The following is a 576,716-nucleotide window of genomic DNA, read 5'->3' as shown; positions in this document are numbered from 1 at the left end:
TCAATTTGCTGAGGAGCAAGGCGCATCTGTTATGACACGAGCAAAGGATTCTGTGGATCTGGACACTGGGTGAGCCATTTTAAAGCAGAAATAACCTCCCTTTCTGTTTCTCTGAGACAGCCATATGAACCGAGAAGAATTTTAAGGCTCTCTGACGACTGGAGCTGGGGCAGCTAGTATCTTCTCCCTGTGGGGAGGGGTCTGCTGACCAATTGGCTGCCAGAGATTTTCCTTTAAATCACACAGATGTTGCTCAGGGATATATACCCCACAAGGACTTCATCTCCCTGGAGCCTCTTCTCCCTTCCTGGTGCCCATGCTCCCCTGGGGCATCCAAGCTAGGGCTGGACAAAGACCTGGGCTCTGTGTGGAGTGTTCTCCTAGGTGGCCACCTCTGTGCCTCACATGTCACACCACCCAGACATGCAAGGCATCTGCCTGGGGCTGATGGCAGGAATTCATTGCAACCTCCCTGGCTCTGTCCTTGGCACTTGGAGCTATTTCCTAGAACAGAGGGGGAGGAAAATATTTTCCCCAGATACCAAGAAGAGTTATTTTGGGTATAAAATGTACAAAATATGAGAAGGATGCTCCTTTGGCCAACATGGAAATGTTCCCCTCAGCCTAATGTCTTCAGTTGTTTGAAAAAGAAAGCTGAAAAGCATCTTTTTTTTTTCCTTGCCTTTTCTCCCTGAGATAAATGATCAATATTGCTTTTTTGTTTCTAAGGGTGTTCCGATGGGAACAACAACGTTATTAGAAACCTCCCTCATTGAAGTTTGGTTCCACAGACCTTGCTGGTGGGAATTAGGTTGGGAATACTATCCCAATCCCAGCTGACTGCTGCCACCTCAGAACTCAACAAAACAAACACAACTGGAGCTGCCAGATGGCAATCCTACCCTGCAAAGGGTACTCAGAGAGCTCACTCTCCAGGAATGGTACAGCCAAGTCCCTGCCTCTGCCCCCTGCCCTGAAGACCATCTTCCCCCAAACTATGAATCATCTTGTCCTCTCCAAAGCAGCTATTCACACATGACAAACAGGCCACTGGTCTCATTGGCTCTAACTGTATTTAAAGAGTCACTTTTCCAACGCACAGAAGCCACAGAAACCGGCGTGCAAAGGCAACCACACCCATGGTGAAGTCTAAATCAAGCCTAAAGGGGAGGAAGGCTGTGGGTGGACCTGGTGGGCCTCCCCTGGAGCCTGCCTGTCAATCGTGTGTATTTACCTTTTCTGGCTAGCAATGTTTAACAGTGAAAAATTTGCAGGTGACAGGCCTTTTCCATGACCTGCTGTTCCGTCCCCCAGGTACCCCTCACGTATCCACCGTGAAGGAAGGAATTTGCATGGCTTTGAAAACAGATGCAGTGAGACCTGACACAATTTCTCTGAAAATCTGCGTTCTTTTGGATAGTTTTTCTATCCCCCTTTATTCTGCCTAGTTCTAGTCCTAAACCAGGCCTCATGCAACCCCTCCCATTCAGAAGTCAGGACGCTCCCTGGAAAATAAGGCCCTATCTCTCTCTCTCCCCAACCCATGCTGTGCATGCTAGGCAACACTGGACCACTGAACTACACCGCCAGCCCTAAGGCCCAAATTCTTACCTGCAGAGTTCAGAAATTGAAAGCTCGTCTTTACCCGCAACTTTGTTACTTTCAGATAGAGATAGGGCGCCCTGATCTCAGAGGATCTGCTCATGGTTTCTTGGCTCTGCTAATTATGCAAAGACAGATTCCTGCCTTGTGGGCACCGGTACAACTCACCACCGAATCCAGCCCTCCCCAGCTCCCAGCCACCTTTATTCTGGCTGAAACTTGGTGTAGAGCTATGTAGTCCAGAACCAAGCCATCCGTCCTGCCTCCTGTCTGCCTCAGTTTCCCGGGTGTCCAGAGTGGTGCTGAGGTCTGCCAAGAAAGACCAGCGGAGGAGAAAGGAGTAGTTCAGGGGGCCTTACCTCGCAGCTGCTGGCACCGGGGATTCCTGCGGGGCTCCATGCCTGCCCGCCTCTCTTATAGCTGCCCCAGCACAACTTGCGCAATTGCCCCGCAGGCCCTGGCGCACCCCGAGTGCCAGTTCCCGCCCCGCCCCACGGGGCAGCTAAGGCCCGGCGGCTGCGAGCTCGCGGCCTCGGTGCGCGCTTTATCGGACCTCGAGGGCGACCCTCGGCTGCGCCTGACACCACGGGCACCCTCGGATGTGTCCTGAAAGTTTGGGGGCAGTTGTCAGGAACGAGAAATCCTCGAAGTCCCGCCAGAAGCTCCTGTGGCGCAAGGATCAGTCTTTGGGGACCGTCTTTTTCTAGCAGCTAGAACGCTCCCGGGAGGGGTGGCTCTCTGGAGCAGGCTGGGGGCTGGGGCTGCGTCCCCGCTAGTCTTGCAGACCACAAGGACCCCCGCAGCCATCGGCGGGGTCAGCTGGACTTCCGCGGGCCGCTGCTCCCCCCCGGCTCTCAGCCCCGACGACACTTCACTCCCGGGGTTAGAGGGAGCGGCCCGTGGTGTAGCCAGCGGCCCTACTCGGAATCTGGGGAGGGAGTGCTGACCTCGCCCACTCCTGCTGTGGCGCGCCAGAACCCGGTTCCTTGGCCCAGGTCGGGTTGGATTCAGTTGGCACCCCGGGAGACTCGCGTCCCGTTCCGTAGGCAGGAGGAGTCTGCTTCCAAGACTACATGTAGTTCCTTGCTCCGAATAGCTCAGACACTGAAGTCTTGGGGATGCTCTGAACCACCAAGAGCCTCCATCCTCAGAGAAGTAATCCTGCTTACCAAGAACGGTGCTCCAAATGTGGCCATGTTTTCCTCACAGCAGCCTGGGAGTAGACTGGTGTCGTCCTAGGGCTTCAGGGTGAGGAACCAGGTCCAGAGAGGTTAGTGACGTCCTTTAAAACTCTCATCTGGTAAGGAGTAGAGATGAGCCAGGGACTCAGGTGCAAACAAACGGACCAGGCCCATTCTGTTTCCACAGCAGAGAGCGCTGGGAGCAAACCATCCGGTTAAGAACCCCTGATCACGGTAGATGGGAAGATGGGAATGACCACGCGATCGCGTACAGCACTTGAGCTAGGAATGGTTGGTGGTGATCTGTGGGGGAAGAATAGTAGTTCTGACATTAGGAAATTGTTTCAAAAATTGTCAACAAAAATTGTGGAGCTTTTTTTTTTTTTTTCTCTTCTGTAAGAGAGAAAAATATCCTGGATTTTGCCTTTTGGTTTTCTGAAACTTAAAATGTTTGCCATTTGAAACCTTCAGAGAAGAAGTTTGTCAGCCCCTAACTAGGGACCACACATCCAACATGGGTGGCTCTTCCAGACTTTTGTTTGCACCAGTCTCTGTGTCACCTGATTGCTTCTCCATCCATTCTGCAGGGAAAAGTCCCTGCAGAATCTCCCCTTATGGCTGGGCTTTCTCTCCATCATTGAAGAGGCCAGTCCTGGTTTGTTTTTGTTTTTTTTTTTTCCCTGCCCACTCCCTTCCCCCTGGCCTGCTGGGTTCTCTTTCCATCTCCTCTGCTTGGTTGTAAGTGGAGGACAGGAATTGATCATCACTTCTGAAGTCCTGGCACCTTTACAATGCCATTCACACACTGAGTGCCCAGAAAATTTTGCTGAACTGAACCTCAGGGCTTCACCCACCACAAAGCTAATTTTTGACATGTTAGTTAGTGTATCACTGTTTGGGAATTCCTCTAAATTCAAGGCCATTGGTAGGGTAGTGATTATGTGCAATTTGCATATGCAATGATGTGCAGGGTACAGGAGAGACAGGGTCCCACAGGTCCTGGAGGCAACAGCCTTATTGCATTTGAGATTCCCTAATAGAAACAAGTTCCCCAAAGATTGTTCCATGAAGTGATGGGGTCTTCCTAGTTCACTGATGTCCTCCCAGTTCATAGCCCAGTGCTTACTACAAGTATTTCATTTTTCAAACATATTTTTAAATGAAAAGTTCAAACATACAGAAAAGTAAGCTGTAGATAATGAACTACAAAATCTCTCTCACCCAGTTGTATATATGTATTTGCTTTAAAAAAAAAATCCACACAAATGATGTCATTCTATTCTATTCCTACTACTGTTTCTGCCCCTTATCTTTAGTTTTTTTTTATATTGGAAATTTTCAAATCTCCATAATACATTTATAAGAAAAATGGCATAACAAATCTCCATGTGCCCATCATCCAGCTTCAACCATTATTAATCTTACTTCTTTCCCATAATGTATCTAGAATATAATTTCTTACCAGTATTCATAGACCTGTGCCTACCTTTTTGAAGTCAGTATTATTCCATTTTAGGGATGCAACATAATCTATTTAACCATATTGTTACATACACAGTGCTCAAGTAAGTATATTTAAATATATTAATTACAACATTATGTGAGTATATCTGTGGGAGAAATTCTGATAAGTAGAATTATCTAGTCAAAAGGTACGCACATTCAAAATAGAAATATATTGCCAAGTTATATTCCTTAGTGATTTGCATATGCAATTGTCTGCAAGTAATAGTGGTTTAAGCATTAACAGCATTTGGTTATCTCTTCTCCCCAGGAGTCAGGAGGTGGGTGGGTATATAGCACAGTGGCATCATCAAGAATCTTCCTCTTTCTGATCTTGTTTCCCTTGTGTCCTTGCGTTTGTGGCCTCACAATTGCAAGAGGGATGCTACCCTTGCAGCCTCATGTCCTCACACCAGTAGAAAAGGCAAGGCAGAGGCAGTAAGTTTTCTCTTCTTGAAATTCTTTAAGTCAGGGCAGGAAAGTTAGACTTTTCCTTATTTCTCATTGTCCAGAACTGGGACATATACCCCCATGTAGAGCAGTCTATCACTGGCAAGATGGAACGTGATCGTCATGGCTGATTTAGACCAGAATTCTTCTCCTGAGGCTGAGGTAGATCAAGGTAGAGAAAGGGAGGTCCTGGTCTTACAATGCCTGATGTGTAATGGGTGATCCCTTAACACCTGTCAGGAAGTGATGCAGTTATGAACCAGTGACAGTGGAGAGGGGTTCCCCGCATTTGTTAGAGTGAGAGACATGGCTCTTGGGTGTTATGGAGCAAGGGCCAGCTCAGAGCTGAGGCAGCCATCCTCAGTTACTGGTTCTTGTGATCATGCTAGAAAGACTTCAAATATGTTGCTCAGACTAGCCAGCATTATTTTATCAAAAGGGATAGGAAACTAGGTGCAGTGGCACACGCATTTGATCCCAGAGGTTGGAAGGCTGAGATAGGAGGATCGCAAGTTCAAATCCAGCCTCTGCAAAAGTGAGGCGCTAAGCAGCTCAGTGAGACCCTCTCTCTAAATAATATACAAAATAGGGCTGGGTATGTGGCTCAATGGTTGAGTGCCCCTGAGTTCAATCTCTGTACCCTCCCAAAAAGATAGGAAAAGGGGAAAAGGGGACATTTTCACAGGAGAGAGTGGCTAGAGGGATGTCATGCCCCTCCTGCCCTCATGTTTTATTGGAAGTCCCAAAGAAGTTTTCAGAGAGTCTCACCCAGATCTACGTCTTGACTTCCAACTGACAGAATTATATCAGACTTTCAAGTCCCCACTGTGCCTGGTCTCTGTTATCTATCATTGAGTACAAAAAAAAATTGTGCTTGTTCTACTCAACTCTGATGTATTATGGCACTTCTGATCAACTTGACTTAAAATATTAAGCAGCAAAACTTTGAAATTCTTTTTGCCGACAACCTTCACAAATTTTACAAAAGTAATTCAGCACTTTGAATTTGAATAATTCTTTTTATTTTTCAAAGCACTTATCATGATCTCATTTGATCTACCCACATCTTATTTTGATGTTACCTATGTGACCCTGAGATTCAGAGTGGTCAAGGGATGGCACCAACAGTTAGGGGTAGAGCTTGGTCAGAGTCTACACTTTTCTCACCCAGCCTGACCTCATTTCACATAATATTTTGCTTATCCAGATACCAAAAAAGATTCCTAGCTGCCACCATTCTCAGTGGAAGTGGATTCTGCCCTTCTGAGCCAATAACAATGGAGAGTTATGGGCATCAGCCATAAGGTGCACCAGGGTCTGAAGGTCACCTCAGAGATTCCCCAGGCTTTGTGGAGTGACAGGTGATTACCTATAAAAGTAGAAGAAAGGCAGGTGAAGATTTTAATTTAGGTAACCCCATGCAGCAACTTATGTAAGAAATATACCATTTGACCCACACCAAGGTGGGGTCTACACTGGCCTACCAACAGGACTAAAAAGTAGCTAGATAATTCAGTCAAATAGTGGGTCTGGATTTTCCAAAATTAAGGTGTGTGTGTGTGTGTGTGTGTGTGTGTGTGTTTCTGCAGGATTGGGTCTTTTGGTATCTATGTAGCCTATTAGGGGACAGCTCCTCAAGAGCAAAGACCATATCTCATTCATCTTACTATTACCAGCTTGACACAATACCTGATGCAAAGCAGGTGCTCCATAGACATCTGTCAGGTGCATGATGCAGGAATGGTCTGAGTTCTGTCTGCTAATGACAGATGTTCTCCCTGTTATCAGCTATTAGAGTACTCCGTTTATTCTACATAATACCAAGTAAAACCTATAATTGACCAATCAATTATAATTACTAATTTATCCTGTTTTCTTCTCCTTCTTTTTTTTTTTTTGTTTGTTTTTTTAAAGATGAGGACTTGTGGGCTGGGATTGTAGCTCAGTGGTAGAGCCTTTGCCTCACAAGCGTTAGGCCCTGGATTCGATCCCCAACACCAAGTAAAAATAAACAAATAAAAATAAAGATATTATGTCCATCTGCAACTAAAAAAAGAAATTAAAAAAATATAGGGACTGGCTATGTTGCCCAGGCTAATCTCAAACTCCTGGGTTCAAGTGATCCTACCACCTCGGCCCCCAAAATATCTGGACTACAGATGTACACCACAATACCCTACATTTTTTAAAAAAAAATGTTTATTTTTAGAATACTTGAAACTTTGAGAAAAGTTATAAAGATAGTATACAGATAAGTTATAAGAAAAGTTATTAAGATAGTATCTACAGATAGCATAGAGAGTTCTCATATACCTGCCCCAGTTTCTCTGATTAGCATCTTCCATTAGTATGGTACATTTGTCACAATTAATGAGCCAATATTGGTACATTATTATTAAGTAGAGTCCATATTTTATTTGGGATCCTTCAGTGTTTTCCTAATATCTATTTTTCCGATCCAGGATCTAATTTATTTCCTTTTTTAGCTCATTCATAAGAATGTGAGTTTCCCCGAGGGTGAGAACCATGCCCGTCTGGTCCCAGTGCAGGGCCTTCATGGGCTCTATAAACTACTGAATGAAGCTTTGAGTGAATGTTTGTATTTTTAGCTTTTAGTAGTGCCTGGCACATAGCAAATTCTCAATAAAAATCTATAAAATAAACACCCAACAAAATACGACAGGAAATTTGTGTTAATGAGCTTCTGATAGTCATGATAAAGGCTGCAGCTTGACAGGCAGCACCAGGCCAGGGAGCCAGGCCAGCCAGCTGTCCAGATGGACAGACAGCCCATCAGGAGTCAGCTGGCCTCCAGAGCTCACTCTTCGTGAGCACTCACCACTCCTGGGTCTCCTGTTTCTCAATTTTCTCCAGTTCTGCCTGAAGGCTTTGTTCATTAACAAAGGATCCATTGTATTTAATCAACAATCTAAAAAACTGACTTTCACTTCATTTTGCTTTACTTGAGTGATTCTGGCGCAGGCTATGAGATTCCAATAGGCCTTCTTGGCAGACAAGGATGGACGAGGACTCCAGAGATCCCCCTTTCTGAGGTCTCAGTGACGAAAACAAGGCTCCCCAGGCACGAGACTTTGCCCATTCCTCCCTTGGAGTGAGTTAGTTAGTTAGTTCACTTGGTGCCCAGGGCTCAGGGCTAGCTGAGGAGGCAGGGGCTGGGGGTTGACCTCTGGACATGTCAGTCAGGTTGGCTGTGCATTAGTTCCACATGTTGATAACTGCTAGGGTTGGTGGGCATTGGGAAAATGAGACAGCCAGTGCCTCATCTTTAGGACCCAACAGTTCCAGTCCACTCCCTGGTCCTGGCCAGTCTTGCTGTGGGGTATATGTGCATTTGTAAGGGAACAAGAAGGTGAGGGAACCAGGTGGACCCTTGGACAAGGCTGGTGCTTCAGGCTGCCTGCTCTCCTGGCTGGGCTCTGGGGGAGTGCTGGTTATGTAATGTTGTGATGCTGTCTCCCCTTTCCTCTGGTCTTTTTTCTTGTCTCCTTCCCCACCCTTCCCCCACCCCTACTATGAGCCTCCTTAAACAAAATAATACAAAATAAACTGAAATTTTTAATAAATGTTTTTATACCCATATCAGGATGTCCAAAACTGGACCTGGGAAGTTTTAGAAGTTGGTCTGCATAGCATCTTTCTCCAGCCAGCAAACAGTCTTAGAGAATCATGAGCTATATCACCAACTAGCCCCAAATCTTGAGGCAGTGATCATTTATTTAGCTCATAATTTTATAGGTCAGCAATATGGCCTTATTCATATGTCAGCTGGTTGGCTGGCTGTCAGCTGAGATATTGAGGGTAACTGGGCTAGCCTGGGTTTGTTTCCATGGTGATAGCTATTGGGTTCCAAAGATCAGCAAAAAAAAAAAAAAATCCCAATGTGTAAGCAGTTTTTAAGTCTCTGCCACCATTATGTTTGCGATTTCCCATTGACCAAGATGAGTCATGATCAAGTCCAGGGTTACCATGACAGGAGACCACTCAATAGCAGGAAGGCATGAACAGAGTGGGCCCCTGACCATAATCAGTCACAGGAGAAGATGCCCACCACACTCAGAAAAAACCCAAGCCAACAGAAAGCATCAGCACTTCAGGCTGAGTTGTCAAGCAGAAAAGAGCAAAGGTCAGGTCACCATTTTGGAAGAGTCAACTGGAGAGAAATATCAAATATTTTGCCAGGGGTAAAACTAAAATCAAGATGATAAATTATAAAGAATAATTTCTCCACCCATTTGTTTACATATTCATTCACTGAACCAAGAAGCATACATCAGGAGTACTCTATGTGCTGGTACTATGCCAGATCCTAGAGGTGCAAAAACAAGGGGAATATAGTTCTGGCCTCAGCTGTGGGCCAAGCAGTTTTTAGAGGGGCAGAGGGGAGACAGAGGAAAAAGAGATCCTGTCACGGCTCAATGCCCCCACCAAAATTAAAGCCAAAACTTAATCCCCATTGGGAGGATGGGATCTGGTGGACAGTCAAGAGATGATTAGATCATGAAGTCTCTGCCCTCACGAATGGCTCCATCTACTCATGAGTTGATCAGCAGATTACTGGGTTAATTCATTGTCTTGAGAACACATTGTTACAAAAGCCAGTTTGACTCCATCACTTATATGTGACTTTCTGACATTTGCTGACCTGCACTGCCCTGGAACTCTGCACTGTCCCTGCCAGTCAGAAGGCCCTCATCAGATGCAGACCCTCAGCTGCCAGAACCATTGGCTGAATCAACCTTTATTCTGTATAAATTACCCAGTCTCTGGTGTTCAGTTATAGCAAGAGAAAACAGACTCTAAATGCCTTTTAAAAAATGCATTTTGAAGAAAACATCCGTCCTGTCAGCTGAATGATCAGCCTCAGAGGAAAGCATATCATACTGCCATTAACTTTCCCACCTAGAACCCAATGCTACTGCTGCTGGTAGAGACAGAGTGTTAAGGAGGTGGCTAAATGTGGAAGGGACAGGAAAAGGAAAGACAAAGATGTTTGTTGGGAACATGGTTGTTTAGGACTTATGATTGCAGATGTTCTGCAGTTAATGGGGCTGAAGTCCAGGTGCCTTACCAAGGATGAAGTATGGTTCCAGGAATCTTCTGTAAAAACAAGAAAGATGGTTTCTCTTAAAACAGGGTGGTTAGGGCCAGCAGACTTGGACCCATGGAACATTTGTAATCTGCAAGTTTCTGAGCAGTTAGTCTGCAGTAGAGGGAAGTAAAGAAGAGAATGGGGATGGGAATTTGCTGGTGTGGAGATCAAGTGGGGCTCTGAGGAAGGTGCATGCAATAGAGGGCACCTTGGAGCTTAGTGGGCTACCCAGGTTGGAGAAAAAGTCCTGCAAAGACAGCCCAAGAATTGTGACTTTTTCCTTCCTTTAATTAATTTGCCCAAATAATCATTTTCATTGCAGAAAATTAGAAAAGGCAGAGAAGCAAAGCCATGAACAAAGTCATCTTTAGTCCCACCACGCTGAGATAACCCCTGTTTATATGTCTGCACTGATCCACCCAGACTTGGTAACAGCCTCTCACATCCTGGATTGGAATCCAGCCTGGAAGCTCCAAGGGAAGAATAACAGCCAAGAAGTCGACTGTAGCAGCCTCTCCCTCTGGCCGCATGCTCTTTCTCCCACCTGGTCTCCCTTGCCTGTTGGATCCTTTTGTAGAGCTGGATCCAGGAACCAGGCTCAACAGACATTTGGAAAGATGCTCTGGAGAAGCATAAAGAAGCCCTGAGCCCTCCAGAAAGCTGACCTAACACATCCAGAGGCTTCCCCACAAGTCTCACCATCACCTGCAGAAGAGCTTCTTTCTAGTAGCTCCTTTAAAACAGGATTCACTTACTTCCTCTGCTATTGGAGCAATAAAGAAGATGGACTGTGGGTACCCAGGGTTCAAGTCCCTGGGAAGGTCCTGTGTGGTCCCATAAATGTGAAGGACATAATTCATACCCTGGACAAATTCACAGTCTTTCAGGTCAAACTTGAAATCACCATGGAAACCTGACTGTAATGGAAATTGTCAGCCAGAGAGGGGCTGCATGGCATGATGTCTCTAAGGGCTGGCTGCAGGGCTGCACTGCCTGGGTCGAATCCTGGCTCTGCTGTTTGTTAGCAGGTGACATTGGGTGTGCTGCCTGCGCTCTGCCTCTGTCTCCTCACTGGTAACAGGAGCATTACAGTAGCACCCCATTTGGGTTGTTACAAGTAAAACTCTGCGCAAGTGTTAATTATTCATCAGAGTGGGAGCTTTGGAAGCACGTGACAGGGCCTGTTTTGCACAGGCTGAGAAGTCAGCAGGGAAGGAATTCCAATGTGCCTGCTCAGCTGAGTGGAACGCAGCAGCCAGGGGGAAAAAAAAAAACAAAAAACAAAAAAAAACATCCTTCCTGCTTTTATGCAACCATCGGGCCTGAATTCTGGTTTGTCCCATTATGGTCTGTAATGGAGCTGAGGAGTTGGAAGATCCGTCTGCCCAGAGCTGGGGCTGCCAAGGGCATCTCTCCTGCAGTGCAGTTACATAAGGAGTGGGGTTGCTGCGTGGCACCCTGAGGAGGAGGGTGACCAGCCTGTCCCAGCAGCCAGGAGCTACTCTCTCTTGGAAGAGGCTTGCTGCTGGCGTGTGGCCCCCACCCCCAGTCCTTACCTACTCATGTCTTAAGTAGGAATCATTGTCCTGTGCCTGGGAGGTGTTGCTGTGAAAAATAAAGTATCTTTTACTCTGATAGATGATCAATGAACTTTTCTTGTAGAAAACATCCAGAGAAGATCATTCAAATTTCTTGTAATTCCTCTACCCTAAAATCATGAATCTTTTACGTTTTGATTCACACCTTTTCTCTCATCTCTGTATCTCTCTGTATACATATTTTTTTCTATCAGAAATAGGATCATAGAGTACATATTACGTTGCAGTTGTCTCAAGTTTCTTTTCATGTCATTAAATATTCTTCCCCGATGTAACTCGTAACGCCTGCATCGTATGAATATGCCATATATTATTTAACCAATCCCTAGGGTTGAGAATTTAGATCATTCTCCATGATCTTCTGCTTCCCTCTCAAACAAAGCTCTGATGCACAACCTTGTAGATTATTCATGCTTATTTCCTGCAAATATTCATGCTCATTTCCTAAGGATCATCTCTAAAGCTCATCAACAGCTTATTGCATGTTTTAAGGCTTTGAATGTTCACTACAAGGGGTCCCCCATGGGACTCCCAGGGATGGCTTTCCCCCCTAGGGCCTGCCAAAGTAGGCCTAAGCCACTAGGGACTGGGCAGGTCACCACGCACCCTGAAAATTTCTCCAATCCTAAAAAAAAAGTGGCTGGGACAAGAACATGGCAGATGGCGCAGTCACCAATGTACAGCCAGGACGTTTGGTTGCTCTTTGGAGACTCAGGGAATTTAAAGAGACCAGGTGGAAACTTGTGAATAATTCCATGGGGGTGAATGAGTTGTCTCAGAGAGAGAGAAAAAGAACAGATTGTCCTGCTAAAAACCTTGCTTGTAACTTTCAGGGGAGCCCACACCACACCAGGGCTGCCCACACCTCTGGTCTATGGACTGTCTATCCCAGCAGATTGAGCTTCCCAATAGCAGGAATGTGTGCTTCATCTCCACAGCCCGCTTCAGCCCAGGACTGGTAAATGCTCCAACTCAGCAGTGCTTGCCCCTCCCACTTTCACATTTGCAAATCAAGGCTGTGGGCATCCAACTACCTGGTAAAGTGTACACTGGAGCATTTTTTGATAGACATGTGAGCAATATCTACCACAGGCCTTATCATCTGCACAACTCTTAGCTGGTAACTTAGCTTTTAGGAATATCCTAAAAGTAATCCAAGTTCTCCAGGAACTGCCTCCTGCCTGCTTCCTCGGCATCCTTGATATTGGAAGGGCATTTCATGTCCCATTACCCAAACTCTTTCTCCATGCACAGGAAAACATGCTACCTTCTCTAGTAAGCCTTCCTGACCCCCAGATGGACATCTGCATCTCTAATGCATGTTAGAGTCACACACTTACCCAAACTTCCCAGCCCCAGTCCTTGAGGGCAGGCAGGGAGGGAGGAATCCCTATCTGTCTTATCTTTACCTTGTGGCAGAGTGCTGCACCAACAGCAGGCGCAGAAAGTGTGATGGGAAGGCCCACTTGGGAACAGGACGTTCTTTTCATGAATCCCTCTCCTCTCACTGCTGGGAAACTGCATCCTTCTGCCTGCTGAGATTGGTCGCACGCTTGAGCTGTGGCCACAAAGCCATTGCCACCCACCCATCTTTTGGCATCATGATCTAAAGTTTAGTTGAGCATCTAGAGCCTGGAAGAGGTCACAGATGACCTTGAATCTGTGTGATCTGACATTGAGATGCAGTTTCTTCATACTGCATTAAGCTCAGTTGCTTGGTACCACAACACAAATGTGATTATTTCTAACGGAAAAGAACTCATTTCTTTACAATAAGGTCTAGCATGCAGAACTTTAAATCTATGCCCAGAGTTCCCCTAGTGAGTTTCAGGGAGGGTTTAATTAACTACGATTTGATTCAAAGGAGCCAGCCTTCCAAAACAGGAATTTGTGAGATGAGGGGAAGAGCTGCAGTGAGGGTACTTGTCAGAGAAGCAGAGAGGACAGGCCAGCTCTGGCATCATTGATTCCATGACCCCTTTTCATTATTAAGAACTGAATTTTTGTTGGTAACATAGTTAATTACTGATGGCTAATTTGCACGTTTTTACCAGGCTGTTCTGGTAGGAGAAGCCAACTGCACTCAACACTTCAAGGTGGGTAAAACCATTCCAGTGTTGTAAATGAGAATGCAGAGGCTCAGAGAGGTCAATTAACCTGTTCAAATTTACCCAGGTCCAATTTGAATCCTGGGTAGTCAGTGCTCTTCCACATCCCAGTGAACCTCACACAGTCTTGCTTTACAGGCTCCTGGTGTCCAGGTCTCAGCCTGGCCCAATAAAATCAGAATGGATGAGCAAGGTGTCAGATATATATATATATAAAAGATCACCAAGTACTATAATGAGCAGCCTGGGTACAGAATCCTTGACATTGCAGCCCCCACTTGGAGGACCTTGAATTCACAGGGAGCCCCTGACAGAGGTGACAGAGGCTCTCACTTTCAATGCCCTTAGAACTGCTGGGGGTTTTGAAGACAGATGCAGCCCTGCCACCCCTGTGCATCAGAGAAGGTGGGGACTCTGGATGGGGGAACTGCACATCAGCATGTAGCCTTTTTAAAGCTCCCCGGGTGATTCTAAGAGTATCAGTGTTGAAAATTAAAGTCCAGAGCCTTAAATCAAATTGCATCTGCAAGCCTGCCCCCTAGGCAGTCAGCCAGCCCCGGCCCAAGCAGAGCAGAGCGCGGGGCATGGTGGGCCTGGCCTCTGTGGATTCACCTTGAGCAGCAGGATGAGGAAGAAGGAGAGAAACAATCCTCATTCACCAACCCAGGATGTGGAGATGCTAACTACTCAAAAAGAATCGGCCAATTTGGGCTGGGGATACAGCTCAGTTGGTAGAGTGCTCGGTTGTCAAGCACAAGGCCCTGGGTTTAATCCCCAGCACAACAACAACAACAACAAAAAAATCAGTCAATTCAATTTGTTGACAAATTTACTTGACAGAATCTTTCTTTATAAGGAAAAAGCAAAGTCTTTGCCTAGAAAAGTGATTCTTTAAAGTGTCACAAACGGGGTTCAGTGAATGAGGTTCACTGTGGGGACAAAGGGAACTTAGGGGACAGAAAATGGAATCCACAAACCTCCACAGTGGGTGGATGACACAGGCTCTATATGCAGAGCAGGCAAGGAGTGCCCAAGGGGAAACAAAAGAAGGTGAACAATTGATGCAGAAGGAGGAGCAGGTGAAGTCAGGGCGAGAGCCTTGGGATGAAGGCAGGCTGGGTGTCACCAGCTGGGGCTGCAGTGGCCAACAGCTGCTGCATAGCAGGTCTGGGATGGATTGAGCTGCTTCATCCCAGTGACACCCAGGCTCCTTATCCAGCAGGGGATGACCTTGGTGGGGACTGCTGCCCTCCCCTTAGTGCTCTCCCTCCCTACCCCACCTCTGGCCTCCTGCAGACCTTGGGCAGGGCATCTCCTTGTCCTCTCTGTGGGAGAGGGTAGAAATGGCTGAAACAAAATCTCTGTTCAACCCAAAAGACCTCCCCACAAAGGGAGAGGAAAAAGAAAACAGCTTTATTATTAAATCAAATTAAGTCAATGCAATGTGCATCCTGAGCAATCCACTAAGAGACTTCAAAGACAGAAAGAAGACTCATCCTTTAACGTAGCCAAGGTCCTCAGGTAGGGGGACCTGCTGGCACCATTTGTTGCACAGAGTTTATCCCAGATCCAACTGGCCAGATTCAACTGCTAATTGACTTTTCCTTGGTTTTTGCAGTGCTGGGGATGGAACCCAGGGTCTTGTGCATGCTAGGCAAGTGCCCTACCATGGAGCAGCACCCCCACCCCCTGCTAGTTTGCCTTCATCCAAAATAAAAAGAAACTTCTCATCTCTTTATGACAAGAGGTAGCTCTACAACTTGGAGCCATAATTAGGCTCCTTCCCTGCTCCCTAAAACTAGGAGATGGATATATCCTTCAATGATTGCATTCAAAGGGAGACTCCCCAGGTCCCTGGATGGAAGCTGGCAAGGACTTACTGAATTTTTAAAAAGCTGTACATACATTTCAAAGAGACAGAGAAAGTGCTTCCAGTATAAGTTCTCTAAAGTAAGTGCTCTAAGAAAAGGGAGTGGGGTGGGGATTGGAGGGTCTCTCCCATTATCTAAGCTTCTTATTTTTATTTGTTGGTACTGTAGATTGAACCCAAGAGTGTTTTAGTATTGAGCTACATCCCCAGCCCTTTTTATTCTTTATTTTGAGACAGGGCTTCACTAGGTTGCTGAGACTGGCCTTGAACTTGCAATCCTTCTGCCTCAGCCTCCCAAGTCCCTGGGATTACAGGCATGTGCTAACATGCCTGGTGCCTCTTATATACATGTATTTGTCCTTATAGAATTCAGCTAGGCCCTCATGTAATGCCTGCCAGGGAGGGAATGGGCATGTTGGGCCCTAAGGACAGTCCTTGGCCAATGACACAAGAAAATCCAAGGAATAGAGTTAAACTGGATTTGATCTCGCCATCTTGGGAGGCAGAAAGGGTGGATGGAGTGCAGCACTTGGATAGTTTCTAGATTTGGCGAGGATGTTAGCAATGACAGGTGGTCCCTGCAACCCCAGAGCCCCTGACCCTTCAGCCTTCCTCCCTTCTAGATCTCATCTAGTCCCCAGTGTCACACCTCCGTCCCTGCCACACCCTGGTATCTTCTCTCAGTTCTCTGTGGGGGAGGAGGGCTATTCAAGATGCTGGCCTGGTATGGCCTGTGGCCTCGGGGCTGTGGCTTTTCTCCTCCCTCCCCTCCCCAGCACAGCTCACGGCTTCTGCTCTACTCCAATTAGACTCTAACCCACTGGCAGCTGTAGCCAATTCTGCAGAAAGTTCAAATCTTTAGGGACTTCATAAATTAGCCTTTACTGCTAAGTATTCTTCAGAAAAGAAAAGAACTGGAGAGCGGGGGCAGGGGAAGGGGGGGTACAAAGCGCAGCTCAATTGCTGCTTCTTCTATCCAAGCTGAGCGTTCCTGTGAAAAAGAATCAGGGCAGAACCATCTGGAGAGGGGCGTCGGGAGTGCTGGGTTCGGCACTGGGGTCGCGGCACAGGGAGAGTGGACTGGCCCAGAGGGTATTGGGGGACTCTGGGCAAGTCGGGGCACAGTCCTGAGGTATAGGCGCTATGATCGCTAATTCTGTGTTGGCAAATTCTGAGCCACATCTTGAATTTTAGTGTATGTTTGTGAGCACATGGCATGAGTGCTCTTTCCTATTTCTGTAGAAAATTCAGCCTGGAATCCCACATTTCTGCACACAAGTGTGTCTCGGCATTCTGTTGTGTACCTACATCTGTTGTGTTTCGTGGAGAGAGGAGACGTTTCCATGGGATTCTGCCTGGCGTGCGTGGGCCAAAGGCAAGGCCGGCAGTTTCTTGGTCCTAGGCAGTGTCAGCAGGGAGGGAGGGCCACTGAAGCTGGGCTGATGGGTTGACAGAGCATGTTCCACCTGCTTCCTTCCACACAACTATTCTCTCTGGCCTTGACTGTGCCCTTGCCCACTATTCTTTCTCCACCCCAGAATTTGGTGACCGCAGCTCCCTCCAAGTGTGCAAAACTTGCTCACTCCTCTCGCCATTGCACCTGCAGGTCTCTCTGCTCTTTCTTTATCTGGCTAAATGCAGTTCATCCTTCAGAGATGTCACCTCTTACAGGAAGCCCTCCTCAATCTTCTGGGGCTCCCCCCTCTTCTGGATGAGCCTCTATGGTAGCATTTGCCACACCCTATTCGAATCCTTCATTTATTTGTCTGTCTCGCCCACTAGACCAAGAACTCCCTGAGAACAGATTGCATCTTATCTCCTGGCTTTCCACCCCCTAACACAGTTCTTGGCAGAAAGTGTGCTTGTGAAATGAATGAATGTTGGGTAACAGCACCCCATATTTGCATAGCACTTTTCCATTCACCAAGCACTTTCACATATATTGTTCTCTGTTCGACTTCGAAGCAACACAGCCCAGCAGGAGAGGTAGGTGTGGTTTTTCCCCATTTTCTTGGTGAGGATCCAGGAGGTTAGACTGGGGAAGAGTCTCCAGATTCCTGTCCCCCGGTGCCACGCCCTCTCTGGGCAGCACTCCAGTCAGGAACAGTCTCCACCTTGAGGGAGGACTGAGCTCGCTCACCCAGGGCAAACTGGCTCAAGGGAGCTTTGCCCTAAAGCCCCAAATCCCAAACACTGATTGCTAGACATTGCTGGCACACACACACACACACACACACACACACACAGGCAAGTTGCTGTGTGTGTGTGTGTGCCAGTGGAGATAGTGTTGCACAAAGTGAATTGAGTGGGGCAGCACGTGGACCTGGACCCCTACTCCCTTTGAAATGCCCCCAACCCGTCTCTACTTTCAGGCTCAGGGATCCACTCTATATTTCCCTAGATAAGTGTAGTAGTTAGGATTCTCTGGAGAAACAGAAACAGTTGTGTGTGTGTGTGTGTGTGTGTGTGTGTGTGCGTGTGTAAAGACATTTATTATAAGGAATTGGCTTGGGTGATTATGCAAACTGACAAGTTCAAAATCTGCAGGGCAGGCTGGCGTAACCTGGAGACCCAGAAGGGCATATGTTTCAGATGCAGTCTGAAGGCAGTGTGTTGGAGCGTTCTTTCTTACTTGGAGAAGACCATATTTTTTGTTCTATTCAGGCCTTCAATCAATTGGATGAGGCCCACCCACATTATGAAGGGTACTCTGCTTACTCGAAGCCCACCAACTTACATGTGAATCTCATTCAAAACCCCCTCATAGAAACATCTAGAATAATGATTGGCCAATTATCTTGGCCCTGTGGCCTAGTCAATTTGGCATATAAAATTAATCATCACTGTAAGGGATCTTTGGGATCCTGTCCAGGACACTCAGGGAAGGGAAGGCAAGTTGCTGATTCCCAAAAATCTACTTCAGCTGTCCCTGTTCCTTTTATAATGAAACAGAAGTAAATGCATAGATGGATGGGAGGATGGATGAGCAGATGGATGGATGGATGGATGGATAGGAGGATAAGAGAATGGATAGAAGGAAGTAAGGGAAGGTAGGAAGAAGAGAGGATGGATGAATGCATGTATGCATCGGTGAGTAGGTAGATGGGTGGATAGAAAGATAAATAGATAATTTATTACTAAATAGATAGACATTAGTAATGGTGACTAGTAACTTTTCAGTTAGTATTAGACTGAAAATTTCAAAAACACAAAACTGGCTGGGCAGGGTGGCTCATGCTTGTAATCTCAGCAGCTCTGTGGGCTGAGGCAGGAGCATCGCAAGTTTAAAGGCAGCCTCAGCAAAGGCAAGGCGCTAAGCAGCTCAGTGAGACCCTGTCTCTAAATAAAATACAAAATAGGGCTGGGGATGTGACTCAGTAGTCAAGTACCCCTGAGTTCAATCCTGAGGACCCCCCCCAAAAAAAACCCCACAAAAACCCAAAATACAAAACTGGAGAATGCAGACCAGAATGATTAATTTATCCACCTCTAAATTTCACATGAGGAAAATGGTACCCAGAGGAGTACTCCCTTCTGGCCACACATGAGTAGAGGTTCTGCTCCCTTCCGGTGTGGCGGCTGCACTGACACAGGAGTGAGGGGTGTATGTGCCGGATCAGGCTGAACTGAAGGATCAGAGAGAGGCTCCACACCTCCTGGGCTTGCTGTGTGCTCACCCGTGTGCTGGTAAGGTTGGTGGAGGAGATCTACTCTGTACTCCGCCTTGACATCTCAACATGTGGCCTCTGTGGCCCCTGAGGCAGGAGAAGAGAGAGAGTTGGCATGTGGAGTGGCAGCTCTTACATGCCCAGAAGCAACATCTGTCACCTTTCCTACCAGCTACCAACTAATAGAAGAGTGCTGGAAATGCAGGTGAGCACATGGATTTTTGGGGAGAAACAAGGGTTTCTGACATAGAGTAGTTTGTCATCTCTTTGTTGGGGTTCCTTTCCTACAGCTTTGAACCAAAGAAATTGCCCCAGGATATCTCAGCACCCAAGGATCACCCTTGTGCTCCTTGAACCTCCCAGGAATCTGAGTTTACACTGCCCTGAAGGCTTCACCCATCACATTGCAGAACTGAACTCAACTGTGCTTTCTGTTTGTGTGAAGGGTGTAGGGGACATTCCTCTCATCCTTCCCACCTAAACAAGTGGAAGCTGAGCCGCTTACAGCCATTTTTACCTAAAGTACAGAGAAGTGCCAAGTTTGGTCCCTCTCTCATTGTTATTTATTCATTTTCAGGACATTGTCTGTATTTTCCTACTTTTAAAACGTATTCCTTCCAGGATATGGTTTGTTCACAAGTATCCACCAAGCATTATGATGGTTACAGGAACTTGATAGGTTCACATGGCAAATGTGCTACAAACACATTTCCTTTGAAGCTTCTTGCCCATAGTTGAAATGAACTTCCACCGAGGAGCCAGCCACATTTGAATTGCTTGTGTCACCAAAGGCAATAGTAATTACAACATTCATTTCTCGTGGCATTGGTATCCTTTAAGTAAATTTAAATAGAGCTTTTTATTAAAATAACTAAGAACAAATAATTTATTATTTTAACAAAATACCAAAAATATCAATTCAAAATAGGCTATATAGTTGGAGTTAGATTCAAAGAAATACAGACACAGGCATAAATTGATGTCTTTAATTGCTAGGGTTGTTGACTTTTATTTAGTTTAATCCTGGTTCTTCTTTAGACTTGGATAGAGTTAATTCCAACTCTTCGAACTTTCTTAGGTATATGTCAAATATGGTCAGATTGGCCACAGCTTCTCTCCAGCCTTGATTTCCTGTATCTAATTAAGGATCCTTTTTTGACCCTTTACAATTTTTCTGGAGAAGGCTTTGGTTTCTTTGTTTCAGTCCTATTTCCTTGAAGTCTGCAGAGAAAAGGAGAATGAGTTATAGTAAGATGTGATGTCTCCAGAAAATTTCAAACTCATGAGTTTTTCTGAATCAGCAGTAGGATTTTTTCCTTACTTGAATTCTTCTCTCAGCCTCTGCTCTTTGCTGAGTTTGTTATCACTAACCTCCATGGACAGGTCCCTTAGAAACCAGGGCCTTGATGAGGTTAGATGGATCTGACCCTTTGTGTCACCTGACTTTGCAAAGTCTGCTTTTGGATAGGTACAAAACAGGTCATTCCAGAACATGACTCTTAAAGTATCTTTGAACAGAAGGCAACATGGAGAGACAAAGTGACTTCTACGTAAGCCTCCCTGTGTGCTCAGCAAGATCCCAGGGGATGTGAAAATAAAAAAGTGCTGAAGGAGTTTTCACCTGATTTAGGTGGCGGTGCCCGGGGAGTCGGGTACAAAGCCCAAATGCCGAAGCTGGCTTCACTGGGCCAAATTCCAGCATCACGTGGTTCCTCAGTTCTGGGTTAGGACCACCTGTGAGCAAAGCCCTGTTTCCTGCATTTAACCAGGTGCTGTAGGTCTGAATTCTCCTGTCAGTTGATTTCCACCCTTCACCAGGTCACCAATGGTCTGGCTCATGGTGCAGGAAAAGAGGGTTGGAAGACAAGGGGACTGGAGTTCAGTAAAGCTACAGGAGGTGTGTCCTCCAACAGCACTTGTGACCGAGAGGATCAGAGAGTGTGCTGGGTTCTGGGTGTGCTGGGTTCTGGCAGGGTACCTTTCTTGGGGGCGGTCAGCCTGTTTCATTCTGGGTGTTGGGGAAGGGCTTGGAGAAGGCTTCAACAGGAACAGGGCTTTTCTTAGTAAAGCTGAACTCAATTGGTTAATGAAGCTACCAAGGCTGTTCCTAACAACAGCATCCAAATTTTGCCTCTGCGGCCACAGCTGCCTTGGGGTGGGGGAGAGAAGTGGCGTGCAAGCTGCTTGTGGGCACTGGATATATAGAAATCATTACCATTTATTGAGCGCTTGCTGAGAATCAGGCTCCCTGGGAAACGTTTACTTCATTATCTTATTTATTAAGATGCATAGTTTTTTTTTAAGAAGGGCTCATCACATTTGGGAACAACCTAGGGGCGGAGAGGATTCAACCGGGGAAGGTCTTGGTACCAGATGCTCCCTGGTAGTGCAGGTCACCAGGAGAAGAAACACCTTGCCCCCTCAGGCACTGATCTCCCTGCCCCTTCAAGTTCCCCACCAACCCAGTGCCCAGGGCAAACTGACCAGTCTCTAGGGCTGGCTGAACCCCAGATGGCTTTGCTTAGGGGGGGATGGCTCCCTGAGCACTGTTCTGTGTGCTTATCTTTCTGCCATTTTGCTTTATCCTCACCACAATCCTTGAGGGAGGATAATATTTTACAGATGAGGATACAAGGGCACAGAGGAGATGAGGACAATTTACACAGCTAGAAACTGGCAGAGCTGAGTTCTACTCATGTTCAATCTGACTGTCAGCTGCTGTGGAAACCTGCTGAATTCCAGCTCACTCTACATGGCCCCACCCTTGGGCTTCACAGATGGGTGACTGGGCACATTGAGAGTCTTTGTCAGGGTCGAGAGGGTCTGAAGAATGGTGGAAGGCTTTCAATTATCCTGTAAAACTGATCTAAAAAATCAAACAAGAACAGAAAATACAATCTAGATTGTCGAATGCATAAACCAGCTAGCTCTTTGACAGAATACCAGGGACTGGATGGCTTAAACAATCACAATTCATCTTCTCACAATCCTGCAGGCAGTAAGTCCAAGATCAAGGTGCCCACAGAGTTGGTTTCTGGTGAGGTTTCTGTCCTTGGCTTAACAGACACAATCTCTCCTGTGCCCTTGTGTGAACTTTTCTCCTTGCATACCCATCCCTGGTATCTTTTGCGTCCAAATTTCCTCTTTCTATAAGGACACACTCTTTCTATAAGGGGTCCAATCCTTGTGACTTTATGTAACCATAATTGTCTGCCTAAAGGTTCCATCTCCAAAGTCACATTAGAGGTTATATGAAAGACACAATTCAGTTCATAACATAGATTCTTCAAAACTCTCTGTCCCACCCACCGGAGACCCCACAGCAATGGGCACAGTGAGCTACAATCCGGTGCTAGCCCCTCTCTGGAAGGCTTGGAAGCCACTTCAATGCAGCTCCACAGAGAGTTCAATAAAGGCTTTCTCCAGAACACCACTGCAGACTCCTGCAGCTACGAACAACCCAACATTTGCATGTAATTTTCACTTCAGCTAAAGCTTTTAAATTTAAAACCTCAGTGACTGAAGTCACAACCCCCTATCTGATAGTTTCTTTCAATGTTAAAAGTGATTTTTAAAAAGAGTCCTCAAAGCTGTCTAAGGTTCCAGAGAACTCTGTTCTTTCCATACACAAAACCAATGCCTCTGATCCCATTGCCGTCCCTGGAATAGAAACTGCACACGCCTTGGTAAACCAGGAAGAGAAGGAGAAGGAGGAGGACAAGGAAGGGGAAGAGATCAAGGAAGGAGGAAGGGGAGGAGCAGAAGCTATGGCCACCTTGATTTGTAGAGTTTACCAGTCCCTATGGTAATAGATTTTAAGCTGTGTGGTTTAAAAATGGTTCACAGGCCTCTGAACATTTTCACTTGGCTTACAAGCTGTTATGAGTGTTCCACTACACCCCTATTTGCCTCTCTCATGTTCTCAGAAACCCAATTTGTTGATTTTAATCTGGGTCAGGTACAGCCTGGGATCTTGATCAAAATGAGGCTGATGCCCTTTCAGGATTCAATTTCACAATTTTATTTCCATTCTCATCATGCTTTAACTCCACTAGCACTAGCCACAGATCTATGTACATCGACTGTATGCTCCTGGGTAAACCTTCCTAACTTAGAAGAGTCACCCAACTGCTGAAGGTCAGAGTCGGCCCTCTACCATAAGATTTCTCATGGGTCCTTTGTCTATGTGGGAAAAGTCAAGAGCAAGTTGGGGTCCGATTGATGACAGGTGTAAACATAACCCAAGTAGTGGTGCTCTGTCCCTTTATTTATTTTTTTTTTCAACAAAGTCTGTGGGGGCCTCAACAGGTGCTTCCTGACGATTCCAGATGGTTAAGGTGGTGATCAAGGTCCCCTTGGATCCTGAGAGACTGTCTGCACTCCGTGTGTGTGATATGTCCACCTCAGAGGCAGAACTGAGAAGACCCATGGGTCAGGTCATATAATTCCAAGCTAATGACCAGGATGCAGCACGCCGAGGGAAAACATGATCTGAGAGCTCACCTTAGAGAAAACTGGCCTTAGAAATAACATAATCCAGTAAATCATATTAAAGTGGGAATTGCACCCTGGAACTTGACTTTTCCAGAGCAAATGGCATAGCAAGGGAAGGGCCACACAGAATTGGAATGGTCCCCCCACCTCCTTCCCTGATTGGTTCTGCTCCTCCATCTGGCCAGGCTTGGTGGGCATCAGGAGGGGGGAGGGTCCCTCATCCGTTCTTTCTCTCCCTTCCTCTGAAGTCCACTTTCCAGATTATTCCTGAGTCCTAGGTGAGTCAGACAAAGTGGTTATGATAATACTAATAAGCTGATTTAAGAGAAGAGCTGGGCTTGCTGAACCTTCGGGAAAGGCCTCTCTGCTAGCTTTGCTTGGTAGGATAACAAGCCTCCGTGGGGCTCACAGATCCTAACCCTCTCCACCGCTGTAGTCTGATTTCATATGCTGAAGGTGTCGATAATCTCTCCCTTAAGTGGACTCTGCCTTTCCTCTGGCCATAAAAAGGTTCAATTGTAAATGGCATCCTTGGCGTCTCCTCTCCCTTTAGGGCTCCTCTGAGATCAGGGGAAGGTGGGCACAGAGGACTCCACATAGTCCCTCATGCTTGGGGTCCCTGGCCAGTGTTCTCCATAATATTTGATGATCTGAAACAACAACACTCCCATGCGCTCTTTACTCAGGGCTGTTTCTAGGAATACATGAAATCAAAATAATTATAATTGAGCATCTACTGCATGCCAAATCCTGTGCTAGGTATCTTGTATTTACAAACCTAATAAAAAATATTGTGAGCTAGAAGTCATGCCTACCATTTCATAGACAAAGAAACTAAGGGTCAGAATGTTAACAGATTTGCCCATGGTCAGTAAGTATTAAGATTCCAGTCTTGATCTTTCTAACACTAAAGCTCACTTTTTTTTTTAACTATGTCATTATGTTATAGAAAACATGTCAGTCAGCACAAAACCAGCTTGTACTGCAGTTACAAGGGGCCCCAGAATCCCAGTGGCCTAGAACAATGATGTTTAGCTTCACTCTCTGTGCACTACATGATTTACATGCAGCACAACTAGCCTGGGGACTCTGCTCCACACCATCCCAGGACTCGGGCTGATGATGGAAGAGACGCCAGACTGATGCAGTTCTCATACTGGAGACTTAGGGGAGCTCTAGTGGGTCTAAAGTTAACAAAATGCTTGGGCGTTGGACTGACATGTTACTTCTACCCATAACTCAATGGCCAGGATTTTGCAGGACTCTTCCACACCTCGAAAGGGAGAAAACACAATCAGAACAGCTGAGGACACATTAAATGCTTGGTGAACAGCATTAAAACCTGCCATGAGTGTTGGGGACAGGGCTTGGCACCATTTAAAATGGTCAATAAACACCGTGTCATGCTCCCTTCCCTTCCTCAATGGTGAACAGCCATGGTGGAATCTCTTTCTGGACCAAAGACAGGCCCTTCGTAATGTGCTCTGTTGAACACTTTCCTGCTTCTCTGGCTGACTACTGGATCATAGGATGCTGGTAACTGTCCACATCTGGATCAGATTGTTCCAGAGCCTGAGTCTCCAGTGACTTCATGTCCAACCATTCATCAGGGGTCTCCATCAGCTGTCTTGAAGATAGACATTCACAGACACAGCACATGACATCCTCCTGTCAGCATCCAATAGGCTGGGGACAACAGGCACTCCCTAACCCATTGTCCCTGGTTTGCCAGCTATAATTTCACTCCTTCTTCTTCAATACAGGGAGGCATATCAGAATGCAAACGACTGACAGGGGTGTTCCTAGAGAGACAGACTAGGTCTATTTTAATTGATTAAAAAAGTCATTAATCATTTGAAAACCTCAACAGCTTATTATGAGTAGCCAATTGCCTATGACACACCTCAGCACTGATCCAGGCACGCTGCACATCAGGACATCGCGAGGAGGAACCACTGGTCAAGAAGATCCCAGTGCACTCAGTTGTGAAATGAAAAATGGTGCCAATTAATTGGTTGTTTTATGTATCCTGGGCCAAAAAATTGATTGGAGAGAACATCTCGTCCCCACTAACTCCACTGGCTAGTGGTCTTGGCATTGTGTAGACATAGCCTGAATATTAAGAATGTGAGTCTAGTGTCAAACGGTCAGATCACACAATGTTAGACTGGAAGGAACCTCCAGAGATGCTTTTCATACATTCCCTTCATGTCACAGGTGAGGAAACTAAGGAACAGCCAGGTTAAAAGATTTGCTTTAGGACACGCAGCACAATCGTTAACTATTGTTTTAGAAAGGAGGTCAACGCGGGCACATCTTCACCCACAGCATTTTTAACATTTTCTGTAGCTATTTCAGAATCCAGATGCCCACTGAATGCCATTGCATACTTTCTAAAAGTAGACAAGAATTTGAGAAACACCCCGTGGTGCAATTGTTCATTGCTTAAACTTGCTGCTGACTCATTTGCCCTTCACCACTTCTTTACCAACATCAGTGGTGGCATCCGTACTTGTACTTACTGGCTGTTTTCTCTAGCTTGCTCTATCCACCCTGGCTGAGCTGGGAAACAGGATATAGTGACGTCACCTCTGCACGTCCTCATTGGCTCGTGGGCGGGGTTCCTCTGTGAGGTCCTGATGGGATGCGCTGGGCCTATGGGGAAGCCTAGGGTCCTCCAGGCTGAGTAAGCCACCTGTTGTCCAGAGGGCAGGCTGTTCAAAGCAGACAGAAATCTGTTGAGCAAGGTCACTGAGGTTCTCAGGTTTTATCTCTTTGATAAATAACAAATATCCCCTCCAAACAAATTCTTATGGACCACACTTAAGGTGTTGGGTGGGAGGGGGCCCTTGGATCAGGACCCTCCACACACCCACCTAGCTGTGAATTGTACAAAGTGAATTTGCATTCACTTCAGGTCCCTGCCTCTTGAAATGCCTTTTTTTGGAGACAAGCAGTTTGGTGGTGGTCCCTTTAATCATCCCTCACCCCCACCCTCTTCTCAAGTCAATTTCAGAGGTTCTGAAGGCTCCCTGGTTCAGGGCCTGTGGGAAGACTAGTTCTGTCTGGCCCTGGGGCTGAAGCACAGGGTCAGTGGCCAAGATCTAGGCTTTTCACTGTCACTGCCCAGTCTAGGATTTTGGCAGCTCTCCTATCCCCACAGGCCCAGATGCAGCAGCAGCCTTTGGCATGGACAGAGAACACTTAGGCTGGGGGCCAAAAGTCAGCCCTTTACCCCAGATGAACACATGGAGTGCCCCTTCCCCACACAACACACCTCTCTCCCTCTCCACTGGGCTTACATGGCTTAGAGAAGTGGTAGGGAAGCAGGTAAAATGGAACCATAGGGTGACTTCTTGGGATGACCCTCCCCTTGACCCACAACAAATTAAGAGGGATATCCACCTCTTTTCTGGGGTTGATGCATTGTTGAGAAGACATTAAGGTCTGGCTCTTCCCAGTTTCTTTTCCTTCTTGCCTTTGATACAAAGCTACAAAAATGACACACACATACTCCACCCCATAATATTCAGGCCGGTTGTCCCTTCTTGCTGTTAGGTTCAGATTCTGGAAAATCCTAGTGGGAGAATTCGTGACAGAAGAATTTAAGACTTTAAGGGAGGGCTGGGGATACGGCTTAGTTGGTTGAGTGCTTGCCTCGCATGTACAAGGCCCTGGCTTCAATCCCCAGCCCCACAAAAAAAAAAAAAAAAAAAAAAAGACTTTAAGGGAAAATAGAAACAGGAGAACAAAAGCCAGGAATGATATAATCCTTGTAATTTATTTTGCATTCAGGAAATAATACTGTCCAAGAGCATACTGAATAAATAGCATTTTAGGAGGTATCGTGGCACTGGTAGAAGTGGGTACTGGTTTAGAAATGCTAGTGAGCAAATTGGACACATGTCAATAACGAGGAATGTACTATCCCTATGGCCCAATAACCCACTTATGTGTGTGGGGTCTTCTCTGGGGAAACATGTACAATGTTGTTCACTATAGAATCATTTGAGATTGACAACTCATAAATGACTTTATCCTCATCCATTTTTTGTTGCTATTTTTTTTTAAATGCCTTGGCTGGGCACTGTGGCTCATGCCTGTAATCTCAGTTCCTCAGGAAGTCGAGGCAGGAGGATTGAATGTCCAAGGCCAGCTTGAGCAACTTAGCAAGAGCTTGTCTCAAAATAAAAACTAAAAAGGCCTGGAGATGTAGCCCAGTGGTAGAGCACACCTGGGTCTAATCCCCAGTGATGATGACATGACGATGATGATGATGATGATGATGATATACCAGGACTGGTACAAAGAATAGAGGTTTGTTTAGCTCACAGTTCTGCTTGGCACCTGGTGAGGGTCTTCTTGCTGCATCATAACATGCAGAGTGCAGCACATGGTGAAACAGAGAAAGCTAGCCAGAGAGTTCACCTTATAACAAAGCCATTCCTGTGATAACCCATAAATCCATAGGTTTAATCCATTCATAGGGCAGAGTCCTTTGACCTAATCACCTCTTAAAGGGCCCACCTCCCAACATCACCACAATAGCCATTAAATTTCAACCTGAGTTTCAGGGAGGACAAACCATAGCAAAATTAAATGTCCATCATTGGGTGAGTGGATGAATTGTGGTTCCCTTTAAACAGTCTGTTATTTAGGTGTCACAATGAATGTGCTAGAATTCTACCAGCAACATGGAAAGAGCTTGGAAACACAAGGTTAGATAAAAATAAGCAAGTTCCAGAATGATAGGGTCAGTGTGACACCACTTATGTAAATTAAAAAGCACTCAAAGAACTGCTAGGTATAATTATGAGAAATTGGGTTGGAACACATGTATGCGAAAAATACTCACCAATTTGAGGATAGTTGCTGCATATTTAGAGAGAAGAAAGCGGACACAAAGGGAATTTTTAACTGTATCTTCAAGTCTTATTTCTTTAAAAAATCTGACATAAGTGTGACAAAATGTTAGCTTTTGCCATCTCTTTTTTGGTGGGGACAAGATTATTGTCATATTTCTCCTTGTATTTTGCTGTATGTTTAAGTATTTCAAAATTGGAAAAGGGAAAGAAAATCCCAGTGGCATTTTGCACACATTTGCATGAGTAATAATGGGTAAGGTACTGTAACTTCCCATTTTCACTTTTCCTAGGAAAGAAACAGGATATCCTTTCCCTGTATCTCCAATGCAATGCTTTTAATGTGTTTTTCTTTGTAGCAGAAATATGCATCCAAAGGGGTATTTTTTCGGCCAATTATTCCATGACCTTTGGATTCTGTGACACTTTCTCCTTCATCTGGATACGTGGGAAAATGAGAACAAGGTGAAGTATCCTGATCCAATCTACTCTGCAGCAGCTGGAGGTTCACCTTTCCATTGACAACCCATAGGTTCCTTTTTTTTCATGATCCCACCAGAGCTGACCTATGGGAATGGTAGTTCTCATATTTGATTATGCATCAGAATCACCTGGAAATATTATTAAAATGCAGGCTGTTGGACTCCACCTTCAGAATTTCTGATTCAGTAGGTCTGAATGGGGCCCAGCAGTATCCAGAAAGCAGTTTAACAGGGCTCTCTGAAAAGAAAAACAAGCACTGATTTGAAGTGTTTGCCAATTTCCACAGTGTAAATACTGCCACCATGGCTGATGTCAAGCCCCTGAAATGTGACTGTCACTAAATGTGGCATTGGGGAGGGAGTGTGCTCAATCAGTTCTCCCAAGGGAATGCAAGCCATTTCCTGCCCTCCCTGGGCACAGAGACTTGAAGATTTGTGTTTCTAATACGATTTCAGGTACTGCTGGGCTGTAGATCTCTCACAGTGGTTCACACTTCAAAAACCACTGCTCTAGAAGGCAGAGCACAATAGTGTGGGATTTGGGAAGAGATCCTTGGATTGTGTAAATAACTCTGCAAACTTGACCTTAAAAATCCCATTTTCTTAAAAGAAATCCAGGGCCAGATGCAGTGGTACATGCCTGTAATCCCCAGAAACTCAGGAGGCTGAGGCAGGAGGTTTATAAGTTCAAGACCAGCTTAGGCAATTTAGTGAAAAAGGGGTTGCGCATGTAGCTCAGTGGTACAGCAGCCCTGGGTTCAATCACAGTACTGTAAAGAATAAAGAAGTAAATAAAAGGGAAAAAGAAAAGAAAAAGGATCCAGAAGCAGATTTCCTGCTCTAAAAGCAAGAGACATATGTCATGGGGCTGGGCCCAGATTACCCTGTAGATGAAACAAGCCCAGATTCTATCCCAAGCTGGTGCACTGGCCTGGGGGTTCTGCCCCTAACCTAACTACCTTCTGACCGTAGCAATCCAAGCAGCACAGGCCAACAGATGGGTGCACCCTAACCTCTAGAGGCTCTGGAAGGGAGAAACCATGTCTGAGAATGCTTCTGGCCAAACAAGTCTAGGTCCTCAGAAAGAAGGAAAAGGAAGGAAATGGGAAATGAGAGTGTGAGAAGGAAAGGATAGATGTGGAGGTGGAAGGAGGAATCCAGAACAGAGATGCTAATGTGGGGTCATCAACTGCCAGGGATTTGGGGTACACCCCAGATTAGGCAGAAATGAAAGCACCAAATGCAGTTATCCATTCCCCTTCAGCTGACATGCCAGCTTCATGCCAGGGGTTCTTTGATTTTTCACTTCCTACTGTCACTTCCCCCAGGCCCATACTGGGCCAGGCCACCTCTGGGAAGAACAAAGAAGCCCTGCAGGCATCCCATGGATAGGTGGGATGAACTCCCGCCCCAGGCTGTTGGTTTGCAGGATCACACTTCATTAGGATTATGTGTTGCAGTGGCTCCAGGAGCATTTGGCACCTCTAGTCCAGCTGGACTTTCGGGAAGCCACAGCTCTTCACTGCTGGCAATTTCTCTGACACCTTCCTCCTAGAGCCCAGGATTCCATCTCAGCCTGCCTCCCCCAGGTGCCAGGCCTCCCGATGTCCTCTGTGGCTCCTACCCTCAAGGACAGTGGCTGGGGCCCCAGTCCTCACCTGCCTGTTTGGAGTAGGAGGGGGTGTGGAAGGGGAGGTGGTGGCTGACAGAACATAAGGGCTGGAAGGAGTCCAGCACATTCCTCTTGTTTTACAGATGCAGAAACTGAGGCCCAAAGAAGGACGGATGCAAGGCCACTCCATCAGCACGGGCCAGCCTGGATCAGATCCCAGCTCTTGGTCTCCTGGGAGAGCAGATGCATTGCCCAGGTGCTGCTGCTGTTTCCTTGAATTGGTGAGAGAGGGGAACATCAGGCGCCTGGAGAGACTTCCCTTTTTGCCTCGCTGCTTCCCTTTATTTCTTGACTTTCCTTCCCCCATTCTTTGCCACCTTCTTCCTCCCTCTCCAAGGCCCTGATGACCCACAGGCTGGGACAGCCCCTCCCAATCTAGGTCTGTGCCAGTACACTCTCTGTCCTTACCTCTTGCTCCCAGGGCCAAGGAACAGGCGTGATGAACAGCTCCCTCCATCTTCTTCAAGTCTCTCCTGCTTAGGTGGGCTCTCCCCTGTTTCCTAAGGACTGGTGGCCACCTTTCCCACAGTGCCCACAGTCCTGGACACACCCATGTTGGCTCTCAGCACATTGAACAACTCATTGCCAAACACACACACACACACACACACACACACACACACAGCTGTGTACAGGGGGCCAAGCTAATCCCTTCCTCAGGGATGACAGCTGCTAGATCCAGAGTTGGGGGCTCTCTTTTCTATGATAGGGGTCATTCATTGTCCTGAATCCTCTCATTACGAGGTCTCAAACCCCGTAAGGTAGTCATTATTACCTCTGGATTGTAGATGAAGACACTGAAGCACAGAGAGGATAAAGGACTTTCTTGAGGTCACACAGATAAGATAGGGAAGATCTGAGATTTGACTTCAGGTTCTTTGCATGAACACTGGAAACAGAAGCCTTTTTTGAATAATGCCTCCTGGTGGGAACAGATGCCCAAGGGTGACAGGGTTGCAACTCAAGAGGCTCAAGTGAAAGGCTGAGGGTAGTCAGATGCCCAGAATGTGGCCCCTGAAACCCACTTTGAAAGGTGACCAGATCCAGGAGAGCAGTGGGCTGCAGGCATCCTTGCCGAGACCCAGCTCCCCTGTAGCATCTTTTCAAACCCATCACCTCTCCCTCTCACTTGTCTTCTCTTCTACCAGCTCTCAGGCCATCAGCCCTTCTGGACTGCTCTGCACAGAACTCAGCTCTGCTGGGAAAGATCCTTGGCATCCACAACAGCACAGGCAGGCTACACTTGCTGAGTGACCTTACACATAATGGAGGGTGTGGGGTGCACTACCCAATATGACCGCATGATGCCACCCTTGAGCTACATAGCCGTTCCCACCTGCTTGCAGGGGGCAGGTGACCTAGCAAGACCTGCTTTGCAGGGGGTGAGATGGAAGGTCAAGACAGCATCAGGGGCAAGAGCTCCAGAGGTCAAGGACAAGAGTCATCCTCACAGCATCACCTGCTGTCATCCTCTCTTCTCCCACTGCTTGTCTCCAGGTTGGGGCTGTTTGCCTCACATACCTACAGTTATTGCTTCTGGCCCATAAACCCAGCCCTTTCTGAACCTCCACAGCAAACCCCCAGCCCCATTCAGGATCCCTCTGGACTCTGGAACTCAGTGTGGCACACTCCAATTAAACATGTTGCCTTAGAATGGCCTCCAATGGCTTCTGCATGGGGAAGGAACCTTCCAGGTGCCTTATTTCTTGAGATCTGTGGCTCTATGACAGGAGAGGCCTGACATTGTGCCTTACACCATGGGATGCATCCCCCAGGGCTGAAGAGGAGGGATCCAGACAAGCAGGAGCACTGGAGCCCAGCCTTCTCCTGGCCAGAGAGCATCAAGGTGCTCAGCACCTCTCTCAGTAGTGGAGAATGAGATGGCTGCCTGCGTGGCCATCTCTGATCCACTGTGGCCTCATTGCAGCTGCAGAGGCCATCCCCCAGCCACCAGCATTGTCAGAACAAAAGGAAACCCACAGATACCTGCAAATGTCATAACTCTTCAAATCTCTCTGTAGTATATAAGCCTCCTTCCCTCCTGTATCCCAACACAATTCTCACCTAAAGGGGAAGTTTCCTTGGACCTTCACCTAACACCTACATATGACCCCTGCCCTCTACTCTGCCCTCATCCCTTGAGGGCTTTCTGTAAGGATGGTGACTCAGACCTTCCCCAGGCCTGTCCTTTCTCTCATCTTCTCTAAAGCACACAATCCCTCCAACACACACACACGAAAGGACTCTGTATCCGAGGAGAGCCTCAGTACCGATTCCACTTAACCTCAGCATCAAGGATTTTATCTGAAGGACTTGGGAGTGGTTCACAGGGTAAGGGAGCAGATACAAGTCCAGGCCAGGAGAGGACAGATGCAGTCTTTGCAGTGATCTAGAGAGCAGAAGCTCATAATCTTGTCTCACAGCTGCTAGGATCAATTGGCGCCAATCATTTCATTTCCAATCTTGTGTCCCTCTTCACAGGATTCCAATTCCCCAGGCTTTTGTTGGGTCTACTCAGCGGGCAAGGAGGACAGAACATTCTAAATGACAGGAGTGCCCACTGTGTGGGAGGGGTCAAACCCCAGAGGTGCTCAGAGGCAGGTTGTGTGCAGAGAGATAGCAGAATGGGGAAGAGCCAGGCCACCAACATCCATCAAGCAGTTGTCCCTGCCCTTTAATGGGGCCATTCCTTTTTTTCTTACCTTGTAGTCATCCACTGCACACTGTCCACTAGGAAAAGATCAAGAGTGTGGCGTAACTCTGGGGCACAGAGAGCCTCAGCACTTGACCAAAAGTCACTCAGTAACTCAGGGACAGCCAGTTCCACTAGTTCTTGGGTTTGTTGTGTGACTCACCTGGAGCCCTCGGGGGATCTCTCTTGTGGACAAGTCCTCCCGTAGATACTTTTTGGGGTAAGGGCTTCCTGACTACGGTTGAGAGGAACAGCAAGCCCAGACCGCAAAAAGATCCAAAGGAGACAGCAGCTGGGCAGTGACAGGAGGGGAGGGTATGGTCCCCCAGGGCTCGGCTTATACTCACAGACCAGGTGAGTGAGGCATAGCCAGGGCCTGGGGAGAGAAGGGAGAGAGATGAGGGTGAACCAGCAAGCAGGTGGGCATCAGGAATCCCAGCTGTAATCCTTCCTCCACCACTCAATGACAACTTCATTCTTACCTGGCCAGTTAGTAAAGAGCAGAGCTGTGGCGCTCCCTAGCATGGGGGCTATTTGGTCTCCCTGAGTCCTCTTCATTTTTAGAGGATCTTATGGCCTCCTGTCGTGACTGGTGTTCCGTCAGTGGCCCAAGGGTCTTCGATGCCCTTGGTTCCACAGTGGCAGCATTGGACTTGGGAGTGGTTCACAGGATAAGGGGGACTCTCCAGAGCCTCAAAACACCAAGCATCCCAAGAAGACTCTATCATTGGACGAAACTGCTGAGGAAGATATCTTTAAACTTGCAGGCATGGTCTGCTTTAGTGGACACCACTGCCAGGGTAAAGGCAGAGCTACCAGGCCAGGCCCAGCTCATTCTGAGTCAACCTCTCCTGTTGTTTTCAAGCAGCTGCTCTATAGAAGTGACAGCTAAGTCCCATAGGGGCCTGAAGCTCCCAGGAGGCATGGATGAGGTCAGCAAAGCTGCCTTGGAGTCCCCAAGCCAGTCAGGCAAGTCTTACCTGCTCTATCTGAAGGGCCCTCAGAGGCCACAGCCACTGGACACAGGGAGGCTCTTTCTAGAAGGATCATCACTGTGGTTTGGAGAGTGGATGGTTTCTGCCTCTGGTCCACCACTGAGCTCAGGATGGGCTGGTTGGTCTCATGCCTTTCCTGAAAGGGTCAAGGAGGCATCCTAGACCAGCTCAAGAGGGTGGCCCTCTGTTTTCCCCAGATCCCCGACAGCACAGAATCCCCAGGGGGCCTGGAGGGAAGGGAGGAGACTGGGAGGCTTCACTAGGAAGTCATGTTTGAGTCCTCCAGGGAGGATGGGAGGGGATGGGAGACAGGGAAGAGGGGAGAGGATGGAAGTGAAGGCGGGAGGCGAAACCTACTGGGGGAGGAAAGGCTGGTTTGTAGGCAGAGCCAGGAGAAGGAGAAGGTGGGGAAGAACCTTGGTGTGCAGGCAGCCGCGGAGCTGGTGTTTTCTCCAGCAGGCAATGAACAGTCTCTGGAGGTTTTTGATCAGGAAAAAAAAAAAAAAAAATTGTGAAATTGACTGGAAGAGGGAGAGGCTGCTGTTAGAGGAGAAAATAGAAACTACAACAATTCTGATGAACGGTAATGGGGCGCGGGGCTGACCCAGCAGGATGGAAGGAGGAGACCCATGCAGGGAATTTATGAGACAGGAATGGATAAGGTACAGTTCATCTGAGAGGCGTGGAAAGGGGTCCGAGTGCTAAGAACAGAGGAGCAATCACGGGAAGAAAGTAAGTGGTTGGATTATATACCGCATGCAGTCCAGCCTAATCATGTGGAAGACCCACGACATACAGGGTTCACTGTCAGCTCTCAAGGTGTAGAACTTGACAATGATAAGCGAAGGGCAAAAGAGACAGGGGGAGGCAAAAATTGAAGCTGGAGAAGGAAGGCAGGAGTGCAGGTCTGAGGGGTCGCTGGGCCGTGCACATCTCCACTACGATGGTCTACCTACCTGGCACTGTCCCAGCAGACAAAGTGATGGTCAGCGGGGTGGTGCAGATAGCTCGGCCTTGGAGGGAGGGACTAGGAGCCACGCCCACACCGGGCCCTGGAAAGGGCGTGGCTTCTGAGGTCGCAGGAACTTGACTTGTTGCTCTGAGTAAAACCATCAAATCCTGCATCCCCCGGTGCTGCCAAGGGGTGGGCACTGCGCACAGGTCAAACCCCTGGCATTCAGTCCCAGCTCTGCCCACTGCCTCGGTGACCTTGGGTGATTCACTGTGTATTTCTCAAAAATGGCCAACATTGTACCCTCCCGGCTGCTCCTACTCCAAACCTACAGACCACAGCGGCACCTTCAGAGTCCTCTTCCACATTTTCAACTTCTAATATGTCTCAAGGTCAGACTCCTAAATATCCTTCAAATCTACCCACCCGTCACCTGCCAGTCCTTTGCTCTGCCCTGCAGAAGACCTCCATGCCTTGTGGACCATAGTGGCCTCCTACTGGGCCTCTCCGCATCCACCCTTGCCCCTGCAATCCAGGACACTTTTTAAAAATGTAAATCTGCTTATGTTCCTCCACCTCAGAAATACTTAAGTGGTTTCTTGCCATTCTTAAAAATGAAGTCGTGTTGATCACCTGCCTTTCCCCCCAGGCTTCTCCTGTGTCAATCTTTCCCTCTCTCCTGATGCTCCAGCCTCATTGGCATTCTTCCAGCTCCTTGAACACTCTGAGCTTGCCTGGGGGCCTTTGCCCTTGCTGTCCCCTCTGCCAGGAACACCGTCCCTCCCACTCTACCTAGGTAACTGGAACAGCCTGCAGCAGGGAGCCTAATTACCACTCCCGCTAAGAGACCTTCCCAGAGCACCCAAATTAAATCCTCACCATTAGTCCCTCGCAGAGCACTTAATCTCCTTTTACATATATTTATGTATTGCTGTGATTTCTTTGTCTTTTGTTTAATGTCTGTCTGTCCCACTGGACTGTAAATCCCCGAAGACTTCTAGTCTTGTCTGTCTTGTTAGCTGCTGTATACCTTAGTGTTGATGGAATGAAGGAAGGGAGGAATTAAACACGAAAGGGGGAATGGCATGAAAGGAGGGAGGGAGGAAGGGAGGGAGGGAGGGAGGGAGATAGATGGAGACCATCTCTGGATTCAATTCTAAGATTCAGTTTAGCAGAAGGAGGGTGATTGATCCTTGTCTCCAGGATAAACAGTTTATCCTTCACAACCAGGGGACAGAGGAAGAGCAGGAGAACAGGCCCCATGGTCTAATCTGGGTGCTCTCAGTCCACTGACTTCCTGGTTGTGCTGTGGGGTCAGAAGAGAGGATGAGGCAGAGGGAGGCTGAGAAATGTGACTGAGAGAGGTAAGATAAAGAAAGTCATTGTGAGTACAGGTCACTGGCCTTCTGACAGGTCCAAGAGGGAAAGGGAGCCAGACCTTGTGACCTAGGCCAAGTGGGCAGAGCTGTGTCCAGGCTAGGCCTCATCACAACTCCTGTTCTGGGCCTGGGTCTTGCTCTAAGAGCCATGCTGCTGCCACTCACAAGGGTTGATTCTCACCACTCACAAGTGCCAGTGGGTTTTTCAGGCTGCAATCAGCTGCCCAGACCTCTAAGAGCCATGTGTTCCTGTTGTAATTGTTACCACCTCAAATGACCCTCCCTACCCAGAAAGCTCTGGGAGATGGGCGCTGCAAATGCGCATCTGAGCTATTTCTTTGTGCTATGATTTGGAGGTGGTTTGTCCCTGCCAAAACTCATGTTGAAATTCAGTTGCCAATGGAGCTGTGATGGGAGGTAGGGCCTCTAAGAAGGATTAAAGTCTTTCTCTTGAGACTGAATTAGGTCTCTTGAAAATGGATTAGTTCTCTGAGAGCTAAAGGGGGTCAGCTTCTCTGTTCCTCCCTGTTTTCTGCACATGCCTACTTTCTCTTTCCACCATGCATGGAATGGCACATGTCCAGAAGGCTAGAAGATGCTGGCACCATACTCTTGGACTTCCAGAACTCTGAGCCAAACTAAACCTCTTTTCTTTGTAAATTACTCAGACTCGGGTATTCTGTTTTAGCAACAGAAACAGATTAAGACATTATATAACAGAACTCCCGTTAAACAGTGGAAAGTTTTATAATGCAATTTTATCACCTGGTATATGACTTATACATCTTTCTTTACTTTAGCTCCATATTTCTTGATTTGTCACCTGCTTGGCAACAAGTTGCCCCTTATAATTTTCTCCATTATCTTCCTCAGTTCATGTTAAAATAGAAATACTTCTTACTTATGTGTTACTAATTTATAGGCCAGTATTTATATTCTTTTTATCAGCTCTATAATAATATTTTCCAAATCTATTACAAGTTCTTATTGTCTTCATGGTTTCATTAGCCATAAAATGAAACTAAATAGAGTAACAGTTGTTCAATTTAACAACTGAATCTTATTCAGGAAATAATTTAGATAAAAATAACTACTGTATACTCGGAATGGTGAATGAAGTGAGATATTGCCATTTATAGAATTCCATCCTATTAATAACTGCATAGTTTCCTGGTTTTCTTTCTTATGCTAATGTAAATCCAACCTCCCACTCCCACTCCACCCATCTGAACTTGCTATATTAGGCAATTTGGGCTGTGAGATGGAGGAGAGGATCAAAAGCTGAGAGCTGACACCCTTTACTGGGTTTCGCCAGGGGTCTGACCTTAAGGAAAAAGAACATTTCTCAAGGGTCAAATATTTATTTGTGCAGAGGGAGCTCTCTTCCTCATTTCAAGTGCAGATCAGGACTGATAGCATCTTTTTCTGAACTTGGAGGGACAGGAGGCAACATAAAATGGCATAGCTGGTAAGCATATTGCACCCTGCTGTGGCCCTGGGAGTTATGCTAATGGATCTTCCTGAAGGGGCCCTGAGAGATGTCCCTGGGGCTCAGAACTGCAACCAATTAGCTGGGAGCTCTAGCAAGTGCAAAGAGCTGGTTGGAAGGAAGCTGAGGAGAGGAAAATGGGAGCAGAGGGTCAGGGCTGGTTTTCTAGCTCTGTCAGGGAGGTGGCTTGCTCAGTCTCCAGGCCTTGCCTATCACTGAGTGACCTCATCCCAGTCTGGTGAGAAGCCCTCTGGTTATCAACACAGCTTTTTGGACTGTGGTTCCTGACACAGCAGTAGACAGCTGCTGGACAAGAATGTGACAGGACTTAGAGAGCTACTGCTGACCCCCTTCTACCCACAGTCAAGGAATAACCTGCTTCCAGGTCTTCTCTATTATTCATGAGCCTGGATCCCTAGGAGCTGCCCCATCTGGGTGAATAGATAGGAAGTCCTGATTTTGACTTTGCAAAGGTTATATCCAGGCCCCAAGGTCCAAATCACAGGCCCATGTAATGCCCTGAAGAAAAGTCGTCCACTGCCAGTCTCCTGCCCCCGCCCCCGCCCCTCTGCCATCTCTTCCCTTGGAATCCCCTCTCTAGGTGTCTGTCTTTGTCCTTCTGTCCCCACCTCTGTCTTTCTGCTTATCAAACCTACCTCTAGTGAAAATTTTACTGTCTTCTTTTAGGGCAATAAAGGAAACAACAGGAGGAAAAGGCAGTGAGAAAAGTGAGGGGGAAAGTGTTTTCCACCCAATTCCGACCCGAGAGCTCTAGATGGGGAGACCAGGGCTGCCGTGGGAGGGAAACTGGAGGCAGGTGAGGCCAATGGATACCAGCCACATGCTGGGTGCCACACCGCGGCTGAGGTATGAGAGAAAGAAAAACTAAAACGTGCTGAGAGAAGTCTATTTGGCATTGGGAGTACTTTCGGCCACTGTTCTGGGGCAGAGGAGGCATAAAACTGGAGTTGGGCTTTCACTGCTAGTCACATTAGAGTCACTAGTACTGGACTTGCCCTCCTGACTTGATCAACAAAACACAGGGAGCATGTGTTTCCAGACATGCGGTGACAGCACAGGACTCTCGTTGTTGAGATACATGAAGAGGCTCACAAGTACCTCGGATTTCTACCTAGGGTGCTTTCCAGATGGCAGAGATCTGAGTGCAGGTCTGATGAAGTGGCTACAATCTGAGGGCTAGGATAGCTGTTATGGGATGAATTCTGTCCACCCCAAATGGACACATTGAAATTTTAACTCCCAGTAGCTCAAGATCTGACTATATTTGGAAGAAAGGCCTTGAGTTAAAAGCAGGTTCTTAAGATGGTGCTAGTCCAATCTGACTGTGTCCTTAGAAGATTTACAAACAGAGAAACACCTTGATCTCATACTTCTAGCTTCCAGTAGTGTGAGGAGGAGATTATGGCATCTACAAGGACTCCCAGTGGGTGACTGGCTGAGGGCTAGGTCGCTAAGTACAGGGCAAGATTTAGCAAAGCCTGGTAAAGAGTGGTATCTGTGGAGTGAGAGGTAAACAGGGTTACCATAGGTCATGCAGGGCCTGGACACAAAAAGTAGTAAGACCTCAGTAAGGACTTAAAGCATTCAAGTGATCCCAGAAAGGACACGCCTTAAGAATAACAACCATGTCCTAGAATAAGTGCCATACTCGAGGACCAAGTAAAAAAACTACAGCAAAGAATACATAAATAGTCTACCAGGATTAAAATGATCCACCTATAATATAATGCCTATCAGAATAAAATTCAATATCCTTTAAAGGAAGAAAATGTAAACTAGATTCCCTATAATATATCACCCACAATGTCAAAAATACAATAAAAGAGCTCGGGTTGTAGTGAAGTGGCACCCCCTTTCTCTACAGAAAAGCCCTCTTCACCATGGCTGATTTTAGGACTGTCAGCAAAAGAGTCTCTGTGAAAAAGTCCAATGTAGATAAACTTCCTATTTTCGTGTTGCCCTGTTTTACTTGGCCACTGGCCAGGAAGATACCAGCACTCCAGGTGCTGAACACCCCCTTACTAGTTTTTCACAAACATATCCAGTATAGTACTTTGTAGAAATGTGCAAACAAGGCCTCTGGCCTTGAGCTGGGCTTCACAGAGATGTCTACATTTTTAAGATACGTTACAATTGGGCTCCATGGTAACAGCTGGCAGGGGAAGGGAAGAAAGGGGAGAAGAAGCTCTCCCCTTCTCAGGTGTTGTCCTTGAAGAGTTAACTTGCCCAGAACAGTGAAAGAAAAAGCTGCTTTTATGTGAACTTCTGCAGACTGTGAACTTCTGAGCCCCTCCCCTTACATGCTGGGTATAAAACTCTGAAACTCCCTGAATTCGGGGTTCAGGGGGATTAATTGATTATAGCGAAAGCTGTGCCCTCTGAACCTGGCTGCAGCCAAATAAAACTGTTTCCTGCTGTCTTCAGTGACTTGCCTTGTTTGTCCCTACAACAGTAGCTCAGTGATAGAGCACTTACTTGCCTCGCACATGTGAGGTCCTGGGTTCAATCCTCAGCACCACATAAAAATAAATAAATAAAATAAAGGTACTATGTCCATGTAATACTAAAAATATTTTTAAAATAAAGAATAGAATTTAAAATATTTACACCTGAGAAGAAGCAGGAAAATGTGACTTATGATCAATAAAAATAGACTCATAATTGTTGTAAGCCAATAAAACAAGCCCTAAGAAATGAAGTTATTAGAATCGGTTGATAGGACTTTTAAGCAGCTACTGTAAATGGGCAGGAATCTAAAAGAAAAGGATATACACACTGCATGAACAGATGTAGGAATTTAGCAGAAAAAATGAAAACTATAAAAAAGATTCAAATGAAAATTCTAGAACTGAACACTATAAGACCTAAAATTTTAAATTCACTGAATAGCTTAATATATTGGAGAAAAAAAGATAAATAATCTTGAAAATAGATCATCAGAAATTGTTCAACCTGAAGGCTACACATAAAAATTAATTTTAAAGTTGAGCAAGAACTCACTGACCACAGAAAGAAGGTCAATGGTGGCTTAGGGCCAGGGAGTAAGAGAGGTCATAAACTGCAAAGGGATGTGAAAGAAATTTTTAGGGAGATGGAATAATTCTTTTTTTTTTTTTTTTTTTTTTTTTTTTTTTATTGGACGTTCATAACATTACATAGTTCTTAATACATCATATTACACGGTTGATTCACGTGGATTATGAACTCCCGCTTTTACCCCGTATACAAATTGCTGTATCACATCAGTTTCCCTTCCATTGATTGACATATTGCCTTTCTAGTGTCTGATGTATTCTGCTGTCTGTCCAATTCTCTACTATCCCCCCTCCCGAGATGGAATAATTCTATATCATGATTGTGGTGGAGTTTACATGTCAATATACATTTAACAAACTCATCAAATGATATATCTAAAATAAATTTTATTATATATAAAGTATACCTTCATAAAACAAAAAAATTCTAAAAGTTGAAAATTTGGGCGAAAATACAAAGAACCTAGAGTACCCCAAAAAAATCTGAAAAAAGAAAACAAAGTTGGCGAATGCAGATTGTATTGTTCCAGCACTCTAGGGCTCATGGCCCTCTGTGTGGACAGTGTGGTGACCAAGCACCAGGAAGGGAAGTACACCCAGGTTAGGAGAATGAGCCCCTCCTCTCAGGCTCTCACATGGTGGGCCCTCACCAGCTGGACTCCTGTTTTCAGGGATGGCTCCGAGCCCATGCCACTCCAGGTAACACAGAGGTCCTTGCAATAGGAAAGTTACATCCTGCCCTTCTCCAACCTCCTCTCCCACTTTCTCAAACTCACCAGACACAGAGACCTTTGCTCTAGATGTTTCCTGTGCCTGGAATGCCATTTGTCCAGATATCTCTGAGTTACTCCCTCACTTCCTTCAATCTTCACTCAAGTTTTACCTTCCCAACAAAGCCTGTGCTGATCCCCTTATCCAACACTGTAAACTGCTCCCTCTCAGGATTCTGCAACCCTGTACTTGGCTCTATGCCTCTGTTTTTTTTTTTTTTTCCTGGTAAGTCTCTTTAACCTTCTAATTTATTCTCCAATTTACTTATTTCTTGTTTCTGTTGTCATTGTCTGTGTTCTCTTGCTGGAATGCAAGCTCTGGGAGGGCAGAGGTTTTCAACTAACTTGCTCATCAAAATACCCCAGGAGTATACAAAGGGTAAGCTTCAATAAATATATTCTGAACAATGAGTAAAATTTCTTTTTATGTCTTTTGACTACTGTTTTTCCCCCATGTAAAAAACTAATTTGTAGAAGGCCTTTATATATTAACTGTGCTTAGTCTTTTCTGGTTTAATATGTTGCTATTTTCTTCCAGTTTATGACTTAATTTTTTCACTCTTCTTATGATTCATTTGATGGACAGAAGTTCTTAATTTTAATGTAGTTATTTTGTGCTTTTTTGTGTGTCTTGTTTAGAAAACACTTCTCTGCTCAAGATTATGTTGAGAGCCACAGTTTAGTCAGAATGACGCCTGGCATTTTTGCCAGAGGGAATGGTTGAAAGGTGACCCTGCTCCGGGATTAGGGCGGATCCTGCTGGGAATAGGGCAGCTTTGGGATTAGGGCGGATCCTCGGTCGCCCACTACTTTGGAGTTCCCATTGAGTTCTCGTGGGGTTCCAGGAGAATTGGCACGCGGACCCCAGTGGAGGGAGTGTGTTCCCGGGAAATGTGTGTAGAGTGTCGGGGAGGGTTCGGGAATAAAGAGTTGCTGTTTGAATCTACAAGGCTTTGTGGTGGCTCGGTTATTTTGTGCCCAGCCAGACTGCGGCAAGATTATAATATTTGTTATCTTTTAAACGTTATATAGTTTTGTCATTTGTTCATTCATTCATTCCTTCATTCATGATCTTGCCATATTGCCCAGACTGGTCTTGAACTCCTGGGCTCAAGTGATCCTCCATCAGCTTCCCAAGTAACTAGGACTATGGGCACATACCATCTAGCTCAATTCGCCTTTTAAATTAATGTATTGAATATACATGAAACGGAATTTTGTGAAGGGTGTGAGGTATGGCAACAAGTTCACTTTTTTCCCCCACAGATAGCCAATCATCCCCACACACTTATTGAATAGTCCAACCTATTTGGATGAATCTGAGATACCCATTCTTGCCATAAATCAAGTTTCCAAATGTTTGGTTCCCTTTATCTATTTGTTTGTTCCTATACCATGCTATACTTAGTTACTATAGCATTAAAATAACTCTTCTGGTAGGGTACATCTTCCCTTAAGTTCATTTTCTCCCTATGATGCATAAATTGTTTATACTTTTAGAATAAAAACACAGGTATAATAAAATATTGAACTTGATAGAAATATTCATGAAAAATAAGTTTAAAAAATCAGGTTACAAAACAGCTTGAATAAATTATTTTAAGTTGAAAGAATTAAAATATATATGTGTGTATGTGTGTGTGTGTGTATATATATATATATATATATATATATATATATGTATGTATGTATATGAAAAGCTGTATTACTAAATACTAACAGTAATTATCTCAGGTTGGTGAAATTGTGGGTGCTTTATTTCTTTTCTTTTTTTCCTGCTTTGTCTTCATCTCTATTTTTCAAATTTTCTGCCATGACCGTATATTATTTGCCAGAAGAAAAAAAAAATTAGCTTTATAATTATTTTAAGGTAATGATGTGTAACAGAAAGAAGAGAACAGAAAAGTGCTGTGAACATTAAAAAATCCTCTGTTCTAGCCATTTTGAAACAGAACAATCAAAGAAATGATAAACGTTGGAAATGATGGATACCCTAATTGCCCTGGTTTGATCATTACATAATAAATATCAAAGCATCACACTGTACCCCATGAACATGTTCAATTATTATGTGTCAATCAAAAATAGAATGAAACTAAAAAGAGAAAAATCCAGTGCTGTGGAGGGAGCCGGGCTGATCCAGGGATAGCCAGGGTGGGGCTGAGGGCAGGCGGGAGGCCAGCAGCCCACATTTCCACTGCAGAGATTCCTGGGAGGACAGAGACGTTAGCACAGAGAGAAACCTAGAGGAGGAGCTCATTTGCCGGGAAGAGGAAATGTTGAATTCATTTGGATGTGCCAAATTGGGGGGCAGGGAGAGAGTCCAGCCCAGAACTAGGCCCAGAGGAAGCCCAGGCTCCCAGGCATCTGAATTAGGAGGGTCTGAGGAGCCAGGAGCAGGGGAGCCACCAAGGGGGATGTCAGGGACCAGGCAACTCCTGCTATCCCAGAGGTCTGATTAGGAGAGTGTAAAGGATGCTAGGTAGAGAAAAGGGAGGAGGAAGAAGAGAAGTAGGAGGAGGAAAGGGAGGGGAAACGAGAGGGAGGAGAAGAGGGGACCACCTTTGAAGCAGGGTGAGCTCTGAGGAGGGATGTGGGCAGCAGGCCTCACCAGAGAATGCTTAGGAGATGAGGCCTGCAGACCGCAGTCTGGGCCTGAGGAAGGGGACAGGGGCCATGACAAGGGTTTTTTTTTTTTATTTAGAAGTTTCTGGTCAGGAGAAGGGAGGCCAAGAGATTGCATCAGCAGCTGAGAAGGCTGAGGGCTGAGGGAGCTCTTCATGGTCACAGGCTGTGAGGAAGGAGCAGGAAATGATTAAAGATGGAAGACAAAACAAACAGGCTGAGCCGCCCTCCCATGCACGCCCTCACTGCCCAAAGGACACAGCAGCCCAGGTACCCGCTTCACGGAGTCCCCCACATTGGAACACACTTCCTGGTGTCCCAACAGAACATCCCAACAGCAGAGACTTTTTATAACTGTCAAGAACGCGACAGAGCGTGAAATCCGTTACATAAGTGATCTAGCTGGAACCAGGGTGCGTTCTATTTGTTTTGTGACAGGGCAAAAAATGGAAAATTTTGCCTCAAGGTGGGAATAAAAAACAAAGACAAAGCACCATCGCCTCTCCCGAGAGCCTGCCGTGTGGCACGCGCCCTCCCAGCTCCTTGCCATCGCCCTTGCTGAGGCATGGGACCTCCACACCTCCCTGGCCTCGTTGTCTACTTTCCATGCTCATCCATCAAAACCCTAACCCCAGATCGACCCCACAATCCTCTTCGACTCCCACAGTGCCCCTTAGAAAAATCCTGACATGATCTTGCAAACTGACACCATACACACAAAAAATCATAGTTCCATGACAATCCTTTGAGTTGTCCCGCCCCCACCCCCACCCCCGCCCTCAGCCACTGTTTCCAACTTTCATGACTTGCCTGTAGCCCTTGCCTGTCAACTTGCAGACAAACTTGTTTCCTCCATCCGGTTGACCACTAAGGCCTCCAACTGTAACCTTTCCCAGTGTCCTTCTGCCCTCAGTGATCTGCCATTTCACCAGCTCTGTCCTCCTCCCCTGCAGTCTCCAAGTGTGGATTGTCCACACTGCAAGTCCACGGGGAAGAGGAAATGTTGAATTCATTTGGATGTGCTGAACTGGGGGGCAGGGAGAAAGTCCAGCCCAGATCTAGGCCCAGAGGAAGCCCAAGCTTCCAGGCATCTGAATTAGGAGGGTCTGAGGAGCCCAGAGCAGGGGAGCCACCCAGGGGGATGTCAGGGACCAGGCACCTCCTAGTAACCCAGGGGTCTGATTAGGAGAGTGGTCCTGCTCAGGGCCAATGTGCTACTTACTAGTCCCACTGCCTCCTCTTGGCAGCAGGCACTCTGTTGGCCTCTTTCATCTCCTCAAGCTCTTCCTCTCTCTGGCAACCTCCCCGAATCCTATTAATAAGCTCAAAATGCACTTCCTTCACTCTGCGCTTCTCTGGGGCTTGAGCTCTCTTGCCTTCCCTTCTCAGCTAAGCTTTTTGAAAGACTAATCTGTTCTCCTACACCAACATCAATGGATACAAAAATAAAATATTACAAATAGAATCTGTCAGAAAAGTAAGTAATAAAAATAATAATATAAATGATAAAGTGACGTTTATTCCAGGAATGTGAAGGCTGTCATGAGAAAATCTATTAGTACAGTTTATTGCATGAATAGATTAAAAGAGAAAAATGACACAATCATTTGAGAGATGCCCAAAAGACATTTGATAAAATGCAATACACAATTTCAAGAAAAAAAATCCCTCTCAGAAAACTAGAAATAGAGGATAATTCCAAAGCAGAATAATAAACAAATTTAAATCTGGAACAAATGTTATGCTTGAAGATGAAGCACTACCCTATCACTACACAAGAGTGTCCTTGATTAGAGCAATCATGAAAACCCAAATTGTTTGGAAGTAAGCTCTAGTCAATGTAATCATTAAAGGAAAAGAAAAGGGAGATGAGGGAAAAACCTGCTTGATTCCATAGAAACCTGGAGATTAGAGGAATTTATTCTAATTAATAAGAGAGTTTAAAAATGCAAGGAGTTCCAAAAGAGATACTGAAGATTTTATTAGCTTTTCTATTTTGTGGCAGTAACCAGCTGAACATACAATGGGAAAAAGGATTTCATTCATAAAAGCAAACAAAATACAAAATATTAGGGGATCAGGCCGGGTGTGCAGCAAAGTGCAAGGCCCCAAGTTTCAAGCCCCAGCACTGCAAAACAACAGAAAAAAAAAATCAGGGAAGAATGCTAACATTAAGAATGAAGGTCCTCATTAAGAAATGCTCACTCTTTTCTGAACAGTCAAGTTAATCAAGGGCCATACCTTGTTTCAAGCCAGGAATACCCAATATTATTAAAATGTCAATCTTCTCCAAACTCATCTACATACTTCCCATAATGGCAATCCAAATCTCAAAATTAAGTTTTGAGTTGAATTTGATTAAATGAATCTAACATTAATCTGGATGAAGTTGTATGAGAAAATTCATAAAATTTGGAAGGAAAAAAAGTCTGAATTGGAGCAGGGCATGCTTGTCATATCAAATATGAAAAAAATGTATTTTAAATCCATAGTAATTGCTGCAGTAAGGTCCTGGTGTCAGAGTAAACAGACAGATCAAAGGAGCAGAACAGAAAATCCAAATGGCATTTCAAGTTGGTAGAGGAAAATGGGCTATTCAGAGAATGCTGCTGGGATAACATGAAGACGGGCTTCTTCCAGTTTGATTTGATTTACTGAAACATAAAAAAAATTTCCATATGTCAAAGAAACTGCACAACAGAAATGTTTACAGAAAAATGATATTTATAGGAAAAAATAATATGCTGCCTGGGATTCGCTTTGAAATAATAGGGGGAAAGTTGGGAGGGTATAAATGAAACAAAATGATGTTAATGATAATGGTTGAAACTTTGTGGTGGATGTGTGGGCGTTTATTATACTACTCTGTCTTCCTTTACACATGCTTGAAGTTTTACACAGTAGAGAGCTATAAATATCATATGAATTAAAAATTCCACCTAAAATATTTACAAGATGATGCACAAAAATACATGTCCTTAAGATTACAAATTGCTTTTACAAAGAAATATAAGTATTCAGTCTCAATAGTGATCAAAGAATTGCAATTCTGTTTTAGAATAAGATTTAATTTTCAGCCTACAAAAAGAGCTAAGATGAAAAAGAATGTAGTGATTGAGAGAGGTAAATGTGTGGAAAAAGGTGGCCTCTCATATACGAGGTAGAGAGTAAACTATTATGCTATTTAGGGATAAACTGTCCATGTGTATGAGGACATTTTAAATTATGTTTACACTTTGGCCCATTGATTCAGTCTTTAAGCGTTTAAATTCAAGCTAGTATCACCCTGATACCAAAACCAAACAAAGACACATTAAAGAAAGAAAACTTCAGGCCAATATCCTTAATGAACATAGATGCAAAAATTCTTAATAAAATATTGACAAATTGCACACAAAAACACATTTAAAAGACAGTGCATCATGATCAAGTAGGTCTCATCCCAGGGATGCAATTTTGGTTCAGCATACAGAAATCAATAAATGTAATTCATCACATAAATAGACTTAAAGACAAGAATCGCATGATTATCTCAATAGATACAGAAAAAGTGTCTGACAAAACACAACCCCATTCATGTTTAAAAAACTAGAAAAAATAGGGATAGAAAGAACATACCTAAACATTGTAAGCTATAACAACAAACCCAAGTCCAACATCTTTCTAAATGGAGAAAATATGAAAATGTTCCTTCTAAAAACAGGAACAAGACAAGAATGCTCACTTTCACCACTTCTAATTAATATAGTCCTTGAAACTCTAGCCAGAGCAATTATGCAAAAGAAAGAAATTAAAGGGATATGAATAGGAATAAAAGGGCTCAAACTATCTCTGTTTGCTGATGACATGACCCAAAAAACTTCATCAGAAAACTTCTAGAATTCATCAATGAATTCAGCAAAGTAGCAACATACAAAATTAACACTCAGAAATCAATTGTGTTCCTATACTCCAATGAAAGAGAAATTAGGAAAACCATACCATTTACAATAGCCTCAAAAAAAAAATCTTGGGAATAAATCTAACAAAAGAAGTGAAGGACCTCTACACTGAAAACTACAGAACTCTAAAAAAAGAAATTGAGGAAGACTGTAGAAGATGGAAAGACCTCCAATGTTCTTGGATAGGCAGGATAAATATTGTCAAAATGGCCACACTACTAAAAGCGCTATATAGATTCAATGCAATTCCCATTAAAATTCCAATGATATTCTTCATAGAAATAGGAAAAGTAGTCATGAAATTCATCTGGAAAAATAAGAGGTCCTGAATAGCCAAAGCAATCCTTAGTGAGAAAAGCAAAGCAAGAGGCATCACAATCACAGAAATTAAATTATACTATAGAGCTATAGTAACAAAACCAGCATGGTATTGGCACCAAAACAAGCAAGAAGACCAATGGAAAAGAATAGAAGACGCAGAGACAAACCCACAAATATACAGCTACCACATACTACCCAAAGACATCAAAAACATACAATGGAGAAAAAGATAACCTCTTCAACAAATGGTGCTGGAAAACTGGAAATCCATATGTGGTAGAATGAAATTTAACCCCTATCTCTCACCCTGCACAAAACTCAATTCAAAGTGGATCAAAGACCTAGAAATTAATTCAGAAACCCTGCACATACTAGAAGAAAATGTTGGCCTAACACTCCAACATGTTGGCTCAGGAACTGACTTCCTTCACAAGACTCCCAAAGTGCAAGAAGTGAAATCAACAATCAATAAATGGGATGGTGTCAAACTAAAAAGCTTCTTAACAGCAAAGGAAACAAGAAAGTGAAGAGAGAGCCTTCAGGATTGGAGAAAATATTTGCCACCTACACCTCAGATAGGGCATTAATTTCCAGGATATACAAAGAACTCAAAAAACTTAACCCCCCCCCCGACAAATAACCAATAAATAAATGAGCAAAAGAACTGAACAGACACTTCACAGAAGAATAAATATGAATGGTCAACAAACATATGGAAAATGTTCAACATTTCTGGTAATTAGAGAAATGCAAATTAAAACTACACTGATTTCATCTCATTCTAGTCAGAATAGCAATTATCAAGAATACAAGTAACAGTAAATATTGGCAAGAATGTGGGGCAAAAGTTACCCCTATACACTGCAAATTTGCAGCATGGAAATTCCTCAGAAAACTTGGAATTGAACCACCATGTGACCCACACTTCAGCTTATACCCAAAGGACTTAAAATCAGCATAATACAGCGATGCAGCCACATCAATGTTTATAGAAGCTCAATTCACAATAGCTAAGATGTGGAAGCAATCTATGTGTTTTTCAACAGATGAATGGATAAAGAAAATGTAGTACATATACACAATGTAGTATTACTCAGCCATAAAGAAGAATGACTTTATGACATTTGTAAGTAAATGGATGGATCTGGAGACTATCATGCCAAGTGAAATAAGCCAGTCCTCAAAAGCCAAAGGTTGGATGTTTTCACTATATGTGGAAGCTAACCCACAATAAGGGAGGAGAAGAGAAGAACAGATATTCAGTAGATTAGACAAAGAGGAATGAAGGGAAGAGAGAGATATAGGAAAAGGAAAGACAAAAGAATGAGTCCAAAATAATTTTCTTATGTTCTTATGTACTTGTATGAATACATCATAGTGAATCCCACCATCATGTACCTCCATAAGGATGGGATCCTAACTAGAATAAGATATGTTCCATGCTTCTATGATTGTATCAAAATGAATTCTACTGTCATGTATAGCTTAAAAGAACCTATAAAAAATAATTTAAATCCAATTTTTAAAAAATTTCTCATAGATACATACAAACAACTTCAGAGATATTTATACATATGTACACACAATAATATTGTTTATAATAATAAAATATTGTGGAATTGCCCAAATATCAGTCAATAAATAGTTTATCTTAAATGAATTATGATACAGCCATACATTAAAAAGGACGATGCAGATTAAATTTTAATGAAATGGAAAGAGATGTTTTTGAGTGTGAAAGATCAGTTTAAAGTGTTGAATCCTTTCTTTAAAAATCTGCTTTGCCAATCTGCATCTTTTAATTGTGATGTTTAGATCATTACTTTCAAAGTTAATTATTGATACATTAGGGCTTAAATATGCCCTAGAATTATAGGTTTTCTGTTTCCTCTACTTGTTTTTCCTTCCTGTTCCTTCTTTCCTGCTTCATGTGATTTGTTAATCATTTTTATAATAAAATTTTGATTTGACTATGAAAAAAAAGTAGGATGCAAGGTAGAAAGGATACTGCTTTGGAGAAATGTATCAGGAAATGTTTTCACATGGTAAAATGTGAATATGACTATTTTATGGGTAATAAGACTCAGGGTTACCTTTGCTTTCTTTTAATTGTCTTTATATACTTTCAGATTATTTTTTATGAGAAGCAAATGCACTATTACTTTTATAAGTAAAAAAAATAAAATTACATCTATTTTTTTTTTAATTTTGCTACAAGGAATTGAACTCAGGGACATTCAACTACTGAGGCACATCCGCAGCCCTATTTTGTATTTTATTTGGAGACAGGGTTTCACTGAGTTGCTTAGTGCCTTCAGGTTGCTGGGGTGGGCTTTGTACCCACAATCCTCCTGTCTCAGCCTCCTGAGCTGCTGGGATTATAGGCGTGCGCCACTGTGCCCGGTATGTCTATTTTTTTTTTTGAAGGAACGAAGAAAAGAAGAAAGGAAGGGAGAGACAAGTAAGGGAGACAGGCAGGAAGGATATCTGTATTTTGTATGTTCTTCCAAAGATGCTCTATATGTCTTTATTTCTTTAAAATTCAAAATTAGTATACACAATGTTCTGTTTTTGTCTTTTCCATTTGACAGTAGATCTTGGTCATGTCAAACTAATCTCCCACCACATCCTTATCAATACACTGTGCAACCAAATTTTTTGAACTTTGCTGAGTTTTAATGGACACCTGATTGTAATTTTAATTTGAATTTTCCTCATTATAAAGGAGGTTGAACATCTTTTTATATGTATATGGGCATTAAACTTTTCTAAATCTGTGAGCTTTATTCACATTCTTTGCCCATTTTTCATATTTATTTGTAGTGACTCTTTATGTAGAAAGAAGTAGGCATTTGTCTGCCATATATGTTTGCAAATTCTCCACAATTTATCATTTGTCATTTGATACTTTTTATATATGCTTTTTTTTTCCCAACACAGAAGTATGTTATTTTTATATAGTTGACTTAATTGCTCTTGTTGGACAGCTTCTTGGGAACAGGATCCTCCCCTAGTCCAAGATCATATATATTAAATGCTTCATGTTTTCTTTGAATACATCTATGACTTCATTTTTTAATATTCTCTCCATTATTTTGATGTAAAGAGTGAAATAGAGATCACTTTTTCTCCTATGACCCTGGCTGCCCTAGCCTATATATTGAACAGCTTGTCTTTCCCATCTGATGTAAAATGGAATTTTATATATACTAAATTCCTATATCAATTCATGTTTTTTATTCTGTTCTATTGATTCAACTGAATATTCTCCAGTGCTTTTCATTTTAATTAAATTCTCACATGGGGTAGAGTCAATCTCTTCTTATGGCTCTTCTTTAAAACAATTTCCTGGGTATCTGTGCATGTTTGTTTTTCCATATGAACTTCAGAATAAGCTTGCCTGAGTCCAAGAAAAAATTCAGCTAGATAATTGCATACAAATCATAATTTAAGAAAAATTAACATCTTTATAATACTTGGGATCAACAGTTTCCAATTCAAGAATGAGGTTTTTCATTTTCATTTTTTAAGTTATTCTATTGTGTTCCTGAATAATGTTTTAAACTTCCTCATGTGGACCTTGCATATTTGTTGCTATTACAATTGTTTTTCCCCCTTCAATTGCATTTTTAATTTTTTTGTTTTTATATATGGGAATGCTATTAACTTGTCATATCAATTTCATTTCAGCAAATTTTCTGTTGATTCTCTTGGGTGTTAAAGTAATACAATCACATAACTTTACATTATTGATACAATTTTATTTTATTTATTTTTTTTAAAGAGAGAGTGAGAGAGGAGAGAGAGAGAGAGAGAGAGAGAGAGAGAGAGAGAGAGAATTTTTTAATATTTATTTTTTAGTTCTCGGCGGACACAACATCTTTGTTGGTATGTGGTGCTGAGGATCGAACCCGGGCCGCACGCATGCCAGGCGAGCGCGCTACCGCTGAGCCACATCTCCAGCCCTATTGATACAATTTTATTTCCTATTTTCTAATTTGGTGCCTCATTTCTTTTTTTTTTTTAGCCACTTAATTAATACTTCATCTAACTGCTCCTTGCTCTAGTGGGGGTCCTTCCATAGCTTTGTCATTAAGCTAGGCAATGCATTTGATTTGAAATAAATAGAAATAGAAAAATAATCAAAATACAATATAGAAAAGGAAATTAAAATGACTCAAATATAGGAAAAGATGCTCAACTTTATGTACAGCATTATTAACCTGACCTTTAAAGGCTAAAATTCAGTCCTCGGTCCATTCTTTTCCCACTGGCAGCTCTTTGGGCCATTATCTCTATCCCTCCCCACCCCCACACCCTACTGACAGCTTTCAAGATGACAGTCCTAGACCTGACTTTGCCTGAAACATCCTGTGTGTATCTGCCACAGCCACCTATGTATTCCCACTTGGATTTCCCACAAGTACCTTAAACTTAACATGTTCAACACTGCACACTATCTCAAACACTGAAACGTGAGCTGTATGTCATCTCCCAGTTCTCCCAGGTAAATCTTCCCTATTCCTCATCCTGTCCCTTCAATCAATCGAGTCTTGCCTCCAAATTACCTTCTAAACACCCATTTCAATGTGCCTCTTTGCACCCCCTACCATTGTGGTTCAGACCCTCAGGTGCCCCCCTACCTGGGTTGGTATATGGGGCCTAAATGGATTTTTCTTTTCCTCTCATGGCCCTTTTAGAACAAGCTTCCAGATTTATTGCATTCAATGTATATTTCCAAAACACAAATGTAATCTTATTACTTCTTAAATGTAAGTGGCTCCCCATTGCCACCAGGATGAAGTCCAAGTTCCTGGCAGGTTCTGCAGGCTCCTGAGACCTGTTCCACCCAGCCCTCGTTGCAGCCCATTTGGACACCCTGCTCTAGTGACACTGAGGCCTCCTGGTGATAATGTGCTGGTTGTCTCACCACTGGCCAAACTCTGGGTCTAGGCTTCCTGAATCTTCTTTCAAAGAACGCTGCACCACTAACCACATTTTGATTTAAAGTTTTTATGTTAATCAAACCAATCCATTCATGGCTTAAAAAAACCTGATTGTATAGAAATAAAAACCAACCCAGGCCTAACCCCACCCCACCCTCTGTCCTACTCCTTGGAGGCCACCATTTTTAACTCTTTCAACTATTCCTTCTAGTGTTTACTTTTATATCTCCAAATAATGTATTTATAAAGCCATGTCTTGATTTATCAAGCGTATAAATCCTTCTTATTCCTTCCTATTATACTGCTCACATCTCGACTCTCCCTGTATATCTATCATCTTTGGTTAAATAATATTTCCATTATCATGCCTACAGAAGAAGCATCATTGCCAAATCAATTACGGTACATGGACTAAATTTTGTTTGTGTGTGCAGATTTTCAGTTTTCCAGGAATCTCTGTCTTTTTCTTTTATCATCATCTCCTTTCCTCAGCAGCTTTAGCTGTTCAGGTACTTTATCGGGTCTCCCCCCTTTTCAGGACACTCCCTGTCATGGCCCTCTGTCCTCTGGCTCCAACTGGACTACAGCGCCCCTCAGACACCAGAGAGCTCACAGCCTGGGACTTCTCCAGATTGCTCTACAGAACAGACACTCTGTTCCTGGATTTTTTTGTTTTTCTGCCCTCTTTGACTTTATCACTTCCTCTACTAGGGCACATTATTAATAACTTCCTTAAATAGGGTGCTGAGTCCTTGTATATCTGAAAAACGTCTTTTATTCTACCCTAATGTGGGATGGTAATTTGTCTGGATATGGAGCTCTGGGTTGAAATTACTTTTCCTCTGAATTTTGAAGGCTGGCTTCCTCTGAATTCTAGGGTCTGATGTTACCATTAAGCGTTGCTACACACAATAATAATGTTCACTGGGATTCTATATTTTTTCTCTGGAAGTTTTTGGGTTATTTTCTTTGTCCCTGATATTCTGAAATTTGAGGTTGACATACATTGCTGTGGATTGATTTCATTCTTTGTGCTAGGTTGACTCAGCGGGTTCTTTAAAGACCTCTAAACTTCAGGGTTGAGAATTTTCCTGTATTATTTATTTGATCATTTCCTCTCCTCACTTTTCTCTGGGCTCGATTTCTGGAATGCCTATTAGTCCAATGTGAGCCTTACAAATGAATTCACTTTTCTTTTCTATTATCTTTCCAATCTGTCGTGTTATTCTGCTTTCTGAGAGATTTTCTCAACTTCATCTTCCAATTCTGCTGAATTTTTATCTTCTACTTCCTGGGAGATTTCCTTAACTGTATCTTCAATTCTGCTGCATATTTTCTTTTTTGGCAGTCATTTTAAAAATGTTTTAATTTCCCAGAGCATCTTCTTGTCCTCTGAGTTTTCCTTCCTGGTACTGTCTCTGGACATGAATGAGAGGTTTTGTTTGTTTTTAGTTCTTTTCTGTCCTTTACATTATTTCTAGTTTCTCAGGGGTCTTCTTTTGCTCTTTGTTTCCCTTGGTTTCAATCATCTTGGAGATTGTCCTTGGGATGGATTGTCTTTGATGTATCTATACATATATTTAAGAATAAGACATTGGTCATTTGGGAACTGTGGATGTGGGTGAGGTTTTCCCAGAGGTAATGGCTGTTACACATGGGGACCATCAGTTGTCCTGAGAAGAAAATTCTGATCTCCTGACAGAAGGGTGCAGTCCTGTCTGTAAATATACTGTTTAGTGTCAGGGTTGACTATTAAATAAATAGACTTTCTAGTCTGGTACTAGCCTTCATTCTTGCTTCTGTCAAACCTGGCCATTTGGGGACCTCTTCTCAGGGCTTCTCTGGGGGCAAGGAGGGCTTTTCCTTCCCCACTGCCTTCTTGAAGCGTTCCAAGCTAGTTTCCGCCACTCCTACAGGACCATCCATACCTTCACCTGCTCTTAGTCTTCTAGAATTTGATGAAAGCTTCGAATTTGCTGATGGCCTTTCCTCATCATTGCATGTTGATGTTTTTTACAGACATCCCCTTCCTGTCAGGCAGGGTGGCACAAACGCCTCTAATCCCAGTGATGTGGGAAGTTAAGACAGAAAAATCACAAATTCAAGGCCAGCTTCCACAATTGAGTAAGGGCCTAAGCAACTTACAAAAGCCTGTCACAAAATAAAAAATGAAAAGCCCTGGGGATAAAGATTGGTGGCAAATCACCCTGGTTAAATCCCCAGTACCAAAAAAAAAAAAAGCAAGGAAAAAAAAAGCAAAGAAAAAGACTAAAGATAAGAAACCACCTTCCCAGAAGTCTAGAGAGGTCTTGGGTCTTGGAAGGGAGGGGTAACCGGAATTTGTGTTCCACCTGCCATTTTATGGGATTGTTTTCACTGGCAGCTAAGCTCCCAGGGACAACAGCTGCTTCTAAATCATCTTTGAGTTCCCAGAGCTGAGCAGAGTGAATGGCATAGGTCAGCCAATAGCCTATAAAATATCCATCAAATGGAATTGAACTTTCTGGTCTCTCTAAATCCCTCATGTTTATTTCGGTGCCTGAATTGGTTAGGATAATAAGAGGGCACAAAAATCATGTCACATATGGAATGGACATTCTGTCTAGAGAAGGGAAAATGGGGGCGGGGAGGTAGAGATGCATGGAATGTGTGGCATCTACAAATATGGGGGGGGGATTTCATGTAGAAGAATTGACATTTTCTGTGTGGCCTCGGAGGACAGGCTCAGGAGTAGTCAGAGGTGGGAGATGCTCAGTGACAGGTCTGGCTCCTTATGTGCAATCACTTTGAACAACCAGCTTCCTGATGATGAGCCTGGAGAGGTAATGAATTTCCACCCTGAAGATGTTCAGGCAGAGCTGGATAGCCAGCAATAAGGCAAGCCACGAAGAAAATTCAACTCCCCAGAGCCCCAACCCTCTGGCCCTTTGGCTGCCAGCAGGAGACTGTGCCTCTCAAAGAATAAAGAAAAGGGATGAGTACTATTATAACACCTTTCTCCTCCCCAAGATGAGCTCTTTCTGTTCTTGGAAGCTCTGGACTAAATCCTCTAACTCACTTTTTTAAAAATACCCTCATTTATAGCAAATGTTTGATAATATCTTTTTAACTATCTTAAACTAAAATAATAGTAAAGTCTACTTTAAAAAATAACATTTAAAAAATCAAGGGCTGGGGATATAGCTCAGTTGATAGAGTGCTCCCCTCGCATGCACAAGGCCCTGGGTTCAATCCCCAGCACCATAAAAATGAATACATAAATAAAAATTTAAAAAATTGATAGGACTCCCTAATTGACATTGACAATAAATGACATAATTTATAATATAAGAACATGCATTTCAACATGTAAATGTTTAGACATGATGATGCAGAACAGAATTAAATAGTGAGACACTTACTGTGTGTGGAATTGTCACCATCAACTGGTATGAGTACAGACTGATATAGGGGTGTTTTCTCAATGACTCCATTACTAAGAGAACTTTTGCCTTCCAAGGTGGTGATTTTCCAAAATGACACACAACTCTTACTAAAATTCTAAAGCACAGTCTCTCCTCAATTCACACACAGAAATAGTCTCAGACAATTTGACTGTGCTTATGTGTAAACATAGTTCACAGATAATTTTGAATAGCTTTTTGCTGCTGGGCAAGGCATTTGAAAGCTGTGGGAGAGAAGCTCTCATCGCAGCTGTGCAGGACTGACTCGTCTTCCACCTACTAAATGTCAGTAGCATTCCTCCAATCACTGTGACAATCAAAAGTGCCATGTATTTCCAAATGCCCCCAAAGATCACCACTGCCAGAAAACCACCAGACTAAGAGACTACCAAGGTCCCTTCAAATCCTAGGACCCTCAGATTCCTTCAGGACCTAGAGAACCAGGCAGAACCAGGTGAGACTGGTAGTCCACAGTCTCAAGAGCCATCTAGGCTGGTGTAATAATAGCAGCAGTAGCCGCTAGGGGCCTCTGTGGGGGTCCTCTGCCTCTGTGGGGGTCCTCTGCCTCGAAGCAGATCCACATTCACATGCAAGGAACCAGCATCCGGGTTATTTGGCATCCCCTGTGAAGTTCCTTGAGTGGGTGTGACCGACCCTGCATTTGCTCTTGTACATCAAGGAGAATGAAGGTGGTGGCATCAGTGCATCAGTGGTGTCTCCCCGGCACCTCAACGCCCTTCCTTCTCTGCCCTTTCACTTGGCTATTCTCCAAACCTGAAGGAACCAGCTGCCTTCATTCTCCCTACCTCCTGAGCTTCCGTGGCTGGAAACAATGCAGCATGGTGCAGCTTGTTGGAGCCATGCAAAGGGCAGCTGCCACACTTCCTGCCTCCATCCTGCTCCCCAGAGCCCCAACCCTCTGGCCCTTTGGCTGCCAGCAGGAGACTGTGCCTCTCAAAGAATAAAGAAAAGGGATGAGTACTATTATAACACCTTTCTCCTCCCCAAGATGAGCTCTTTCTGTTCTTGAAAGCTCTGCTCATTAGTCAGCTTCTCTCCCTCCCCATTTTCAGCCACCTTTAACCCTTTCCTCTCTGCTCAGAAATTGGCTCATCTTCTAAACTAAGTGGGAAACAAAGCCCCTTAGTCTCATCTCCATTTCTCCCTCTCTTCCTGCCAATATCATGGCACTTCCATCCTCTTCAACACCCTCCCTTGCTATAACTTAGTCACTCTCTCCACCATACCACTGAATCCAAAGGGTTTCCATTGGCCTGATTATCAAATCCTGTTTCCAGTCTTCATCTTCCATTTAAATTCTCTGCAGCAGTTGATTCCACAGATCATACTTTTTTCCCTGAGTATCTGATTTAGTTCTCAGGTGTTCTGTTTCCTTTTCTTTGTCTTTGCTGGCTCCTCTCTCTCCCTGCCCTCCTCCCCGACCCCCATGAGTTCAACAGCTGCTGGATGCTGTGGAATCCTAGATCTCTACCCAGCTTCAACTTACCTCCTCAGCTCCAGTCCCAAAGACAGAACTGCCTGCACAGTCTGTCCCAATTTGCTCTGCCTGCCCTGTCATTACCCACTGAATGCTGTCACCTCCACCTGTGACTGAACTGCACACCTGGAAGTTGAGATCAGCTTCTTTCACTTCCATCCCATTTGCAATCTGCTCCCAAATCTAGTGGATCCTGTATCAGAACAATCTCAGGGGCTTGGCCTTCTTCTCTATCCTCTCTGCCACCCACTTCTTTGCTGGGCCTCTGAAATCTTTCTAGTGCCCCAATTGGTCTCCATGGTCACCAGGTCCTACTTTACTTCTTTAATGTACTTTTCTAGAATTCTCCATCATGACCATTTGACTCATGATATTCTTCTCCTTCTCACCTAATGCTTCCATGGGCTTCTCGTTATCTACAGCTAAAGCCAAGGCTCCTCTGAAGGGCATTGCCACACTGTCCTGTGCACCTCTCCTATAGCCATCTTGAGTCTCCATAACCCCTGAACATGCCAAGTCCTGCAAGAGAATTCCTTTGCTCCCCAAGACAGTGAAGGGCATACTCATTGTACCCTTCTGTACAGTATGCTCATCAAACTTCTACAGCTGCTGTCATTACCCTTATGTCATAGCTGACAGCTACCTGCTTGCCTCACCCCGGACTCATTCCTCTTTGAATAAGCAGTAAGTGCCTAGCATGGTAGCAGCATATAGCAAGGGTTCAGTGATTATCAGTAAAATGACAGAATCAATGAATAAGCAGAAGAATTGATTAAAAACTCATGCCCTCATCTGCCTCTTTATCATATCATTCCCTAGGCCAAATCTAAATGTGATACAAATTACTTGGAAATCTTTTTAAAATGCAGATCTGAGTCAATGGGTTCAGGGTGGGGTCTGAGCTTCTGCATTTCTAACAAGCTCCCAAGTGATCCTGATGCTGCTGGCCTGCTGACCATGCTCAGAGGAAAAAGGCCCTGTCCTCCACCAGTGACTCCGAAACTTTACCAGATATTAGAACCACCTGGAGAGTTTTGACAATTCCCATTTTTTAAAAAACCAATTAAATCAGAACTCTGAGCAAGGGAGCCAAAAATTGTATTTTTATAGATTCCCACACGACTCCCAGGTACAGTGAAGCCCAGGAAGTCCTGGCCTGTGCCCTCTCTTACCTCCTTAGCCCTGCCCCTCAGCCCTGGATGCTCATTGAATGGCCTGGGGAACGCTTAATATCTGCTGATGCCTGGACCACTCCCACATCAATTAAATCCGAATCTCTGGGGTTGGACATGAGAATTTTTAAAGCTCCCCAGGTAATTCTAATATGCAGCAAAGGTGAGAACCAATGTTTTCAGGCTCTGCCTCCAAAGAATGATACAAAGGATCAGGAGTCCAGAATAAGGAGTAGAGATTAAGTCAGACCCTCGTCCCCATTACCCAGTTATGTGCTGTATCATCCCAGAGAAGTTAATTTAGCCTCATCTCCTATATGAGATTAAACATGCATGCCCTCCCCCTTACCTTAATTTTAGTGGAGCCTTCTGAACGTCATCAAGACCGCAGTGGAATTTGGGAAAGTGTCCACCTAGGAGCCTGTCTTTAATGCGCAGTGACCACTTGAGTCCCCACTAATTAGCTGACTGCTGGTGGTAGAGAAGTCTCTATCCTGCATGAACTCTCAGCTGTAAGCCCAGCTAGGGAGCAGATGGTTTAGTAGCAGTCAGGCCACCAAAGAGGAAGTCACGAGGACCTACATTTGCAGCCGACCAAGAGGTGAAATCAAACACAACCCCTGCAAAGCAGCCTGGCCTGTAGCCTGAACGCTGCATGGTGGGCTGGCCGGTCCCACGCAGGGGCGGGGCACACCCGCTGTTCTTAGGACATACCTCAGTGCTACCACCTGACCCATGGCAATGAGCCTGTAGATTTGCACTAGGCTCTCTCTTAGGAGCTGTCTCTGTAAATCTACCCTGGTGCTGCAGGAAAAGCATGAAATAGCCATAGAAATCTTTGGTTCAAATCTGGCCTACTGCCCCGGCTGCGTGAGCTGGATCTGTTTCCTCCACAGCTGTCATTACTTCCTATTTTATCAGCATCTTATATACATATACCAAGCTAGAACACCCTTGTCCCTGAAGGCAGCAGAAACCCCAGGTCTCAAGGGAAAGGGGTTGGGGAAAGAGGAGGCACATTCCAATATGGAGAGGTTCTGGGTCATAGTTACAGAGAATCTTAGGACATACCTATATTAAAAAGTTGTCTTAATCTGAAATTAAAATTTAACTGGGTATTTATTTTTAAATCCAACAACCCTACAGGAGGGGAAGGAAGGAGTTAAAAGATATAGCAAGTGCTTGGGCCCAAAGAGACTAACCTGGAGGGAAAATGCCCGCTTGGCTGAACTGGGTGAACCAAGCGCTTCACAGGACTCTGAAAACCAGATGGCGAAAGAACACACACTCTCATGCCCCAGAGCATCTTCTGGAAATTAGCCTTGTCCAGCAAAGTCCAGTTACTTCCCTGAGGCAGGTGAGGCTGGGCTGGGGATGGGTTTTAACTCGTACTCCCACCATGTTACCATCTCTTCACCCCAAAGGACTGAGTCAACATGAATTTCTCAATACTACAGGAGAAAATATGCTCCCACCACCTGCTTCCCTGTGTAGATAGGGCCTTTTATATCAAAGTCCTGGAGGACGCAGCACTCCAAACCAAAGAGCCTTCAAACACATCCAATGTCTTGTGGTTATGGCTGAGAAGTCTAAATTCAGAGAAGGATGACCACAAGTCTGCCAAAGCCACAGAGCAAGTGACAGACTGGAACCCAGGCCTCCTACCAACCTAATCAGCTCAACCCCGTGCTCCTAAACCCACCCTTCAGAATAGAAATGCTGGTGACTTAATGAACAAATCCATTCATCAGCTCCACAAACTGGAACAGAGGGGTGTCAAAGAGGGCCTTAGGTTCTCCCCAGTTACATCCCAACTAGAAGCAAAACATTCTGTTCTGACAAGGGCGAAGGGCCTTCCAGGGGCATCTGGAAGACCACCATGTTGCCTAGGGCCAGCCCTACTCACTGGCCTGCTGAGAAGTCACTGAAGATAGTAGAGACAGCATGCACTGTGGAGTCAGGAGACCTGGCACCCTGCCTTATCTGGATGGGTTTGGCTCATACTCAGCCTCAGTTTCCTCATCTGTTAAATGTGACTATCTCACACAGGTATCATGAAAATAATGAGATCAGGCACAGGGCTGAAAGCTTTGCATGATAAAGCCTAACCTTTTAAGTATTGCCTTGACATCTTCGAGTCTCCAAAACCTAACCACGAGTTCCCCCGCTCTCTCCAGATATGCCCCCCACCTGGTGGGAAGTTCTCCCCACCAGGCTAGTTTCTCTAGCAGCCAGGCCAACTACACTCCATCTCATCTTCAATCTAAGTGGTTCACCTCTTTGCCAGCCCATGAGATTATTCAAACAGACCAATCACACTTCCTGAAGGAAACGGGGACACCCCAGCCTCTTGTCACCCTGCCTCTCACAGCCCCTGCTGGTTCATTGAGTCCTGGTGACACACCTGAGTGCAACCCTCATGGGGCCCTGCATGTCATGCCCTGGCCTCCAACCACAGGCTGTGAGTCCATGTGATTTACAAACTGCTGCCAAGCACATCTGTCCCTTGTCACAGGTTGTGCGTTGGCCACCTCATACAATTTAGGGCACAGAATCCCTCCTTCACCAGGGGATTCACTCTGGCTCAAAGTTGACAATCTCACCAGGTAGCTTAGTAAGATTGTGGATTCTGTTGCCAACCTCTAAATCCCTAGCCTTCTGGGGTGGAAGGGTCCTCCTTCCACTCCTGAATGGGAGAGGCTGAGACCCTGACAGCAGGAGAACTTGCAGCAAGAAACAGCATTTGGTGTCTTCTCAGGATCTCTAGGTTAACAGTGTTTCTCTTCTATCCCATGACATACTCGTCTTAAGTACATGTCATCAGATTCTAACTACTGCCGCATGAAAGGCATTGTTCAATGCTTCACCTGTTTTTATGCTGGGAGGTGAAATGACTAGTCCAAGGTCACACAGGCAAGAGAGGTAGGTCTGGGTCAATCCCACACTCCTTCTCCAGTGTCAGATCTAACCCTGTACCTGAAGCCTCTAGGGAATAGAAGTGCTGCCCCATGAAGTTTGTCCCTCTGTGCTGAGACAACACCCCAGAAAAGGGTCTACAGGATACCTCCAGTCCCTCAAGGACTGCAGAATCCAAAGGTTGGCCTTGGGCATGAGACCCATGTTTCCTGGGAAGTTCTACAGAAGAAAGAGAGCACAGTGACCTTGTCCCAGCTCACTTAGATTGTGGCTCAGTCCCTCCTGGGATCAGTGTCCAGCTGATGGACAGTGGGGTGGTCAGGAGGCCTGATATGATCCTGCAAGTGGGGACAAGAAGCTTGAGCAAATATAGGACCACTGCAATTTTGCTGTAGGCCCCCCTCCTTTATTTGGGAACAAGGGGGCTGACAAGTAGAGCTTAAATTGGGGGTCAGGGCTGGGTGACTTCTACCAGCTTGGAGCTGTTCTTCACACACCAGCAGAGAGAAGTGCACTCTCTTATTTCTCAGTGGTAGAATTTGGGCTTCCATCTACAGGGAGAGACCAAGACCCTGGGAGGAAGAGAAGTTGATCAGGGGGCAGAAAAGTCACCACTGGAGCTGGATTGGGCTTCCCCATACCCCAAGGCACCAAAGCCTCTGGGATCCTAGGCATTTTCATGAAGGAAGGACTCTGAAGGCTAGTTTTGATTTCAAATGCTAATATCATGTTGTTTAAATGGCTTCAGAACAAACTGACTCTCAGGTTGTGGGTGCCATCTCTGCTTCAGCTAATTCCATTATGCAGATGAAGAAACTGAGTCTCACCATAAGGACTTGCTTAAGCAATCAGCTTGAGGCTGAAGGGAGTATTTGGGTCCCCCAGTGCCGGCGATGGTGGTGCATCCGTCCAGCTCCCTGCTGAGCACCCGACCCCATGACTCATGAGACCAGATGTTCCTCTGGCCCAGGATGCTGTGGTCAGGCAGAGACACCAACAGAGTTCTGGGCTCTTTCCTACAGCCAATTCAATGTTGAATTGGCTTCTGCACAACTAGAGGAGAAGTCAGGTGCTTATCCATAGGGCAAACTTCCCTGTATGTACTTGACCTTGGCCAGTCTTTCCCAAGGCCACAGCCAGCTGTTACCCAGCTGAGCACAGAGGGAAGCCAGAGAGTCAGGGAAGCTTGAAAAGTAGCCAGAAGTGGGACTGGGCAGATGGCAGCAGCTTAGCACTCCCAGAGGAATGAATTTTGTCTGCAAGACCCCCAGGGAGGCCACTTCCTTTAGTGGAAGGCATGTCTCCTTGCTGTCCATAGGTTTTGCCTTCACTGCTACCTCTTTAGCCTGGTCACACACAGCTCTTTTTGCAAAAAAAAAAAAAAAATTAATTTATTTGGGAGAAAAGCGGTTTCACGATTCCCCTTGAGAGCTGTGGAAACTCTGAGGATCTCGTGAGTGCTGGGCTTAGGTTCGTCCTGTAAGAAGGAAGTACCCTGACCAGGGCAGTCATCTCTCCTTCCCTTGTCCCCAGCTTGGGAGCCTTTTCTCTCCTCTCTGGTAGCTCAGAAGCAGGCAGTACAATGGCTGAGAAAAGGCCATTTCCTGCTGACAGTGTGCAAGAATGACTCCAGGGCCCAGCGTTTCTGCAAAGATGTGAAGACCTCCTCTAGTGTCCTGACCTCAATAGGACAAAAACAACACTTGGATCTGCCTCTGGATCAGATCTGACAAGGTTGGCCTAATCTCTGCTGTCCCCGAGGAGAATATCTATGGAGTAAGTGCTGTGAGGTGCCCAGGCAGGGAAAGGGGCTCACAGCTGGTCTCCAGCTTGCCCAAGGTCCCTGGACCAGGGCAAGGCAGGATGGAGAGAGGTAACTTCTCCATCCCTGAATCAGCTGGGGCATCGATAGCCCATCTGCCCTTCCTGAAAGAACTGGCATGACAGTAAGGAGATACCTGAATGAGGTGGAGAGAGATGTCTGGGACAATATCTCAGCACCTCCTTGGTGTTTAATAAGTTCAAGGAACCCAGGTGTGGAGGCAGTCTCACGTAGAGTTTTGTATCCTGGATTCCAGTTGTGCAGGAAGGTGGGGTGGGAAGGTTCCTGAGTGGCCACAGCCCAGTGAATGTGGTCTGCACAAAGCTCTGTCACCACAGAAATAACTTCTGGAGACTTCTTGGGCAGTCTAGAATACTTCTCTAATGAGAAGCTACTAAGACGCCATCCTGCACCAAGCCCCCAAAGCCATGACATCATCTGAGCCCTCTCTGCTGCCAGAGTAGTTGGGATTCACCCCATGCCCCTTCGCACAATGAGGAGTGACTTTAGGAAAAGAGACAAGGAAGTGGTTGTGGAAATGTCTGGAAGGGGCTCACAGAGGCCAAAAATTGGATTTTTACAATCCAGAAAATACCGGACTCTGTCTCATGCTTTCTGAAGGCTGGCTTGCTTTTTTGGAAGGTGGGGGGTCAGGGGACCTGGCTTCATTCACTTATTTTAATTAACCGAGGTGAGAAAGGAGAGCTTGTAGCAGGGACAGGAATCAGACTCTCTCCAGAGTCATTTGCCCCTTGCAGGAAGCTGTCTGCTATGTGGTGACTCCTGCCAGACAATCTTAGAGATTTTGCAGTCTGGCTTTACAGGTAGAAGCTCCTGACCACCTGGCAAGGAATCGACGTGTGTGTATGTGTTAGGGGACAGGAAGAAGGGTCTAGAGCCGAGTTCTAAAGCTAGTCAAAAGCGGGAGAGGACGGGAAGACGGGGTGGGGTGGCAGGGTGTTCCTTCCCAGACAGGACGCTCAGCGCTGTCAGGGAAAGAAGAAGCCCAGGGACCGGTCTGGAGCTGTCCGGACTATGGTGCTGAAAATGGCGAGCAGAGGCCTAGAGGGTGGAGAGCATCCAGCGAAGCTTGTGTTTCCCAGGTGAGAGGGGGTGGGTGAAAAGGGATTCCCTCTCCACCCCCATCTCCTCTTCTACTCAATAACCCAAGGAAGAAAGAGCACAAGTGACCTGGGGCTAGCAAGATAGTTGAGCTTTGAGAATTGCGCAAGCCTTCCCGAAGCCGGCCAGTGTAGTTACTGAAGGCCAGGGACCAGCTGGGAGTAGGGTGCAATCTGGGCCAGCTGTAGGGGATGGGCCCAGAAGAGACCCCGGACCTGGGCGGATCCCTCACTGACCTCCTACACTCTAGGCAAGTACCACAGATGCATTTCAAGGAGGGGTGCACCAGATGATCCTAGGCTATGGCACATTAGACTTTCGTGGGATACACTCCCTGGACACACTGGCTATGCTCCCAGAACCCGTGCACATCAAGCACACACAAGCAGTCCAGTACATGCCCCCTACACACAGGTACCGGCTCCCACCAGGCTGCCCAGGCTCCAATTCAGCCTTAACCCCCCGGCCCCTGGCCCCTGGCCCCAGACGTTCCTCCCGCTTTGCTTCCAGGCCTTGAATGGTGTCCCTAAGTGAGGTAGAGCCAGTGGGAAGCCCCAGTTCTAGCCTGAGGCCGTGAAAAGTGCTGAAGTGGGACAGATAACCAATTCCTACACCCAGAAAGAAGGGGGTGAGACAGGCAGAACAGGTAGGTCTCCGACACCCCTTCTTCTTTCCCAGAACTCCCAGTTATGGTGCCAGGACAGGAGAGTGGACGGGAGGGAGTGTGTGTGCGTGTGTGTGTGTGTGTGCGTGTGTGTGTCTCCCTCCCAAACTGAGGACACCCGAAAGACCAGCGCGTACCTGTGCGTGGGAGGCCCCGCATGGAGCCCCCTCAGCGAGTCCCGACCTGCTGGCTCGTCTGGCTCCCCCTGGATAAAGGTGGGGGTGGGAGTGGGGGTTACCCTGCTTGCCCTCCACACGGCCTCCTGGATGTCCGTGGGCAACGGAGTTTCTCCGTCCCGGGCGGCGGGAAGTTGCTCATGTTCGGGCGCTGGGAAGGGGCGCCCTCCGGTCCCTAAGCTTGGCCGCGGCTCCCGCGCCCCCGCGCCCGCCGTCCTAGCCACCTCGCCGGCGCCCTCCCGCCCGCAGACTGCGCCGAGTCTGCAAGCCCGGAGCCCTCCCGCCCGCCCTCCCGGAGAGTCTGCTGCTGACCTGCATTGACGTCATTGCGTCATTAGGTTTCCCCTGGAAACACTGGCTCGCCCGAAATAGTAACACATTAATTCAGGCCGGGGGAGCAGGGAGAGACTGTTTGTAACCCTGCAGCTAACTCGGCGCGCGCGAGCAAGCGCGCAGCAGCTCCCACCCCTCCCGAGGGCAGCGCGGGCCCCGCTCGCCTACTATTTTGAGAACAAAGGAAGGCAAAATATAGAACCCCGGAGAGAGGGTGCGGGGGACGCCTAGACCCTCTGTCCTTGCACGCGCGCATACCTACACACACACACACACACACACACGGATTCACACCCCACCTGGGACTGTCTACCCTCCTTTGATCGCTCCCTGCTTTCAGGCTTTTTCAGGGATCTGCTGGGGCGTGTGCGCTAGACCTCTGCGCGCCTGGACAGGTCCGAGTCAGGGCTTCCTGCTCTGCCCTGCCCTGCTGGGGTAAAGGATGAACTCCCTCCCACACCCGCCGCCCAGCAGGTCTGGAGAGTCCGCCACCCTTCTTCCACACACCTGTCCCACCCACCCACGAGGGCCCGAGAGGAGACAGGCGCACCCTGCCCTTTCACTCCCCGCGGCGCCCGGAACTGCTTGTGGGGGAAACCCTGCCGGGATCCAGCCCCCGCCCTTGGTTCTCCACCTCACCCCCGGATCGGTTGGGGGGGGGGGTAGACCACGCTGCGGCAGGGGAGGAGGATAGGTTTGGGATAGAAAGACTGGAGGACAGAGTTGTTGTCGCAGGTACCAGAATCGTCTGGGCCAGGGAGTGATCCACTTTTCTAAGCGTCACCTCTCTCCTGCTCACCGCCAGGCCCAGCAAGCAGAAAGGAGCTGGGGAACCCCTGGCGTCAGAGGCTCTCGTTAGTTGTCGCTCCTCCCCTGACTCGGCCCTTGACTCAGTATCTCTCGGAGATAGAGGAGAGCATTCCTGAAGATCAAAATAGCAAGCTCTTAGCCTTGGGCTGTAAGCCCAGCGGGGAGATCCGAGACCACGCGCGCGCGCCTGCGGAGCCGCGAGAAACTCCCAAGACGCAGGATGCTAGTGGGCGCGGCTGGCCAAGGGGCTAGGCACTTCGTGGATGCCAGTATAGGTGGGGAGCGGGCGGGGCATTGAAGGGCTCCACCTTCCTGCTCCTCCCAGAGGCAGCTCAGCAGCCTGGCCAAGGGCACAGAAAGGTCTCTGCTGTTTTATTCCAGTCTGAATTTGTCTTGCCCTTGCAGTCTCTGGGCGGGAAGGAGGGTGAGCCTTGGATTAAGGAACCGTTCCCCAAGGTCTCTATCTCTGTGCGTGCACAGAGCCCACCTCAGTAATTTGGCTCACAGCACACCCCTTCCACTGCAAGAGGACAGATGGCCTCTCAAACCGCACCCCTGAGCCCAGGTAGCCTCCTCTTGGCTTCTGCTCCTTGTTCACCACAAAGATGACGAACAAGCCATCACGAACTGACTTTCATCAAACCCAGTTGTCCCCATAGGTAGGAGCCAGACCAAATAACAAGATTTGGAGGGGACAGGCCTGGCTTTGCCCCCTTAAGCTCTGTGTGGCCCTTTCTTTGAATGTGACTTTTTCTCCCTAAGCCACAGTGCCTCATCTGTAGAATGGGATCATGAAGGCCACCCCATGGGCTTCTGTAAAGATGACAAGCGATGGCATGAGGGTGTGCTGGAAAAATAATGTCCAGTCCAATTCCTGCCTTTCTCACAGCAATAAGGGAATCCACATGCCCCACCATGTCCATGCCCCCTGGGGACAAATTTGGGAAAATTGGTCAAGGAACACTCAGGAAATAATGAAATTGAATACCACAGCCCCCAAAGAGTTGGCACCTGCACTCTCCTTCTATACTATCCATCAGCCTTTGACCTAACCCTCCCCCCAAAACAGGTCTCTAATGCTTTCAGATTCAATCAAGAGGTGGGGGAAGACATGGGAGCTCATGATCTGGCTCTGCCTCCCTCTCTTTAGGTTTATTTTCCAGTATGATATACACAAAAAGTACATGGTGTGGGCCCCCATGAGCCCTACAACTATCAGCTTCCTGTCTGGCTCCCCTCTGGGCAGTGGCAGATCCTCTTGGCTCAGGATTCTGACACAACAAGTGACATTAATAATTTGTAAACAAAGATTGATAGTCCCACTTTTGAAAAACTCTTGCCCCACCCTCCTGCTTCCATCTACCTCCCTATGTGAAAGTCTTTGCAGGCCTCTCTGATTCCCAGGGTTGTGAACTCACACTCATATGTCCTTCATCCTTGGATTACTTGGAAGTATCTCCTGTAATTCTGTCCTAAATTGCCATTCTTTAATTATACATTTTCCTGCTGTTTTGAAACTCCTCAGAACCAGAAGTAGGTCTTATCCATTTCCACATACTCCATGTGGATTGGCTATGCCAGCCAGGCATGCAGTAGGTGCTCAGGAAAAGGCTACCATGCGAAACTCTGCAGGTCTGCTCATGATCTCTCAGTTCTGGGAAGGAGAGTGATGCTGATGGCAATATCTCTGCAGATGTGGGCTAAGAGAGACCTTTCCATGTGGTTAAGAAATGTCTCAGGCCACCCAGCTCCAGGAAAAGAGACACTGAAAGAGCATCCTTCCTACTTTCTTCTACCCTGGGGGACAGTGCGGAGTCTGTCTGGTAGCTAAGAAGATGAGATGGGGGTGAGGAAGGAGGAGACCTACCAGGGTGAAAACCACAATCTGTCCCATGAACTGTCACATAGGAAAGCCAGTGTCTTACAATCACAGGAAACACCCCTTTATCCTGGTCCACAGTAGTGTCTGGAGTCAGCCATGGGTCTCCTCCACAAACATGTAAGCTTGTGACTAGTTCTTTCTGTGGTCCAGCCTATCCTGGCTACACTGCCCCCAGACCATCTCAGCTTTGTACCCCAGGCCTGTCAGCAAGACTGTTTCATCTTGTGAGTCCCCAAAGGAGCCTCCTAGGTCCTTTAATGTAACATTCCCCATCCTCCAAGATGGGGATGGGAGATCCTAGGGTGTCTAGAAATACCTGGAAGGCTACTTGGGGTCCTAGGGGTTGGTTTCCCACCTGGGCTGTTTTGTTTCTCAGAGGCAGCAGGAGCTGCAAAGTTCCAGGTTGAGTGCTGCCTCGAAGGTTAATTGTAACTTGTCCGCCCCTGTCTCCTTCTGTCTTTCCCTCTTCATCTTCAGTTCAAACTATTGTGAAGGGGAGAATGAGGATGACTTAGGTAAGTACCAGGGTCTCTAACGAGCCAGAGTCTCTGACCTAGGTCACCTCTGGGATCCTGGGATGTCCAGAGATCTACAGCTCTGGGGTCAGATTTTCCCAACTGGCCCAGTCAATGGGATAGGGAGGATGCCCTTGAGCAGAGCTCCAGGAATCATGAGTTCCTTGGAAGAACTCTCATTTGATGTGTTGAGCACTGTGGCCAGCCTGTTCAATGCCATCACAATTAAGGGTAAACTTTAAATTCTCCCTCTATCCCCAGCGCATAAGTGAAAGGTATTGTGGATTGGTGGGCAGTGGGTTTCATTGTTGAGCTGATCTTCACACCAGGTCTTCCAGTGTGTGTGTGGGGGGGTGGTCAGCGAGAAGGCAGTGGCCAGGCTCACTGTGTGATGCTATGGCAACAGGACAGAGGGCCAATGATCCAGTGTGGACCCACAGGCTGTCTCCCCAGAGGACACTCTGTGTCCCATGTCAATGCCCACTTGGTTTTCAAAAACAGGCCTGGCCAGAGAAGACCTGGCACCTTCTGCAGAATGCAGGTGCCAGGAAGAGAGTCCCTCAGACCTCCACTAGAGGCCTTGTTTAGAGCCCCACAAAGTGACTAACATGGACAACAGAGTCAAGAAGAGTGAGTTCTGGGCTGGAAATGAGGAGAACTGACTTCTGATCCCAGCATTACCATTCAAACATGATATAACTCAAGACAAAGCTGTCCCCCTACACCCCAGGACTATTTCAGCTACCTGCTCTGGTGGAATAGGATCATCAAGCAGAGTTATCAGCATGGACATGGAGACCCTGTCCACATCCTCAACTTTGGTGGAAATTGGCCCAGTTGACAGCAGGCTGTGCCCTTGAACCCAGGGCCTACAGTTGGGCAGGTGGTAGAGTGGGCAGCTCTTGGGGTCTGGACTAGCTAGCTGGACCACTGGTGGCCATATATGGTCTCCTCCCAACCAGCCCTCCATGTGAAGTCTTCTTATCCATTATTGTCTGGTACCTCCTGAATAAGCAAGTGTGCTACAGGCCCCCTTTTATTGTTCTTCCCAACAATACAGGTGAAGATCCATTCATTCTGTCACTCTGCAACTTCTCAGGTGGCCCAATGCCATTTTAACCTCAAATTGTTCTTTTCTCAGCTCCTGTTCTTTAGCCACCGAAATTTATCTCAGGCTCTTCCCAGACTTTGCTCTCAACATTTCCCAGCCCTTGCATCCAGCCTGTCCCCTAGAGGCACCATTGCCCCATCACCATCTTGCTGACCTTCAGATCTGCATCCGAGAGACTGGAAATCCCTGGCCCACATTCCCCTCCTCCACCTCTCTAGTGCCCCTGCCCCTGACCCACAATCTGTTCTCCCAAATTCTCCTGGCTTCTAATCCCTAGGAGGGGAGCACTGAGCCAAGGAGGTTGCTTGGCAAAAATCTGAGTTCAAGTATTGCTTTCTGAGAGGGCTTGATTATTGTTGCAGTTTTGGGCAGAGGTGGAGGTAACTGAGCAGTGAGGGATTGGATAGGAAAACCTGCCAAGGATCCAGTGGCAGGAAGCCAAGAGCTAAATTCAAACTAAGGGGTAGAATAGGTGCCAGCTTAAATGGGGCGGACAAGTTCTGCAACCAGCATTTGGGAAAGGGAGGGATCACACAGGCTGGAGAAAGCAGGTCACAACCATAGGGCAGTGGCATTAGACTGAACCCCAAAGGCAGGTAGGACATGGGATGGGAAGAGGGAATGGGAGAAAGACAGCTGGAGGCACCTGGAGAAAGCAATGTTCTTACCCTGACTTCACATTAGAAACCGCTGGGGGTCGACCTGGGCTCAGCCTAAAGCTAATAGGAAAATTCAGATTTCATTGGTTTGGGGTGAGGCCCAGGCATTTATAGTTTTTAAATTTTCATTTTTACTTTGTGACTTTTTGGCAATTATGTGCCACGCTATCAGAAATCATTTTTAATTTGTCATATAGTTTGAGAGACCAAAGTAGTGCCCTGTTGGAATCCTGGCTCCCCACTCACTGACCATCTGATCAGGAATGGTGTCCTGAGCTTCCTAAGTTTCTTTTTTTTCCTCCTCTGCAGAATGGTGAAAGTAATAGTGCCTATATCTCCCAGGGTTGTTCTGTGATCCCATGAGGTAATACATTCAAGGTTGAGTGCTAACCCACTGGACACTGGTCCTGTTAAACAGATTTCCAGATGGTTCTAATGTATACACAGGGCTAACCTCTGGCATAAAACAAAAGCAGCAGTTAGGACAACATAGGTTGTGTCGCAGACTCTTGGGCGTTGGAGAAGATGTGTATCAGAGGCAGGAGAGACTGAAAAGTTAGGTCAAGACTCTATTATGGAATAGTTGAATGACAGGGTGAAATGTGGACACTTCATCCTACTAGGCACAACAGAAGCCTAACTTTCAGGGTTTGAGGATGATGTATGACATGATGAATGTAATGCCTCAGGTATCTGGGGGTTGCACAAGCCTGACTGGAGAAAGCAAAAGAATAGTGTGGGATCCAAAGGGCGGTGGAAATTGCAATGGAAGGATGAGTATAAAGTGATGCACAAAGGAGAAGTTAACAGGATTTAGGACTTTGGTGGACATAGTGGTTAGAGAGATGGAGGGGTAAAATATAAATATTAGCTTTCTTCTAGGAGAACTAAGGAGATAACCCCTGTGTTGGTTAGGATCGTATTTAATAAGTACCAGTCCAATCAGCTGTGGCTTAAACAAAATTGGTCGTTAATTTCTCTACCAGTTAAAAGACCAGAAGTTACTGGTGTGCACGCCTCTAATCCCAGTGGCTCAGGTGTGCACGCCTCTAATCCCAGTGGCTCAGGAGACTGAGGCAGGGGGATTGCAAGTTCAAAGCTAGCCTCAGCAATTTAGTGAGACCCTGTCTCTAAATAAACTATAAAAAAGGGCTAGGGATATGGCTCAGTGGTTATGCTCCCTGGATTAAATCCCAGTTAAAAAAAAATCCAGAAGTGGCAGTTCAAAGTCAGTAAGCAGTTGTATTCCACATAACACTTGGAATCCAGGCTTCTGCCAGTTCACGCATCTGCTATCCCCCTTCTCATGGTACCGGATGGTGGTAACACTTAGGTTTCAGCAGCATCTATGTGGGAAAGGAGTGGAGAAGAACAGGGAAAAGTCAAGAGCCAGAGTCTCCTGAGGGAGGTTCCTTGTAGCCACATTCACTTAGATTCCATTGTCCAGAAATTAGTCTCATGATTTGCACCCTTGCGAGAAAAGCTAAGAAGTGTGGTCTCTACTTCCTAAGCAGATCTGTACCCAGCTAAAAATTCTATGGTACCCACTGTGTTGAAGTAGATTCTATTTCCATAAAAAAGAGGAATTCAGATACTGAGGGAGAACTACGGTCTCTTCTATTACCTCATTTCTTTACCTGGTGAACTTAAAAGAGTTTGGGAAAATTTTTTTTTTAATGTATGAGTAGGAAAATGGGTGCCAGCTAATGGTCTTGGGTAGGCAGAATTCTAAGATGGCCCCAATATTCCTGACTCCTGATGTCCATTTATCTATCAGTGGGACTAGGGAATATGATGGGAGCTTTCTAGGAAACATTAAGAGTGATGTGGTGAGGATGCAAGTTAGATGAGAAAAGTTAGTGAGGAAATGGCCAATCAGAAAGAGGAGGCAGCTGTCAACATGAAAAAACCTTAGCACAACACACAAAATTCACCATGAGGCCAGGCACAGTGACCCACACCTGTAATCCCAGCAGCTTGGAAAGCTGAGACAGGAGGATCACAAGTTCAAAGCCAGCATCAGCAACAGCGAGGTTTGTCTTTAAATAAAATACAAAATAGGGCTCAGTGGTTGCATGCCCCTGAGTTCAATATCCATTACCCACCCCCCAAAAATCCTCTATAATTTGGCCACTGGCTTCCTCTCTAGAACTCTTCTTCTGCCAATCTCTTCTGCTTGTATCTTATTTTAATTTTGCCCAACTGCTGTACATCTGCTGATCTCACCTCTGGGCCACCTAGAGTGCCCAGCACCTGTTCCCTTTGGCATGATTAACTCCTGCACAACCTCCCAAATTCAGTTCATACATTGCCTTACTAGGAAACATTCACCAACCCACCAGAGCAGTTAGCTGTTTCTTTGTGATGCCCTCCAGCCTCACTGCATCCTTGAATTTGTTACATTTTTAGAAGGTTACTGTTGATTTTGAGTTTGTATGCCTTGTGAACTCCTGGAAGGCAAGCACAGAGCAGATTGTCTTTGTAGCCACAGAATGTAGCACAATTCCTGGTGTACAGTGAACTCTCAAATATGTGGGCAGTAGATGAAAAAATATCCCTCAAGAGCTGGTATCAAGGGAACATAGGACAAGGGACATTTATTCTGGGACTGGTAGACAGAATGAGAGAACAAATATGGAGTGAGATGCTTTAAATGAGGACTTTTTATAATCAGGTTCCACTATCACAATCCAGTAAGGATGTTTCTTGGCATTTTTAATAATCAAGCTCTAGTGAGCATTGGTTTAGGGAGTTAGAAATGTGATCTCGATGTAAAATTTGAATCTGAAATATCCCCCAGAGGCTCATATATTGAAGGCTTGGTCCCCAGTGCAGCAATTTTTAGAGGTAGGGCTTTGGGGAAGTGAATGGATCACAAGAGCTCTCCCATGGATTTGTCCATTGATGGATTCTCAATTTGGTGGCATTATTGGGAAGTGGTGGAGGTGGGACCTTTTGAAGGGAGTGGGACCTTGGGGCATGCTCTTAAAGGCTACCTCTTCTCCCTGGTCCTTGCCTACCCTCTGCTTTGTTTCCTAGCTGTCGTGTGAATAGCTTTCTTCTGCCATCCTTTCCATCGGTGATATTTCTGCCTCACTATAGGCCTAAAAGCAGTGGAACCAGCTACCATGGATGAAACCATGAGCTAAAACAAATTTCTTCTCTTTAAGTTGTTTTTTTCAGGCACTTGATCACAGTGATGAAAAGCTAGCTAACACACTTGATAACAAGATAGGATGGCAGGGTGAGGAAAAAATGCCTCCAAAGAGGGGGGGCGGACCTGAACCACAAGGGAAAAACAAAAACAAAAGCAACCATAAAGCTGACATTCAATCCATAAATTAACTACAAATATCAACTGCAATCCAGGGATATCAGATTCTGAGTAGAATCTCAGGGCTCTTTTTTCCTGGGCACTGTGCCCTCCTTAAGTTCAATTTAAGTCAGCAAACGTGAACTGATCACCTACTGTGTACTTGAGCACTTGCCGGTACAGTGGGCCAAGCACCAAGCAGGCAGCTATGAAGAGGATGAATACAGATTCTTCTCCATGAATGAAGACAAATATCAAGCAGGAATAGTAATTGTGAAGGCCTTGAAGAATCATAGGAGACTCCTTAGGTCCCTGAGGTCACGTCTCCTCAGCTCACCTCTGATTTTAGCCACAGCTATGAGAACAGTTCCACACAAGCCCAGGCTCATCCCTTGCTCGTAGTCTCCCTTTGAAGTTTGTGCACTGCAAGGGTTTCATTTTCTGCCTCAGGATCTGTGAAAGTCCCCTTGGAAATAGCATAGAGGTCTTGGACGAGGCAGTTTTTGTTAACCTGGCGACCTCAATAACACCCCTTTCTACTGGCCTTTCTCCTTCCCTGTCTCTCCCAATTCCTGCACTTCTGTTGCATGATCACATTCCCATATATCACCTTCATAGAAGTCTGTGGCTCATGCTTTGCTTTAGTGAGGCTGACCAAAAACAATAGAATTTCCAGGTGCTATGAGACAATATCACCAGGGAATTTCAGCTGGTTGGACTTCCTAAAGTCTCCTTTAGGTAAATCTTCTTAGGAAATAATGTCTAAGTTGAGACCTAAAGGATAGGTGGAGTCCTTCTGGAGAAGGAGATGGAGGATGGGCACACAGAGGGCCTGACAGGTACAAAGGCCCAGCACGCACAGGCATGGCATCTCTGAGGACCTGAAAGGCAACCACTGGGGATAGAGCAAGAGTGAAACGAAGTGAGACTCGTTGCTGAATAGAAAATCTCATAGCCATGGTGAGGATTTTAGACTTCATTCTAAGGCAAGAGGATACCAACTGAAAGTTTTGAAGTAGACATGAACCATATTTAAATGTTTTTTTTTCTTTTAAATTGTTTTGGCTTCAGTATGAAGAGTAGCAGGGATCAGAGGAGATAGCCTGTTTAAATAACCGAGAGGCTAAAAAGTAATCCAGGGGAGTGTAGATAAGCACCATGGCAGAGTGAGGGAGAGAGGTGGGCAGACTCAAGGAGGCACGACTTGCAGCCCTGGGTGTTTGATTAGATGTGGTTGTCAGGGAACCATGAGCCAAGGATGACCCTCAGGCTTCTGGTTTGAGAAACTAGGTAAATACAATGGAAAATCCTGGCAAAAGCATGGATTTGAGGAAGAAGACAAGGGATTCCATTTGTATTGAATTTGAGATGTCCCTGAGAATATCAAGGGAAGGGATCCCAGAAAATCTGAAATACTCAGAGGAACAGGAAGAGAAAAAAACAGTAGTCTTAAAGATTGTTTCCCTCCTTTTTTGTAAATTAGCGGTTTACTAGCTTAGCAGGTCTGATTCAGCTAATGGGAATCGTTTTAGTCAGCTTTTTGTTGCTGTGACCAAAAGACCTAACAAGAGTAATTTCAGAGGAGGAAAATTTTATCTGGGGCTCATGATTTCAGAGGTCTCAGTCCATAGATAGCCAACTCCATTGCTCTGGGGCCTAAAGTGAGGCAGAACATCATTGTGGAATGGTTCAGAGGAAGAAAGCAGTTCAGGATATGGCACCAGGGAGCAGAGAATGAGAGAAAGGTCTCCTCTCACCAAGGACAAAATATAAACCCCAAAGGCATGCCTCCAATGACCCACCTCCTCCAGCCACCCCCTACCTGCCTACAGTCACCACCCAGTTAACCCTTATCAGGGGATCCATGCATTGATTAAATTAAAACGCTCATAACTCAATCATTTCACCTCTAGACTTTCTTGTATCATCTCACATATGAGTTTTTGGGGAACGTCTAATATCTAAACCATAATTTTCTGCCCCTGCCTCCCCAAATCTCATGCCCATCTCACAATGCAAAATAAATATAGTCCACTTGCAAGAGTTTCCATAGTTTCAGTAGTTCCATAATTGCCAAAAAATCCAAACCCCAAATCTCCTCTGAGACTCAGTGCAAACTCTTAGATGTTTTCTCCCGTAAAAATCGAAAGCAAGTTACATATATCCAATCTATAAAGGCACAGAGTAAACATTTCCATCCCAAAAGGGAAAAATAGGAGCCCAGAAAGAAGATATGAGTCAAAAGCAAGACTAAAATCCAGCTGGGCAAACAAGTCCTGTCTTTCCACATATGACATCTGGAGCACATGGCATCATGTTCTCTCCGAAGAGCTTGTGTAGCTTCGTCCCAATGGCTTTGCTGGTTGCAGTCCATATGGCCTCTCTCTTGGCTTGTCTCTAATAGATTCCTGCACTTTTTCTTGGTAAACATTCCACTGTAGTGGCATTTCTTAATCTTGGGGGTATCTACTGCAATTTTGGCTTCCTTCTCACATCTCCATGAATCATCCTCTCAGAAGCATCCTGCAGGGACTCTGACCCTGGGGTACTTTGCCTGGCTTCCTAGGCCTTCCTTTGAAACCTCAGTGGGAGCCTCCATGACCCCCTAACTCCAGCAGACTCAGTACCACGTGATTGATACCAAGGTCTGCCACCATCTCAAATAGTAACCAAGACTCCTGGGACCCTGGCTGCAGCACCCTCTGAATGCCTGGGTGGTGAGCATGGTGAAACAACTTCCTAGCCCCACCCATGCAAGCAGGGTGTCCCACTGGTCTCTTTTCAAAGGAATTTTTACTTTTACCCCTTGATCCTATGATAGGTGTGGTCTTGCCAATTCCTGAGACACCTTCAAGCCACCTTTTCTGTTGTTCTGGGTAAAGTACTTAGCGGCATCTCTTTTGTGGCTATAACCTATTAAACCACCACAACTTCCTTAGACCCAGCTTTACTTATAATTTTCTGGCCAAACTGCAAGTTTTTCAAATATTTCAGCTCTGTTTCTGCTCCTGATTATCACAATCAACTTGGCTAAAAGCTGCCAGCAACATCCATACCGCCTCTTAAAGGCTGTGCCGTCTTAAAATTTCCTCCACCAGAATAATCAGTTCATTACCTTTAACATCAGTCTCACGGAGAGTCTCAGGACACGGGCAAAATGCAGAGATCATAACATGAATGGCCTCTAGTCCAGTTTCCAATAGAATCCTCCTTTTCCTCTGAAACCCCATGAGCTCTGTCTTGATGGTCCACAGTTCTATCAGCATTCTCATCTTCTGAACTCCCACCAGAATTGCCCTTTAAGGTCCACTTACAAAATTCTAAAGTTTTTCCAGCTTCCATCACTAAACTTTCCAAAATTCCTCCCACAGATTCAAAAAAGCTCCAAAGCTTCTGAACCACATGGTCAAGTTAGTCACAGCAACAACCCCACTTCTCAGCACCAATTTCTGTTTTAGTCAGCTTTTTGCTGCTGTGACCAAAAGACCTGACAAGAGCAATTTTAGAGGAGGAAAAATTTATTTGGGGCTCACAGTTTCAGAGGTCTCAGTCCACAGACAGCCAACTCCACTGCTGGGGTGGGGGCGGCTTGAGGTGAGGCAGAACATCATTGTGGAAAAGTGTGGAGGAGGAAAGCAGTTCAGGATATGGCACCAGGAAGCAGACAGTGTGAGAGAGGTCTCCTCTCACCAAGGACAAAACATAAACCCCAAAGGCATGACTCTAATGACCCAACTCCTCCAGCCACCCTCTACCTGCCTACATTCACCACCCATTAGTCCTAACAGGGGATTAATGCACTGATTAAATTAAAACCCTTATAGCTCAATCATTTCACCTCTAAACGTTCTTGTATTGTCTTGCATATGAGCTTTTGGGGGACACCTAATATCTAAACTCTAACTGGAAGACAGGCTCAGCACAGTGCTGAGCTTGCCGGGGGGGGGGGGTGTCCTTTCTAAATGGCCACTCCCTTGGCCAAGGAGCTTCTGCTGTTACAGGGTTACTGGGATGATTCTACCCTCCCGCACACAGTCTCTATAAATAGATGGAGCTAAGGGAACACAGTCAGTCCCTCCCCACCAAATGGTTCCAGTCTCATCTTTAGATGTCTTCATCAATATCTGTGAAACAGAGTCTAGGAAAAAGACTAAAAAAGCTATCTTTATTTAGCATGGAGCAGAGAAGGAGGGAGAGCTGTGAGGTTGCTAGGAATAAACTGCTGCTCTTATCTTTTCCTCCTAAGGAGGCCAAGAGGTGGACTTGGGATTCAGTTACAGAATTGACCCTCAAGGTGGAGGGAGGGGAAGGTTTTTGCACCCCATTTCCACTCTGGAGACATTTGTTTGGAGTCAGTTCAGGCTATCTTGACTGATGGCAGAGGAGTGTGGTTTGCCACTGGCATCTGGCAGGTAGAGGCCAAGGGTGCTACTACAGACTTGTTAAGGTATAGGACAGCCCCCGCAGCAAAGAACGATCTTGCCCCCAGTTCCCATAGCACCAAGGGGAGATACCTTAAATTAGAGGAATTGTCGTTTCTTAATTTCTTTTGGAACAATGAATTGTCACTCAGTCCCTCTGAAGGGAAAGGGTATTTACTTGCTTGCTTGTTGGAGAGTGTACTTGGTTGGGAACTGGAATTAGGACAGGACAGCAGTTAGGAACCCAGATCTCTCAACAAGAATGTCCGTTTTTATTTGCTGCCTCTCCATAGTGGCTGTCCAAAACTTTTAAAATTCTAAAGCAAGCAGCCTGATAGATTTAGTCAGCCATCACTGATCCTTTAGAGGCTCCATGATAGGCCACACTTTTCTGGGTTCCAGCATCATCCTGTGGGTTGAAGAACACCCTTTGAACAACAATCCAATTAAAGGTCACTCTTATACAAGGAACAGTCTAGACACCCTCTCTGGAGAGTAGGCTGGGAGCAGGGCAGAAGGGGATATTGGATTCAAACACACCGTAACCAGCCTTTATATTGGTCTTTCTGGCACTTGGCTCTTTTTCTTGATACAGTAAAGACAGGGTCAGAATACAAAGCTGTAATTTTCCTTTTTACTCCAAAAGCTGCACTATCCAATATAGTAACCACCGCCTGCATATGGCTACTTAAATTTAAATTATTTAAAATTAAACAAAACAAATAATTTGGTGGTATTAGCCACATTTCAAGCCCTCGATAGTCCCATGTGGCCAGCGGCTACCATATTGGATAGTGCAGATGGAGAATATCGCTTTTATCAGAGAAAGTGCTGTTGGACAGCACTACTCTGAAGAAAGAAGATGCCTACCAACCTGCAGATTGGACATGAATGGAGAACACATTTTAGGGTCAGCCCTGTAGAGCAATCTGTCTTCTCTTAACTCATTCACAGTCTTATGGTATGCATGAAATACTGTGTGCAATTCTGTTTGTTACAGAGTTCATGCTTCAGCTGGGGATGTCCCACAGGGATTATAAGCCTCTGCTCACTGAAGCAGGAGCTTGGAGAATAATTTTACCTGAGGAGGATTGCTGTAACTTACCATTTAGAAGGTTCCTATCCGTGTTTAAGGTAAAAAGTAGTGAAGGAGCTATGAATAGTTCATAATAAGCTTTCCAAATACCATGACAATAGATGACACAAAGAAATTTACAGTTCACGTAAACAAGAGCACAAGACCAGACTTATCAGCCTCACTGACATGCCTATACAAGCCTTCTGGATATTTCTCAGCTCCCATCTTTCTTGTGCTCTCCTCTTCTACCCTGATCTTATCTTGCTTCTAAAGAATACACTTTTTTTTTTCCTCCGCATGTAATTGTCTTTACCGTGTTCCTACAATACTCCCAATCTTCTGCCTTCTAGTCTTAGGACAGGATGGCACTTCTGACCCTCGTGACTGGGGACCAAGTCCATGTGACAACTCTGGTGAGTGGCACTTCTCCTCCAGAGCATCTGATTGCTGATGTGGGTCCATGTAGAGGTCTCTTCGTGGCACGGCCACCAGCAGTATTCATTATTGCAGCTGGTCACTATCCTGTATCCCTACCTGAACACCATGCTTGACAGCTCTGGAAACGCCTGACAGAGGCACAATGTAGGCATGAAAAACATGTGTGGTATTTGGGGGCTTTTTTTTTTTTTTAACCAAGGCATGATCTAGCCTATCTGGCCTCTCAATGTATCTTTTACATATTCATATCCTCAGCATTGATGGCTACAGCTTTGCAATCTGGAGAGTTTATTAGCTGAAGTTGTTTTCCGTTACTTAGAAAAACAAATGAGTTGAAACTTTTTATATTTGTACTGATCACTAAATTTGGATGTTGGTATAGTAATTATTTTTTTAAAATAGATTAGAGCGCTTGATACTCAAAAGAAGGGACCTCTTGACCTGCTGAGAAGGGGAAATATTTCTTCCCTAAAATGGCTAAGACCCAGCTGTCTTCTTGGTTCCTCGGAGAGTGACCTTAAAACTAATAACATCTTTGGAAAAGAAACTCATAATGGTTAATAAAAACAATGAGACCCCTGCTTCTCAGGAGGCTGAAGCAGGAGGATCATTAAGTTCAAGGCCAGACTCAGCAACTTTGCAAGACTCTTCCTCAAAAAAGGGCAGTGGGGGTGGGGGGATAGCTGGAGATGTGGCTGGGTGGTAAAGTGCCCCTCAGTTCAATTCCAGTACAACAAAAACAAACAAACAAACAAACAGCAATGGACCCAAGAGTAAAATAAAACACTGAAGAGGGATTGACAGGAATTTTCTCAATCAGCAGAAACAGACACATAGCTCCTACGCCAGGAAAGTCCTCATTCATTCATTCACTCATTCATTAACATATATTCATTGAGAATTTACTCTGTGCTCTGCCCAGATGGAGCTTATGTCCTGGTGGGGAATCACAAGCAATAAACAGGTAGATAAAAATAAAATGAAGGAAGCAAACAGGAATGGGACTAACTAGGGGAAGGAGTGGAAAGGAAGGCCTTTCTGAATAGATAGATAGTTGAATCTGAAGACAAAGGAGTCCATCATGCGAAGAGCAGAAGAGCAGTTATACAGAGAAACAGTGGTTCAGAGGCCTGGGAAGCATAATAAATATGGGGAGCAGGGGACCCAACCTCAGCTTAACCAGGGTGCTGCAATTGAGGGGACAAGTAGAGCGGATGAATCAGAGAGGTGGGCAGGGCCTTTAGGCCAAAGTAAGGACCATGCGTTTCACTCTGAGAGGAACAGGAAGCCTTGGAGGAGATTGGGAGGGGGATGATGTCAGTAAGTGTTGTCCCCCCCTCCCCGCAAAAGCCCAGCAGGAGCTGGTCTAGGCTGTGTAGACCTCATAATGTCAGTGCAACCACACAGCTCTCTGGACACAGACAGTCAATACATAAATGAATGAGCATGGTTGTATTCCAATAAAACTCCACTTATGAGCAATAAAATCTGAATTTCATAATATCTTGTGCCACAAAATATTATTCTCCTGTCTTTTCCCCACCATTTAATAATGTAAAAATCATCTTTAGTTCGTGTGAACCATACTAAACCAGGCAACAGCCCAGATTTGGCCCACAGGGGGTAGTGGGCAGACTTCTGATTTGGATTTCTGATTCAGATCGCTCAGGCAGGAGGGCAGTTGAAGCAGAGAGACTGTTCAGGAGCCTTTTGCAGAGCAATTCCTCAGTAGGTGAGGAGGCTTGGCGTGGTGGTTATAGTGGTGGTGTGAGGATTGTGATTGGAGACTGGGCCCAGGTCACAAGTTGCCGGGGTGAGAAGGGAGAAGTCAAGGACAGCTCTGTGGTGGTGCCATTGGGCAGAGAGGGATCCGTTGGGAGGGAGTAGGTCTGGAGGAAGCAGGAGTCCAACTGGGCCACTTTGAGGTGGTTTTTGCTTAGACCTTGATGAACTTAGCCCAACTTGATTTGCAACCCAGGAAGCAGACTGTTACACCTGGATTTTTCTAGAGGCTTTGCCTCCAAGTTGTTTGACCTTGGGCAAGTCACTAGGTTCAATCTTATTTCTTGTCTCAGTAATGGGAAAAAAGTATTTTCTGCTATCCCCTGTCTACACAGCAATGAGAAGCAAGTGAGATTTCACTTGAACCTGATAAGGAATTCCTTCTAGTCTCAGCACCTCGGCACTCCTACCCCCACCCATTCCAAACTCAGCTCCAAAGGAATTGATGGGTGAGTCTTTAAATTTTGTGAGGAAATGGTCATATCATTCATTCATTGCACTGCAAAACTTTCTGAAAACCCACTTTAAACTTCTCTGTTCTTTCTACAAAGTTCTCTCTGGTGTTGCTGCCTCAGTCTTCCATAGTCTCACCCATACCCCCTATTTTTTTCTTTTTCTTCTTCTCTTATGCTCTCCTCTTTCCCACTACCTACTCTAAGTCCCCCCTGGCTGAGTTAGAGGGGTAGGGGGACCTTGTGGTGATGGAATGGTTCTGTACCTTGACTGTGGTGGACACATAAGCCTACACATGCAATGAAATTGTGTAGACCTAAACACACACACACACACACACACACACACACACACACATGCTGAAAGTGACCCTGAGAAACTGGAATAATTTTGGTAAACTGTACCAATGCCTCTTGTCTGATTGTGACATTGTAACTATAGTTTTACAAGATGGTACCACTGTGACAAAGTGAGTGAAGGGTATATGGAATCTCTTTGTGTCATTTCTTACAAATGCACGTGAATCGGCACCTCCACTGCCACCCCCAATGGCACACATAGGCCCCCTGCCCAACTCAGTAGGACACCAGCAAATGCTTCACATCACAGGATTCTCCAAAGCAGTTGTCACCAAGCTTCTACCTGCATTTACTTTTACATCAGCAAATATTCATTGGGACAGTTCATTGTAATACTGTACTTGATCTTTATAATCTCTTTGAATGGCAAACAGTTAAGAGATTTAGTTAACATAATACAAAAATGTACAAGTTAAGATGGCCTTGTCTACATTCTCCTTCTCAAGAAATCACTCCTGTATAACACATGGACATTTTTGCCCTTCAGACTTGTGTATTATGCTTATGCCTTAGAAACTTGTATACATGGTGGCGCATGCCTGTAATCCCAGTGACCTGGAGGCTGAGGCTGCAAGATTGTAAATTCAAGGCCAGGCGCAGCAACTGAGTGAGACAGTGTCTCAAAATAAAGATAGAAAGGGCTGGGCTGTGTCTCAGTGTATCTCACTGGAAGAGCACCCCTAGGCTCAATCACCAGTATGGAGAAAGAGAGAGTGGGGGAGGGAAGGGAAGAGAAGGAGGAGGCAAAGAAGGAAAGAGGGAGAGAGGGAGGAAGGAAGGAAAGAAGGAAACTTGTATATAGTAGTGTATGAATACAGTGTCCCTTACCAAAACATTTAGGCATAATGAAGGCAGCTGACCTCCATACCCAACTCCACCTCCCCTGACCTGTACCACCCCACCTTAATCCCCTCCTCTACCCCAGGAGACACACTATTATGATTTTGATGAGAGCTCTTTCCAATCATTAAAAATGCATTTTATGTATATAATCATGTGCACAGAAGATACATGACTTTCTTCTGTGGTTTTTATTTGCATGATTCCTTGTACCACAGACATCCTTTAGCATTTTGCTCAAGCATTGTTATTTTTTGAGACCTCTTCACGTTGATACATTGTCCTAACTTCTTGTAACTGCTAAGCAGGTTCAAGCATCAGAGGGGACACAGGACCTGATTAGGTTTCCTTTCAAGGTTTTTGATGGTGCAAAGGCCCAGAGCTCACTCATTTCCACCCTCTACATCTGCCCCCTTCCCCTGTCCCAGTGGGGTAGGCTGGAGGCCCTGTCTTTGAAATATCCAGTAAGGAGGGATGGTTCCACATGGTTGGAACTTAAGAAGACATCAAGCTCAATCTTTGGAGGTGGCTACATTCATTCCCAACTGCCAGACCCAGCATTTCGTTTTACTAATCCTTGGAAACAAGCACCTTTTATTCCTGTGTCATGGGCGCCACTCAAGATTTCCAGGGATCAGTCTGGCAAAGACCTAGAGCAGATATCACAGGATGCCAGCCCAAGTAGTACCACACAGTTTACTTTTTCATCCTCCTTTGTCAGGACAAGGAGGTCACAGGTGCACTGGGTGTCCTTGCATGGGGTTCCCTGCACCTGGATTTGAGCAGCAGTGCCACTACCACAAAATTGTCACAAGTTCACGGAGCCGATTTGCACCCAGGATAGCATACACAGAGTTTTGATTTCCCTTCACCAATGATGATACTTGAAATGGGCAGATTTTAATGATTTTTTATTTAGCTATCCCATTCATAGTTATTCAAGACAAAACAAACAAAACAAAACCACAACAAAACCACAAGGACAAATGTAAAACCCATCCTCCTCTCCACCTGCTGTGGTTGGATAAGTTGGAGTGGGTCCCCCAGAGGTTCATGTTTTGGAAGCTTGACCCCAGTGTGGCAGGTGGAGGTAGACCTTTAAGAGGTGGGGCCTAGTGGGAGGTCTTTAGGTCATGGGGTGGGGAAGCTGTCCTCTGAAGGGATCAAAATAGCTCTGTGGAACCCATGAGCTCCTGTAAGAGCCAGCTGTTATAAAAGCGAACCCAGCCCTGAATTGTTTTCTGGCTTCCTGTTTGGTGATATAATTTTTCTTTCCTCCCACACACATTCCTGTCATTCCCATCTGCCATAAGATAATACAGCCAAGGAACTGCAGCCTTGCCATAGACTGCATCATGCAGTTTGGACTTTCAGCCTCCAAAATTTGAATAAAACAAACTTCTTTTCTTTATAAAGCTGGCATGCCTCAGGTATTTTATTATACTAAACAAAAAAAATGAACTAATACATCATCTCTCTATGATCTCCCCATTCATTCCACCCACTATTTAGGTCAATTCCATTGCAAAAGCCACCAAAAGATCTTGCTCCCTTCTAAACCACTCTCCACTCAGATGCAGGATGCTTTCTTTTAAATGAATCATTTCAAAACTTGAAGCAAGTAAAAAGAATAATATAATAAAACACCTATGTGCCCACTTCATCAAGTACTCAGCATTATCAATTTTTTTGTTTTGTTGTGTTTACTTCCCATCCATGTTTCTACACTTTTTCTACAAATTTATAGAGTAACCATAACCATAAACAACATATAGAATTGTTTTGCATATTTTGAAACTTTTTATAAATGGCATCATACAATATGCATTCTTCAGCCATTGTGGTTTTAGACATCCACATTGATATATGTGGCTCTTGGTCATTTACTCTGAAAGCTGCACTGGATTCTTTCAAATGGATATATCATGGTTTATCCATTCTCCTGTGATTCCAGTTTTTCATTATTACAAACAGTGCTGGGGTAATAGAGAACATTCCTGTACAGCGTCTCTTCATGCATATGTATAAGAACTCCCCTAGGGACAGGCCTGTGAATGGAATTGCTGGAAGCGGGGTTATACTGCTCGGCTCTGCCATATTTTGCTAAATTACTATTGAAAACGGTTAGACCAGTTTACACTCCTGAAAGTGCAAACATTTATTAATATTAAATGTCTAATACCACACAATACTATGTGGATGTGTATTTAATGTGCAATTTCCTGATTGCTATTGAAGTCAAGCAGTTTTTTCGGATGCTTATTGGTCGTTTGGGCTTCCGCTTCTGTAAAATGCCTGTTTGCATCATTGGCTATATCTTAAATTGTGTTATTTAAATTTTCTTGGCTTGAAGGACTTTTAAATATATTCAAAATGCAAACTCATGGGTTATTTTTATTGCGAAATTTTTCTTCAATCTGTGTCCTGTCTTTAACTGTGTTCATAGTGTCTTTTAAAGTTCCAATGTTCCAAATTTTACTGAGGTCAAATTTATCAATTATTTTCTGGAACTGGGAGGTTTGGGGTCTTGTTTAAGAAATCCTTTCCCTTCCAACTTGAGATTATAAAGACATTCCATTTTCTTCTAAAAATCATAAAGTTTTGCTTTTCACATCAAAGTCTTTAATCCACATGGAGTTTTTATAGGGTATCTGTGGAAATTTGTTATCCCATAATAAAAATATCTCTGTATCATTTATTAAATAGTCCTTCCCCCATAAATATAATACAGCCTTTCTCATATATCAAGTTTCCAAACATAAGTGGATTTATTTGGGAGTCTGCTGCCTCTCAAGCCATGGAGTCACTTTTCTGTCCCCATGTTAATATTGTGCAGTCCTGGTTAGTATAACTTTATAATTAATCTTCATATTTCATATGGAAAGTGTCTCCTCCCCTATTAAGCTTCTTCCCAGTTGTTTTAGCTCTACATTTCTTCTTGTTCTTCCACATTAATATTAGAATAAGCCTGTCAAGACCCACCAAAAAAAATTTCCACAGAAATTTTCATTTTTATTGCTTTAAATTTATAGATAAAATTGAGAAGAGCTGACATCATTATGATAGTATCTTTCAACCCAGGAATATTAGTCATGAACATTTAAAATTCTCCATTTGCCCAGGTCTTCTTTTATGTTCTTCCATAATATTTTGTGGTTTTTTTCTTGCACATCTTTTGTTAGATTTATTCCTAAGCATCTTAAAGTTTATTGCAATTGTGAATGATATTTTTTCCATTATATTTCTAATTGGTAATAACCAGTTGTGTATAGGAGTAGTTATGGATTATTCTTTGTTGACATTTTTCAACAATCTTACTGGACTCTCATACGAGTTCTATTTGTTTTTCTGGATACTTTCATGGCACAGAATTCCTGGGACTTTCACTTCTACAAGTAACAGCCTAGATGTGATGACAAGTCTTGTTGTCATGTTCGAGTCTCTCCTGCGGAAAACATGATTCTTCTTGCACAGCTGAGATTGTGGGAGGCTAGGTGAAATCTCCAAGGGACCAAGCCAGCTGAAACCAAGTGAAGCAATAATCATACAAGAGAGACGTGTTTTCCCTGAGTGCCAAAGACTGTACATATAAATGCAGCAAGAGAAATTTTGCAAGACTAAACATTGGGCCAGCAGCGAGGAGGAGCTAAATCAACACCCCTGCAGTAAGCTGGCATTCTGGAAGATCGCTGAAGTAATCAGTTGGTGATAATTTGGCACGCAGTAAAAGCAAATGCAAATCATCTCTGAAGAAAGTCATCTTCAATTAAGGCCCAAAGATTCCCACAGATTAAGATATATCCATGTAAATTCACAATTGACAATCACCAAGACACAAGGAAATATACACCACTGTGCCTGAGAACCAGGAGAAACAACTGCAGAGTTATGTCCCCACAAGGATATCAGTTATCAGGAATCACCAGATAGCATACAGCAACTCTGTAGGGGGTATGTAAAAAAAGATTGAATCAACCATACAAATGGGCTCACAATGAAAGACTATCAAAATTAACTGTGAAGAAATGACAGTCACTGATAAACATGTAGAACATTTACAAGTTAAAAATGGAATTTTAGGGCTGGAGTTGTGGCTCAATGGTTGAGCACTCGCCTAGCATGTGTGAGGCCCTGGGTTTGATCCTGCACCACATAAAAATAAATAAATTAAATAATGGTATTGTGTCCAACTACAACTAAAAAATAAATATTAAAAAAACAGAATTTTCAAAAGTCCGGATGTGGTGAATAGCATATTAGACTCAATTGAAGACATAGTTGGAGAGAGAATTAGTAAACTGGAAGAGAAATAGGAAGACACTGCCAATAGTTCATCACAAATTAGGACAAAAAAGTACAAGAGGGGCTGAGAGGTGTAAGGTAATCTGGTATATGTCTAGCAAAGGTCCCAGAAGAGAAATAGAGGAACACTAAAAAGATAATGGCTGAGAATTTTCTAAAATCAAGAAAATTTTTATTTATCCCAAGCAGCATATGTTAAGAAAAGTCCATTTCTGGGGTGGTAGATAGAAAATCTACAAATTCTTAAACATGTCCCAAAACCTCAGGCCTAATTCTCTTTGCCTTGAATGTGGGTTTGGTTTAATGATTTCTATATGTCTGAGTTTTTGTTTTCTGTCTTTGTCTACTCTCCTCCTTTCTTCTTAATGATTTCCTCATCCAATTTTTCAATTCACCCCTCAGCTTGCAATTATCCCATATATTTGTTTGTTTGCGATGCTGGGAGTGAACCCAGGACCTTGTGCATGCTGGGCAAGCACTCTTCCACCAAGCTACACTCAGTCTCTTAATTTTAATGATTATATTTTCCATATCTAATATTGCATTTCAACTGCTACATTTTTCATACCAAATGCCGTATTTCTGTTCTGTTCCTTTTTGTTTTGTTTTGTTTTCTTATTTTGTTTCATATTGCTAATATCTTCCTTTATCATTCTCTGTTTATGAGGCTAATTAGAAATTTTTTGATCCATCTGTTCCATATTTATGCTTCTGATGGAACTGAAATCCAATATGTTGTTTTTCTTTCAAAATGTCTGTACTCCTCTGAGCTCATGGGGTTCTGGCTGCTCTGCTGGGCAATGCAGAAGGCCTGCCCTCTGCTTATCAGTCCCAGCTAGCTCCAGGCTAGACAGAGCATGGGTTGGAGCAGATGAGAATTAGGGTGGAGAACCCCAACCTCAGAAAACCTCAGTCCCACCCACAAAACAACTTTTTGTTGCCAATGTACCATGCTTCAAACTGTCATCCCAGTCCCTGGAAAGAAGCAGCATTTGGAGGTGACATGTCTTTAAGATTACAATGTACAGATCCTGGAGGTTTGTCAAGGGAGGGTGGGGAAGAGACTCCTATCTATTCTCAACTCCTCACAAGTATGGGGCTTCCGATTTTACCCCCAAAGACCCCCTGGTCAGAGGGCTGTGTCTTAGCAGAGGTGCACATAGTAGCTGATATTCCTCTTAAAGTGATGGTAAGAAGCTGCATGAGAACAACTCCAAAAATACCCAGGGGCTCCTCAGAGCTTCTTCCAACAGTTCCTGTGCTTTTGATCTCTAGAGAAGGAGCCAGAGTTGTGCCAGTTCAGCATTTTGGTAGGAAGCAGAACTGCACCTCATTCTCACTTCATGAGTGTAAAGCTTCAGGTTTTGCCCTTAAGGGTATAAGAGATAGGTCACATTTTTTTTTTAAAGTGTTCTGATTGCATATCTGTTTCTGCTGGCTTGCTTTTTAATGTGGTTTTGGCCCTGTCTTTCATGTTAGAGGCTTTCTTCAGATGATAATTCTGGATCATCTGTCTGTGACCAAGAGAGAGATACTGCAAAGCTGTTGGACAGCCCCCAGCCCGGGAGGGGCGGGGTGCATGTGTATCACTTAAATGGACTGTTCTGTATACACAAGTGCAATAACAGTTTTAGGTCTTCTTGGAGCCTAGTAGGGAAGAAGGCCAGGCAGTTTTAGCATTCATGGAGTATATATTAACTCAAGTCCCTCTTCCTTGGATCTTTATAACCTCACACCTGCTTTTCTTAGTTCAGAAAAAATAATCCCCCAGACTCTACCAGGGTAGGAGGGGGCACTTCTGGGCAATGTGGAGTAGGGGGAGGGTCCGGGGCAGAAGCAGGGGCTGTCAGTCCTTGAGTCCTTCGAGGATGCTGTGGGTAGGTGGAGTGGTACCCCACTTCGCCACTGTCAGTGGGGGACATGGAGTTCTTGGGCTGCTGGGTGAGCTACTTCTTGTCCATCTGCTTCCCACTTTCTGAAATGTTATTGCTTTTTAACATCTTTTCTGTTTTCCTTGTCACTGTGGATTTATGTCTAATTTTAAATATCCCTTTACTGCTGTTTTAGTGGCATATCAGGAGAGAGAGAAATTAGATTCATGTGTCCAATTCATCATCTTTACCTGGATGCCTCAGTTTTCTAAATAGAAAATTTTTATATCTGCAACTAAGAACAGCCTTTTTCTCTTTCTTTCAATTCTTGTGCCTTTTCTCTTTTCCTTTTTGTCATTTGCATAGACTCTAGAGTGTGATGTTGAACACAGTAGTAGGAATTTTTATCTTGGTTCTGATTTTTTGTAGGAAAAATCCAAATCCCCTCCGATGCTGTTTGCCATAGTTTTTGATAGATTCTCTTGATCAGTCTCATTACATAGGCTTATGTTTGATTCTAAGTAAGAGAAAATATCACAAAAGAGCAACTTAAGCAAGTAGAAGTTTATTTCTCTCTCAGCAGTCCAAAGCCAGAGTGGAAGTTCCTAAAACTTCAAGGCTGGGGCTCTTCTTCCTTCTCCTCCGTCTTCAACATGAGGCTTTCAGCTCACCATCCAAAATGGCGGCTCTGGTGCACAAATATGTAACGACCATTACACACAACTAGAATGTACCCATACAAAAAACAGGCAAAAATGGCAGCTCTAACTTCAGACAACAGAGTGCCTTCCAGGAAGCAGGGAAGAGAAAAAGGAAAGGGAAAGGCATGACCCTCCCCCCCAGTATATGTCTCAAAAATTTTACACATAATTTTTGTTTGCATTCCCATTGGCCAAAACCTAGCTGAAAGAAACACTGGAAAATTTAGTTCTTTATTTTAGATTTATGTGCCTATCTAATCTGTTGAGTTTTCAGTCATTCCTGTATCTGTAGTAATACTAATGTTGCTTTTTACTCTTAATATTACATATGTCTTTTTCTTATTTTTCAATCACTTTTTTTGTTGGTTCCTTCTGTTGTTTTGTATTTCATTAATTTCCACTTTTGTTTTTATTATTTCCTTTCATTTGTTTTTCAAATGTTGGGATTTCATTTAATTACTATCAATTATTATTAATTTCTCTTTATTCTTGATAAAGTTATTTAAGGCTATAAATTTATCCTTAATTCCCACTTTAATTTCATCAGAGGTTGATGTTTAGTACTGTCATTATTATTTAATTGTAAATACTTTGTTCTTTCCATTTTTCTTTCCAAGCCATAAATTACTTAAAAGTTTTCAAAAGTTGTATTTGTTTGTCTAATTTTTTATTGCATTTAAATCATTTTTAAAATTTAACTGCAGTGTGGTCAGGGAAAATGGTCTGTAGTATATGAATTTTTTTCAAATTCATTTAAAATGACTCTTGTGTTTTTGAAAAAAAAAACATATATTCTCTGTTTGATTCAGACTTCTAAATATATCTATTAGATTGCCCTGCTAATCTGTTTACTTTACCTACCATTTTGAGGATATAGAAGGAAAAACCAATTCAAACTCAGTTTTTCCTACTGTACTCACAGCACAGATCACTTCTGACACCAGATATGTGTAGGATCTCCCCACACACCAAGCAAGGAATTCTGCAGCAGACACCAGCTGGGTGTGCTCTTATCAACTTCGGTTCTGACACCACCTGCCTGGAAGTAGCATCAGCTCCCAAAGGTTGGGAACTCTGTCCCCAAGACTGCCCTCTTCCAGCTCCAGATACAAGTGCAGGTGGTTTTACCTGTGTTTCTGACCAACCAGTTAAAAATCACAGTTCCCACAACTGCCTCCTTGAGTTAGATTAATATCCTTATAAGGATATAGATGAAAAAATGTACCAGGTGAGGTATTAGGGGAGAGATGTGGAGCTTCAGTGACCTCTCTGAGCATGTCACCTCCAGGAGCCTTCACATGTTCAGCTACCCAGAAACTCCAGTCTTTCTAGGTTTTAATGGAGACTTCGTTGCATAGACTGATTGCTAAGAGCCTGGGTAGGGAAACCAGCGAGGTCTGCAAATTCTTTTTCACCTCTCTGTGCAGGTTTACTTCCTCTAGGATATGAGGTAGGACACCTCTTGAATAAGGAGGGTATTAAGTTCAGTGGTCTGCCATGGGGAGGGGTTTATGAGCCAGGATCTATGGATGAAAACCAAAAGATGTGTATCATGATATCACCATCAGTTTCTACGGAGGAGATTAAAATCTACCAATATGTCTATGGTTTCATAAATTCTTCCTTGTAATTCTTCCAGGTTTTGTTTATGTACATGGAGGCTATTGTGCAGGATGCATATTATATGAATTTTAAATCTTTGTGGACTATACCTTTTATTATGTGATGCCCCTACTTTATATCTACGACTAGAACTGTATTAAATTCTCCTCTGACATTAGTTTTGCTATATCACCTTTTTTGATTAGTATTTTTTTATTGTTGGTAGTTCAAAACATTACACAGTTCTTAATATATCATATTTCACAGTTTGATTCAAGTGGGTTATGAACTCCCATTTTTACCCCATATACAGATTGCTGTATCACATCAGTTACACTTCCACTGATTTACATATTGCCATTCTAGTGTCTGATGTATTCTGCTGTCTATCCTATTCTCTACTATCCCCCCTCCCCTCCCCTCCCCTCCCCTCCCCTCCCCTCCCCTCCCCTCTTCTCTCTCTACTCCCTCTACTGTAAATCATTACTTCCACTTGTATTATTCTTCTCTTACCCCTCCTTTCCTCTTATATGTAATTTTGTATAACCCTGAGGATCAACTTCCATTTTCATGCAATTTCCCTTCTCTCTCCCTTTCCCTCCCACCTCTCATCCCTGTTTAATGTTAATCTTCTTCTCAAGCTCTTCGTCCCTACCCTGTCCTTAGTTATTCCCCTTATATCAATGAAGTTATTTGGCATTTGTTTTTTAAGGATTGGCTAGCTTCACTTAGCATAATCTGCTCCAATGCCATCCATTTCCCTCCAAATTCTATGATTTTGTGGTTTCTTAATGCAGAGTAATACTCCATTGTGTATAAATGCCACATTTTTTTATCCATTCATCTATTGAAGGGCATCTAGGCTGGTTCCACAATCTTGCTATCGTGAATTGTGCTGCTATGAACATCGATGTAGCAGTGTCCCTGTAACATGCTCTTATTAGGTCTTTAGGGAATAGACAGAGAAGGGGAATAGCTGGGTCAAATGGTGGTTCCATTCCCAACTTTCCAAGAAATCTCCATACTGCTTTCCAAATTGGCTGCACCAATTTGCAGTCCCACCAACAAAGAACAAGTGTACCCTTTTCCCCACATCCTCTCCAGCACTTGTTGTTGTTGGACTTCCTAATGGCTGCCGATCTTACTGGAGTGAGATGGTATCTTAGGGTGGTTTTGATTTGCATTTCTCTGACTGCAAGCGATGGTGAGCATTTTTTCATGTACTTATTGATTGATTGTATGTCCTCCTCTGAGAAGTGTCTGTTCAGGTCCTTAGCCCATTTGTTGATTGGATTATTTGTTATCTTATTGTCTAATTTTTTGAGTTCTTTGTATACTCTGGATATTAGGGCTCTATCTGAAGTGTGAGGAGTAAAGATTTGTTCCCAGGATGTAGGCTCCCTGTTTACATCTCTTATTGTTTCTTTTGCTGAGAAAAAACTTTTTAGTTTGAGTAAGTCCCATTTGTTGATTCTAGTTGTTAACTCTTGCGCTATGGGTGTCCTACTGAGGAATTTGGAGCCCGACCCCACAGCATGTAGATCATAGCCAACTTTTTCTTCTATCAGATGCCGCGTCTCTGATTTAATATCAAGATCCTTGATCCATTTTGAGTTAACTTTTGTGCATGGTGATAGAAAGGGATTCAATTTCATTTTGTTGCATATGGATTTCCAGTTTTCCCAGCACCATTTGTTGAAGATGCTATCCTTCCTCCATTGCATGCTTTTAGCCCCTTTATCAAATATAAGACAGTTGTAATTTTGTGGATTGGTTTCTGTGTCCTCTATTCTGTACCATTGATCCACCCGCCTGTTTTGGTACCAGTACCATGCTGTTTTTGTTACTATTGCTCTATAGTATAGTTTGAAGTCTGGTATCGCTATACCGCCTGATTCACACTTCCTGCTTAGCATTGTTTTTGCTATTCTGGGTCTTTTATTTTTCCATATGAATTTCATGATTGTTTTATCTATTTCTACAAGAAATGCTGTTGGGATTTTGATTGGCATTGCATTGAACTTATAGAGAACTTTTGGTAATATCGCCATTTTGATGATGTTAGTTCTGCCTATCCATGAACAGGGTATATTTTTCCATCTTCTAAGGTCTTCTTCTATATCTCTCTTTAGGGTTCTGTAGTTTTCATTGAATAAGTCTTTCACCTCTTTTGTTAGGTTGATTCCCAAGTATTTTATTTTTTTTGAGGATATTGTGAATGGAGTGGTTGTCCTCATTTCCATTTCAGAGGATTTGTCGCTGATATACAGGAATGCCTTTGATTTATGCGTATTGATTTTATATCCTGCCACTTTGCTGAATTCATTTATTAGCTCTAATAGCTTCTTTGTAGACCCTTTTGGTTCTGCTAGGTATAGAATCATGTCATCTGCAAATAATGATAATTTAAGTTCTTCTTTTCCTATTTTTATGCCTTTAATTTCTTTCGTCTGTCTAATTGCTCTGGCCAGTGTTTCGAGAACTATGTTGAACAGAAGTGGTGAGAGAGGGCATCCCTGTCTTGTTCCAGATTTTAGAGGGAATGCCTTCAATTTTTCTCCATTCAGAATGATGCTAGCCTGAGGCTTAGCATAGATTGCTTTTACAATGTTGAGGTATGCTCCTGTTATCCCTAGTTTTTCGAGAGTTTTGAACATAAAGGGATGCTGTACTTTGTCGAATGCTTTTTCCGCATCTATCAAGATGATCATATGGTTCTTATTTTTAAGTCTATTGATGTGGTGAATAACATTTATTGATTTCCGTATATTGAACCAGCCTTGCATACCAGGGATGAATCCTACTTGATCATGGTGTACAATTTTTTTGATATGTTTTTGTATCCGATTCGCCAGAATTTTATTGAGGATTTTTGCATCTAGGTTCATTAGAGATATTGGTCTGTAGTTTTCTTTCTTTGAAGTGTCTTTGTCTGGTTTCGGAATCAGGGTGATGTTGGCCTCGTAGAATGAATTTGGAAGTTCTCCCTCTTTTTCTATTTCCTGAAATAGCTTGAAAAGTATTGGTATTAGTTCCTCTTTAAAGGTTTTGTAAAACTCTGCTGTATACCCATCCGGTCCTGGGCTTTTCTTAGATGGTAAGCTTTTGATGGTTTCTTCTATTTCCTCAATTGATATTGGTCTATTTAGGTTGTCTATATCCTCCTGACTCAATCTGGGCAGATTATATGACTTAAGAAATTTATCGATGCCTTCACTATCTTCTATTTTATTGGAGTATAAGGATTCAAAATAATTTCTGATTATCTTCTGTATTTCTGAAGTGTCTGTTGTGATATTGCCTCTTTCATCCCGTATGCTAGTAATTTGAGTTGATTAGTATTTTATAATACATCTTTTTCATGTCTTTAATTCTTACTTTCTGGTTTTGTTTTAGTGTGTTTATCAGAAGTACAGAGCTGGATTTTTTTAAAAAAAAAATTCAATGTAGTGGATTTAATCAGTTAACACTGAGTACTGGGCTGGGGATGTGGCTCAAGCAGTAGCGCGCTTGCCTGGCATGCGTGCGGCCCGGGGTTCGATCCTCAGCACCACATACAGACAAAGATGTTGTGTCCGCCGAAAACCAAAAAAATAAATATAAAAATTCTCTTTAAAAAAAAAAAACACTGAGTACTGATGCATTTGAGGTCATTTCTACCACTGCTCTCATTTCTGTTTATATCCCTTTGCTTCTTTATTTCCTCCTTCCTTCTATTCTGTTGATCAAAAATTTTTCTGCATTTCTTCTGCTGATTTTAAACACAAGGATTGTATATCTTCTCTTTTAATAATTACCTTTATATTTTTAATATGCATGCTTAACTATAAGTTATTCTGGCATTGCCCAAATGTTTATCTCCTTCCAAACACAAGTCCATTAGTTTATTTTGGTCACCAACCACATACCACTTCTCCCCATATATTTGTGATCTTTTTAGAATTTCCATTTCGCCTTTTTTTTTAAATCAGAAAACTTTGTTTCTAAAGTTGGAAGTTAATTAAATTCACTAACATCAGTGTCAGTACTCATCATTGTTTATTGCATCCCACCTCTTCCTTCCGGGTCCATTTCTCTTCTTGCTGAATTACTTTATCTTGTCATGAATAACTGTGGGAGGTAAGCGCTCTTAGTCTTTGTATGTCTGAAAATATCTTTATTTTGTCTTTGTTCCTGAATGATAATTTACCTGTAAATAAACTCAAGGTTTCAAAGATGTTACTCCATTGTCTTTCGGCAACCGAGTAATTGCTTAGGGTCTAATAGAGGTGACTTTTGGGGGTGTTTATCATTTCTCTGTGCAGCTTTTCTGATTGTTTAGGTAAACATCACATTCCGCAGCTTATTCTTAGAGTGTGCTAGGTGTAGATTTATTCACCTCACATGGCACCTTCAGCACCCTCATAATGAAAGAATTTGTGATCTCTTCCATCCAGGAAATTCTCAACTTCATTACTGCAAATATTTCTTCTCTATTCTCTTTGAGTCAATTATTCGTGTGTCTTATTTAGTCCTTATTTTAATCTCTTTGTCTCTTCATGACACATTCTAGGCTGATTCTTTTTTTTTTCTTTTTTACCATTTTCAAATTCTCTAATAAAATTTTTCAGGAGTTAATTTTTTTCCATTTCAAAATGTCTACTTCTCCGTTCATTTTTGCATCTTTGAGTGTCTTGTTCTTTTTTTTTTTTTTACTTAATAGAAGTTATTCCTTCAGTCATCAATTTAAGCTCTTTAAACACATTTATTTAAAAATATTTGTCAAATTATTTTATAAAATTAATGTCATCTGCTGGGACTTCATCTGCTGGTAGATTTAGTTGTCTTTCTTGGTATTAAAGTTACTCATACATTCTGTGATTTTCAGTGGGAGTTTTCAATGGTTGCTTGGGTTTTTTTTCTTTCTATGTTCTCCTTTCTCCTTGGCACTTTTTACTGTAGTCTCCACCTGGCACTCTTGGAACCCAGTCCAGAAGTAGATTTTTTAATAAATCACTGCCCCCCCCACTCCAACCCCCAACCCCAGCCTTTGTGAGACACTAATGTTAACAGGGAAGGATGGGCAGTAAGCAAATATGGCAGGTGGCAATGAGTATTGTGGGAAAAAAATAAAATAAAGCAAGCTAAGGGGACAAAGATTGCAGAGCAGGGGTGGTGTCATTTGAGCAGAAACAGGAAGGAGGTGATGAAGCTCTGTAGTTGTCTGGGAGAAGGAGGGGCATAAAGGACAGAGAGAAAGAATCAGGAATTCTTGCAGACACAGCATTTAACGTGTTCCAGAGACATATTAGTTGACCAATAAACATTTGCTAAAGAGTTGAAAATACACAGTGGAGGCAGCTCTAAGTGTAGGGTTCTGCATGTCATTTATTCGTGCTGAGGTTTATGGCCCAGAGCCCTTGGGCTCGCCATCAAGGACTCTCTCACTGTGGGGAAGTACCCAAAACACTGCTAGCAAGGTCTGCCAAGAATCTGCCACATGCAGGTCTAATGCTCAGGTCTTCACAAGGACTTTTGGGGCAAGTGTCTTAATTAGTCCAATTTCTCAGTGTAACTGGGACGAAAGAAGCTTGAAGGGTTAAATGACTTGCTCCAAATCACCTAGTTGCTTAACAGGGATTTGAACCTGAAGAACCCCAAACCCTTCGCTGCCATCACCAGAGAGGAGGAGGCCTTACCTCAGTCATGGGTATGAGGGAAAGCTAATTAAGGACCCCTCCTGGAGAAGTGACCCCACGACCTAGGGGCACCTGCAACTGGAAGAAGCCTGTGTCTGAGCAAGGGAGGGAGGGAGGTGTGCTGGGGAAGCAGGGTTCCTGCCAGGCTCCTGCTTGCCTTCCCTCTGGCCTCAGGTGCGGTCCTTAGTTGGAAACACTCCCAGGACACTGGCCAGATTAGGAAATTCCCTGATGCCCCATCCATCCCAGTTGCAGCCCAGGGCCTGTGGGCCGGGGGCTGCCCTGGCTCCCCTCCCCTCCCCCACCCAGCCTTCTTCCCCAATAGCGACCCAAAGCCCGGGGCACCCCTGGCCTTTCTCCAGGCTTCCTTTAACCAGTAAACGTGGGGGGAGGGGATGCGGGGTGGAGCATGCAAAGGGCAACCTTGAAAGTGTCAGCGTAACTGGATGTACAGCTCATTCGTTCAGTCGATGAGAACTTGCTAGGGGTCCGGGGAGCTTCAGAGGTAAAGCCCACCTCTCCCTAGGCGCGCGTTTTGCGGGGGACCAGCAGGCAGGAGAGCCCAGCAGCCCCGCGAGGTCCCGACGCTGAGCTCGCGCGCCCCCTCGTGGGTGCTCCGGGCACTGAGGGCGCCACCCCAGCTCAGAGGACCTCGAGGCTCCCTGCAAAGCCAGGGCAGTTCTCGGCCCACCCGCAACCCCCGCGGGTCCTCAAGGCCACTTCTCACAAGACCCCTTCCCACGCTCTGGAAACCTTGCCCTCTCACCATTCTCCGTCATGGCCTGGCCTCACCTCACCCTCCCACGCTTTGGCCACTGGTGCAGGCTCAGCTGGAACTCAGGCTCCCCTATAAATGTGGCTCCCCGCCACAACCCAGTATCTGTTTGCATCCTCAGTTGAACTGAGTCCAGCCAACTTGTTTGTCTGCCTGGGCCTTTCTGGGCTGGGGCTGGGGTTTACTCCTGGAGTCTGTGGTCTTAGGCCAGGTGGCTGCTCAATGGGACTACACTGTAGGCAAGGATTACTAGGGCCATGAATAACAGAGCATAGAGTTTGGCCCAGCAGCCAGACTCATCCATGGCTTTCAGAACCAGGAGGGAGCCACGCAGCAGTTTTTGCTGGAACCTACTTGCTTCAGGTGCCAGGGGTGTATGAATAGGCCCTCGGGAGAAGGAGGGCTTTGAAACCAATTGTCCACTGACTGTGAACCCCTCAGAAGCAAACCATCTTGGCCCACTCAGCAGAACTCTCACCCAGATGGCCTTCCAGGGTCTATGGGAGGGAGGCACCTCCCAGAACCTGGTCACCACAGCTAAACCCAAGGGCCACTCTGGACAAGGCCAGCAGCTGCAGAGCCTAATATCCCCAGTAGGGACAGTGGAGACAATGGCAGCTGTCTGGATGACACAGAAACAGCACAGTTGCAGGAGCTCAGGTGGAGAGGGCTGTGGCTGACTTCACAGGAAGGGATGGCTAAAACAGACTGAACCCAGAACAATTCAGGCAGTGCTCACAGGACACCTCTGGTGCACCCAGAAATGCCCCAGCAGGGAATCTCTGCCAATAATAAAAATTCCTACAGGAGCAGGTCGAAATCTTCCCGTCTACCACTCATGAGGTTTATGAATAAATGATCTTGTGAACTCATTTTACACGCACACTCGTGATGCCTGAATCTTTGAAAAGCCATATTTTTCAAAAAGCAGAGAGGAGCTTATTTTATTTTTAAAGACTCCCTCACTAGTTTAAGTCTGGTTCAAGATCTGGCAGGACACTGCAATACCAGACATCTTCAACAAGAGACTGAAGGAATCCAATAAACAGCACCCCTCTTCTGTCCTTAGGTTCTAAACAAATTGAAAAATCAAACAGTAGAGAGAAGATGGTGAAATGAAATACCACCTTTCCTATCGACCAATCCTAAATTGGAGGACTCAGCACAGTGGGGGGCGGAAAATGCTTGCCAGCAGACTCCCAGAGGGCAGCAGACTCCCAGAGGGCAGCAGACAGCCCTCTTCAGTCTGGGATGAGGTAGGCTCACCTTTGGCAGGAAAAGTGAATGAAGAATGTAGAGAAGCCAGAAGTTACACCACTTCGGCCTTCTTCACAATTCACAAAGAATTGCAGAGAGAGTAGGTGAATATTTCTCCTAATAATGCATTTAGACTTCCCTCTTCTTTTATATGTTGGTTGGTCCTTCTTGGGAATTCAGAACATATTTTCTCCATACAAACTTATGTTTTACATGTGACTCTCAAAGCCTGAGAACCTGTACTGGAGCTGTAAAGGAGCAGAATTCTAGTATCACATTAAACTCTGGGGAGGAAGAGAGAGCCAGGCAGAGGGAAGAGGAAGGAAGAAGCTATACCAGTGTTTTTGTTCTACTCCAAAATCCCAGTTCTGACACAGGAAGTTTTTCTTCCAGTTCATCAGCTCAATTTCTTGTCCCTTAGAGTGGAAAACTTGAACACGAGGTTAGAGAAAACCTCTCTGATTAAACAATTTCACATTAAACTATGATGATGAACAAGCCTGTCCTCTTTCATAATTTAAAAGCCAAAAAAAAAAAAATTTTAAAGCAGATCAGCCCTTGTTAACTCCAATGAATTTCGAACAAATAGTAGAATTTCAGAAAGCGTGAAAAAGCAAAGTGAAAAATTCCAAGCAGTAAAAAAGAAAGATTTTTGACAGCATATGGGGAGGGAAAGTAGACGTAGCCACAAGACAGAGTGTGAAAAACTCGTGACAGGAAAACCCTGACTTGTACAACCAGCTAGGATTCTAGACAGGCTCACACAGGAAGTTAGAAGGATCTGGACCAAGAAGTTCCTCTTGGATGGGGACTTTTCTCTCGAAAGATAATGTTCAAGACTTCTTCAGCTTTCCCCCAGTGCAGCACACCTGAACATGTCTTATAACATATATAAATATTTATATTATAAACAAATGTGTGGTGAATTGGCAGGAATGAAAACAGAAACGGAGGAGGAAGTTGGGGTGAGGATCTTGAGTTTCCCCTCCACATCTGCCAGTCCATGGTGCTGGAGCCCAGGTTTGGACACTCGAGGAGACAAGAGGCAAGAAGGAAAGCTCAGGGCCCAAATCAGGTAGGAGATCATGTCAGAGAGAACCTCCTAGAGCTAGGTGCTCACTTGGTGAGTGCACTGGGGAACTGCTCCTGTAATGAAAATGGAGAACATAGATGCCTCTAATTTAGATCTTCTCTGATATAAGGGGGGGGGGTGACTCGAAATGGGGTAGGGAGGAAGAGCATGAGAAGATTACCACTAAATAGGGAAGAGAGGTGGGAGGGAATGGGAGGGAGAAGGGGAATTGCACGGAAGATGGAAGGAGACCCTCATTGTTATACAAAATACATGTATGATGATGTGAGGGAAAAAAAAAAAGAAATGTGTCACATTAGATTGGGTAAAGAGAGGTGATGGGAGGGGAGGGGAGGGGAAGGGGGGATAGGAAGGGCAGCAGAATAAAATAGACACTAGTATTGCTGTAGGTATATATGTGGCTGTATAACCAATGTGATCCTGCAACCTGTACACTTGGAAAAATGAGAAATTATACCCCATTTGATTCAAATGTATGATATGTCAAGATCATTGTATTATCATGAGCCACTAATAAAAATAAATAAATAAATAAATAGATCTGGGTTGTGGCTTCATAAAGAGGGGAGACATCTCACTGATGATTCCTAATTATCAGGTTGCTCTTGCATATATCTGGAGCTGAATCCACACTACTGTATGATTTGAAAAGCTTAATTTTAATTTCAAATTACTCCGTGTTGATAATGTCCCCTTGTACATGTCCATTATTACCAAGCAAATAAGCAAGCAAATTTTCTATGGAGGAAAGCATTTTTAGCCCAGGCTTAAAACAATTTCCACAGATAATATCTCATGGAACATGATTTCTCAATTTTAAGAAATCACTAAACTCACAGGGAAATAAGAGTTAGAATCAGATGAGCAAAAATAGCAGATATTGAAATTATGGCGAACAGAACATGAATAATAAGTGTGTTTTAATATGCTTAAATAAATAAATGGAAATATTAAAAATGTCACAAAGGAACTGAAGACTATTCAAAAAGCCAGGCAAGATTTGAAAGGTGCAAAGTAGATCCTCTAGAAATAAAATTATGATAATTGAACTTAGATTCAATGGATGGATGGAACCACATATGAGTCATAGCTGGAGAACAAATTAGTAAATTGGGAGATAGCTCTAGAACATGCAAAGAATTCATCTTAGAAAGAGATTTTAAAATATAAACAAATGCTTGGTGCAGAAACGCACACCTATAATTCCAGGTGTTTCGGAGCCTGAGTATGGTGGATTGCTAGTTTGAGGCCATGCTCAGCAACTTTTCAGACCCTGTCTCAAAGCATAAGAAGGGCTAGGGACATGGCTTAGTGGCAGAGTTCCCCTGGGCTCAATCTCCAGTACCAAACAAATGAACAAAACGAAGAAAATTGAGACCTAGACATTAAAATGATAAACTTCAGTGCAACTTTCCCCATAGTTTCAAAAAAAGATATAGAAAATAAGGGACAGGCAACAATCTTTTAAATGGTTGATAAATTTCCAGAATGAATGTAAGACACCAAGTCTCAGAATCTAAAAGCTTGAGAAATCCCAAAGAAATTTAAAAAAAAAGACACGCACACAAAAATCATAATGAATTGAAACTAGAAATCATAATGAATTGAAACTAGAAATCATAATGAATTGAAACTAGAAATAAATGTCAAAGTAAAACTAGGTAAATCAAAACCTTGAGGAAATTCAAAAGCACACCCTTAAATAACCAATGGGTCAAAGAAGAAAGACAATACAATGGAAATATTAAAATAATACTTTGAGATGAATGAAAATTCAAATATAACATTTCAAAATTTATGGGATGCAGGGAAAGCAGTGCTCTGGGGAAAATCTACAGGAGTAAACACCTACATTGCCAAAGAAAGATTCTGATCAGTAGTCTAACTTTACGCCTTAAGAGACTAGAAAAAAGAAAGTAAACTAAACCCAAAATTAGCTTGCAGAAGGAAGGACATACTCAAGATAAAAGCAAAAATAAGCAAAATAGAAAACAGAAGAACAATAGAGAAAAGCAATGAATAAAAAATTGGTTATTTAAAAATGTCACTAAACCTGGCAAACATTTAGCTAGATTAAGAGAAGGAAGTCTCAAATTACTGAGACAGGAATGAAGTGGTCACAAGCACTGGGTTTATCCTAGCTAAGAAAGAATGAAAGGAGGTGGGGGGAGAAAGGAAGGAAGGAAGAAGGAAGGAAAGAAGAAAGAAAGAAAGGAAAGATCACTAAGACGTTAAAAATGAGACTACTTGATCAATTTTATGCCAAAAATTAGATAACATACATTAAATGGACAAATTCCTAGAAACAAACTACCAACAGTGACTTAAGAAGGAATAGAAAATCTGAGCAAACCTATAAAAAGTAAACAAATTAAGTCAGTAATCAAAATTTCTCAAAAATAAAATCCCAGGACCATATGATTTCACTAGTAGATTCTACCAAACACAGAGAGGAGGAAACACCCAAATTCAAACTACCTTGTGAGTATTACGTTGACACCAACCGAACAAACACACACAAGAAAACTACATACCAATATTCCTTATGAATATAGATGCAAAAGTCTTCAATGAAACACCAGCACACTGAACCCAGCAACATATTGAAAAGACCAAGTGGGATTTATCCCAGGAATGTTGGAGTAGTTCAACATGTGAAAATCAGACAATGTGCACCACAGGGATACACCACATTAAGAGAATGGAGGGGGAAACAGTTGACAAATCCAATATCCTTGTGACAGCAGACGATAAATAGGTGTTAGGGCTAAGGGTCCTGCCCACCCCAACCTACGAGTTTACAAATGAAGCAGAAAGATCATGGCCAGTGACTCCACTGGAGCCTGAAGGTGTGCACCAGAACCCTAAGCCAGTCCCTGAGGCTAAGCGGCAGCATGTAATCAACATCCTGATTGGACAGGGATGCATGCAGTGCCCTGGTATGATGGGACTCAGAGACCCACTTCCTAAAAATCTCTAGGCTATGATCTTCAAGAACACCTAAGTGCCCTCTAACATTATCATATAAACCCCTAGACAATAGATACCCATTGGCACCCTATCTTGGGACCTCTTCCCCTGCAGGAGCTCTGCTTTCAATCACTTTAATAAATCCTGTTACTTTGTGTCCCTGGGTCTCATTCTTCAAATCTGTGAAACAAAGAACCAACAAACCATCACATCTCACTTTCATAATAAAAATACTTGGAAGAGCAGAAACAGAAGAGAATTTCCTTAACACAATAAAGGGAATCTATGAAAAAACCACAGCAAACATCATAGTAATGATGCAACACTGAATGATTTTCCCGAGATCAGAAAAAGAGATAAGGATGTACACTTTTTTTAAGCTTTAAATTTAACCATTTTTATTTGTTCTTTTTAAATACACATGACAGTACACACACATAGAGAATAACTTATTCTGATTAGGATCCCAGTCTCATGGTTGTGCATGATATGAAGGTACACTGATTGTGTATTCATAGAGGAACATAAAGAAGTTATGTCCAATTCATTCTACTGTCTTTCCTATTAAGTATGTGCACTTTTGCAACTTCTACTCAACATTATATTGAAGGTTCTAACCAAAGAAACCAGGCAATAAAAACAAATAAAAGGCATCCAGATTAGAAGGGAAGACATAAAACTATCTGTATTCTGAGATAACGTGATCCTACTTATAGAAAATCATAATTCATACACACACAAACACACACACACCCTATTAGAGCTGATAAACACATTCAGCAAAAATTACAGGATACAAAATCAACACACAAGAATTTAGCTGTACTTCTACACACTAGAAATGAACACCAGCAGTGGGCATGAAGAAAATAATTGCATTTATAATAGTATCAAAAATATAAATAGTGGGGCTGGGGATATAGCTCAGTTGGTAAGGGCTTGCCTCGCATGCACAAGGCCCTGGGTTCAATCCCCAGCACCACAAAAATATTACTTATATGCTGAAAACTATAAAATATTTTTTAAGAAATAATAAATGAAAATATATCCCATATTCATGAGTTGAAAGACTTAATGTTAAGATAACAGCACTCCCCAAAGAGATATTGTAGTGGCACCCCCTCCTCCACAGAGAATCTTAATTAAACTTCTCCAGAAATCTTCACCATAATTGATCATAGGACTGTCAGCCGAAGAATCTTTACAAAAGAGTTCAATGTAGTCAAGCTTCCTATTTCCTGTTGCTTTATCTTACAATAATTAAATTTGGTCACAAGGCCTGAAAGAGATCAGCACCCCAGGTGCTGAACACCTCTTTACTAGTTTTTTCACAAACATTTATGAACTTTTAATTTGTAAAGATTTTTTCAAGGGAAGGGTGTCTGCAAATGCAAAGTATAATAAGAAAAACAGATTCTTTTAACTAGGCCTCTGGCTTTGGGCTGGAGCTTTACAGAGATGTTTACATTTCAAGGATAAGAGAAGAGGTTACTAATTGGGCTCCATGGTAACAGCTGACAGGGGGAGAAAAAGAAAGGGGAGAGGCTCGCCCCTTCTCAGGCACTGTCCTTGAAGGGTTAACTTGCCCAGAACAGTGAAAGAAAAAGCTGTATTGTGTGAATTTCTGCAGACTGTGAACTTCTGAGCTCTTCCCTTTAGATGCTGGGTATAAAATTCTGAAACTACCAGGGTTCAGGGGGATTAACTAATTACAGCAAAAGCTTTGCCCTCTGAACTTGGAGATAGCAAAATAAATGGGCTTCCTGTTCCTATTTGGTGTCTTGTCTTGTCTGTCCCTGCAACAATGTATGGAGTCAGTGGAGTCCCTATTAGTCTCAATGATCTTTTTTTTTTTTTGCAGAACTGGAAATGCTCTTCCCAAAATTAATATAGATTTGCAAAAACCCTGGACAGTCAAAACAATCTTGAGAAATAACAATAAAATTAGAAGACTTTCTGATTTCAAAACTTACTATAAGGATACAATAATCAAAACACCTCAATGCTGCCATAAGAATAGAATATAGACCAGATGAACAGAATTGAGAATCCAAAAATAAACTCATACATCTGTGATCAATTGATTTCTACAAGGGGGATAAGATCACTCAACGGAGGAAAGAATTCTCTTTGACCAACGGTACTAAGAGAAATGAATGTCCTCATGCAAAAGAATGACACTTGCCTCATACCATATACTAAGTTTAACTCAACAAGTTACCTTATTAATAGGTACAATTTTTATGCTTTTTATGTACCAGTTTATATAAATTTAATTTTTTGCAGCACTGGAAATTGACCAGAGGTGCTCTACCACTTGAACTAGCACGTACCCACCACCTTTTGTTTTGTTTTGTTTTGAGACAGGGTCTCCCTAAGCTGCCAAGGCTGGTCTCCAATTTGGGAGCCTACTGCCTCTGCCTATGGAATCACTGGGATTAGAAGCATGAGCCACCACACTTGGCAAAAATAAATTTAATCTAAATTTAAAAAACAAATAATTGTAAAAAAAATTCCACAAATAGAACCACCCAAAAGCTAACAATTTGCTTACCACCCAGAAGGCTTAAAATTGCATTTTTTTTTTGGCTGAATAAACTGAAAAAAATTATTTAAATAGCCTTTAAAAACATAATGGAAGCAAAAAATTAGATTCATGCTTTTCATACTACAAAGGAACTTTTCTTTTTCTGTACCCAAAATAAATTTAGCAACTGATACCCATTTCAAAAGAAATCTAAAGATAAACAAATCTGGTAGTTGACCATGAAAGAAATAAAGCACAATGACGATTGAAATACAGGGGAAAAATTAACTCCATGTGGATTAAAGGCCTAAACCTAAGAGTTAGAAATATACACCACCAGATGAAAACAAGGGAAAACCCTCATGAATTTGGCAATGGTTTCCTAGCTATGAAAGCAAAGGTACAAGCAACAATAATGACAAAAAGAGATAAACTGGACTTCATCAAAATTAAAAGATTTTGTGCATCAAAGAACATTAACAAGAAAGTGAAAAGAACCCATGGATTAGGAGAAAATGATCACAAATCATATATCTGATAAAGATCTAATATCTAGAATATATAAAGAACTCTTACAATGCTTCCTTAACAACAAAACAAGAAGCAATCCAGTTAAACATGGGCAAAGGACTTTGAAAGACATTTCCATAAAGAAGATGTACAGCCATGCATGGTGGTGCAGACTGTAATCCCAGCAGCTCGGGAGGCTGAGACAGGAGGATCGTGAGTTCAAAGCCAGCCTTAGCAAGGGTGAGGCGCTAGGCAACTCAGTGAGACCTTGTCTCTAAATAAAATACAAAATGGGGCTCAGGATGAGGCTCAGTGGTTGGTATCCCCTGTCCCCTGGCCCCCGCCAAAAAAGGAAGATACACAAATGTCTAAAAGCCCATGAAAAGACATTCCCCATCATTAGCTATTAGGGAAATACAAATCAAAACCACAGTGTGATTCCACTTCAGACCCACTACACTGTCCATAATAAAAATTTTTTAAAATGAAAATAACAAGTGTTGGTGAGGATGTGGAGAACTTAGAATCCTACACATTGCTGGTGGAAATGTGAAATGGTGCAGTTGCTATGGAAAATACTTTGGCAATTCCTCAATAAGTTAAACACAGAATTATGACCTAGGACTTCAGCTCCTAGATATACACCCACCAGAACTGAGAACATGTGTCCACATAGAAATAGGTACATAAAGATTTATAGCAGTATTATTTATAACAGCCAATATGTGGAAACAACCCAAAGGCCCATCAACTGATAAATGAATAGATTGTATGTGGAATAGCCACATAATATTATATTATTTAGCCATTAAAAGAAATGAAGTACTGATACATGCTAAAATATAGTTAAGCCTTGAAAACCAAAGGTCACATATATAATTTCATTTATATAAAATGTCTAAAAAAATCAACTCCACAGAGACAGAAAAAATATTAGTGGCTTCCAGGTTCTGGGGAAAGTGGAAATGGGAATGAGGAATTGATGGGTTTGGAATTTGCTTTTGGGGAATATGAAATTCCGAAACTTGATCAAGGTGATGGCCACCACACAACATTATGAATCTACTAAGGGCCACTGAATTGCACACTAGCATTAGAGAACATTAGAAAGCTGTAGGATCAACAAATAGAAAGTAGCTACTCCTTCCAAGAATTAGCATAATAAGCAATAGCAGAAATGGCAGAGGTCACAGGAAACAGGGGGTTGGGGAGTCTCCATGGCAATCCAAGTGGCAAAGACTTTGTAGCAAACCTTGAGCAACTCATCACCCAAGCTCTTGGATACAGGAAAGACCATTCTAGAATAAAATAACAGAGCACACAGAAGACTAGCAGCAGAAAATGAATGACTCTAGAACAATCTCTGTCTGGGCCAGACCAAGATAATTTTCGTAGTCAAATTTGTTCAAGGTCTTCACCGATTTATAGTAAGAAATAAAGAAATATTGAACATGAGGAAATGATGAAAGAAACCAAAGAAGACTTATATACTGGGGGACATGCATTGTATTCATGGATTGAAAGACAAGATAGTGAAGATGCCAGTTGTCCCCAAATTTATCTATGTAGGTTTGATGCAATTCCTACCAAAATTCCAGCAAGCTGTTTTTGCAGAAATGAATAATCTTATTCTAAAGTTTATGTGGAAAGGCATCTTAACCAAGAAGAATAGATTCTGAGGATTCACCCTACCTGATTAGGTCTTAGCATATAACTTACAATCATCAAAATTCTGTGTAGAGCTAAAGGGAGAGACAGATCCATGGAACGGAAGAGAAAACCAACACAAAGTTGCCAGACCCATTTTCCACAAAAATGCAAAAGCGATTCTATGGAAGAAATATGGCCTTTTTAACAAATGGCACTGGAGCAATTGGACATGCATCAAAAGGGGACTTACTGATTCCTAGAATGGCTTCTACATTTCCCTGGTAATTCACTCTGCACTCTTTTAACTGAGCGATTCACACCTTCTCACTTCTCCTAAAATCTCCAACACTCTTAGCTGACAGATGCCCTGGCTTCTCATCTCCTCGAGGAACATAATCACTCGAAAAGGATGTCCACACCCCCACAGCAACATCCACCAGGCCGCTGGCAGCAGCTGCCCCTGAAATCTCTCTTTAAGTTTCCACAGACAGCACCACCTCTATTTGCATCTATATACCATCCTTTCTTGCCAACTCAAAGACTTCCGTCTGCAGTTATCCCCTCTCTCTCCTTTATTGAACATACATCTTTTACTGTGTTGGATCCTTCCTATTAGCATGCAAATATGCCATAAAAGCCATTTTAAAAGAAAGCAAAAACCCACTTGACCCCATATCTCATCTCTAGGCGTGATCCCATTTCTTTGATGGCTTATACAGTGAAATCCTCAAAAGGCCCAGCTACAGTGGTTACCTCCAACGACTCTCTCTGCATTTATTTTTTATTATGAAAGACTTTTATTATAAAAACTTAAGCATTCATCAAAGTGAGAGAATAATATAATAAACCCCCATATACTTGTTATAGATTAAATTGCGTTCCCTCCAAATTCGTATGTTGAAGTCCTAAACCCCAGTATCTCCAAATATGACAGTATTTAAATATAGGGTAATTAAGGTAAAATGAAATCATTTGGGTGGACCAACATGATTGATGTTCTTGAAGAGGCAATTAGGACACAATACAGATTGAGAGGTGATGGTGTGAGGTCAAAGGGAGGGGCAGTCTGCAAGGATGTAAATAGACCTCAGGGGAAACCAACCCTGCCCATGCCTCCATCCTAGAATTTTATCCTCTGCAACTTCAAGAAAATAAATTCATCTTGTTTAAGCCACCAAGTCTGTGGTTATTTTGTAATGACAGCCTGAGATGACTAATGCAACACCCATCGTCCAGATTCAATAACTCTCAAAGGTCTTTCTCTAGATGGTTTGTCTGTCTCCTGTTTTTCTGAAGTATTAGAAAGCCGATCCCAGACCTCAAGTCATTTCACTCCCACCTACTTCAATATGCATATGACAAGAGGCACGTTTTCTTTCAATGGCTTGTCAACACGTATACTCTTAGCTCTTAGCATGCATTACTTGGTAATATCTAATGCTCAATTCATTTTTAGATTTCTCTGATTGTCTTTAAAACATCTGCATTAATCAGCTTCAGCTACTATATTGAAATACTTGAGGCAATTAACTTAGGAAGAGAAAAGATTTATTCAGCTCATGGTTCTGTAGCTTCCAGTCCAAGATCAGGCAGACTCATTGATTTGGGTGTCTGGTAAGGGTTCTGGATGGCAGAGAGCACAATTCAGAGCACAGAGCTTCATCCCCAGTCAGGAAGCAAAGACACTGAAAGATGGGGTCCCACAATCCCTTTTAAAGGGATGCCCCCAGTGACCTAAGGACTTCTAATAAGGCCCCAGCTCCTAAGAGATCCACAGCACCTCCCAACAGCACCTTTCGGAGGCCCAAGCCTTTAACACATGACCTTGGGGGAAAGTCAACATTCAAACTCCAGCAATGTCCTTTCAGGGCTGATATGTTGGAGTCAGGATCCATACTAGTTTGTTAATCTGAAACTTTTACTGTTAAATCTCTTTGGATTAACCCACCACCCATCCCTGCCTCTTTTTTTTTTTATTACTGATGTTGAAAAAAATCAAGTCAGTTGTTCCATTTGATGGTTCACTTTCTGAATGTGTCGGTTTCCTTACCTCCATGTACTTTTTTTTATATTTGTTATCTTCTTTTCTTTTGGTTCTAAAATATTTCAAATTTAGATAAAAGGTGCAAACACGGTAAAAAAAAAAAAAAAAAAAAAAAAAAAACTTCCCTTTCTTGAGCTCTTTAAGTTGCTAATACAATGCCCCATCATCCAAGAGTATGTCAGTGCACATTTTCTACAAATAAGACATTCCCCTCAATACACCAGCAAAATGAGGAAATTAACATTGGTATATCACTACCAATCAATTTTCACACTCTGTTCAGATTTCACTAATTGTTTCAACCATGTCCTTTCTATTGAAAGGATCCAATCTGAGATCATAATGTTTCACTTCATTTCATAATCGAATCCCTTTTAGTCCAGACCGGTTCTTCTATCTTTCCTGACGACAGCACCTTGGCACTTGGAGATTTCAGTCCAGTTATTGGTGGAGACTAACTCTATTCAGATTAGATGTCTTCTCATGATTCGATTTGGGTCCTGCATCTTTGGCAGGTGTTCCACAAAAGAGCTACTGCTTGCTTCTCCTGGAGCCCTGGCAGGTGGTACATGATTTCAATTTATCCCACACTGATGATGTTAATCTTGATTAGTTGATTGAGGTGATGACGGCCAGGCTTCTCCCCTTGGAAATCAATAAGTAGTTTGAAACTCTATAATATCCTGTTACCCTTCATCTTCCACTCACTCGCCTCAGTAGCTATTGGTGTTTCCTAGCTGAGTTAATTATTACTGTAAGGGTTGCCAAATTTCTGATTTAATCATTCTTTCTGTATTTATTATTGGTGTTCCATTATAAGAAAAAGTTTGCCATCTCCTTTCTGTCTCTCAGCATAGGCTCATCGATTCCTATTTTATTTACCAAGTTACAATCTGTCACTTATTTAATTTGATAACCAAATATTCCCACATTTGGCCAGTAAGAGCCCATTCAAGCTGATTTCTATGTCCCTGAACATTTACTTATTTTCTAGCATATGTTTATGTTGTCGATTACTTATTTCCAAGCTAGAATCAGTCATTTCTCCGAGAACTGTAGTTCCTTTTAGGGGATGATAGTTTTAAAGACCAAGACCTGAGCCCCTGTTGTGCTCTTTGCTATATTGGGTGGTGATGCTCCCAGGCCCTCTTGGTGGACAGAGTGGGAATATGTCTCCCCACAAATGTTCATCTACATGTATCTATCCATCACCAATCTATCCATCTCTATGTGTGCATTCATAGCCATTAATCATACCGATGTGTCCAGTTCCAGTCCAACATCATAGATTTCTTTCTAATTTTCTCCTTTTCGCATTTGTAACTGCTTTTTCCACCAATGAGAACCCCAAACCCCATAACCTTTCGCTGCATTTGCTTATTTTCTGTCCCCATGTGTATCCCATCTCTCATGGATGCTGCCATCAAACAGGAACACAGAGCTACCGAAGCATCCCGGGGGGGCCCATCCCCAGGCTCCCATGATTTCCAAATTCTCTCTGTGAGATAAACAGAGAGCAGGAATCCTGTCCCTGATAAAGAGACCAAGTCTAGAGCAGGGTACGATGGCAAACCCTATTCCTGCCTGTCCCTGATTCCCTTGTGGGCTTGCTTAGATCTCAGCAGAGGCTGGGCAGCCCCCACCCTACCCTTTCACATTCCCTCCAAAGTGCGGATCTGGGAGAAGTCAGGACCCCAGGTCTCCCTGTAGTCCCTCCCACGCTTCCCCCTCCCTCTTGAAGCCCAACCCTTGCAGGCTTAATTAACATGGAGAGACACTGGGTAGCCTTGGGTGATGGGAGCTATAAAATTGCAAAGTCTGATTAAAAATAATAATGAGAATGGCTATTGCCCATTAGCCTCTGCCTAAGCCCTTAACGAGGATTAATTAATTAATCAGCCTCCTTCCAGCCTGGGGAGGCAACGGTTACTGGGACCCTGCAGAAGAGCGGTTGAAGTAGGGTGGGGGCTGGTGCTGGGAGGAAGGCTCTGCCTGACCTACTCCGGACCTTGATAGTCGCCTCGCTGGATCTCCAAAACAGAGCTGGGTCCTGGCCATCAGGATCACGCACCAGCTGTGTGGCCTAGCGAGGTGGCTCCTCCCTCCTCTGGCCTGGGTTTCCTCCCCTGTGAGATTCAGACCTTGGGATGGTTGTTTTCCAGGAGTCCTTCCAGTCCTGATGGTGGAGATGACCCAGGCGGTCGGAGGACTGCATCTACACCTTCTGCTGTCACCTCTCTGGGGAGCAGGGCCAGAGTCTTCCTCAAGGAAAGGAGGGTCAGCCCCTGCCCCTACTCCTGACCAGCCATGAACCAAGCCAGGCCATCTGTCCTCCATGCTCTCATGTTTGTTCTTTGTTTTTAAAATGATGGAATAACATAGATGACAAAAAAGTTACCCTCATAACCATTTTTAAGTGTATGGTCCGTGGGTGTTAGGACATCCCCGTTATTGTGCAACTGTTCCCACCACCCATCTCTGTGACTTCTTCCTCTTGCAAAACTGAAACCCTCTCCCCAGAGAACACTAACTCCCCATTTCCCTAACCATGGGGCCCTTGGCCACCACCATTCTGTAACTCTGAATGTGTCTTGTGTGAGTCCCTTGTATAAATGGAATCACACAGTATTTGCTCTTTCGTAACTGCCTTACATCACTTAGCATAGTGTCCTCAAGGTTCATCCCTGGTATGGTGACATGGGGATTTTCCCACCTTCTAGGACTTTGCCTCCGGTGGCTGGAGGTGGAGGAGCAGACGGCCACGAGGCTGATCTTAGGCAGGGACCGCTCAGCCTGTGCCAAGGGCTCCTGGAAGATCCAGGGTAAGGAGCACAGCCCGCAGGGTGTCAGTTTCACTCCTTGGTAAAGATTGAAAAACATCACACAATAAAATAAACAGGAGTGTGTTCTGGAGCGGAATGGCAGAATGCACATGAGCGTTTGAAGAAATTCTGTGCTTGCAGCACATTTTCTTCCACCCTTGGACCAGGAGGGAATTTCATGGAAAGCTGAAAGAATCACAAGCCAGTAAACCCCCTGCCTTGCCTGAGGTCTGGTTTGCTTTGACCTGAGGAGTACAGGGTGGCCTAGGAGTGACAGGGTTGCTGTGAGGACCTGGGTCTTGCAGGGTGGCTGGGATCCATTCCCCACTCTAATTTCAGCCTTAGAAACCCAACGGAGCAAGATTACTGTGACCCTAGTGGATGCTCCAAGACCCACTGCTGCCAATCAGAGATGGACCACCTCAAGTGGAGGGACATGGAGCTGGGGATTATCTGTCTGGGACTCAAGTGTCACCTCATGGAGGATGTCAGGATGGAAGCAGGAAGGAAGCAGAGGTGGGCTCGGCCACGTTGAGCCTCTGGCTGCCTGTGCTCCCCCAGGACCTCCCCCAGCTAGGAAGAGTTGCTGGAGACAGCCGCTTAAGAGAGGGGAAGGTGGGCAGGGAACTGAGAGTCACCTCCTCCGCTGGCCTCTGGGGGAGCCACCAGGAAGCGCCAGTACCCACTGTAGGGCCCTCTCTGCAGCTAGAAACACTCCACAATAATTTGGCCTGAGAGATGAGCGCCGGAAAGTTGCCCGTTTAATTTAATTTATTTCAATTATATTTTAATTTAAGCTATTCCACATTTGCTCTCCCAGCTATCTTTTCTCGTTCCGGAGGTTGTTAAATTATTGCAGCATGTTAAGGAAGGAGAGAGAGAAAATGGTCAGGGAGCCTAGAGGAGCCAGCCGCCACCCTCAGGAGCCCTGCCATGCCCCTGTGTGTCCCTTTAGCACTCCCAAGGTCGGGCGGAGGGATGGATGGGGACTTTCACCTCTGGTGGACCCAGAGTCCCCTCCACCCACCCCAAGTGAAAACAGTAACCCCAGCAGTTCACTGAGATCTGCTTGTGCCAGGGCTCCCTACCTCCTGCACCCTTTACCACCCGTGGGGACCAGCATCACTCCCTTCTCTCAGAACAGCACCCTGAGGCTCTGAGGCCAAGTGGTTTGGCCAAGGATCTGAGCCTCCAATTGCAAAAAGCCTGAGGAAGCAGGACATGGGAAATGGTGAAATCCTGCCTACTGCCGTGTGGAGGGCATGCCCGGCCCTGAGCCCAACAGAATCCCAAGGGCCATGGTGCCTGGGCTTGAGAATCCTTTCGCAGCCAGTCAGGTTGCTGGAACTGATCCCTTCAGATGGTCCACCTGGATTCCAAGCAATGGTTCTGGAAGTGGCATCCCCATCAGAAGGGGACCCTAGAGAGATCATCGTGAACCTGCACATCAGCTCCATTACCAACTGGCTGTGTGTACTTGAGCATGGGAATTGCCCTCTCTGAACTTCAGTTCCCAAATTGCAAAATAAAGTAATAATCTTAGCTGAAAGGTATAGGCCTCTAAAAAACTAAGAAAGAACAGAGAAATCACCCAAGAAAGATTGGGCTTAAAATGTGGGAATGTTGGAAAGATGGTTCTTTTTAGATTAAAAGCAACTTCTTTGAAAGGGTAGAAACTTGGATTTGTCTTTGGGGGGCACCTTTCTTGTGAAGTGAAACCCTTTGGGGAGTCATTTGACTGCTCCTGGGTGAAGGTCGAGGGTAGGGTGGCACCTGCTGATCCGAAAACCCAACCCAAACATGGAAGCCTGACCTACACTAGGAGCCTGGGATCCCCCCACACACACCAACCCTGCCCCATGCTCATCTTTGGAAGAACCTGCCCTTGCAGAGGTAGAGAACTTTTAAAAAATATAAAACCCAGAAGTTATCTTTGGGTTTTTCCTCAGACTCAGGGCCTTTGCACTGGCTACCACTTCTGACAGAGCCCCCTTCCACATATATCCATGTCTCCGGCTTGCTCCCGTACATCAATATTTTGCTTTATGTCACCTTTTTAGTAAGGCTTTCCCTGATCACCTATCCAAAATTGCAGCTCAAACTTCCAATATCCAGGCCCCATCCCTTTCCCTGGTTTAGAAACCTTATCATGGCCCTTGGCGTCTTCTAACACCTGTTGAATATTCCTTATCCAAAGTGCTTGGGGCCAGAAATGTTTCAGATTTCAGACTTTTCCATGTTTTGGAATATTTGCATATATATAGTGAGAAATGGTGGGTATGGAACCCAAGTCTAAACAAAAAATTCATTTATGCTTCGTGTATTCCTTATGAACATAGCCTAAAGGTAATTTTATTTGATATCTTTAATAACTTGGTTCATAAAGTTTGTACATATCGAACCGTCAGACTAGTGGCATCATATTGAGCTCAAACAGTTTTGGATTTTGGAGCACTTTAGATGTTAATTTCTGAATCAAGAATGCTCATCTGTATAGTGTATTATGTATTTATGTGGTATCTTGTATGTCTCCCTATCCTAGTTAATTCAGGCAAAACACCATAAAGTGACTGGCTTATAAACAACAAAAATTCATTTTTCACAGTTCAGGAGGCTGGAAGTCTGAGATCAGGGCCCCTCATGGTCAGGTTCTGGCAAAGCTGCCTTCTGGTTAGAGATTGCTGGCTTCCCAGCATGGTGGAACGGGAGCAAGTTAGCTCTCTGAGCTCTTGTAAGGGCACAGATCACCTGCATCAGGGCTCCACCCTCATGACCTAATCACCCCCAAATGCACCTCCAAATATCATCACTTTGGGGATTAAATTTCAACATTTGAGGACTGGGGTTGTGGCTCAGCGGTAGAGCACTCTCCTAGTATGTGCAAGGCCCTGGGTTCAATCCTCAGCACCACATGAAAATAAATAAATAAAATAAAGATATTATACCCAAGATTTCAACATATGAGTTTTGTGTAGTTTATAGCATTCTCTCTCTAGAACGTAATGGCAGGAGTTTTTATCTGCTTTGTTTGCTGCTAAATCAACAGTGCCTAGAATAATTCCTGGCACACAGCAGGTCATGAATGTTGCATGACTAGATTACATGGAAGCATTTGCTCATAGGACACAAGGAAAAGAAATTATAATATAATTGAAGAAGGTTGGCAGGCCCAATATTCTCACTCCACTGGAAGAAAGAAAAGGATAGATGGTTGTTGGCCCAAAACTTAACTGCATAAGTCAGGCTCTGGAAGGACATTGCCACACTGTTTTGATACTGTTGCCAGGAGAGGAGGCCAACCATACCCTTCTGAAGTTTCCTTTTAAAGGCATGACTCACCCCATAGGAAATAAGGTGGGCTCAGATATGGGAATGGGGAAGCCTTGGCTGAGCCAGGCTTGACTCTGCCTGGAACATGCACAGGGTGGCAGTGAGCTGTTCTCTGCCCCGTAGAGGCCAGCTGTGCTCATCAGGAAGCCAGCCCACTCAGAGCAAGTTAGGGCCTGTGCACGCCAAGGATGGTCATTTCTAATGGCAGCTGGAAAGCCTGTCCCAGGTTTCAGAGGAGAGCCAAAGGGAGAGGAGTGGCCCCTGTCTGTAGCTGGAGAGAGAGCATCAGTCATGGTCACCAACAGAGGCCTGGATGTTCAGAAGAGTGGAGACTGGAAGGAGAGGCAACAATAGGTCAGAGATGAAGTACAAGCCAGATCCCGAGGGGCCTTTTCCAGAGAGTATGTGTGTAAGTCATGCTGATGTTTAAGGAACTACTTCAACGTTTGTATTGACATGTCTTGTTGTCTGGGTGAAAGTGACTGTTGTCCTACTGACAAAATTGTTGGGGAAATAACTGTATAAGAGACTAACTCAGGCTGGGCATCATGGTGCACACCTGTAATCTCAGTGGCTCAGGAGGCTGAGGCAGGAGGATGGCGGGTTCAAAGCTAATTGCACATGTCCCCAAATAAATACAAAAAAGGACTGGGAATGTGGCTCAGTGATTTAGCACCCCTGGGTTCAATCCCTGGTACCAAAAAAAAAAAAAGAGAGAAAAAAAGAGAGATATTCATTCAAATACACACACACATATTTATATTGAGAGAGAGAAACTTACAGAAGCAAATAGCTAGGGAAACATGATAAACATAAAGTACATAAAATATATGTACATGGAATGGAGATTTTAAAAAGAATGGAACAAATAATATATGGATAGATAGGAAGGATGGGAAAACAGCAAGGTGTCAAATATCCACAGTACACTGAATATACGCGAGACTCCAAATACACTCAATATTCATGACATCTTAAATCAGCCACCCACTGGTGACACTCATTCTAGCCCCACGCATCCTATGCCCATGAAAATTAGTCAATTCTTTATTTAAAACATCTCAGACACACTTCTATTAATTTTTACTGTGGAAAGAAAATGCCTTTCTTTGGTAATTAAATAAAGCCTTAAGTGGGTCTGAATCTTTTAAAAAGCTGTTCATCGGGCTTCGCAGAGACCGAGGGCCACCCTGCAGCCCTCCGACCAAGCAAGTGGGTGTTGGCCCCAGCTGCCTCTGTCTGCTGAGCCCTGTGTGCACCCGACTCTGTTCCTTGTCACCTCACACGGATAGGGCTAAGAGAACAGGAGCCTGATGCCCCATCCCGTGGACACCCCGCCTGTGGATTAACCTGTCCATCTCTTTCCTCTTGCTTTTTTCTGTGTGTTTTTAATGGATTTCATAAGTCATATAAAGTGAGAATTTCCATGTGGTCTGTGAGCCTTCCTGTCCTATGTGTGACCTCTGGGACATCAAAGTAATTTTTCACATGACCATGTGACAGGGCATGTTCTTGGGGCACATGGATGTGCTGGGGGAGGGTCTTCTGGGGACTCATGTCATGATAATTTGGATGTGAACACTCACCTCATCTTGGGGACATGGTCCGGTGTGGTCGGTGCACTTTCCAAAAATGGCCGTGATACTCTCTCCCATCCCATGTAATCTCCTTACAGTGTGACCTTGAATGGCCTGAGGGAGTGGATGTCCCCTTCCTGGAACCTGGGTGGACCTTTGCAGCTTGCAAGGCTGGAAGGTGGTGCTGGGTGTGGACAGTGGAAGTGATGCTATGTGACTTCCCAGGCCACATGGCTTCCATCTCTCTGGTCGGCAACAGTTCTCACTCTGGAAGGCCTCAGTCCCCTGCAAGCAGTTGGGCACCATGCTCTGAGGCCGCCACACTGTGCAGAAGCCACAGGCAGCAACAAAGGACAGATCAGGAGTAAATGAGCCTTAGATGATGCCAGCCCCGTTCCTCAGACGACCCCAGGACAAGGTGAGGTCGGGAGTCCGAGGTCTGCTCCGTCCCTCCTGCCCAGCCCAGGCTTCCTCTGGCAGCCCTTGCACTGCGGGCATGAGGGAGAAAGCACTCTCATCCTTGGCTTCCTGGGCCGCTCTCAGGAGCCCACAGGGAGGAGGTGGGAGGCCATGCTGGGTAGAGACAGCTGCTCCCGCCTCCCTGGTTGGAGCTGCCCACCCTGGAAGGAACATGGCTTAATTACTATAGGTCCTGACAGGAGGCATCTGTTGGGGGGACCAGTTGTGGACAGGTGGCAGCTGAAACCCCACACCTCAGGCCTGGACAGCCAGCCCCACCGCTCTGGTGCCTCTTGCCACGAGGACGCAGCCCTTATTGACGCTTCTCTGGTGCCTCAAGCCTGTTGCGAGCCTCTCCTCTAGTCTGGAGAGCAGGCTGAGTGAGCCCAGGAGAGCTGAGGCCTCAGGGGGGTGCCGGGCCTGCACGGAGCCCGTTTGCTGCTTCCTACCCATCTGTCTCTCTAGGGTCCTTCTCACTCTTTCCCTTCAAAATCATTTTAAAAGGAGCATTTTCTCTCACCTTAGCTTCTAGCTGCGGCTCCTGGTCTCTCTCTCACTCAGTTCTGTGTGCATCGGAAGGTTTCAGTCCATTTAGCTCGCCTGGGCCTCACCCCATCTCCAACCTTCTGCTTACCAGGACCTGGGATAAAGGATGTTCAGACAATCCTGGGGTTTACCCGGGAGGCCCTCCAAGGAGCAGAAGCAGCTTACAAAGCAGCTATAGACATGGCCTTGGAGCTAGACTGCCAGGTCCAACTAGGGCCTCACACTCACCAGCTGTGTGACCTTGTACAAGGTGCTCAACCTGTCTGTGCTTCAGATACATGAAGTTTACAAAATTGGAGTGTCGTGGAACATGCTTCACAGGATACATGAGTGAGTACACGTGGCACACTTAAGAGGGGACTGGACACTGTGAATGCTGTGTTTGCTATTTTTATTATGCTGGCCTTTGTGCTGCCAGGGAGTGGGGAGCAGAGACCAGCGGGGTGTCTACTTCCCCCTGGAGGCGGGGTGCCTGGAATTCTTTATAACTCTCCACTGCACTTTCTATGTGAGTCTTCCTCTTTCCCTACTCTACTGCTGGGGAAGGAAGACCACAGCTGCTCACCTGCCAGCGAGCGACAGAGGCCTGAACCAGGCCAGCCAGTTAGGTGGGTTCAGGTTCTATGCTCCAACCCTCCTACCCAACATTCTTCCAGCCAGATTCTCTCCCTTTGATCCTGCAGCTGCCGCAGGGGCAGTAGGCCAGGGAGCCCACTCATGCTAGCACCAGGTCCTGGAGACTGCAGATGTCCACAGGGGTCCACTGAGCTCCCTTCCTTCTGGGAACCCTGGGAAATGGCAGCCCAGGAGGGGATCTCTCTGCTGGGGACCATTTCAGCCCCTGATGGGAATGAGACAATTGCAGCTTTCCACACGAGGCCCTTGCCATCTTTCTGGGCTCTGTCAGTTTTTCCCTAAAGATTCTGGCACCCTTGCTTGTGGGATGAATTGCCGGGCAGCTTTGAGAGTTCTGTGGTACATAACTTGCTCAACTATTTCCTATGTTCCTCTGGTCACCCCAGCTGTCATGGAAGCTTCCAGAAGTGAGGGTTGATGCCACCCTGTTTCTGAATACCCACAGTTTCTGCTTCCTGCTGCCGCTGCTGTCACCAACATGGAGAGGACCATGGATACCTCCAGACTCCTGTCCATCTCTGGTAGCTGGTGCTCCTGGAAATGGGTCTACCGGACTCACAGGAGCCAGGAACATGAAGTTGTCACCATCCCGACCACCCCATGCCTTGCTTTTGTCAAACTTTCCTCTCTGAGATGGGACTTTCTATGCTCTGTGGAGAACAGCTGGAGCCATGCTCAGTTCTTCTGGGGGAAGACAGGACATGGCAACCGCCAACCCCTCCCTAAATGTCAGAGCTAGAGAAGAAGGTGGGAGAGATCAGAGGAAGACTCCCCCCTCACTGTGAGCACCCGTCCACAGACGTGCCAGAGCACACTGCATGAAACCGGGCAGAGCAGCGCGCACACCGGACCAGGGGGCAGCACAGATGGTAGATAATCCTTCCTGGTCCTGCTGGATCACTGAGCGCAAACAGGCATGGAGCCCTCCCTGCGCGCCAGGCACCAGCCCAGCATCCCCCTCCCTTGTTTCTCACAGCAGCCCTGTGAGACGGATCCTGTGTCATCATCCCTATTTTGTAGATGAGGAAAATGAGTCACTGAGTAACTCGCCCAGCGACACGAGCATCGCAGCAAGTGGCAGAGCAGGGCTTGAACGTGGGTGGTCTTAGCACCACATTAGTGCAACCTTACCCGGCGCCTAACACCAGCTCACCATTCGGGTGGAAGAGCTTTGCAGCAATACTGTACGCTCAGCCCCATTGTGCCCCAGGGTCCTGGATCCACGTGTCTCGGCCGGCTTTCAGCACAATCACGCGTAACCAACCACCTTCAAAATTCTCAGTGGCTTGCACAAAATGCATTTATATTATGGGTCTGTAGGTCAACCACAGTTAAGCTGCAGTTATTACACACCTATTATGTGCCAGGCTCTGATCTCAGTGAGACCTTTGGGATAAGCTACCCAGCAGGGAAGATACCCAAGAAACTGATCATAGTGAGAAATGCATGTTCTGTGACAGGAGGTATTCCAAGTGCTTGGGGACAACACACAGAGAGGGAATAAGCAATTTTTTTCTTGGGGTGAATTGGGGACAGAGAGTAATATGCAAGCTGGGGTTTGAAAAATTAGTAGGATTTCAAGAGACAACAAAGTTGGAATGAGGCCTTCTAGAAAGTGGGAGCTGCCTTTTAGCCAAGGTGCAGGAAGGAGTATGAAGAGACAAGGGATGTTTAGGGGAGGCAGATGGTTTCGCTTGCTGAGGAACAGGATGCATGGGCAAGCATCGGGGAAGCAGTAGGCTGGTCAGAGGAGAAAGGGCCAGGCCAGGCACTCTGACAAGCCCTTGACCTTTTTCAATCTGTAGAGTGGACAGACTGGCTCTGAAAGGTGGGGAGACAAGGGATCAAAGCTTGGGAGATGCTCTGTGATTCTCCAGGTAAGAGATGTTGCAAATCCAGGGCCAGGTGGACCCAGGTGGTGGGAGTTGTGTGTGCATAATCCCAGGGTGGGAGGGGACAGAAGCCACCCCCCCCCAGCTTCTTGCCAGAGAGTTTATGCAGTGTGTCACCAAAAAGCAATATAAGTAATATTTCCATGAGGCTGAAATTCAATATGATTCTATTATAAAGGTGGCATTATTGAAATGTTTTTTTTTCATCAATAGCAGCAGAATTGAGATAAATCCATGTTTCAATCCTTACCCCCAGGTGGATGTTCTACAGAGTTGCAGAATTCATAATTAGTCAGCTTTTTATTATTGTAAGGAAATACCTGAGACAGGCTTTTCTTTATAAAGAAAAGAAGTTTATTTTGGCTTATGGTTGTGGAGGTATCAGGTCCAAACAGCAGGGCACAGGTTCTGGAGAGGGCCCCCCGGGGCTGTATCAGATCATGGTAGAAACATCATGTGTATCTCTGTTATAAAGCCGCCAGGATTCAATCACAGGGGCTCTACCCTAATGACCTAATGTAATCTCTTCCCAAAGGTCTCATTTCTAAACTCTGTAGTCAGATTAAGTTTCTACTCTCTAATACCATTAATATAAGACTTTGGGGATTAAACTCCTACATGAGTCAGGAAGACAAACTATATTCAAACCACAGCACCTCACGTACCAACTCCTTGCAAAAACGTTCATTGGAAGAGCCCACAGCTCAGGGCCCATGCTGGCATCTGCTCTCTGCAGATCAATGACTATGCCCAAAGACAGCCAGCCAGGGTGAGGTCTGCACACGTCCCCACCAAGTGCAGACAGAGGCCATGGTGCTCAGCTCCAATACGGGTGCTGGTGTCCTTTACTGCTGACAGTCGATGCTCAGTGCTGACAGGAAGCAGCCTGGGGCTTCGTGACCAAGCTGGCCCCCAGCGAGCCCTGAGGAATCAGGGACCTCTTGACCTTTCCCTTCTCTCATCCTACAGCCCTGCTCCTCCCACTCCAGCCACCCCAGCCAGGCCTGAGGCAAGGTGGCAGAGCAGACAGACACCTGCCTGGACATGAAGCCCACCCAGAGGATGAGAAGCCACATGGCCAGCTGGTCAGGGGGAGGAGGGCACTGCAGTGGGCAAGGCTGCTTATTTTTAACCTGCTTATTGGCTGGGGCTTTGCAGAGCAGGACGCGGCTCCTGCTCTTGCTGATGCTGTTATTTCTCCCCACCAGGGCTGGGAATTCGTTCATTTTCCAGGCAGCTACCTCAGCAGCTGCCCGCTGCCGCAGCAGGCCCTAAGCAGGTTGTTATGTGTCTGTTTTTTTTTTTAATATTTATTTTTTAGTTATAGGTGGACACAATGTATTTTATTTTTTTATGTGGTTCTGAGGATGGAACCCAGTGCCTCATGCATGCAAGGCAAGTGCCCTACCTCTGAGCCACAACCCCAGCCCCTGTGTCTGTTGTTTTTGATGGAGCATGAATTCCCCTGGGCAGGGCCAGGGACCTTGGTGCTGCCCTCACTGCAGCATGACACTTGGCAAGATGCAACCAGGGAACAGGAGTAGGTGTCCACCCAGAGGTCCTGTGCTCTCACACTGCTCTGTGCTTCATGGCCCCTGGCCCTGGGTGGGAGGGGGGCACCATGAAAGAACACCATGCGATAAGTGGAAGGCTTCAGGCTGGGACAAAGCATCTGCCTTCCAGCCCCACTTCTGTCCTGGCTAGTGTGGCTATTGGTTCCGTTTTTGATGGCCAAGGAAAGATGAGGTGGCTTGGTGTCTCATTAACATTTTCTGCAAAATTAGCAGGGCCATGCTCCCTTTAGGGGAAGCTTAGGGATGGGAATTCCTTACCTCTTCTGGATTCTGGGAGCTCCTGGTGTTCCTTGGCTGTGGCACTGTAACTCTAACCCCTGCCTCTGGCTGCCTTCTTCATAGGACCTCTTGGTCTGTGGTTGTCTCCATCTCCATCTCCTCTTCCTTTCCCTTATAAGAACACCAGTTATTGGATTTGGGGCCCAACCCAAATCCAGGATGATTTCATCCCTAGGTCCTTCCTAACTTAAGTATTGTGGTTTTGTCCCTCTGAGATCCATATGTTGAAAATTAATCCCAAATATGACAGTGTTAAAAAGTTGGGGCCTTTGAGAGGTGATTCGGTCATGAGGGCAGATCCCTTACAAGGGACCCCAGAGAGCTCACTTGCCCTTTCCACCATGTGATGGCACCGAAGGAAGGTGCCACCTGTGAAGCAGAGAGAGACCCTTTCCAGACACCAGACCTAGCACACCTTGACCTTGAATTTCAACCTCCAGAACTGCGAGCAATGACTTTCTACTGTTTATAAGCTATCCAGTTTATGTGATTTTTTGTTATAGCAGCCTGGATGGTCTAAGATAAGAGCTAATTTAACTACATTTGCAAAGACCCTATTTTTGAGCAAGGTCACATTCACAGCATTCTGGGGGGTTCAAGACTCGGATATTTCTTTTGGGGGATACTATTCAATGCACTATAGTCAGATCCTTGTGGATATGCTCCCCTAGCTGCAGTGTGATAGTTAGAAGGTGGTGAGGTCAGAGGGCATAAGGTCAGAGGTCATGGGGCTGCTGGAAGAAGCCAATTGCAATAGAGCCTCTTCTATGCTAGGATGCTTACTTCCTGGCTCCAGTGCAGATGAGAACTTTGGCCAAGGTTTGAGCTCTGAGCACGGAGTAAAGGTTGGCATCAAGTCCTTCTCCCCTCCCCTGCTGTAGGACAGCCAGAAAATATGAAGAAAGGGGATTCAATGGAAGAAATAGAGCCCTCCAGAAGGGGTGCCATTTGAGCAGAGAGAGCAGGGAATAAGAAAGGTGACAAGCAGGAAGACAGCCAGGTTTGAAAGCCACTGAGCTGCTGCAGCCCAGACATGCCCCCCATGGCAAGGAGAAAAGGGGTGGGCAGACACCTTGGGACCCTGGACAGCTCCCTGAAAACTCAGATGTTTGCCTTCGGTGCTCCTGACTCCACCTGGGGCCCTTTTCCAAGCAGTCCCTCACTGAGGAGCCCAGGCCTCTATCCCAGCACCTACCTGCCCACCCCCCTTGCTCCCTCCTTTCTCTCATCAAGATCTAGCAGGCTGTGTTGGTCCCTTAGGCTTGCTTTTCTCAGCTTTCCAGGGGACAGAGAGCTGATCTTAGAAACAAATTTAAGCCAGCTTGGGAGTTAATGACTGAAACTGCCCGCACAATGGACTGCTGGGGGTATATTTTACATTTCCAGACCAAAGAGAATTCAATTCAAAATCAGGAGTCTCAAGGTTGCTGGGAGGAGGGCTTGTGAGTTCTGCAATAGGCAGTGAGACCTATTTTTGATTTGAGGGTCTTTGTCAAGCTCTGGATCTTATCCCACTGTGTTGTCCCTCCAACACCCAAATGTACGGGCGCGCGCCCGGGCCTGCTGGTGGACCACTTCCATGCAGCCTGGGTGGCCCCTTGTCCTGCTCTTGTGTGGCCCAAGACCTTTGTGGAATTCACCCAGGAACAGCTCTCAGACAGGCCTCGGTCACATAAACATGCCACAGGGTCTATTTATTACTGTGTCTTCCTATTTTAAAGGTGAAACAACAGAGTGACATGTCGGCCCAAGGTCACACACAGAAAAGCTTCCTTGATCTGAGCCCAGACCTCTGGCTCCTCAATCTACCCTCTCTTCTTTTTAATTTATGGGCTGGTTTCTCAGTCTCCTTTTAACCCATTCCCCTTCTTTCCCTCTTTTTTCAAAGTCATCCATTTGAAAGTGTTTTGGTTTGCACAGGAGCTTGCAAAATGGTAATGTGTGTGTGTGTGTGTGTGTGTGTGTGTGTGTGTGTATTTTGATAGTATTTGGTTCAGAATTTTCAATGGCATTCTCTTTCTTACTCTTTCTACTCAACTCTGCTTTGAGCTCTTCCATGTTCTACATGAACAGCAATTTCCTCTTGCTGGGCAGGACCTGGAGTTTGCTTCCATTGCATTTCACCCATCCAGTCTTGCAGGAATGAGCCTCCTATCTCCAACCACCTTAAGGAATAGTGCTACAGATGTCCCCGCTCCTGTTCCCTGATGAGTGTTACTAAGGTTCCCTTTTGGGCATGTGCCAGGAATAGAAATGTTGATCACAGGGTAGGCATGGCTCCTGTTTGCTCAGGGTGGCCACCCCAAGGATGGCCACTGAGGTTGACATCCCATCAACACTACCTTCCTGAATTCCTTCCCATTGGGTCCGAGAGACTCCTTGGCTGTGAAACAGAACATGGCGTCTCATCAGAGTGTCACAGCTGTCACTGGGAGTGGGTTCTGGTGAGAAGAGAAAACCTACAAATTTTCTCTATGTAGCTATGCCCATCATCCAGGATGGGCCACTCCACTTTAAAATGACCAGGCTGCCCAGTAAACCCCGATCTGTGGTGGTGCTGGGGTCTTGGGTGTGCACATCGGGATGAGCTCTCCACCCTGTCTGCCTGCTGGCTGAGCTGGCAGGTGGCTCCTCTCAGGCTTCTGGTTGACCATGGCCACTGAAGGCATCAAGAGGCACTAGCAGGACACTGTGCGGCAGGAGGAGAATGAAGTAGGGATTTGCTCCTTCAGTGCCTTCTCTTATCAAACCATGTCACAGACCTTTAGGCCTTCTTTTCTCAGTTTTTACAGAAACAGTGAGCCAGGTCACCTACCGTTGGCTTCTGTACACAGCTTCTCATGGAAGGTTCTGTTCTGTTTACTGTCCCCACCCTCGCCCTTTCGGCTCCTTTGTCTTGCCATCTCTGGGCTACTGTTCCATCTCTTGATGATTTCCATAATTTCTGCTGACTCCCCTTCATGCTTATTCCTTTGTTGAATGGAATGTCACCTGTTTCTGAGGGGATCTGGCTGATGATACATTGTCTGATGTTTAAAGGAATACACAAAATGATGGGCTAGATTGGATGATATTTGAGGACAGTTCCAGCACTAGCCTTCTGCATACTAGGACAGCTACCAAGTCTTCTGTTAGCCTGTCTCAGTGCCCCAGTCAGAAGCAAAACCTGAGCTGGGGACTCCCCTCTAGAACACATTTATCTTTATAACTTCAACTTTCCTGTGCCCCCTCCCCAAATGGCTTCAGGTCAGTGACACCCATTTCCCTCTCTACCCCACCCACTCAGGCTCCTCCTTTATGTCCCTTTGGCCCCCTGACTTCCTCTGCCATAGCTTTAATCCCCATGCTGTATCATGACGAGGTTGTGAGCTCTTGAAGCCAAGCACAGGATCCCACGTTCCTCGCAGTGTAGAGCATGCTCTCAGTGTTGGTGGAACTCTTTGCTGGCCCTATTTTCTCTGAGCTCACCAGGATGCTCCTTGGGCCAATGGAAATAGCATCGGTCTCTGCCTGCCTGTCTGGGCCCACAGCCTGTCCCACCTTTGGAAGGAGCCAATGATAGCAGCTGGGAGATGAAGTTCAGAGATCCTGGGGGGCCAGAGGGCTGACACTTTAATTGCATAATTATTCTGCAGTAATGACGGTGCTGGGGAAGATGAGGCCTGCTGCCTGCAGGATGGATGGTGTGAGGACAGATGAGTTATATTTTCCCAGATAAAAGCACCGATTGCCTATAAACTCTGATTTTGCCTGATGTAAAAGCCACTTTATTGCACATCCAGAAATTACTACCCGTATAAAAGCACATTATTGTGATGTAAAAATAGATTTTTATATAATTTTTTCATGCCACCACCTTGTAATTCCTCATTTCCAAGCACCCTGAGATTGCACTGAGGTTTATTTTTCTCTTTTAATTGTTTGCCATGGCATGCCAATTTATGGTGAGATATTCTCCCTGAGATCAGAGTGGAGCCAGGGCATAAATATCAGCCATCACTTCTTGGCAGACAGGGTTCTAGGGCACCCCAAATGCCATCAGACAATATCAGTTTCCACCTGATGTCACAGTTTGGGGTGGGAGGGCTGTGGTTTCATACTCACCTGAAGCCCACCAGAAGGCAGGAAAGGGAGAAGGGCTCTCACACCTGGCACGTAACCCTAAAGGGTGTAGAGAAAGTCCTACTTCTTTGGGCCCAGCCTGCTGGAATGCAGTCAATGAAAACTGAGCTCTAGGCTGTTTATTCTGCACTGCTGGCCTGCTTCTTCTGGCTCATGAGATAGCCCCCTGTCCCTTACTTGTATGGGACTCCACCACCCTATAAAACTTCCCTGTCAGAACTCTGACCTTTTCCACACTGACCCCCTTTGCTGGGTCGCCTGGCAGGGGGACAGCCTACATAGCTGTTATTTGGGAGAGCTGCCCTCCCTTCCCCTGCAGAAAGTCCTGCCCTTTGGTTGGCTGCCCAGTTAGGTGGCTTCCCTGCAGCAAAGAGCAAAACTCCTGATGCCCCTAGCCTTCCAGAGACTGTCCTCACTAGAGACAAAGGAGGATCACTTTCCTGTCTTTATAGCTTTGAGGGTGGGAGCTGTGAGCCTAACTTGGGCAATTCCATGTAGCCTCTCATTCACCTGCCTCCTGGCCTGGATCTGGGACCTCCTCTTGCTATTGATCATCAAATCTGTACAGAATCAACCCGGAAGGCCTCTGTCTGCAAGTAAAAAGCTACTGGACGGCATCTTGGGGATGGTGTGTAGTGTTGATCAACGGGAAGTGGAGAGCAATCCGGGCAGCATAGCAGCTTCTGGAACTGAGTACTGAGTGTAGAGGGTGGAGGGGGTTGGGGGAGAGAGAGAACAGGCAATAGGAAGAACTGAGAAGGAGTGGGATAGGGACCCGGAGTTATGGGGAGTCAGATTACGCGACCCAAGAAGCGGCGGACTTATCTGGAGCTGGAGTCACCGGAGCCCCTGCCGCTCCGGCTGCCCCAGTGAGCGCCGGCTTCCAGCGCCCGGTGGCTGCAGTCCAGACCTCCGAGCGACTCGGGCGGAAGTCGCAGACTGCGCGGGCCTCCAACACCTTGTCTTGCCCCGGCCACCCCCGCCCAGGCCCCTCCCGCCGAGCGCGGAGAGCAAGCGCCGAAGTTGCACAACGTGGAGCTGTCTGGCCAGGACACTGGGAATCCGCGTCCAGGTTGCATCCAGCTGGGTACCCGATGCAGCGCCCGCCTACTAGGATCAGCTGCCTTCTTCGGTCATCTTACGACAGGAGATGGGGTTCCCGGCGTCCGCGAGGGACAAGGATCCCGGCTGCTCTAGAGCCTCCGGCCCCAAGTTGCTCCTTTGCTGCGTCTCGGGGCGCCACGCGGTATAGTGACCTCGATCAACCCCAGGCCCCTCTGAATGGTTGCATGGTCGTCACTCATTAGTTAGCTTGTGCGTGCGAAGCTGAGCACCCTCGGCCCGGGATGGGGCAGGAGGCGAGGGTGGATGCGCGGATGCCTGCGGCCACACCCGGAATTCTGACCCCGCCCTGCAGCCGACTAGCCCTACGACCTTGACCAAATCCCCTCCTCTTCTGTTCTCTTCCTCTTCTGTTCTCTTTCCTTTGTCTATAGACGGGGTTTGAGTGGGGATGGGGACCACAATTTCCTCTTCTGAGACTTTTCAGATTTACGTTGTAGGAAGTGCAGAAAAACTCCTACACCAACCATCCAGTGATCGCCCTAACCCGCACTCGCAAACCGACAGCGGGCGCCTTTGGTTCCCCTCCTCGGCTTTTTACTATAAGCAGGGCAGGGACTATCCGCACTCGGCTCCATCTGGTTGCCTCGCCTCGGCCCTAGGGGGCGCTGTCCCCTGGACATGGGTGTGGTTATCGGGATCCGAATCCCGTTTGCGACCTTGAACCAGAATAGGACCCTAGATCCCAGCAAGGCTGCTTTGGGATGAAAGCACGTGATGGACTTGGCACAAAACCCCGCAGGGGGCAAGAGCTCTGGGGATAGGCCATGTGGATAATGAGTACTTGCCTTGCCCTAAACTTTGCCAGGCCCTGCCTCCCCTTCCACTATTATTACCGCAGGCAGGTCTGGAATTTTCCAAAAAGAATTGGGGAAGCATTATCCCAGAGGAATAAAGGGCTTGCCGATCACATATTTTCCAGCAAGTGAAGGCTTGTGGCAGATTCCCAGGACACCCTGTTCAAGCCCTGCTTGGTTCTGGTGGGGAGTTAGGAGGTGACTTCAGATACTGGGAGCCTTGTTTCTCTGGGTTTCTGAGTCTGGCCCCATGTAATACCCCCTGCCTGGACTGAGCAGCACTTTAGTCTTTCATTCATTCATTCATTACTAATTATATACTGAATACTTGCTACTGATGGGTCACTGTGCTGGGGATGGGATACATATATTAATAAAACATGGTCTGTCTCTCAGAGGGTATTTGTAAAATAGGGCAAAATGTCCCTTCTTCACAGGATTACTGGTAGAAAGCTTAGTCCAATGTGGGGCATTCAGACTATTAGCTGCCACTGACATCATGGTCATATGGAGAATTCATAGTTAAGAGAGGCTACACTCTGCTGTCCCTGGCACTCCTGAGGAAGAAGAGCTCCTAAGCAGCCCCAGCCCTTCCCTAGGTCAAGCTATTCTCCAGTCATTACAAAGTTTGGCTCCTTCTTTCAGATTCTTGCTGCACATAGAAGGAGTTGTGTTCTTTCCCTGCCTGCAACTCAGACCTCATCAACCTCCCAGTCCTTTCTGTGGAGGCCACGTGGGTCTCTCTACCTACTTACCTACCTACCTACCTGCAGCTGGTAGTTTCTAATCTGAAAAGAGGGTCCAGGAAGGACTGGCTCCTCATAGCCTGGCCCTAAGGCCCAAAGTGTGTCCTGGGAACTTATTAGAAATGTGAATGTTTTGCCTCATCCCAGACTTATTGATCAGAATCCGCATTTTAACAAAATGCCCAAATGATTCATAAGCATGTTAAAGTGTGAGAAGTTGCTCCAGGGCCTGCTGACCCAAAGGCCTGCTGCCACCAGAGGAAATGGAAGGATGGTCTTCAGAATTTGCCCACAGCCCAAAGAGCTCAGCCACCTTCAGTTTCTGGGCCTTAATTCTTTTTGCTTCTAGAGAACTCATGGGCTCTGCCCTCAAGGGCTTCGGTTGTGTGCCATTTACCAAGAAGGTACTGCAATTCAGTAAACAGGAATATCTGCAGAATATCAAATATCTGCAGATGACATCTGCCAACAGGGCAAACCCCTTGAGTGGCTCAGCTGTGGCTCTTTGTGCCCAGTAAAGCAAAGGCACCCACCTCCTGTTTACTGAATTGCAGTACCTTCTTGGTAAATGGCACACAACAGTGGCAATAGGGGAAGACCTCACTGGGTCGAACACTACCACCTCAAGAGAATTCCAGACTTTGGTTCCAGCAGAAGCCATACCTGCTGTCAGGATGCTGTACTTTGTTGAAATCTGGTCACAAAAGCACAAAGACAAGGACAACAAATATATGGGACCCTCATGAATCTGTCCCTCTTTCCCACGCCCTGTGCTCTGGGTAGACATCAATAATTGATTGCAGTTGACTTTCTGGCATGACCTTAGAGTCCTTTCTCACAGCACCCCAGGGAGCCACTGTCAATTGATCAGACATGGCACTTGTGTGATCTTGGCCTCTGGTCTCCCCTGGAGGCTGACCTCCATAGATCAGGGCAGATGAGACAGGTGGTCAGGCTAGCATCAGAGGATGCCCCAGGATGGTGTGTTGCTGGACCTTGAGGAGCCCCGTAAACTTCCCTCCCTGGCTGCTCATAGCTGGGTGGGTGGGATGCAGCCCCAGACTCTCCTTTACCCATACAACTCCCTCTTGCTAGGTGCCAAGGAGATCCTGTCATGGTTCATCAAGGTGGGCCTCTGTACAGCTTTCCACATTCATGCCAGGTCTTCTTTCTTGCCTTTTATAACTTTTCTCAGGCACTGACCTCTTCAGGTCTGTCACTTGTCAAGTGGGAATGCCCTGGACAGTCATACTGTGGTATCAGAGTATGCCCCTTAGATCCCAGGTTTCTGGTAGGCATTGAAGGTTGAGGAAGTGCTCACTTCAGTGTCAACATTTTTTTGCCTGGCATGGTGCCCTTGGCAGGCTTCCTCTGCACTGCTCCGCTCTGGCCTTGCTCCCCGGAGGAGACTGGGATCCATTTCCTCTTTCACAGCCAGTGATGCCCATGTGCCTGCTAGGGCTCACATACACACAGAATTCTCGTGGTGGCTCTGAGGCTGAGTCTGACCTTAATGATGCTGCTTTCTCTGCCTGCAAGACCCCAGTATCTCCAGTGTGAGGCTTCCTGCTGGGCACGAAGCACCCTGCTGCCCGCTTCCTCCCAGCACTGTCCCTGCTCCCACCCACTTCTTTGCCTACTGCCCCCTTATCCAACAGGGCTTTTTAAAGAGCCACACCTGCACTTGTGGGGAGGACTTGTTTTCTGCAGCAGGTTATCAGGTCTGCTATTCAGAATGGAGACATACAGCCAACCCCTACCACCTACTTTTCTTTCTGCCTGCCAAGTCCAGATTTCAGATGCAAGGGAAGGTGTCCATGGGTAGGTTCTGGCTGGGTGTGGTATCCCTCCATGCCAAGCCTATTACAGTGTACACCCTTTTCCTTGGCATATGGTGCACTCTTCAGTGTCTTCCCACCCACTGCCTCGCACACAGCAGATGCTCAGTATACATGGGCTGACTGCCTTAGCTGCAGGACTACCCAGTTCCCACCCCCAGTTGCAGGATTCCTACCTTGGAGGCAGCCAGAGGCTCAGCCAAATGACCTTGGCTCCCTCCTCTCCTGATACCCTGGTTCTCATCTGACCTTAGCCCCACAATGCTCTCTGGACCAGAAGGCTGCTTCTGTGTGTTCGGGTTTGACAACACTGTGATTAGTTCCCTTCACCAAATAGCTCTGGGCTGCCTAAGCTCCCGCCTAGTTCAGGCCAGGAGCTACCTGGGTACAGGCAGGTTGCCCACATTGTCTTCCCCAGCTGTACCCTGAGCACTGAATCTGTGCTGGGTCATGTGCAATGGGCATTACAAATATCTCATGGAATTCTTTTATTAACATTAAGAGGTGGGAATTTTTACCTTTTTTGTTTTCAGTTTAGAGATGAAGAAATAGCCTCAGAGAAGTTCATTAGCTCCAGTGAGGGCCCTCAGCTGGTATGTGACATGCTGGACATGAAGAGCTTACCCACCTACCTTCTGAGTCATATCCTCAACCACTATGCTACACAGCTCCTTGAGATAACCTCATTTCCAAGTCCTCTGCCAGTGTCAGCTCAGCCTGAGCATGACTAATCTAATTGACATCTATCTCTCAGTCTCTGCTACAGTCTAAGCCTCAGCAAGACAAACTCTTTAGCCACTGGCTGGAGAGGGCAGCCTGAGAGAAGGCTGTTGACTTGGGCTAGCAGGAGGGTCTGGAACCCTCATTATTATCTCCACAACTATTAGACACTCATGGCCTCAGGTGAGTTGAGCATGTGAACACACCCCAAAGATAAACAAAAGTATGAGTTAGATTAACCCATTTAGATTGGCTTCTTCCCCCCACCCCCCCACCCCCACCACACTCATCTGGCCCAGATATGTGGCATTTGGGTGGCTGCAAGAGAAAGCCCCATATCAGTCCCAGAGTGAGGGGGCTGACCTATCTGCTAGGCCCAGGAGATGAGAGGACACCTATAGATTTAGGCCGCCTGCTCATGGAATTGTATCAATAGCACTGGCTCCCTTCCCAGGCTGACTGGGCCCAGGGCATTCAATAGTGACTCCTTGAATGACAGATCTGCTCTTCTGGGCCCTCAGGCAGGCCTCAGGGGTCTTTGTCTCCAGCTAGTCTTGTCCAAGGTCCTGAGGTTCACAAGTCATGTGAGGCTCTGAGGCACCCACCCTAAACAGTGTCAATTCTAATATCAAGTTTAGGGGCCTAACAAAGGCCTCTAGAAACCCATCACTTTCCCAGAACTGATTCTGATAAAAAAATGTCTTTTAGAAAACTGGCACCAAGAATTGCCAGACCTTTGGTAATGGGTAATAACTGTTAAAGCTTTGTTGGGAGGGACCCCAAGGAGCTTCTGGGATGCTGATGTTCTATGGCTTGAGCTGAGTGATGGCTTCAGAAGTGTATAGCTTTGTAGAAACCTACCAGCCATAGACCTGAGATCTGAGAGTTACACTTCAACCTGAAAAGGTAACAGGGACTTGAAGTCAAGGGACTCCTATTGGCTTATCAATTTTCTGCTGTTTTCTCCCAGGTGAGACTTTAGCTGGTCAGTGCCCAGGGCTGGTGGTCCCTAGGCCTGTGGCCATGTGCTGCCACAGAGCTGCAGGCAACTTCCTCCACGAGTTCCACCAGCCAGGAGGGGACTTTGGTCAAACCCCCTGCCCCACTGGAGGTGTTTGTGGTGGTCAGCCTTTGCTTCTGCATTTCATTACTCATGTGTAGAGGTCCACACATCCCAATTTACTCAAGGCAGGTCCCACTTATGTTTGTGGTCCAAACATGTGGATTAACAGTGCCCCTTTTTGTTCTCGAAGACACCCCAATTTAGAAATTATGTGATCACTCCACATACACATATATCCAAGCAATGCAGTACTTGATTTTGCACTTAAGATAGTGGTATTGAAGTCCTTTGAGATGGGTTTCATCATTCAACATAATTTCTAAGATTTCTCCGTGGTATTTTCTGTGGCCGTAGTTCTCTTGTTCCACTGTGTGACTACACTTTGCCCAGTTTTTCACTAGAACAAGGCTGCAATGCCACTTCTTGCATGACTCCTGGTTGAGAGTTCTAGGTTGCCCTAGAAGGATGGAATTTGTACATTTGTCCATAAGATCAATCAGACTTTTCTATCACCAGGATCTGTTTGTTTCCTCAAGATACTAAGAGCCCCACGAGGCTAGGGATTGTCCCCATTTCCCCCAGCCCTTAGAGCAGTGCCTGAAACAAGTAGCCTGAAAGTTCATGGGGCTATGGGTGGCACAGGCCAGATCCATTCTCTTTCTGGAAAAAGACTCTGAGATGTTGCTGAAGCTGGGTGGTAGAAGCAGCTGCAGTTTTTTTTTTTTTTTTTCTGCAATGGCTTTGCACAAATGGAGGGTGTTGTGATCATGCTGTGGCTTGAAGTATTCTCCTTGCTTGATGGCTCTGGGCCTGCAGCAGAGACAGTTGCCCCCTCTGCACCAGGACAAGGGCACCCTTGCCTCCTTCAGCTGGGCCACGACCCCAGCTTTCCCTGCAGGTCCCTGAGGGCCAGGTCCACTGAGATGGACACCCACCAAGGTGAGAGCCATGATGTAGAGAAAAATCATAGGCCTGGGGCTAGGAAACCTGCTTTCTATTCCTGGCCCTGCCATTAATAAGCTGATGACCTTGGGCAAGTCACTTTGTCTCATTTCTCATTTTGTAAAAATGAGTCTGGACAATGGTAGCTAATTCTTGAACTTCAGGACTCATCGGAACCAGCTAGGAAGCTTGTAAAAGTTTAGGTTCCCAGGCTTCACCCCCACAAGGCTCCAGGTGGTAGGTCTGAAGTGAATCTAGATACATGCCTATTTCCGTGATAATGAACTTAAAGAGCCTCAGAAATGCTTATGGTTAAAAACTTCAATAGTGCTCCCCACTTCCAACAGTGCTATCCATAGGCAACCACTTTTAATCATGTTTTTTTTTTTTTTTTTTTTTGCGGGGCTGGGGATTGAACCCAGGTCCTTGTGCATGCAAGGCAAGCACTCTACCAACTGAGCCCTTTAATCATGTTTTTGATCTTCTGGGGGTTAACCATCTTATTGCTAAATAATATGCTGGTTTTGTTTCATCAACTTCAAACAGTACCCATTGTCTTCCCACTATAATAGATGAGGACTTGGTTCCCTTACTCCACACTCACTCCCTATATAGTTCTGGCACTATTTGGGGCAGCTATATTTTAACAAGCACTCCAGGTGGTTCTGATGTAGCGGGTCTGCCTGCCACACTTAGAGAAGCTCTTCCCTAGGGAGATGTCTGGTAGAGACACTGACATTCCTTGGCCCACCTTTTTTTTTTTTTAATATTTTTTAGTTGTCAGTGGACATTTGTTTATTTATATGTGGTGCCGAGAATCAAACCCGTGCCTCACACATGCTAGGCAAGTGCTGTGCCACTGAGCCACAACAAGCCCCTCAGCCCACTTAAGCCCCTGGTTCTTCTGCTTTGCTTCTGGATTTGCTGGTAGGCCCCTTTGCCCACATCTGAAAGCTCTGGAAGGCTGGGCAACCACGGTACTGTGGCTTTTTGGGAATGAAACTGGCCCTGCCATCATCCTCCCATCCCTTAGGGGAATGTCACCTCCTGTCCCCTAGTTGCTAATTAAGATGGGCTAATTTCTCCTTTAGGGACTGGCATAGCTCTGGCTCTAGCAGTCTGTTGAGTTTTGACTTCTTTATATCAATTGTGGTGTATTCATACAGTGGATCAGAGAGAAAAATGCCCACTCTGAAACTACTGTGGCCACTGGATGAATCTCACAGACATGCCAGGGAAAAAGTCCCCACATTGGAATTCAGACTGAGTTCACTTACATAAACTTGCCACCTGGGTAAAACCCGTGGGGTGACAGTGACTGGGGAGGGTGGGGCTGGTGGTGCTCTTGTAATTGGTGAGGTGTTGTGTGGTAGTGTTCACTTGGGGAAAACTTGAGCTGTAACCTTATCATCTATGTACTTTTCTGGGTATTGATTCCTTACAAATGTTATCTCTGAAAAAAGGAATTCAGCAAGACAAAGCAGCTCTCCTTCCCTCTTAAGCACCCTGCAAACAAGCCCTTTCCTGGGATGGCCCAGACAGGTGGGAGCCAGAAACAGCCTTCGCCTGTGGCTCAGAGTGTGGGGTGAGGGTGGAGGGGAGCTGAGCTCACAGATCTTGCCTGTCTGATGGATTTCAGAGTTCTAGTGTGGCACCCTGTGGAGCAAAGTGGCCTGCTGGGTCAAGGAAATGGCTGGAAATGAGGCCCAAGCATGTTTCCTGGGAAGGATGACAAGATACTAGGCGACCAAAACTCATGTGCCATCTTCCCCACCTGCTAGCAGCCAAGCTGTCCGGGGGGAGGGTGGTGTATGGGCCCCCAGCCCGCCTCCCCAGGCTGCTGGCCAACCTAGTGTAAATATTATTACACTCCTACGCATCTGAAGGACGTTAATTATTAAAACACATGCCACCCAGGGTAGTGCTCTGTAATTAGGTTCAAATTAAATTAGCATCCTCTTGTAATTAGGACATCAATAACCACTCTTGAGACACCAGCTCTCCAGCCCCTCCCTCGTGCTTCCCAACATGGCCTGATGCAAGGAAAGGGGTCCATTGACTCTCTCCCCAGGATGCAGAAATAATCAAACTAATAAATAAAGCAAGGCGGCTACAGGAGCCCGTCCTCCACTGCTTGCCTTCCCCTGTCCTGCATGGAACAGGGAGAGGGAAGATGAGTCTCCAGCATCAGTACCTCCCTGATGGCCACCCCAAACCCTAGGCTCTGCTCCATCAGCCTCCGAGACCCAGGGACTCCCAAAGCCTGCTGGGAGATGGACCCAGGGCTGTGCTGGGTGTTCTCTGGGTCTTCAGCCCTGTTGGGTGGAGGCATGGATGTGTGGATGATTTTGCTGTTCAATAAGAAAGGAGGGCAGGAAGCAGAACCCATGATCCTGAGGTCAAGAAGCAAGTTCTACGAGGGTTAGGGAAGAACCTGTGGAGGCTCTTTTGATGCTACTTGCAAGTGCTGACACTGAGTGTACAAGTTGAGACAAAGGCAGAAAATGCCGTGCACATATGTACACATGCACGCACACATGTACACGCATGTGCATATGCGCGTGCGCGCACACACACACACACACACACACACACCATTTGAGGGTCTCCCTCAATTTTGCATCCTGGTCCTAGCCCTCCCCAGGACAAACCTCAGGAACTCAACAGACTGGAGAGATAAGAATACCTCACTGGGGCTCATACCAGGCAAGCAGCGGCAGTGCCGTCCTACCTGGTGACTGCTTTGACCTTTGTCTAAACCAGCCTTGGAAGAGAAAGGAAATAAAGAGTGGGAAGGCCCAGGCATAATTTCAATTGGAAAACTAAGGAGGGTTTATCCTTGGGCACAGAGGTAACCAAGGCAACTGTTAAGACAGGGAGAGGATTTCAGACCCTTTACAAAAGAGTGGGCTGGCATCTTGCCCCTTTGCTGAGGGTGATCATCGTGAATACACAGCACCCTACCTCTTGGCCTTACTGGTAAGCACCTTGGAGGTAGAGAAGTGAGATGGGCACTTTATTTTCCATGGACAAAAATAAAAAGAGAAGTCATGGTGAGAGTGCCGGCCTGCCTGCTGGGGGCAGGACAGCTTCTTCAGGAGTGGGTATGATGAAGAGATTCACACATGTCACCATCACACTCCTGATTTGGTAGACCCCCAGGGGCACAAAGTCATGAGAAATGCAGTTCACTGAACCGTAAAGGATCTGACTCAAGGAGTGCAGCACTTGCTCTGACCAGCCCCGTGGGGCTGCAGCAGAAACACAAGGCCCAAGACAGAGAGGCAAACGTGGTGGCTACTGGAGCTGAACCAACTGTACGCTTCTCCCTCTGCCCCTCCCTGGGTCTTCTCACTCTTGCCTCTCTCCATACACGGGCACCCGGAGTCTGGGAGACACACACCTTTTTTAGCTTAAAGGCAGAAGCCTATGTAAACTGTGTTCAGAACAAGTGTTTGGGCAGGATCCCTAGCTTGGGAGGAGAGCTGGCCAGTCAGTACTAACATCTGCACTGATGCTCCTGACCCGCAAGGTTGGAGGACTACTCCTATGGGGCAGCAGGGAAGACCTGACACCAGGTTTCATCAAAGTTCATGTCCAAGACGGGTCCAAAATGGGCAGGCATGGACACTGGATGTCCTTGGTGGTGACCTCAGCCTTTCTTCTTTCTCACATACACATACAACTTTACCTTCCTCCCTGGCATTCCCTGCATGTGACAGGGTCCTCGCTATACACCACATGGCTGCCATAATGGGTCTTCTCCCTCATGGGTGAGAACAGGAGCTAGTGTGGAGCACACAGATCTCCTTGCTAGGGTCCTGGACCTTTCTCAGAGCAGCCTGTCCTTCCAGTTCTGTTCTCCAGTGAAGGGCAAGGGGGCCTTGTTCTTAAAGCACTGTGAACCCGCCTCAGCAGGAACTGGGGAATTCATCTCACTGGTTACCCAATTCCCTTTGGGATCCTTGCTGGGGACCAAGCAGGACCTGCTGTAGTACAGTCAGCACCTCCCTGTCTGGGACTGCTATCCAAGATTTTCTGAATCTCTAAGGTCCCTGTGGGCAGATATGCACAATGAATCAAAAAAGACATTTAGTCTTCTGTATGAAAGTCATGCTTCCAGGGGTGGCCACTAGGTCCCAGGAGTTGCTGGGGACCCTATGAACTGCCTTACTTCCCCAGTGGGCTGTGCTTTCAGGAGTTGTAGCCAGGCATTTGAATGACTAGTTGGGGGTCATTTGGGTGTCCCAGTCTCCTCCTGGCTGGGGCTGCTCAGTTCCCAGGCTCTTGGCACGACAGTGAGGGCTGCAGACAGCAGGTACTATTTTATTGGGCCTTGAAAGCTTTAAATACAGAATGGGCTGGTGAGGGGGCAGATGTGGACACGCTGGCATTTGAGAGTGGATGTATCAGAGAAATCACATAATCAACAGTTGGACAGAGCTGGGGAAGGGCAGTCTGGGGTAGAGGTGGGTGCCAGCTGGCAGCTGGTCTTGAGCATCAGGATTACCCCCTTCACTAGGGCAAAGTCATTCATATTTCTTCCTGATTTGAGGACAATTTTTTAAAAAATCACAAACCCCCAAATAAAAATATAAAATCCACTGGGAGAGACTCTGGACAGCAGTGCTGTCATCCCAGAGGAGGATGGCCTGTCCCCAGCAAGACTCAGGATACCCTCCTCCCCCAGCCCTGATGTCACCCTATGAGACATTTCCATACATAGAAGCAAAGCTGGACCAATCTACACCCCTCCCCGCAGGTCTGGAGTTGGAACACCCTCCTGGCAGAGGAAGAGTAATGGCGTGAGCGGTACTGGGGGCCAGGCACAGTTCTCCTCAACGGCTGTAGCCAAACTCATCGGCATCATCAGCTCGGAAGTCTCCATAGCGCCACAGGTTCAGCTGTGAGAGGGAAGAGAACATGTCTGTTCAGGATGTGAGACCAGCTGGGACTCACTAGGCCAAGCCTCTCAACCCAGGATGCCCAGGGGGTACCGAGGCAAGAACTCACCCTGGCACTCTTGGCCGATTCCTGGGCGTTCAGGTACTCCGTGATCTGAGGGAAAGAAAAGAAGGGAGCAGTTAAGACAGGGGCGTTCTCAGCTGAGCAGCCAGAATGACCCTGCAGATAGATACTAGGTCAGCTCCATGCCATTCAGGGACTCAAAGCCCTCCAGGAATCCCAGTTCCCAGAGTAAGCACAAACAGTCACAGAGGTCTCTGGGTTCCTTAACTCTTGGCACTGGCTGTTCCATATGCCTGGAGCGCTCTTCCCCTGAGGTCCATTTGGCTATCTATCCTGTCCCAAGTTTTTTGATAAAATATATCTTCTTAATATGGCTTCAGATGACTCCATTTAAAATTATACGCCATTATGCTCCTGATCCTTTTAGTTTCATTTTTTTCTTTTTCCCTGTATTTATCTATTAACATTGTTTAATTTACTCATATTTGTTTTTATTTTTTGTCTCTTCATGCTTGAATGTAAGCTCCACAGGGCCGATGTTGTCTCTTCTCACAGATACATGGGAGGTCCTCAATAAACATTTGATAAGAAAATGAATCAATGAATGAACATGTGGTGGGTGTCTGCCTTAGGGACTGGGGCAAAAGAAATTCCTAGATGCCAGAGACTTTACGGGTAGCTACATACAGGGACATTAAGATCTCCAATTCTATAGGGAGACTTTAGCTAAGTCTTAGAAGCCATCTGAGGAAACTGGGGAGTCTCTGAGGGGAGGGGTCTGATTTTTTGGAGAGACAGTAGCAATTCATACAGGTTTCTTCTTCCAGAGACCACTGATGTGCACAACCAGTGCCCCTCATCCAACACCACCTGAGAAGCCCATGTAAATGGTGAGTGCCAGGTCCTCCGTAGTTTCCCAGTTTTAGGACCTTTCCAGGGACATTGAGGCCTTTAAGAAGTGTTGTGATAGTCCTTGTGGTGCTGCCTCCTGGGCAACTCTGACTCTGGGTGGCCTTGGGTGCTAGGACTTGGGTGTTGTACATTACGAAAAAGTAAGAGATTGGCAGAGACAGTGAGATGAGGCTTTGACCCTCTCTTACCCCTGGCAAGGCTTTCCAGCATGTCACCTGGGGGTACATACAAAGGGAAACTTTCCGCTCCAGTTTGCATTCTCAGCCAAGCCCGCAGCCAATTAATTTGGGATGTAATTAGATTTTTTTTTTAAAAAAAAAAAAAAAACCCCAACAAACCCAAATCCATTATGTTTCCCCAGCAGGACCAGCAGGGTGGTAGATTCCCTACTTCCCCACTGGCTCTGGGTACAGCCCGCAGTCCCCTCATCTGTGATGATGGTGGTGGAGTGTGGGGGGACACTCTCTGTATCACTTACCACTTTTTGGAACTGTTTCTCTTTGCGCACCTCCACCATGACCAGCCCCTCCTTCACCAGCCCCAGCCCCACATCACCCTTAGAGTCAGCAAACTGCAGGGTGACGTGGGGGCAGCCGGCACTCAGGTGTTCCACGTTGAGCAGGCACTGAGTGTTCTGGATATCCCGGACCACACTGTCCACGGCGTCTGTGCGAGCATCCTCCTGGAAGGGCCCCAGCAAGTTAGTGAGAGTGAAGGAAAACTAAGCAGCCACTTGGGCTCTGGGTCTTCCATGGACCTCCAATAAAACAAGGTTTGCAGGGGCCTGGTCCCCTTCCTTTTGGGTCCCATCAAGGGGAACAGGTACTGGACAGGCAGAACCCCCTTCCCTTCACTCCAGGAATCTGCACATAAGCCATTCTATCTTGTACCTAAGGCCCCCACCAACCTATCCTGTGTCTCTGAAGAAAGTGTCTTTTCCTGCCCCAAAGTAACCTCTGCTTGTTGCTCTGGCCCCTCTCATTTCTTACCTTCTGCAGTGTCTTACTCCAGCAGTGACCGCATCATATCCCTGGTTTTGTCTTTGCTGGCATCTTGGGCACTTGTCACCCTCTGTCTCCCTACCCTTTTGACTTTCCTTCACTCATTTTGTGATACTCACCCTCAGTATCTTCTGTTGTTTCTCTTTTTCCCTTAGCCCATTTTACAAAAAGATAGGAAAAAGTCACCAATGCTAATTCCCAGCTTCCCCTTTGCTTCTGGCACCCTGCCACGGGTGGCAGCACCAGCCATGCTTCTCACACTCTTGCCCTCCTCAGAGATGAAGTCTCAGTCTGTTGGACCCCCACCCTCCACCATAGGGAGTGGGATCCCGTACACTGGCTTTCCCATTCTGGAAACCGAGGGCCATCTATGACCCTGAGCACACGTCTTCCCCCCTCACAGCATATTCTTCCTCTGGGCTCCTTGTGCTCAGGTGATGGAAATGCCAATACTCCGAAGCTTCTCTCTACTTTGCAACACACCCTCCACATACTCACTCCCATGGTCTTAATACTCAAACCCATAACTCTAGGTCTTCTCTCTTTTCCATATGGAAAACCACGTATTTGCCTGGAGGGCAGCTTCTTTTCCTTTCCCCTTGGCCAACAGCAACTTATCCATGTGTGGGAAATCCAGTTCATCCTAGATTCCTCCTTCCCTTATATCCCCACCCCTTTGATGCAGTTATGTATCTAAGACCTGTTCAGTCTTCCTTCATATCCCCACTTGATGGCCTTGGTGTGGCTGTTACTGTCTCTAACCTGGGCAGCTACAATTATTCCCTACCACTCTGCCCAGTCTCTCCCATCCACAATGCCACCAGAACTAACTTTCAGAAACAGATTTGATCATGTCACACTCTGGCTGAAAATGCTGCCATTCCTCCTCTCACCCACAGTACAAAGAATAAACTGTCAGGGCAGAGGAGACCATGGTAACCATGCCCTCACTGATCTTTCCCTTCTCATGTCCTGCCCCTACCCACAAAGCTCCTAGGATCCATGTTGGTGGCTTCTTCTTTGCCCCCATGCATTCTGGCTCACCAGGCTTCCCCATTTCTCTAGTCCCAGCTGAAACACTCTCATGTCATCTCTTTTGTGGTTCCTTCCCACAATTTTCATAGCCAATCACTCCCATCTCCTGAGTCCTATCACTAACAATTCTTTACTGTTTTCATCTTTTCCTGACAGCCTGGGGAGACTATGGCAGTTACTGAGGGGACAGTCTGTTTGGAAGGAGGAAGACTCACATCCTGGGGCACCTGGATGAAGGCAAAGGCATACTCCGTGGCTTGAGCTGGCAGTACACGAGTGCTGAAGGCAGGGGGCAGGGTCCCCAGGCGGGTGGATGGCAGGATCTCTCTCTGCAGAGGAAGCACCAGGCCAACAGTATAACATATTCAATGATCCCTTGCTCTCAAGGACAACCCTCTGTGACAGGCCTCTGGGAATTCCAACTCTGGGTTTTCCCTGCTGGCCCTACAACTTGGTTCTACTTAGCCATGCACAGCTGGTTAGCCCTGGAAGCACAGGTCCTATTGCGCAGGCAGCCAGCAGGGAAGCTGTGACTCCTGCCCTCTCACTCTGGGCTTGGTTCTGGCACACTTGGTGGTTCCCATTAATATAATTATGGTGACAGCTGGACTCCACTGTTTCCTTCCAATGCTCTTCCCTCTGTGGGGCTCCCTAACTATTACTCCACGAAGTAGGAGGATTCTGGAGGTGTGCTGGGGAGCATACTGAGACAGGGTCCCTGTAGTACATGGGCCTGCCCCTGGTTCTGGCCCAGATGGGTGGGGTCACCCCAGTCTGGCAAGACCTTTTCCTTGTGTGTGCCCAGGTGATAAGTGGGGAGCATGGCCCAGCTCTGGGCTCTCTGTTAGCAGATTCCTCATGCTCTCCTTGAGGAGGGTTCGGGAGGAAAGTAGAAGACCGCAGTCACACCCCAGAAGCACCAAGCTCCTTGACTGTATCCTTTCTCCTGCCTGCTGCTAAGTCTATAGGGAATCCCCCAGAGACTGTTCACAAACTCCCAGGACCAGCCTAGAAGCTTTTTCTCCCATGGGTATCCAGGTGCTCAGTCCTGTGACTGTCCCTTCCCAGGCAACTGGCTTGGGTATGTGTTGGGGATCTATAGAAGGAAAAGCCTGGCTCAGCAGGAGCACCAGGAGCTACAGGATGTAAAAGGCCTTCCTGTGCTAGAGAGGGCCTGGGAGCTTCTTCAGGTTAGGCAGAAGGGAAAGAATGGAGGCAGCTGGGCCCTCATCCTTGATGGGGGTGGTTGGTGTGCTTCCAAGCCTCTGGCCACAGATATCCATTCTTCCCAGTCACTCAGAGCTCTGTCACTAAGCTCAGAGGGACCTCAAGAGATCAGATGGACTTTGCCTGAGGGGCTTCTGTGTGTGATGGTCCCTCCTTGGCTCCTCCTCCGTGGGCCCCCAACACTCACATTGCCGTAGTCGATGTAGAAGACATGTACTTTGGCAGGAGACTCAACTTTCTCTACTCGGGCGCGGTACCTGCAATGGCAACACAGAGCTCAAGGGACAGCCTTGAGGAATTCGGTCCCCTGGGAGCTTGGGGACATAGCATTTCCCTGCCTAGGATCTCCTGGTGTTGTCACAGAGGGCAACTCCTGGCCTCTATGGAAGCCCAGCCTTAGGGTGCGGTGGACACCATCTAATGGAGTCAGAGCAGAGCTGGAGCGCAGGAGGGAGAAGGGAGCATGTGGAGCAGATTAATGTGTCCTTGGGGCATAAAGCAACAAGACTAATGACTAGATTGATGTCTGCTGTTTAAACCCAGCACACTAAACAGCAGCTGTAATTAGCCAGCAGATCTGTCTGGGAGGCCGCAGCAGGGAACACATCCAAGTCACTTCCTCACCCTAGGAAGGCCATGGGCCCTACCCTTGGTGGATCACACATCATGACCTTCTTCTGGCCTGTGAGTGCTGTAGCTCATGTCCCAGACAGCAGAGGTGGAAGGTCAGGCGGCTGGTCTGGGCTCAATGTGAACCCGCCTCCGCCTCACTCTTGTGACATCATTCTTCCCTGAGGATGAGGGCTATGTTGGAGAGTTCCAGCCAGCAAGGCAGCACCCACCACGGCATTCCTCTGGAGAGTGGGAGGGACGCCACTTCATCTTTCAGAGGCTGGCTGGACTATAGGGACTCACAGGGACACCCGGAAGAGCTGGTGGACGCCATCACTAAAAACCCAGCGGAAAGCAGACACTAAGGCCAACACCTGATATCCAGCTGTAGCTGTACAGGTCTGCACCCCAGGACAGCCTCGTTTTTCTCCTCATTAAGGCTCGGTGCCTTGCTGGTCTGGGTGACTTACCATTCTCCATCTACAAATTTGGCAATGCAGAACTCTCCCCGGCGGGGAGCATAGGAGCCCTCTACAGGGGGATGGCTGGAGATATCATTGCGCATGTTCTCCATCAGCTTCTCCAGCTGGGTGCCTACAGGAGGAAGAGGGTAGAGAGTCCCAGCTGTCATGTTTTGCTGGAGCCTCATCTTGGGACTAAGTAGGGTGTGAAACTCTGGAGTATACCACAGCCTGCATTGCCCCCAGCCCAAGCAGGGCCTCTGTAGTCCCCATTCAAGATACTTTATGCTGTCCATCTTCAAACATGGGACACTTGGGGCCTTGTAGGAACACTGTCTTCCAGGCTATTGGCCAGGACTGTGGAAGCCCTTGGGAATGTGCTTGGGCTGTGAGTGAGGAGGTGGGAAGGGGAGTGGACAGGAGCAATGTCGAGCCAAGCAGCCTTCTCCACAGCGACAGCTAGCCAGCCTGGCACCTTCCTTCAAGGGCCAGATCCTGGCCTAGGCCACAGAAGTGTGACTGACAGAAGCCACTCTGTCTAGCGTCTCCTGAGGGCAACAGAAGTGAAGAAGGATGGGTCCCATGAAGCCCTGGACAGGAAGAGGACTTGGAATTGAAACCCTAAAAGACGAGGGTAAGAATTCTTGAAGCAGGGCCCAGAGCCCCAACTATTCAAACTGGGCTGCTCTGACCCTTGTCACTTTGTGAGATCCGTGCTGAATAGAACTTCCAGTGTTGCCAGGCTGGGCTCCTGCATGCTGCCTCCCACCCTTGTGACTCCTTTCAACAGAGGGCAGCGAGTCCCTGTCCTCTGCTGCTTGTCTACAGGTTTTCTGTGACAATTTCACCACCTGAGGCCTCCTTAGTTTCCCTCTCTAACTTGTTCCTACTGTACCCTCCCTGCCCCCACCGTGCTAGGTATCTGTCCCCTGTGGTTTCTACTTTTGTGTCCCTTCTGGCTTTGATTCTATCTCTGCTTAGACCTTTGCTACCCCTCTTCTCTCAGAGTTGAAGACTGGGCTGTGGACATGTGGTCTAAGTGTGGGACCTTTCTCTCTCCAGGGCCGAAGGCCAAGCTGTAACAGCAGAACACATGTTTATTGTTGTTACACTCGCTACCATCGGCCCTATACATTCCTTGTCTGTGTTTCTACACTGTGCGTTCCTTCAGGGCACAGAGCCTAGCTCACTCGTTTCTGTTTACTTGCGTAAGGCCTAGGAGAATCCCCAATGCATGCAGGGTGCTTAATAATTCAACTGCACTGAAAATGATCTCTGCATATGCACACAAAGACACATGTCCACTCTCAGGCTACCGCACAGCTTCAGCCCTAGCATTCACACGACTGTGTGAGCATAGGGACTCTTAAGTAGCGCAGATCCCTCTCACCCCAGAGGCCAGGCCTCTCTAGAGTCACACACCAGGGACTAAGAGGAAGCCTCTACATCCACAGGTTCTCCCTTACTTGCTCTACTTTTATTTTCTTATATTTTTTGTTTCAGGGCAAGAGAAGTAGGCTTTTGCCCTCTGTGAACAGGCAAAACCCTCTGGGAGGTCCTTACACAGAGCTAGTTGATCATTTGCAACCTGTGTCAATGCTTTCATCAGATCTTTCCTGAAAGTGGGCTTTAATTGAGAGAAGGGGGAATAACAAGAGGATGTCCCCAAGGAGATGGACAGTTCCCTAAGTGGGAGTCTATGAATCTATTTTCATGAGTTACATGGAGCCACCTGAGGGCAGCAGGGTCTTCTCTGAAGCCCACCACAATCCACATGGCATTCCAAGAAACACCTCACTCCTGGGTCTCCCCCTATGCTCTGAACATGTGTTTTTCTCTTTTCCCTTATTTTCTGCCTCAGATAACATTCCCTTTAGTATCCTGGTTTCCTAGAGCTGCTGGAGACAGGAGGTGGGGTTTACTGTGGCAAGGCAGCCACAGGAAGACTTGTTCCCTCCAGTGTTGCCCCCTGGAGACTTCAGAGCCAGTTGTTATTCACAGTAGGTCCTCCCAACCTGGGGCAGGCTGGGGAGTCCGAGTATCCTAGGCAGGGTCTACTCTGAGCTCCCTTCCCCCAGGGTCTCTGAGGGCCTGGCTCCTTGGCTAATGAACAACTCTGATTCTTCCCTAGAAACACACCACAAAACTGGGTCTTCCCTGCCATACAGCCCAGACCTGGAGGCTGGCTGCTTCCTGGGTTCATTTCCAAGGCGATTGCTGGGCCAGCTTTCACAGGATTGTGGTCAACCTCAAGAGAACCTAATCCCGAGGACTTAGCCACATCTCTACCCTCCCCCGTGTCTTTCCTTTCTAAGCAGAGCCAGCCCAAGGCCAGAATTGGTGAAATGACATTGCCACAAAAGCAGCTGCCTAGAAAATGTCATTAGAGGGGAAGTAGCTGAGACGAGACTCTTGACAATCTAGAGTGGGCCTGGGTGTGGGGGCAGAGCCACATCCCGCTATCTATGGGGCTGCCCACTAAAGGTGCCAGAGACATCTGTAGCCTCCTCTGCCAAGGATCTGATTCCTTGGACCCAGAGGCAGTTCTAAGAGCCATTTCCTCTGCTCCCAACTAACTCGATTCCCAGCACCAAGGGTGGGGGTAGGAGGGGTTGGGGGAGGTGTGAGAAGCAGCAGAAGAATAAAGGGGATGGGGAGGAAAGAAGAAGTGGGAGAGTAAAGGGGTAGAGATGAAAAGTGGGGCCAGCTGCTGACAGAGCCATCTCCACTGCCCTCTGTCCTCCAGAGGCCTGAGGTCTCTGACTAGGGGACTGGCCACAGTACACAGTCCTCAAGCACAGGAGGGAGGAGAGGGTCCTTCAGAAAGACTGCCAGGGGATGACTTCCCCTAGAGCCTGCCTGTTGCCATGGAAACTAGCCACCACTCCAGCTATGCTAACCTCTGGAGAAGGAGAAGCCAGGCTGTCACCTTCCCTGGGAAGTTGGGGGTGGGGGACTGAGCCATACTGGCTCGTGCTTCCTGACTATGTACAGAAGATTTTCTCCTTGCTTCCTGACAGACTTTGAGGGCTACAAATCCTTATGCTCAGCCCAGCCAGGGGTGTCTGGAAGCAAAACCATTACCTAAGAGTCTCAGAGCACCACCCAGACAAATCTGTTATCTCACCCGTCCTCAGAGGACCTGTTAGCCTTGCCACCCCCTGCCTCCTGCCCTGTCTACTCATGGGCTCACTGGTACGTTTCTGAGATGAATCTTGGGCCCAGGGGGCTGGAGGTAGGTAGCAGAGGCATAGGCTCTGCAGGGGAGTCTCCTGGAACCTTGGGCTGTGCTCTTCCCTCCTGCTGAAGAGGGGCTCCCTTCCTGAGATGGCTGTACCATGCAGGAGCTGAAGCCAGAGGTGCTGGGTCACTCACTCACCTGTCTCCACATCCTGCACATAGAAGTGCAGGTCATCAGTGATCTCAGTCACAAATACAGGCTTGTAGCTGGCAGATCGCTCCTTTTCCTCTAGCACAGGCATCACCTCCTCCACCGGCTGCTCCTCATAGTGGGCCCAGACCTGCATGTGTAGGCGGCAAATGGGAGGAGGGAAAAGGGATGTCAGAGGGCACAGGAAGGGGGTTCTGGGCAAAGTGGGTAATCCTGGGTGAGTGTAGGGGTCACTGTGGGGCACTCAAATCACTCTGGGTGGAGCCCCTGGAGCCCCCACCTCTGAGGGGGAAGGGTGGGCTCTGGGCAGACATCAGAAGCAACTGGGGAGCTCAGCAAGATCCAGGGACCTATCCCAGGCTTACCAAATTAGAATCTGTTAGAAGGATCCTAGAGAGTCAAACAAGAAAAAGACCAGGCTCCCAAGTGGTCCTTATGTGTACCAGGGTGTGAAGACCCCCTCTTATGAACTGCCTTGGCTCTGGGCTCCCTACTAGGCCACCTCTAGTGTCCCAGATCTCCATCTCCCTTCCCATAGTGCTCTGCAGGGTTGTTCAACTCTCCAGGCTCTCCCACTTGCCCAAGGCCATGGGCACTCCCGAGGCATTGTAAGCTACCACCTTGGGCTCCTCACTGTGCAAGAAGGCCTTTCCAGAGCAGCTTTCCTTTGCCCCACCCTCCTCACCTCCAGCAGGTTGCTCTGATCTCAGCTCAGAAGCTGGGCCACCCCCTCCTTTCCCTCCCCAAGCCCTGCGCTGTCAGGGCTGCAGTGGCTCAGAAGCTGATTCGACGTGACAGCGCGTCAAGTCCAATCCTGCGGCCAGGAGATTATCCAAGTAGTGAGGCCTGTCAGAGCAGAGGAGGGAGGTGGCTTTCCAGCTGAGCAGCAGCAAGGGGGTGGGGAATGAGGGGGACCAGACCACACATGGGGTCCCACAGACACATACACAGAAACAGGGGATGATCCAAGTGTCAGTTGAGAACTTACATGCTTCCTAGTGCCAGACGTCATTCTAAACATTCTCCAAACATCAAGTCAATTAATCCTCACAACAACCCTTTGAAGAAGTATATTATCCATTTTATAAATGAGAAAACAGAGGTATGAACTTGACCAGAAGCAGTGGAACCAGAGTTGAAACATAGGCAGCCTGGACCTAGAGCTCTTCCAGGGGCACTTTGGCACTGACTGAGCATCCTGGAGGGAAAAGGCAATGCTGGGCAGCGGGAAAAGCTTAGGCAAGAAGCCTCTTGCCCGACTGCTGTTGAACTTGTGTTTGACTTTGGTCAAGTAAGGTATGCTCTCAGGGTTTCCTTTGTTCCCTTGTAAGATTATCATGCCATCAGTGAGATGGTACCTCTCAGGGGACATGAAGACTCCTGGGTGACCTCAGGAAGCAGCTGAAGGGCACAGATGCTGTGATTAAGAAACCTCCTTGGGTTACACCCCAGAGCCCACACTTCTGCCCTTAGTGTGGCATGAGTGTATTCTTCCACTAGAAGGGGAAGAAGCAAGGGCCTGAGACCAGAATGAAAAAGAAGACTTTGTGCATCCAAGGGAGGATGCTGGAAACAGCCGAGACACAGAGATGTCACACAGTAGTGCCTTCCTGGGTGGCATGCTGTGGCCTCTGCTCTGTGGCTGGGCTCTAATGCAAAAAGCCCCTTACTTACTTTCTCACACTTCCCAGGCTCCAGGCACCCCAATGCCTGTCCCCATCACCACTACTACCTTTCTCACCACCACCTCCCAGAGACTTCTGCATTCTCCTGCTTCCAACACGCTCACCCCTGTTCAGCCACAGTGGAGGAGATAAATAGCAGGACTTGAAGCCAGTCTCACCTCCATTCAGATCCTGCACATTTGCCTTAATCCTTCAAGGGCTCACCTGCCCATATGTAGAGGGGCCTCTAGTTGGGGGCTTCTCTATGAGAGGGTTTTGTGGGGGATAGTCATAGAGGCTTCCAAAGCCTATGTCCTGGTAGGGCTGGGGCTTTCCTCCCAGACCCCCTGGTTGGAGGTTCCAGTGAGTCATCTGTATCAATTCTGGGCTCCCAAGTCCTCTGAAACCCTTGCAGATCTGAAGATTGATGGGACTCAAACTGCCTCTGGGTCAGCACTACCTTAAATGGGCTGGAGCTGAGCCCTGCACCATTCATTCCACAGCCACCCTTCCGCAGCCCTCAGCTCACCCACCCCTCCATCTCAGCTCTCCAGGGCTCCAGATCACCACAGCAGGCCCTCAGCTTGGTAAAGAATCAGGGCACTGCAGTGGCTCCCAAAGTGGGCCCTGGGCCTGGGCAGCCTTCAGGGCCTCCTTCCCAACCCCACCCTGCTTCCCTTTGGCTGTGGGGGAAGTGCTCTTCAGCTGTGTAGATGATTTGGGAACAGACTGACAGGGTGAAAGCAGAAACTGCTAATGACTCCTCAAGTGAAAGTGCCTGGGGCGACAGGAAACAGTCGGGTCTCCTCTCTGGGGAGAAGGTGGAGCCAGGTTCCTAGATGGGCTCTGGTGGGCAGCAAGCTGAGGTCATGGATGAAACAAATAGAGCCTCAGGAATGGCCCTCAGCCCCCGTGGTGATGGGGGTGGGGGAGTGCATACTGTACCTGTGTAGTAAGAACAAGGAGAGCAAAGTGGCACCAGCCACACAAAGTGGCTGAGCCTGAGGTGGTCAGAGGCAGCCAAAGGGCAAAGATGAAGAGCTATTCATGAGGAAGGGAAGATGGTGTAACTTGGCCCTTCTGACCACAGAGCCTTGAGAGCTTCTTCTTGGGGGAAGAGGTGACAGCTCAACTGGATGTGGTGGACAGTGGCCCTAAGCAAGCTGTTAAATGTAACTTGGCCAGTGACTTCTTGAGAGACGCCCGACAAGACACTTGTTTTAAGAATCCCCTTATTTTAAAAGGTGAAATGTCCTCTTCCAGACCTCTACACAGTGAGGAAAACCCAAAGACCTTTTCCAGAAGGAACAGCAATTATGCACAAATAGAGCTGGTGCCTTAGGGCTTTACCCTAGACTCCTGGAAGGAGCAGCTAGAAAGAACCCCTATGGCCAAGGTACTGAGCCTGGGTCTGCACTAAGCAGCAGGGCCCAGGGGTTCTGAGAGACCAAGCATGAGTGGGTCTGCCACTGCTGTCAGGTCACTTCTGGGCCACATTAATGTGGAGAGGCCATGCCAGCTCTGATTGATGGCAGGGTTTGTGATTAGGCTGGAGAATGGCATCTCTTCTGCTTCAAGGAAGGGGCCAAGATGAAACTCTGTTTTGAGGCAAGGCATGTCCCATCTGCTCCTGGAAGCCCTGCCAGGTTAGTTCCTGTCTTCTCAGGTCCCCTCTATATTTTAGGGCTCCTTAGAATCCCTGTCCCTAGGGAAGGAGTTTACTATGTTGGGTACAGGCAAAATTGGATCAGGACAGGAGCAGAGGTGGTCTCCCCTGGCCCTTGGCCACCGCCTTCCTTTTCTTCTTCCCCTGGGAGCCCTGGGTCCTTCTTCTGGCAAGAGATGAGGAATGTGGGGATCTATTCGTGGGAGTCTTTCTAAATCCTATTTAATAATGCTACTCACAAGTCTCCAGGGGTGGGACTGGCTTGGGGCCAGGGTGGTGGAGGCCTTCAAACCCACAGCAGGGAAGCCAAGCTCAATAAAAGCCAATCAATGGCCAATCCAGCCCTGTCAAGGGCCCTGTTGGGCATGAATGTGTGTGGACGGGAGAGTCTTAGTCTGCCATTTGTGGTCCCTGGGATCTTGAGAGAGAAGGGGAAAGAAGTCTCATCAGTCTCCTGCAGAGAAAGGGGAGGGCTCTAACTAGCCTGGTGGCTGAGGAGTCACCCTTAGGGAGGAATTAAACTCAGCAGGGAGGCAGCTAAGTTCAGTTGCTGGGACACCTGCACTGTCAGGTTCCGACAGACAGACATACTCACTAATGCATGCAAGCATAATCTCATGGCCCAGAGAATTCTGCTAGTGCCTGGTCTCACCAAATCTCATTACCCTTCCTTGGTTAGCTTGCAGGCATAGATGCTTAGATGATTCTTCCCCTATCCCCCTTGGAAAGGTAGCCCTCATGGGGTCACAAGTGGGGCAAGGTCGTATACACCCGAGATACCCAGGTTATATCCCCTAGATGGACACCAAATTCTCTCATCTGAGTACAGCCAATGTGGGCTGTTACAAGGCTCTACCAATGCCACCCTGGGGCACCAGCCCCACCAGGAGCCAGCCTGGGTTCCTTGGGATCCTTCAAGCGGGCAGGGATTTGCAGAAGAGGGACCCAGGAGGCAGGCTGGCCTAGCACTGAGAGCTTTGTTCTGCATTTTAATTGGGCTGGAATAAAAACATGCAACCCATGTAAGTAATTAATCACTGGTAATTATTCCTCAGCGTCATCAAGTGGCACCAGTGAAATGACAGCTTGGGCTCTTCCAGACAAATTTACTGTGTAGTAAATAATGATGCCCAGTTTAGCACCTGGCAAGGAATACACACTTCCCTCTTAGGCCAGACCCCCCTTCCTGTCCTTTGTGCATCCCTCTCAAATCTCTTCTCTTAGAGGACAAAGGATGGCCCATAGCTGAAGAGGTGGCTTTCAGGGTCAAATGAGTTGTCATTTGCTGAGTAGCAAGAAAGCAGGCTCAGGGCAAAGGTGTTTTTAGTTCAGGATCTTAGATTCTGGTACTACAATACTGGCCCTAGTGGCTTCTCTTCTGTGAAGTTCAGCCTTATAACAGGCCGTCATGGCACCGCCTCGCCCCCACCTCCCTGCAGCAGGCAGAGGACATGGGTGTGGCAGTCTTAAGTTCAGCTGTCACAAGCAGGAAATCCAAGAGGATGCTTGTGACTCCCTTTCTGTAGGAGCCAAGGCAGCCTGCTTCCCCTTCATTCTTTCTGGGAAGACAGGGTTTAATGTGAGCAGGAGCTGAAACAAAGACAGAGGAAATCCTCCTCTGAGCCTGAATTCTCAGCAGCTAGCTTCTCTAAGGCATGGATGGACAGCTTCTTCTACCTGTCCTGACTTTCTAAGCCAACTTTCTCTGGAGTCTGTCTTACCTGTGTCTCCTGGGTTGCATGCCCAAATTCCTAGGGGACAGAAGAAGGCAGACCCGGAAGGGAGATCTCTTAGCCCAGAAGGAAAAGAGAGGTCCTGAATAAGGAGGAGCTACTCTGGGCTGGGGAAGAACATAGTGCCTTCAGGCACCCAAAGACCCCAACTCCTTTTGGCAGGTGTCTGGGCTTTGGCTCTGGAAAGTGAGTTTTGAGCCAGATGGCTGCTCCATGGGGAAGGAAACATTTATTCCTAGAACAAATTTATGGCTCAGCACCGCTGTCCCACGAAATCCTCCTCAAGCTCTGAGAAGCACTGAGAAATTGGTGGCCAGCTGATTTATCCCCATTATGGGGGCTGGGCTGTAAGTCATTGGAGACAGGTTAGAATGGGGGTGTTAAGCCTGGCTCCCATCCCCAAACCACTGAGTTTCTTAATCATCAATTTGTTTCCTAAAGCTGCTTTGTGACCCACCCCCCCTTGTCTCTTCAATGCAGTGTCTGCAGAGACTGATGGGCTGTAAATCTGCTATTCTAACAGCTTTATGCATCTCTTGGGGCTGCTTCCCTGCAGGGCGATGTGAAGAAATTCAGAAGGGGATGGCAGTGGGCCTCACCTTTCCCCAGAGGGCACTGATGGAGAAGGGTCAGGGCTGGGGAAAAAGGGTGGCCACAGGTTCCTCTTCATAAGGGGCTCCCGAGTTATTTCTCCCACTGCCCCAAAGTCATCGTTCATGTTCTGCTGCAGGGCTACCTGAGCAGGCCTGGAGATCCCTGGGGATCTCTCAGGCTTGCAGCCCAGGCCCATCTCAGGTCTGCAACAGGTTTATGGCCACCTAAACTAGCAGTCTTTCCTTTGAATGTGTGTGGTGCCTTAGTGTGAGTTCTGAAATTATCACCATCCTGGGCCACTTGGACTGTTCTCTAGAGGCATACCTATGGAGGTAAAGAGGGGAGGATAGGGTGAGAGGGATCACATGCCAGGACAGGCCACCATACTCGTACCTTCTCTTTCTTCTGCTTGGCGGCCTCCTCAGCAGACAGCAGGGACTTGTAGTAGGCACTGCGCTCGGCAGTGAAGTGGACCTTGGAGAGCGCGTGCTCCACCAGCAGGACGGACAGGTTAGCGCCATCCATGTGCAGCCAGCCGATGAAGTTGCCAGCTTTGTCCATGCTTTCTACCTCCACCTCCACCTGGGGACAGAAAGATAGGTTGTCAACTTGTGAGGAGACTCCTGCCTATTCATGGGTTGAGTCTGCAGGGGAGCACAGTGTGCTGAGGCAGAGGGCTCCCAGGTCTTGGGCAGCTGCCCTAGGGAAGAAGAGCAGGAGGGGCCTGTGTTTTCCATGTGCTTGAACCCCTCTGATACCCCATCACTTCACTGACTTTCCTTGGTATGTGATAAAGTGTGTGTGTTGTGTGTGTGTGTGTATGTAAGGATCAAGAGTGAGGTAAGCAGCAGATGTGGCATGGCTACACCCCATTCTTCTTCGGCATCTACCTCAGCACTGTGCTAGGAAGACAGGCCTCAGGGAGCAAGAAAATCCCCAGGGAGGAGACTGTTCTTCCTGCAAGAACTGAAAGGATTAATGTTTAATGAAGGTAATTAAAGTAGCTTCGAGAAAACCAGGAGAGAAGAGGATAGGTGAAGTAGAAAGATGTGGGCAGAAACTACATTAGGACATAGGAACTGTAAGGGGGCAACCTCAGCAGAGGGTCATCCTTGAGAAGGAGCAACTAGAAGGGTATAGTCACTGCCAAGCCTGGATCCTGGGCCATGGACTATGGCTGAACCCCAGAATCCTCAGGAATTCCCATAGGGTTTAAGGGTTCCCGGCTCCTGTCACTGAGGGACCTACCCCTAGGCCCCCAGACCTGGTTCTGGTTCTGGATCACATTCTTTGTGGTGGCCGATCTGTCCCCATCATGGGAAGCCAATTGTCCAGGATAAATTCCTTCCTTGATTTTCTCCTGACCTCTTTCTTTTCCTACCAAAGGGGCCTATAAAAGCCTTTGCTGCTAAATGTAAAAACTTGTATTAATTTAAACGGCTTCAAGCTCGATTAAGCAATAAAATGAATGTCTAAATACCTGGGAATTCTCGAAGTCTGAGCTGCAGCCAGTGGCAGAGGGCTAGAAGTGATGAGGGGAGGGGCCAGGGCATGTCAGTGACATGGCTCCCCACAAGTAGACAGAGGTAGCTGGGGGGCAAAGAGAAGGTAGTGCGGAGCAGAGACTTCCTCCCTCTTCCACACCCTCTTCCTGTTTGAGGCCCACAGCTAAGTCTTTAAGTGGAAATGGGAGCCCAATACCCCCTGAGGTTGGGGTGTGGAACAGCAGGAGTTTGCAAAATATATTGTGGTCAGATAAAAGAATTCTATACAGATTAAGTCTGATTTGTTGATTTTGTAGGGGGAAACCAAGGCAAAAAGAAGAAAGTGGAGCTTATAAGGGGCCTGATCCACCACATGATACAGACTGCTTCTGAGCAGACAAGTACTCAGCTTCCACAGACTTCCTTCCCCCAGCCATACTTGGGGTCTCCTTTCCTGTTTTCCAAGGGGGTAATGATGGCTCCTTCTACCATCCAGACCCATGGGGTCTTGCAGGTGACTAGCAGAGCCTGGATGAAAATGCTGGCTTAGAGGGCTCTCCCTATCCTTGGTTGGGCTGGGTGGACACAAGGCCTGCACCACACCACTGGGGGAAAAAGCAGGAAGAACTATCATCTAGTGCTTGTAAAGGCACAAATGGGATCCTAATTATGTGGGGAAGGATCTTGCAAAGGTCCAGGGCATGGCAAGACTGAACTGCCTGCAGTGGAAGGGTGGGGAAGTAGGCGCTTAGGCCTGTAGTGGTGGGGCAAAAACTGAAACAGGCACAATGTTACTTAGGAAGATGGTCTCTTTGTCTTAATTTGCTAAGCTTTGCCACATATGCTAAGGCCAGAAGCAGTAGGTCCCATAAGAATTTGGGGGCGACAGTAGAAAGAACAGAGAGGCTGCTTGTCTTGTGTTTTAAAGCTCAGGAGACACATGCCTGGACAAAAGCAAATGAGGTTGGTTCTCAGCCAACACTGAGCTCAGGCCCACACCAGTTTCCCCATTCTCCGACCTCTCCTTTTCCACTGTTTTTAGTAGCCAAGTGTCCTTTCTCTAAAACTGAGGATGGCTGCCCTGCATGGCCACATGGCATTGCTCCAGGGCTGGCAGGCAGGCCCTCGGGCTGCTTGTGCTGTGAGGTGGGCCAGAGTGGCTCTCTGCAGTGGGTTGCTGGGATTGATGCAAGAACCTCAGAGATGGGTTGCTGAGGCAACCAGACAGGCATAGTCTCTCTCATCCTGTAAGATGCCACGCTAGGGCCTCACTCCACATGGCAAATCCAAAATTGACACCGTGTTCTCTAAGGCCAGGGCTTTCTCCAGGGCTCACACTAGAAAGAACCCACGTGGGGCCAGCCCTGCCAGGGAGCTGTGGGTTCTCCTTGGCAAGTGAGCCCCGACTTTACACTGCCCCAGTGCCCCCCCCCGCCCCCCTGCAATCCATGCACTAACTTGGGCTTGACAAGTCCCGTGGCCCAGCCAGTAGCAGAGAAAAGAAACCTCTGGCCTTGGGCACTGTGCTGCCACTGGATCAATCTCAGGTTGCCCAGGGAGATAAAGCTGTTGCCTGTGGGGCTCTGCTTCCCTTTCATTACAGCTGCCATTGCTACAGTAATTTCTCAATCAAATGAAGGCTCTCAGGGGAAGGTAACTGGGCTATTGTTTCTGCTGGCTCCAGTGTCACTGGGCTCCCACCTTCTCTAGCCAACTACTAAGTTTTGTCCACTCTCATGGACACACCTTGGCCTGGATGGACACGGAAATTCAGTGACTTTTCTCTGGGAGTTGTAAGCAGAGGAAACTCCCAGGTTAAAACTCGTGTGCATCCTTCGCGGTGTCTCTTCTTACACTGACTGATGGTAACTTGTGGTTTCACTGTAACATTATGTGGATCTGTGTCTGTAGGAGCTCTATTTCTGTTTAATGCTAAAACTTTCCTTTAACTAAAAACACTATGAGCCATGCACAGAGGTACCTGCCCAGCTACTCAGGAGGCCAAGGCAGAAGGATCACTTGAGTCAAGAGTCTGAGGCCAGCCTGGGCAACCTAGGGACCCAGTTTCGAACAAAACAAAACACCCTGCCTCTGTGAGATCTACATATACATAGACACAGTCCATTGTTATCCATGGTAGTTGTGCTCTAGATAGTGACTATGAACACTGAATTAAGGAATACTGAACCATTACTCCAAGGGGAAATACAAAGCTGGGGTTCCTGGGAGCCTCTGGTCACACTCATTTTGTTGGTGATAAGTATATAACCTTGTTTTAGATGTGCTTCTGTTTAAAAGCCCTTATTTAATATACAGTTGATTCACCTACACTTAGCTCAAAGCCAGTAGCTTGATAACTCAGGTCAAGCTTGAATGAAGCTTGCCTAATGCACACATTTTCTCCTTAGTGCACACCCCAGCCTTGGAGGAATGCTGTAGTACTGTTTGTTAGGTACCATTTTAAACTACAAAATAACCAACAAAAAGCACAAAAATGCAAAAAGCACGGCACTAAATAGACCACAAAAAGGACACATTTATATTCTGATAGCTGTGACAAGAAGGTAGAGTGCTGCCCTGTACAGCCTGAGATGGAATGTGCTTGCCAAGTGACTAGTTTTATGACACTCTGTGTATATCCACAAGTGATCACAAAAGCACCACAAGAACTGATCTTGGGTTGTAAATAAATTTTACCGAGGGTGTGAATTTCCAAATATTTAATCTATAAATATCGAAGATCAAGTACATGTAGGTATGTAGAGAGTCATTTCTTACAAGTCACCTTAAACTGAAGACAAGAGTTAGGGGAGGCTTATTCTTATCAAATACACACAAAGCCTCTTCTTATCTGGCCACTATGAGCATTAGTTGAGATACTACCCGTGGAGTATTGTGTAAACTGCAAAGTGCATCACATATAGTCACTTGCATAATCAGCACCTTGAAGCATTTCAGAAGAGCTCTAGACTCAACAGAGGAAGGTCTGCTATGATGGCAGGTGACATCAAGAAACTGAGGACTTAGGTGATGACCATGGGCTGCTAGAAGTCTGGCAGTGGGCATTGTGTGTGTGTGTGGGCATTTGGTATGTACACATGTGGGTGGACATGGCCATGGTGGTGCCACAGAGTATGTGTGTATGTGTGTACACAAGGAGTGTCAATAATGATTAGTACACATGCTGAATCTGAGACCTAGACACATAGCTCTAAGGGAGACAAGAACCTCCTGAGAGACCATAAGAAGGGGCAGGTGGTACCACCCTGAGGAAGTGGTGTAGCAGTAACTGATTCTCACCTGCCTGAGCTCTAGCCAATAATCTAACTTCTCTGTATCTCTGTTTACTCTGCTGTAAACTTGGGAATGCATCAGGCCTACCTTAGAGAATTTGTTATGATGATTAAATGAGCTAATAAAAATAGGTTAAGCACGAGAAGAGAGTTTGGCATATAAATGCTTCATCATGATGATTAATTTCTTATTTCCTGGTAGGGGCACTTATGTCCAAAAATCTTCATTTGATTATCAGCTCCATGGGACAGGAAGCTTGTTTTTTTACACATGGAATCTTTTCCAAAGCTGGTGTATGCACTGCCTGGGTCGCAAGGGGGCAGAAGGTAAATGGATTTGAGTTAGGTGGATTGCAGTGTAACTTTTAGCTTTAGTTGTGAATTCTGGGGCAGATCACATGATTCCCTTAGACTGCTTCCTTAACTACAAAATGAAGAGAGGGTCTTGTGTATTAAGGAGTGATGGCACATGCCTATAATCCCAGCTACTTAGGAGATGAGGCAGGAAGATCATAAGTTTGAGGCCAGCCTGGGTAACTTAGAGAGATCCTATTTATAAGTTAAATAAAATAATAATAATAGGCTGGAGGATATATCCTAATGGAAGAGCAACTGCCTAACATGCAGGAGACCCTAAGTTTAGGCCTCGTTAACACAAACACCCACACACACACCCACACACACACCCACCCACCCACACACACACACAAGCGTGCGCATGAAACTGCTTCCTCTTCTCATCAAGCAATGCCAGCAGCTAATGGCTAGATTTGCATCTCCAGGGTGGTGACCTCCAGCAGCTGCCAAGCAGTGCACTGGGGTCTTCTAAACAGAAGTGACCAATCTTTGCTTCAAGAGCCACTTCATTCTCCTTTCATCTTGAATAGCTTTGGTTTCTTACACCCTGGGGTTCTCATACAAAATACAGGAGTGGAGATATGGCAAATGAGGGTAGATATGAAAAGCTGTGGTTGTGTGACTGTCCCCACACTCACGTGAACCATCAGATGCTTTTCTGTTTAATGTTGTGTCTTTCCCCACCATGGGGCAGAGGGGTGGGTGCTGCCATCCAGCCACACCCGGGTTGGCAAGGGGCAGCCGTTGGACATGCTGGACCTGGTCTGTCTGTGGGCTGGAACAGCCAGAGGACCCTGCTGCCTCATGGTGGGACACATCCTCCTGCTCCCAGGCACATTAATGTGCCACTAATGAAATTGTTCTGGCTTATTTACCAAATTAATACAAATGGCACAGGCTGTTAATTTGCATGTCTCCTAATTACTGAAGAAGAGCTCCTCGTGGCCAGGCAACATGCACACCTCCACACCCACCCAGCCGGGCTGTGGGCTCAGCCTCCCCAGTTGAGGCTGGGCTAGGAAGGGGAGAGGGGGGAGAGGACAGAGGAGAAATGGAGCATCCCCCAACACCACAGCTGGAGCAAGAGGAGGATGGTAGTGGCCAAGAACTTGTGTCATTTCCTACAGCCCCCTTTTCGATGACTTTGTGCCCTGGCTTCCAGAAATATATGCTTAGCCCCTCTCCAACACCAACTTGTTTCCCTTTTCCCCCATGTCTGGATCCTGTCCAGCTCCTTAAAACAAGAGCTACTTCAATCAGACAGCAGTGGGGGCTGAGTCACTCTCCCACTCTAAGCACAAGGCACATTCCCTGCCGGGTGCAATGCGGACGGGGGCCACTTGGGGTTTGCCAAGGGGTGCGGAGGAAGGAAGAGAAGTAAAAACCAGGCAAGGGCTGATGGTTTTATAAACGCAAACACTCTCTACTTCTCCTGGCCCTCCCTAGCCAATTAGCCTTCAGATTCTGAAATCTTTCCTAAAGAGTGTGTGTGTGGGGGTGGGGGGGTGGGGGGTGGGGGTGGGGGAGTGAGGAGTCTATCGCAGAGCTCAGCTATCAAACCACAGAGGAAATTCTGCCCATGCTGGGGTTCACTTAGCTGCAGATCCACATCCCCTCCTGAAGTTTTCTTGGAATTACAGTGCAGTAAGGATGCAGAGAAGAGAGAGCATGCCAAGGGGCTGCCTCCACTGAAGGGACAGCTTGAAAAGACAGCCAGGGGCACAGAGGGCAAGAGAATTTAATAAATGCAGAATAGGGTAAGAGAGTGGGGGATCCATGCTCCAGATAATGACTTGCCAATAAATCCAGAAAAGGGATTTATGGGAGATTTACTGGCAATGAGCAGTGCCCCTTCCTCCCATGTACCAGCCTGCCATCTACGCAGGAGGCCTGGGGCAGCCCAAGAAATGACTGAGCCTCTAGCCAGCTTCAACCCCAGGGGAAACAGCTGTGGGGGTGCTCCCTGCCACAAGGAAGTGGGCAGCCTCAGGCAGGGCAGGATCCCTAGCAGCACAGGACCCCCACCTTACCCTGGGGTATCTAGTAAGAATTCCCAAACAAGGAGAGAAATGAATTACAATAGATGGGGTGGAGAGAGAAGATGTGAGGGAAGGGAAGGGGGGATAGGAAAGGTAGCAGAATACAACAATTACTAATTGGGCATTATGTAAAATTGTGGATGTGTAACCGACGTGATTCTGCAATCTGCATTTGGGGTAAAATTGGGAGTTCATAACCCACTTCAATCTAATGTATGAAATATGATATGTCAAGAGCTTTGTAATGTTGTGAACAACCAATAAAAAAATTAAAAAATAAATATTTTTAGTTATAAAAAATAAAAAATAAAAAAATAAATAAAATTGTGCTAAAAAAAAAAAAAGAATTCCAGTGCAAAGTGGGGTGGCTGGGGACAAGTTCTTCCAGAGGGCAGAATATGAGTGGTCAGGGCTGGCTCTGAGGAGGTGACACAGGGTTGGGGGAGGAGGGATGTCAGGCTTTAGAGGCAGAGTTTCATGCTGCTAGGTCATATTCCTGCTTTCAAAACTCCCTAGCCATCTGCAACAAGAACAGCAAAAGGTTGAATAGGCTAAGGAACATGAAAACCCCTTGGGTTCCACTGTAATCCGGGTACCAGCTCTAGCTCCCACAGGCTGGGTACCTCACACCTGTGTTGGGTTCAGTTTCTTAATCTGTAAAATGAAAGGTGAACCATTTCTGAGGTTCTCTCCACTCTGAATTTTCCAAGTCTGGGATGGGAGAGTTGGTGTTGTAACAGTATGCATAGGAAGCTGTGACTATGAGTCCACCAGAGAAGAAAAGTAATAGGTAATATGAGGGAAAAAGGCAAGTGGGGAAGCCCTGCTGGCTAATCATCAAGCTCAGGAGGGGAACAGGCAGAGGGAGAGACAGGGAGTAGAGAAGAACTGAGTATTGATTTGTGGTCTGAGGTACTCCAGGCTCTCTCAGAGTGCAATGGCTTGGATGTGGGTTGTTCCTACAGGTTCACATGTTGGAAGCAGTATTAAGAGAGGGCAAATCTTTAATAAGTGAGGTCTTGTGGAAGGTAATTAGGGCATGGAGACACCACCTTTGGAAGGGACTGATATATAGAATCTCATAGAAATAGGTTGTTATAGAAGGCTGAGTTAGCCCCTCCCCCACTCTCTGGCTTCCTATCTTATCTCTCTTGCAAGTGCTTTGGCTATGTGACACTCATCACCACGAGGCCCACACCAGAATCCAGTGCTGGTACCTGCACCATGCTCTGGGACCTCCCAAACTGCAAATGAGAATAAATCCATTAAAAAAAAAAAGTATCCAGGGTCAGGTGTTCTATAATAGCAACGTAAAATGGAGGAGTTAACAACCCACTCATCCTATCCACGGCCTTTTGTGAGAAAGCATGAGTAGCGATCCAGAGCATAACTGAAGTCCTTTCCTGCCATAAAGGGACCCATGCCACAGAGCTGGGTTTTCCACCATCACTGATGTTACATGGAGGCTAAAGCTGCTGCCACAGCCAGAGCTGTGAACTCGAAGAGACACTTCACCTTAATATAGTAGCAGTTTAACACAGCCAACTCATCCCCTGCACTCCAGGCCACACGCACACACAGATTGCTTTCAGAGATGATGAACATTAACACAACGCAATTAATAATGCAATGCCCCCGAGCTGGGAGCAGAGCCTATGAAATGCCTCTTGGGCCTCATTATTGTCAGTGCCAGTGGGGAGCAGGCAGCTGCCCGATCCTCCTTGTGCTACTGGAGCAGCATGGCTCCATCCACCCAGTGCCTCTGCTCTGTTCCCCTTCACCTCTAGACCAGATGACTTTTCCACATCCAACTCATGGAGTAGATTGCTTTCCCAGAAAACCTCTTTTCTGATATCTAAGCACTTGCTCATGCCAGAGCCCTAGGAATGCCTGAAAGTCCAGCTCAGGTTGGCACATGAGCAAGAGGAGGTTCCTATGGATAGAGAGCACGTCTGGATGATGAGTGAGATGGGTCAACTAAAGGTTCAAGGCTTTTTTTCCTTTCTCCTTGAAGCCCCTTTCCTTACTTCAGGGATGAGGGGCAGGATGACAGGGTGGGGGCAGCCTCTGGTCCTGCCTGAGGCAGACAGGCAGCCCAGGCGATCAGCATTGCTGAGTCCGCTGGGAAATGCAAGCTTGCTGACTCCAGGCCTTTGCGTTTACAAACTGACGCAATATGTTCCTTTGGTGCAGACAATAAGGAAGGAGGACTGTTCATCTTCCCAGGAAAAGCCCAGGCTGGGGGCTGAAGGAGAGTTAACTCTCTGTTCTCTGAGGTTCATGCAGGAATAAAGCTGAATGGGGGTCAGAGTCTTTTCTTAAGAGGTTCATGAGTGGGAAGCAGGCTTTGTGATCTGAGTGTGGGGCATGCTTGAGTGGCCCAGCTCCTCCTGTGCCCCCTGGATAATATGAAAAGAGCAGGTCTAGCCAAAAAGCGTTAAAGACTGCTTTCTGCCTGGTACTTCCAGACAGCATCCTCCACCCCAGCCCTTGGCTTAGGCCAGGAGGTCAGCCAAAGAGGGTGCTCTTCCAAGCCCAGCTGGAGCACCTTCCCAGCTTCAGGGCTATACCTGCCCTAAAGGGATGGAGCTAGGGGTTGGTTGTTTTGTGGAGACCATTCATACTGATTGTTGTAACTCCCTGAGGTTATCAAATCTCTCATCTGGTCTGAAAGTAATTGAAAGTTGACCCAATTGTCCATTCAGGTCAACTTCAAATGGCAATTCCTTTTCAGGTACCTGCTCCTGCATAACTGACCCCAAAGCCTTTCATGGGTCCCAGGCTGACTGTGCTATCCTATGCATTCTGCTTGGCTGACCCTAACTCTCAGTCTCCTTCACCTGAACCACTGTGGGCAATGTGACTATGGGGATCCACACTTTGCTGTTCAGAAGCACTTAAGGTAGGCACCCTCAGTTCCTTCTTTCCCTTCTAGCTCTTTTGGAGAAAAAAGAAATTAACTGGGCCTACGAACATCCTGCCCATCTCAGAAAACCTTGCTTTGGCCTCACATACCTCCATGTCAGCCTCTTCACCCAAAGAGTGTTCTGTACTTGCCCAGCCCCCTTTCAGTCTGGTGGAGACAGTTCCCATGGTCAGTGCTCCACTGTCACTATTACTTCAAAGGTCACTCAGGACCTCTTAATTGCCATTTTAATAATTTCTTCACAGATTTCATCATTTTTGACCTTTCAAATGATCTGACAAAGCTGAGCACCTCCTTATCCTTTTTGAAAAAAGTTGAGGGCTTTATTATTCTGTTATTCCCAATCTTGGCTCTGTCTCCCTGCCTTTCTTAGTCTTAATTGTGAATTCTTCCCCAACAACATGGCTTGTGAATATGTATATCCCCAGGGGCCATCTTAATCTTCCCTTCCACCATTGGGTGACAGGATGTCACACGACTACTTCTAGTCCAGATCTTCCATTAGAAATCAACACCAGGTAAATCTCAACTGTAATGAGCCTAACCCTGAATCCTATACTTCTAACCTCAGGGAGCAGCATGGCAATCACCCTGGGCTTCTCATACACTCACGGCTGGTCTCAGGCTCATACCAATTCTACTCTTCCTTCTTCTTTACTCTTTTTTTTAATTTTTAAAATTTGTTTTAATTGTATTGTCAAGTGTAACTTGAACATTGCGGGTTCCAGTTACACATGACAATATAATTCTTCTTCTTTACTCTTACTGTCATTCTTAAAATTCAGGTTCTAGCTGGTGTCTTTGCCAGTGTTGCCTCTAATAGCCCCTCCACGATCCTGTAGAGTGTGGTTTATTATAGGCAGTGTGGTACTCTGGTTAGATGCAAGCTCTGGAACCAGACCATCTGCTTTAAATCTTCCTCTACTACTAACTAGCTATGTGACCTCAAATAGGTTACTAACCTCTCTGGGTTTAGGTTATCCTATTTGTCAATACAGAAATGAATGACATCTCAAAGGGTTTTGAGGAAGAGTAGGTGAAACAGCTAAGGAAAGCCTGGCATATAGTTAAGTGCACAATAAATATCAATTAAAGAAAGCCGTATGTGATCATTTCACGCTTTTGCTGAAATTCTTTCCTTGCTCTCTGCTTAAGTTCAAGTTCCTCAGCAGAGCCTGAGCTCTTTAAAACTGGGCTCTTGCTGCTTATAGCTTCTACTGTTCCAGCTCTCTTTATTTGCTCTTGTCATGAAAGCACTTCCTGTTTCAAACTCGCTGTGCTGTTCCAGGCCTATACATGCTATTCTCTTTGGCTAGGAAACTTCTACTACTTCACCTTTAAACTTCTACCCAACCTACCCATTAAGATTCTGCACAGATGTGATTTCACTTGAACCATACCAGTATTTACTCAGGGCTTTTCCCCACAGCATTTTGTTCATTTCACAATTTTAGTACTATAAGGGGCTTTAAAATATATACATATACATATTTGCAATGCTTGGGATTGACCTGGGCCTTGTGCAGGTTTAGCAAGTGCTATATGCCCCTGGGCTGCATCTCCATCCCTGAATGGGCATTTATTATGGCACTTGGTAGGAATTCAATAAATAGATGATGAAAGGTCTGAAAGGTCCTAGGTTTCCCCAGACCACAGGCAGTGAACTGGGAGAAAGAAAGTTCCTGTCATTGGGCAAACACAGTAGCACAGAGCTGAGGAGAGAAGGCTTGAGAAGCCCTCTGTGGAGGGAGGGCTGGCCCACAGCTGCCCCTGCTTCAGCAGCCTGCCCACAGGAGCCCAGAGGGGCCGGACCTGGCCTCAGCCAGGGCAGCCGGCACTGATGACTCAGGCAGCCAACATCAAGAGCAGAAGGGGCTGTTCTGCACTTGGCTTTGCTTGCACGAACATTAACTGGAGCGAGGATGGATTCCTCTATTTATCCAGGCATGAGTGCAGCCAGCAGCTGTGAGCGCCCCCTTTGTCTCTAACCGTGGACCCTGCAGCAACAAAAGGTTGAGGAAGAGCTACCAGGACAGAACAGAGAATGGGGAAACGGAAATGCCAGGAAGCCCAGAGCCCTGGATTCCAGGCCACCACCACCCAGTGCTAAATCCTCCAAGCAAGCAGTTAGGCGCACTGCGGTTTCCAGAAGGTCTCTGGCCCTTTTGGACAACACGGAAAGCTGTGAGAAAAGCAAGACTGTTATGTTTAAGGCTTGACGAGAAGCCCTGGCTCAGTCACTGCAGAGATCTCTAAACTGGGTGCTATCTGGATAGGGCCAGAGCATCCAATGCAGGGGAAAGGGACATGAAGCTCTTCTTTATTACCATCACTTGATCTCTTCAGCAAGAAGAACAAAGACACTAATGCCTCTTGCAAGCCAGAAAAAGACAGCAGAGTGAAAAACTTGAATGGAGAAAAAAATCCTATATTTCTAGCCATGATCAGGCAACTGACTATCTCTCTGTCTCCAGGCCAGCTGAGAAGGAACTGACTGGCTCCTCTGTGGCTTCTCTGAGGAAGCCCCCTGGCCCTGCACGAACCCCTTCCGATATATTTATCCTGCCTCTGTGTGCTAAGCAGGAGGCCTGCCACAGGCCTCCCTTCAGCAGGCCCATGCACTATGTATCTGCCATGATGCCCTGGGAGGGGACCCTGTCCTGATTTCTGCATTCAGGTTGTTGTGGGGTGGTAGCAGCCCTGTTAACCTACATCCCTGGCCAGAACCAGAAAAAACAGAAGTCCCAGCCTCTCCTCTGACCCCACTAAGGAGCTGCTTTTAGGCCCAGTAGAGAGGAGACCTGAGCATTTGGGGATCTTTGCCCATGTGAGATACAAGTTCCCCAACCTCTTGTAGCACAACAGGGAAAAGGAAACATCCTTTGAGATGATGCTGAGCACTGGAGACTGGTCTTTGAGCCTGAGCAGTGCCAATGCTAGAGGGCTGTTCTGCATTCACCCTCCTGCACACAGGACAACTGGATTCTTGCTTGCTATGACCTGAAGGGCCCATGATCTCTTTGGCCTCTCAGTAATGCACAGAAAAGCCCATGGGTAAAAGCCACCCATTATAAGGTTTGAGCACGTACACAGGGAATAAGGATAAATGCAGCCTGCCACAGGCCAGATCGCCCTGGTTAATGACCAGGCCTTGCTCTCCTCTCTGTGGAGAGGTTGGGCTTCCTTGCTGCTGACTTTTTATTGCTAATGACAATTAAAATATGGCACCGCTTACCCTCTCAGAGTGGAGCTCTAACAGGCCATAAACCCTCCCAAAATCCTAGTGCTGGGTTGGAGTTTGCACAGAGACACTTCTGGGTTACTGCTGGCAGTCCCCAGCAGCTCTTGCCCAGAAAAAGCAAGGAGCAGCACACCTAGGCCCACCTGGACATGTGGACACTGGTACTTCTCCACACTGGGACGTTCCTTCTCCTTCCACTTTGCCCAATGTCTATGGTGCAGGCTCTTCATGTTCTTTTGTAGATGAGCACAATACCTTTATTTTATTTATTTTTTATGTGGTGCTGAGGATTGAACCCAGTGCCTCACATGCTAGGCAAGCGCTCTACCACTGAGCCACAACTCCAGACCTCTTCATGTTCTTTTGAGACTTGTGATTAGTTTGTGAAAATTCTCCAAGTCACAGCAGTTTAGAACAGAGGTAAGAGAGAACACTATTAGTGACAGGGAAGAAAAACACATAGGATGGGTCAGCAGCTTAGTTGTTGATGGGATGCTCTGCCCATCTTCTTGACAGGAGCCAGGGTCCTATTAATCTCAATTATTTCTTCTCCAATTTCAACCAAATTTCCCAAATACAATTCAGCATAATAAGGCCCTGCTAGGCAGTGGGTAGCCCCTTGGCCCTATTATCCAACCAGCTGATTTTGCCCTATTCTCCGCCATGTCTCCTCTGACAGGGCCAGGGTGGCCTCATCTGCCCTCCTCTGTCTCTTGGTTTTGTTGTGCTAGGCAGAATCCTACTGACACCTGCTTTGCACTTCACATGGGGAACACTTCTCTAGGAGTATTCTGAAATGGTGAGATGAAGATGCTTAACATCTCCAGCAAAGATTGTCCCAAAGTCACAATGAAGCACCTAAAGAATCCATTTGACTCTGGAGGAGAAATAGTAACCTGACCCTGGCATAAGCCTGGTTGCTTCTTCTGACAGAGGACACTTGGATCAGCTACTGCTGTCAACACAGCTTCTCCCACTGTGGCCTTTCTGCCACCCATGCCTTTGAACAAAGCTTTGAGATTCCTGCCACCACCCTGTCACTCAGAGTAAATGCTATTTAAGCAATCTGATTTCTTTTAATGCTGTCCAGGGGTATTCTCAGTTGTCTGCTACTCCCAGAGCAAGTGGGCAGGAAAACAAGAGTGGGAAGCCAGGGAAGCAAGCAGGGAGGGAAAGGCTAGCTGTGCCCTAGACCCTAAGCAGGTGCTCACTGAGATGCTGCAGAGAAGACAGAACAAAAGAACTAAGGAGATTCTCAACATCTTTTATCTGCTCAAAGAGGAAGTACATTAGACAGTTCTGATACACCCATCCCACGAGTCTCATTTCCTCTGACTCCTTCAAGGACTCTAGGCTTTCGCCCAGCTAATCTGCTATAACGCTGCCTGTACCGGAGGCCATGAGCCACATCAGGGCTGCAACAGTAGGACAAGCAGCAGTATAGGAAGGAGGCAGAGCCCACTGAGACAGAGATCTGTCCATTTGCTGGCAAAGGAGTGTCAAGGCAATCCCCTCTGGAGGGTGTTACCCAGGAGTCTGGAATGAAAATATGGGCAGCAGTTTGCAAAGGGAACCCTACATTGCCTGTCTTCCAGATGCCTCCTCGATTCACTCTTCCCAATGCATAACTGCATCTTAGTGCTCAGATTCTGTCCCATATCAACTTGCTCTTGCCAATCTATTATCCTTTGCATGTTATGCCCTCTGAATGAGGTTATTTTCTGAGTCCTCTGAACACAAGCCCAGTCCCTAGAGCCTGTACACTGCAGCAGCATTCTAGCCACTGCTAGAAGGGGCTTGAGAAGGAGGTGGATCCTGGATTCCTGGGGGAGACTATGCTTGGCAGGGCTCTCTTGTTTCTGGGCAGCACCTTTCATGTGGCTATATTCCCAGTTGCTGTCCAGAGCTTTCCTAACAAAGACAGCTTCCAAGACTAGGCAGGGAACAGAAAATGCAGTTTAAAGTTATAAAGGAATAGAGTGCACGCTGCAAGGGAAGATCAGTGTGGCTCAGAAAGATACAGCAGGGCTGGAGGAGGACCAGGGATGCCCAGTGGAGCTGATGAAAGGATGAGAATGTCCAACAATGATCAGGACTCTTCAAAATGGGAGACAAATGCTGAGAAGATGGAAATGCATAAAAATCATTCAGGGTATATAAAGAGACCTAGGACTCATTGTAATCAATCAAGCAAGAATAAGTTATTTGGTATCTACATTAGGCACTAGAGTAGACATAAAGGAGAAAAAACTGCAAAGAACCTCAGATTCAGTTGAGAAGACATGATGAAGCCACATCACATCAATTAGTGACAAAATGCCATGTAAAGCACATGACAACTGAGTGGTTCAGACAGCAAGTACTAGAAGGGTTCACAGGAGAGCGCCAGCTCTGAGGGCTGGAGAGTCAGTCAGGAAACTCTTTAGAAAGGGGCTGGGCCTTAAAGCAAGGGCCAGACTTCACAGTAGGAGAAAGGCAGACCTGTTCTAGCACAAAGAAACACTCTGGAAATAACACATAACTGTACCGTGGGAGGAGGAATGAAGGGGGAGTTTCGGGACAGAAAGTGAAGCTGAGGTCAGCGGAGGTACAAACATCAGAGAGGGGAAAAGGGAATGGAGGAGGAAGTGGGCCAGGAGGAGGTATAATTTGCTCAGATGGAAAATTCGAGCTGCTCTTAAGAGATGGGGGTGATGGGCATGTCAGAGCCCAACCCCTTTCTGATACAGATCTGGATCCAAGGAATTAGGGGTTGGATTCTGCACATTTAGAGGAAGGTAGAAAGGACAGAAGGAAGAATAGGAACCTGAACAAGAGGCACAAAAATCCTGTCACAATCACAATGGCTGGGAGAAAGGAATGGGAAAGAATGAAAACACATAGTGGTAGGCTGTTAATGGAGCATGGAGCATGTTGACCTCATCAGAATATGCAGAGGAAAGATCAAAAGAAAAGAAAAAAGCTGAAGGCCCAGTCACCCTTACCAGGCTTGGTCAGTCAGCATGAATTCTCCTTCCTTTCCCGCATAAATGACAAAGGACAACACTTTGTGCCTCCTCCTACCGTCCCCTACCTGCCTCCATTCCAACACTGTCTCTGATCTTGGGGACTGTATCCATTGGCAGAACTGCACAGTGGTTACCAGCAAGAGCCCTGGAGCCAGACCACCTAGGTTCAAATTTAGCTTCTGCTATTTACCCCCTGAGAGTCATTTTAAATCTCTGTGCTTTAGTTTCTTCGAGCTGTGACATGGGAGTAATAAAAGTAAATTTTTTTCATATAAGGTTTAAGTGAGTTGATACACAAAAGCTCTTAGAACAATGTCTACTACATAACAGCACTCAACAAATCCTGGCTCCTATTATTGCATTAAGCACATGTAGTAAGAATACATGGGTCTACCTAGATCTCAGAGTGACCAAGTTCTGTGGATTTCTAAGGAAAAAATTCTAGGTCTTTGGCCAATGTACAGCCTAACTTGCTGGCTCCTAGCCTTGACAGGGGTCAGACCTCTATACTTCCAGCATTTCATAGGATCTTCTGACCAAGGGGAGGGTGTGAACTAGAAGTGGTGGGTCCTATCCTGGGAGCCGGAGTGCCAGACACTGCACCCACCACTCAGCTGTGGGGGAGGGAGAGCAGCTTTCTACACCTAGTGAGACAGGGGACTTTGTTTCCTCTAGTCTCAATTCCACCACCTCCTACCCCCATGCCAGCTGAACTGTCTAATTTGGCCCTAAACAGTTATTGACATTTCACGTTTCTGTGCCTTGCTGTTTGTGGTACAGATCACCCAACATCCATTCTCTCCTTTTTCTGTTCTTGTTATTCCAGGCACCAGAATGGCCAGTTTCATGACAACACTTCCCAGGCTTCCTTCTCATTGGTCACACTAGTTAGTGAGATTTAGCAGGATTCTGGGGTGGGACTTCTAGGAAAGGGTTTGCTCCCTTTGAGCTTTCTCCTTGTATTTTGGCTTCCTGACTGAAGGAAAGTGTGAATGGTTGCAGCCCTGCTCCTTCAGAATTGAAGGCAGGTGCTAAGAAAGCTGAGCAAGATGAAGGACTTGGATTCCTGTTGATAGTGGGAGTTCCTATGCAAGTGCTGGACTGCCTATCTTTGAACTTCTTTTATGAAACAAACACCCCCCACCCCACCCATCTTGTGTAAACAAATACTGTTTTTGGTCTCTCTCTTCAGCACCTGGATGCATTCTTATGCTGCACTGGTATCTCTCTCTGGAGTGCATGTCCTTCCTCCACTGACTTGGCCTAAGCTGCACCTCCTGCAGGAAATCTATTCTGAGTCTCCAGTTTCGCTCCTAGGGAATCCTGAGCACATGGGGAAGGCATAACTCTTCCTCCAATTATTGAGGAGTTTTGGGGGCCTCTCAATTCCTTGATGGTGGAAAGCACAGCTTACTTGACTTTGTGTGGTCCCAACTCCTACATGGTACCTGACACACAAAAGGTAAAAAATGTGTGTCAAATGAATTCAGTTAAAACAAACCAACATACAAACAGATGCCAATCACTGGCACTTATTATTTGTCTTAGCTTTAAAAACATGTAATTTGAGGGCCGGAGATATAGCTCAGTTGGTAGAATGCTTGCCTTGCATGCACAAGGCCCTGGGTTCCAATCCCCAGCAACACACACACAAAAATAAGCAAATAAATAAAGTGGCTTGTCACTAATTAAAAAAAAAAATGCGTGAATTGACGAACATAAAAGGGTATAATCTCAGTGGCACAGGCCTTTTTTGTTTTATTACTGATCCAAACGCAGTCTTGGCCATACAGTATCTGGGGCAATGGCCTGCTCATTATAACTGTACCTTTCCAGTGAGGCCTCTGAACACAGGTTCTGTCCAACAGCTGGGCTCAGCAGGGGGTACATCATAAATGCTCTAGGTAAGAGGGTTCTTCACAATGCATGCATGCACTAAACATTACCTGATTCTCCATTAATAGGTGCACCTTTTATGTTTTTATATGCTCATTTAGAAATACATTCAGGGTTGGGGTACAGCTCAATCGTAGAGTGCTGCCTAGCATGTGAGAGACTGGGTTCTATCCCAAGCACTGCAAAAACAAAACACAAAAAGAAATAAATAACAGCAACAAACTTGCCCAAGGTCATTTGGTAAGGAGAGAGGCCAGAATTTTAACTCAGTTCTACCTGAGTCCAGAGCCTGTCTCTTGTCACTGACGTATGGGCACTGATTCTGCTGCATCTGGGAGAATCACAGGAAATGTAGATTTCCTGAAAGCACCTGAGTTGGAGGATACAGCCAGGGCTAGGGCGTGGGGGATGAAGGCACACTGAGAGAGGCCAGGACATGGCCCTGGGGGGAGGCATCTGTCTTCCTGCCTGCCCTGGTGGCTTGCTCTTAGGCAGTGGGGTGATGTGTGAGTGTGAAGAAAAAAGCCATTAAGAAAGGCGAGAGCCCTCAGCAAGATCTGCCTGGGCTCCTTCAATGCCCCATGCTGAGCCCATCCCAGTTCCCAGTGCTCTGGGTTCATTACCCTCTGGGGCTCACTGCATCTATTCTCTGTTGGTTGCTCAGCATGAGCCCAGCCCCAGGAACTCATCTTCACCTCCTTGACTGCCTGGGAGCCACCACTGCAACCTCTTTTTCTTGGGTCTGCATTGGGAGGTGGCCAGCCAGGGCATTCCCTTGTGGTGAGGCCAATAGGCTCCACCTGCTCCCATTTCATTCCTCTCCTGACTTCTCTTCTTTCCTCCCTCTGCCCAAGAAAGCAGACACCCAGAGAGGGGCTTAGCCTTGGAAGTTTAAACCTCTGAAGCTATAGGGGTTCCTTTAGATCCCTGCAGGGAGGACACTGATCGTGCTGAGATGACAAGAACAAGGGATCTGTGACCCACAGTGCTGCCTAGGGGGTGGCACAGGCTGTGGAGGAGGAAAAAGGTGAAGGATGGATACAATTTGGCATGTCTTCCTACCTCCCAACCCCTCACTGCATCTGCCTCTCTTACCCTTTGACCAAAACAAAATCCTTCTGGTTTTCCCAACCGAGAGAAACTGAGTTTATAATTGAAAAGCCCGGAGAATTTATTGCCGTGGAGATGAGGAAATTTAAAACTCATAACCATCTTGCAGGCCAATAGATCAGGCAGATATCCATTCTATTAGAATAACTAGACTCTGTAGATATCCATCTTATTACACTAAATGGTTAAGAAAGCCTCGCCCTGTATCATAGAAACGCCGGGGATGGTTTTCTGCTCACTTTCCAGAGTACATTCATCAGCCCATTTTGTTTCCTCCGTTGAGATCGGCCTCAGAATTACAAACTGCTGAGAGGCAGCAGAAGTTTTAAATTAAGCATTCATGGGCGTAGGTGAGCTCGGGGAAATGATGGCGGGTCGAGAGGCAGGCAGGCAAGATTTAGTGCCTCATGTGTGGGGGAAAAGCCGAGGCTCATCAACAAGTCTGGATCAAGCCTGGGGATGGAGAAGCCAGGGAGAGGGAGAGCAAAAAGAGGTCTAGGGAGGAGGAATTTAAAAGCGCTCTGGTCAAAGGGCAGACATGCTGCATGACAAAATGAAAATTATTGGAGACTTTGAACCACTGCTAATGCCAACCTCCGTGCAAGGCATAAATATACATTCTGCTGTGCAGAACAATATATGTGTGAGGTGGGGACCTCAGCAGGACACTCAGCCAGGTGCTTGTGCCCCCTCCGCTTCCCTCTGGGCATTCCCAGACTATCTCTTTGAGTGGGATTTGCTTTACCAGCACTTGCCTTAGATATAGTATAGCTGAGGCTGACACTGACCTCTGTCCCTCTGTCACCTCTGGGGCCCCTCTGGGAAGGACTCCCTTCCTTCCCACTCTGGTTTACCTTGGGAGGAAAAATCGCTTCTCTATTCCTTGCCTTCCAGCCACTGGAGGGCTGAGCCCAGGAAGAGGCCTGGAGGCTGGGATCCATGATGCTCTGCACCAGCTCAGTCTGTACTCGCTGCTGTGGCCACTCCATCTGACCACTGCATGGGTCACTTACTTGGCCTGAGAAGCCTGGAGGGCCACAGATGACTTCCCGATGGCAACCTTAGTGGTGATTGGTGGTGTTAGGAAGACAGGCAGCAGTGGGCCCAGTTCTCTGGAGGGCTGGCCCCTGCACCAGCCATTCCCATAACCTTGTTTTATTTTCTTTTATTGCAGAGCGGCTCCAGTGTGTGGGTAATAAAGCTTTGACTGCTGCACTCCACAGGCCTGGGGTGGGGGAGAGCTCAGCTTGCCAAAGTAGGGCAGTGCAGAGAGAGGGGGCCCAAGCAGGGGGCCGATTTCAGCAAGAGCATCCCAGGGCAAAAAATGCCAGAGAATCCTTCCCTAGTTTGAAAAGCTCTTTGAGAACTGGCAGTAAAAGGAGCTGCTCTGGAACTATAGCTTCTCCTGGCCTGCTATTCATCCAGGATCCCCATCTTCTGCTTGTGGGTTTGCAAGGCTCCCACTCCCCCTCAATGAAAAACTTCATCTCTCTTAACTGCTATGTTCCACCTGGTGTTCCTAGGCTGACCCCTTTCCCCAACTGCCCAGATGGTCCACTTCTGCCCTTTGAACAATTCTGTGTTCCAGTCTTCCAGGCAATGAGGGAAAAATATTACCTTCCTAAGCAACTGGCCTCCTGCAACATTTTTCCTTGAACCCTGAGAGCCATATAGACCCCTGATGGGAGGGCAAGCAAAGGGAGAGTATTACCTGCAGGGCCTCTACTAGAGGTGGGGACAGGGCAGAGCTCTTCATTTAAGAGCCAGTAGCCTTGGGAAATGGAAGTGCTGGGCTGGAGTGACTACAGCTGGAGAGGGTCTCCTGAAGGTTCAGGTGCAGACTTATATGGGATAAAAGAGGCTTAAGGGAGGAGAGAGGCAACTAGCTGGCTCAATGCCAAGACATGGGGTGACAGAGCTTCCTGCAGCCCCAATGGTTAATAAACACAGAACCTTTGCCAAAATGTGTCCCTGTCAATTCCGAAAGCCTTAAAACCCCCACAATTGCCTCTCTAACGAGACTCTCTAAAGAGCCTCTCTCCCACCAACTATCTACACCCCTTGCTTAAGCTAGCTGTGTCCCACTCAATAAATATACAAATGCTCTTATAAAATTCATTTTATTTTATACAGTTTAAGGTAATTATGTATAGTTCTGCATGTTATATACTTGCACTTTCACACAGTAGGCATTAGCAATAAACTAGAAGTTCTAAAGGGTAGGTGCTAGGTATTGGTCTCTTCACACAATTTTATTGATTATAATTCTCTTGCACCAGGGGACTAACCAAGGTAACACTGAAGTCCCAGGGGGAATGATTTTCAGGCATAAAAGTAGGGTGGGGCACAAGACTGGCATTCTAGGCACAGCCCATCGGGCCAGGCTTTGGACAAAGAGATGGATTTCGTCTGATTTCCCTTGACGGACGAGTTGTGTTCAGCAAACAGCCTGGCATGCAGCTGTCACTCTGATGCTGAGGTCTGACAGGCATCGATCAGGCTGCAGTGTGAGCATGCAGACACACACAGGCCTCATCAACATCCCCAGCTTGGAAGACAGTTCTATCTGGGGCCACAAAGGCTCCCCTTCTCTAACCCCATGGATGCTGCCGAGCGGGAGATTGCACCAATGTAGAAAAGAAGCAGGAAGGAGTTTCCTCAAACTACCCATTCCTGGGTGAGAAAACAAACTGTAATGAAGTGGAGTCCAGAAGGGAAGGAGAGACAGATTCAACCTTGACAGACAAGCTGCCAGGATGGGAGCTCATTCAGACAGCTGGGATGAACAAACAGGGGCACTAGGGCTAACACCAGGCATAAATGAACTGTAATCTGCAAGTCAGAGCAGAAGAAACGAACCACTGGCAGCTCTGGACTTTCTCTCTACCTAGCAACTGTGCCTGATGCTGTCTTAAAGCCCTAAGGAATTCCAGAACATCCCATGGGTCCAAGGGTCATATTTATTTCCCTCTCTGATGCAGAGGTCCTCCTTGTATCTGTGAAAGATCAGTTTCTATCAAGTATTTCAATAACAAAGTTCTTCAGGAAGAGCTTAGCTTCCTGTTAGGAAACATTCTCTTTCAAGTGAAAACTCACTAACCTAAACTTCTTTCCATTGGTCTAAGTTTTGTATTCTGGACCAATCTGGAACAAATCTGTTTCTTTTTTCTTCTTTACCAGTTGGAAAGTTCTCTGAGCTCAAATATCACAGCTCAGAGGACTGTTCTGAGGACTAAATGTGAAAAGACTTGTCAAATGACTAGTATGGTGCTTAGCAAGAGGCAAGAACACAAAAGGTGCTCATTCCCTGCCTCCCTCCACCTAATAGCCAATGGTGTTGTGAAGGTTTGCTTGGCCCTTTCTTTCCCTCCCTAGTGATTTCCATTACTCAGTGGAACTAGACCCCATATTTTACATAACACAGGTTCCTTCCTAGGAATGCCCCTCCATTGTATCAAGAATCCTCTAAAAATGCAATGCTAGAAACAGAGCACAATATCCCAGATGTTGTTTAAGCAGTGTAGAATAATTACTTCCTTCGATCTATACTATTTCTCTATGAATGCAATTTTTATCAGTCACTTCTCTATGAATGCAATTTTTATCAGTCACTTCGCACTGTTGTTAGCATACAGTTGGTAGTAAACAAAACCCCCTGGGGTAATTTTCAAATGAATTGCTGTCAAGTGAGGTCACCTTCATCTCGTAATTGTGTAACTGATTTCGGAATTTAAACACAGGACTTGGCATTTGTTACAAATGGTAAACTACATTTCACTTTGCAAGTTGCAGTCCATCTCTCCATACCTGTAAGAAATTTAGAACCTTAGTTTTCTGTTCTAACAGAAAACAGTCTTGTGCATCTAAAATGCCTTTTCTGGGTCTCATGCCTAAGTCTTTGAAAAGGTGGGCCATGATGCCCCACATGTAAGGATTTGGCGGACAGTGTCAACAAGAAAAATTCCTATGCTGGGAGCCTGTGGGGAGCCTTGGAGGCAGAGAACATGGGGCAGAAACTGAGAAAGGCCAGGCTGTACTACTCTCTGGAGACCCTCCTTCAGATTAGCTGGAAGTGAGGTTTTCACCCAAGTGAAGCTGCTGCTATCCATGTGGACCCAGAGATGGATTCAGTGAGATGGATTTTGGCGGGGCAAGGAGGAGCTCTAGGCATGACTATAAAATAGTACTCTCCCATTCTCCAATTCAGCTCGGGAAGGGCTGCATTGGTCAGACCCCGCATCTTAGCAATTCTGCCCATCTTCTTGGAACAATGGTTCTTTCAAAGAACTATAAAAATTCTCTGGAGAAGACCAGCTGGGTCACAGGTAAATGTCTGTGGGAATGCAGAAAAGGATCTTGGCAAAAACACAGAAAGTATATTTGCAGGTGACATGATAAATGGAAGAGAGATTTGGGTCCAAAGACTAAGAGAAAAGTGTGTGTGGAATGACCAAAAATTCATCTAGGAACTTGAGGCTAAAGCAATCTTTTTGCATTGATTACTCTGGTGGCAAAACTGCTGGGGACAGGAGGGACTCATGGACTCATTTGGGGTCCAGTTCCCCAGATTTTACATAGCAATATGATCATCTTTCTGGATGGTTTCACAGCAGTGAAGTATGCTATAGTCATCCAGCTATGGCGAGGATAGCTGAATTGATGAAATCAGTGAAGGTGAACCTTGCAGGACTTTCTTTTCTCAGCTAGGAGGGGCAATGCTGTAAGGGTGGGTCAAGTAGAAATAAGGGGAAAGAGGAAGAACTATGAGGTCTCGAATTCTACCTGTAATTTATTCTTTAGGACCTGCTGGATCACACTGACCCAATTTGTTTTCAAATAAGATAAAAATGGAGTTAAAAGTGCCAGAAAACAATGGCTTTTGCAAAAACTCTTGGTCTCCTAAGGGGCATTCAAACAGAAGAACCTTCCATGTGCCCAAAAAAAAAAAAAAAAAAAAAAAAAAGTGGCCGGGGAGGTGAGAAAGAAGCTGGAGGGAGAATCCTGAAGTTCCCTGAGGTACCTGCCTCAGCCACTGAGGTCCACTTTGCTTGGCTGAGAATACAGTGCTGTCTGGGGGAACCCCACCTGTTTCAGCCAACCTTTCATTTGATGACCCTAAGACACAACTCAGAACCTGTTTCACCTTCGCATTGCTCTAGAGACAGACTCACTGTTTCCTGAACCTCGCCATTCCATTTCTCCCAGCACACTGGGGCTCTCTGGCGAAGCTATTCTGGAAACACAATTCACTATTATCATCCCCATTTTATGGATGAGGAACTTGACATTTAGAGTTAGTTGTCTTAGGTCTAAGGCCCTGCAGCTAGTAAAGGCCAGGGCCAGGGTGCAAGGTAAATCTCTTATTTCTCAAGCCCACACTGTTGGCCAGCATGACATCCTGATGCGCTGACACATCACTGGACTCAAAGCTTCTTCAGTCTTCCAACCATATCTTTGCTGGGAGGCTGTGGGGGTCAGGGTGGGAGGTACCATGGGGAAAGAACAGTTAAGAGAGGAAGTGCCAGAAAGAATGAACCAGCAGGGGGACTTGACAGAGTGACATATCAGTCATGGAGCATCCATAGCATTGCAAAACTAGGCCCTGATAAAAAGAGAAAATTGTCCAGGTGATGCGGCCTGTGAGGATAGCAGAGGAAAAGGGGTAACCAGGAGTAGACTTCAAAGGGGAAGGTCCTGGTCCCATGTTCACTCCTGACTGTAGGGTCACAATATCCGAGGCTGTTTATAAGGAGCTCCAAGAGGTTCTTCAATGCTGCATTTTCTGAAGACTCGTTGCAGACAGAAAGATGGACAAACATCCATGTGAACAGCTGGAAGGAGTTGCAAACTGAATGCATTTTTTTGCACTAACTGAAAGTGTACTTCATTGATCTGGTGTGGCATAGAAGACACACAAGGGAGTGATGAATATTTATTTGGAGAACTGACACTCTCTTACAGCAGCAGGGATGATACACATACACCCTGCATGACCATTTAAGGCAGTGACATTGCCCCTCTCATAATAGCTTTCTGCTCCCCTGAATTCCAAATGAAAATGAGTCCGAGCAGTGCTCTCCCCTAGTCATGCAGCTGGTCAGGCAACCACAGAGACTCATTCCTCAGGGGCAACACCTTTCCTCCCTTCCTTGTTCCCAAGACTGTTACCAAACAGGCTGTGTTTCCCCAATTCATCCCACTCTTTCCAATCAGAGCTAATTGAACCACTTAGCTCAAAGACAATAACATTTGTCCTTTCAAGCCATTAAGAAATGTGTCTCAGCTGAGGCATTATGCAGGAGGTCTGCTCTAGGATAGCAGTATAGACACACACAAACGTGCCCACAAAGGCTCTCAGGTCATGCTTAACCGGTGAACGTGCGCTAGACCATCAAGTCAAGGAGAAATTTTGCAAAAGCATAGCCAGCAAGTGTCAGCCTGTCTTCTCAACAGGGTTTCCTGAATTAAAACATTGCTGCCAGTTCTAATTTGGGGCCTAGTAACTGCAGCTGTGGTCTCACAGCCCCCCAGAGATTCTGCTGCTTGCATCCTCTGAAGTCCAAATAAGAATGTATAAGAGAAATGGAGAGGAGACTTCAGACTCTACCACACTTGGTGACAAGAATCTTTAGGGGAGAAAATAGGAAACACGGAAGAAAGAAGTAGCCCCCACCCCCACCCTGGGACACAGGGCACTGTTTTCTTCTCATCCACCTTATCCTAAGGGCTCCTGTAAGCAATGGAATTCCACAAAGGAAAGGTCCATAGGACACTGAGCTCATACCACTATAAAGAATACCCTTTCTTAGAGACTCAGCAAAGGTTCCAAAAGCCCTCAGGAGGAAGAGGAGGAGGGCTCAGGGAAGCAGAACTAAGGCAAGGACCAGAGACCCGAGATGTTTGCTCCTGCGAGGAAGAACAGCCACAATGAAGAAGGGGCAAACACTGAGGAAAGCTGAGGAAGAGGGGTGTAGGCAGGGAAAATGAGGAAGTGATCCCAGACCAATCTTAACACTTTTGGCAGAAGGATGGGAATGTGCTTTTCCTGAGAGTGACTTCATATAATGAGTGGAAAGAGCTCTGGGGAGCTCTTGGCTCTGCCACTCCTTTATGCCAGTGAGACTTTAAAGAAAGCCATTTAAGTTCTCAGGGTTTGTTTCCAGTCTCCAGATGGGGGGATGGGATTAGATGTGCGGCTTCCCTCCTGCTCTCAAAGGCCCTGATCTCATTGTGCCTCCGAATCTTGAAGCTGCACACTCAATTCCAGGCCATCCCATGTGGTCCTCTTCTGCTGAGAGCAGGGCCTGTGCTGCCCTGGAGCACCCCCCTCAGCTGACCTTTAGCTCCCCCTTGGAGACCCACTGAGTAACACCAAGCCTAATCAATTAACCAATAGTTGCTGGACTGTAGTCAGTACCTTTCTCACAGACCAGGAGAGATGTTATTAGAATGAAGACAGGCATATGCTAAACTGATCTTTTATTTAAAAAAAATATTTATTTATTTATGTATCTTTAGTTTTAGGTGGACATATTATTTTGTTTTTATGTGGTGCTGAGGATTGAACCCAGTGCCTCATGCATGCTAGGAGAGCACTCTACCACTGAGCCACAACCTCTAAACTGATCTTTAAAAGGGGTGGGACTGGAGTGGATAGAAGCAAAGCAAGAAGAAGTGAATTCCTTGAACCACAGGTAAAAATACTTGAAGTCTGTCCCAAACCAAATTCCAGAAATAGTAGGAGTCCATCTTAAAACTGCTTTTCCCCAGGGACTGAATTATTTTCAGTGGGTCAATGAAAGGGCACAATGCAAGAATCACAAACAGAATTATTCCTTTTTCAATTATCTCTCAACTCTGATTATCCTAAGGAGAAAGTCCCAGTGTGCTGCTAATCTGTCTTTAGCATCTTTTTTAAGAGGGGCAGAACCTTGTGGGCAAATAGGATTTAGCCAGAATTCAGTAACACTCTTCTGTATTCTATGAACTGTATTTATTTTTAAGGTTTCCTTTAATGGTCACTGATAGTTACCTTTATGATAAGTGATACTTTTCCATTTAAGGAAATTTAAAAAGCGATTTCAGAAAGAACAGTGATTTAAAGGAAAACATTAAGGAAATAGCAGTTGGTACCTGGATTTGGCTAAAGCACATAGATTGATGGTTTAATAATATGTAAAAATTGGGAGATACTGCTATAAATGAAGTGTAGCTAGGCAATAGCGGGGAAGGGACTACCTGATGGCATTTAGATTGCCTCATTCTATGACATTCCCCATGGAAAGGTCCACTGGCTGCCTAATCAATAGCCATTTCCGCCTTTTCTCCCTGCAGGTTGGACTCCATGATTTTTCTCTGTGGCACCTCAGGAAAATGCTGATGCAATTTTACTCACAGTTACTAAAATATTAAAAAACAACAACAACAACAACAACAACAACAACATTGTTATGGTTTGGATGTCCCCTAAAAGCTTATGTGTGAGACAATGCAAGGAAGTTTAGAACTGAAATGATCAGGTGATAAGAGCCTTATCGTAATCAGTGCACTAATCAACTTGAATAGATTGTCCTGAGCTGCTTTCCTCCTCCACACCCTTCCATCTTGAGGTTCTGCCGCAGCATGGGTTCATGGAGATGCCTCTGTGGACTGAAATCTCTGAAACTGTGAGATTCAAATAAGCTCTTCTTCCTCTATGTTGTTCTTGTCAGGTCTTTTGGTCACAGTGACAAAACAAAACAAAAAAACACTAACTAAAACACCCACCAAAATCAAGATACAGTCAATACACTAAACAAATAACAAGAATCAGCAGCAGTCTTAAACTTTGGTTAGTGGTTAATAAAAATAAAGATGTAATTTTTTTTTCCTATCCAAATTCATGGACCCTACGAATCTATAGTTTCACTCAATCATAGAGTGAGGAGAACAGTTCCCTTTCCTTTTGTCACATATTAGTTTGGGGGTGGTTATGTCATTCAGATCTGGGTAATAAGATGTAAAAGGAAGTCAGTTGACAAGCTTGTGGGGAAATTTTTTTTTTCCTTTTCAAAGGTATAAAATAAGAAACTGTACTTCTGCCTTTAGAGATTGGTGGGTAAACAGGCAATGCCTGGAGCTATCGTGACCATTCTGCAGCCAAAAAAGACACACGTGATCATGGTAGAAGAGAAAGGTGGAAAGAACTAGGGTACCTAATTTTGGGGCCACATCTCAGTTAAACCAGCCCATCATGGAGCACACCTACTTTGAAAATGACTTTGTGTGTAACATGATAAATGTCATTATTTAAACTGCTTGGAAGTTCTATTACTTGCAGCATAAAACATCTACAACCTAAACTGACCCATGAGTCTTTATCATAGTTACATATATCTTTTCAACCTCCAAAATAAAAGTAGGTGGCTAGATCCTCTAATAGGAGCAGTGGGGGTTGCTCTGTGCCCCAAGCCCATCTCTGTCCTTCTTTCCAGCCTCTCAGGCTCCTCGGTGTAGAACAGAAGAGCTGTCTAATGAGAACTGACAAGGTGGAGGCCACAGGACTGCTGATGACAGGACAGAGAGCTCTTAGCAAAGGATGCCACCCAGAGGGCTGGAGCAAGGCTCAGACCTCCATTCCCTAGGCAGCCACTGGGGATGGGGGGAGGAAGAAGAGGCAGGACCATGGAAAGTCATCTAGAAGAGGGGACAGCAGGCTGGCATAGTTGTGAAGTCAAGAGATAGAAAGTCTAGGGTCTATCAGATTCTGATCCAAATATTAGGGCAGATACTACTCCAGTTCCTTATAGGAACTCCTTTTTATTCCCCCCAACCCCCAGCAACCCATATCTGCCTCCAGTTTCCATTTTATAGCAGTGTGCAAATTTCTCAATTTGTAGCTGTAAATCTAACAGAAAGCTTGGAGAAGACATCAGACAGACCCTGTAATCTCTGCTAATCCTGTAATCGGAAGCTAAACCCAGGACACAAATGTATTTTCAAAATAAGGATTTTAGAAACTCAAATGGCATTAACAGGTCTCAGAGACAAATGTACACAACAACTAAGTGAGATCCATCAATACACACAGATGCATGGCCATGCCTTCTACTCCAACAAATTATCTACAAGAATAGAAGATAGGATGGGAGGGGCAGATAGACCTCAAAGGATGAGGGCAAAGCCATCTCAACAAGGTTCTTCTTCTAGGGAGGTTATTATTATTATTGGTACCAGGGACTGAACCCAGGGGCACTCAACCACTGAGCTACATCCCCAGCCCTTTCATACTTTGCTTAGAGACAAGGTCTGAGCTGCTTAGGGCCTTGCTAAATTGCCAAGGCTGGCTTTGAACTCTTGATCCTCCTGCCTCAGCCTCCTGAACCTCTGGGATTACAGGCATGCACTACCATACTCAGCATTTTTTTTTTTTTAAAGTTTTACTTCTTTTTTCTTTTTAAATTGACACATATTGATTGTGCATATTTATGGGGTATAACATGACATTTTGGTACATGAATACACTGTATAATGATCAAATCAGGGTAACCAATACATCTATCATTCATTTATCATTTCTTGTATCTTTTATGAAATATACAATGTGTTATTAACTAGTCACCCTTACTGTGTATTGGAACACCAGGACACACATATAAACCTACTGACCAACCTTCCTCTATCACTGTCTCCTCCAAAGGGCCTTCTTCAGAGTTCTCTGAAATTGTTTGTGAGTTGGAGTAAGGAGGAATAAAAGGTGGGTAAGGGGAGAAGCAGATGACAGTTCTTTTTAAAAGTTCCAAACCCTTTTTACATTCTTTGTTGCAAAAGAAATGAATGGTTATAAGCAAAGTTAACAACAAGGAAGGATGAATTTTTAATCATGTGTTGTACATGCATAGGGCCCACAAACAGAAGATTCAGTGGTAACCAACTTTCCAGTCACTGTTTTCAGATTTGCTGCTCAGCTGACCTATTCCAGGGGACAAAGGTCTTTGGGAAGCAGGCAGGGATGCATTTGTCTGCAGAGCCTGTTTCTTTAGGAGTCTGCCTGTCCCTGTGTGGCTGGACCTGAATACATCTTTCTGCACTTGTAACTTGTGCATGTCAGAACTGCAAAGCTCCCCGACTGCTCAGAGTGGACACATAATAACACACAGATCTCAACTGTCACAGGCCCTATTGTGGCCATGGGTCACTCAAGATGGGGACTAGATTGGAGAAAAACCGATTTCCTTTAGCCAGTAGGAACATTTCTTTGGGGTTCCTTTTTCTCTAAGTTCCCAGATTTGAAAACAATGAGTCCAGGGGAATTCTTGACTTGAGTCAACATTTTTGTTCCTTTCTGGGAGCAACTGCTCCTCAGAAGCACTGGCAAGTGAGAGGTTGCCGAGTCCAGTAGAGGACCACTTGCTCTACTAGCTTCTGTTCCTAGACACCGCTGTTGGCAAGCCCACAGTCCTTCCTTCTGCTCTAACTTACCTCTCTCCTAGAGGGTTCCGAAAATAAGACAAAGCGGTGGTGGTGGTGGAGGGGTGGCATTGTTCAGCAGTAGAATGCTAGTGTAATCCCCAGCACAGCCAAAAACAAAAGAAAAAAAAAAGTTGGGTTGCATTGTCCTACTTAATGGACAGTCTGTGGTCAGTGCTGGATGTTTATTATGTACACATTATTCATGATGGGATAAGTAGGAGCCACCAAATTTTTAATCATATTAATCGATTTTTTTTTGTCCTAAGAGAATCAGGCCCTTGGTCAATATAATTAAAATAATTAGGGCAAATGAAACATAAAGCATTTAACCTGACAACTGGGTGCAGTAGTGCAAACCTATGATTCCAGAGACTCAGGAAACTGAGACAGAAGGATTGAGGTTTGAGGCCTGACTCAGAAACTTAGTGAGACCCCATCTCAAAGAAAAAAAAAGAAAGAAAGGAAGGAAGGAAGGAAGGAAGGAAGGACTGGGGATGTAGCTCAGTGGTAAAAGTGGTAAAGTGCCCTTGGGTTCACTCCTTGTACCTTCCAACCCCCCTAAAAAGCAAAAAACAAAAAAGAAACAAATACACACATATACAAAAGCCAAATAACATTTGGAAAGAAATAGTCAGATAGGGACAGCAGTGGTGGAAGCCAACTCACAGTGGGATTAAAAATGGGCAACAGCTGGTGTTGAGACTGATGGCCACAGCCACGCCTGGCCTCCTATCAGAATGGGAACTCCTCTTAGTCTCAGTCTGATGAAGAATCGTACCCTGCAGCTGTCAGATGTACAGGTAGCAAATGGGTGGCTTTCATTAGGAAATCAAAATGGCTTAGGGAAGAGAGAGGTTCCATGTGAAGGAAGATGAGCAGTGGCAATGTGCTGAGCACAGGTCACAGACTCCTCAGGCTGTGGGTTACAACTAGGGAGAAGAATGAGAATGTACTCAATGTGTCAGTAAGTCTGTCTATATTCATGTCCTTTTCCCCTTCTCGTTTCTTATGCAGACACATACAGCCCTGAACAGATCTGACTGACTGGCACTTAGAGGCAGATTGCCAGAGTAGAAAAGACAGAGCTCAAGTTGCTCCATGTGTCTGGGATCCCAAGATGGTCTTCTCTGGGGAGGGATCCCCAAAGGGCTCTGTGCCAGCTTCAAAACACCACCAAGTTGTTGGGCCAGAGAGGACATTTGTGGGGGAGGGAGGGGATCCTGCCCAGTTCAGACACTGCTCATTTGCACAAAGAGCCCTTTCAGAGTTATTGGCTGGCAGGGTTCCTCTTAGGCCTTAAAAAAAAAAAAAAAAAAAAAAAGAAAGAAAAGGAAAAAAAAAGCACTTGTGCACTGACTGAATACAAATCAAGCAGTCTCACTGGGCTGCCACACAAACTGGCCTCAGTCACCAAGAAAGAGATAGAGAATTCGGGCTACTCTCACTAGGTTGCCAGTATCTAGGCATCCTGGAGGAGGGCCCTGATCTTCAGCTGGTATCCCCACCACAGCAGGGACTTCAGTATCCTTGTCAGGAACGAAGCCGATCCATTTCAGTTTGCTTCAGTCTATTTCAGAGAAATAGTTTAAAGTAGCCTAAGACAAAAAGTTCCTAAGAGCACCTGCTTAGCTAACCAACCAATTAGGGACATCCCAATCACCCCAGATCCTCTAAAAGATGAAAAAGTGATCACCACTAGAAGCATTTGCATCTAAAAACATGTACCAAGAGCAGGCTGGAAGCTGGGTAGATGTAATCCTGGAAGAAACTCATAATGAAAAAGGAACGCAGCATCCAGGAGCCTGGGTGTCAGCCAACCCATCCATCCCCTGTTTGATGACTCACAGGGGAAGCCAGCAGTGTAAGCTCTGGGCTGGTTCTCCTGGATGTACCAATGCTGCTCTGCTCTCTACCTTTAAGGGTGAAGTGCTGGCCATCCTTTTGTGTGAAGATGGCCAGACCAGTGACCCAGAGACACAATTCCAGCCCAGCCCACATTTGTACTATGGTGGCTTTGATCTCCCTCTCAATCTCCTTTGATGGGCAAATGAATACACTTAGGAGCTGAACTTGCTAGGCCACTGTAGTATGGCAAAATTATGGTAAACAATTGGAAATAGAAATACTCTAGTGATACCTAAAGTTGGCAGAAACAAAAGCAAAAACAAAGCTGGCAAGATTGAGAAGAGGGCTGGGGATGTAGTTCAGTGGTAGAGTACCTGCCTAACGTGTAAAATCCTGGGATGGATTCCTAGCATCGAGGGGCGGAGGGAGATTGCAAGTAACTAACAAATTATGCAAGGAGGCTTGGTGGCCACAGATGAGGATCCAAAAAGAAACAAATCAAAGGGGCTGGCAGACAGAAGGTGATGCCAACATGTACTTCCCTATGAACTAAGGGGCTAAGAATGCCTCAAGAACAGGGAAGAGATGCAAAAAGAAACCACACAAGAGCCGGGTGCGGTGGCCCATGCCTGTAATCCTAGAAACTCAGGAGGCTGAGATGGGAGGATTGCAAGTTTGAGGCCAGCCTTGGCAACTTAGCAAGAATCTGTATTAAAAAAAAAAAAAAAGAAGAAAGAAAGGAAGGAAGGAAGGAAGGAAGGAAGGAAGGAAGGAAGGAAGGAAGGAAGGAAGGAAAGAAAGAGGCTGGAGATGTAGCTGAGTGGTTTATAAAGCATCCCTGAGATTAATCCATAGTACCAGGAACAAATAAACAAAAACAAAAACAAAAAAATATCACACAAGAGGATACAAAAGGCTTCAAGCCAATCAGAATATATGAAAAACACAGAGAAAGTTCCAAGTTGTGTATAGGTCTTAAATTACCATAGGGTAAGTGTAAAAAGCATGTTTCCATTTTGTTCACACTCTCTAAATGCTAAGTTTTTCTTTGGAGTACTGAGCTGCTCAATAAGGGTCCCTAGAATATTCCTAGAGGAATGGCCCTAAGCCATGTGACTTTTTTCTTTTCTTTTAAAATTTCTGTGACACACACACAGTTGAGGAAAATGAAGTCACAACAAGAAACATCTTCCCTTGGAGCAAAATAAAGTCAGTGAAAAAGCAGGACCAGGGGACCTGGGCTCTCTGTCACTCAGCACAGAGCTGTTTGTTGTCTCCACCTTAGTGTTTTAAATTAAGAGTCTGTTGATGGAATTGTTTGTTCTTTAGTCACCCAAATTTTGGGGACTGACAGCTAATAGAGAGCTGACTCTGGACAGAGGGGGATAGAAGCTCCTGGACTCTTTTCCTCACCCAGTCTAGTGTCTGCCCACTGTGCTCGAGCTCAGGCGCTCAGTGGGATATTTATAGCTGCCTTTAAATTTACCCAGCTCGCCATAAAGCGAGGTAATGGGGCGCCCTTTACTGCTGCTAGTGGTGATTGTCCTAACATTCTTTAATTAGCAAAAAGCGTTGGCACAGCCACTTTCAAAGCATTTGATTTCACTGTCCTGGTGTTCCCTATTTCAGGCTCAACAGCCCCCACTCCCTTTGGAGAAAATGCACTTTAGCAAATTTGAAATAGCAGGTATATGCGTACACAAGTACAGATAGGTATATTTGTGTACCTATGCACACTCTTCAGCTGGCTCCTCACATATTCATCTACCAAGAACCTGGGTGTATTTATGGTACCTCCATAAAACTTTCCTTCATAAATCTATCAGTAAGGGGCTGGGAAACTAATTTTTTCCTGCTTAGAAAAATAAAAAGGTCAACGACAACAATGACAACAAAAACCAAACTAGGTAACATGACCAATTGGTGAGGCTACTTTACACAGGGGAGTTACAGTAAGTGTTAAGAGATCTGCTCAAGAAGTAGCCAGTCATCCTAAGATGTGGGGGGAAGAACATTCTAGGTAGAAGACAGAGCAAAGTCCCCACAAGGGGGAACCAAGTTAATAGTACTCCAGGAGATGAGAACCAGTGTACCACAAGGAGTAAGGGGGAAGACAGAAAAAGATTAAGGACAAATCAGGCCTGTAATCCCAGCTATTTAGGAGACTGAGGCAAGAGGATCACAAGTTCAAGGCCAGCTTTGGCAACTTAGCGAGACTCTATCTCAAAACAAAATAAAAAGAACTAGTGAAGTTCAGTGGTAGAGGGCCCACTGATTGAATTCCCCACCTCCCAAATGGTTAAGGGCAGAGATGTGGCAGGGGATGAAGGCTAAGGGCCTGTGGACCATGTAAACAGTCTGGTTGTTATTCCATTTATGAGGGAATGAGCATTCTAAGTAATCCACACAAAATCTGATAGAATGTCACAAAGATCATTTTGGTTGACACAGAGAACAGACTGTGGACAGCAATAGTAAAACTTATGCCTTGAATGATTACTTTCTCAGCTTTAAATAAATGTTCTGTGGTTTGTGAGATTTAATGTAAGGGGAGATTGAGTGAAGGGTACATGGAAAGTCAGTACTATTTTGTACCCATCTGCAAGTCTAAAATTACCTCAAAAAAAAAAAAAATTGTAAGCAACAGACAGCCCAAAACACAATTTTTTTTTTTTTCTCTCTTGGGCCAAGGACTGAGCTCAGGACCTTATGCATGGTAGGTAAGCACTCTCCCACTGAGCTAAATCCCAACCCCAATACTTTAAATTTTGAATTAAGAATTACAAGTTCTAAATTAGGTACAATACCAAGAACAATAATAGTTTAGGGGAAAAAAAGCTCAATAATGGACTCTGAACAAAATAGTGTCTTTTCTACATTAGTTTCTATATTAGAAAATAATAGTTGGGAATGGTGGTATTCACCTGTAATCCCAGCAGCTCGGAGGCTGAGACAAGAAGATCACAAATTCAAAGCCAGCCTCAGCAATGGCAAGGCGCTAAGCAACTCAATGAGATCTTGTCTCTAAATAAAATAAAAAACTGGGCTAGGGATGTGGCTCAGTGGTTGAGTGTCCCTGAATCCAATCCCTGGTATTCCCCACTCTGCCAAAAAAAAGAAATAATAGGTGTACCACTATTACTATTTGCTGAGATTGACTGTGATATACAACTTGTTTGTCGTCCAACAATACCATGAAAGAAGTTAATTCCATTTACATGTGAATGATTTGAGGCTTAAAGAATTAAGGTATACAAATTAGTATGCAAAAATTATATCTGAGACTTGAACCCAGGTTTGTCTGACTCCAGAAATACTTCATAGCACCACTCTGCTATTAATGTCCACTAACATACACGTAAGTGTACTTGTGTACTTTGATGTAATGTATTTTGTAGAAATTGGTTTTGGGAAAAATACTTGTATTTTCCCAACCAAAATATGAATGACTTGACTTTATACTTACATCACTTATTTGTGAAAAAGCAAATTACACCTGAGGGCCTGGACGACCCCTTGATAAATGATCAAACTTATACATGATGTACTTGAAACACCATTTGAGTCAGAACCTTCAGTTTCACATTTATACAGGCTGGCTCTGATCTGGAAGTGTACCTTAATCTTCAACATAATCCTCTTTACATTTCTGTGATTTAGTTACAGTTAAGCTAAATTTTGTAGCAATACCAAAAGGTACTGCTAGTATTATCAGTATGTTTCAAGATCTTTGGGATAGAATCTATAGACCACTTAAAGAAAGAGTGAGAAAATTATTAAGGAATCAAGAGAAAGGAAGAAAGCAAGGGAAGCAGATTTCTTGAGTTTGTCTCTTCAAAGTGCACTTCTTTGATGGAGGGCCCTCTCCCTTCCCTGGGGGAAGGAAGACTCAATGGTTATACAGCTCATGCTTGGTTCTTCCATTTCTCTGAAGCACAGTAGAAGGAAAAGTCACTAGCTATCCTATGTACCTTCCCTTTCTCCCTCCTCTTTTGTGATATATTACAGTGGTTATCTAGTTTGGACCATGGACAGATTTGGGGGATTGAAACCTGATTCTGTCGCTGTAGTAGGTTGAAAGTGAGCCCCCAAAGATGGGTCCATGCCTTAGTCCTAGAACCTGACTGTTACTCCACTGGGAAAAAGGGTATTTGCAGATACAGTTAGCAATTAAGGATACTCAGATGAGGAGATCATGTGGATTATCTAGGTGGGCCCTAAACTTAATGACAAGAGTCCTTAGAAGTTACAAATAGGAGAGACAGAAGAAAAGGAGGCAGTATGACTATGGAGGCAGACTGAAGTGATGCAGCCACAGGGCAAGGAGTGCCACCAGAATTAAGGGCATTTGGAGGGACTGCAGCACTGCCAGATTGTGAACTCTGAGCTTCCAGAACTGCAATAAAAGTTGTTGTTTTAAGTATTTGAACAAATGACTTATCATGTGGTTATTTGTTATGGAAGCCTCAAGAAATCACTCAATCACTCATTAGCTTAGAATCCTGAGAAATCTAATGGTTCCTGTCTTATAGAGCTGTTGGGAGGATTAAATGTGTAACAAGACAGTGGAAAATACCTATCAATGCCCTACAAAGTGTTGTTACTAAAATTATCATATTGCTGTACATTGGCAAATAAAAAGGATAAATCACAAGGACCTGAGATGGGCCAGTGCACCTGCACAGGGCCATTTTCAAGGCTCCTGGCCAGACATTTTTTAGTCTGCTTGACCATATAGGTGACCACATCTAGAATGTGTGGCAAATCACTCTTCCAAGAGAGGAAGCAGCAGGGTAACTGGGAGGCTTCTCTCTCCACTTAAGCCTGGCAACTCACAAACTATAAGCCTTGGGAAACTTGTCCCAGAATGAAAGGCCCGTGCATTCAATAACTCTTCATTACGTTCATTAATCACCTTGTCCCTTCTTAGCTGAGGTTCTGAAAATTGCTCTGGATGGGACAATGCTTTTCTGCCTACTCCTTTCTGACTTTCTTAAGGAGCAAATAGTAAATAACAATGGAATCTCAGGATAATCAGAAGAGTGGGTAACTCAACAGCTGTACTGGTCTGAATCACTGGCTCAAGGAAGAAAAGCCATTCTCTGTGGGCAATAATGGCATATCCTAGTCTCACTATGGGATCACAAGCAAGAAAAACAACCTTCCTTTTACAATGAACAGAAACTTCATCACCAGTTGACCCTAGAGGGGTATTTGCACACATGGGTGGAAATGAATAAGAGAAACACAGACAGGATATGTTCACTGCTTTGAGTAAAAGGAGGTGACTACTTCCGCACAGACATTTCTTACTGTTTTGTCATTTCTAATTCGCCAATCAGGATCTTCCCTTCCTTCTTTGAAGGGCAATTTCCATACTGAATTTTCTTTCCTTCTGTTTCTCAAATCCCTTTAGTGATTGCTCTGTTTTCTGTTGTTGCCATTGATAAACCTCCTTTAAGGGTCCCAAAGCCTACTGGAGGCAAGATGGTACCTTGCCACTCCAGGCAAACCCTATGAGGCATTATGGACATCTAGTGGCTGCTCAGAATAATGCTTCAGGGATGTAATGCATATCAGGGTGGGGAGTGGTCTAGCCTGGGCAATCCTGGGTCCTCTTTAGAGGACCAATTTCAGTCAATCTTTTAGAAGACCATTTCTTCTGCTTCCTATTACAGGTCCAAAGTCACATGGAATGGCGCATCAGCTCTATTGAAGACCTATCTTTATCCCAATCCAGCAAAATATAATGGCACTTGCATACAAGATCACAGAAGCCAGGCATCTGGAAATATCTTCAAGTCATGGGTTTAAATTACAATTAGCCATATCTCAAAATCTTGACAGAGGACTGAGCTCAGAAGGAACAGACTCTGATATTAATTAGTCATGTGGCTTTAGGTAAGTCACTGTGCCTCTCTGAACTTTCTTAATGACATCTGTAAAATGAGAGGCTAAGACCAGATAATCTCCAAGGTCTCTTTTAGCGTTAACATTTTGTGATCTATGAGCCTTTTTAGTAGCTGTGAAAACATAGTCTGCTGTGCTCAGCTCTGGCCCTGTGGATCTCTGGATTATGAAGGAAGCATTCTCTCCTCAACTGTGTGGCCAATTTCCAAGAGTTGGCTACAGTCCCAAAGGATCAAACTCCTTCACAGAGCTACATGTCTGAGAAGGGGTGGAAATCATAGACTATGAGAGCTGCAAGGCACTTTCTATTCCATTTCCTTGATTTTATAAAAGCTATTTTGAGATACTTCACAGGTCTAATCAGTGGCAGATAATCGACTAGAACTCAGGTATCCCAGTCTTAATCCAGGGCCCACTCCATAGCACTGAGCTGCTGGCACAGGCCATGCCCAATTTCCTCACCTGGTCTCCTTCTTCCTTTCCCTCCAGTCTCCTCACAGCAGTCTCTCTGTGTGAAACTGCAAGTGAAAACATTCTCAGCATAGCAATTCTTCCTTCCCTTCCTCTTTGGGCTTGAGCCTTCTTCGTCCTTTCTTATTCCTTGGTGGTACCATGTCAAATCAAGGAAACAGTAAGGAATAATGAGGGGCCATGCGCCAGTTGGAAGGTACTCACTTACCAAGATAAGAAGCTACAGGCCATGTTCAGGTCAGAAGGGATGTGTGCTACCAAGACCCCACTGGCTCCTCTTTAGCCTGGTTCAGGTGCTGGTTCGTAAGTTCAGCTGCTTTTGCAATCCCAGCTGGCCTATAGAGGGCAAAGCGGCCCCAAGTAGAGTTCCATGGAACTTGGGAATATTCACTTTCATCAACAGCAGTCACAAATATTTACTGTGAGACAAGCTCATTACTAAGCACTGGTTGGATCCAAATCAGCCCACCCTTCCATCTACCTTCACAGTGCGGGGGCAGCAGCTTTCATTTGCTGGGACTGGAGCTGAACAGATGGGGCCTGAGTTTGCCTACACAGGCAGGAAACCAGCCCAGGCAGAGCCCCTCTTTTGCTTGAGGAAGGAGGGACAGCTAAACTCCAATGTGCCATCCAGACCCTGGCCAGGGTCTCTTCTGGTACCAGAACACTCTACTAGCTCTATGCCAGCTCTGGCAAGGAGAGAAACCTCCTCCACAGACCCTTGACAGGCCAGGTTCACATTTCCTGGGTCTACAAGATGGTAGTGTCTGGCTTGAAGCTGAGAATATGCAGATGGGGCTTTAGTCAAGAATGCATAAGCGCTACTAAGGTGCCCAGTTGGAACTAAACCCTAGTTACCACAGTGTGACTAACCTCCATTTCTCTCATTTTTTTTTAAATTGGTCATCATGAGTGAAGCATGTTTAAAGGTTTGTTGTTAAAGTCCCTCCTTTTCCACCCTTCAACTTATTTCTTTCATATATCTTTCACTGAACTTTCATAGTCGTTTCCTGACCTTGCCTCCACCATTTAGTCTGAAGAATGGACGCAGTGGACATATTTGCTAGTGATTAAAGCACTGGTCTCAAGATTTGAACACTGGTTTGAAAGGCTGGTTCTGTTTACTTTGAGGAAACAGGACTGTGAGCAAGTTTTCTGCTTGCCTAAACTAAGAATCTTATCTGTAAAATGAAGACAATGGTGCCAATTACTTCACTGGAGCAAATGAAGACTAAATCAGAACAGATATGTAAGTTTTTAGTGTGGAGGATAGTACATAGTAGATAAACATCCCAATAAATGACTGCTGAAGTACATGGATGAAACCTAAGTTCTCAGACCACTGGGCAAATACTTGAGAATCACTCCCATACCCAAGTTCCTTGACATCTGAGGGCTGCCAGAAATCCTGACTTACTATGTGACCCTAGGCAATATATTTGACCCATTCATAAAATGGACAATAAAGTTGATACAAAGATCAACAGTGGTATACACAGAGGAAAGGTTCAATAAATATTAAGTGTTAATGCTAATTTAACTGCAAATGCAAACAAAAAAGTCTTAGTAAAGAATGGGGTTGTCAATTTGCTACAATGGAACTTCCCAGGACTTCAAGAATGTCATGGCATATTTAAGGCAGTTCAGGTTACTGGGTAGCTGATAATACTGAGATTACAGGTGTGGCAGAATCCAGAAAGCTAAGAAATTCTGGACCTCCTGGTTCTTAAACCAGAGCCCAGGTGCAGGCAATAAGGGTTTAAAAAGCAAGCTTGCCACATAATCACACAGTGAGAGTGAGGGGGCGGGGCGGGGGAAGAACCAGGGTGTCTGCAGGCAGTGCTGGAAGAGAAGGGAAACTAAACTGATCCAAATTCTAGTAGACCTGGGTCCTAGGTCTTAGCTAGATGACCCCACCCCCACTTAGTCGAGAAAGGGGGTCTGTTTGGTGAATTAAGAAAAGGCTGACCTAGTCTCTCTCCTGTGGGGGGGCTGTAGAATGCCCCAGGCTCTCCTCCCAGCAGATACAGTGGCCAAAATTCCCTTTCTAGTAAACTGCTACCGCAGGTTGCTACGCAGTTCTTCTCAGGGAGTCCCAGGAAGACAGAGGGGCTTGAGAAGCTCACCTGGCAGAAGGCTTGACGCCTCCCCCATTCTTTGCGCGCAGGGGAGAAAAGGGGGGACAGAGTCAAAGCGGCAGCTCCATGAATGAACAGTGGGTTGCGCCCTGGGTGCTGAGAGTTCACCTTAATCCTTCCCAGGTTGTCTTTCCCCCAGCTCCTTGCTCTTGGTCTTTCCTTCCACTGATTCCCGCCCCCGCAGCCCTCATTAAGAAAACTATCATTTAAAGCCCTAGTTAGAGCCCAGGACGGGTGAGGGAGTGTGCGAGGGAGGGGGCAGGGGACAGGAAGGACAGGCATCAGTGCAGCGGCAAATCCCAGGCTTTCGGTCTTCTGGCTCCAACCCGGGTCGCCCGCCCCCAAGTCCCCACCACTATGCAGCTCCAAACTCCGAGTCGCCTGCCTGGGCCCCGGGGCGAGGCGCCCCGTCAGCATTTCGCGGGGGTGAGGATGACGCGGGCCGGGCAGGAGGCCGGCCAACTGCAGCAGCCCAGTCGCGGACCGCCGCGTCCTAGGCTCGCTGGCCCCTGAGCCCACCAGCCTAGGGCCAGAGGGTGCCGAGCGACCGGGTGCGGGGGCCGCGCGGTCTCCTGCTGCAGCCCCAGGCGGTTCCAGCCTATCAGCGGCCACCCAGCGGCTCGCTCGGACCGGACCAAAATAGCAGCGAACGCCTGCGACTTGCACGCTGCCCCTCACTTGACGCTCACTCCGGCTGCTTGCCGGGCCCGCTCCCCTCGTCCGGAGGGGGCGGGGAGGAAGCGGCCTGGGAGGGGGCTGGGGGGGGGAAGAGAGAGAGAGAGAGAGACAGAGAGAGAGAGAGAGAGGAAGGAAGAAGAGAGGAAGGCAGGCGGTCGGACGATCAGAGGCGCGGATTCCGGGCTGCGCGGCGCGGGCCGGCGCGGCGCTGGAAGGCGCCGGTGTTAACCCCTCGAGGGCAGGCGGCGGAGGGGGAGCAGTGTTAATACATAAGAGCACTGCATCACGCTAATCTTCTCCCCAGAACAGTATGCGTCAGCAGTACATTCACGTTCTGACTGAAGGACAAAAGGATGAGAGAGCAGTCTGCGTGGCTGCTGCCTGCAACACCGCGAGCCCGGCGCGAGGAGGAGACCGTGGGTGCCGAGCGCAGGAGCCCCGCTGCTGCCGCCGCCGCCGGCGCCGCTAGCCAGCAGGGACCATGTTCCCAGGTTCCGGAGCGGTTCCCGCAGCCGCGACCCCCGCTGCTCACACCGCCGCCGACAGCGCTCGGGTTGCTGCAGCAGTCCGCGGACAGCGTAGCCACTGAAGGCGCCGGGAGCCCCAGCAGAGAACTCGCCCTCTCCGCACCAAACCTGGGCCGGGGGCGCGCCGGGGGCCCGGCAGCGGCGGGCGGCGGCGGGTGGTTGCGCGCCACCGGGGGCTGCGGCCGCTGCCGCCGGACCCGCGCCCGCCCCCGGACTCCCTGAAGGGGCCTGCGGTGCGGGCGCGACAGCCGCGCGCTCCTCGGCCCGCGGACTCGGTCCCGGCGCAGTGTCCACGCTGCTGCCCCTCAGGAGCTGGACGGATTACCGTTCCTCGAGCCAGCAGACAGTGGACTGGAGAACTAAACCCAGTTTTTGTCTTTTTAACCCTTCCGAAGAGAGGCGAGGAGAAAGGGGGTGTGTGTCTGGGGAGGGCGAAGGCTCCGCGAACACCTCCTCTTAACTCTCGCAGCCCCGCGAGCTCACGACTGCAATCAGCTGCCGCCGGCCCGGCCAACGCGGGAGAGCGGAGCGCAGCAGAGCAAGCGAGCGCGGCCTGGGTGGCTCGGGGCGCCCCCGCACCTCCGCCAGCGGCGGCCCAGGGAGTGGGCCGGGGGCGCGGGAGGCACACTTTGGCGATGAAGCGCCTTCCCCCGTGGCTGGAGCTAGCCGGTGCCGGGGTCCAAGGACAAAGCAGGGAAGCGCTGGTGGCGCTGCTCCTCGGGCTGAGGGGGGGGCATGCACCTGCATAGCCCGCCGGGCCTCGGCTCTCCCTGGCGCGCCTCAACTCCGCGGCTTCGCCGGCTCCAGCTCCGGCTCCGGATTTACCAGAAGCCATTTTGTCTCCCCCACCCTTCCCTCCCCTCCCCTGTGCCCTCCCCACCCCCACCACTTCCCCCTTTTGTTAATTAACAACTAAGAAGTCAGAATGGGAACGAGGTGCCCGGCTCCCATGGAGAAAGCTTGAGGACACCACGACAGTTCTTTCCTGCCTTCCTTCCGAGGTAGGTGAGAGCGATTTGGGTGGGGATGGTTGCAATGTGGGAGAGAAAGTCTTAGCTTTCGGAGGGCTGGCCTTGAGGGTGGGCTTGGATAAGGGGCCGCTCTGTAGTTTGGCAGAATTTTTTTCGGCCGATCTGCTCCGTCTCTCTAATCGCCCCCTCCCCACCTCCTTCTCCAGATGGAAAGAGGAGCTCCTAGCTCACTTAAGCCGGGGTAGGGCTGGTTCTCCTTTCCGAGCCAAAATCCCAGGCGATGGTGAATTATGAACGTGCCACACCATGAAGCTCTTGTGGCAGGTAACTGTGCACCACACCTGGAATGCCGTCCTGCTTCCCGTCTACCTCGCGGCGCAAGTGTGGATTCTGTGTGCAGCCATCGCTGCTGCCGCCTCAGCCGGGCCCCAGAACTGCCCCTCCGTCTGCTCGTGCAGTAACCAGTTCAGCAAGGTGGTGTGCACCCGCCGGGGCCTCTCGGAGGTCCCCCAGGGTATTCCCTCCAACACCCGGTACCTCAACCTTATGGAAAACAACATCCAGATGATCCAGGCCGACACCTTCAGACACCTCCACCACCTCGAGGTCCTGCAGCTGGGCAGGAACTCCATCAGGCAGATCGAGGTGGGCGCTTTCAACGGCCTGGCCAGCCTCAACACCCTGGAGCTGTTTGACAACTGGCTGACGGTCATCCCCAGTGGAGCCTTTGAGTACCTGTCCAAGCTGCGGGAGCTCTGGCTTCGCAACAACCCCATAGAGAGCATCCCCTCTTACGCCTTCAACAGAGTGCCCTCCCTCATGCGCCTGGACTTAGGGGAGCTCAAGAAGTTGGAGTATATCTCTGAGGGGGCTTTTGAGGGGCTGTTCAACCTCAAGTATCTGAACTTGGGCATGTGCAACATTAAAGATATGCCCAATCTCACACCCCTAGTGGGGCTGGAGGAGCTGGAAATGTCAGGGAACCACTTCCCCGAGATCAGGCCTGGCTCCTTCCATGGCCTAAGTTCTCTCAAGAAGCTGTGGGTCATGAACTCACAGGTCAGCTTGATTGAGCGGAATGCTTTTGATGGGCTGGCCTCACTTGTGGAACTCAACCTGGCCCACAATAACCTCTCTTCTTTGCCCCATGACCTCTTCACCCCACTGAGGTACCTGGTGGAGTTGCACCTACACCACAATCCTTGGAACTGTGATTGTGACATTTTGTGGCTTGCCTGGTGGCTTCGGGAGTATATACCCACCAATTCCACCTGCTGTGGCCGCTGTCATGCTCCCATGCACATGCGAGGCCGCTACCTGGTGGAGGTGGACCAGGCTTCCTTTCAGTGCTCTGCCCCCTTTATCATGGATGCACCAAGGGACCTCAATATCTCTGAGAGTCGAATGGCGGAACTTAAGTGTCGGACTCCCCCTATGTCCTCTGTGAAGTGGTTGTTGCCCAATGGGACAGTGCTCAGCCACGCCTCCCGCCACCCACGGATCTCTGTCCTCAATGATGGCACCTTGAACTTTTCCTATGTGCTGCTCTCAGACACTGGGGTATATACATGCATGGTGACCAATGTGGCAGGCAACTCCAATGCCTCGGCCTACCTCAATGTGAGCGCGGCCGAGCTCAACACCTCCAACTATAGTTTCTTCACCACAGTAACAGTGGAGACCACAGAGATCTCACCTGAGGACACAACGCGAAAGTACAAGCCTGTTCCTACCACGTCCACTGGTTACCAGCCGGCATATACCACCTCTACCACGGTGCTCATTCAGACCACCCGTGTGCCCAAGCAGGTGCCAGTACCCGCAACAGATACCACTGACAAGATGCAGACCAGCCTGGATGAAGTCATGAAGACCACCAAGATCATCATTGGCTGCTTTGTGGCAGTGACTCTGCTAGCTGCTGCCATGTTGATTGTCTTCTATAAACTTCGTAAGCGGCACCAGCAGCGAAGTACAGTCACGGCCGCCCGGACAGTTGAGATTATCCAGGTGGATGAAGACATCCCAGCAGCAGCATCTTCGGCAGCAACAACAGCTCCATCCGGTGTATCAGGTGAGGGGGCAGTAGTGCTGCCCACAATTCATGACCATATTAACTACAACACCTACAAACCAGCACATGGGGCCCACTGGACAGAAAACAGCCTGGGGAACTCTCTGCACCCCACAGTGACCACTATTTCTGAACCTTATATAATTCAGACCCATACCAAGGACAAGGTACAGGAAACTCAAATATGACTTCCCCTCCCCAAAAAACTTATAAAATGCAATAGAATGCACACACATACACACACACAAAAAAAGACAGCAACTTTTGTACAGAGCGGGGAGAGACTTTTTCTTGTATATGCTTATATATTAAATCTATGGGCTGGTTAAAAAAACAGATTATATTAAAATTTAAAAACAAAAAAATCAAAACAAAACTATTTTCTAACTTGTAAGTTCTATTTAAAGGGGGAGGGAGGGAAATCTTGGGAATGTTGTGGGGTATAAGCCACAAGTCAACTTGCTATGCCACCAGGAGGGATTTCTGGTATGAGGTGGAAACTGCTAAGATAAAAAACTGAAACAACAACAAAAAATGCCCCTAAAGAGGGTGCGGGCTGCTGAGGAGTAGGAGGGATAGACTGCATCTGTCACTTTTTAAGAAGATGCTTCATAGAATACAGGAATACCCATTTCTACAGACATCTTTCTTAAGCTGAAAGCTGTCTCTGCAGATTTCTTATTAAAAACAACAAAAAAAACCCCAAATAATACCCCCCGCCCCAAAAGCTCATACATTTGTACCAAAACTCATACATTTGTGCCAAAATGTTGAGAGGCAATAATTTTCTTCAGAGGACAATGGGAAGATATATCTGTAAATGTATTTAAAACGGGAAAACCACCAAAAATGAAACCTTAAAGTGGCCGAGTCTTTGTCCATGTGCACAAATCCTTTGGTTTTGTTCACTGGGACTCGCATGTGCCTAGCCTGACAGAGTGCTTCAGGACGGAGCTGAGCAGGAAAGGAGCTGGCGTAGCTCTCAGTCAAATGCTTTCACATTGCACCAGATTCCTGCAGTTGGGCTTAACCCACTCTGCAAGGCATGTGTCTATTCAGGGTTTCCCAGGAGAAGGAGGAGGCTCCCGAGGGGGGTGCGGCACCAGGGAAGGGTAGGAAGGAGAGCAGCAGCCCAGAGAATGATTCACAGGAGGCCATAAATTAGCACTGTAGCATGTCCACCTGTTGTTCCGGGTATCTGACAAATGATTGTAGACAATGATGGCATTTTATGATTTTCCAAAAAGGTCTTGTTTGTTTTAAGGTGGAAAGGGAGGAGAGGCTGGGAGTGGGGAGCTTGGGGGAGTGGAAGCTTTTCTCATGCTTGAGATTTGGTGACTATTCTAAATGCTGATTCATTAGGGATTATTACAGCTACTGCCAACTGGTTGTGGTGATGGAGGTGGGGGGAGAACATGAGTAGGGAAGAATAAAAGAGAGACAAAAAGGGCACAGGCTAATTTAAAGTAAAGTAAAGGAGCCTTTCCCAAACAGGATGCTTCACCAAAAAAAAAAAAAAAAAAAAAAGTGAAATCCAGAGTTCAAATGACACACATGCATCTGAGTGAGTTCTGCATGGAGTCTTGTTGAATGGGGCACCATGGGGGGAAGCTTCCCTCTCCCAGGCCTACCTCCATAAGAAGTGTAAGACAATGGGTTGGGAGGAAGGCAAAGATCTCTGTTATTCTGGTCCATTAAATGATGTAACTTCTTTCAATTATTATTTTAGCTTTAAGAGGGAAGAAAGGGTTCAGAATTGAAAGGGGGTGGTATGGGCTGGGGGGAATGCCAACAAAAGAACACTGATTGTAATGTGAGAAAAGTGTATTTTTGTATTTTAATAAATATTGTTCAATTTTTAATTCAATGTTCCCAAAGGGTTAAATTGAGTAAGATCCCGAACCTAGAGATTCTTAAGAGCATCCACCAAGTCATTTCTATTTAAAGAAAAACAAAACAAAACAAAAAAATGGGGGGTGGAGGAGGGAGGGAAAGAGGTACTATGGGTGCGGGGGAAGACAAATGTTAATTTTTATAAAGTATGGGAAAATGCTACAGCTGTCAACTACCTTTCCTTAGTTTAAATAAACGCACCCCGATTCTAGTGCATCTTCCACGAGCTAAGTGTGTTAGTCCCGGGCTTTGTTGGGGGTACAACCAAATTCCTCATGCCCTGGAAAAGGAGGGGAAATGGGTCAGCCTCAGTTCTTGGGACCTGGCCAGAAGTTAAGTGCCACCTCAGCAGAAGCTGCTGGTCAGGCAGCACCAGCTCCTACCCAAGGACCCAGGGCGCCTGGATTTAAGAGGGTTGCGGTAATGTAGTTTGGCTACAATTTCCCCCAAGCAATGTTGCTTCTGTTCTCTTGGATGCTAAACAGTCAAATGTCTCAGTGAAGGATTCTCTTGAGGCTCACAGAGTAATGGCATCCAAGGAGGCTGGGTGAACTGGGACCCTTCATTTCTTTAGCACTAGTATTTATACTAATGCAGGGAATGGGGACTGAGTGGGTGTGATCTCTCTGGCACAGAGGAGGGAAAGAGGCAGGCAGTACTTTGCAGCAATTGGCTAAGAAAGGGTCAATTCTTAATCCTCCTGGGTACACAAATCATTTCTGGGTATCAGTGTTTGTGGCAGCTTATGTCCATGGGCACACATGTTCTTAGGCACCAAAGATCGATTTCCTTAGACTTTCCTTTACCACTCTACCCCCAATAAAGAGAGAAAGAGAACTGCAGCAGATCGAAGGGTAGGGACTCAGCTAGGACCAGATGATAAAGCAAGAAATTACTTCCTCTCTTACTGGCACATGACACAACTTAGATTGTTTAGAACAGTTTCCTGGGTATACATTCCAAGGCAACTGTGGAGGTAGTTGCTGCTACAAAAATAGAGGATGGGGAGCCAATTTCAAGTACCTATTTTTTTTTTGGGGGGGGGCAGAGAATTATGCTGTGCAGTAAATAAATGTAATGACAAAGGGTCTGTGGCCAGAAAGGTTGGAAGGTGGAGGTAGAGAAAGGCGCCTAAAACAGTCCTGGGAATAGTCCTAGGAACATATCCAGGGGTGAGCATATCCAGGTCTTGGAATCAAAGGGAGAAATGCTTTCCAGAAGGAACCGCAGGACTAGGGGAGACTGAGGATATGATTTGGAGGCATAAGTATCCTTGGTGCTGCAGGGGGAGTTCCTTTCCCCAATGGGTCTGCCCTGTGCATTGTTTCAGCATTTGGAGCAGTAACCTTCCTCTGCCATAGGCTGGGTATATCCTCTACAGCAGGCCCTTGGGATAGCTTCTCAGAGAGGAGCCCCGCGAGCACTGCAAGTACAGCCTTTAAGGCTGTGTTAGTGACTCATCCTCAGGCCTGGCCAAGCTCTAAGGTTGGTTACCTGGGAATGGAACGTGGGTTGGTAGCTCTTCATGGGGGTAGTTATAGCAACACGTTAGAGGTAAAGACTCTGCAGCTTATTATATGGAGTTACAGAATTTTCATTATAGAATTTTTTTAAGGCTGTGAGAAATCATTTAGTCTTAATTCCTTTGCATTTTATGGTCAAGGAAACTGAGCCCCAGAGAAACGGAAAGACACAGCTAAGGTCACACTGCTAGTTAGTGAAGAGGTGGGACTACAACCCAGGTCTCATGACTCAAGTCAAATGAATTTCTCACTCTGCTCTTATTGGCTATTAATACGTATTTCTCTCCTTGCTAATATGCAGTTACAATGGCACCTCCTACAAATGCTTCCATGTTCTCTTCTTCCACTAAAAGATGCCCACAACCAGCCCTACTACCATGCAAGGCCTCACTTACGTGGCTGGATTCTCAGGGTTGCTTTCTGATTCTTAGGCCTGATGACAGATAGAAACTGCAGAATTCCACAGTGGTTGACAGCGTAGGAGAACGAGTGAAAGTAGGTAAGACTGTGTGTTTATATGGAGGAAGATGGCTTGGCCTCCTCCCAACCTTAGGCTGGACTGTTTTGAAGAGGATTGACAGAGGTCTTAAAGCACCTCCCAGAGAAACTCTCCATAGTGGAGTGGTTTCTGTTTATTTGGCTTAACAATGAGGATAACTGGGGTGGGGGAGGGGTCCTTAATTCTTCCCTCCACTGTATCTACCCAACCTTAGCTCTTTAAAAGCCATACTGTAGTTGCCACTTCCACAATCTGCTACAGGGTTTCTTATCATCCTTTAGTGTAATGCTGCATCCTATTACCAATGAAGGTAGACAGGCTAGTTTCTAAGGCCTAGAGACATTAGTTTTATGGTGGCTATTGAACATGTATTGAGGCCAGCAACTTGCTGGGTGCTGGGTGGAACTATGTGCAAAAAGTTCCTGCAAGATAATTCCCATTGATGGCAGGGAAGAAAGCCAAAGTCCATGGCCTCTGGCTTCCTTTGGTGGTGATGACTAGAGAATGGGAGAGGACTAAGTGGGTCCTACTCACTCCCTGCTTCTACAGCAGGGTGCCAAAGCCCATAATTAAGGCTCCACCATTTCAGTGGAACAAAGCAGTAAGAGCCTGAAATTAGAGAAGAAAGAAGGGGGGGGGGGAGAGAACATTTATATCTAAACATATGTCTGATTTTTATCTCCTCTGCTGGCATTCAGCACTCCATGCCATCAGCTAATGCAGGCACTGTTCATGCCATTTCTAAATCCTGCCTCAGCTAAACTGCAAGGCAGCTTTTGGCTCAAAGCAACTCTATTGGTCTCCATCCATTCAGAAAGCACCCTTTCCCCTGCAGGGGAAGAATGGTTTGGACAGTGGATTCATATTGTTTCATCTTTGCTTTATATTGAAATGAAGTAGATTACTTTTTGGAGTGGGACTAAGGACCTCAGGAATACATCAGTTATATGCATGTATGTGTGTGTATGTGTTTATATATACTTTAAAAATATTCTCACACAAAGCAATGTATCACAGTGCTCACAAGCACAGACTTTGGAGTCAGTCTTCTTGGGTAGGATCCCAGTACTATTACTTACTAGCTCTGACTTTGGGCAAATAATTCATTCATCTGCAAAGTGGAGACAATATTAGTATCTACCTTACTGCTTCACAGGTATTAAGAATTGAAACTTTAGCTATATCTATCTCACAATCAGCACAATGCCTGGCATATACAGTTGGCAGTTATTTGATGATATATATAAGCATATAGACCAACAAACCACTTCCATTGCTGCCTCTATTCTTTCTTTTCTCCCCTTGGTATGGGGTTTTTAACCCAGGGATTCTTTTACTGCTGAGCTATATCCCTCAGTCCTTTTTATCTTGAGACAGAGTCCCTCTGAGTTGCTGAGGCTGGCCTTGAACTTGGCGATCCTACTGTCTCAGCCTCCTGAGTTGTTGGGATTACAGGTGTGTACCACCATGCCTGGCTACCTCCTCTATTCTTGAAACTTGTCAACCAAAAAGAGAACATGCCCACTCTATTTCAGAGAGGAAGGACAATTATCTAGAAGTTGGGGACAGTGTCATCTATAACTCAAATGCCGTGGGAAAGATGGTTGTAATTTCCTTCCTAGCAAAATTCTGCCTTGTGCTCTGATCCTTACAGCTGGCCCAAGGCACTGTCTTATTCTAGGAATAGATTACTGTTTCTTGTGGTGAGCTAGAGAGAAAGTTCAGGTGCTTCTGCTGATAGTGGTGGATAAGCTGAGGGGCTTGGACAGGACATTTCTACCTGGGAAGCCTTGATTCTTACCAAGAAGGTAAACTTCCTAGAGTCTTTGCCACCTATCCCTGGTTCTCTGTCAGGGTGAAGGAAGGCACTATTACTTAGAAGATGATAAAATCCTCCCTGACTACAAAGCCTTTCTAGGCCTAGGCAGGGAGGAGGGGAGCCAGGAGGGAGAAGGCTTTTAGCAGAGAGAGGACTACTGGGGCTTCCAAGCAGGACTGGAGAACTTACAGGAAAATAAGCACTATAATTTGAGCAAGTGAGAGAAGAATGGATCTGTGTGGTAGATTCACAGAGGCAAGGGTCTGCAATGCAGTTAAGAAGGAAAACCAGAGCAATTCCTCTGCCTTAGCAAGTACGTGGCTGGCTGGACCCAGGATGGCAAAGGACTGTTATCGTAAAATTGATGGTATGGAACAGAGGAGAAGAAAAGCAGGGAGATCAACTTTCCAAGAGAGGCTGAAGAAAGAATGCAATTTGCTTTCCTAATGAGAGGCTAAAATTAGATTTTAGGATGATCCCAGGTTTTATCCTCTGGTATTTGCCAACCTTGCCTCAATACTTGGGATAAACCACCAACCCAATATAGTACTATGCCCTCTCCTGGAGGCAGTCTGCTGCTTGGGGAAGAAACCTAGCCATCATGGTATTAGTACCCTAATCCTGACCTTGACAGCTCACTTGGGTCTGCTCTGAAACCATCCTCTCAATTCTATTACGGCACAGCCATGTGGGGAAAGGAGAGGGTGCAGCTCACTTTTTATTGACAAAGAGTGTTATTCCAGAGGGAAGGTGTTAATATAAACCATGTTTTCCCATAGAAATGATGATGCCTGTGAGTTCAGTGCACATGGACCCCTGAAGTCAGTCAGAGATTAAGTTTAGGCCTGTGGCAATGTCCTGGGAGACATCCTTTCAAGTGCTAACTTCCCAAAGCAAGTTAGCACTTGAGAGGATGGCATTACCTTCTCAAGAGTTTGGAACCTGCAGTGGGAAAGCACTGAGATGAGAGGCTACTTGAATGCCAGGTGTGAGGTCTGGGTGGACCAAAGTGGTACTCAGCCTTTCAAGTTCATTAATTTTGTGTGTACCCACAAACAATACCAGAGCAATTACTAATGTTTACTTCAACTGCAAAGTGCCAAAGGAATAGTTTTTGGTCCACTTGTTTCTTTCATACCCATCTACCTTCTAGATCCCCACTAATAAAAAACTCCCTTCATTTACTTATCAGGTCCCGCCCCCACCCCAGTCTCCATTTGAGTCCATTCACCTGCTGTGCCAGGACCTAGGAAATCCTGCATGATCCTTCCATCCAAGAATGATGGCTCTTACTTACTTCTAACAGTTCACGTGCTATTTTTTACTCCAAGGCAGCTCCTTAATCTGTAGTCTCTTTTACAGTTCCTTTAAGGTCTCAGATCTGGATTCCCTGTGTCTCTGAGCTAGTGCTGATTTAGTCACTCTAAAGTCACTCTACCTGCTCAGTGAGTCAGCAAGGAGACTGAGGATAGCTTTCACATACTCACTGTTCTTTGGGCAAAGTTTGGTTTCCTGGCCTCAGGCTACTTCTTCTCAGTCTTCAAGACCTGGTTTCCTTCCTTTACCTACCCACTCAGCCATGCTCATTAGGGCTATTCAGACAGCTGCTCACACTCAGATTAATCCCTGTCGGTGAACTGAATGAGTTATAGACAGCTCTCCACAGAAGCAGTTCTAGCCAGGACCAAGTGCCAGTTCTGTGGGTCCTGTGGCTGTGTTTGGAGGAATGCTTAGTGCGTCTCTTGCAACAGCCCAGAATAGAGCTGAGGCCTCAGACACTAACAGCCTGTTCCTATAGCCTGGGAGTCACAGTGGTTACAAGTTATAATCTATTACCATTGCAAGAAGACTTAATTTCTGGACTTAAAGGAAGTCGGATAATACTTTATCCTATTAGCGTCTGCCTGTGTGAATTGACAATGGCTTCCTTCTGACATGACAGCATATTCTTCCAATTCATCTGTTTAAGGCTGGGGAGGAGGGAGTCTGGAGTAAGGAGGGAGGAAAAGAAAAGCCTAAGGAAAAGACTGTTGAAGGAACCAGGGAAAGACAGAATATTTTTCCTAATAGAAATGAGGAGAGGAGACTCCTCAGGGCAAAACTGAGCTCAAAGTTGTGGGTGTTTTGTGTGCACATGGGTCAGAAATAGGTTCCGAAGCCACAGAGAAGGATGAATACAGGAAGGGTAAGGAGCTGGTCCACCCGAGCCCTTCCTCTTTCAGTCCACTGTATCCCCTGGTAGCTTTCCCGTCCTTGGATCTCTTTCTGCTTCTTGTTCAAGTCCACATCCACTCTAACTGGCAGAGTCATGTCAGCTGAGGGCACCTTTACCTCACAGGTATGTCACCAAGGCCAGCTGACCTTGGGATGACAATAGAGACAGAGTGTAAGTTTATGGCTTCTAACTTCAGGCATGCCAACACAGCCAAGAATAACTTCCAAGTTAATTCAGAAAATCTAGTTGGGTTGTCTAGTTGGGTTATTTTATTTAGGAAGAAAATGAAGCTCAGGGAGGTGTGCTTTGCAATCAGTTTCCCTAAGCTGGTAATGCAGAGACCAGATCTCTGGTCTCTGGGTTCTCAACCTAGCACTATCACTGAACACCAGCAGGGCCACCATGGCGTACAATTCCAGGGGACGCCATTTACAGAAATGGCAAAGTGATTAGTGCCCCCTGGAGTTTGTAATCCTGTGCAATCCCTAAAGGTCCTTTCTAGGAGGTGGGGGAGGCCGGTCCCACCAGTACTTTATTTGTGCTTAATGCTCTGAGACAGATGGTGCCCACTCATGATCTCATTTAAACAGCTAGAAATGGAGAAACCAGGCAACTTTTCCTTTCTCTTCCGCCATAAGTGTTCTGGGGCATGTGGGATCTGATGGCAGCCCAGACAGCCAATAAATCTAAAGGGGCTTTATTGGTTAAGTGGCCTTGTCCTTCTTGCTACAAGAGCACAGGGCAGTAAGATAAACAACATGTACTCCTGTGCAAGGTAGGCTTAGAGAAGCTATACCATGTTAAAGGTCTGTTCAAGGTCATGAAGACCACTGAAGCAAAGAAGTCCGGAGTAATGCTTCTACCTCTTCTTGCCTTCCCTGGTGTTGTGTAAGCAAGGGGACCTTCAGAGGGAAAGCTCAGACAGCCCACACTGACTCAGGGACCTACTCTGAAACACGGGGCCAAGAACCTAGTAAACTGTCTTGCTCCCATTTCAACAAATCATCTCCTGGGAAATGGAGTGACCCTGGCTATAATTTTATCACAGATTTAATTAGAATGTGCCTCCTTCATGATGATTTCAAGTGAAGTCCCAATAGAAACATTCTAAAAGAACAGCCGCTTTCAGCAAAGCATCTCTTTTAACCAAGTTAATTTAGCAGACATTTGCTGTCTTGGATTGGGTGGAGTTACCTCTCTTTTCAACTTCAAAGCTGGGAAGAGAAGAGAGGTGGGGAATACAGAGAAATAAAGAGGAAGGCGGGGGCTTCAGGCAAATGAGTTTCCATCTATTAAGGAGCGGTAATTTCTGCTAGCTCCCCTAGAGACCAGTCCCCTCCAATAATGGCCTGACTCTAATGATTCCCACTCCTAAGCAACAGCCTGTGTTATGCTGGTGTTGAGACAAACTGTGCCAGAGAATTCCCTCTCTCTCCGAGGAACTGCTATCATTACGCAGAGAGATTAGCCAGCCAGGAGGATGTGCTCTTGGGGAGAGAGATAACCAAAGAGAATGCTCTTCTCTAGCAGGCTTGCTAGAGCTGACTTAGGACAGAAAAGAGAGATGAGAGGATAGCGAGAGGAGAAAGGATTCCCTTTCATGAGCAGACCAGTGGACCGGGGGAGATGGCCAGAGAAAAGCCTAGGTCCTTCCTGATGAGCTAATGAACTCAGTGCAAGAGAAATGCTGCTGGCTGGGAGGCAGGTGTAGGTCTTTGGGGTTTGGGCTAAGGGCAGACATAATGGACAAAAACTGATAAGCACTTGAGATATGAAACATGGGAATTCATTGGAATCAAGGACAATTTTCAGGTCCCCAAGTATAGTACAGGGATGTGGTCTAACACTCAAATCCAAGTTATATCCATTTCTGGTGTAATCAGAGGAGGGTGAGGACTCATTTCATTCTGTCTTCTCCATTCTAATCACTGAAGTCTGGGGTGCAAGCAATAATGTGGCTCAAGTTATGGCTGTTGCTATTGCCAGCTGGTTGTGAGAAGGGAGTTCCCTTATCTTTCCCCTGGTGCCTTGGTGACTTCCCTGTGATGGAGACAGACTGCTTCCAGAGGCTGCCTTGCCAGATGTGCCAGCAGGTAGCCTGGCCAGGGAGCCTGCAGTGCAGACAGATGCCCTGGGCCATATTCAGGATGGTGAGATCCTTTATGGTATTGTGGCTCAGCTCTGAGGCAGAGCCAGAGTGGCAGGGTAATGTTTCTCAGCTAGATTCATTTTTCCCCAAACCTCTTCAAAGTTGTGGGCCATGGAGGGAGGCAAATTTAATTAAATTACTGTGTCATACACTGCCCTTCCTGGGCAAGGGCTAAAAATGGGCTCATGCTGACATGCAAACCCATCTGTGTACACAGAGCATGTGTTTCTTTGTGCTGGGCTATCAGCAGCTGGAAAGGGCTGGCAGTGCCCAGGGCTGGACCAGGTTAGCTGGCCCCTTTCGCTGCAGCAAGGCAGAGGCAACAATAATCCAACCCAAGCCCCATATGGCTCTGATGACCTTTTCCTTTCCACTTAAAAGAAGATTGAGCAGCACTCCCTCTTTGTCCACCAGTTCATTTCTCCTCAAATGCCTCTCTTGCTGGCGCTTAGGACTTTCCTGTAAGGCCCTGCCCATTTGCTGTACTGGTTAAGGAGTGGAGCTGCAGTGAGGTGCAATTCAGAAGACTGCATGGGCAGGGTTGGCTGAGCTTGGCAGGAGATGGAGGGGTCTCCCGGGCGATTCTCTGGAGTGCTACTTCAGCAGTTCCCTGTTGGCAACACCATGTTGGATGGAGAACCCTTGTTGTGTGCCAGAGTAAAGTAGCAAAGCTTCTTCTCCCCTTTCCCTGCACAAATGTCATCCTGGATATAGGACTTGAGCAACAAACAGAGGCAAAGAAGACTGGGAGCAACCAGAAGCATTTGACAGTGGAAATCAGCAACCAAAACAAATGCTAGCAGTGCTGAACCTGTCAACCCCACAAGGTCACTTCATTTCCCTCGTAAGGCCCTGCCCTCGTGGAAGTTCAGTCTCCAGTTTGCAGAAAGCATAAAAACGCTGTTCTTGGGAAGTGCTGGTGCTGAAGCCAGAAAAGGGCTTCCCTCTGCTGCTATGAACCAGCCTGAGATGGAATCAATTGGTTTGTACTTAAACAGCAGACACCAAGGGTTGCATGATGGTGGCTTTTCCATTCACAGTCAAGACTGGGAAACAGTCAACTGGGCAATCTTTTCTCAACTTGTCCCAGAGAATACAGAGCTGTCCCTCATATCTGAAACTTTACTGGATGCAACACGTGGGTAGCTGGGTACTGAGTGTCAACAGGAAAAATCTCCCTGGGTAAGCAGTAGCTGCATTTGTGCAGCCCCCCTTGTGTGAAAGGAATCCTGGTATCAAGCAGACGCCTAGGGGACTGGAACAGTGCAAGTGACTTTGGGGCAATGGCAACCCTTCTACAGGTCCCTCTCTAGGTAGGTGATGCAATGTGAGAAGACGGAGGAAGCTCCCCATTCCATCTCTAAGCCTCTGAATGGGCAGTAAGAACTGGCGTCCTTCCTGGAACTTTGCTATCCCCTGACACAATACTGAACAGCTCTAGGGCTGTTCTGACATAATTGGGGTGGGTGGTAGTGTATCTGTCACATATTGTTGCTGGCTAAAGTTTCTGGCTATGAATATGATGGCTGCTTTCAGGACAAAGACAAATATTGCTAATTCAGGTCCTTGGGACCCACCATGGCAACCTGGACTGTGCCTGCAGGTCACTCTTGATCTAGCATTTCCATATAACGAGACTTTCTGGACAAACTCAGGGCACTAAAATTTGGTTAGACCCAAGCAAAAGTGAGGAGATCTGAAGGAGTATGTTTCCTGTGATTAAGTGGTAACAAGAAGAGAAAGTGACAAAATTTAGACAAGGGGTCTGAAACAGTCATGAAGAACATGAAACTCATCATATTGGTGAGATCTATCCTGTGGCTTTAGAGAAATGAGAAGGTTCCTGGGTATTCTACTCTGGTAAAGGGCATTTCCTGTACCAAAGTGAATAGAAGAGAGCAGACCCCAGCCCTAGGCTGCAAGTAATCGTAACATTTCAGTGGAAATAAGGCCCCTTAACTCCACATCACACACATGGAACCTTGCCTCTGAGGAGAGCTCACCAAATCACTGGCTTCAAATTCTAGGGATAGACAGGCTTCTTAGTTAGGATGTTATTGGTCCTTGGGTGGCAATAAAGATATTTCATCATTATCGATGACTGAAAATATTCTTATCCTTAAGTAAATATACCAGGCTGTATACAGAGTAGGTAGTTATCTCAATCTTGATATTCCTCTTTAGGAAAGGGTTGCCTTGGGGGCTTATGCTGCTCCCTATTCAAGTAGCCCGTGAACTCTTGAGAAAAACTTTTGAAATAATGTGTATAGCAGCTAAGTGAGTGTTAGGATGCATAATGTGAACACTGGTATTGCTGTAACACTGGCATTAACACTGCTGGGGTCCCTGAGGGTTAGAGATGACCCAAATAAGCTGGTGAAAAGGTTGATAGGTGACCCAAAAGACCTAGTATATTTATACAGTGTGGCCCCACTCAAAGGCAAACAGGCACTATGGTGGACAGTTGCTGCCAGCTTCCCTTCCTTCTGTAGTCTGTTGCCAGAGTGGGCGATCTCACTCAGGCAGAACCTGCGGGATGGACCATAGTTTTGCTGCTCAGCAGTGAGCCAACATGGGGAAAGGCTGAGGATACCCCAAGGCCGCTGTAACCAATCTTCCTCTTGTAAGTTTGCCCATTATGCTGGCCATATTTGTTATCAGTCTGTTTCTGTTAGAAAGGGACAAGGAGAAGGGAAACTATTTATTATGATGGTGTACTACAGGGTACACTGAAACCCACTATGAAAATGAGGAGTGGTGCTTTGAGAGGTTGGCCAAAGACTGTGTTAAAAGAAGAAAGTGGAGGAAAAGAAAGGAAGGTGATTTCTGATATCAGCTCTTTCCTCTGATTCTCTCAGTGCCCAATACTACTTCGGAGGCAGACAGGGTGAGACTAAGGCCATTTGCAAAAATAGATAAGCTTGAATGCAGGCTGTGAAGTGTTTTCTATACACACGAACATGAACTTTGCTCTATCCCTGTCCTAGGAATTTCAGATAATTTTGTTTTTCAAAAAAATCATGTCACCTTGGTTAATATGCCAGAATATGAACCAAGAGCTGTCTTCACCTTAGCCCCAGGCTGACCTGTAGGCAAGGCCTGGCCTAACCAGCTCCTTCATCTCAGGAAAGCAGGGCAGAAAGGGATGGGAGTGGCAGACATTGCTGGGTACGGCTGGGGCCATCTGCACTACTGTGAATCAAGGTTGGCTCAGACAGAAGGCGCGAGGGAGGAGGTGCAGCTGCTGATGGCTCAGACAGCTTGGACCTGTCCAGGCAAACAAGCCGCTCAAGTGCAAGAACAGCCAGCCAAGTAGGCAGAACACAAATAAGGACTTAAGGCTTGAAATATCTGACAAGATATGGAAAGAGGAGAGGAAGCTGTCTGGGATTTCACCTGGTGTCTGGCCTTCCTCTCACTGCTATGGTAGGCTCTTCTGCTACTTCTGAGTGGGGTGTGATGCTTGGGAGTTAGGCTGGAGCCTAGAATTTAAACTCATCATTCTGGGAACAAATTGTAGAGACAGCTCCGGGTTGTTCTCCCCCACCAATACTTCTCCCCCAAAATTACACTCTTGTCCACAGATAAAACTCTCACTTTTCTGCTCATTTGCCCAAAGTTAAGAAGTAGTGGGCTCTGTGTCTACCAAATACACAGTATGGGAGGATTAGCTAAGGAGGGGTCATGGCTTCTCTGTTCTCCCCTGTGCTTGGGAAAAGGGGTCCCAGCAGTGGGCCATGCAGGGAGGACAAGCATTATTCAAGCTCCTTCTAGTGAAGACTAGTCTCAAGGCAATGCTCCTCAGCTCCAGGTATACATTAGCACTCAGGAAGCTGTTAAATACCAGTCTAGATCAAATAGATCATAATCTCTAGGGGTGGCGATGGGGACTTCGATATTTTAAAAAACATCCAGGGGATCAGAGACCTCTGCTCTAGACTCAAGAGGGAGGCAGGATAGAGGCTAGAAGCATTTCTTGAACATGGTTCTGCTTAAGCTTTCTTTCTTTACTTTTTTCCTTTAGTTGTAGACAACCACAATACCTTTACTTATTTTATGTGGTGCTGAGGATAGAACCCACTGCCTCATCCGTGCAAGGCAAAGTGCCCCATCACTGAGCCACAACCCCAGCCCTGCTTAAGCTTTCTTTCAGGCTCAGGAACTTGCGAAGTTTCAATGACTGTCTGCCCTGGAAAAACAAGGGGGAACCCTCCTTCAAACGTATCACCCACCTCAGAGCCCTAGGCAAAGAGGGAGAGAAAACAGATGGCTGAGATCCAGGAATACCAAGTGGGAGAAATAGAGGCACAGAAAGTTTATCCTTTATTCCAAAGCAAGTTGGAACAGAAACAAATGGCATCCTTCCCTCCAGCCATTATAGCCAGAAACCTCCCAATCAGTCAAAGGCGGCACTACAGGTAAATTTAGGCAGGCTCCAGATCACCGTGTGGTGGTGGTGGTTCATAAGCCCAAATGAAAGAGAAGCCGATTTCTAAAATGTGAGGCTTGTGTCTCTTGGCATGGTGGCACTCCCTGCCAAAGCCTTTCCTTGGTTTGCTCATTCATTTGTATGCTTATTTAGAACCAAGGGCCAGCATCATGCTAGGTGCCAGAGAACTATGGAGATGAAGATTTGGTCCTTGCCTGGAGATGCTCAGCACCACAGGCAAACAACTGAAATGGCTAGGCTGTGCTGACAGCAGGCAGATGCACAGTGGAGGGCCTTGTAGAAAGCAGGCCAGAGCCAGGGGAAGCCTTTTCCACTGTCACATGAAGAAATGCAGCACAGGCTGCATAGTAAGTATACAGTGTTACCTTCGAGTACCTGGGGGCTGCTTGCCCTAGAAGTGGACTGAGGAGGACATTTACCAAGTTGGACTGTGGATGCATGCAGTAGACAGTACTTGGACCTTGAATCAGATGCTGTGGGAAAGACAGAGATGCCTGGGCCTTCCTGCAGAGGGGCTGGGACATGGGTGGGGATGGAGTGTAACTTCTGTACCTCTCAAGGTTCCCCTGAGAGTTGGGAGCAGGCAGCCACTCTCTCAGTAAACACATTAGTAATAACTGTATGTATTCTGAGCTGGATGAGTGACCTGGGCAGTTGTAGCTCTCCCTCTACTTCAGTGTCCCTTAGCAATACAACTAGCTTAATGTTTAGGTGTAAGTCACAAAGCCACTTAAACAAAGAACCAACAGCTTGCTAAGCCAGGGTCTTCATCAAGGCTGTGGTTATACAAATATCGTATAGAAGCTTCTTGCCTGAGCTCCATTTAGTTTGGCTGCAGCAAGATGCTGTTTGTTTCGCCTGTTAAGCAGCCAGAGGAAACTAGCACTCGGAATTGGAACAGGCACTGAAGACACAAAGGAGTCCCCATATATATGCACACAGAGCTGAGAGTGCGTACGATGTTGGGGCTGGGGGAAGTGGAAGTTTCAGCCCTTCCATTGCAGCCTTGGCCAAATCCCACTTGGAAAAGTGCTCAGTACTCAGAGGAGATGAGGACTCTCTTGTGTCATGTGTCATGATGCAGATGCAGCTGTCTTCTCTTTTCCTTGTGAGGCCTAAGAGACCCTCAGGATGGGGCATGCAGCGTTGGCAGGGGCAAGGCATAGCAGTTATCAGGCTGGTTATAGCAAGGTCACTCACTGGAGGACTGAGCTATCTAGCTGCCGCTCCAGTTCCAACTCTAGATACCTGTTCTTTGTGCCCATTCTATCCCCCAGAGTCAATACTGCTCACAGATACCTAGCCTGATAGATGAAGCTTATGTTACATAAAGCCCAAAGTTTAAGATGATCACCTAAGGTATAGGGATCCAAATTTAATCTCCTAAACTTATGATTAAGTCTTAACCTTAGCTCACATTAGAATCACCTAGAGAGCCTTAAAAAAACCCTTAAATTTTTAATTAAAAATAAAGGTTCTATATGAAAAATTTGAATCCCTGAAAATAGTAATGAACTCCCATATACCCATCACCTAGATTCAATAATTACTAAGGTTGTCAACTTTATGTCACTTATCCCCTTTTCTTTGTTGAGGTATTTAAAAGTATATCTCATGCCTGATGCCATTTCAACCTTACACCCTTCTGAAAAAAATATGGTCATTTTCTTATGTAGCAACAATGCTATTCTCACACTTATCAAATTTAAAAAAGTTATTCTTTGGTATCAGCTAATATACTTGAGAACTTATAATAAAGAGCTGGGCTTGATGAGGCCAGAATCTCTGGGGGGAGGCCCAGCCATTAGTAGCTTCCATAAGTTTCCCTGCTCTGTGATGCCAGTATGTTGCCAGGGTTCAGAACCACTGCCCTGGTCAATCTAGGATCATGCTGTGGGATCTTCAGCCAGTTCTATCAATGTCCTCTAGTCCCTGACCATGTGGCACACAATAAAATCTAAAGAAAATACAAAAAGTCATGGGCAAGATGAAGAGGAGGAAAACAAAAGCATAAAAAGTCAGCAAGTCACAGAACGGAATCCCTTGTATATTCCAAGGCTGTCCTCTGCTCAGGAGTTGAAGCCCACTCAGTTGATGCATCAGATCCATCAAAGCCTCGAGAAGCCTGGAAGGCGGGTGGTTCCCAGCTGCCCACGCTGCTTGCAGAGTCCTCGGCACCTCTACATTAGGCCAGCCTGCATTATTCCTCCTCCCTATTTCTAGCTCTTCTTGCTTCTGAACATGCTGGCAAACTTTAAGCTTTAGCACCTGGATCTTAGAGAGGATTAATTACATAGGCTGTGGTGGTGGTGGTGGTGGTGGTGTGTGTGTGTGTGTCTGCGCAAAACTTCTTGGGTGTTGCACTGGAGTGTAAGAACCATATTCTTCAATTTTACTTTTCTCATTAAAAAAAAAAAAAAAACCCTAAACAAAACATACTGCAAAAAGATGAGGCTGTATCACTGTAGCTAAAAATACCTCCACTGAGGGCGTCCGCTCACCAGCTCCTCAATTAGAGATGCTACAGGGCCCTTTGTGAGTTGTGTAGTGTTGGCAGCTCCACGGGGGCTCTGGGTGGCTGGGGACAGTCCCTGGAGCAGTGACTTGTGACTGCTGATTGGATGGGGTCTGGCAAACAGCCAATGAGCCTGCATTGAGACTTACATGCTTCAGGTAACTTCTAAGCCCTTCTTGCTTCATGGAAACCTCTTGCCCTCTTCCACAATGAGCCAGAATTATGCCTGTCATAATACCATGATCTTGACCTCCCCAAGGTTCACATGAGAGTCAGCAATGCCACCCAACCTGACTCAGGATGTCTGTGGTGCTGAACAGCAACTTGCAGCTGTGGGTAGTGGTAACTAGACCCAGGTGAAGCCTCTTGGAGCCTCAGGAAAGGGCTGGCATCTGAAGGAACACTGTGCAGAGGCATGGGGCTTCTCAGCTTTCTCTGGATCTCTTTCTACATTGTCTTGGGGTATAGGCCATTTAGTCCAACATGCTCATCTGTACTGAAGAAGATGCAAACTCAGGGAGGTGAAAAGATTTTTGCCAAGTTCACAGAGTTGGTAAATGGAAGAGTCAGGAAACATGGCAATCTTAATAACAAGTGTAATATGTCATGTTACCCTAATAACTGGATTCATTCTAAGCATTCAACAAGTGTTGAAAAAGCTATGGGAAAAGGTAGCTTCAGTCCAAGTGCCAAAGGGACCAAAGAATGTCAGCAGAATTGCCCGATGACCTGGGAATTCTTTAATGCAGAGGTTCTGAGGAACTCAGCACCTGAATCAGAGGTTCTGTGGGAACACTGATAACTCCACATGTTGTAGTCTTCAAGTAGACATGAATGGTCTTCAGCCATTCCCTATTTTTTGTCTGGTAGAGCAGGAAACATCTGGTATAAGTTTGACTAGGGCCTGTAGGAGAAAAGTGGGTAAGAACAAGGCCATGGCCAATTTGATTCAGGCATCGACCTCCTTTCTCATTTCTTGTGTGTGATCCTTATAAAAGAATTTGAAAGCTTAAGTTAAAAGGATGAGGGTAGGTTCAATTCCTAGTAAAACACACTCATAGAGAGGATAAAAAAAGGACAAGGGGCAAGGGTTAAAAAAAAAAAAAAAGGTTGAACGGGAAAATGCATTAAAGAGGCAAATTTCTTCAAGAAGAGTACAATGCAAATCCAGTATTTCCAGAGTGCTTAGTATGGACCCTTGCTAGTCTAGAGTCCTGCACTGTTCAACCTGGTGGCTGCTAAGCACATGTGCCTATTTAAATGAAAATTGAGCTTCAATGAAGATTTGGGTTCTCAGCTGTACTAACCACCTTTCAAATGCTCAATATCTGTAGGCAGTGGCCACAGTATTGGACAGTGCAGATAAATAAATTTCCACTGATACAGAAAGTTCTGTTGGCTACTCATTGACTTTGGTTGTCTTCTTTCATTTCTTGATGGCTACAAGTAGCTTCTCAAACCCATCAGAGGAAGAACTAAACTCAGGAAAGCTAGAGGGTACCATAATCTACTCTCTAGCATCCCATTAAACCTGAAATCTCAAAAGAAGCTAAGAGCAAGTACATATGAATCTACAAGTGTACTAGGCTCACCAGGTCATAACCCTTTGTACCCCATGCTCTGTCTACACATTCACAGCCACTCTGACCTTTGCATATTTTATTCAGTTTCTATTTTACGCAGTTTTAATTGATGTTTAATATAGCTTAACTCTGCATGGTGTTCCAAGCCCCTCACCAGGGGGCCGCTCACAGGCAGAAGCACAATTAATAGCAATCCCCAGAAAATTATGCCCTGTATCAAAGTTGTCATTGCACCATATAAATGCTTATTATTACTATTGAATTCTCCAGCCCTGACACCTCCCTGTGTTTACTAGGTAGCAGATAAACCTCTGTTTGTGTCTTCCCTACTCTACCACACCACCAGGACTAAATATAGTCCTTGTGTGTAAGTTTAGCTCCATTTAGCTGTTTTTAAAAAGGGGAAAAATCAGAGTTAATAAAATTGGTGGAAAATGTGATTTATTCCTCCCCCACTTGACAACCCCTTAAAAGACATATGACATCACTACTGGCAAAATGGGGAACCAGCTTCAGCTAAGGGTAGGGAGTCTCCCACGTTGTCGGGCTCCCCAGTCTCCTGTGATGAAGCAGGCTCCTCAGCATTGCATTCTGGAGCTAGAGATAGTGCCTTGGGCCCACCTTGTGCTAGAGAGTTCCCTAAACAAAACAATGTAACCTGTCCTCCAGAAAAAGAAAAAAACAGAGGGGGGGGGGAGGGAGAGAGGGAGAGAAGGAGGAGAAGAAGAAGCAGAAACAGAAGCAGCAGCAGCCCTCAACTGATAGCAGTTTAGTACTCCTTGGTTGTTTCCTTTCGTTTCATCTGAAGCTCAGGTTTTGGCACGAATAGGCAGCAGCTTTCTACAATTGCAAATCAGGAGAAGCGATGGAAAATTCCAGGTCTGTCGACACCTGTACTCCTCCCCCTCTGGCATGCCTTCTGATTCCGTGTGCAGTTATCTTTGTGTCCCTGTCTGGACAGTCCCCTACAGAATGCCAAGGCCCCAGTAACTTCTTTGGACTTAGCCTCCTGTCCTTTTCTCACTAAAATAACCCAATTTGAAGAGCATTCACTTGTTTACTTCTTCTATCTGCCTCAGTCACATATATCCACACCTCTGTAGATGACATAGTCACATTCTCACATATTCTTAAACTTGGAGTGGATGATTAGGTGGTGGCGGCTGCTGTCTGGGAGGCGCTGTGGGGGTAGAGGTAAGAGGCACATAATGGGAATGTGAAGACTTTAGCTCTACCTTGAATTTACTATGTGAATGGGCCCAAGTGATAAACTTCTTCATGCCTCAGTTATCTCAACTACTGGGAAATGTTTGGCTTGGACTATATAACCTCTTGAGCCACTCTAGCTATAAAACGCTCTAACTCAGTATTATGAAAGCCCATGTTCAAGTCCTTGAAAACTGAATGGGTCATACTTATTTCTATTTATAATCTGTTTTTTTTATTTTTGCACTCAATGCTCCATAGAGAAATGTAGATTCCTATTCTAAATTCTTCTAGTCAACAAAAGAAAAGCTCTGTTTTAGTTTGTTTGACAGGGAAATGTGTATAACTAGATTGAGTTTCCTATATTTATATTTGCTTTGCCTTCTTCCATCTTTGCCTAAAAAAGGAATTTCTAAAAAACCAGAAATGCTTTCTGTACTCAGCAGAGCAGGAAAGAGGCTGCCTTGGCTGGAGGAAGAAGAAGATGGTGCGAGTCTCAAGCCCCAGTGGAGCAGGACTATTTGCCATCTGCTGCACTAGTTGCTTCGTCTCCAAATCAGGCCTGGTCTGTAGTTTGCTGCAAATATTAGGATCCGAGCCACACTAGTACTTCCCACCCATGGCAAGCCTTGAACCCTCTGTACTGTGGCTGCCAAGATGATGTGAAGGCAGGGGACCACTTTCCAGCCTGGTGGTGGGGGGAACCCACGTGCATTAAATGGGAATAGATTCTTCTCCTTTCCTCTTATCATCCTCAACCATTTTAAAAGCTTTAGAACTTAAAAAAAAAAAAAAAAAAAAAAAAAGAGCTGCCCCAAACAAAGCTAAGGAAGATGATGGGATTGTCAGACTTTCCCCACCTCACCGATGCAGGACAGAATGGTTTATTAATGATCCATGGGAAAAGAACAATTGTCCTGCTGGCAGCTTCACATGTAATTAACCAGCTTCACAGAGAGCTGGCTGCCTTCTTCAAATCTAGCATCTGCAGAGCTACCTGACAAAGCAACACTGGGTTTCTAGCGAAATCTCCCTACTGGGAGAAGGACATACAAAATAGTGACCTCAACCCACTGGGCCCTCAGAAAACATGATAGAGATAGCAGTGCTCCTCTGGAGAGGCCTGGCTGTGTGCTCAGGCTGACACAAAAGACTGCGGCTTCTCTGATGACAACAACCAGCTCTGGTAATCAGCATTCCCACTAATCACCATTATGGGCACACTCAGGTAAGTGGCTGAGAAGAGTTATCTTCCAGGGGCCTTCAGATACCACTTCTTCGCTGCAACTCTACACAGGCAAAAGTCTCTGGGAATTGTTTTGCTTTGTACCCAGGCAACAAACTTCAGTACTGATGGAAGGGCTGAGAGGGCTTAATGACCATGCTGGGCATGGTGGACAATAGTTGCTTCTGTGGAAGAAGCCACAAAATTCAGATTATGATGCATAAAAGAGAAGGAAAGCTGGGTTAGTCAAGCTCTGGCTTCACAGTCAGTGCTAACTCCCCCTTTAAGATTCAAAGACCCCAGGTCATCTCACCAGGTAGTTACCATTCACAATGCAGAATTTAAAAATGAGCAATTTAGTATATGGCAGCTGAAATGGCATATTCAAAATGTATACCTCATCACCTTTCCCAAGTGAGAGTCAGAAGGGATTCCCAGTAAGGATGAATAGCATGCACATATTCACATTCTTCTGTGCTTGTTTCTAGGGTAGAGAGAGAAGCTGATAATAACAGTCTTCCATGCTTCATGCCCCCCTCCTCCAAGATAGGAGCCCCTCAGCACAAGAACACTTTCTTCAGGCCCCAGCCCCACCCAGCCCCAACCCTGGCATCTCACATTCCCCCAGGGTGAACCAGTTACTACTGGAAAGCTAGAGAGGAATGACAAATCTTTGCATGTTCAGCAAAAATGGAGCCAGTTCACAGGGGTCATGCATGGTCTTTTCATTCACCACACTAATTTTACTGTGGAAAAACAGATAATAAAGGGGTAGGGGATGTTGCTGGATGACAGAGCAATGTCAGTCAACTAGCGCTACTCTGCCTCTTTATATCACGCACAGTTGGTGAACCCCTCAGATAAGCCACAGAGCCAAAGAACAGGCTCTACAGCAATTTTTTTGTTCATTACTCACCATCTTCTTTCCTTCCAACTTTGATTACAAGAGCCAAACCCAGTAGTTCTCTCATTTCTTTTAAAGTAGTGTGGAAATAGGAGCAATCCCAATTATAGATCAGCAACCTAACAGGCAAGAGAGGTCACTGGTGGCTTGGTAGGAAATGGATAGCTCATGATAAATGAATTGGTATGGCCTGCCATTTTTCCTTGCCGTCACTTTAATCAATAAGGGAAAAGGTGAATTGCTATTGATCTCTTCAACACCTCTGAACGATACTGTACAAATTACAGAAACACAAGGGGGTGGGAGAAAGAATGAAAAGAGGAAGGACAGGTGAAAGAAAGTCTGGGCTGTGTGAGGCTGCTGTATTTCCCTGGAGGTGGTCACCTTCTGGTCACTGGGTATCAGGCACGCTTGGGTGCCCTTGAGAGAATGTGTCACGAAGTGCCTTTCCCCATACCTGCAAAGGCAGGCCATGGAGAGCATCTCAATGCCTCCGTTTGCACTGCACAGGTCATGATACTTCATCAGGGCTACAGGACATGGGAAGCCATAGGGCTGGCTGCCTTGAGGCATGGCTAGGAGCCTATGTTGCAATGTGCTAGGAATTCCAGGGCTCTGTGAGTTTCTGAAGTTGCCATCTTTTAGGACTGTTGGGCTTTGATATCTCAATCACTGACTATAATTCTGGATGGAAAACCAAGAATTAGAAGCGTCAAGGGCAATATCTAGTGACACCTTACCCTACTCCTGAGTCACATGCCAAGAAAATATAAGGCAAAACTATCTTGCATCATACTTGATAATAAAAAAGCTCATGGCTTCAGTCCTGTTTTCTGAAAGATCCCGGGCTGAAAAGGAATGAAGATCAGAGGCCTTGGTCAAAATACTAGAGGTCTGGTCTCAATCCTAGGCCCAAAGGGAGACTGACTAGAGTGAGACAAGAAGACAAACCATATGCAAATATGGTCTCATATAGACAAGACAACCAGGAAATAGGACAGTGTTAGGATAACCCACAACAGGAAGACACAATGTTTAATGACTGATTATCATTTTCAACTCAGGGTTTGGTCCAACCAGTTGGCTACAGGAAGACTGAGAGGACACCTCAGTCTTCTAGTCAGAACAAATTATGCTTATCAGAACTCAGCCAGTACTCTGCTCATGTCAGGAAAAAGGCAGTACACAGATATTAAGGCAAAGAGGCGGGGAACAGTGCCAAAGTTGAGCCTAATGAGGTAAAGAGTGATCATGTTTCAGGGCCCCAGACCAATAGTTCTCTGACTCCATTAATTGAGCCTAAGTATTCAGAACCTGGTGAGAGAGAGGAAAAAAAAAAAAAAAAACCCAAAACAAACAAAAAACCCCTATATGTGCCTCAGGACCTCCCCACCTTATCTGAGTATTCACCTTTGAGCATTCTCAAGGCAGAAGAGGGCTTTAAAAGAATCCCCATTTTGCAGATGGTGAAACCAAGGCAAGTAGTCACATATCAGATACAAAACAGAATCCAGCCTTAAAAACTGGCATGTGAAAACAGCAAGAGCCCTTTAGGATGCTCCTGGCACTCTTGCTTAGAGGATTCTCCAGAGACCATGACTCAGGGTGTAACTGTATAATTCTGGAATCAGTGATACCACAGTTCGCCAGTATCTCCACCTTCCTCCCACAAATACCTGAAGGGCCAAAAACACAGAGCAAAATAAAATGTAAGTTACAAAGCTGCTGATGTGTTGAGAGTGGAAGTGCTGAGATTAGAAGGAGGAAGTACTTAAGTGCACCCTGGGCATTTGGAAACGACCACGTCTGCAGCCCTGGAAGCTGATGGAGAGCTCTGGCTCTCTCTGCCAGGCAGGCCGCTGGCCCTTCACTCACGAGGTGGGGCACATGGCTGGGGGAGGAGGGTATGACGATAAGAAACAACTATTTAGAAAATACCAGTCCCCTCCTACAAGGAATCTTCCAATTCCAAAAGTGACCCTATTCTAAAATTACCAAGTGGCAGGTGGCCAGGCCAAAAAAATCCATATCCAATCAGTGGTAATGGACTATTTGTTGCATTTCCTCATATAAGGTTGCAGCACTACTATAAAATCCCTGGGTCAGTGGTTTTAGAGTTATTTAACTGGGGAGGTAACAGCACCCAGGCACTGCAAGCTCTGTAGAGACCTGTGAAGTGAAGTAGCAGGTATAGCTCTCTGGAAAGGAATGAGGAACCTGTTGGTTGTAGCTGCATGACCTTCAATCTCTAGCTGTACAACCAATGCCAAGTTCCTTTTCTGGTAACCACTAAAAGGAACTCTACTGCCTCAAGAGAAGGGAAAGGGAGACGAAAAAGGCATCACTCTAACCTGCGAAGAGCAGGACACAGTGAAGCAGCTTCCAGCTCCACCTTTCATTCCTTGTTTAATGGAGAGTTCTTCCTCCTGCAGCAACTGTTCCTAACAATTCCACTTGGGGTTCTCTTCCTGTCCCTTTCCGTCCTGGTTAACACCTAGATCTTTCTTTAGGGCTCCTGCTGGCACTGCTAGCTTCCAACTCTTCCAATTTAATGCAGATCAAGGGTAAGCATATGGCAATTTTAGACTACTGTGGCTGTGGGAGGGAAGGATGGGACAAAAAGAGCACTGCAACTCCATCAAGAGAACAAGGAGGTCTGGGCTAGACATCCTGCAGCCCTCATTTTCAAGGTGTAGCAACACTGGGAAAAAGTAAGGATAGAAGTCCTGTGTAAATGCACAGAAAGCCCCCATGGTAAAGGTACTCTAGTCACTATTTCTTAGACACAGATACCATAAGAGGTGACTGTGGACTCCTGGTTCCCCCTCTTGTGGTGATGGTTGGCCTTATCAGTCCACAGTCAAGTCTAGAAAAGACTCCTTAAAGGTTAGGACTCTTGGATATTACCTCCGGACCTTTACTCTTCCAATGAAAGTGATGCAGTGCAGAAAGAAATGGTTTCAATGTGTAGGACCACAAGGATCGCAGGCAGTGAGACCCTGTGTTATCTTACTTCCCAGAGAAAAGACTGGCTGATGCCTGAAGGTACTTACACAAACACTTTTGGAATTTAGACCAAGGACAACAAATGGATTTTTGTGCAGGTGCTAAATCCATTCTACTGGTCATAGCTTTGAGTATTCCCTGAGCCCCAAGTAAAAGCAGTGCTGTGGCCTACAGTAGTGTCTAAAGTGGAAATAGTACTTGATGAAGAGCTGGGGGAGCATACTCTTTGTCATTACAGGCTTAAAAAGGCAGGTTCAAGGATGGGTGATGGAGAGGACCGTACCTTATTCTTTGTTGATTCTAATAAAATGCTGTTCACAGCACACACACCTATATCCAGCCTACCACCCTCCTCTGGATATAGTGTTTTGTTAATGTTGAAGTTTGAATCCTATTTTAGAAGAATCATTAGAGAACTTATTTCAATAATAAAAATGATGCTGCAAGCTGCTATGCATGAGTGTTTCGTATCTACCAGGTACCGTGGTAAGCATTTACATCTATTCTTTACTTTCACAACCATCCCCTTAGAGAAGGTGCCTTCTTTACATAGGTGAAGCAATTAGGTGTTGCAGGACTAATGCACTGCACAACACTAGGGACACTATTCCTGCCCTAGGTTTAGAAAGGCTGAGGAACAAGTCCATAAGTAAGGCTGGAATGGAATCCAGGACTTACTCACCACGTTATTAGGAGTTTCTGTTAAATGACCAAGAAGGAAAAGATGCCCTTAAATGTTCTGAAGATGAGCTGTCCTTTCTGACAATCTGACATATTGTTTGGGCCAGGTTAGGGTATCTCTGCTGTTAATTCTCAGGCTTGCTCATAATCTTATTTCATGCATCAAAGCATTTCATAACAGACCATTGGTCACTTTCATTTTCAAAATCCATTTACGTTCAGCTGACCAGAAACTGTCACGGGTGGAGTAGCAAGTGGGAAGTTCATCAATAAAGCTGGGTTAGGAATGCAGAGGTTCTCAAGTCCTTGGCAACAGACACAGGAGTGGGCATGCTAACAGCAAGAAAAAGGCAGAATCAAGGTCAGCTCATCCACCAGAACAGTCACTCTTGTGTCCTTGGGGGAGTCACATGTGGAGCACCAGAATGTTAGTCCTACCTGGAGAGCAGACACAGTCTACAATCTGCTTATTCTTTGCTGGTGGCTCAGGCAGCCTTGCTATTGTATTATGAGCTGTGTTCTAAAAAGCTATCAATTGAATTATATAATACCAAGGGGGAAATTCAGGCAGTGGGAGTGGCTTGGAATGTTTGGAGCAAACAGAACAGGGAGGTGCAAGGCCTGAAGAGACTCCAGACACACCAGCATGAAAGCTCACATTCAAGTCTACATGGGTACTGGCCTGTGTATTGGGGTCCTGAGTGAAGCTCTTCTGAAAACAGGCAGTGGGCATGTATGTATGAGGTCATCTGTAGTTTATAAAGAAAACACCTGCTTGTGAGAAGAAATTAAATGCAACAGAGATCTGTTTTTCAAACCAGGCTTTCAGAAGGAAGGGCACAGACTATATAATATGGTATGAAATATTTCACCTGGAAAACTTCAAGCTACTTTCCCCTTCAGCTCTTTATTATTATATTAAGAATATTCACTCTCTCCAACCCCTTTTAAGAGAAACTTCACCAAAGCTCCAGAAACAGGGATTTTCCAGGATGATTAAAGAGCTAAGAGACCAGGAAGTGCTATTTCAAAGCACCTAATACTTCTACATTAAAGTAAATGTAACACCAGCTCTCCTAGCACAAACCTTACCTCTGGGGGTGGAGTAGGGGGGGTGTCCAGAGATCCTTTCCTCATGGCAACATTTCTCCATTTGTTCTGGGTCATAAGCCTTACACAGCCTCCTGGTGGGGACCAGGAGGCTGAAAGTACATGGCGATAGCTGTCTTCCATTGGAATGGCTCATCAAGAACATCACTTCATGTTAGAGTGGTAGACCAAATACCATGATGGCAGGGGTTCTGCTTAGCAAGATTCTGAAGGATTTTCATGACCTTGTGTTTGTTATGATAATTTTAGAGTGAACTACTAAGTATATTCAATCACTTCCCACTATTCTCTCTTTAGATTAGGTTCAATTAAGTCCTGTAGATCATTCTAGTAAAAAGATGCAAGAGGAAATTAGGTTTGAGCCTTTCCATCTTTACTCTGGGACTAATCTGGGTCAGAACTAAAGATGGAGAAGAAAAGTAAGTGCCAGGACTGTCTTGGCACTGCCAAAGATTTCACTGCTCCTACTGAAGGGAAGAAAGTGCAATTGTCATGTCCACGCCCTATATATTTTGACTTCATTTTTCTGATAGGAACAACAATAAGAAAAACAAATTGACCTGGCAGTGAAAACATAAAAGTCTCTCAAAGAAGAGTTTCCAACAGAAGGGACCAATTCCTGAGGGAAAGGAAGTAATGCTTCTGCTGAAAGCAATTTTCTTCCCAGGGACAGAATAACATCTTTGCGACCTTCCTACATGTCCTGAGGAGGCCACATCTCTTATGGTCCTACTCCATGCCTTGCCCTACTCCTAATCCCAACAGGCAGCCTGGGATGTGGACACTAGCCTCTAGAGGGAAGTGGGGCCTATCAAAGTAACACCACTATGACACAATTACAGGTAATAGGATCTTGGCCAAGCCAATGACAAATTAGGCTCAGCAGCTATTTCAGAAGAATGGATGCAATTCTATGCTTGACTGGCTATGAAAGTTCTAAGCAGGAGAATAGGGAAACAGCCTAGCTGAGCCAGCAGCTTTGCAGAGAGGAATCCCACTGGAGCCAGCACACGTTGCTGAGCTTGCTTGGGGAACGCCACTGGTGACTAGAGACTAAGCTACCTTAGGAGTTTACAAGTTGACAGGAGAGACCCTATAGCCAGGGGAAGAGAAAACTGGCTGCAATCCTCATTCTGAATTTTTACCTAACCTCTTCTCCTTGTGATGCCATTTTCATTTGAGGCTGGAATGGGACTTAAGGGCTCTTCTTCTGGATCTTGTACAAGTACTTGGTAAGAACCAGGAGTCCAGAAATGAAGGGATTATGAGCGGCAGATAACAGCTTGATATTCACATCATCTTAAAGCCCATCTTCAAAAGGGAATTTGTTGGCTTAAATGTGAAAATAATCCCTTCACCTAGTAGTTTAATCAACCAAGCAGAGGATGGGAAACATCCCAGGGAAGCAGCGATGAGGAGCCTATATTAGGAATGCAAAGGGACACTAATAGCTCTCATATGACCACTGAACAATTTCAAAACATCACTATTTCCTTTAAGTGTCCTGGCTGGATAGATAGGGAGACCCAGGGAGGTCAGAGACTCATAGTAAGTACAGAGTCAGGTCTTGATTATGACATTTTTCATGAGCAGTTCCTGAATCAGCAGCCACAAGTGCAGCCTCAGTGCTCCAAAGTCTTCCTCTCTCTTCCACAAATGCTGAGCTTCAAGAGGTTTCCTAAAGAGCCAAAAAGGACAATAGAATAGGCCTGCTTCCCAATCTCTGGAATTACAGGAAGTCAAGTAGTTGATTTAACAAATACTTGAATATTTCTTTTCTTATTATATATGTGGGAACTGAGTTTAATAGGCCCATTCTGACAAGGTGCAAATTATGAAGTGAATGGTGAGACATGAGGCTAGAAAAATAATCAAGGGTATGTATAAACCAAGGGCAGGGAGCTTATCCCAGGGGCAAAGGGAGGCATGTCTCTTTTTAAACAAACGCACAGACATACGAAGATTTGTCTTCTAAGAGAGATTAGAAATAGGAATACGGAGATAAATTATCAAGTGGAAATACAGTAATCACTATGTAAGAAGAAAAGCCAAACAACAGAGAAAGCAGAAATCAGGAAATCAAAAGATGTAAGAATTGTGACAAAAGCAGAATAAATACTTATGGGAGGCAGGGCCCTACCAAGTTCCTTGAATCCCCTGCAGTCAACAAGTGTCCAGAATCAGAAATGAAGGTTTCACGGAACCATGTCAGTAAATGCTGGACCTTCAGAAAAGTCCTTTACTAGCTCACTCTATATAGAGCTGAAAAATGATAAAATATGGCCAAAAGATTGTTTACATTCTTTTTTCTTTTTTTTTTTGGTATCAGGGATTGAACTCGGGGGCACTTGACCACTGAGCCACATCCTCAGCCCTATTTCATATTTTATTTAGAGACAAGGTCTCACTGAGTTACTTAGTGCCTTATCATTGCTGAGGCTGGCTTTGAACTCCTGATCCTCCTATCTCAGCCTCCTGAGCTGCTAAGATTACAGGCTTACGTCACTATGTCCGGCTTAAGAATGGTTACCTTCTAATAATAGAATTGGCAAAATTTGGGGCAGAAAAAGCATTTGATTGGCAATGCAGAAATTTGAGTTTTAATATTTGTTCTACAGCTAACAATGGAGAGAAGCAAGTGCAATGGAGTTTCTTCAAATGTAAGGCTGGGATTAATCTCTTTTTCATAGGTTTATGTGAGATGAAAATACTGGATATAAAACTATTTATTTAGGTCCCGAGATTGAACTCAGAGGCACCTTACCACTGAGCTACATCATAGGCCCTTTTATGTATTTATTTTTTTGAGACAAGGACTTGCTAAGTTGATAAGGGTAGCCTTGAATTTGCAATCCTGGGATTGTAGGTATGCACCTTTGTACCTACCTAAAAAAATACTTTCAAAATACAAAATGCTACAAAACAATTAAGTATCACCAGGATAAGACAAGTGGTTTTTTAAAGTGGAGCCCCCTTAGAAGAAAATAGCCATGAACTCACAGCAAACCACTTGAAGACCACTGATAGGAGCTGAACTGTCAAAGGTGGTTGGGGAGGTAGAGAAAAGCTTTAGCCCAAATAGGCCCATGGGAGAAGGAGCTATTTAGAAAGCTGACTGTAATGTATTCCTATTTTCCTAGGTAGTGGCTGAGATAAGCTAGAATAAGGTGTCTTTGTGCAAATAAATGAAACATGGCTGGGCAGCCTGCTTGCTTTCCTAGCAGGTAATTATTAGTGGCTCATGAGGGCTTCCGGGGACACGACAACCTGGGAGCATGAGAGAGTCACTGGCATCACCAGGCCGAGTGTTTTTTTTTTTTTCTTTTTGAGAGAGAGAGAGAGAGAGAGAGAGAATTTTAATATTTATTTTTTAGTTCTCGGCGGACACAACATCTTTGTTGGTATGTGGTGCTGAGGATCGAACCCGGGCCGCATGCATGCCAGGCGAGCACGCTACTGCTTGAACCACATCCCCAGCCTAGGCCAAGTGTCTTTACCCTCAAGAATTCCCCTGGGATTGAACTATCCTCATCACTTTGGTCCAGTTTGCTACCCTTTCTCCCCACAAGTGTTTCCTCCACAGGGACAGGCGGAACTGGAACCGGAGGACTGAGAGCATGTTCCACAGTGTTTGAGGGCACTAAGGGGGGAAAGCCGGGGTAGAGGACACAGATGTCGATTCTGTAAGGATGCAGCACAACATGAAGCCAAAATGAAGGAAGTAGACCCACTTCTCCTTTATGTTTTCTTTCCCAGATGTAACACCCTTCCTAAATAAACACCAGTAATCAGGGTGGGGCCACACTCCCAGATACATAGATTCATCTTCTTCTAGCAGCAACACTTGCTTGTAATACTTTTATTTATCTTTGTTTTTCAAAAATGCAGGGGTGAGAAGAGAGGAAAACCAGGGCTGTGCCCAGGCTACTGCAGCCTAAAGAATGAGCTCCCCAGGGGGACATCTTCCTTTTTTGATGCCAGCAAGGAAGAAAGGGAAATAGGTCAGGGTGGAAGCCTGAGTTTTTGGTCCAGCATGAGAAGGTCATTTTCCAGGCAATAGCAAGGGGCAATATCTCAGGTCTCAGAAAGAACAAAGGGGTCATCAAGAAAGGCCTTGGAAATGATCACCCCCACCCCCAGAACCTCCTTCCCGCTGGGAACTGTACCTTTTCAGCTAGGAACTGAAGAGAGAGAGTTAAATTGTGACATTTATCTCATTTAACCCTGTGGCCCTTCTCTAAAAGCTCAGGTTTCCCCAACATAGCAGCAGCCAGAGTGCTGTGCATACAGTGATGGGTGGAAAGTGTGTGCTGGTCGGCAGGCCTTCTGGAAGGTAGAGTCGGGGAATCCCAAATGACTTCTGCGTTCATGACAAGGGTCTCAAAAGGGAGAGGATGGCTGGACTGCTAGATTAATCTTTAGACAGAAACACTAAGGCAAGAAAGAATCACATACCCAGGACCACATGATAACTAGACTGTGAAAACCTAGGGTCTGCACTGTTAAGCTGGTTACCTATCCATTGGCTAATGCCATCTCTCATTACTACCTCTGGGAAGATGCTAGCAATGGGCACAATTACCCATCTGGGAACTTATACCAGATCTTCTTGTCTTTGGCAGTTGGCAGAAAACTGCCTTAAAAAGGCAGCTGTATGGTGTGTGTGTGTGACCAAGCACATGCTATCTAATGGGATACAGCACTCACAGCTCACAGTCACAGCTATAGCAAGATTCAGTCATCTCATGTTGTACGGTTCAGCAGTAGTCCAAGCACAATGGCAGGGGATGAGAGAGCCAACCCCCACTTTCAGGGCAACCACAAGCCATTTAAATGCAGTTCAGCATACTCTACACCACAGGCTGTCAGCAAACTTTTTGCTAAATATTTTAGGCTTTGCAGACCATATTTTTTCTGTCTTAACTACTGAACTCTGAGTTGCACTGAGCTATAATGTGAAAGCAGCCATGGACAATATACAAAGAATTAACATGGCTGTTTCAACAAAACTTTATTTTAAGAGCTGGTAGGGAACCAGATTTGCCCACCCATACCATATACCACCTGAGTCTGGCTAGCAAGAAATGCTGAACTCCTTGGACCTCCTCCTCCCTGGGATGAAGACCTCGGGCCCACATGCTGCCTCCCTGCACTTACATAGCCCTTTCTTCTAAGGGCGGGTAGGAGGTACCTGTGCATCAGATTCTTGTTGGGGATGAGGGTGGGGGGAGAGCAAAGAAAACCTTTCCCCAAATGGGTTACAGAATAAAAGTGAAGGTGCTACTCAGGTAAAATGAAATGAATAAAGGTTAAGTCTAAAGCCCTCTAAGTTCCATGGCTGCTCTGGGTTTCAAGGTCACAAAGAGAATTAGGTTATCATTCCTCCTGCCCTGAGGCTGGCAAGCACCACCAGAACTCCCAGACCACTGAACTGGAACAGGTTTCCCGGATGTCCAACTCAGGGAGGAGAACCAAAGCCAACAGGAGCCAGTAGCTGAAGAGAAGCAGCACCACGTAGCACAGGGAGAAAAAGAAGTGTAAGGAAAGGTGTCAGGAAAATGTAACTGAATGGTGGCTGGAAATGTCAGTAGCTTTGTGCCAGATCAGTCTGATGCAGTGTCAGAAGAGTAGGGTGACCAGGCCTCAAGATAATGGGGGCCATCTGAAAACAGTCTGACACTCTCAGCCTCCACATGAGGATATAGGATAGAAAGGTAATTCTTTCTCATTCAAAACAGGGGAGGAGACAGGCAGAGATTCCTGCGTTGCCCATAGAAAGCCTGAACAACACACTTAAGTGAAGGCACACTGTAAGTGAGCTTCCCATTCCCTTCCTGGGAACCCAGGGCACAGGGACAGTGACCATTACACAGTCCCTCCCCATCTACATCCTTCTCCAGTCAGCTTATGCTTTCATGTGACAACCAGGCCTCTGTGGGTTTCTCTTTTCCTGTAATGTGATAACAGTAACTGGGGAAAGTATGCAGTGGAAAGAAGACCTGGCCAAAAATAAGACAATATCAACAAATGTTTAGCAAATTCAAGGGAAGAGATGGGGCACCAATCAGAACAACCAATCAAGCTGGTTATGCTTGATTACCAAGGGAACAGGCACAAGGCACAAAAAGCCAGTTCAACTGTGGTGACCCAGAAGTGGCTTGACTCCAGAGTTCTTGGAGGGAAAATCGGCACAATGGAGGCTGTCGTGCAGGTAAGGCAACCTGGGGTGAAGGCTGCAGGCCCACATGCTGCCTCCCTGCACTTACATAGCCCTTTTTTCTAAGGGTGAGAAGTGGGTACCTGTGCATCAGATCCTTATTGGGGGTGGGGGTTGGGGAAGAGCAAAGAAAACCGTTCCCAAGACAAGTTACAGAATAAAGGTGATGGTGCTACTCAGGTAAAATGAAATGAATAAAGCTCTTACAAAACAAATCCCCTCTTCACTCTGACACTGTTGAAAAACCGTTTTCTCATTCATCCTATGAAGGCAAATGCCCACGACTGGTTTCTTTACTCAACATCTTGTCTCATTCATAGCTTATGTCATACTCATGTCTCCTCTGGATAATGGTCCTTCAAAGCAGCTTGCCCAAATCATCATATAAGCCACAACAAAACTTAGCAATGTTCTTTACCAAGAGACCTCTCTATGTGGCTATCAAAGACTGGGCTACTACAATCAAGAAAGATAAATATCAACTTTGGATTCGAATAAGAATTTGCAAACTCATATGCCAGGGGCATCAAAGATGGTGGGGAAAAACTTCGACTTTTTCATTGGTAAATATGAAGACTACACAGAGGTAAGGTCACAGTAACTGTCCAACAGTAGAAGAACACTGGGCCACTCATTCCTTTTAGGTGGTCAGTATTCTTTTTGACCCCTGTCCTTTTGGATATCACCAGAGGGCCAGAAATAAGATCAAGAAGAAAAGTGGCTGGGAGAACAAGAGTTAAGAAATTTTATTTCTATAGCAGATTGTGCACACTTCCAACAAATGCCTTAGGTAACCTAACCAAGGGGTTCTATCCCTCTAACCGAAGCACAAGAAGTAAGCAAGCACCTGGTGCTGCTTCCTCTGTGGTATCTTCTAGTCATGAACTCAAGTGGAGCCTTCTTCTTTTTCCAACAGCTACTCTTTGGAGTTCAATATCCAAGGCCAACAAAGTAAGAGAGAGAATTTCTACACTACTGGCCTCTTCCACCTGGGCCATTTCAAAAACTGCACCATGTTCTGATAGACAACTAGAGTGGAGTCTTGAAACACTTCTGTAGCAGGGAGCTGTCTTTAATTAGTAAAAATTCAAGCTATATTGTAGAGTTGGGAAACGAGGGGGGTGGGGACAGGTAGGCATGTTAATATTAAGGATTTCTGCTTCACATGTAGAAATACATCTTAATAAAAACAAATCAGAGAGCAATGTGAATCTCATGATACATTAAATACTCCAACCACTGTGTAGATGGCAACAAAGCGGATGCAATAATACCAAGAAGTTGCAGTTCATGTTTGGGAAATGGAACTCAGATCTCTTGAATTGAGAATTAGGAATTTGTGTCTTTCACAAAATACAAAGGCAAGTGCTAGAGAACTCCCAAAGAAGTGGCAACCAACAGCAAGAATACTGCTTGGTTAAAAATCCAAGTGGTGGTTCTCTGAAGGGCAGGGGAACCTGACACCAGCACTCAGGCTAGGCTCCCGCATCTCTCACACCTATGTGTTTGCTAGCAATTCAAGTCTAAAGGACACTCTGAAACTTCTACACAGGTTTTCTTTTAAATTTTTTTTTTTAATCAATGAACATCCTAAAGATAACAAATGTATCTATTCCCAGGATCTGAGATCCATAAGAGAGAAATCCTTTAAGACCACACTGCATGCAGTTCTGTGCCATGTTATGATATTGCGTGAAAGCTGAAGCTACCTGACACACCTGACTGTAAAAAAAATAGGGACAAAGGCAGATCCCAAATCTCAAGTGCTGGCCCATACCCACTGCTCTTTTCTGGTGGCCGGATGAACAGCTGGCCTAGTCCTGAAAAGAAGATGGATCTGTTGACAAAGACTGGAGCAAAATGAGCAGGTAGAAGGGCCCCACAGCAGCTGAGAGGCTGGCTCTGTCCTGCAAGAGCCAGCCCAACAGGCAGAAACAGAAATACAATTAAATTAAGTCAGAAAACCCGCTACAGAAAATGCAATTACTCAAAGATACAAATAAATGTTCAAAGAAAATTGGCCCCTGACAGGGTTAGTCAAGCTTCTAAATCCAGCTGGAGGCAGGCAGCTCAGGCTAATTTGCCAAGGAGGAGGACTGCAAAGCTGGAGGCTCTCTGCATCAGGATCCTGGCTGGCTGGCCTAGTGTTCACCACACATCCCAGGCCACCAGTGGAGTTGAGCCATTTGGGAGTGGCTGGCCAATGATGCAAGGCTCAAGGAAATAAGATGGAGGCAGACACAAGAATAGCTCATAGATGTGCAAGGCTGGTCAGTGGAAAAAGTGACCACTCTGAGTAGGCAAAAAAAAAAAAAAAAGTCAGACGAGGGGAACCCAGTTATCTCCCCCACAGGAAACAACTGGAAGAAGTCCTACCTCTCGCTGCAGCACCAGCTCCTTGGTGAAAAGCGTGGCTTCCTCGCTGAATGGCTCTCCTTCCTGCACCAAGCCCGGGAGGTTTCGGGCTCCTCTGGGGCATTCGATGCCTGTTATCAGGAGAAAAGTAGAATCTGTGATGAAAAGGGTCCCAACTAGGCCTGCTGTCCACCAAAGATAGTCCCTTGATGCCTCCAACATGGTAGGTATTAGGTGTGCATTCTATCTGATCTGTCACTAAGGTAGATGCAGGGAGAAGTGAGAGGAGGGGTGTAGTTCTTGCAGGTGGGAAAATCTGGCAGCAGCATGAAGGGGAGGGGCTCTCAGCCACAGCATGAGGGAATTACCCAGAGCACCTGGGGAAAGGAGCAGTCCAAGGAAGTGGGAAGGAACACAACCACACCCCAAGACTTGTGCCCCTCACTCCTTATGAGTGTTCAGCATCATCAAAAACTCTCTCACCAAAGTGACACTGCCAACCCAGACACTGTGCCTCCCCAGAGCCATAGCAGCTGACTCCAGAATTTTCTCCTTTATTGTCTCTCACATCAATTTCTAAAGTGTTAATTCAGTATCATTTTCTTCTTCAAATAAGCTTCCCCACCTCTGACCTTTGATTGTATTTTGGACCCTAATACCATCAGGCTTTCAGTCTGAATATGAGACAGAAAAGAACAGAATACTGATGAAGTATCAGGTGTCTACAGCCAGAGAGACCTGGGTTCACATCCCACCTCTGCTACTTTTTGGCTTCATGAAGGCCAAACTTCTGAACAAAATCTCAGTTCCCCTATTTGTAAAGAAACATAATAACACGTCTACTTTACAATACAAGGTATGCACTAGGGAGAGATTATGCATGTAAAATAGATTATGTGTGTAAAAATGTCAGAACAATGCCTGACACATGGAAAGGTACAATATAGCTATTATAACATTATTATCATTGCTCTCAGCAATCCCATGTTCAAAATCTCAAAGCCTTCTTTGACTCTCTAACTATCCTTTAAGATTCCTGAGTCTAAGAAACCTATTCTTTATACTTGTTTGTATCCAGAAATAGTATTTTTTCCCTTTCTTTTTCTTCTTTTTTTTTAAACAAGATAAGTGCTCATTAACACAGACCGTCTTTTCTTTCTTTGATTCAATCACTCACTTTGAAAATACATTTATCACTAATAGTGACTGTCCGTGACAGATCATAAAATGTTACATTTTGATATCTGAGTAAGACTTATAAATATTTCAAAGTAATTCATACTACAGCTGTAATTATAAAGCAAAAAGCTGCACTGGGCTAGAGACACAGAAAAAGAAAATGATGAAAATCAGAGAGAGGGTACACTGAGTGTCTGTGTCTCCAAATGGCTTGTGGTCCCTCTTGCTGCAATAACACAGAATAAGGAGTACTTATTCACAAACAGCCCAAGTGAAGGGACATTACACTTGACCTTGGGAGACCAGAAGCAGGACACTTAGGCTACTACAAATAGGCACTCTGAGGAGAAGAGGTCCTGCCACTGGTGGGACAGAAGGTACATCTGCTTATAGATAAATCTAGGTAGCTGCTCATATTTGCGTCCAGGGTATAGATTCAAGATCACAAAGAAAGTCACTAGTCTACATCTTGGTTTCTCAGCAGATGAAGAATAGAACTTTCCCTCTGAACCTGTAAGCTTTGTAAATAGAACCGATCATCTGCAACACTACCGTAGGTTGGGAGGGCAGTGGCAAGAGAGAGCCAGCCCGTGGGGAGCAGGAAGAGCTGGCAGCAGTGACCACTCTCCCACCTTTGCAAAGATGGGAAAGCTGAAGGTTCCACTCGAGTGTCACAGTTTGAGAAATTCACCAAGGTTGTCTCATTTCTTATATCATTTCAGGATATACCAGGCTGCAGGAAGGTGGAACTTATTTTTGTACAAGTAGGCAAGAAACTCAGGAGCCAAAGAGCCTGAGATTAACCCTGAAGGGAGAGACAAGGCTAGAGTAAATAAAAAGGAATGAAAGATAGCCTATGTTTTTCACAACACCAATGGCCAACGCCACTTTTCATTTTATATCTGCAAACTAAGCAAGAGCAGAATTGCCAGAGAGAAAAAATAAATGATTCTGTTGAACTATTTTGCCACATACCCATACATAAAGCCTTGCTGCAGAAACAAGAATAATGCAAAAGCAAGTGTTCACTCTTTTTCTGACCCTTGCAACTGAGCTGGGGTGCTCTGGGGGTGGGGCTGCTATGCACTGGGGCCAGACAAGGTAGGGGGCAGTAGGAACCAAGGGAAAAAACTTTCACTAGGAGGGTACCAAAGACTTCAGAGCTTTGCTGACTGAGTATCTACTCAACTCCTCTGTCACCTTCTTGGTATTGTGAAATAGCAAGAACCTGGTCAAGCTGTAGAGATCCAGCAGCATTCTCTGAATCCCGAGAACCACCAAATGATTAAACTGAGAAAACATGATGGCTCAATAGGCCAGGGAAACCAAACCACAGCACTCTGCGTGGATGGAGAGGAAAGAGGGCCTTTGTTAACGTTGTTTCTCCACGCCCAGCAGCTGGGCTCCGTTTGTCAGCTGAAGCAGGCTGTTTCTTTGCCCTCTTTAAAATGGAAATAAATAAACATCTATTTGCATCAATTTCTGTTAGACATATGTGCAAGAAAAGGGAAAGGAATTTCTTGTTGACCTGTCTTCTCTGAAATAATCCCTTGCCAAGGGTCAAGGGGGCCCCAGGTGGGATACCACACAGGGAGCTGCTGGAGTGAGGACAGGGGGACCTATTACCAGACCAAGGTTCAAAGTCTAAGCCAGGAGAACATGAAGGATTTTATGATATCTAAATGTGTGTTAGAAATTTGTTGAGCCAAGTTACATCTGTAGATAAAGGTTTTTCAGACTTTTAATTTTAATTATGCCCCAAATACACATTAACATATGAACACATGCACAAAGCAATGGTTAATCTTTTTTTTTTTTGGGGGGGGGGGTACTGGGGATTGAACTCAGGGGCACTCAACCACTGAGCCACACCCCTAGCCCTTTTGTGTATTTTATTTAGAGAGAGGGTCTCACTGAGTTGCTTAGCACTTTGCTAAGCTGCTGAGGCTTGCTCACAGCTCGAAATCCTCCTGCCTCAGCCTCCAGAGCAGTTGGAATTACAGGTGTGTGCCACCATGCCTGGTGCAACAATGGTTAAACTTGACTAAATATATTACATGATAGTCTCTCTTCTGCTTCATAATATTGAAGAAAAAAATATGGCTATGACATTAACTGATTTAAGACCCTTAGTGGTGCACAATACACAGTTAAAGAAACCCTGGCATAAAATGAGGTATGAAGACCAGAATTTGCCAGCCTCCAGATTTGCTTTTGTCCTGAGGGATCAAAAGGGCAAAGAACACATTGTCCACTGACAGAGAGGAGACCATGCAAGTGCAAGCCTCCTATTGCTAGCAAGGCAGTTGCTGCGGCTAGAAGTTCAGTGCCCACTGCTACCTAGAGCATGCTGTACCTTCACTCAGGCGAGGCACGCACTGCCAGGCTGCTGTACTTGCTGGGCCACTTTCTCACTGAAAGAATGGACTTTAACCAAAAAAGATAAAACAGAAGGAAATAAAAGGTAGGTTTTCACACAGCAAACCCAAGGCTGTTGCAGGTGGGCGGGCGGCAATGGAGAGCTCCTCAGGGGCAAACTCTGGAGAGCTATAGGGGCCTCGACTGTAAACACAAAGTGAGATCTCACCAGAGTTCCAGAAGCCCTCCTTAGCCAGGTGAGGAAGTGCCTGTAATTTTGGATCCTGCATATTACCATTAATAGCCATCTTTTCTGATAATGCAGCCAGTGTGGCACTGCCTGCTAATAAGGGCATGCGGACTCAGCTGCGCTTCCAATGCCACAGGTACAGAGTTAAGTTCCTGGCTTTGCCTCCATTCGAGAAACAAAAATATTTTGTTTTAATGAAAAAGAGAAAAATTATGCTTACCATCCTAAGCATTCTTGAGCATTTTCCTTTCCTATCATGGGCTGTGCCACCATGAAGAGAGAACCCACGGGCCTACTTAGCTGAGTTCCACCAAGGCAGAGACAGAGGAAGCAGGCGACACATGCTCTCCCTCCAGTTTCATATGGCTCCCAGGCCTCATTAAAACCCTACAGACACATCTGCACATAGGTAAAAGCTCATTACTTTCCACACTTTTTCTAAGCTTTCCAGAATATGAATGGTTGACCAAGTAAATAAAAACAAAACATAATAAAAACAAAAACAAAAAAGCATTTTGCCTGATGTCTGTTGGACTTAGGGAGAGAAACTTCATCACTAGCTGTCAGCGTACTGTGGTTCTGGTTTCTGCTCTGCCACTGACAAACCATTCAACTTCTCCAGGCTCACAGTCTCTATCTATAAAATAAAGGATCTGCAAAGGCTCACCCGGCCATAAAATCCTATAATTTTGATCATGCCCTTTTGAAATTCCTCACCCAACGCCTGACTCATGGAGTATAGGGTGCCTCCTTTCAAACTTAAAATGCTGGGCTAAGGAATAATCATTCTATTAAAAAAAAAATTATACACTTAGAGACATTGACTAACTAGGTCAATTAACACAAAACACTTTGGCTTGCCAGCTTTGGAACAAGAAGAACAAATTTTTGTTAATGACAAGATAATGGCTATATAAGAGATTCTATTGATGGCTATGTGAAGGTTATGTATTGCACTGAATATTTTACACTGTATGTTGAATTTTATGATAATTAAGCCTCAGGACTCAAAGCATGTCCACTTTTTCCTCTAATAGGCAGTGGGAGCCAAGGGGAAGTATGGCAAATTTGCCCTGGCCAGAAGTGACAGTATGGCACTTAGTCCAGCAAACAAAAGGCCAGACATTAGCAGAAGGAAACAAAACTAGTGGAAACAAAAGCCAGTTTGAAGGATTAGTCGTTGGTGCTTTCTGCATGTCCACTGTGTTCTACCTGCTGTGGTACAGGGGTGGCAGAACCTTTCTTCTGTCCACCTAGGATATATCTAAGAACTCCATAGCTCACCAGACATTGCCTCCTTCTATTTCATCAATCCATTTCTGAGCTAGGCACATGCTGGAAGGTGGGAGGGCACCCTGTATGCTCATGAAGCTCAGTTACCTGCTAGAAAAGACTACTGCCTTCTCCCACTCTATAAGGTATGTTAGTAGTGACCGATGTTACCATTTGTCCTATAGGCTGCAGAGTGTTAACATGTGATAGATAATTGGATTATGCTAGACAGATGCATGCCCGTCTGGGAGACTGTAGGCAGAATGCAGTGGAGAGTCAATCATTGGGCCCATCATGCCATATCCCATACTTGGAGATAGCCCTTGGGCAACTACTTTTCCCAGCATATGACTGTGGCCTCTGTTCTTTTCTCTCTCCACAGCTGGGAATAGGAAGTAGGAGCAGATGGTGGGAAGTAGCAGGGAGGGGAGGCAGAGGTACCACTACTTCAGATTCCAAGAAAGCCAATCTGCAGTGAGACAGGCAATAAGGAAAAACTCTGGGGCTGGGGGCCTAGCTAAGAGACAGAGAGTTTACCAAGCAAGCATGAGATCTTAGGTTCCATCCCCAGCACCAGAAAAGAAAAAAGCTCTGGCCAAACAGAAATGGTAGCTACCAAGTGAACCAACATGATGCTCTTTCTGGAATTGGAAAGGGGCAGTATATAAAACAGAAGCCTATTCAAGAGCCAGAGGAAGGAGGCAGTGATCAGAGGGGATTACTCTGCATTAACAATGGAGATTCCCTGGATCCTTTCAGACCCAAAGTCAAATTCCAGGTTCCAGGGTCTGTGAGACCTCACCCCACCTAGAATCCTTTTTTTTTTTAATATTTATTTTTTAGTTGTAGTTGGATACAATACATTTATTTATTTATACATAGATGGTACTGAGGATTGAACCTAGGGCCTTGCATGTGCTAAGTGAGTGCTCTACTACTAAGCCACAACCCCAGCCTGAATCCTGTTATTTTAATGCTGCTCTCTCCCCTCATTGCCACCATGAGCTGGTCTGTGAGAATCTTGTATTTTAAAATGAAATAAAACTCAAACTAAAACAGAAATTGCTTCTGAGGGTGAGTATTGTGTCATATTCAGATTCTGTGTTCTTTCCTACATCCAACATACTGTCTAGCACACAGAGACACTGAAGATGTACTGAATGAAAAATACTTTGAACTGACAGGATCATAGACCCCGAATGAGGTCTAGAGCAATCCAGGAGAGGGACCTACAAAATCCTTAACTACACACACCCCACTTTCCCATGGTTACATAATACACTTCAAGGATAAGAAACACAGCATAGCTACACCTATATACCCCACTGGTCTTTAAACTGGCACATCTGGAAAATGCAGTTTAAATCCAGAGATAAAGCAATTAATGCTGAGCATCAACATCTGGAAGAACCATGGCTGGGGCACAGGAGAGATGCTTAGCTTCCAACATAACAGAAGAGGAAAACAATTCCCATGTATGACCTATGATCAGCAGTAGGAGGCTACATGGCCACATGGAAATGCAGAAAACTGGAGCACACTTAAAGAGAGCAGGGGAAAATGACTCAGGGGCGGGAGGCCTGCCTTTAAAGGGAAGATAAAAGGTGCTAAATCTGTACAGCTTGGCTGAGCGGTGACTAAGAGGGTGACACGATAACAATCTGCAAATATTTGAAAGGTGTAAACACAAGAAAGGAGGGAAAATGCTTAGCCTAAAGCTGGGGGTGTAATTATTAGGGGAAAGAAAATCTGGACAAAATATCAGAAAAACAGCGTAGGGATGACTACTGGGCTATAAATAAGTTCCCTGATGGCAATGAAAATATTGCCATTCTATCCAAAGGCGAAAGAAGTCAATCACAACATCCATCCCTCTTTCTTATAGTGAAACTGGCCAAGACCAGTGGGTTATGACTTTATTTTCTATATTTACTCAAAGACCTCTTTTATAGTATTTAAATCTAAATACCTCTGCTTTAAAATACTGCTCCCTAAAATTTCAACACAGTTTTTACTGATCAAACCACACAAGAGACAAAATAGTGGTTCTGGTGGGGCTTTAGAACAAAAACAAGCTCTATCTACTAGCAACATACCTGGGTAGCAGATAAAGTGGGGCTCAGTGTAGACATGTGGGACAGACAGCTGGGTCAGAGACATGAGACCAGATTGTCTCATCTACTGGGTCATCTTCATCCCTAGTCTCTAGGACCCTAGGCAGCAATGCTGAGAAGTTTTCCAGATGGGAAACTTCAGACACCTCTCCCTCTCCAGTCCCCTGGAGTAATTGTCAAGGACAAGGCAAGGCACAGAAAAAAACACCAAAATAAGCTTCCTGTCACACTGACTGCACTCCAATACCTTTGCCTGAGATCCTGCTGCTGCAGCTACTCAATTTATAATCCACAGGCTCTCAGCAGAGTTTTTACCCCCAGATTCAATTAGTTCCATGTCTGTACCTTCCCTGCTACCTTTCCTCCTACCAACAAACAAAAGTAAAAAAAGAAAAAAAAAAAAAAAAAGCCCACTACACAGAGAATCTGACACTTAAACTGTGTATATAGGTTAAGAAAAGCAGTACTTTTTAAGATTGTTCAGGATGATTTCAAACAATTCTTTGGTGATAACAATATAGAGATAGCTCTTCCCTTGTTAAGTGTCGAGAACAAAAACTCAACCATCAACATAAAAGGCGGAGGCCGGGAGGCAATCTGCTTCATTTTAAGTAATATGGCTATCACTTAAATATATATACACAACCAAATCAGTTCAAGTTATCGGTTCTCAGAACTGTAACACATCTCACGCATTAAAACTTGCTCTTACTTCTTGTTCATAGGTGTCAAAGCAATTTGGAGGTCCAAAGTTCCAAGTGCTGTCCAGGAAGCAGTTAGCAACCTCACTTAGCACATACATTTTCATATTCCTAAAATGGTCCAGACAGAAGGGGTAATGGTAGACTGGTTGGCTCCTACAAGTTAGCTCTACATGGTATAAGGTCTCAATTTATATTAAAAGGTTCAGACATAAAATAAGGATTTCATATTGCTTCAAATTCTTTATTCTCTCCCTTGTTATCTAAATCTCTATGTTTCCTCAGGGGGAGGTAGCATCTTGAGGGCCAATTTTGGAACATGCCACTGCTAAAGCTTCTTCAACGATCAGAATAAAGGGATAAAAGAAGAATGAAGGGTTCCTAATTAAAGGGATCAAACATCTCAGGTAATTGTAGTCAAGGGAGTCAGAACTGGGCAGGAGCTAAGAATGAAGCTGTATTTAGTTCATGGTTCTTTCGGATAGACTTTTATTAGGTTGTTCTGATTTTGTGATGTTTGCTGCATTTGTTGGAAGACCAGGGACTGAAATTAATTGGGTATAGGAACAATAATACCAAGTCTTTACAGTGCAGTGAGAACTCCCTTTGAAGAAAGGGAGATGGAAGGGAGGCACCTACAGAAAGGAAGTGCAGTGCTTGGCTGTTAAACATACTCTAAGTTTCTGACACAAGTCACAATAGACACTGCTAGGCTGTTAATAGATCCCGGTTCTGCAGTCATTTGTGGTAAGGCATATACATGTTCAGGCACACAGTAGATGCTCAATAACTGCTTGGTCATTTTACATGAATGACAGAGAGGAGAAAATGTAGCAGAAAAAGATACAACACACCTTTTAAAACAATCTCTATCCTGAGTTCTGCATGTATAAGAGTTAACACTTGGAGAGTTAATGAGGAATTCTACTAACACTGATTTCCAGGACTCCTCTAAGGTGCCAAAACACTGATCACAATAAGTGGAAGAGGCAAGGGAGAGGTGAATCAAGGGCCTCACACTGGATTTCCTGCTCTCAGTCTAGCCAGGCAGTATGCAGAACTGGCTTCACCAAACTTGATTTATGTTAGCTTCAGACACCAAAGAATCACTCCCAAAAGGGAGAAAAGCTTTTACAGATAGCACTGGTACAGCAAGTAACAATCAAGACAGCTTTGGAATAACCTTTTATGATTCTCCCCATTGCAGAGCAAGATTTGAAAGCAGTGATTTTTAAAGAGAGAAAAAAAGCTCACACTGATTAACAAGGTTTTCCCCTTCCTGTGGCATTCTGAGTGTGGCTACAATCAACCAGCCAGGCTGTCTCTGAGACTGTTGGGGGAAGGGGACTAGAGGTGGCAAGCTGTTGGCTTCCCAAAATACATGCTTCTTTTGGGGGTTTTGCTGCAAGTAGAAGCTGTGACCATGTCACCGTCAAAAAGTGGCAGAAGGGAACAACTGGTGCCCTACAAATGTGTCTTCCCTTGAGTTTCTTTTCATTAACCATATCAAACTATAGCCTACTATCTTCATTAAGAGACAGAAAACAAAGACTCTTGAGGTCAAAAGCTAGGGCCACAATGGCCTTTCAAATGACAAGTAGATGCCTACAGGGCTCAGGCTTTTATGTAACACAGAGGCTCTGTGGAGACAGCACCTAACAAGCACCAATAGGAGCAACGAGGGGGAGTTGGTTTCTATGAGAACCTCAACTTTGCTTTTTCTGACTTATTTTAAACATGGAACTTTATCTTTGAATCAAATAAAACTTAGATTTATTTATTTTTTCTCTTTTTCATTTCTGGCACCAAAAGATTCCTCATCTTGGTCTTTTTTGTTCAATATTAATGGATAAAGAGAAAATTTGAATTTACTGTCCAGGCTCCTACAGAGATTTAGCTTCAGGGTGGGAAGAAAGTCACAGGAAATACCCATGTGGATCTTGCAAGTACAAGTTTCCAGAAGGTATTCTGGCACACACCTGGCAGCGAAATGTAAAAGCTACTTACTTGCATAAATTTCGAGTGTCTTTTTCCAAACCAAGCTATGTTGTGTTATTTGAACAAAATGGTTCTGAGATGAGTTGAGTATACTTCCAAACTACTGCCTTTCTTGAGCTTTCACTCAAAGAAAATTGCTCTGGGCTCCTCCTCCTAGGGCAACTAAATTCCAAATGTCTAGAAATTGGTACCCTCAGCTTGTGAAACAGGGAGGAAAAGCTAGGAGTGTCAGGAATACTAAGAGCCGTGAATCAAGAGAATGAATAAAAAGCCTGAGAGCTGAAAAGCTGAGTTAGAACCTTTACCATTTTTTTTTTTTTAAACTAACTTTACTTTAAAGCAGAGGGAGGTGGGTAAAGGAAGAAGGAAAAGAAGGAAGAGGAGGGGTGGGGAGCAGAAGAGCACAGGCGGATCTTGGACACATGGATACACCTTGTTCTGATTAGCAGTGTGGATTCTGGATTATAGGCAAAGAATGGCATTACTTTTCTTTTTCTTTGATTATCACCTCTAAAGTAGCAGACAGTGTTCTGCCCAGATTTTTGTACAACACACGAACCAAAAATAATTATTACATTTTTGAATGGTTGAAAAAAATCAAAAGAATATTTCATGACCCAAGATTCAAATTCCAGTGTCACAGATGGAAGTTTTATTGGGAGACCGCCATACTCAAAGTCGAGTAGTTGTGACAGAGACCATAAGGCCTACAAAGTCTAAATTATTAACCGTCTGGCCCTTTATAGAAAGTTTGCCAACTCCTGCTCTCATGTGTGCTGGTCTAAAAACAATTCAGGCAGGGCACAGAGTTCAATTCCCAGAATAAAAAAGTCAGTACAGCCAAGAGCATAAGAATTGATAAAAAAAAAAAAAATGTGGCATTTATACACCATGGAGTATTACGCAGCACTAAAAAATGACAAAATCATGGAATTTGCAGGGAAATGGATGGCACTAGAGCATATTATGCTTAGTGAAGCTAGGCAATCCCTAAAAAACAAATACCAAATGTCTTCTTTGATATAATGAGAACAACTAAAAACAGAGCAGGGAGGAAGAGCAGGAGGAAAAGATTAACATTAAACAGAGACATGAGGTGGGAGGGAAAGGGAGAGAAAAGGGATATTGCATGGAAAGAGGGAGACCCTCATTGTTATACAAAATTACATATAAGAGGTTGTGAGGGGAATGGGAAAATAAGCAAGGAGAGAAATGAATTACAGTAGATGGGGTAGAGAGAGAAGATGGGAGGGGAGGGGAGGGAGGATAGTAGAGGATAGGAAAGGTAGTAGAATACAACAGTTACTAATAGGGCATTATGTAAAAATGTGGATGTGTAACCGATGTGATTCTGCAATCTGTATTTGAGGTAAAAATGGGAGTTCATAACCCACTTGAATCTAATGTATGAAATATGATATGTCAAGAGCTTTGTAATGTTTTGAACAACCAATAAAAAAAAGAAAAAAAAGAATTGCTTAAATTGCATTACTAATAAAAATACTAAAACAACCCTCATGGTCAAGCAACCTAGAAGGTAAAGGAAAGGAACATGTCTTAAGGGAAATTGAGGCAGTGGACACGGAGTACAGATATGTGCCCTCCACCCTTCTCTCCTGGGCCCTGTTCTATGATGGCCCTTTCCCTGTTCTTGTGACTCAGATTTCCGCAGTCAAAACATTCACATCCAGCTAGACCTTGAAAATGCCAGACTTGCCACTCTTTGCTCCTCATGGTAACTGCTTCCCCCACTCCCTGACAATATCTGTCCACTGCCACATCTCTAGTGCTGAGGTTTTTGCTCCCAAGACTATACTCAGGCTCTTTCTATTCCTGAAACTACGAGGACCTATAAGATGGACATGGTACTGACACCGCAGTGCGGCTCTTTCCTCCCTTAGCTTCTCTCTGCTGTGGTCCACTCTCTCTGTGCCTCATGATTTGTTTCCTGCTATTGCCTCAGTCATGTCCTGTGCCCTTTCTTTTCACCCTGGCCACAACCCCACAGCAGGCCAATTCATTCTCACCTTCTTCAACATGGTGATCGTTAGAACTTATAGATGTGCAGTCCTTAATAGTCTAAGCTTCAGATCCCATTTCAAAATGTCTAACAGAGATCTCCCACTGGGTGTCCCACCAAAACCTCAAATTCAATGTAGCTAGACCAAACTTATCTTCTTCCTCCTCCAGTGTTTCCTCTTCTGGCTCTAGCACTACCATCATTCTAAGTTGAAAACCTCACTCTTCTTTGATTCTTCTCTACCCATATGATCCAATGACTGCTACATCCCCAAACTTTCACTAATTTTGCCTCTATAGTTTTTGCTCTCATTCTTCATAATTCTCTTGTTTGGATTGTCCCATGTGGCTAAGAATCTTCTGATCTCCCTGAATGCCGGCCCTCTACATCCCCCTATTCTAATTCTTCATATGTATAGCTAGCCAGAATAATATTCCTACAGCACATGTTCTTCTCAAAACCATGAATGGCTTCCTATACTTACCAAATAAAATTGGAACTCAACAATCTGACATTCCAGGCCCTCTAAGATCTGGATGTAATTCCTTGGGACCACATAAAACATCCATTACACATCTGACAGCCCTTCAAATATTTGAAGACACAACATCTATTTCTTCTCATTATGTCTTATTTTCTCCAGGCTAACAATATGAAGGGAGTCTTCAAACTGGAAATACCTTTCTAGCATTAAAAAGGTCTGAAGGGAGTGTGAGGTGTGCAGTGGGAAAAATCCCTTCTTCTGTATTGCTGAGAGCTGGTTTAGAAGCTTAGGCAGAGAGATGTGCTGCTTTCATGGGAGAATCCATGAGCGCACCGCAGACTGCTTATCAGTCCTCTCTCCCTGTGACCAGCAGTTGGACTTTTACCCCCAGCAGGATGCTGCAGTGACAGAGCTGGCTCCATTAGTGCAGGAGGAACCCCTAGGCTGAGGGAAAAGGAAACCCTCAGAGACAGGGGAGGTGGAGCCTGATCCTCTTGGAGCCTTCCTGCCTCCTTGGGCCCCCATTTCAGCCCATTTCCATTCTTTGTCTCTCAGCAGCAGCCCCAGGCACTGTGGAGATCCTGGTGGTGTTGTGACAAGCAGTCTATTCATTTCCTTCTCTCTTTCACTGACTCTCAGGGATAAAAAGGAACAGCAAATCCAAACCACTGCCTAGAATCCACTTCACGGAATTCAGGGAAAAACTGTTCTAGCAAAGTGATTATTTCCCATTTGGGAGACCAGAGGGAAAGAAAGGCTCTCTGCATCCTTTACTGTCCACTGATGCGAGATTGCAGCAATGACTATTTCAGTCACTACTATGGTCGGCATGTGGAGAAGGCATGGTGTGCACACTTATTAAGAGAAGGAAGGACAGTAAGGGGAAGATCAGGTACCTGACTGACTGGCTTCTGGGGTTTCTGCAGCCACACAGGAGATTAACCTGTGCAGTGAGGCTGTGCCTGTTATCTGGGGAGAGGAGGCTCTAGCGTGTACCTCACTGCACAACTGAAGGGTGATCTAGGGTGGGAGCCTGCTCCAAGTTAGGATTCTAATAAGGGCAGGATAGGGGAAGAAGTGGCCATGGAGTTTTTAGGGGGATGGGGGAGAAAAACTTCCTGAACATAGCTCTCAATAGAACATTCATCCTGACAATGATGCCTTGTAGTTACGGCAGTCAAAGGGTGCGAGTGTGCATGGGTGCATGTGTATGTGCTCACTCACCCAAAGAAGGAGGGCAAACAGGAAAGGAAAGGGGGAAAAAAAGGAAGGGGAATGAGGAGAGGAAGGAGGGGCTGAAGAAACAGCCATGGCCTCTCTCAGGGCTGGAATCACATGCAGGAGCCTCAGGTAAAAGATAACAGCTGTTACAAAAACCTCAGTAACTTGGGAAGAAGGAGACTGGCACTCAACCTCTTCGAGGTCTGGAGTGGAGTGGAGTGGAGCAGCCACTCCTGGGAGATGTGGAGGAGCCACCCCTTCTTTGACAAGGGTCTGGGGCAGCACGCTCTTGCCATCTCCTCCACAGCCCCAGGGTGTGTGCCCGTTCCCTCTCCCGTGCTGCACACGGGGCAGAAGCTGGCTCTCTGCGCATTCTAACTCACGTTCCTAGTTCTCTCTCTACTATGACCCGGACTCTCTGTCAGGCCATTCTCATCATCTTCTCACAACAGAAAAGAAACCACATTAGCTAATGCCTTTTAGACAGTGGTTACTAGCTTCTTAGAGATGCAAACGGAGAGAAATCAATCAATCTAGCCGTCAGTCAATCTCTTGTTCGCCCTCTGTCTCTCTCTCAGATGCATGCATGCAAGCATGAGCAATGCTTCCCCTGAAGTGTGACTCCTCTGTGCCTCCTTACTACACCCAGTATTGGGGTACACATAAAAGTCGTATGACAAGGCCACTAAATTATAAAGAAAAACACAGGGCTGCTTGTCCTTGCAGGGAACTTTGGGGAATTGAGGAGGCTACATGGTTTGGGTTTGCTTTGTGATACAATGATGTATTTTTGTTTGCCTAGGTTTTTCCATTAAAGTAATTGTATGTCCTCTAAAAATATAAAACAAAGCAAAATGAATGCCAATCCTGGATAGGGTTTGTTCTTTCTGGGCTCTGCCCTCCACAGTCTATCAAATGCGTGGACATTCCCAGGCCCAATGGGTCCCTCCAGGTGAGAAGACAATTAGATCTCTGGACATAAGAAATGCTCAGGCTATCCAACTGTGGACCCGGGGGGTGGGGGGGAGAGGAGGAAGGCCTCCTCCATTCCAGCCATCCATCCTAGGAGACACCAGCTCCTGAATGGCAAAGAGGACAGCTGTCAGCAAGAGAGCGGGAGCGGTGAGGCAAATTTCAAAGCAAAACAGCCAAGAGAAAAATAAAAACAAGAGAAATGTTTCATATGGAGGCTGTCTCCCCTAATGTCACCAAACTAGAAGGTCCTCCCTTCTGTTATTCACCCAGCCTTAGTAGACAGCTGTTCATGCTTGAGGAGAGAGAGGTGAATGCTTTACAGGGGATTTCTCCCAGTCAGTCTGAAACTCCTAGGTCACACTAATAATGTCAATAATGTGGGCTGCCACAAAATGTGAGCTCACTTCTGTGTCCTTCTGCGGGGCATAGAGAGCCATGATACTGCCCCTCCAGAGGAAGCATGCCAGCCCCTCAGAAGGGAACCCAGATCCACCTGGTATCTACAGGGCAGTCAGGATGAAGGAAAGAATATGAGAGAATCTTGAGGTACTGAGTCTGATCCAAACCACTGAGGTTACCTTGTGTGGACAGAGAGAACTGGCATTTATCATTTGTTGGGGCTCTAACATTCTTATTTCCCCTTTTCCCATGTTCTGGCTGAGACGCTGTAACGTATTAATCTTTGTAGATGAGTGATGCAGTTTAAAATACTGCAGGGTTTGGCTGCTATTCCCTCCCCTGGGGTCTCAAAATAACTCCACACAAATCATTTTTGCTAAACACTCACTCAGGCAGCTATTCCCTGCCAGAACACACATCTTATGTAAGGGAAGAAGCCACCTAGCTTGCCAGAGACAAGGGCGCTCCCTGAGAGGCGGAACTGCTTGTTGCCCTGATACTCTGCAGAGCTGGGTTTTCAACCCATCTCTGTCCCCTGCTAAAAGGCAGGAACACTGCCTGGAGACTGAGCACACAAGGAGGTTCAGGCAGGCAGGTCAGGGAAGGCCACCTAGTTCAAGGCTGCCTTAAAACAATGCAACTCAAACATTTAGGGACTTCTTACTATGTAAAGGGTCTATTCTGCTACATTTTGGAAAGCAATGAGAGGGAGTAACACGGCCTCTCATAAGAAGCCTTGCAGTTCACTGTGAAAGGTAGTAGCTAAGGAAGGGACCTATACCAAGCTGTAGGAGGGGAACCAAAAGAATAAAGTCAGGAAAACGGACAGTGAATGGCTGACAGTGGGTGGCTGGGGAGCACAGGCAGTTTCAAAACCCCCTCTTCTCAAGGGTAGGAGTGGAGAGTTCTGACTTACGGGCTTCTGTGACACCATACCTTGTGCCCAGCTTGGCTTTATTAACTCTTTCTCCCAGGCCTCTCCAACATCTACTATGCTTAGGCCTCTACCTTTGGATTTCCTTGTCCTAAAGGTTGTAAAGACTTGGAGCTTCAGAGTGACCTGTTCTTGGCTGTTTCTTGCTTCAAACTTTGTCACTAGGCAATTACCATTGCTCCCTGGGCTTCCTATTCCAGGATGCACTGATAGCTCTCAAAGATTTAATCTTCACTGCTGTTATTTCTGTTGAATTCACTTAGACCTGCAAGTGTCCACAGGTATCTAACATCCAAGGTGCCAAAATTGACCTCATCAAACCTTTCATTATTTACAAACCAGAAAACTGACCTCTATTTCTCACCCTCTATTATCAAGGAACCACCAAAGTTCCACAGATATAAACCCTACTGAGCAGTTCTCAGGTCTGTTCTTCCCTGTTGTTCCCAAACTGCAACCTAAGACAGGCAGCCAAATCTCGTAGAAGGTAAATGGCAACCACCTCCCAGTTACATTTCTTCACCTCAGGGTCTTCTCTCTAGTAACCTAGTCATCAAAATTATCTTTTAAAAACACATAATGTAATGAAAACAGAGGACCTTCTGCTGTTTCAAACAATATGAACAAACCTCAGTCAAAAATTGGTAAACTGGGGCTGGGGATGTGGCTCAAGCGGTAGCGCGCTCGCCTGGCATGCGTGCGGCCTGGGTTCGATCCTCAGCACCACAAACAAACAAAGATGTTGTGTCCGCCGAAAACTAAAACATAAATATTAAAAAAATTCTCTCTCTCTCTCTCTCTCTTTAAAAAAAAATTGGTAAACTGACATTATGATTGCATTTTTTGAAGTTCAAAAACAGGCAAATCTAATCTATGGTGACAAAGGTCTGAACATCCATCTCTGAAGGGAGGGAGGCTAGTGGGTTACCAGAGATATATTCCATGTGGGTAGTAGTTACTTGGGAGTGTGTACACATATGAAAATTCACCAAGCTGTATATTTCAGCTGTGCATTATTTATTGTATGTCATACCTGAAATTAAAACAAAAATGCCTCATTCATCTTTCAACACATTCTATATTTTTCCTCAGGAGTTCCTCCTACCTCAGAAGCCAAGTTGGAGTAAGTTGGAGGGGAGGGGCTAGTGTCTTCAAACCCAATGATACTGTATGAAAATCTTTGTGTATACATAGATTTTTCAGAAGAAAAGACTGATCCCTTCTTCAGGTTAACATTCCCTGAGAATGCCCATGACTCAAAGTCACCATCAATTGATTTGTAAGGCACAATCTAAATGACCTAGCACAGACACAAGGCCTTTCTAAGATGAGGTTACCTAACTTTGAAAACTCATCTTTAACCACTGTCCCTCTTGCAGCAGACATGACAGGAATAGTAAACCAAATGCCCCTTTGAATAATGATGCCCTCTCACAGTCCCCTTTCCATTGCTGGATATGCCTTTTTCTTTGCTCATCTATTGGCTTTTTCTAAGGAGAAAGACTATAGATTTGTAGGATTAGTGATTATCCCAATCAGCAAAGAAACTGAGCACAGGATGAAGTAACATCTAAACAACTTGGGTCTGAACCCCAGCACAATAATTGGTCTAAAAAGGTAGCCTGGGGCTGGAAAGCAGCTCAGTAAAGACCATTGAAAGAATGAATGAATCTGTTCTTGCAGTCCTGTGAAAATGATGTGACAGTCCACCACGTTTGTGTGAAGGCATTGGAGACCTGTGTGTTTAATATGTCATATTTGAAATTAAAACAAAAATGTGTTTAATATACATCACACGAAAGAATCAACAGAAAAGAGTCCAAGAGGCAAGAATTAGGGTTCAAAGTTAAGACAATACTGAAAAGGGAGAACAGCAAGTGCTCAACAGGTAAGGGGTGGGGGACAAGGTTTAGTACAAGTTCATGGATAAAGGACCTATCAAGTACATAATGGTATGATTTGACTACAACTCTGTGACACCCAGAATCTACAGGAAGAGTTGAGAAAGAAAATCACATCATCTAGGTCTCCTTCCTAAGCCTCCTAGTCTAAAAAGGAAAGGGAAGGACAATAAACACATCTGTACATGTCATCTACTCATTCAGAGAACCAAAACCAAAGTAGAAAGAGCCTTAGAGAGTTTTCAGCCCAAGCTCCTTATTTTTACAGGAGAGGGAACTGGAAATCAGAACAGTTCAATGACCTACACAAGGTGATATGACAACATGGCAATAAAGTATAGATTATAAGGCCTATCTTTTGACAGGCAGGTGTTCTCGCCTCTGTATCTTGGCAGTTCAGGTTGAATGCACTTCATCTTACTCAGGTTGTCCTGCGTCCTGATTTATCCTACAGAATTCCATTTATGGATGTCTCTTCCTGAGTGAACAGATAAATAGTTGGTGTTATCATAGTGAGGCTCACATTTAATTAAAAGAGTTTTAAAGTACAAGTAGAGACTAGATGGAGTATTCAAGAAGAAAGTAGCATAATAAATGTTACTGCAATTTGAGTAGTCCTTCTGTTTATTGGGCACTGGATGAAGCACTTTTTAAAAACATGCACCACACTATTAAATAACTTGTGCTACATCATAGGGTTTATAAAGGCAACCCCAAAAGTTGAGCCTATTTTGGTAATTCTAGAACCCATGTTTGCAATAAATAATATTGAAGTTCTTCCCTCAAAAAGAGCTATCACAGAATTTTCAAAGATGGAGTTATTAAGAAATACTTAATTATCTTCTCCCAACTCTCTCTTTTTATATATGATGGCATTGAGCCAGGATCAGAAGCTGAACATCCTGCCTATAAATCACTCACTTCTTTCTGCACAGCAAGTTTCTTCACTAGGGCTAGCAGGGACACAAAGCAGGTTAGGGGATCTGCCTGGCCATTGAGTCAGTCACAATGCCTGAGTTGAGAAATGCTCATTCTACCGTGATCCTTTGATTCTTTTTCTCGGGACTCCTGGAGTAGGATCACGAATCAAATCACTGATCCACCTATCCACCAACTATCTACTACATTTTAATGACATTCCAAGTATCAAAACAACAGTTATAGGCAGAATACGTGCAGAGAAGGCAACTTTAAGTCCACCTTAATGAAGCTGTGTGACCTTGGCTAAGCAACAACTTTGCTGAGTGTTAGTGTTTTCACTTGCTAAATGGTAATATAAACAGTTCTTCCTATCTCACACCATCACATGGGAAAAGCCCCTGAGAAGTGTTATTACATAAATTAACTCTTCAGAGGATAAATTTTCCAGTTAGAATGAACGAGTAAAAGCTGCCAGTGGGACATGCGTAGGGACAACCATGGAGTAGTTCTGATGCTCCCTGCTGGTGCCAGTGACAGAAGAGTGCTCTGGCACGTGGAAAGGGAGAAAAACACAGAAGGCTGGCAGGTTCCTTCTGAGAACCACTGCAGGGGTTCTGTCAAACATGCATGCTTCTCAACAGGGGAAACAACTGACATTTGGGACAAAGGACCTCCTTGTGGACACTTGCCATGAACCATAGGATGTGTGGCATCTTGGCTCCCTTCCCAAACGCCACAGCACATCCTTCTGCCACCAGAAACACTGGGAGCATCAATGAACTACCCTTGCAGTTTTCTACTTGGTTCGCTTTGGGACAGCATGACATCAACTCTTCTAATATGCTCTTATTCTAAGCCAGAAAAGGATGTGGCCCCAGCAAACACAAACTCAGCTTATGAATGTTTTCTCCCAACTAATTGTGTCATAATTTCATGGATATAAAAAAAAAATGATTCCTTCCCTGTGTGTATTACTACTATTTAAACACAGCTTTTCATGTTATCAGTCAGATTTAATTTTAATTAAAATTGTGATCTATCTGAGACCCATTATCACAGTTTTCTTTTTCCTTCTGTCATTGTCTATTGTCAAACTTTCTGAGTAGAGATTGAGAGGGAAGTTGAAAAAGCAAAAAAAAAAAAAAAAAAAATTCTATAATTTGTCTCCTCCTTACCACTAGGGAAATGGCTTTCCCCAACATTACACACACACACATCAGACAACATGGACTGCAGTCTCAGTGTTGCTGACAACTTTCAAATCCAAGAGTAGAGTGGGTTAAAGGGAGACAGAAATACTTGATTGACAGGAGGTCACAATTCCCTGGCAGAAGAATAAAGAACTTGTCTCAATGGAAGATCGGAATTGAAAAGCTTAAAATATTCTTTTAAAAAAAGAAACATTGTTCTGACATCCAAAGAGGACAAATCAAATTGGTCTCCTCCCTCGATCCCTGAAAAGGAAAGGGAGGAAATGGTGGAGTAGTAAGTGCCAGTTCCATCCTTAATGAAGCTGTGTGACCTTGGCTAAGCAACAACTTTGCTGAGTGTTAGTGTTTTCACTTGCTAAATGGTAATATAAACAGTTCTTCCTATCTCACACCGTCAAGTCACGTGGGAAAAGCCCCTGAGAAGTGTTATTACATAAATTAACTCTTCAGAGGATTAATCTTCCTGTTAAGTTTCAGCATATTTAACCATGGTCCAAGCTAGTACTTAAAAATGGCCACATTGGTGACAGGAGAGCTCATGAGCTCACAAACTTCAAGAGTTACCTTTTGGAAATATTGTTAGGAATTTTAGTTTCCTGCTAAATGCAGAGTGACCATACACTATTCAGAAGTAGGGTACTGCAGGCAAAGCATAATTTGGATAAATACAATAAGAGAATACTTTTGATTCTAAAGAGCATGGTGGAGATAGGGATAAGCCAGTGGAGGCAAATGCTGAACAGAGTAAAAGGGCCTACATCTCTTAGGTCCCAGGATGGATTCCTGGCTAAGTTTTGTGAAGCATGAAGGACAGAAAATAGCTGAGAACTCAGGAAGGAGTGAATCAAGCTGCAGTTAAGATGCTCCCAGAAAGATACAATATAGATGGCAACAAGTGACAGCTACAAGAAAGCAGAAATTACATTCCTGGCTGATTTTCTCCATTGTGATTTCAGCAAACACATGTATTCCCCACCACCCCCATGTATATGAGCATCAAGGTGGCATGGGAGTTTTCTCTCTGGATGCCACTAACCCTACTGAAAAGACATGTGTCAGCTTCTCAACCTCGAGGGCTGTTGATGACCCCTCCTAATAGGCCTACCCACCAGCAGATGTGATAGCTGTGCAATACGCCCCCCGGGAATGAATGCAGATTGAGGCTGGTTTACTGAAAAGAAGTTTCTGATGGAAGAGCGATATGGCATTTGGGAGGGGAGCCAAGATGCTACACATCCTACAATTCATGGGACATCCCCACAAGATGCTGCTTCCCAAATGCCACCAGTGCCCCTATTGAGAAATATGCAACCCCAGTCTTACCTCTCAGACTTGGGTTGCCATCTACACGCCAGGTAAAGCAGACAATTTGCTGCACCCTGCCCATGCTTTGCACTTTCACACAGCCTAGAACAGAGCTGCCCTGATCTCCTTGTTTGGGTCAGAACATAATGATTTTGGCCTTAGGCTGTTTAACAACTCTAGAGAAAAATAGATCAAATATTATGCAATCAGAATAAACTAGAAAAAAATTGTTGACTTGACTTGAGGTTCTAAGGAGGAAGAAAATATGCTCTACTCCATAGTTTTCTATCCACTCCAAGAGATTACAGTGTCATTTGAACTGATGCTGAAAGTAGCTTTGGCTCTGAGTTGAGAGCTATCTGTTCAAAAAAAGGCAAGTTAAGAACATGTTATGCCTGAAAACAAGCTATAGAGCTGAGAGTCCAGTGGATGAGGCTCCTGCTGTGCCACTAACCCAATTTGTGACTAAGACAGTGCGACTCCATTTCATTTTGTCTCTGCATTCTCATCTATAAAATAATATGGTTGGACAGTACCCAACAACACCTATAGATGGCTGTCATAGCAATCTGTAGGGAGGAATTGGAGAGTAAAGAGACCCACACCATGATCTGACCTTCCAGGATATATATATAGCTAGAACATCAGAAATATGGGGATCCTTAGAAAGTAGAGGAATGAGGCACATTTTGTCTCCCATTGCCAAGAGGCTTATCTATACTTGAAAAGTCTACCTTTGCCATTTGGGGAAAATGACTCTTTTGTTTTCTATTTCATGGATGGATGATACTTTGTGCCAAAGAAGTCTCAGACAAGGGAAACCAGTCTTTGCACACGCCAAGAGAAATATACACATATATACAAAGAGCCTGGTTTCATTCAGCTTCAACTAAGATCACGTATTCTTTAGCAAACACTTCTCTGTTTGATTTGTAGTTGGCTTGCTTACACAGCAGTATTTGGGTTTCAGGGCTTAATTTATTTGACTATATTCATTCCCTTTCCCCATCTTCCTTCTAGCACAGCAATTCCAAGCAGTGCGAGAATCCATCATACTCCCTTATGCAAAGAGTACTTCAGTTTTATATTAGAACTCTCCAGAATTACTGTTTCTTTTTAATAATAACAAGTAAAGGCATACCTCAAGTGCACCAATGTAGCTATCACCTTTAAACACTACTGCTAATATCTGTAAGTTTTGCGATATATTAAAATGCTTGCAGGATCAGATTATTGCCTCTAGCAGGAGAGATGGGGAGAATAGTCAGGCTGATCAGTTCTGGAAGGGAATGTTCGAATGCCCTTTTGCTTCCTGCAGGCAACTCTTTTGTAGGATGGTGTCCTGTTTGCTGATTTTCACCTAGCTTTGCTTCCAACTAGGTCTCAAAGGTCTCGAGAGGGAGTGGCCACTGGTATTTGCATTGATTTATTCTGGTTGAGAAAATGGTAGAGAGGCTTGTTCCAACCCAGGCAATCTTTCTGCTTTCATAAGCCTATGAAGATACTAAAAATGAAGCATCAGAACAAACAGAGACTGATGATGGCAATAGAAGAAAATGAGACTGATTAGACAATCTCACATGGCAAAAGTAGTATTCAAATTTTGGTTGTTTTGGTTTTAGGTTCTGCTTTCTTCCCTCCTTTCTTGAAAATGATCGCTTCTCACATTTTTTTTTTTTAATAGTAGCAAACACTCAATCAAGAATCTAATTTTTTGTTTTACTACCTTCCGAAGGTTTATCTTATTCTCAAGCTTTAGTCTGCTTTTCAAGTAGCTCAGAAGGAAGATGCCTGAATCTAGGTCTCGCTGTCATGTAGCTTCACTTGTAAAGAAAATGTAAGTAAACATTATTTGTAGTTATTGTAAGAAAAAAATTGCCACTGATTATTATAAAAAATACACACAGGCAATACAGTTGTCTCCCTTTATCCACAATTTTGCTTTCCCAAAGTTTCAGTTACCCATGGTCAATCGTGGAAAGTTTCAGAAATAAACAATTCCTAAGTTTTAAATGACATGCCATCCTGGACGGTGAGTTACTAACGGTCCTGCCGTTAGTAACTTACTGGCTGTCATGGTTATCAGACTGACCATTGTGGTGTTACAGAGCCTTACTTAACTTAAGCATGGCTCCAAAGTGCAAGAATAATGATGCTGGCAATTCAGATATGCCAAAGAAATTCAGGAAAGTGCTTCTTTTAAGTAAAAATGTGAAAGTATAGTAAGATACTTTAAGAGGGAGAGAAGCAGGGGTCATGTTCACCTAAACTTTATAACAGTATATTGTAATAATATTCTAGTTTATTATTAGTTATTGTTCTTAATCTTACTGTGCCTAATTTATAAATTGAACTTTATCACAGGTATGTATGTGAAAGAGAATACATACATAGGGCTTGCTTACTATTTGTGGTTTCAGACATCTACTAGAGGTCTTGAAATATATCCCTCATGGATAAAGATATTTATATTTATATCCACTATATATTACAACTTTATCTTACTTTATTTACCAAGTAGTTTTAATTGTGTAAAGTAGGTATAAATATATAAATATTTCCATCATCTACAAACGTAATAAACTATCTGGATAAAATGCTCTGGATACAGAAAAACCTACAGAGGGTCTTTATGTGCAGTTTTCTATAGTCCAAGAGGATAGTGATACATTTAACAATGACCACTTTCACCAGGAAAAGGCAGGTTGATTTTATAAGGCTTGGAACACCCTCTGCTAGAGACTAGCCTATGCCTCCCAAGACATGGGACTAGAAAACTTTCTTCCTAAGACCTACCTTCCCTTGTGATTTCACCAAGATTCATCCCAGTATGTTCCTGGGCAGCTGGAAGGCAAGTATGGAATCTCACAGAAGCAGAGTTTTACTTCAAGTTTCATTATAACACTATAGCATTAGATATAATCCCTTAAAGGGCCTCAAAATTTGGTCTTAATCTCCTTCCTAAAGTATCACTCAGAGAAGATCTGAGTGATGACAACTAGTCCATTAGATGACAACCTAGTCCATTTCTTTTTCACAGATCAACACAGAAGGATCATGGTGAATACAGCTACTGAAGCCTCCCCTGTGGCTGTAGAACACAGCTGAACTGAATGCGTCATATAAGCAGGTTGAATGAACTTCATTATTAATTCATAATTACTTAACCTCAGATGGGTCCTCAATGTTCCTCAACAGAACTTGTGCACCCTACCCCTTTCTAGATGACTGTAATAAAATGTTTTCTTTATTCTACTAAAGATGAATGGTCTTCAAGGAGCAGCAGCATCATCAACCTTCAAAGGGTATTAGAAAATGTATGTGTGTGGGGAGGTAGGGATCATTTTTGTTGTTGCAAGGGTTGGTTCTAATAATGGTTGGACCCATAACGCGAATGTGGAATGTGGGCAGTTCCACATCATGCCCTGTCTTACCAACTGCCTATTGCCTATGCCCCACCCCCGCCCTTGGCTAGAAATCAATATGCGAATCTATTCCAGAAGCTGGAGAAAAACAGAGTCTGTGTCAACAGTGATGATACTGGTCCAGGTATTGTCATGTCGACCCAGGGGAAAAAAATGACAGAGGCTTCATCAAGATCTTACTATGTGTTAGGCATCATTCTACATGCTGGGGATTATACATAGCAAGGAACAAAACAGAATCTTGCCTTCTTGGAACTTGACATTCTGGTGGAAAGAGCAAGAGAAACAAGTAAAATATATATTCTTATAGATGGTGACAGTGCCATGAAGGAAAATAAAGCATGGAAGGAGAGTGAGAGGATGCTTTGCAATTTTAAAGAGGAGAATAAGGAAGAACCTTGTGGAGAAGGTGGCATCCAACCAAAGGTCTGGAGGAATGTGAGGACTGAGCCACAGGGGCATCCAGGAGAAGAGTACCAAGTGCAAAGGCCATAATCCAGGAGCAGACAGTGAAGTGGGAGGTATAGGAGATGAGAGAGAAAGCACAGGGAAAGGAAGGCAAGCCAGAGTAAGATGCTGGCTTGTACTATGTGTGAAATGGAAAGCCATTGTTAAAATGGCATCCAGGGATGAATAAATATATAGACAGCACCATGTGTGGGAATGTGGATAAAAAAAATGATTACAACATAGTGTGCAGAGAAAACTCCTAAGTGGCATCCCCAGGACCCATGCAGATCTGGTAAGCATGCTGCAGAGTCCCAAGGGCTCTTGCCAGCGGATGTCTAGCTATTGTTTATCCCATTTCCTCAAAGAGCAAAGATACAGGGCGCGCAGCAATGCCTGGGGAAGCTCTGGAAGGAATTGCCCCACCTTTTCCTGAACTCGTAGGCTGCTGCTATTATCATCACTGCCAGCCTAGGATAGTGTTAAATTAGCCAATTTAACAACAGCAATAAAAAGCCTCACACAAATGTAGCTTCCAACAGTATATTCATTTTTATTAACCAGTTACCTGAGCACTGCCTTAGAACTGTAAAGAGCAGCAATGGTTGAGCATGTTACCTTGCAGGTATGCTCTCTCACCATCCCTATGCTCCACTCAGGCTGAACTTTCTTTGTTAAGAGAATTCAGGGGGCAGAAGTCACTGGTTCTGCTCTGTCCTCATAGCGAATGCCTCTAATATGCAGTCCACTGACTCCCCTCTGCAGCCTCCCCTATGTATTCTGCAGAGGCCCAGAGAGAAAGTAGGAAGGCAGCTGCTGCTGGGGAGAGCCCCACTTGTCTCTTTCCAAAGCAGCAGGCAGAGTTCCACAGAGAAGGAGCAGGCAAGCTAGACAGAGAAGTCCATGAGGACTTTTGAAGAACTAAAGATCTGTTGCATTTATTCAGTGGCTTCACATATATTCAAACAGAAGCCTGGGGGTCCAGCCTTCAACATGGAACCCCATATCATGACAGAAGCTTGAACTTCTATGGGAAACCTGAACCCCAGCTCTACAAAAGTATGTTTACAACACCGTGTCAACCCTGGTATTCAAAGGTAGAGTAAAGAGGTTAAGGGTTCATCTTGTTCTACACCTCAGGGCCACCATGTGTGACTGTGCATTATATGCTTGAATAATTTCAGGGTTGCCATGTATGTAGCCCAGGGATTACTTACCAGTAAAACAGAACAAAAATTAAAATGAAAATAGGATTATTACGTATATTAAATGAAAATAGGATTACTATGTGTATTATATCAGATATTTCATTATAAAGCATATAAAAGAACTGGTGAAGTGTCCACTAAAGTCATTCAAGAAAAGTTTTCAATCTTTGGGTGGCAAGAACAAGTGTGATTTGAATGTGCCAAGTTTCCAGTAGCTGACCTGAATCTTGAATCTGGGTGGGCCTTGAACTACTGGTCTTTCAGAAGATTTTGCTGGGGACTTTTGGTCTATGTAGTTTATTTTGTATTTTTTAAGTCCTCCAGCCTTCAACATGAACCCCCATACCAGCTTATCATGACCCCACTAGCTACAGACATCATCATGGCCATCATCACCATCACCATCACCATCACATAATTCCTAGTCTAAGAATGCGGAGGAATATAGACCCAGACCTCTGTGTAATAAAGGCTGCTCAGTTTATGCCTCCATCTTGGCATTATTTGAAAGGTCCAAATGAAACAGAAACAATAGACTCCCAAGAGATAGCAGTATGAAAAAAGAAACTAAGGAGGTCATATTGTTATTCTGTGTTTTGAATGAATAGGATGGCAGTTGTGACCACAGAAGAAAGGGAATGAGTTTTACTTCATTAAAGGCATTCTCCCAATGACATGGCCATCAAACTGGGCCAGGTTTTCCTCAGAATGCTGAGAACCTCTGCAGGAGAGAACAGTTACTAAGGGCTGCTTTGCTGGTTTCACAGGATGCCAACATGGTCTAAAATGTTGTTATTTCTCTTTCTCTATTCCCAAGGCTCAGAAGCAACAGGGGTAACATGGCAAGACACCTCTGAAGAAAAACTATACTATTTTCTTGGGGGAATTAGGGATGGAACTATAGGACTATGCAATTTAATAGTTTGCTGTTCCACTGGCCATGAAGAGCAAACTGGTAAATGTTTCTACAAGGCCTCTAGGGTCTTGTTCAGAGAGTGGTCACTGCTGAATCAATGCCTCTTTTGAACCAGTCAGTGCTCTAGGCGCAGAGGAAATAGCAGGGAATGAAGAAACAAGAATCCCTGCCTCATGGACCTTACACTCTGAGGAGGGGAAAAAGATAACAAGTAAGTTACACAGTGTGGGATATGGTGACAATGCATGTGCAGTAAAACAGTGATAAAAGGACAGTGTCAGGAAGATGGTGGCAAAACACACACACACACACACACACACACACACACACACACACACACACACAGACTCACCAATGCATATTATGACCACAAGACTGCTTGAACCACAGCATCATGCCTGAGATGAGGAGGCAATAATCTGTCCTCAACTGTGGTTTGCTCCTATCCCTGGAACTCAGCAGCAAGCCAGGAATAATTACTGAGAGAGACCAGGAAACAGCCTTCAGTACTCTGCTGAAGCTCTAGGGCCTTCTTGGAGTCCCTCCTGACCACTTCAACCCCCAGGGCCCTTGGGATGGTCACAGAAGGAAGACAGACCAGAAGACTCACAAGGACAGAAGCAGGAAGACTCGTAAGGAAACAGGAATGCTGTCTGAGAATAAACTGATCATAAAACCCCCAAGGATTCCTGACACTATGCCTGAGGAAGGGGTCATGCCTGAAAGCAGATCAGAATGTGACACCCAGAGGAGAGCTTATTAAGGAGCTGCAGTTTTTGCTCTCCTGTTTTATATCCTAGAAAACTTTGCCAGCAAAGCCCCCATTGTACATATAACAGTGCGCTCCCTCTGAGAGCCCCTGGTTAGGAGGGGGAAGTGGCCTCCCACAGGCAGTCCCAGTAGTGCTGGGCAGGATAAGTTACGGGAGCACTCTCATTGCTCTCTCTTAAGATAAGGTGTAGCTCTCCATGGAAGATGTAGGCAGATATATATCAGTACCCTAACCAACAGAGATAAATGTCATAACTCCAGCCCCTGTCCATAAATACATAGCTGCGGGAACAACCTTCAACAGCTCACTGTGCTCAGAAGAGGCAGGATTTAGTGGGCTTCCTTACTTGCTCATGTGCTGACAGTGCTTTTAGGAGGGTGTTAAATAGGCATGTTACGCAAGCTCATGGACCCAAAATAAATAAGGCATCCTCCTTATGGGGACGCCACCCACTTGGAAAGGCTGCACGTGCCCTGCTCAAACAGAAGGGAGAGGAAGAGACTCAACAGAAGTACCAGATAATGCTTTCAAGCCAGTATCCTTCAAATCAGTGCTGGTGATGATGGCAAGAATGCAGCAGGGAGATTTTCCACTGGCATGTCCCTCTGCAGATTCTAGGGATGCTCATTCTGAACAAGGCAAGAGTCTGAACATGAGGACATGCTGCTAGCCTCTCACCCTGCAGCCTGGCACCTCCTAGAGATTTGTGATTTCTTAAGATGTGACTGCTGGGACACTGCTTGGTGCAGCACCCTTTATGATTATGATGCTTGTACTTCATCCAGATCCCATCACCTGCTCCTGGCCTTTAGGTCTAGGCCATCAGTTTGGCTTTTCCTACCAAGTTCTGCTCCTAAATTAGTGACTGGCTCATCTCTCCAAATCAATGAAGCTCTCCAGCTCCCTGGAGAGGCATATATCAAGTATCAATCATGCATATTATTTTACAATATAATTACTTTGGCAATTAATCCACAAGGAATATTGCTCTCCAGATTCCAGCTTCTGCAAACACAAATACAAAGCTCTCGGAGAGCGGTCACATGGAAGAAGATTGAACTTCCACGGGAAGAAAGAGATGGCTGCTCTAAATAAAGCTGGGGACATAACAGTAAAAGAAGATGGCTTCTCCAGAGTCTGTCAACCCTGTTTCAACAGACCATGTTAATCTTGGAGATGCAGTAATCAGGCAGAAATGAAGGGGCAGGGGGGGATGACTTTTGATCTTTCTATCTCAGCAGGTAATACCAAATGTTCCTGCCAGAATGAGGCTGACATTCTATATTTTGAGAGAGTTGAGTTATTTTCATAGATAATAAGCATAGCACCTCCATGAATCCCCACTGTTGGGGATTCTGTTTTGTTCAGCTGTGGTTCCAGAATAGTGTACACTCAAGAGCTATTTGCTGAAGAAGGGGGAAGGCAAGCAGGCGTTCCAGGCTCCTTTACTGAGAAGCACACAACTACCTGCCTTAGGTATATTCTGGACCATATCATCAGTCAGTCCACTTTGGCTCACAATACCAAAAGGTGCCTGTAAGACAGAAACTTTTCAAAATTATTTCAAATTTTATTTTTGTTTTTTATTTTTGGTACTAGGGACTGAATCCAGAACTTCACACAAGCTAGCACATGGTCTACCACTAAGCCACAATCCAGACCAAATAGTGATTGTTTTTTTAAAATTCAAAACAATTAGTTGTACATCCCAAACCTATAAACTGCCTCACAATTATCAACTGATGAAATTAAAATAAGTTACAACATTTACTGCTTAGGTTTTATTTCGTTCTCCCTCTCCTTGCCTAGTGGAGGAGGAACAGTGAAAAGGCTAAGATAAGAGTAGCAGCAGGAGAGACCAGAGAAGGAAGTGATAATTGCCAAATTGGATAAGCAGCCGCCTGAATAAATGAAAATTGTCAAGACTTGTTTTCCAATAGCATCAAATCTAAGTGAAAAGGATTTGCAGATGGCATAGATAAGGAAAAAACTCATTTTATTAAAAGCACTAACTTTCCTTTTTCACTTGACATTTCTTACTGCCCAATTAGTGTCATTATGGCCATAATGTAAATAAGAAGCAGAATGAGAGGTAGGGAGATTAAATGAGTAATTCATGAAAAAACCCTGAGCTTACAACGACTGGTTCAGGCTACATACAAAAATGTTTGCTTCTGGTCAGGGACGTAGCTCAGTGACAAACTGCATGCAAAAAAGCAAAATGAAACTCAACCCATATCTCTCACCATGCACAAAACTCAACTCAAAGTGGATCAAGGACCTAGGAATTAGACCAGAGATCCTGCACCTAATTGAGGAAAAAACAGGCCCAAATCTTCATCACATCTGATTAGGCTTCAACTTCCCTAACAAAACTCCTAAAGCACAAGAAATAAAATCAAGAATTAACAAATGGGACAGATTCAAACTAAAAAGCTTCTCAGGGAAAAAAACAAACACAAAAACAATCAATGAGGTGAAGAGAGAACACATTTTGGGAGCAAATTTTTGCCACACGCACATCATAGAGTACTAATCTCTGGTATATATAAAGAACTCAAAAAGCTTAACACCAAAAAAAACAAACAACCCAATCAACAAATGGGTTAAGGAGCTGAACAGACATTTCTCAGAAGAAGATATACAATTCATCAACAAATATATAAAAAAAATGTTCAACATCTCTAGTAATTAGAGAAATGCAAATTAAAACTATTCTAAGATTTCATCTCACACCAGTCAGAATGGTAATTATCAAGAACACAAGCAATAATAAGTGCTGACGAGGATGTGGGGGAAAAGGCACACTCATTCATTCCTGGTGGAACTGCAAATTGGTGCAACCACTCTGGAAAGCAATATGGAGATTCCTTAGAAAACTTGGAATGGAACCACCATTTGATCCAGCTTTCGCACTCCTCGGTCTATACCCAAAGGACTTAAAATCAGCATACTATAGTAACACAGCCACATCAATGTTTATAGCATTCAATTCACAATGTTTATAGCATCTCAATTCACAAACCAATCATGATGCCCTTCAATGGATAAAGAAACTGTGGTATATATACAGAATGGAATACTACTCAGCATTAAAAGAGAATTAAATTATGGCATTTGCAGATAAATGGATGGAATTGGAGAATAAAATGCTAAGTGAAGTAAGCCAACCCCCAAATCCAAAGGCTGAATGTTCTGATAAGTGGATACTGATCCAGAAAGGGGGAGGACATGGGAAAAATGGAGGAACTTTGAGCAAAGCGGGAGAGGAGGCAAGGGGAGGGCATATGGGGGCAGGAAAGATGGTGGAGTAAGATGAACATCATTACCCTAGGTAAGACTGCACATATGGTGTGGTTACGCTCTATCATGTACAACAAGAGAAATGAAAAGTCGTGCTGCAATTGTATACAATGAATCAAAGTGAATTCTGCTGTTATATATTCCTAATTAAAATAAATAAATTAAAAAAAAAACCTGCAAAGCATGCACAGGGATGTGAGTTTAATTCTCAGCACTGGAAAAAGAAAAAAAAAATTTACTTTCTACCTACCCTTTGTTCTAATTAAAAGGGACTGGAGAGGAAAAATTAATTAGGAGCAGGAAAAGTAAGAATAAATGGGATAAAGAGGAAAAAGGATTTAAACTGAAAAGAACTGGAAGGGGGAATCAATTAAAGAGAAATGGGTATGAACAGTATGAGCTCTGGGGAGGAAGGACCTCCCACCCCAGAGCCTCTGCTCCCATTAACAGACCTCATTTCTGGGAGGCAAGGGAGTCAAACACCTCATCCCACATTCCTTCTCTTCTGTTTGCTTTTCTTACCAGTGCTATAGTCTACCTAGACTATGAAAAATGGTTAAGAGTCTACTGGTAAAGAAAAGATGCTTTACAGGCATCTACATAAGTAAAAATGTCCTAGCTAATTACTGGCCTCAAAATATTGGGTATCTGACACATTCAATTTTGATAAGCAACTTCAGAAAAAAAGCTACATTGTTGTAAACTGTCATGTCAAACATGAGTTACTAGCACAGAAAGCTACAGGAAATAGCCATGAAATGTAACATAGCTGCTTTCCTTGGTGGCTAACAACAGATCTGCTCAGGAATCTCCAGAGACTGCTAAGGGCATGAGGCCTGAAAAAAAAAAAAATACAAGAAACTTAAAAGTTCTTAATTGTCTGCCTAAAGGTAATAGTTTCTCAGAGAAGTTTACTTGCTCCAGCTCCTGAGCTGGTCCTTTCAATCTGTACCCACTGGCTGTTTCCTGCCCTTTGGAAATCAGTGATGATCTCTATTTATGTGCAGTCTCTGTTTCTGGAGGTAGAAGAGACTCTCTTGAGACTTTGAAATACATGTTGGTGCCACAAATACAACTACAGAACAAAAACCCTTGAGTACCTTGGAAAGAATAGCCAACAGAAATCAAGATCAAAAGCTGCTAAGGAATGAGCCTATTTATTTATTTGAGACAGGGTCTTGCGGAATTGCTCAGCATAGTCTCAACTTTGTGATCCTTCTGCCTCAGCCTCCTGAGTTGCTGAGATCTCAGGTGTGTGCCACTACTCCCAGCAATGAACTTGTATGTAAGATTATACATAAATTGCTTGTTTCCTATTTTCTAGTGAAAAATGGTAGGCCTCAAAAGTAGGTGACATTTCCACTTATTTTAGTCATAATCATTGAGTGCCTAATAGCTATCAGTGATTTTAGGCCAAGGTGATGTATCAGAGACAAACAAACTGAGGGACATAAGAAACATACAGGGAATTTAGAATCTACTGGAGAAGACCTACATTAAGAACGAACTGTAAGTGAGGGAATTACAGGGAACTCTGGGAACAGATGCAGTTAGGGAATAGATTATTATTCTCTAGTAGCTCATAGAATCCTCTGGAGAAATTAACATTTAAGCCAAGAATTGGCCGGGTATAGTGCACACCTGTAATCAAAGTGATTTGGGACACTAAAGCAAGGAGATCACAAGTTTGAGGCCAGTCTAGGAAACTTAGCAAGACCCCATTTCAAAATAAAAAATTAAAAGGGCTGGGGATGTAGCCCATGGCAGAATGCCCCTGGGTTCAATCCCCACTATCACATAAAAAAAAAAAAAATACACCCCACCTTCTTGGAAGAACTGAAGGATGAGTAGAAGCTGATTCCTTCACTGTGGCAAATGAAGATTTTTTCTCAACATTCAGGCTCAAATAGGATTGGAAAGGAAATAATGGTTCCTCAGCTACAGAAAGTAGCTCTTCTGTTTTTCTCAGTGATACAAGATAACACCTGGGGCCATTTGTGGAGATTCCTATACTTACTACCTTAGGGGAGCAAGGGCCAGGATTTGTGAAAGGCCCTGATCTCAGGCACATTTTTCAACTACTTGGCCCCAAATGTCCATCCCCAGTTTTTTATCATAGGATTCTGTTCCAAATAAGTTAGCTTTATATCCTAGAAAGAATTCCTTTTCAGAAGTAGGTTCCTCATATTTTTTTGTTTTGGTGGGGTGGGGGTTGAGGGTAGTGGGTTGAACCCAGTGTGTCAGGCTTGCCTAGCAAGCACTCTACTACTCAGCCACATTCCCAATCCCTCTCAGCATCTATAATATGTTAAGAACCATATCAAACCCAATATGACTCTACTTTATCTTAACTTGAAATGTATAATATAGTTTTGTTAACAATAGGTTAACAATAAGTCTCTAGAACATTACCTATCTTACATGGCTGAAGCTTTAGCTACAACTCCCTATTTCCCCCTCCTTCTGGTCCTTGGCAACCACCATTCATTTTACTCTTTTTATGAGATGATTATTTTACCTACTTAACATCAGTAAAATCATGTAGTATTTTTCCTTCTGTAACTGTGACTAGCATATTTCACTTAGCATAATGACCTATAGATTCATCCTCATCGATAATGACAGGACTTTTCACCTTTTTTTAAAAAAAATTTGTTGAAAAGACTAAATAACATTCCATTGTACATGTACATCATCTTTTCTTTATCTTTTATCTTGGGATGGACATTTAGGTTGTTTCTATATATTGGCTACCATGAATAGTGCTGCAATAAACACAGGAGTGCAGATATCTTTTTGAAATATGCATTTCATTTCCTTTGGGTATATACCCCAAGCAGCAGAACTATTGGATCATATGGCAGCTCTATTTTTAGAGTTTTTGAGGAATCTCTATACTGTTTCCCATAGTAGCTGCACCCTTTCACAATCCCAACATTTCACAAGGTACCAATTTTTCCACATTCTTGCCAACATATACTTCTTTTGTTTCTTTGGTAACATCCATATTAATGGGTGCAAGGTTTTAAGAACCAGGGGCTGGGGATATAGCTCAATTGGTAGAGTGCTTTCCCCGCATGCACAAGGCCCTGGGTTCAATTCCCAGCACATACACACACACACACACACTAAAAAAAAAAAAAAAAAAAGAGAGAGAGAGAGAGAGAGAGAGAGAGCGCGATTAAAATCTTCTTCCCTTAAACTTGGCTTATTAAAGGGAATCGAAAAGCCTTAGCCTTAATAAGGCTTTGTGTGTACAATGGATAGCTCATAATTCCCAAACCTAGAAGAAAAAAAGGTGTGTGTGTGGAGAGGGGACCCTTTCTATTTACTCAAGGGTGGTCTGTAAATTGCCAGCATTGATATCCCTGGAAACTTTGTCATCAATGAAAGATCTACTCCAGACCCATGCTGGAAACAAGTCTGAGAAGTAAGCCCCACCCTGGAGCTCATGAGGGTCTTTGAACTCACTGGGGGTCAGTAACCATAGTCCCTCCAAAACCCTGCTCCCAAGTACAAGAAGTTTTGACTCAAGACTCCAACTGCCTTTCAAGTCAAGTAAGAAGAGGAGAGCTGAAGGAAAGGGAGGGGGATTCAGAGGACATTCTTTATCTCCTATTTAGCATAATAAGGGGCCCACCAAATAACAAGAGCTCAAAGAAAGTGATGGAGCACCAAACACAGCTGGCTGGTAGCAAGTAGCCTGACAAAGGCTGAGGAAAGCATCTGTTCTTTTTTTGGAGGATCTAACCTACACTCAACCATGTGCAGGCCAAATCTTCCCTTCCCAGCACAGGGAGCTGGGTTTGAAACAGGAACCTTACTCTTAGAGAGGAAGTTCAAAACAACTAAAGATACTTCTGAGCTATGGAGGATAGAGGGTGTTTTTTAATTCAAGAATCCAGGCACATGCTGTGGATGAGATCCTTTTTTGCCCTCTAAAACAAAACAAAACAAAACAAAACAAAACAAAACAAAACAACAACAAAAAGAAACCCACACAGCTTGCTTTCTTTCTTCCTTTCTTTCTTCCTTCCTTCCTTCCTTCCTTCCTTCCTTCCTTTCTTTCTTTCTTTCTTTCTATTGTTGTTCTTAAAAGCTGCTGGGAGAGTAATTCAGTTTTGAATGTAATAGTTAAAGCTATAAACTTACTTTTTCACTGTGTATGCACATCTCATCTCCTTCCAAACATTAAGAGATTAAAATCCAGGGGCTGGGGATATAGCTCAGTTGGTACAGTGCTTGCCTCCCATGCACAAGGCCCTGGGTTCAATCCCCAGCACCAAAAACAAACAAACAAACAAACAAACAAACAAACAAAACGAGAGATATTAAAATCCTCCTCCCTCAAACTTGCCTCATTAAAGGGAATTTTCCTGCTAAGAATTGAACTTGAACAGCTTTTAAGTTTGATGAAAAAAAAAAAAAAAAGAAGAAAGAAAGAAAAGAAAAAGAAAAAAAAGTCAAACTGTTTTATTTCCTTCTTATGGATTTAGGGGAAACAAACTTGCATAAGGGCAGGAGTGAGGTGGAAAAACTGAAGGAGCACTGGGAATTTGCCATTCAAAATGATTTAGGAGATAAAGATTTCATTTATTTAGCTCCCTGTATTATTTGTCCCTTCCTTTTGAATATCCTTGCATTGGCATTGTTCATGTAAAATGAGTCAGGGAATGCAAAAGTTAAGGTTCTCATGATAACTGTTAACAATTCTACAGGGAACATATTAGTATTGGCAATTACTAATTGGGCTGTTGGTAGAGGTGAACCCTTAATATACCATATGTGTGAAGTGGGCTTACAGAATTTTAAACTTACATGTTTCTCAGCTTATGTGTATAAATTTAAAGTCTTAAAAAATGTGCATGTGACAAACAAAAAACAAAAAACACACACAAAAACCCCTCAAATCCCAGATAAAGCCAATGGTTAGTGTGACAAATCTACAATCCCAGCAAGCAAAGAACTGGGGCCAAAAGGGGGTTGGGTAAGAGGACACAAACATTTATGCGACAGAAGCAAAGGCACAGCCTGACCCAAGGTACTGAGAAGATGGTTCAACACAGCTTCTCAACCTCTCTCAGTGCCATCCCAGAAATCCAAGGTCCTCATCTCATTAGGGCCCTAATTGCTCTTTAGAGAACTGGATAGATGGTATTAGCATTAGCTTGGCTAGCTCACCTTTTGAGCTCAGGACACTTTAAAACTGAGCTCTGTTATCCAATTACAGTGTTTATCTGATGAACTGAAGGAAGACACAGGCTGTCTTCTAAACTGTCATCTCCTACTCATACGAATTACGTTTATGCCAGGCTGAAAATGTAATCAGCTCAATTTACTGATCAGCTGACTTGATTTCAAGCTCACAATATAAGAGTTAAGAAAAAGAGTTCATAAGATCAAGGCCTTGAAAGAATATCAGCTACCATCTAATATAATCCAAGGTGACACAGCTAGGTTATAACCTGCACTTAATGATTTTGGGGGCAAAGCCTACAAAAGCTCAGACAGTGAGAATCAGAGAAGTAAGGACAGACACGGTAGGTGGACCTTGTTTAAAGTCATCAGGAAACGCAGAATCTGGGTGAGAAAGTCTTCAAATTATCAACTTTCCTTAAAAGACATCTCTAATGCATCTCTCATTTATTTTATTCCTCTAGAATTAGGCTGTCTATCAACTCTACTATGATGAATATTTCCTGCTGTACCAAAAAGTAACGACCTTTTTTCAGTCCTCCACAGGATCACAGAGAGCAACGGGGCCAAAGACTTGACCAAGAGGTACAAATGGTGACATTACTATCGTGATAATTCTTGTTGTACAAAATAAAGACTATTTACCATTGAATGAGAAAACATGACCTAGTGAAGTTGAAAGAAACAATCAATAAGGACAAATACCCATATTTACATTGCATTTGTTTCAGTGAAAATTCTAGAAGACATGAAATAAAGTGGATGGGGTAAAGCAAAAATAACAAAAATTATATGCAGATTGAAAAAAAAAAGAAGAAGAAGAAAATAAGAGTCCTCTTTCTAATATGTTGTGCCATGAAACAAGACAAGCAGTCTAGAGTCCTGGAATTCTAGCTGTCATTCATGGTTTTTAGTTGGCATGTTGGGAGGCATTGGCCTTGAAATCCATTTTTCCATAGTGTCTTACAGCTTTCAGTGGGTTGGAATTCAGCTAATATTTACAGTTAATCAAGAAATCCCTGAATTCTCATAATGCCATTAAACAATAAAATCAAAACATGCTTGGGGGATAAATGAATTACTTTACCATACTTCATTATTTGCTGAAATATGAAATAGGATAATAAAGCTTCTATCATATCTAGGGCAGTGTGAAAAACTCTTGACAATCAACACATAGTATCTAGGGATGTTTACACTCCCAGAGGCTTCCAGACAGGCCTGTAAACTACCCCACTTAAATACTATTTCTAAGTTTACTCATACCTGGAAACACTTGGGCCTAAGAGAAGAACTAAAGCTGCTAGAATGATATCTTTTGATCCACAAAAACCCAGAGGCCTCACACTTGGCCTGGAAAAGCTGGGATGCACAACTGCCACAGCTCACATTCCAAACTCAGGCAATATCATGGATGCTGCCCTGGAACAAGTATGGTGAACACATGAAGTACGGATCCCAGACATATGCTATATATGGGACTGAAAAAATATTTCCCCATTTTTTATGGATATGGGAGGCAATCTGACCAAAATCTTTTAATTCTAAAAATATGCAGCTAGCAAATAAGGCAACATGTTAACAAATCAATAAAGAGTAAATGGAAGATCTTTGCAACTTTAAATTTGAAATTTAAAGAAAATAAAAAGGTGTAAGAATTGTTGTGGGGGGAGGACCTTCAGATGTTTATAGGTTGTTATCTTCTGGGACATTTAATAATCATGCCACTCTATGAAAGGTGCACCAGTCGAAATGGCCCAGGAAACCTCAGCAGGAGTCTCCTGAGAGAGCCCTGGCTAACCACTCTAACATTTCTAAATTAGTGTTGCCCAACTCTCAAAATTCTGCTATCCAAGGAGACAGTTTAACCCTCCTGTCTCCAAATGAGAAAGAAGAGCTTATTGGTGATCAGCAGATATTCTGTCCCTCTAACCTGCTCTAAGCTATCTACTTAAGTTATCACCAGGACTAGGCTAGTTGCTGGGCCTTTTATTAGTAAAGAAGCTGAATAATTTATAAGGGCTACATAGGGCCCATTAGAAGTGCCAGGGCAGTAATAACTGGCTGAGGACTTTGCTTACTCAGGGCTAAAGTTTAATTTGTCTATAAATGCCCCAGCTCATAAACCCATCCCACATGTCTGACCTACTCTCTCTACAATCACATGTCTCCACCATGCTCTCATCTCATCCCAAAACAACGACGAGAAATTCACATCTTCATCACTACATTTCTTAAATAGGGACACACCCATTGTCAAAAGCTTTGCTTTTGGCCATACCACAAGTAAAGCACTATTGGGTTGGCTCCTAGCCAACATGAGCATAGGCAGATGCAGTGACCTAAGGGAAGACTAGAAAGCCCCTTGCTACCTGCAAAAATATCTGAGGTGAGACTAGGTCGCTGTGTTCCTCAGCAATATGGGTACTGCATTCTAAATGAGGGCACATATGGTTAAGATTAAGATGTGCTCTGTTATCTCTTTAGTAAGTTAATGAACTTTTCTATACCTCATTTTTTTCATTTGCAAAATGGGGATTGTAATGGTACCTACCTCAGGGTTGTGGGTGAGATTGAAACCACAGCATATAGCAAATACTCATTAAGTAAGAGCTGTTATTATTAGAAAGTCAGACCAGGAATGAACCTAAGAAAGATCCAACACAACCCTCTCGTTTCTATGAAACAAACAAACAAACAAACAAAAAACTAAAAACCAAAAATCAAGATCCAAAACAGCTATGTAACTTATTGATGGTTCCATGACTTTGGGGATAGATGTAGGCATTAGTGCAGTTCTCCAGAGAAACACTCAATTTGGTCTCTGTGACTTCACGGCTGTTGTGGCTCTAATGCCCTTTTGGGAACAGTGTTTTTTGAATTTTAAAGCAATCAAATGTTAGGCCAGAAAAATCTGTGTCCATTCATTCATGGTAAAGCAGTATTCTAGGCACTATTACGGCTGATTCAGTGGTGAGAAGAAGACAAGGTTCCTCAAACACTTATATGCTGGTGATAGAAAGAGTGACGTGAGAGAGTGGCAGCAGGGGTTGGTGTTGGGGGAATGGATGACCCTTAGCAAAGGCTATTCATGCTTCATTCTTTGCAGTTTAATCTCTAGGAAGATGGAATTGCAACACCAGTTTCAGTGTATGCATACACAAATATGTCTGGATATATGTGATAAGAATTATACAAAGTGGCATCATCCTATAAAATTTCACTCTTGGGCAATCATATCAGAAATAAGCATGCTACCCACTAATGACTCTATCAGAATGGACCTTTGCTGGTCTTTGGTTTTACCTCTATGGCTGTTCCAGTGCAGATGGGCAGGTTAAGGTAATAGGGCACCAGAGGAATCGAAGTGGAGCTCATTTCACTCTCTTTTAGGTGAAGTTCATTTCTCTACCCTCTAGAGGTTGGAATCTCAGTCCTTGGCATTTGTGCTATGTGCCATGAAATTCCTGCCCCAAGAACCAGTTCAGGGGATCAAAGAGCTATTCTTAATGTCTCAGTGTAGGCCAGTTGAGGGAGGGAATGGTGGCAGAGGCAGGCCACTCACCCTGCCATTCAGCCACCCTCCTCCACAACGGGGCCATTGAGCAGGCACCACAATAGAGGACTGAGAATAAAAGGCCGAAGGAAAGCATACACAGTCCCCTCGCACAGACTCGGTCATTCATCACCAGGCAAGTGCCAATATCTGAGAACAGCAATCTCAATTTCTGCAAATCCTCCAACCTGCAACAGCTGCTAGTGACTCTGGTGGGCGGCTTTGCTGCTTACGAGAGTTTGCAATCCCAAGCTCTGGCTGCGGGCCAAGTAGACATTACTTAGGTTAGAGACACGCTGGCTGCAGAGAGTAGCAACAATGGACTTCACAGCTTATAAAGCAGCTTACAAAGGGCTCCCGTGTATTTCAAAAAGCACTTCAGATAGCTGGTGAGAGAAGCTATCTGCACAAACGCATTCAAGCAGTTTATTCCTAACCTACTTAAATTCAAGGTTTCTGTCAGAAGCCAGGACATAGTGGAGGTAGATGTGGAGAAATGCAAGAAGCTGGATGGTGGAGGACACAGTCAAGGCACTCCTCCTCTTCTGGAGCACCAGCTTGGTAGAATGGGGAGTGACTGGTAGCAATCAGCACCTTCACCCAGATGACAAATAAAATGAAAAAAATGAAAGATAGGCTGTGGGATTTCACAGCTCTGTAGTGAGCTGTTTGCCTCAATAGCTTTCATCAGCATCATTAAGGGGCATTTATAAATGTTACTGAATGAACACTCTTGAGTGCCACCTAGATGCCTGCTGCCATGCCACCCTATGTACCTTCATTTCACTGTACAGATGTCACCAACCAATGCATCCTCTGCTCTCCCTTGCCACTCCTGAGTCTCTAGAAACCAAATTGCCACTCCATGATATCTAGGCTTGCTCTCTTAGGCACAGCTTAATTTCTGGAGGACAGTTTGGCCTGGTTAACAGGCAAAGGCCAAATGAAGCTGAAAGCATAGGAGCAGGGAGCCCAGAGAAGCCAACCCCCACTGCCCCCCCCCAAAAAAAAATCCTCATGTGCCATAAATGGATCATCTCCACAGAAGAGATATAAAGGTAGGTAATAATTCATTATCAATTTTGTTTTGTCCATTGCATTTAAAAACAACTTCAAGAGTGCTTTTGTTTCTGGAAGATGAGCTAATGTGAGGAGCACTGTTAGATATTTAAAAGTAGAAGGACCCATCACCTAACTATGAATCCTATCTATGATCTGACTTCAAACAATGTGTACAGTACTGAGTGTAGATTTCTAGAACTCTGAATCAGCAGATACTGGGGTAAGAAATTATTATGAGAATAATTAATAAAATTTAAGGATATATACAAACCTAATTCAAACACACAGCAGGATTCAGATGTAAGGTAGCAGCAAGTGCTAAAGTGCTACTATGCTGAAAGAACAAAAAGCTACTAACCACCAAACCCTCATTCCAGTGGGTAAGACTTATATTCTCCCTGAGAATAAGAAGCAGGAATGTTTATTTTAAGGCCAACCTCTTGGCATGAAATAGACCAACATGATAGTAGGCTTAGAATGCTATCCCTCTATACCATGCCTTTTCTTTTATTTTGAATATGTCATGTGCAGCACTGAGACACTTTAAAGCAATCAGGTTTTTTCTTTATGGCAGGATGGGAGATCGAACCCAGGACCTCTTGCTTGCTAGAGAAGCATACTACTAACTGAGCTACATTCCTAGCACTAGGGATCAGGTTCTTTAACATAAATCGTGTATTTGGATCATTTAAGGCAATTCTTCCGTGTCTTGGTTATTCCAGCAATAAATTGGCAGAACAAATACTATTTGGGAGAAAGCTTTATAAAGAAGGTAGGGAAATAGGGCTGGGGTTGTGGCTCAATGGTAGAGCGCTCGCCTAGCAAGTGCAAGGCCCTGGGTTCTATCCTTAGCACCACATTAAAAAATAAATGAATAAAATAAAAGGTATTGTGTCCAAATACAACTAAAATAAATAAATAAATAAATAAATAAATAAACATTTAAAAAAATAAAGAAGGTAGGGAAATAGCTTTTATCATTTGGAGAAGTTTTGCTTGCCTACCCACAATGCACATCTATTTCCAATGTGACTGGATTTTTCAAGTTATCTTTTAAATGTGAGACTTCATCTATAGGAAGGATCCCTGCAACAAAACTCAGACTGCATAGGAAAAGCATAAAGGCACGAGTGTAGATCTATCAAGCAGAGCATGTTTTCTGTCCCTGACCTGCTGCCAGAGCCCAGCAAAGACTAGGTTAGGCAGAGCTGGGCCAGCCTGGGGAGGCTCAATCACAGGGCTGGAATCCATGACCATGCAATTCTGATTTGGTCTTTGTGATCAGGATGCCGAAATCACCATCTGCCAAGAGGAAGAGCTGCCCAAGAGGACTTACTTAACTACTGGCAACTCTCATTAAAGGGCCTACAACTAAGCTGGCATTTTACACTCTAATATTTCATATGCTGCACTGCAGTGTGATCTAAATGCTTCTTGTTAAAGAAGCTCCTTGAAGGCATACACTATTTCCTTTTCCCCCATTGTGGTACCAGCAATAACAGGTGTTAATAACTACTGACTAATCGACTATAAAAAAAGAAGGATATGAGCACAAATACAAGCAAGAACAAGTATCCGTTACCATGTCTTCCCACCCACCCAGCTACAGAGGAGAAAACTCCCTCCTCTCAAGTCAAGGCAGGCTGCTTACAAGGAATACCATGTGAGAGAGAAAGATGGCTGTTCTACGCAATAGGCCTATTTTGAACCGAAGGGTTGGTCTGTTGTTAGCACTTTCCAATCAGCGGTGCTCACAAATAGGTCTAAACTTGGAAAAGAAGAAAAAAAATTCCCTATCAAACAATGAGAATCAAGAGTAAAAAAGAAATAGCAGTTTTCTAAAAAACAGACAAAAATACATTAGGGCCTTAGAAGAGTTATTTCTGCATTCCCAGCACATGCAACATCATTCATGAAGAAGGCAATGGTACAAATATAGCATAAATGTCGTCTGCTCTAGCTTGTAATTTAAAATGCAAATGCTAATGAGTGAACTGGTATATCAGTGGAGTTAATAACCGCATGCCTAGCACAGGGGCTGCATCCAAAACACACACAGAGAAGAGACAGACACCATGTTCCAATTTAAAAATAAAAACACCCAAATTAACCCTAGAAAAATCACTAGCAGATGTACAAGCTCAGGAAAAAGAGGCACGCAAGGGCAGGGAAATGGGAACTTCTCCACCAGTTGCAGACTGACTAGTTGATTTATATATCTTCCTATACATAATGAAGGTAAACATGGGAGTTTACAGGGTTTGTTCAGGAATGCTATTGTAAAGCATGACAGAGCATAATATGTCTAACAAGGAAAACCTACAGGGAATCTGGAAGCTGAAATGGAAAGTTTTCCCAAAGCCTGCTCTAAAAGCCTGTAAAGCAACCTTATAGGAGCCTGATGAGAGGTAGATCACATTTATTTTATCAAGGCAAAGAGGAAAGAAACTTCAATTAAAACAACAACAACAACAACCCAAAACTTACAAGGTCTGGATTAAATCAATAGTTTAAACAAATGGAAAAAAAAAAGTGCGGTTCTTGCTCCTACTAGGTCTGTATCTGCCACTCTGCATCAGAATTTGGGAATGCTTCAGGGCACTGAAATGAGGAACTGCTCTCTAGGCCCCCTTCAGAGCCCCTAAACAAGGGCTATGACAAAGTGCATTCTGTGGTCAGTGGCCCTGTTCACTCCCAGGAGTAAAAATCTAAGATGACCCCTCCAGGTCAACAGGAGGATGCGTTTGGGCTGGTGGCCCATATTAGATTGTATTAGTGCTACCCACTCAAACTACATATGAAAGCTCAGGCACAGACTCTCAAACCTGGCCCATCAGTTGGGGAAACTCCAGGAAAACCTCAAAAGAAATTTGGGTGAGCAATGGGCTGGGGTCCAGAAGAGGGGACAAGAACCACTTTTTGATGACGAGGAACAGCTTTATTTATTTTTAAACTCAGTCAAATCTGTCTGAAATGGGGGATATGAGAGGTGGTTCCCATAGCAACCAGGATGAAGTCTCATAGGCAGTACACACTGATCACCCTGGGGCTGCCCATTATCAGATTTCAAAACATTTTTCTTTAACTTCAAATTATCAAACCATTTACACTCCCTGTGCTGCATCCAGGTTCTGCCATTTTCTATTATGATTCTAGACAAACAGACTTCCCTATAGGGCTAGGCTGGTGTGGAATAGCCCAGTGAAGGATGTTGCTGATTGTCTTTGCTACTACTAAGTAGCTGTTTGGAGAGTCCCAGTAAGTTGATAAGACGGTGATGAAAAGTCCACACTGAAACGTATTCTTCTGGGACAGTGACAAGAATAGAAGGGGCACAACCCAAGAGATAGGAACTGGTACTGGAAACATGATTATAGGAAAAAGTCACCAAATTTCTGGAAACTTCTCATTCCATCTCCACATGCCAACTAACCAGACAGCTTAGACAACCCTAAACTGATTTAGAAAGAACCCTCAACTAGGAGAAAAGGAGAATGAGCTAGCTGAAAAGGAAAGCTTAGGGGAAAGTTCACGGGTCTGACCTTTTGTACCACTGTGCTGGCTCACATTAGCTCTGTATGGGATAGGCCTTGTCCCTAGCCAGGGATACTCGAGCTTGTCTTGTCTATATTAAAACTCAAAAGTGGCAAGAGTAGTAAGTAACTAGGCTGTAATTGCAGCTACTTGGCAGGAGGATCACAAGTTTGAGGCCAGCCAATTTAGCAAGACCCTGTCTTAAAACCAAAAATAAAAAGGAGTGGGGATGCAGCTTAGTGAAAAATGCAAACCTGAGTTCAATCTCCAGTACACGGGGGAAAAAAACCACTAGAGGGCTTTAGAATAAAAGAGTAGAAGCACTAGTCAGAAAATTTAGAAGGAAAGGAATCTTTGTACTAACCTATCCATCCAAAGGGCTTATTCTACAGAAGAATAAAACATCATCCATCTTTTCTTTCTTTTCTCTCTCTCCCCCCACCCCCCGCCTTCCCTCCTTCCCACACTCCCTCCCCAGGGATTAAACTCAGGGGCATTTAACCACTGAGCTACCTCCCTAGTCCTTTTTCTATTTTGATACATGGTCTTGCTAAGTTGCTTAGGGCCTCACTAAATTGCTGAGGCTGGTTTTAAACTCAGGATCCTCAAACTGCTGGGATTACAGGCATGTATCACCACACCCAGCAAAACCCATGTTTTTTTTTTTTTAGCAGCAAAACCCACTGACACAGTGAGTGCTGAACACTTAAAGGGGAAGTCACAGCCTCTTTGGCAGTGTGAATCTACACAAGGTACCACCACTCAGACTGTTTTTTCCTCAGTTACAGAAGCCCCTAGACAGGCTGGCACAGAACTGCCATATGGGCCTTGCTATCTCCCTCACCTCCAGGTCACCAGCATCACACCAAGATAAGCAAGGCAGCATGATGGAAATAATTAGAAAACAGGAAAGCAAGACTTGTTCTTCAAGTGTTGAACAAATCCTACTTTTATTGATGACTTTATTTTTTACTCTGTCTGAATAAAAAAAAAAAAAAACATTTGAAATGGCTACTGAACAAATTCAAGCCCTCTCTCTTTTTCCTTGACATATTTTATTATTTCCTAGAAGTGTGCCCTTCAATTCTTACAGCTAGTCCTCAGGCACTGGCATTTCTAGACTCTTACCAGGGGTGTCACTCTCTTCTGACCAGATCCACCTTTGCCAGAATCCTTCCTAAACAGGGGTTTCCCAGAGGAACAGCATACTCTAAGCCAGCCCTGCCCTGCCTTGAGTCAGCACTCGGCCTTACTCTTCTCTGGATTCTGTTATACACCAGCTCTTTTGAAAGTATCCCATTTATTCTTCTTGTTTCATGAACTCCTGAGTTGCTTCATTTGTATATAATTTAAGGTATGCTTCTCCTATCCTTATCCTAAAAAATTTTTCTTTTTTCATGTCTATACATTTGTTGCTTTAGTAGACACAACTACCATGTTGAAGGCTGAAACTGTATCATGTATTTCTGTGTTCCTCACATTATGCCCAGTGGATATAAAAAATTATTAAATAACCATGCAATTGAATGTCCCACAAGTATGAGGTGGTTCCTTCTGGAGATGATTCATGATCTAAAGATGGGAGATAATCGCTTGTAATTGGGGGTTTGTACTTTCATTCACATGACCAGTGGGTGATGATGTATCTGCAGAGACAGAGCTGAGGGCAGAGCAACAAAGGTTCAATGTCAGGAGAAGTGAGAAGGAGATTTACAAACCAACATAAAAGCAGAGAAAAAAAATGACTGATGAATACCTCTATTTCTTTCAGGTAACTCTTTCTGAGAACTGATATAGGCAAAGTTGTTCTGCCTAGACAAATCACACCCAATCTGCCAGAAGAAAATATTCCAGATCTTGCTGGATGCTGAAATGCTGGGAAACCTTTTCCATTCCTGAATTAATTTTTCTTTCCTCTGCACTCTTGCTATGATTTGAACCAAACCTAAGCCCCCATTATGGTTTGGATGTGAAGTGTACCCCCCCCCCATCCCACACTCCACTTCCCAAAACTCATAAAACAATGCAGGAAAGCTTAAAGGTGAAAGGTTTAGATTATGGTAGTGATACAATCAGTGAATTAATACCCTGATGGGGATTAACTGAGTGGTAAATGAAGGCAGGCAGGGTATAGCTGGAGGAGGTAGGTCATTGGGGGCGTGCCTTTGGGGAATACATTTGGTGATGTCTTGATATGCTTCCCTTCACCACACTCTTCCACCACGTTGTTCTGCCTTATGTCAAGTCCTGAGGAACAGAGCTGGCTGTCTATGGACTGAGACCTCCCTCTGAAACTGTGTGCCCCCAAATAAACTTCTCCTTAAAATTGTTCTTGTCAGGTCCTTTTAGTCACAGCAGTGAAAAAGTTGAATAAAACAGATCCCTCTAAAATTCATGCTGGAATCTGATTGCCATTATGGCAGTACTGGAAGGTAAGGCCTGTTAGGGATGATTACATCATTAAGAGGGGCTGATACCTTTCAAGGGACTGGTTTAGTTAATGCAAGAGCATTAAAAAATGCTGCTGCCCCTTGTATCATCTCTTTTGTATGTATTCACCTGCCCTTCAGCTTCCCCACCATGAAATGAGCAGATGCTGGCAAGATGCTCTTGGGCTCCCCAGCTTTTAGAACTGTAAGTCAAAATAAACTTTTGAAGTAAGATAATGCTCATGGTATGTTGCTTAAACTGTTGATAATTCCTCATTTGTTTTTCCATAAAGCTGTCTACACTATTAGATTAAAAGCAATTCAAGAGCAGAAGTAGTTTGTAAATTTATTGAAGACTGCCTTTCTTATAGTAAGTACTTATATAGTACTTGCAAAAAAAAAATTCTTTTCTGTAAGTGATCCTCTATGATCCCCTGACATGAACACAATTCTTATAATTCCTATAATTTTATTATTAAAAGTAAAGAACTAGAGCACCTTCAGGAAGTTCATGTCAAGCTGCCTATTTTTGGTAATGGGACCCAACTGAAAACAAGTAGGCAGTGGGGACAGAATCAAACTGGGAAGTCCCAAGAGAAAGAATATCCCACTTTACAAATATCCATTAAGTTGCAATTCAATTAAAGCATCTGAAAAGAATTCATAAGTATCAGCAGACCCTGTAATTGCTTAATTAAAGAGAGAAGCCCAGCAAACCAACCACAGTAACAGCCTGATTCATTAGCACCTCTGTGAGAGCAGAATGGGATTCCTCACTTAAACATACATCGGTTTTAATTGTGTAATTTGGTTAGGCACTGGTAATCAATGGGGATCCGCCATTCCCAGGGCCAGGAGATGAGGATATTCCTGTTTACCTTCTCTCCTCTCTTCTCATTAGAAGTTTTTGGTTTACTGAAACAGGCAGTTGATATTCCAATTAGGATTGGCTGGAGAAGAGATGTTAAACAGAAAGAAAGAAGAAAATGAAACACTTTATTCAAAGGCATTCAGGGTGGAGGGACACAGCCACACTTTTAGTTCACTGGGTACAACCAATACTCTTTTATTAAACCCCAGACACCTAGAACCTTGCTCATTGCCTCCCATGTCAGAATGCTGTAATAAAAGAGAAAGGGAGGGGGGAAAAAATCAAAAAATGCCAAAGGGCACATAAATGGAAGTCTTATTTTCTAGTCTTGTTACGCGTGACTGGGTAACTGGTTAATTATGTCACCTGCTGTGATCTACATAGGAACCCCTTGCCAAGTGGCTGCTGCCTTCCAGGCAGTTTGTTCCATGAGTTCTATGCAAGGTAAGTGACATCCATCCTCCCATCCCCACCCAACTGGCCTCAGTCTGTAATTCATAGTAAGTACTGCTATACCACCTCTAAGAACGTGAAAATGCAAATGGGGGGGGGTGCATTCAGTCAGCTGGCAGAAGACTCCACATATTAGATTGCACTGAAGCCTTAAATTCTCTTTCAAATTGGGAGAAAGAATCTGGTTTACAGAATGCTACCTTGACACCTGCAATGCTTAGCTAACAGGAGAACCGCCTGGAATTGTGCCCTTAGCATGACCCTGATACCCAAGAGCTAAGAAGGTAACTCAAAATAAGGACACTTCATATAAAGATCATAGTGATAGGACACACACTCCATGCCCATGGTGCTGTTAAAAAAACATGAATCAAGGGACAAGTGATTTTCATATATGTGCCTCAGTCTCCCTTTAGACAAGATACCAAAAGAAAATATGACACACATGACAAGTGAAGATAAACTAAAAATAGAGACTGTAGGTAAACTGTTTTGCTCTAATGGAAGGCAATGTATGGGGCTCAATAATGCTAGATGAAGAAAAAGGATGCTTTTAGACAAATGCAGGCTGCCCAGGGATGTTGGTTTCCTTGCTAACTCAGGACAAGAACTAACTGTGATTTGCCTCCAAGACTGAAATAAGTATGCACAGGAGGCCACAGCAGCAGGCAGAGGGACCTTGAACAGTCTCAGCTCAGGTGGTATAAGGTCACCTGCTCACTAACCAAACCTAAGCCAGGTGCTCAAAGGACTAAAGGGCAAGAGCTTTCAGAAGGCACTGACCTGTTAGCTACAGCTGACTTTTCCCAGCCCCACCTGCTCTCCCATCTGACCAAGCAATCACTCCACATACAGGGGTGCAGGAACCATGACAGAGAGGCCAGCTGGCTCAGGCCAAATGCCACTCCCTATCAAGCTGTGGGGCCGTCTGCCCAAAAAAGGCCTCATAACAATGGAAAGTGTCCACCCCACCATGAAGTAGAGAGGGCTCTCTGAAAGGCTGGGATTAATGAGAACAGCATGCAAGGGACTAATCTCAACAGGTCTCTTGACTTTACCCTGGAGAATCACAATGCTAACTCCCTCCTTGGATAGAGAGACATCAATTCCAGCAGAGAGCCACTTTTACTTGGTGTGGAGTGCATACCTTGGGTACTAGAAGCTGTATGAGCATGTGGTCCAGGTAAACAACTCCACAACACCGATGCTGGATCCGTGGCTACACTCACCTTCACTGAGGCAATCAGGCCCAAGAACCAAGGGGTCCTTCTCGCCCTCAGTAGATACCCCTAGCCACATTCTTCGCCATTCCATTCAGTCTATTTCCTCTAGGTCATCACTCTATTCCTATTCCCTTGCAGCCTTTCTTGGTTCCTTCTCAGAATTCACGCCAGAGCTTTTCAACATTTTTAAAGGCATGGTTCCTATGATATTCTCTCATTCCATCATTTTTATATCCTCATTTGCCAAGAAGATTTTGTTGAGTTCTACATTATATAATTGGTATTATGGAAACAATAGGTATACTGAATAGCTTTGTCAACTATACATGCCATCTTCCTGATCCCTGAGCAAGAATTACAGTTCTAGAAGTACTCAATATGCTGACATCCTTGCACCTTACATTGCTGCATTAGCCTTTCTTTTTCTGCACTACTTTACATTCTTGGTTAGACTGGAATGAGCAACCTACGTTTGATAAGTCTTCTCCTTACTGTCTACAAATACTCTCCAGTCACCTATAATCTGCTTTTAGTTGACTCAGCTATGATGAAAGTGCAGTGACAATTTCACCCATGACTTCATGATTGATAAATAGTATAAAATCACTTCACCATTGTGCATAGTTGATATGCTCACCCTTCCCATGCTAGTGTTTTGCAGGGTGTTTACTCTTCCTACACTTTTCCTGTAAGCACTGAGGAAGCTTCACCTATTGCCAACATGTCACTCTCTGACCTGAATACTTTGCCAAGGCTCCTCTGCTGAGCTTGAACCTTCCATGAAACCTTGAATACTGCACATCCAAACCCAAACCAGTTATTTGTTCCTTAAACCAATTCCTACTTTTGTGTTACCCTTGGTTGCAGACATCACAATTTACCCAATTGCTCAAGCATAGGATGCTTTATTTTCCCAACTACCCTCCACACCATCCCTGATCTAAGAAAGTACAGTCATTCCTGAATCCTGTTAAGTCTACCTCCTAAATGTTTCCCATTCTCTGTGCTTCTCTATACTGCCAGATTTCTGGCTTGTAACCTTTATCTTTAGGACTCTTTTCCCCCGGACCCTTGTCTCATTTATTCCAATGTATATGCCAAAATGAATTTTCTGAGCCCAAGTCACTCCTTTGCTTAAGACCTATCAGTGACTCTGAGGGTCCACAGGACAATCCAGAGAAAGACTAGCTCTTGTCTAATTTTTCAGCTATATCCCATCATCCACCCACCTCACTCTTTATAATCTACCAATATTAGAGGCTGCGTGGGACACAGGTATCAGGGTATACCAGCTTTGTGTACCTTTACCATACCCTGAGATAACTGTTAATCAAGAATGTGCCATTCCTCCAGTTACCCTCCCCAACACAGCAAGCTCTTCTTTGTCCTTCAAATGCAGCTCCCCGTCAGCTGTGCTGAGAGGTGTTCTCTGAGCTCCTTCCAAGGAACTCATCATTCTCTCCTTGATTTTACTTCTGTATTTTGTCCCTAATTCTTTTAACTTATCTAGGGCCAAACACTATAGTTTCTACATATGGCTGTTATCACTTGAGAGTTTCCTGAAACCTCTGACTATTCCCACCTGTTGTTCATTCTTTGTGACAAGGGTATAGGACAATGCAAAGTTTCTTGCTCCAGAGTCTTGGAGGAGTTTTCTTTTTAGGGAACTCATTACTCAAGCATGAGGAGGCTGGCATGGCTCCTTTTTCTGACTTCCCATTAATGGATTTGGTGAAAATCTCCCTGGTAGAACTGCAGCTGTGTGCACACAAAACACATGACCATCGTGTGACAGGTAAGGTAAGGTGTAGTTAGAAAAACACTAGCAACAATCTTTGGAGGCAGGAAACCACCTGCGGTTATATGTTTATAATGTCTATATGGAGGCTTAAACAGGATAAATAACCTCCTCAAAATTATCTGCATGTGCAAAGTAGAGCCAAGATCCAAACTGAGATCCCTGCTAGGTCTCCAAAGAATTACAGGATGTATAATCTAACAGAATACACTGTGGCAGGAGGACAAATGTAAAAAGATTATACGTTTTATCAGGTTTGTGCTTTGGTGTAATCTATCTTTCAGAATAAAAGCAATGCCATGGAACTGTGAAGCTCAGCATAATGCCACATCCATGGAGGAACTGGCTGATGCAGAGTTGAGCAATCAGATGGCTTGTGTGTAAGCAAGCTGCAGTGAAACAAGAAGGGTTCCACAGGAACGTTCCAACCAAGACAGATCCACACACTGAACTGCTCCTTTCAGGTTGCTGATTTTAGAAGGCAGAACTTCAGTGTTTTCCTTGCCCTGTAGATCTCTGGCTAGCAGAAAGATGATACTGCTTTTCTTTCTTACCTTTGGAAATAAACTCTGCATTGCCAAAAGGATGTTTTCAGGTATCGAGTAGAGAAAGAATTTCATATATATCTCACACTTAGTAATAAGAGTTCACCACTAAGAAAGTTCTCAATACAGAAACATTAAGAAAAGGATATCAATGGCCACATGAAATGATTCTCACTCACTGCTTTGTAGCACCTCGGTTTACAACTCACATTACCAAAAACAGAAACAAGCTGTCAGGTGGGGTATGGATCTCTAGGAGTTCCCTGCCCTGAGCTTGGGGACACACTTCAGTTAACCCCTTCAGAGCTGTGTAATAGGGTGCCCACTGAGAAGGGATAGTCAATCGGCGGCAGCAGTGAGCTTCACAGCCCTGTGTTCGAGGAGTGACTTATCTCACATAACTGAATCCATTAATCGGGGCCTAAAGGAGATCCTTATCCAGACAAGAAACTCACTGCTTTCTAGGAAAAGGAGGCTGATGTAACCTTGGTGGGGACAGCAAGTCTGGTTCTGCTTCTCTTCTCCCACAGCAAATTCTATTCAAGAATTCAATAGAGGAAGTGCAGAGGCAACAGGACAGCATCAGAAAAGGCAATGTGCATCTGGGGAGTACAATGGAACATGTCCTTTGTGAGTGAGTGAATTGAGTGTATGTGCGCACGCCCGTGGGTATGGGAGGGAGGGAGGTGGTGGAAGAAGAATGACAGCCTTCCCTCAAAGACCAGTCTGTGAAGAACTGACTGGAAATAAATAACTTTATTATTTGCCAGCAGCGAAGAAATGAAGCAGTTTGCTCCTTGAATACATAAATGTAAACTGCTCAAAGAACACAGTTCATACACAGTCTTGCTGGCTTGGGAAATATTAAGATACTAGAAAAGACAGGACAAGAGAGATGTACATTCAGCCAGCAAAGAGAGGAGGAGGCTTGCCCTAGCACGTCACCCTCAGTCCAATAAGAACTACTGCAGATGCAGGAAACTGGAAAAGTAATGCCATGGTTGGGGTTTCACACAGGATTGGGACCTTGATGACATTTGAAAAGAAGAAAAGAGAAGTAAATGGCATTGTGTTGTGAGCTCCAAGGGCAGGGTAGCTCACTGCCTCTGAGGCCTGCAGATGACTAACATGGCAGAGGCAGGAGAATTCTTAGGTGGTTAATATCAACTATGAGAGTTCCATCATATTTTTTCCTGGGCCTGGAATTCCCTTCACCTATGAGGCTTCGTGCTATCTTTTAAGCTCCTTTTGTACTATGTCCTGTGCCTGGTGGATGTGAGGAGTGGAGGAGGGTATAGTGCTGGGTCTGAGGTTACATGAGAGTAACGTGGAGATGGTGTGCTCATATCCCACTTCCAGATTAAAGCTTCGGGGCCTATCTAATCACAGAGAAAGGAGGGTGTATGAAGAAATATTCTGAGTAGAATATAACATGTAAATCTTACCTGCAAGCAAGAAAGTGATAAGGCAAGTTTCCTTTGGCAAGTAGAGTTTGAGGCGAGAACCACTGAAGACGTACTCCACCACGGCTTCAGAACGACCTGCCCGCTGAAGAAACGGCAGGAACTGCTTTGCTTTTTGGGTATCCTGAAAGAGAGGAGAAGAAAGAATCATTGGAAAGCAATAGAACCTGAGAAAATGCTTCTTTTTCTCTTGTTTAGAACAGAAAGTCCAGCAGACCCTAGGGAAAAAAGCAAATAACCCCATAAAACCAGATATTTCTGAAGACATGACACAGATGTGATACTTATCCAACATTGATAACACTACCCTTCTATGGAGGTTAATTTAATCTTTGGGGAAAAAGAAAAAGAGAGAAAGAGAGAGAAGAGAGAGAGAGAGAGAGAGAGAGAGAGAGAGAGAGAGAGAGAAAGAAAGAAAGAAAGAAAGAAAGAAAGAAAGAAAGAAAGAAAGAAAGAAAGAAAGAAAGAAAGAAAGAAAGAGTGAGTGAGTGACACTCGGCTGTATTACACAGCCCCTAAAGCCCTTCTCAGGAAACCAAAACTAGTCCATCTTAAATCTTGAACAGATTATCTAAGATTCTGAGCTCCTGTTTTTTAACCTTGAGCCCGGCCTTCTTTGGGCACCAGCACAGCGACTGCATTCTGGAGATGAGGTGGACCCTAGGGTATTCTCTTTCTACTCAGGGAAAATCGGTAACAGTAGGACGTGTTCCACGAAGGCAAACACCACTTCATGTCAGCACAAATTATTATAGAAACCATACAAACACATAAAAGCGCCTAGCACTTTCTGAACTCTTTTCATGCATCAACACATATTCCCATGCATTCTACTCTCCAGAGTAGCAAGCATGGACATTTTGAAACTCATGAGCTCTCAACCACATAGGAGCTAAGGGCCTTCAAATCCTTTTAGTCTCTCGAGCTAATTAAACAGATGATAGAGTAAGGAAGCATGGAAACATCACATGGCATATGTTAGGGGAATAGTCACTGGATGTCAGAATTTCAGAGGTTTTGAGCCCAGCCCGCAGAAGTGAAAACTCCCTGCAAGGACAGCAAGTTCTGCACATACTCCTGACTTCTGTGACACAGGCAGTCTGCACTCAGCCGAGCTCTTCCCTTCTGACTCTTCTCCTAGCAACAGAGCTATTGTATCTAAATTAATGTACATTAGATAATGAAAATTTAACAAGCCATCAAGTATTTTCACAGCAGCCAAAGGGGCTCTCTCATTCAGAATCAGTGAAGTAGGCTGGGATAAAAACAATATTTAGAGTAATGAGATTCATCCCTCCCTTCAAACAGGTTCTTAGATAAAAGGAGAGACAGTCATCCATTCTCAGAGCTCCTAGTGGCACATTGGTAGAAGGTAAGCTAACAATGAGCTTTAGTGGGTTGAAAACTTCCTCACTGAACACTTGAGCAACACATATTCTACTATACATATACTGCAGGAAAAATGCCTTTCTGGCAGTTGGCTTAAGTCCAGAACAGTCAAGCAAGACAAATGCTCCATGGGAACAAAAGCACTACCTGATTAAAATCCTTTTGCCATACTAGTCTAAATCTGGGACATTATTCATGAGCTGAGCCAGTAAGTCAACAATGATTATCAAATTGATTATTGCAAATCATGAGGCAACCTTATGTCTCTGAAGGGAAGGCCTTTTTCTTCAAGAGTGTAGTTATTTACATTTTTCAGAAATAGACTTGTGGTCCTCACTGTCTTTCAGATGTATTTATCTGAGAAAAAAACCAAAACGCTTACAGGAATAACAATAACATGTGCAAACCCTTTTCCCTTTTTGCTAAATTCCCAAAGTAGGTAGGCAAAGTATTATTTACTTAACAGGAAAGCAACTGCTTTGGACTAAGAATAGTCAACGAGAATCAAAGGGACCTTACTGCTCTCTTTGCTATAAAGTCCACAGACATTTCTGAGTACTTATAACCCAATATCTTCCAGAAATGGCATGCCATTGACTACCGTAGAGATCAGAAGCAAAAGCCAAAGACAAAAGCAAATTTTAAAAGCATACCAGCACTAGCCATGTTTGTTTCCAGATAAAAAAATCTACAGGACAAGACATGGAACTCCCAGTCTTCTTGAGGCAAATGTTCAAAGATTTAGATGAGATGAAATGTCCACAGACCATCCAATAGGAGGAAGTATAGACATTTCATCCAAGTTGTCAGAACTTAAAGAATAAAAGGTCTTATAAAATCAATTAACCTGAATGTAAAATCCAAAAGATATCAGCTCTTTCAAACCTCATTTGCAGTCACACAGGGGTGTCTGTCTTTCTTTGTAAACTCAAGCACTTCTCTGTTTGGCATGTTCCTTTTCCATATAAAAACTCATAAAATAATATAATTTTATAAATTTAATATTTACTTCAATGACTCAAGTGAAAAATAACTGTTTGGCAAGTTTTCTCAGGCGATGTAGCCATAAATCGTTCCCTGCTAATTAAGTCACAGAAATAATTTATTTTAGGAATTCTGATTTTATTATTATAAAACTGCCTAAATGTTGTTAAGTAATTTGCCTTCTGAAGAGCCTGTGCAAGTGTAGCAATGTACTTCAGATTCTTATACTCATTTTTAGGGTTAATAAGAGAAAGGAAAATAAAAGAGAAAAGAGAAAATTTGATTATGAGAAACAAAGTATAACAAAAGTCCAGTTTAGGCCCTGAAAAAGTTCAAAAGATTTCATTAATATGATATTTTAAATCCCCCCCCAATAATCCTGAAAGCACGACTGAGATTTAATGAAATTAAAGGTTATCTTTAGGTAATTTTAGCACCCAAGTGTATTTTTCAAAGTTAATATTAAAGGTCTCAGACACAAAGAAATAACATTGATGCTCATCACATGAATGCTCATTTCTGCTTAGCAGACTCTCACCCTTAGGCTCCCTATTTTGTGCTTCATTCATATAAGGTCTAGGGATCTATAGCCATAGATCCCTGGTAATATACTGGCTTAAGGCTTTGAGAAGCCACTCAAAGCCTTCAAGATAAATTAGCTATGGTTTTCTGTTATCTATAACAATAATCCCCTCCACTGGTGTAAATAATCAAGAAGCAACTGTATTTCTGAGGAGAGAAGTCCTTTTTGTTACACTGGTAGTTTTCACATTACCTGTGCTCCACAACAAACCCATACATAACTATTTTCCTGTACTCTTAGAAAAGCTAATTTAAGGTTGCATTAGCCACATTTAACCTGCTATTGTGGATGGCATCTCTTTAAGGAATGTTTCTGCCTCCTCAATGCACCTTGAAATTGAGAAAGTAATGATGCAACAAATGTGCTTAGGGTGACTTCATTTCAAAGCATGTTAATATCTATAGCTGAAATTTAGAGACTAGGGTTTGGAATGACCCTCAAGAAAGGCTGGGTGAACCTCTGAGAGGCAAAAGTTACAAAGAGACCTTAATTAAATGCTCCCTTCTGCCCCTCTTCTAGCTTGTCAGTCCAAATCTCTTTCCAAATATAGGTGCATCACACCTGTCTGTTGAATATAAGAAGCCCCTTCTGTAGCTAGACTACATTTTTTCTTGGCAAAATACCTTTCTGTGTTTACAAAGGCATGTAAAAATAATCTTTACAATGAATAACCAGGTTTGGGAAGAATGGGAAAGTTGGGGGAGGGGGGTGCTGGAGAGAGCCAGGAAAATAGTCCTTACACAGCAGGTATAGGACAAAGCTGCTGAGAGAACATGACTCGGACAACCAGATCACTTGCATCCTAGAGGAGCGGACCTTACAGAAATTAAACTTCTTTCTTCAAAATTCTGGAACAGGGTTTGAAACTGTGGGTGTGCAATAAATGTTATTAGCACAGTGAATCCTATGATTTTTCTGCTGGAAATTCCTATGTGGTAGACACCAAAGTAGAAAGAACTGATGAAAGGCAAACATTGCAGCACTCAAAGCAGCACAGGGAAATGGGAACACAGTAAACCTATTAGTTAACAATTAACCACTCAGGATTATCATGTGCAAACCTCAAATGGGAACTGTTAATAAGGAAGTCACTAATGAGTTCTCATCATCACAATCACTCTTTGATTAACATCACAGGAAAAAGAAGTAAAAACAAATACATGCAGAGCTTATTATGTTACCATAGAGTCCTCTATAGCACTTGAGAAACTTAACTGTGAAGAGGCCTGTCCACCCTGAGGAACTTCCCTAGAGGTACAACCATGTTCTCCAGTGCCCAGCCTGGAATGTTTCTTCCCTGTAAGAGCTGACTGTGCTGCTAGGTTCCCTCAGGGCCAGGCTCAAGGACTACAGAGCAATGCTGTTTGGGTCCAAATAACCTTAATGTCAAGCAGCAAAATCCTTGTGAACAAGAGGACAGATACAGATAAGAGTGTGGAGATCAGAAATAATAGCTAAGGATACTGAAGCAAATGTGTTCTTTCATTTTAAGGTATATTGTGATCTTTTACTGCCATAGATATCTGTTTTTACAGAGTTCTACAGACAAGGGGAACTACTTCTGCAGCTGTAGAAAAGACAAATCACAATGGTATCCTCTACCAGAAAGGCAGAAAAGTCATACATCACTCCACACTCTTCCTCTTTTCCACACACCAGGCTCCAGGGCCATACAAGACATTTTCATTCACAGAAATGAGTTTATGATGCTCTGTGAGGAGTCAGCTGTAGGGTATGACAATCTCTTGAAATAAATGGGACCTTGGTGGGGGGAACACTTGGGAATGCGCTCCAGCTCCAGTATTACCACAGCACTTAAAAACTTGAGTCCAACTTTTCCTTGGCTGGTTATCAATATTTCACGGTGAGGTGTGTGTGAGGGGGCTAAGAGGGAGAGTGTGTAAACGTCACAAGCTGCACGTTTAGCAGGAATGAAGCGAACACAGGAAAAACCCTGGAGGAAAACACTGACTAAAACAAAACCAAACAACATTATAACAGGTTTTTTTTTTTTTTAAGGTGCTGAATCTAAGTCATCAATAATTTCTTATTAAAGGCTGTCTGTGGCTTACAGTTTCTCATGCTGTTTACTTAGTTGGCACAGTACCTCACTCAGGCCTCCAACACCTCAGAATGTAGGAGAAATAGCTATCAGGCCTGGGCCCCACTCCTGGGAGCAGGAACCCAAAGGACATCTGTACGAGCACTACTGAGTTGGAAGAAAGCACAGGGTCTGGGAGGCCAACTTTCTAACCTGTGGCTCTCACAAGATAGAACAACTTCCCTTCCCCACTCTACCCCTTTACCCATTATTTAGGAGGACTGCCTGGCTAAGCAGAATTTCCAATAGGGAACTTGTAAGATAAGGACAGCCCAAGGGAAGACGGAAGTTGGGAAACATCTGTTAAGTGGAGCCTCATCTCCAACACGTGGAGGGAAAAAATTACTCTTCTATCAGACTTGAAAGGAACTAAACCTTGTACAACTTTCCCCCCACCCCCAGAGGGGAGGTGGTGGTGGTGATGAGGTCTGAACACTGGACCTTGCACATGCTAGCCAAGCGCTCTGCCACTGAGTCACATCCCCAGGCCACCTTCTACAGCTTTAAAAGTATGTCTGCTCTCAGGATTCTACAAAGGACAGGCGTTTATATATATTTTCATTTGGTTAGTTCTGTCCAACAACTATTTATTTTCCACAACATGTAATATTGAGAAAAGAAAGCAGGACTAGGCACCTTTTGGCTTAGAATAAAAATATGCCAAGCAACATGCTGACCGACAATCACCACACCCAACTAAAGTAAAGTCAAATCGTGTAACAGGTCCCAGAATGTGGCATGGACTTCATTTGTAATTACTCAAAACCGGAAGTTACCTAAATATCCAGCAACTTGGGAAAAACAAACTAGAGCACCACACTGTGTAATACTATTCTTTAGTAAAAATGGATGAATTGCAAATACACAATTCCATTTCCACGACATTCTTGAAAAGGTTCAACTACAGAAGCTGAGGGTATAGCTCAGTGGTACAGCACTGTTGAGGATGAGTGAAGCCCTGGATTTGATCCCCAGCAGCACAAAACAAATAAGATTCAACTACAGGGTCAGAAAACATATCAGTGGTTGTCAGGAACTACGAGTGGCTCTCAAGGGAACAGGAATTTGGGGGATGATAAAACAGTAATATTATCTTGGTTGTAGTGACAAGTTACATGTGCAAATGTTTCTCAAAATGCACATTTGTAAAAACTCAAAGAATTAGATGTTAAAAATTATTTTTTATTTATACATGTTATACCTTAATTTTAAAAATAAAGAACAAAATGTTGTACAAAGAAAAGTGAATATTTTAATTTTTAATTTAAGGAAGCTTTTTTTAAGAGAGAGAGAGAGCGTGTGTGTGCGTGTGTGTGTGTGTGTGTGAGAGAGAGAGAGAGAGAGAGAGAGAGAGAGAGAGAGAGAGAGAATTTTTTAATATTTATCTTTTAGTTTTTGGTGGACACAACATCTTTGTTTGTATGTGGTACTGAGGATCGAACCCGGGCTGCATGCATGCTAGGCGAGCGCGCTATTGCTTGAGCCACATCCCCAGCCCAAAGGAAGCTTTTTTTTCTGAGAAAGCTGGGAGATAATGACAAGTTCAAAACTAACCACTCAGTAATTATGGTTTAGACCAACTACTTTAACATAATTAGGTACTAAGTGTATTAAAGTACTTAAAATTTTAAGCAAATGAGAAAGTTCTAAGCAGAAAGTGGTATAGATGAAAAAGTAAGGGGTTAGAGCACAGTAAAAACAAAACAAAACCTAACCAAAGATTTGTTTTCCCAAAAGTAGCATTAGAAAGTCTCAATTATTAGGCAATGACTAAAAGGAAAGCATGAGAATCATGATGTCACCCATAACCAGCCATTAAGGGGACATGCTTTGTTCAAATAAGAACAAAGTTCTGTTAAGTACTTATGTCTATTGACAGATAGGTCTTTCCTACTTGGAAAGAAAATCAAGTGATACAGTTTAAGAGAAAGAAAATCAAGTGATACAGTTTAAGATGAATAAAATAATATCAATTCTCAATCAAATGAAAATTCTACACAGGTTTAGAGACTGTTCTTTTTATTGAGTGACTTTCAGTTTCCCAAATTTAACCAGTTAAAATTATGCTGTGAGAACCATTCAATTTAACCTTTAGAAATGAAGTAATTGCCTTTTAGTGGTAAAATCTGCATTTTATTATCAACAGGAAATATAATGCCCTTGGCTTATTCTACAACACTTTTTTTTTTTTTGAAGTTAAGAATAGAAATCACAGATGATGGTATATCTGTTCTCCATATAACAGGGGAAGGAGAATGTAAGTATCTACTTGAATAAAGTAACAAATATATAGCTTGTTTCCCTCCTATCTTCAATTTTCCTCCCCTATCTTGGACACCATGTAGCAATTAAGGCAGAGCCAAAGGTGCCACACCTATGGTCCTCATCAGACCTGCTAATCCACACAACATGTGCAAGTCTCGGCTCATTCATTACCAATTCATGGCATCCAGAAAGTTTCCCAAACGGTCCATTCTTTTTCTCATTTTTTCAAAATCTAACTTCTCAACAGAATATTATTACAGTTTTTGGTTAGAAACTCTGTTTTTCATATGGTGATTTTGAAAAGAAAAGCCCCCTTGCTGTAGCACTTCCCAAGGGCTCTTCAACTGACTTGCTTACTTCTGTAATAGCAGCTGCCACGCGTTCCCCAAACCCATTCCTGGATGGTATTTCTTACACCCATGCCTGTGTTTTCTCAGTTTACTCTCTCATCCTTTATAGGAAAGATATCTTGCTCGTATTTTAGAACTGACATGAGACTAGCCTACAGACAGCTTATCTAGAGTGTATGGCAATGATAATATGCAAGAAAGCACCTCAACTAGAGTCTACACCTCTGGATAGCAATTAGAAGACTAGGACTCAAAAATAACTCACAAGAATGTAATACTATTTTTTCAATATTTATTTTTTTAGTTGTAGTTGTCAATACCTTTATTTATTTTTTTTGTGGTGCTGAGGATCGCACCCAGGGCCTCACACGTGCTAGGCTAGCGCTCTACCGCTGAGCCACAACCCCAGCTCCTAATACTATTTTTTCATTAAAAGTTTTAGATCAATTTTTATCACTTCCAATGTCTCTATAGGCAAAAGGTAAGACTTTATTATAGATCAGAAAATGGCTTGAGAGATAATTAAAATAAAATGTGCAGAATAAAGAATTTAAAAGATGGTCTGATGAAGCATACATTTTCATTTCATGGGCAAATCAAGAACTCAGGGGCAAAGAAATTGATGCCATGCAAAACTCTGCCCCACTCCAGACAAGAATGCAATTTCAGAAAAGGAGAAAGAAAAAAATGTCAGCAAGGAATCTAGGACAAAATTAAAGTATTAAAACAAATAGTAGTCAAGATTAGATGGGTATACATGCAGTTTTTTCACTGAATACTCTCTCTACAGTTGGTTGGTTCTATAGACATAGAACCCACAGATATGGAAGGCCAACTGTACTTCTAATATCATTTTGACTGCATATCTACCAGTGTTGGTCCAATAAACTTTAAGTGGCAACATATTTTATTGTGTGTAATTAGTTTTTTTTTAAATCCCTATATTTCTAATAGTAAAAACAATAAACAAATTGGAAGACACAGTTCCAGTTTTCTCAGCATGGAAAAAAATGCCAACTATTATGATAGAAATTTATTTTTAATTAAAACTGAAGATGGTCATTGTTTTAAAGAACAAAAAACAATGCATCCAATTAAAAAATATGCTATTCTTTAGCCTAGGTGTCTTTTCAGAAATTGTTTAAAGAAAATAACAATTTAGAGGAAGGTTGTTTATCATAGGAAAAAACAACTCCAAGCCCCCTACATCCAACAATGAAAGGTGGATTAAAGCAATTCCAGTACAGCGTTTTACAGCATCCACTCATCCACCAATATCTGCTAAGCATCTTGTACCAGATGCTTTCCTAGGAACTAACTGTATAGTTAAATTTTTGCAGAAAATTTGTGTAAGAAAAAAATGTGTAAGTTATTATTTTAAAAAGGAGAAAATATAGTAACATTGAAGGCTGATTCAGCTTTGCCCAGATAAACTTACAAATTATTTTATATCAGATAACTGCCCCTCCAGTTTTTCAGAGTCAACATTCATCATTCTCTACAATGAATTAGGTTCTTTACATTTTGAGACAAATAGATATTATTTATGTTACGATAAAGTCTGTAAAATACGTTGACTGGAAGCTGATAAGAAATTCACTCCATGATTCCATCAAATGGAGATCTGAACACAGTAAGGACATCGAAGTAGCCCTTCTCTTAAGGATAAAAGTTTAGTGCAGATAATACGGATTTAGACCCAAGAAAATACAACACAAACAAAACTACATATTGGTATGATGTGAGAAAAAATGTGTTCCTAATAAAATAGCAGGATGTTGTGAAATGCCCCCACAGTCAGGCTCGGCATAGAGCCAATAAAGTGTTCCCAGAATTCCATGCAGACATGGGAAATAGGCAATAGTAAGTAGGCTTAAACAGCTGTACATTTTTCTGTACTTACAGAAAAATATATCTTCAGGGTAATTAGAAACGTATAACAGGGGAAGGAGAATGTACTTATCTACTTGAATAAAGTATCAAATATATAGCTTGTTTCCCTCCTGTCTTCAATTTTCCTCCCCTATCTTGGACGGGATGTAGCCATTAAGGCAGAGCATTGGGGGCATTTGGGACTCCAAATTCTTTCTAGGGCAAAAGTAGAATACCCTATTCTCACCCAAGGGCTTCACAATTTGGGTATGAGATGACTATGTGCAGACATTGCATGAGGATCTAGAATTGAGGGCAGATAATTGGGACAAAAAGCTTTGGTTAAGACAAGGGAAGTTTATTTCACCAAGGATCTCATATCATTTTCATTTCCTTCCCCATCAGTGAATAGGTAATTATGAATGATCTCAAGGTGTCCTTACACATTCCAAACTACACAGATATCATTATTGTGAACACTCATAAATTTGCTCCTGAAAAAATTTACTCTTGTTAGAAAGCTCCTAAAACTACAGGTCTATAGATAAGTAAGGCAGTTCCTGCTGCTAATCCACATAGGGAGGTATCTAGCTTTCCCTACCTCCACTTTTCTTCATCCCACATAAACTCTCTAAGGGCAGCACTGACCTGCAGTGCTAACTGTCCACCTGACAGGTCTCAATCTTTACCTTAATTGACCTTGAAGCAGTGGAGTCAACTCATGTAATGTGACTCTTTCTCCTCTGATTCTGAATTATCACATTCCACTGATTTTCCTTTGTGAGCTTGGGCACCAACCTGTTTCTCTGGCAATGACTCTCCCCATCCATATATGATCGTTAAATTTTGGAGACAGAGGAGTTGGCCTAGGTATTCTTCTCTCTTAATATGCTCAAGCCATTTTGTACACTCACATATGTGTGTCCAATAGTCTTAAATTCATGCATAAAGCTCAGGCCACTTTTCTGGGTTACAGACCATTTGAACAGCGCATGAGTGCTATAATTTAAACGTGTTCAGAAATTACTAGTTCTCTGGGTCAGTGTTTATCATATGAGAAAATGAGCACCATTGTCAGGTGGCAATCTGTGCCAGACATTTACTTACCTGATTTTATTTCCCTTCCTTGACTCCCAGGCAAACTAACTACCCATTTCTACCAGTTCTTCTACCAATTTAGATCTCAAATATCTTTCTACCTTCATGGTTATACCTCTAGCCAGAATCTACTCAACCCTCAGACAATCTATAATAAGTGTGATCATCAGTATGTACTCTCACAGGACTTTGTACTGGCATTGCCATTGTAATTATATAACAAATTGTGTATGCCCTATAAAGGCTACATCTGTCTGCTTTAATATTATATCCTCAATACCCAGCACTTCGTCTAGCATGTAAAAAGCTCCCAATAAATACTTATTGTTTGATCATCCGTTCAGTGATTCAATATAGGAAATGCATTTAAAAAACAAGCCAGAGATGGCATATGCTCAATGTCAAATCAAAGACAGAGAGATCATAAAAGCTCAGGAGAGGGAGCAGTATGATTTGAGCCCTGAATTGGATAAGAAGTTTGGAATAGAAATACTATAGATGATGACGATAGATAGCTACCATCCACAGAAGACTTTTTGTGTGGTAGACAGAATGCTAAGCAATTTAATAATAATCAACACAATGTCAACCACTGCTCTCTTTTGAGCTCTTATTATATTCTGAACATACTGCACATATCAATTCGTTCAATTACACCACAATCTCAGGAGGGAAGTGCCATGATTATACCTATTTTAAAGATGGGGAAAATGGAGGCATGGAGAAGTTAAATTTCCTTGGTGACAAAGCAATAAGTAATGAGGCCACAACTTGAACTACCGTGGTCTGATGTTAGAGCCCATGCTACTAATCAAATGTCTATATTGCGGCTTATATTCTAGAATACTTGCATCCTTTCTGCTGTATGCTTTTACTAGCCTGACCTTTGACAGATAACTACCCGGAACAGTTAGTTTTATACTTGGAACCAGGACACTTTTCTCCAAATAGAAGTTCATTCTGTTGAAGCTTATCACTTGGCAAATCAATCTAAACTAGGCACTGTAAATATAAAAAAGATTCTTCTTTCTTAGTTTAGAAGCCAGTAAGAAAAATCACTGTGCAGTTCCCCACCAATGTAGCAACATGTGCAAAATCATGGTGATATGATAATGTAAGTGCTGAAGAAGGGCACGATCAGAGGACAGTGGGGATGAAAAGTAGAAATGGAAGAGTCATAAGCTGAAAGAGGAGGAAGACATGATCAGAGGGGAAAATTCCAGCAACCCAAAAGGAAAAGAAATGCCATTCCACCCATGCTAATTAATACGAGTCAGCCAACAGACTGAGAACCTTAAATAGTGGAATAGATGAATACGATATAAAAGAAAACAAACAGGCTCTGCTGTGGGGAAGTATCTGGGCACCTTGCATTAGTGCCCAATTAATGGAATTGGGTCTTCCTCCGAATTAGAAACTGTGGTAACAGCTTATATCCTCAAGTACCTTCTGAATCCCATACTGTCATGGGAATTCTTTAATTTCTTTTGGAGAATACCATTTCCCGAAGAACAAAGGTACAAAACTGTGGGACATTCCAAAGCCACCCAGAGCTCTGGATGTCAACATTGCAAAGAGTGTCCAAAATTTTGTATGACATATTCTGTAGGGAATATGTTGGAAGCATGCTAAATAAAGGCTTAAAATACAAGTAAGCAGAATGTCTATGCTAGTAAAATGACTTACTTTGAAATGTTTACATAAGCAATAGCCACAGGACAAAATGAGTTCAATCCAGGGCTAAGTAGTGCTATGGTGGTGAAGTGGAGAGTGAAGCCCTAGCTGCACACAAATATTTCAAATTGTATCACATCACTGGCAGTCAGGGGCTAGCTCGGACAACCCAATCACACACCTCAACCTGGGAACTGAGAATGTCATCAACTGCCTTCAAAATACCCTTACGTTCATTTAGCTAAGCCTGTAATGGGCTCAATTTAACCAATTTGGACCCATGAAATAGAATCTCAAAGCAATATCCACATGCAATCAGAGAATGGGGAAGAAACAGAAGAGTACGAATCAGAATGATAGCAAAATCCGCACTTATAGTCAACTTTCTTCGGAAAGAGATGCCACTTTGTTCAGAAGAGATGCTCCTGGGTGCTCTCAAATTTCCTTGCTCTTTTCTTTGCACAAAGAAAGAAAGGTTATGGCTTTCTTCCTAGCTATAGAAGTTAGGACCCTGTTGCTAAGGAGCTCATCTGCATGCACTCCTGTGTGTGAAGCCACAGTTGAGCAAGGAATCAGAAGGAAGCTAGAAAAAATTATTTCTTCTAGCAGAAAACTTCCTGATGACACAATTCATGGTAGTGACACATCAAGGTTATTGAGTACATGGGGAGGAAGATGATTTTGTTACAAGAAGCAACACACAAGAAGCTTTGTCTTTAATAGTGCTCCACCCCTGGACAAGTCGCTTGAACAAATGTCCCCAGAGGTATGTCTGCAGAACTGGAAAACAGCCAAAGGTCAAGATTCTGTGCCCTGTCTTCAATGTCCAAGTTCCCTACCTCAAGGTTATCTGCTATGGTGCCTGAATTTTCCACAACAAGAGCCTGATGGTGAACAAAATGACAGACACCAAAACAGTATAGATCAGACACTTTGCAGATGAAGTTGTGCACCACAGTGCCCAGCAATCCTATGAACGTTTATTGCCACTGATATAAATTCTTTAAAAAATTTTCTTTCTTGATTTTGAAATTGCTTCCATTGTTGAAAGGTAATTTTCAAAAACATACAATCATGACTTGTATACAAATATGAAATGAACATGTCAAAAATTTCTTTTTTATTCACTTGTTAATGAAGGAAACAAAGATTCATAGGACACACATAGGTCACTAAGTATGCTAAAATAAAAATGTTAACTTTGAATACATTTGTCTCACAGTACAGAAATCAATGTATCTCTAAAGGAGCACATTTCCTTCCTTTCCTCTCTCTTTTTGGTAGTACCCAGTGGCATTCTACCAGTTCGCTATATCCCAAGTCGTTTTATTTTGAGACAGTGTCTCAGGCTAAGTTGCTGATGCTGGCCTTGAACTTCTGATCTTGAGCTGCTGGGATTACAGGTGTGTGCTGCACCTGGCTAAGGACCATATTTCTACAGGAATCATTTGCATCACCATCAGTCCTTCACAAGTTACAAGTTACATTTCCTCTCTAGGAAGGTGCAAAATAGTTCAGACAAAATCAACAGAGAACTCATACAATCACTTAACCCCAAAGGGTTTAAAGGCAGTACCCAAAATAAAGACATCCAGCAATCTTCTTATTTCAGAGTTTTAAACAATTTCTCCTCATACTTCCAACTAAATAAACACGAGATCATGTCCTAAATTTGGCGCCCTACAGTGTGCACAGAACAACACAAGAAGAATACAATTCAGTCAAAAAGCAGATAAAAAATTTATAAGAAGTACTTGAACACTGTAACCATTGATTGTAATAAATGCTAAAATGCAATCAGGAAAAGATTCCCATGGAAATCATGAATGTTTTCAGATTTAATTAGAAGAGAGGGTCACCCCTGAAGTTCTGGGGAAATTATAGAGGGAGATTTAAAAAAAGGGAATTGAGTGTGCAGGACTCAAATGGTTGAAAGGAACTATAGACAACCACCCCACCTACCAAAGATAAAAGCCATGCCATCTGCCACACAGGCAAGAGTGCAACTGGCTGATATCAACCCATGACATAATCAAGGTTTTCTTAGTAACAACCAGCTCTTGCAGAGATGAGGTTTTAAAGAGGTAGAAAAAGAAAATGAAAGGAAAGGAAAAGGGGTAGCCTCAGATTCTCTCCACAGTCTGGGAAAAATTTCTAAGGTAGCTGTCACTTAGGCATCATGGGTACTTGTCACTGGCGCCTCATGCTGCAGAGCCAATCTCTCAATTTAGCCCCATGCCAGGGACCGACTAGAGTTCACAAAACCTTGGTTCAGAGAAGAAAAGAATATATAGAGAAATACCTTCTCCTAAATGAGCATTAATTTGAGCTACCAAATGTGCCCGAGAACCCAATACTCCTACTACCCATAGCTTCCACCCAAGGGACCAACCCTTGTTTACGGAACATATAGGCCTTGCTCTGGAGAGCACAAGCAGGAGACAACTAGTCAGCTGTTTCTGAGTTCCAAGGGTTTTCCCAGGGCAGCAAATGCAGAGGCCAGCAGTAGAGCCGATGGCTAGCATGTGACTAGAGCTCCAGCAGTAGGCAACCCCTCCAGGTTGCAGAAAGCCACAGGGCTTGACCTTGGGCCATCCATACAGTAACTGTGGACTGCATTTGTACAATAGAACATGATGCAGGACTAAAAGGAGAAAAAGAGAAGGTAGAGCTATTAAAAAAATAAAACTCAAAGAAGGCATCTTTATGCCAACAGATAAATGTGATTAAAAAGAACAAAAAGGTAGCAAAAGGAACTTTAGAATCATATAATAAGAAAATCTAAAGTAAGTGGACCAGAAGACATACAAGGGAAACTAAAATTAACACAGACTTAACTGATGAAACCTCTGGAAGATTTCCTGCTTTTATCTTGTATAGATATTGGACAAACTATTTTTTTTCTGTTTTAATTCTTCTTATTATTCTTTTTTTTGCATGTCTTTTTTATTTATGACAGCAGAATGCATTACAATTCTTATTACACATATAGAACACAATTTTTCATATCTCTGGTTGTACACACATTCACACCAATTCGTATTTTTATACCTATACTTTGGATAATAATGATTATCACATTCCACCATCATTAACTACCCCATGCCCCCTCCCTTCCCCTCTAACCCCTCTGCCCTATCTAGAGTTCATCTATTCCTCCCTTGCTCCCTCTCCCTACCCCATTATGAATCAGCCTCCTTATATCAAAGAAAAACATTTGGGATTTGGTTTTTTGGGATTGGCTAACTTCACTTAGCATGATCTTCTCTAACTCCATCCATTTACTTGCAAATGCCATGACTTTATTCTCTTTTATTGCTGAGTAATATTTCATTGTGCATATATGCCACATTTTTTTTATCCATTCATCTATTGAAGGGCATCTAAGTTGGTTCCACAATTTAGCGTGAATTGTGCTGCTATAAATCTTTAAATTCTTTTTAGCCAAAAAGAATATATATTTTTTTCTTAGTCTTCCATTAAGGCCCAACTCCATGAGGAACTACAGAATGGTTACCCCAATAAAGATCTCCAAGACTGTTATAGAAAGACAATTTCTTACAGAGATTACTCCAGGAAGAAGGGCATTGCATGAAAGCAATGGAAGACAAACGGATAAAAGGAGCCAGGCCACTTTATTTCATGACTAACAGGAATCCAAAGTCTCGCTTCCTACCATTGTACCCCCCAGACCCAGTCCTTGGATCAGCTGAGGCCACAGCTCACACACATTTCTATCGGTAGTACTAAGTGTCTCCAATCAATCACAGGTAGACAGAGCCATAAAAACATTAGTATGTAAGATGAGCAAGAAACCATGTAACAAAGTGGAAATGTCCAAGTGAGCACTGCAGCAGGAAGAGTAAATTATAGTAAAACTAACAAATGCATTGCTAGGAGCACATGAGAAGGCAGGAAGATTTTCAGAGAAAGACAGACGATCCCATCCTAGGGCTTACAGAAATATGACTAGAAGATGATGTTATAGGTCCTATCCTCTTGTGTCATCAGCTAATAAACAAGCAATCATCATAACTCTTCACGCACTAGAGAAGAAAGAACAGAGATGAAAAAAGAGAGGAAAACTCACATATACATTGAGTACCACTCACACACAAACGGAAGAGGAAGAGGGATGGAAATAGAGGAAGCAATCTGCACTTGCAGAGCTGGAGGCAACTGGAGGAGTAAAGAACTCTCCCTCACTCTCTCTTTCTCACCTGAGAACCATAATTGATTTGTCTGATCTACCAGAACAACAGTTAGGCATGCACCAGCCCCATTTTATTGCCTGTTTTACACTGTGTATCTGCAGGAGATCATATTTATTACCGAGCAGACTACAGCAAAAACAATAATAAACCCAAGATAAAGAACAGCCTTGTATTCCACTGACATGAACATTCCAGCTTTTTCTAGGCTGGCAAGGGAGGGAGTTGAGTCAGATAAGGGGAAAAAACCCACTAATAATGAAAGTGTGGATGCAGGATGTAAAGCAGAACCCCAGAACTTTCCTCCAAATCAAGTCAGATTAGAACTGAGTCAATCAAGCTCTTAGCTGGTTTCACATACACAGGAACATTCCAAAGTGAAAGGAAACCAGGCTATTATAGCTCTGACAGTATTGGCTAGTACTTGTAATTCCTACTTCCTTTACCCACAAAAATGAAAATAAGGAAAGTAGCCACCTTTTCAGTACCTATGTTACTGGGCCAGCAGTAAACACTTTTCTAACCCTAACCCTGAAAACAGGTGCAAAGGTACAGATGGACCAAGTTTTTATCAAAGCCCTAGACAAACAGGAGTTAGTTAATTCAGTGAGTGATACATAGAGAGGCTCTGTCCATCTTACAGAAAAACCAACTTAGTGTCAACAAATCATCTGTATTAACGAAGTCCTGCTTGTTGTACCAACTCAGGGTCCAGTGGCTCACCTATGAAGGGGTCTGTCCATCTCTGACCCCTCTGCCTGGATTACTTACTTCCCGCCATACTCAGCCAGCCAAAGAGGCCTTATACTTGCTGAATCTCCATAGAAAAGTGTTCTAATATACTGACCCTTGCCCTGTGAGATAATTTTTGAAAAATGCAAGAGGAGAGATATGAAGAATGGGTACAAACTCGGTTCCTAAAGTGAGAGGCAGTTAATACTAGGACTGGTTATTTGATTCACAATCACCGTACAATCTATTCCAGAACACATTTCTTGAGTGTGTTTAGGAGATAACGTGTGCACTTATGCATGCTTTTCCCCCAAGGATACACACTGGGGTAGGGAGAAGGATGGGGGAGTATTATGCACAAATAATAGTTCATATTAAACGATTTTGGCAGCACAGTATGTACTCTGTCAGCTCAACGAAAGCTTCCATTTATCATGACCTACAACTAAGAGGGGGATCACTCTGGGGCAGTGGGGAACACAGCTAAAGATTTAATAGAGATTAAGAAACCTTTGTAGGGGAGGGGAGGGGGGATAGTAGAGGATAGGAAAGGTAACAGAATACAACAGTTACCAATATGGTATTATGTAAAAATGTGGATGTGTAACCGATGTGATTCTGCAATCTTTGTAATGTTTTGAACAACCAATAAAATAAAATTAAAACAAAACAAAACAAACAACAAAAAAAGAAACCTTTGTGAAACCATTATATACATGTCCATTACATTGCCATTATTCCAGGTATTTATTCTCCATCAGGCTGTACGCTGTCTGCCCACATGACCTCACATGTCTACCTGTCCCTCAGACAGCAAAATTGCCAGCATGCTCCAGGAAGCAGAAAACCCATACATCTCACTTAAATGCCACAAGGGCACCCAACACACACTCATACTTAACACAGTGATAGAAAGACAGGAAGGTGAGAAGGGGGAAAAAGACAAACTTCCTCTATTACAGAGGGCACAAAAAAATTGCAATCTTAGCTGAATAATTTGTGATTCAGGCAGACAAGGTCATATCTGACATCTATTTAAATTGAATAGCTTTTTCACTCTCAGTCTTCCACTTGCTCAAGCTTTCCTCTTTTATTTATGTGGTAACTGAGGGAAATTTAACTGGCATTTATTTTTAAATAACTTTAAGAGGAACCCAATTCTTTAATATCCAGACGGAAAAGAGCATAAAAATAGGCACAAAAAATGAGTTATAGTTTTAAGGGGGAGTTAGTGGAGAAAGGAATTAGAAAAGAAAAGAAAGATGACAAGTTTCACAAGACCCATTGCTACCACCACCACCACCAACAACAACAAAAAGAATTCAGAAAGCTTCAAGGTAGACGGAACATAAGATTCAATAATGGTCTTGAGGATGCTACACTGGGAGCTCCAAAGAGGACACTTAAGGCAAGTGCAACTTGACCTCTAGAGCCTCCTTAAGACCTCATCTCACTGACAGTGGGAAATCAGAGCAAGAACATGAATTCCTACCAAAAGGCGGCACCTAACTCCAAGGTGCTGGTGGTGGGTATTATGTTTTTGGTTCATACTAATGTTTTTTGTTTTTAATATATTTTTAATTTTCATTGACAAATTAAACCCTAAGGTTTAATTCGGCTTCTGGAAAGATCCCAGAGTATGGGTTTTATATAAGCTTTTCTTTTCTTTTTTTGGTACTGGGGACTGAACCCAGAGATACTTTATCACTAGTTACATCCCCAGTCCTTTTTATATTTTATTTTTGAGAAAGGTCTCGCTACGTTGCTGAGGCTGGCTTCAAATTTGCTTTCTGACTCAGGCTCCCAAACTCCTGGGATTTGAGACATGCATCAGCATGCCTGGCTTATATAAGCTTTGTAATGGGCAAATGGTCCTTATAGAGAGGGGCCTCTACTGTGACTTCTAAAATAAATATTTATAGCATTCTTTCCTAAAGCTGAACAGCCCCCAAATTGCACTTTGATTGTTCTAGTATCTTTAGCAAATTAACAATATTTAGGAAAATACTATTAAGATCAACAGATCACACACCTATAGAAATTAACATATATGCAAGAGTAACTCAACAGGGTAAGCCACAGAGAAAAGAGGTCAAATAGCACTGCACTGGGCAAATCAAACCTGCTATAGGCCTTAACATGGTCACCTGTGGCTCAAAGGCCATTAATAGCAAAAGGTTTCTGGGCATCTCCGGATTCTAAGCCATAAAGAATGTATAGCTCTGTATCTCATCCACTTAAAAGAGGACTCAACCTCTTGACTGAAGTCCAATTCATGGAACGTAGGTAGCACTTTTTAACCTGCAATCTGTGATAACTGGCTATAAAGAAAGAAAAACTCACCAGAGTTCTATTGCTTAAAATGAACAGGGGACCACTACACTCAGGCAAGGAGGAGCTGGCCAGACACATTTGTAAAAACCAATCACCAGGAACGAAAGAAAAAGATTCCGCCAGGCCTGGGAACACAACAGGAAGATAATATACTCTAATTCATCACTGCTCTGGGCCAGGCTGAGCTCTAGAAACGTTTGTTTATATTAAATGCATCTTCTAGGTGCCCAGGGCAAATTCCCTGAGTACCCAGACTAAGATTTACTAGCCCTCCCCTTTCAGCTCCCCAGGTGATGTGGTCCTGTACCCAAGACTCAGACCTGATCCCTTTCTTAACTGTTAGTGACTATGGGAGTTGAAATGGATGGTGTGTGTCTCGGATGCCTTCCTGGGCCATCAGACAGAAATCAATACTGGCACCATTCACTATCCAACCTTATCTAGTATTATTTCTCTTTGTAGAAGCTGTCACTACTCCTGACACTGCAATTGCTACCCTTTCCCACTTGAATATAGTGACTGTATTAGTTTTGGTCACTGTTATATTCTCAGTGCCCAGAGCAGTTCCTGACACACAGTAGGCATTCAATAAGTACTTACAGAATATATCCACTCAATTAATAAATGATCTACTCAGCCAAAAGAGACCCTAAATATGCAAGGGTGAAGTCCTTATTGCAAAAAATTCATTTGGACACAGGCTTTTGAGAGCTCAGAAGTATTTGTATCATTGATCCCTCTATATTATCCATCTATACCTCTATCTATTATCTCAAATGATGTTTATACATTTCTCCATTGTCTCCCACTTTCAAGCAGAGAAAAAGAACTCCTGAGGAATCATGATTAATTCTTAGAGTTGTCATAAAACCTATACTTGACTTTTCACCATGAAGACTTCCCTCTCCTAAGTGAGAATTAAACAAGGATTTTAAAAAAGAGCTAATTCATTTTAATAGAACTGGAAAGAAGTATCTTCTAAGCTCATAACAGCTAAATACGGAAAGGCAACATAGAGACAGTTCAGGTAGAGAAACACAATAAGGGTTTGAATTTCATTTTTCCATAATATAAAACAGAATCCTTATAGAAGCCTAAGTAGATGCCATGGAAAAAAAATCACATTCAAGGCCTGAAAAGGGGCAAGCTACAGAAAACGCACAAGCAGAAGTCTTTCAGCAAATAAACACACACACTCTAGGAGCCTCTGAGCTACTACACAGCTTGATTCAGAGACAAGACTCACCCCAGAGATATCTGCAACACGGTGGATAGGCACTTCCTTCTTGCTATGCAGACCTTTCCCATTCTTAATAGCTCTGTAAAGAAAGAGAAAAACCATCCAATTAAGATAAAAACTACACTGGGAAGGGGCAGGAGAGTGTCACACAGGGGAGAGAAACAAGGCTTGCTAAAAGGGGACATGTCACTACATAAATCGCACTGTACACTGCTGAGTAGCTGGTCTGTGTGGGAGCAGTTGATGGAGGGAAGAATGTAAGACTGCTCCTTTCCTGAGCCCAGTTACCAGTACTTTGCTGCCAGTTTCGGCTAACAGTGTGCCTGGTAATCAAAGAGCTCCCTTACTTGTTTCCAAATTAAAGGCATTGTTCCAGGCATAAAAGAAGAATCTGTTGGAAGAGCACACTCCTAAGAAACAGAAGTAATAATGTTTCTTTCAGCATTTAATCACATGAAACATTTTAAATGCAAAATATGTAGCTAGTGTTCCAATTCTAATGGAAATAAGTTTCTCCCAGGTAAAAAGATAAGTTGCCCTGAATGAAGCAATACTGTACAGAAAAGTCATTTAACTGTTGGGGGAAAAAATTGCAAATGCTACCTAACTTGACATTAAGCCTAGTTCCCAATTGGTTTTTGGTTTATAAGACTAGGGGATTTAGCAGGCGACTCTGCCACACGACTCTGCCACACATTGGTCTGCTCCAATCTCCCACTTTTATCTCCTATTTTTTTGAGTGGTAGCTTCAGGACAGAAACCTAAAGCATCACTGGGTGTGATCACTGGTGGAACAATGAAGGGCCACAGTATCAAAGCTTTCTGATAAGTCACTATCTTCTTACCCTAGATAAGGCCTTCCCAAGGCAGTGCTGTAACAGCAACTCAGAGGGGCTGTCTTTGCTAAAAGACTGACTTTGCTTGAGCCTGCATATGCCGAGTGGGTAACTAGAAGCAAGATATAGCTTGGCATCTTTGCCTTCATTTCGTATTTGTCTCCTTTATTACCTTAAACTTTGTGACACTGTTCAGGTCAGCACAACATGTTAATCATTTTAAGGAATACATCTATAAATTAGTAATATGAGGTTAATTTGTCCGAAAATCACCTAACCTACCTCATCCCTCTTCAATACTGAGGCAGTAACTGCTGCATCCTACTTCAGGCTCCTGGAGTGGTGCCAAGAAGCTTTCAGATGAGCCAGACCTTCCAGGAACTGCATGGTCTATCATCTCATTGGAACTCAACTACCCTGTTCAGGATCACAGGTCTGACAGGTGAACATCCTGCCAAACCTCCTGAAGTGATAAAGACTTCTCCAGAGCCACCTTGAAGAACCAGAACTGAGAGAATCATCAACCAGACCACAGTTTGACCAAAACTGTTTAATTATACATAACTCTTGCCTCACCCCCCAATTCTTCCTCTGTTTAAACCTAATGCTCTGTTTAAACCTGTTAAAGACAGAGTTGCTGGATCTTACTTTGCCTTCCCAACATGGCCATGTCAACTAGTTTTCTTTCTTGCTCTACACCTCTTCTATTTGGTGTTTGGGCTGAGTGGCTAAACCTGATATGGCAAAACACCGGAGTTAGGCCTCCGGCCTACGACTATGGTAACACTGCCAGGCTTGCAGAACACAACAAGGAAAAAATTAGAGACAGATAAAGAGAGATTTTAAACTTTTAGGGTTTCTGAGATCCAAAAGAAATACAGAGAATGCTGTCAGAGAAGGGCCAGGATCAGTGTAAGTGACCCCTATTCACACTAGTGCCCTCATTTCACCTCCACACCAGCTGTCGCATTCCATTCAGGATCATAACTTTCTAAACCAAACCCACACTAACCAAATTGGATGGTTTTGCTCAGTGCAACCTAGAATGGTCACATTTCTTGTGGGCTTAGACTGGTCCCATTGTTAAGCCTTTTTTTTTTTTTTTTTAAATCCCAGAGGATCTTTTAACTCACTAAAGTGATCTGAAACACTTTTCAGTTCAGAAACAACAAATAAAAGTTTTCCTTACTATCTATTTTCCATTCCATGATGGGGATATGTGCGTACCCACCCACTCTGATCTGAAATTCTGGTTAACCATGCTAACAAAAAGAAATCATTTCTAAGTTCCTTAAATTCCATGGTTCCTTATGAATTTTAATGAAGGTCTTTAGCTTTAGAAATTGCCAATGGGATCAGGTCTTGTGAAACATACCTGAGAGGCTGAGGCAGGAGGACTACAAGTTTGAGGACAGCCTGGACAATTTAGAGACTATCTCAAAATAAAAAGGACTGGGGATGTAGCTCAGTGTTAGAGTGGTTGCCTAGCATGCCTGAGGTCCTGGGTTAAATCCCTACCACTTTCTCCCTCCAAAAGTGCAAATGGATCAGAATACTTCCCTTCACAATTTAGTCTGGTAGTTTATTATTAATGATAATGACCAGAGCTGATTATCAAGGCCTGCTCATGGGCTCTTAGGATTTACAATGAATAGGATAGGACCATATAGATGGAAACCAATGACTAGACACCAACTCTTCCATCTCCCAAAGCTCTGACTACACCCTGTTCCAGTCCTGTTTCTACAACTTCCTCTTGCCACTAAGCTGATCTCCTGATTTTGTTACCATAAACTGGAAGGAGCAGCCTTCAGAAGGCCAGGGAAGCTCTCTCCTACAGGAGAGGCCTGCTAAACATTCTGCTAGTCTCTGGGGCACCAAATGCTCACAGCCTTATCCTCTAACAACAAGGACAACCAAAATAAATGGATTCGACCTATGAACAGACGGTTCATGTTACAGCGCTGCTGAACTCCTGGCCTTTCCTGGGCTGGGGAACAGCTCACATGCCATGAGGAAAAAGCCCAGAGCCTGAGCTGTAAGTTGGAAAGCCAAGGTCCTCCAGGCAAAAGCAAGGTGGTGGAAGTAAAGTTGAGTTGTTTTCTGTATACCTACATGAGGATACAGAGGAGGCCAGGACTTAACCAAGACTAAATGTACTACCAAAGGAAAAATAAATAGCACCCCAAATTGAAAACCATGGAAAACAGGGTACAATTGACATCTAAAACAGTACAGAATTCTATGACATTAAGTGTAAATATTAAACCCTCATTCATGATCTATTTGTTCCTAAAAAGCAAATTATCAGATCCTTATTAACATTCAGGCATTGCTTTTGGAAAACCTTCAAAGACAGCCCCCCAACTACCTTCAGAAATAATTGTTAAATTTGATCAATTTCTGGCACATTCAAAAGGTAGTAAGAAGACTACATTGTAACATCAAATATAAACAAGGAAACAGTTGTTATTTTGTTAATTCTTTAAAAAGAGAGAAAACTGATAGTTCACAACAGGTGGTTAGTCACTCAGTTCAAACAGCACCACCCAGAAAACCACCACACCCAGCTACCAAGCAGGAGGGATCTGTGAGAAACACGTATGGTGGCCTATTTCACTGGGTTTCCTTTCCTTGCTGATTCACTGTCACCATACTCTGTTGTACTGTGACAGAAATGACCATAAATGAGCCACCTCCAGCAAACACCCCTCTGCCTCACACAAGGCTGATGATAAAGCAAGACCCTCTCTCTGAAAGAGACTCCAGGGGGAACCAATCAGTGTGGAGGTTCAGACACGTACCTCAGAGAGAATAGGAGCAAAAGCCAAGTGCAGCAATCACCTTGCTGATGCTCTTTGCAAAGGGGACTTAGTTCTAGGACTCTGAAGACACTTCAGGAATACCTAAGGAAGAGTTCTATGTATGGAATCAAACCATGAAGATCATTCTGCTGAAAAAGGTATGCTGCCTTATCACCACTTTGAATGGGAACCTATCCTGTGCATCTCACACAACCGGGTTTCCTGGGGAGAGGTGGGCAGGTGGCAGAGAGCGGGTGTGCTTCCATACATACTTGGGCCACAGAGGGCACTAATGCCTTCCCTCACTGCCTGGCCCTGCAGACCACACGGCCCTACGTTTTTTTTAGGCATGGACTGAAACTCCTGATTTCTCAACTTCTGCTGTGTCCGTTTAATAGATGTTTCCTCACAAAGGCAGGCTGTATTCAGCTGGCCAGGAGAAAGGAAGCAGTGGGCCAGAACATAGCCTACTCCTTGCAGAAGCTCTCCTCTCCTCTCCAAGATGCAGCAATACAGAGACAGCAAGGACCAGCAGTGTCAGAAACTGATAAAACCCATCACTGGCTAGGAAATGTTGGTGTGTCCATATTACATACAAAGGGGTGACAGGGCAGAAGAGGGGTGAAAATTGCTTTCTAGGTTTTTTCCAGAACCCACAGGGCTGCTCTCCATTCATTGGAAAGATCTTTCTCTATCAGCAAACTTTGAAATTCACACATACTAGTGCTACTGCCCTCCCTCTAGAAGATCAAGCCTGTCGTCTGCAAAGGCAGATGAAGACTGTCACAGCAACATCACCCCTACCGCCTCAGCACCTGAACAGTAGACTCTCGCATGCTTTTCACACACAAGAATAGGGCATGTTTTCATGCTCTCCAGCTCATGCAGAAATTTCTAAGGACCAATCCTCTCCAACTCAGAAATCAGCACCAGAGGACATTCTGGGGAAAAAAAAAAAAGAAAAAAAAAAAACAAAACAGGCCATCCATTGGGTAATTCAGTGATGGCAGACTTATTCTGAACAAAAATTTGGGGGTGTTTACAAAGAAATTCAAAGAATTTATGGTTAGATCCCACCTTATCACAATGAAAATGGTTGTTGCAAAATGAATTCTTAACCTGAGATCATAAGTGAGCTTTGGCTAGATGCCAGGAATATTGACGAATCACCCCGGAGTATTCATGTGAATTCTCCTAGAGGGCAGGAGCTTTTCAACAGTTTCACAAAAAGAACTGCTTTCCACACATAAAAGGATCTAAAGACAATAAAGCAATAGAAAGTAAAAATGGCATATGACAGATAGGTGGCAGGGAGATGATAGGGCAAGGGAGATGACAAGTACTGAGAGAGGTCAGGAGCCCCTGAACATGCCTTCTTTTCTGTAATTTCTCTTAATAATGCTTTCTGGTAACCAGGGACCAAGATGTCCCATAACTCTGCTTTGTTTTATTCCCTACACACAACACTTTTTTCCTTCCAATTAGGGCTCACGTTGCCCTTTTGTAACCCTCTTGGTCCAGGCCCTCACCAATTTATTTCAAGAGAGCTTCAGGAACATTTAAAGTGAATTCACCCAATCCTTTTGAATACTGCACACCACTTTGACTCCACAATGTCATATGACTTTGGAATAAAAATTTATTTCATCATTTCACTTCTCTACTTGGATGACTAGTCTGGGAAACCAAGTGAAAGTTCTTATGCATGACTTTCTTGGGTTTCTACCCTGTGGCCCCAGTATGTTTTCACACGATTTCAACAGTACTCCTGCTAATCCAATTAGGCCCATTTTCTCCATGCCTCTGACATATAAGTTCTCAACTATGTGTGTTCCCTGAGCCTATCTGTCCCTAAGGTACATGCTATAGAATGAAAAGAGATACCACATATCTGTAGCCACAACCTTATCATGATCATAAAACAGCTGCCACAACAACAGGGGTCCTAGGTGAACCACAATTAGGATTCAGATATTGAAATGATATTCATTTGAAATAGTAGTAAAATTATATATGTGAATGTGTGTGTGCATAAAGGTGCAGTTCAGTATGTAATTGTAAACTGCAACATACAATTTTCACATTGCTTCAGATGTTAGTCTTCATTCTATAGCTAACCTGAAGGCCCTTTGGAGATCTGAGTCTGTCCTTAGTATTTGTATTATATTTAACAGAACTACACTCATGTAATCATAGAGCCCTCTCATTCAATTCAAGTGCACCTGGAAAAAGATGAACACATAACTATCTGATGCAGTTCGCTGAAAACATTTCAAGTTGGAGATGTGACCAATGGCAAAGGGACTATGGAACCAAGTATGAGGTTGGCTGGCTTTCTTGGACTGGTGGTTTCCCAGTCTATCTCCATCCAGCACACAGGAGGTCAAAGGCTGGTCTATTAGCAGAAGCAGGATTATCTACAACCCGAGTACCACATTTCCATTCAAGCTCCTGAAACAGGACATGTGCGAAAGTTTGAGTGGCAATGAGTGGGTGCATAACTCTGACCACCATAAACAATGAAACAGAACTAAGCAGCAGGGCTGTAAAGATCTCCTACCTGACAGCAAAGATAAATGACTCAGAGGAAGGGAAAATAATTCTAACCGAAAAGGTTAAAAATCAGAACAAAGAGTGAATAAGTTACTAAACTTGCAAAGCGCTTCTCTCTGTGTTTCAGAACACATTGATGAATATGATGTTTCAGCATGAACCAAACAGATATCACTGATACACGGCAGCAGTAAACAATTCCTCTGGCCTTTTTAGTGGTTCCTAGGCAGCTGAAGGAAGCAACAGGGTCCTGCCACTCAGAAAATAAGACACAGAGCAGACACAGGTACAGAATGGTAGGTGGGAGAGCTAAGATTATGCAGCTGCTTTTTCAACAAAAATGAGAATTACTGATAAGAAAAGCAGAAAAGATGGAGAGAACATAGACTGGAAATGAGGAAATTGAGTCCTATAGTCAAGGGAGATGAGTGGATTAATGAGTCAGTAGGTCTTATGAGGCAGTGAAGCAAATAACAAAGAACTCCAGGTCATCCTCTCATCTAAAACTAATATAAGGAAGAAATGAAGACACATGCCATTGTGCTAGGTATGACAATGGGTCTGCAGTAGCAGGAAAAGAGGAAAGGAGGGATTATAAGAGATCATGACAGAGCATAATAATCGACACAGAATAAACACGATGGAAACACAGTTGCAACAGATAAGCAAATGCTACTGACCCTAGATTAGGATCAAAGGAAAATTAATCCTAGGTAGAATCAGGCATTTATGGTCCAAAAAGCCTCAGAAGAGGGAGATCATATAAAACTGCCTCAGTGACACTGGTTTTTAATGTTTTAATGTCCATCAGAAAAAAAATTATGGGAACCATTGATGAATAATCCTTTTCTGAGGTGGTACATGCTTATAATCTCAGTGATTAGGGAGGCTGAGGAAGGAGGATCACAAGTTTGAGTGCAGCCTGGGTAACATGAGAAAACCCTGTCAAGAAAGAAAGGAAGAAAACCAGCAAGATAGCTAGGGATGTGGCTCACTGGTAGAGCAAACCTGGATTTCATCCCTAGTAACACACAAGACACCAAAAAACAAACAACAACAACAACAACAACAAAAACTCTATTCTAAGATAAAAGCTCCCCTTAATATTTTTTTGAGGGCTTATACACACATACCTGCCCACTTCTATATTGAAAACTAGTACACACCATGGAAAAAGTTCCGTAGGCTTGTTTTTCCCCCCCAGAAACAGGAAAATAAATACTTACCTGTGTCATTAATTTCTTTACATCAATTTTGATAGCCATACAATAAATCCATCATATGGATACACGTTTCATGATTTAATCAACTCCCTGCTGCTAGATATTTCTGTGAATATAATTCCACTAATATGCTACAAGGAATAACTTTTAGATAAACTGATGGTCATCTTGCTAATTACTTTTTTAGGACAGATGTACAAAAGTAGCACTTCTATGTCACACAGCCAGTGAGCAAAGCAGTATTTGTTTTACACTGCTCTTTCACAAGGCGTCCTAGATACCTTGTCTCAAGGGCTCTATTTAGGAGTAACCCTTGAGCTTGGGTGATTTTTTCCCTATGCATCTAACTTTTGCAATTACATTTGCAATTATTTACCTGTTTACCCTAATCAAAATATCATGAATTTGTTTATGTCTTCTATGTGCTTGATAAAACATTTATTGCTGTAACATGAACAGTCATAGGAAATTTTAATGTGTCTTTTGAGTGATAAGTAATAGTTATTGGACATGTGATTTGGAAAATGGTTTTTTGGTGTGAACTACGCTGCCTAGGACTTACTGAAAAAGATTCATTGCCATCCTCTAGAGACTTGGCTCTCTGAACTTGATGCAAAAGCAAGAGGAACAGCAAGTAAGCTTTCTCAACTTCTGTGCCCAAAATGGGAGGGGGAATCAGCGGCAGCTTAAGATAAAACAGAAATGCACAAGGGAGTTCATAAGGAATTGAGATGTAAAGAATCTTGCAAATGAAAGAAAGTTATGAAGCAGATTTCCCCTTCATAAGTAGCTATAAAACTGTGCACCGATGTATCAGTGATTAATTATTTGAATTCTCATCCTCCTCCTAAGAGATTTCCAAGGATTATAACAAAAGTAGGAAAGGGATATACCTCATAGAGGCTCAGCTCTCAGACCCACTAAGCCACCTAACATTGCTGAGGAATCAAATCAAGCAAGTACTGCAACTCAAGGTAACTTCACATGAAATTAGCCAAGAACTGGTAGAGGCTACTCAGAAAGAATGGAATTCAGGAGCCATGAATGTCAAATACAGGGAAGGTAAGACAGGAGTTAAAAGGGGTGGGGGGAGGAGTTAGGACAGAAATTCAAAGTTAGTCCACTACATGCCTTGTACTCTTTTACTTATAACCATATTTTAATTCCCATTATACTCAAAATTAAATGATTTATCTGCCATAAAAGGACATACCATTTGATTTGTTTTCTAGTGGTCAGAACATGTTTATAGCAGTGGTTCTCAAATTTTATTATATATCACAGCCACCCAAAAAATGTCTTAAAGAGATAGGAGCAAGGGAACCTGAGTATTCACATTGTTAACAAGTTCCCAAAGTGACAACGATGATGTCTGAGAAAGACTGGTGTAGGGAGTCAAGTTACAAGAAAGTCAAGGGTCAAGTGTTACATTTTGCTGTCACAATTTATTTTGGATTGAATTTATATTTCCAGTACAATAATCTTCAAACAGGAGCAAGGTGTGGTAATGCATGCCTTTTAACCCTAGGGACTTGGGAGGCTGAGGTAAGAGGATTGCAAGTTTGAAGCTCACTTGGATACGTCAGTGAGACCCTGTCCAAAAACAAAAAAAAAATTAAGAAGGTTAGGGACATGACTCAGTGGTGGAGAGTCTCTGGGTTCAATCCCTGATACTGGGGTAGAGGGGAGGAGATAATCATCAAATAAATATTTTGAGTGTGTGAAAGGAGCAAAACTCTTAGACAAGAAGGCAGTGGGATAAGAGAGAATAAACAAGATGCTCTGAACAGGTAGGCACTGGAGGCTGACCATATTAGGAGGGGAATAACAACCATGATGAAATCATCTAGAAAGGTTGGTCTAAAAGGAATACAACCGGGCAGAGTAATGATTACGGAAAGGTCAGGCAAGAAGTAGTTCTCATACCAGTTGCTCATCTGACTGTGACTAGCAGCACTCTTTCCAGCTTGGTACACAAAGGAGCAGCTGTATCCATTAGATTCCACCTTTACCCCAGGCCCCACAGAATCATCAAGTAAACTTGAACAGCTTGCTTTATGCCAAAGGAACTGGGGGTAGGGGTGGGGGTGGGGGAGGTGGGAGGGAAAAAGAGGAGGGGACATGGGAGTGAACAACTCCTCTTAATACCCTGAAGGAGAAAACTCTTTGGAAATGGAGACATTATACAGCTCTCCAGAAGTGGCCATTTGTGCTGCCTTAAATGCAGATTGATTACTCCTATTTGGATGTTGAGTGCATCATCTTTCCTGAAGAAAGGGAAAAAAGCTAAATTTCCCCACATTCAGCTGTGTCGTCAAATCACTTCTCCACACCAGCTCTTTTAATGCATTTTCCTGTTATCACAGCCACTTGCAGTAGCTGATCTACCCTACTCCCCAACAGTAACACCCCCTCCCAACACGTGCTGAATCCAATTAGCGACCTCATGACTGTGACACCAAACTACAAGCTCAAATCTTGGTGGGACCATGCATCACCAGCATCTCTGTATCTCTGGGGTGGATAAGAAGGAAGTCAGGAAGATGTTTAAGAGAAAGATCAACTCCCTTTCTCTGAGCTGATTTCCAACCTGCAATGGCATGAGGTAATGCAGCTGGGAAAAGAAGGCAGAAGATAATACACCTGACTCCTGCTTTTTATGATGCTTGAGCTAAAAATCCAACAATACCCTGATGTTATAAGAATCTATGATTAAACAGTGAAGGAAAGAGGAAAAACTTCAAGTAAAAGCTGTTTTTAACACTACTGAGTAGGTTCTAGTTTTATTCAAAGAGAATTTTCACTTGTTGGGGTCATTAGATTCAAAGTGAGAAATCTTGGTTTAAAGCTGTACCATTAAACTATTGAGAAGATGAGGACAGAGACTGAAAAGAAAAGATGAATTTCAGGGAGATGTTCTCAAGGGAAAATTTAATAGAAATGAGAGACAGAATAAAAAAGATGTAAGGCAAGCAGTGTTAATAATAAGGAAGATGAAAACAGGAAGGGCTAAGAAAACAGGTAAGAAAAAGGAAAAATAGTAATACCCAGGGGTACTATTAGAATTATTTAATGCCGGTCCCTCTGAGATTGCATGCATTGTAAAGGATGGAATCTATTATCTTTTTTGTTCACTACTATTATCCTCAATTCCTGGGACCCAGGATACACTCAAGAAAATGAGAATAAAGAGAAGAAATGAATGCAAAGCCATCATATGCAAAATAAATGAGCACTGAAAAAAACTGTTCCTGGCAGGCAAATATCTGCTTTCCTGAAGAATGGATTAACCATGTCATCTATACCCTGTGATAGGATGTATAATTTTCAAATTTCAAGACACACAAACATTTGCAGGGAACTCACATTCAAATCCCACACCAATTTTCTCAATGGAAAGGCAAAGAAATGGAACTTGCTTCTTTTTATAAATATATTTAACAAATCAGAACAGTATTCAACTAGTATACAGAGTTCTTCCATTTTAAGGAGTCCTAAAGTTGTATCATCATCCCCTCCTCCTCCTTTTTTTTTTTTTTTTTTTTTTTTGGATGCTAGGGATCAAACCCAGGACCTCACAAGTGCTAGGCAAGTGCTCTACCTCTGAGCTACATTCCTGCCCTCCACTTGTACAGTTTAACTTAATAACACAAAGTGCTACTGACTGATGCTTCACATTATGCTCATAGCCAGTATGTGAATGTCAGTTCAACTGAAGATGCAAACATGAACCAATTGAAATTTTATGGAAAAACTTCCTTATGTTTCAGAAAAACAGTAGAGCTGCTCTGGCTAAGAGTATAAGACAAAGAGTACTTCTTTCCCAATGGTATTAAAAACATTTCAGTAGAACTGTAAAAATGTATTTACAAGTGCCTGCTATAAATGCATAAAAATGGTAAGCCTCCTGTGGTCCCAGTAACTATCACCAAGAGATATTCAGTGAAAGACATATTCCTCTTAACAATGACCAATGATACTGGCCTAGGAAAGAATGAGTTACTAACAATCATATATCCTTCTGATCAACCACTGTGATGGAAACGCCAGCAGTTTTCTTTGAGGTTCAGGCAGAGAGAAACCTAAGAGGGTCCTGTCAACCACATGGAAAAAAAGCAAGAACTGATGCTTACAGGCTTTAGAGATTGGAGATGTAGAAGTCAGAAAGGCAAGAACACTGTTTTTGTTTCTAAAAGAAGAGTGAGCTGAGGCAAAGCTCAGATGAGGGCAGGTTCATGCTTGCCTCTCAGAGAGGGAGGACAACACCACAGTTTCCTGAATCTGCAGTGTTCTGGGAAACAACAGAATACATATGAAAAGATAAGAGCCTGCCCTTTTCTCTTTTCCTGAGATAACCCTAACCTCATTATGAATGTCCAGAGTGAATCTATAATGCATTTCAATCTGCTCAGACACGAGATTGCTTTCCCACAAACTGGGGCATCAATTTCTTAATATATACATCCTATCTTGAAATCACAAAAGCTTAGAATTAAAAAGATTCTGTAAAGGAATAAAGCCCCAACTCTTGAACTAATGCAAATTCTCTTTTCCTGCAATAAGCCACAGATTCCAACAATTTCTAGAAAGTTTTAAAATATACCAGTTTTAAATAAAGTCATGGGCAGCTTCAGAAGAATGCACATAGATGCTATCCCCTAGATACGCATACCTACAAGAAAATATGGCATGAAGCCCGGCTCTGATCTAACTCCAGTCACTACCAGCTTGTCTTCAGTACCTTTAACATGCTCAATAAATGCCTATGTGGAAGACCACTAGCATAAAGATGTTAGTCACAAAATCAGTCTGGATGTATCAAGTCTAATATATGGGCTAGAGTATAAAGACACTGCACTTTAGAAAAATTTAAGTGTTTTGATAATGACTCACTCTCTTGGATGTAAGAAAGTCCCTGAAGGAGTCAAAAAATGCCTTAAGTTTAGGACACCCATCTGGACTACAAACACAGCTGGCCAGCTAACCAAGATATGCTGCAATGAGATTGGAAATGTTGGAAAGTCAATCTGGGGATTAAAAACTAGAATCACACAGAAAAGACAATGTGTCACATTCCACAAGGAGCCCCAGAGGCTGTCCCTAAAAGGGAGACCAGGTTTAGGAGCATCACAGAGAACTGTGGGTCAGCTACACTCTAAGCTCTTTCTGAAAAAAAAATATGGAGGCTAACATAAAAAGGCTCTCAGAACCCTGGGACAAAAATCAAGAGCTTTTCCATGGAGCCCATGAGAGAAGGAAGGCACGAGATGCAAAAAGAAATGCCAAAACCTTATCTTGCTGGGACACAAGGTAATTAGGGAGGAGGCAGCTGATGACAGACAACTGAACTAGAAAAGAAGGCTATCTTTGGGGAATTAGAGGCTTATTTATCCTTCAAACAAAAAGATGTGACTTTCTCTAGATGGGCCAGGTATTTGAGACATAATGAGGGTTGCCGATCAGCAGACAGGTATCTGAAAGAGGTGCCTTAAAGGGTCAGAAAACTGATAGAAATCACTCTACCACCACAGCAGCTCCTAACAGGCAGGTGGATATGCTTGAAAGCAACTGGCAAACTGCAATTGGTATTCTTCCCTTTCTGTCTCACCTGGTCTCCCAGTGAGTGCCTAACATACTACTCCCTGAGCAGCCATCAGATGATCTGAGAAAGGTTGGCAGATCATACCCCCTTGCAGAGGAAGTAGTGCCTACAGAGCCCTGAGAAAGCTCATCAACTCCTAGGCAGGCAGCTGCACTGACCCGAGAAGTCAGAAAAGCTAACAGGCTGCCCTTTCCCCAAAGCTTACAATGTTTCTTTAAAAGGATTAATGGCCAGGCAGTGCACTGGAAAGCAAAGTCAATGGAAGAGCACTCTGCACCATTGCTGATATCACTAGCGATTACCAGAGAGAAAAACAGGTAACCAAGGTCAGGGGCAAGGAAATCTGTTGAAATTGACACCCCTGTAGAAAGGGACTAATGAAAACGATAGCTTTGAAATTTTACCTTCACCCACCTAAACTTTCAGAATGAATGACATAAACGCAGCAGATATTATTATTTGGCCTTTGCCAAAGCATTAGATACAGTAGTGCAAGAAATTTTACTTTGAAAATTAATTCAAATTGGCTTGGTTCAGTACACAATCACTGAAGATTAAAAAGGGGCTGAAGGATGATAAACAAAAGACTGTTAAGTGACAGTCCATGCAATGAGAGACTTGGGGTCAACACCAAGGCCTTTCTTGTTGAGGGGTTCTATTCACGGCCCAGAAAAGGAGTAAACAACTCACTAATGAGATCTGTAGAGGACACTAAGCTGGGAGGTAGAGAAACTGCATGGGGACATCAAATCACAAAACAGAGTTCAAGTGGAAAAAATATAGCTGATCTATCTAGGGGAAAGCAACCCTAAACTTAGACAATATTCGACAGACAGAGAGGATGAGGGGCAGGAGCCACATGTAAAAAGAGCTCTGACATGCTATAACGTGACAGAAGGAAGTAAGAAAGCCAAGGGCCACGTGGGGAGCATGCATGGGGGCACAGAGTGCTTTGAATTGAAGGCAAACGAAAATAAAGCAAAGTGTCAGAGATAGGTGGTCTGCAAAAGAGGTCAACTTTATCGTTTTCTACTAGAAAAACACATCCTACACTCAAAATCTCTTAATGGCTACAAAGCCATAAATAAACCAGACCTAGCAGTTGTTTTGGTCTTTCTTGGATTTAGAAGATTAAAAAGGGTTAGCATCTAGAAGATGGCACTGGGCCACCATCCTAGGGCTCACTGACAGTAAAGCTCCAAAGGAAAATCCACTCACAGTTGAGGTTGGCTATTTCTCCTAATTCTTTATGAAGCCTGTATTGCCTTTGGGCAATGCCTCGGGCTTGGAGAAGTGGTTAATTTCTCTCCATTTACTCAACCTACAACAGTGCAATGACCCCAAAGCCAATTTTTCCACCATCAGTCTGAAAGCAATGGCTCAACACAATTATCTCTAGGCAACTCAATGCTTTAGCAAGCATCTTGTTACATTACTTCAGCACAAAAATCAGCACTAAAGAAGCTATTTTCTTTTTAAAACCCAAATTTTAAAAAAATTTCCCTATGTGTTTCTTCTTTAAACAACACTCACAACAACTGTCACATCATGGCTATTCTAGCAGCATGATAAGAGAACTTATTCTGGTTTCATTTTCCAGAGAAGTTTTGCAAATTGTTTCCATGCTTACCTGTCAGAACTAAATATTCACTAGTGGCACAGTGAACCCAGTACTAAAAATATGAGTGTATATCCCACTACACAGCTTGGTGTTCCTGCTACTCTGGGAACATCTAACCTGTCCTTCGAGTCGCCTTCAGATGAGGCTGAACATTCTGGTCACAGACTCACATTGTGAATTGCACCAATAGTTGAGTAAATGTTCATTTCTTAGAGTGACTAGATGATCACACAGTATTAAGAGATGTAAAACCCCATTTCCAATCATGGAATTTTTGAGCCCACCTGGACTAGAGATAATATAGGAAGGAAGAGAAGAGAGGGCTTATGAGAAACACCAATTATGGATCTATATATAAAATATATATATAAAATATATAAATATATATAAAAATATATAAAATAAATATATAAAATATATAAATATATATATATATATATATTTTTTTTTTTAAAAGTCCACTAATGAGCCCTAAACATTCAAAGATATGGGTATTTTCACTGAACTCTTCGTACCTAACAATCAGGTCCTGGACAGGGCCTATTGGGGAAACCCCACGAGAAAGAATCCAAAAAGCCACAGCCTGACAGACCGATTTCTCAGCTGACATTCTGTGTGACATTCTATAGATGCTCTATCCATCAGGATATGACACAGTGTTAGAGGTAAATGTCACATATCAGGGCAATGTTCTGGGCCAAAGAGCAAGAAAAGTGATCTCAATGACAAGTCTGAAGCTGAGATTAGATAACATGTGCCCAAACTCATTCCTTCTCTAACCACAGCACATAACCTGACAATGGCCAAACTTCTAGAACTAAAGGGGTCCTAGAGGCCATGGAAAAAATTCCTGAGTGAGACCAGCCTGTGCAATGCCTTTGAAACAATGGATCTATTCCGGTTGAGTCCATGTAGTCTGCTGAGCTATTCAAGTTTGGTCCAGCATTAAGTAGCTCAGTTCTTATTACTTCTCAGGAAGTCTGGGAATCACTCAACTATCAGTATCATCCAGTAAACAAAAGTATCCCTGAATTAGAGCCTTGAGGATTGTCAATGACAAGAAACACTGCTGAGCAGTATGCATATCCTTGGGGCAACCAGCCACAGGGATGAAGGACAAAAGTAAAATGTCACAGGGTTTCTCAAATGCTCTCCTGCCAGCTGTCAAAAGTTTTGGAAACCAAATTTCATTTCCCAACAAATGTTTTCATTTCCTTTGTACATTACAAAAGGTCTAAAGGTGATAAATGGGAGGGGCTGAGAGGAGAGGCCTCTGAAGGTAAGACACAGAGGCAAATGTACTACACGCACAAGCAGGGCTTCCCTGCTAGTTCCAGGAATGGGATAAAAATATCTGTTATAGTAATCTATTCCATAGTTCCTTTTATAACATCAGTATAGGGAGATCATATCTAGTATATTTTATAGATTTTTAAAAATGGAGGCCCAAATGAACTTAATCAAGGTTAGGTAATAAGTTCAAAGTGTGTTCTTCTTGTTTTCATGGGGGAAAAAACTGGAATGAAAAAAGGATACGAACTCTACAGCATATTATTTTCTAACCCATTCTTCACAGCTATAGGTACAAGAGTAGAGACAAAAAACCAGGGCTGTTGGTCCCAGTGAGTTTACATTAGTAATTTTTTGACTCACCTGGCCTCTGCAGCAAGCAGCTCATCATAGTGTGAGGATCGCTGGTCATCATCCTGCCGGTATCTGATCACAGTGGCTAGACCTTTGCTGACAAGAGCCTCAGCGATGTTTCTGCAAAGGAAAAGGTAGGTCAGTGAGCACTAGAGGTGCATATGGGGCTCAGTCAACAGAAATAATAACAGTTAGCACCTGGAGGTCTTAACGCGTTCTGGCAGGGGAGGGAGAGGCCAAGGATTTCAAGACCAATGAGTTGTTAAGCTAGAAATCCAAATACAAGGTTGAATACAAAGTTCCCTAGTTCAGCATTTTTCTGGTTAGTACAGTCAGATGCTATATCAATCCATACATAAAAACTAGCAGAAAATATCTGTAAAAAGCCCACATTAGGCCGGGCTATTTACAGAATGTTATAAACAAGCCACTACCCTCAAGAAAAGTCTGCTCTAAAATATCAGGCACATAGATTAAAAAAAAAAAAAATGAAACACATAAAAACATGACCTAAATTTCTCAAAATCTCCTTCTCAGCCTATGCTGTAACTAGAAAATGTCTTGTTTCATTTTGGCAATGTTAGAAACGTCGGTTTAACATGATGGCCAAAAGTACTTTTCTTCTCATCACAACTGCTGAGAGTGGATCTCCCACCCAAACTGGGCTTGGGGAAAGGCCAAGAAGGAAGTGGGGAAGAGGAGAGCCAGGCAGGAGGCATTCTGGTGAGAAGAATACCACATGGTGATCAAAGAAAGTAAAAAGTGTAAAATCTAAGATGGTCAGTTTTGGAGTAATATTCCATGGGACTATAGGATATTATGGATTACAATCTGACCTGAAGCAATTAAAAAACGTATTCAGCCTTCTTTTCTTCACCAGAGCTGCTTCCACTAGGGAACAGAGGTGTCACCAATAGTGGCTACAACTACTAATAAGAGATGAGAAGTACATGGAAAGTGAAGCTAAGAACTAACAAAGCATATTTCCAAGGCTCCTCCCCAATCTGGAAAGGGAACTTGGACCTGAAAATGAAGTATAAAAACAAAATTTCCAAAAACTTCAGAAAGCAAATGTGAAAAAGCAAAAGACATGATATTACTGAGGAAGAGTGGTGGTTATGTCTTTCTTTGTGTCTGTCATAATTACACCAAGGGCCCCACTCACACCATCTGGTTCGCTGCCCTTTGGGGAGAGGGTACCGTAAGCAATAGGCTACTGTGCCATATGCTATGATTTAGTATTACTTGAAAATGTAGTTAACTCTTAACATACTAGTGGTCCTTAGAGAGTGGTGTTGTGGGAATGCTGGCAGCTGGACTGACCAGTATGTATGTGTGTTTAAGCCACTTAAGGGTTCTGTTTATCCATTCACACTCAGCACAGACTTTTTTAAGGAAGAAGGAAAAAAAAAGTGCTGGTAAAGAAAGGAGGAAAAGATGCTGTGGCTGATTCTCATTATATGCCCCTCTGCTGCCTGTTTATCTACTGCTGAACGATATTAATATCTCTAAAACACCACGGAATTAGCACTTCTCAAAATCCACGCCCACAAAGAGGCTGCTTTGCTGGCCACCCTGTCTCCTGAGTCACTGCATGAGCACGCTGGCAAATGCTGTCATTATCACAGACTTGTGTTTTGGCAGCATGAAGAAGGCAACAGCCCCAAATCAGCAGATGTAGATATTGATACACGGTGAGGATTTAACTAAGGTTGTTAAGAAGGAGCCCTAACAGGGTAGGACAGGGGCTCCACCCACCCAAAAGCTGGCCAGAAGGCTATGAAGTGGTGTGAGAGGCAACTCCACTTTGACAGATTGAGATGTCTTGGTAATTTTAAATGCCAAGAGAGTAAAGAAATATTTGTTACTGAATTTTGAATTTCTGAGCATTGATATTTTACAGTCAATATATGGGGTCTGCAGGAGACAGCTGGGATGACAGAGCAGGTGAGGACAATTTCACACAAATAAGCCTCTATATGAAAAACTAGAGAATACTAAGAAAAACAGCACAAATGTTTAATGATCCATTCCCGTTAATGCTGCTCAAAATCAATTCCCAGAATTACTGAGCACCTGCCTGGCCAGCAGAGAATCAAGGGCACAATCCTTACCTACTTTTCAGTCCTGGCCATCTTGATCCTAACAGCAAATGTCTACAACCCGGTCAAGACCTGCCATATGGAGTACCTAAGGCCTTAGGTTCTCAATTCCTTCCACTACCTCTGCCCACTACTTTCCTCTCCCATCCCCCTACAGTTGAGCTCCTGAGCTGCATTCTCTTGGCAACTTATCCTAATTACAGATTTTCCCTGGAGGGACAGTGTGGTGTTGATGGGTAAAGAGAGTAAAAATACATAAAATAATAACAACTCTCATTATTGGGTTTTTACTACATTCTAGTTATGTGAGAATCACACAGCCTATTCTTGGTGCATTAATAAATTATCATGCAATATTGCAATTATCAACTCATAGTGCCTATCTTCCCTGTACTCTGTGAGGACAAGGTTCATGTTTTTCTTGCTTGATATCCAGTTACTATTACAGTACTTTGCACCAGGTAGACAGAAAATGCTTTTGGAGTGAAATTATTTAGCTCATTTAGGATAAAAATAATTTTTTAAATGTGGCACAATTAGAGCATGTTCTTTTGTTTTAAAACATCCCAAAGTTTTGAGACTCTTTTAAGGAAAAAAAAAATCCTAATCATTTTGTAAATGTAGCACTGGAACATTATTTATTTCCCAAGCCAAGTTTGCCCAGCAGAGAAAAAAGGACAGTAACTTTCTCCATGCCTTTCCAGCTTTTGTCTTTCTCTTCCCCATTATCTGAGGCTACAATTAGAAAAGAGAATGAAAAGGACTGAGTGAAAATGGAATTAGCCCAGCTATTTGTACTTGACGGTCTCATTCACTTCTTTTGGCTGCTAATGAAAGGTCAGGAGATTTTCCCTTGGCTAAAGATGGCTCAGAACCTGACAGAAGTGCACTGATCACTTGCCCAGGAAGAAAAGAGAACATTAAATTGTGTGCCATGACAATATGCTGCTTTTAGACAAATTTATAAACTCTGCTTTCTGCATGTATCAGTAATTCTACTCCAATTAAATATGTCTAGAGCAAATGGATAATTTAAAGTCAACATATAAAAAAAGGACTAACAGCCTTGGAGATCTGTCGATAAGTCATCTCTATTCATATCAACTAGGAACTCAAAAAGAATTAAGTGCTGGGAATAAACCGATTCTCCAATCTAAAAGAGGTATTGAGGGTTCTGTTAAAAGTGAATAGTTGCCATTAGACATGATCAGGTATTCCTGATACAAACACAAGTGACATCGGTCTCACATGAACGTTCTCAAAAGATCTACAAGTAGTTGGGCATCTCTTTCCCTCACACTTCTTTCCATATAGCAAGCAGGTTGTGATAAGCTGTAAGATTCCCACTATAAGATCATTTCAAAACCATCAGGTTCTGTGTTCTGAAAACATGGAGAAAAGGTATTTTAAGCCCATATAAGACAGTAGGAATCTTAAAAGTAAAGTTTCAATTTAGAGCAGTCTCTAAATGTTCGATCACATTTTTGCCTGCCTTCCTCATTGCTTCCCCCCTCATCCCAATACTGGAAGTAACAAATAATATATTGATAGGTGAGATAACTGTCTAAAATTGTTCATATTACATAGAACACACTATGAAGCAATTTTGCAACTATCTGAAGGAACAGAAAAGCTACAGACACAGCACAAAGAACAAGCCCTTCTTCTCTGAACCATCTGAGAGCAAATGCCTGACCTGTTGAACTACCATCCCCAAATACTTTAGTGTGCATTTCCTTTACATTTCTAGTGTGCATTTCCTATAAAACAGGCTATCTTCCTGCATGTAAAAAAAAAAAAAAATCAAGCTGAATTAGGTTGTTAACAAAGACACATTATTACCATCACATGCACAAATCAATTGTTTTAATGGGATGCTGATTTTTAATAAAGGCTCTGCAATAGTAGTCCACCCTTATCTATAGGAGATATATTCCAAGATTCCCAGTAGAGGCCCGAAACCACGGATAGTACCGAATCCTTTACAGTCTGCTCTCTGCATCAATGGATTCCTCATTTGTGAATTCAACCAACGCTGCATTGAAAGTATTCACACACACACAATCACATTTGTACTGAACATGTACAAACATTTCTCTTGTCATTATTCCCTAAACAATACAGTATAACAACTACTTGTATAAGGGAGTATATGGGAGAAGATGCATGAGTAAGTGCAAATACTACAACATTTTATATAAGGGACTTGAACTTTCATGGATTTGGTATCTGTGGGGATTCCTAGAACCAGTTCTTCATGGATACTGATGGACAACTGTATTTTAGCCCTCACATACATACGTACATACATGTATATGATAAAATTTGCAAACTAGAAATAGTAAGAGATTAAAATCAAGAATTGATCATAAAATAAAACAATTATAATATATTATAATAAAAGATATGTTTGTGTGGTCTTAAAATATCTTCTTATATTCTTTTATTTTAAAAAACACTTTTTTAAAAAAAATATTTTTTTTCAGTTGTAGATGGACACAATATCTTTATTTATTTATTTTTATGTGATGCTGAGGACTGAACCCTGTGCCTCACACATGCAAGGCAAGTGCTCTACCAATGAGTTACAACTCCAGCCCAAGAGAACTTTTCTTTTGCATGTCTAAATTGCCAGCATCACTCTTGCACTTTGGGGCCATTATTAAGTAAAACAGTGGTTGCTATAATACAAACACTGGAATAGCATGATAGTAATTGGAAAACCAAGATATCTACTAAATGACTCCTGGCAGGGTAGTGTATACAGTGGATATATGGACAAAGGGATAACTCCAACATCTTGGGCAGGATTGAGCAAGATGTTGTAAAATTTTATCACACTACTCAGAATGGTGCATAATTTAAAATTTATGAATTATTATTTCTGGAATTTTTAATATTTGGGGCAGTGGTTGACCATGGGTAACTGAAACTGCAGGTAATGCGAGAAATGCTACAGTTCAGAACCAGGCCTTCCATTTATTTGTCACTCCTTTTAATCTGGAAGAGTCCCTCTCTGGCTTCCTTTGACCTATATGACCTTGATACTTTTGGAGCATGCAGGCCATTTATTTTGAGTTGTCTGTTTCTTCATGATTAGACCCAAGATATGTAATGATATGCAATTTACCTTGATCACTTGATTAGGGTGTTGACTATCAGGTTTCACCACTGTATTCTTTTGCTCTTTGTAAACAACAGATACTCTGTGAGAAACTTTGAACTAAATAATTTTTATCCGTCATCAAACTCCCCAAGTTATTCATTTATTTAGTTGAATTAGTATGAACTCATGATTGCTCATTTTGTTAAAAGGGTTATAATCTGGGGTTAGGGTTGTGGTTCAGTGGTAGAGCACTTGCTTCGCACATGTGAGGCACTGTGTTTGATTCTCAGAACCACATAGAAATAAATAACAAAATTTTTAAAAAGGGTTGTAATCCACTACTATTGTTCTTTATTTTGATTTTCAAATTGTTCCCAACTTGGCCTGAGGGAGCAGGGACAATGTGTTGCCTTCAATGTACTCAGGACAGGTCTCCTATCCTCCTTTGATAACTCCTTATTTTCTGGCAAAACATGTTTCAGGCTTATATTGTATAGTATTTCCCAGATCTAGATTTAGCCATTTTTCTAAGGAGCCCACATTTATAATCTTTATTTATTTCTATATCTATGCACAATTATTGAAAGCCACGTGTGGCAGTCATGAAAATGTGCCTCTTGGATCACCAACCGCAGGAAGCATAATTGAGTGACAGCTCAGCTTCTGTGCTCTGAAATCCATCACTACTATTTCAGCCAAGGCCATGCTTCCCACCAACTGCTACTAGCCAATAACTCAATCCAGTGGATATACTAAGGCAGGTCTACTACTGAGAGACCTGATGCCTCTGATGGGCCATTTGGACCTGAGGAACGTCTTGGTCCATTCTCTGCAGCTATAACAGAATATGTGAGACTGGGTAATTTATGAAGGAAAGAGATTTTTCTGGCTCATGGTTCTGAAGTCCAAGATGTTCAAGATCATGGTGCTAGCATCTGGTGAGGTTCCTTGTGCTACATCAGAAGATGGAAAGGGACATGTAAGTGTATGTGACAGAAAGCAAAAGGGGCTGGCCCACTTTTATAAGAACCAACTCTGGTGATAATTGATCTCCTCCCAGTATAACTGTCTTAATCCATTCATTAGGGCTCTGTTCTCATGACTCTAGCGCTTATTTTTACTCCATGTCCTGACACTGCTGCATTGGGAATTAAATGTCCAACATGTAAATGTGAGGTGATATATTCAATCATAGAAGAGACACAATATCAGCTTTAAGGAAACTATCCTTAGAATTGCCCCACAGTTATAAACATACCCTGAGTTATCACAGATATCTTCAGTTTGAATTCAACACAAGCACTCCTCCTTTCACATCCATGAGTCCCTTCTCAGACAGTGAGGGGGCTTATTGTTAGTACTTTTACTTATAGGATCAAACTCTGGCAATGTAACCAATCTTGTATCATTGTTGCCACTGCCTCCTCAGTGGATGCTCAACCTCAGCCTCTGTGTCAATGTCTGCACTCAGCATGGACTCTGCCCTTGTAAAGATACCTCTATCCTGCTATTGGGCTCTGATGCTCTAAGCTAGATTACCCTTTTGGGCAGATAGGCCTCTTTTGAACTGCCCTAACTGCTGAGAGACACAATTGTTTCCATTTGTCTACAAACACCAAACACCAACCACTACTAAATTTCCATAGAGCCAAACTCTTAAGAGGCAGAGGAGACCACTTCTCAAGGATTCTCTTGCTTCTTCATGAGAGAATTGGAGTAGATGTTATTATGCCTTTGCCTGTCTGGTTACGCTCTCAGTCAAGGGTGCACATTTCAACAGAATAAAAATAAATCCTTCCCCTCATATACATATATTTCTCTCACTCACACATTCTGTGACTTCAATGATTTGGTGCCTGTAAGTAGAGCTAACTCAAAGGGAATACACTACATGATAAAATAGAACCTGGGTTAAATGGATAAAGATCATAAGTGGACACAGGGAATAATACTTTAACACACCCTGCACACCCATCTTTTCTCTCTCCATCTGAAAATGATAACAGGTAACTCAATGGTTCTGGCTCATAGATCTTTGTCTAGCTCTTTGAGCTTAACATTTTAACAGTCACTGAGGTGCCTATGGAGATGACAAGCAGAATATTTTCCTTAAGGCAAACACATGTGGGCATATTAAGAATAAAGCAGACCACAAAAGTAATGCTTCTGTAATACATTTTAGTCAAGGTTAAAGGAAAGACTGAATGATAATTAACAGTCACTTGATCTGTAGTGAGAAACATATCATAGGCATAGACAGAAGTACTCATGTGCACACATATACACACACTCACACACTGGATGCAGTTCTTCACAATAGCTTTAAGACCGTGTGGTAAAATTTTATAAACTCAGCCCAAAATGGACCCCATGCCTCTTTACTGTTAGACATTAAGCAAGTATCCCAGACCTCTGTTACCTATGATGCCCAAAGGCTCTGGCATTTTAAGCTGTTTCTAATTTCTCTACACAGTGGTAACCACTTTTGCGACAAGTACAGGCTTTCCCCCTGGGGTGAAGAACCCCAGTTAACAGAGCTCCAGTATTGATTTCTGACATACGAGATGGAGATGGCTGATCTCACTTCTCAGTTGCTCAGGGGATGGGCTCCTGTGTGCCAGCCAATGGATGAGGGGAGATGTGGGGGTGCTCATGTCTTTTCAGCAACTAGGTTAGAGACAACTAGGAAAGAGAGGTCACCATAGGACTCAATAAGGAAGTAGAAAGGTCAAAGACTGCAAAACAATTTTCTTCAGAATAATAGTTCTACCTGCTTATTTATATGGCAAATGTGGGCTCCCCATCCCAAAAGACAATGATAAGTAGGAAAAATGCTCAACAGCTCACAGCTCAAAAGCCAGGCTCCCTTCAGATCTTCTCTACAAGTTCACACTAAGACCTCTAATATTCATGTCCTTTGAGGCAGAGTCCTGGCAATTTTAGGATTGGAACAGACTTGGCTTTTTTAAGCTGACAATATATACCTATAAAGAGAAAGAGCAAAATTCTACATGAGAAAGACCTGAAAATGATGTGCAATGAATGATTATCTCCTTATAAATGTCTATTTTCCAACCAGCTGCAAACAAGGAAAAAAAAGTCCTACAAAACAATGGATAGCTCCCCAAACTAGCATGACAGCCTCCCCAGTTACTCCCCAACTCAATATCTCTGATTTGCCAATCTCCACTGGCTGAATTGATATTTTTTGGTCCCCATTTTCCACCTGCCTCATATATAGCCAGGGAGCATTTCTTACAGAACCAAGCAGCACCTGTAGACAGGAGATTTTGTTTCAGAAGCATCAACAACTGGAAACATTTGAGGTGGCACTCATCCTTTACAGATCTACTAAATCTCTTTCTCACTGTCTTCCCCATTTTTCACTTCCCTCTTAAACTTATGTAGTTCTAAAACTGATTCAAATTGATTCTTACAATCTTTTTAGCTTGAATGGCTTCATTTTCCATTTCACAAGTCCTGTCTCCAAAAGAGACAGAGAGGATGAGAACAGTGGCTACAGACTTTTCCAGTATTCAAGTTACAGACTGAAAACAAATAAGATTCAACTGCTTATATGTCCCTTGCCAGGCTTCAGTAACTAGGGTGAAGTGAGGGGAAAATCAAAGACTATCAAGTGTTGTGGTAAAGCACGTGAGTCTCAGGGCAAAGCATCATCACTCTAGGCTCTGAAAGCCAAGTGTCTGTCTTTGACAACCTACCAACCCAGCTGTAGTTACACAGCAGCACAAGGCACAGCAGGACCCACAGAGGGCTGTGACCCCAAACGGCCAGACTCATGAATGGGCAAGTATGGAATGGAACTTAAAAATGAGTCAATTAACAAAGCACTCTTCCAAACAATGTAATCAGTAAGTGTTAGTTCATACTTCACAAGCATTCATAATATGTAAAGGTCTGTGATTTTACAGAAAAAATGAGAGTTAAGAGAATTTGCTAGAGGTTTCAGTTGAGATATACAAAAAAAATCAAGAACACCCCCCCCCCAAAAATAAATAAAATCAAGAACTCTTGGGAACAATGACAAAGTGTATTAATGATCATAATCATTCTTCTTCGTGGGGAATGAAAGTGAAGAAAAAACAAAGGAGACTGACATCGGACTTTGTTCTACATTTAGAACTTGAAAGGATGCTTGGTTAGAAATCAGAGAAGACCCATAAACAAAACTGGTAGAAATACTTAGAGAAAGAAACAAGTGGGGTGGAAGGAAGAGAAGAGAAAAGAAGGAGAAAAGGAGGTGAGATAAAAAAAGAAAAGTCATTCCATGCAAAAATTACTGCTTTGTAGACAGATAAACTGTGGAATTGCTACAGCACATATCCATCCAAACTTCATTATTAATAACAGGCTGACACTTGAGCACTGACAAAAACCCCTCTAGCTTCAGAGGCCATGTCCCACTGAGCTCTAATAGCACCCTTCAGACAGGGAGAAAAGACATAAAACCAAAGATATCCAGGGACTTGGGTTTTAGAAGTGGGTGATAAAGAGATGTCACTCAGTATTCACCCTGCCAGAATAGCTGATTCTCTACTCCAAGGTACTTCTGAGCCATACTGTACCCATTACCTTAGTTCCATTCATGCCCTACCTACCTAGGTGAGCATACTTACCTTGATCTCCTAAAAGAACAACTGACAGAGGAAAATAAGATAAAAATACAGTTGGAAGCAGTAGAATTAAACAACTAACCTACTTCATAAATCTGGCTAGTGGAGAGTAGTGTTGAAAATATGGGTCAGAGCAATTTAGAAAAAGAGGGGGATAAAGCATAACATCAAATAGGTATATCAAATAGTTATGCTTAGTAAATAGACAATTTTATTTTGCCCCCAGGATTTCTGCAGTACTGTAATCTTATTGCCACCTCTTATTTGATAGTTTCATTTACTCAGCAATATCATGCTTAAGATTTTATAAGACAAGTAAAACTTGTATTATACTCCATTATGCCAGCTCCTCTCTGGGTACTAGTGCAGTTCTAAGTCAGTAAAACATCTGGGGAAGTTAGAGCAATGATGAATGTTGGCTGAAAGATGAGGGCATATTAACTGTAAGTGGTGATAAAATAATGTCCATCTTCAAATGTCTAATATTTTCCCTGATCTTAAACCATCAGAAAAGAGAGAAAAAAATGAAAATGGCATGATTTGCTTGAATCTCACCCTATGACCACAGTAATGTCTCCCAAGGTGACTGATCCCTCTATGTGAAAAACATACTTCATTCATCAGAGACAAAGAATTCCTTCATAAACAGTAGCTCGTCAATTAAATTCTAGATTGAGCTTGAAGAAAGTAAATGTCTAACAAACATGCACTTCCAATGCAGTCAAACTGGTCCACTTATTGCTAAATATGCCATGCATTCACATTTCCAACTCTGCAGGACATGTGAATTTGTATGATTCATCATCATGTAAAACTCAGCATTTCAAAAATAAAACACTTCCCTAGATTAATGCTTTTCTGAATCCTACCAAATCAGCTAATCCTCCCAACATTCCTATCTGTAGGACCATCAGTCACCTAGGCCTGACTTGACTCATTCCAGAATAAAATCCTTGAACTCAAATCTATGTGGTTTCTTACCTCTCATGTGGCATACTCAGTCTCCCCTACAAGGTCTCCCTGCAGCACTGACCAATTCCAAACACTGTCAATTTAATCCTCTTAAAGTGTTAGGCCGGCAAGGAGTTCTCATTCTCAAGCCCACCACCACAGAAAACCTGCTTGAACGTTTCCAGTATGGGGACAAACATTAACTGACTAGAAATGAGGTGATTAAGGTGGAAGGGAAGAAGAGGACAGGAGAGTGGGACGGGGTGGAGAAAGAGAAGAGTGGGGGAGATGGGGGCCAGAATGGGACAGCAGTGGGGGAAAGGACAGATAGAAGAATAATTTTTGCTGCACGCTACTCTACATACTTTACACTTAACTCATTTTGTCCTCACAAAATTCTGATGACATAGGGACCATTTCCATCTTTCTTTCACAAACAAGGAACCTAAGATGCAGGAAGGCTGCACTATTTGTAAGTGACAGAGCTACGACCAACCAGAAAGGCTACTGGAGGCTGCAGCAGAAAGGTGGTATTTCAGTGTGGAAAGGACTGGCCAATCATCTTGTCCAACTCCTAAACTTTCAGTGTCTGATCACACAAATCTTTCATCCATTTTCACAAAAGACAATTTCAGAGTTAATGAGCATCTGGGAGTGCTCCAGGTCTATAGACGGGCATTTTAACATACAACAGTCTAACCCTGCTAGCAATACAGAGGTGGTTAGTGCCTTTTGCTGCCACAAAAAGAGTAAACTGTTTCAGACTTGCTACCAGTAATCCCGTGTAGGTGGCAGAGCCATGATCAAAAGCCAGGTTTTTTGATTCCAAATGCAGTTTTCTTTTGATTAAACAGTGGCACACAGAACAGCACAAGAGACCATTGAGGGCAATGTACAGCCTTGTCTTCACTTGCCCCACAGTCCCACTCCACAAAGCCCCTTTCGGCTTTCTGCTTCGGCCCCCAGTCCACTCTTCAGCCACTGCCCAAACCTGCCCTCAACCCACTTCTGGGCCTTGAGACCCGTTTGGCACTTTTCTGTTGCTGTGTGGACTGTCAGCTTCCTTTGTGTACATATCTTGCCTTACCACCTAAGACTGTATTCCCTACTGATCCAAGAAGAGCCACACACTTAGTAGGCACTCAATAAATATTTATTGACTAGCAGATTGATTTTACTCACTGAGTTCCCAGGAGGTTCTGTGGCTGTCAGATGAAAACAAAGTAATAACTGACTGAGTCATAGAATTTTTGAGCAAAAAGAGTCCACAGAGATAAACTAATCCAAATGCTTCCACAGAGATGAAGACAGATTCAGAGAGAAACTCAGAAAAATTGTAAATGAGTTGTCTGAGAGAAAAACAGAACAATACCCTCACGATGGGCATCTAAGATCTCTGAGTCTCAGACCATTTCCCTTTATTATACTGTTGTCCTTATAGAATTCTATAAAACAAGAATAAATATAATGTGCACATGAATTATCTAAGATGCCTTAATGCATTAAAAATGTATCAGCACATTAAAAACAATCTATCTATATCATATTATAAATTGACCACTCTAATGCTAATATTCGAGCTAAAATATATATTAAACATTTAATTAAAACAATTTGCCTGCTGTCTGGGGATCCAAAAGACCTATTTGAAGAATGAAGATTTTGAAATGTCCTTTGACTTCTCTTTTGCTCTCAATATGTATTCCAACACCAAAAAGAAATGCTCATTATAAACACAGATAAGCTTCCTTTATTTCTTATTTTCTCTGCTGCTCTTTCCATTGAGAAATAAGATTTCAAAACATAGTAGTATGTTGGGGTTAGGAGGGCAGCTGAGGGGTAGAGCAGGGGGGAGGCACTGGGTTTGATCCCCAGCACAAAAGAGAGGGGGTGGGGAAAAAGAGCAGTGTGATGAGTGTGGACACAAGTATCAGGTGAAAACACCCTCATTTTCCCTCACTCAGAAATGACAGAGTATGAACTGAGTTTGCACAGACACTCGAGAGTTCTCTTTGTCTACCCTACTACCATTGTCCCAGATTCCTAACTGAAGTCACTGAAGTACAAGAGGTCCTTCTGACTACAGTCGCTCCATATTTTCATGCATAATATGGTCTTTAAACACAAGTTTGAAAGCCCAATATTCATACGTTAAATAGTGGATGTAACAGACAACTGTCATTTTCCTTTGACATATCACACAGCTGTAGGCTTAATGGTAAGGTGTATACCATGGAAGATGAAAATTAGACATCTTCCCTTGCTCTTGACCCTAGCAAGTGGGGACACAGACATAGGGTGAAGTCTCTGACTATAAAATGCTCCTGCCTGTAGAGTGGCACAAAGCAGAGGGACAGCCAGTCTTTATTGACAATGGGGCCTCTTTCCAACTGAAGTATTCTGCTTCCTGCATCTTGGTCTTTTTGCAGTTTCCCTGATTTCATCGACTTCCCAAAAGCCTTTTAAGCCTTCTACTAGGGATCCAGACCCTATCCACTACTATCCTGCTACTAGCTATAGGTCAATTCTATCTGCTGCTCATAACTTCTTCATATAACTTCCTTATTTAGGATAGTAAGAGTTCCTGATGTTCCTTGCAACCAAAAGCATCCTAATAAATTTAAATGATTCTTACATTATGAAGATCCATTCACAAGAGTTTAAAAATAAAATTGTCCCTAAGAATAGGTAACATAGGCCATACTTTCCCCTAAACTAGGAAACATGGGAGCCCAGGCTCAGGGCAAGAGGCAGTTGACAGAGTAGGGCTTCAAGGCCCAGCATAGGCTGTATAGGACCTTCTATGCTCCACTGTATCACCCAATTCTCATCCCAATGGCAGGGTCCAGGGCAGGTAGTTGGGCAGCACTTAGTCCTTAACCCTCTGCTTAGGTGCTTGCAATAGAGTAAGAGGAAGAGTCTTGTCTTTCTGGCACTTCCTTACTCACTGAGTAAGGACTTCATGGTGTACTCCACACCTAAACACCTGAGTCTCTGTGAGGTTTCCCAACCCACCTGTTTCACCCACTCTAATAGGAAAAAGCAAAAGGGCAGGAGAAAATTAGCAGTTAAGTGAGGATGGCCTGGAGGACACTAATTCTGGTAATGAAAGCCACTTGAAAAACATCCAAACAACTTATTAAAGTGGAAAATGTGAAAGGGGACTATCTTAAAATAAACAACAATAACAACAACAAAATTCCACTATATTCAGGCAAAGTGATCAATTATAGGTGCTTATAAGAATGAATGAACCGGGGCTGGGTTTGTGGTACAATGCTTGCCTAGTGAGGCACTGGGTTGGATCCTAAGTACCACATAAAAATTAATAAAAATAAAGGTATTGTATCCATATACAACTAAAGAAATATTTTAAAAGAATGAATGAACCAGGTAAACATGAAGAAGTTCTGTTGCTGGTGAGTTTATAAACATGTTCCTAATGGAAGAAACAAATCATAGGCAGTAAACCGCTTACTAGTGAAAACAATTTCATAGCTGTGGGCACCAAACACATTAGCTTTTAGTTTCGTTTATTTCAGATGATTTCTAACACTCACACAAAAGGAAAGTGACTTTCTAAAAAAGACATTTCAGGGTGGACATGTTCTTGATATGAGTTAATTTAATAGTGAAAAGTCTTCATCTAAATTATTTACAAAAAGTGAAGAGACAGTAGAACACTGAACCAGATGCATATGGTAAAACAGAAATATTAGGGATAACTGTGGCCCATCATCTACACAATGAAAGAGAAGTTACCCACAGTTATTTCTCTATAGCAAAAGCCGTGTAATGATCCCCCCTGCCCCCAGTCCTATGTGCCCAATGACAGCAACTCTGAGCTCCTTTCATTAAGCCAGCAAGACACAGAGCAGTGACACAGAGCAGAGGACTGGGGCTCTCACTCCAGCTCTTCGTAGAGAACATGTGCTAAGCCTGTGCCATTTCCCACATCTATAAAAATGAGAGGTTACACATAAATGTTCCTGGTCCAGACATTATTATAATCGATTTTTTAAAATATGAACCAGGATTTACCAATCAATAATCAAGGGTGTATATTCGCTACAGTGTCATTTATCTATCAATATCTCTACACAACACTTGACAATCACATTCAAGGAGAACTACATTAAACATCGTTTCAATAAGTGTTTATCATAACTTAGAGTTTATATACTTGGGTTGTGACTGTGGGGGGACATGTCAGCAGCCGTAGAAATTTCTTTTAGGCCTTCTACTAGGGCTCCAGACCCTATCCACTGTGCACACATATGGTGCTGGTAGAGAGTGGGAGGCCAAGCTAATGTGACAAATTTATAAGAAAATATTTATTTATTTTCCTCAATTTAAAAAATATCCACCACTTGATTAAGGTATATTATCCAAATGCTCTGCCATATAATAAACAGGAGGGAGAAATGAGAAAATAGGAGAGAGTATATAAGTCTAAGCTTTTGAATTAATTAATTAATTAATTAATGGTGCTGGGGATTGAACCCAGGGCCTTGTGCATGCGAGGCAAGCACTCTACCAACTGAGCTATAGCCCCCAGCTGCTTTTGGATTCTTTACTGGCTAGTCCTTTAAATGGCTAAGTACCTTTTTTGTCTGTAACTAACGGACTTAGCTCATTAGCAGTACTGTGTTCAAAGAACTGATTTGAAAATAAAGAGCCAACTCAAAAGTAGATTTGACATTTAGCAGCAATTTCCTACATTTCTCCTATCACTGTAGTTCACTATCATATATAAACTAGGAAGTTTATTCTTACATCTTAGCACAGAGAATACTGAAAAATCAGATTCATCTTCACATTTAGAGTTTGTCAAGTACTACTTTGGCTTATCAAGCTTATACTTGAAAAATATAAATAGCAGCAATATGTCAATAAAACCATTATGAGTTGCTTCTTGAGTGATGATTATGAGCTTGACAGGAGATCACTGCACCGTAAGTAATAGAAGTGCAGGTGGACTTCATCACCATAGCCAGAAAAAGTCAGTTTTCTGTTGAAAGGATCTTAGCTTCAACTCCAATTCCTTTATTTTACACATGACTTAACAGAGATCTGAAGACATTTAAAAAATATTTCATGACAAACTTGGACTAGAATTCAGATCTCTAGTCATAAACCAGGCATCCTTCCACCATGACAGCCTGCCTCTTGCTTCATATACAGATTACAAAAAAGTCAACAGGAATAAATATTGAAATAAGCAATGATGTAAATGGATTCCAAGGTCATTGTGTTGAATTTAAAAAAGCCCACCCAGAAGATCACATATTATGTGGTTCCATTTAAATAATGTTCTTGAAATGACAAAATTATAGAGATGGAAAACAAATTAATAGTTGTCACGGATGATGGGAGAGGAAAAGGGAAAGAGGAGCAACAAGAGGGCAATCTTTAGGACAACTAAATGGTTTTCTATCTTCATTGCACTGGACATGGATGGACATATGATAAAACAGTACAGAAATCTGTGATTATACCGATGCAAACTTCCTGACTTTGATATTGTACTCTCATTATGTAAGACAGAACCATTGGTGGAAACTGAATGAAGGATGCATCGGATGGATCTCTCTACCACTCTTGCAACTACTGTTAGTCTGCAATTACTTCAAAATAAAATCCTTTATTTAAAAATCAATAAGATTTGGACTTAACAAAAGAAGGAAAGAAATGAACTGAGGCCCCAAAGCATTCTCTACCACAAGAGTCAGAATAGTGCTTAGCCAGAATCATTTTATGAAGATGAAAGTCGAGAGGGCTCCTCATCACTTTTATACTCAAAATTCTATAGTGTGTCTTGCCTCATTCAAAATAAAAGCCAAGGAATTTAATGGCCTATGGAACTGACATCATCTGCTGTCTCCTCTATCCCCTGACTCTGTCCCTCACCAATCCTCTTTCATGCCTCTATTCCAGCCACAACTTCTTCATTACTACCTAAGCACTTGTACCCCAAGCCCTGTCTCTCTGATGTACCCTTGCCTTTGTGTTTCTGGCTCTTTTACCTCCTTCGTATCTCTGAGCATGTCACCTGGTCACTGGAGCCTCCCTGATGATGCTGCTGAAAAACTTCATCCTTCCAACCCTGGAGCACTTTCTATAACCTTTCTTAGTTTTATTTTCATCACAGCACTTTATTTTTATTTATTTATTTCTACCTTCTATATTACATATTTTCATTGTTTCTTTCTTTGTCCCCCAGGGGAAACACTGCAAGCTAAGAAAGGAAAAGAAGAAAAAGAAAAGATTTCTCTGAACTATATTCATTGCTTTATCCTCCATGTCAAGAACAGGCCTGGCAACATCATGTACTCATTCAGTAAATAATCTGTTGAATAGAAAAAAGATTCTTTATAAAAGAACAAAAATAGAAGTATAAAAGAAAAATGATTATGTTACATTCTTAGGGTCTAAGAAAAAGGTCCAATTTGAGGATAGCATGTAAATGAGATCCAGTTTCACTTAAATTTTGAATCATGAAATTCCAAATTTCAATTCTGGCTTTAATTTGATAAAAGCTGAGAAAAGTCACTTAACTTTTAAGTCATATTTTAAGTCTATCATATCGAGGGAACTAACCTGAAGGACCTCTAGGGTCCCAGGCAAAACTAAAGTTCTAAATGATGCCACTAAAGGCATAGTTCATCCTCATTTCAGGCCTAACTCAGCTGAGCTTAGAAATAATGAGATAACCCATGGGGAGCCATGGAAAGTATTTGAGCATTTGTTAACTCAAAGACCCTCTACAGGGGGGGAAAAATGCAGAGCACACTAGGAACAAAGGGGGGAGGGGGAAGGAAGAAGGGGGAGGGGGAGGGGGGAGGGAGGGGGAGTAGGGGAGGGAGGGGGAGTAGGGGAGGGAGGGAGGGAGGGGGAGGGGGGGAGTGGGGGAGGAAGGGAGGGAGGGAGGGGGAGAGGGGGAGGGGGAGAGAGAGAGAGAGAGAGAGAGAGAGAGAGAGAGAGAGAGAGAGAGAGAGAGAGAGAGAGATCTGTGAACTAATGTTATAAGTGCTATAAGTCTTACTGTAAGTAAGCACAATGTGCTGGGGAAGGATTTACACAAAATGCCCAGTTCTGATTTTGGCTTGGAGGAAGGCAGGTACTGAAGGATGAACAGGAGGAAGCCAGGGGAAATGTGTGTTTCAGGCAGAGAGAGCATACCCATTTCAAGATTAGCAAGTTTTAAATTTTTTACAGAAATGATGGATGAGAATACAGGGGAATGTTAAATATAAACATGGAGGGTAGGCACAGGCCAGATCATGAGTTTGAATAATCCCAAAGTTGCTGTGGAATGATAAATGAAGACTTTTAAGCAGGAACATAATCAGATTTGTGTTCCAGAAAGAGAATTATAGCAGTCATGTAGAAAATAGATCGGAAGAGAATAAAACTAGAAATAGGCCAATTTGAAGACAGTTGTGTTATTCCATGCTGACAGTATAAACCAGGCAGGAAGGAGAAGAAGAACAGAATATGCCTGAGCTGTACCATGTGATCATCAGGTATAGGAAGTGAGGCGGAGGACAGGAAGAGGACCTTTATAAGTGACTGGTGACACTATCAATCAAGATGGAATCATTTGAGTGAAGGAACACCTTTCAAGAACACTCATGGGAACTGATGAGGTAACCAGTAGAATGAGGACAAAAGTAAAGGAAGTACAAAACTCAAAGCAGACTGAAATAAAGTGGAGTTGTAGCAGAAAATCCAAGAAAGTGATATGCTGAAAGGAAATATATATATATATTAAAAAGATAGAGTAAGTGTTGAATGTTGAAGAAAGGTGAAATAATTATAAGAGATGTGCCCTTGAAGGAAGCATTAGTGAATGATGTAGAAGGGCCTAAGCCAGAGGTGGAGTAATAAATAGCAAATGGAAACAGAGTGAAACATCTTTTAATTTTTTCAATTAATGTGGGTACAAAAAGAAGGCAAGAAAGAGGAAAGCAGATATAGTAAAATATAGAGGACTCAAGAACAATTTTAAATAATTAGCTGAAAATGAGAAAACTGGTGGTCTCACATCCCCATGCAACCAAAAGAGTGAGAATCTAGAACATCTTGGTAGAAAGATTTGTTTGGAAAAGAAGAAGGAACAATCTTCTGTAGAGATGCGAAAGCAGGAAATAAGCAAGCAAGCACAGGAAGACCAGTTGGGGGCTGAGAGAATAAGAAGTTAAAGATGTATCCTGATGAGACTATATTTTGTCCATAAAGTAAGAGATGAAAGAGGAGATGTAACTGAGTAGGGGACTTGACAGAAGACAGTTGTGAAAGTCTAAAACAGTTGTTGTGGATAAATAATAGCATGAAAACTACATTTATGGGAAATTAATCCAGCATCTTATGTAGGCAGTGCTGGAGAAGGGCAAGTTGACAGTCATGAAAGACACATCTACAAGGCTATTGTGTTAATTTAGATCTGACTGGTTGAACGCATGGAGTAAGTGATGGCAATTATAGAAAATAACTGGCAAGGGAATCCCTAACTACATAACTAACTTAACTCACCACCTCTATATTGAAAATCTGCCTTCCCTTCAAGACCCTAAGTGTCAAAAAGGTAGGATGAAATGGCTCCTGGAGGGAACCAAAGCTACAGATGAGTATCCTCTCTTTGAGATTTCCTAATCTAAAATGCTACTTGAAGACTTCTTGAACCATAGTTTAGAATCCAACTTACCAATCCATTAAACCTAAAAAACCATGCCTCTTTAAAGCACATCTGGAATGATTCCCTGTACAAGGAGAGATCAATTCTGACAGTTGCCCAATCAACTTAGACAGCTCTTCAAAATGACCCTTATCTAGATCCTTGGCTTTCTTCCAAGCTCAGCATGTTGGTGACTGGTATGAAGAGAAACAGAATTAGTTGGAAGGAGAAGACTATAATGAGTACTAAAGAAGCTGAGGCCAGCTCATTCCTTGGGGTGTGTTTTAATAAGCTATACAGGTGATTCTGGGGCACATTTGAGTTTGAGACCATTTTAATCAGCATCAGCATTAAGAATGTTGGCTCTGAGATGAGAATAGGACCTAGAAATGGAAATGAAAACCAGGTGTGTGGTAAGTTGAGAGTAGAGATCAGCAAAGAGAAATAAAAGGTTGATATTCGTCAGCACACAGAGGATAAATGAGGCCATGATTTATCAAAATACCGAAGGGAAGCCATTCAGGGACAAAAAAAAAAAAAAAAAAAAATTGCAGGATCAAGACTGACCCTTAGAGATTATGAAGCAAAAAGACTTAAGCCTTTTTTCCCCCAGTCACATACCAAAGGCAAAAGAAAGAGCATGTTCAGTTCCTGCTTCTCATTTTAATTATGAAATTAATTTCTCATGATTGACATTCAACAATGTTTGTGATACCTGTATTGCATCTTTCTTTAAAGAAAAATGTTTAGTAATGCTATGCACCACATTTTATTAAACTTAATTGCAATCTTGATCTTTCTAAATTAACCAAATGGAGAGAAACCACTTCAAATTTTTTATAGACAGGAGGACAAAGGTCCTATAACAGAAAGGGCTATGGCCAAGAGCACATAGATTAGTGAGAACTTCAAGAAACCCAGCTTCTGTGCACATGTCCTAAGAGGGACAAACTTTTGTAATCACCAGTGGTGTTTATCTCTCAATGGAATTCCTTCCTGACTGCTGATCTGGGTGCAAGCTCATTTCCCTCTTGGTGAATACCGCTGTTGAGATGCACAACTCTCCACCATCTGTTACCCAGAATTAGCATAATGACCGATTATCTCATCTCTTACATTTGACAGATACAAATGGTACTTCTGTAACACCAGTTCACTGGCATCCTCATGCACCCTACCCCATAAATTGGTCTTCCCACTCTGCTAGTTAGGGAACTGGTCCGGAATATACCCTCCTCTCCCCCTCTTGACAAAGAGTGCAGGTGCTTTGCCAATGAGAAGATTTCCTAACCCTGTTTATCCAGGAACTGTCCTTCCAGGAGCATTTGAAAAGGAACATATTGAAAATAAAGAAACCTGTGATAGACCAGTAAAACTCAAGTACTCACAGGCAGTACTATATGAGACTGAAAATTTCAACAGGGCAAGACAAAGCTAAGTCAGTACTTCACTGTTGAGAGTGAAGAAAGAAACAAGAAAGGCATTGGAAAATTAAACGGGCAGCAAAGTAACATCATTCTAACAGAAAGGCTCCACTGTGTAACAGATTTGAAAGTGTTCTGGGTAGCAAGACCTGGTAGCATTAATAAAGAATGAAAAACAGCATCCAGAAAAATGAGGACATGCTAATGGGAACAACCAGGAGAAAGGTATGATCAATAGGAAGTGGATGCATGGCGGTGAGTGCCACCAAACACAGGAAGTGGGGAACTATTCTGTCCCCAGGGACCAATATAAAGATAGATCAATTAGAAGGGAGAAAAAGGAATCAGACTGAATCTAAAACAACTTCCCAAACCAAACACTGCCTTATAAACTGAGCTTTAGGTAGGGGTCAAGAGAACAGATCACAAGAAAATATACCTGCTTATAAAGTAATTCCAGGTTTCCTGAAAATCATCCTGGGTGATGGTATCTGTTCAACCTTCAATACATAAAATTTTTCACATAGGTGAAATCATGAAATATTTATTAATCATACTTAATATTACAAGAGTTTTTTTTTGGTTTGTTTAAACTATTACATTTCAGGAAAATTTTACTGAAACTAAACACCATATTGGTGACACAAAATATATACAACCATCATTAGAGCCATTTTTCAAGTAGCTTACTCTTAACCTTTCCATCTAAAAATTTTAATAATTTGTTCTTGGGTATATATTCATATCTCAACAACACAAGTTCCTAGAATAGGGACTGGCAAACTCATAGCCTATTTTTGTAATGAAAATTTTATGGAATACAGCCACACACATTTGTTTGCATACCGTCTATGGCAGAGTTGAACAGGTGTGCTGGAGACCCTTTGGCTCTCAACACTGAGAATATTTACTATCTGGCCCCCTGCTCTTTCAGTTGAGCTTTAAAATAACACAAAACACTTGCAATTAGTGGGTCAAACTCACAGGAATAATTGCTACATATTTTTTTTTAAATAGCTCTTTTTAAAGATTCTGCATGTGACCTTCATGTAGTACCACAGAAACTATCTCAGATTAATTTATGTGTTCAAAACAAAGTAGCCAAGGAAGCATTCTATAATATGATAGCCTTTGTGAGGACTCTGTTAGTATCTAAGGTGACTTCCTCTCTCCTGGCAGTAATTATGTGCAGGGGAAAAAAGAATTTGGCATTTTCTCAGGGTATTAATACCCTGGCCACAAGACTCTACAGTAAACAAGCTGGCACCTCTCTTCCAAAGAACACTCATGATGCTTCCATTAAGAGGAAGGAGAGCAACCAATACTGTCATCCTTGCTTTTAGCAGCAGCAGGACGTCCAAAGAGAAGCTGGGTGGAACACTGGACTTGCCATGCAATGTTCCTCCTGACTTCTGTGAGGGAAAAAAAAAATGAATTACTATATTTAGATCCTGCCTGGCACACAGAAGTCCCCCTTATATGTGCTGGAAATCACTTTCGTTAATTTTCATTATTATTAACTGGCTTGGTTATATCACTCCTGCTGGACTGAGTGGCTCTATTTATAAAATGGAGAGTAGGTGGTATTAAAGATGTCATCCTACTACAAAATTCTATGACTTTATTTGAATAAAAAAAAAGTTCAAAGGACAAACATTATGGTATGTGTTCTCAAAGAAAGCATTAGGAAGTAAGTGATGACCCTGAATTCACAAGTCCAGGGAACTGTCTATTAGACAAAGCTGTCAGTGCCAATTCTTGTTGCAAATCCAACTGTCCTGGGAAGAGGTCACCCTGAGCTGATAGAGATATCGTGGTCACCTCCTTTGCAGGCAAGCTCGGCCCAGGAGAGTACCCATCCATCCTCAGCACTCTCAATCACACATGAGGTTGCAGAGGCAAGATTCATGGCTCCGGCAACAGTCCAGTGTTATCCAATATGCATGAAATCAAAGTTTTCATCATTTCCAATGGTCAAAGGCCAGGGAGTGTTAAATCCCAGAATACCAGGATTAATGAAGGAGTCATTAAAAACCAGCATTAAATCACTTCCGTAGCCAATGCTGAGAGTGATGTCTGTAATACATTACAAGGCTGATTAAAAAGAAACAAGTTCCAATTTAGAAATGAATTACCTGATTTTATTTAAACTGGTTGGATGGTTATCACAGCAATTTTGTTATTACAGGGTAAAGAGGAATAGGTAACATATAAGTCATGCTGTAAATGGGGAATTATTGTCCTAAAACCACAGGGCAAATCACTTCCTAGAAACTTACTAAGAGGGAGAAAAGAGCACTGGAAAACTGGCCAAATTTTAATTCTGTTTTGCTGTTTTTGTAATTTGGGGGTTAAGGGGACTGCTAATATCTTGGGTCCAGTAAACAACTTTATTCTGGATACATTTTGAGAATAATTACTGTCTGGTTATAGTTTTGAAACTCCTGCCTAGGAGTGAGCCGATTCTTCAGCTCATTCTTTTGCAGCCATTATAAATAGTGAGATACAGCTTCTAGAAGAGGACTTATGTGAGTAATATCAAGGGTGAGCCGTAGAAAAGGTTGAGGGATGAAGGGGAGCAATGTGTACTGATTCTCATGAACTATCCTCTACTCCACGGTGAATACTGCTCTACTGCTATACATGATCCACCAAGGTGAGAACAACACTGGCACAGGTGGCTCTGGCCATGCCCTACCTCTACACTTCTCTGTGTCTCAATTTCTGAATGTGAAAATCGCAACCTCCACAGCTTAAAACAAGAGGTAGAAGTCTCAGGAGGCTGTGATTTTCTAGTTTTAGTTCCCACACTGAGATGGTACATTGATTAGAAATACAATTTTTATAGGCAAGGACTCTTAAGCACACTTTCAACACACAAACTTTCAACAGTACAGGGAAAAGGTATAGAAAGTAGTTACAATTCAAAGGATCCAAACCAAAATGAAGAGTCAGCTCTCTATAATCTGTGGGTTCTACACCTGTGGTTTCAACCAACGACAGATTAAAAAATTCACAGAAAAAAAAACTAGATATCAAATACGTACAGATTTTTATTTCTTATTATTTTGTAAACACAACTATCCATGTGGCATGTTCATTGCATTAAGTATTCTAAGTGATTGAGATGACTTAAAGTATCGGTAGGATGTGTGGTTATATGCAAATACTATACCTCCTTTCACATAGAGGACTTGAGCATCCACAGATTTTGGTAGCCATGGGGCTCCTGGAACCAATCCTGTCTGGAGGCATAGAAGCACTACTCTACTTGTTTCTGACACTCTCCTCTCTGCCAACTCATTATAAGAACAAGATTTATATCACTCCCTGAAAAGACATTTTGAAGGGCTCTCTAAGAACAAGTGATATAATTCTTAAAATCTTATGTGCTATAACTCTCACTAGTATTCAAATATTTAACTTAGAGGCACTGGCTAGTTTGTCCTGTGTATACTAGCTAATAAAAGCTCCTTTTACAAATAGAAAGGTGTGACAGAAACACCCAGGGTTATAAATGGGGTTATATCTACAAGGGCATCAAAGGGCATCAAAATAAAACAGCGAATCTACACCAGGGTATTAGTTTGGATTGAAAGCTGCCAAATGACCATGTCTCAGTCATCAAAACACACATAATTAATTTCAGACACATCAGTCTACCCCAAAAAAGAACACAATAAACTCAAGGTTTCATGGATATTTAAAACACTGGCTTGATTGGTTACATTGGTGCTTACTGATCCTGTCATTTGCATAAATAAAAATACTTGAATTTGGAAAGTATTTATTACTTGGGCACAATTTTGGTTAGTTAACAACAATTATGACAATGAAAGCACAATATCTTATACTGCCTGAGTTTCCATTGAAAGTGGAAATTTTAAAACAAGAGTCCATTTAGTCAATAAGCAGACAAAAATCTATAAACTTGAAAATCAGTTACAGATAGAATTAAAAGTCACCTCATAGGCCCAAATGCATGCACTCATTGCTACTGTACTACACCACTGCTCTCTCAGGCAAGCAAGGTAACTAAGGTCATGTCACTGGCTAACAGCTCCACAGCCACTGAGTCAATTGGTAGAGACGTTTCTTAACTATATGTTTGGGAAAGACTGATTATATTAATGAAGGGCAGGCATCTTAGGCAGACTTGTAAACCCAGAGACTTCCAAATAAACCCACTCACTTTTAGACCAAGAGCCTGCAGAGGCAGAGGTTACAAAAGGAAACATTTAAAGCCAAAGGAAAACATGAGGCTTCACTGCTACTGCTTCTCTCTCGCTCAAACACAGACCCCTGTGTCACCAATCTGAGAGGAGGTTTAAAAGAAGCAAAATATTAGTGTATTAATTTGCATTCTAAAAAGGCTAGGAAGGGAATTTGGAAAAGCAGGCAAATGACTTGTCAAGGTCATACCATATGCTGGAGGCAGAGCTAGAAATAACCATCACCCTCACAGCCCCTACATACTACTCTGGCATTGTGTGCTTCACTAAACAGAATTGGTATGAGGGAAATGCACAACTCAAGTTGTAAAAGGTTGTGCTTAGACATTGAAAGTGATCTGAGAAAACAGACATTAGAAAGTTTATTTTATTCCTCCTTTACCAACATCTATTCTGTAGGCCTAATCTGAGAATAGAGGCACAGAAACAACCTCTAGACTTTCTTTCCCAGTGATGCAGGCTGCCCATTGGAATTGTCATTCCAGATACAATGCCAGGCTCCACTCCAGACCAACAAAACAAGAACATTTAGGAGTGAAGATCAGTATTAGTAAAACATCACTAGTGTTTTAAACAAGCTTCAGTGCTTAGATTTTAAATTTGGGCATACTCCATTGTTGTTTTTTTTTTTTAAGTGCCTCATGTGATTCCATAAAGTTTTGTGAAAAACAGTAGAGACAGAAACTACAAGTAATAAACTTTCCTTATCAAGAAATCAAGGGCCAAGGATGATTAAGCACACATAAACCACACCCCCACCCCCAATCAAAGCTGTCAAGCCACTAGGCCTTCCCAAAGCACCAGAACCTGAGAACTGTGGAGAGGAAAAGACCAAACTTCATAATTGTTTCAGGAACAGCAAATTCATCCCTTAATGGTTCTATTGAGGCTGCAGGAAGCCAAGTAATTGGTTGTGGTAGCAGCCTGAGAGATTCCTCATCTTTGCCTTTTCATAACAGAACTGCCAGCTGCCATGCTGCACTTCCTAGGCAGCTGTGATGACAAGAGCCCCCTCAAAAACAGAGACCTGACTTGGGGTGTGGAGGGTGGTTCTCTGCCTCTCTCAGAAACAGGGACAAATAACTCGTGGCCATTATGACAAAACCAGGCCTACGTATCCAGTGTATTATTAGCCTGACATTAAACACCACTTAAAAACAAAACCAAACTACCAACCCACACAAACACATACCCCAAGATAGAAAATTACATAATGGCATCTGGAATCATCCACTCTGACAGTGAAACCAGAACCACCCAAACTTAAGAAGTCTAGTAATGTCCAAAGTGGGGAGTGGACAGCCCTAGAGAGTCACTTTCACACCCGCTAGAGTTTATGTAAATGCTGATACACACAACCAATGCATGGTTCAGAGGAAGAACTCATGATAATAGCCTATATTCTAAAAGGCTGTCATTCTGCACGAGAAATACGAAGCCACGACTAACTGGAAGTGTAACACTTGTGTTGTTCTACTGAGCCCAATCATTCTAGACAAGTTAAAAGAAAACTGTTTTGGCATATTAGAGTGAAAGCTCAAGGTAAGTTTTATTTATTTATTTTTTAAATTTTGTGGGGGTCAGAAAGGAAAAGGGGGACCAGTAAAAAGAATCCTGCCATCTGTGCCATTATAGTTTATGGTCCACAACCTAGCCAGCTGGCAGGACAGAGGGGTGTTGTTTTCGTTCCCCAGAGTCCACTGGCACCTGAATCAAGCCACTGTTTGCCTTGCTAAAGTCTAGAATGTGGCAGTGAGGTCTAGACTTCCACCGCATAAACAAAGTATAGAACTTCTGCAGGTAAAAGCTATGGAAACAAGATCCCAATTATAAAATTATCTATGTGATAACAAAAGGTATGAAAAAAAGTGGTCAGGGGCTGGGGATGTGGCTCAAGCGGTAGCGCGCTCGCCTGGCATGCGTGCGGCCCGGGTTCGATCCTCAGCACCACATACCAACAAGGATGTTGTGTCCGCCGAGAACTGAAAAAAAATAAATAAATATTTAAAAAAAAAAAAAGAAAAAAAGTGGTCAGTATTTTTCCTAAAAATTAGAAACCACTTAATTATTTGTAGTTCTAGTATATGCAACAAATGGGCCCAGCAAAAGGTCTAAGGGTCTTGAAATTTCCTATTTTCTCCTTCCCTTGGAAGGAGGGGTTGTTTGGGTTCCTTGCTTTGAAATACAATAAGCCATTAACAGAGACTCTGTGGTCAAGCCCTCACTCAATGGTCTCAAGTTTTCATAACTGCAGACTGAGACTTATGAAGAAACACAAACATTTCAGAGGGAGATATCTGAAAAAGTGGTGTCAGGAAAAAAAAATGCATTGCACAGTTGCTTTCTGTGTTTTTTTTTTTTTTTTTTTAAGGAGAAGGAATAGTATGAGAACTGTAAAATAGCTCTTCTGGCTACTGACCTGATATGTGATGGCTTATAAATCACAATTTTAACACAATAGAAGTGCACATTCAAGAAACAATCTGCTGAACCTCAATTTATATATAAGCAGAAGTATCAGAAATCCAAAGGTTCCATGAAAAGCTTACATTGAAATCTTGTAGAAGGCAGTGCCAAGTTCCTTTACAAAACTCATGCTCTAAACAGGTTCTACCGTACACATTCACCTCTAAGGTCCCAATATTTGCTGATTCCCTACAAGTTCTATTTGTTTCCTTGTTTTAAACATAATTTAACAGAAGGCATGAAAATTCACAAAGCTATCAGGGTAGAGAGGCTCACTCTAAAAGCTTCCCATTCTCTAAAGCACTAAGTAGTAGCCCCATGCCTAAACTCCACCTCAAAAACACATGCAGAAAACAGCCAGCTCACTAACCAGAGCAAGCAAACTAGGTGAGTGGCTAGCATACCTCTTGGACTGACAAGTATCCAATAAACTGTTTCTATTAAGAAATAAGACTGTGTGGCTGGGCATAGTGGTGTGCACCCATAATCCCAGCTATTCGGCTGAGGCAGAAGAATCAAGTCTGAGGCCAACCACAGCAACATAAAGAGATGGAGATATAACTCAGTGTACAGCATACCGAATGGTAAATGTGTGTGAAGCTTCTTGAAACATTAAGAATGACTCATGACTAACCATTACTTCTACCTTTATGTAAGTTCTTATCAATCATTACTGCCTTATATATACTAAGTAGTTACAGGGAAATGGATGGGATTTAGCCATCGGGACAAATGAGAAAGCGAAAGAAGAGATAAATCCAAACCAAAGTACCTGACAATGGAACAAAAAAAAGGACTAGACCAAAATTCAAACCATAGCCCAATGGGGCATTTTGTTTGTTTTTTGACTAAACTTTGGGCAACATACTAAGTTAATGATTAGATCAGCCTGGAAATGAGAGGCACTAACAGAGGTTGAAAGCTTAGCCTGGGGGGAAGTGATAAATAAAAGAATGGAATATAAAATAGGCAAGGAAAAAAACATCTGAATGAGAAAAGTCTAAGGGAAAAGAAATAGAGATTGGAGAGAAGTGACAACCAGATCTGAAATGAGGTCAACCAGATCTTCACCATTCGGATGAAGAGGCTCGGGAATCATGTAAGCACTTGGTTGTTATATGAACCATTTTCAGTGCATTGCCATATTTAATCTTCACAACAGTCCTATGAGGTAAACTATGAGAATCTCTAATTTACTAAAAATGAACTAAGGTTCAGGATTACATAGCTATCTAATAATAGCAGAGTTGAGGTTTTGCCTCAGGTCTATTCATTCCCAAAGTTTACTTTTAGAAAATATGCAAAGAATCTTAAGATCCAACAAGAAATTGCCTTGGATTTCATCTCAACAATTTGTCTCAAGGGGTCAAAGGTTTTCTGTTTGTTCCTAAATTAAATTCTTAAAAAGGAGAAGACCCCAAATAATCAGTGTTATATTAGCATGATGAAACAATGGGAAATATCCCCTATTTTTGCCCTTTTGGAAAATGTTACTACAGTTTCTATTACTTTTTAAAAGATCACTCAGAATGAACTGGAGCAAATCTCTTTTAAGTAGCATCACAACTGGGAAATAGAAAAATCTATAAAAACTCCTTTCCTATTTCCCTTTACACTTTTTACTGTGCTGACCACAGGAATTGTAAAAAGAAAGGGGCTGAGAAATGACATATAAAGGACCCAGAAGTTTTGCTCATTGGTAACCATGTCAAATGTCCCTTCTCCTTATCACATCAATTGCACTATCCAAAGAAATAAATAAAGAATGCTTGCAGGAGGTCAGAATGGCAAACTGAGAACTGTGTCCACGTGCCATGCTTTACAAGGTCCCACTGAAATAAGGGAAAGACAGATATGGAAAAGCCCTAACGATGGTGAAAAAGAAGAAAGTGTGTTAATAGTCAAATTCTGAAAGACAGAAAGTAGATGGGGTGACAATGGTGGAGAAATGGCAGCAGGAACCTAAAGAAGTAAGAGGGCTCCAAGGTCTTTATTAGCAAATACAAAGCACCACACAGAGTGGGCTTTTAAGGACATCATGGAACAATCAATTAGGAACTACACCAAGAAGGGCTCTGCAGGTCAGCCAGGCTCTCCCTCTGATGTCCACAGAGTAGCTAAGGGAAGAGGGTTCTGACCCTTGGCAAAAACCCAAGAAATACTACATTATGAACAAGTAAAGTAGATATGCCTGCTATTCTATACTTGTAGGGATGGCTCACAAAACCTGAGTTTCTCACAGAAAACTTGAAAATAGGGTAGTGGGAAAAAACAGGGTTTCAGTTAGACCACATAAATCCCATGGAACTTTTAGGCCCAGGGACTTGCACATACAGTGGGTTTCCTACTGGCAAAGTGGCTATAAGCCTGGGGTCCTCTTATTTCCTCCCCTTTCGAGATGAGAGGCCATGGGGCTTTAGCTTCTAATAGAGGCCAATTTTATCAAAACATAAAATCTGACCCAGGGGTTTGACCTTCTTCATTAATCCATTATTTTAATACTAAAGGACAAGTTTTCACATCTTTTCCAACTATACTTACAGCCTGCCACAGGTCAGCAATAACACTGAGGAAAGCATAAACACTCTTGACGGTACTAAAGAAGTTACAGCTTACATGAAAGGAAGTTACTGCCCTAGGTTTCTCAATTTTGATTTATAGATTAAAAAAAAAATCTTTCATATGCTGCTAAAGCTCTCCTTTAAATATGAGAAAGCACAGTCCTTATTGTTTCTGTTCTTGAGAATATCATTTTTAAATAAACATGACTTCAACTTTATACCAATGCTATTTCTCAAACAATCAGTGCCACAGCAGATAATTCACATCACCAAATGTGTGTTTTGGTAAAGCAGACAGAAGGTGATGAACCAAAGAACCATGGACAGACACTGTGACCTTAAGCAAAAGCAGAAGCCAAAGCATTTGCAGCAGCTTCTAGCACACCATAGCCCATTCCTGGAGACTCTTGCAGCACAGTCAGGCTCTCCATAGGAGCCCCTTCACCTGGACCATTTTAGTGGGGTCTGTGATCCATCTGCTCAAGGCCTCGGTGTTCAGACACCCTCCAAGAAAGCTGGCCTCTGGTACAACCTCCTTTCCAGATGGAGATGGCCTGGGGAAGCAGCCCTACATTCCGGCAGAGTTACACCATCATCCTAACCCAACTTTTATGCAGCCTGGACCTTCTTCATTAGAATAAATGAAGGTTCACAAAAAATATTTTGGGGAACACAATAAACAAAGAACATTTAGAGGCTGGGGATGTGGCTCAACGCTTGCCTGGCATGCGTGCGGCCCGGGTTCGATCCTCAGCACCACATACAAAGATGTTGTGTCTGCCGAAAACTAAAAAATAAATATTAAAAAACACACTCTCTCTCTCTCTCTCTTTAAAAAAAAAAAAAAAACAAAGAACATTTAATCAAAGAGAAAAATTTCAGACAATAGAAGTGGATATTATTTCTTTTAATTTTAAATAATATTTGCAGAAATATTAAAGAAAATACTATATAAACTAAAAAGAAGTTGCTATTAAAATAGAACAATTAAAAGACAAAATTTAAGTAGGTGCTGAAATTTAAGAAAATAAAAAGAGCTAGATTAATAGAAATCTTAGATTAATAGTCTGTAAATTTTTTTCATTCACATTTTTAACTGGTGTATTATAATTATACATAATAGTGAGCCTCATTACATAGTGAACATGCACATGATATAATAATATAATTTGGTCTGTTTATAAATTTCATGAGGGTGGAAATCATTACAGTTCTGGAATCAGTGATATATATATATATTCATAATGCCTAACAGTGCTCATATAAACCAAGCATTCTCTAAGATTTTGATAAAAAGGGAATGAGGTATAGCTGAGTGGTAAATCACTTGCCTAGCATATGCAAGTCCCCGAGTTTGATCCTCAGCATCATCCCACCAAAACAATAAAAAATGAATTAATGAGTGATTAAATGAATAAGTGAGATGAATGGATAAGAGAGGGGGAATGAGTAAAAATAATATGCCCAATTAGCTGTCCAAGCAAGAAACCTGTAAGATTTAGTTGAAGACATCTCTTTGAATATAAAATGAATGCAAAGGTTTTAAGCAAAAGATACACTACTAGTAAAATTTCTATGAGCAAAAGAATGACTATAACAAAGAACAGGGACCATGTGTGGTGGCACATGCCTGTAATCCCAGCAGCTTGGGAGGCTGAGGCAGAAGATCACAGGTTCAAAGAAGCCAGCCTCAGCAATTCAGCAAGCAGCTGTAAGCAACCTAGTGAGACCCTACTTGAAATAAAAAATAAAAAAGGCTGGATATGTGGCTTGGTGGCTAGTGACCCTGGGTAAGAGTAACAGGAAAATTTAAAAAAAATTTTTTTGGAGAAGATATAAATGTTCAAATTAAAATTAAGAAGATGTACTAGGTATGCAGCAGGAAAATAAGACACACCTAGAGACAATTTGATGAAATGTCTAAAAACCAAAGTTATGTGGAAAATTGCAAACTCGTTAAAAACCTGGGGGAGAGGGGAAGCTACACTTACAGAAATGAAAATTGGATTTCTCATAAGCATTGATGAAATAATAGAAGACAATGACTTCAGAGTTCTCAGGGAAAAAACCTAATTTTGAAGGCAGAATTTTATAACAAAACTAACAATCAGGAATATAACCAAGCCGGGCATGGTGGCCAAAGGTTCAGGAAGCGGAGGCAGGAGGAGCACAAGATCAAAGCCAGCCTCAGCACTTAATGACACTCTGTCTCAAAATAATGAAAACGGGCTGGGGATGTGGCTCAGTGGTTAAGTAACTCTGAGTTCAATTCCTGGTACCACCTAACAACCCCCCCACCAAAAAAAAAAAAAAAAAAAAAAGAATAAGAACATAGCCAAGCTGGGCATGGTAGCATACCTGTAATACCAGTAGCTTATGAGACAGGAGGATTACAAGTTTGAAGCCAGCCTTAGCAACTCAGTGAGATTCTGTCTCAAACTAAAAAATAAAAAGGGCTGGAGATACAGCTTAGTGGTAGAATGCTTGCCTAGTATGTGTGAGGCCCTGGGTTTGATTCCCAGCATTGAAAAGAAGAGGAAGAAGACAATGAAGATGACATTTTTAAACACATAGGAATTCAGAAAGTTTACTGCTTGCATGGGAACAATGAAGATTCTTCAGTAAAATAAAAAAAATATTGTAAAAAGAATGACTTAAGTGGTTGTTGCACTTAAGGTAATATGAAAAGGAAAAAAAAAGAGAAAATTAATTTTAAATTTCTTGGAGGATTTAGTATCATAGATTTTTTTCTATAGGTTTAATCACTATCATACTTCTTAGTTTAATACATTCATAACATATATTAGATATTATAACACCTATGGAGGGGCAGAATTAAATTTTTAGAATGAATTTATAGACAAAGCTTAGAAGATAATTATGGTTACAGAAGAGAAATGCAATAAATGCTATATATCTTGATAATATAAAAAATTAAGCTTTTAAAATAGGAGAAAGGAGGAAGGAAGAAAGCTCAAATGTTCTGATGTCCTTACCATTCAGAATAGGAAGCACATAGTTAACCAGAAACAGATTAATTAAACATTGTAAAGTTTACTGTTGGTTAAACTAAAATAATATAACAAAATTGAGGGCTCTAGAGTGAAAGTTAGAGTACAAATATGTAAAAGTATTTATCTGTCATATAAGATAGTAAGCAGATACTGCTTAAAGCTGAAAACTTAATAAGTTATAACAGAGTTGATTTTGTGTGTGAGTGGTGCTAGGGACTAAACCCAAGGCCTCACACATGCTAGGCAAGCACTCTACCACTGAGAACAGTGGTCAATTTAGAAGGATATAATAACAAACCAAAGAAGTCAAAAACAGAAACTGTCCTGAAGTTAGTGTTCAGGCTGCCATCTGCTTAGGCCTTGAAGGAAGACACCGGAAGGGTGCCTATGGGTACCAGAATCAGTATTAGAACCACGGCAATTTGTTGATTCCCAAGGCTCCTCCACCCTGAAAGAGTCAAGGACTATGTGGAGGAAAAGGACAGATGGGCTTCAGTGAGTGGTCATTTGAGCATTTCATTTAGTCTCCTGACAGTTAAATTACTGAACGATCTAAAAATAAAATTGTAAGAAGGATTAGTTTTCATTTATATTTTAACCTATTTCTAAATGGTAAAATCTCTGTAAAAGTCCCTGGCAAAACCTGAACAGGAATGAAACTCTGAGGCTGAGTGTGGCTCAGGGTTAGGGCACATTGCCTGGCATGCATGAGGCCCTTGATTTGATCTCCAGCACTGTGGGGGGAGGGGGGAGTGGATATGGATCCTCTATGCACTGATGAAATCAAGTCATTTGTGTTTCTTAGAGCAAAAATGTCATTCTGTAAGTGGCAAAGTCAGTGAATATCTACAAGAACATCTGAGGTTCCCAGCCCTAGAATCAAGAAATGCTAATAATGAAATGCAAGCAAGGACACCCTAAACATGTAGAACTGTTTTCTTGTTTTGTTCACCTCTGTACTTCCAGTGCCCATATGGGCCTAGACCCTCAATGATCTAGACTGACACTTGTAATCTGAAACCAATAGTTTTAAGAAAATAAGACTCGGCAGCATGAGGTTTCTATAGATAGACAGCCACAAAATATCTGAACAAAAGTGACAGATTTGTCTGAAACTCAACAGTATTTTCCTGACTCCAATACTGAATACTCCAATACTGAATCAATAGCCAGCCTCCTTCTTATAATGCTTTATGGGACAAGTCTCTTCAAATGATTGCTATACTTGAACTAGCAGATAGGCCCAGTTATTCAACTACTTCCTTTTAAAGTATTGTAACCACTTACTGCCACAGATGCTTCTGATGTCCTTCGAGTTGTAGACAGGTATATGTCCACTACTTAACGTAAGAAGAGTAGCATAAGGACAAAAATCAAGCTGTCATTTCTAAGGAACACCCTAAGCTACTCTTTCAAATGCAAGTGGGTTAGTTAACAGTTTGTTTCTATTCTCAAAAAAAGTTAAAGGAAGATAAAGGAAAAGGAAAAGAAAAATGGCAAGGCAAAGTAAGACAACAAAATCTTATTCTGATATATCCTTTTCCCTTCAAAACAACGGAGTTTAAAAAAACAAAACAAAAAATACCCACCCTGCCAAAAAAAAGGACCAAACAGCACCAACATATTGATTAAATATAATAATGTATAAGTGCTAAATCTATGGAAAAATGGTTAGCTATCATCCACATTCTAATATCTGGCCAAGTCACTGCCACTCATGGTGTCACCATTCTCTCTTCAGTAAAGAAAGACAAGAAAGACAAGCTTCAAGATATTGTAACTTAAAAACCATTCTAGTAGTATATTTTAAAATTTGAAAATTCTGAGATAGATTTGGCTGAAAGCAGAAAGCTTCAAAACTATGGAACACAAGCCAAAAGCTGGGAATTAGATGGCACTTGTTCCCATTGTGACTGATGGGGGAAAAAAAGGATTAAAACAGGCCTATTCTAGCAGAGTAAGGATGAGAGGTAACCCAATGATTCAGTCACAACTGGAACTACTGGATAAAAGTACCCACTGAAATCAGAACCCCAGACAAAGCAAAAGCAAAGGAAGTTTTTTTCCTTGAAAGGTTAAAAGTCTGGCTCATATGAATATAATAAAGTCAAGTGTCTCTAGGAAGAATCCAGAGACACAGAAAGGAAGTTCATAAACATGGTGTTCAATCTGCTGGGTGACAATCATCAGGCAAAGAGGTCACCTCAGGTGTTCCAAGCCCCACAAAACTTGGACAGTAGTTGAGACAGCAAGGCCCCATACTGATACAGGCATCAAGGTTAGGGCAGCAGCTACTCATGGATCAATAAAGAAGGGCTGCAGGAGTCAGAAAACCAGTAGAGTGAAACTGTTACCAAAAACAAAATACCTTTCTAAAAGCATGTGATTTTGTGCAGACAGTAAATGCATTTCCCAACTGTACCTTTTCCATAGTTTCATTTCTGTTCCATTCTTTTAACTTTTCCAAAATAGGCCAAATATGTTGATTCCTACCACTATGAAAACTTCACATCATGGGGGGGGGGGGGGGATGGCTTAGTGTCACTGTATCTTCTGGATATGTGACAGTTTTCCAGTGATGAAGGTGGGGAGATGGGGATGGAGATATGTTATGTGTGAAGCTTGACTGTAGTTATACTTTGTAGGTGCCTTTTTCTAAATGTGAACAAATTTTCCTCTGATGCTTTTTTTCTTTGAAAGATATGAGCAGCAAGTTAATAGATTATATGGGTTTGCCAAATTGGAACGCAAAGTAATTGGGAAGTCCAGCACAGGGAAAGGTCACCCCAGAAAATTTCACTCCTCAAGAAGACTCTGGCAAGAATGGAAGAATGAGATTTTAATCACTGCAGCTAATTACATAGAAGACTAAATCACAAGAAGAGTTATTTAAGTGTCTTAAATACAATAAAAAGTAATTAACAGGAAGCGCCATCTTGACAGCTTCATGTCACAAACTGGGCCTAAAAGGATCAAGTAATTCCCAAACCGGGAGCCAGAGAATGAGAAACGACTCAAGGTTTGATCTTTTTATTTTTTATTTAAACTGTTTTGATTAACAGATAACAACTCTTGCCAACTCCACAGTGAAGTTAATCAAGAAAAAAATTTTAATCTATCAGAGGAATGATGAACCTTATTTCCATTGATTCCCCAGAGGGTAGAGATGGGTTCCTGAAGGCAGTGTCACGCTAGCAAGGCCCCACAGGGTCATGAGCCTTGCCTCTCTCCCACTCATCAAGAGGAAACACAGGATTATACTGTGCCCTACCAAGGAGACGGACAATGCACACACTTTGTATGATATACATCTAAAACTCTGCTTTGAAACAGCCCACTGGGAGACATCATCTCATCTGCCCCTTTCTTCTCATTCCTTTAGAATCATCACTTCAGAGGAAGTCTTCCAGTCAGAGAAGTATGCAGATGTGGAAAGCCTGGAGGTTGTGGGACGTATATAAGCCCACAGATTAGTACAGACATGATTTAGACAGGACTTCTTAATTCCACACCATTTCTACAAGTCTGAACAAAGCCTACCCTTCAGAGAAGCTATGTCTACTAGAGAAGCTCTCTTAACTAACCCTTCCATTAAATGATCCACACAAATGCTACTGGCAGATCCCGGTTAGAGTGACTGAGAGCCACTCCACCACACCTGTGCCCTTTGTTCCACCCCCCCCCCCAATAAGCCATTTGCTTTATTCCTAGTTTATTTTGGTTGTGTCTGTTATTTTCATTATGTACTTAAATACTGCATTAATCATTGAAACACAGGCACACAAAAATACATGTTTACAAAACACTTGCATCCTTATAAACATTAAATAAAGACAAATGGCTGTTAAATTGCTGTAAAATAAATAAGAGTGAGACAAACAGGTGAGAGAGATACAAATGTCAAAAATATAAGGTTTTACAATTAGTGTTTTTGCCAAACAGGAAGTTATGTAGCTCACTAGGATATCAAACAGGTGATCCTTGCCAGCCATAAGTCAGAGATCTGAATACATGTTATTACAATTAAATGAAAATATTTGAGAGATATCTTTAAAAATTTTCTTCCCTACTAAGTTTTTAAAAATAACTAGCCATTAAGTGAGGTCTAGCTGACTTTTAGCAGATATCCTTATTTACTAAAACCTCATCTTTCAACAGTATTATTTTGATTTTTAAAAAATAAACTCAGGAAAAAGATTCTTAAAATTTGGCAAAAATAAATAAATAAATAAATAAACAAACAAACAAACAAACAAACAAACAAACAAAAACTCTAAAGCCAATTTACAATACAAAAAACATGCCCTTAGGTCCACTTACTGGAGGTGGGTGGCCTACCTTTAATCTCCCCATCCCCCTCATCTTACAATAACCAAATAAAAGAGGAGGATAATCAGGTATAATGTTATAGTACTGATTAGATTTTTAAAAAGAAAGAAAGAGAACTACTAATGAAACACCCAAGGACCCCCTATTATGCTTCATGAAAAGGGACTCTTTGTAGTACAGTTAAGTCATTCAACTAATTGAGCTCCTACATGCACTGGATACTGGACTATAATAGGGAATAATGGAGACAAAATTCCCTACTTCCAGGGAGACAATAGTTTAGGGAGGAATGGCTTCAATACTACAGTAAATTTTAATATCCAGAATATACAAAGAACTCAAAAAACTCACAATAAAAAACAAGTAATCCAACTTAAAAATAGGCAAATGATCTGAACAGGAATTTCTCAAAAGAATACATACAGATAGCCAAGAAGTACAGGAAAATGCAAATGAAAACCACAAGGAGACATCACCCATCCTAGGAAGATTAGCCATTATCAAAAAAACAAAAAGTGGGGGCTGGGGATGTGGCTCAAGCGGTAGCGCGCTCGCCTGGCATGCGTGCGGCCCGGGTTCGATCCTCCAGCACCACATACCAACAAAGATGTTGTGTCCGCCAATAACAAATAAATAAATAAATATTTTTTTTAAAAAAGTAATAAAAGCTGGTAATAATGGTAAAGAGAGATAACAGGCACTGTTGGTGGGGACGTAAACTAGTACAGTCATTTTATGGAGAACTATACAGAGACTCTTCAAGAACTAAAAATAAATTTACCATAGGATCTAGAAATCTCACTTCTGGGTATATAGCCAAAGGAATAAAATCAGCCTATCAAAGAGATACTTTTTACAGGCAAAAGGAATAATATCAGTCAAAGTTAGAACAAATACACTTGAACCCCAAGGTTTCATGCCACAGAGCATACCCTTAATACTATACTGGGAAAAGGGGTTTTAAGTCAGCTGTCACAAATTGTCCTAAAAACTTAAGAATCCCTCACATCACACAAAAAAACATTCCCTTGAATATCTGATATTAAGCCATGTGAACTAATTTTCAAAATGTACCTTGGTGGTAACTAAATTACATAATACATTCCAATAGTGTGTTAAATAAACACTGGCAGAGGCCATCTGCCAAAAATAAACATGTGCATTTTTACAGATATAAGACTGTTTTCCCCAGTAATTACATAGGAAGAGTAGTAATCTACGGAGATTACTCCTTGCTTTCGATGATAAAACTTTTACTATAGGGGAATACCAACGTTCCAGCTGTCTCCAGTAGGGAGCATGCATTCAGCTTCTAAGAAGTGGTGAGGAATTGGTAATAGATCGTTATTGTAGGTCACACAGATGGAATAACAACCAAAACCTGGCCTACTGTTTCACATTACAAAAATATTATCTGATTTATCAGAAACCAGCTTCCCACAAAGTCTGTCATCTGTAATGGTGGGAAGGTAATGAGATCAAATGCCTATAATGCACCCCTGGCAAAAATGAAAGCTCTGGTTGTTGTGTGAACATTAACGACATTAATAAATACAGGAGCAGGTACTGGCTAAAAATAGTCATTTCCAAATGTGAAATCAAGATGAGGGGAAAGAGCCTCCTGCTTGATAGGAGAGTTTCTAGGAGCTAAATAGCTACAAGATCCTCATCCTTTCAGAGGCAGTGCTGTAGCCTAGATGCATTTCTCCTAATGGCCTTCATTAGACTTCAATAAGACAATCTCTGTTTTGATGAGAAACCTATTCTTTTCTTCCCCTCCACTCTGCCCCCTTAAAAGAAAAGAAAAATACCAGTTTGGTAACAAACAACACTTAAGACTGTTAAATAGAAAAGGAAACAATTACCATGCTGGTATATTTTATGCAAAGTAAAAATTGCTACTGGGGACTGACTGATTGTTTTAATATTTATTGTGGAAGCATGGCCCAGCATGCTTCCCCTGTCAGATACCTCCTCCCTTGAAAGATTCTGTTCATCAACCAGGCTACCAAGAGACCTTGGAATATAACCAGGAGATAGCAAATTTGGTAGAGACTACAACTCTAGCATCTACTGGTTTCATACCACTATACAAAGAAACATGTCCCATTAACCTCTCCTTTTTTTTTTAAAGGGGGAATGATGACTACAACTTGATTTCATAAACCAATTTTGGACAGTACCTAGGGCCAGCTTGATACTTAATAATAGCATTATTAATAGTAATAATGGGTACTTCATAGTGCCAGCTACATAGAGCCCAATAAATCTTTAACAACAATAATGAAAGTATATGATTAGCTAAGGAGTGATTATAAAGTACTTTGCAAATATAAAGTGCTACACAGGCACATAATTATAAACCACTGGGTTAAGCAGAGCCAAAGGAAGGAGAGATCTGATTGATCAGAGAACTCCTAGCTACTTGAGACACAAGCTGGGAATATGCCAGCCAGAACACTCACATTCCTCCAATGGTGACAGTGGCACAGGTCCGTTCTGAAAAGGCAGGAACCGTCTCTGTGGCTGGGCTGGCTGGTCTAATGTAGTCCACTGTCACATTGACCTGAAAACAAAGAATCAAGGGAATTAGGGTTAGAAGTCTGTAGCCCAGTTTATTAGTGGCCACAAATGCTTGTACAATGGTAAAAGATCAACTCACAGTTTAATTTGATGGATTTAAGATCTTTCAAAAAAATTTAACAACAAAAAAAGCTAGATAACAGACTGAAAGTATTTGCAAAAGACATATTTCATAAGGGATAGTTATCCAAAATATTCAAAGAACTCTTAAAACAACCTGATTAAAAAATGCAAAAGATCTGAATGGCTCACCAAAGATTACATACAGATGACAAGTAAGCATGGGAAAAGATGCTCCAAATCATATGTCTTTAGGGAATTGCCAATTTAAGCAATGAAATATCACTACACACTTGTTAGAATGACCAAAATGCAGATCACTGGCAACAAATGTTTTATAAAGATATAAAGCAACAGAAAATCTCATTTACTTCTGGTGGGAATGCAAAATGCAAAATGGTTAGAGCCTCTCAGGAATAGTTTGGTGGTTTCTCACAAAACTAAGCATATCCTTACTGTTCTATCCAGGAATATGGTGCTCCTTGGAAATTCACCCAAAGGAGCTGAAAATTCATCTATATAAAAATCTGTACAGGGATGTTAACAGCAGTTTTGTTTATAACTTGTCAAATTTACATACATCCAAGATGTTCTCCTATAGATGAATAGATAAATTGTGGTACTTCCAGACAATGGCATATTATCCAGTACTAAAAAGCAATGAGCTACTGAGCAATACATTCTCATTGAGGAATCTCATATATTATTACTAAGTAACAAAAGTCAATCTGAAAAAGTTTTCTACAGTATGATTCTAACTATACGACATAGAAAAGAGGAATCTAGTAAGTCAAAAGATCAGTGGTGGGGCTGGGGACATGGCTCAAGCGGTAGAGCACTCTCCTGGCATGCGCAGGGCGCTGAGTTCGATCCTCAGCACCACGTAAAAAATAAAAGAAAGATGTTGTGCCCACCGAGAACTAAATATATATATAAATTCTCTCTTTAAAAAAAAAAGATCAGTGGTAGCTAGGGAATGGGGGAGGGAGGGATAAATGGGTAGAGCACAGGGTATTTTTAGGACAATGAAACTATTCCCTGTGATACTACAATGGTGAATACATTCTATTATACATTTGTCAAACTCTACAGAAGTTACAATACCAAGCTTAAAGCCTATGGACTTGGGGAGATACTGATGCATCAGTACTAACAAATATTCATCTCTGGTGTAGTACACTGTTCATATATGGAGGAAAAGGGCATATGGGAAATCTGTATTTTCTGCTCAATTTTGCTGTAAATGTAAAACTTCTGGAAAAATGGATAAAGTCCATTTTAAAAAAGAAAAAAGTTGAAAAACAAAAGAGGAAAGATGACTGACTATATGAATACTTGAAACCCCATAGAAATTCTCCTTGACAGAAAAGAGGTCTGCTACATTCCTGCCTGACTTGCAAGATACTATGCTAAAGTAGTTCTTCAATCTTTTAGATTGTCATCGACTTTGAAGATCTGCATTTAGATATATGACCTGGCTCCAGGAAAACTACATATAATTTCATAGTGCCATACCTTTTCATGGGCCAGATTAAGAACTATTAAGAACAACAGCTGGGCGAAGTGGCTCTGGAGGCTGAGATAGGAGGATCACCAGTTTAAAGCCAGCCTCAGCAATAATGAGGCACTAAACAACTCAGTGAGACCCTGTCTCTAAATAAAATACAAAATAAGGCTGGGGATGTGGTTCAGTGTTTAGAGTGCACCTGAGTTCAATCCCTGGTACCAAAGGAGGAGGAGGAGGAAGAGGAGGAGAAGGAGGAAAAAAAAGAGGAGGAGGAGGAAGAGACAAGATGACCATCACAAAGATGCTTAGAATTGTTTCATAGTGTATTAATCAAAACACCACAACAAATCCAATGGAAGTTTTGGATGGGGGTGGGTTAGGTCAGAACGAACTAGAAGACTGTTTAGGTCTTAAGTTAATAAAGGATGTGTGTACAGATAAGAAGTTAGGAGCATATAATGGAAAAACTGTTTGCTACTAGTATACACTAAATAAACAGATGTAGACAAAGTAGACAATACTTTTTCCTTATGAAATCTTTTTTAATTTAATATATATTTTTAGATGCAGATGGACACAATATCTTTATTTTATTTATTTATTTATTTTTAATGTGGTGCTGAGGATCAAACCCAGTGGCTCGAACATGCTAGGCAAGAGCTCTACCACTGAGCCACAACCCCAACCCCAACCCCAACCCCTCCTTATGAAATATTTTTAAAGATAAACATGAATCAAAAGAAATCAGTATATAGTATTAATAGCAAACATATGGAGTATGCCTTGATGTTTGGCTTGGGTCAATAGCCGAGATAGACATACACTGAAGACATACCTGGGAACAAACAGCCTGAGCCTTCATCCAGAATCCTTTTCTAATTCCATCCCACTTCTCTCCAATCTGCCTAAAGATGTGCTACATAAGCATCAAGTTCAGCCACACTGCTCACTTGACCCATTAAATCCTCGCATGCTATCTTCCTTTTACAAACTTATTTTTAAAATGAACATAAAAGTTTGGGAAAAGGACAATGCTTCAAAATTCCAAGGTCCTACAGTTAGCCTACAGAAGTAAGAAGAGGCCAGAAAAGCAACAGGATTATCAAGTCATGGCAGAAACCAAATACAAAATCTTAAGTATAAGCTAAGCAAGGCATGTAAAATATCTCAGGGCCAAATTTAAATACAGTCAAGGCCTATGGTCCGTCCAATTTGCACATTCAGTGGGGATTTAATAAATATGTGGAGATGAGCAAAGTCCACATATCCTTGTACAATTCATCTAACAAACTCAAGCCCTCAATTCTATTAGCAGAGGGGGAAAAAAAATCCTTGTTTGAAAATAAACTAAGTAAATCTCAAGGTGACCCTGCATCTGCCAGTGCCAAGCCTCCTCCTCGGCATGCACAGGGGCCGACAGCAGCTATCCAGCACAGAAACACCACAGAGAAACATTTGCTCTCTACCCAAAGAAGGCCACATGGGTGGTGGTAGATAGGATGGGTAGTAGACATTAGCATCTGTGTATCTTCCAGGGCAGAATGTCAATCTGAAATGCCAGCCCCAAACAGTCTTCCAGGGAAATCCATGGGAAAAAACAAAAACAAAACCTAACAAGCAAACAACAACAAAAAACTCCACTTTAATCTTCAATTAACAAAAGAAACAACAAACACATTCATTGGTCAATTAATTATTCCTCGTATCTAGAGAAAGAGAATTGCAAATAAGTCAGAGATTAAGAGCTCTTTGTGGAGGCAATATTATTAAAGAAAATCTCAAATACAAATGAGGCCCTAAGAAGAGCCCACAGCCAAGATACACACCTGCAGGCAACTATGACAAACCAGGAATTAAAGTCAATGTGTAATTAGCATTTATGTCCCTCTCCTGTGGATTCTGAGATCTGTTCCTCTACCTTGGAGTTTTTCATCACTAGATATTCATCACTGACCTGTCAATCACTTGAAAAAGCCACAATTTAAACAGTTTCAATTAAAACGGCTGGAGATCTTAGCAATGTCTGTCTGAATAAATGATAACCTGAATTTTAGGCCTGCAGGGAACATTTGAAATGGCATGAGTTAAAAGGGGATAAACTAATTAATACAGATATGGTCCTCCCTTTTTAGTAAAAGATATACCTGAAATGATGTAATTTACATATATGTGACAAAAAGGCTACTTGATCAATCCAAAGTCTCTTTATAGCCAGGAGCACAAGGAGCCCTAGGCTCTTGTTTGGTTCTATCTGTCACTCTCTTATACATGAGTCATGTAACATCTTGCATCTTAGTTCAGCTTCACCTGAAAAATGAGATCTCCATATTGGATCTTTGTAACATCATTTAAGTCTAGAACTCTAAAAGATATCTTAACCAGACACAGTGTATTATGTTGTACTTTTTTAAAACTTTGTAATTCCCACCTTACATTAATCAATAAGTTGGAACACACAAACTGCAAGCACCATGAGCAGAAAGACCACGTCTTTTATTCATGGAAAGATGTGGCATACGGTTTGCAAAGTAGTAGCTGGATATGCAGTAAATATTTGTTGCATAATGCACACACATAATAAGGAACTCTTTGAAACATAAAATTTGAAGGACACTTTTGAAATGAGAAGATTAGGTGTTTTAAGGAATACCTGTCAACTTGGTGACCATTCTGTTTTATAAAAGAAAAAAACACATTTATTTCAACTTTGGGTGTAGTGGTAGGGAACGGGGGCAAGAAAAATATTTTGAAACGGTGATGAAGCTCTAGTGCTTAATAAAAGCAAGTACCATAAAAAATGAAGCTAGCAAAATATACATAATTTCTCTTTAAATTGTTTCTCAAAGAGGTTCTCAGAGGTTTAAAAAAAAAAGTTGTGTAGTAGGCAGTCAGATTCCATCCAATTGTAGGCTGTTCTTTGAAAGCAATTTCACGAACCCTTTGGAGGAACTAATATGGTAACTTAAGACTAAATTTATATCTTAAGTCTCTTGTAAGGTCTGATAGCAGTTTAGCATGATCAAACTGCTTTACACTACACATAAATTCTGAGTATCTAGGAATGTTCTTCATATGAATAGTGAGTAGAAAAATATCAAACTATCAAAGAACTTCACAGAATTTGATGCTGCTGATAATGAAATGCCAAAATGTGATCTACCTAAGCACTGAAAATGAGGTAGGGAAAAAACAACCACCTAAACACAGTATTTCCAGGTCCCAGCCTGGGTTTAGTTTTAATATAAATAGAGCTGTTATGTGAGGCTGTTTTGCATAATTACCCCATAATCCCACCCATGATTCCACACAGCCAATCATAAATTCACAAAGAACAGTAATAAATACTTTGCCTTTAGAAATAAGCTCTTTTATGACCCCACTCTCATGACAGAATTTTCAGGTAGTTATGAAAAGTCTCTATACACCTCTGATACAGAGAAGCCAATGCCATCTGGGCCTAAATCCAAATGATGCTACCTGGAAACAAAAGTAAGTAAAACAAAAGAGTTTACACAGCCCAGATATGCTGGCATAGCCAGCCTGCAGGGTTTGGTTCCCAGCAATCCTACAGAGGAACTGTGTGAACTTGGAAAAGTTACCTGCCATCTCTGTGCTTCCATTTCACATAGTCAACTATGCCCATCTCACTGTGCTAGGAAGAAAAGCATTAATATACATAAGGCATTTAGAACAGGGCATGACTCACAGTGAGCTCGATTCAAGTGCTATTTATTTTTAGATAAGCATGTACTGATTTTCTTAGAACAGTGCCTGGTACAGAGTATATGCTAAATAAGTATATACGAGATAAATAAATAAATACGCCTACACACACATATATGCATAAAAAAGATATGTGTTGACTTAAATCATTAGACTCCTGAAATCATTAGGCAGAGAGACTCAATTAAATGTACTTTTCTCCTTAAGGAATCACAACAAACAAGAACATGTACCTCATACATATTCATCCCAACTTAGAGATAAGTAGGGATTATTTTAAAGAATGACACACTATTTAGTATTTATTTAGATATTTTATGGATTAATTTTGCAGGTACATTTACTGGATATTTTATTTACCAAAGATAATTAAATGGAGTTTTATGAACCATATCAATTAGTAGGTTAACTAGAAATATTTAGGGCAGGATACTTCTGGCTTTATTAAATGAGGAAGACAATGAACAAAGAGGCCAAGTTTCCATTTGCTTTGGACTTAGTAGGACCTTAAACACATTATACCCCTCAGTATATCTTAAAAATTTGAATGTAAATATTTTTAAAAAGTTTGAAACACACATCAATCACCCATTCTCTAGGTAGGCAAGACCTTCAAAATAAATTACTACTGATGAAGCCAGTCTAATGGTCCTATCTCTGGACATGCTCTCAGCTCACCTCCCCTAAGTATTCAGATGCAAGCACCTGGGGAGCTAATCAACTCTCAGGAGATAATGTCAAACTTAACTGCTTCTCCACAAGCATTATATGACAAAAATTTAATGAACCACAAATCAGATCTGCGCGTACACATTTAAAATAGTAGCATAAAAAATAAGAATGGGTGAAATTTATTTTAATCCTATTTCTTTTCAAAATTTGCAAATTCTCACCATTTAGATATTAAACCAACACTAGAGACTTTTTTTTTCTTTCTTCTTCTTCTTTTTTCCTTTTGGTACCAAGTCTTCAGTATCCAGTGTGTCTCTTCAGTTTGGACCAAACATGGCTTAAGTACTCCAAGCTACACATGTAAGATATGTTCTGTTCAATAGTTTGATAAAAATACTTCTCCATGACTCATTCTGGATTTTTAAATTAATTCACAATTTCCAACACAATTCTAGGATTCTTTACCTCAGTGTTGAAATTTACCATAATGGATAGATGGTGACTATATGACTGCCAAAAACTCATTTCAAAGAACTATCTGATTTTTTTTTTTTTAGTTAACAGTAAAGGCTTCTGTTGAATGTGAACATTATTTAAAAGAAAATGATCAATTGATAGATGTGAACTAATTATTTTTATGAACTTTTTATAACTGTAAAAAAACTTCTATAATTATAAAAAGTTGAAATTTTCCTAATCTAAATTTAGATATCTATGAGCTCCAATATTTCTTAAAGTAAAACAACCTCTACAGATACATTTGCAAAACAAAACAAAACAAAACCCTATACATTTGTTTTCTCATTTACACTGCAAGGCATAGAACAGGGACATAAACCCCTGTTCCCAGGCTACCTCTCCAATCCAACATAGATTTTTTAGGTTGATGTATTCTGGCACACCCACTTCCAAATCATTGTAATTAGATACTAAGGCTGATTGTTTATTCACATGTATTTATGCTGCTCTCTCCATCTACAATCACCCATCCCACCTCCTCCACACTGAACTATTTTAAGCACATTTCATTTTCATCAATGGAAGGTTAACCTATGTGCTTACAAACCTTTGTAAACACAGGGTCAAACTGCTTTTTTATTTCATGTATTTCAAACAAAAGCAATATCCTGCCTGGCCCCTCCATCCCAAAGGGCAGATGCTTTTATCTGTTTTGAGGGGAGAGGTAAAATACAGCGTGATATAGGGCCAGAGGAGACATTAAGAGGCTCTATCTGACATTAGGCATTCATTTAAGAGCTCCCTGATATAGTACCTTCAGTTCAGTAAATATTTAATTAGAAGCATACACAAATGCGAGATCCAAAAATGTACATTAAAAAATTTTATGTAAGGGGCCATTTGAGATTGGCAAAGATTCTAGAAGTAGTGATAACTACCCAACAACAAATATAACATTAAAATTATCTGAAAATATACTGTTCCTTTTACGCATGGAGGCAAATTATAGGCACATATAAAAATCAATAGGGAAATACAGTTTTGATAATTGAAAATATTTTAAATCTGATGGGGACCTCGAGAAAAAAACGGAGATTACTACCTGAAATAACTTCACAGCTGCCACCATTTTGCATTAAATCTCTTGTAATCTTACTAATGTATTTAAAGAGTATAATCTACACTTTTGTTAATGTTCTGACATTATCTTATTATTATATCATTTGCATAGCCCATACCAATACCTACTTTTAGTACTGTATTCCTTATCCCTAGGAAAAAAGCCAGAAGGTCTCAGAGATACTAAAAGAAACTTTCCCCCTCGCATGTCCCTTTTTATGCCTCACCAGAGCTCCCATCTTTCATTTGCCTTCCTCTAGTGGATGCAAGTTGGGGGGGGGGGGCCTGGGGATGTGGCTCAAGGGGTAGCGCGCTCGCCTGGCATGCGTGCGGCCTGGGTTTGATCCTCAGCACCACATACCAACAAAGATGTTGTGTCCGCTGAAAACTAAAAAATAAATATTAAAAAATTCTCTCTCTCTCTCTGTTTAAAAAAGAAAAAAAAAGTTGAGGGCGGGTCTTTTTTCTCTTCTATACAAGTGTCAATCAAAGTCATCTGTGCCCAAAATTCCCAAGGTCATCAGCAGTCAGGGGAAATTAAATCTCTTCCTTCAGAAGTCTCCCTGGAGGAGTTTCAGCCACAAGCAGCACGAAAACATGGAGATACTTATATTGTGGAGAAAACACACAATGTCACCCAGTCTTTAAAACAGCAGCAATAATAAAACTAAGAGGATAGGGCTCAGGGATATGAATAAAGAGGATTTGCTTAATGGCTTGTAAGAAGAATTACTGAAGGGGGAAGATAAAAACAAAAGGTTACATTACATTTGCTTTGTAATTGTATGACAGTCTCTGAAGTTTTGGGATGTCTCTATTCCCCAAAAAGCCAAATGAGGAATCTTAGCAATAAATGTGGAGACAAAAGTATTCACCGTGCCAAGAGTTTCCATAAATTCCTGTTTCTCTGGAGGCTGAGTTCTACTTGGGTGAGCAATGTCAGCATGGAAAAGCACCCTGGATTGGACACACCCCAGAGCATTCAGTTTTCTCTAGCTTCCCACAAGCTGGCACCGAGAAGTTACTCAGACAAGAGAAACATGCATTCAGGTTAAGTTAACAACAGACCAAAGTTCTTTTTTTTTTCTTTTGGTGGTGTTGCTGGGGATTGAACCCAGGGCCTTTATACAACCAGAGATATGAAAAAATGTACTCTATATGTGTAATGTGAATTATGATGCACTCCGCTGTCATATATATTTTTAAAAATTAATAAAAAAGACAGAGAGAGAGAGAGAGACCAAAGTTAAAAATGGTGCAACGGCCTCAAGGAAGTATATCATGATTCAAAGGAGAAATTTAACTATTCTTTAGGATGCCTTCCAATATACAAAGAGAAAATAGCCCAACAATACACCACTTTGTATCTTAATTATTTTCGGTCTTGTGGCTAAGTAAACCTTCCAAAATAATCAAGTGCCAAAAATATAGGCCTTGCTCTCCTTTTTTGTTTGTGGTGCTGAGGATCTAACCCAAGGCACTGCACATGGTAAACAAGTGCTCTACCACTGAGCTATGTACACAGCCCCAGGTGGGCCTTTCTTGGTGCATTTACCACCCTTTTCCCCATCTCATATTGAAGGCAGAGCCAACTAAATGAGTTTAAGTTCCCTGATTGAAGACACAATGTGCACAGAGCAGAACCACTTAAGTTCAAGGTCTAGCTACACAACCACTGACTGAAGACCATCCTGCACCAAATCTGTGCCCTCTTCCAAATTCAGTTCTCTTGACCTGTAGCCACTATTTTAAAAACTGTGCACAAATATTTGGAAATTGGGTAGGTAGCAATGGAGGATAAGTGTCAGTCAAATATAGCATCTGCATCTCAAACAGTAAATTTATGAAATAACACTAGCTCAATGCATGTATGTAAACAAAGAAAAAGGCTTCTTCGAGTCCCACAGTGCATGTTTTTCCAACCTAAGTTATCAGATACATGAAGTAAAAATACTACTTAAATTCCTCAAAAAATTAAAAATAGAATTACCATATGATGCAGCACTTCCACTTCTCAGTATATATCAAATGAATGGGAAAAAGGGTCTCAGAGAAATCTGAATACCCATGTTCACAGCATAATTTATTCATAGCAATTAAAGAATGGAAGCAATGGAAGTGCCCCTCAATGGATGAATGGATAAACAAACTGCATACACATATGTGGGAATATTATTCAGCCTTAAAGGAAGGAAATTCTGAATACTACAATGTGGATGCCCTCCAGGACATTGGAATAAATGAAACAAGCTAGTCACAGAAAAGATTTATTTACAAAAAGAAAGTCAGACAGAGAGCTGGGGTTGTAGCTCAGTGGAAGAGCACTTGCCTAGCAAAATGTGAGGCACTGGGTTTGATACTCAGCACCTCATAAAGAAATAAAAGTTTTGTGTCCATCTATAATTTTTTAAAAAGTTAAAAACAAAAAATAACACCAAATGGTACTACCTAATGAGATAGCAAGTAGTCAAAAATCACAGAGAAAGCTAAATGGAGGTTGCCAGGGGCTGGAGGGAGAGTTAAATATTTAACACATACAGAGTTTTGGGTCTGGAAGATGAAAATGTTCTGGAAACGGACAGTCATAAGTGCACAATAATGTGTACATTTAAAACGATTAACAAGGTGAATTTTATGTTGTGCCTGTTTACATACACGCACACACACACACTAGGCTGTACCATTCACACATTCCATAAATCAACAACAGAGGCCAAGCAATTCTGAGCCCAAATTCAGTCAATTCCTAAATCTCTTTTTGCCTGAGAGACAGTATCATCACATTCCCAGGAAAACAGATGGTTTCCCAAAGGCAATTAATAATTAGAAGTCATTTTCAATAACTGATTAACAAAAGAAGAAAGATCAAAGGTAGTCATATAAGACAAAAATCATCTACCTTTCTCAGGCTATGAAACACCTTAGTCTATTTTCCTACTTTCAAGGCAGGAGGATCACTAGTTCCAGGCCAGTCCTGGCAATTTAGCAAGATCCTCAGCAACTTAATATCAACTGTCTCAGAATAAAAAAGGACTGGGAATGTAGTTTAGTGGTAAAGCATGCCAGGGTTCAGTCCCCAGTAATATAGTGGAAAAAATCCTAATTTCTAAAGAGTCAATACACTAAGGCACAAGTTTTATGCCTAGGTACCACAAGTTTGCCTAAATCCACCTTCTTTATCACTTCTATTACTTTGTCAATTTCTTTGGATGTCATGTGCCCTGTCACATCTTACATGTTTGAGGAATCCCTTAAAGATCTTTCACCTGTAGATCTATCTTTTGAGAACTTCCAGTACATTCCATAGCAATTTCCCCACCTTTATCTAGTTCTCCAGCTGCTGAATTTAATCATTTCCACCTCTGCTTTTGTCTAATAAGCCTACGGTTTTCATGGGCTTCTCTAAGTGATATCTTCTGCAATTGTCAGGAACATAAATTATTGCAACCCTCTGAAGGTCAAGGTGGCAATTCTGCTAACATTTAATACGTGAATGCCCTTTGACCTAGCAATTTCACTTCTAGAAATTCAGTCTATAAAAATAAAGATGCATATAAAGTACTGTACTGTGTCGTTGGCACTGATGATAACAAAAACGTAAAATTATAAGCTGAATCTAGCCCTAGAGTTGCATGGTAGCAGAAACCCTGTCCATTTTTCCCACAGTAAATTACTAGCAATTCTCAATAAATACAACAAAGCTGTTGAAAACAATGGAGATCTATACAATCTGCTTTGGATTTGAGATGTCCAGATCAAAAAGCCAATGCACAATGATATATATCATATAATTCTATTTGGAGGGACAAAATTAAGGGACAGACTCTATAGGATAATACTTGACACTGTTAGAAGGGCTTATCTTTGAAGGTTTAAATATAGGGCATACAACCACATCATGTTTTTCTGATAAGATCTAAAAACTTTTAATCACATTTGTAAAGGGAAAATAAGACGAATTTTAAAAAAAAACAATAGGGCAAGCTGAAGTAAATATGCAAAGAGAAAATCTACCTTTAAAAACAAAACAAGAAAACGAACAACAAAAACAAATCAGTGGCCTGCTCACAATGAGAGTCTTTAACACTGAACATCTATTTCATCATGATAGTTCCCATGATGAGGCCATGGTTGCGGCTGGTTCACTAGTGCCTGCCAGCCAGTAGGATCATACAGGACAGGCTACGCGCTGTTAGAAGGACACATCATGAGGGCTTCCGGGTGCCCAGTGGTGTACTACTGCCATGGCAGGTGGGCATCACTAACTGCAAATGAACTGCCAATCTCACTGTGAGCTGATAATGATCCTGCCACCACCACCTGCCTGCCATATGTTTTCCCTACTTGTCATGTAACAAGAAACTGCATTTTGGCATGCTGATTACTGACAGTCTGATACTAGTGGTTGAGGTTTATAGTACCTGGCCATAGCACTTCACAGAACTGGAGAAGAGTGGAAGAAGGACATAAAATACTGCTTTGCCAGCTGACCATTCACTAAAACCCAAAGATTTGCAGCAGACTAGCCAGATGCTCCTTTTTAATTTGAAGACTAAGAGCTGCTAGGTTCAAAACTCGATGTTCTACCTCCACTTGTTCCCTGTGATCCTATTTCCCATTAGTAGAGGAGAAAAGGAGCTCACATTTCTTGCTATAAATTGGATTTATTCTGTCTCCTTAAATCACCAAGGTACACTTGATGAAACTTATGTCATCCCATGGAGTTTTCTTTTTCACTCTAATGTAATGCAGAGGTAAGCATTGGATGTGGCATTAAGAGTCATGAATTCCTGCTGATAAAGCCTCAGCTCAGAGAAGAAAATAATCTGGGAAGAGATTATAGAGGAAGAATGTGGTTGGCGTACCAGTCAACTGCCTCCACAGTTGCCTCCACAGTCTGTTCCCTTTAGTAGAACTTTAATTCAGACATTTAAAACTGTTTATACTGGAGAATCTCAAAATATAAGGCTTGTTATTTCCTCCTAGTCAACAAACTAGGAACTGAGTGTCTGAAAAGGAAGAGAGCAGATTTTCAATACAGTTTGGGTTAAAGATAGTGTCTAAACAGATTATGAAAGAGACTGGAAATGGTTAAGCACAATAACCAAAGTCCTTGGATTCCCACAGATAATGAGGATGTGAAGGAGATTCCCAAGACACTATCCATGAATTAGGAAGACACTGGACAAGCACATGCTTCTCTTAATGACAGGACTCCTCCTACATGCAGGTGCCTACCCATTTAACACAGCACATAAAATGCCAACCTACTTTAGCACCAAGAAACACCAAGTACTTAATTCATGAACCACTCCAACTAACATGCACATTTACTTTATAATTGAGATAAAATTCATGTAACATAAATTCACCATTTAAACCATCTTAAATTGTGACAATTCAGTGGTTTTTAGTATATTCACAACACTGTGCAACCAATATCATTATCTAATTCTGCAACACTTTTACTACTCCCCCAAAAGAGTTCTGTTTCCATTAAGCAGTCAGTCCCCATTCCCAACTTCCCCTAGCTCCTGGCAATCAACACTCTAGTCACTGTCCCTCTGGGACTTCTCTATTTTAAATATTTCATATATAAAAAGAATCACACAATTTGGAGTCTTGTGTTTCTAATTTTTTACTTGGGACAAGTATTTTCAAGATTCATCTATATTATAGTATATAGCAAGTCCTAACTATTTCTTTTATGGCAAAATACACATACTGTGAAGATACACTATATTTTGTTTATGTGGGGACATGTACTTCTGCGACTGTAGTAATAAGAGACAATGTGTTAAGAACCACTCTAATAATAAGATCTTATAACAATAAGTGTTAAGAATGAGTTGAGAGTACAATTCATGGCATATAGAATTGTTTTTCAGTATAGCAAGTTATCAGCTATCATTAACAAACATAGGAACATCATATAAAATAAATAACTTAATCTCCCAATCTGTCCACTTCTGAAAACTTCAACCAAATGGGGGCGGGGGACAGTCTCTTGAATGAGAGATCAACCAGCCACATAATAGAACAGGAAACTAGGGCACAGAAATTATTCGCTCAAGATAAACAGGAGAATGTGAACATGATGCAGAAATAAAGTATAGAAAGTGTCAAAAAAGACATCTCCAAGGCTCTTACCCTCATTTGCTGCAGAGTTTCCCTGTTCACATTCAATGAACAAAAGTATACTTCAGGTTTCAAAGACTCTGGTATCCTGGTTGCTTGGCATGTTGGAAAACACCTTTGGAATACACAGCAAGGATGCCTGATGTATCCCTACACGGTAGTTTCTACATGAAGGGCTACTCAGACCAGCTAACCCAATTCCTCTCCTGACCTCATCTCTCAGAGTTCCTAGGGGGAGAACTAATGATATATTCTACAGCACAGTAGTAAAGGAATGAACAAATGAAGCAGTGAACTCTACTCCATAACTTAATATGGAAAGAATTTTTATTCTTAAGTTATTAAAGAAAAGTCTCTTTTAACCCAAGAGAAAAGTCAATATTAAGATATTGATTTATCTCAAGAATAAGAGAGTTGGTTTATTCAAGATAACATTTTGATCTATATATTTATTATTCTGAGTGTCAAAAGACTAGTGTGAGGAGATAATGATGATTTGTGGGAGAGGGTACAATCCCAGGGGCACTTACTGAGCCACACTCCCAGCCCATTTTATTTTTTATTTGGAAGCAGGATCTCACTAAGTTGCTAAGGCTGGCTTTGAACTTGCAATTCTCTTGACTCAGCCTCTTGAGCTGCTAGGATTACAGGAGCGCAACACCACACCCAGCAATAATGATATTTAATAGCATTCTGCCACTCAAGAATTACCAGAAAATTTTATTTAACTGAAACAAGAAAAAAGTCAAAACTCCCAGCAGCTCTAAAAGTTAAGAAAATGCCAGAAACACATTAACACAACAACTAAGACCACACAAAAGTACAACCTCCAAAAAACCAGCAAATTAAGTATCCAACTATAGACAAGAGCTCCCTGCAATCACTAGGCAAGACCTTCATGCAAATCACCCCAAAGGAGACTTGTCAAATGATCACAAAATGAAAAGGACACAACCTAAAAGAAAGGCCAAAGAGATAGTATCAGAACACCTAGGAAGTACAGAAAACAGAAATGAAACTTGCTATACTGAAAAACATGCCAAATATACATATTTATTTAAGAAAATCAAAGACAGCAGTAAAATAAATTTAAGGAACATCTACTAAATTTCAGGTTAATTATCTGTTGAAAGAGACAAAAGAGGTCAATAAAATACAGGCTCTAAGTTTCCTCTGTAAAAGATGAATGATAAGCATGGTTAGATTGATTACAAGTATATACTTAGAATCTTCATAATAAATTATTATAAATAACTGAAGGTTATAAATTGAAATGGTGTGTCAGAGTTAATAAAATGAGCACTTTGTTTAGTAACATCACTATAATTCCTGTGAATAAATATTACAATAATCCTAAGAATACAAAACTTAAGGTAACATTCAATGAAACTTCAGGAGCAGTCTGCGATTTGGAACAAATGGAAAAGAACCAACTGCTATTGGTCTAATAACTCAAAAACCTGAAAAGAATGCATATGACTAATTGCTAATAACTCCACAATATATTTGTAATAATCTTTATGTGAAGTGGGACCTTATGCTACTCTTTTCCTTCTTTACTCCTTTGAACACAAAGGAATTTTGTTTTAGCTGGAGAGGAGTGGGAAGCCACAATAATAACATCGACAATAACACCAATGGTTATTAGTGAGTCATGGAAGCTACGGAATTCTTCAGAAAATGATGCAATACAGTCTTCTGAAATACGAGAGAAATGAAATTTAGACGAATAAGTAAAACGATGTGGAATTAGGCTAGATTATAAAAGAGTAAGAAGAGACAATACATCTGGATAGTAAACAAATTTAAAATGATTAATTTAAATTTCTAACTAGTTATTTGAAGATTTCGTTTTTTATTCGAACTCTAAATTCATTAACTGAGCTATTAAAGGATAACTTAATATGAATGGCTTAAATGAGAATGAAAGGGATCACAATTAATACCTACAATAACTACATACTACAATATAAGAGAAAAAAGAGATTTGGATTCAGTTATATCGATTTTCCCAAATTTAAACATACATTTATGACTAGAATCCTAAATATCAGAGCAAATAATATCTAAACCACAAAAGCAGGAATGTACAATAAAAGAGAATGCACTGACATCATTTCAGTAAGTTAATTCTGCTATATGACTGGAGAATTACAGTCTAGGAAGGCTGACTAACGGGTCTTCCAAGTCTGAGTCACTGTATAAGCTATCCTTAAAATAAACAGAAATGAGGAAGGTGGCTGAAGTGGGAGCATCTGAGACAGATACAAACCCAGACCTCCAACTTCTGTATTTGACTTTTTCTTTACAAAAACTACCACCCTATATCTATATCTCTCACTGATCTACAGGAAAGCCAATTAAAGGTCAAAATGAGGGACTATTTTGCTGTTATGTTGTTTTCAAATGAAAGAATAAAGGAAGGTGAAGCAATTGATCATTAAGAAGAAGTAGTTAAATAACAAACACCTCAGAGCATTAATCTTCAGGATATATAAAGAACTCAAAAAACCAAGAAAAAAATAACTCAATCAATAAATGGGCTAAGGAATTGAACAGATGATTCACAGAAGAAATACAATCAATGAACAAATATATGAAAAAAGTGTTCAACATCTCTAGCAATCAGAGAGATGCAAATTAAAACTACCCTAAGATTTCATCTCACTCCAGTCAAAATGGCAAGTATCAAGTATACAAGCAAGAATAAATATAGGCAAAGATGTGGGGGAAAAGTACACTCATACACTGCTGATGGGATTGCCAATTGGTGCAACCATTACTAGAATGGAACCACCATTTGACCCTGCTATCGCACTCCTTGTATACACAAAGGACTTAAAATCAGCATACTACAGTGATGCAGGCATGTAAATGTTTATAGCAGCTCAATTCACAATAGCTAAACTATGGAACCAACTTAGGTACCCTTCAACAGATGAATGAATAAAGAAAATGTGGTATATATAAACAATGGAATATTACTCAGCCATTAAAAAAAGAATGAATTTATGACTTTTGCAATCTTCAGGATATATGAAGATATATTAGATGAATGGATGAATCTGAAGACTATTATGCTAAGACAAATAAGCCAATCCCAAAACTCTAAAGGTCAAATGTTAATGGAGATGCTAACACAGAACAATAGGGAGGGAAGAATAGAAGTTCTGTGGATTAGACAAGGGGGAAATGAAGGGAAGAGAGGGAAGATGAAAATAGAAAAGATAGTAGAATGAATCTGACATTATTACCCTACATGCATATATGATCACACGGCCAGTGTAATTCTACATCATGTACAACCAGAAGAGCCAGTGTAATTCTACATCATGTACAACCAGAAGAATGATCAGTTATACTCTATTTATGTATGATGTGTCAAAATGCATTCTGTTATATGTAACTAATTAGAACAAATTTTAAGTTTGTGGTTTTGTAGAGCTCAGTAAATACAGATAATTTTCTTATACAGGGCAGCTTGTTTATTAAAACAAAATTGTATCATGAAAGGAAATTAAGATGAAAATCACACAATCATAATAAAATGATATACAGCTATTAAAATGAATACATACAAGTTCATTTAATGATATAGGGAGATGTTCAGGTTTTCTTGTTGACCAAAAAAGGACAGAAACTGATTCAAATATAAACATATTTAAGTAAAAGAAAATATGCCAGGGTTGGAGCTGTGGCTCAGCAGTAGTGCACTTGCCTGGAAATGTGTGAAGCACTGGGTTTGAACTTCAGCGCCACATATAAATAAAATTAAGGTCTATCAACAACTAAATTTTTTTTAAAAAAATCTTTAAAAAAAAGAAAATATGCCAAACGGTTAAAATATTTAAATTACATTTTTATCTTTTATACTCGCCAAACTTTGTTAAGAAAAAAAGTGCATTGCTTATAGTCAGAAAAGAAAATAATCGAATAAAGAACACAGATCATCATAGTTAAGATGTGATTAATGGTTGCAATATTGTTCCTAAAACACAGTAACCTGTGTATTACGGACAACAGGGGAGAGTAGATTCCCCAGGTATAAATTTTCAAAAGGCTATAATTTACCAATGAATTCTATTCAGTGCCCCCATGATCCTACCATTTTTAAATCTGCAATATTATAGCTATATCTAACTTCCAAAAGAAAGGAAGGAAGGAAGCCAGGGAGGGAAGGAGGGAGGAAAAGAAAGAACGAATTGGTGTTTGACAAATATACTACCAGAGACGGAAAGGGTTATTCACAAAGAAAGAACAAGATCAGATATTTGCAAGGCTTTCCAAAGTCAAGAACTAAGGAAACAGAAGTAGCAAAAAATGACACTACATTGTTACCAATTATCTTGTTTTTTTTTTTTTAAGAGAGAGAGAGAATTTTAATATTTATTTTTTTAGTTTTCGGCGGACACAACATCTTTGTATGTGATGCTGAGGATCGAACCAGGGCTGCGCGCATGCCAGGGGAGCTCACTACCACTTGAGCCACATCCCCAGCCCACCAATTATCTTTTAAAGGAAACAATAAAGGTGGGGAATACATAAGAGGTTTTTTACATGTACATTTGCAAAGGAATTCTCTCTCTTTTCTTAACACTGGGAAGGTTACCTTTACCAAAGTGATAAGTGAAAAGGACAGATAAAGTGTTTAGAACAATGAAAATGAGTATAGACCAGAATTTTATTCTAGGCTATAAAGCTAAAGTGAACCCTAAACCTAAATTGTTAGTCTTTAAAAGAAAGGGCTTATCAATTCAGCTAGCAAGAAGGAAAATCGTGGAGGTGGTCATAAGACCATATTGTGTCTCAGTGGATGAGGAGAGAAGGTAGATTTCATCCACATCAGGGAATTTAGCTTACTTGTAGAACACAAAATACAATCTCAGATTTTTTTTAAAAAACGAGAAGCTGTCTATAAAGATTAAAAAAACTGGCAGATAATTTTTGAGAAGACAAATAACAATATTACTGAGAATGGAACTTTTGCTTCAATTAAATATTTGGTGAATATGCATTGAATTGAAAAAGAGAGGCCATTTAATATCAATGGAAGCAGAAAAGTAACGCTATGGAGAAAAGGAGAATATAATAATATAGCACTGTGTCTGCATAACCACTTAGCTTTTTTTTTAAAAAAAAGTGTTTGCATACATTTTTTAATAAAGCAGCATTTCTACTTCATTTTGTTTCAACATACACCATATTTAATACCAGGGTAAAATGCTTCACTTTTTAAGTGTTGACTATGATGAATAACATGGAATCCTCACTCTACAATACAAATCATAACAAACGTCTCACTTTAAGAATCAAAGTACTTTAAACAAAATATGCTGCCTCTGTGATAAGACACAATTGACTTCAAAATATAATCTCAAATTTAATCAATACCTGAATTCATCAATGGCATTCAAGTAACAGAGCAACTTTAAAATACAAATGACAAAATGCCAAAAATAAACAAAACCCTAAAAAGCAAATTAGAAATGCTGGATTTAATAAGCATTTACCTTTGGAGATGGCAAATGCAGGACATGAAGCATTTGTTCCTGCTTGCTAATCACACGGTTATGATTAGAAGGGTAAGTTCAGGAGACAGAAAAGCTTTTTCTGAAACTCTCAAAGAAACTCAGGGCATAAAAAACTGCAACAGGGGTGTACATACTTTGCCCTTTCTTTAGCTTCCTTTAGGTTTCAGCAATTATGTTCTCCTCAGATGTCCTGCCAGTTCCCATGGGAATTCTACCAAGACTGTGCAAGGAAACTCAGAAAAGTAAGAAAAGAGATGTTCTCTCCCAACACTCCTTCCCAAGGTCCACTCTTGTTCAATGAGCACCATGGAGATCAAAAGGAGGCCAAGCAATGGCTGTGATCTTATTGGACTGCTAACCACCTTCTCCTAAGTACTCACTCTATATTTCCCCTTTCCCTCCATTGCTCATTGTACCTTTCCCTTTCTCACTCTGATTTATCAGGATGTAGATCTGATCTAGTTCATTTTATTTGTCATATTACATACTGCTACTAGTTCTTAATTTTCCTATGCCCTGACTCAGTAGTTTACTATTATCGATTGAGCTCTTGCAATGTGCCCAGCAATGCACTAAATGTCAAACATATATTACCTCATTTAGTGCTCATGACAGGACTGAGTTAGGTAATGCTGCCCCAGAGACTCAAACTCATGTCTACTTAAGTTCTAAACCCACCCTCTACACCACAACAAATTGCCACCAATGGGATATTGATTAAACATTCACTTTATATTACATGATAAAAGTATCTCAGGTAGAAGACTATTTAATGACACAGGGAAATCATCACATCGAACGTTACAAAACAGCAAGTACCATATAATTAATTACTAGCTAACATAAAAATTATGCAAACAGCCAAAAGCATTAAAAAATTGGACTAATACAAGCTCAAGTATTAACAGATGCTACCCTTAAGGTAGTAGAGTTTTTCTTTTTCCTTTATCCTTTCCTCTTGATTTCAAAAACACTTTTTAAAAATTTAAACAAGTCCGATGTGATTCTGCAATCTGTATACAGAGTAAAAATGGGAGTTCATAACCCACTTGAATCAAATGTGTGAAACATGATATGTCAAGAACTATGTAATGTTTTGAACAACCAATAATAAAAATTAAAAAAAAATAATTGCAACATGTGGCTCAAAATCATCTTCTTTGGAAAACAAATAAATGCAAGATCATGGTTTAAAAAAAAATTTTAAACAAGTATTATTTTATGATTGATAAAATGGGCAATAAGTCTTATTTACGACAAAACAGCAAAAACAATATTATAAGCAAGGAAGGATAGAATGGACAGTATTTCCAGTATTAGCAGAATTCATAATTGCATTTTCAAGTAGGAAAATTACAGCCATAGGGAAAACTAGACCGAAATTCTGTAGGAAAATAGTAAGCTTTCAGTAAATTATGCAGATCAAATATGATAATGCGTTAGTACTTGCAAGCACAGAGAAATGAAACCCAAATGCAAAGATACTATTTTTGGTAATATGTACAAAATTTTTTTAACTACATCTATGATGCCAGCATTTGTGTGAAAAGAGAGAAGACCCATCCACCCACGCCACCCCGCTCTGTAGAACTAAAATATGTCTGGAAAGAGTCACAAGGAAATGGTAATCCTGGCTCTTCTGGAGACATAAACTGGACTGGTGAAGGATAGGGCAGAAGATAAAAGATCTTGTATACTCTGTTACTTCTTTGAATTTTCAAAGAAGTAAATGCATTACCTACTCAAAGTAATAATTAAAATAAAAAGTGAATACCACACTGTGAGAGAATGCTACTAAAAATGTCTGTTTTATTGGCTTTCCTGTAATGACTTTAAAATGTCTGTTTCAGCAATTACAAAACCCAAGTCCATTTACTTTCTTGATTTGAGTTTGAAAATCTTTAGGAGAAAAGAAAACCATTGCTTTATCCATATATGTACTTTCTACACATCTATTTTTTTCCTACACATCCTTTCTACATCTATTTTTAAAAGTAAAGAACAAGTAATGTTATATAAAACAAATTTTTTAAAAATTATGTATTCTTGGATATTTAAAAACTAAATTAAAAAAAATCCTGTAAGGAAAGAATCTTTCGGGCTGGGATGTATTTCTGTGGCAAAGCACTTGCCTTGTATACATGGAGCTCTGGGTTCAATCCCTGGCTCCAAGTAAAGACAAAAGGAACTTTTGGCCAGAAATCATGCCAATGCAATAAACAATGTTTGCAAGTAAAGAAAGAAACGAGGCCAGAGAAATCAATCCTGTGCTGCTAGCCAACAATCTTGATACACAGAGCTGACAACTCATCAAAGAAGAGGCGCTCACAGCCAGATGTGAACTCCAGGGTCTTGGGTCATACAAGAAAAACACACTTCATTACAGACTCTGAAGCAGGTCATGGTGTCATCCAAATGGTTATGTCTAAGTACCCAATGTGCAATTTGTGCTTGGGGCAGCATCAGGCTTATGTACCATCAGAGCACCCACCAGGTCACACGTACCCAGGCCCTGGCCTTTCAACTAGACTCGCTCAGAGAGGACAAATTGAGACTAAACAGGATGACTGCCATAACTTCTTCCTTGTTCATGTTTTCTTTTTCCCAAAAGGAACAGGAAATGACAGTTAAAGCACAGAGAATTTAAAGCAACCACAATATTATGCAACCTAGAAAATTCTGAGTGTTCATCCAAGAGTCCCCAAAGCCAAGGAAAAACTGGAACCATCAAACAAACTAAGCAGACCATGTTCAGAGGAAAACTAATGCTCGGTCAACTTTGGTAGAGAACCAGGCTTCAAGCTGCTGGGAGGAAGAACGGAAACAAGAAAAAATGGCATTTAGCAAATCACTGTTTTCTTCTTAAGGCCAGAAAGGTCCCAGGGATCCACTGCAGCAGCCAAGTCAGACATAAAGGCAGATGGAGTGTATGTACTGGAAAGGAGAGCTCCTTGGAGCTTAGCATTTTGAAGTTGTTCATACTAAAGGTCCAAGAATCACTGAGGAGAGAAATGGCAAAATGGAAGGCAGAGGAAAAGGAGGGGAAAAAAGATAAACAGAGATGGGGAGGAAAGAAACTAAAACTAGAGAGAAAAAGAAAGGAGTTTGTGTATAGAGTATGGGATAAATGAGGTTACCAATATCACTTTCAGTCCCTGAATGGTGAGACAAAATAAATTTACCTTGACATAGTGATCTTATTACAATTTCCCCCCTTAGAAAGCTGTGATTAACTACCACCACACCAGAAATGCCGAAGAACAGCAACAGGACTCATCTTTATCTTTCATCTTCAAAAACCCTCCCATGCTGTGGAGTTCAAACTGCATGCTGCTTTTCTTCCACACTGCTGGCAGCAAGAAACCTTCACCATTGGGAATAGGAGAAATCGGAGGAAAATGTGAAAAAGTGCCCAGTCACAGTCAAGGAGCCAATCATTTGGATGGATTTTGATTTCTAAAGCCATATTTTAAAATTTAGTGAAACAACAAACGATTAAGGAAAACAAATACCAGTTCTCAAATGGGAGAAAATCATTTGAGGCCATAGATCCTAGAGAAGAAGAAAAGGGAACCTTGGCCCACTAATAAACTGAACTATAACACCAATCATAACCATTTAAACACTTCACATAAAAAGAAATAAAAGATAGGCTTTGATCATAATTCAGTACCATGAGCAGAGATGAAAAAAAGAAGGAAGTCAATCTCTTAGCTTTTGGGGTGGGTGGGGAGTAGAAGGCATGGTGGGTAAAAGATATAGAAAGCTACTCTATAGAAGTAATGGGAGATTTATATTATGGTACATTCAACAAACAGTCCTATAGCAAAGAATCAACCATGGCTCCCAGGACTCAGGGACTGGGTGTGACACTGACTATAGATGAAGCTGAGTGCTTAGATTCCCTCCCTATAGTAAGGATTTGAGCCATTAAAATTCTATGCCCATTTCACAAATGAGAAACAGAGGCATCATGAACACACAGGCCATATGTATAAGATGTTTTCCTCCCTGCTGTTGAGACTCATCTAGAAAGCTGAAGAAGCTCCCCAGCTCTCTAGCTACACATGGTACTATCTTGTTCAAAAGTTCAGCTCACCTCTAATGAAAGCCCAGGTCCTGTTACGCTCTCCCTTCCTATCTCATATTCCTTATTTCCCTTTTCCTTTTCTGTTGTGTTTTTAATAAAAGGGGTTAGAGGTTTAGAAGGAGTGGAAACCTGGCTTGGTGGGGAAAGACAGGTGTTTATCTGGCTACTCCTTTCTCCGGACTCTACTGAGCATCAGAGTTTAATGTGACAGACTCCAGGGGCTAGGCTCAGCAGCAACCTGCCAGGCAAAAAGGCACACCACATATTGGAGAAGAGGCAAACTGGAGCATGTCACTGACTTGTTTACTTCTAATTCATGTGATTTACATTGGGGGAACAGGAACATCACGACCCCAAGTCAGAAAGATTGGACCAGCAGGGGCCAATCAGGGTCCATCAAGCTCTGTCACTTAGAGCTTTAAAATAATAATGGAGAATCCAAGCCAAAAATATTAACTTATTGCCTACTAGTTAAGCATATCCTTCTGCTGTTTTTAGGAAGAACAAATTACAAATGCTGTTCTTTCTCAATTATGAGGAAAAGACACAGAAATAGCCCCAAATCACCACTAAGAAGTGACTGCTTAGATTGCCTCTTGAAGACTTCAAATGTCAGCTGAACAATGGGACACTGACGACATTAGGCATGCTGCCACCAATCAGATGGAGTGATGAGTTAATGATTTTAGCCCATAAATAGAAAAACACAAGAAAAACGTTTATTCTACCTCCTTTTAAGGTGCTGGATTGTACTGCAGACAGTATGATGCCTAAGGTCTCCTTGAATTAGGACTCAAAGTTCACCAGTAAGGAAATGCAAGGAAACCATTTCCCCCAGTATTCATGATGAGGTTCCTATAGTCTTTCTCCATATCCAAATCCCAAGGTCTTTTGGAAGACTTTCAATGGCCAGGACACAACCACCTTTTCTGTCAAGAATTATGGGACCCTGGGACTGGGGTTGTGGCTCACCAGTGGAGCACTCACCTGGCACTTGTGAGGCCCTGGGTTTGATCCTCAATACCACATATAAATAAATAAATAAATAAATAAATAAATAAATAATCCAATCACAGCTAAAAAAATAAACATTAAAAAAAAAGAAGAATAATTATGGGACCCTAACGGAATTCTCAGCATCAGTCACAGTGCTGGACCTGCAAGGAAATGAATAGACAAGCCAGACAGCTTGCCCTGCAACAGTGGGGACAGAGATCAGAAGTAGGAACCACTGTTGGGGAAACAAACACGGAAGTATTACATTACAGAAGGATGGACAGCATCCCAATTTACATGGGGAGCCAGGAATACAAGAGAGGGAAAGATTTTACACAGAACACCAAGTGTGAAGGCAAGAAACTGGGAAAGGGCTGGACATGCCCGAGGAATGGTAAGAAGGTCTTTGCGACATATATAGAGAATAGATTAGGAATTAAGAGTATAAATGGATGCAGGATCTTCATTTGAAATTATAGTATTTTACAGACAGCTCCTTTGCTTTGCTTTTATGTTCACTGAGGGAGTTAGATTCTTTTCTGCAGGCAATCGGGGTATCATCAGAGTTGGTGGCAAACCAATATTATGCACACAGAAAGTAACTGTGACAGCAGTAGGCAAGATGACATAAACTAGGGAAATAAGTAAAGGCAGAGTTGCAGTAATTAAAACGAGAGATTAGAAGGAAAGAGACTAAAAGATGCTCACTGGACGAACAATGAAAGGGAAGACAACTGAAGCAGAACCATGTGAATCTGGTCACAGAGAAGACTGGGGTAGGGACCAGGAGACTGCTGATTCTGAAGTTTGGGACAATGAACGGGTGATTAGCAACAAAGCCAAAGCAGCTTGTGGGTAGGGAAAATATATCATATGGAAATTATGAACTGTACTTAACAATTCCATGCAGTTCAGTCTTTTTTAACGGTATACAACAGATGCCAGCTGTTTACTGAAATCTGTAGTTGGGTATCCAGCAGTCAGCAGCTGGAAACAGAGATCTGTAGGCAGAACAAGAAGGTAGGAGTGGAAATATTCATAAGGAAGAATCAGCAGCATGGGTGGCAACCGAGGCCACTAAGGTATATAAGGTCACCCAGCAGTTGAGACCTCTCCTACATATGGCATATAACCATGATCTGTACAATATACCTTAATATTTATCAAATACTGCCAAGAGATACTTTTATATCACCAGTTATTCAAATCTATTCTTATTCAACTTCTCACATGTTGATGTCATCTTGCCCCAGTTAAGACTATAAACAACTTCAGAGATAATACTTTATTTATTTTATTTTTATAAGGTACCCAGCAAATACAGTGGCCTCTTCTAAAAATATTAGTTCCATGAAAAGATGTGTTTGTAAGGCTCTATCCTCAATGCCTAGAACAAGGTTTGGTACAGGGTAGTCACTCAGAGTATTTGCTCAAAAACTATTTGCTGAATGAATAACAAAACTGAATTGATTTCAGTAGGCTACTTCTTAATATGTTATGTAATTATACATGATCAAAGCTCCAAGGACTAAGTCCTAAAACCTTGGATTCCTAGGGCTACTGAAGAGAATTCCCACATAGCTCCATATAACTCATGCTTTTCTGCTAATTATTCGTAATGTACTCTTTATCAACCCTACTGCCAGGAATGATTCTCCCAGGGTGTACCATATTTCAAATGCTATTAATTATCAACATAGAAGAAATAAAGGCTCTGTAACCAGGATGGCCACAAGACAGGGCAGCCTTCTCAAGTGGACATTAGTACTTATTCTTCAAAGAAGAGAGACAAGACAACAGCAATCTGAGGGTGAGCCTGCTGACAAAACCGGAAACCATCTCAACACTAAAACAACAGGTGGTCTGAAGCAGCAGAGGCCTTTACTACTCAGGAAGAGCAATGACAAAAAGTAAACACAAATAAAGGGAGCAAGACAAGACAGGCAGCGATCAATGGTGAAAGAAAGCTGACATCAGGGTGCTAAATACAAAATTAAAAACTCAGAAAGTAAATGTCTGGACAAGAGACAGGTGGTCAGATAAAAGATACTACATTGCTTTCCTACTGCATTAGCTTCCTAGGGTTGCCTGAAGCACCACACATGAGTTGGTTTAAAACAAGAATCTTACTCTCTTAACCTTCTGGAAGCTTCAATCTGAAAATTGAGAGCAGGGGCCAGAGATATGATAGGCAGTTAGGCCTTGCTAAACAGTAGATTTCTGAGTTTCTTACCCCAGCAAGCCCAATATCACATACAAAGTGTCTGATAAACCAAGCAGCTCAGGATAAGTGACTTCATTGGAGCCTGAGGCATGTAACTAGAACCCCGAGCAGTGCCTGAGGCGAAGTAGCCAGACCTTCAGCAGGTGTGATAAATGTAATGCCTCACCCTAATTGGATTTAGGAACTTCTCTCCCTAGAGTCATTAGCCAATAGATTTAAAGGTCATTTCTAGCAACACCATATAAACCCCTAGAAAGCAGTAATTCATTTGCAACCCCTCTCAGAGATCTGCTTATTTTTTCACCCTTAAGTAAAATACTTAAATTGCTCTCACCCTCCTTTTCATCATTTGGAGGGGTGACACAAAGAACTTCCAGATTACTGCAAATCCCAGAAAAACCCCATACAAAGAATCATTATCTCAGAAGGTCTTAGGGAAGTATATTTTCTTGTTTCTTCCTACTTTCTGGTCCCTTTAGGCAACTCTTGGCATTCCCTGGTTAATAGCTGAATCACCACAATCTCCACCTCCACTGCCACATGGCCGCCTTCTTACCAGGATACCAGTCCAATCCAGTATGACTTCATTTGAACTTAATCACATCTGCAAAGACTATTTCTAATGGTGTTGCATTCTAAGATTACAGACAGATGGGAATTGTGGGGTAAACCATTCAACCCACTACACATACCATCATGAAAACATCAAGAAAGGACTCTTCAAGCAGCAACATACATTGGAAAAAACTGCTGCACATTAGGAATAGCTAAATATTTGCCACAGAAAATCACTATACAATTGAAAGTAGATAAGGCAGTTCTATCAATAAACAGTGCTTGTTTCAGATAAGCGCAAATAGTATCACTCAGATTTTATACGCATTAATGTACAACTACATATATGGAGGTGTAGCTCTAAAAATATCACTTCCATCACCTGGGAACAGAGATGACAGAACTTCAATCTTAAAACCAGTGGACATGCTTGCTATCTTTGTACACATGCACAAATTATTTACACTCTTGTGAAAGACACATTCAAGCAACCTGGATGATTGGTCTAACCCTGCAGAATAGAATATAAAGAGAGGATACACCAAGGGCTGGAGTTGTGGCTCAGTGGTAGAGAGCGTGCCTTGTATGTGTGAGGCACTGGGTCTGATTCTTAGCACTGTATATAAATAAATAAACAAAATGCAGGTCCATCAACATCTTGAGAGAGAGACAGACAGACGGACAGACACCACCAAAAGAAACTCTGGAACATTGCTGCTTTCAAAATAAAACTATTTCTGAACAATGTGGTATTTAGCAAATACACAGGAAAAAAAAAATTTCTCATTAGAAAACACCTATGTATCCATACATGGACCCTTATAAGCAGATGAAACTGTTACAGAAAAAATATTGAGAAAAGACAGACCTGGGTTTCCTTCCCAATCACACACATCTGGACCAAATCTCACTTTACACACTTCCCAACATTAAGACATTCTGCACACTATCATCGAGACCAAGCTCAAAAGAATCTATTTTCTGTAAACCAGGAGGTATAGGAAGTTGGAAGATTTGCAATTCAGCACATTTTATAGGGTTTTTGGCACATAAGGGTTATTTTTAAAGTGGGGAAAAAAAGCCTGTCCTCTCCCTACCCCCAAACACAGCTGAGCTGATTCAGCACAAATCTCCCCCTAAAATAAAATCTTGATTTGCAGAGAATAAGCATGAAAAGTTCCAGTTCCAAGGACGACATTTCAGAAAGCTAGCAGGAAAGATCAGGAGTGGGTGGCTGAAGACAAGCTGACCACAAATCATGTTACAAATATAAGAATTTTCACCAGAAAACTACAAGCAACTGGGGAGTCCAAGGAAGAAAGTCTTAAATAATAAGCAAAGTAATATAAGAGTATTACCTAGAGATTCGAGAACCTCGAGGATTATGGTAGATAATAAATCATTTCCCACAGGTGAGTATACTGAAGAAATTTCCAGGAACACAGCTGAAAATTCTAGTTTCTTCATTTAACTTAGAGATGCTTTCTGAATAGGATATTACAAAATACATCACACAAAAAACACACTTCACCAAAGAGCTGTGTGCTCCGTTCAACACCCTGTTGGCCCCCAAAGTCAGAAGTACTTTTCACAATCGGAGGAGGAGGAGGAGGGAGGAGGGAGGAGGGAGGAGGAGGGAGGAGGAAGGAGGAGGAGGGAGGAGGGAGGAGGGAGGAGGGAGGAGGAGGAGGAGGAGGAGGAGGAGGAGGAGGAGGAGGAGGAGGAGGAGGAGGAGGAAGAGAAAAAAAAACAGAAGAAGAAAGAAAGAAAAAAAAAGAACTCATTATCAGAAAGAGCATTTAGGTGGCAGCAGGAAGAAAGCTACCTTGCTGAGTTTCCAGAAACAGGCAATTCCAGTCATTTGTTAATTATCTGTCACCAGACAAGGCAGTTAAGGGCTCAAGGGATAAGACTAGGATCATTCTTAAAATCCAATGGCTAAAGGGCATCTAAAATGAACCTTGGTGGCCAATGCATTATGACATGGACCCATCATATCCAAGTGGGAAAACTCCAGTAGGAAAAGGCAGGAACAGAAATCCCAAGTCATCCAAAGCATCTCTTAATTTGGTGAATACCTCCAGTCATTTGTTCAAAAATTTACAGCCACATTGATGGTAACAGCTGGCACTGGAAGGCAAGGAGAAGCAACCTTCTATAAACCTGTCAATTTAAATCACAATGCATTCACAACCTTAGGGCCTGTTTTGATCATTAATGTAAAGGACTTTTCCATAGTGCAAATGAATCAAATTAATATGGAGTGAAAATGTGGAGATGACAAAAGAAATGTTTATAAAATCCAAACAAAAATGCATCAGAGGTAATTAAGAACAAGAATTCCCAGTCAGCTAGCTCTGTACTTAGCACCCTGCGACAGATAGCACTTTAGTGGGTTTTTGAGAGGAAAAGGCCAATCCTGGTAGGCAGCCTGGAGAAGGCAAGGTCTTCTCCTCAGGAAGACACTCTGCCCTTGAGGAGCTGCATTTGCTGAGTGAACGACAGCCCCTCCTAGGGATGGGGACTCCTGGCACCTTCAGAGATAGATATTATTCCTCACATTCTCCCTGGTTCTGGGTCAAGAGGAGTGGTGGGTGTAGGGGTCAACCCCTGTCCTTCCTTTCTTCCAGATAATTCCTGAAGTTGCCATTATGCCAAGAAATTAAGAAAGGGAAATCAAGGGTCACCGCTGGCTTTGCCATGTTGAGTTTCATCTTCCAGTGTCTGCTTAATGTGGGAAACATGTAATCTGACACTGATTCTATGAAGAACAATTTGATGAAACACATCCTCAGAGGGACATCTCAAAGACTAATGAGATCATGTCTAGAAGGCTGAAAGGCTCAGAAGGCTGATAAGTGGTGCCACCAGCACCCCCTAAAAGCTGTAGACTAGGATGAGGCAGCAGAAGAACTTCTTATAGCGTGTAAAGTATATGTTATATATAGGGACTGACATTTTCCCCAAATGTGCAAAGACCCTATCATCATTTGAGTCAGCATACAGCAGGGAAGTGGACATTTCTAGGCCTTTAATTTAAAACAGCAATTAAAAGCAGAGCTAGATGATCAAAATACTTAATTTCTATAGGCTTCAGATTCTTTTCCAGTAAAAATGGGAGCAATATATGCATTTTGCAGAACACAGGTAAAAATTAAAAGTGAAACCAACATTCCTGAGTCCAGTGCTTACTACGAACAGATATATGGCTAACCTAAGGTCTATCAGATGAGTCCTACTTCAAAAAATTCATTGAGCACTTAATATATGCACCACAAACTATACTGGCACTGAGATAGGGAGAAAACATATGCTGGGGGCATATGCTGGACAGGCCAGCCTGCAGTGAGCATCAATCTCCTGCTGGCTTCGCCTCAGTACACTCTGGCTTTTTGCAATTCCATTTCTTCCACCATTTTTGACCCTCCAATTGTTGAAACAAGTTCTAACTTTGAATACAATGGTTCCCATGGTAATAGAAATTCTGCAGTTAAGGGACAGGAATTATAGGAATGATTCATATGTCACTTGTAAATGCTGTATTACATGAAAAAATATACTGAGATTTTGCTTTAGGTATACTATGGGATAGCAGGGTGGGGATCCCCAATGAAGATCTCAGTGACTATCCTGTCCTATCAAAAGCAAAATAACTGTGACATGCAAACTATTGCTTTCTATGGGCTGATTTCTAAATATTAAGAAATATGCACACACAGAAAGAAATTGCTTTTACTGTTAGAAGAGGGCAGAAGCCCTGGAAGGAGGACACAGATCTCACCATCTTATTCACAAACCAAGGACATTATTCTGGAAAACTAAGACATGTTGAAGTTCTCACAAATTCCACTGCATGATAAAGCAGTGAAGAAATCAGCAAGGAAGTTGTTTACCATGAATATGCTTTAGTCAAGATTTTAGAGAAAAGGATGGCAGATAGTAAACAGGATGGGATGGGTAGGTTGAGGATGCACACATTATCTACAACTTCCCAGTTTGAAAAACACACAGACCCTTTATTTTACTTTATTTTTTGGTACGAAGTACTTTACCACTAAGCTACATCCCCGGCCCTTTTTGAGATAGCATCCTGCTAAGTTGCTCAGGGTCTCCTTAAGTTGCTGAAGTTGACACTGAACTTACCATCCTCCTGCCTCAGCCTCCAGTCACTGGGATTACAGGCATGTGCCACCAAATCTGGCTAAAAAAAACATATATCTTTTAGCCCAAACTGATTTATTTTGGGGAAGCTGAATCCCTGATACCACAGCTAAACAGAAACACCCAAATCCATGAAATGGGTTGAAAAGGCAGTCAAGTCAACAGAAACAGCAGTGAAAACCATGGAAAAGTACTGCAATTATGATGCCAACTGCACACTGATTTATCTTTCTTTACCTCTGAGCTAGGAATAAATCTAAACATGTAGAGTATGCTACATTCCATACACAAATTGTATTATTAAGCTACACCAAACCACACGCCTTCTTGTCATCTGAGCGAACATGAAAGACTACTATCATCCTGCACAACTTCAAGACAAGGGAAGGCAAATTGTATTCCTGGTTCATAAATGATAAAAATCAAGGCTCCAAGAGAAACATGTTTACTCTAATTATGAGATATGTCCAGAATTTAATCTGAGGAGTACATCAATGTGAAGTTCCGCAGCTGGGATGGAGGTCTTCAAAGACAAAAAATACCTCAGCAGTTTACCTTCTCTCTTGTTTATCCACATTCTACACAACTCTCAAAATCACCACAGAATGAACTCTCTGAGAAGGTCTAGTCAAAGAAAATAATTTTATCTCCATGTCTTCCTTAAGCTGTGACAGGCTGCCCTAATCAGCTTTCATGCACATGGACACACATGCTCCCTCACGGTGGCTCTTAATCACCATGTGCCATACTGAACAGCTGCAGAGGTCTGAAGGGAATTAGCAGAAATGTACAATGATGTGCTAGCCACCCCTTGACCCCCTCCCGCCCCAGCCCCGCTGCCAACCAGGCAGCAACTGCCCTGCCTGCTCCCAGATGCCAGAGCACATGGGTGTTCACTGTCGAACTGACAGGCCCAGAAGACAGGCAAGTAGTTTCAGGTGGTGAGTCAGGAAAAGGAGTTTGCATCAGGAATGTTCCAGCCCAGCAGAGCTGAGCTGCATCCAACTCCCTTAGCAAGGATACAGTATTCATCATTTATACAATGTCACCGTGGGGGACAAAACTTGGGCTCAGCACAAATAGAATCCAATCAACCACAGGAACCAGTAAACAAGGCTTCTTCCACTAAGAAGGGACCTAATTGCTTGAGAACTGACATCATATCTGACACTTAAGGTCAGTCCTTTAATTCCGTGATGGAGGACTTTACCGTGGCCTAGTACATAGTCCTTGAGAGCAGAGCCCCGAACTAACCTTCCAGGACCAGTCAGCAGTGGCTGAAATAAGCAGTGACCTATATTCCCAGAGAAGAAACAGAATTAGGGTAGGGCAATAGTCAAAGAAACCAGGTGGACGCCACAGTACCTACAAACGACAGGCACACCTGAATCAAATGTGCTGCCACTCCTTTCTATGTGACTCTGTATCCTTAGAAATCCTCACTGGTGAGGGAATTCCACGCAATTGTATATGAGCCAGTAAATGAGTGATACGACATCAACTGGGTGAAATAGAGATGTTAGACTTTACATCAGATAACAGGAGATCTAGAAATTGAAAGAGACTTCAAGCCATCATTCGCACTATATTTCATGAATGAACACAGCATTCTGTCAAGCTTTATACAATGACAAATAAGCCTATTCTCTGAAGGAACCGGAGAAGATTTAATACTCATTTTAGGGAACCTACTTTGGTTTTTCTGTCTGAAAATTAGCAATTTCATCTTATATCCAACTTCAAAATAAATTATCATCCTACTAACAACAGTATAAAATAAATTATCATCCTACTAACAATATATAAATTAAATATATAAATATATAAATTATCATCCTACTAACAACAGTATAAAATAAAACTGCTTATATTTCTATTTATGGTATACTATTTTGGCATTAATTCAAAAGCAAGAGATTTATCAAACCCATCACAACATCAATAATTTAAATAAAGAATGTTAATATGGTCTTAATGTTTTAAGTCAGACAAAAACCTGACTGGCTTTAACATTCTGAAGATATAATAAAAATTTACCCAAAATGTGGTGTTTTTCTAGAATCCCACCTAAAGCAAAGTAAGGAAAACACAAGTCTCCCTACACAGACTTCGTCACTTACCAAAGGAACTATCCCATTTATTTTCTTTGTTCATCCAGGATATAAAGAATTTAGGACTTTGGAGGGGTGACAGGAAAAATAAGGGGGATGTTCAAAAGCTAACTATATTCATAATATGAAGAACACTATCCTCTAAATGAGTACACAAGAAAATGTACTGTAAGATCTCCAAATTGTTGCCATAGACTAAAAAGGTCAATGTGCTACAGAAAAATCTGCAAAGGAACTATCAGCAAGCTACACCCTCCTTACTCACTGAATTGTCATGCAGCACCTGCATAAGAAGCTGTGGGAAATTTTATAAGCCAGATAGCGGTAGCATTCACTAAGAGGTACCATTTCCCTAAGCATGCTCCTAATTCTAGGAGTCCCTAACTTCCCCTCCTCTTCAGCCAACCTACCCCTTGGAAGTGAGGGAAACACAAAACAGAAGCAACTTCCCCTCGCTGGAAAAATCTCACAGCCCAAACTTTAAATGGAGGTGGCTGGAGAAAACAAGAGAGCCAAGGGAATGGAGTGCAGGGCAATATGCAATTATTGAAACTGGAATTGAGCCTGGAACCTGCCATGAGAGTACTGGCAATCAAACTGTGGTCAGGGCCCCAATTTTAAACCTCTCTCAAGGAATACCACTTCCTGACACAGACACACCTCCCTTTATATCAAAGGAATTCTGCTTGACTTGGTGGAGGAGTATCATCTGTTGGTGAAAGGAATGAAAAGGACTCAAAATAAGCATGTCTGAAGAACTGGATGAAGTACAATCACTTGCAAATATGTTTCTGTCATTCTTACCTTCTTCCCAATAAGCTTTTTTCGAAGAAATTCCCGGGCTTCAAACATGTAGGGAATGTCATACAGGGGACGCAGTTTCTTATTCTTATCCTAAAAGCAAAATAATATACCACATCAGAAAGAGAAACCAAATGAACACAGGAAATAGTACAATATATTGGAATGTATGTGAATTCAGCTATTTCTCAGAGTCCCAAATATTAAATAAGTGCTACATATCTGATGTTTAATAAATATTTGGCTAAAATGCTTTATAGAGAGTCAGATTATCCTTTTCACATGATAGACTCAAAAATAAGCAATGGAATGTTTGCAATTACCCAAGCTGGAAGTAAGTGTTCAACACCAGGAAATAGCAACATAAACTTCAATATATAAGTATTAGGCCCCTTCATTAATGAACTATAAATTTAATTCAATCGCCTTTATTGAGCACCTACCAATTACTGGCTCCATACAAATCATCCCATAAATACATGTCTATATCCTGAACTCAAAAATCTTGGAACATAGTAATAAAAGAAATCCAACAGATATGAGATAGAAAAACAAAGCAGTTTTGGTTAAGTGTTAAATTACTGGGATACAGACTGAACTGAATGCTATAAAAGTTCAGGGATGTGGAAATTAAGAAGCAATCAGGACATGTTTCATTGACAGGATGGGATTTAATGTGAATGTGCAGGACAGAAAAAAATTAGAGTATGAAAAGGTAGAACAAGGAAAAAGGAATGATATTTTTTCTCTCTCTTCATTATTTCATGGTTCCCAAAAGATGTGACTGCTCTAAGCAATGTCATTTTGAAATGATGAGAGAGGGTCTAGACAAAGGTGACAGAAGTAAGAATGGATAGAAAGTTAAAGAGATATGAGAACCATCTTAAGAAATGAATTAACAGGAACTGACAAGAGAGTAGATAGAGGGGATAAAAGAGTGGAAATACAATATTGAGCCATGATGACAGGCAAAAGAAATCCAGAGAGGCTGTGGAGGCACAAAGGATCTAATTGAGAAATAAGAGTCTTAGCTGGACAGATTGGTACATTACCTCAACGTCTCTCTCACACTGGCCTGCCATTTCCAAGATAACAGAAACCATGTCCATTTGTGTTTTACTTTAACACCCCAGCGCTAAGTACGCTAAGCATAGTCTTTTCTCATAGCATGAAATTAATGACTAAAGATGGATTCAGTAGCTTCTGAAGAAACATTCAGGATGGTATGCAGAAAGAAAGCATGCCAGGAGAACAGGTCTGCATGTGCAGGTTTGGGGATCTCCAGGATACAGGTAATATTTGAAAAAACTACAGGAAGAAAAGAGAAAGCAAGGACTAACTTCTTTGCTAGATGAACAACACTGGCTCCCCCACTTCTCTGGTTGGCTGAGCTGGCTGTGCCTTTGCCATCTATTAAGCACCTGACAAAACATGAGGCTTCTGTAGGATCCATCTGGACTCAAAGCAGAAATTCATAAGTTATTTTATTTTCTTAAATAGCCAACAACTCTCAGATAAAGAAGCTTCATCCCTTTAAGATCCCATTTTAAAATTCATTCTAATGTCAATAGTGAGGAAAAGAAAATCAAAATTGATGCTTCTTCCCAGATACTAACTAAGCCTTGATGTCTTGAATACATCTTCTTCCCAGATACTAACTAAGCCTTGATGTCTTGAATACATCATAAAACATTTCGACTCATTGATATAACCAAGAAAACCTCTTATGAGAATTCTTCCTGTTACAAGGAAATTTGAGCTTCACATTCATCATCTGATTGTCAACTATTTCCTCTGTGAGAATTTTTTAAAAGGCATTTATTGTTCTTCCACTGCTCTCCTAGGGAGTAAAAAAACCTCCTTGTCCCAGATAATGTATGAAAATCTACATACTCTGCACAGAAAGAACTAGGGTAGCCAAGGTCTGATCGAGGTCCTAGGATGTCAGGACCATAGCCTAAAAAGTAGGGTACAACGTTGAGCATGAAAATTTTAGAGAAATAAAAATACAGGAGGGGTACAGTGGAGGTAGAGGAGGAGGATGTGTGGGGTTCCCTGGTCTCAGGGAATGCTGAGTAACACAACGGACAGATTGGATATTTTACAAATGTCCTGGAAGCCAAGTGAAAATAACAAGCCACAAATTAGAGACTTATTTAGGATCCACAGGTAACATATTATCCTGAAAGAGAGTTAGTGACGACACTCAGTGATAGAGTTAGAATGCTCATTGACAAAAGATGTTGGGTGCCAGTAAGGAAAAGGATTTTTAATAAAGACAAAAATCAATGGTAATCAGAATCAGCCCTCAGGAACAAAGAAGTGCCAACGTATTCACGTTCACCAAGCAACAGAGGAAAATCTACTTACATAGAGTAGCTGTGTGATTACAAAAGCTTTAGTGAACAAAATTTTTAAAAAAGAATTCAACAAAATAACAGTATTTACTATAAACAGCCATCTAATTCACCACAGAGCTTGAATTTCCACACCTTACCCTATGTATTACGAAGCACCAGGGGTACAAGGGACTGTCAGTAGACTGGAATTCCAAGGTAAGAAATACAGTTCCAACTAGCATTCAAAAGATCATGGAGTGATATACACCTACATGTGTGAAAATGGTTGTCTAAATAAGAATCCTGTTTTGGCTATGGGGTATAGCTCACTTGGTAGAGAGAGGATTTGCCTAGTATAAGCAGGACACTGGTTCAATACCCAGCAACACAAAACACACACACACACACACACACACACACACATCCCGAATCTATTTTGAAGAACTCTGCAGAACTGGGCCAAGTCAAAATACTCTCCAAAGAATGAAAGAAAATAAATAATATGCCAACAAACATCTCCTAATAAAAAAAGAGGGCAACTTCAGAGTTTGATAATATGTCTCTCATGAAACTAGGAAAGAACAAATACCACAAGCAGAAAACAAGATATCAGAAGTGAAAACAGAATGATCTTGTTACTCTAACCCTTCAGAGCTAGGAGCTATTGACATCTGCAAACATCTTACAAGAGAGATATTAGAAGTCCCTAAGACACCACAAAATAAAAGCAATTCCTCCAAATTACCAGGTACATAAAAGCCTTTGAAAGCACTAAGAGGCAATTGAGGTATGGAATATATTCTGAGAAAACAGGACTTTAGCTGAATCTGGCCTGCTAAAAGGGACTGTCTAGTTTCAATTCTGATTTACATGGAAATTTTTTTTTCCAAAATAAAAATAGAAGAGAATGCTTACTTTATCTGGTGGGCGGATAATATACAAACCAATATGTGCTGTAATCACTGTTCCTCCTGAGAAATGATATTGCATGTAGGCCCTGCAATGACTCACATTGGAGACGGAAGAGATATCTTCTGTCATCTGCCTCTCTTCCCAGGAGCAAGGCCCAACACCCACTTCTCAGCATCTGAAAACACATCTGGCATTTTTGCAGGAAGGTATTTTTGGCAGTTTGCCAAAATGGGGACATCTGGTCAGTGTTCATTTGGAGGGCAGGAAAAGGACTTCAAATCCACTCCTTGCTCTCAACCCATTTTAGGCCTAATTTTACCTAGTCTAAATTTAAAAACTATAGCCATAAAACTTTGGCTTTGAGTATAACTAAAAAGGACCTCTCCTCTCATTTTTTTTTTTAACTTAATGGCTTTGAGATAGTTCAGGATTTCCTAAATAAGTGTGAACAGAAGTGTATTATGGTAGGGTATAGGGATGCAGGTAAGGGTGGCAACATTTTTAAAGTTCCTTATTTAAGACATCATTGGCTAGGCACGGTGGTACAGGCCCATGATTCCAGAAACTCGGGAGGCTGAGACAGGAGGATAGAAAGTTCCAAGGCCAGCCTCAACAATGAAGAGAAACCCTGTCTCAAAATAAAAGAAGAAAAGAATTGGGGGTGAAGCTGAGTGCAGTAGTATAAACCTGTAATCCAGCGGCTCATGGGGCTAATACAGGAGGATCACACATTCAAGACAACCTTAACAACTAAGTAAGACCCTAAATAACTTAGCAAGACCTTGTCTAAATAAAAAATAAATAAAGAGCCAGGGATATTGCTCAGTGATAAAGCACTCCTGCTACCAAAAAATATGGGGGTGGGAGGATATAGCTCAGTGGTAGGGTGCCCCTGGGTTCAATCCCCAGTACTCCTCCAAAAAGTATCATGATCATGATCAAAGTGAAAAGTTGAAGCACTGTTATTGATTACAAAGATTGTGAAAGAAAAAGCATAATGAGAGGGAATGGCGGGGTGGTGCACCAGTGTATTATGCAAGCAGGCTTCAAAGTCCCCAAAGAGGTATCAGATGCCCAGCATCTGAAGAAAGGCAAAAAGAACAGCCAAGGTAAATCATGTGTATGCCTGGTGGATTCGGGAAACAACAAAGATACCAGGTGACTAGAGCAGAGTGCAGGAAGGGAGAGAATGGCAGAAATCTGACATCTGAAATAATCATTCTGATCTTTGTGAGACCCTGTAACAAGTGAAGTGTGAAGCCTGGAAGACAAATTAGGGAATTATGCTGTAATCTAGGTAAGGAATGAGAGTTTACAAAAGGGTGGCAGCACTGAAGGAAGTTAAAGGCAGTCAGAAGTGGAAATAGGAAGTAGACTCTAGATGGAATGGGAGATGTAAACAAAAGGGAGGAACCAAGGAAGACTCCAAGTTATTATTTATTGTTAAAAAACAATGGAAGAATGGGCAAAAAAGTATATATCGGCACTTCACTAAAGAACTCTGACAAGATGCTGTGTGCATAAAAAGTAAAATTTCAATAATAATCTGAGAAATGTAAATTGAGATCCTACATTACAAACATCATTGGAAAAAAGATGTGAGAAAGTGGGAATGCCCTTTAACTACCAATGGTATAGAATGTTGTAAATACTTTGGCACTTTTACATGGTACTTTATGGTTAAAGTTGGTTAAAGTTGAGGCTATGTATACTTTAATTAGGAAATGCTACTTACAAGTAAGAATACACTCTAAAAAACCTGTCACGTGTGCAAGATAAGGCTATACTGACACTGTGTATCATATAACCACAAAATAGAATACAAAGCAGTTACACTGAATTAAAGCAAGCTAACAAAGGTACAAATTTTAAAACAATAATGAACAGGAAAAAGAACATAAATCCCATATAAATGCAGACTAAAAACAGACACAAACAATATTATGCTATTCACAGAGCTTTGTTAGCGGCAAAAGTATAAAAATGCTTAGAAATAAAAAAACCAAGCTAATGGTTACCAATGTGAGATGGGAAAGGGGTTGAAAAATGGGCTGAGGATGAGCACCCTGGGATGTTCAACTGTACCTATAATATTTAATATTAAAAGGGGGAAGAGGAAGAAACTGAAAAAGGAACCTAAATGATTGTTTTGTTATGTTATTCTTTAAACCTGGAACTTTTCTAAGTCAAAAAACGTTCAGGGAGAGGAAATTTTCAAATCTGGTTTGTCACCTTTTCCATTTCCCACAATGTCTTACACTTTTCTCTTTTCAGTAGAATAACTGGGCATCCTTTCTCATAAGAAATGCATTAAATTCCATTTTTCTTAAAAAAAAAAAGATACTTTCTCACAGATGTAACCCTTCCATGAAACAGGAAATAATTTAACTATAAATATGCTGTCAAATAAACAAGGTCAAAAAGAAGTCTGACTTTCACTTTTAAAGGAGACAAACTATAATGTCTTAATTAATGTAGCCAAGTGGAATTATACTGCATGCTGATCATAAAACTGTTGAATTAAAGTAAGAAAGAACAACAGACATGAATAGACTTAAATGGATAAAATTTCAAACAGTAAATAATGGACCAGTCCCAGTAGCTTTTCCTCATATGCCATTTTAATAAACAAAGGCTGCAATTTCCATTTGAATTACAGACTTAAAATAGGAAGAGTATCATATGCCCTAGGCATATTTACAATCAAGGACCTTTCAATTCCCTTGGCAGCCAGGAGACAGAATCCACAGGGATATTCACTGTTTTGTGGTCATTAACACACACAGTAGCACATTTCTATAAAAGGCAGGTCTGCTAACAGGAAACTATAAGGCGGCAGCAGGGGAAGGTTTTAACTTGTAACCACCTTGGCCAAATGGAAGATATCCTGCATATCCCTAAGATGTCTAACTATACCTGAAGGACTGTGTTCAGGATCAGTACACACCCAAACAACTCCTCAAAAACTTGCTTCCCCAAAAAAGTCAGCTTCATTTCCCAACTAGCACTATTTCTCACTCCCCGCTCAAAATACCTCTTAAAAGTAAACAGTCTATTACAGAGATGCAATCCAGGTAAGTACTGCATGTATAATTCAATACATTTCATACATATTCTAGGAAGCAAAGAAGACACTGTAAATAATGGAAACTAAAATCAAAGTTAAAAAATAAAATCTCTTTTAAAAATGTATAGGTGTGGAATCAAAAGTGCTGATTATATAAGATAAATAGTTCCTTTAAATGTATCACTGCTTTTGTATGACCCTCAAATTTCTTGATTTTTTGTAAGAACCCTACTTCATCTTGCTGATCCCTTAAGGATCTATGAGCACTATACAGTGTGAAAAGCACAAGAATTTAAGATATGATAATAATAGCTATTAATGACTACCCTATTGCATAGGCATAATGCAGACAGCAATCTTACCTCATAGGGATCATGACACCCATAAGGAAAGTGTAAGATACCAAGTTTAAGTGACTTTCCTGAGGACCTCACATAATTATGTAAGGGAAAGCTGGGATTTTGAGCCCTGCTTTCCAGATGCTCATCACTGGTGGGCCAGATACTGGGCTCTCTTGGCTTGTTTAGGTCAAAAGGCAATCAATAGGGCTGGGGTTAGCTCAGTTGGGAGAGTGCTTACCTTGCATGTACACAAGACCCTGGGTTCTAATCCCTGGCTTCACCACCACCACCAAAAAAAAAAAAGGCAATCAATCGCACCTGTGTCAGCAGTGGTCTGGTTTTGGTATGCCTAAGAATCACACCAAAAGGGAATTTACCAACACACAGACTGCCAGGCCTACACCAAATACTGTAATACAGTAGTTCCAAAATGATTCCCACAGATCTGCATTTAGAAATAAGTAGCAAGTATGTAGGCTATACTTTGAGAAATGTTGCTATATAGAGGTGCATGTATGCATGCACGTACAGAAGGATGAATGCATGGGGCGGGAGGGAATATGTACACACACCTAGCCCCACTTAAATCAATGTCAACAAAAAGGAGGTCAGAAAGCCACAATGAGGAGCTTCATTAATGTCAAAATGATTTTTTGTAAGATTTTATTGTATTTCAATAAAAATAATAAACAAACTTCAGTAAGTTAATAACAATTGGGGAATTCAATACTCCTTGATCTTCTGTACAGGTTAGATAACTGGAAACACGCTAGTAATGGTGACAAAACAAAACTTCTAAAACCTCCTTTGTTCCAACTATTGAAGACTGGATAAGGAAACTGAGAATCCTACTGAGCACGCCATGCTGACCATGCCAGGTAATAGCAGCAATATCCACATCCTCATTCCTTCCCTGACCAAGTCTACACAGACATCCAGCAGTCTAGACCTATACTAGCCATGGTGACAGCAAAAAAGAACACGAAGTGGCAATTCCAAGAATCAGTCCTGGCTACAAATGTCTTCTGGCAACCTGCCAGTGGAACAGTTTCACAGCATCAAAAGAGGGAAAGAAGTAAAGCAAATTTAGGCAGCCTCATGTCCTTGAAGGGACTGACCCGTTATCTCCAGTGCACAGCAAATGATTATATTCCACAGGAACTTCCACATCCCAAAATTAAAGTACCATTTTCAAGGCTATCATGGAAGGAAAAAAAAAAAATCTCCCTCTGGAGACTGCTCTTCTACTCAATTACATAAGCCAACTAAGAGCCTTTTCAGAAGTGCTTGCTATTTATTGCTCAGATGCAATAAGGATGGGAAGGAAAGAGACAGCAAGAGAAGAGACGGGTGGGGAGAAAATAAGAGGAGCCAAGCATCAGCACCTCTCTCCCAAGACCCTGTCAAGACTTTAGGAATAGTTAAAAGGCTCCAAGGCTCCAAATCCATTATCTAAGTAGCACACCATATGTGGTCCCTTCACTTGGCTACAAATATTTTTGCAGTAAGAGAAGAGTGGATTGAAAGAACAACACCAACCCTCACAGACCTAAATGCCAAAGAAAACCATGACTCAAAAAGTATGAAGCCGTGTGGCCAACAGAAAAGTGGCTCCCAGACCCACAGAAGGAAATAGAAAAGGAGAAAGGCTCTGGGGACCTGCCCCATCTGCCCTTCCTGCACAAGTGTGAGTTCTAACATGCACCTGAGTAAAAACTTTCTGTCATCCACAAAGTGAAAATGAAAATCTGCTCCGAGGAGGAACTAAGGTGGTGCCACCTTTTCTAGAGGAACAGTGAGGCCTCCACTGGCAAGTCTCAGATAATGAAACAAAGGGCATGGAATTCTCGAAGAGAACAAAGCTCAAGTTCAGTACTCTGGAAGTCAAAGATGAAAAGAGCTATTCTGGACTTGAAATCAAACATCCCTCAAATATTTTCTGGCACCAAATGATCAAGAGCAAGTGGACAGTCAGGTGTTGATCTATATAACAGAGGCCCAGGCTGTAGATAGAGAGTCTAGTACAAGCTACTAGCCTCCTACCTGGTAACTTGTCTATTTCCTCGTAAGACCAACTTAAATAAATATCATCTGGCTTTATACATAACTTTGCAGTGAAAACCAAGAGAAATTCCTTCAAATTCCTGCAAAAACCTGAAAAGGGTTTCAGAAAGGTAACTCAAGGAACATTTCAGCAAATATCAACTCCACTGGAAAACCAAATCTACACTTTTAGTGTTACCAGGAAGCAAAGCTACTTAGCTGAGTTAAGTTTTACAACATCTAACATGGATGTTAACAAGAGCTAAAATGTCGAGACAGAGGAAGAGATAAGCCAAAGTTACAGCACTAATCACTCCCTGCCTTGTATTACCGTAATTTAATTACTTCATACAGGTCTTATCTTCTCTACCAGACCTCATGAGGAAAGATCTATGTGAGAGAAAAAAAGATCTTCACAGTACCTAGAAAGTGCCCAACATAGTGCAACATTACTAGAAAAGGCTAACACAATGAGAGAAGAAAATAGGTAATACAGAAAAGTCTACCTAGATTTATTTTTGACAACTCGAACTGTAGCTATTGAGATTATGGGAGTCGATGGAATTGGTTAATAAATCTCACAATGAATTATAAAGAAGAGAGCAATACCTTTGCAGCTTCATAACAAAGTTAGCAAGTTCACTAAGCACAGGCGTCTTTTATGGCACGAGTTAACAGCAAACTATTCTACAACTTTCCAGCTGCTGTTATTAACATGATTCTATATTACACAAGAATACATCCATTAATGAAGATGAGAAAGTATTTAGACTTGCAACTTGATTCTACAACTGTAAAACATAAACTCTATAAGCACTGATGCAACAGTAAGGCTCTTGGTAGTTTTGTGTAGTTAAAGAAAATCTGAATTCACAAAATCCAAATAATTAGTATGCTCTCTTTTGACTTGGCTAATTCTTAAAAGCAATCTTCTGTTCTCTCTACAAGTTTGACACAATGAATTCTATTAGTTATGATCTTTCAAATAATATATCTTCAATGTATAATTAGCCAACTGTTATCAGAAATTCTTATGGAAAACATATAATATCATTCTGAGTTCAAAGTACAGCTCAGCTCATATACTAAAAATATCTCAATTCTGACAGTTCAACTCTAAAATAAATACATTACCCTGCAATGTAAAAGGGGGTAATTTCCTAATGTCAATTTCCTAATGAGATCAAAACATGCAGCTTCTCCCCTCAGACCTCACCCTCAATTCCAGATTAAACTAAGCCTAAGCAAGGGCATTTTCTGGAATGGTATTTTTGGGATTGAGATAAAAGAAGGAAAGGAGAGGGTAGTGAAGGATCCTGCAAGCCCTTTCTTAATTATAGAAAGACTAATTTGCAGCAACACCAATAGGTATGACATCTTCCTAAATGAAATACACTCCTCATCTGCTGTTCAGACGAGTGTAGAGAATAGGGAGGAAATAAGAGTCCATCAGTGTCTTCCTGGAAGGGACTCTTTCTACCTAGCTGATGGTTCTGAAAATCAACTGGAAACACAAAATCAATATTAAAAGTGGAAGGGCAAAAGGAATGGGGAGAAGGAACCCTTGAAAGACAAAAGGCAACCTGGAGGTCTTAGAGAGGGTGTGATGCAGGGCAGTGGCACGGCCCAGCCATGTCGAAACTGGCTCTGCCTTTTTTGGCACCATTTGCCTTTTCACTGGAAGCTCATAATTAACCAGTTGGCCCTAAATCATGTTTTCTAGTAATGGAGAAATCTTCTCCCACATTTCTTACCCTTCATACCCAGGCTAAAAATGGAGAGCCTGTGCCCTCAGAAGAGACAACCCTGTTACTTAGAGTACAGGCTACAAGCCAGATGAAACCCATCCAGCACAGTGATGTGCCACAAGCCCTCCCACAGTTCTAGAAGAGGAGAAAGAAACAGGAGGAAAAGAAAACACATCCCTTACAATAGCAAACCAATTTTCTCTGTAAGAAACAGCAGAGTTGGGTGAACCCATTTAGAGGATCATATCATATTGTTAGAGAAATGCTTCTTTGTGAATGTCTTCCTTTCTTCACCATATTAAAAAATAATTATTATTATTAAAGTTTCTTCCTGGAACATCACACAAGGGAAAATGATGCTGGATATGACACCATTATTTAGCTGATGCCAGTGGAACCTTCAATTGAGCCAGAGTTCCAGTCAAAGTTGTGCAATAAATTGTTGTGGGAGGGAGGGAGGGAGGGAGGGAGGGAAGGAAGGAAGGAAGGAAGGAAGGAAGGAAGGAAGGAAGGAAGGAAGGAAGGAAGGACGGAAGGAAGGAAGGAAGGAAGGAAGGAAGGAAGGAATTATTTAAGTTCATGGCAGAAAGGTCTCCCTGTTGACAGTTTCTGCGTTGTCAGTTGCATCCCTCCAAGATCTAAATCAAACTGCCAGATCTAGTGCCACATATTTTATCCACCAAATTCAACCTACTCTCAGCCTATACTTAAATATTCAGTAAAATAAGGATTGTACCTTTTCAGGACAGATATTCACATAATGTTACAGAATGAAGATTACACTTTCTTTTACCTTATGGTCTATTTGACATTAATTAGAAAATTAATACTTATCATCCACTACTATCATGGCGAAATACGGACAATTGAAATTAAAACTGCAAAGACATCTGTCTGGACCACCACGGGCATGGGAATTTCATTACACATTGCCCCATCGCAGGAAGAGACCCTGACAAGCCTGAAACCAGAGGAGACTGCTGCTAGAAGAATCTGTCCCTTCATTCAGTCTAAAATTAACATGCTCAGGAATTGGTTGGGGTTCTTCTGTTCTGACTGCACCCTGTAAACAAGCAGGAAAGTACCAAAGAGTCCACAGAACAGTCTCCAGAGAATAGAGGACGGAAGAGCATGAATAGGGGACTCTCACTCTACAACTATGGTGTCTTCCACAATAGTTTGCTCCTGTGGGAAAGGAGACTGGTGCCCAGGTCTTGGAGAATACCGTTTCACCACAACTTTATGTAATGCTGCTCTGAATTCTCTTGAAAAGAAATTGAATAATGCCTGTTTAATAATGTTTTTATATCAATCACATCAGCCTTGCTCTGTGACAAACACAATCTCATCCTTCCTACTGCTGGCCTTCCAGTTTAACTTCCTGAAGACGAAGGATCAGCTCAGCTCTACAGTTCTATCACACTTCATTAAAAAAGAAAATAAAATACCACTAACAGTTTGAACGCTTTGTATGTGCTTGGCACGTTAAACTTGCTAATTCTAATCCCCACAAGAACCAACAAGACTAGAATTCTTAGTTTTTACTTCACAGAGCCCTGAGAAATTAGTTGCCCAAAGAAATCACGTGCCCCATATCACATACCACAGAACAAAAGAACCCGGCCAACCTAAAACCCATGCTAGTTTCCCTCTATTAACTGCCTCCCAATCATAGTGGTAGCAAGAACTGGCAGATTCCCTCTTGGCTTTCCATTCACATCTGCTTCCACACATAATCTCCCACAGATCTAGAAAGGTCAATTAATTTCAACATACAATGCATGTTCACCCAGAGCCACCAGCTCCTGGGGAAGTCACTGAGTTTGAATGAGTTGAACCCCAGTAATAGTGCCAGTTATGAAGCTACTGTCACTCTGTTCCAAATCATTTCTTTTAAAAATCCTACTTTATAATGGGCAGAACACTGGTGAACTATATTTTGGCTTTGCTAGATGGTTGCATCTTCATGTTACCCAAGGGCTCTCTTTACCATTTTACTATTCCGACACCTGGCCAAAAAATTCCTCATTACTATATTTGTTCTTTTAAAATAACTGCTGTGGTTTCTGTCTCGTGATATAGCAGCCAAAACCATCCTCTCTATATAAAGAAAACTGACCATGGACAGTAGCAGTGCAAGTCTCTTGATAGCCAACATCCCTCAAAGATTAATTCCATATGACCAGCACCTGGCCTACCCCACACAGCATGTACTACTCTATGCAGATGCACACAAATATCCAACCAAAAGAAACAAGTGCAGGGCTGGGTTTGTAGCTCAGCGGTAGAGCGCTATTCTAGCATGTGCGAGGCCCTGAGTTCGATCCTCAGCACCACATAAAACTAAATAAATAAAATAAAGATATTGTGTCCAACTTCAACTAAAAAATAAATATTTTTTAAAAAAAAAGAAAGAAAGAAGTGCACATAAAGAGCATCCACAATAGTTAAGATAGGTGAATGCAGAAAAATGTTTGGAAGATTTAACAACTGACAATGAATAAAGGGAAGATTTTTCAAACCAGTATGTGTCTAATCTATTAGAGTTTGCAAGATATAAAAATTACACAATAAGAGAACAATATAACCTATAATTTTTTGCTGCCTGATACACTGTTGAACACTGTCATGGGTACTGCATCATTTTGTGGCTTTTAAGCCAAACCACAGGGAGGTTACATTCATGATTTTGTAAACTGCAATCACAGTAAAGATAGAAAACTAAAGTTAGCTTAGATGTGCCAATGTGGTTACTACATCACATAAATTGGGATGCAAATAATCTGAGGATTGGTGGAGAAAGCAGAAGTCACTAGAGGCCCATAATATCAAGAAAACTGTCACTTTCTACTACAGCAAGATGGAAAATTATCCCAGATTTGCTATCACATACCTTATCATGCAAAGAACTCTAGAAATTTCTCAAGGCAGCTGCCAAATAAAAAAGTGCAGCTCCTTGGTTATTCAGGGCTGGAGGAGAGAAGAAAAGGAATCTATTGTTTAATGGAGATAGATGCAGGTTTGCAAGATGAAAAAGGTCTGCAAATGTCTGACAAATGTCCTGAACTGTACTTAGTTTTATGTTATGTATGTTTACCACAATAATAAAAAAATAGGCCACATTCAAAATAATATTCTGCTGATTTCTTTAATCTGAGAGAAGCATCAGGCATGCTATCAAATTCAATTGAGAATTTTAAGATATGAATTCCATCTTTGTTGAGTGTTGAAAGAGATTGCTCAGTTACAATTTATGGACATAATCAAGTAAGTTGGCCCATTTCTGGTCCCAACAACTGTATTTCAAATTGTCTGGTTCCTGAATAAGCCCCACAAATGAATCTTCTAATCCCTCTTAATGCTATTTCTTTTGGCAGAGTGTAACTACTATCTTAGCATGAAATATTTTGTCAACTAAAACGCCAAATGTTCTGCAAGACCATGTTCAACTGCAATCCTCTACCTCCAGGAAGTCTTCTATGAATTCTCTAATCAAATATTCTTTCTTCTTTCATAGCACATTTAACCCAAGCCTGTAAAAATGCATCTCACATCCCACAGGAGATATGAGGTTAACAACAGCATCTTCCCTTTTTTATGCCACTATATTTATTTCATCCCCAAAGCAATTCAACAGAGTGAACTTATCACTACATTTAAAAACTAGAAAATGGCAAAGCAAAAAGTATATTATTACTTAACTAACTCCAAACTCCGTGGCCACTGGATACTATCACAAGGCATCTACAATCCTATGATGCCTTTCCAACAGCTTAGAGCAAGAAGAAAACAACCATTTCCTTTCCTCCAAGCACTAAGCTCCTTGCCCTAAGAGGGAGAATTTGTATTCCCTATAAAGCACCCCCACCCACCAAGAGATGTGTACAAGGTGACCTCCTCATCTGGAACCTGAGCTCTGCCTCGCAGCTAGATGACAAGGATGCTGGGCAGCTCCTAACAAATGTTGCTGAATGCAAGAAACTATCCAGGGTCACTGCTAATGAGAAGCCAGAACATCTTGCAACCTAGCTACAGAATGTTCACCTAATAAATCTTACAGATTTGAACACAACCCAAGACCAGGAGGTTACAAAAAAAAAAAAAAAATTCAGAATCACCAGCCTAAGAATCTACATCACCACCTCTATGCTTATAAAAGGTATGACCCATAAGCTTTGATATCAGAACTAAACAGACACAAAAGAAAAGGAAATAATAAAAACATGAACACTATTTTTTTTTAAAGAGTTTAATGGTAAGACACTATCACTATTTCTTCAGGATATTCCTCCTTTTGACTTGATTTAACTTCATTGATTTATTTTGATCAAGGATAAGACGTCAGCAACCTAAATGAAATAGGGGATCAGTAGAAAACATTATAGCCCTGCAAATGGATCAGCATGTCAGGCCCAAAAGAAATATAATGGCTGCCTAACAAGCCGATGAGTAGGGGAGACCAACCACCATGCCTGTTTTATTGCAGTATGTACACAGCATAATCTAAAAGACAGAAACTGTGTCTTTTGCATGTTTAGGTGCTGTCAGTATGCCGATGGCCCCAAAAGTTTTAGTTTAAATTAAGTGTGATAACAATACCATTATGTGGGATTGTCAGTCTGTCAGAGTAAGACATGTAAAATTCCTTTATTTTAGCTGTAAAAAATTTCAATAATTTATCTCACACTAATTATGAACTCAAGATTTAATCAGACAGGGCTAGGCTCAAGCTTATGCATGTATAATTTATGAATTTAAAAAGTTCACCAATCGATTTAAGTATAACTAAGGGTTATGTTTAAGCTTCTTAACTTAATTAATATACTGACAGACAATTGATAGAACCATAAATCTGCCATTAACAGCGAATCACCATCGGCTGTTTCTTGGCAGCAATGAACAACAAGTCTGGCTCACAAAACCCAGAAGAAAGTGGAAAGAGAGAAAGACAATGAGAAGGATGGCTGGGGATGTAAGGGTGCAGGGTGGGGATCATTCTGGGTAAAACTACAAATTTAAGATGTATGTATGTGCCAGTCACTGGAAAAACTGTTCCTGTTCAAGCAGCTTTACCTATACAGATCCAATGATTACAATACTGAGAAATACATGCAAAGTGCAATGTATATATACCAAGCTCACAATAGTAGAGAGAAGAAAGCATCTAAAGTCTTAAAAAGTAGAGATAGCTTCATGAAATGATGTTTGAGCTCAGGCTTGAAGGATAAGTGACCAGCTGCTACAAAAGAGTGCAAATGTGTAGCCAATTGGGGAATGGGAAGCAGGCAGCTGAAAGAGAAACACACAGAATAATCAGGGCATCCATGAGTCCAAGTGAGAAGAGAGTTTGAAAAATGAAGATCTGAAAACAAAGTCAAATTCAAAGCAGTCACAATAAGGCCAGCAACATGCCCTCCAGAGAAAGGTGGTAAGAGGATTTTGATGTCAGCCTCAGCAACGTAGCAAGACCCTGTCTCAAAACAAAAAATTAAAAAAGGGCTAGGGATATAACTCAGTGGTATTGGGTTTAGTCCCCAATACCAAGGAGGGGATGGGGATAGAGAAAGACAAGAAAGGCAGTTTCAGTCAGATTCTAGTGAGTTGAATAATTAATGGAATGTAGACAGGCTGTATACAGACATCTTTCAAGAAAGAGCAGTAACTAAGAAGGGGTACTGTGGTTAAGGAAGAATACTGGATTAGTTTATTCCATACAGTCCCAAGTTTTCAATTCTCCAAATAGTTCCATGAAACTGACACAGGTGTATTTCCACAGGCTGCAAATCAGTCTAGAGCTTTTGTTTTATATATTTTTTTCATCTATACATATATTTCACACATGAAAATATATGTATATATTTTTTAACGCTCTAATCAGTCACCCATTACTTTTCACAAGAGACTAGAACTCTAGAAACCTAACATTTACTTCAAAAGTTAAAAGTTAAGTGGTGTAGGGATGGGGCTGTAGCTCAGTGATAGAATGCTTGTCTAGCATGGGTGAGGCACTGGGTTCGATGCTCAGCACTACATAAAAAATAAATGACTAAAATTAAAAATAAATGACTAAATTTTTTTTAAAAAGTTAAGTGGTGTATTTATTGTTCAATTCAAGTTTTTATAGGTGTCCCACATTTGGGGTGACTGTACTTAATGGGTTAAAAAAAGATAAAAATCATTGTTATTGAATGATTAAGTTAAAAAGATAGTGAATAGAACAGTTGGGATAAACTGTCATATCAATCCAGAAAGATGTGATCATGAATGATTCACAAATATTCTATTCCCTGATCTGCTAATTACAAACTGTATGATCTGAGAGCTACATATTTGTCTCCAACAGGGACTTAAAACATATTCATCTTTGTAGCCCCCAGCACCTAGTACTGCATCTGACACATGGTACACACTCAATTAATGTTTGTTGAATAAAATTACTTAATCTCTTCGGACTTCAATTTCCTCCGTTTAAGAGAAGAAAAAGAATTGGCTAGATCTAGATGATGTTCCTTCTAGCTCTAAATACCCGTCATTCTGTCAGTGTTACATAAAATGGGTCAATTCCCTATGATTCCTTGAAAACATGCTGTGTTGTAACATTCACATTCAACCAAGGGCATGAGAACATCAAAGCTGTGTTGCCTAATAGTGAGAGTATGTGCCTTCTTGAGGTCCTCCTTTGAGGTGGAAATGTTTCCATTAAATCAGAAAGGAAATGGATGTCAGATCACTTCAGAAAATGTTTTCATGAGTGTAACTTTTTTGCCACCTCCCCCCATGTTAATTGTCAGTCTGCACAGACATCAGGACAACTTGGAAACATTCGAAATGGAAAAGAAACCTTTAAAAGTTCATTTTTAAAAATTCAAAGGTAATAAATCCACAGTTGTGTAAATGTCTTATGTCTCCGAGGCCTAGGCTATTTAAGTTTTAATCCAAATGGGGAGCCAGGGAGGAATGAAAGAAAGAACAAAGAAAAGGAAAAGAAATGAAGAGTTGGATTTCAAAACTCCCTATATCTGCAGGCGGCTCACAGGAAGGAAATTCTTGTGATACATTAAAAATCAACACTAATCAATAGTTTCTCATAAATCTGTGCCCTGCCCCACCATCACCAAAATTAATTAGTTCAAGGGAGGAGGAAAAAAACAAATGGCCAGAAGAGCAGTAGTTATTTAAAGACAAAGACTCATCACTATTAACAACTCCCCTCCAGAACCCTAAGGTATCTTCAGTGGCTCCCTAAATCTTTTCAGTCTTTTCTAAAACTTTTATTCAATCTGCAAAATCAAATTTTAAATATAAAATAATAATTGGGCCCCCTCCAAAGAGTTTATTAACAGATAACAGATGGGAAAAATATCAAACATTTAATCTAGACTAATCCCCAGGACATATAGGCTTTAGCAATAAAGTTTCTGAGATCATTTTGTAAAACACAAAATTAATACCCAATTGGTCACATGTGTATACTGGGTGTTCTCTATTTTCTTTACTCATCGGCAAACATTTAGTTGACTATCATGTCAACCATCCCAAATAGAAAACAAATAGCATGTCTTAAAACTTACTGCAGAAAAAAGAATTACTGTGGTCACCTGTATTATGAAGACTCTTCTAACTACACAGACATTTTAAAAATCATTACTCAGTTATTTTCCTATTGCTTCTAAAACATAAATTGGTTTACCAATAATTGATTTTATTTGCAGAATTCCAGGAACGTTACATAAGGAATTACACCTTTTTCCATTTTTGTTTCTAATGCTTTTAAAATATCTCTTTGTAAATTATATCATTTACTTCATTTAATTTAGCATTAGTAGAACTAAACTGTTTGAGAAAAGGTAAAAGAATGAAGAACCCAATAATGGCTCTGCTGCTTCTTTTTCATCCCACGTTATCAAGAGCTTTATATAGTGTTCAAAGATTACAGATATCATCCCTTTCAATTCCACACCAAGGTTATAACCTAAGAGTTATAAAGTGGTAAAGACCAAAAGAGGAAGTCAAAATTGTTCCAGGGGACAGATGAAGCTAGGCTCCCTCACAAAGAGAGGGGGAGAAATTTCAAGCACATATGCAAATTTGAGCCAATCATAAATGAACTTCTTATTCAGACTGCCCCCATGGGTTATATATGATACCATAACCACTTAAGAATTCAATATCCATTTAATCACTCCAAGCTTCTTGTAGTTTAACTCATACACTCACTCCATTCTTAAAGCAAAAACAAAATAAAAAACCAAGCAGCTAAGAAAAGTGTAGCAAATGATCAAAGGAAAAACCAACAAGAGATCAAAGGGAAAACATAAAGAAAGCCAATAGTGCTTGCGGTGGGATGGTACCCCAAATCCCAGTCTCCATGGTTTATTTTAACTCTTGTGAAAAAGTGAAAATACTACAAACCAGCAGGATATATGGTTAACAAAGGGTGGGCAGAGAAATTGTTCCAAATGAGATTTTAAATGAGTCATGCTCAGTAACCCAGACAATTTCATTTACTTATCTAACGGAACAATGTATTTTATCCAAGAAACCATTCAGAAGACACTGCCTATGCCTAAAATACACAATGATCAATTTTAAATGAAATTCAAGAGAAAATGATATGGGTATGAAACATACCTTTCTTGCAGAGCTCTAGATTTACCAACTTTAGCCCTCAAATTTTAAGTTGAAACGTGGTAAAACCCTAGGTCTTCAAGTATAATCAAGGGCACACAATACAAAAGAGGGGAAGAGGGGGAAAAAAAAAAAACTAATGTCAACAAATCACACAAAACTGGTCTGCCCCATACTTGAGGCTAGAGAAAGCATCCTGAAAAATGTCCCTCACATTTGTTTAAAGACATCTTTCCTAATTCAAGCAGATATGGAGGTAGAAACTGAAATTGTTTTATTTTCTTCTGCACATGCTTAGAAAGCAAAAAGGCACAGGGAGATCCTGAGACTAAATAAACATGCAGCATAGCTGGGGTTATTAAGGCAGCCAGATCTTCTGCAATCTCAATACAACTTAAATTCAATGATCTGTGCCAAGAGTCAGATAATAGAAAAATTTAAGTATCCAATATATATCGTCCTTAAACACTATCCTGTCAGCCACCATTAAATACCATTTTGCTAGCCTGTAAAATTGATATTTCATATCTAGGGAGTGTACAATGGATAACTCTGGGAAGGGATTCAAGACTCTAGACACACATTTGAGGTTTTGCAAATAAACATTTAAGAATCAATTCGATAAGCAAGAATGCTAACTAAATTTCATGACTATCGAACACCTAGCAATTACAGTCAACTAGGAAGACACTGAATTGATAAATTACTCTTAGGCCAAAAGGCATAAATGGTTCAAGCTCCCAAACAGTCATCATAGATGATATTTCTTAAAGAACGTCATCCCACAATTAATAAGAATCTTCTTATTTTTCTTCTTTGAATAATGTATCAGGATTCACCAAAAAAAAATCATCCTTGTCTCTGTAAACTGGGAATCAGCTCACAAAACTGAAGTCGCCATTAAACTACCTTAGAGCAGGGTTTCACATCTTGCCTTTGCTTTTCATCTTCCAATCAATTTCTGTTTAGACTTCCTCCCTCACACTGGTCAATCAGAATGCCTTCCCTTCAGTGCCCCCTGCCTCCACGATTACCAGATTCCTTTAGTCCTTTCCGATATACTATCACGGCTCTCAAAAATCTTCGGATATATTCTACATTTCAATAAATTGAATCTCATTTATTTTTTTCTCTGCTTTACAATTCTAACCTCTCTGCCAATTTCACTAACTACCCAAGAGGTTCAGAAAACAAGTCTATGAGTTGGAGGACAGCCTGTGGTGAGGATTCCACAGTCCTAACAAAATGGAGGGGGGGGGGGAGAGAACAATGTGGTACATCTGGGCTTATAAATTACTCCAGATTGAAGGATAGTCCATTATACTGGAAATTATACCTTTTTATCTTTTTAGAATTAGTTCTTCATTCTTTTAAGAAATAATGATGTCAGAAGTAGAAGAGTCTCTTCTGCTTTCAAACTTGAAGGATAAGTTAGTTTTCTAAAGGGAAGGGAGGGAGACAGGCAGTAGGCAAGAACACAGAGTTCAAGAAGGTATAAGATAAGAGGTAATGTTGGATAGGGAGCCAGGGGACAAATCATGCCAGCCTAACTTTGTTTGCCAGGCAGAGATGTTAACCTATGGAATATAAAATTGAAGAAAATTTGGGGGAAGGAGAGTGATGTCATGTGATATGAATTTTACAAAGACCAAATGAGCAGCCATGTGGGATGATATGCAAGATGACACTTGAAACAAGAAGCCAAGAAGCTTATGCAATAAATGAGACAAAAGACAAAGGCTTCACAGGCAGGGGGGGGAACGATTTTGAGATAATATTCTGCAGTTTAACCAATTAATACATACAAAGCACCTATCATAATATGGCTCGTGTGTGAAAACTCACAAATATTAATAGTTTTCTGTTTACTTTGTTTTATTTACACCTTACAATATCCATACTAGATGAGTGGTCTTAATCCATAAATATCTTAGAATCTAAACATTTCCATTTCACATTTCCTAACAATACAATGAAAATGTCAACATTAAAAAAAAAAAAAACCACCAGCATCAACCACATACACACACACAGACACACGCATGCGCCTTAATGAACAATAACTAATCCCAAACTAAACTATTTTATCACATGGCTAAAGTCATCACCAAACTGGGGGGCTGAGGGGGTGGAGGGTCTTCAAGGCAGAGCAGAAATAGATCTGGGTACAGTAGATGTTCAATAAATACTTGATTAAAGACAATTCTTTTCCTCATAAAATGTCACATGAAGCAAATGAACCAAGAGAAGCTCAGTCTAAACTCCAAGTACAACTGCTGTTGCAAGGGTCCCCAGGAATGTTTAAGTGTGTCTGGCCTTCTTTAGTTTTGGCAACTTTAATTCCTATGTGTTAAGAGCAACTAGTTTAATTATAGGTATAAGCATATAGAAGCTAAGTTGGAAGGAAATCCATTTCTCCATGGCATCAAAAGAATCTGCTGTAGTACAAAGCTGCTGTTAGTCTGTTAACATACATTCATCAGGGGACACAATCACAGTGTTCTACTAATCATTGTCAGCTGACCAGTATCTTGTCAGTCCCTAAGAAGAGGAAGCCTGTTCCCTGTGGGTAAAAATCATTCATATCTAATAAGGCCTCAAAAATCTAAAAGGGCTGAATTAAGATAGAATCAGGGATATTGAAGAGTTTAGGTAACAGCTGTCAGACATCACTTCTATGATAGCAAACACATCTGGATCAATGTCTGTTGGGAACAGTAACCACAGGTCTATATATCCAAATCAAAAGAGATGCCACACTGGAAGATGACTCGTACACGCCTCAGAAGGTGAAATAATTTAACAAAAATATAGCCAGACCTGGTTTTCCTCCCCAATTTCCTATGAGCAGCATCTTACCACATGGCCCCACTAGTGTCCTGGAATCTCTTTGCTGAATTAAAAAAATCCCTGGCCATTTACATTATTACATCACTCTCAATGGGTCTCTTTCCTATTACGTAAAATGGGAAGCAAGATAATGCTTCACAGACTGGAGAGTTCTATTCTTTGGCATTTCTATAGCAGATAAAAACTTCAGTTCAGACCACTAAAAAAGGTTGGGGATGGACAGAGATGTGTGTCACCAACCCCGGCTACTCATGATGGCCTGGAGCTCCAGTGTATATAATCCACAATCACACTTGGGATCCAAGTGGGGTTTGAGTTACTTTCTTACCTTCCATACAATCTTAAAGACCTAATAGGCTGATTGAATCATGACTCTCTTGCCAAATTAAAAATCATTACTCTGTACAGTAGCCAATTAAATTCTATTTTCGGCAAACTAACAACCCATATCTGCCCCCAAAGGATTGTAACCTATGACAGAATGAGGTTTAAATAGACAAATAAGTTCCCAAGGCTGCTTAAAAGATCCTAACCTCAAAGGAATCACACATCTTATCCATACACCAGTATCTTCTCAGAGGCCCTGGTGAAAGGCAATGCAGACCAGTATGGGACCATCAATTCCCAGTAACCTCCCCCACACCCTGCAGGGTGGGGGGGGTGGAGGGAGTACTAGACTTAGAGTTGTTACTGAAGATCCTACCAGGCAGGGCAAGAAACTACCTCTGCCTCCTCACAGATACATAACCCCAAGAAGGATCACAGACATTGCAGCTTGATGAAGACACCTAAAAAGAAACTGGACACCTCTTAGATAAATGGAATAAGACCCAAGCCAACCTTTCGTGGGAACTTATCTTAAGTGCAAAGATAGAATCTGGACAAGATTATGCAAATAATTATCTGATTTCGGTATAATAGGTTTCCCTTTCTGAAATGAATACTGTGAATAACTCAGGTAATTATTCCCATATATTTCATGAGATTACAAATCAGAATATGCTTTGGGACATTTTTGTTATTATTAGAATGACATTTCATTATGATTGCTTTTACTTTAATTATTAATAAGAGAAGGGAAGCTCTATCAAATATGTAAGCAACTGACTAATTTGCACAAAGGCTACCCAGAAGATTTTCCTTGGATAAAAAGTAGGAGTTATAAATCAAGCCATGAACTAAGGTTCAGACCCAATTTCTATCCCAAAAGAAAACTCAAGAATGCAAAAGTTTCTTCCTTTCGTAACTGCTGTATAGTCAAATTGCTGCCCCAGCAAGTTGGCACAACTGGGATGAGTTAAATTTATAAAAGAAATTCAATATCAGCAATGAAACAGCTTCCGTTTTTCTTCATGAATTTGGTAATTCAATTATATGAGTTGGTATAATGAATTTAAAAAACAAGCATGATCAATGCCACATGGTGCGGGTGCTTCAACAAAAACCAGCTAAGCCACTTGTAATCCATGTAGAGACACGAATAATAATGAATTATTTCTAGGTTGAAGTAACTGGTCTCATCATCTTCATAAATTAAAGACCACAGCATCACAGGATCTGTAGGCTATACGGGAATTGAAAAGTCTTTTTCGTATAGCCTCCTAGGTACTACCAAATACCCTCTAGGTTCCTACCATGTGGTTATTCAAACCACACCTAAATGTGTTCAGTGAAGGGAAACTAGACCTCCTCCTGGTGCAGCCCATTCTCACTAGACATGTTTCTTAGAGAGTTCTTTTATTTTTGGTTTCCACCTGCATTAAGCAGAAATATGTTCTCCTACAACTCATTCTAGTTTTATTCTTTGATGTCCTGCAGAAAAAACCTAGTGATCTTTCTCACTGACTAGGCAATATTACAGTTGTCTCTGCAGTGCAGCCTAACAAAGAGGCCATAAAACTTTTGAGTTTTCTGTAGCTCAGTAGGGTTCTAAATGCTGCCAGAATCATAAAGTACTCACTTTTCAGCCACAGGACACCTCAGGCAACTAAATCCCCAGTGCATCATGAAACCATTCTTCAGGAACTCAGCTGCCTGTTGCTCTGATCTTCTAAATGACCAAACTGAATAAAAAGGAATCTAAAATTAAGCATTTCTTCTTCTCATTGTCTAATTTGTCTGTTAAGGTATTGAAACAATTCTTGCAAAAGAGATAAGACTAATAGTGTCATTATGATTAGTGAGCTAGTCCCTAAACAGAGAACACGGGGACAGGCTTTCATTATGCTGAGAAGAAAAATTACAGAGGAAGCTATCTCTGAAGAGGCAGTGATTCCAAGTCCAAATCTGAGATGTCAAAGAAAACAGAAATACAACAATGCTAAAATTATTTTTCTTGGGATTTCTGTTGTTGCCTTGGACAAGTTAGACTCAATGGGCTCACATGATTATCTATAACATTACTAGCCTGGACCAATGAACTCTAAAAACTCCCTGACAATTTTGATACTCAGTTATCTTACCTGGTAAGAATCAGGAATCTGATACTGGCACCCATCCAAAGTCTTCTTCCAAAGACTATGGTCCTGCTCACCATGAACTTTTATGATTATTTCATAAATTGGCTCAATTTCACAACCAAAAGCTACCTTATTTTACTCAATTTGATGTGAAGCAAAACATGTGAGAAACCAAAATGGCCATAAAATGGTTCAAGCCCTTTAGTGAAGATGTCCAAGTGACACACAACAATTCCTAAACTTCAAGACAGGAACAGACCTCTTCACTCACTCACATGAGCTGTAAGGCATCATGCTGCATATCAGGGACACAAAAATGAATCAAACATGAATCCTTCCTTCAAGGGAGCTAAAAGTCTGGTAAAGGAAATGAGACATGTACTTTCAGTGCAAAATAGAAAATGATACCATAAAACAAGATATGACGTACTATAGCAGCTCCAGGGACAGATCACTTCTGACACAAAAGAATCTGAGGAAGCTCGCTGGCTGTGGTCCTGCCTGCCCAAATACTGAAGAGTGGGTAACACTAGTACACAGATAAGGAAAAAGAGCAATCCAGGCAGGAGGCAGAACAGGGTAAGTAAAAAGGACAGAAAGCAGAAGGCATGTATGGAAAGCCACAATCTAATTTGGCAAAATTGTGCCACAGTAGTCAATGAGCACACCACGAACAGTTTGGGTGGGTCAAATCTTCACTAGACAGAGCAATACCATTTAGCACTTTGGGTCTCACAGACTATGTTCACAGTGACAAATACATGGTAAAATATCACTTCACATTTCCAAATTCCTGCTCTTAAGAACAACTCTAAAAGCAAAGAGTACATGAAGGGCATATAAGAAGCAAAGAAGCTTAGACCACATCATGGGACTTCAGAAGTCTGCCTGTTTTCTTCATGCAATGGGAAAGCTTTTTAACAGCTAAGCATAAGGAGAGTGGCAGAATAAGAGGTATGTTTCAGAAAGATTAATCTAGTAGCCATATATAGAAACTGGATTAGAGAAGGAAACAACTAGAACTAAGGAAGCCAGTTAGAAGGCTCTTATGAGGATAGAGGAAAGATGTAATGAGGACGACTGCTCAAAAGGTGCTTGGTTCAACAGCATACTGTCCAAACCAATTTTAAATACTCCAACAACCATATATCCCTGGCTTTCATGATTTACTCTAGTGTAATATGTCACTACCATTCATGTCAGAGAGAGAACAGATTTCTTTATATGCCACAACAATTCTCCTACCACCACTGCAAAGCTGAGCTAAGGGTTTCTGTCCATAAAATTCTGCATATAAGTATACAGGTAGGTACCTTCTCTTTTTACATATAGACTAATTATTTGTTGTGGTATTAGCGTAACAAGCCAAGTTAAAGTGATACTTGAGAATAGGACATTTGGAACGAAAGTCAAGAATATTAGTAGAAGTCTCTGAATAGTAAAGTCATCAGACTTAAGAGAAGCAGCCAGCAGCTCTCAGCTAGGTGAGCTGGATATATAGTAAACAAAAAGCTAAAGACTGCTTTTAGGCACCTTCTTATTTAGAAATCCAAAATGAGCTACTAAGAGATCCTAAATAAGCTTTGAGTGACAACAGTAAGTATTAATGAGCTGTGTAATATTTGAATGCTAAATATGCATAGGCATTATGTGAGGGCCACTGAATGTTCACAGAATAAGAATTCAAGGATATTGCAATTTTAAAGACAAAGAAAACCAGAGCTCAAAAAAGTTAAATAATTCATTCAAGGTTGGTCACCATTTTAAGTCACAGAAACAGACTTAAAACTTAGGTCAATCTGACTGAAAACTGTCCTCTTTCTATAATATTCAATTAAGAAATAACTACATGATGACAAAGCAAGCATTTAGAAAACATAAATAAATGGGACCTCAAAGGGGTGAAGAAAAGTGCCAGATAGGCTCAAGAAACCTTTGGTAGAGGATAAGGGATATCTGGTGAGACCAAGTGCTGATTTCTGAAAAACCTCAACAGAGCTGCAAGGATAGGCAAGTATGGCTATGAAGAAAAAAGGGGATCTTATTTTCACAAAGTCTTTGGGCTCTCTCCCAGGAAAAGGAAGAGGTATGGATAAAGAGGGCTTTCATGAAATTTCTGAAGACTTACTATGAGCCTGCTATAGTTAAAACTTAAAAAAATTCTATACTGAAGCATAAATACCTCAAAATCAACTATTTTCTTTTGGAAGCTGACAAATATATTGCAATCATTTTGCAAATTTTGATATACTTTCTAGAGGGTACCTGTGGTTCTGTTTTCCAAAATAACTATATAACATCCAATATCATTCAGTAATAATAGCTAGCATCTCCCTATTGCCCATTCCTGACCCTGCCTCTGAACCCATGTATGGGCAACTGGACTTCTCTACCATCTATCCAAGCTCTAAAGAGGAAGAACAGCTATCCAATTCTGTGCTACAATGCTAAAAATCTCTATTTCCTCTACCAAATTCTCCCTAATGCTGAACAGCTTTAGCTACTCTTCCTGAGAGTTTTTCAACGTTTATTTCTGCCAACTCTAAAATGATATTTTGCATATATTAAGATATCAGTCAAACAATACAGCTTTTTCCAAACTCAATCCTTCTGTCAAATGAAAGCTTTGTTTACTCTGTTCAGTGATTTGTTTCATTCTTCCGGGAGGTGGGCAGCAGAGTGCTGTGAGCGCCTGACCACAAAGCAGCAGCAACAACGTGACTTTCCTCTTAACAAGCTGGGTCACTAGATAACTTCTTAACCTAATAGTTATAGAATTCACGGTTTGTGAATGAGGATGAAAAGGGCCCTAGTGACTGAAAATCAGGAGGTGAGCACGCAGCAGCTGATAGAAGAAATGTATCACAATGCAGTGGGTGTCAACAGGAGTAAAGAGGAACGTGCTTTCCCTGAACCCACAGATCCCAAAGGGTAAAAGGCCATGATGTTCTTAAAACTAATTGGTCCCTGAGCAGAAATTTCTGTTCTGAGCTGGAGTTAAATGGGACTGAGTTGGAGTCTGCATAAGCTCCAGGCAAGGAGAGCAAATACAACCCAAATATCTTCTTTCCTGTTGCTGGCCGTTATCATAAAGGCCTTCATCCTTTGGTTATAATAAATACCCACTGTTTCATACCCCTCCCTGCTCATGGATGGTTATACACACAGTAACTGGAACCATGCCCCTAAACAGCTCCCTCCATGATAGCTTTACTCCATCCATACACACAGGTACAGTCACATATTTTACATAATACTTATAATTATAGGTTTTGTACAGTACTCCCGAGAAGGACCATGGGAAGCAGGAAAGAACAGATTTTTTTAAATTATTATTTTATTATATTTTTTTGCTGGGTAATAGGAATGTTATAAAAACATCTGTTTTGTCCAGGAAAATGTTTACTGCATGGTCTGGCCTCCATGATACAAAATTCTCCAAGCACATTCACTTTCTAAATTAAAAGCATCACTGCCTATATTTTCCAATTTCTTAAAACAAAAATGTATAAACACTGAGTCTTAAATGAAACAAGAAAATATCGATAAAAATAAACTTTAGTTTCAAAGGATAATCAAAGTTGGCACATAAAAGTCATAAAGAAAATTGGCAGCTCTTTTTATTAGAGCAATTTTAAGAGCTAGGCCATGTGTTTAAAGTCAACTTGAACACATGAATTTCTGAGATACCACCAGGCTCCTGCTCTAGAGCAGAAAACGGGACAGTCAATGAGATGAAAGCCTCATGGTAGGCTTTCAACAAGCAATTTTTAAAGGATGGGTCCGGCTTTGGCTGGAACGAGATACAATACCAATCACTACTCTATCAAAATGGTTGGTCTGAACAGAACACTGCTCTTTTCATTGCACTGCAATAAACTCCCACATGTATCAGAGACATAAGCATTTTACAAATAAACACATGGTGGGGTAGGATGGAGAAGGGATGATTGGACAAAGATTTAAGCCTGGCTCTAGAAAGAAAACTATGACATGAAATGGTATGTAACCAGAGATAAGATTTTCTAGAATGCAGATATAACAATTCTTCAAAAAATACATTTTAAAAATAAAATACCCAAATATAGAAAAATAATGCAATCCATCTAAAAGCCACTCAAGAAAGAGGCAAATATAACCACCAGTAAAATTGTAATTCTGCTTTAAAAGTAACCAAAGCAGATGAGGAAGTAGAATTGTTCATACCCTCTGGCCTACTGACCAACTTTGGGAATATACATCTATAATAAATAATCCTAAATATGAACAAAAATATATATAATGCTACTAAGAAAAACTGAAACCAGGAATAAAAATAATTAGGAAATAGGACATTAACATAATAAAATGCGGGACTATGTAAAAAATTAAAGTATGAACTTCTGCTTTCAGCTAGAAAGCCTTCTTTCCTAAAATGCAGGAGTTGGGTAGTAAGGGACACTTAAACTTGGTTTTCAAGACACTGAAAAACAGGCAAAAAAGAACAGTGATCCTAGAAGACAGCAAACAAGTGAGCCCTGCACATGCTCCAGCTTACTGCCTTGTAAGAGTTTCCAGTGGAACAGACAAGGTCTGGGAAGGCCAAGGTGCTCATAGTTCATGGCACAAACTACCAGGACTAAGAGCGCACCCTAAAGAGAGAACCTCTGAGATTTACAAAGGGTCTCCCTTGAACAGAATATAGATCAGCACATGTGAAGAAAATATCTACCACCTTAGACCAGGGAAAGAAACATCAGAAAGGATCAATGAAGGAACAGTGCCAACATATTCATATGAACCAAACATTCCCTTGAGGATATTTAGTCAAGGGACAAGAAAACATATGACCACACACTGTACAAACTCAAATTTTCACAGCAGCTTTATATGTGAAGAGCAAAATATCTGGACACAACTCAAATGGGCACCATATAAATGGATGAAGGGTGGGTCCATAAAGGAATACTACAACAATAAAAAGGAATAACTATTAATAGACATTACCATATGGATAGCTGAGGGAAAAAACAGACTTAAAAAAGGACAAATGTCTAAATTCCACTTACATAAAACTCTGGCAAATGTATACTAATGTAGTGACAAAGCAGATCAGTGGTTAGGGCTGTATAGCAGGGGCATGGGGAGAAATACAGAAGAGCACAAGAAAGTTCCGTGGGGATAATATGCTCACTATCTTGTTTGTGCTGATGGCTTCATGGTTATACATACCCAAAACATATATGGGTATACATACAAAACTCAACAAATTGTATGCTTTAAATATGTGATTTTCCTGCAACATCAATAAAACTTCAACTGTTGCTTTTCTTAAAACAGATGATGCATGAACGGTTTTAAGTATCTGAAAACAATGTAATGGGCATACATTGGCCAAAATCATTATTAGTTTAGAGGTCTGCATAAATAAAGTTTGTTAAGTCTTTGGAGTTTCACTTAATTACTTTTTGTTTGTTTGTTTTTTAAGGATGGCAACTGCTGAGTTAATTAAATCTAAAGGATCATTTTTTTTAATAGAAACAAGTTTGAAGAGATTTTGGCCAAGATCATATGAAAAGGTACTTAAAACAAATAAATTGCACAGTTCTTAGGATGTTGAGCTCTGTCTACAATCACCATTATATTTATTTTTTATTATGAGACAGGATCTCACTAAATTGGTGAGGTTGGCCTCCAGCTTTCGATCCTCCTGCCTCAGCCCCCCAAGTTGCTAGGAATGCAGGCATGTGCCACCTCTCCTGGCTACATTCTCATCACTCTCAAGCAAGTTTCATCAGCACCAAAATGAGAGATTACTCTTAAAATAGCAAAAGACTTGGAAAACAAGCAGCTGCTCAGAAAGAGATACAAACAGAGAAACTAAAGAAATGGTTTCCTAATTTCAATGAGGTAACCAAGGATCCTCTACAGGGTGAAATGTGATAGAAAACTTTATACACAAAGAGAGATAACAAAGTTTGGGAACTCACCCCCTCTAACAATTTTCAGAAATGCTTGTTCTTTCATCACCAATTGAAACTCAAACCAAAATTTTGTTTGTTTTGTTTTTGTGGGACCAGGAATTGAACTCAGGGTCTCACATATGCTAGGCAAGTGCTCTACTACTGAGCTGTATCCCCAGTTCTCAAAGCAGCTTTTGAAAATCAAAATGAACATTATTGCCAAATATAATATTTGCTTAACAGCTACCTGATTTTGTTGTTGTCGCTGCTGTTGTTATAAAATGGAAAGGTATTCTTAATTCTTAATCACAAAATGCAAACTATAAACTGGGGTGGGGGGATTAGTTTCCTAGGGCTTCCAAAACAAATAGGAATTTATTCTTTAAACCAATAGGAATTTATTCTTTCATAGTTCAGGGCCAAAAGTCTAAAACCAATTTATTGACAGAGCCATGCTTCTTCTAAAGGCTTCAGGGAAAACTGCCTATAGGCCGCTCCTTGCTTCTGATGGTGGCTGGCAATCCTTGGCATCACTTGCCTTGCAGCCACATCACTCCAATCCTTGCCTCTGTCTTCCCATGGCTTCTTCCCTCTGTGTCCCAATCTTTTCTTATTGAGAAAAACCAATCACTAAATTTAGGGCCCACCCTAAGCCGGTATGATCTCATCTGATTTTGACTGAAACTGCAAAGACTATTTCTAAATAATGTCACATTCTCAGACATGATCTGTGTGTGTTTGTGTGGTGGTGGTGGTGGGGAGGGGTCATACCAGGGATTGAACTCAGGGGCACTCAACCAAAGAGCCACTATTTTATATTTTACTTCAGACAAGATCTTACTGAGTAGCACTTAGTGCCTCACTTTTGCTGAGGCTGGCTTTGAACTCATGATCCTCCTGCCTCAGCCTCCTGGGTTACTGGGATTACAGGCGGCATGCACCACTACATTTCCAAAGACATGGTGATAGCCCCTGCATGTTGAATCAAGGAAGCTGAAATGATTGACAAAATACAATAATCAGTTTCCTTTCATTCCTTTTCTCCAATTTCAAATTTATGTTTGCAACAAATATTCCTGATTCTTATTTCTTCTTAACTCCCTCTCATTAATAAGAATTTTTGTTTTAAAATGAATTTTGGAGGCTGTCAAATTAATTTTATAACCAAAAAGGAAAAAATACCATTGTTGTTTTTTCCCCTTAAAAAGTGATAAGTGGTTTGCTTAGAAGGGGTGTTGGTCTTGTGCTTTTAAAACGTCATTTTAAAGGTGTTTTAAGATCTCTAATAAAATGTGTGTGTGTGTGCACACACTCAATTACATATAAAGACATATAAATAACTAAAGTTAGAATATACTCTGAGTCAAGAGCTAAGAGTGAAGTCAAAATGTGGCTTCTCCACTGAGTGTGTGCCAGTCAAATAAGGTTAGCATAACCTAGAAAATAAAAACTTGGTGTCTGTTCTCAAGATTGACAAATGGAATACAAAAACTTTCATTATTAAATAGTGAAGTAAATTTACCAACTGAAATTAAATTATTAGACCCAATATGTTGATAAAGAAGAAATCAAAGAAGGATATAAACGATCTGAGATTCAAATAAGCTCTCAGAGAGATTCGACATTTTGGTGACAAAGATGACTGGGGGGGGGGGGGGGGGATTCAGCCTGTTACCAAAGCAAATGCATCATGGTTAGAATGATTTGTTTGCAAGATAGTAGCTAAAGATATTTGTTTCACATATTCCTTGATCATTTAAAAAAACCAAACTACATGCTTCATAATATATCTACTTTTATGCAGCATGTAAGCAAATGTCAAAATGGCCTTTTAACATATCCTTATATGTTAAAAGGGACACAGATGACACACTGGGGGACATTTTTGTTTAAGATTTCTAATAAGAGCGCAATGTGGTTGTTTTATATCTAGATCTAATAATCAATAAACACCATAGATTTCATTTCTTCCAACTATAAAAGTTACCAAGTTTAAGAGGGAAGATCACAGACACTATGCTTATTTAAAAAAAAAATTGAAGCCAACTCTAAAACTGAGGGCATAAAGCCCATTATCTACTATAAAGAGTTTATAAGCACTGGACAACAATGTTACCAAACAAGGGAGGAAATATTAAACATTATATATATATAAAGAATCATTCATCTGAGGTCCTTAAATATACTTTTGACTAGTGAGCAAAGACCCATGCACTCAGAGTCCTTCAGGTCCAAGTCTCTATGATTCAAGGGCACAGTGACTACTCTTTCTTTACCTTCATGAAGGTAAACAGCATTAAATCTAAATGAGTTTCTGCTGAAATACACCTTCCACTTCCTCCTCCAATGTCCCTCTGCATTGATTATATTTGTGAAGACTGTGCTCCCAATGAAGTGTTACATAAATTATCTGATGGGCAGGAAAACAGTAATGACAAACAGTAAACAACATGCATCTTTTTAAATACATGGCCAGACCAGAACCAAAAGAACTCAGTTGTTCCCCCCAAATCTGCTGAGTAATCTACCAAGGTGAAAGAATCAGAGATCAGAATGAAGTCTGATCATGGGCCAGGCACAGTGGCACACACCTGTAATCCTAATGACTTGGAAGACAGCAAGTTCAAAGCCAACCTCATCAACTTAAAAAGATCCTGTCTCGAAATAAAAAGGACTGGGAGGTAGCTCAGTGGTATAGTAATTGCTTAGAATGTGTCAGGAACTGTGTTCAATCCCTAGCACTACCAAAAAAAGGAAAGAAAAAAGACAAGTCATAATGCATGATATTTAACCAAATATGAGATTCTATTTACTTTAAGACACATGATCATTTCATATGCCACTGTCAATTATGACGTTAAACTGGGTGTGAGAGTGGGGAATGAGATTTATGTTTTATGAATTTAAAAAGATAGTATATCTTCAATAAGGTCAAGCAGGAAAGATATATTTCTTAAATATGAAGCTCTACTTTGCATCTATCGTAGCTGAAAAATCTTACTGGCAAAAACAATTATATAGCTATTCCTATCCTTTTACATTCATTTTGTGTAAAACTCCTAAAAAGTATAATCAATCTACTTGCAAGTGGACCTCCAATGGTTATAGTATGTCAACAATATGGAAGAGTAACTAAGTAGCAGACAGACTGATCTAACATCACCCATTCAAGTCATTTTCACCAGTATAGGGAAAATTTAAGAACTTACATTTGGTCCCTTGGAAAACCACTGGTATGTGTATGCAAGAATTAGCCTGTGGCCCCCAAGCTGATCATTTTCTATGCATCAACTCAGGGTGAATAACGATCAGAAGGCAATTGGCAGAGACACACAGCCCCCAGCTCAGTTTGATGTATGATTTTGAGACAACATGATGAGCAAGAACCATTTCTCTTACACCAAAATACTGAATCCAGATGTCACCCTGGTGCCTGGAAAAGAAGCTGCACAGTGACAGCTGTTTGGTGCTTCCATCCTGAATAGCTGCATTCTGACCAGACACATGCTTTGACCAATGCACTCATTTTTTAAAAAAAAAAAAAAAATTACCAAAAAGAATTTTGGCCACCAAAATTAAAAATTAGCACCTTCTCCTGCTTTTTGGTCTGCTTAAGTCACAGTAAATAAGAAGCAGTTTTGCAGAAAGATGATAAAGGGACTACTGCATTTTATGTAATTAAGCAGTAAGCATTCAGAAGCAATTAAGTGTATAGCATGAAATAGCAATAAGCATTCAGCACAACACAAATTACTCAACACATTCATTTCACCACTCTTTTTTAATTGAAAGAACTGGTGACCCAGATAAAGCACTGAATTGAAAATCAAGTGAATTTAAACAGAAAGATATAGTAGTTACAAGTACAGCCATTAGGAAGGCCTGGGTCCTATACCCAAGAGCTCCACTTACCAGGTGTTTGACCTAATACAAGTATCTTAAAAGTTTCCAATCCTCAGTTTGCTAACATGCAGATTAAAGATATTAAACCCTCACCATAGAGGGTTTTGACTTTGTGAACAACAGAACAGACAGCACAGGAAAATCTCCAGGTTCAGTGTCTGGCACAGGGTTAATATGCAAAATGTTATGTGCTGTTATTTACCATCAATTCCAGTTACAGCACTACCAAGGTAAGCAATTTTCCAACAGTCTTCCTTTGAATGTCTTGAGTATACTACTTTTGCACCTCTCCCAAAGCATTTTAATTCTACCTTGAAATGTTCATTTGCATTTTATCCTCACTCACCTACCCACCATATGCATCTACCTAACGAAACATCTTTGTACTCCCTCAATAAGTAACAAGGTACTGAAAAATATTTAAGTTCTATAGAGGCACCAAAGAAATACCTGAGCAATGAATGAATGAAGCATGAATGAATCTAATTGCCAGTTTAAGACCCTTTTGGGGTGCTGGTATTCGCTGCCTGCCACCCTGCACAATGGGGGAAGGGGAGTGGCACAATGCCAGAAGGTTATGTGGCAACAAGAGGTCCCCAAGCAGTTCTACTTCCCTCCATTCAGGAGGATACCTCTGACACAAATGCTTCAATTCAAAGGAGACACTAATGTGCTTCAGTGGAGTTCTGCCAACCTGGCCCATAAATATCCTTATCAGGAAGAGTCAAAAACTACTTAATTCATTACAGGCTGAGAGTTTAAAAAGCAAGAGAGGATTAAGCAGTGCACACTCCAGTCGTGGGCTACAAAAGGGCACAGTTCCAGTTAATACAGCTGCCTCTGAAATGGAAAAGGAATGAAGAAGATATCAGAGGATACATATATGGAGAATTTCATATTCAATATATATACACCAAAATACCTAGAATTTAAAGAAAGATTCCATTAATATGATGTATGGAAAAGACATATCTGAAGAACATTCAGGAACAAGATATGTGGAAAGGGAGTGACCGCTGGTCAGAATATATATAACCAAAGAGATACCAGAAGAAATCACCAGAAAAACAGGTAACCAGAATTAATTAGACAGGCTGCTAGACTGACACCAGAACCACCCTCTGAATTCAGTAGTAACCCAGTTCCCGAGGTATAAGAAGCCACCATGTAATGACACAAAGAATTAAACAGAGCTGGGCAAACATGTTTGTATCTTGCCCTGTGGCAAAGATGAGCACCCACCTCCCTGAACTGTGGACAGCCCAGCCCAGGCTCTGAGGAGTCACCACCCTAAGAAAGCAGAGTTCAACTGAGCAACACTGCCTCTTCTAAAACACAACACTACTAATGCTTTCAGGCCTCCAGGAATAAACCCAAGCTCTAGCTCTCGATCTGTAGCTCACAATTTCCACCAGTCAAATGAAGACCCATCTATTCTCAATTCAACCTCCTAATACCTACATGAATCATGTGGTATTTACTTCTCCAGGGATGGTTCATTATAAACCCCAGAGGTATGATGAAGACAAAGAATTTGGCCTACACGCAGATTTATTCCTCCCTCACCCCCAGTACCGGGGATGGACAGGCTAAGCAAAATGCTCTATCTGAGCTATATCCCCCAGACCCATACACAGGTAGCCCCATACACAGGTAGTTAAATTCTGGATGAATTGTTGAGAGCCACAGCCAAAGGGGCCCCAGCAAACTTCCAGCTGCCAGCAAACTTCCAGCTGCCGGCTGATGATTGGCTCACAGTGGCCCCAGCAACATCTAGCTGATTGGCTCCTCTGCGGTGATGTTCATTGGGCTGTTTCCCTGCCCTTCAAGCTGCTGGCTGATGATTGGCTCACAGTGGCCCCAGCAACATCTAGCTGATTGGCTCCTCTGCGGTGATGTTCATTGGGCTGTTTCCCTGCCCTTCAGACTACGGAACTGCTCATTGGGGGACTTCTTTGGCTCCGCCCACGCAACCTAGCCAATCGGCCTCAAGAGCAGGAGGATTGTGGGAGGTGGTGGTTGGTGTGTGGGGGAGGCTTGTGGAAACCGGTGGTGGCAGTTGGGCTCTGAGGGTTTTTCCTGAGGAGCTGTTTTGTTTGGCGTTTGTAGTTTTAAAAATAAAGTTTGTTTCTTTTGACAAGTGGCTCCTGAATTGTGCCCAGTCAGACTTCGGCAATGAATAATGGCATTCTCTGAGAGAAAGCAAGTGGAAGAGGAGACAGAGAAGGAGGGGAAAACAATATTAAATATCACTGGCTATCTATCCAGCCCTCCAATCCCATTCAAAAGAAGAGGGACTTGACTGTTAACTATTTCTGATCCCAAAAAATGCATCTAACCATCCTGTATCACACAGTTTGAACAAAATGACATTAAATGAATTTTCAGGTGTGATTTTCACCATGTAAAATTCTGATCTCATACTCTGACCTTAAGATGTGAGTACCTGGAAAGGTACAATTGCACTGTAATTTGTCATTTTGATATTTAAATAAAAAGTTACAACTCCTCTATGTGATGAGCTACAGACAATAGGAACACCATCCATACAAGTTTCATAGCAGAGAAAAATAGCTCTTCTAACCACAGGTAAACCCACACAAACACAAGATTCTATCTCCAAATCTTGGTCAATCTTAAGCCTTACATTAGGAAGTATTCCTCAACTACCAAGATCATAGGAAACCTCTCTGTTCCAAGTACACTGACAAGGCCACAATCCCAAGACAAAAGATGATGAACCACCCCCCCTCAAAAAAAAAAAAAAAAAAAAAAAGCAAGCCTGGAGACCATTCTGGGCCACTAAGCACACCCACAAACATTGCCTCTCTGGGCCCCGGGCAATCGTCTCCTACTTGACAGGCACACTCTGCCTCACGATTTTGTTATAAGGAAAAAGTATAAAGTCCTTTGAGAATAAACAGTGAATAAGGCAGAAAAGTAGTCAGTGAAAAGACAGACTTTTATTAAAGTCAGAGAACACAAATATTGCCTCTAATAAGGAAAGATGGAAGATGACAGGTTGTTAATGAGATGGTGTGTGATAACTACGGCAGCCCATCCCTGACAACTATTTTAGCTCAAAATATGTCCCAGATTATGTGGGTTGAGGAGATAGAACATATTCATTTATCCAGTGCACTTTTACCAGAAAATTCTCTGCCATGCTGTTACCTAGGGCTGCCAGGTATGTGTGGAAAGGGTTTGAAGAGATTGAACACTCTTCAAATTGGATTTCAGAGGGTGTCTAGTCAGCCTGGATTCTGTGGATATTTTTATTCCGCACCTCCCATTTATACACCAAAACCAATGCCTCAAGGCCTACTGTGAGTTGTTGGTTTTGAAGGCAACTTCAAACACTGATGATTTAATCATACCTAGGATGTACCTAGACACCAGAATTAAAGGAAATAAGTATTTACTCCTGTTAATTCCTTAGAATGAAGGAGAAAGGGAAATGGATGGCATTAAAAACCTTACATGATACAACCATCCAGAAATTGTGTTCTGGTCTCCAGCATTGATCACTGAAGAGAAATAATAGATGTGAGAATCATTATTAGAACCTAAGAGTTATTAGAACCTCATTAGCAGAGTCCAATTACAGGCAGAAAGTCAAGCTATTTTAGCTGAACATTCATACCAATGGAAAAAAAATAGAGCCTTCTTAATCACTTTCATTATCAAAACAGACTCCCTGCTGGAGCCTTTTAATTGGAAGTCTACCATTTTAAAGACATTTGCATTTTATCAAATTATATTGACAGGACTAATAGAAATAGCTTCTAGCTCCTAGCTTCACATCTTCTAAATATGTGAAGGCAGCTGTGGTGATCCACCAAAACAAAGCAGGAAGAGCAGGACAAGAAGCTGGGCCCCCAACATGCAAGCATCTGGCTGGAATCTCACACCATACTGTGAAGCAGCTTTTCTCCTCTTTTTCTCTACTATGTTAAAAGGAGGAGAGCCACTGAGAGAAGAGGGGAACAGCACCATGTCTTGTCTATGTAAAAAACATCTTAAAGGCAAATGGATATTATCTACTAATAAATGAGGAAGGGGGATGACAAAGCAGTATAAATGAGTATGTGGGTAGATATTCTATGTCCTACACAGGCGTCTCTCTTCCCATCTTTTCTCTTTACCACACATTCTCTCTAAACATGTTGGGTGCTACAGTGTTATTGCCATGAGCCCTATTTTGTTATTTATAGAGGCTATGAAGGTACACAGCACTTTACAAACCACAGAACACAGACACCAGAGCCTGGAGGAACTCAGCCTAAATGAGACAGGGACAAAACAGTGGGGAAAACAGAAAGATATTTAGTTGCACCAAATTTGTGGCAAGAAGAATTCTGAGACAGTGAAACAGGGACTACTAAATAATGATCTGCAGGAGGAAGTTCGCACAAACCAAAACCAATTCACAGGTAATACAAACCCTTAACTCTTGTCATTGTCTTTGCCTGTTTGCACCACTGTTAACAGAATACCTGAGACTGGGTGATTTATAAAGAACAGAAATTTATTCTTCACAGTTCCAGAGGCTGTGAGTACAAGTTCAAGGTGCCAAGAGGTTTCACATCCTGGAAAAAGCCTGGCCTCTACTTACTAGTGGATGCCTTGCTACACATCCCCCAGAGGGAAGGAACAATGGGAGGGACACAAGTGGGTGGAGGGCGGGAGGGCGGAAAGAAAGTAACAAACTCCTCCTTTGCTCTTTTCTATGAGCATTAATCCACTCCACCTTCAGGAACTAAACAACACCAAAGCTCCCACCTTCCAGCACTGTTACACTGGAGATAAGTTTCCAACACATGAATTTTGAGGGACACATTCAGACCACAGCAGACATTAAACATACAGTTTGGTTTTATGACTATATGATGCCAAGTTCATCTAAGTAATATTAAAACATGAATGCCAAATAAACATCCAAATATTTCTAGATGAAGAAACAAGGAAAAAGAAGTGGATCAAAATAAGATCTTCTGATGATTCTAGGAGGGCTGCAAACCTATTGATTATAATAAAATTTGCCCACACAAGTGATGGCACCACAATTCTCATCAGCTGAGGGAGTCATCACATCCCTCATCCTCATTACTAAATGAAACATTTAATCTTCTAAAACTTCTACAAAGGAAGAATTTCCAAGTCACGGAGAGCTAAAACAAGAAATTCTCTCTAGGCCTCAGCCTCAAAATCTTTAATTGAAGCACTTAAAGCTTGTTCCATAATCTAGTACTGTCTGAACTTGCCAGAGACTGAGGAAAATGGATAGACAGATGTTCTTAGTATCAAATTTTACCAATTACAAAGGATCTAATGTTGCCAGGCAATTCTGTGATATATTATCTTTCTCTCTTTGTGCAGAGCTAAAGGGACTGACTGAAAAGCACAGTAGATGTCTCAGTGTGACCTACCCCAGATTATCAGAATACCAATCACAAACACTTGCTTGATGACCCCATTATAATATATCACTACAGACAGTCAAAAACAATCAGGTTCATTTTTTAAAAGGCAAATCAACAATGCTCAGTTGTTGAGTGTTAAGTAGAAATTTTAAATATCCTGGGCACTTCCTCACTGAAAGTAAATACCACAAATAGTCTCTTACTGCTATTTTTCTGACAGAAACCACTAGTCCAGTGGTATCATGATGTGTACTTGGATGTCATTTGTAACCAATATTGAAAATGATCGCCTGATTCTGATATTCTCATAAATTTCTCTTTAGTTTTCCAAAGAGCATGTTCCCAATTCATTGCAGAAAATCAGGCTTTAATCTCCTTCCATTCATCAACACCGACATCAACCCCCTTCCTGATTCAAAGGGGAAACCATCTGCAATAGTTCTGCCCGATTTCCCCTGGAATTTTAGCTTCGACTGCCTGGTTTCTGAACCCTCAGCAATGGGAGCAATTTACCTCGATCGACTTCACCAGTCACTGTTGCAATTTAGCTAAGACATTTCCCAGGGGCCTATTAGAAAAGGTTCCAATTTGAAAAACTCACATCTGATCCTACAAACCAGTCCTGGAAAAATCACTTAGTACCAACTTACAAATTTTTCTTTTTCTGATCCCAAATCCTTCACTTTGATACAGAAATGCAAATAGGAAATGAAAAAAAAATGACAGGATTTTTGAAAATCACAAACAAAAGCTCCAACATTTAAAAAATATTTTGGTAATAGCCACAGCCCACTACATGGATGTCAAGGTTGTGATTTGGTGTGGTTGTTATTTTACTCTACACTAACTAAAGATGGTGGCCCAGGGCAGAGGAAGCCTCAGCAGCATCTGCAATACAGCAACATCTGAAACCTAATGAGTATGTGGAGTTCCTTCCAGAGTTAAGGACCATGAAAACCCAAATTGCTCTATTAAAATACTTTGCACTCACACACACATTGCACCTACTCAGTGGAGCTAACCAAAAGGAATGAAGAAGTACACATTATGTGGGAATGGGAAAAAGGGTAGGAGAAAGCTCCTTTGGAAAAGGAAATGAAAAAGACTTTTCTTTTTATTATCAATAAATAAAAAGTAATAGCAACCTTCAGACTACCTTTGTGAACAATATAATATTCAGTTTCGAATTACATGCTTCCATAAATAATTATATTATTATTTGAAATTAGACTTAATAGACCATGACAATGTATTTTCAGTAGGTCTCAATTTATGCTTCTCTAGAATGCTGATTCTTGTGAAATAGAGTGTAGAAAAAGTATCCTCATCACTGCTTAAAATAATAATGTCACCAAAATACAAGTTAGTAAACAGAAGAGTCTCCATTTGAGATTTGTGTTCAAAAGATTTTCTTAAATAAAAAAGAACATTTAGTACTGTAGTCCAAGATACTTGGAGAGACTGAGGCAGGAAGGTTGAAAGTTTCACTGAATTTATATATACAAATACTTGATTTTAGAAGACATATTTTAAACCAGAATTATCCCAGATTAAAATTACAAGATTAAATATTTCCATGAACAGGAACTCTAGCATGATTTCATGCTAGTGTCACTTGAATGTTTGAGAATCAGTGCTACAGTCATAAAAACTTAATGGTGTTCAGAAAAATGGCTCCTATTATATACTGAACAAGGGACTCACCAGATCCAATTCTAGAAACAGTATCTCTTCTATGACAACAGAGGTAGGCTAAGAATTCCAGAGGTTTCTTATCCTTCCTATGTTCAATGAGAAAGCACACTCATGCTTTTAGCTTAGTACTTTTACCTGAGTCTCAAATTTAGTGACCAAAATCAGTGGGCTGACAGAAGATACTGATTTATGGATGGTGCCTCTTCTTTAGCAAGTGTACTGTTCACAATCTATAGTCACAGCCATTGAAGACAAAAGACTTCCAAGGGCAGGCAGTATGTTCAATGTGCTTCACAACGTCACATGGAAAATACTGCTATTGCAGAGTAGCAAGTCTCAAAATTCATACAAAACACTCCTGGGTCCTCTTTCTTTTTCCTGTTTCCAACTACTTATATGCCTGAGGTGGAATTCCTTCAAAAACTTCAACTGAAACAAAACATCAAAAGAGAGCCAATGCTGAGGTGGATGGCAGATTCCAGCTGTCCTTTCATAAGCCACACATAAGGTACATTAAACAGATTTGTACCTTCCCAAAAAAGAAAGAACGTGTCACTCTCCTCAATATGTTTTTGGAAAATGATATTTTTCATAAAAACTGAACAACGTATGTTAAGTTACCATGTGTTAAGTGAATTAACAAACATTTTTAAATTTATCAAATTTCTAATCCAGTAGCATCAATAGTTATAATAAATCCACAAATAAAAGCTTTTGGGTAATTGCAAAATATGAGGTACTTAAGCCAAAAAAATTGCTTCCAGAAACTCAAAGAGAAACATAGCTCCCAGCAGTATCAGAGAAGCTTTAACATGTAGCTTCTTCATCAAAATTCTACTTTTATGAGTCATTTATATTGATAACTCTCATATGAAAACCTTAAAAAGAAACTTTTTTTAGAATTTTACAATTCTTTATCCAAACACAGTTGTTTAACTCTGCCCTCAAACAGTATTCTCCTTCAGTCTCCCCATATGTTCATATATTTCTGCAAAATTATAACTATTATACAAATAAAATGGTCTTTCTTTTTGATCACTTAACACTGTTTCCAAAATAATATTCCAAGTAGATTTTATATAATCTTTATAATTCTGATACAGATTTAGAATGTGTGTCTCTGCATGTGTGTGTGTGTGTATAGATAGATAGATCTCTGTCTCTCTCTCTCTCTCTCTCTCTCTCTATATATATATATATATATATACATATATATATATTTGAAATATATATTTCAAACTATACACTTCAGTTTTTTACACTAAAAGTTATAACACAAAAGAATCTTAAATAGTCCAAATTTTACTTGATTACTCCCCCAATTTCTGGATATTTAGCCTATTGCTACTTCTCCTAAGAGACCATGCTACTGTGAACATCTTAAGGCACAGAGCTTGGCTCTTCTTTTAACTCCTGTCTTGAGAAAGGCGGGGGCTACTCTGATAAAGAATATGTGCATTGAATGAAAATGTCTATATATTTAGCCAGTTTGACTCCATGGTCCCAACAGCAAAGAACATGATCCTACTACATATACAATTTCTTTCCCAACCATTTCTTGAAAATAAAAAGAAAAGCATTTTACAAAGCTGTGACAGCTATGAGCTCAAAAGTTCTTTGAGACAGTGACGCAGCCACATCAATGTTTATAGTAGATCAATTCACAATAGCTAAGCTATGGAACCAACCTAAGTACCCTTCTGTGGTATATATACACAATGGAATATTACTCAGCCATATAAAAAGAACTTTATGACTTTTGCCAGTAAATGGATGGATCTGGAAACTATCATGCTAAATGAAATAAGCCAATCCCCCAAATCCAAAGGTCAAATGTTCTCTCTGATATGCAGATACTAATACACAATAAGGGGAGAGGGAAGAATAGAAATACAATGAATTAGACAAAGGGGAATAAAAGGAGAGAAGATGGAAATAGGAAAGACAGTAGAATCAGAGATAATTTTCCTATGTTCATATATGAATATATGACCAGTGAAACTCCACATCATGTACAACCCTAAGAATAGGATCCTAATTACAATGTTATACTCCATGTATGTACAATGTATCAAAAGACACTACTGTTATGTATATCTAAAAAGAACAAATAAAAAATAAAATAAAGAATGATACTTAGAACGTCAAGCATGCTTCAGGAGAGTCAAGATTCATATGGAGACTTGGGTCTTAGTCACTGTAGATATAAAAGTCTAAGCCAAAGTCACCCAGTGAGATTAGGATGCTTAAAATGTTTACGCAACTGTTATAGACTGAACTGGTCTCCAAAATTCATATGCTGAATGAGCCCTAATTCCAGGTAAGTATCTCAGACTGTCACTAGATTTCGAGACTGGGCCTTTAAAAAATGTGATTCAACTAAAATGAGGTCCTTGGGGAAGACCTTAATCTGACTAGTGCTCTCATGAAAAGAGAAGATGAGGACAAGGAGATATCAAAGGCATGTGCACACATGAAGACAGCAAAGGAGTAGTCTGTGGGGCAATGAGCAAGGCCTCAGAAGAAATCCACTTGGAGACCAAAGGATACCAAGAGATACCAAGAGACACTTTGATCTTAAACTTACACCTACAGAATTATGAGAAAATAATAAGCCACCAAGTGTCTGTCTGGTATTTTGTTATGGCATCTGTAGCAAACTAATAAAATTGTCGATGTGACCTGTGAGGACATTTCTACTTGTTCTTCCCAACATACTCTAATCCTTCTCACTTACAAACATGAAATCACTTTTACACCAGTGACCAAAAAAGGAAAGTGGAGAACAAGGAAAAAATCTAGATGTCTTTCTCTCATCCTAAAATTCCTTCCATCATATTATAATAACAATTATGAATGAGGGTTTGAAGGTATTACTGAGCACCAATACCAAACACTCACAAGTTAGTCTTATACTTCAGGAACATACTTCTTGAGAGTGCTCAGAAACAGCCAGTAGTTTTGTACCAAAATTTATCAAGGTGCAAACCTCTAGAGAATACTGTAACAATAACACCTGCTATACAGACAAGGTGCCCTTAAAGAACACTGACAATGGTAAATTTTTTTTAATTTAAGAAATAAGATGGGGGCTGGGGATATAGCTCAGTTGGTAGAGTGCTTTCCTCACATGCACAAGGCCCTGGGTTCAATCCTCAGCACCAAAAAAAAAGAAAGAAAGAAGATGGGGAACTTGTAGGGATATGAAGCTAATTTTAATAGCTTTGAAGGTGAGATGGGGGCTAAAAATGAGACCAAATGACTGAGAAGACCAGCGTGATGCTGGGTGTGAATTAAGGAATGAATTAACCAAAACTAAATCTAAGGTTTTCAAAAAGCTAAAGACTTCTAGAAAAAGAAGAGAGTATTGAGTCAGAATACAATGATATGCTTTTTTAAAGCTCTGTCTCTGCAAATCCATCCTTGGCACATTTAGTTTTTGTTTGTTTAATTTTCATTCCTTAGTGGACCCTTAACTAATGGAGGAGGTATTGAAATACCCTAATATATCAAATAAGGCAGCGACCACAGCTTATTCGTTTGGTATATTTAAAAAAAAAAATCCACCAAGCGATAGCTGATGAAATGATACACATGGACAGGATTCGATGTTAACCCCTCAGGTCTAGAGGTTTCCTTTACAAAGGAATTTGCATGTGGGTTTTTTCAAAGCGTTGCCCTCCCCACAACCCTCACAAAAAGAAACCTGTTTAGATTCGGGGGATGACTAACACAGTTGAAGTCAGGGAACTTGAACTGTAATTAGATGCAGGCAAAATATTTAAAGTTTTTCAGCATGCTAATCTTGTACTTGATGGCCAAAATGATAGAGCGAGGTGGCCTAGAAAGCCATATGGAGATGTGATGAAAGCTGTGCTTCCCAGCAGCCCTAGTTAAGGTATATATGGAGAGCAATATACCACTTGAAATCTATTTTTGAAATCTTTTTATGCCATTTAAATGTTCCCCCAAATTATATTATGCTATAAACTGAAAATCTAAAGATCTACAAATTTGTTCAGAACATAGTTTGCAATTATAATGTAGTATCTAGTTCATCAGGTCCACATCCATACATTACAGGCAACCAGGAAATGCCAGGACACATAGTAGGGTCTCAATGCTTGATAGAAAAAATAAACAGCATTACAAAAGAAACTGTCAGACAAAAAGCTAACACTTGAAGTATTGTGTATTGAGATAATTAGGTTAAAAGGAGTTTGCAAAGGCAGTTTTCCTTAATAATGGCAAAGAGAAGGAAAGCATATGGAAGAGAAACTCCTTCCTGCAAAGTTATACATTAACCTCAAGACTAATTTTCCTATTGTCATCAGAGCACATGATGATTTTCCTAGTCAAAGCTAGGAAAGTTCAAGTTTAATAATAGTGTTATTCAGGTCAAACAAAATACTTTGCCCTTAACTGGCTATGAACAAGTGATCAGATTCCTCTAGAAAGCAAACAACATGAAGAGAATATTTGCTCAAAGTCTCCCAAGTATTATCTTATTCAACCTCATTTACTAAACTACAATCCTGGGCAGTCATCATTATAGTGACTATTTTACACATTCATACACAATTTTACACTCAGTTATCCTCAGAATATCTTACACCTAGTGGTGGAGCTAGTTTCAGACACAAACTCACCTAACCTTTTAAAGTCCATTTCTTTTTCTTTCCTCATTTGGTCCCTCAAGTAATAAATAAGTAAGACAAATTAATGAGACTGATTAATGATTAATAAATCAAATAAGTCAAAGCAGCCCAAATTTATATTGTTGGTGCTGGAGCCCAAGTGCACTAAGAATACACAGGGAGAAGCCCATCGTCAGAACCCCAGGCAGGGAGGGTAAGGAGCGGATGGGAATACACGACCCCAAGTATGTCCAGCAGGACTTTCTGCTTGAGGAGGGAGTGGTCCTGACTAGGTTGCCAAAGATTACCTAGGGGTTCAATCTGATTACACACAGGAGAAATGATCAAATCAATAAATAAAGTTAACAACAGCAAGTTTCTCACTATTTGAAATGAGAGTTACAAAAACAGAAAGGGAAAAAACAAGATGAGTCTTATGATGCCTGGTTACAATTAGAGCTACTGGTGATAATAGAAGTAACAGTCTTCAACATTTAATAGTTACAGAAATAAAGGTAGATGTAAATGGATCTATGTATGTTCACACATATATCTCTTAGAGGGAAGTACTGGATTTGAACTAAGGGGCACTTTAACAGTGAGCTACATTCCCACATTCCCATCACTTTTTATTTATTTATTTTTATTATGAGTCTCTCTACATTTTTGAGGGCCTCACCAAGTTGTTGAAGCTAGCCTTGAAACTGCAATCCTCCTGCCTCAGCCTCCTCAGTCGCTGGGATTACAGGTGTGTGGCACCATGTCCAGTTTCATAGATCTATCTCTAGATCTGATCAGTTGAGAGGGTCTGGGAGCAGCAACACTCCAGAAATAATGAGTACACCTAATATCCAGCTCTTCATTTTTAAATACATTTTCTACTAAAAGGAACAAGACTCCTTGGAAAAATGGCTGGCTCTAGGGTTGAGGTGTATGTAGTTTAATAAGCCTCACCCATGAAAGTAAGGAAGTGATCAAAGAATTATGGAGACATGTCAAAAAAAACACTGGAACACACTTAAAAGTCCTTACTGGCCAAATCAGGGACAATTTGAGAACCAAAACAGAAAGAAATATAAATGGATTATAATTCACTGAATAAAATATGAAGCCATGCATCTATACTGACTTACATTAATGGAAATTTACAGAGTTTCAATATACCTCCCCACACAGTATTTATTAATTTCATTTTGGGAGGGACTTCACAGAAGGAAAGCCTGACAGACACCATCTTAAATCCCATACTACATTTAGATGATTCTTCTCTGCTCATTAAATTGGTTCTACATGCTAATAAGCAATATATACCCATTACTATAAAAATCTGTAAGTAATTGAATTGAATCTTCTTTTGAAACTTGCTTGTTTCAATTTTTCACTGAATCACAACTGATTACATATTAGTTAAAATATATGAGCAAAGTTTTATGTAAAAATTTACAACTCAAAACCACAAGATCTGGTTATAGTAAAAGTTGAAACCAAATAAAGCTTCCAACACTGTTGCATATAAATCAGAAATTTAATTTTTAAAATTCCAGAAAATAATTCTAGTCATATATGCAGGTTCTTTAATTTAAAAAGTGAAGTAAATCTCTTGATATGCTATCAACTTCAATACAGGTAATTCACAGGAAGGACAGGACATGGAATGTAAATTCCATAAGGATAGGGGCTATTTCTTTTACAGCTGAATTTCTAAGGATGTGCTCTGCACATAGTAAAAGGTTACTAAAATAATTGTGGAAGACAAAATCTAGTTGTGGATGAAATAAGGACATGAGGTAGCAAGATCCCATCATATAGTGCCTCTCCACAGAACACTTTTGGGAGCTTTAATTTTCTTCATTTGTGATAGTAGTGGTTACCTATCAATGCTGTTTTATAACCTGAATAAGTTTTTTTAAACATCTAACAATTTTAAATGCTTAACAAATTTTTAAATGCTTAACAATGCAGAACAATTTCTCAGTATATGATAAGCTAATAGCATTTCTATGTTATAGTCCTAATATAACTTTCTCCAAAATGATTTCTTCCCCCATGTACTGGGAATCAAAACCAGGGTCAGTTTACCACTGAGTTACAGCCCAGCACTTTTTATTTTGTTTTATTTTATTTTTATTTTATAGAAAGGGTCTTGCTAAGTTGCCCATGCTGGATTTGAACTTGTGATCCTCTTTCCTGACTGAATTACAGGTATATGTCACTGTGCCCAGCTTCGAAATGAATTTTGTGTGAGTGCTTACAAAGAGTTCACCTGGGAGTCAGGAAAAAAGTGCAACATAGATACTGCTCAATGTTTATCTCAGGCCTATATTCCAACATGGCAGGAACATCAATAGGAAGCTTTTCAAATGAAAAGGAAAAAGTGAAGACAGAAGAAAATGAGTGTCCTCTCAAAAACAAAATGAGAGAGTCTGGACATAGGAAACATTTTCAGAAACATTTAAGAAAGGCCTTTCATCATTAAGAGAATAGAACAGCAAGCCACAGATTAAGAAAAGATTTTCAAAGATACCACCTCACTCCAGTAAGATTGGCAGCCATTAGGAAGTCAAACAACAATAAGTGCTGGCGAGGATGTGGGGAAAAGGGTACACTTGTACATTGTTGGTGGGACTGCAAATTGGTGCAGCCAATTTGGAAAGCAGTATGGAGATTTCTCGGAAAGCTGGGAATGGAACCACCATTTGACCCAGCTATTCCCCTTCTCCGTCTATTCCCTAAAGCCCTAATAAGAGCATGCTACAGGGACACTGCTACATCGATGTTCATAGCAGCTCAATTCACGATAGCAAGACTGTGGAACCAGCCTAGATGCCCTTCAATAGATGAATGGATAAAAAAAATGTGGCATTTATACACAATGGAGTATTACTCTGCATTAAAAAATGACAAAATCATAGAATTTGGAGGGAAATGGATGGCATTAGAGCAGATTATGCTAAGTGAAGCTAGTCAATCATTAAAAAACAAATACCAAATGACTCCTTTGATATAAGGGGAGTAAACAAGGACAGGGTAGGGATGAAGAGCTTGAGAAGAAGATTTACATTAAACAGGGATGAGAGGTGGGAGGGAAAGGGAGTGAGAAGGGAAATTGCATGGAAATGGAAGGCGATCCTCAGGGTTATACAAAATGACATATAAGAGGAAAGGAGGGGTAAGACAAGATAATACAAATGAAAGAAATGATTTACAGTAGAAGGGGTAGAGAGAGAAAAGGGGAGGGGAGGGGAGGGGAGGGGGGATAGGAGAGAATAGGACAGACAGCAGAATACATCAGACACTAGAAAGGCAATATGTCAATCAATGGAAGGGTAACTGATGTGATATAGCAATCTGTATACGGGGTAAAAGCGGGAGTTCATAACCCACTTGAATCAAACCGTGTAATATGATGTATTAAGAACTATGTAATGTTATGAACGACCAATTAAAAAAAAAAAGATTTTCACAATACACATTCAACGGGAAGAGTCACATTCAGAATATAAAAAATAAAAAAAAATTAAAACTCCTATCAATCAATAAGAAAAAAACAACCCAATTTTAAAAACTAAAATGATCAGAAAACCTGAACAAACATTTTCCAAGAGATATCCAAATACCCAAGAACCTTATGAAAAGCTGTTCAACACACAAGTCCTCAGGGAAATGCAAACTGAAAACAAAATGAGATAACACTATAAACAGCTCAGAATGACAAAAATTAAAAACATAAAAATGCCAAGTGTTGGCATGGATGTGGAGCAACTTTCCATACATTCATACTGAAAAGTATTTGGGATTATCAACTAAAGCTAAACATGTATGTATCCTATGACCCCCAAGTACTTCCTTAGGTATACGTGAACAAAAATAAATGTACACATCTGCCAAAACAAACCAGAATGTTCATTAGCAGCTATACCGTAACAGACCCAAGCTGGAAACAGAAGTTCCCAGGAAGGAGAGAATGAATAACCAAGTTACAGTTTATGCATACAATGCAATGCTATGCAGGAGAGAAACACTACTGATACTAACAAGATTACGGAAAGATTTCACAGACTATGTTGCATAGGAAAAGCCAGAAACTAAAAGGTACCTAGTATAATTCCACATCATGAAGTTCAATAATAGGCACAATTAACTGATTATGCCAAATGTCAGAAGAGAGGGTGCCTCAAGGCATAAAGAAACACTGTCTGGGAATGGACATGAAAGAACCTTCTGGGATGATATAAGTATTCTATGTCTTGATTTGGGTGGCAGAAACTTGATGTGTACTATATAAATTCACTGAACTATACACTGAAGATTACTGTACCTTACACCAATGACTGGATGTTGGTCTCAATAAAAAAAAAAAAAAGTTAAAAAAGATAAAAGCTTTTAGAAAGTGGCAAAGATAGGAAGGCTGGTGCTATTTACATTTAAATGAAGAATAACTCTTATTAGTACTGGGAATGGAATTAGAAATTACTTGAAATTTGTACACTATGCAAATATACTTTTATTCCTGGCAACAGCTAGCAATACGATCTGAGGAAGTCTGGATTCTGTGGTGTTCCAGCATATTCTATGGAGATCCCAGAAGATAAACTGTAGAAGGCAGGAATCCCAGAGGAATGACTAAAGCAGAGGCTGGCTGTAATAAAGCAGAGACTGACTGTAAGATGAGAAGAAAGATACAAGGAGCAGAGGGTAAGGACAGTGGAAGGCCTAGAGGCTCTATATTTTTTCAGCTTCTGTTTCAGAAGAATGAAGATAAAATGGGAAACATGCCCTTAACTATTTTCTAGTTTATGATTATTTTATTTTTTTAATATTTTTTAAGTTATTGATAGGCCTTTATTTTATTTATTTATATGTGGTGCTGAGGATCGAACCCAGTGCCTCACACAATGCTAGGCAAGGGCTCTACCACTGAACCACAACTTCAGCCCCTGTGACTATTTTAAATGACAAAAAGGCACTTACAGAGCTTTCCTGTGACACCATCCTCCTCCTTTGCCTTGTGTGCTTTGAAGCAACACACAGTTCTCAAGTACAGAAACCATTCCTAAAGCAGATGTTTGGAGGGAGGTAGCAGGGAGAGGGGAAGGGATGGCTAACAGCAATATCATCATCATTGGGGTGCAAATAGTGTACCTACAACCCCCTAAACACAATGATAATAACACTGACACTATTAAGGTTGAGGCCTCATCTACATCCTGCCTCACAATGACTTTAATAAAAGAAAAACAATAAAGCAACTTTTCTTTATACTGGTGCCCTAAATTCTTGATTGCCTGCTGCATTAACTTGGCAAAGCTTACAGCCAGCAATCTCTAAAGACCTGAATGTTGGTAGGCTTCACAAGGGACAACAGCCTGCTACATTGATACACTCCCTACCCAAAGTCACCAGAGGAGAAGCACACAGCTTTCAGAAGTCTTCTGAAGCTCTGAAATATTGCCACTCGAGCTGAAATTATCCCAACATCTGTGTAGTCTTACAGGTTCTGGAACTCCCTGGTGCTTATTTTCCACGCTGAGAACACATCTCTCAGATAACAGGATCGCATTACACAGAATTCATAGGAAGCCTCCTTCTTATCCACCTGGACGAGCCCAGTTTCCCTTGGATGTTAAATTCCTTTCATGAGCATAGTTAATCCACCCTAGTCAACAACCCAAGACATAACCACCTCAAACTGTCAAGTTCACAGCTAAGAACAGGAGAGAATTTGAAATTAAAATACTATAGATCAAAGGCCATATACTGAAAATATAATCCTTCTCTCACAGGCCCCAGTACTCTCCCAACTACAGACCAAACTCTAGACACATTTAAGACAAAAACTCTAGTTGTAATTGGTTTGTAAAAACCATAAGTTTATCTACAGCCCACCAGCATTTATCAAATCTAATACTTCAAAGGCTGATATTACAGCTCATTTTACTTGAGATCCATAAATCCCCAGACATTCATAAGCATTTTTCAATTCAAATCCAACTGAATTTTATTCTACTGAAGACAAATGGAAGCACTAAACATTGTTTAAAAAAATTAATAGACTATTTCTATTACCAATCCCAGACTATAAGTATTTGTGGAGTAGCATACTCTTGTATTTGTGGATAATACTCCTACATTCATATAGCACTGCAATCCCATTAGCAGCAGGCTTAAATTAATAAAATTGTTTGTCTTGTCAGCTTGTGTTACACGTTGTACAAACTTGTTAGATAATCAGCAGAGGCATGACAATTCATTATCCTACAGGGAGCCGGTCTGAAACCAGCAGCTTCCGCTTTCAAACGGAGCCTCCACATCAAATTAGACCATCATTTGTAGCCGGCTGCAGCATATTCTGAAGGGCACCAACACAGAAACTCTGCATAAGTCCCACTGCTCACCAGCAGCAAGAGAGATTTTAAATTCTACTTCTAAATGCACAGTCCCCATGGCTGCCCAACACCAGCAGGACTGTATTTTGAGAAGTTTCTGTCACGGGGCTGATTCTCCTTTTGCATGTCCTCAGTTTGGCTGGCAAGGGCAAAAGAGATGGCCCAATCTTACACTAGGTTTTAGCACCAGCATTTGGCTTGTAGCAAATATCATTCTTCTACAGCAAAGAAATGGGAAAAAGGAAGATAAATGAAATTTTCTTAGACAGAACTTCCTCTTGGTTCATCCTCAATCTTGTGTCTCCACATTACAACTGCACGGAGGTAAGGGCATTTAGTTGCCACTCATTGGCTATAAAAGAACGAGATGTCACTCTCCTTTTGGGCTCTGAGCTAACCAATATGTAAGCAATGACGCAGTGAATTAAGTTAGCATGAATCTACTCAGCTATTTCAAGCCACAGGAAGTAGATGTCAGTTACAATACAAAATTCCTGGCACCATTTACCCAAAATACAAATTGGTGGCAGGTGGAAGACCAGGTGCCAAATGTTTCTCTAGGTTCCAGAGATCACCCCTGTAACTTGGCCCCGCAGTTAAGTACAGCTATGTTCTGCCTAGTCCAAAGGGATTTATTTAGACCTTTAGAAAAGCAAAGTTTTTGGAAAAGTGAAAATGACAATGAAAAAGAAGCCCCACAAGTTGAACACTATATCTGTAGGCTCTGAATGCTACGATTATTGCCCCAACAAACCAGTGAAATTTAGGTAGGCCAAAAGTAAGTTTTAACTTTTGTCCCCACAAAAACAAATATGCATCCCCCATTTGGGACAGGATAAACTTAGCTAACCATCTAATTTGTAAAACTGTTTCAAAATCCTTTTCCAGAGAGGAGCAGAAGAATAACAATTTCCTATCACGTTGCCAGGCTTGGCCATGTGACTTAAGAAAGGATTATAAATCCTGATAGATTTGGAAGTAGCGAAATCAGAAAAAAAAATCAAAAAGCTTTTGCTTTCAATATCTCTCTTTCTGCTCCTCTATGATACCAGTTAAAGGCCAGGTAACAAATAATCTATCAGCCTGGATACCAAAGGGAAGATATCTGGGGCAGAGTTACAGTCTACCTATGCTGGACGTACGATGAGAGAAGTCACTGAGCTTTTGTTACTGCAACTCAACTCACCAAAAGTGGACTGAATAAAATCTACAGGCAATTTGGTGCCAATAGGGACACTGATGTTATAGGGAAAGCAACAAAACAGCCCATCAGAGAGGCAGAACAGGGAGCTTCCAATGCATGATGGCCCATTTTAAGAAAGAAAAATTATCTTACTCTACCTGACCTCCTCCACCTAAGGCCTATTTTCACTCCAGAAGATAATCTATACAATTCCAACAGAGAAATCATTTTCTGTTCTCCAAACAGAAAATACTGTGGCACAAAATGACACACCATATTCAGAAACTCTAATATCTGTTTTATATTTCTCTGCTTCCTATCTTGCTAGCAGGCTGCTAGTTCCAATTCACTTCTAATTGATAATCTACTTTGGGCAAAATGTGAATAAAATACTAACAAATAGGTTCTGAGTGTTCAAGAGGACTCTGATAAAAGCTAACTTTGGGAAAGAGATCAATTTTGACTCAGAAGCAATCAAAACTTTACTTTCTTCCTGCTATCTGGATACGTGGGGTATTGATAAGAAGTAACCATTTTAGCAGTAATCAGTTGTACAAAAGCTTATTAGCTATGCAGGGTTCAAGATATCAGATATAATAAAAGATAAAGCATATATCAGGGCCCCCAAAAATTCTTTAGAGTTCTATGAAGATAGGCTATAACAAAAAGTGCTTCGATGAAATAATGAGGGGCACAGGAGACTCCAGAAGACTAGAGTTCACTACCTTACTTTGTTTATGCATCCTTGATTTTCTGCAAAAGATTTATCAGAAATGAGAGGTACACTAGGCACCCAGGCAACCCGAAGCATCTCTTGTCCCACCTTCATTTGGTCCTATTACACAACCAATAATCATAAGATAAGCAAGGCATGGTTAGGAGTTGGGGACTGGGGCTTCCTGCTGGAGGCAGTGGAGAGAGTGGGGATTTTTTTTTTCCCATGTTTTTTAAAAAAAAAAAGTTTAAGAAAAATCAACATCTCAGGTTCATGCCAACCACACCTTCAAACAACATCTGGCTGCTAGCAGCCAAACTGCACTGCCTCTTGCTTTTCCAGAGATAAAAGTTCATTGTTTCTTTTTAATCATTACAGCTGTTAGTAAAAATTTCCATTCAAATCAACCCCCCCAAACACAAACTATTCCATTAAAACATTTCTGTCTAAACTCAAGACTCTTCTACATCAAACTCTGAGTAGACACACTTGACACGAATTCCTTACCCAGAAGTAGGCACTAAACATTTGTCACTCTGAAGCTCTGAAGAGGGATGCTATTTGTCCCTAAAAAAAAACAGGAGTGAGTCAAGATCACTGGGTCAATACCCTGTTTATCTCCATGCTGCCAAACCATACAAACAGGAGAGTTCAGGGAACTGTATACGATCGATGCTCTGCCAGCTGTATTCAAGGAGACACTCTTGAGACAATAAAGGAGGCAGAGCTGGATACAGAGGCCAACACCTAGCACCTCTTACCAGAAGGAACGTTGGCCCACAGGGTACATCTGACCTTTGTGGGCAGCTTACGAGCTACAAATAGTCTTTACATTTTTTGATGGTTTAAAAAAAAATCAAAAGAACAATATCTAGAGAAGTGATATATTTTTGAAATTCAAAATTTCAATATTCATAATTAATGTGTTCTTCGAACATGGCCACACCCCTTCATTTAGGATCTTAGTGCACATGACTGATTTCAGCAACAAGGGCAGAGTTGAGTAGTAAACTGTATGGTCCACAAAGCTTCATATTTGCTCAAATATTTACTATTTGATCCTTTTCCCACAGAAAACTGTGCCAGTCCCTGCTTTACCCTCTCTAAATTCCCTGTGTATTCACCCAGAGGAAACAGTCTAAAAGTACAGAACTCAACCAAGAAACACAGCCTATCTGGCAGTGAGGCTGGCTGGGCCTCCAAAGGAAGGAAAGTGCTCATCTTCATTTCTGCATCCCAGGCCTGGCACATAACAGGTATTTAACAAATGTGTGTTGTTGAACTGCAGGTGAATATAAGCATTATAACAGTTCCAAATCAAAACTCACCACAGAGTGCCTACCCCTCCATGCCTGCCCCTCCACATTTCTGCATGCTCATTTTCAAGGGAGCAGAAACTCAATTTATGTGGAGACCAGCATGACCAGTACAATGCCTGCTGGAATAAACTCTCCAGTTCTGTTTGGAAGACCACATGCTAAATGCTTACAAAAAGGAAATGATGAGAAGTGGAGAGGCTGAAAAGCAACACCTCACAACATGGCTGGCTCTGCTGGATCCAGCCAACCCGGCCCTATCGATCAGATATTCAGAGAGCAGCAAGCAGAAAGGAAGGGGAGCAGCAAGCACCAGCCTTACATTCAGATGCTACTTAGGATTCAGGCAACAGCTGCACACCGGGTAACGCTCCCTGGAGCAGTCAGCTGGGGAAGCGCGCTGTGCCTCATCCTCACTAAGAGCTCCGGCTACAAACTCACACACGCTATTTGGACAGCCAATTGCCCATGACTAGGCCAGTGTCCAGAGGGCGCTGAGTAACCAGGGAATGCAATAGGGTCATTTTTCTCAACAAAAATCCTGGGAAACTACAAGACTCTCCTTATTCTCCAAATCCTGCCCTAGTCACAGATTTGCTAGATATTGTTCTAATTTACATACAAACACACACACACACACACACACACACACACACCCTTACCTTTCAAAAGGAAAAAAAAATGAGGCCGATTTCTTTGGAAAAAATGCCCTTATGTCAAGGGAGGGCTATAACCTAAGCTTCCCTTCAGCCAACTTGCTTTCCTAACTGGCTAAACTAGTCTGCCTTAGCAAACACTGCCATCTAATCCATGGTTCTACTCATCTATGACACCAGGGAATATACTAGGGGTGGTGTGGGTCATTTACCATGGGCAATGCATGGACAGAAAGGCAGCCCCCACTCCATATCTGTCATTCAAAACAATGCATACCACTCTGCCACTGAAATGATGCATCCCTTTAAATTAAACCGACCTAGTTCATGGGCTACAATTCCAAATTGCTCAGGTACTCTGTACCAAGTCAAAGTCTGCAAAAAGCCCTCTGGAGAAACTAAGAATATTTCTTCTGTACCAAGTCTGGTCATCCATAACCTCAAGTCTAGCTCAACTCATTATTAATACTTCAACAAGAGGAAAGAGACTGAACTTTGACTTAAAGCCTGCCATGAAACCCAAATGCCAACAACAATTAAAACAGAATTGTTTACTTATGCTGTCTAAATTTTCTACATCCACCTCAGTAACATCAATAAGACACCTAATATGTCCTAATCCTTCAGAGCCAGTGGTAAACCAATAAAATTCTACCACTAAAGCAAATAACATACATATTATCATTACATACACTCCAGAATGAGAATCAGTTTAAAGGGAAAGGAATAAAGTATGGAAATTTTTTTTCTTGAGTCCAGACAGACTAGTAAAAGTACATTATTTTAAAGAAATTTCCAACATTTGATTCTCTGACTTTGTTCTTCATTAAAATTCTCTAACAGGACAGCCTCAAACTAGGGATCCAAAATCCTTTATCCAAAATTGTGAATTCCAAAAAGCTCCAAAAACCAGGCACTTTTATAACTCACTTTGTGGTAAAAGTTAACCTAATCTGAAATTATTTGCTCCAAGATCTCACCTGAACAGATGTGAGGTTACTTTTAAGTCTTTGTCCCATTTCATGTGAATATTCATGTGGCACTGTAAAAATACTAACGGGTTTAATTATGGGGCTACCACCCACAACCCACTGAAAGTAGTTATATAATTAATATACCACGCATGTACCACATAACCTTTGTAAAATTCAAAAACATCTGGATTCAAAAATTCCCTAAAGATTTCTGACACCGAGTTGTGGCCTTCCATTTCCCCATCACTCTTGCCAGTGACCCAGCTCTGAAACTTTATACTTACAGGAATCAGCAAGGGTCCTAAATCCTCCAACCCAACCCTTCAAGCCATCTTAGTATTTGTTCTATGACTAATCTGCAGCCAACTCAACCCTTTACTGCATTACCAATAAACTTTCATGCAACTGAATCAAACATTTTGTTGCCATATAAAACTTTGAACCTCTGCCTCTGACTCAACATGAATGAACCTGAACTTCTTGTTTCCAAGTCTCCCAAACCAGCATCACCTATTTTTGTGAACTAAATTCTTATTCTCCTGATCAAAGCCTTAAATCTCTACTGACAAATTTGCATCCAATGATAAAACTTGATTACTCTGTATCAATGTAATCAATCAACAAACCTTGCAGTCTCTTCCTGTTGAGAACATTCTCCATGCCTCATCACTAATACTACCAAAAGCCTCCTCACCACAAGAATATTCCTAACACAATTTTTTGATCACACCAAATCCCTGCTCAAATTCTGTTTCTTCTACTAAACATCCTGTTCCACCCCATCTTGAAACTCTCCTTCTTGACTCTTAACAACTGTGACAATGTCTATATTTCTTCTTTGGTGCTAGGAATTGAACCCAGGGCCCCAAGCACACACTCTACCACTGAGCTATATGCCTCGGGTCTGAAGTAGAGCAATATCTAACAGAACAACTAAGTGGTTTTGTTTATTTTCTACTGAAATAGGAATGTGATTTCTAAGGGATATTTTCCTTGTTACTTTTAAAAACTTCTGATGTGTTTAACCTTGTTGCTTAATTAGATTATAGAGTCCTTCCAAGGAACAGGAAATATTTTTTTCTCTTTTCTGCTCTCACCAAATACTTAGTCTAATTCTCACGCATACTATTAAAATCTTTTGATTTTAAAATTACTTCTGTCACACACCAGAGGGCTAACAGGCTTCATGGCTACCAATTCAGACAATTACCAGCATATACTTGACTGACAGGGTTCTAATCCAGAACACAAGGTAGACAGGTGTGCTCTGGAAGGACACCAAGCACACCAGCCTGGCTCACAGAACCATCCAAAGAAAAAATGCAAAGACCTAGTTGATGCAAGAATACTGCAGTTAGTATCATGGAATCTGAAATGCAGCAAACAAGCTGTCAACAGGAAGATATGAGATCGGGCATGAAAGGAAAACAAAAAAATCATAAGCATAGTCACCAACATGAAATGAGCCACAGATCTTCACTTCAATATCCTGTATTCATGTAAGTTTGTGTTTCTGTGAGCCCCAAAAAGGGGTCAAATATTGGCTGGGGCAGTTGGTAAGCAAATACATAAGAAAGACAGAAAAGACCAAAATGTTTACTGATTCACTGCAGAAATATACACATAGAAAGGAGTGGAAGGTGGGTGGTAATATCACATTTGGGTCATCATCTTACAAAAATATCTTAATTCTACAACAGTCAAGAAACCCTATTTTCGCCTGTTCTCTTCTGTAGAATGTTCCTACATTAGTCAAATAAAAGGCAAGAATCCATGTAAGTGACAATACAATATGGTGAAATTGGTAATGAAAAGGCACAGTTTGTCTTTAGCTAAAGCATTGCTAAAAATTACTACCAGAGTATGTCCTAAAAAATTAGTTCTTATATGAAAAAAACTATGCTGTGGGCCTAACCAAACCAGAGTCATTTCCTCTAAGTGTTCATGTTCAATGTTGTCAAATATGACATAACTAACTAACATACTGTAAAGAAAAAATTATTTTTCTAAACGATCTTCCAGGCTACACATGAAGATTTCAGACTATCTGACTCGGCTTTCCAAAGACTATAGCTAGAGAAAAGCATTAATATCTAGATGACCCATTCTCAAAAGAAGTATCCCTCAACACCCAATGACAATTCCCACAATACCTTCTGAGCCTTGAACAAAACTATGCATTGTTGTAATTTCCCATGTTAGAACAAATGTTGGTGACCAATATGAGCAGAATGTAGAAGCAGAAAGTAGTTTAATTCCATGGTTCCTCAGAGACAAGGGTAGAAACTGCCATCAGTAATCCTACATTTAGGGAGTCCTTTCTACAGCCACACGTGCTACTTATATCCAAAGAGTAGGACCTAAGGCCTTGGATAACCCATTTAATGATAGGGCATGTCTATAGTTTTCAAAGAAACAGAGATATATCCACTTTCAAAACCTTGGACAGGGCTGGGGTTGTGGCTCAGAGGTAGAGCACTCGCTTAGTATGTGTGAGGCACTGGGTTCAATCCTCAGTACCACAAAAAATAAAATAAACATATTGTGTCCACCTATAAATAAAAATTAAATATTAAAAAAAAAACCTTGGACAACCTAGAAAGAAGCCTTGCAAATCACAATTTCCTTAATGTTTATACATAATTTTTCACCCTACAACCAACATCCTCCACATATGAGGGAGATGTAGAAGGGCATAATCAGCCAGGGGCCAAGATGGTGAGTCAGGAAGTCAAGGGCAGGTACAGCCCAAAGAAGCATAGAAAAGGTCCTCCAATGAGGTCAACTTCCTGTTTGATAAAGGTGCTCATGGATACAAGAGAGGGACTGGATTGCTCAGGCACTTCTATACTTGTCCACCTAAGTGGAGGAGCCAATAGACAAACTAAAATAGATGTGTTGACATGGAGGAACACTAAAAAAGAGAACATGAAGAGGAGAGAAGAAAAAGAAACCATAAAAAGAACAACCCAAAACTTCTCTAAAGGACTCCTGGCTCTGGGGCTGATTCTTTTCAGAAGTCTGCTACTATTACTTGCAATAAATCTCTATTTGTCTGCTATTTTGTGTCCTCTGTTCTTCAATACTTTTTTTTTTTTTTTGAAGGGAGACAACAAACCCAAGACCCCTAGACAGTAACACATATACACTCAAAAAGTTCTTTACATGTACCAAACACAAAGTCATTCACAGGGTGCTTATTTATTTATTCTCAAGGCTCAAATGAGTTGAAAAGTTACTTTTACAACTCAAATCCAAAAATGAAAAAACAAATGTGCTAGCAAAAAAGTACAGAACACCTCGTCACGGAGCCATGTTGAACACAGTCAAGCATATTAGCGTAGGCTGACTATAGGTGGTTACCACAGAATGTTAGCAGCCTTGTTTGGCCACAAATGCAGGCCACAGGCTCAAAGCAGCCAGTCATTACCATGGACAGAAGGGGACCTGGGATTAAGCATCAATAAGTCACAAAAGCAAGGTTACAAATAGGTAATTTTGTACTAGAAGCACCAGATATGGGTTTTCTGGCCTAGGACACCACAAAATTCAAATGAAAAGTGTTCAAAGAGGGAAAGGAGTTAGTAAGAAAAGGCTAGCCACATACAACAATTTGAAATATCTCCCAATAAGATAAGGTCCAAAAAATTGGGAAGGTTTCACTTCACCACCAGGGTATCTATATTCCCATTCTTCCTTTCCATCTCTCATGCCCTCCTCTGATAAGTCTGTAACATTACGAACAGATTTCTCATTTAAGAATTCATTGGCTCCTGCTATTCAATCGTATCTCATATCATAATTCCTAGAGTTTGAGGCACAACAACCCGTTGTTATGGAAATGAATGTAAGACCATAAGGGTTAGGGCTCAAAAACTGGTTTAGCAGGCAGAAAAGAGCTGAAAGAAGTTTTTAACTTGCTCTGGTAAGAAAAATTAAATTACAAACTCTGCCTGCTTCTATAACACAACAATATGGTCAAAGCCACATTGCATTTTTTTTAAAGTACTTTTAAAATTACAATGCATGATAATATCAGGCAGAGACTGCCATGAAATCAAGAAAAAAGGAGTTCTCACCATGACCATTACCCTCAGATACATACTCCTCATGTTTCTCCACTGGTGCTGCTGGGTAACACAACACTGCCATTCACAGGTGTGCACACAATCTCAGCATCCTCAGCAGATCAAAGTGCTAACTACTCCAAAACCATCTTAAAGCTTTCTAAGCATCTGAAGAAGCAGTGCAAACAACCAGACAGCAGCTGAATTCAGGGTCTATGATGGAGATTTCCTTAGTGTGGTTACCCCCACGCCAGACAGTTAAGACCATCCAGGCCACCCATGACTATCACTGAAGTCAGTTCTGTATCAGACTACACAAGGTGTCAGGAGTGGGGAGGGTTTTTACCAACTCACTAAGTCTATGATGGAAATATTCAGTGATCAAAAGAAGATAAAATTACTTTTAGGTAACTCTGTGGCAGTTCCAGGAAGGAGACCGAGAAGCATGTATTACTCATGAACAGTCACTTTCTCTAGTGCTAACAAGATGTCTATCTACATCATCTCAAAAGACACTGACATCGTGTGAGGGCAGTCATACTGCTCAGGAAGAGTCTGTTAACCCAACTAGTAAAATTTTGAAAATAAGACATGGCAACATCCTTAAAACTATCTATAAAATAAATAAACAAACTCACTCGAAAACTGAATCAGGGTCCTTATTTCCTTCCTTTCCTGAATGCTCAAACAGTACTGCTGCCTCTGAGTCTCTATTTACCAAGGATGTTTAAGGCGTTAGCAGCATTATTTTTATATAGTTTAAGGATCTTAAAAATGAATATTCCTATCATTTTACAAACATATCAGAAGTGTAAAATAAATAAGAACTCTTGCTCAGGGATCATATCATTTTTAAGATGTAAACAAGACAATGCAGTTAAATACTTAGTCACAGGTATAGTCATCTTAGAGCTTGCTCCAAGCACCTGAGCATCCAGGGGAGCTGCAGGTATGTCTTTACAACAAGAGTATTTGTTATAGCTCCAAATTTCCTCTTCTCACTACTTATTTTATCTTGCGCACTCCCCCAAAATCATTTCTCTTTCCATGTTTATACTTCTGAATTTAGGGCAAAATGATCAAGGTTAAAGATTATCATTTAACAAAAAAAAATTTTAGCAACTACATTATTTTCTTGAGAGGAAAAAAAAGGAAAAGTTAATTGCACACAGTGATTTGACAGAAAGCACAGGTAAGCTAAGAGAAAATGAGCACATCATCATAGAATGATGGCCCAGTTCAAAATGTTCTGTGTAGGGCAGCCCAAAAGACAGAAATAAGTGACCAATCGCAAGAGAATTACTTCAAGCCCACTGCATATACAACAAGGTTAGAACCTTGACCAAGCATTGATGTAGTACAAGTATAAAAAAAAAAATGACGTATTTAGCAAGTATTGCATCAGATTATACTGGTTAGTTTTTTTTTAATCACAATGTACATTCATAAAGGAAAGTAAACATAAGCAGAGAATGTCTTTAAGTCCACCAGTAAGAACAGAGTGCATGAAAACACGGAAGAAACAGCAATGAACAGGAGCATAAATATATTTAGCACACCTTCAATATCTATTAATTATAAATATAGATCTTCTCCAAATCAATGTTAATTGCAAAGAGAATATTCATGATCACTTTCCTAAATAAACAGATGTTTGACTAAACTTTCAACTTAATCACCATCATGAAAGATATATTATAATCTACTATCATTAAAAATCACCACATACAAACTTAATTTTAAAAAGGTTTTTATGGCAACTCTAGGTTCTTCATTAAAACTAGCATCATTACACATTTGAAAAATATTTGTATCTATGTGCAATTTACATGCCAGTTGCTAAAAGACAGGTGCAAGCCTGGGAAATTAAATGGGACCTCAACAGCAGTTTAGAATCCTATAACTAAAACCACCATGATTGCCTTGGCTAATTTCATTAAGAAAACTACTCAAAATTACACTATGCTTAAACTGAGGAAAAGTCTAAGAATGATAGGCATACAGGATCCAAGTCAAAAACAATCCCCTATAGGAACACAGTAGCACACACCTGAATCCTAGTGAGTCAGGAGGCTTTTAAGTTTGAAGCCTACTTCAACAACTTAGCAAGAACCTGTCTTTTAAAAAAAAAAAAAAGTGTGTATTTTGGATCTGGGTGGTCCTGAGGACAAGGCCTGAGGGCAGGAGGTATCAGAAGCAGTTGAAATGCTCCACTTAGAAAACCAGATCACTACTACTTTCTCCAAGAACCAAAACCATAAATCTTGAACTTCCTCCTAAGAAACAAAGTGATCATCTGAAACTTGCCATCAAAACTGGTACCTTCCAACTTATTGAAACCAATCTCTTTACAACACTGCTCCAGTGCTTTTTACAGAAGCAGTTTCAAGCAGATATAGATTATACAGATGACAATGAGGACAGAAGAGGCAAGAGAAGGAGAGAGAGGATACTGACCTTTAAATGTAGTGCTACCAAAAGGCTGGGGGCTATTTTGCTAGAAAGTAAAGGCATCACCTTCCACCCTGGCAGTAAATGCTTGCTGACATTCAGCAAATGACAAGGGCTGCCTGAGGAGTGGCCTTCACAAAATGTCTAGGTAAAAAGCAGAGTTTCAAGGGAAAACACCTTGCATCCTGAGGTCCCTATATACTGCAAAGGAATCTCTTCAAATGTAAAACATTCAAACATACACCAAATGACCAGCACCTCACCTAAGGTTTGAACCAGCTTACAATTCAGTTCCATCCCTGGTGTCAAGCTCTCTCTCAGTCTCCAACAAAAAAGTTTGTTAGTTTGAATATGAGACTGGTTCTATAATACTAGGGATCAAAAGGGGTTAAAATTAAAAAAAAAAAAAAACAGAAATCCCTGAAGCAAGGATAAAATGGATGGGGGGAGGAGGAGTCAGCATGTTACCTCCACAACCTATGCCATGACAAAAACTCTCTCAAGAGGACTTCACAGGAGATACAAGCAGGAACATCCGGATCTAAGTGGTCAAAGACAAATCAAAGGTAAGGTCTCTCTTTGGATCCATACATGCTTGGATTGTGTCCCTCCCGGCAAACACTGTATGCTGCCTTCATGAATGTGTGCCTGAGCTGGTCCCACCACCAGACTGTAAATTTCTGATGAGGGTAGGAGAACTTCATTTTGCATACCTTGGTTTGCCTCCTTGCCCCCAAACAGTATATTGTACAGAGCCAGGACTAGGTAACTATTGGATGAACTAAACCATTTAAAACTTTCCGAGGATTCATTTTTGTGGAGCACAAAGATACAGGGTACTTGCCACACTTCCTGCCATACCCTATCACCTTCTGCCCTATTTTGATAAAATTGAATAGGAAATTTTTAATCCAGATTAAAAAGCAGGAGAGGAGTGTTATAGAAAAAAACAAGATGGGTAGGCTTCACTGGACCTGGAATGCTCACTCTCCCACAACAGACTGAGACATTTCTTTTCTTTTCAGAAGGGGAAAGGCTCACTGAACTACTATCCCTAGTGTCAGGGAGACTGACAGCTCCAGAAACACAAAGCTGCTGAAAATGACACTAATTCTGCCCTTTGGTGACACCACAATGGAGAATGAGAAATACCCTTTAATTTGATGTAATTTAAACATCAGCCAAAGACACATCTAGTAGCAAACGTTGTCCTCTGGTCTCGTTGCTTCCGCCTTGGATCAGTCCAGTTTTCATGCCACTCTGTCACACTAACCCTAACATTACAACATCCTCCATCTAAGACTACCCATATCCAGCCATCAGCTGCCCATCAAGTGGATTTCTTCATCAAAGTTTAAAAAGAATACCTGAGGTCCTTACAGAACTGACCTTCTGCCCAAGAGAAGCTAGGTGTTGAGTCTTCCTGCTCAGGTTACCAGAAAGGCATTCTGGGTACCTATCCAACCCCATAGGGCACATATTTGAGTTGAAAACAAGATATACACAGCCCAGTAAACTCAAGATTTCTCAAGGAAACCTTACCTGACTTCAGGGAACACTGTAGGGATTAATAATGAGGCTTTAAAAACATCTGAGTTACCCCCCCCAAAATACTGAAAAGAACACTGTGTTGTCCTATTCAAAGCAAAGTTTGGCCTGGCACAGTGGTGCATGCTTATAATTCCAGCAGCTCAGGAGGCTGAGGCTGGATGATCATGAGTTCAAAAGCCAGCCTCAGCAAAAGCAAGGTGGTAAGCAACTCTGTGAGATCCTGTCTCTAAATAAAATACAAAATAGAGCTGGGGTTGTGGCTTAGTGGTTGAGTGCCCCTGAATTCAATCCCCAGTACCATAGACAGATACATAGATACATAGATACATAGATAGATACATACATACATACATACACACACACATACATACATACATACATAGAGCAAAGTTTGTATTCCATTGTAACAAGAGTTTGTATTCCATTGTAACATTAAAAGTCACCCACAGAAGAGGACTAGTTCTCTCACGGGGGACATAATAGATACACAAAGGAGGGCCATGTTAGTGAAGAATGAGGAAACAGAATAAGGGTTGGTAGAGGGACACACAGCCAAGCAACACTGGACACTGTGGTCTGCATCCCATTAGAGAGTCACACTCACCTGTGACACAACAATGCCTATGCTCCACTCACTGGTTGAGGACTAGGTATTTGTACATTTTTTGTTGTTTAAAAGTTTCCCAGGCAATTTTTGGGAAATGCTATAAAAGTTAATGTTTTTAAGAAAAGCAAGCAAACAAAAAAGCAAGCAGGTAAAGGACAAGGGAAAGGGGCATTTCAAGGAGACAATTTGTACAGGCTAAAGCCAAAAGAATTCATTCAATATTTTAAAAGCCCCTATTCTTGAGAAAGTTAACTGTATATAGGACAAATCAAGTGCAGGAATACTAATACACACCTAAGAATACTAGCTGTGTTACAGGTATTCAAGGGAGAACAAAACTTCCCTGATAAGTTCCATAAATCAGGCCACATTGTGGCTTTTAAAGCACCTACTTGTCCAAATTTGTAGGATGAAAAAGAGAAAGCAGTACTATTACAATGTTAATGATTTTCTCTCCCTACTTCCAGAGAGAGGACAGATAATAATCCTTTAAAAAGTTTTCCAGAAGGGAAATATTTAAACTTGTCATTTAAGAAATGAATGGCTATGACGTCTTTATTATTGAATAAGTGAAAATTCCCCCAAAGAGAAGATGATTACTTCATACAATTCTTAAAGCAAATTAAACAATATTTGCATCTACAATATTTTCTAGATATTGGACTAGATGTCATCACTTTCAATCATAGACCACCTGCCCAACCCAGTATCCATCCCACCAGATCTCCACTGCTACCACAGTCACCCAGAACAGACAAGAAAGTAGGTCTCAACCATTGTTGCACATCACAAATAGCTGAGGAGCTCTTGGGAGGGTAGGGGAGAAGCTACCTAGGGCCCACCCTTGAGAATTCTGATTGGGCAGACCAGGGTCAAGCAGGTATGCTGATTAAGAACTCCACAGGTGATTCTGATGTACAGCCAAGGACTTCAACCTCGGAATTAAAAGCATCAACACTTAACATTTTTTCCCCTCTGTATTTTTCTTCTGATTGAGTCACACTGCAGCCCATGCAGACCCAAGGCAGGCAATAATAATAGATTCTGTTCCCCAATCCACAGATGAGTTACTATGTATCATGGGCTCTAATTTAGTAGAGTAGAGACACTGATGAGTTCATGGCTTTGTCTAGTCTTCTTTTGCATTCCAAGTTGTGTGTGCTTTCCATTCCATGATCAACACATAAAAATGTTTAAAAGATACCCAGGCTACTTTCTACTTTCTAAGGAAAGTCGCTTTTATGTTAGCCTATCCATTCAATAGATGCTTGATGAATGAAAGCCAGATACACCCCTCAAATAAACACACACACACACACACACACACACACACACACACACAGAAGGGGGGGAGGTGTCCATTACAAACAAATGTTGCCAGTTACCCTCAGAGCAGATTACAGAAATCTGTTTTGCTGTGAACTTTAAAACAACACCTGAGATGTATGCTTACAGGCAACAAGAATTTAATTATAGAGAGCAACCTGAGCACAGGCTTACAAGGAGGACGTGTAGCTGTTTTACACTGACAAGAACAGGATAAAGGAGTAAGAAACACTATTCCAATGGTGTCTCTCCACTCAAAGGCTCTCTTCTGATCAGACTTTTTTTTTTTTTTTTTTTTTTTTTGGACCCAGTCTTAAAGACATGGGTCAAAAGACCTGCTATTTCCAGAACTCTCTCTCAAGAGACGAAGTTCATCAGCAACTGCCTGATCTCTTGCCCAGACAGAGCCAGGTGATTATGAATGTCTGGAGCACTTTGGCCAGGAATTTAACCTCGTCTGAAACCCTCAGACTCAGGACAAGAAAGGGGCTTCCAGAGCAAAAGGATCAAGTCCAGTTTGATATGTAGCATTTTCATTTCTACATCTTTCTGTGGCTGTTCCTGCTAAGTCTCAGCTACTAATCTGCCTTACACCCTCACATGAGTTACACTGTCCCTTGGTGAGGATATTTTCAATGAATTTATTACCATCCACCCATGGTGTGGAACAGCCAGAGGCTTCATTAAAGCCAGGAAACCTTCAAGCAACCCCTTGAGGATGCAGGCCAAGGGAGGCCAGATGATTATCACTGAAAAAATCATGGTGGTTGTCTGGGCCTCAGAAAGCACCTAGCACTGGGGAGAAGCAAGATATTAAAAAGGACAATAAAATAAATAAATTAGCCTTCTGAGTTCACATAAATAGTTTGCTAATCAGTAAAAGGACAGTACAGGGAATATAGAAAGAGCACCTAGTATTTAATGGAATTTGGGTAAAATATTATACTTTCCAAAACTTACTCAAGTGTGGCAGGGAATCTATGAGCAAAAATTACTTTTCAAATGACCAAGATACCAATTTCTTCTTCAGAACCACAGAGAAGGACCCATAGAAACAACATGGTATCTCTAAATGATCCCCAACCCTGAACTCATCCTTTCCCTTCCTGAAATTGCAGACACATTTCAGCACAAACCCACTGCTCTTTTCATCAGAATGGAACCAGAGGGAGCCAATGTTGCTCCAAGCTACACACCTGTGCACAAATTAAAATATCTCCACTCACATTTCCTGTTTATCAAAAACAACTAACCCTGTGAGTGCCCTTCCAAAGCCCTCTCCTAGCTCCTACAGGAAACATTCCAGAGCCAGGAAGAGAACAGGGAGGAAGCTGCAGGAGGTGGGAAGAAAAGAGTGGGAGACCACCCATGGGTCACACAAGTGACTACCCACAACAAGCCAGAGTCTGATAGCCCAACTCTTTTTTTTTAAAACATTTATTACATTTTTAGGTGTAGATGGATACAACACAATGCCTTTATTTTTATGTGGTGCTGAGGATTGAACCCGGGTCCTGCCCGTTCTAGACGAGCACTCTACCACTGAGCCACAATCCCAGCCCCGTGTTAGCTCAACTCTTATCCCTCCATCCTCTTCTGATCTCCTAGGTTCCCTGGACCATGTTTATGTGATGAACTGATCTTTTCTGAGGGAAGAGAGATAAGAAAAAGACCTGAATACAAAAACAGTAGGTAAATACAACCTTCCTCCAAGGCTCTCACCCCTCCTACAGACTGGACTTCACCCAGATAAAGAGCTGAGACTTCAGAAAAACAATCTTTTGAAGGCAAGACCACAGCCAGATGGCCAGTGGCTCAAAGAAGGTGCTGGAAGTAATCAAGGTGCCAGTCCTTAGCCATGGGGCATGTGACTATAGCAAACACTGAGCCTTCAAGTATGCACATAAAAATAACCTGAGACAGGAAGACAAAATTGAGCATGTGAACACTGTAGAGAATCTGAGAGTATCTTCTAATTATGCAATATGCATGTTACCACACAGAGAGTTACTGTAACTTCAGGGTTGGATTATTATAGTATGTGCTCTACTCCTGAGGCATCAATCGAGTAAAGCCAGTAAAGAAGCAGCAGCCAAACTGCCAAGTGGCACGGAACATAAATAGTACCTTGTGCTGGGGTCTGCACTGACCCATGGCTGCCTTCTTGCCTTATAGTATATTTGAGATCAAACTTTAAATTATGGAGTCCCTCAACAACGTGAGCCGTCACTCCTTGTAAATACCACACCACTTGAGATCAAACAAGATTCTGTGGACAATGTTCAGGTTCCATATGCAGACAGAAGGGCCATGTGGACCTGCTTGTGCCTCAATCCCTGCTCCCCTGAACCGGTTGCATCCTCCTCTTACTCAAGGCAGAGGTGTACTATATTTCTTTTCAACTAGACACAGTGGTTGGTTACTTTCTACCTACTGGTCACTACTGCTATTTCACGTTAATTAAATATAATTGCTTTATATACACTTATGTGGGAGCAAATGTTTCTATCACGATGGGGTGCAATAATCCACTGTGTAATTGTGCAAACATAAGCACATTGCTTTCTGCTAGTACCTGACAGAGCAGTACATGGACCAGAACAAAGCAAACTGCAGGTGCACTCAGGAAGCTGCCACTAGGGAACTTGCATTCCCATGCAAGCATCTTAGCAAGTCTCCCAGGAAGAACAGCTAAAAAAGAGCCAAGGACCCTAGGAGACTCACCTATGTCCTCTACCCTTTATATCAAAAGCAGCAAGTTTAGCTATTGGCAAGGGAGGGAGCCAGTTTGGCAACAAAACACAAGGGGCTTGGATCCCAGCCTACTTCTAAATAACACAAATAGATAAGGAATTAGGTGATTAGAGACTATACTGCCAGCAGGACTAAATATCAGCTCCTCTGGGAATGTATCCGTGGTAAGAATGTTCTATGGTGGACTGCAGCATAACTTGCCCAAGGGCTACCTCTGATCTGAATGGAACTGCTCAGACTTTCTACTATAAGGCAAATTTTCATTTTAAGAAAAGATATAATGATAAAAATAATTTATATCTCCAAAAATAGCTGGGAACTGAATAAATAAATTATAGTATGTCCATATTATTAAAAGCTGCACAACCATTAAAATTTCTGTTTTAGAAAATTGCTTAAAGGCCAAGGGAAATGCTCCGTTACAAAACATGACCAGGGAAGCTGGTGAAAAGGCCATGAGAAATTAACAGTGGTGATACTGCCTCTGGGTAATGGGATTTGAGTAATTTGTATTTTCTTCTTTAAACTTTCCCAAATCTATAAAACAAATGGTACATTTATAATCAGGAAAAATATTCAAGAATAGAGAAATGTAAAGATGAAAGCCAAAACACAAGCCACATATCTAATATGAGCTAATGTATGAGAAGAATGAAATTAAACTGATAATGAACTGTCTAGAAACACAGGGCTCAGGAACCTGCACAAAAATGACTAGCGTTAAGACTGTTTAAAAAGGAGAATCCAATTTCTTCATAGGTTATTAGTCTGACTGTTCTAAACAGTGAAATTATTGCTAGGAAAACTTCGTACAGGAGAAAAGATTATTTAAAGAGATACAGTGGACTGGGGAGATAGCTCAGTGGTAAAGCACTTGCCTAGAATGCACAAGTCTCTAGATTCAATTTCCAGCACTGCAAAAAAAAAAAAAAAAAAAAGGGAGAATGTTGTGTGTATACACACACACTCATATATATACACACACATGTGTGTATGTGGGGGGGAGGGAGAAAGAGAGATGGATCCACTTACATGGGGTTAAATACCCATTAGAAAAATAAATTACAGTAAAATAAATCATGGTGCCTCCAAAAATGGTTGCAGGAAACATTTTAATTTTGTAAAAATGTTGAAACAAGAAAGTACATATTGCAATAATGAAGAAAAGCAGTTAAGGTTCTGGCAGATTCAGGAATTCTGAAAAACAGGAGTATGCGGAAGTCTACCCAATAGTGGAAAGGGCCACCAACCCACTCTAGCAACATCCAAGTTCATGCAGCACATTCGGAAGTAATTAAAATCCCAGTTCCTCCATTTAGCAGAGAAGAAACTGTGAACAAATTACAGAACCACCCCAAACCTCTGTTTCCTCACTTGTATAACTGGGATGGGGAAGGATTAAATAAGATGTCCAGGGCCTTGTGCCCTGCCTGGGCCATGCAGGTACCCAGTGTTGCTACAGCGTTTTTCAGTGTCTAGCTACCTCCTTTCTTCAGATGCTATAAATAATAAACAAACTTCCTCCACAAGAAAGAGAATGCCCTTGGCTCATCAGAACATTCTTGTCTATCTGGCAGTTGGAATTCTCATCATAAATTAATAAAACCACAAACTGACTTTTAAATCACATCTTTGTGTATTTATTTAGCATAAATCAGTTCATCAGTCTAACAGTCCACATTTCTCAGCCTGTAGGGCTCAGAGCTGGTCCTGAACAGAACTGAGCGGAAGACCTACAGTGAGCCCTTAACAAAGGACAAGTTCCCTCTTCCTCAGTCTTAATACAGAGCCACAGCCTAACGCGTACCCTGCATGGCCTCCTTTTGTGCACCAATCACTATTCAGGAGGCACCTGAGGATTTGCGGGGCTATGTCCTGAACTGCTGACTTCTCTCTAGACACTGCATTTTCTCCCAGCCACTGAAAGGTTTCTTGTACATGCCAGAGGCAAGCTCATTCCTTAACCTATACTCTATTCTCTGTTATACGCAACTCAGTAGAATTGCACAAGAGGTATGAACCCTGATGCAACAAGGCACCACTTCATAGACTCTCTCTCGTAATCAAAAAGTGAAATTCATCCTGGAAGTCATAAATACCATGCCACCTCAGCATCAGCTTAAATAGCAGGTTATGAACCCTAAGAAACTCTACTCTCCCCTACAGAGCCTTGTCCTCTGAAGAAGAATTCTCCTGTCTCCATTAGGTAGAATCCTCTGCGACCTGGGGGTTCACACAGGAAACAGCAGAGATATCATGGCATCTAAATCTGGCTAAGAAAAACGGCACATCAGAGATAAAATCCTGGAAAGATAGTTTTGGTAAGTCCGTAACACTTCCACTCCTAAGAGCAACAACCTAAAACAGTGGTTCTCAAGCTGAAGTGCCTAGCAGTTGTCAAAAATGAACAGTCCAGGCTCCAATCAGAATGATCTTCACACAAATAGCTTAGGAACTACACCCTAAGAAAAACTGACCTGGCTTCTACTTTAGAGCAGAAGTAGTTCATTGTGAGAACCAAAGGACACAAGGATATGCATCTGGCTAGGGTTCAGAAGAGAAGGAAGAGAAATTACAAGACAAGGCAGAGGCAGTCAGTGGCAGACCCCGAATACACACTGCAACTCTGCTGTTCAATCAAAATATATGGAACCAACAGAGATCCACTTAATCTTTGTCCTCAGAGTAGTCCTGTGTAAACCCAGAAGGCTTGCAGCTCATTTGTCGCAAATGAGAAGCAATAATGTCGGGCAGCCATATTTGCAGTGAATCTAACAGTTAACAATCAAATGATTTGCCCTTGTAGAACCTGGCATTAGGGGATACCTCAGAAGTGTACATATGAGCATCATTTTCCTAGCAGGGAAAGGGACAGAGGTAAAAGAGAGATATACCAAGGTCAAATAGGAGCCAAAAATAGCCAGAAATAGTCCTCATTCTCCAGCTTCAGAACTTCAAGTCAGTTCTTGATGCTAAAAGATCCCTCAGTTTATCCACAAACGACTGGTTCCAGGACCTCCCTACAGATAAAAAAGTCTCCAGATGCTCAAACCCCTTATACAAAAATGGCATTGTATTTGCATTCCCATTGCTCAAGGAATAAATGACATGGGGGAAGAAGAAGAAGAAGAAGAAGAAGAAGAAGAAGAAGAAGAAAAAAGTCTGGGGCTAGAGATATAGCTCAGTGGTAAAGCACTGGTCTAGCATGTACAAGAACCTGAGATTCGATATTCAACATCCCAACAGAAAGAAGGGGGCGGGGGAAGAAGAAGGAAAAAGCCTATACATTTCTAATAAACACACAAATTTTTTTCTCAAAAAAAAAAATTCCAATTCATGGAACCCTTGGATACAAAAGGCCAACTGTATGTAAGTATGTATATGGGAATCAAAACTGTTTCCTGATGATTTTATGTACTCCAAGTCTCATGCTGAATTAAGAAGATCAGTTACCTCTACTACCATGAGAGGCTTCATATCCCTGAAGTAACCAGACCAGCACATTACAATTAGGAAAAAAAGAGTCAACAGCGAAAAAGGGAAATAGAACTAACTAACTTTCTCAGTCTCTTGTATTAATCCTGACAAGGGAAGAAGAAACCAAAAAATGTATCTGGAGAGGCAATTGTTGAAGGCCTGCTTCCTCCCACAGCACCAAGGAAGTAAATCTGGCAGTCTCTCAAAGAGAGGAGTTTTGAACCTCTCGCCATTAATGATAAACACCAAGACTGAAACTTGACATCCCAAACAAGCCAGAATGAGAAAGCCCTGCCACCCATGCTGACTCGTTTAAAGGCAAGACTCCCCAGCAATGGTGAGGGGGACTTCTTCAAATCAGTATCTTTGAAATTTGAGATACAGATTTAGAGATTTTACCAATTGAGACATCAATTGATATGAGATATTCCAGGTTCAGAAGGATATTGGTCTTAAGTTAGATAAATATAGTTTTTGAGAACATGGCTGCATTTAATAAACAGACTAAATGATGTTGTTCAATAAAACTAGAGAGAACAACGTAGTTTTGTCCTTGTTTTAAGTAGTGAATTCAGGTTCAAGATGCCACTCTTTCTAGCTGAACCCACAGCAAGACCGCTAAAGGGCAACAGTCAATTTCAACAATACTAAGCACTCATTCATTTGCAGACTCACACAGCATCCAAAATGCAGCACAAAAAGATTTTAAGAGCAACACAAAACAAGGGAGAGACAGGATAGCAATAAGCTCCTTTGTAAGGTCTACAGTAACAAGAAACAGAATGACCAAATTGTGTTGGCCAGGAATGACCCTAATTCAAATCAATGTTTACAAACTCCCTCTGTACTCCAGGAGGGAAGGTAGAAGTACAAGGAGTCACAGAGCAGGATAGGGAAGGGGATTCAAATAAATCTAAAAGAAAACAAAAGTAGCAAGAGCACATATCTAGACTCTCACAAGTCAGAAATATTTGCAAATCAAAACACAAAGCAAAAAAGAAAACTTTTGAGAATCATGAAGTGGGGAAAGGAAGGCAGAATGGGGCCACAAATCTCCCAATTCACCAGCTCTGAGGTGGACACAAGGGCATGAAGAGAGCATGGTCCCACCAGAGCCCATTTGAGTATATTCCTAGACAACGAGAGACACTTGAGCACAATCAGCTTCAGCTTTCAGTCTTCTTTTCTTACTAGGTGACACAGGTGCGATATGAAAGGATGTGGGATTTTATTACTCTGAATTTTCAGTCTGTCAGCTTCCATCGACAATATGGGGTCCCATGGGACTAAAGTAAATCTTTCAGGATTGAGACATTATCTCTTCAATAGCCCAATGACTGTCCTGCAATACCTGGTAGATATAGACTCATAACAATGGGCCCAAACGTTGTTACAAACTGAAAGAGCTTGATGGCTTCTCAACCAAGGAGCCTACATCTCCCTGAATTCTGCTATTACCCGGTCCTAAAGAACCATAACTTGGTATGCAAACAGGAGTGTCCAGGTTGAAGGAACCAGTAACTTTTGTAAGAGGACTAGAAGTGGGTAAGAGAAAGAGGAGTGAGGCCACAAAATTTAAAAGCAAGGAGGCGGCCACCCTGAGCAAACTGCTAAGACAAACCAGAGTAGGGCTCAAACCTGGCTCATGTGGCAGCAAGGAACTTTAGATATTTTCCTGAGAAAAATCCTGAGCTGGTGGCTTAATATACACTGAAAGGAATAGCAAAGCACTGGGATAACTTCTTTCCTCTTCATAAGGAAGAAGAAATGAATAGAATAAGCTGCTTTGAGTGATGTCAAGTCTCTCTCTTCTTAAAGTACAAACTGGCCTAATAATTTTGGATGTCCCAATGGCCAGACCAGCAAATGGCACTGTCTGCCAATTCTGCCATGCAGAACACAGTGCACTCCCTCGCAGCAGCAGCTGCAGTAAAAGGTAAAGAGGGTCCAATAAGAACAGGGCAGGCACCACATCCACAGGGGCTGGGCCTCAAGCCAGAGCCTGAGGAAGCAGTGGCTGAAAAGGGAGCCCTAGGCACGTGGCACATCAGCAGCCCTCCACACAGCTCCACCTACAGCTCTTGCAAGCTTGTCAGTCTAAAACAAGCCCCTCCAGCTGGAGAAGCAGATGCTAAAGGGAGCTCCATATGAATAAGAATGTGGCTGTTTCCTAATTGCAGCTCACCTTATAAAATGAGAGTCCAGACTTCATCCCAGTCTTGCTGGTAATGATGAGAAAAATGTCCAGGGAACAGTCCAGTGGAAGAATCAGACCACCAAGTGTACCCTGCCCATCCTGCACCCTTAAAGTTATGAACAAGGAATAAAGCTGGCCAATGAGAATGCAGTGAGACATTATATAACAAATACTCAAGTATCAACTATGTGCTAGGCAGCTAGATAGCAACAGATCAGAAGAAATGAGAAATTTACTTGACCCAGAAAAATTAAACTGAGTAGAGGAGAGGGAAAAAGGCAGAAGGGGGGCGGGGAGGATATTTAAAGGCAGAAATTAGAAACTATAGGCATCCAATGTGGATGTCTCCAGAATCATCAGTTCAGCAGAAGCCACCAAATTCTGGCAGCCAACATCTAAACCCAAAAATGCAACAGATTCCCCCACATAAAGGGTATATTCTTTAGTCTCACTCAGGGCCAATACAGTGAAACAAAGATGAGGGGAATTACAAAACTAATTATATTATAGCAGAGAAATGAAAAGATAGGGAAAACAAAGTCTCCAGAAAATGTCTTCAAGCCACACTGCACAGAGATTCTACTTAGAATCTCTATTAGAAATAGTACCATACCCATTTGCCACCAGTAAGATACTGAACCAGGCAAAGACATCTACAGCCCAAAACAGGCAGGTATACAGTACAGGATAGATTAAGGACTGTAAGAATGTGAACAATCCATAAATTGGCCTCAGATTTTCAAAGAAAGGCTGAAATGAAAAGTGACATCAAAAATATGCCTAAGCAATAGGCCTGTCATTTGCTAGGGAAAAAAGCAAGCATCTGTGTCCTTCAGCTTCCCCTTCTAGTCTGAGTTCTGAAAAGCCTTTGCTGAAACAGTAGCATGAACCAATGCTGTCTTGTCCATAATCCATCATCCCATCTAAAGTTCACCTGCTGACCTCAACACCCGCTGGTCAGGATCAGACATTAGTCCCTAAATCTATAAACACCTTACTAATAAAAATAAGTTCCCAGAACCATAAGGGCCTATAATACATGAGGAACTTAAATGTGTGGTTTTTGAACTGAACAAAATTCTCCCAGTCCAAAGCTAATTAGCCCACCAAGGAATGAAACCTACAGCCCTGGCCTGCAAAAAAATGCAAAGCACTGGCTGACTGCACTAAACTTGCCTTGAATATAAATGTTATGCAAAGTAAAAATTTTTTAAAAAGGTAATTTATCTAAACACAGTGTAGGTAGCTCTGCAATCAGTATCTCATAAATAAAGAGAGAAAGATGAAGGGAAAGCTCTCTAATTGATTTTAAAATTAGTTCCAGCAAAGAAATAATCTGACAACCAACAAGGTCGACCACAGGAGGGGAAAAAACATATAGCCCTAAGTAAAAAAGTCCACATAAACACTTCAACGAATCAAAATACACAAACTACTATGAAAGGAAGATATTCAGAAAAGCCTGAATAATAGTAAAGGTGCTAAAACAAAATCAACTGGGGACCAATCTTCAAAGGCACTTAAAACCCTGAAATTAATCCCTCTGTTGGACTGAGCCCAATCTGTGCTGTGCTAATGGAAGACACATTATGAAGAACACCACCATGAGGAGAGGCAGGGTTAGTCAACCCAATGACAGCAACTAGTAAACTGGGAGTGGGAAAGAGGAAGTGCTACAGAACACTATGTGTGTCCAAGCCAGCAAAACTAGCAATCCAATTCGGAAGCAGAAAAAAACAAGAGTGCAGAATCTCTCTCCTTGGACTATTAGACACCAGGACACTGGCTCCAGCTGAAATGGCGTTCTAAAGCCATCAAGGAGATGAGATGTGGATTTGGGTGAGGTGGCAAAATGGCTGCCCACTCAAAGGCAATATATGGAACTAGTTCTGATACCTCAGCAGATAGTTCGATTTTAAACACTTGAAAAATGCCCAATGTCAGCCCTCTGCAAGATTCTGAAAGGGGCTACGACAATGATATAACCATACCACTCCTGGCCTTAGCAGACTTGAGACTTCACAATGGCAAGTAGGTGTGTACATAAATAAACAGTACTTACAGGATGTGATGGAGAAGGGAAAGACTATGTGTATGGAAGTCTCGGGCCTCAAGGGGCTGTGAAGAAAGACAGTTGCCCTAGAACAGCAAGGATGTTAGATGGTCACAGGAATATGATGGTGCCGTCAATTCCAGAAACAATAGAGAATTACTGCAGCTCGAAGGACTGAGAAGAGGCAAGAAATATGAACATACAGCACAAGGAAGATTTAGATAAATGAAAAAATGTAGAATTGTGTGATAGTGATGATTAAAGGAACAGAAGAAAGAGAGAGATGGATTGAAAGAGGTAAATGCACAAGGTTCAGAGGATTAACCACCAAGACCCACTAGGAGATTGTTAAAATCCCACAAAAATTATTTGAAAGAGAGAAGCAAGATAATGGGAAGCGGATATAGAACTAAAGGAAATATAATTTATAATAGGAAGAAGAAAGCAAATCAAATGGCAACAAGATAGGCACATGCTGTCTTCTCCAGTTTAAAATTCACTTAAAAAGATCAGTGGAATATACTTTTTAGGAAAGTGCTATCTATCTAGATACCCAATGTCTTGACCTCATCACAAGGAGTCAGGCTTGGCCCCAGTGACCTCTCCAGCTGAAGAGCAGGTCACAGGGATATTTTACGTGATGGCACTTAGATTTTAATCTTAGAAAACAGGACAAACACATTCTAAAATCTTAAATAGGTGAGCAAAGACCCACCCATAATCTCCTAATAGTAATTTTTTTCTGTCTTCTAACAAAGGAGATTTCAAGTGTTCGTCTCAAAAATACTCAGATCAAACAAATCTGAAACTGGTACAGAATGCCACTGCCAGCTCTGACATATTCTATGTCTTTTGATCACATTGCTGCAGTCCCCAAATCTCTCCATTGGAAACCGGTGAAATGCTATATCCATTTCAAAGAGCCTTTGCTTTTCTCCAAGGTCCTTAATGCCAAGCTAGAGTCCCTCTCTAATTTGCTATTTGCCTTATGCTCTAGTCACAAGCGAAAGATCACAGTCAGGAGGTTTATTGGTTTGCCCCTACTTTACTTAGGGACTTCCAACCCCACAGCTTTTTGTTGGTATGCGTTCAGTGGCAGCATCCTCTGCCTGAGGGTCCAGAGGGACCAGTCATCTTGCTTTCAGAAATCTAAACTAGAGGGAATAGGTTGAGAAGTGCTTTTAAACGTACCTAAATGGCAAAGCACCCTGGGGCCCTGTACAAGGAATGGAGTTATCAGAACCCTAAGCGGCCTTGCCTCTGACAAAAAGCCCTGAAGAATCCCAGGGCATCACTGATAATGCACCTACTTACAGCTCCTCTCTCTACCAACTGCCTGCTCAGGAAACCCAGGCCTAGGAGACAACTCCCAAAAATGAAGGACTCAGGGAGATGGGGCAGATTGCAGCTTTAATAAATCGAGTCCTTTAGTGCCCAGGTCTGAATATTTAGAGGCCCTGGGGTGAAAGAACCTTTGTGAGTTGAGTGAGTTCATAGGGAGGAGGCTGAAAGACAGGGTGAATGAAACTGAATAGGCATTGATAGCACTAGACTGGGGGGGGGGCCCCCACAGGGCAAGAGGAGATGACAACCACACCCCCCAGAGCACTGAACTCAACTGGGGGGGTGGGGGGTGGGGGGTGGGGTGGCACACAGAAATAGACACAGAGCCAGAGAGAGAAGGGAAGAAAGGAGCAAGGAGTTTGAGAAAAGGCCCTGCAGCTGAAAGCAAACTTTCAACACTAAACATCTGGGGGCTGGGTAAATTATGTACCTGTTTTCAAGGTAAATTTCAGCTCAGTATCTCTTTACCAACTATAATAGCACTGCCAGACCAGACTTCATGGGGGAATAAGTCAGCCCCTTCATCAGATGCCTAGGGGCTGTTTCCTTTGTCATTAACACTCTAAGTGTAACACAAAGTCCACAGCAGCCCTGGGCAATAGAGCACTAGGCTTTCCAGTTTCAGATCAAAGCCAAGCGCTCCCTAGGAAGTCCTGAGATTGCACAATGTGCTACCTCCTTCAAGGCAGAAGCTCAGAAAACCCATAGCCTTTCTCCAAGACTTATTTCTTTATGGCAAACAACTGGATAAAACAAGCCCTACCTTTAGAGAAACCCTGATGAATGTCTGGGTTCACAAGAGCACCACATGTGAGTGTTCCCCACTGCTTTCAGCCTGAAGGAGCAAACGTCCAAGAGTCCACAATGGATTCACCCTAAGTAATCTAGAAACGATAAACACCACCTGACACATCCCACTAGAATCCTCTGAGGGAAATAACCACACACTCCTGCTTGGAACTCTTCCATTATATTTTCCATCAACACACAGGGTCAGAAACTACCTGCAAATCTTAGGTAAACTGGAAAGTAGGTGCCCTGGTGAGAACTACTCCTTTGATCAGTGTTTTGTCCAAGTACTTCCTCTGGCTCCAATTAGAAAATAACTCAAAAGGGGGAGAAGAAGTATACAGTTAGCCTTGGGCAAAACCTTGTCTTCCTGTATAATTTAAGAGAAAGGAACCTGTCTTTGTGGGCCAAAGAGAAAAATCCAATTTGCCCTATTATCCCCCAAATTTATAGATGTCTCACAGATCTATATTAGTTGATGACAGGCTACTAGAGTTTTCAGGGCATAAGGAAGAGAAACTAAAAGAATATCCTCACTGCTTTCTTGAAAGGCAAGCCCCATTAGGTCCTCATCTAGGAGCTCATAGGGAGGCCTTTCCCACAGCGGGAATCTCTGCATACCATCTGCCTGCGCTTGGGGGTGATCATGCCAAAGATCCCCTTCTTTACCATCTCCTCCAATTCCTTAATCTGCACCCTCTCCCACTTGGCTCTTTGGTTTAGAAAATGCTCCAATACCATAAAAGCTATCAGGTTATATTTTGCTCCATTTCAAAGCCAATGACCCCTAAAAAACACCCAATAATTAGAAAGTAATCTCCCAATTGTTTGTTTCACAATCCACACCATCCATCACATATCTTTATCTCCAAACAATCTTCAAGCACCCTATGTTTCTGCATCATTTCCAATAACCAAAACATACCCTCCAACATTTTCCTTGGAGGTTCTACCAGCCCTATCCTAACTAGGGCAAGCACGTGTTCTCAGAGAGCTATGTCTTTCATGAGGGCACCAGGCCAAAGAGACAAACAGAACAGAAATTGACATTCACCTCCGTTCCATTTACCAAGTGCCCTAATGTGAGGCTCCCTGGAGGAGGGGACACCCTTCTCTAATTTGCAGAAAGGTGCCATATGAGCTAACAGAGGTCTGAGGTCTGGGCCCTAACATCTCTGCCTTGAACACTTGATTGGGCCCCCTTGTAGCCACAAGAACAGATGGGACGCAGTAAGGGAAACCAGAAACCCACGACTCCAAGGGGATGCCTACTGCCAACTCTTTCCATGTATATGGTTATAGCCACACTGGGATCTCAGGTGATCTTTCTTCCTACACCCACATTATAAATCTCTGTTAACTTTAAATTAAGCATAGAGGAGAATCCTTTTTGTTTGTAACATTTTTAGTTGTAGATGGCCACAATAACTTTATTTTATGTACTTATTTTTATGTGGTGCGGAGGGTTGATCCCGGTGTCTCACACATGCTAGGCAAGCACTCTACCACTCAGCTATACTCCCCAGCCCCTAGAGGAGAATCTTATACTCATAAATTATAAGAGCTTTGGAAAATTCTTTAAGCAGAAAGGCAAGTACTCTGAATCCTCTAGTGTGAAGAGGAAGCACTGGCACAACACACACAGTTCTCAAGCATCACACCATTCTCCCCCAGGGTCGTGGTCAATGAAGGCTTATCAAAAGAAAAACCAGAACTCCTTGCTGCAGATCAGTTTTGATCTGTTATGACCTTCTTGTACAAATGCAAATTACTTTCATATCTTATGAATTCAAACCACCAACACAAGAGTTCTTAAATCTAAACATGCCATTCCCTGGTTTAAAATTCTTCAAAACCTAAAAGGCCTGGCATAAAAAGATTTCAACACATGGCCCCTGACTCATTACCAAGTCCATTTCTTACCAATCCCTAATGTTAAACTATATTCTATTTAGTTGTACAAAATTACTTGCAGTTCATTATATGGCCCACATTCTCTCTCCCTTCCTGAGTATCCTGAGATGTTTACAGGACATATTATGATCTGGCCCTAAAATTTCATGTCACAAGGTGACATACCAGTCACACACCATCATCCACAATGGGCATATGTCTCGAGTCCCCAAAATTCACCCAATTATTGTCATGGCTGCTTGCCGGGTCATGTTGTCCCATACTTTCATCTAGCTAGTTCTAAACATCCTTCAGGAGTTAAATGTCACTTCCACAAAGAAACCTTCCCAGATAATGCACTCTCCCTAAACTGGAACTTTTTTCTCCACGGCCCATGACAAGCTGAACTTGGGAATTTCTAGAACTGTGCTGTCCACAATAGTAGCCACTATGCTTATGTAGCTTTTGAGTCCTTGAAACATGCTAGAAGGAATTGAGATATGGAACAAGTATAAAATACACAACAGATTTCAAAGACTTCGTTTTTAAAAGGGCGGGGGGACACTATCTCATTAATGTTTTAACATTCATTAAATGTTGAAATGATAATATTTTGGATATGCTAAGTCAAATAAAATATATGAAAGGTAATGTTAATAGAGTTCTTAAATGAAGCTACTGGAAAATTTTAAGTAACAAAACAGTCTGGCCTACGTGGCTCACTTCATGGATATACCAGACAGTGCTGCCTGAAGTACCCTCCCTCCCACTTGCTAACTTGAGCACTTCAATGTATAGTAGTTGTTCTAGAAAACCTTCCCAGTCCACCCACCACATCTGGGTTCTCCAGGGTGCCCTCCACCATCATACTGAAGGTGTATTATATTACCTTATTTTTTATGGGACCCTGCAGTACACTAATGAACAAATAATGGAAATCATTCCTTATTTCCCTCAAAAGCCGTATGTTATAGACTGTTATAGCTAAGCCTTACTTCAAACTTTTTAAAAATGGAGTATGCTCTCAGGAGAGAACACCAAAACAAAAGAAAAAAGAGGTAACCCACCTCAGTAGGGAACACAAATTATATAATCAAGGTCCTGCCCAAATTAGAAAATATATTCCAACAACTTCTCATCAGCCTTTAGGTTAAGGGAAATCCATCTTTCACTCACTGAGGAGCTTCAACAAAATCCTGGAAAAACTTAAAATTCTCAGTAGGTTAGGTTTTTCTTTGAAAACCCTGCAATCACCCTACCTAAGCTACAAAGACCACCCCTTGCCCTCCTAAGACTGCTTAAAATTCAGCTACATAGTCTACATTAACATAATGCTTTGGCTGATGATGCAGGCACAAAAATTAACGTTCAAGAATTTCAAAGTTGTGGTTGCTGTGGGAACCAGAATTCCAACTGTAGGGCACAGATGCAGAATTGTGGACTACTCCCAATACTGATAAAATTGGAGATGTATATTTACTCTGTGCAATGAGGCACAGCTACAGTTACTGAAAGAACCTCATTTTGGCATTTCTAAGCTTTCATGCATTTAAATTCTCAACCTTATCACAATACTGTTTGCTGCATTAAATTGTCTCCTCTATGAAGAAAAAAGAAAGAGAATGAACTGATTGGCCAGACATTCAAATCACCCATCCTGGATGTGTTTTTATGCATGATCTGATTCAAAAGACAATCATGATATTTTTATTTTACTCTTATGGGCTGTCTATAAACTCTCACATAAATGAAAACAGGGTATGAATTTCAACTTGTGAATGCACCATGACATGTATATGTGCAAAACATTGGAAAAGCTAATTTTACATCTTTAGAACTACAAAAGGGGATAAAATAAAAAGAGAGAGTCAACAGCACTGACTTCAACCACGATATTTAATTTCAGAAAACTGTCCAAATACTGAGTCTGGTGGCTCTCACCAAAGACCTAGTCCCATAAATAGTGAAGACAGATACTGTAGTTACCAGAGGTAACAGGAGTGCAAACAATGTCTGTAAAACAGATGTACCAAACCTAAGAAAATGTTCAACCTCATTCCTTATCCTCAATCTCTCACAACTTGGAAAGAAAATAACTACAAAATTTAAAACAGAAAAAAACTGACAAGCTGCATGCTGACTACTAACTCCTAAGAGTTTTCATTCAAAGTGTAGTATCTCAAAACTAACAGACCCAAGTCATACATATTAGTTAGCAAAGCACACATTCAGCCAAAAGATTCAACAAGTAGCACAAAATAGTGTTAACTAATTATAGTTACCACTTGCAAAACATTTAGGTGATCCCAGAGAATATATATACACAAAGATCCATTTTCTAAAACAAAACTCTTAAGGAATTATCAAATTAAAATGACCAGCAGAAATAAGCTCTACTACCACATAGATGAGATAGTTTCTCCTCTCCTTCACAGAAAAAATCAGATCTTGTTATCTTGCCATCTCATATATCCCAATCCTAATTGCTCTCAAGCCCCCTCAGGAGAAGCCAATAGTGTCCATCCTAAATGTTTCAGAAGATGTGAAGGCCTGCCCAATGGAAACCAGTCTGCGAATATCAGGAAATACTACTTTTGGGATTTAAAAATACTTGTCCTTTTGCATTCTCACATATATGTACCATCTAATTGATTCTCTAGCTTCTTCCCTTTAGTTTTGGCACAGAGGCTTGGCGCTTGCATTTTCTCACCTGTGTGTTCTCCCCTTCCAGCCTCGGTGGTCGAATGCTAGACAGGTGAATGGTCTTGTAATCTCCAGAGTTCAGCTTCACAACAATGGCATCAGCATTCAGAACCTGCATCACCTGAAGACAAGAAGGCAAAAATATTCACACTGGTTTTCAATGTCTACTCCACACACCTAGGAGCAAGGCCCACCATAGTCATAGGCAGAAAACAAGATCGACAGCCATTTCGGGAAGATCTAATATCATCCTTCATCGTTAGCAAACTCAGAGAAAATTGCTATAATTATCAGTTCCCGGAGACTTTACAATGATTTCTTAGCAAGACAGAATCTATATCATTCACAAAGATGGTCAATCCTTTTTATCTTTTGCCCTAACCAAGACATGTGGTTATCTACAAAGCTTAAGAACTGGAAATCCAGTCCCTACATGTTATTGAAGATTTTCCTTGAAACAGGTTTTAAACTAAAATCAAAATCCCTATCTCAATATGAATCTAGAAGAAGAGGCAAGGGTTGGATTAGAAAAAGATACCAGCACTAGATGAGGAAAAAAATGGCCCAACAGAGGCAAAAAATCAAAGGCAAGTAAAGGACAAAAAGAACTGTCATCTCGGCATGGGAAAGGAGATGCTTAGCTATTAATCGCACAGGCAGAAACATTAAATTACTAAGATAATTCCTCAGCTACTTAAGCCACCTTTTTTCCAGAGCGCTACTATGGACTTCTCTGTTGTGGAAACCAAAATCATTAATGTTGTACCCACACTCTTAACAGAAAAGATTAACTTTTGAGTATGGACTACAAGAATATATTTGAAAGGCAAAAGCACAAATATTCCTCTGTGAAGGTTATTAGAACATTCCACCCAATGTGTGCAGAATAAAATTCCATTCAAACAGGGGTAGTGCCACAACAAGATTACAACCAGAACCCATAATACAGTCAGCAGTCTACAATTCACTCAATTATACTCAGACCCTGTTGTTTCAAGGCTGTTTGGTATTTTTGCAAGCAATACTTTGCTACAAGGTAGCTGCTGACTACAAACACTGTCACTATCTACTGCATCTGCAGAATAAAAATCAAACTCTTCTGTGCTTCAATCAGGGCCCATCAGGAACCACCAGGTGGCTGAACAAACTATAGGGTCAGCCGCCACACAGTGAGAGTAGACTGGCAAAATTTCCTTTCTCTTTTATGCATGACACAAAAGCAGCTAGACACTTCTTTGCCATAATGTCACACTGGGAAGTATCTTAAAGGAGGCCTCTCTATTTCCTGGAAGGCCCAAGATTTTTTTTTTTTTTTTTTTTAAGATATTAGGAATTGAACCCAGGTTTCATCCATGCTGGTCACTATCATGAGCTATATACCCACTCCTTTTTCATAATTTTTGAGACAGGGTCTTGCTAAATTGCTTAGGCTGGCCTTGACCTTGTGATCCTCCTACCTCAGCCACACAAGTCAATGGGATTACAGATGTGAACCTCGGTGCCCAGGGAAGACCTAAGTAAGAGCTTTTAGCATCTTTTAGCACAAAATACAACCATTTACTTAGACTCCTCCAATAACAGCTATTCTCTACCTTTTCCCATAGAACCAGCCAACCACAAACCAAAAACAAAGAATGCTTTAAGAAATAATCTGAAGAAAGCAAAAAACAAAAACAAGTGAGAAATTATGCACAACAGGAAGTGGCAGGAGCCAAGCGCTATCAAACAGAATAAATGAAAAAAAAGAAAGATGACAGTTGGAACCAAGCTCCAAATCGTCCACTGTCAGTCTATGGCTAGAGGATGGAAGGATATCCCAGGTCCTGGCCACGATGAATAATGGAAGAGTATGAGGAACAGGCAAGGATCAGCAAAGTAATGAAGGATCTGAGAAAGAACTGAGTAGATTACGAGAAGGGAATTTTTTAAAAATGTCTACTATACATCAGAATAATTTGTAACTGAGGCAGCAACAAAAAAGAAAGCCTCTAATAACCATAACCATTCTGTTATAACCTTTATGACAGATTAAGAAAGCAAAATGCTAAAATCCAAAGAGCCAGAACCCAAAAATCACCTGGGCAGAAAAAAAACTTGATAGAAGATAAAAAGTAACAAAAGGTATGACATGTGGTCACACCAGGACCAAGGTCCAGGGTTGGTTATCTAGATATGGGTGGTACCAAAGGGTATAGGACCCTCCAAAGAGCCCCTTACACCAATCAGAAAAATTGTATGTCCATGAGATTAGAACCTAAGAACTAATTAGAAGGTATAACCAAAAATTTAGGTTCAGTAACTAAAAAAAAAAAAAAAAAAAAAACTAGATCTTATTTCTATTGCAACCTAGTCACATTAGTGCCAGGTAGAAATTCTCACTGTAATAGAATGTTTTCCTTAAAGATACCAGCAGAGAATGACCAAAATAGAAAGGCCCCAGCTAATGATTTCCCTATTCCTTTAAAATCTTACATTTGTGTTAAAGGAAAATGGATGATAGAATATTTAAGGGGTGAGATTTACACAATATGTGCTATTTATTCTGCTATTCTAACTTCAAACCAAAGGGAAGAAAAAATTCCTCTAAGCCATTCCAAGGAAAACAGCTAATACAGCCAATCAATACAGTTCCTCCTTCAAAAGGATAGCTGAAGAATAATAAGGTAATCTTCTGGTGTCTCAAATGTACACAAAGGACACTATTTCCAAAATTTCAATGCTGGACAGATCCATAATTCTTTCTAACCAATACTCTTATTAAATTGTAAATTGCAAAAAACAGGGAAGTTCCTATAATCAAGACATGACAACCATTTTCAACATTCTCTGTACCCTACTCATGCTTGCAAAGAATAACACTAGGGAAAGTGTCACAGTGCTCACACCTTCACCCCCTGATTCTAGAATGTGAAGATCTAAGCATACCCTGTGACAAGGTACTAGTATTCGTCATGCCTTATAATGCGTTAGCAGCAGCAGCAGCGAATGGATTCTTGGAGCTGTAAATTTTAGGCCACAGCAGCAGACTCTGCTCGGCATCTCCCTGATTAGAAACCTCCTCTTCAGGAACTGCGTACTCTGACGCTGCCATCTACGTGAAGCTCACTTTTCTGGGAGTTGAGGGTAAGGTAAGTACATGCACGCATGCGCGTGCATGCGTGTGTGTGTGTGTGTGTGTGTGTGTGTGTGTGTGTGTGTGTGTGTATGTATGTGTATGTGTGGTTATGGTTTTCTATTTCTCTGTAAATTATGTCATTACTGTCCAGAGAATAAGGAGCTCCTAAGCATAGGCATGGAATAGCCATAAAACACTGGGTTATGTCCCATGCTATACACTAAGTAAAATGCAGAGGGGTTACTATCCAAAGCCTGCTAGTTGGCACCATTGCAGACCACTTTGAACAGTAATATTTCTTGTGCTTTTCATCAGGTAACTGAAGTATGCCCATAATGCTCACCTTCTCTACAAGCTATGGATCCCTAATCCAGCCACCCTCAACATACACACTAAGAGAGCACTGAAAGCCCAGCAGCAGAAATCCATACAAAGCAAACCACTAGCTGGACATAAGATACAAGCACTAAATCCCATTCCCTCCCCATTTCTTGAATCTCAATAGTTAATGATGACAAGGTATAGGGTAAGGGCTGCCACAAGTCAAGAGAACTACCAAGATCTGTCAAGGGCAAGGGACATCCATCTAATTCTGCAGCCCTCTGCCATACTCTATCTGTAGAGCTCATCCACAATGCTCACTGGGTGGTCAATAGCTGCTGTTGTGTGGTTTCTTTAAGCTCTGCAGCAAGAAGCAAGGGAGGAACAAAGAGCCTTAGCACAGCCACCTGAGCTAGAAAGACCCTTTCAATAGCTCCCCAGATACAACCACCTACAGCTTCATTGCTGCCCCAAATCTCAATAACAGAAAGAAGCAAGAGAATCATCAACCTAAAAGAGGCTTCTTCAGGCACCACAAGAGAGCATCCTTTTCACCTGGAATGAGATGCAAATACCCTTCTCCCTCTTTGACATCATGACATCTGGCTATTTCTACTTCTCCTTAAGGTTGTATGCCATGTCTGCTCTCCCCAGTCCCTCATGAAAGCAGAGCTGCTAGCCTGTTCTCCACAAAAATGAAAGAATCATGATACCATAATGGAAGAACCTCTAGGCCTAAGCAAATTCAGATCAGATACTATCAAATGAACCCTAACAGAAATCAGGCATTAGACACATTTCAACAGGGGCCATCCTAAAAAACTACCTGACCAGCACTCTTCAAAACTATTGTCATGAAAAACAAGGAAAGACACTGTCATATCCAAGAGGAGGCTAAGGCAATATGATAACTAAATATAATGTGGTTATTTTGGAAGAGAAAAAAGATATTAGTAGAAAATCAAGAAAACCTAATAAAGGCAGACCTTTAGTTAATAATAACATACCATACAACAAATGTACCACACACGTAAGCCAGTAGGGCAAACTAGATTGGAAGAAGAAGGATAACTTGATAGAGTTCCCTGTACTGTCTGCTGTAAAACTGTCACTAAAAAATTTTTAAAATTTTTAATGTTTTCTTATTCAAATGAGCAAGCTAGATTGCTAATATAAGCTTCAAACCAGCAGCAGCCACCCTTCTAGCCAAATCAACCCCAGATTTCCTTTTCATTTGAAAGTCATGACAAAAATCAGGGAGATGGTTAGTATTTTATTGGTTCCCTCCATATTACCATAAGAGAACATACTGAAAGAGTCTATATAATGTTCCAAATATTAAGAAGTATTCTTCTTTAAAAATCATATCAAAGAGTCATTTCCAATCCACATTGTCCTAGTAATTCTAGCCAGAGAAACTACGCAAGGAAAAGGAATCAAAGGCAAACAAATTGAAAAGGAAGAAATAAAATATCACTATTCTCACATAATGTATGTCTACAAAACCCACAAATACTGTTAGAATTAATAAACAAATTCACAAAATGGAAAGATACAAAGCCAACACTCAAAATCAGCTGCTAACAATTCAAATGAGAACTGCATTTCCAATCATAGAAAAAAAGAGGAAAATACTTCAGAATTAACTAAGAAAGTAAAAAAAAAAAAAAAAAAAAAAACTACTACAAAAATATGTTAAGAGAAATTAAAGACAACTTATGTTAAGTGGAGACACATTTCACGTTCATGGATTAGAAGACTTAATTGTCAAAATACCAATATTACTCAAAACAATTTATAGATTTCATGTGATCTCTACCAAAATTCCACAGACAAGTTTTATAGAAAAGGAACACTCATTGTTGTTTGACTTCATAATGGCTGCCAATCTTACTGGAGTGAGATGGTATCTTAGGATGGTTTTGATTTGCATTTCTCTGACTGCTAGAGATGGTGAGCATTTTTTCATGTACTTGTTGATTGATTGTATGTCCTCCTCTGAGAAGTGTCTGTTCAGGTCCTTGGCCCATTTGTTGATTGGGTTATTTGTTATCTTATTGTTTAATTTTTTGAGTTCTTTGTATACTCTGGATATTAGGGCTCTATCTGAAGTTTGAGGAGTAAAAATTTGTTCCCAGGATGTAGGCACCCTATTTACCTCTCTTATTGTTTCTCTTGCTGAGAAAAAACTTTTTAGTTTAAGTAAGTCCCATTTGTTGATTCTTGTTATTAATTCTTGTGCTATGGGTGTCCTATTAAGGAATTTGGAGCCTGAAACCACAATATGTAGATCGGAGCCAACTTTTTCTTCTATCAGATGCAGAGTCTCTGATTTGATATCAAGCTCCTTGATCCATTTTGAGTTAACTTTTGTGTATGGCGAGAGAAAGGGATTCGGTTTCATTTTGTTAGATATGGATTTCCACTTTTCCCAGCACCATTTGTTGAAGATGCTCTCCTTCCTCCATTGCATGCTTTTAGCCCCTTTATCAAATATAAGATAGTTGTAATTTTGTGGATTGGTCTCTGTGTCCTCTGTTCTGTACCATTGGTCCACCTGCCTGTTTTGGTACCAGTACCATGCTGTTTTTGTTACTATTGCTCTGTACTATAGTTTGAAGTATGAAGTCAAACAACAACAAGTGCTGGCGAGGATGTGGGGAAAAGGGTACATTTGTACATTGCTGGTGGGACTGCAAATTGGTGCGGCCAATTTGGAAAGCAGTATGGAGATTCCTGGGAAAGCTGAGAATGGAACCACCATTTGACCCAGCTATTCCCCTTCTCGGACTAATCCCTGAAGATCTTAAAAGAGTGTACTATAGGGATACTGCTACATCGATGTTCATAGCAGCACAATTCACAATAGCTAGACTGTGGAACCAACCTAGATGCCTTTCAATAGATGAATGGATAAAAAAAAATGTGGCATTTATACACAATGGAGTATAACTCTGCACTAAAAAATGACAACATCATGGAATTTGCAGGGAAATGGATGGCATTAGAGCAGATTATGCTAAGTGAAGCTAGCCAATCCCTAAAAAACAAATGCCAAAATGTCTTCTTTGATATAAGGAGAACAACTAAGAACAGAGCAGGGAGGAAGAGCATGAGAAGAAGATTAACATTAAACAGGGACGAGAGGTGGGAGGGAAAGGGAGAGAGAAGGGAAACTGCATGGAAATGGAAGGAGACCCTCCCTGTTATACAAAATTACATATAAGAGGAAGTAAGGGGAAAGGGGAAAAAACAAGGGAGAGAAATGAATTACAGTAGATGGGGTAGAGAGAGAAGATGGGAGGGGAAGGGAGGGTAGGGGGGATAGGATAGGAAAGGCAACAGAACACAACAGACACTAGTATGGCAGTATGTAAAAAAGTGGATGTGTAACCGATGTGATTCTGCAATCTGTATACGGGGTAAAAAATGGGAGTTCATAACCCACTTGAATCAAATGTATGAAATATGATATGTCAAGAACTATGTAATGTTTTGAACAACTAATAATAAAAATTTTAAAAAAAGAAAAGGAACACTCATCATAAAATTCATATCAAATCTTAAGGGACCACAAATTACCAAAACAAACTGAAAAAGGAAGAAAAAAGCTGGAGGACACATACTTCTTGATTTCAAAACTTACTGCAAAGCTCAATAACCAAAACTATAGGGTAAAACAGACGTACAGCTCATTGGGATACAGTTCAGAAATAAAGTTGTTGGATATATGGTCAAATGATTATTGACAAGATGTCAATACCATCAATGAGAAAAGAACAATCTTCTCAGTAAATGATGCTGATAAAACTGGATATCCACATGCAAAAAAAAAAAAAAAACAAAGTTGGATGTTTATTTAACACCATATATTAAAAGCTAATTCAATGTGCATCCATAACTTAAATACATAAGTCTAAAACTACAAAATTCTTAGAAAAATTCACAAGGCAAAAACTTTACAACTTCATATTTGCAATGATTTCTTGAATATGACAACAAAGACAACAGGCAACTTAACAACAAAAAATAGACAAATTAGACAGCATAAAAGTTTTAAAAATTTGTACACCAAAAGTACTACTAACAAAATAAAAATAACTCACAGAATGGGAACTATTTCCAGATCATATATCTATTAACAAATTTCCAGAACATATATAGAATTCCTAAAACTCAACAACAACAACACAATTCAAAAATAGATAAAAGGCTCTGGATTTGATCACAAAAACTAAAAGCTGGGCACACAGAGAACTTTAAAATAGACATAAAGATTTTCAAATGATAAATAAGCACAGGAAAAGATGTTCAACACCACTAATCATAAAGGTAAATGCAAATCAAAAATTATGAAATAATACTTTATTCCTACTAAGATAGCTACTATCATAAAAACATGAGCCAAGAGCAAGGGTGCCCTACCCCCTATAATCTCAGTGAAGGATCACAAGTTTAAAGTCAGCCTCAGCAACTTAGTGAGATCCTGTCTCAAAAAAATAATAATAATAAAAAGGGATAGGGATGACCAGGAATGGTGATGCATGCCTATAATCCCAACAACGCAGGATGCTGAGGCAGGAGAGATCACAAGGTTGAGACCATCCTCAGCAACTTAGCAAGGCCCCGAGCAACTTCACAAGCCCCTGTCTCAAAAATTTTTAAAAAGCTGAGGATATGGATCAGCGCTTAAGCACCCTGGTTTCGATTCCTGGTACCAAAACAAAACAAAACAGAAAACAGCAACACAAATCCAGAAAATACCAAATGTTAGAGAGGATGTAGAGAAATTAGAACCTTTGTGTAGTGCTCGTGGAGATACAAATGGTACAGGGTAGCAGTTCCTCAAAAACTTAAAGATAAAATCACCAGCAATCCACTTCTTGGTACATACTTAAAAGAAATGAAAACAAGTTATTCAAAAGATGCTTTTACACTCAAACTTGTGGCAGCATTGTTCACCATAGTTAAAATGTGTAAACAAGCCCCGTATCCATCAACAGATAAGCAAACAAGTTTAAAAATGTATACATAGACTGGAACACTATTTGGCCTTAAAAAGCAAGGAGATTCTGACACATGCTATAACATGGATGAAGTTTGGAGACATATTCTAAATAAGCCAGTAACAAAAAAGACACACCATATGATTCTACTGAAATGAGTTACTTAGAGCAGTCCATATCGTAGAGACAAAAAGTAGAATGATAGTTTCAAGGGGCTAATGAAAACGAAGAATGGGGAGACAATTATTATTTAAGTTGTATAGTTTTAGTTTTATAAGATAAAGAATCCTGAAGATGAATTCTGGTGATAGCTGCACAACAATATGACTATACTTAATATTGCTGAACTGTACATTTAAAATGATTAGGGTAGTAAACTTTATATTATGTGAATTTTACAACAGAAAAAACTGGGGGGAAAGCCTCAGAGACATAATAATGGACTCCATCTACAGCTGTGATGCTAAATAACTCATGTACAAGTGGAAGCACAGCAAAAAATAATCAGGACAAAACCAGTTACATTCAAATGCATCCACAGATAGCTAATAGCTATGATCTACAAAACTGGACTCTTCCACTAATGCCAATCAATGTAGGGTTCCCACGCAAAAGTCCAAAAGGGTAAGCTCCTTGAAGGCAGGAAATACTTCCAGGTTTTTAATGTCTCAAAGCACCCAGTTTGGGGCTCTGTTTCTTTAAACTATCACACAGGGACAGAGAGCCAAGCACAAAGCCTCTAACCAGCAGGACAGTGAGAAGACACCTCTTGAGGACACACTTCCATTTCCCCTCCCCTCAGCAATGCTATTCAGGTCTGTGAAATCTGCAATGCCCACAGATCCAGCAGCAGGGACAGGGAAGCCAAGCCACGTGCTCAGGGGACCATATGGCTACAAACAGCACAGATCAGCTAAAACGCCACAGGGAAGGCAGGCAGGGAACTGGCAGGCCACGACAGGCACAAAAGTCTCAGGCAGGCTCAGCTAATCGCTGTGAAGGGAACATGCTTTTCTGCTAACCTGGAGAGACAAGGAGATCCCTCCCTTGCATCTCATTCCTTGAGAAGTAAGACTGCTTAAGCAGACAATGAAAACCAGTCTTTCAAAGGAGAAATACTTGGTTAAATTTCAAATTCTCAGAGTGAGCCTCTTAACCAACACTGGTCCATAGTTTTGCATCAGTTTCAGAAATCAACTAAGGAGCCTCAGAGACACCCACCTAAAGAAGTCAGAGGTTAGCTTTTGTAGGCACTTCAGGTTATTTTAGCTGTGCCCTATACAATTAACTCCTTAAAAAAAAACAGAGTGACTGATGAAGAAAGAATCACTATTTGCTAAGACCTCAGAATCACATGATTCTCAGAGTAGAATCCTCAGCAAAACCTCATGGGACTTTTCAACTATGTGAGTGTGGACCCTGGGTACCTGAAGACTATTAGTTTCCCTTAGAAAAGTTATTAGGCACCTATACACATTTTAAATTGTGTAAAAATTGACTGTAGAACTATAGCAGGGTGCTAGGTTATGAAAAATAAGGCAGATCATTTTTTCCTTTTTAATTCAGTGTTGATATCCAGTGTTGGCAAACTATGATCCAATGGCCATGCAGCCCACTGCACAGGGACCATATGGCCTGCAAAGCCTAAAATATTTACTTTGTATTCTTTTCAGAAAAAAAAATTGGCTAACCCCTATCCTATCACATATTAGAAAATAAAGACAGGTACACCCTCTGAAGAGGTTAACATTTCTGAAGAGCTATTTGACAAATATGGTCCAAATCATTTCTAAGGAAATAAATACCACTTACATGGAGATTTATAAAACTCTCTAAATACTAGAAAAATTGCCAACGACATGAATATTGACTTATTGGTAGCTGGTTAAGTAAATTATAGTGCAGCTTCACAATGGAATATTATGCGCCAGTTAAAGAAGAAAGCTTAAAGGTTTATTCTGCTTCTTTCTGCTAAACATATTTACCTATTTATGTATCTATATAAGCCCAAGAGGACAAAGACATGATAACATACAGAATACTTTCACAAAACTCTAGAAGCTACAAAGTAAACAGATGCAACTGAGTCTACATATTCACAAAAGCGAAATCCAGAGCCAGTGGTGAGAAAACACTCCGGTCAATCTGATTTACAGTCAAGTCTCCTTCACTATCCCCAACTTGTCAAAAGTCTCAAACTGTCAAATCAGACATCTTAAATGGGATTGAAAATGGGGCCGAATGCTAGAATTGGTTTCAAATCTCTGTAAGAAGCTGCTGAATTTCAAGATGTATGCCCTAAACCCACACTTAAGTTCAATGCTTCGAACTCAGTACTTAATACCTCATTCTAAAACAAAGAAAGAGAAATGACAAAGGATTATCAAATATCTGAGGAAGCCTCCAATAAGAAAAATGCAGAACCAAAATAACCAAGGCATGGAGGGATACAGAGAGTGTATAAGGAACACTTCAAGAAAATTAATTTCTCACATATAATAAGTTTTAGATGTTATTTTTTTTTAAAAATTTTGTAGTTGTAAATGGACAAAATGCCTTTATTTTATTTGTTTATTTTTATGTGGTGCCAAGGATCGAACCCAGTGCCTCAGGCATGCTAGGCATGCACTCTGCCACTAAGCTACAGCCTCAGTCCGAGATGTTATTTTAAGTAGTAAAAGGAAAACATTCAGAGAATAAAAAACAACTCTTAGAAATTAAAGAACAGAAGAGAAGGGTTGAAAAATAAACAGAAAGAGATATAAAAAGAACAAAAAACAGACAAGGAAAATAAAAGAAAAAAACAAGAATACCAGCCCACAAAGCCCAACATTTAAATAATAAATGGGAGTTCTAGGAAAAAGGAGGACAGACAAATTAGATGGAATTCAACAAAAGAGTTGGGTGGAGGCAAAAAGGTCTAAAACCAAAGATCTAAACATTTAAGTATAATATACTCACATTTGAATAAAATCATGGAGAAATGTCAGAATGCTAGAATCAAAAAGAATTTGCTAAATCCCTCTAGAGAGAAAAAATAACAAATCATACAAAATAAGGAATCAGAATGGTTTCAAACTCTAAAAAACAAGAAAAAAAATCTTAACTAGATGATAGGATAATAAATTAACAATTCTGATGGAAATAACTTCCAAAATAAAATTCTATACTCGGCTAAATTATCAATAAGGTTTAACTAGAGAATGGATATGAAAGAAAATTTACCTTTAGCACATCTGCCATAAAGTTACAGAAAAAGTATGCTGTCAAAATGAATTAATAAAGAATAAAGAAAAAGTGATGGGATCCAACAAGCATAGTTCTAACCAGAGAATAAAGCAAAGAAACCCCCTCCAGATAATGATGAAGAAATCCAAACAAACACATAACAGGCAAAGAGAGGAACTGGACAAAATTAGTGCAGGTCACAAGGCTCCAAGAAAGTATTTTTAAAATAAGATTATCAAACTGAATGGATGTCCTGAGATAAAATTTAGACAGGTAGAAGGTGTGAGAATTGAATTAAAAGCATGTATTTAAAAATATACGTAAATGGAAGCTGGAGTAGTGGCCTAGCATATGTGAGGCACTAGTTTGATCCTCAGTATCATATAAAAATAAATAAATAAAACAGAGGTACTATGTCCATCAATAACTTTAAAAAAATATTTAAAAATTTATATACAGGGCTGGGGATGTGACTCAAGCGATAACGTGCTCGCCTGGAATGCACGGGGCACTGGGTTCGACCCTCAGCACCACAAAAAATAAAGATGTTGTGTCCACCGAAAACTGAAAAATAAATATTAAAAATTCTCTCTCTCTCTCCTCTCGCTCTCTTTAAATATATATATACACACACATACACATAAATGTTAAAAAACATTAATTATAGGGAAAATGAAAAGGTGTGCAGGAAATAAAAATTACTTTTAAAATCTATATAGATATAGGGGCTGAGGTTATGGCTTAGTGGAAGAGCACTAGTCTCGAATGTGTGAGGCACTGGGTTTGATGCTCAGCACCACACGAAAACCAATAAATAAAATAAAGGTGTTGTGTCCATCTACAATAATAAATAAATAAATAAATAAATAAGATGTGCACGTTAGAAATTTTTTTAGAAAGCTATACAGATGTTGCTCTGTGGTGAGTAGCATTTACACAGTAAATACTGAATATTAATTTAACCAAAATTATGATATAATCATATGTGAAGGATGGGAAAGAGCATGTGTGTACCCATGTGAGTATGTATGTTTGAGTCACAAAATTAAATCCATTTTCACTCATGGAATAAAGGAAAGCGGTTACACCCAAAACTGAATTTTTAAAAAAAAATAACTATATATTATTTTATTCACAGGTGTGAATTAGCAAAGAACTGAATGTGCCTCAAGAGAGACAGAAATTGGACTACTACATTTGTTAATAAGCCTACAGAAAGCTTACCTTTTTTCTGTATTAAAAGTAAGCATTTATAAAAGTAAAATTTATGCACAAAAGAGTACAGACTGGTACTACTCAAAGCGGCTGCCAGTATGCAATGAGATAAGGAACTTATACCACAATATTAATCAACTACATACATAGGAAGAGTACTACTGGTATGTTTTGTAGCAAGTCTTTCCCTTCAATTTTTATGGGGGGCATTGGTTGCTGGGGATCAAACTCAGGACCTCAAGCAAGCTAGACCCATACTGAGCTGTATTCCCAGCTTCAAATTTTTCTTGACAAAGGAAGTAGTGCAGGGACTAACATTTTATCTCAAGCTCCTCATTTCATAGCAAGGCACTCTGAGTAAGAATGAAACAGATCAGGGATCATCAAACTTTATATAAATGCCATTAGCAAATATTTCACACTTTGTAAGCTAAACTCAAAAGAGTTTTCAATAACTCCATAACAACTACAGAACTCGGACATTGTGTCAGGAAAATAACCACAGACAATACTTAAACAAATACAGATGGCTATGCTCCAATTTATTCATGATAATGAAATTTAATTTTGAAAATTTTTCATATACCACAAAAAAATTTTTTTCTCCTGTGTAAAATCCATAGATCATAGGGAAGAGGGGAGAGAGGGAAAGGGAGGAGGCAGGGGATTAGCAAGGATGGTGGAATGTGATGGACATCATCATCCAAAGTACATGTATGAAGACGAATTGGGTGTCAACCCACCTTATACAGAGACATGAAAAATTGTGATATATATGTGTAATAAGAATTGTAATGCAAAAGAAAAAAAAAGTACATGTATAAAGACATGAATTGGCGTGAACTTACTTTATACAAAGATATGAAAAATTGTGCTCTATATGTGTAATAAGAATTGTAATACATTCCGCTGTCGTGTATTTAAAAAAAAAAAAAATCCACAGGTCATACGAACAAGGGCAGAGCCAGATTTGGCCTAAGTACCATAGGTCTTCCAATTTAGAGATAAGACCATATGATCAAGTCTGTTTAGAAAAACAGCTACATCATAATGTTTTAGGTAATATGAGTATTTTGCTTATCCTCTTTATGTACTTTTCTTGTTTTAAAAAAAATATATATGCTTAAAAATTTTAAAAACATGGTAAATCTCCTGCCCCACCCCCAACCCCAAAGCCCTCTACTGCTGAGCCACATCTCCAGCCCTTTTAACCTTTTATTTGAAACAGGATCTCCTAAAGTTGCCAAGGTTGGCCTCAAATTTGTGATATTCCTACCTCAGCCTTCCAAGTTGCTAGGATTACAGGCATGTGCCACCATACACCCCAAGATTTTAAAGAGTAGAAGAAATGTTCCTACAGCCACTTCTCCCTTTTCTAGTTGAGAGTACATCACACTTAAGACAAATGATAAAGCTATCAACCCAATCATCTAATCCTTTGAATTTGTTTCTTCTGCAATCTCTTAGTTCCCCAACCAGGAAAAGCCCAAAACTCATCTTCCAGGTTTTTCTACACGTGAGGACGTGCTGACAGAGACAGGGCAAGGTGATGGGACTCTCCAAAGCCTCACAGATATCACTAATGCCCCTGCCTCCCTTGTTGAGTGAATGGTCATGCTTTGATTCAGTAACCACATACTTCCAGAAAACACGGGCACAACTAAGTGAGTTCCAAGTAGGTAAAGCAGTCCATGCACACGAGTATATTCCTCACACAGAAAGGAGGCAGAGGCCCTCTGATCTACATCACAACCTATTAGATGCTCAGGGGAATAATCCACCAGGGACAACCCCCACTCAGGTCTACTACAGGGGGTGATTATGACTAACCTAACAGCTCTTTAGCACCTACTAAAAGAAGGAAAGAGGACACTTGAGCACTCTATGACCTATTACTTTGGGTATCATAAAAGAGAGAGTGAAAAAATTTACCAATTCCTTGGAGACTTTGCTAAAATTTTAGCATTCTAAGATAAACAGTTTCAGAATTTTTCAGGCTGACAGTGCCACCTAGTGGCTGTCCATTCTAAACTGATGGTTAATTGATGAGAAAGCCCTCCTTGTCCAAGAATATGCACATAACCACTTTTTGCCTATAAATAGACAAAATTTCCAGCAACTTTTGTCAAAAGAAAATATAAGTTGTAAAACACTACAGCATTCTGGGAAGGCACAGACAATATGTCTACCACTAAACTTACCAAAACCTGCAACCAAAAAAAACAAACAAAAAAATTTTTTTTACAGCACCATTTAAAGCATCCGTTAACAGTTCTGATTCTGTCATATCAGTTAAGGAGAATTCTTGAGGTGGGGAGAAAAAAAAAAACTACACACACACACACACACACACACACACACACGAGTTACCAAATAGAATAAAGGGAAACACGAGCGTATGTATACTTGGACACAGTAAATCTGAGAGAACGCCATTTGCTTAGTATATAAAAAGCATCCTTAAAATATGAGAAGTATTTCAAGCTGACAGTGTCTGCAAGTTTAACCTGTGAATTTATGATGAAGTTATCCTAATTTACAGTGAGAAATGTAAATATTCTTATCATTTCTAAACTCCCTACAAAACACACACACACACACACACACAGACCATGCTTGCCTTTAGATATTCAAGAACTACACCATTTGTACTTGTTCAAATCCTCATATTATCACTTGCCTAGCCATGTCCATTATGCTTATCAACATGCTGAGAATGACTCACCTTGGCAACAAACTGCTTGTCCTTTTGATCCAAATTAGCAGTGGGAGCTACATAGTCTCTCCATATTCTCAGCCTGCGCTCCTTGGCAAACCTGGTAATAAAACAGGAATTCAAGATCATTCAGCCAGACCAAGACCATTCCATCTGAATCCATCACCATCATGGAAGCAGTTAGTACAGAATCCTATCCTATCCTACAGACATGTAAGTCTCCAGTCAAATCAGAACTAAGAGTGATAGCAAAGGGAAATATCCAAAGTGTACAGCAAATGGAAAAAATCCAAGATACCTATATACATAAACTCATGATTGGTAGACTGTGATCAAGGTGTGCAACTGTTTGAGTTTGGACAGTACAAGTCCACTCTGATAATTAAATGTGATTTATCCAGTATCTTCTGAGAGGCTACTACCACAAGTAGGGCAACAAACAAAGAGTAAGTGGTGTCTCAAATGTGAAAAACTCACACACATGTGTGCACAGACCTGCTCAATTGCCATTTGAAATATAAAAAGGTTATCAGCTATCAAATCCTATGTAAATCCAAAATTCTCATCATCATATTCCATCTAAAGAAGAACTGGAAAATAAACAAAATTCTTACAGAAGTTCATTGGTAGGAGTTAAAAAAAAAACAACAAAAAACATGATGCTAGAAATTCATTTTCCAGTACTAAGCCCAGTAGATATTTTCTGAGTCAGACTAAGAATGGGAAATTGAATATGTGCAAAGATTGGGGAAAGAAAAAAAAAAATCAATGAACAGCTGTCTTAAACTATTTACAAATGAGTGAATGCATGTGCTGTGGAAAGGAACTATTATTTCTGGAGACAGTATTGCAACTTTTTTTTTTTTTTTAACACGCACTAAAATGAAAAAACCACAAGCAGGATGTACTAGTTATAAAATACATAAAGTACTTCCATGGAGAGGATGTAATTTTACCAACAAGGCATGTAGCTCAAATATAGTATGCAAAACAGCAGGCAAGTAATCACATATTGAGATATGATTTGCATTCCCTGCATTCCCTGATCTAAGCCTGTTTTATAATGATGAGTACCCTCCAAAAAAAATCCATAAAATTTTCTACAGATGTTATGAAACATGTAGATACTACTTTAATTGTACTCACTTTCTTCAAAGAGGCAGGAACTTAAAAAGCTCAAAAGACAAAGTTCTCAACCAAAAGAATGATCTAGAATAGTAATTTCTGAACACACATACACACAAAAAAAAAAATGGAAGAAGAAATTAACCTCATAGAATAATCAGAAGTACTTGGAACACTGAACTGAACAAGGTTATTATATCTTTCTAATGTAATTAAGGGAGAACATAAAAACAAAAAAAAATTTTTAAGTAATCACTGTTTTTTTCTCCTCCGAATAATACGTGAAACGTGCATTTGTCAGACAAGCTGTATCAATGGGCCATATTAAAATCTATATTCTTAAAAACTTGCAAATATTTCTGCTAACATGTACAAAGGGATGTGGAAGATCTAAGAAAAGATACAAACACTATAGTTATTTTTCTGTTGTACATTACTTAGGTGTAGGTCTCAATGACAAAAATGTAAAGTTATCAAGATCATTATTAAGATTCTGATATAACAAAACAAGCCTTGAGAGTAGACCATTGTCACTGACTATTTCCTGTCTTCTGATCATAAGCATGCTAGGAAGTGGAGATTCAAGGTTTCCTGAGTATTATTTCCATGTATCTACTTTTGGTACCTGCTTTACTTTCTTCCATCTACCTCCACCAAATGGAAGAAATTCACCTAAACATCCAGAAGTACTTGATCTTGACACTTGAAATAGTCAATCTTTGGATTTTCTACAGCCTGTTTTCTGGAAATAAATTATTTCTGCTTTAATCACAAACCACCAAGCCTGAAACATGACAATAGCGCCTCAGAGTTGCATTAGCACTTATGATGAAAACATACTTATTAGTAAATTAGGGCATCAGGCCTCATAATATGACATGGTTCTACTTTGGAACCCACAGGCTCAACCTTTTCATCATAGCCCTGCTCCAGCCTACCTGTTTAGGAATAATAAGTGATTTTATTGTTCTGAAATAATACTGAACTTATTTTATTCCAAAATGCCCCAAATCCAGAAATAAAGATATGGACTTGGGAAAAAAACATGAACTGAAAATGTTAAAAAAGCGAACCACATAAAGAATAATGTCAAAGTGAAAAAATCTGAGCCCTTACTACCCAGCACTGAATTACACTAAACCTAAAGACTAATACTGAAGATAATACTCTATATGAGATCCTACCTTCTTTTGGAATTCACCAAACCTTTATTGAAATAAGAGACACTGACACACATGGGTGATAAAAGATGGCTAGATTACTTTGCCTAGGCTCCTTGGCTGGAAGGGTTTCCTGACAGACCTTACCTCTCAGCTGCCCTCAGCTTTTCAGCACCCCGGGTATAAACTGCAATCGACCAGTCCACACACCGTGCAAAACCTTCCTTCAGGAGGAGTTCAGTGATGTTGCCGTTCTGAGAAACAAGCAGCATGAGAAGGCAGATATGGATTAGATTTTGGAGCAAAAGAATCTATTTCTCTAGATTTCTAACACAACAAACATGTCTATAAATCTATATAAAAAATTTTTAAAAAAAAGTTTCTCTCATTAAGAAACCACAGTAGGAAATAAAAAGAAACTATCTCTAAGATGGGAGATACTACTCTGAGACTCCTCTCAACAGTCTTGATTTCATATCTAGACAACAGCCAGCATAGTATCTCTCACTTAATAGGAGTAGGATGAATGTTAGTAGCATTGAATGGAATTGACATTTCTATAGCTCTTCTTGGGGCAGAGAAGGAAGTTAATCTTTAGTAGAATTACACCTACTCCTTCCTTCCCTAAGATCAGCACTTTTTCCTCTTTCTATAAGCAGAGGTTCAAGAACAGGCTGGGTAAAGGAATGGCTTAAGATACACCTTGCTCAGTAAATTACAATTCCTATTCTACTGTGACACAGAGCCATCTGGCTGGGCATGGTCAGACACTCGGCACTCCAGAAGAAACAGATGTGGCCTTGGCACACTCCAAACCAAGCCTCCCAGGCTTCTAAAAGTACTATCGTGGAAGAATTATCTAACCAAAAAAGTAACAGTAGTTTAACTTTGTATTACAGATAGGTTACAATAATGAAAACTAACTTAGTTGTCAAAAAACAAGGTCACTTTTTGTCCAAGAACAACCTAACTACCACAGTAAACAATAGGGTAAAATTCTCATAAATAAGAACTTTAAGAACATTAGAACCTAGTTCCTGCTCAGAGTGAAGAAGTAACTGGATAAGGCCTGAAATACATAATAATGTCCTGTTAGGCATGTTGCATGCATTAGTTTCCTCATCACTGATCTACCAATACTCAGCTGACTTCCAGACCTAAAGAGCCTCACTGACCCTACTCCACAATATCATTACACATTCTACCTGATGTGGCCATCTCCAGCATTTCCAACTGGCACCTTCAGGATCAAGCATTTGGGAAAGTAAGTGATAAAGTCCTCTTCCCCTTATAAACTCAGCAACATTTGACATTAACTTCCTAAGGATAGGAAGTTGCCCAGATCTGTCCAATTCTATAAGACAAATAATATCTCCCCAAAAAATGCTTCAAAATCATTAGATGGTAATCCTTCCAAAATATTTAAATGGATGTTACAAACACAGAGTGAAAGAAGAGAGAAGCAAACTGCAGCTCTTCAAAGCCCAAGTACATTCGTAGCCCATCACAACCCAGGCTGCATGTGCACACTCACTGGATGAAGGATGGTACCCAGAACATTCTGGTTGTGGCAGCTCTCCAAGATGATCTGAACGTCTCTCTGAAGCAGTCGCGACTCAGTAAAAAATTTGGCTTCTGCAGCAAAAGGCTCCGGTGTTTCACTGCCATCTGCTTCCCGACGAAAAGTTGGGCACTGAAGGAGAATAAGGCAGGATGGGAAGGCAGACCAATGAGAGACGGCTCTCTTACCCTACCCAAGCCTTTTCCACACCAAACCTGCTACAGGCTAAGCTCAGGGAGGCCTCAATATACCCATATCAAGAGAAGATTTGCCAGGGCCTAGATTTTAATCCCCAATCTCTTAAAAATCCAAATAGGATCCAGGTACAGTGGCGCACACCTGTAATCCTAGTGACTCTGGAAGTTGGGGCAGGAGGATCACCAGTCCAACACCAGCCTCAGTAACTTAGTGAGATCTTCAGCAACCCTCTCTCAAAATAAAAAATGAAAAGAACTGGGGATGTAGCTTGGTAGTAAAGCACCCCTGGGTTCAATCCCCAGTACCAAAAATAAAAACTGAAAAACCAAACAGGTATTTCTGAATTAATATAAGCCATATTCAGCAAACTTCAGAGTCACTTATTCCTCCTCCTCTAGGTTTACACTCAACAATCTTCCATTTCAAACAGGTCGAGTGCTTTCAATTATTTTTAAAAAAAGGTATTTGATCTGATTAGAAATGTTGTATTACAACATTTAAACCAAAATAAGTGTAAAAGAACTCTGGTTAATGAACAATATCAAGAAGGAAATTGAGATCCAAAGTCCCAGGTACAGAAATATACCTATAACTAAACACTTCTACCAATCCAATACCCACCAAGTACCCCAGTTTATGGTCTGACCTTGATCCCTGACAGCATGACTGTAACCAGGTAGTACTCTGGGAGAAGCAAGGCCCTGACCACACTGCCATCCCGCACATGCTCGATGATAGCTGCATGACAGAATAAACAGCTTATGAAAAAGTCATGAGAAGGATAAACAATGCCCAATCAAATTGCATATAACCCAGTAATTCTCCCCCAAACCCTGAGAAAGCCTCCCTCTGAGAAGTGAGGATGCACTGGCACATCATGAATGTTTGCAAGAACCAATCCAGGGAAAACAGCTAAAAACTGCTTTTGTCTTCTGAACCTTCTGGTACCTCATCGCTCACACCAAAGCTTTGTCATCCAAAATCTAGAATGCTCACCACATACCCTGTGCCAGAAAAAACAATGACTCAGGATCGATAATACTTTTACTTTACTAAGTCTGTAGTTAGGTCTCAAAGTGGGACCAAAAACTATATAGCATATGAAAATATATATTGACTACATGTTTCTACCTCCAAGTAGCAGGGGGAGTATTTAAGTAGCCTTCTTTTAGAGACAGAGATCCACACAATGTGTAAAATACCAACAACTACTTGCCTGTTAATGGCAAAGAACTAGAAATATACCTGATATAATCTGCATGAACACAATTCAAACTCCAAAATGCCATAGTGTCATTTTACCCTTAAGGATTTCCCTTGGATACTAAATAAGCAGAAGAAAGACTCACTAGAGTCTATAAACCTCAAGAAGCAAAGAGAGCAAATAGAAAGAAATCACCCTGAGTTATAGCTGTTTCTTCCTGCCAGCCTACCATTGACAGGCTTCTGGTGGTGTGAGTCCACAAAGTGCCTTGGGTTCTCGATGGTATACTTAAGGTCCCGGATGGTGTGTGAACCATTCCCCTCACTCCACATCCCTTTCTTCGCTGCTTTTGCTTGTTCCTCACATTCTGAAAGCCGGCTCTGCTCAGGACTAGGACATAAAAAACAAAAAAGCTTGGTTATTGAGTTCACAAACAGAAACCAACAGCTCTTAGCCACTAGGTTTTTTTTAAGCATGTTCTTCCCTGGAAGAAACCAAAGCATTTGTTTAAGACCTATGGCTTAACGACTCAAACCTATAACCACGAAATCACCATGAGCATAATTTCCAGATTCCAAATTTGTTTCTTGAAACAAATTGGATTCTAAGAATATATAATGAGAAGACCTAAAGAACACACTCTGAATACTGCCACCATGGGTGAGTCAAAGACAGCAAGTCAGTGGCTCAGAGGGGAGCCACTCCAGGGGATACAGCTTCATTTAACAACCATCTCAGATTCAGGAACTAGAAGCCAGGCATAGCACAGTAGGACACAATGCAGGGAAGGTGGCTAAGAACTGCCCTTACTCTCTCAATCCACAAAACAAGGCTGGGGCGCATACGCAAACATTGCTGTAAACAGAAAATGTTGTCCCAAAGCTAACTAGCCATTCAATAAGGCAAGCTAGGCAAAGATGGTTTGAAAATAAATCCTCCTCCCCTAAACAGGTAGAAAACCAAACTATATACCAGAACAGCCAAAAAGTAGACAGATCAAAGAAAGTTTAAAAAAAAAAAAAAAAAAAGCAGGGAGGCACTAAAAATGGCTCCTCTCTTCATATTTGAACTAACGTTAGGGAGCAATGAACTCCAAGGGCTTTATACAGTCTCAAAAAACTGGTACCATCAACGGCTATACACATAAACTGAATCTCCTCCCACCTTGATCAGTAGGAACTGCTAAGCAAGAACAACCTGCCATAGCTCAAGCATACCTCTCTTCCTTACCCCTACCCAAAAGGGAACCATGTCCTCAGAGATCCAAAATCACAGCCAGCGTTAGACAGAAAATGTAGCAAGAGAGATAAAAACAAAGAAACTGAGAAAAGGAGACTTTATGTTTAGAGGGATTAGTACTCCAGCGGAGATTTCTTTGTTGAGATGGTACAAAACTGTAGTGGGATTTTTTTTTTTTTTTTTATTATACATTCCGGTTGCAAACTGAATTCCCAAAAAAACACTGCAACAGTAATCATGCCAGTAATTGTCCTTAAGTTAGAACTGCAGCATGCTTCCAAAAACACCACCTAAAACAAATATCTTAATTCAACAAATTCCACATGTATACACACCAATTATGGAGTCCAGCAAATGTCTCCAGGCGATCAGAAAGGCCCAAAGGTGAATGATGCAGCCCCAAAGTCTATGAGGCCTTTGCTCAATCTCATCTTCAGTACATCCCATGCAAATATTTACCCAAAGCCTTTTCTTCAGCTATTATAGTCATATACTACAGCAAGGACTTAATGATTTAACAGCATGTTTACAGACTCTAAATTACTGATGTAGCATATCACTTTTCAGAGACTAAAGTGTTAATTAAAGCCAGCTGCAATCTATCCTAATGAGAGCTAACACTAGTGAACTTACACATGATACATGTACTACAAACCTTACACACCTAACACTCCCTTCTAACAAGTTCACACTGCCATTAGCTAAACAAACATGTTTTTACCTACTAATTAAGTATCTAAAGATTCATAGACCAACAAACTTAAAAGGCTTTGAAGAGAGAGAAAGTTTTCCTAACCCTCAAAACAGAACAACTGTGGCCATGTCAGTTTCCTCAGATTTTGCTTTGAATACTATTTATTCACTCAGCTTGACTTCTCACTGCACGATTCCTTGCACCCAATATGACTTCATATATCTATTTATTATCTGTCCCCCCATTAGAATGCTAACAGAGCCTAAATCGGTTCACTGCTATACTCTCAGTGACTAGAACACAGTAAGTACTCAATAAATATTTAGGTCTGAACAGGTGGAAAAATTCTCTTCAACTGAATATCTACAGTCTAAAACCTATATAGACTCAAGAATATGAAGAATAGAACTGCCTAGTCTCAAACCCTATTTTTTAAGAAGGTACACAAATCAAACACCATTAATGAATATTTAATGATCTCCTGGTTCAAAATAATCCATGGGTAAGAATATCTCAGAAAGCACCTAAAATTATCCATTTTATATGAGGGAACAGGAACAAAAATGTAGCCAAGCCAATTAACAGTTGAACATCTTATCTCCTTTGACATCTCAAGAAGGACACAGGGACAAACAAGTGCTGGATACTTACTTATTAGCTCTCATGCCTTCTCTCCGGGTGGCCAAGCCCTCTGCAACCAGTGACTCTGCAATGTTTTCCCCGGTAGTATCTGAGGAGGAAAACAAGAAAATTAAACAAGAAAACTAAGAATCAAACCTGTCTCCACTAGCAACAGAGCTCCAGTGGACAGACCACTTTCACACTCAGTTCTTCAAGGAGTGATGCTGCCAGAGAACTGGACAGGCCTCAGTGCAGCACTGAGCTTTTCAGAAGACCTCATCTTCCCACATGTCTAGATTTGAGGACCCAAAGACTTATCCATCTTCTCAAGACTTTGTTTCTAATTTTCTAGTGTAACTCCCAGGTCAAAGGCAATCTCAGGAAGCACAGGAGACTGACAAGAAAGCAAGACACGTGTGGCAGGCTGCTCAGAAGAGCATGAAGCAATAACCAAAGGAAAGCAAAGCTAGAGATGAACACAGACCCACTGTTTAGCAGCTTAGACAAGATTTCTCAGCATCCTAATTCATTCACCCCAAGTAGGGACAGCACTAGCCTCCACTGGTTCTTGAGAGAATTGAATAATGTACGTAAATCACCAGATACCTAGCCAAGTGCATGGCAGAAGTAAGAAAAAGTTAGTTCCCTCACCTTGGAGGGATAGACACATTCATTTAGGGTTGTGTATCACTTCACACCTCAAAGTCTAATTCCTCTCCACAATGTCCCACTCCAAGAAGACACCAAGACAAACTATGCTACCTAAGAAAGAAAGTATCTTGCTCTCATAGAGGTTCTCAGAAGACAATGTCTTAGATTCCTTATCTCACACAGCAGCCAAGAAAAATGAAGTTAAACATAAAACTCAACCTGATGAGGTTCTATTCAGGCACTTGAAACATTAATTACATTTCCATACTATTGAAAAAGTATTTAAGCTGGGAATATTCTCTTAAATCTTTGCTTGTCAGCTAAAACGATAAAGAAAAGACATCTAGGAGGGAATCACCACATAAAAATCTTTAATATGGCAGAGAACAAGCTCCTAGATAAACTGAAACACAGCAGTCTAGCTTATAGGTAATGTCAGCACAGAAAAAGATTGTTTAAGATTTATATTCAGTACACTACACATCAACTTCCATAAACAGTAATGAGTGCATACACCCCCAAGCCCAACCTGAATGCCTCACTAGTAGAATGCCAAAAAGTCTGCAGAAGCAAATTGTAAGCCTCTTTCCCTACCAAAGTTGAAGAGAATGATATTTATATGAAGAACACTCAAGTCTGAGGCTCAGGGTGGATCATCTGTTCTTTCTATGGAGGTTAACGCTGATGCCAGACACACACATAACTAATATTAGTAGAGATCACATTGGTTCCTTCAAAGCAACAGGAATCCCAAGAGTGTAAAATCAAAAGGAAGGATTCAACAATTAGGAAAGGTTGAACACTTGAGATGCCAAGAGGTCAGGGGGTAGAAAGAATGAAGCCCAGGTACAAATAAGATGCGCAGTCACAAATCCAGCCCATCGACAATGCTCTCGCACATTATCTTGGCACAGACCACTCAAAAATGGCCCATTTCTAAAAAGTTGAATTCCAAATGCTCCTTCAAAAAAGGAGAAAAATATATTCCCCTAGGCTGAACCCTCAAAGGAGGCAACAAAAATGTGGTACATAAGGAATCAAAAAAGAAATTTACAAACCACAGACCTCATTCTTGCTCAATTACTTATCAAATTAAGATTCTGATCAAATCACAATTGGGGGATAGTATTCAGAGCAGATGGATTACCATGTTGTCTTCAAAAGTGAGAAAACTGATCATCCCTTTTCTAATAAGTCCTGGGCTAACCTCAAATTCTACCATTTTTTTTCCCATCCTAAAAAGAGAAAGAAACTGAATAAGACGCCTCCAAGTTCATTTCCAACTCACTTTTTCAAATATCTCCACAATTATAATCAGTCTTAACAGGATGTCATTAGTCTCACCACTCAACCTAGCTTGTTTACCTCCAGCTCTGACTACATAAGTCAAATAGATGATCTAAGACAGCTTAGCTGCATGAGATGTTAGGGTTGCTTTTGTTTTGTTCTGTTTTGTTTTTAAGAATCACAGGAAACTTCTTAAAAATGTGCTCTCAAACTGTTCATGTTCATCATGTTGCTTTCCATATTTTATCAATTCTTTCAATGTCCTATATCTGTTGAAACTCCATTCCCAATCCTACTCTCTCCCCCTCCACCTAAGCCAAGAAGACCATAACATCTCACATCCCATTAGCCATCTAGCCCAGCTGAACAACAGGGGCATGCACACATGCACATGCACACATATTCACTGAGTACACAAACCATGCCAGAGGTGGCACTTTACATGTACCATCTTTTTAAACTTTATCTTCACATATACTATCTTTTTAAAGCCTGAGTTCTTTGAATTCTTACAAAATGTGTGGCCAGGGGGAAAAAAAAATGAAAAGCCCTGAACAGATCTTCCTTTCCTAAAGAGTCCCCAGGAAGAGAAGAAAAGCCACAAGATAAAGAAAATAGAGGATGCAACATTGAAAATCTATAGGAATTCAATTAGCACTCTGACCTAGAAGCACAAAGCCATTAAGTTCCACAACCTGGTGGCCTAAACAGGAGAGAGACTGCTACGCTATTCCATATCCACCTCAAACCACGCCAAGAAAGTAGCACAGGAGTAAACAAGGAGCAGGACTGCTGGGGTCATGCCTGTGCATCTATGTGCCATGTGCCCAGTACCTGATGCATCTCCAATGCCACCTACAGCCAACTCCTCAAGCTACCTCCACAGTGGACTGCCACCACATGAAATGCCCCCTCAGAGGAACTTTACACTCCATGAATGCACTCCTCCTTGCCGCTCACCTTTTCCAAGGTAGATCATGCCATACTCTCGCCCCTGGGGAGTCTTGTTTTCTATCGTGAAACAGACTTCCTTCCCAATCAGCTTCTTGCGAAGGAACTCTCGAGCAGGAAATGCCCAGGGCTGAAAGACAAAACAAAGATGTCACAGGAGAACTGCCTATTCCATATCCCGAACAGAGTTCAAGCAATTTCATGCCTTCAATACCCTGTGAGTACCTAGCACACCTCTACACTGAGAGAACAAGAAAACAAAATGCACACAAAGCAGATTACACATTTAGGGGCCTCATACAAACGGAAGGTCTAGTGATTAGTTAGCAAACCCTAAAAACAGGCCTCAGAGCTTTCCAGACACCAGTAATAGCACTTTCCCCATCACTGCCTGCTCAGTTACAGCTTACTTCATGAATAATATTTGCCAACACTTTTATAGCACTTGCCATGTGCCAGCCACTGCTCTAACTGCTTTCTATGTATCAATCCACTCCCTGAAATGGGGAGCCCAGGCTCCAGAAGATACCTGGAGGATATCTTAAATAACAACTGCCACCTTGTTATTTATGAGAAACATCATAACTAACAAATACCACCTCCATTTGTTCACCTTTTTTCCAATTTACAAAGCACTTTCCCCAAAACCAGTTTGAGGCACTGCTAGAGGAACGATGAAGGCTTAGTGCTATTATTTCAGAGTGAATTCACTGCTCAAGAAAGAGCCTTATTTTGTTATTTCTGCCTTCTTTTAAAATACAGCAGCACAGTTGAGGAAAGTCCCCGCAAATGTCTCCTCTTCTATCCTGCTCCGGTCTGAAGCCTTTGCCGGTCCCAGATTCTTAGAAGGACATCAGTAACAGCCCTGAGGGGGGATCAGCAATTGTGGCAATTCCTCCCTCTCACCCACTCACAACATAGACACAGGTGGGAGTCACACATCCCCACATGGCATATCTCCAGGCTATGAAGAAAATAAGCAAAGCAACTGAGCACACTGGTACACACCTACAAATGCAGCAACTCGGGAGGCTGAAACAGGAAGATCACAAGTTTAAGTAAGAGCAACCTGAACAACTTAGCGAGATAGTCTCAAAATTAAAAAAAAAAAGGCTGGGAGTATAACTCAGTTGTCACCTCAATTCACTCCCTAGGAACACATTAAAAGGAAGTTAAAAAGGAAGGAAAGAAGGAATTGAGCAAAGGGAGAGTTTTGTCCCATACCTGCCCCACCACTCCTACGATGGTTCAAAGAAGATGTCTCCTCTGAAACAACCCTGTCAGAGTGGACACTGGCACCTGAATTTATAGTCCAGTCCTAGCTCAGTTCCCCAAGTTCCCTTAGAATAGAAATGGGAGGGACAGGCTCAAAGTTCCAGGAGCATATGGTCAGTAGGAGCTCATGTTCTGAAAACACACAAAGGAGAAAAGGGTGTTCTTCTCTTACAATGCAATATGCACACATTCCCTATGAAGAGCTCTTAAAATCACAGAACTCCAAATGCACATAGGAAAGCAAACAGTAAATGAGTAAGTAGCCTGAAGAGGAAGCCTCTGCTTATCTTTTCAGTCCATGAAGATTAAACATGGGGTCACCCAACAACATTTCTAAATGAAAAATATACCCAGACCAGAAGCCAACAAAAATATGGCAAATCCATCAACTTGCTGGGCTGGTAGTCATGTAACAGTGCTGTTACATATCCACCAACTGTGACTGGTTCCAGGAAGAACTAGTCCCAGGTAAGGGTGCTCAAAGACCCCAAAACAACCTTGTATTCACTCACATGATCCTCTCTCCTGAAAATTACAATAGGCAAAGGAGCCAATCACTCAGTAGCAATAAACTGTTCTCCATATCATATGGCTCATTCCCCACCCACATTCCCTAAAACTGAAAACAGAAACCACTTGCCAAAAAGAGGTCAATAACTGATTCATGATCCCAACTATCAATCATATCACAGAAATAATAATAAACAAACCAATAGTACTGAGCCTCACACAAACAAATTAACTTAGTGGTCAACTTATTCTACAAATATACCCAGCTATGGCTGTGCTTACAATACAGCCCCAAGTACCACATTAATATTTAAAATTCAGTAATATTCTTCTTAAATACTGGCAAAGTTCTAATCATACTTGTGCTCCTAAAGGAAGTTAAGACTTTGGTGAAAACTCATGTAACTAGGGTTAGTTCATGAGGAAATGAATATCTACCCCCTTAGGGAGATCCTACAGTTTCTACCCACCAGGCAGAAGCTCTCTAAAAGTTTTCAAGGTTTGCTTAAAGAAAACCTTTCACTGAGACCCTCATGTTTTAGAGTTGGTCAGTCACTGGGCAATAAGAGAAAGCCACACTGGAGATTTTGAAATGGACACACACCTAACACTGTAGGAAAAAAACTGCCTAATTTCTACAATCTTCCTTCCCTAACGCAGCCCTCAAGTCATTTTCTATGAAGAGATGGGTGAATTCTGTAACCAGAAAAGATATCGGCTAAGACGAGAAGAGGCCAGAGCTATGCAGGGAAGAAACTGACAACGGGTGCTCACAAGGGCAAGAGAACAGGATAAGAGAGAATCCATGAAGGCTGGGGATGAAGCTCTGTGGTACAGCTCTTGCCTAGCACACATGACACTCTATTTTAATCCCCAGTAACATGATCAATCAACACCACAAAACAAAACAAAGAATCCTTATAGAATTAAGGCCAGTGCCTCCACATGTAAACACAGGACAGTCAGGAAGGCTTTCTGTCTCAAAAGAATCTCCTACAACAACTCTAAAAGGCAGAGAACCTCCCTAAAAGCATTATCAGGAGCCAAAATGGCCTAATAGGAAGAATAACTGGTCTTTTCATATGATGTCCCAGACCTCCATCTAAGAAACAAGTAGCCTTTAAGTGAAGATTCACAACTACCTCCTCCTCCTCCCTTTAGAATGCCCAATGCAGGTACTCTGAATCTGGCAGCTTATTCTCCATGCTCAGACGCAAGCAAACCTGTGACACCTGAAGTGAAGTGCAACTTTCTGATTCCAATCTTTTTCAGTCATACTCCTAAAATTACTGGGACAAGATCAAACCCCAGAACAACGTAAAATCTTAAAACCATGGTCTAGCATTTTATACTTCCATCCCAGCCCCATACTGGAAAATAAGCCCAGGGCACTGTACCACTAATCTACACCTCCAGCTTCTTTATTTTTTATTTTGAGACAGGGTCTAAGTTGCCAAAACTGGACTCTAACTTGGAATTCTCCTGCCTCAGCCTCCCAAGTAGCTGAGACTACAGGACTGAACCACTATGCCCAGGTTGTTCTAAGACTCTTGTTCCTTCTTCTCTTCTAATGACCCCATTGTATCACATGGATATCTTGCTCTCCCATCTCTCCCTCACCATCCTAATCCTCAAACTCAAGTGAATATAACTGTCACATTCACTGCTGTATTTCTCAGGAAACCAACATACAGCTTTACACTGCAGGAGCTCAATTAATCTGTGAGAAATAAATATATAAATCCCACAGTGCCCATCAATGCAGTATCTAGGCTGCCTGGAGTAGCTAGGCAACACTGGGGATTAGCCTGGGACAGGAACAGTGCTGGCTGGGACATACAGTAGGGTTGCTTTCATTGCCACAGGACTTAGGAGAAAGCTGAGTACCAGTGAAAGAAGATAACAGAATGAAGGCAAAAAATAATCAAGTTAATGATATTTGGGACAGTGATACAAAGGCAAGAAAAAGAACAATAATGTCTTTGATATTTCTTGAATGTGAAAAGAACCAACAGCTCCAAAACAATGGAAGCCTGGAAGAGTGGTGCCATGATGAATAACCCTCCTGCTCCCAAAGAGAAATGTTTGGTTTCTTTTCCTCATTATCCTCTTAAACATTTACTCACTGTATACCTGCTTTGTGTCTGGTGCTGACTAGACACAAGAACCCAGAGATGAGAGAAAAGGCCCCTTCTTTTGAACAGCTTATGATCTAGTAGAGAAAAGCACAGACCTGGAAAGAAATGTTGAGGATGCTCTGCTAGCACTAAGATGGGATTCGAGGAAGTGTCCTGGGCCACACAAATGGGAAAAGGACTCCTGATGGAGGGAGTAGCATGAGCCAAGGACAGAGGAGGTACACTCCTGTGTCCTAGGAGGAGACCTGAGCACTGCATCATGGTTGGGCCTTAACATTCCCAAAGAGACTGAAAGTTAAATCACAAATGCTCTGTGTACCAGGCTGACACATAGGCTTGTCAGTGAGGAACCACTGAAGTGTCTGGGAATAACAATGAGCAAGGCAATAAATGAAATTATGTTTCAAAAGAATCTGGGTACCTATGGAGAAAGGATTAAAAGGAAGAATGAGGCAAAGGGACTTCATTTCAACATTCCAAGCACACTATCAAAGCTGAACAAAGAGCAGTAACAACAGCAATAAAATATCAAGGATGGATAAGAAAAGATTTTAAGGAGGCAGAATTTCTAGGTCTTGATAAAAGGCCTGGATATTGGGGGAGAGGAGGTAAAACAAGAACAAGGGAAATCTGGTTGGGGCATTCCTGGTACTGACTCAGGGCAGCTTCAAGGGCACAGCAGGTCACCGCAGAGTGAGGACAGACTAGGTGCTAGGAGGGAGAAATAATGACTGTGGGCTCACTGAATCTACAAATACTTCATCTGCCAGGGATCCTTGAAGAGTAACTGGAAAAAACTTGATGAGACTGAGGTGCTCTGGAAGAGACAAAAGCACTAGACTGTATAACACATGGGACTAAATGGAATGCCAGGTAAGATCAGAGGGTATTCTTTCAGCAAGGATAGTTCTGGTCAGATTCTATTGTCCTGTTACATGGCATACAGTTATACTTTAGAACAAGTCCCAACTGGCCTTGAGCTTCTCTGCCCCAGATTCTCACCCACAAAACGGGAAATTAAAACACAACCCTCTTTCTTAGAGGCTACACTGCTTCTTTCTTCTGGAGAAATGAACTTGATCAGCTCCAAGAAAGGTCAACACTCTTCACCTCTCAGAAGCAGTTGAGTTGTTATATAACATGCAACTGAAAGGAAGAGTACTATTTAAAATGTTGGTTTGCTCATTTGGTTAGCACCCAAAATCTGAAAACTATTGAAAGAGACTTAATCTTTAGTACATGGTGTTACACAGCAGCAGTGATTGCCATACACTACCATTTACTAAGTACTTTATGATGCTATAATGCACAAAGCCTGTCACATTTTCTCATTTAATCCGTGTTGAACAATCCTGAGGTATACACTATATATTCCCAACACCTGTGGTTACTGATGGAGGACCAATGAAAAAGACCTTATCTTAATCTATTTAGTTAATATTCCAAGATTCTAACTGGTTCATTTGACAAAATGATTATTTTTCTCCACTTCTATTATCTGTAACACTCCTTTATATCTTTTTTCTTTTTTCTTTTTTTTTTTGCAGTACTGGGGATTGAACCCCCAGCCTCACATATGCTAGACAAGAGTTCCACCACTGGGCTATATTCCCATCCCTTCACTATATTCTTAATTTAAACAAAATGCCCTTAGTTATAGTTGAAAAAAAAACTAAAATCTTTTCCCTAAATAAAAGATCCTCATGAGCTCTAGCTTTTCCTTCTTCACAACCCTGGAGAGCAAAGGAGAGCTGAGGTACTAATTTGTGTAACATCAAATTGGGGCAAAGGACAAATAATTATTTTCTAGAAATTTTATTTCTATACCCAAAGCACTACTAAAGAAGAGCCAAACACACCAATGTTTCAAAGTACAGAAGCCAAGAAAACTAAATTGTGCAGAACTGGGACTCAAGGCAGCTGCCTAGAGAGGAAAGGAGTCCACAAAGCAGCCCTGGAAGCCAGGCATCAGAGGTGGGGGAAGGGGAGTGCAAGAGGCATGGTAGAGATAGGGGACAAAAGCTCAGCAGTTTCTCAAGTCACCTTAACACAATGGTGAGTTGCTGAGAAACAGATAATTTCATCCCTTAAAAAGTCCATCTTCAGGGCTGGGGCTGTAGTGGTAGAGCGCCTACCTCTAACGTGTGAGGTACTGGGTTCGATCCTCAGCATCACATAAAAATAAATAAAGATACTATGTCCATCTACAACAAAAAAAAATACTGAAAAAAAAAAGTCCAGCACTGGGTTGTGGCTCAGTGGTAGAGAGCTTGCCTCGAATATGTGAGGCACTGGGTTCGATTCTCAGCACTGCATATAAATAAAAAATAAAGGTCCATCAACAAGTAAAATAAGTAAATAAAATCTAAAAAAAAATTAAAAAGTCCACGTTCACACAAAAATTTACAAACAACTCCATAGGACTCACAGATACCTTTAGGGATTCATGGATTTCAGATTAAGAATCCATAATATGGACCCAGCATGTATCATAGGATACTATTTATGAAAACAATGCTATATAGATATTAAAAATCTTTGAAAGAAGACACTAATAACATCAATGGTCTATGGGGGAAAAGTACTAGCTTTTCACAGCTGTCATAACTGATGATGACTTCAAATGGCTGAGACTACCTAGAAGATGTTCTCAATTTATTCCCAGAGTAGCAAGGGAAAATACCAACCAACCAAAAAGTTCAAGAAAAGCCCCGAGACCCTTGATTGCTGCTAAGGCAGTGAATGTGAAACTACAACATGCTGCCACAGAGACGTACCCAGAGCCATCAGTCCCATAATTCCAAAATACTCAAAATACACAGGAAAGAAAGCACATCAAAATCATAACAGTTACCAGGTGCAATGGTGCATATCAGCTCAAGAGGCTGAAGCTGGAGGATCAAAGTTCAAACCCAGCCTCAGCAACTTAGAAAGGCCCTAAGCAATTTACTTAGCAAGGCCTTGACTCAAAATAGAAGATAAAAAGGGTTGGGGATATAGCTCAGTGGTTAAGCAATACCTGATACCAAACAAAAAAGAATCACAAGAGTCAAGGGTGAGATTGAGCTGTTACCCACGTCCACAGCCTTAGGAGGCACCTACCTCATCAGGGGTGTCTTTTGCATCTGGTTGTGTGGCAGCTGCCCGCCGGGCAAGATTGCCAGCGCGAATGTTGCTGAGGTTGATCTGCCTCTCAGGAGGAGGCCCACCACGAGGCTGCCCTCGAACAATGATGGCACACCCTGAGAGGACCTAAGGAGAGACAAAAAGAGAAAAATTAGTGTTCTAGATGTGACATCAACATAATGTAGGTTGTTCACTAAGGCACTAATCCCGAACACCTTAACAGTACCACAGAGGCCCTCAAATATTTGGTGAATAAAGAGAATTGCTTTTAACTTTATGAGAGAAAAAACTGCATAAAGCCCTGGGCCAGATTCCAAAATGATGGTCCCAAAAATACAACAGGAATTAAACAACCAATAAAAAAGCCATAAAACAAATAGACTGGGATGAAAAAGTATGTGAGATATAGAAATTAATGACCTTTGTAATTTCATCCCAGCAAGCACCACCACTTATGTTCTTTTCAATTATTAAGAAGTTAATATCTCTATTCACACTTTCCATTCTAGGATTGAGGCAAACATGAACTTAAGAAAAGGGGAAGCCAAAAAAGCCCCTACACACCATCTAAGAGAGGATCTGAGGGTGCCCAAGGTCAAGAGAGAGAGAAATCTGTCATGTAATCTGGAAAGTCAGTTCCTGGATGATTAGAACAGTAGACTCTAAAAGAACTTTAAGGCTCCCACATGTAGCAGCTCCTCTGATCTCTGACCAAGGGTGCCAGGCACAGAACCCACTTGCAACTGAGAAAAAGGCATTTAGATCACTAAATGCAGATGAGGCCAGAGAGGAATGATCCTTGTGAAGGAAGATGAATCAAAAAAGAGTCTGAAGGTATTATGGATTGGATATGAAGGTCACCTAAAAGCCCTAGTGAAACGATTAGAATATCAGAGCTCTGACCTAATCAGTCCATCCTAGTTTGAATGCACTAACCAGGTGATAACTAGAGGTAGGATATAGCTGAAGGAGGTGGGTCACTGGAGGTGTCCTGGAAGGGTCCATCTTCCCTGTGGCCCTTTACCCTCTTAGTGTTTTCTGGTGGCCACTAGTGAAGCAGTGGACCTCCACCATATTCTACCACAGTGATATGCTATCTTACAACCATGGTCTAACCCTCTAGAATCTTGAGCCAAAACAAATTTCCCCTCCCCTAAGTTGGTCTTGTCAGGTATTCTGGTCACAGTGGGAAAAGCTAACAGAGCAGAAGCCACTCTAGCTAAGATTTCTCCCTCACCTTTCCACCTTAAGTAATGCTATAAATTGAAAAACATAAATTTAGAAGTGCATTTCAACATACATGTATAAATAAAAGAATAAGAAAAATAAGTAACTGAATAAATGTTGTGGTTTAGATCTGGAATGACTCCCAAAGTCTCGTATTGAAAGCGTGGTCCCCAGGGCAGCAAGTTCAAAGGTAGGGTTTTCAGGCAACGACTGGATAATGAGAGCTCTGATCGCACAGGTGAATTAATACATTGGATGGATTAACCAACTGACAGCTGAATGAACTAATGGGAAGTGGGACCTAGGGGGACAAAGTAGGTTATAGGGTATACCCTGGGAGGGTGTTTTCTCCCCAGGCTTTCCCTCCTCCACACCCTCTCCCCCTCTGCCCTCTCTTCTTCTTCTCAGCTACCATGAACTGAGCAGCTCTGTTCTAGCACTTCCTCCATGATGCACTGCCTCATCTTCATTGCCCAAAGCAATGAAGCCAGCTGAGCGTGGATGGAAACCCCAGAAATCATGAGCCAAAAGAAACCTTTCCACCCCTAATTTGCTTATGTCAACTATTTGGATCACAGTGATAAAAACTGACTAACACAGTAGTCACTACCCATATTAAGAACTAGAACACTGTCAGAACCTTGGATTCCCTCTGTGCTCTTCTCTACTCACGTCCCCTTCGCCTGACACCACCATACTCCTTATGATAATTCCTCCCTTGCTTCTTTGTACAGTTCTGTACAGTTCATCTATATATACATATACTTGGCAATATGGCTTTATATTTTCTATTTATAAACTCTCTACTAAGTGAGTTTACTGCACGTACCTACCAATAACTTGTTTATTTTGCTTCTTTTGTATTTAGTAGAACTCATCCATGTTGATGTGAAACACTAGTTTTTTTCATTTTCATGGCTGTATAGTATTTCATTTTCTGAACATACCACAACTCATTTACCCACTCTACTCCTGTTTTATGGGAACTTTATCAAAAAAATAAGCATATTCCAATTTTTAAAAACTGGTGCTCTGATTAATGTCTTAATATTTCCAATGATTTGAGCAGACAGACCTTGACCTAAATCACTCCTCTCTAGTTATACTCACACAACACAGTACACACAAACAGTCTTACTAATCCAGTTACAAAACATGCTCTTATTATTATTTCTGATCAAGTGTTATCAGCAATAAAACTCTAAAATTGCCAATCAAACAACCTTGCTAACAGCCCTAGGCATCGTCTCTGGGAAATGAGATTCTAGAAAGACAGCTCTCAAATCCAAGCCAAGAAAGAAGAGGTAGACTAGAGCAGAGGATACCTGGAGTTCCTGAATGAGACAGATCAAGAAAAAAAGGAAAAGAGTTTGAATCTGAACTCATTTACAGTCAATTATTCATCACAAATGACATCAGTAAAATACATAACAAAAAGAGCACACTGTAGTATACATGCACTTTAAATATTTCATGCACATATACCAAAGGAGGCCTAGGAGAGCCACGCTACTCATACCACACAAACCAGATGATCTGTCTCCATTACCTGCTCCACAATTTTAGTTCAAGTTTTCACAAAAATAAAGCATTCCCAGGAGACCCAACATGTCACTTGATGAAGCACAGTTGGAAAAGCTAATATCCACTTACAAGAAAACGCACTGTGGCATACTGCTAAATAAGTACTGACCCAGCTCAGGAAACCAAAGTCTGACAATGACCACTGAAAAGCTCAAGAACAGAGTAACTCAGGAGAAGAATCCCCTTTCATCCCTAAACATTAGAAAGGTATTGTCTCTAATGCCTCTGCCTAGTAATCTAGGTCCCCAGGAGCAATGGGTCTACTATGTATTATCTCAGCCCCATGAAGGTCTTTGGCAAATAACTAGCTCACAATAATTTTGCAAAAATACTCTTCCCAAATGCTGTCAGAACTTTGCATTATTGCGCCAAATATGCTTGAATTAATATTAGACAGACTTGATTTTTTACTTTTTAGGCTGCTCTGTGTATTGTATTCTATTGAGTATGCTAATTTGAGCAGCAGCCACCGATTCAACCTTCTAAGCAACAAGAATAGATTCATAATGGCAGAGACTGCTACTTCTATTCCTCCCAGGTAAGGACTGATGTGTACATCTGCCTCTGAACTGTCTTCCCATCATTTGCCAGTGACCTTGCAGGAATGGTAGGAAAAGATTGTTAGGAAAAATGGTTTCCCTCCTACCATTTACAGAAATGGAAATTGTTCAAAACACACTTAGCTCTCCCCATTTCATTTTCCAAGCGCTGTTAAACCTCCTCCACCTGCCTTGCTTGTCAACCATCTATTCAAGTTCTTCAGTAAAAAAACATTTTAACAGCTTCCCTTTACATAAGATTTTCAACCAAATAAAACCAAAGAAAAATAACTTTAGGGGGAAAACACTTTAAACATCTAAGTAAAATATGGAAAAGATCAAGATCTACATATGAGATAATTTAAATTTCATGTGGCATCAACGCATTTTTTCCCTTCTTTTTTTGTTTGTTTGTTTTTTTAAAGAGAGAGTGAGAGAGGAGAGAGAGAGAGAGAGAGAATTTTTAATATTTATTTTCTAGTTCTCGGCAGACACAACATCTTTGTTGGTATGTGGTGCTGAGGATCGAACCCGAGCCGCACGCATGCCAGGCGAGCGCGCTACCGCTTGAGCCACATCCCCAGCCCGCATTTTTTCCCTTCTGAGAGACCTGCCATCTAAGTTAATTTGGGAGCAAATTACAAATGCCTAACCACTGAGCCATATCCCAGCCCTTTTTATATTTTATTTAGAGACAGGGTCTCGTTAAGTTGCTGAGGCTGGCTTTGAACTTACGATCCTCCCACCTCAGCCTCCTGAGGGGATTACAAGTATGCTCTGCTATGTTTGGCCTAAGTTGATTATTTTCATAAGTTTATTCACTGATTGGTTTATACATTTAGTTAATTATAGTTATTTATTTTTCTTTTAAATATTTATTTTATTTAATGTCTAACTATGTGTGGGTCATTGTTCTAGTTAAGCATCATACTTCACTGAAACAAAAACATTTCTGCTTTGGGGGAGCCGATATTCTAGTGGGGATACAAACAGCATAATAAGTAAAATGTCATTCATGAGAATTTTAATTTCAGAGGAATCAAGTTACAATTGAAGGGAGACTGTCATGGGTAATTGATCACTGAAGCTGCACTGACTGATTCATGTGGCAAACTTTCATGGATGCAGTAATTATCCTTAATTGCTAATTTATAGGGCATAGAAAACAAGTCATATGGTTACTGCTTTATCCAATTATATTAATAAAATGACATATTCTAGAAAACCAATCTTAGGACTACCTGATGCAGCAGGAGGTTTGTGAAACCAGCTGTCACAATGAGTCCAGTTTGATTGAGGTTATGGATTAGATAATTCTCAGCTCTGCCAATAAAGGCTGCAGAGAGATGTGTGTGATTCAAAGCACCTGGATTCAGGGCAGGAGTCAGGTGGCTACAAAGGCTGAAACAAGGCAGCTGAGAAAGAAAATGGGGGCTCAAACTGTTCAAACCCACTTACAGGTTTACTGGGAGATTACCTACAGTGAAACACTATCTGGGCAGCCACTAAAATGTTGCCCAGCAACAAGAACACCACATTAAATCTTCACTAGATTCTGATAAATGATCTGGTGTGCTTAACTCTTTAATTCCCAGCCACTGGCAAGAGTAGACAGAAATCTTCCGCAAAAATCTACAGCAAAGAAAGCGACCGTACAGAAATTCTTAAGTACATTAATGCAGTCAGCATTTTTTTCCAGCCAAGAGAAATATCTTCTTCACCTGAGGATCATCTTATTACCCCTGCATTCTACCTGTTCAGATAAAATGGGAAAATGGCAACAGCAACACCTGCCAATATAAAAAACCAAGATAAAAAGAATGAGGGCTCAATAAAAGGCCCCAAACAAATCCATACATTTATGGTCAACTGATTTAACAAAGGGCTAAGAAAATTCAATGGGAAGAGCGGTCCTTTCAACGAAAAGGTGTCAAGATAACCAGATATCCATAAGCCAAAGAGTAAAGTTTGATCTCTACCTTATGCTACATGCAAAAGGTAACTAAAGAAGTTCAGAGTTAAACCATAAAAGTTTTAGAATTTAAAAAAAAATGTAAATTGTATGACCATGCATTAGGTGCTAATTTCTTAAATCTGACACAAAAAATACAAGCAACCAAAATGATTTTAAAAGGACAAACTGGACTTCATTAAAATCAAAAGCACTGTGCTTTAATGAACATTTATTAAGAAACTAAAAAAATAATACTCGCAAAGCATGTTTGATAACTATCTAATATCCAGACTGAAAAATCAGAACAATAAAAAAAAAATAACCCAACTAAAAATGGGACAGGACATTTGAATAAACATTTGAATACACATTTATACAAATAACCAATAAGTACATGAAGAGATGCTCAACATCATAAATCATCAGGGAAATGCAAATCAAAAACACTTCACAGCTCCTGGGATGGCTATAATCAATAAGAGAGAGAGCCAGACTCAGTGGTACATGCCTGTAGTCCCAGCTACTTGGGAAACTAAGGCAGAAGGATCACTTCAGTCCAGGAGTGCAAGATGAGCCTGGTCCACATAGGGAGATCCCATCTCCAGAAAACAAAGTCAGAGAATAAGAAGCGTCGCCAAGAATATGGAGGAACTGTAACCATTGTAGGTTGCTGGTGGTGCTCCTGCTTTGGAAGTCTTATTGTTCCTCAAAAGTTAAAATTACCGTATGACTCAGGAATTCTACTCATAGGTATAAACCCAAGAGAAATGAAAACACATGTTCACGCAAAAACTGGTACACAAATGTTCATTGCCACATTATTCATAATAGCCCCAAAGGGGGAAAAACAACCCAAATGTTCATCAGCTGATGAATGAAAAAACAAAATATATAATATCCATAACAAGAATATTACTCAGCAGTAAAAAGAAATTAAGTTCTGCATGATTTCACAATATGGATGAAACTTGAAAAACTTATGCTGTCAAACAAGGCAGACACAAAAGGCCACATGTTGAATGATTTCATTTATACACAATGTCCAGAATAAGCAAATCAATAGACTAAAAATAGATTAGTGGTTCTCAGGGACTATGGAGAGAGAAAGAGCAGAAAGTGATGAGTGATGAGTAACAGGGTATCTTCTGGAGTGATGAATTATATTCTAGAGCTGGGCACGGTGGCATGCTTGTAATCCGAGTGTTAGGGAGGCTCAGGCAGGAGGATCACAAGTTAAAAGGTAACCTCAGCAATTTAGCAAGGCCCTAAGCAACTTAGCAAGAACCCAAATCAAAGTTTAAAATAAAAGGACCAGAGATGTGGCTCAGTGGTTAAGTACTCCTGCATTCAATTCCTGGTACAAAAAAAAAAAAAAAAATTATATTTTGGAATTAGGCAGTGGTGATCGCTGTATGAATGTAATAAAAACCACTGAAATATATACTTCAAGGGGGTCAAGTTTATTATGTGAATTATATTTCAAAAAATGTTAATGAAACCAGGCATGGTGGTACATGCCTATAATAATCTCAGCAATTTGGGAACTTGAGACAGGAGAATCACAAGTGTGAGACCAGTCTCAGCAATTTACTGACTCTAAGCAACTGAGCAAGAACCTGTCTCAAAACAAAAAAACAAAAGGGGCTGGGATGTAGTTCAGTGGTTAAGCACACTTGGTACCCACCCACCCCCCAAAAAAGGCCCAGTTTGATCTACATATTCTTATAGGTAGATTAGATTTAAACAATGCTAATGAAAAAGAAAAATTTAAGGCACTGACAGAACCAAGTCAGGCATGGTGACTCATCATAGAAAAGGCTAGAGAACCTTAAAGTCCTCTAGGAATAACAAAGCAGGAAGTCACAAGAAGGAGAGAACTTTGGTAAATCTACTAAGCTCTTAAAAGGATGAAAATGGCCAGAAACAATATGGGCTTTTTCTCAGAAACAATATGACAAGTATTCTATGTCACACAGAAAGGAGAACCAGAGGTGTCTCTGTGCTAGAATGTCCACAAAGCCATGGGGAAATTTTTAATTACAACACCCAAAGACTGCACGGACAGCCAGGCACGGTGGCACACACCTGTAATTCCAGCAGCTGGGGAGGCTGAGGCAGGAGGATTTCGAGTTCAAAGTCAGCCTCAACAATGGTGAGACACTAAGCAACTCAGTGAGACCCTGTCTCTCAATAAAACACAAAATAGCGGGGCTAGGATTGTGGGTAAGTAGTAGAAAGCTCGCCTACGATGCATGGGGCACTGGGTTCGATCCTCAGCACCACCTAAATGTAAAATAGAGATATTGTGTCCACCTAAAACTAAAAAACAAATATTAAAAAAAAAATACAGGGCTGGGGCTGGGGCTCAGCAGCAGAGCACTTGCCTAGCATGCATGAGGCACTGGGTTCAATCCTCAGCACCACATAAAAATCAACAAATAAAATAAAGGCATTCTATCCATCTAAACTACAAAAAAAAATTTAAAAAAAAATACAAAATAGGGCTGGAGATGTGGCTCAGTGGCCGAGTGCCCCTGAGTTCAATCCCTAGTGCCCCCCCCCAAAAAAAGACTGCATGTCTAGGTCAAATGGCAGAGTAGGAGGCCAAGGACTCTACTCTGACAATGTATTTTCTACACCTAAAATCCCATCAGGGGATAGGAAAGGAGCTGCTGTAGAAAGGGGAGGCAAGGTTTGGCCTAGTAGATAGACTTTAACAAAGCAAAAATATCTCAAAAAAAATCTAAATAAACACAAAAGTAACAATCAAGAAACTAAATTGGAAATTTTTCAGAAAGTATATCAGGAAAAGGCATCCTTACAGCCAGAGTTATTGTCTCCAGAGGAAGAATCATCTCTTGAAAATTAAAATGTCACTTAGACAAAGTAGGCAATCCCCAAAGAACATAAGCTGTTTGGTCTGGGAAGTCTTTCCCAGAACATTTGCCAACATAGCCAGCTTCTTTTTTATTTTTCCCTTTCTTTCTTTCTTTTTCTGGCAAGAGCAAGAGGCAAACCTAAATTAGAGGGCCCCACATTCAAAGCCAATGAACTGGAAGCCCAGGACATCTCATGGAACTGCTGTTCCACTGGCTCGGGATACAACTGCCTCCAAACCAGCTGTGTCATAAATGGGCTTCAGTTTGTAAAATAAGGGAGTTTAAATCTCAGGAGCATGATCTACTGAGACAGGTCCGATAAACAGAGCAGTTAATCTGGGCCCTTTCATTTTATATCTGAAAGCAAGACAGATGAATTGACTTTTGCCTAAAATAACAAGGCAGGTATCTGATGGTAGAGCAAGGCTTAGAACTGAAGTCTCCTATGGTGATGTTCCAACTATGCCACATGTAGAAACAAGCATTTGGAAGCTAATTTCTCTGTTAAAACAGTAACTGACATTACCTACCGGTTAAATCTTCTTACCAATTAAAAATCTCCACTTACATGTGCCAGCAGAGCAGGTGTCAGAGACAAAAATCACGAAGCAAGTAAAGCTTCCATGAGCTGGTTGATCCAAATCAAACTAACATTTACTAAATACTACCACACGCAAGGCAGGCAAAGACTTAGAGTATAATATTACAAAAGAGCACACAGAACACAAGGAAAAAAACCTCACAATGGTAAAAGGTTGGACTGGTAAACTATAGCCTATTTGCCAAAGTTAGCCTGTCACCTGTTTCTGTATAGTCAAAAAGCTAATTTTTAAATGGCTGAGGGATGGGGGTGGGGGGAAAATCAAAAGAATATTACGTAATGTGCAAAGAACATGAAATTCAAATTTGTGTGTCCATAAATAAAGTTTTATTGGAACATGCCAAGTTCATTCATTTGCATATCGTCTACAGCTACTTTCACACTAGACAGTAGTTGAGCAGTGGTGGACAGAGACCACACTGCTTATAAAGCCTAAAATGTTTACTACCTGGCCCTTTACAGAATAATTTTGCCATCCCCTGATATGAAGCATTACGACAAGGGAGTAAAACTAGTTTTTAGTTTTTCAGTAATCTAAATAGCAAATGCCCAGAAAAAAATAAGTTCTGGATAACTGCAAGTTATTCAAACTGCTCATTTTTATAATCAGAGGAGGAACAGCATTATATAGTAATACGTTAGTTTCAGAGTCAAACCAATATCGGCAGTGACCTCAGAAAGTTACTTAATTGGCTCAGTTTCATTATTTTGAAGTAAATATATAAGAATATCCATAAGAATTGTTATAAAACCTGCCAGGCGCAGTGGTGCCCATTGTGACCCCAGCAACTCAAGCGGCTAAGGCAGAAGGATCACAACTTAGCAAGTCCCTGTCCCCAAATTAAAATTTTTAAAGGAAGGAGGATCTGGGCATGCAGCTTAGTGGAAAGCAACCCTGAATTCAATCCCCAGTATAACAACAACAACAAAATCATTATGAAATCTAAACAAGAGGATAAAGTACTTGGCTTAAAACCAGGTCCAAAGACACAATAAATACAAGCTAACAGTTACTATAAGAAATAGCTCAAGGGCTTGGATATAGCTCAGGGGCAGAGCTCTTGCCCAGCATGCCCAAGGCCCTAGGTTCAATCCCCAGTACAGATGGAAGGAAGAAAGGATAAAATGGGGGGAAATAGCTCAAAGTGTGATGTGAAGCAAAGACTAGAAGAATATGTACCTCAGAAGATGGCCATTTCCTCTGGAGGTGAAAAAGTAAGCATCAAAATCATGGAAATTCTCCCACCACTAAATCCAGTCAGAATTACTTAGGCATCCTATAATCTAGTCCCATGATTTATCAGTTAAGATATCTACTCTCTAGGAAAGCAGACCTAAATGCCTGTCAGAATATCTTTCCTCAAAAGTTATAGTATTACGTATCGCCTCTTAGGTTTGTACTGTACTGAACTTCACACTTGACAAAATGTCTTGGCAAACACAGCTCAGACAGTGTGGCCAAGTGGAACAACAATGATGAGTTCTGGAAGACTTAGACAGTCTTACAAACTCAAGGGAACACTACCCTGAATGTGTGATAGTCCCTCTTCTATAAATGAGAATGTATCTACTGTCTTCTCTGGGCTGTTTATATTATTAAATGGGCTGTCTGACCACTAGAGTTTGAATACGGATTGCCTTCTCTGAAAACTAATGGGGAAATTTAATCCTCACTGTGAGGTATAAAGCAGATGAGGGGCTGGTGATATAGTTCGGTGGTAGAACACACACTTAGCATGCATGAGGCCCTGAGTTCAGAGCCCCCCCACCCAAAAGGTAAAATCTACAGAGCACAGAAACATAGCTCAACTAGGGTGCTTACAGGAGGGCCCTGGTTGGGGGGGGGGGGACAAGAGAGGGGATGGGAGTGGAAGCAGATAAGATCATCAGGTAGAAACCCATGACTGAACGAATACTGGTGACTTTATAGAGGGAAAGACAAAAGCACAAATGCATGCACACAAAAGCACACAGCCCTCCCTAGTTATGCTTGATGCTCTGTGCCATCATCTCTGGATCTTGCCAGGCAAGAAAGCCAGAAAAAGACATGGCCCCCCAACCTTGGTCCAGAACCATAGCCAAAATAAACTTCTTTTTAATTTTCCCAATCTGTGGTATTATGTTATCAGCAATAGAAAATGGACTGATATACTACTATCTGAAGTCCAATAGGTAATTCAATAAATGGTAAGGGGATGTTGGTCACTCATTTCCTTTCCAACTCTCCATGCCTCTCCATCCTCAAAATGTTCTGAGGAAGCAGGGCAGAAATCTTTATTCTCATTTTACAGATGGGGAAACCACGGCACAGGAAGAATATGGCTCCAAGATAGAACACAAGTTTCCTTATTGCACATTCTAATAAACCCCAAAGACTTATAAACCCAAATATATGATGAGAACCATAAGCCAATACTGATGAGTTACATAAAAGACCACCACAAGACCTCTAGCTCAGTCCCTGCACAAAGAGAGCCTCTCCATGTAGGAACTGACCCCATCTCCTAGAAACCAGTATCAGCACTGCCTCTAGGACAATGGTCCTCTGCAGAGCCAGGTTTTTACAACCTCATGCTGAGCTCTGCTGTTGCCAAGGACCCAGGAGATCAAGGCATATTTACTTAGAAATAGGAGAGAAAAACTCAGGAACAACTAATCATATGTAGCATGCATATGTGAAATGCTACTTCAGAGAAATATACTCCAGTTGTCAGGAGAAAATTTCTCAAAATGGGCAAGTCATGTGTTACTTTACCAAAAGAAAAGCCAGTACACTGACTCCAGAAGATACAAAAGAATATCACTGCCAGAAAACTTTGACCCCTCTACCAATTGGTCAGGGTCAGATACTCAGACTTTTAAAGGTACAGGAAAATTACCACAGTGATCCAGGATCTTCATCCTTTATCCATGATTAAAGGAAAAAAAAGCAATTTAAGTGTTATATAAACAAAGTGTAAAGAAAGACTACAGCATCAAACTAAAACCCATGGTAATATTACAGGTGTACCACTGCACCCAGATTTATTTATCTATCTATCTACTTTTATTTCTTTTTTAGTTTGAGAGAGGGTTTCACTAAGTTGCCAAGGCTGTCCTCAAACCTGCGATCCTCCTAACTCAGCCTCCCAAGCATTGCACCACTGTGCCCAGCTAGGCAGCCTTTGTTCACCTTTCACTACCAATTGGTCAAAAAAAAAAGCCCTAGCTGGGGGTATAACTCAGTGGGAGACCACAAGCTTAGTATGCATAAGGCCCTGGGTTTGATCTCTAGCAATGCAAAAAAAGGAGGAAAAGAAAAAAACTTTTTAAATAGCCCTAAGCTCTTCCTCCTCTTGATCAGCACGGTCTGGTAGGGCACTGAGGTGCTGACAAGTCAACCAGCACCTGCCAGCAGGCCAATAAAAGCTGAGGATTCAACTAGTGCGAGCAGGAAATTGGCCACCTACAGGGGAACTAAGCAAATTAGACACTGAGGAAGATAAAAGTCAGGTTTCTCCCTGGTTAGAAAGGGGAGTAACAAATATAGAAAGGCTAGGGAATAAAATCCTGTTGGGTTGGAAATAAAGGTAAACATTAAAATACAGACATGTGCAGGCTGGGGTTGTGGCTCAGAGGTAGAGTGCTCACCTACCATGCATGAGGCACTGGATTCGATCCTCAGCACCACATTAAAAATTAAAATAAAAATATTGCATCCACTTATAACTAAAAAATATTTTAAAAAATACAGACATGTGGATGTGTGTCTATACACCCATGTATTTCCTAGCTCCATCCACTAAGAGGGCTTAAAAACCTGATGCTCAGCCAGATGCAATGGTGCATACCTGTAATCCCTGCAACTCAGGCAGGAAGATGGCCAGTTCAAGGTCATCTGGGCAACTTTAGCAAAACATTGTCTCAAAATAAAAAACAGAAAGGGCTGCAGATATAGCTCAATGGTAAAGCAACCCTGGTTCAATCCCCAGTACTGAGGGGGAAAAACACTGATGGACAGATCTTGTCCTAAAAACTCTGCTGAAAAGAACAAAAGCTCCTTAAAGAAATAGCAAATTCCAGGTTTGAGTCAGAAAAAGCATATTATGCTGTGTCAAAAGTAAAAATGTGCTTAAAGAATAATGAGGACAAAAAAAAAAAGAACAATGAGGGCAAAAGATGGTGGAATGAAATAGACATCATTACCCTATAGACATCATTACCCTAGGCGCATATATGACTACACATATGGTGTGACGCTACATCGTGTACAACCACAGAGATGTAAAGCTGTGCTGCAATTGTGTACAATGAATCAAAATGCATTCTGCTGTCATATATACCCAATTAAAATAAATACATTTTAAAAATAATTAACTTAATCCTACATTCTACAGTAGATATTAAGATAACATATTATTAGAATATGAAAATCTTTTAAATGATTATAATAATGTACCTATGTCTTTTTTCTGTTACATGATATAATAAGCACTTCTATAGAAATAAAGTACAGTTAAATTTAAAGATCAAAGAGGATTGAAAGAAGACTTAGAACAAGTAAAAATCTAACTGGTCATTCTTTAGTCTTTTGCACAGAGACAATCTTCAATTAAAAACAGGCAAATCTTCACTGGTAGAATGCAAACCAGTGGTTGCAAAGGCTAGAGGTGTCTGGAAAAATGAGGAGTGACAGCTTTTGGAAGCAACGAAGATGTGACTAATTAGGATGATGGTTGCACAATTCTAAATATATTAAAAAACAGAATTATACTATTTACATGAATGAACCACATGAACATAAATTATATCTTAATAAAGTATTATAAAAAAATTAAAAAAGAATGATGAGGACATATCAAAATGATAAAGAAGCCAGGTTAAAAGAATTCTCACTGGCCAAAATTGGGACAACTTGAAAATAAAAATAATAATAATGGATTATAATCTATTGAATGAATAAATGTGTAAGAGAAAATTCTACATTACAGTAAAACAACAACTAATGGATGTAGAATCAACAATACAATTAGAAAATCATTATTTAGTAGTATTCACATTAACAACTCAGGCAAGAATCATCAACGGTGCTAAAATTGGATAAGTATTTGATAAAGATCAGACATTGGCATAATCTCAAAATATCTTCTTATAGTCAAGCACAGAGGTACATGCCTATAATCTCAGCAACTGGAGAGGCAGAGGCAGGAGAACCTTAAGTTTGAGGCCAGTGTCACCAATTCAGTGAGTCCCTGTCTCAAAAAATAAGTTAAGTGGGGATGTAGTTCAGTGGTAAAGCACCCTGGATTCACTCCTCAATACTCCCGCAAAAAAAAAAAAAAAAAAAAAATCATTTACACACACACACACACACACACACACACACACACACACGTTTTCACAAAGTACTAATTACATGTTAGTTAATTACATGTTAATTAAGTATTAAGTATGTGTTAATTATCAAATAATTAATGTAAAAATATTTATTACTAATTATATAAAATACTTGTAGGCTAAACTTACATTGAAGAAACCTGACTGATACCATCTTAAACAAGTAATTACATTATCTGTATCAGTAGTAATGGGACGATCAATGCAATGTACCTCAGAGAATACAATTCACTAAAGAGAACACAGCATTATTTATGATATTACTGGCAAAATGCATAACTTTAATCACGAGAAAGCAAGGCAAACCAATGCTTAGGGACATTCTATGAACTGGTCTTAGAAAATATCAACAATGTAAAAATGAGGAACCACTGCTAACTGAAGGAAACAAGAGACATGACAAGTAGCAGGTGGATCACCAGGGTCCAATCCAAGTGATCCTACACAGGGCACTGTTAAGAAGTCTGTAGGTTGGAGGACAGTATTCTATCCATATTAATTTCTGATCTTTATAGTTACACTGTGGTTATCTGGAAGTGTTTCCTTCTTGTTGTTGTTGTTTTAATATTTTTTTAGTTGTAGATGGACATAATACCTTTATTTTATTTACTTACTTTTATGTGGTACTGAGTATCGAACCCAGTGACTCACATGTGCTAGGTAAGTGCTGTACTACTGAGCTAAATCCCAGCGCTGTATCCTTGTTTTTAAGACAACTCTTAGAGGCAGGAACAGTGGCACACATCTGTAATCCCAGCAAGCTGGGAGGCTGAGGCAGGAGGATCACAAGTTGAAGGCCAGCCTCAGCAACTTAGTGAGACTCTCAGCAATTTAGTAAGACCCTGTCTCAAAATAAAAAGGGCTAGGGATGTAGTTCAGTGGTAATGTGTTTCTGGTTCAACCCCCAGAACAACAACAACAAAAACTTAGAAATATTAAAAGGTAATGGGTTATCATATCTGAATATTACTCTCAAATAAGTCTGGAAAAATTACAGTAAAGAGTTTATATTTGCAAATTTGCCTACTCAATATAATTTATTTGTAACTTCCATATCAACAGTCTCAGCACATTTACTGTCATTCAAAGGCAGGCACATACAGAGTAGAAAAATATGAGTTGTCAGGTGTCCTGTCCCAGCAGACAACAAAGCAATGCTCTCCTTTCTTGTTTCAGCTCTAACACAATAAGCAAGTGTTCCTTTCATGGTCTATTTAGTTACATGTTTTTTTGCATCTTGGAGCTCTTTGTTACTTTCATTGTTTAAAATGGCCCTCAAAAAAATAAAAAATAAAAGAAAATGGCCCTCAAGTGTAATCCTGACGTGCTGTCTAATATTACTAAGTGCAAAAAGAGCTGTTATGATACACCTTACAAGAAAAAAATGCATGTGTTAGATATGTAAAAGCTTCATTTAGGCACAAATTATAGTGCTATTGACTGAAAGTTCAATGTTAAGATGTCAACATTATACATTAAATAAGATGGTTTTAAATAGGAGCACTCAGAGAACAAGGTTATGTATTAATTGGTTGGTGAAAATGTCACCAGACGTCCAAAGGATCCTAATCCTGTATTGCCCCTGGCAGCAATGGCTCAATATTCACTAATTCAGTGTTTGCAACTTAATAGAACATTAAATATTGTGAATAATGACTGTATGTAACAAATACAGAGAGGATGATAAACCAACTGGGGCAAAGGAGTTATCCGTACCATTCTCCCAACTGTTATCAATATTTGAAAACATTTCAAAATCTAAAAAATATTTTTTAAAAACAACTTTTTAGGTGTTAAACATACTACAGGCTATTTTAGAGCCTCAATGATAAAACACATCACTAGAACTAGATCTCATTGGTGATTCTGTAACTGTCCATTTCCCTACCCTTTCCCTCCTTCTCCACACAAACACAACTTCTAAGACATAGAATGCATACCACAGCTCTGTTGCATGACTCACATATTTCACTGTAATCCTTTCATTATTTCATTTTCTTCCAAATGAAATGTCAGAAACTTTCACAGAATTCAAACCTTCTCCAAGTGCACTATTCAAGACTAACACCTCCAAAAATACTTTTAGGTTTTAAGGGAGATGCCAATTCCTTCCTATGCCAGTTATCTGGTGGGTATTTTTTTAATCACACATAAATTATAGAAATGTGGTAGAATTAGGTTTTATAGCCAGGTATGGTGGTACATGCCTATAATCCTAGCTACCTGTGAGGTTGAGGCAGGAGGATCACATGTTGGAGGTCATCATGAAAAATAAAAAAGGCTAGGATGTAGCTTGGTGGTAAAGCACCCTAGGTTCAACCCCCAGTACCATAAAAGAAAAGAAAGAGGGGGGGAAATAATTAGGTTTTATATTTAAATATCAGAAACCCTTAGCCAGTGCATGACTGTAATCCCAGCAACTCAGGAGGTTGAGGCAAGAGGACTGCAAATTCTAGGCTAACCTCAGCAACTTAGCAAGTCCCTAAGTAACTCCTATCTTAAAGTAAAAAGGGACTGGGAATATAGCACAGTGGTAAAGAACCCCTGAGTTCAATCCCCAGTACAAAACAAAAAAAAAAAAAAAAAAAAAAAACACCCTTAATGTCTCCAGTTTTTGAGAAAGTGAGCAAGTTTAGAATTACAATTATTGAGAAGTTTTTGTAAGAGGTAAGAACAACATTCAATGTGTGGGTTTAAGTGAAGATCTGCAATCTTGGCTGCAATCTTTTAACCCCCGAGAGTCACTTTCTTTACAATCAGGAAGGAATCAGATTATCAAGAACAATGCCAGAGTCCTCTGCTCTAATTTAGAAACAAAAGAAAAAGATGTTTTTGAGAAATACCAAGAGAAATTCTCTCGATTACACAATAACTGGATTTTTCTTTTCCTTTCTCCTAAGATTTCCTTTCTGCCCATCTTTGAGCCTTTGGCCTTTTCCACACCATAGGCTGTCCAGATCAAAGTACAAGGGCAGTATAGAAATATTTTCATGTGGAGGGATCAGGAAGTACCTCTACTGCTAAGAAAGTACAATTTCAAAGCATGGAACAGTTAATTTATATCATTGCAGTCACCATGGCCACAGACATCAGTTGAACCCCATCATCTTTCAACAGAAACAAAATTTGAAAGGCATAACAGAAAGCCTCTGAAGTAAATTACAGACCAGCAATCACCTGATAGTTTGTTAGAAATGCAGACTTCACACTCCATCCAGACCAAGTAACTTAGAACCTGCATTTTAAAAAGTTCCCCAGGTGACTTGCATGCACATAAAGTTTGAAAAGTATGCTCCATTAATTCCCTGCCTCTAGTACCCAACTACCCGGCTCAGAAACCTATGTTCTCCAGAAAATTCAGTTTAAACTTTGTTTTGGTAAAGAGTCTTTCCAAATCCACAGACCAGGTGAACTTGCCCTGCTGTATATATTCTCTGGTACTCTACACTTCTCCCCCACAGAACCCATCACAATATGAAATCATGGTATAAGCCTGTTTTGCATCAGGCTTCTCTTGGCTGGAAGCTCTATAAGGGTAAAGGACTATGTCTCTCTTATTCACCATGGCAGGCCCAGAACAGGACTAGAAACCAAGTATTTTCTTTTTTAATAAGTGAATGGTGGGCTGGGGTTATGGCTCAGAGGTAGAGTGCTCACCTAGCATGTGCGAAGCCCTGGGTTCAATCCTCAGCACCACATAAAAATAAATAAATAAAATGAAGGTATTGTGTCCAACTACAACTAAAAAATAAATATTTTAAAAAAATAAGTGAATGGTCCTACTGTGTCTCAATTACAGTGTTAGATTCTGGAGCAAGAAGACAAAAATCATTTAAGATATGGACCTTGTTCTTAGGCAGTTCACAGCTTAGAGGACTTTGTGCAAACTAACCATGAGCCAAGTCCCTAAGAACATGGGCTACATTCACAGCTGCTTTTCTTATTTCTCTGCCAAATGATAACAGGTAGCCCAACTGTTCTCCAAAGCCCTCTGTTCCCACAGCATGAAGGGCAGGCCAAGAATGTCTTTGGCAACTGCTCCTCATTTGGATCCTTCATTTCCAGGTTACCTTGCTCAACCTTCTCTCTCTGCCTAATACAACTCCAACTTTCTTTAGCATCATTTCATTCTCCCCTAGGAAGTTCATGTTATTTCTGGCAACATTCTCTATAGCCTCTTCCCTCATCAGTTCTCTTATTATGAGATGTCGAATTTCCCTTGTTACCTCCTCCAAAAATTGTCTTGTCTAACTCATTTCTAACCACTCAATTGGTTATTTCCTGTGAGCTGTCAAGCCTACTTTATTCTCAACAGAAACCACTCAAATCTATATCCCTGGCCAATTTGGAGAATCTCCTAATTAACTGTTCAATATTCAATTGTCTTCCTACTTTCCTCAGTCCCTTCTCATATCTCCCAAAGGATACTTGGTGATTGAGCAAATGCTATTCTCTTTTCTCGGATTATATTCCCCATGATTCTTATATTCATTCTTGATTAATAAAGAAGAATCTCTCAGTAGATTTACTTCCCAAGCCTATATCAAAAAACCATGGTCACAAAAACATATCTAAATACTGAAACTGATAGCAGTGAGGTGGTAATATTGCTTCCTTCTACCTCTGGACATGCAGTTCAGAGAAATGGAAGTTGATGGGCTAAGGATACAATGTGATGTGGAGGAAGGTGCTCAGCAGAAAATGTGCAAATAAGCTTAGGCCACTATTTCACCAGAACAGTCTGATAGGCTCAAAATCCATCATGCCTCTCCACAGTAACAGGGAGAAACCAGCTATGTCCTACTAGCTGCTGCCATGTCTTCTTTCTCCTCCTCACAGCATTGTCATCATTGCATCCTGGGCAAAATGCATTGTATAGAACATCAAATCATAATCAAATGATTAAAAAGGAAACAGGGGACCATTATACCAGATACAGCTAAATGAAAACATACCAGATGTGCCAGGTACAGTGGTGCACACCTGTAATCTCAGGGAGAGGAGGCTGAGGCAAGAGGAGTTCAAAGCCAGCCTCAGTAACTTAGTGAGACCTTAAGAAACTCAGCAAGATCCTGTCTTTAAAAATTATATAAAAATGTGGGGATGTGGCTCAATGGTTAAACTTCCCTGGGTTCAATCTCCAGTACCAAAAAAAAAAAAAAACACCACAGAGATCTTAATTATCAAAAGAAATGAAAAATGATTGCATTTACCATTCCTCAGGTTTGTTTCTATAAAGTCATGTGCATTTTTTTTCTCAAAATTCTAGTACAGCAATAGAGGCACTAAATACTGAGCATAATACTCAATATTATTCATAGTGAATCATCTATAAAGAACGTCTAATATTTACTTTGGTTTATAAACAGGATCAATAATAGAACCTGAGTTAGTAAGTCAACTTCTAAGTTACCCATGAAAAGCATTAATTTTTCCATTTTCTTTCCAAGAGTGTTTGGAAACTTCCTATTTGAAATGCTGATAGTCAATTTTAGATGTCAAAATAAAGTACAAATCACAAATCGACCATAAACATTTCAGAGTCTTTTATTGCTGCATTAACATACCATCTCAAGATTCTTCTTACACTTAAAATCCTAGAGAGACTATAATAAAGGAATAAAAGCTGAAGTCCCTAGTCATCTAATGCAGCTGGTAATTAGAAAGAGAACTGCTCATTCCTTCCCCACTGGGATGGGGCTCTCTAAGCCCAGGCCATTCTCCATCATAAGTCGTACATCTGCATACTTTCTTGAGACGTTAAAAAGTGCACACTTCCTCAAGAAATTAAACAGAAGGCTATGTGACCACCATTTAGAACCTGCTTATGATCATCTGCAGTGCAAGTACTGCCCATAAAAGTCTGTGCATTCAGGCTGGGGTTGTAGCTCAGTGGTAGAACAGTTGCCTCACATGTGTGAGGCACTAGGTTCAATCCTCAACACCACATAAAAATTAAAAAAAAAAGAAAAAAAGACAGTGCATCTATTTTTTTTTTTTTTTTTTTGGAGGGCGGTGGTACCAGGGATTGAACCCAGGAGCACTCAACCACTGAGCCGATACATCCCCAGCCCTTTTTTGTATTTTATTTAGAGACAAGATCTCACTGAGTTGCTTAGCACCTTGCTTTTGCTGAGGCTGGCTTTGAACTCACGATCCTCCTGCCTCAGCCTCCCAAACCACTGGGATTACAAATATGCACCACCGCATGGGGCTTGTGCACCCATTTTTATTAGAATGTCCACAATATTCTATTTACTCTGTTACTAAAAACCAGCTCTGTGATTCCCTTTTTTTGGAGATTTCCTCAAATGTATAAAAGTTAATTAAGTTCTTGAACATATAAAGCTTATAAATTTTAAACAAAAGTTTATGGATGCCTCCAACTCCTGGGACATCATTACTATGTTTAGTGTTATGCCACCACCACTTTCTCAGATAACCTGAGTCTATTATCTGTTTGCACTGCCTTTCAGTTTCTTAAGAGAGGTACTTTCATTAAGAGCACTGATAAGGGACTGCCTAAGAATCAAGTGGAAACCAAGCAGTCCAGGCTAGCAGTCCTTCACTGCCTGGGAGATAATGGAAAGTTATTCCTCCAGAGCCAGGATGATGATGACTAATACAAGGGCAGGGCAGCCTTATGAGCAGGACCAGTGCCCTGCAGAGAGCCCACAGGAGGTCTCAGGAGATTCTAAAGCTCTCACCAGAGAGGAGTTTAATAAGATAACTCAGCTTTTAAGTAATAGAGGCAGCCTCCTGGCCTCTGGGCTGTGAAAGGGCTCACCTGCCAAGAGCAATAACACAGGTAATTACTGCACACAGAATAATAGATCTCAGCGGGATTCCAGGACCCAGGTACTAGCCTCCTTCCTACCTTACAATACACACAGGGAGGAATATAATGCACTACTTTTCTCATTAAGACCTGGGACAGTCTCCTAATGGGTAAGCAGATAAATTTCACTTGGCACAACGATTCGGTTTTGGGTTGTTGCCAAAAATAAAAATGTTCCTGGTATTAAGCAGTATAAGACAATGAATGTCCCCTCTTCCGGAATACAATTCATAAGGTTGAAAAGTTCACTAAGATTGCATTAGTGTATTCCAGAGACTGGAAACAAAAACTCTGAAGCTCATTTCTTTTTCCTTTATCTATTACACACTTCCAGCTGCCCTCAAATCTCTAAGCAAGTCGCCTTAACTTTGTACACCGAGTCCAGGTTGCTTGTCCAGTATTCCTGCCAATACTTCATCAGTTTACCTGCCTTTTTTCTTATCCATTTTATTCCTCTGCTCTGTCAAGACATCTGTCACTTGTACCATCTTCCTAGGAAAGTTATTTTTAAAGAAACCGATCTAAAAATATCACATCTGGTTTTTTCAACCCACCCATTCTTTTTTTTTTTTTTTTTTTTTTGGTAGTAGGGATTGAACTCAGGGACACTCAACCACTGAATCACATCCTCAGCCCTATTTTGTATTTTATTTTAGAGAGAGTGTCTCACTGAGTTGCTTAGCACCTTGCTTTTGCTGAGGCTGGCTTTGAACTAGCAATCCTCCTGCCTCAGCCTCCCTAGCAGCTGGGATTACCTGTCTGCCCAGTCCAACTCAACCACTCTCTAAAAAGTTCCTCTTTCCAGTACAAAATTATTTGTCTCTAATTATCAGCCCAAAGCTTTACCCAGAATCGAACACTGAGTCTGAAGCCCCAAGCCTGGACGACTTGCCCCTCTCCCTTTTGGCCATGAGGCCTCCTCTAAGGCCATGCCAAGAGACTTAGATTGATCGCTGGGAGCTCTTTCTTCCCTATCTAACTGTTGTTACTAACCCCAATCTGTTATGCCTCTTATTTTGCCCAAACCAGTTCCATTTTCTTCCCCATCGATCTTGGGAACTGTATGAAAACACTGGATGACTGACATCCATCTAATAGTTACCAAACATAAAGTGCCAGACACAGTACTAGGTACCGTACGTGCATTCTCCCATCAAATTTGCAATAACTCTATGAGAAGAGCCCTATTAGTTCCATTTTACAGGTGAAGCTGGTAAAATTACTCACCTGAGGTTACACAGCTAGTCATTAGTGAAGCTAACGGTTTAAACCACAGCTAGAATGTAAGTTTATTTCTGCAGCAAGACACAAATTTTTTTTTTTTTTTTTTTTTAAAGAGAGAGTGAGAGAGAGAGAGAATTTTAATATTTATTTTTTAGTTCTCGGCGGACACAACATCCCTCTTGGTATGTGGTGCTGAGGATCGAACCCGGGCCGCACGCATGCCGGGCGAGCGCGCTACCGCTTGAGCCACATCCCCAGCCCTGGACACAAAATTTATATTTCCTTTTTTTTTAATTTTGAGAAGGTGTACCAGGGATTAAACCCAGGGACACTCGGCCACTGAGCCACATCCCCAGTCCTATTTTGTATTTTATTTAGAGACAGGGTTTCACTGAATTGCTTAGGGCCTCGCTTTTGCTAAGGCTGGCTTTGAACTCCCAATCCTCCTTGCCTCAGTCTCCCAAGTCGCTTGGATTACAGGGATGTGCCACTACACCCAGCTAAAGTATCTTTTAAAATTAAATTTAAAAAATAGTCAATTATCAAAAATATTTTTAAATATTTAATAAAAAATAGTCTGATATTCTAGAACCACAGCAGGTATATACACACATCTGACACCTGGGAAACTTTACAGAAACCAATAATACTAAAACCAGGATGAACACTTCCCAATCCTAAATTCTGCAGAACAGATTCCCTGCCTAAAAATGACAGTATTCCCATGGCACCATGCTCTCTATCACCTACCACCCTAAAGAGAAAGCTAATTGTTTTTCTTCTTCACTCACACCAACACTTCTGACACCAAATACATAGAGATTTCCAACACCAAGCAATTCTCCAGTTCTCTATAAATACCCCCTAGGCGTTCTACAATTCAATTCTGACACCATCTACTTGGAGTTTGTATCCAACCCCACCTGGCAGTTAAGTCTGGCTCCAGTTCAGATAACCACTTGCTTACAGGCCTATCTTCTGACTGACCCGCTATAAACTAGGGTTCTCACCACTCTCTTCTCACGTTGGGTAATTTGCTAAAACAAATCGCAAAATTATGGAAAACAGTTTACTCAGTAAGTTACTGAGTTTTTAAAAAAAGATACGACTCAGGAATCACCAAATGGAAAAAACACATAAAGTAAAATGTGGGGGAAAGGGTGCAGGCTTCCATGTCCTCCCTGGAGGACTCTCCCTACACCTCCTGAAACCCTCCAAATCCCTAAACATCACTTAAGTGGGTGGGCAGGTGGGGTCATCCCCTACAGAGACATAGTTGATTCAATCACTGGCAATGGAGCTCGAATTCTACAGCCTCTTTTCAGCCTTCTCCCCTCCCATTAGGCTGAGAGGGTGGGGCTGAAACACTCAACCTTCTGACAACCAGACCTTCATCCTTGCTGTTCACAAAGTCAGTCATTAACATAAACTCAGGTGTGGTAGCAAGTGGCTAGTTATGACTACAAAAGATACTTTTTTATCTTTTTTTTTAAATCAGTAATGGGACTTGAATCCAGGGCTCTGCAAGCGCTTTACAACTGAAATACATCCCAGCCAACTTTTACCTTTGTCACTCTCAACACTTTAGAAATTGCAAGGGTTTCAGGGGCTCAGTACTAGGAAGACCAAATATTTCTTACATCACCATGTCACACACCTCTATTGTCTTATTCAAGTGAGAAAAAAAGAGGAAGAAATACACGCCTGACAGTAGGAAAAAGTCAAATCCCTATTGGGATTTTGCCTCTCACCTCTACTTGTCATCTGTCATTTAGGTAGTCACAAATTTTCCTTGTCACTGAGCTCTCTAGAACCCAGTGAAAGAAGGGCAAGACCCATTTTGGTCAGATATTTGCATCATGGTAACCAAAATACCCAACAATAACAACTTAGAGGAGGGAAAGTTTAATTGGGGCTCAGTTGCAGAGGTCTCGACTCCACTGATCTGGGTCTAAGGTAAAGTGGCATATCATAGAGGAAGGGCCCAGTGGAGGAAAGCTGCTCAGCTCATGTTGGGGGTCAGGAAGCAGAGGTGGGTAAAAGGCAGCAGGGAAGAACAACCCCTTCCAAGGCATGCCCCAGTGACTACTTCCTCCAGCCATGCTTCACCTGCCTACAGTTACCATTCCAATCCATTCAAACTAGGATCTCACAATCCAGTCATTTCACCTCTGAGTATCTCTGCATTCACTGGATCTTTGTGAGAGGTACCTCATATACAAACCGTTACAGCTCCAAAGGGCCCACTTGAAGCCGGGTACAATGGTGCATACATATTATCCCAGTTACCTGGAGGCTAAGACAGGAGAATCAAATTTAAGGACAGCCTGGGCAACTTGCAAGACCCTGCTTCAAAATAAAATTTTGGTGGGATGTAGCACAATGATAGAATGCTTGCATAGTAGCTGTAAGTGCAATCCTCAGTATGAGAATGGAGGTTGGGGCTTTTTTTCCACATAGGCACTAAGATAAAACACCTGGGGGGAGGGGGTCTTCAAGCAACTAAGAAGTAGTTAGTAGTTACTGGGTCCCACATGCTCAACCTTGCACTGCCTAGAAGAGACAATGTGGCTTTTAAGAATTTGGAATATAAAACTACCACACATAAAAAATAAATTAATTGGTAATGCAATGTTAAGATAAACTTATGATGACACCTGTAAGACATAAACAGATAAAGTATAACCCAAGCACTACCCAAAACAGTGAGTATTTTAAAAAAAGGTACCCATGGCTGTATCTTTAGGGACCTATCTTAAAGAGAAATGCTAGCACAAGAGAGAACAGAAGTGTATAAGTTCCGTGAAGCAGTGCCTAGAATAGTACAAAGCTAAAATCAACACACATCAATAGCAACAGTTAATTATAATACATCCAAGCTACGGAACACCACTCAGCCATTAAAAAAAGATTGCCAGAAAGAGAATATGGTCCCATTTCAATTTCTTAAAAAAGAGAATGAGTGTCTGCATGAAAGATTTTGGAAGTAAACATACTATCAACATTTTCTTAGGGGAATGAAAATGAAAGATAGAAAAATGACTTGGCAACTTGGTAAGGCTGTCTCAAAATAAAAAATAAAAAGGGCTGGGAATGTTGCTTGGTGGTAAGTACCCCTGGGTTCAATCCCCAGTACTGCAAAGTAGAAATAAATAAAAACAACTGAGAAGTAAAGAGGGCAAAGGAAGAAAAATTTTTTTATTTTAACTTCAAAATACTTCTATACTGTTTTAAAAGCAAGTACAAAATTTAAATATAAAAATAACTTAATTATTAAATTATTAATACTGAATGGTGTCCACCAGAACATTTTGAAGGAATTCCAGGATAAAATGGAAAACTGTTGAACAAAATGAGGAAAGGCTACCAAGGAAAACTGCAAACATGACCCCTAATGAGAAGAACTTCATAAATCTTACAAGGAAATTTTATACCCATGTTAGATAAGCTTGTGGAATAAAAAGTAAAGCCTAAGACCACCAAGCAGAATATTCTGGGTTTTACTACTATTATTAAGAATGAGGCTTATAAATAAGAAACAGGATCTAAATATACAATTGAGGCAAAAGGCCCAAGTATCAGACTCTAGGATTCAAAGAACAGAAAGTAAGGAGCTTAGAATCTTCATATTTGCAAATGACACTAAAGACTTCCATTGCAATATTGTGCCAGGTTATTGGTGCCAAATTATAGGAAGATCTTGGGAATCTATGCAAATACAAGGAAAAGTGGCAGATGAGTGTTAAAACAAGCATATGGCCTAAATCAGGCACATAAAACAATAACTTCTCAGCTGTCAGTTATGACCCAGGAATAGGATCTCACATTCACTGTAAATGGACCCTGAGGACTTGAGCCCAACATCAAGCTACAGATTAAAAGCAATGCAAAATGTCCTGGGAACCATCAAGACAAAAGCCAAAAAAGGAGAAGGAAACCACAGAATTCTCCCCTCAGAAAATTCTCGTGCACTAGCCCAAACACATTTCATTTATCATTAGTGTTGTGCCCCTTCAACTACATATAGGAAGATCAACAGGTCTCAAATGCTAGCTCCACATCAATTCCAACTGACTCTTGCAATTGCCTAGAAGTGGCTTTTCTAAAAATACAGATTCCCCCGACACTCCAGAGATTCTAAAACAATGCTTCTGAAAGATCCTCCAGGTGGTCCCAATGCAATCCTATTTAGGAAATCACTGGGATTCTTTCACTGGTTCCATATATACTTCCAGAAAGGATTTAAGATGGCTTACTATGAAAAATAAGCTCAAAAGGAAAGAAACCATGTGAAAATACCAAGAACTGAATAAGATGGGCTAAGGATAAAGCTCAGTGCTAGAATGCTTGCCTACACTTAGCACTGGGAAAAAAAAAAAAAAAAAGATTAAGATGATACTTGCACATAAAATGAAAATCAAAAGATCTGGAAAAATGAAAAAATCTGACCTCCAAGCAAGAACAGTACTTGGAGTGCCTCAACTGCGAGCTGGGCAACAGAAAACGCTCCCCATAAGCTAGACACCCTGTAAGTTCCCTCCTCAACCTCACCTTCTCAAGTCAAGGCCTAATGTGCCAGGAATGTCAAGGTGTTCTGAAATGGAGGTGAGACTGGGTGGATAAAATCCCCTAGGCACCATGTTCCTCTGGGTCATAAGCAATCACTCACGTAAGTTTATTTTGATTACTGAAAAGAAGCCAGAATCTCCCTTACTTCTATTTACCCCCGACCCTCCAAACAGTCCTTTAGTCTAATTCATATTCTAGTCCTCTGGCCTTCTACACAAGAAAACCATATTTCAACTAATCCACTTTCTCAGGGAAAAAAAAAAAGACAATGGGAATGGAGAGGAAAGCATAGAGCATGCTTTATGCAAGATAAGCATCAATTCAGAGTCAAGCCTACCATAAGGTATGAGATTTCTGAGATTTGTTTCAGCATGCCTAAAAGAAATGTAATACAGGGGTTTTTTTTAATATAATCACAGCCTTATGGGACTGAAAGATGCTTAGAGACAATGAGTAGAGTCACCTCATTTTAGAGATAAGTTGTTCAAAGTGAAATACCTTACCCAACCCATTACCCAGATGGAGAACAACAGTACCCAGGTCACAGCTTGTGTCCCCTGACTCCTAGGCCAATGCTCTTTCCTCTATGACATGCTACTTCCCAGGGACAATGTTAAGAAAGCAGATTGATTAACTTTAAGCACAAGTTCCAGAAACCTCTTTAATCCTTCCTATTATTCGTAAGGTTGGTATTATAGGATCATGCCAAGCACTTCCTAGACACACACACACACACACACACACACACAATTAAAAACTAAAAAAACTTTAAAGCATTCAAAATTTGTTGAGGCACAGAGAGAAGATAGCCATTCATCATAAGCATATATAAATGGAAAAAAGTACCAATCACAGTTATATTTATATCACAAACCTCAGGTATCTCACAAATAGATTCTGAAAATGATGTGGAAATGTGGAAATTTTTTATATTTTCCTGTAAGTTGCTTAACTTCCTAACTTAAAAAAAAATGCCAAATGAAACTAACTGTTCATTTTTCTTAAACATTAGAGATAAGTGAGAAAAAACATAACCTTAATTTATCATATTGAGTCTCACTGAAAGTAAGTGAAATCCCACGACACTCCATCTGCATCAAACGCTCACAACCTGTGATTCCGCATCAGTTTCTGCTGTAAAAACAAAAAGCATATGTCAGTCTCCCAAGAGAGGAAGCTGCAAAAACTGGGTGTGTATCCATCACTAGCAATAAAAGAAAACACTCCATAAGCACAGTGAAAAGTGAAGTCTCTTTATTTTGTTCCCTTCTCCTGGCAAGGCACAGAATTTCCTATGATATTTAACTATGCTCTTCTTGAAGAATGAAATACATTCAAAGACTAGACCCCATACGCTCTAGCACAACCCACTAGAATCACATCTGTCAGCCAGATAGCTAGCCATGCTGAGAAATGAGTATACAATAAACTGTACAGTACAACTGAATTCAAAAACCTGATCAATTATCTCCTTTGAACTTACAACTGAAAACTAAAATTCTCACTTGCTGCCCAACTTACCCTCCAAATAAACTGGCATAGTCTTTACTAAATCATCAGCCCACTAATTACCAGCAGGGGTCACTGGCCTCAAAAGACATCCCCCAGGCTAATGAGCCATGCGGCACATGAGCCGATTCCCTCCTGACCACGGATTTGAGCTCTGGAGCATGCTACTTTGCTTTTCAATGACGCTGACATCTCAAAGTTTGCTAGGCTAAAAAGTACTAGCAAAAAGTAACAGAGCAGCATTAAATTCCATGTACTAACAAAATGCTAATAGAAATACAAACACAGACAAGGTCCAGACACTATTAACTCTTACCGGGCCTGCTCCTGGCATTTACTTTTTCATCCATGTCCCCTTCATTGGAAGACAGTGACTTGGGAATACACGGACTAAAAGAAGTCAGAAAATCACGTTTTGGCCCAGTAAGAAACAAACATGGACTGAAGTTGTGGCTCAGAAGTACAGCACTCGCCTACCATGCTTGAGACACTGGGTTTGATTCTCAGCACCGCATAAAAGTAAAGATATTATGTCCACCTATAACTAAAAAATAAATATTTTTTAAAAAAGAAACAAATATGACTAAGAACAAGTTTTATTTTGTTTCTTTCTTACCTATCTCTCATTCTTTACATTTACTCAATAGACTGAACATCAGCTATGGATCTCACTGGGATACCAGAACAATGACCACCTCCGCTGCCTTTTATCCTTTTATCATACTTAAACCTGTGTGTTACATAATAAGTCAGTTAAACCTGTACCATTTGTGGGGTACTGAACCTGAAGAAATTAAAAAGCTACTACAAAAATACTAAAGAACAATCATCAATGGAAACCCCAGGGGCTTGGCACTTGCTGTTTCCTCTACCAGAAGCATACTTCCCTTTTGGCTGGTGTGCTCTTTGATGTCCATCAGGTCTCAGTGCAAATGCCATCTTCTGAGAGACTTCTTTCCTAAACACACTATCTAAAGGATCCACCCCCTCCCTCACTTGTGACCACCCTGTCCCAGTCCCCAGTGTAAAATTACTCTTACACACATCGCCAATCTTTTTTCTCATTCACATATTTATTGTCAGACCCCTCTATGAGGCACAGGAAACAAATCTGATGTACTTTTCTACTTTCTCCAATGCCCAGGGAGATCTTGACAGGCAGCAGATGATCAATAAATATTTGTTCAGCAAAGAAAGGAAATGTGATTGTTTATCTTCTATTTCACTAGTTACTACACAGCACCACTACTTTTAGCATAACTAAAGCCAGATGGATGCTTCCTTTCCTCAAAAAAAAAAAAAAAAAGACAGAAAACCTTTATAATACAGTAATAACTAAGTGTTCCTTTACTTACAATCCTGATTGAAAGCAACCATACTTACATGTTAGGAAATGGGCAGTTTTAAGTCTATAGGGAAAAGCCTTTCATCCTATTATACTTCTTTGCAAATGGCCCTTCTAAAATATTGTGTTATTCAGCTACCTTATCTTTGAGTGGTAGAATAAGGGTAATAGGAAAAGTTTTTTGCTTTCCCCCCCGCATATGCTAAGTGCTCAGAGAAAAGAGCAGATCAACAGACTACTCTGTTCCCACTCAACACGTACTTCTTAGTTCAAAAACCTAAGAAACATTAGTTATAAAGAACTAAATTATAGGAAGCATTTCTTGCAGGCTGTACACTGAAGAAATTTCCACTAAACTACTCAGCATGAAGTCTACATTTTGCTTTACAACAAATTGGCAGCCCAAGACTATATAAGGAAGGAGAAAATTATGACCACCTCCTCCTTTAAGTGTCCCTTTGCCTTAGTTACCCAGTGGGAATCACGGTTCTTAGTATAACACCATGAACTGGCAGAGAGATTCTTTTCCCCTTCTGAGGCAATTAATGGGGAGGGGTTAAGTGTGAGGTAAAATAGGAACTGAAATTTGGCCTTGTCCTTCTTTTTGACCTTCCACACCCTAAGCACAATAAAATACACCATTTCCATGGCTGCTTCTGATAAGCACAGAAGACCCAATAACTGTCACCAATTCATTCTACTGTTTCAAAAGTCAGCCATGTGCTCCTACTTGAAGAAACATGCAAACATGACAATTAGAAGGGAAAGTTAAAAGTAGAAAGACAAAGAAAAGTTTGCTTACTTAAAAAAAAAAAAAAGTAAACCAGGGCTGGGGATATAGCTCCATTGGTCAAGTGCTTGCCTTGCATGCAGAAGGCCCTGGGTTCAATCCCCAGCACCACCACCACAAAAAAAATAAAATAAACCAGGTCACAAAACCAGACAAAACAGCCATCTCAAAGTAGCTAAGTGGGTGACTGAATTTTACACCAAGTACTCCCAAAATCTTCTCCCAATCTCATCTATATAACATCTACTGACAATATTCTGTTGCAGCTAAAGAATGTCTATCAAATTATTCAAATAAACCCAGAATTGGAATCTTTCAGGGTTTTAAGAAAATAAGATCTGACTTGATGAAGACATTTACTTATCCAAGTTATATTTGCACCCACACACTTGCTAGTTTATTCCCAACTCAGAAAACATAAATCCATCTTCAGCCTTTCCATTATCCTCACTGACTTTCTCAGTAACAAGATATCTCCAAAATGCTTGTGCAGACTTACCACTCACTTCCTCTTTAAACACATTCTAAAACCAACTCAGTCCCTTCACCCCCACTCCCTATAGCACACACAGTCACAACTGTCACCATCATTTTTAAAAACAACCAGTGAAAGATTTTTTTCAACTTGGTTCCCAAGTTAATTCTTCAACCTTAAAAAATAGCCAGGATTCACTGGATGACAAGGCAGAGACCAGAAGAAATTTGCACCTTCCACAGCTCTACAACACTTTCTTTTACCAAAAATGAGGAAGGACTATTCATCTTCACTGCAGCAAACCTCAACCATAGACCATTTCACACCCTCAGCTCAGTCTGAGTTCACAGGAATCCAAGGGCGCACACATCTCGTTAATCACTGTTCCAAATTCTGCCCTCTTCCAAAAGCAGGGTCTCCTGTTTTCCTATTCATCCAACTATTCCCTTCTCACTTTCCTATCACTGAACTCCATCTTCCTTTGCAGAGTTCTTACAAAGCAGTTCCTAGTACCACTGGAAACAATTACTCTCCTGGAAAATACAACTTTGCTTAACAGAAGAGCTTCACACAGAGCAATTTGCCAGTGGTCAATTTTTCATTCCAGACAAGGCTTCTAAGTTTGGCACAAATCTGCCTGTAGCTCCCTCTCCTAATCACTGCCTCTTACTCACCCACCCACCGCAGCAGTGTGGTCAAAGTGTGCAGTGAAATCTACGAATGGCACAAACTGCTCAAAACACTGAATTTTTGACGGGCACAGTGGTGCACGACTGTAATCCTAGCAGCTCCAGGAGGCTGAGGCAGGAGGAAGCCAGCCTCAGTAACTTACCAAGACCCTAAGCAACTTAGCAAAACCCTGTCTCAAAATAAAAAATAAAAGAGCTGGGGATGTGGCTCAGTGTTTAAGCACCCCTGGGTTCAATCCCTGGTACAAAAAAAAAAAAAAATCACTGAATTTTAAAATGCCACATTCCAGACTCTGCACAACACTCCTATGCATACAAAGACCATAAGCACCAAATGAAGTCACTTACCATAATAGCAGCTCCCAGACAAGAAAAAGAATAACATCTAATCTTTCTTCAACTCAATTACAGTCAGCTTCACTTTCCTGCAATTTGTGGTCATGCATCACTGACCCCACCCTTCATGTTATAAAGTAGTACCCTGGAGTACTGGAGTCAAGAGGCCTCACAGCAAGATGTTTTAGAGCTTGTGCTCTGGCAGACTGGCCTGGATTCAGGTTCAAGTCTGAGCTCTCTGCCTTTTAATACCAATAAGAAAGTGCATGTCCTTGGATAGAGTTTTTTTCCTAAACCCCAGATTAAAAATCTATAAAATGGAACGAACAACTCTATGGATTTGTTAGGTATTTTAAATGAGATAATATGTGCAAAACATCTAGCATAACACATGACAATTGATTACTGATATTCAGTACCCACAGGAGTAATTTATAAACAGGTATGGTCACCTCATACAATCCAGATGACCTGGAAACCTCCAGCACTGGTGGAAGCAAAAATATTTTCAGCCTCATTCTACTCCCATCACACAAAAGAGGGGACTTTAAGAAAAATTTGGGCATTAACAAGGAGAAAACTCAAAAATCCACTCTAGGCTGACAATTCCAACACCAGACAGTGAAAAGATGCTTTGTTCCTATGATAAAGAGAAAATCAGAATAAATGAAAAAGTTAATAAAACAGGAAACACTTTAAGATAATCCTTTCATCGGTCAGGTCAAAATTTCAAAGAGAACATGTAGACCTTAGAAATGCTCTTCTCATTCAATTTCTGATAAATTCTGACTATTATACATAAAGAGAAAAGGTAATATTGAATATTCCATGAATCTCAGCTGGCAACAGATACCTAAGAAATTAATACATGAAAAGTAAGGGGTGGGAGAATCTTGAAATCAAATTTACACACACACACACACAAGCTGTAGAACACTACAACAGCAAAAACTGTGGAAACCTGGGAGAAATTGTCATAAAGGAGCTTTGCCATTCCTGATGGAAAAGTCAAGAATTGCAGTCTAAAATGAAATCTAAAGGTTTACCGTCATTGCAACCAGACAACCTGATACCCCAAGAAATGTCAGGTTCCAAAATTTGGGTGGGCTAAGAAGAGGACAACTGAGAGGGGCCAATGATAAAGCAGATCTACAATACAAAATTATCATGGAACTAGAGATGAACCTAGTTCATCATCATACAAGGTTAAGTCAAAATTCAAGAATATAGAAAGCAAAGGCATATAAAAGCAGGCAGAACTTAGTGTTAAAAGCCTGTACTAGGAATCAGAACACCTGGATGTTTTTCCTGGCTCCAACCCTTGCCATGTGCACTTAGGCAAATCACTTGCCCTCTTTAAACTTGTCTCTTATACTTAAGGGATGGGGAGATAATGATCATTAAGATTCCAGCTGCTTAAAAATTTAAGAGTCAAAGTACACAATGATCAGGAACTCCCAGACCTACAGACTAGACACAAGATATGGAGGGGAAAAGAGGATCACAGAGTGAGAAAAGTTGGAGTATGTAACTGAGTGTCGGTGGAAACGGAAAAGCTTCATGATGGGCAAGTACTCCTAGGGTTCCAGGAAAGAGAGGATATCAGGATCCTGAAAAACTGCAAACTGCTCAGCATATGTCAAAATGGACCGAAAGAGGGGAATGGGAGGACAAATATCAACGAACTATCTCCGTTAATAAATCAATAATCGATCTGTCCTGGTAGAGTCAGGAGATCCGAAAGCTGCGACCACTAAAATCGCTGTGACCCCTGATGCGGGAGTATCCAGAAAGCAAAGACCAAGTGGAGCTCATGTTGGGTTCTGTCTAGTGAGGGGATTCTACTGAGGATGGGCGGAAAGTGAGAAAGGGGACAGAAGAAAGGGAATCTGGAGACCATGCAGGCTGGCAGGAGGGAGAGAAGGAGTCAATGTCTGACTCCCGATCGAAGGCGGCAGAGGGGTCCAGGTCCGGGGCCCCGCTCTCACCATCTTGACGATGCCCCGCTGCACGGTGGGGACCGCGGGTCCCCCGGAGGAGCCGCCGCTCTGTGCGGAGGAGGCCATGTGTGGAGCTGGCAAGGTAAGCGAGTGGAGCGGCCGGCCGGACTGGAGATGTCAGTGTGGGTGTCGGCTTTGGTGAGAGGTCGCCGAAAAGAGAGGCAGGCGAGCGACCAGCTGCGAGCGATAAACTAGACCAACGCGCTGGGAGCTCACTGGAGCAGCAGCGGGACTAGGAGCAAAAGAGGAGACGCGATCTCCGCCGCCGCCACACGTTCTACTCGCCGCGCAAGCGTGCCAGAGCGCCACCGCCCTCTGGCCAATTAGAATCCTAAGCCCGCCGGACCTAGAGCCAATAGGCACCCTGCTTACGGAGCCCCACCTCTTGGTCCTAAAACCGGTGGAGAGCTCCAGGAAGCGCTGAAAGAGCTGATTTGCGGTGACGGCCTAAATATGGGGCGGGACTTCCGGGGCAGCCCAAGTAGGTAGTGTCGGGAGGTGTAGTGGGAAGGAAAGGACACGTCAGCATCTGGCCGTGAGGCGCAAGGGGCCATGGGAGTCCCGGGGGCGGAGTCAACCTCGCCCTCCGCCTGGCCCCGCCAACAGGTGATCCCGCCCTCGAGCCCTGCCCCTTCGGCCCCGGCGAAGCCCAGGTGTAAGCGGGCGAATCAGGTAGGTGCGTCCAAACTGAAGAATGCAACTAGGAGCCCAGAACCACCGCGGCCAGGCCTGGAAGTAATTCCGGTACCAGCTTTACACCGACTTCCTACATTTCACCTCAACTAACAGTATGGAGAGAACTTGGAAGTCGGAGCATTGTGAAAGATCCTGCAGATGTTGGTTTTTGACTTGGAACACGGCTGCGCGCCCTCCCGGCGATCGAGAGTGTGTCTGTTTCGCATCTTGTCTCTGGGGTCTAGCTCTTGGTAGCTGCTCTACTAATGTTTGTCGAAAGAAGGAGTGAATGTCTCCTGAAGGGATGACGTGTTCTGTACGCAGGGGAGAATGACCTTCGGGTCTCTTCCCTGCAGCTTCTACTGAGGTTAGGAAAAACCTCGGTAAGCGCACTCCCTCATCCGGAGGAGACAGATCCTGAGTGTGGTGAGCGCCTCCAACACTGTCCCTTCTCCTAGCTCAACGTTTTGAGTAAAGAAACAGGGAGAGGGACAGGAGAGTACTTAAGTGAATGTTTAGCGAGAACTAATTTGTTCATGTGCCCACTATGTGGAGCCAAGAACCTAACGTGTAGTACGTCAGTTAATTGTAAAGCTTTCCTGTACCTTGAAGGCACCAGTTCCCCTGTAGCTTTTTCAAGAAAAGGTTGCTTATTCTCCCACATTTCACGTATTCCAAGGTCAGGTTTTGTAGGCAGCATCTTCTCAGCTCTCCCCTTTCATCCCATAAATTCTCTACCCTCTTCAAAAATAAATAAATATTCATGGAGACACGTTCCATCTGATTACACCCTTCTCCCATCTGATTCAGGTTGTCCTCTACCTGGCCCAGCTCCTACGTTGGCAGTTCTATGAGATTGCAGGTACCTGGTACACACTCTTCTCTACCTAATGATCCTGAATCACTTCAGTATTTGTGAGCATGACTTACCAATACCTTAACTTCTTAGATCCTTGACCTTATCTTCAGTGAACATAACGTTTGCACCATTTTAGCCTTCCTCTCCAGGGCAGCTAAACAGTATAATTTTGTGACTGATACTAAACCTAAACACCTTCTTCTTTGATCCTAATTGCTATCCTTTTTCCCCACTCACCCATTAATTCCCCTTTACCTTGTTTTGGTTGTCTATTGTGTAGCAGTTAACACAGGCTGTCAGAAATAATGGCCAAAATATATTGAGCACTAAACATATGTACTAAACAGATTCCCTGCTGAATGTTTTTATCTACATTGCGTAATTTAATCCTTAGGACAACCCTAGAAAGAAGATATAAATCTCTCTTTGAAAGAGGACATTAATTCATTTTGAAAAGGTAACCAACCAACTCTAGATCAAAGCTTAAAGGATTAAATCAAGGTTTGAATCCAGAACTTTCTACCATAAACAGTGTTCTCTTAGGTTAGCCTGCTTCTAAGCCTGCTCTTATCCTCAGCCTGCATCAGTAGAATCCAGAAGCTAGGAATAGTTTTCACCTCCAGTAAGCTTCCTTTGGGTAGACAGGAGAAAACACTGGGATGTTAACTTCCTGCCTCCTTTCCTCTGCTCCCGTATGTTTATTTGGAAAAAAAACGTCACCAACCCACGTTTTATCTAGGTCAGTGCTATCTAAACTAACTTTCTACAGTGATGAAAATGACGTATATCTGCTCTGTTCAATATGATAGCCACCAACCACTTGTGGTTAATGAACACCTCAAGTGTACCTAATGCAACTGAGGAAGTGAATTTTTACTGTTATTTTTTAATTAATTTAATACATATGGCCTAGAGACTATGGTATTGACTAGGTGATTAAATTTTATTCTTGGGCTGGGGATGTGGCTCAAGCGGTAGGGCGCTCGCCTGGCATGCGTGTGGCCTGGGTTCGATCCTCAGCACCACATACAAACGAAGATGTTGTGTCCACCAAAAACTAGAAAATAAATATTGAAAAATTTTCCCTCCCCCCCCCTCTCTCTCTTTAAAAAAAATTTTATTCTTGCTGTCATGTCTATTACAATAATATTCTTGAATTTGGAAGGCGGATGCTAGGGATTAAACCCAGAGGCGCATTACCACTGACCTATGTCTCCAGACTTTTTTTTTTTTTTTTAATTCTGAGATAGGGTCTCATGAAGTTGCTTAGGGCCTAACTGCTGAGGCTGACCTTGAACTTTTGATCCTCCTGACTCAGCCTTCACAGGCATGAGCCACCACATCCAGCCTACATAGGTTTTTAAGTTATTTCTATATGCTTCATATAGTTACAACTTGATTAAAATGCACAAAGGCATAGGCCATCATTTTTAAAAACTTTAGAAAGAAAATAATTTACTTTGTAATATTAAAAGTAGAATTCAGAACCAAGCATGGTGGCACATACCCATAATTCCAACAACTTGGAAGTCTGAGACAAAAGGATCACAGGTTTGATGCCAGCCTGGGCAACTTAGCAAGTCCTTTTCCCAAAATTTAAAAACTAATAATAAAAAGGGATGGGATGTCACTCAATGGTAAAGCACCTCTAGGTTCAATCTCCAGTACCAAAATAAAAACAATTATATCAATCCAAGGAAGATAGTTTCTCCAATTAGCCCTATCTTTTTTTTTTTATATTATCACTGTCACATCTGCAATCTAATCTTGGCTCCTTATCTCTATACTTCTTTTTTTTTAAGGGGGGGGGGAGAGAGAGAGAATTTTAATATTTATTTATTTTTTTTTAGTTTTTGGCAGACACAACATCTTTGTTTGTATGTGGTGCTGAGGATCGAACCCGGGCCGCACGCATACCTGGCGAGCGCCCTACCGCTTGAGCCACATCCCCAGCCCTAGCCCTATCTTATAGTAACTCAATCTAAAGGATTTATGAAAGTGTAATATGCATTTATAAAATTATATGCTTGGTACAAAGGTTAAAAAACGTTTAGTTAATGGATCAACTTTGTACCCTATCCTTTTGACATTCAGTGCCAAGTCCAACGTTCATTCAGTTATCCCAAATGTGATTAATCAATGCCTCTGCTTTGTCAGTAGCCTTGGATAAATAGATATTGATTTGCTGCTGCTGTAGCTATTCACTTTGACCACTGAGTTTTATCACTGTAGACTTTGTCTGCCACACAAATTTCTAAGAAAAAAAAAAATGAGGAATACTCCAGCCAATGGTACCGCATTGATGATAGGGTAGCATGTTGTCTGAGTCCCTTAAAAGGAGATGATCAAGCAAAGATGGAACTTGAGGATTTCCTTCTCTCTATCCCCAGAATCCTGAGGTCAGTGGCTAGCAAACTCCAAATTAGGAAAGTTTCATCAAATAACAGCAAACTACATTCATTATGGGATAAATGTGCATTTTCCCCACTACAGGTCAAGAAGTTGGAAGTATTTGTTTACAGGCTCAACTATCTCCATATGCAGGCATCTCTGCAATTTTCCTGGCTTTTCCATGGTAGCTGCAGAATAGCTACTTCAGCTCCAGGCACTAGAAGAAAAGAAGGCAAGAAGAGGAGAAACCAGTGCCAGAAATATCTGTCCATTTTTATCAGGAAAGCAAAAGTTTCCCCAGAATTGTCCATCATAAGGCCGCCTCTTACTGCAGGGTAGGCAAAGATAGCATTTAGGCTAACAAAATAGAGGGAATCCAAAACAGATGTTAAGATGCCCTGTCCACTGGACCACTTCTTTGCTTCTGGTCCCATTTCACCACTTTAGAACTCTGTCCCGTTCCTAAGCTCCATTCCCTCTTTCAGTGTACAACTATGACTTCTCATTCTCTCCAAAGCAAAAAAAGCCCAAAGCAGTAAGACTTGCTCTTTCTGGCCCCCATTTCCAAAACCTGCCTTTATAGAGTATGAAGTCAGGGAGCATGGGCTCCCTCCAGTTCACCCACCTGTGATCTACGAAAGGACATACCCTGGTTGGCATTGCCCTAAGTTGTTCACTGGCTCCAGCAGCTCAAACCACAGTAGAAAACTCACCCAAACATACCCAGGGCTCTCTGTCCCTCTGTCCCTCAATTGCTTCCATGTATAATGACCTTTTATAGCTCAGTTCCAACACAGCTTTTCCCCTAAAAATTTTGTGAGGTACCTCCAAGCAGGAGTAACATCTCCCACCCATCTATCTTCAGACACTTGGGATGATACCCTTCTAGCACTGTGCACTATATTCCCTGTTAGTTGAACTGGCCTGTAAACTTTTTGATAAGCTCTTATAAGTCATGTTAGTTTTTGTGCTCCCTATTGACCTGGCACTGCCTTATAAAGAATCAGAACTTGATACATCTATTTTGAATGAATTAAAGTATTTAGTCAATTCAATTGTATGCAAAGGTTGCTGAGATGTCCTTATTTACCATTTCTTGCATTCCACATATCCATTATATATTCTTTGTGTTTCCTGGATATTGAACCTGAGAATATTGGAGATATTAAGTGGGCAGGTTGGAGATTATAGTGGACTATTATCGCTGGACAGCTCCCAAAATAGAATAGTTCATTGAATCATACATTTTATTTAACTCTTGCCAATAATAGTCTGTGTCTCTGCCTCTTCCTGAATCCTGGAAACCACATATACGTTAACTTTAGCCTGCTGCTGTGTATCAGAAAGAACATGCTAAGCTGGACGTGGTGGCAGATACCAGTAATCCCAGCAGTTCCAGAGGCTGAGCAAGAGGATTGCTCTTATGAGTCTTGTTCTTATGAGGTTGGCAAGTTCAAAGGTCTGAGGATGTGGCCCAAGTCATAGTAGCTTCAGAAACTAAAGAACTAACAACTCTTTTCTTTTTTTTTTTTTTTTTTTGGTACTGAACCCAGGTGTTTAACCACTGAGCAACATTCCCAGCTCCTTTTTTAATTTATTTTTTTACTTTGAAACGAGGTCACTAAGTTGCTGAGGGACTTCCTACATTGCTAAGGCTGGCCTTGAACTTGCAATCTTCCTGCCTCAGCCTCCTGAGTTGCTGGGATTACAAGTATGCACCAACATGTCAGGCAAATACTAACAATTCTTGAGTGTAACTAATAGACCAGGATGGTGACTTTCCTCATGTAATCTTCCATCAACTAAGGCTAGTGTCAGTTCTCCCATTCGTTAATAGGGTTTTCCAGAAAAAAAGTTCACATTTAAAGTCAAGAGCAAAGGAAGAGGCACCATGTGATGATGCAGGAATATTTTGAGGAAGAGGAGAAAGATATTGAGATAGTCACATTGGATGTTCTCAATCTTCTAAAAAGGTGGGGGGACTGAGGAATCAGAAAACATCATAAGTCTCTATGGCAGCAGTGACTCTGATGCCCAGGGAAGGTAGTATCCTGAAATCTCCAGAAGCTGATAGGAACTTATGTCAGACCTCTGAGGTGGGTAGGCATAGTGCCCACCAGGACAGCCAATGTCAACTGTCAGAGCTAAGGGACCAGAACAACCAAGAGGAAGCAAAAAAAAAAAAAATGGTCAGGAATGCAAGAACAAACCAAGAAGTAAGGTAATAAGCCCTAGGGATTTGTGAACAGAAAGAGAGTTGCTGGAATGTGGAGGTAGGGCAGCCTTTGTAAAGGACCAAATTCCAGGAAGACACGTCATTGCTGGAAGTCAAAGAGCAGGGGTGGGGCTGAGGCAAGAAGCCAGAGTTTGGGTGACAGCTTGAAGGGGCACATGTCCACTCAGTGGATTTCAGAATGTTCAGGTAGAAAAACAATTTCGGACAAATTCTACACTAATACCACAGAGACACCAAGAAGCAGAAAAATTATCTCTGTTTCTTCTTTAGCCCAAATCTTGTTTCAGCATCCCAGAGTGGCACAAATTCCAATAAGAGGTGGTTTTATGAAGCAGCAAGATAATTTTAAAATTATACTCCATTATTTAGTGAAGCACAGTTAGTAGAGTTCGTTCTCTTAAGAGTTCTTCAGGAGTTTAGGATGCTACTTTATGCTGCAACTGAAACACCCCAAAGAACCATAGAGTTACGTGATGTTTATATACCAGGAAGGAAGGAAGGGCAGGCTCTTTCTTTTATCTTCTTTTTTTTGGGGGGGGGGGGTACTGAATCCAGGTGCTTAACCATTGATCAACATTCTTTTTAAATTTATTTTTTTTCTTTGAGACAAGGTCTCAATAAGTTGCTTAGGATGTTTATGATGTTTCCTTCTGCCTAGAGCTTTGTCCCAGGAACAGGGAACAAAAATAGACAAAATCTGTGCCTTCTGGGAGCTTACATTCAAATATCAGATACTCGGGATGGGAAAATTTTAATTCATTTTTAATTAGAAAAACTTGTAACCAAGACAAAAATTAAAAAGATAAATTAAGGTTCTATAATTCTCATTGTCTGATCAAAGGAAGTGTATTGTTTCATAGGAAGAGAAACATTTCCCTTGACATTGAATTCTAGAAGGTTTTCATTACATGACTACCTAAATACCAAGGAGTAATGTAACAGGCAACATTTCTGACAGTTTTGTAAAATATGCAGAAATGAATAGTTTATTAAAAAGTTTACACAAAAACCTAAAAGAATACTATTAGATTGTAATTCAGTGAAAAAAAATCTTTCGGTAACAATCTTCATAAAAGAAAAATATCTGCTTCAAAAAATAAGACCAAAATAGGGCTGGGGTTGTGGGTAGTGGTAGAGTGCTTGCCTAGCGTGCGTGAGGCACTGGGTTCAATCCCTGGCATCACAAAATAAAAGTTTTTAAAAAGAGGCCAAAATATTTAGTTCTTTTCTTCCAGGTACTGATATGAACTAAAATATGTAAGAAAGAGAAAATAAAGAACTTTCTTAAAATATACTAAGTGGGTCTAAAATATTCTAAGTGGGTTAAGTGAAGAGGATAATATTTAGGCACTCCCCAGCATGTACATATTACCTTGGTTAGGGAAGTTGGACAGAAAAAACTCTAAAACTGAATTTCTTGAACCTGACATCCCTCTAACTCTTCACTCAAACCATCCAGGATGTCTTTGTAAATTGGTTCACAGTGGACAAAGAATAACCTGGAATATTCAAGTGAGTCTTTTGACCTGGTGATTCTGTTTTGGGAAAACTCAGGGGTGGGGAAATGTCCTAGCACAGAATGGGAGGAGCTCAAGGCAAAAATGATGGCATGAGGTTAAGAGTGAGGGGGCATGGGGTTGAGAGTGAGGGCGCTAAAGTGTGACTGTCAGGGTATGAATTGTTTGTGAAACATTCCTCCTCTATAAAATGGGAATGTAGTAGTTAGTGCCTGTCTTACTGGGTTGTTGTCATATTATATGTGAGATAATGAAGGGGCTACTTCAAGTGCCTGGGATCCATGCAGCTCTGAATAAGGTTAATAAGGTTAACGATGGTGATGATCTTGAGAATTTGAGAATAGCGAAGAAAACCTAAGGTATGTAAACACAATGAAATATTAGGAAGCTGTTAAACTGACATGTTGGAAACTATATTTAAGTAAAGCACAATGTAAAAAGCCCCAGGACACAAAATAGTTTTTGCATATTATTTGCAAAGAGTTAATAAGGCATGCATGCAATTAAAAATAACCCAAGCAAAGAAAGATAACCCAACAGCAGGGGATGTAGCTCAGTGGTAGAGAGCTTGCCTAGCGTGTGTGAGGCTGTGGATTCAGTCTCCAGCACTGAAAACAACAACAAATCCAACAAAATTTTTAGAGATGAAAACAGAATTTAATGTTCTGTGACTTGCTGGGTGACATTTGTAGGGTTTATGGTGAATTATTTTCAAACTAGTTCTCAGTACCAAGAGATTAATTTCTCAATCTTTTTATTGTGAAATATAAGACTCAGAAAAGTGCTCAAAACAAAAATGTAAAGTTTAATGACTTATTACAAAATGAACAACAAGGCAATTACCATGCAAGCCAAGAAATGAATGACCAGCATCCCCCAGAAATCACTGACCTAACTGCTGTTCTAAGAGTGCATCCTGAAACAGTATAACTTTATTTTTCAAAAAAAAAAAAAATTATAATGAGACAGGGCTAGGGTGGTGGCTCAGTGGTGGAGTGCTTGTCTAGCATGTGTGGGGCAGTGGTTTTGATTCTCAGCACCACATATAAATAAATAAAAATAAAATTCTATCAACAACTAAAATAAAATTTAAAAAAAATTATAACTGGGGCTGGGGATGTAACTCAGTTGATAACAGTGCTTGCCTAGCATACACAAGGTCCTGAGTTCAATCTCCAACACCACCAAAAAATAGATATATATACCTGGAGCTAGACACCATGGCACATACCCATAATCCCAGCAACTTGGGAGGCTGAGGCAGGAGGATCTCAAGTTTGAGGAAAAGCTGGAAAATTTATTTTTGTTTTTTAAATTTATAATGCAGAAGGTCTATGTAGCTCACAATCTTGCTGGCTCCAGTACCTAATGTCAGCATCACACGGTTCTAGTGATAATCTTACTGGAAGAGTTCTGAGCAGGCATGTGGCATCATAAAGGATTAGAGGGAGCTCATGTCAAGCCTAGGCAAAATATTTGTCTCAAAATAAAGTAAAAAGAGCTGGTGATGTACCTCAGTGGTAGAATGTCCCTGGATTCAGCACCCATACTGCAAAATAAATCAATAAATAAAATTTATAATTGGAATTAAGCAATCTGTATTCCTTCATATGACTTCCATTGTTCAGCACATAAAGACATTAACACAGATTATTTCATATAATTGTCATTTTTTTCAACTTCATTGTTGTCTAGTAGTTCACTGTAATTAATAAACCACCATATATTTATCCATTCTACTGTTGATGGACAAATGACTTGTAAAAGTCTGTGTTTTCCAAAGGTGGCGACAACAATATCTCTCAAAAAACATGTTCATTCTCAAAATGACCTTGACATTTTTTATGACCATATGTCATGTACACATATTATCATCTAGGAGCTTTATTATTGGTGTTTCACATTAATAGCAACAAATGCAAGAGATGCCATAAAATGTCATTTCATTTGTGTTCTCTCAGGTTATCTTTTAGAATTATAGCCATTTACATCTTACCTAAACCCACAATAATGTAGGAGAGTGAGAATCTAACCCTGAAATATTTTCCTTCTCCAGATCTTAGAACTTCTTACTAAGTAATAAAATCAAAATCTTAAAGCCCTAAAAGGATGATAAGATGCTTTTAATGCTTTATTCTTTTTTTTTTTTTGTAGGGGACTCATGAGGTGTAGGTGCACATTGGAGAGGGTATTGCTATTCTCAGATACTAATACAATGTGACATGCAGTGCTTACTAGATGCTAGGCTCTGTCCTACAAGCCTGATATCAATTCATTTCATGCTCTCAATGATCCTCTGAAGAAAATATTACTATTTTTCCCACATTACAGATGAGGAAATTGAGGCACTGAGAGGCAAGGTAATTCGTCCAAGGTTATGCAATTAGCAAGTAGCTGAGAGACCATGCTCTTAATCACAACATGGTGGAACCGTATGTTACAGAAACTTGAGAACCATGATATCGGCATTTATTTAACTACTACACATTTTTGCAGTATTCTTAGCTCATTATTTTGCTTACCATGTCTGAAAGTCCAGGCTTCCTGGTGGCAGACAAAAATAAATATATATTCTAGGGCCTGAAGTGTAATCCTAATGACTAAGATGGAGAGCCAACAGGTGTTGTACAGAAGGAAGGAAGTGCGGAACTAGCGTAGCTCTCTGATAGGAAAATCTAGGGCTCCCACCCTGTAAGGAACATTTGTATGGCCCAAGCTCCTTCCAACAGTTTGATTTACTGTGACAGTCATCAGTTTGTTGCCTCTTCGCTTCAGCTTAGCAGGAGAGGGCTTAAAGAACCCCTTGGAAGGCTTCCCTAGCACCACCTTGGGCAGTTTTATTTTTACTTTTTTAATTTTTTGCAGTACTGGGAATTGAACACAGGGCCTCATACATGCTAGACAAGCACTTTACCACTGAGCGACATTCTCAACCCCACCTTGAGCACTTTTGCGGCAGATGGCTTCTTCAGCACTCGGGAGAGCAGGTAAGTCTCACCAGTAAGGTCCTTTGTGAATTTTCCCCCTTCCAAAGAGCCTTATTCTGACCCATTCCCTTGAGCCCTGGCACTCAGCCTTGGGATCAGGTGGCCTTTTCTTTAATGCTCTATTTTAGCTCTAGGGGAGATGATGGTAGCTACTCCCTATCTCTGCTATTCCTATAATTTTTTTAGGGCTCTCTTTGCCTCTCATTAGCCCATCAATTATAACTCCAGTCTTCCTGGTAATAACTCTTTAAAGTTAACTTTTCTTTTTTTTAACGTATGATAACTTTTATTTATTTTTTTATTGGTTGTTCAAAACATTACAAAGCTCTTGACATATCATATTTCATACATTAGATTCAAGTGGGTTATGAACTCCCATTTTTACCCCAAATACAGATTGCAGAATCACATCGGTTACACATCCACATTTTTACATAATGCCATATTAGTGACTGTTGTATTCTGCTACCTTTCCTATTCTCAATTATCCCCCCTCCTCTCCCCTCCCATCTTCTCTCTCTACCCCATCTACTGTAATTCATTTCTCTCCTTGTTTATTTTCCATTCCCCTCACAACCTCTTATATGTAATTTTGTATAACAATGAGGGTCTCCTTTCATTTCCATGCAATATCCCTTTTCTCTCCCTTTCCCTCCCACCTCATGTCTCTGTTTAATGTTAATCTTTTCCTCCTGCTCTTCCTCCCTGCTCTGCTCTTAGTTGCTCTCATTATATCAAAGAAGACATTTGGCATTTGTTTTTTAGGGATTGGCTAGCTTCACTTAGCATAATCTGCTCTAGTGCCATCCATTTCCCTGCAAATTCCATGATTTTGTCATTTTTTAGTGCTGCGTAATACTCCATGGTGTATAAATGCCACATTGTTTTTTATCCATTCATCTATTGAAGGGCATCTGGGTTGGTTCCACAGTCTAGCTATTGTGAATTGTGCTGCTATGAACATTGATGTGGCAGTATCCCTATAGTACGCTCTTTTAAGGTCTTCAGGGAATAGTCTGAGAAGGGCAATAGCTGGGTCAAATGGTGGTTCCATTCCCAGCTTTCCCAGGAATCTCCATACTGCTTTCCAAATTGGCCGCACCAATTTGCAGTCCCACCAGCAATGTACAAGAGTACCCTTTTCCCTGCATCCTCGCCAGCACTTGTTGTTGTTTGACTTCATAATGGCTGCCAATCTTACTGGAGTGAGATGGTATCTTAGGGTGGTTTTGATTTGCATTTCTCTGACTGCTAGAGATGGTGAGCATTTTTTCATGTACTTGTTGATTGATTGTATGTCCTCCTCTGAGAAGTGTCTGTTCAGGTCCTTGGCCCATTTGTTGATTGGGTTATTTGTTAACTTATTGTCTAATTTTTTGAGTTCTTTGTGTACTCTGGATATTAGGGCTCTATCTGAAGTGTGAGGAGTAAAAATTTGTTCCCAGGATGTAGGCACCCTATTTACCTCTCTTATTGTTTCTCTTGCTGAGAAAAAACTTTTTAGTTTAAGTAAGTCCCATTTGTTGATTCTTGTTATTAACTCTTGTGCTATGGGTGTCCTATTAAGGAATTTGGAGCCTGAACCCACAATATGTAGATCGGAGCCAACTTTTTCTTCTATCAGATGCAGAGTCTCTGATTTGATATCAAGCTCCTTGATCCATTTTGAGTTAACTTTTGTGCATGGCGAGAGGAGGGGATTCAGTTTCATTTTGTTGCATATGGTTTTCCAGTATTCCCAACACCATTTGTTGAAGATGCTATCCTTCCCCCATTGCATGCTTTTAGCCCCTTTATCAAATATAAGATAGTTGTAACTTTGTGGATTAGTCTCTGTGTCCTCTGTTCTGTACCATTGGTCCACCTGCCTGTTTTGATACCAGTACCATGCTGTTTTTGTGACTATTGCTCTGTAATATAGTTTGAAATCTGGTATCGCTATACCGCCTGATTCACACTTCCTGCTTAGAATTGCTTTTGCTATTCTGGGTCTTTTATTTTTCCATATGAATTTCATGATTGCTTTATCTATTTCTACAAGAAATGCCGTTGGGATTTTGATTGGCATTGCATTAAACCTATAGAGAACTTTTGGTAATATTGCCATTTTGATTGATGTTAGTTCTGCCTATCCATGAACAGGGTATATTTTTCCATCTTCTAAGATCTTCTTCTACTTCTCTCTTTAGGGTTCTGTAGTTTTCATTGTATAAATCTTTCACCTCTTTTGTTAGGTTGATTCCCAAGTATTTTATTTTATTTTTTTTTTGAGGATATTGTGAATGGAGTGTTTTTCCTCATTTCCCTTTCAGAAGTTTTGTCGCTGATATACATAAATGCCTTTGATTTATGCTTGTTGATTTTATATCCTGCCACTTTGCTGAATTCATTTATTAGTTCTAGTAGTTTTTTTGTAGACCCTTTTGGGTCTTCTAGGTATAGAATCATGTCATCCGCAAATAGTGATAATTTAAGTTCTTCTTTTCCTATTTTTATGCCTTTAATTTCTTTCGTCTTAATGCTTTATTCTTCAAGCAACACAATTTCAACTAAGTCATTTGGGACCCTTCTACAGAAGCCTGAGCCTACCTAAGTCACCCACTCATGCTGGTCTCCTCTTCTCAGCCCTCTCCTCCTAAACAAGTTTTGCTTGAAGCTGTGACTGTCTGCTTTTCTCACTGTAAGTCAAGCAAATGTAAACTTTTCAATCCTATCCAGCCCTGTGTTGCAGATCCAGGTGATTAAAAGTGTGTTTTCCAAACTGGGGGTCTCCAGATTCAAGGGCAAATACTAGGATGTTTGTTCCTTTTAACTGTCACTAAAGATATTTCCATTTGTAGTACTTGAGTTATCCTGGGAGAATTAGGATGGACTCTCTCTCAGAGGTTACTACCTATGGAATTCCAAGGAAGATTTCTAGCTTGTTCTTCTTTAAGGTGTAAAGCCAATTTATTATTCCTAAGACAGACAAGTGGGAAAATTTGTTCAGGTAAATTAATGTTTACTACTACACAGACTTTGCTAGTTATTCACTTCCTTTCTCATTTCTTCTCTTCCTCCCATTCACCTACCTTTTGCTTATGATTTTGTTTTCTTAAATGTCTCTGCTTCTTCCTCTAAACAAACAAAAAAACATTATAATTAAACATCCTCCAATACAAAAATTTCACTCCAGGCATTATTTTCCTCCATTTCACATCAGTATAAAAATTGGGCAAGAGAGAGAAAAGGAGTCAGAACAGAGTAGGAGTATAATAAATGCTGTCACAAAGCTTGCAACCGGTTAGAAGATACATGGTACTGATAAACTTTTGCCCAACAAGACATTCCTGTAGTGCTTGGGTGCTCAGAGAGGTCCCTACTCCCCTCCTGCACCCTGCTCTACAGAGAGGGCATTTCTCAGTTCCCCACAGATGTGTGGGGTGAGCATGCTGATTTTATAATGCTAGAAAAGAGCCCAGAGTTCAGCTTTAATTACTCATTCAGGGAATAGTGTTGCTGCTTTTTTGCAGGATGTAGTCCCTGCTGCCCTATCTACCGGCCAATACAATCCAGATTGCACCCTGGAAAGAGAGAAAATTGCTTCTCTTCAATGACAGCATGATTGATAGTCCAGTGTTATACCTTTCTAGCCTCGGATCAGAATTCACCTGTGTGAGAAAGAATGAATAGGAGTCCCATGTGACCATAAAACAACAGCTCAGAAAAGTAGCAAGAATCTCTTTCTGATTTGAGTGTCTTGCTTAGCCTTGTTTTGTTGCATGGCATCTCAGTGTACCTGCATAATCCATATATTCATAAATTTTAATAGCTAAGAAGCTTCTTGTTGTCTTTTTAAATTCAGTCTTTTTTTTTGTTTTTTGTTTTTTAATATATATATTTTTTTTTAGTTCTCGGCGGACACAACATCTTTGTTGGTATGTGGTGCTGAGGATCGAACCAGGGCCGCACGCAAGCCAGGCGAGCGCGCTACCGCTTGAGCCACATCCCCAGCCCCAAAATTCAGTTCTTTAGCAGTTTTCAAAGCTTTTATTTTTCCATATTTTTATTGACGCATTATAATTATATATAAAATGGGATTCATTATCACATATTCTCTCTCTCTTTCTCTCTCTCTCTCTCTCTCTCTCTCTCTCACACACACACACACACACTCTGACAATATAATTTGATCAGAATTGTTCTGCAGTATCTCCCCTTTCCTTCCCCTCTTACCTCCCCCAATCCCTTTTCTCTATTTTTCATGAGATCTTCCTCACACCTTTCTTCCCCCTTTTTTCTTTCTATCTTGCACATATGAGAGAAAACATATGACCTTTGGCTTTCTGAGTTTGACTTATCTCACTTAACATAATTTTATCAAATGCCAACATTTTCCTGCAAATGACATAATCTTATTTTCTTTATGGCTGAATAAAACTCCTTTGTGTATGTATATCACATTGCCTTTATTCATTCATCCGTTGACCAACACCTTGGCTGATTTCATAATTTGGCTACTGTGAATTGTGCAGCTATAACCATGAGTATTTATGTATTGATATAGTATGATGACCTTAACAATTTAGGATAAACACGGACGGGTTGTATATCTGGGTTATGTGGTGGTTCCATACCTAACATTTTTAAGAACCTCCATACTCTCCATACTGATTTCTATAGTGGCTGTACTAATTTACAATCCCACCAACAATGTAAAAGGGTTCCTTTTCTCCCATGTTCTCTCTCGTATTTATCATTGTTTGTATTTATTTATTTATTTGTTTGCTTTTGGTACCAGGAATTGACAGGGGCTCTTAACCACTGAGTCACATCTCCAGCCTTCTTTTTTTTTTTTTTTTTTTGAGACAGGGTCTTGCTAAATTGCTGAAGCTGTCTTTGAACTTGCAATCCTCCTGACTCAGCCTCTCAAGCCACTGTGATTACTGGGTGTCTAGAACTTTCAGAGACCGACTGAATGAGCCTAAAATGAGATCTAAAGCATCAACAAAAACATGATGACCAGTTCAAAGTGGTGTTGGCCTAAATTTGAGTGGTCCCCAAAAAGAACTTCTGGTGAGGTAAGAGAATTCCAGAAGACAGACAGACACACACACACACACACACACACACACACACAGAAAACTATATGAGGATTTGGAGTTATGCTGCCACAAACCAAGGAATTACCAGAGGTTAGTAGAAAGATCTGAGCCAAATCCTTTCCCAGCATCTTTAAAGGGAACATGTCTTTGCTAATATCTGTCTCAGACTTCTGGCCTCCAGAACAGTAAGAAAATAAAGTTACATTATGTAGGCCACTCAGTTTGTAGCAATTTGTTATGGCATCTGTTGCAAATTAACATACTTTCCTATGATAAAGAAGAAAAGGTGAACTAAGGTAACTTTATTCAGAAGAAAGTTGAGGGTTATATAGCCTAAATCTCAGTTTTCCTGGGCAATGTGTTCTCCTCCACACACTTGACAATGGTGCCAACCTCCTCCATCAGTGTGGTAGGACAGATAAAGTGGAAAGTGAAGAGAGGATAGAGGTTCCCATGCCTTCTCTTTCCATCTTCCTCCCACATACTCCTTCCTGCTATTTCAAACTTTCCCCTTTCTTCTCCCAGTCCAAGAATGTTCAAGACTGCAACTTAAGGTTGAGAATGGTTGAAGAGGAAGAATTTAGAAACTATGAGGCAGGATTCACTTTGGCATCTGAATTTCTCTATTTTGCCCTTATTTCTTTGTTGCCATTCTAACCAGATCAGAACTCAAGGAAACTCATTCTCCAGTTCAGAAAAACCCAAGCCTCTTAAGCTGAGGGGCCAGCTGCCATTGCCTGTTGGAATTGCTTAGCATCTCTTTGGGCCAGCTGGTGTGTTTCTCTTGTCTTCTCTCACGTGGGGCGCTTCCCATACTCAAATATGTGAGCCATGACCTCTAAAAGAGTCTGATGTTGTTTTACAGACTGACACCTTTATACACTTACTCTGCTTTTACCATTCATCTCCATAGATTGATATATTCATTATTGCCCAAAGCTCACAGACATCTCTATTCTTTCCAAAACCTCCACCAATCACTCCACAAGCAACTTTAATTTCTTTATTGAGATCAGAGTGATAAAGGAAAGGGAAGTAGATGCATGTATATAAACTCCATATTTTAAACTATCATGCTAAATGAAATAAGTCAGACATGAAAAGACAACTATTATATGATCCCACTTACATGTGGCACCGACCTAGTCATCAGGACAGAAAGTAGAATAGAGCTTACTAAGGGCTGAGGGGAGGAGAATTGGGGAGTCATTGCTTAAAGGGTACAGAATTTCTGTTAAGGATGACAAAAAAGTTCTGAATACAAATGGTAGTGATGGCTATAAAACACTGTAAACATACTTAATGCACAGAATTGTACCCTTAAAAATAGTTAAAATTTCACCACACTTATAAAGAAAAATCCAGAGATAAAAAAAAAAAAAAATCAGCATTCTTTGCTACTGATCCAACGTAACTACTGTTTTTTCTGGACAATTATGTTAGATCTGATTTTTTTACTGGTTGTTGGAGCATTCCTTCTTTTCTCAAGAGGAAGAAGAATTCTAGTCTTAGGCCCAATTTCCTCTAATAGTGCCAATAATACCCAAAGAATTTGACTCTGTTCAGAGCCAGTCTTTTCAATTCTTTCCCTAGAGAAAGTTAGACACACGGTGAGGAAGGGGTATTGACAATAGTGTTTGGAGGGGACTGGTGCCTCAGAGCACTCGCTGCTGCCCTGATTCTCCCAGATCTGTGTCTTCTTTTTCCTCTCTGCGTGCTGATTCCCCTTTCAGTCGCACTGATCAGGCTCGTGGTGGACTGTGGAGATAAAGGGAGTTTGGGTTGCTGTCCCACAAAATGCAGAGCACTGGGTGTATTCCATGGAGCTACGAGATCTGCCAAGCTAAGCGCCTGACGCAGGTGAAGGAACTGAGGTTCAGCAGCTCTGGTGAGCTTTCTCCCAAGCACTGTTTGGTTGGAGCAGTTATGATTCACATTCAGTTATGAGGAATATAAAAAAAAAAAAACTAAGAGAAAGAATTCAAAGGACCAGGATACTAAAGAGAAACCAGTGTAACTAGGTAGAAATAGCATAGCCATGAAAGTTCTAAACCGAAGAATGGGACAAGAAAAGAAAAAAGTAAAAATAGGTTTTCTCTCAACATTAATGATGGGTATTTTTCAGGAATTGGAGTGGTGAGAGAAAGAAAGAAAGAGAGAGGGAAATGTCCGAGGAAGGCTCAGATTATCGATTTCAGTTTGGAACTTCAGAGCAAAGAGCTAGTTCTATCTAGAATTGAGAAGTGAACCTGAGGACCAGTGAGGAGGAATTAGGTGAACTGAGAACTAGGGTGCAGGGGATGCCAGCTGGACTGGTAACAAAACCTTGGACAATTGGTCATTCAAAGCCTGTTATTGTGTTTAATGGTAATAAGCCAGAGATAGTAATAAGACTTTTTTATAATTACCTGTCTTTACATACCTTGTTCTCTAGGTACTACAAGGCTTCTGTCAGGCTGAACAGGTGTTGTTTGGGGGACTTTGTGGATGTAATAAAGATGAATAGGTATAGCTTGGTATTCCTGGTACAAAGAGGTAGAATTGTTATCTGCAGGAAGTGAGTTTTCTTTCCCATGTCCTTTGGTCTTGCTAAGTAGTGAAAAGTTACCCAGGCTGGATGGAGTACTGGGTTTTCCTACTCCTGTAAGGCTTTTTACAAACTTGTTTTCAGTGAAGGCTAGAGAAAACAAAACTAGTCCCTTCTCCTTCTAACCTAGGACCAGATCAAGTCTCCACGACCTTCAGGAAGAATACAGGCAAAAACCGCAGAGCATTAGTTAATTCATACTTGTCATTTATTTTGCTTTCAAAAATACAAAATTTGGTAGATTTCAAAGGGAGAAAGATAGCCATCCAATTATCTGCTAGGCAGGTAATTTTAGGTCTGAGAAGAAATTTCACATGATAGGTTAATGAGCCTGGCAATGAGGAGGGCCAACTGAAGAAGCAGAGACACAAAAATGACAGAACCCCACTATCCCACTCCTCGGTCTATACCCAAAGGACTTAAAATCATCATATTATAGTAACACAGCCACATCAATGTTTATAGAAGCTCAATTCACAATACCTAAACTAGACATCCTTTGATAGATGAATGGATAAAGAAAATGTGATATATATATATATATATATATATATACACACACACACACATACACATACACACACACAATGGAATATTATTCAGCATTAAAAAGAATAAAATTTTGGCATTTGCAGGTAAATGGATGGCGCTGGAGAATATCATGCTAAGTGAAGTAAGCCAATCCCAAAAAACCAAAGGCCAAATGTTCTCTATGATAAGTGGATGCTGATCCATAATGGGGAGGGACATGAGAAAAATGGAGAAACTTTGATGGGGCAAAGGGGAGGGAGTGATGAGAAGGGGGCATGGGGGCAGGAAAGATGGTAAAAAGAGATGGACATCATCATCCTAGGTACATGTATGAAAACACAAGTGGTGTGACACTACTTTGTATACAACCAGAGACATGAAAAATTGTGCTCTATATGTATACTATGAATTGAAATGCATTCTGCTGTCATGTATAGCTAATTTAAATAAATAAATAAATAGAAATGACAGAAGTCCAGAGTTAGGGTAAGGAGAATGGTCTGGGAATCTCCTAGACTATACTACTGAACTCAGTCAATAGATAATAATATTTGTCACTGGTGCATAGTACTAGTTATAATAATAATAATATCAAACACTTACATAGAATGTTCTTATTTATGTTAACTTATATAATGCAACAACCCCAAGAGATAGTTATATTGTCATTTCCATTTTATAGATGTGGGCAAATAAAGCACAGAGAATTTTAAAATGTAACCTTAAGATGTAAGCTGTAAGAAGTCAAGGATTTTAGTTTTTTAATTCAGTGCTATTGTTCTAGTACCCAGCACATGTTCAATAATTATTTGTTGAATTAACCATTAACGGATCCAAGATCATGCAGATGGCATGGCAGGGCTGGAATAGGAACTGAGGCTCGATGGTTCTAGGAATCCCACTGCTAATTACTTAGATGCTGTTTTAGGAGATGAACTTTTTGTCTCTCAACCTGCTTGCCAAACTCGTCACCCTCCAAGCTGGCTGTCTACTTTCTAACTCTAGAATAATGAGTCAAGATTACTCTAATACCAAGAAAAAGACATTATAAGAAAGGGAAACTGCAGACCAATATCTCTAATGAAGGTAAATGCCAACATCCTCAACAAAATATTAGCAAATTAAATCCACACTGTATAAAGATAATTATACAACATGACTGCATTAGTCAAGTTTTCATCACCGTGACCAAAATACCTGACAAGAACAATTTAGGGGAGGAAAAGTTTGTTTGGGGCTTACAGTTTCAGAGGTTCAGTCCATGTTTGGCCAACTCCATTGCTCTGGGCCCAAGGTGAGGCAGAACACCATGGTGGAAGGGCATGGTGGAGGAAAGCTGCTCAACTCATGGCAGCCAAGAAAGAGAGGGAGGGAGAGAGAGAGAGAGAGAGAGAGAGAGAGAGAGAGAGAGAGAGAGAGAGAACAAGCTTATGAGGAGCCAGAAAGTTGAGTGTATGAGGAACCAGAGACAACATATAATCCCCAAGGGCATGTCCCCAGTGACTCACTTCCTGCAGCTGCTACCAGGTCAGGGTCTTCTGGGAAACTGAGGCAGCACAAAAACACCCCCCTTCAAATCCCAATTCTTGCAATCAAGACAGAAAGATTTCATATATGTCATTCATAATAACAGGCATGAGTTTACTGAAGGAATAGGAAAAGGTAAAGAGGTCACTCTCAAGAAGAGAATGGGTCCTGTCAGAGAGGAGAGGGACAGTGTGCCTTTCCTGTCTTATTAGGGATCCCAGTGAAGTTTCCAGAGAGTCCCAATCCGGTCTACCTCTTGACTTTTTACTGACGTCAAGATGACATCAAACTTTTAAGACCCCTGCCATGACAACTCTAGATTACTGTGGCCCATGCTAACTGGTTCTAATTGGATTTTAACCATAAATTCTTACAGATTTTATGGTTAGGAGGAATTATCCTTTATCTCCCTGAGTTTCAGGATCTGGTCTGTGAAAGAGATCACAAAAGTCTTCCCCTTCAGGGTAACTTGAGTTCCTTGTATTGACATTATTTGGGGCCTGCATTTCTCCTGCAGATAACAGGCAGTTTGCTGAAGAATGTGACATATCCTGTCCACTTAAGCCAGTGGTAAATTGCTTCTTGGAAAAGAAAGCATGTGGGGATCAACACAGTGGGCCCATTTTATAGAATTATTCCCTTAACCTTGTGTTCCCACCACTTGCATCTGTCTGTCCCCTGTCATAGCTCTGCCCCACCTGCCTACAGTTATCACCCAGTAGTACATTCAAATTATTAATCCACCAAATGGATTAATCTAATTACAATGTTATAGCTCTCATACTTGACTAAAAGCCCTATCTCTGAACCTTGCTGTATTGGGGACCATACTTTCCAAACATGAGCTTTTAGGAGGACATTTCTAGATCTGAACCATAAGAATGAGTAGAATTTATTTGAGGTATGAAAAGCTGGTAAAACATTTAAAAATCAATTACTTTAACCCACCACATCAACAAACTAAAGAAAAATAAATCATATAATCATACTGATTGATGTAGAAAAAGCATTTAACCAAATGCAATACTCACTCATAGTAAAAACTCAGCAAACTAGGGAGAGGGAACTATGAAAGGGGACTTTCTTGAATTGGTAAAGAACATGTGCAAAAAACCTACAACTCAGTTTCAACACTGTAACAAAGAGACCACTCTGGTGAGAGATATTGACAATGAGGGAGGATATGTATGAGAACATATATATAAGAAATCTTTTTTCTTTCATCTCAATTTTGCTGTGAATTCAAAACTGCTTTAAAAAATAAAGCCCGCAGGAGGATTTCAAGTTCAAAGCCAGTCTCAGCAACTTAGCAGGGCCCTAAGCAACTCAGTGAGATCCTCTCTCTAAAAATAAATAAATAAATAAATAGATAGATAGATAAATAAATAAATAAAGCCCATTTAAAATATATTGCCTTGAATAGGGAGACTTTATATTGTAAAGATATCAGTTCTCCCTCAATTAATTTGTAATAAAAATTAACTTGTCAAGATGATACTAATGCTCAACTGAAAAATAAATTAAAGCAAGACAGGTAAGAAAAACTCTAAACAAAGAGTAGCTCTTCCAGCTATTAAAATTGTAAGTTTGAAAGGAGAGTAGTCAGTCACATGGAAATAAATAATAGAGCAGAATGAAATTTCTAGAAGATTAAAAAATAAATAACCCTATAGCTAGCATGACTTAATGGTAGAAACTGGACATATTCCTATGATTAAGAATAAGGCAAGGATGTTCTGCTCCTATTTAATATCATACTGGAAGTCTTAGCTAGTGCAATAAGATGAAAGACATGTTTATCTATGTGTGAAATTAAAAAAAATCAAACAGACAACCAAAGCCTCCTGAAAAAAAAAATTTGTGTATGTGGTAATGGAGAATGAATCAAAGGCCTCACACATATTAGGAAAGCACTCTACCTCTGAGCTATATTCCCAACCCAATTAATAAGAAAGTATAGCAAGATCTTGGGATACAAGTTTAATATGCTTAGGTCAATTTTATAGAATTATGTCAGCAGTACACTATTAGAGTTTAAAAAAATTTTAAAATACTATTTAACAAAATTAAGAACCCCCCAAAGTGGAGTTTTTAAGTATAAAACCAACAAAAAATATGTAGAGGGTCTATATGGGGAAAAGTACAAAACTCTGATGAAAGAAATCAAAGAAGAGCTAAATGAATGAAGAGATAGTCTGTTTTCATGGATTGGAAAACTTTATATTGTAAAAATGTCTATTCTTCCCAACTTGATCTAAAGATTCAATAACTTTCCAATCAAAATCCCAGAAAGCTATTTCGTATAGATTACCATACTGATTCTAAAATTTATATTCAAAAGTCATAAACTAGCCAACATAATAATGAAGGAGAAGAATAAAAGTGGAGGATTCACTTCCTAAACTTTAACATGTATTAAAAAGCTACCGAATCAAGATAGCACTATATTGATGAAAGAATAGGCACAGAGATCAATGCAACAGAACAAGGAGTCCAGAAATAGACCCAGACAAATACAGTTAATTATTCTTGATCAAGGAGCAAAAGCAATTCAATGGGAAGATGTGAGTCTTTTCAACAAATGTTCAACAATTGGAACATATGCAAAAAAAAAAAAAAATCTAGACGCATTTAACAAAAATTAACTCAAAATGAATCATAAGCCCAAATGTAAAATGCATAACTACAAAACGTCTAGGAAAGAACATGGAAGAAAATCTATATGACTTTAGGTTTGGTGAAAAGTTTTAGACACAAACTAAAAGCATGACCAATGGAAAAAAAATAGTAAATAAGGCTTTGTTAAAAATTAAAAATTTCACCCTTTCTCCCTCCACTACCACAGTGGCACCCATGAAAAAGCTTGTGGCAAAGGGGGGCCAAAAAATAAACAGATTCTGAAGTTCGCCCTTGATTGCACCTACCCTGTAGAAGATGGAATCATGAACACTACCAATTTTGAGCAGTTTCTCCAACAGAGAATCAAAATGAATGGAAAAGCTGGGAATCTTGGTAGAGGGGTTGTGACCATAAGAAGGAGCAAGAGCAAGATCACTGAAACATCTGAGGTGACTTTTTCCAAAAGGTATTTGAAATATCTCACCAGAAAGTATTTGAAGAAACTTTGAAATCATGAAAAAACAATATATAGGTCTCTATTGTTATAGAAATAGATACATTGTCCATGTGATGTGGTTAAATAAAAAAGCATTTTACAGAGAAAAAAAAGTATTTGAAGAAGAATAATTTATCTACATGACTGGTTGTGTATAGTTGCTAACAGCAAAGAGAGTTATAAATTACATTACTTCCAGATTAACCAGGATGAAAAGGAGGAGGAAAATGAGGAATAAAACTCTTTTATCTGGAATATTTTGTATGAGTTCTTGAATAAAAATTAAAATTTTCACAAGGTGGCACACACCTGTAATTCTAGTGGCTGGGAAGCTGAAGCAAGAGGATTGCAAGTTCAAAGCCAGTCTCAGCAACTTAGTGAGGCCCTAAGTAACTTAGCAAGACCCCATCTCAAAATAAAATATAAAAAGGACTGGGGATGTGGCTCAGCTGTTAAGCACTACTGGGTTTAATCCCTGGTACCAAATTTTTTTTTTAAATTTTGTGCTCTGCATCAGACAATGTTAGGAAAATCAAAAGACAAACCACAGACTTAGAGAAAATATTTGCAACCAGGTATAATGGCACATTCCTGTAATCCCAGCAACTAAGGCAGGAGGATCATATTTTCAAGGCCAACTTCAGCAATTTAGCAAGACCCACAGC

At 42.0% G+C, this 576,716-nt stretch overlaps 3 protein-coding genes, 1 long non-coding RNA gene and 1 pseudogene across 5 annotated transcripts in view; 3 read left to right on the top strand and 2 right to left on the bottom strand.

Moving 5' to 3' along the window:
- Lep (leptin) overlaps positions 1 to 1,976 on the bottom strand; it is a 13,710-nt gene extending 11,734 nt beyond the window's left edge. Inside the window, exon 1 of the mRNA XM_026411692.2 lies at positions 1,962 to 1,976. The gene's annotated coding sequence lies outside the window, so the exon portion shown is untranslated. The remainder of the gene's footprint in view (positions 1 to 1,961) is intronic.
- Positions 1,977 to 140,328: 138,352 nt separating this feature from the next.
- On the bottom strand, positions 140,329 to 552,823 carry Snd1 (staphylococcal nuclease and tudor domain containing 1). Its single transcript, XM_026411666.2, has 24 exons — positions 552,531 to 552,823; positions 518,584 to 518,733; positions 511,568 to 511,688; positions 508,700 to 508,778; positions 506,345 to 506,505; positions 505,558 to 505,649; positions 504,687 to 504,845; positions 503,300 to 503,406; positions 500,877 to 500,967; positions 485,274 to 485,387; positions 400,841 to 400,930; positions 366,573 to 366,673; positions 326,621 to 326,731; positions 310,335 to 310,407; positions 289,478 to 289,619; positions 236,073 to 236,182; positions 155,676 to 155,864; positions 149,614 to 149,755; positions 146,244 to 146,367; positions 145,349 to 145,418; positions 144,150 to 144,263; positions 142,377 to 142,580; positions 141,032 to 141,076; positions 140,329 to 140,922 (listed from the first exon to the last, which is right to left on the bottom strand). Exons 1-24 carry the CDS (start codon positions 552,606 to 552,608, stop codon positions 140,857 to 140,859), a joined length of 2,733 nt encoding a protein of 910 aa, XP_026267451.1. The 5' UTR covers positions 552,609 to 552,823; the 3' UTR covers positions 140,329 to 140,856.
- Lrrc4 (leucine rich repeat containing 4) lies at positions 198,576 to 200,973 on the top strand. The gene is made up of 2 exons (XM_026411667.2): positions 198,576 to 198,657; positions 198,834 to 200,973. Exon 2 carries the CDS (start codon positions 198,934 to 198,936, stop codon positions 200,887 to 200,889), a length of 1,956 nt encoding a protein of 651 aa, XP_026267452.1. The 5' UTR covers positions 198,576 to 198,657; positions 198,834 to 198,933; the 3' UTR covers positions 200,890 to 200,973.
- Positions 552,824 to 553,120: 297 nt separating the features above from the next.
- Positions 553,121 to 557,454, top strand: LOC144253972 (uncharacterized). The gene is made up of 3 exons (XR_013343391.1): positions 553,121 to 553,214; positions 554,028 to 554,079; positions 556,570 to 557,454. It is a non-coding gene; the product is annotated as an uncharacterized LOC144253972 (long non-coding RNA).
- A 10,794-nt stretch (positions 557,455 to 568,248) lies between these two features.
- Positions 568,249 to 576,289, top strand: LOC113198847 (large ribosomal subunit protein eL22-like; annotated as a pseudogene). Its single transcript, XR_013343390.1, has 4 exons — positions 568,249 to 568,267; positions 571,514 to 571,551; positions 575,782 to 576,087; positions 576,178 to 576,289. The product of XR_013343390.1 is annotated as a large ribosomal subunit protein eL22-like (transcript).
- The last annotated feature ends 427 nt before the right edge of the window (positions 576,290 to 576,716 follow it).

Source organism: Urocitellus parryii, chromosome 3 (assembly GCF_045843805.1).
Source record: "Urocitellus parryii isolate mUroPar1 chromosome 3, mUroPar1.hap1, whole genome shotgun sequence".
NCBI classification, from domain to species: Eukaryota; Metazoa; Chordata; class Mammalia; order Rodentia; family Sciuridae; genus Urocitellus; species Urocitellus parryii.
The sequence above is the reverse complement of the archived record's forward strand: the minus strand, read 5'-3'. Positions and strand labels throughout refer to the sequence as shown.

Bases quoted from the DNA above. Each gene is read 5' to 3' on its own strand.
- Lrrc4 (XM_026411667.2), top strand. From the start codon at position 198,934: ATGAAGCTCTTGTGGCAGGTAACTGTGCACCACACCTGGAATGCCGTC.
- Snd1 (XM_026411666.2), bottom strand. From the start codon at position 552,608: ATGGCCTCCTCCGCACAGAGCGGCGGCTCCTCCGGGGGACCCGCGGTC. The intron at 503,407-504,686 runs GTGAGTGTGCAC...CTTGTTTCTCAG, and splicing joins TGGGTACCATCCTTCATCCA to AACGGCAACATCACTGAACT. The intron at 155,865-236,072 runs GTAGGACTTCTT...TTCTGTCCCCAG, and splicing joins AGCTGGTGCTGCAGCGAGAG to GTGGAGGTGGAGGTAGAAAG.